The following is a 576,716-nucleotide window of genomic DNA, read 5'->3' as shown; positions in this document are numbered from 1 at the left end:
CACCAGGGAGGGTCAGACACCGTTAGTAGGCCCTAACCACCAATTTTTGAAAACACAGCACTTAATGAGAGCCAGAAGGATGAAGCTCAGCTTTATTCAGTTGAGAGCAAACACCAGGGAGGGGCAGACACCGTTAGTAGGCCCTAACCACCAATTTTTGAAAACACAGCACTTAATGAGAGCCAGAAGGATGAAGCTCAGCTTTATTCAGTTGAGGACAAACACCAGGGAGCAGCAAACATAGGTATTAGGCCCCATCCAGCAATTTAAAAAAAAAAAAAAAAAAGCTTAATCAGAGCCAGAAGGTAGAAGCTCAGCTTTATTCAGTTGAGGACAACACCAGGCAGGGGCAGACACCGTTAGTAGGCCCTAACCACCAATTTTTAAAATAACAGCACTTAATGAGAGCCAGAAGGTTGAAGCTCAGCTTTATTCAGTTGAGGACAAACACCAGGGAGCAGCAAACAGAGGTATTAGGCCCCATCCAGCAATTAAAAAAAAAAAAAAAAAGCTTAATCAGAGCCAGAAGGTAGAAGCTCAGCTTTATTCAGTTGAGGACAACACCAGGGAGGGGCAGACACCGTTAGTAGGCCCTAACCACCAATTTTTGAAAACACAGCACTTAACGAGAGCCAGAAGGATGAAGCTCAGCTTTATTCAGTTGAGAGCAAACACCAGGGAGGGGCAGACACCGTTAGTAGGCCGGAACCAACAATCTTTTAAAAAACAGCACTTAATGAGAGCCAGAAGGTGGAAGCTCAGATTTATTCATTTGAGGACAACTTGAATTAGGGACTGCAGACAGACTTACCAGGCTGTCCCCTGTGTGGACCATGCATCCAATACATTAACCCATTGCGCCACAAAGGACACGTAACCTTCCGTGGCCATGCCTACAGGTCCATGTGTCTGTTGTCAGGTGTACCTTTGGACTCACAGATTGACAGAATGCAAGGACAATGTGGTCTTTAACATGCTGGTGGAGGGGTGGGATGGCTTTTCTCGCAAAAGAATTGTCAACTGGGTAGCTCATAGCGTGGTACAGCGTAGTCCATCATGGCTTTATTAATATTAAATAAAATAAAAAAAATAGGCTCTATGCACTGTGAAATAGGTTCCAGGGGTACACGGGCAGCAGTGGTCTGGTCAGTGGAGGCCTAGTGGAAGGAGGGACCGCAGACAGGCTTCGAAGGCCTAACATAATAAAATGGGCTGGCTGTAGGCACTTTATAATAGGCTCCAGGGGTACACGGGCAGCAGTGGTCTGGTCAGTGGAGGCCTAGTGGAAGGAGGGACCGCAGACAGGCTTCGAAGGCCTAACATAATAAAATGGGCAGGCTCTATGCACTGTAAAATAGGTTCCAGGGGTACACGGGCAGCAGTGGTCTGGTCAGTGGAGGCCTAGTGGAAGGAGGGACCGCAGACAGGCTTCGAAGGCCTAACATAATAAAATGGGCTGACTGTAGGCACTTTATAATTGGTTCCAGGGGTACACGGGCAGCAGTGGTCTGGTCAGTGGAGGCCTAGTGGAAGGAGGGACCGCAGACAGGCTTCGAAGGCCTAACATAATAAAATGGGCTGGCTGTAGGCACTTTATAATAGGTTCCAGGGGTACACGGGCAGCAGTGGTCTGGTCAGTGGAGGCCTAGTGGAAGGAGGGACCGCAGACAGGCTTCGAAGGCCTAACATAATAAAATGGGCAGGCTCTATGCACTGTAAAATAGGTTCCAGGGGTACACGGGCAGCAGTGGTCTGGTCAGTGGAGGCCTAGTGGAAGGAGGGACCGCAGACAGGCTTCGAAGGCCTAACATAATAAAATGGGCAGGCTCTATGCACTGTAAAATAGGTTCCAGGGGTACACGGGCAGCAGTGGTCTGGTCAGTGGAGGCCTAGTGGAAGGAGGGACCGCAGACAGGCTTCGAAGGCCTAACATAATAAAATGGGCTGGCTGTAGGCACTTTATAATTGGTTCCAGGGGTACACGGGCAGCAGTGGTCTGGTCAGTGGAGGCCTAGTGGAAGGAGGGACCGCAGACAGGCTTCGAAGGCCTAACATAATAAAATGGGCTGGCTGTAGGCACTTTATAATAGGTTCCAGGGGTACACGGGCAGCAGTGGTCTGGTCAGTGGAGGCCTAGTGGAAGGAGGGACCGCAGACAGGCTTCGAAGGCCTAACATAATAAAATGGGCAGGCTCTATGCACTGTAAAATAGGTTCCAGGGGTACACGGGCAGCAGTGGTCTGGTCAGTGGAGGCCTAGTGGAAGGAGGGACCGCAGACAGGCTTCGAAGGCCTAACATAATAAAATGGGCTGGCTGTAGGCACTTTATAATTGGTTCCAGGGGTACACGGGCAGCAGTGGTCTGGTCAGTGGAGGCCTAGTGGAAGGAGGGACCGCAGACAGGCTTCGAAGGCCTAGCATAATAAAATGGGCTGGCTGTAGGCACTTTATAATAGGTTCCAGGGGTACACGGACAGCAGTGGTCTGGTCAGTGGAGGCCTAGTGGAAGGAGGGACCGCAGACAGGCTTCGAAGGCCTCACATAATAAAATGGGCTGGCTGTAGGCACTTTATAATTGGTTCCAGGGGTACACGGGCAGCAGTGGTCTGGTCAGTGGAGGCCTAGTGGAAGGAGGGACCGCAGACAGGCTTCGAAGGCCTAACATAATAAAATGGGCAGGCTCTATGCACTGTAAAATAGGTTCCAGGGGTACACGGGCAGCAGTGGTCTGGTCAGTGGAGGCCTAGTGGAAGGAGGGACCGCAGACAGGCTTCGAAGGCCTAACATAATAAAATGGGCAGGCTCTATGCACTGTAAAATAGGTTCCATGGGTACACGGGCAGCAGTGGTCTGGTCAGTGGAGGCCTAGTGGAAGGAGGGACCGCAGACAGGCTTCGAAGGCCTAACATAATAAAATGGGCTGGCTGTAGGCACTTTATAATTGGTTCCAGGGGTACACGGGCAGCAGTGGTCTGGTCAGTGGAGGCCTAGTGGAAGGAGGGACCGCAGACAGGCTTCGAAGGCCTAACATAATAAAATGGGCAGGCTGTAGGCACTTTATAATTGGTTCCAGGGGTACACGGGCAGCAGTGGTCTGGTCAACGGAGGCCGATTGTAATGAGTGTCTGCCAGTTAGTAGTCCAAAACAACAAATAAATGTGAATGTCTCGCATTAAAACAAAACAAAAACACTAAAGGGTGCAATCATTAGGTTCAGGGGTGGGATCTTCTGCGTTGTTTCAGACCTACTAATTTAGCGCAAAGTATTTACTGTGGTAAATAGAGGACACTGCCCCTGACTATGTTAAGTACCATCATACATGTCAACACAATGGTATTGTCAGAGGCAGGTATGGAAGGATGTCAGCGCATAGACTAAACATTGGTGGAAGTGTGAGAGATAACTGTGGAAGTGGTAGAGCAATGTTTGACCTGGGGGTGGGTGAACTCTCTTGTGGCCGGCGGTACAGGCCCAGGGCCCCTCATGTTACAACAGTGTGTCTGACGTTGGGTGCGCACCACCACCGCCAGAGACACTTTATTGTACTATGAGGGACCCAGTAGCAATGCCGTCGACCAAAAGCGAGCACACCCACCTCTTCAGACAAACAGCAGTCTCACGGGTGCTTGCGCCAAGTCGCGACACCACGGCCCCGTGTGGGGAGTTTGGCCATTTAGGGAGGTGTAAACATGTCGTATGCTGGACAATCAGCTGCAGCAAATTAGACATTAGAAAAGTAATTCACAGTAGTCCACAGGCAAGAGCTTTTCATAGGAAAGCTAGGTGTCGGCCGGGCAAGGTGGGGCAAAAGATTTTGAAATCCAGTTGTGGTTCATTTTAATGAATGTTAGATCATCAACATTTTGGGTAGCCAGACGAGTCCTTTTTTTGGTTAATATTGAACCTGCAGCACTGAATACTCTTTCTGATAGGACACTAGCTGCCGGGCAAGCAAGCTCCTGCAATGCATATTCTGCCAATTCTGGCCAGGTGTCTAATTTTGATGCCCAGTAATCAAATGGGAATGACGGTTGAGGGAGAACATCGATAAGGGATGAAAAATAGTTAGTAACCATACTGGACAAATGTTGTCTCCTGTCACTTTCAATTGATGCAGCAGTACCTGTCCTGTCTGCGGTCATAGCAAAATCACTCCACAACCTGGTCAGAAAACCCCTCTGTCCAACGCCACTTCTGATGTGTGCACTCCTAACACTCCTAGTCTGCTGGCCCCTGGAGCTCGTGTGAGAATGATCACGTGCGCTGTGTGCTGGGAATGCCTGAAGCAAACGGACAACAAGAGTTGATTGTTTGGTTGCTAATATTAGTTCCAAGTTCTCATGTGGCATAATATTTTGCAATTTGCCTTTATAGCGTGGATCAAGGAGGCAGGCCAACCAGTAATCGTCATCGTTCATCATTTTCGTAATGCGTGTGTCCCTTTTTAGGATACGTAAGGCATAATCCGCCATGTGGGCCAAAGTTCCAGTTGTCAAATCTCCGGTTGTGATTGGTTGAGGGGCAGTTTCAGGCAAATCTACGTCCCTTGTGTCCCTCAAAAAACCAGAACCCGGCCTTGCCACGCAACCAATTTCCAGTGCCCCCGGGAAAGCTTCCTCATTAAAAATATACTCATCCCCATCATCCTCCTCGTCCTCCACCTCCTCTTCGCCCGCTACCTCGTCCTGTACACTGCCCTGACCAGACAATGGCTGACTGTCATCAAGGCTTTCCTCTTCCTCTGGTGCAGACGCCTGATCCTTTATGTGCGTCAAACTTTGCATCAGCAGACACATTAGGGGGATGCTCATGCTTATTATGGCGTTGTCTGCACTAACCAGCCGTGTGCATTCCTCAAAACACCGAAGGACTTGACACATGTCTTGTATCTTCGACCACTGCACACCAGACAACTCCATGTCTGCCATCCTACTGCCTGCCCGTGTATGTGTATCCTCCCACAAAAACATAACAGCCCGCCTCTGTTGGCACAGTCTCTGAAGCATGTGCAGTGTTGAGTTCCACCTTGTTGCAACGTCTATGATTAGGCGATGCTGGGGAAGGTTCAAAGACCGCTGATAGGTCTGCATATGGCTGGCGTGTACAGGCGAACGTCGGATATGTGAGCAAAGTCCACGCACTTTGAGGAGCAGGTCGGAGAACCCAGGATAAGTTTTCAATAAGCACTGCACCACCAGGTTTAAGGTGTGAGCCAGGCAAGGAATGTGTTTCAGTTGGGAAAGGGAGATGGCAGCCATGAAATTCCTTCCGTTATCACTCACTACCTTGCCTGCCTCAAGATCTACTGTGCCCAGCCACGACTGCGTTTCTTGTTGCAAGAACTCGGACAGAACTTCCGCGGTGTGTCTGTTGTCGCCCAAACACTTCATAGCCAATACAGCCTGCTGACGCTTGCCAGTAGCTGGCCCATAATGGGACCACTGGTGTGCAACAGTGTCATCTGCCGATGGAGTGGTTGGCCGACTGCGGTCTGTGGAAGAGCTGTCGCTTCTGCAGGAGGACAAGGAGGAGGAGGAGGGGGTGCGAACGCCTACAGCCAACTGTTTCCTAGACCGTGGGCTAGGCACAACTGTCCCAAAATTGATGTCCCCTGTGGACCCTGCATCCACCACATTCACCCAGTGTGCCGTGATGGACACATAACGTCCCTGGCCATGCCTACTGGTCCATGCATCTGTAGTCAGGTGCACCTTTGTACTCACAGATTGCCTGAGTGCATGGACGATGCACTGTTTAACATGCTGGTGCAGGGCTGGGATGGCTTTTCTGGAAAAAAAGTGTCGACTGGGAAGCTCGTATCGGGGTTCAGCGTACTCCATCAGGGCTTTGAAAGCTTCGCTTTCAACTAACCGGTAGGGCATCATCTCTAACGAGATTAGTCTAGCTATGTGGGCGTTAAATCCCTGTGTACGCGGATGCGAGGATAGGTACTTCCTTTTTCTAACCAGAGTCTCATGTAGGGTGAGCTGGACTGGAGAGCTGGAGATCGTGGAACTTTCGGGTGTGCCGGTGGACATGGCAGACTGAGAGACGGTTGGAGACGGTATTGTTTCCGCCGGTGCCCTAGATGCAATATTTCCTCCTACAAAACTGGTGATTCCCTGACCCTGACTGCTTTTGGCTGGCAAAGAAACCTGCACAGATACTGCCGGTGGTGTGGAAAATGGTGGCCTTACAGTGACGGAAGGGATGTTGCGTTGCTGACTAGCTTCATTGGCCGAGGGTGCTACAACCTTAAGGGACGTTTGGTAGTTAGTCCAGGCTTGAAAATGCATGGTGGTTAAGTGTCTATGCATGCAACTAGTATTGAGACTTTTCAGATTCTGACCTCTGCTTAAGCTAGTTGAACATTTTTGACAGATGACTTTGCGCTGATCAATTGGATGTTGTTTAAAAAAATGCCAGACCGCACTCTTCCTAGCATCAGATCCCTTTTCAGGGATTGCAGACTGAGCTTTAACCGGATGGCCACGCTGTCCTCCAACAGGTTTTGGCTTTGACACGCGTTTTGGCCCAGATACGGGACCGGCAGATGAAACCTGTTGCGATGTTGATGCCTGCTGCGGCCCCTCCTCCACCTCCGCTTCTGAACTACTGCCGCCTGCACCCTGTTCCCCCAATGGCTGCCAATCGGGGTCAACAACTGGGTCATCTATTACCTCCTCTTCGAGCTCGTGTGCAACTTCGTCTGTGTCACCGTGTCGGTCGGTGGTATAGCGTTCGTGGCGGGGCAACATAGTCTCATCAGGGTCTGATTGTGGATCAGTACCCTGAGAGGGCAATGTTGTGGTCTGAGTCAAAGGAGCAGCATAGTACTCTGGCTGTGGCTGTGCATCAGTGCACTCCATGTCAGAATCTACTTGTAATGGGCATGGCCTGTTAAGTGTTTCACTTTCTAAGCCAGGGACGGTATGTGTAAAGAGCTCCATCGAGTTACCCATTGTGTCGCCTGCTGCATCCTTCTCTCTTGTTGTTGTTTTTGCTGAAGAGGACAAGGAAGCGACTTGTCCCTGACCGTGAACATCCACAAGCAACGCGCTGTTTTTACATATACCAGTTTCAGAAGAGCTAGATGCTGAGTCTGCAAGGTAAGCCAAAACTTGCTGTTGCTGCTCCGGCTTTAAAAGCGGTTTTCCTACTCCCAGAAAAGAGAGCGTTCGAGGCCTTGTGTAGCCAGACGACGAACCTGTCTCCACAGCTCCAGACTTAGGTGTAATATTTTTATCCCCACGACCACCTGATGCTCCACTACCACTACCATCATTACCAGCTGACAATGAACGCCCACGGCCACGACCTCTTGCACCAGACTTCCTCATTGTTTTAAAAACTTAACCAAAGTAACTTTATTTGTTGCTGTCAAACAACTTACACGGTGAGCTATAACTTCAGTATGATTTCAATATCCCTTTACAGGTTGGTGAGACCACAAGGAAAATCAGGCCCAATGTTACACACTCTGTTTTCTGTGGCACCAAATCACAGAGATGCCACACACGCAGGACTGTCACTCAAGCACAAATGTCAATATTAATCTCCCACTGTTTTATTTTATTTATTTTTTTCAGGGAGACTTTAGAAACCAAATAAGATAAAATGATTTTTTCAGGGACAATTTAGAAACCAAATAATAATAAAAAAAAAAGGCTTTCTATGGCCCACTGAGTGAGAGATGGCACACACAGGAGTCAGGAGGCCAATATTTTTCTCCCAATGATTGATGTAGTGATTTTTTTTCAGGTAGATTTTAGAACCCAAATCAAGCAAAAAAATAAATAGGCTTTCTATGGCCCACAATTTGAGAGAGAGAGATGGCACACCCAAGAGTCAAGACTGGCACACAAGCAGAAAGGGCAATATTAATCTCCCACTGTTTTATTTTTTTTATTTTTTTTCAGGGAGACTTTAGAAACCAAATAAGATAAAATGATTTTTTCAGGGACAATTTAGAAACCAAATAATAAAAAAAAAGGCTTTCTATGGCCCACTGAGAGAGAGATGGCACACACAGGAGTCAGGAGTGGCACACAAGCCCTGAGGCCAATATTTTTCTCCCAATGATTGATGTAGTGATTTTTTTTCAGGTAGATTTTAGAACCCAAATCAAGCAAAAAAATAAATAGGCTTTCTATGGCCCACTGAGTGAGAGATGGCACACACAGGAGTCAGGAGTGGCACACAAGCCCTGAGGCCAATATTTTTCTCCCACTGATTAATGTAGTGATTTTTTTTCAGGTAGATTTTAGAACCCAAATCAAGCAAAAAAATAAATAGGCTTTCTATGGCCCACTGAGTGAGAGATGGCACACATAGGAGTCAGGAGTGGCACACAAGCCCTGAGGCCAATATTTTTCTCCCACTGATTGATGTAGTGATTTTTTTTCAGGTAGATGTTGGAACCCAAATCAAGCAAAAAAATAAATAGGCTTTCTATGGCCCACTGAGTGAGAGATGGCACACACAGGAGTCAGGAGTGGCACACAAGCCCTGAGGCCAATATTTTTCTCCCAATGATTGATGTAGTGATTTTTTTCAGGTAGATTTTAGAACCCAAATCAAGCAAAAAAATAAATAGGCTTTCTATGGCCCACTGAGTGAGAGATGGCACACACACGAGTCAGGAGTGGCACACAAGCCCTGAGGCCAATATTTTCTCCCAATGATTGATGTAGTGATTTTTTTTCAGGTAGATTTTAGAACCCAAATCAAGCAAAAAAATAAATAGGCTTTCTATGGCCCACAATTTGAGAGAGAGAGATGGCACACCCAGGAGTCAAGACTGGCACACAAGCAGAAAGGGCAATATTAATCTCCCACTGTTTTATTTATTTATTTTTTTCAGGGAGACTTTAGAAAACAAATAAGATAAAATGATTTTTTCAGGGACAATTTAGAAACCAAATAATAATAAAAAAAGGCTTTCTATGGCCCACTGAGTGAGAGATGGCACACACAGGAGTCAGGAGTGGCACACAAGCCCTGAGGCCAATATTTTTCTCCCAATGATTGATGTAGTGATTTTTTTTCAGGTAGATTTTAGAACCCAAATCAAGCAAAAAAATAAATAGGCTTTCTATGGCCCACTGAGTGAGAGATGGCACACACAGGAGTCAGGAGTGGCACACAAGCCCTGAGGCCAATATTTTTCTCCCAATGATTGATGTAGTGATTTTTTTTCAGGTAGATTTTAGAACCCAAATCAAGCAAAAAAATAAATAGGCTTTCTATGGCCCACTGAGTGAGAGATGGCACACACAGGGATGGCACTCTAGCAGAAATGCCAATCTTAATCTCCCACAAAAAAAAAAAAAAACAGGGACTGTCCTACAATTACTATCTCCCTGCAGTAACTTCAGCCAGGTTTGGCAGGCAGCAATAAGGAGTGGACTGATGCACAAATTAAATAAAAAGTGTGGACAAACAAAAAAGATAGCTGTGCAGAAAGGAAGGAACAAGAGGATTTGTGCTTTGAAAAAAGCAGTTGGTTTGCACAGTGGCGTACACACAGCAATGCAGCTATCAGGGAGCCTTCTAGGGCAGCCCAATGAGCTACAGCGCTGAGGAAAAAAAAAAATGTAGCTTCCACTGTCCCTGCACACCGAAGGTGGTGTTGGACAGTGGAAATCGCTACAGCACAAGCGGTTTGGTGGTTAGTGGACCCTGCCTAACGCTCTCCCTGCTTCTGACGAAGCGGCAGCAACCTCTCCCTAAGCTCAGAGCAGCAGCAGTGAGATGGCGGTCGGCGGGAACGCCCCTTTATAGCCCCTGTGACGCCGCAGATAGCAAACCAATCACTGCAATGCCCTTCTCTAAGATGGTGGGGACCAGGACCTATGTCATTACGCTGCCCACACTCTGCGTTCACCTTCATTGGCTGAGAAATGGCGCTTTTCGCGTCATTGAAACGCGACTTTGGCGCGAAAGTCGCGTACCGCATGGCCGACCACGCACAGGGGTCGGATCGGGTCTCATGAAACCCGACTTTGCCAAAAGTCGGCGACTTTTGAAAATGAACGACCCGTTTCGCTCAACCCTAGTAGCAACAGCAGTCACAGAAGACAACACAAAGATGGCACAAACTGCAATAACTTGAGATTAATACATGACACTAAAAACGACACCATCGCCTAGTCTGCCCAATCTGCGACTGGGGTTCAACAGTCATCGGAGATCCAAGTCTTGTTCATTTTGATGAAAGTTAGGCAGACTACACTTACAGGGGACAGATAAATACGCATATCAATCAGGACACCATCATCAGCATTGAAGGAACATTCTGAGAGAATGCTGGCTGACAGGCAAAACAAAACCTCCTAAGCATGACAGGGGGGCTCAGGCCACTCTTCCATTTTTTAAGACAAAAATGAAAAAATGTTCAATCTCCCCGGATTGCAATGATATTCAACTCCCGATACTCCTGTACCATCTTCTCCAGTCGTTCACAACGTGTCAGACTTGTATTGTTTTGCTGGAGCACGGGCTAGTCTAAAATGTGTTAAACAACTCGCAGAAATTGCTTATGCCACTTACACTGCTGCTGATGCAGCTAATGTGTGCCTCACTGTTGTCTTGGAGAAAACCACTCTTAAGATTGTCTACAAGTGTGTTTTGATACTCCATCATGAACGCATCCCTTTCCAGTGGGAAGCATCTGCCTAAATTTACTCTTGTACCATGGATCTAAAGTGGCAAGCCAGTAATCGGCATTATTTCTTAAAATGTTCAAAGAAACAGGTAGTGGCACCAAACAGCGTAGAAAAGTTTAATGGAAGGATAGACATAAAACCTTAGAGCTACAGTGGCTGATCAAACAGTGTTAGGTGCTCTGCATTGAAGATACAACATTTTAAAGTAGATGAAAGAACTTATGCAGCACTCACCAGTTAGAGCAATATAATAGTCCTTTAATTTCATACTGTGGGATTTGGTCATTAACATGACATACTGGTTGCAGAATTATGTGGGGAGAGACAGAGCGGACACTCCCTGCATACCGCTGTAACCTGCACGTCTTATTAATGTCCAGGTCCCACGTTATGGAATAAAATGACTATTATATTGCTCTAACTGGTAAGTGCCGCGTAAGTTCTTTCAAAGCACTATTTCTAACCCTGAAAATGTGGGCATCATGTTGGAGAAAGTGCAGAATGCGTTGATGTGTCGGGCGCTAACATAAGGTCCAAGTCCATGATGTGTTGGTGGCAGGGTAACACTCAAGGTTGCTTTCTCCATCCCCTCCAGCCAACCATGGACAACAGTGAGCGGCTCATTATCCTCTTCATCTCCTGACTATTGTGCATCCATCATCTCATCCTCCATTTGTTCCTTGGCTCCTTCATGTTCACTAACAATTTGCCTGATACCATGAGCTCCCCTTGATCACTGTAAGCCACCCTTCCATGGCATCCGCCTGTGCGATGACAGTCCAGAAATTTAACATATTGGTATCGCATCTGCATCCTACTCTGCTTTCACCTCTTCCTCTGAAACCATCATCTCCTCACACAGACTATTCAAAGTGTGCTCCAGCATGTAGATGACAGAAATAGTGATGATGACATTGTCAGCACTAACCATCTTAGTAGCCATTTCAAATCTGTGCAGAAGGGTGTAGAGGTCCTTCATCTGTGCCCACTCCGCAAGTGTGCTTTGCACCACGTCCGTACTTGTCACGGGGAGACTAGGTGGGCAAGAGCTAATAACCCGGGCCCCTGCAATTTCCGTAAGACTAGGGAAATCCTGACTGACCCTCTACCTAGAGTTTACACTGATGGTGTGCATGTCTAGGCCTCGACCTTCGCCCTGTCTCCTGTTTCAACCCTAGGCTGAAACCACTGCCCACCACCCAGTAAAAAGATCATACACCAATACCCACAGTTAGAACAGACAAGGATATCGGAAAATATACACCATGCCGCAGTCACTCAGGGATACACTATAAATGCGCAGGGCAAAATAAATACAAATATAGGAAGGAGTAAATAAGACAAAGGGAAATACACCACCAGCAACGATACTCCAACTTCTAGCTCACCACTCCAGACTGAGATAACAATGCACAAGACAGAAGCTATAATCGGCGACGCCCAATGTTCAGGAGAACTATTTAAAGGCAATGGGCATGGCCCAGCTTCCAATCCGAGCATCAGGTAAATTAACCCCGGACCAGCTAGATAAAATCTAGCCAACGCCAATGAGCACATAGTGGTCAAAAGCGGAATTACCGCTGTCTGTCGAACGACCTGGTCTGAACAGTGTCCGACATGACAGTACTGCATTGATGCAGGGTATGCAAAAGGACATACTGCACCAGGGTTCATCGCTGCTGCCACAGACTAATAAAATGGTTAACTGGTAGGCTGAAAAACCTTCGTAGTGATGCAAGTCAATGACCCGCGAGGTACGATAATCGTAACAGAGCACGCAGCAATCGTGCTTTCTGCAGCAGCGCATCCAGACCGGGATAGTCGCAGAGAAATTACTTTGCCATCAGGTTGATGACCTAAACCATGCAAGACATGTGTGTGAGGTTACCACAGCATAGGGCCGCCGCCAGGTTTGTGTCATTATTGCACATGGCCTTCCCTGTCTCCAGGTTTAGTGGAGACAGTTATTGCTCACTCACCCCAACTGTGGTGGGTAAACAACTATAGCTTCTGTGACCAGAGTCCTGTGTGAGAAGACTTGGAATGGTGATGGAGGAGGAAGAAGCAGCTGATGGTGTTGATGTGACAGCAGGTGGTTGGCGAGGCTTGCTATTCTGCATTTTAGCACAGTGAGATTCCAACACTAAGGCATGTTGATCGCACATGTGCCAGTTCATGCATTAGTTGACAAATTATTGCAATTTTTGCCTCCCTTTTTTTGCAAATTTGACAGAAAAAGTGTATTCGGTCATCCTTTGTGGTTTCAAAAAAGGTCCAAGCTAGGCAACCCTTGCCACTCCTTTGAACTGCACGCTCGTGATCGGTGCTGGCCACAGCCAGAGTTGGGACTGAGGATGCAGTGCTTGTCATGGTGGCATCTCTCCATATCTGTGTCGGAAGTCACAACGTAACCTCCTCATCTTCCTTCTCCTCCACCTCCTCTGCTGAGAAGCTCAGCTGCGTATCTCTGGGTTCACACTAAGTGAGATCTACAACCTCATTGTCATCATCTCTGTTCTCACACTGCTCACTCTGAGCGTCACCCTCTTCCTCTTCCTTCCCTGACACCTCAGTGCAGTCCACGTGCATTTCTGGTATCTGAGTCTTTGAATCAGATGTTTTCTTCCTTTGGATTCTGTAATTCTTCGGAGCAGACCTCTGATGCCTTTAGTATAGAATGCGTGAGCAGATCTGCAAAATGGCCCATCTGAGGTTCCCCACAATCAGTTGGTTGTTTTGAAATTTTTGATGCGGGGAGAAACAAGGGTGATTGGGGTGCCATTTCTGAGGAATCTATTGTGTGTGATGTTAAGGTGGAGGAAGAGGATGAGAGGCCACTTGATGCAGCGCTGGCCATCCACTCTAGAGCATGCTCTTTCTTAGCCTCATCTTCAAGGTGCACTGCTGTACGGCTGCCAAAGAAAGGGAGTCAAGTAGCCAGGCCAGTAACAGATGTTGTCAGTGGTCTTTGGATAGGATAAGATGGTGTTTATTCAGTTGAGCTTTCATAACCATTAATTAGAGATGGGCGGACACCTGGATGTGTGTGTCCAGTGGGTTCAGCTGAACAGTAACAAAAAGTTTGGCTTCGGATGCCAGAACATTACCCGGACCCGAACCCGAACCCAGACCCCATTCACTTGAATGGGGGTCCAAACATCCAGTGTTTGCCACACTGCCAAGTGCATGACAGTGAGGCAAACACCGCTTCTGATCAGAGGTGAAATCATCCCCACCTGTCAGAGAGCCGCAGTTCCCACGCTGTCAAATGATAGCGTAAGCGCTCAGCTTTGATAGGAGGTATAAAGTTTAGCTCTGTTCACTGGTGTCGCTGATGGAACTACAGCTCCCATCATCTGACGCCTGCTGCAGCTAATAACAGTGAGAGCAGAAGCAGCTGATGGATGTATTCATTAGCCGGCTCCTGTGCTGTAAATAAATAATAAAAAAACAGCATGGATTCCCACATATCTTTGATAACCAGCCAGGCAAAACTCACAGTTGAAGGCTGCAACCCTCAGCTATCAGATTCAGCAAGGCTGGTTATCAAGAATAGAAGGATCCCCACACTGTATTTTTTAATTATTTAAATAAATAATTTTAAAAAATGATGTGGGGTCCCCGTCATTTTTGACAACCAGCTTTGCTACAGCATTCAGCTGGGGGCTGGTATTCTTAGGCTGGTAAGGGGCCATGGATATTGCCCCCCAATCCTAAAAATAGCAGCACAAAGCAGCCCAGAAAAGGCACATCTATCAGAAGCACCAATTCTGGCACTTTGCCAGGCTCTTCCCACTTGCTCTGTAGCGGTGGCAAGTAGGGTTCATATTTGTGGGGTTTTATGTCACCTTTGAATGGTCCGGTGACATCAAGCCCATGGATTAGTAATGGTGATGCATCTATTAGACACGTGTAGTGAGCTGGCCGGCTGTGGCTGTTCTGTTATCATTGACATAGAATCTGTGACAGACACTGCCCCCATGTGGTCAGAAGTTATACCTATGCCGAATGTGATTACAGAGAAACAAACTGTATTGGCTAAACTCCCCTCTGTTGTGTCATGTGAACAGGAAGGGGAGGGAAAGAGAGAGCCCGGGAAACTTTTGGGTGCAGAGAGAAGTCTGTGTGTGCTGGCGTCCTCCTGTAGATGCGAAATAAAAGATTGCCTGGATGACCCCTCTCTCTTGGAAGCTGACATCCAGATTGTTCCAGCTCCCACACTGCGGAGTACTCAGCGGTGACATCTTCACAGATCCTGGAGCCCATGAACTGTAAGCGGGTCCTCTATTGAGAGGCCGAACATTCCACCACTACCTGCTGAACCCCAAGGACTACAGTCTGGACCGGAGAGACAAAGTTTTGTTTAATTCCTTTTTTTTCTCTTCGGCTGGAGCGTCTCCCTGCTGTGACCGACAGGCCTGCGACGTGGGAAGATAACCTCCTGGAGCAAAGGAACTGGTAACGTGTGGATAGGGACAGTGAGGGATAGTTTGTTATTACACGTTATTTCCGTGAATAAGCATACTTTGTACTGTCTATTATTGTGTTCTGCTGTGTTAAGAAAAATGTATAACAGTAAAGAAGATATGTTTGTTAAGATGGAATCTGAGTGTGGAGGTTTTGCTGGGCCAGATCATGGATATGCATGGGCGGCCTTGCCCTCGGTCACTTCACACTCATCCATTATTAATCCTAAAGTTATATGGTAAATAAAGACATAGCCAGAATAAAGTCCTGTATTAGAAATAAAGCAAAACACACTTTTTTATTTAAAAATAACAAACACTGTTATACTCACCTTACGCCTAATTCCTCCGAAGCCCTTGTTCTCCTGTAATGAAACTAAAATTAAAAAACAACAATATATCATACCTGTCTGTCGTTCTGTCTCATGTCGTAATTGATGTCTGGGGGATAAATAGTTTTCAACCTGGACAGTGCCAAGATGTGACCATCCAGGCTGAGAACCACTTGTGACTGAACTACAGCCTCAGTGACCAGTGGTGATGTCATCAAGGTTACCTCCGGTCACTGAGGCTGCATTCCCAGGCTGGCTGAACTGCCGTGACCTCGGTGAGATCCCCACTAGCACTGTGAGAGATTTTCTCATGGTTCTAGTGTTGTTTACAGTGCAGTCATGCACAGGACAGCATGACAAACACCTGGTGTTTGGGCAGCTGAACCCAAATAGTAACACAGACTTCCTGGTGAAGTCCATGTTCGGTGTCCATGCCCGAACAGTAGGTGTTCGATACGGACGCCAAACGTTACTGTTTGGGTTCGCCCATCTCTACCATTTAACACCTAACCCATGTACATGTCGAACACAAAGCCTATTCCCCCTTCGACAATGACCTCTCTTTTTTCCATTCATGTTGTAAGTGGCCTTCCCATCTTATACCCTGCTTTTTCACAACCTTAAGGTACCTTCACACGAAGCGACGCTGCAGCGATAGCGACAACGATGCCGATCGCTGCAGCGTCGCTGTTTGATCGCTGGAGAGCTGTCACACAGACAGCTCTCCAGCGACCAACGATGCCGAGGTCCCCAGGTAACCAGGGTAAACATCGGGTTGCTAAGCGCAGGGCCGCGCTTAGTAACCCGATGTTTACCCTGGTTACCAGCGTAAAAGTAAAAAAAAAAAAAACATTACATGCTCACCTGCGCATCCCCTGCCGTCTGCTTCCTGACACTGACTGAGCTCCGGCCCTAACAGCACAGCGGTGACGTCACCGCTGTGCTTTCACTTTCACTTTAGGGCCGGAGCTCAGTCAGTGTCAGGAAGTAGAGGCTGGGGGACGCGCAGGTGAGCATGTACTGTTTGTTCTTTTTTACTTTTACGCTGGTAACCAGGGTAAACATCGGGTTACTAAGCGCGGCCCTGCGCTTGGTAACCCGATGTTTACCCTGGTTACCAGTGTAAAATATCGCTGGTATCGTTGCTTTTGCTTTCAAACACAACGATACACGGCGATCGGACGACCAAATAAAGTTCTGGACTTTATTCAGCGACCAGCGACATCACAGCAGGCTCCTGATCGCTGCTGCGTGTCAAACGAAACGATATCGCTAGCCAGGACGCTGCAACGTCACGGATCGCTAGCGATATCGTTTCGTGTGAAGGTACCTTTAGGCCCACAGCTGTCAGTCACTAAATAAACAATCACTATTTATTTTCGTAGATAGTGTGCCTGAACAACACTGTTATACCTGATGATTTTTAAGTGGAAATCTGGCCTTCTGATTTGCCACTGAAACAGTTTTAGCAGAAATGATTTGGAGAAGCAAATTGGACCTCCAGGCTACACCCCAATATTAGGCCTAACAATTTTTAAGTAGAAATTTGGCCTTCTGAATTGCCACTGAAACACAGTTTTAGCACAAACAATTTGAAGTAGCTATTTGGTCCTCATAGTTGCACCCCAAAGTGGAAATCTGGCTTTCTGATTTGCCACTGAAACACAGTTTAAGCACAAACAATTGGAAGTAGCAAATAGGGCTTCTGGAGGCTGCCACACAGGTTTTGCATAATCTACTTCAATGCTGGTAGAAAGATTTCACACAGGACAGAATCCTGTCTATGTAATTGACAAGTTCACTTTCAGCACCAGCACTAGTGCAGAAACAACCTCTCTGCACTGTGAAACTGAAAAATGGCACCAGCAAAACAAGATGTTTTCTTTTTATATGGCCAGAGACATATGACTTCGGCAGCCAATCCAAGTAGACCTTGTGTCATGACGTTGTAGATGGTTTCTGCACCCTGATTGGCTGCCGGAATTAACACATATAAAGTTAAGAGAAAAAAAGCACCTGTAACCTCTCCACACGCTCTTCTAACCTCTCCATAACCCTTCCCTCTTCAAACACGTTCCCTCATCCCCCTCGCTCATCATGCAGCACCACCATCCTAGCAAAAGCAATAACAAAGGCATTAGTGGAAACACGATAATTTCCCGAACTGTGACCAATTTATGCAGATTTAGAGTAAAAATGTGTGTGAAAGCGAATATGAACCCGAATGTGCTATGTTCATTCCGAATTTGAGATTGGAGAATGTTTTCCAAACAATCATCTCTACTCCTGAGTACGTCAATATCCCACATGTGGTGGTAAACTACTGTTTGGGTGCACGGCAGGGCGTGGAAGGGAACCTGGACCATTTAACTTTTGGAATGCAAAATTGGTTGGAATTGATAGTGGTTGCCATGTCACATTTGGAGAGCCCCTGAGGTGCCTAAACAGTGGAAACCCCCAAAAAGAGACAATTTTGGAAATGAGACCCCCCTCAAGAAGTTTATCTAGATGTCTGGTGAGCACCTTGAGCCCTTAGGGGCCTCACAAAATGTTATAATGTTGACCTGTGAATATTAAAAAACACATTTTTCCCACAAAAATGCTATTTTAGACCCATTTTTTTATTTTCACATGGGTAGTAAAAAAAAACATGCACCCCAAAATTTGTTGTGCAATTTCTCCAGAGTATGCCGATACCCCATATGCAGTGGAAAACTACTGTCTGGAAGCATGACTAGGCTCGGAAGGGAAGGAGCACCATTTGACTTTTCTAGTGCAAAAATGGCTGGAATCAATTACGGACGGTAAGTCGCATTTGGAGAGCCCCTGAGGTATCAAAAAAGTGGAAACATCCCACAAGTGACCACATTTTGGAAACTAGACCCGTTGAGTCATCCATCTGTTGGTGTGATGACCATCTTGATACCACGGGTGCCTCATATAATTTTAAAATATCGGGATGTGAAAATTAGAAATGGGGAACCCGAACATTAAAGTTGGGGGTCCATACAAAAAACATACTGTTCGGGATCAGACCCTGAAAATGGTCTTCACCAGGAAGTCCATGTTACTGTTGAGGTTCGGTGCCAAGACCATTACCACTGGTCAGAGTGCTGTGGTTGCCACTCTGTCATATGACAGGATTAGCCTGCAGTTGTGCCTGGTGGTATAAGTTTGCCAATTACTTCTTATCACAGGCTTCGGCTGGTGGGACTACTACTCCCATCAACCTACGCTTGCTACCACTAATAACAGTCAGAGCAGGCATGGCAGATGAGAGTATTCATTAGCCGGTGCCGGCTCTATAAATAAATAAATAAAAAATTACATAGGTTCCCCCGTATTTCGACAACCAGACAGGAAAAACTGACAGCTGTGTGCTGCAACCCTCAGCTGTCAGCTTTATCATGGCTGGTTATCAACAATAGAGGTGTCCCCAGACTGTTAGTTTTTTAATTATTTACATCATTTTAAAAAACAGCGTGGGGTCCGCCCATTTTTGACATCCAGCCAAACTAAAGCAAATTGCTGTAAGCTGGTATTCTCAGGTTGCTAAAGAGCTATGGATCCCCCTCCATCATAAAAATAGCAGCCCGTAGCCACCCCAGGAAAGGCGCATCTATTAGATGCACCAATTCTGGTGCCTTGCCCGTCACTTCCCTACCCTGTAGTGGTGGCAAGTGGGGTTCATATTTCTGGGGTTTATGTCTCATTTCTATTGTCAAGTGACATCAAGCCCACGGCTTAGTACTTTATAGGTGTCTATAAAATACCTATCCAATACTAATCCTATAGTTGTATTGTAAAGAAACATGCAGCCACTATAAAGTCCTTTATTTGAAGTAAAAAAAACATAATTTTACTTTTTAATTTAAAAATACCTAACACAGATATACTCACCTAACGCCCATACCATTGAAGCCATTGTTTCCTGTAAAAAACAAAAAATAATAAACAATAATACTCACCTAATGCCCATTCCATTGAAGTCATTGTTTCCTGTAAAAAAAAAATAAAAATAAAAACAATCAGATCCTTCACCTGTCTGACGTTATGTCCCATACCTTAATGTATGTCTGTGATAAATAGTTTTCAACCTCAACGGTGGCAAGGTGCAACTGTCTAGGCTAAAATCCACTAGAGAATGAGCTGCTGTGAGCACAGCCTCAGTGACTATTGATGAAGTAATTGAGCTTACGGCAGGTCACTGAGTTTGCATTTCCAGCCAGGCCAATGAACTGCGGTGACCTCAGTGAGATTACCACTAGCATCGTTACAAAAAGTCTCAGCGCAGTGCAGCGCTGAGCTCAGTGAGTTCACCAAAGTTCACATGAGAATTCCTCACAAATTTCTTACCAAGAAGAGACCTGTCCACAGGCCCACCCCAAAGCACAAACAGTCTCTCTCTCTGTAACTATGATGAGGAGCATGTTAGTGCCTCGGGGCAGGCCCATGGGCAAGTCTCTTCATGGGTTCTCTGGCCTAAAGCAGCAAGATAAAGTTCTGCCTACAGTCCCACACTCCCACCCCAGACCTTGAGCATTCCATTAACTGAACGCTTGTAACACTGATTACACAAGAAGCACAAGATAGATGTCTTCAGCCCAGGTATCATTGCAATCAGTGTAACAGTGCCAACCTTTTAACAATTGTGTTTTCTATTCCATAAGGATATGATTTTCCTATTTCCTTACAAGAAAATGTACATACAATTGTACAATAGACACTGACTCATGAAAATATTTTTTTATTTTATTTCGTCACTTTAATACAATAGCTTTAATGATATTGAGGCATGATGCCAAATATTCATTTTGATGTATGGAGTTTTTCTGTATGTCTCTTGTCAAAACCCGTAAAAAGTTTCTGTGAAAATACTTTTTTAATGTAACCTGTCCCGCTAAGTCCAATGTGTATTCTAAGTAATTTTCTAAAGTAGTTCTGACATTGAAATGAAATTGACATGTAAAATGGAAAATGTGCTTGGGTAATATGTGAGCTTTATATTTTCTTTGTTGTAAATGTAGCAGCATGTTTTATTAACCACTCAAGTCTTTATTTTAAACTATCACATTCAATAAGAACAGCCACTTGTCAATAAAGAAGAAGAAAAACAGCTTTGGAATTGCTGGGTAAACTTGATGCCCGGGGAAACGTCAGCTCTCTGTAGAACATTAAAATGTCCATTAACTTAGTTTGTTTCTCCGTTCTCTCCACCTTAGCTTTACAGACAACTTCAATACATTTTGTATAGCAAGTAAAGCTTCATATTACACTGTGTGCACAAGTGAGTATTTTGATCATATCATCATTCTTATGCATATTTTCCAACTCTAAGCTATAATTAACCCCTTCCCGACCTCCACCGAACTATTACTGCGGAGGTCAGGTCCCCTGCTTTGATGTGGGCTCTGGCGGTGAGCCCGTATCAAAGTAGGGACCGGTCAGCTGGTTTGAACAGCTGACATGTGCCAGCAATAGTGGCGGGTGAAATCATGATTCACCCGCCGCTATTAACTAGTTAAATGCCCCTGTCAAATGCTGACAGCGGCATTTAACTGGCGCTTCCGGCCGTGCGGCCAGAGATGCGCGCATCGCATACCCCCGTCACATGATCGGGGGTCAGCGATGCGTCAGGATAGTAACTATAGAGGTCCTTGAGACCTCTATGATTACTGATGCCAGTCTGCTGTGAGCAAGCCTGCAATTCAGCTACATAGCAGCGATATGATGATCGCTGCTATGTAGCTGAGCCGATCCAGTTGTGCCAGCTTCTAACCTCCCATGGAGGCTATTGAAGCATGGCAAAAGTAAAAAAAAAGTTTTAAAAAATATGAAAAAATAAAAAAAATATAAAAGTTTAAATCACCCCACTTTCGCCCCATTGAAAATAAAACAATAAAAAAAATCAAACCTGCACATATTTGGTATCACTGCGTTCAGAATCACCCAATCTATCAATAAAAAAAGGATTAACCTGATCGCTAAACAGTGCAGTGAGAAAAAAATTTGAAACGTCAGAATTATGTTTTTTGGTCGACGCGACATTGCATTAATATGCAATAACAGGCGATCAAAAGAACGTATCTGCACCAAAATGGTATCATTAAAAATGTCAGCTTGGCACACAAAAAATAAGCCCTCACCTGACTCCAGATCACGAAAAATGGAGACGCTACGGGTAACGGAAAATTGCGCAATTTTTTTTTAACAAAGTTTGGAATTTTTTTTACCACTTAGATAAAACATAACCTAGACATGTTTAGTGTCTATGAACTCGAAATGACCTGGAGAATCATAATGGCAGGTCAGTTTTAGCATTTAGTGAACCTAGCAAAAAAGCCAAACAAAAAACAATTTTTTTGCAATTTCACCGCACTTGGAATTTTTTTTTTCCCGTTTTCTAGTATGCAACATGCTAAAACCAATGATGTTTTCCAAAAGTGCAACTTGTCCCATAAAAAACAAGCCCTCACATGGCCATATTGATGAAAAAATAAAAAAGCTATGGCTCTTGGAAGGAGGGGAGCGAAAAACGAGAATGCAAAAACAGAAAAGGGCAAGGTCTTGAAGGGGTTAATGTGAAAGCTTATTGGTTTGAAGAATGTAGGTGATGTATATTTGTGTATTGAGAGAGGATGTGGCTTAGAGATGTCAATACTCATTCATTACCAAAGTGTGCAGAATTATTAGGTAGCTGGTTTTCCTAAGGCAAAAAAGCCAAACGGTAGATTTAAATAACTATGAAAAATCGATTTTTTATAGTCTTACAGAATGATGTCGCACTCTTGAATGTACCAATATATTGGCGTATGATCACAGAACCATCAAATATTTTTCTGCAAATAGTCATCAGGGTGGCAAAAAATGTGTTGAGGCAGAAAAGATGCACATTAACTGCCAAAGAATTGAGCAGAATCAAAAGCGAAGCTACCAAGAATGCATTATCCTCCAAATCAGTCATATCCAAGAACTGCAACCTGCCTGGAGTGCCCAAGTTACGGATGTTCAGTGTTGTCAAAGATTTGACCGAGGTGCAAAAAGCTGAAACCCAACCACCACTGAACAAGAAACATAATTTGAAATGTTAAGACAGGACAAAGACATATCTAAAGACAGATTTTTCAAAGGTTTTTAGAATTAAAGAGATGAGAGTGACTATTGATGAACCAGATGGATGTGCCCTCAGCTAGATCAGTAATGGGAACAGAACACCTGCTTAACCCAAATGCCCACAAGGTGGAGGTGTAGTACTTCTATGGGCCAAGATCATTAAAGATGGCATAGTTGGACCTTTTTGTGTTGAAAATGGACTCAATCTCAACTCCTAAACCTACCTGCAATTTTTAGAAGACACTTTCTTTGACCAGCGGTACAGGAAAAAATTCTGCATCTTTCATGAAAACCATACATTTTATGTAGCACAATGCTCCATTGCATGTATCAAAGTCTCCACTGTTTAGCTAGCAAGTAAAGGACTTAAAGATGAAAGAAAAATGACATGGCTCCCTTCCTCACCTGACCTTATGAGCCTTTCTTAAATGGGAGATTTACGGTGAACGAAAACAGTATACCTCTGTAAACAGTATCTAATAGGCATTTATTGGTGCTACCCAAAAAGTGTTTCATCAAGAGGTAAAAAAAACTGTCAGACTCCATGAATGGAAGGTTTATGACTGTTATTAAAAAGAAGGGAGACTATATTGGTCTCTAATATATATATATTTTTTTTAAATGTCAGAAATGTATTTTTGTACCTTTTGAATTGCTTGGCTATTACTCTCATTTTAACAGATGAAAACAAACAATTGAGGACGGCGTCACACTAGCGAGTTTTACGGACATATGAGCGCAGAAAATACATCCGTAAAATAAGCATTACACATGGCCCAATGAATCTCTATGGGGCTGCTCCTTTCAGCCGTATATTACGCATCCGTAATATACGGTATTGTACGGCCGTAGAAAATCGCAGCATGCTGCGTTTGTCAGCATATTGCGCAAAAAATACGCCAATGCAAGTCTATGGGAGTGCGCAAAATACGGAATGCATATGGACCATGCATGTGACTTGCGAGAAATACGCTACACTCTGGCAGGTGCCAGGAAATGCGGTACGCGACTTTCGCGCCAAAGTCGCGTTTCAATGACGCTAAAAGTGCCATTTCTCAGCCAATGAAGGTGGACGCAGAGTGTGGGCAGCGTGATGACATAGATCTCAGTCCCCACCATCTTAGAGAAGGGCATTGCAGTGATTGGCTTGCTTTCTGCGGTGTCACAGGGGCTATAAAGGGGCGTTCCCGCCGACCGCCATCTTACTGCTGCTGATCTGAGCGTAGGGAGAGGTTGCTGCAGCTTCTTCGGAAGCAGGGATAGTGATAGGCAGGGTACATAAAGCCACAAACCGCTTGTGCTGTAGCGATTTCCACTGTCCAATACCACCTTTTGTTTGCAGGACAGTGGAAGCTACATTTTTTCTTCCTCAGAGCTGTAGCTCATTGGGCTGCCCTAGAAGGCTCCCTGATAGCTGCGTTGCTTTGTGTGTACGCCGCTGTGTAAACCAACTGCTTTTTTCAAAGCACAAATCCTGTTTTTCCTTCCTTTCTGCACCGCTATCTTGTGTGTTTGTAAACACTTTTGTGTGCAGCAGTCCTTTTTACAGCTGCCTGCCATACTTTTCTGAGATAACTGCAGGGAGATAAATATTGGCAAGTCTGCCTCCGTGCCATTGCTGTGTGTGGCATCTCTCTCTCATTGTGTGGCACCGAAAACACTGTGTAATACTTGGCCTTTTTTTTTTTTTTTCTAAATTCTCCCTTTTTAAAAAAAAAAATTAGTGGGAGATAAATATTGTCAAGTCTGCCTCCGTGCCATTGCTGTGTGTGGCATCTCTCTCTCATTGTGTGCCACTGAAAACACTGTGTAATAGTTGGCCATTTTTTTGGGGGGGGGTACATTCTCCCTTTTCAAAAAAAAAAAAATATTGGGAGATAAATATTGGCAAATCTGCCTCCGTGCCATTGCTGTGTGTGGCATCTCTCTCTCATTGTGTGCCACTGAAAACACTGTGTAATACTTGGCCATTTTTTTGGGGGGGGTACATTCTCCCTTTTCCAAAAAAAAAATTAGTGGGAGATAAATATTGTCAAGTCTGCCTCCGTGCCATTGCTGTGTGTGGCATCTCTCTCTCATTGTGTGGCACCGAAAACACTGTGTAATACTTGGCTTTTTTTTTTTTTTTTTCTAAATTCTCCCTTTTCCCAAAAAAAATTAGTGGGAGATAAATATTGTCAAGTCTGCCTCCGTGCCATTGCTGTGTGTGGCATCTCTCTCTCATTGTGTGCCACTGAAAACACTGTGTAATAGTTGGCCATTTTTTTTGGGGGGGGGGTACATTCTCCCTTTTCAAAAAAAAAAAAAATATTGGGAGATAAATATTGGCAAGTCTGCCTCCGTGCCATTGCTGTGTGTGGCATCTCTCTCTCATTGTGTGGCACCGAAAACACTGTGTAATACTTGGCCTTTTTTTTTTTTTTTTTCTAAATTCTCCCTTTTCCAAAAAAAAATTAGTGGGAGATAAATATTGTCAAGTCTGCCTCCGTGCCATTGCTGTGTGTGGCATCTCTCTCTCATTGTGTGCCACTGAAAACACTGTGTAATAGTTGGCCATTTTTTTGGGGGGGGGTACATTCTCCCTTTTCAAAAAAAAAAAAAATATTGGGAGATAAATATTGGCAAGTCTGCCTCCGTGCCATTGCTGTGTGTGGCATCTCTCTCTCATTGTGTGCCACTGAAAACACTGTGTAATACTTGGCCATTTTTTTGGGGGAGGTACATTCTCCCTTTTCCAAAAAAAAAATTAGTGGGAGATAAATATTGTCAAGTCTGCCTCCGTGCCATTGCTGTGTGTGGCATCTCTCTCTCATTGTGTGGCACCGAAAACACTGTGTAATACTTGGCCATTTTTTTGGGGGGGGTACATTCTCCCTTTTCAAAAAAAAAAAATTATTGGGAGATAAATATTGGCAAGTCTGCCTCCGTGCCATTGCTGTGTGTGGCATCTCTCTCTCATTGTGTGGCACCGAAAACACTGTGTAATACTTGGCCTTTTTTTTTTTTTTTTCTAAATTCTCCCTTTTCCAAAAAAAAATTAGTGGGAGATAAATATTGTCAAGTCTGCCTCCGTGCCATTGCTGTGTGTGGCATCTCTCTCTCATTGTGTGCCACTGAAAACACTGTGTAATAGTTGGCCATTTTTTGGGGGGGGGGGTACATTCTCCCTTTTCAAAAAAAAAAAAAATATTGGGAGATAAATATTGGCAAGTCTGCCTCCGTGCCATTGCTGTGTGTGGCATCTCTCTCTCATTGTGTGGCACCGAAAACACTGTGTAATACTTGGCCTTTTTTTTTTTTTTTCTAAATTCTCCCTTTTCCAAAAAAAAATTAGTGGGAGATAAATATTGTCAAGTCTGCCTCCGTTCCATTGCTGTGTGTGGCATCTCTCTCTCATTGTGTGCCACTGAAAACACTGTGTAATAGTTGGCCATTTTTTTTTGGGGGGGGGTACATTCTCCCTTTTCAAAAAAAAAAATATATTGGGAGATAAATATTGGCAAGTCTGCCTCCGTGCCATTGCTGTGTGTGGCATCTCTCTCTCATTGTGTGGCACCGAAAACACTGTGTAATACTTGGCCTTTTTTTTTTTTTTTTCTAAATTCTCCCTTTTCCAAAAAAAAAATTAGTGGGAGATAAATATTGTCAAGTCTGCCTCCGTGCCATTGCTGTGTGTGGCATCTCTCTCTCATTGTGTGGCACCGAAAACACTGTGTAATACTTGGCCATTTTTTTTGGGGGGGTACATTCTCCCTTTTCAAAAAAAAAAATTAGTGGGAGATAAATATTGGCAAGTCTGCCTCCGTGCCATTGCTGTGTGTGGCATCTCTCTCTCATTGTGTGGCACCGAAAACACTGTGTAATACTTGGCCTTTTTTTTTTTTTTTTCTAAATTCTCCCTTTTCCAAAAAAAAATTAGTGGGAGATAAATATTGTCAAGTCTGCCTCCGTGCCATTGCTGTGTGTGGCATCTCTCTCTCATTGTGTGCCACTGAAAACACTGTGTAATAGTTGGCCATTTTTTTGGGGGGGGGGTACATTCTCCCTTTTCAAAAAAAAAATAAAATATTGGGAGATAAATATTGTCAAGTCTGCCTCCGTGCCATTGCTGTGTGTGGCATCTCTCTCTCATTGTGTGGCACCGAAAACACTGTGTAATACTTGGCCTTTTTTTTTTTTTTTCTAAATTCTCCCTTTTCCCAAAAAAAAATTAGTGGGAGATAAATATTGTCAAGTCTGCCTCCGTGCCATTGCTGTGTGTGGCATCTCTCTCTCATTGTGTGCCACTGAAAACACTGTGTAATAGTTGGCCATTTTTTTGGGGGGGGTACATTCTCCCTTTTCAAAAAAAAAAAAAAATATTGGGAGATAAATATTGGCAAGTCTGCCTCCGTGCCATTGCTGTGTGTGGCATCTCTCTCTCATTGTGTGGCACCGAAAACACTGTGTAATACTTGGCCTTTTTTTTTTTTTTCTAAATTCTCCCTTTTCCAAAAAAAAATTAGTGGGAGATAAATATTGTCAAGTCTGCCTCCGTGCCATTGCTGTGTGTGGCATCTCTCTCTCATTGTGTGCCACTGAAAACACTGTGTAATAGTTGGCCATTTTTTTTTGGGGGGGGTACATTCTCCCTTTTAAAAAAAAAATATATATATTGGGAGATAAATATTGGCAAGTCTGCCTCCGTGCCATTGCTGTGTGTGGCATCTCTCTCTCATTGTGTGGCACCGAAAACACTGTGTAATACTTGGCCTTTTTTTTTTTTTTTTTCTAAATTCTCCCTTTTCCAAAAAAAAATTAGTGGGAGATAAATATTGTCAAGTCTGCCTACATGCCATTGCTGTGTGTGGCATCTCTCTCTCATTGTGTGCCACTGAAAACACTGTGTAATACTGGGCCTTTTTTTTTTTTTTTGTAGGGTAAATTCTCCCAGAAAAAAAAAAATAGTGGGAGATTAAGATTGGCATTTCTGGTTGAGTGCTGGGCCTGTGTGTGCCATCTGTCTCAAATTATTGGGCCACAGAAAACCTAGTGTGTAACATTGGGCCTGATTTTCCTTTCAGTGTCAGGCACCTATAAAGGTATATATAAATCCTACAGAAGTTTGAGTTCACCTTATAAGTTGTTTTACAGTAACAAATAGTGTTACTTTGGTTACGTTTTGCAAGCAATGAGGAAGTCTAGTGGAAGAGGTCGTGGCCGTGGGCGGTCATTGTCAGCTGGTAATGATGGTAGTGGTGGTGGAGCATCAGGTGGTCGTGGTAAAAGCAGTACAGCACCTAAGTCTCGAGTTGTTGAGCCAGGTTCGTTGTCTGGCTACACAAGGCCTCGAACGCTCTCTTTTCTGGGAGTAGGAAAACCACTTTTGAAGCCGGAGCAGCAGGAACAAGTATTGGCTTTCATTGCTGACTCTGCCTCTAGCTCTTTCGCCTCCTCCTCGGAAAGTGCCAAATGTCAGAGCAGTGCATCGTCAGTGGATGCTTCCGGTCAGGGCCAAGTCGCTTCCTTGTCTTCTTCACCCAGAACAAGAGAGAAGGATGCGTCAGGAGACACAACGGGTTACTCCATGGAGCTCTTTACACATACCGTTCCTGGGTTAGACAGTGAAACAGTTAACAGGCCATGCCCATTAGAAGTTGAATCGGACATGGAGTGCACAGATGCACAGCCACAGCCAGATTACTATGCTGTTCCTTTGACTCAGACCAGAACATTGCCCTCGCAGTGTACTGAGGCAGAATCAAACCCAGCGGAGACTATGGTGCCCCGTCACGGACGCTATACCACCGGCTTACACGGTGACACAGACGAAATCGCACACGACATAGAAGAGGAGGTCATAGATGACCCAGTTGTGGACCCCAATTGGCAGCCATTGGGGGAACAGGGTGCAGGCGGCAGTAGTTCTGAAGCGGAGGAGGAGGAGCCACAGCAGGCATCAACATCACAACAGGTTCCATCTACCGGGCCCGTATCTGGCCAAAAACGCGTGGCAAAACCAAAACCAGTTGGAGGACAGCGTGGCCATCCGGTTAAAGAAGCTCAGTCTGCAATGCCTGAAAAGGTATCCGATAGTAGAAAGAGTGCAGTCTGGCATTTTTTTAAACAACATCCAAATGATCAGCGCAAAGTCATCTGCCAAAAATGTTCAACAACCTTAAGCAGAGGTCAGAATCTTAAAAGTCTAAATACAAGTTGCATGCATAGACATTTATCCACCATGCATTTGCAAGCCTGGACTAACTACCAAATGTCCCTAACGGTTGCAGCACCCTCGGCCAATGAAGCTAGTCAGCAACGCTACATCCCTTCCCTCCCTGTAAGCCGACCTTTTCCCACACCACCTGCAGTATCTGTGCAGCTTTCGTCGCCAGGCCAAAGCAGTCAGGGAATCACCAGGTTAGTAGTAGGAAACACTGCATGTAGAGCACCGGCAAGAATGCCATCTCCAACCCTCTCTCAGTCACCCATGTCCACCGGCACCACCGCTAGTTCCACGATCTCCAGCTCTCCAGTCCAGCTCACCCTACATGAGACTCTTGTTAGGAAAAGGAAGTACTCATCCTCGCATCCGCGTACACAGGGTTTGAACGCCCACATTGCTAGACTAATCTCATTAGAGATGATGCCCTTCCGGTTAGTTGAAAGCGAAGCTTTCAAAGCGCTGATGGACTACGCTGTACCACGCTACGAACTACCCAGTCGGCACTTCTTTTCTAGAAAAGCCATCCCAGCCCTCCAACAGCATGTTAAAGACCGCATTGTCCATGCACTCAGGCAGTCTGTGACTACAAAGGTGCACCTGACAACAGATGCCTGGACCAGTAGGCATGGCCAGGTACGTTACGTGTCCATCACGGTACACTGGGTGAATGTGGTGGATGCAGAGTCCACAGGGAACAGCAATATTGGGACAGTTTTGCCTAGTCCACGGTCAAGGAAAGAGTTGGCTGTAGGCGTTTGCCCCCCTCCTCCTCTTCCTCCTCCTCATGCAGAAGCGAGAGCTCGTCCACACACCGCAGTCGCACATCCACTCCATCCGCAGCTGCCACTGTTGCACACCAGGTGTGCCATTATGGGACAGCTAGTGGCAAGCGTCAGCAGGCTGTATTGGCAATGAAGTGTTTGGGCGACAGCAGACACACCGCGGAAGTTCTGTCCGAGTTCTTGCAGAATGAAACTCAGTCATGGCTGGGCACTGTACATCTTGAGGCAGGCAAGGTTGTGAGTGATAACGGAAGGAATTTCATGGCTGCCATAGCCCTTTCCCAACTGAAACACATTCCTTGCCTGGCTCACACCTTAAACCTGGTGGTGCAGTGCTTCCTGAAAAGTTACCCGGGGTTACCCGACCTGTTCCTCAAAGTGCGCAGACTTTGCTCGCATATCCGCCATTCGCCCGTACACTCTAGCCGTCTGCAGAACTATCAGCGGTCTTTGAACATTCCCCAGCATCGCCTAATCATCGACATTTCAACAAGGTGGAACTCCACACTGCACATGCTTCAGAGACTGTGCGAACAGAGGCGTCCTGTTATGTTTTTGTGGAAGGATACACATACACGGGCAGGCAGTTGGATGGCAGACATGGAGTTGTCAGGTGTGCAGTGGTCGAAGCTACAAGACCTGTGTCAAGTCCTTCAGTGTTTTGAGGAATGCACACGGCTGGTTAGTGCAGACAACGCCATAATAAGCATGAGCATCCCCCTAATGCGTCTGCTGATGCAAAGTTTGACGCACATAAAGGAGCAGGCGTCTGCAGCCGAGGAAGAGGAAAGCCTTGATGACAGTCAGCCATTGTCTGGTCAGGGCCGTGTAGAGGACGCGGTAGCGGGCGAAGAGGAGGAGGAGGACGAGGAGGATGATGGGGATGAGTACTTTTTTAATGAGGAAGCTTCTCCTGGGCCAACAGAAATTAGTGGCGTTGCAAGGCCGGGTTCTGTTTTTTTAAGGGAGACAAGTGACGTAGATTTGCCTGTAACTGCCCCTCAAACCAGCACAACCGCAGATTTGCCAACAGGAACTTTGGCCCACATGGCGGATTATGCCTTACGTATCCTCAAAAAGGACCCACGCATTACTAAAATGATGAGCGATGACGATTACTTGTTGGCCTGCATCCTTGACCCTCGCTATAAAGGCAAATTGCAAAATATTATGCCACATGAGAACCTCGAACAAATCTTAGCAACCAAACAAGCTACTCTTGTAGACCGTTTGATTCAGGCATTCCCAGCACACAGCGCTGGTGATGGTTCTCACACAAGCTGCAGGGGGCTACATGGCAGAGGTGTTAGAGGTGCACAGATCAGAAGTGGCGTTGGACAGAGGGGTTTTCTGACCAGGTTGTGGAGTGATTTCACAATGACCGCAGACAGGACAGGTACTGCAGCATCTATTCAAAGTGACAGGAGACAACATTTGTCCAGTATGGTTACTAACTATTTTTCAGCCCTTATCGATGTTCTCCCTCAACCGTCATTCCCATTTGATTACTGGGCATCAAAATTAGACACCTGGCCTGAATTGGCAGAATATGCGTTGCAGGAGCTTGCTTGCCCAGCAGCTAGTGTGCTATCAGAAAGAGTATTCAGTGCTGCTGGTTCAATATTAACCGAAAAAAGGACTCGTCTGGCTACCCAAAATGTGGATGATCTCACCTTCATTAAAATGAACCACTCCTGGATTTCGAATGATTTTGCCCCACCTTTCCCGGCTGACACCTAGCTTTCCTATAAAAAGGTGTTGCTTGTGGACTGGTCTTACTGAGTGTTCAAATCTCTTAATTTGCAGCAGCTGTATGACCAGCATACGACATGTTTACACATCCCCCAATGGGAAAACTCCCCCCACGGGGCCGTTGTCTCACTCTCGACACTTGGCGCAAGCACCCGTTAGTTACAGTGCTGTTTGTCAGAAGAGGTGGGTGTGCTCGCTTTTGGTCGACGGCACTGCCACTGGGTCCCTCATAGTACAATGTAGTGTCTTTGGCGGTGGTGGTGCGCACCCAACGTCAGACACACCGTTGTAACATGAGGGGCCCTGGGGCGGTACCGCCGGCCACAAGAGAGTCCCCCCCCCAGCTCAAACTGTGCTCTACCACGTGCAAAATTATCTCGCACAGCTCCAACAATGTTTAGTCTATGCGCTGACATCATTCAATGCCTGGCACTGACAAACAATAACAATTTCTTGACATCTATGATGCTAGTTAAAGTAGTCTGTGTCAGTGTCCTATATTTACACCAGTACATACTAATTTACTGCCAAATTACTGTGTCATAAACTCTGCAGATGAGCCCACCCCTGTACCTAAGCATGCCACCCTTTTTTTATTTATAGTTGTTTTGCGAGACATTAACATCTATTTATTTTTTGGGAGTACTAACTGTGTCACACACTTCTTGCAATACTCCTCCACTGACCAGTAACCACAATGCTGCCTGGAGTGCCTGCCTGTGTATCCATGTAACCGATTTCAAACTGCCATGACTGCCTACTGTTTGTTATTTTAGGCCTTTGTGAGCCTGTCTGCGGCCCCTACTTGCAATACTCCTCCACTGACCACAATGCTGCCTGCCTGTGTATCCATGTAACCGATTTCAAACTGCCATGACTGCCTACTGTTTGTTATTTTAGGCCTTTGTGAGCCTGTCTGCGGCCCCTACTTGCAATACTCCTCCACTGACCACAATGCTGCCTGCCTGTGTATCCATGTAACCGATTTCAAACTGCCATGACTGCCTACTGTTTGTTATCTTAGGCCTTTGTGAGCCTGTCTGCGGCCCCTACTTGCAATACTCCTCCACTGACCACAATGCTGCCTGCCTGTGTATCCATGTAACCAATTTCAAACTGCCATGACTGCCTACTGTTTGTTATTTTAGGCCTTTGTGAGCCTGTCTGCGGCCCCTACTTGCAATACTCCTCCACTGACCACAATGCTGCCTGCCTGTGTATCCATGTAACCGATTTCAAACTGCCATGACTGCCTACTGTTTGTTATTTTAGGCCTTTGTGAGCCTGTCTGCGGCCCCTACTTGCAATACTCCTCCACTGACCACAATGCTGCCTGCCTGTGTATCCATGTAACCGATTTCAAACTGCCATGACTGCCTACTGTTTGTTATCTTAGGCCTTTGTGAGCCTGTCTGCGGCCCCTACTTGCAATACTCCTCCACTGACCGCAATGCTGCCTGGAGTGCCTGCCTGTGTATCCATGTAACCGATTTCAAACTGCCATGACTGCCTACTGTTTGTTATTTTAGGCCTTTGTGAGCCTGTCTGCGGCCCCTACTTGCAATACTCCTCCACTGACCACAATGCTGCCTGCCTGTGTATCCATGTAACCGATTTCAAACTGCCATGACTGCCTACTGTTTGTTATCTTAGGCCTTTGTGAGCCTATCTGCGACCCCTACTTGCAATACTCCTCCACTGACCACAATGCTGCCTGGAGTGCCTGCCTGTGTATCCATGTAACCGATTTCAAACTGCCATGACTGCCTACTGTTTGTTATTTTAGGCCTTTGTGAGCCTGTCTGCGGCCCCTACTTGCAATACTCCTCCACTGACCACACCAATGCTGCCCGTGTACCCCTGGAACCTATTTAAAAGTTCATAGAGCTTAGTTATATATTTTATTTACTATTAATAAGGCCATTATGGACTACGCTGTACCACGCTACAAGCTAACCAGTCGACACTTCTTTTGCGAGAAAAGCCATCCCAACCCTCCACCAGCATGTAAAAGACCGCATTGTCCATGCACTCTGGCAATCTGTGAGTACAAAGGTGCACCTGACAACAGACGCATGGACCTGTAGGCATGGCCACGGAAGATTACGTGTCCATTACGGTGCAATGGGTTAATGTGTTGGATGCATGGTCCACAGGGGACAGCCTACTAAGTCTGTCTGCAGTCCCTAATTCAAATTGTCCTCCACTGTCTAAATCGGAGCTTCCACCTTCTGGCTTTCGGCCTATAGTATCAGAAATTAAACTGCATTTGGCCTTCAACTTTGGTTACGGCCTACAAACGGTGTCTGCCCCTGCCTGGTGTTTTTCCTCAACTGAATAAAGCTGAGCTTCAACCTTCTGGCTCTCATTAAGTGCTGTTATTTTAAAAATTGGTGGTTAGGGCCTACTAACGGTGTCTACCCCACCGTGGTGTTTGCCCTCAACTGAATAAAGCTGAGCTTCATCCTTCTGGCTCTCATTAAGTGCTGTGTTTTCAAAAATTGGTGGTTAGGGCCTACTAATGGTGTCTGCCCCTCCCTGGTGTTTTTCCTCAACTGAATAAAGCTGAGCTTCAACCTTCTGGCTTTCGGCCTATAGTATTAGATATTAAACTGCATTTGGCCTTCAACTTTTGGTTACGGCCTACTAACGGTGTCTGCCCCTGCCTGGTGTTTGTCCTCAACTGAATAAAGCTGAGCTTCAACCTTCTAGCTCTCATTAAGTGCTGTTATTTTAAAAATTGGTGGTTAGGGCCTACTAACGGTGTCTGCCTCTCCCTGGTGTTTTTCCTCAACTGAATAAAGCTGAGCTTCAACCTTCTGGCTTTCGGCCTATAGTATCAGATATTAAACTGCATTTGGCCTTCAACTTTGGTTACGGCCTACTAACGGTGTCTGCCCCTGCCTGGTTTTTTTCCTCAACTGAATAAAGCTGAGCTTCAACCTTCTGGCTCTCATTAAGTGCTGTGTTTTCAAAAATTGGTGGTTAGGGCCTACTAACGGTGTCTGCCCCTCCCTGGTGTTTTTCCTCAACTGAATAAAGCTGAGCTTCAACCTTCTGGCTTTTGGCCTATAGTATCAGATATTAAACTGCATTTGGCCTTCAACTTTGGTTACGGCCTACTAACGGTGTCTGCCCCTGCCTGGTGTTTTTCCTCAATTGAATAAAGCTGAGCTTCAACCTTCTGGCTCTCATTAAGTGCTGTTATTTTAAAAATTGGTGGTTAGGGCCTACTAACGGTGTCTGCCCCTCCCTGGTGTTTGCCCTCAACTGAATAAAGCTGAGCTTCATCCTTCTGGCTCTCATTAAGTGCTGTGTTTTCAAAAATTGGTGGTTAGGGCCTACTAACGGTGTATGCCCCTCCCTGGTGTTTTTCCTCAACTGAATAAAGCTGAGCTTCAACCTTCTGGCTTTCGGCCTATAGTATCAGATATTAAACTGCATTTGGCCTTCAACTTTGGTTACGGCCTACTAACGGTGTCTGCCCCTGCCTGGTGTTTGTCCTCAACTGAATAAAGCTGAGCTTCATCCTTCTGGCTCTCATTAAGTGCTGTGTTTTCAAAAATTAGTGGTTAGGGCCTAATAACGGTGTCTGCCCCACCCTGGTGTTTGCCCTCAACTGAATAAAGCTGAGCTTCAGTCTTAGGCTTTTGGCCTAAAGTATCAGATATTAAACTGCATTTGGCCTATTAGTGTGTTTTGGCCCTTAAAACAGTGTCTGCTGCTCCTGGGTTTGCTACTCCACTGAACAAAGCAATGCCGCCTGTTTAGTCCTGTTACCAATTTTGAACTGCATTTAGCCTACTTTATTCTTTGGCCCTATATCTGTTTCCTCCTCATCCTGCCCATTGCCCAGCCACTGCTAGATGAGTCTGCTGGTACATTGACCTAGACCACTACATTCCCCTTGCACTCTACACAGCCAGAATCTGACCCTGCTGAAAGTAAGGTTCCCCTTCCCGCATGTTATACCACCTTACACAGGGACAAAGAGGAAGGTGCAGATGAAAGTGCAGGTTCCTTCATCAGGTGGGGGGGGCATACTCGTTGGCGATGTCACTGGCACAGGGCCCCTCAGAGTACGCAAAAGTGTCGCTGCTGGTGGGAGGCGCCCCCGCCGTGCAAACACACCGCTGTACTTTGAGGGGCCCTGTGCCAGTGCCAATGCGAACAAGTGTGCCCCCCTGCTTGCTCAGGATCACAGCACTTGCAACGTTGAAATACTTTCCTCTCCCTGCTCCACCGCCGTGACGTAGTCCACGATTCCTGGGCCCACTAAAACCTTGAACCAGCCCTACCCCCCACAAATTTGCCAAATGACCCCCAAGTTCCATTGAACAACTATTATTATAAAGTTAATTAAGATTGACAAGCTTCAGAAACAAGAATGGATGTTTTTGGCATTAAAATGGGCACTGTAGGTATTTTCCTGGCCTCCACTCAGTGCCGACTATGCTTCCCCATTGACTTGCATTGGGTTTCGTGTTTCGGTCGATCCCCGACTTTTAGCGATAATCGGCCGACTGCACTCGACTCGACTCTGGACAAAGTCGGGTTTCACAAAACCCGACACGATCTTAAAAAAATGAAAGTCGCTCAACCCTAATGTCAACAGGTGCATGCTCAACAGGGATTTGAAGCACCCCCTCCATGTCTGCCTACACCTCAACCCCTACCCACACCAAACCCACCATGGCAACCTCAGTACCATATGGCAGACTATCAGCAACCTTCCCAATATGGCCACTTGTCCAGACCCAGTGCTGGAGGCAGGTCCCAACCTGGGTTTGCACGACATGGCCATATTGGGATTGGATATGATTCCAGGCCATATTTTCAACAACCTGAGGGATTTGGAAAGATTCCTTATGGCCATTACACAACTGGCCCACATGAGTCAAGGCCGAATTTTCCTCTGGCCAACACATCATCCTCACAGGGTGAAGGTCAATTGGTCCAACAAAGGCCACCTGACCAGGACCCAGAGCTACCCCCATCTCCACCACCTACTTACCGAAATCTTTGAATTTTTTGTGTTGTTTTTGTGTTTGGTGAACAAAACCATGTGTTCTTTATGTTAGTGCTGTCATAGCACTTTGTTATGATGTTCAAGTTATCACAAAAAAATAAGCCAACTTGAATTGGCTGGAAAAAACAATAAAAGGTTGGCAAAAAAAATTTGAGTTCAATACAAAAGGCTTTTGCGATAATTAAAAAATATCATTTAAAGCCTATTTAGGTTTGTGGTCCAATCATTCTTACATCACACACATGCTATGTTCAAAACCATATGTGAATTAAGTAAATAAAACACACAGAGTTTAGATTCAAATTGTTTTTTGGTTTGGGAAACTTAGAATATATTTTCAAAGTAAAATATCCATACATGCACAACTGCATAATGCAGATGAGGAGATACAAAATAATTTGTGAATACATCCCTAACTTTAAGATCAGAAAGGGGACGGGTCGGAGGAGGGCCATGTGGTGTAGGCCTAATCACATTGCTCAACAGGTGTACACCAATATCAGCTGTTGAACAATCATGTATGCGGGTAAAATTGTGCAAAATAACTAACTAAATAACTAAAGCAATTGTTACCATCCACCTCTCGTGTCTCCCGTTTTCCTCATAGTTTGTAAGCTTGCGAGCAGGGCCCTCATTCCTCCTGGTATCTATTTTGAACTGTGATTTCTGTTATGCTGTAATGTCTGTTGTCTGTACAAGTCCCCCCTATAACTTGTTAAGCGCTGCGGAATATGTTGGCGCTATATAAATAAAATTATTATTATTATTATTATTATTAAAATAACACAGGCTTTTATGACTTCATTGACTGTAGCCTCACTGAGCTGAATGGCAGACTGGAGAACATGCCATTTTGCAACCAGAATCCCAAAGGCGCACTCCACCAGTCTCCGCGCCCTGGAAAGCCGCCAATTAATCACCCTCCGCCGGTGGTCCAGGTTGCGCCAGGGATAAGGCCTCATGACGTGCCTCGTCAGTTGGAACGCCTCATCTCCAACAAGAACAAAAGGCACTGCTTCCGCATTGGAGCCTGGGAATTGTTGTGGTGGTGGGAGGTCTAACTGGTTGTCACATAGCCGCCATCCCATAATGGACGAATTGAAGACCCTAGAGTCTCCAGTTCGCCCATAGGCCCCAATGTCTACAATTATAAACCTGTAGTTACTGTCAACTACAGCTAACAGAACTACAGAGAAAAACTGCTTATAATTGTAGAATTGGGAGCCAGAGTTCGGCGGCTTACGCACCCTGTTATGTTTCCCATCCACAGCTCCAATGCAGTTAGGGAAGTCACAAGTGTGCTGGAAGCCACTGGCTATTTTGAGCCAATCCTCCTGTTTTGGCTCAGGCATAACAAGTTCCTGAAGTTTAGCCCATATTTGACTACGGGTTGACAGCACAATGCCCGAAATTGTTGACTGCCCAATTAGAAACTCCAGGTGTAGTCCCACATTCGACAAGCCAGTGGACAGGAAGCTGAAAGTGAAAAAATAATAATATTAGGTATGTAACAAGAGTTAAAAAACCATGAAAAAGCAGAAGTAGATATGATTTTTTTAAAAACATGACTAACACTGTAAAATTGAACATTTACATAGGGTACTTTACTATAACATTAAACACTGTTTGGTTGATCTGCTTGTGCCCTAATGTACACATATACTTTCAAAAACCTGCTAGAACACAACACATAAAAAAATATCATCAACATACAGTATGTGAGAATGTTGAATACATACCTTAAGGTAAGGAGAAGACGCTCCTCTGCGGATATGGCTTTGCGCATCCTTGTGTCCTGATAGGTGATACCTGGACGTAAGATCTCCAACAAGAGAACTTGTCAGGATGTGACCTCAAAGCTGTATAGAGCCTCTCAAAATGTCCTTTATTGAGGCAATGGGTCTATAGAGGATGCACCCACAATCTTTGTCTCCTCCTTCGCGGATCTACAATCACAGGATATGGCTGGCCAAAGCGACGCGACAACACCCAGTGAAACAACACCCGCCGAGTTGTGCTTAAAGACAGATGGTCAGACATGTTTTGAAGGTAATACCAACACACTCAAAAGAAGCACACCAACTAAATGGCCAGATGGGAGAGTGCCACCTGTTGTAGAGGGCTTAAATAGGGTTGGTGATGATGATTTAAATTATTTGCAGGCCAGAAAACCGTTAAATGTCCATTTTGTGCTGTTGCGTGAAAAATACGTATTACGGATCTCATACGGATCGCACACACAACACTACATGCGCAAAATACGCGACTACACCTTGGCAATGGATTACCTACGGAACACTATTTCTGGGACTTTTCTGCGTATTACGCCCGTATTACGGCCGCAAAAAACGGACCATATTGTCTTACGCCTAGTGTGACATCGGCCTGAGTTTGGATAATTTAAGTTTTTCATTTATTTGCATGATAATTCTGCACACTAATAGCTGCCAAATAATTATGCACATGTAGATATTTTCCTAAGAAAGACAATGTCGCTTTACTTTCTTAAATATTCAGGTTTACTAACCTTTTGGATTGACCGACAGCACTGTAGTTTAGTTGCTCAATAATAAAGTTAATAAGACAGCAGCAGGGAAGACCCTACCCCCGCTGCTAGAGAGTGGGCTCCTGAATGCTGAGGCTGCTGATAATTCAGAAGCTGCGGGGGGGGGGATCAACAGGTCAGTCTCCCCCCTCTAAAGGTACCGTTACACTAAACGATTTACCAACGATCACGACCAGCGATACGACCTGGCCGTGATCGTTGGTAAGTCGTTGTGTGGTCACTGGAGAGCTGTCACACAGACAGCTCTCCAGCGACCAACGATGCCGAAGTCCCCGGGTAACCAGGGTAAACATCGGGTTACTAAGTGCAGGGCCACGCTTAGTAACCCGATGTTTACCCTGGTTACCATTGTAAATGTAAAAAAAAAAAACACTACATACTTACATTCCGGTGTCTGTCACGTCCCTCGCCGTCTGCTTCCCGCACTGACTGTGTCAGTGCCGGCCGTAAAGCACAGCACAGCGGTGATGTCACCGCTGTGCTCTGCTTTTACTTTACGGCCGGCGCTCACAGTCAGGGCGGGAAGCTGACGGCGAGAGACGTGACAGACACCGGAATGTAAATATGTACTGTTTTATTTTTTACATTTACGATGGTAACCAGGGTAAACATCGGGTTATTAAGAGAGGCCCTGCACTTAGTAACCCGATGTTTACCCTGGTTACAAGTGAACACATCGCTGGATCGGTGTCACACACGCCGATCCAGCGATGACAGCGGGTCATCCAACGACAAAATAAGGTGCTGGCCTTCTAGCTCTGACCAACGATATCACAGCGGGATCCAGATCGCTGCTGCGTGTCAAACACAATGATATCGCTATCCAGGACGCTGCAACATCACGGATCGTTGTCGTTCTCATTGGAAAGTTGTTCAGTGTGAAGGTACCTTAAGACTACAGACACAGGCTCTGCAAAGATGACAGGAAGAGACATTCCCTGCATTAAGCCTCAGGTTCCTCAGCCTCATTTCCCTCTCTCTTCCAATGAGTCATCTACTTCTCCCTTATCTCCACATACCACTGAGTTCATCCCAAGGGCTGTCTCTCCTATATCCCCTGAAAGGGAAGATTTCCCTGAAATTCTGTGCCCATCCCCCACAGATGCCTCTGAGGGAAGTTTGCAGGCAGACATCACAGAGACTGATTAAATCTGGGAAGATCTTAAGGTACCATCACACTCAGCGACGCTGCAGCGATATAGACAACGAGCCAATCGCTGCAGCATCGCTGTTTAGGTCGCTGTAGAGACGTCAAACACAGCAGCTCCAGAACGATGCAGGAGTGATCCTGTGACATATCGGTGACTCACTTATCGTTCCCACAGGTCGTTAGCTCCATGTAAAACATTGCTGGCATCATTGCTTTTGCTGTCAAACACGACGATACACGCCGAACTGACGACCAAATAAAGTTCTGGACTTCTAGCTCCGACCAGCGATATCACAGCGGGATCCAGATCGCTGCTGCGTGTCAAACACAACGAGATCGCTAACCAGGATGCTGCAAAGTCACAGATCATTGTCGTTCTCGTTGTAAAGTTGCTGAGTGTGAAGGTACCTTTAGAGCGCGCATATATGCTATCCCCACCAGGCAGGATATGGAGAACTATGTTTCTCAACTGGAATCATCATACAGAACTGAAGCTGCCTCTATTAGAGAGGACATACAACAACTAACAGAGAAGGTGTCTATCACAGATATTAACACAGCTAATAAGCTGATATGGAACAAAAGCTGATCTCTCAAGAAAAAGTTATTCCTTCTCATTCATACCAATTAGAATACTTGACGGATCTTGTGGACGATATTGAAAACAGAGAACGGCGTAACAATATCAGGGTTAGGGGGCTCCCTGAAACACTGTCTCAGAAAGATCTGGATGAGACTCTAAGATATCTTTTTAACTCCATTCTGGGTGCCCAACCGGACTCTGAATTAGAACTAGATAAAGCACATAGGTCTCTGGGTCCCAGGTCCACTGATAAAATCAAACCTCGTGATGTAATATGTCAGGTTCACAAATATAAACAGAAGGAAAGCATTCTGTTCAAAGCCCGAAACAAGGACCCTATCCTATACAATGATTATTTGATCTAGCTTTTGCAAGACTAGTTGAGGCACATGCTTCAAAAAAGAAGAGCCCAGAGACCACTTCTAGTGGTCTTGAGACAGCGAAACATTACATATTCATGGGGATTGCCGTTCCGTCTTCGGATCCATCTGGATGGACTCACTCATGTTCCTCAAGGCCCTGGTGACCTATCAGCTTTCATTGCAGATCTGAAGATCCCATCCATCTCCATCACATCATGGGACTGGCCTGGACGCCCTGGGGGCCCTAACCTGGAATATAATCCTCAGCCGCAGAGAGTCCCAAGATGTGATCCTGGAAGGGTCTTCAGGATTGAAATCGACAGTAAACATGTTTTTCTCCCTCTTGCACCACTGGACAGAACTTTTCCTCCACACTCTGCTCTCTTTTGAGATATAAGTTGGTAAAGTTTGGTTCCCTTTTTTAGAAATATTGTCCAATTTGACCCTTGAAGGATCTATTGCTTGTTTTTTAATCTGAATTAATGCTGGTAACAAGTTAATGTTGTTAACACAATTATATTTGGTAGGGTTTGTTTTCTTTTGTCATCTTCAGTGTTACGCTACACAGGTGGGATTTGATGTTTGGCCAGGGGGAGGTGTCCTCTGTAGAAAGTCTGCCCTCATACAGCGCAACTACACTCTGCTGAGCAGGTGTGGAATAAATCTTTCCCCTCACTTATTTTCTGACTTGCATTTTAGTTATTTTTTCTCCTATATTTCACCTAATCCCTTCTTTCCTCCCCTTCTAACACGCCTCTGTTTTCCATTCCCTTTCTCCCAACCATGGCATCAATTAAAATAAGTTCGTTTAACATAAGAGGCTTTAATATTCTACAGAAGCAATCTCAAGTTCTATATTCCATGAATAAACAGACAGTACAAATCCTTATGTTGCAGGAAATTCACTTTAAAACAGGACATGTCCTTAACTTAAAAGACAGATAATTTCATCATTGGTTTCACAGCACTAACCTAGAGTCAAGATCTAGAGGGGTCTCTATAGCAGTTCATAAATCCCTAGCTTTTACTCTTCTCAATTCTATCATTGATGACCAGGGCAATATTCATTAAGCTAAAGATAGCAGACTTGGTGTGTACCCAGACTCGGTGTGTACAATAGCTAATCGGCACCTCCTGAATAGGGATCAGATTACTTGTCGTAATTTTTTAACATCTCTCTGATTTTACAGAAGGTATCTTAAGTGCTGGCGGAGACTTCAACTTTACCTTAAACCCTCACTGGACTCCTCATCTTGGATGGGTTCTGTTCTTGTGAGACAGTTACATTCACTAAAATGGATTCTCCATGCCCTCTGTCTGACAGATGTCTGGTATGTTTTAAATCCACAGGGTAAAGACTACATATATTTTTCCCATGCACACAATACATATTGCTGCATAGACTTATTTTAATTGAGTCACCAGGCTCTCGCGTGGCAACCGGCCACTATAATAGGAGATATTTTGTGGTCAGATCATGCCCCAATCTATCTTTCTTTAACCCTCTTATCTCTGCCCCAATGCTTGTGGACTTGGAGACTAAGTGACAACCTTCTCAAGGATAGCGTTTGCACTGCAGAGCTGTCTGAAGCTATAGACTCCTTTCTTCAGGTATATACCTGAGATCACACCCCCATCCAGTTACAGTGGGAGACTCTAAAATGTGTAGTGAGAGGCATTTTAATCAGGCATGGCTCCAGACTTAAAAATGAGAAATATTTTGAGGTAGATAATCTCTTAAAGCAGATTTATTCACTGCAGACCCCACAAAAACAAACACTTTCATGTCCTATTCTAGGGGAATTATCCACTAAAATAACCTTTCTCGAACTGTTGATCAGAAATATCATAGACAAAGAGAAAATTTTAAATGCTACATGTATAAGACATCTGATAAATGTGGCCGCCCTTTAGCAAGACTCCTTCACCCCCGACTGGCAGCTGCATACTGTATGTACCGTGCATTATGAGACGCGATGGTAAAGATTCTAAGAATCCTAAGGAGATTTTGGATACATTTAGGTTATATTATGAGAAGTTATACAATATTAAAGGGCAACTTGCAGACCTTTACCCATTGGATCTGTCTGAGTGAATCCGGAAATATATCAGAGAAACAGCTTTACCTACCCTGGACCATCATATCTCGATTGCACTAGAGGAAAATATCTCAGAAATTGAAGTTAATACAGTAATTAAATCCACCCCTCAGTTAAATGTCCTGGACCAAATGGATTTACCCCGGCAATTTCAAATTCTTTAGAGACCAACTAGCTGCGGTTATGGCAAAAACTTTCAATTCCCTAGATGAAGGTACATGCATGCCCCCCCAATCACTAGAGGCGCATATAAGTGTGATCCCCAAACCTGGGAAAGATACCTCTGTTATTGCCAACTATAAACCTATATCACTAATAAATGTGGACATCAAAATACTACCGAAGATATTGGCAGATAGGTTAGCCCCTTTTCTACCAGCAAAAATAAACACAGACCAGGTGGGATTTGTGCAGGGTCTAGAGGCAAGGGACAATGCCATTAAGACTTATTTTCTCTAAGGCTAAATCTAAATCTTTACCCCTACATCTCTTGTCAGTTGATGCAGAAAAGGCCTATGATACGGGCCACTGGAGGTTTATGAAAGATACACTGTGTCAGTTGGACATTGGTCCTCGTCATCTGCAAAAGATCCTTTCTTTTTATAAAGGCCCTACTGCACGGAATATTATTTTCTCCCTTTGCGATTCAAAATGGAACCAGACAGGGGAGCCCCCTGTCCCCTCTGCTCTATATATTAGTGATGGAACATCTTGCTATTGCAATTAGGAACAGTCCTAACATACATGGGATAAATATAGGCTCAGCAAATTAAAAAACAGCATTATATGCAGATGCTGTCCTTTAGTACATATCACAGCCCCAAATCCCTTTAGCCTCTGTAATGAAGGAGTTTGATAGATTTAGTTTCCTGAGCAACTTTATAGTGAATTATTCAAAGCAGCTTAGTAACTTAGCAACATCAAACTTTCCTTTCAAACGGTGTGCAGATGCCATAAAATATTTGGGAGTCCTCATTCCTTCTGACCCATCCAAACTTTTCTCTCTTATCTTAACTATCAAAAACCTTTAGACCGATCCCTTAAGGATTTTGGATCATATAGCAAACTGAGATTATCATGGTTCGGAAGGATGAATGCTATTAAAATTTATATGCTACTTCAATTTCTATATATTTTTCAGACCACACCTGTATCTCCTCCCTGCAGTTTTTTGATAAGCTTCGTTCTGCTATGATAAGATATGTGTGGGGGAGATCTAGGCCTAGAATTAGTATGCAAACTTTAACATGCCCTAAAGCATTGGGAGGCGCAGGGCTTCCTAACTTAAAAACATACTTCCAAGCTTCTACCATAGCTCGGGTTATAGATTGCCATTTTTCCCCTGGTAAGAAGAAATGGGTTAAGATTGAGCAGGAAGGAGGGGAGATACCTTTAAAGCATTTGCCATGGATTCCATGGACAGAGGCTTCCGGGCTGGGTTGCTTAAATAATTTAACAGTAAAGGCACTCAAAATAAGTCACACTTTCTGTAAGTGAACATTTCCCTCTGGAAATATCAGTCCTCTTACATTACCTTTTTCTACTCCGTCATTTTGCCCAGGTTATTTGAGAGAGAATTTTCTCGGCTGGAGGGCCATGGAGGACCCCCGTATACATCATGTTCTTATTGATCGTAAGTTGCCCGCATTCAATTCTCTGCAGGCTCAGTAAACATCCAAAGCCTTTTCTTGGTTTGAATGCTTATGTCACTTCACACTTTCCCCTTTTGAAAAATTATTTTTGCAGGAATCTCCGCCTAAGCATGTGATTTCAATTATATACAACTACCTAATCAGAGAGGGATGCAGGGGTAAAAATGGGCTATCAGTTGGCATGTGAATGGGAACTTGAGGAATCTATATCTCAGAAAAATAGAAAATCTGTAGCACTGACTTTGGTAGATTTGCAAAGTGAAAATATTTTATTATTTAATGTACAACAGAACCCAATGTTTCTGCCCAATCGTGGCCTATATCAAGGTTATCTAAACAGAAAATAAAAATAATAATAATCAGATACCATGAAAGGCAGGAAAAAAATCTGGTGACACAAAATAAGAATCAAAATGTCCTGTACAATAAAATGTGCTACAGAAGGGATTCCTTATTGTCCAGTGAATCCAGGGACTGAAAATTAAACATAAATAGTATATAAGTATATATCGCCTATGGGAAAATATGACATATAAAGATCATCACTCAGTATTAATCACAATGTAATAGGCTGAAGCCACAAGCTTATTGTCAGGACTCTCGCTTCTGCTCATGTGATCCGCCTTCCCTGTCTTTATAACACTGGTTCACATCCCACTCCTGGCTTGCGTATTCTGAAAGTATGCCTGGCTTGTGCTGCAAGAGACTTTCCTCTTCAGATACTCCGTCTCCGTCTCCTCAGCAAACCTTCCCAGCTCTCAGTGGTGTTTTTGCTGCAAGCTGTTTTGCCTGTATTACTACTAGTGTTGAGCATTCCGATGCTGCAAGTATCGGGTATCGGCCGATACTTGCTGTATCGGAATTCCGATACCGGGATTCCGATACTCTTGTGGTATCGGGTATCGGGTATCGCAACAACATTAATGTTAAAATGTGTAAAAGAGAGAATTAAAATAAAAAATATCGCTATACTCACCTCTCCGACGCAGCCGGGACTTCAGCGAGGGAACCGGCAGCGTTGTTTGTTTAAAATTCGCGCTATTACTTGGTTACGTGAATTCCCGGCTTGTGATTGGTCAGGTCGGCCACGTTGCCGGGACGCGGACCAATCACAGCAAGCCGTGACGAAATTACGTCACGGCTTGCTGTGATTGGTCCGCGTCCCGGCAATATGGCCGCCCTGACCAATCACAAGCCGTGACGTCACGGGAGGCTGGACACGCGCCCATTTTAAAATGAGCGCGTCCAGCCTCCCGGCTTGTGATTGGTTGACCGCGGCGCAACCAATCACAAGCCGTGACGTCACGGGAGGCTGGACACACGCCCATTTTAAAATGAGCGCGTCCAGCCTCCCGGCTTGTGGTTGGTTGACCGCGGCGCAACCAATCACAAGCCGTGACGTCACGGGAGGCTGGACACGCGCCCATTTTAAAATGAGCGCGTCCAGCCTCCCGGCTTGTGATTGGTTGACCGCGGCGCAACCAATCACAAGCCGTGACGTCACGGGAGGCTGGACACGCGCCCATTTTAAAATGAGCGCGTCCAGCCTCCCGGCTTGTGATTGGTTGACCGCGGCGCAACCAATCACAAGCCGTGACGTCACGGGAGGCTGGACACGCGCCCATTTTAAAATGAGCGCGTGTCCAGCCTCCCGTGACGTCACGGCTTGTGATTGGTCAGGGCGGCCATATTGCCGGGACGCGGACCAATCACAGCAAGCCGTGACGTAATTTCGTCACGGCTTGCTGTGATTGGTCCGCGTCCCGGCAACATGGCCGACCTGACCAATCACAAGCCGGGAATTCACGTAACCAAGTAATAGCGCGAATTTTAAACAAACAACGCTGCCGGTTCCCTCGCTGAGGTCCCGGCTGCGTCGGACAGGTGAGTATAGCGATATTTTTTATTTTAATTCTTTCTTTTACACATTTATATGGTTCCCAGGGCCTGAAGGAGAGTTTCCTCTCCTTCAGACCCTGGGAACCATCAGGAATACCGTCCGATACCTGAGTCCCATTGACTTGTATTGGTATCGGGTATCGGTATCGGATTGGATCCGATACTTTGCCGGTATCGGCCGATACTTTCCGATACGGATACTTTCAAGTATCGGACAGTATCGCTCAACACTAATTACTACGCATTCTTCTCCCGCCTGCTAGGACACATAAGCTCTGCCTGCTGCAGCTAATCTAGTTTGGCATCCATCGCCAGTTTATTTGACTGTTTCTGGACTCGAATCTCTGCTCTGCTTCTGGACTCTATCCTAGTGACTGCGTACCCTGGTATGAACTGTGTCTTATAGTCTGCTTTACCCCAGAGTGTGCTATACCAATAAGACTTTGCCCGCAGCAGAGCTGCAAATTAACTACTCCTTAGAAGGGCCTTGTTTGCCATCAACTTGAACTGTTGTGCACATCCTGCACCCAATTTTGTGCTTGTAAACACTGCCTCTGCCTGCAGCAGAGTTGCAAAGCATCTTCTCCTGATATCACCTTATTTGCTGTGTTTTGGAACTTGCTCACGCCTTGCACATGTGTTTATTTGAATAATACAGACTTTACACTTTACTTTGGTTCTCCTGCCTTACTTGTCTCAAGCCAAGAGATTTCTGAGTGTACCACTAAAATTGTTACACTCATAAACAAAGTCCCAAACACTCAGATGTCATGAAAATTATGTGAAAGGACTCAAAACAAAATAGAGGTAACTTGAGGTAAAAGGATATGTGAAAGGGGTGACAGGTTAGAAAATCATACCTGTAAAGTTCATAAGGGTAACAATGCAATCTGGGTGAATAAAAAGACCACCATTAGAAAGACATAAAGAAGTGAAATAGATAATGGAAGTAAAACACTTGGTAAATACCTAAATACCTTATAAATAGAGGAAATGTGAACCACGGGAAAGCCTCTGTGGAGGTGGCTGGGATGACTGGTGTGTAATAAGCCAAAATCCGCAGTTTAAATAAAGGGGAATCACAGGGTAATGGCAAGAAGCTGTGTGCTACCCACTGTGGTTGCGCATAGTTGGAGGCACGCATGCTCATGGAAAAAAACAGTATGTGAAGGGAAAGGGTGGAAGAGACTAAAGATCCAAATCGCGCATGCTCGGGTGTCCTAGGTCGACGCAAAAGCACAGGTGTAAGACAGCGCTGAGGATGGAGATGTGGGCGCATGAGTCAAATACTAACATAGAACAACAGAGTCCATGGAGGCACACATTGCACGTGCATAGAAAAGTGCAAGTGCGCTTTGAAAAAAAGTTAAGTAAAAAAATACATATATCTTAGTTCTGTGTACACATAGCAATTGCTAACAAATTCTGAAAGAAGTAGAGATGCTATTTTTATGTTTTAAACAGCATGAGACCTTTCCTTGCACTAAAGTAGCACAATAAAAATTATTATTGAGTAGTGTCATGTATTTGTGGCTAGTTTGTAATTTATTTTCTATATACAGTGCCCTGCGAAATTATTCTGCCCCCTGGAACTTTTCAACCTTTTCCCACATATCATGCTTCAAGCAAAGATACCAGATGTAAATTTTGGGTGAAGAATCAACAACAAGTGGAACACAATTGTGAAGTTGTATGAAATGTATTGGTTATTTTAAATTTTTGTGGAAATTCAATAACTGAAAAGTGGGGTGTGCCATATTATTCGGCCCCTTTACTTTCAGTGCAGCAAACTCAGTCCAGAAGTTCATTGTGGATCTCTGAATTATTCAATGTTGTCCTAAATGCCTAATGATGATAAATATAATCCACCTGTGTGTAATCAAGTCTCCGTAAAAATGCACCTTCTCTTCACTAAGACCAGGAAAAGTTGAACATATATGGTTAAAGCATTCTCCACTGTGATTGAGAGCTTTGACAAACTGCTTCATCAATCCAAGTTTTATGTGTAAAGGTACCGTCACACTAAACGATATCGCTAGCGATCCGTGACGTTGCAGCGTCCTCGCTAGCGATATCGTTTAGTTTGACACGCAGCAGCGATCAGGATCCTGCTGTGATGTCGCTGGTCGCTGAATAAAGTCCAGAACTTTATTTGGTCGTCCGATCGCCGTGTATCGTTGTGTTTGACACCAAAAGCAACGATACCAGCGATGTTTTACACTGGTAACCAGGGTAAACATCGGGTTACTAAGCGCAGGGCCGCGCTTAGTAACCCGATGTTTACCCTGGTTACCAGCGTAAAAGTAAAAAAACCAAACAGTACATACTCACCTGCGCGTCCCCCAGCGTCTGCTTCCTGCTCTGACTGAGATCCGGCCCTAAAGTGAAAGTGAAAGCACAGCGGTGACGTCACCGCTGTGCTGTTAGGGCCGGAGCTCAGTCAGTGTCAGGAAGCAGATGCTGGGGGACGCGCAGGTGAGCATGTACTGTTTGTTTTTTTTACTTTTACGCTGGTAACCAGGGTAAACATCGGGTTACTAAGCGCGGCCCTGCGCTTAGCAACCCGATGTTTACCCTGGTTACCCGGGGACCTCGGCATCGTTGGTCGCTGGAGAGCGGTCTGTGTGACAGCTCTCCAGCGATCAAACAGCGACGCTGCAGCAATCGGCATCGTTGTCGCTATCGCTGCAGCGTCGCTTAATGTGACGGTACCTTAAGGGAGGAAAGACAATGATCTTCCTATCCACTAGAGGATCATGGATGACATTCTTATCACCAGATGCCAAATTCTGTCGCTGAGGCCATTCAGTTTTCACCCAATGCTCTGCTGTAGCTCTACTGTCCAGTAGCACAGAAAACAAGGGTGTTATCATAACAAATGGGAATTATGCATGTTCAAAGAAAACAAAGATATTCTCACATTTATTGGAAGACTAAATGAAAACTAAATTTACCTTAGTGAACCGTATAAACCGGCACTTTTCATACACTACTTATATTTATCATGGAATTCTTGAAAATGGGCTATATACCTGTAGCGCAAAAACGTGATGTGATAGAGAAATTATAAGATCAGATTTGAATTCAGCACCCTCAAATTAGTCTAAAACTGTTCTTAAAGCCCATGCCAGAATTTTGTTTTTTTGGAGACCAGTGTTATCTCACAGTCTACTGTAAACAGATTGCACCATTCTGTCATCGCAAGTACCGTATATACTCGAGTATAAGCCAACCCGAGTATAAGCCGACCCTCCTAATTTTGCCACAAAAAACTGGGAAAACTTATTGACTCGAGTATAAGCCTAGGGGGGAAAATACAGCAGCTACCGGTGAATTTCAAAAATAAAAATAGATGCTCCATACCGTTCATTATTGCCCCAAAGGAGGTTCCATATAAAGCTGTGCCATATATAATGCTCCATACCGTTGATTATTGCCCCATAGATGCTCCATATATAGCTGTGCCATATACAATGCTCTGCACCATTCATTATGGCCCCATAGATGCTCCTTATAAAGCTGTGCCATTGCTCTGCACCATTCATTATGGCCCCATAGATGCCCCATATACAATGCTCTGCACCGTTTATTATGGCCCCATAGATGCTCCATATAAAGCAGTGCCATATATGCTCTGCACTGTTCATTATTGCCCCATAGATGCTCCTTATAAAGCAGTGCCATATATGCTCTGCACCGTTCATTATGGCCCCATAGATGCTCCTTATAAAGCAGTGCCATATATGCTCTGCACTGTTCATTATGGCCCCATAGATGCTCATTATAAAGCAGTGCCCTATATGCTCTGCACTGTTCATTATTGCCCCATAGATGCTCCTTATTAAGCTGTGCCTTATATGCTCTGCACTGTTCATTATTGCCCCATAGATGTGCCATATAAATCTGTGCCATGTATAGTGCTCTGCACCGTTGCCCCATAGATGTGCCATATAAATCTGTGCCATATATAGTGCTCTGCACCATTGCCCCATAGATGTGCCATATAAATCTGTGCCATATATAATGCCCTGCACCGTTGCCTCATAGATACTCCACATAAATCTGTGCCATTGCTGCTGCTGCAATAAAAAAAAACAACACATACTCACCTCTCTTGCTTGCAGCTCCTCAGCGTCCCGTCCCGGCGTCTCTCTGCACTGACTGATCAGGCAGAGGGCGGCGCGCACACTATATGCGTCATCGCGCCCTCTGGCCTGAACAGTCAGAGCCAGAGGACGGGAAGACAGAGCGGCGCCCGGCGTGTGGAACGAGGACAGGTGAATATAAAATACTCACCCAGTCCCGGAGATCCTGGAGCTCCCCCTGCCTGTCACACTGTCTTCGGTGCCGCAGCTCTTCCTCTGTCAGCGGTCACCGGCACCGCTGATTAGAGAAATGAATAGGCGGCTCCGCCCCTATGGGAGTGGAGTCCATAATCATTTCTCTAATGAGCGGTCCCACGTGACCGCTGAACAGGGGAAGAGCTGTGGCACCCGGGGACAGTGTGACGGGCAGGGGGAGCGCCAGGATCACCGGGACTAGGTGAGTATGCCTCAGCGCCCTCTCCCCCTCACCTGCCGACCCCACTGCCGACCGTGACTCGAGTATAAGCCGAAAGGGGCACTTTCAGCCCAAAAATTTGGGCTGAAGATCTCGGCTTATACTCGAGTATATACGGTAAGTCCATGAAAACAACTGAAATGTATTGCACGGGGGTGAACTCAAATATCAACCGCCTAGGTGTATGGTCTGTGCCTTATAATATTATAAGCAATTCATGCAGGGTCCGGGACTTGTTGACATGCAATATATTCTTGAGGAAGCAATACTGTGCCTGGCTGTCCTATCAAGTTTGGATGGTACTTTTAGGCATAACATTAGGTCCAGATCATAGAAAATAGGGAATTTGGGATCTATTCCTCCAATGATCACTCTCTCCCATCATGTTATTTAGTATCAATAAATGATACTCCTGAATGAAGAAACTATATTACATAGTTAGATGTTTTAGCTGAATAGCTTCTCCAATAAAATAATTAACCAATATTAATGTAAATAAGGTTCTCTTTAACCCAAAATCCTTAAAGTAATTCCTTCTCAAGATAACTGTGTAATATCGCCATCTCTTAAAGATGTTTTTGACAGTATTGAGCAGGATCCATTTGTGTTATCAGCTACTGATTATTTGCTTTATATTGAATACAGGGATAATAATTAGGGAAACCATGCCAGAGAATTTTATGTTGCCAGTTTTGGAAAGAGTTCTAATCCTGCATATGGTTCTATTAGGGAACTTAACCTGATGCAAAAAGAAAAATCATATCAAGAATTTGTATTTGCAAAGTTAAAACAGTTTTTACCTTGAAGCCCATCCCTGTTCAGCGGCCCAATTTTGTGCAAGATCCTGCTGGAAGAAGTAACCCTACTACATACCTTACAAAACTTGTTTTTGCAAAATGTGAAACAACCTTTGACCTAAATAAAATTGTGAGTCACAAAAACACACACAATTTTTCAAATATCAATTACTGCTCTTCATGCTCATGTAAACGCAGGGAGAAAATTCTTCCCAAGGATATTTCACTCCACATACAGATCCCCAAAACATTCATTCTATAAGAAATTATCAAGAAACAGCAACACACTGAAAAATTGGGTAACAGAAAACATTTTGAATTTGTGCTCAGGCTTGCTTAGGGGTCCAATCCTACTTAGGGTCCTAATGTGGGAATTCACCCCAGATAATGCTCCTAAAAATTAGTTTCTCTTTAAATCATGGAGAACAATTTTGCTTTGAAAAAAATGTTTTTGAACACATTATTCCCTGGGGCAAAATTCTGCACACGGTTTTACCATGGGATTTCACCCCAGTCACTGCCCCCAGAAATTATTTTCACTTTAAGTCAAGAGGAAGCTTAATTCCTAATATTTGAGTTATGGAAGCTGACGACTTTTGTTTTGAAAAAATGCCTTTTGTGCCAAGTCCTATTATGCGCCATTCCATTTAGTGCTCTATAAATAGAGAAGAAGAAGGTAGAAAATAGCAGCCATTGAGCAGCATTACTTTTTGTTTTAACAAAGGGGGAGTATTGTAGGTCAGTAAGAAGTAGAGGATGATGATGCTTCTGCTGCTGTTGCTTCCCTCAACTACTGTATGTCCAACTGGAGGAATTAATACCCAGTCAGAAAAAACTCTTTATTACCAAAACTGTGAATGATAGCATTATTCACAATGGAAGCAATGGCTTATTTTTTTAAGGTGTTAGAAAAACACACTTTTTGGACCAATTACATTCCTAGTATATTGTATAATCATGACTACTACACCAAAAAAAGTGCAAAATTCACGTTTATTGATTCATTTTAAAATCGTGTAAATGTTCACCACGTTCAGCAACTCTTATGATAAACCTACGCATTTCAGCTTTTGCCAGCCTTACTCATGGTTTTTAATAGTAATAACAAATTCAGATCACATTTGCCCTCATTTACATCTGGAAAGAGTATTAGTTGGAGGGAGCTGGGAGCATTGTGGAATACATGTCACATTATTCATTTTAGTCACAGCAGGATGATGTAGCCTCTGACAACAACATCAATGATACACAGTGCAGGCAGCATGCGGCTAACAGATGCACTAGAGTGAAATCTGCTTGTTCTCTGGTCAGTGCTGGAGCAGTTGATGTCAAAGGTGCTGTTAGTAGAGAAGGCTCAGAGGCTCAGAGTGGTGAAGAACCATAAGTGCAAGTATCTACAGTGTGGGAATTCTTCTGCTCATTGCCACCAGATGATTGTTTAGCATTATGCAGGCTCTGCAAGAGGAAAATAAGCTGTTATTAAGAGGAAAATAAGCTGTTGATGGCTTGGCTCATTAAGTGTAAGAGCCATAGCTCTCCATCAGAACATGATGATCTTCCTGTTTGCCTATAGTATAGAAACACGACAGACAAAAATATTTTCTCCATAACCTAATAGTAGAAACTTCCTTGTATTAACAAACACTTTCATATTAAATTCATTCTAATAACCACTCTGCCACGGTTGTGTATCACAATATGCCTGTCTGAAGTGAGGAAGAATGGGCTTCAAACTGTCCCTCTAGCTGGGATCCTACCTATCCTTGTTCCAGGGGTACTGTTGAAGGTAGAGAGGCCTGGGGCTCCGACCTTACTATGCTCCTGAATGCACACTGAACTATTCCCTCCCCACCCTGGTATGTATGGGTACTTAATGAAATGGATAGCACAAACCAGAAAGACAGGGGAATGAAAGAAAATTGAAAACACTCAAAAACACTCATGAAACAATAAATTGGAAAAAAGAGAACAATAAAGGCAACCAACCAAATGTGAGGGGATAAGGAAATACACACACAACAAAAACCAGGCAGATAAATCCTAGAGTAAACCCCCAACTAGCTGCCACAAATAGGGACTATTCCTTCACCACCAAACTGGGTAGCTGTAAGCTATCAACCAACAGCAGGGAACAGAGGAAGTAGTGAGGTTTAAATAGAAGGCCCTGCAGAGTGATAGTATAGGCCAAAGCAAAAGGAAAACACATAATGTAATAAAGAAATGGATGAAGGACCAAGGGTAATCAGCACCCAGATAGTTACAGGATCTCCAGTGGCTCAGTGGATAGAGATGCCCGCAGACAACTACAAGACTGCTGGAATGAATCCTGATGCATGACAATGTGCTTCAATATGAGCTGGTCAGCGTCTCAGCTCCTCTGTTCAGTCCATTGTAGCGCGTGAATGCGCATGGGCAGCCAGCATCAAAGATCTAACTGCAGCATGAAAGCTTGGATAAGCCAGAAGCGCAGTCTGGATACGTTATTCGCAGGGAGTTTAATAAATTTAACGTGAAGGTGTTCATTATTACAAGGAATGTTCTACTATAAAGTTATGGCGAAAATATTTTTTGTGCCTAGTTTTTATGCTATGGGCTGTAAGCAGTTAAGATAATTAAATGCAATATGGCTAAAGGTGTGAGGTTTGCACTATATTAAACCAGCATTTTTTTACTTATGCTTCATGTTTGTCTGTCAGTCATGCAATACCCTCAAGTAGTACAGGATTGGTGTCATCATCACCACTATCGTCTTCTACCACTACTGTGTCTTGTGCTCCTAGTAGCTTCCCCTCCTTCTCTGTTGCATTGGCAAATATCCATCCCTGATCTTGTGCTGAGGAACTGGTGTACGCGCCCAGTTATCTGTATGTGTACCAACTAAACTCTCTCTTGGCCAAGTTGCTGTAGGTTGTGGATCTCATAGGAAGATATTTCTCACATTTAAGAGAACATAGACTGCTTTTGTGACTCATCTTTGAGCTTCAAAATACACTTCACAGAAGAAATGTTGAGCAGTAAATATGGGCTCGGACAATATATGAGTATCCTGTCTCAACCAGTGTGTATTTTGAGCAACTACAATGCAGCATCAAAACCAGAACTGATGGAGAAACTTCACAACTGTGAATAATGTCTGTTTCTCTGGCAGGGGGTGATTAATTTTCTTCTCAACAAATGTTACCCCATTCTCAACAGACATAGGGCACATTGTTTATTCCACACTATTAATTTTCTTCTCTTACACCTCATCCAGATCCTTCTCAACAAACATGACCCCATTCTCAACAGACATTGGCCACATTGTTTATCCCACACACTGACCTCATACATTTTGTTCATACAAGGTGAAACTCTGCCAAGCGGTTTACAACTTGAAAACATGGGGGACAAAAGCCGTTAAGTGGAAACGTTGCTAATATGCTGACTACCAGTTGACAGCAGCTGGGAATTGTCATGGTTGATAATACCTGGAACATTCTTGCATCCTTACAATCTGGCAAACTAACTCATGCTCCCTGCATGACAGACATTCTGCTTGAAGAATTTCGTCTTTATGGCCTGGAAAGTGTCCAATCAGTTCAACCATTCATAGATGGCTAACATACTCCCTTGGCTCTGTCTAAACAGAACTGTCTTCTAGAATGCTGACTGACATCACAACCCAATAGAATTTGATGCTGCATATGTTTGAGCATTTATACGAGCAGTGTAAAGTGGTGACAGATATTATGCCGCCCCCAAATTGGGGCGTGGATTACTTTGATATTTGACATTTCCAGCTGATGAGGGACATATGTCACCTACTGAAGCCCTTTGAAGAGTTGAAAAAAATGTGTGCATAGGGACAACTATGGAATCAATTATCTTCCTCATAATATTTATCCTGGATAAAACACTTAAAGAATGCAAAAAGAGCTGGAGGAAGTAGAACAACTTTTACATGTTCATTACTGCCCTCTGTGTGTTGCGGTCCCTCAAAGTCCATGTTACATGCTGAAGCATGTGGAGGAGGAGAAAGAGGAGGATCAGTAGGTGGATGTGGAGTGGGGCATTGATTTAACACTAGCAGAGGATGAGGCTGACAATCAGAGTAAAAATGGGCGCTGTTAATACTATCTCTGGAAACCAACCATTGAAACAGGATGAGGAAAATAAATCCTTGGGGCCCTTGGTCATGCTGACAAGCATGGCAACCAGAATGTTCTAATGCTTGTGGGATGACTGGCATACCATCAAGGTAAGAGGTGACTATTGGATAACCATGCTTTTAAAAACTTGATATAAAAGCAAGATTTTTTCTAGTTTCTAAAAGGGAATCCAAACTGGCTTATTAACAAGACAAGCTATGCTGCCTGCATTGTAAAGCTTTCACTGAGCAGACAACTGCTGCAAGATAGACCCGCAAACCATATGCTCTGCCACTTCTACCGGCATTAGGGCAACAACAAGTAGCTAAGGCAGCAGTTACACCTACATTATATTTGATGTGACAGAGCTGATGTTTTATCTGCAAATGAATTAAATGACGTACTTCAGAAAACAGATGCATCAGCAGCCAGGTCTACTTATGGCTACTTTATGTCCTTTGTTAGGCAGATACCCTGTGCATCAATCTCATGGACTTCTGAGTCTGTAAATTGGACCAGTGGCTAAAACTGGAGGATATTCAAGATGCTGGTTTTGTCACATTCAAGTAAACAAGGTATCCACCTCAAGAATTGAAATTATTACATTGCTCAAGATATTTAATGCATTAGTGCAATTTTATTTATGGCTGATGTCAATTATTACATTGGCTATACAAGATATACTCTATGCCTTCCTTATAAATAGTTCTCCTGCAGTGATTGCCAATGGCCTATGCTCAGGAGGGCATTTCCTCCTTTCCCATTATGTCTTCTATACTGTATCACTGCCATCTACTGTTCATAATCAGCTTCAGCAACTGACTAGTCACCCCAGTCCCACATCTCTGGCAGCCTACTGACCAGTACTGTATTGCTGCTGCTGCTGGAGCTGCTATTGCTATCCCTACACTGCCAGATGCATCGATATGTGCCTGGCCTGTCATATTTCTATAACTTGTGACTTCTGATAGTTCCACTGCTGCATCTCACCCACAAACATCCCCTGTACTTGTTCAATGTGTTGTATAGCTATATTTTACTGCTGCAGGGGAAAGAGAGAAATTAAAACTTATGAAATGCTCATAAAACTTTGAGAAAATCAAAATTTGCATCACTCTCAAAAAAACCCTTTAGCTTCCACTGTCAGTAGTTGTGAGATAGAGGGGAATCCCACTCCCCCAACAAGATTGTTGGCTGGCAACAGTTGTCAGTAGAAATTGGAGATCATATAATCATCTCTGGGTCTGTCTGGTATGGTGGTCTATTATCTTAAACAGGATTGAACAGGTATCCTGTCATTGCAAAATTGACCAGTTTAATGGATTATATTTAGTGATGAGCGAATATACTCGTTAGCTGAGATTTCTCACGCACGATCGGGTGTCCTTCGAGTATTTTTTAGTGCTCAGAGATTTAGTATTCATCACCGCAGCTGAATGATTTACATCTGTTAGCCAGCATAAGTACATGTGGGGGTTGCCTGGTTGCTAGGGAATCCCCACATGTAATCAAGCTGGCTAAGAGATGTAATCATTCAGGTGAGGTGAGGAAAACTAAATTTCTGAGCACTGAAAAATACATGGAGGTCACCCAAGCATGCTCAGGAAATCTCGAGTAACGAGTATATTCGCTCATCACTAGGGTTGAGCGAAACGGATCGGACAAATTCAAAAATCGCCGACTTTCGGCAAAGTCGGGTTTCATGAAACACGACCCAATCCTAGTGTGGGATCGGCCATGAGGTCGCCGATCTGCGCGCAAAAGTCGCGTTTCATATGATGCTTTCAGCACCATTTTTCAGCCAATGAAGGAGGACGCAGAGCGTGGGCAGCGGGATGACATAGGTCTTGGTCCCCACCATCTTAGAGAAGGGCATGACAGTGATTGGTTTGCTTTCTGCGGCGTCACAGGGGCTATAAAGGGGCGTGCACGCTGACCGCCATCTTACTTCTGCCGATCTCAGCATAGGGAGAGGTTGCTGCAGCTTCGTCAGAAGAAGGGATATAGTTAGGGAGGGAAGATTAACCCCCAAACTGCTTGTGCTGTAGCGATTTCCACTGTCCAACACCACTTTTTTTTGCAGGGACAGTGGAGGCTATATTTTTGTGCATCAGCTCTTTAGCTTATTAGGCTGCCTTATAAGGCTCCCTTAAAGCTGCATTGCTGTTTGCACGCTGCTGTGCAAACCAACTGCTTTTTTAAAAGCAAAAATCCTGTTGCTCCTTTCTGCACAGTTATCTTGTTTATTTGTCCACACTTTTGTGTGCAGCAGTCCTTTTTATTGCTGCCATACTTGTCCTGAGATCATTGTAGGGAGATTGAAATTGTACTACAGTCCTTGTATTTTTTCATATATCTTCCAGCCACTTTCTGCCACTTACATTGTGTTGTTTTATACACTGGGCCTGAGTTTTGGTTCAGTCTCCCCCCCAAAAAAAAGTGAGATTCAAATTCTCACAAAGTGGATATACTTCAGTCCTGTTAGTTTGTTGTATATCAGCCAGCCACTTTCTGCCACGTACATTGTGTTGTTTTATGCACAGGGCCTGAGTTTTGGTTCAGTCTCCCAAAAAAAGGGAGATTTAAATTCTCAACAAGTTTATATACACCTTCTACCTTGTTTTACAGTACCATATGACGGTTGTTATTTTGGTTAGATTTTCCAAAAAATGAAGAAGTCTGGTGGAAGAGCCCGAGGGCGGTGGTTGCAAGCTGGTACTGATGGTGATGGTGGAGGTGGGCCCACTCTTGGGCAACGGCAGTGGCACAGGGTCCCTTATAGTACAATGAAGTGTCCCTGATGGTGGTGGTGCACAACCAACATCAGACACACTGTCGTAATATGAGGGGCCCTTTGCCAGTACCGCTGCCCACGAGAGAGTGTTCCCCCAGCTCGAACAGAGCTCTACCACTTGTAATACTTACCTCTCCCTGCTCCACCACTGTGTAGTCTGTGCTGTTAAATCCTTCAATGGCACTGCCAATACAAATTTGTTGAAATTATAGATGATAGTTAAAGTATAGTGGCCCTGGCCTCCATTTAGACCAGTTAATACTTTGCGCCTATTACCACTGTCTGCTACTCAGCAGAGGAGCCCACCCCTGTACCTAGCTATGCCACCTGTTTAGTTATGAACAATTTTTTGGCAGACATTTAGCCCACTTTATTATTTGGGCCTGCTAACTGTGTCTGCCACTCATTACAGTTTTCCTCCACTGATCAAAGCAATGCCGCCTGTTTAGTCCTGTTACCACATTTGAACTGCATTTAGCCCACTTTATTATTTGGGCCTACTAACTGTGTCTGCCACTCTATACAGTTTTCCTCCACTGAACAAAGCAATGCTGCCTGTTTAGTCCTGTTACCACATTTGAACTGCATTTAGCCTACTTTATTATTTGGGCCTACTAACTGTGTCTGCCACTCATTACAGTTTCCCTCCACTGAACAAAGCAATGCCGCCTGTTTAGTCCTGTTACCACATTTGAACTGCATTTAGCCTACTTTATTATTTGGGCCTACTTACTGTGTCTGCCACTCATTACAGTTTTCCTCCACTGATCAAAGCAATGCCGCCTGTTTAGTCCTGTTACCACATTTGAACTGCATTTAGCCCACTTTATTATTTGGGCCTACTAACTGTGTCTGCCACTCTATACAGTTTTCCTCCACTGAACAAAGCAATGCTGCCTGTTTAGTCCTGTTACCACATTTGAACTGCATTTAGCCTACTTTATTATTTGGGCCTACTAACTGTGTCTGCCACTCATTACAGTTTCCCTCCACTGAACAAAGCAATGCCGCCTGTTTAGTCCTGTTACCAATTTTGAACTGCATTTAGCCTACTTTATTATTTGGGTCTATATCTGTGTTTCCTCCTCATCCTGCCCATTGCCCAGCCACTGCTACATGAGTCTGCTGGTACATTGACCCAGACCACTACTTTCCCCTTGCACTCTACACAGCCAGAATCTGACCATGCTGAAAGTCAGGTTCCCCTTCCCGCATACTATACCACCTTAAACGGGGACAAGGAGGAAGATGCAGATGAAAGTGCAGGTTCCTTCATCAGGTGGGGGGCATACTCGTTGGCGACGTCACTGGCACAGGGCCCTCATAGTACTCAAAAGTGTCTCTGCCAGTGTGAGGCGCCTCCCACTGTCAAACACACCGCTGTACTATGAGGGGCCCTGTGCCCCTGTGCCAGAGCCAATGAGTGGGCCCCCCCTGCTTGCTCAGGATCACAGCACTTGTAAAGTTGAAATACTTGCCTCTCCCTGCTCCACCGCCGTGACGTGTATTCCACATTTCCTGGGCCCACAAAAATCTTGAGCCAGCCCTACCCCCCCACCACTTTAGCCAAATGACCCCCAGTTTTCAATGCCTAACTATTATTATAAAGTAAATTAAGATTGACAAGCTTAAGTAATAAGAATTGATGTTTTTGGCATTAAAATAGGCACTGTAGGTGTTTTCCTGTCCTCCACTCACTGCCGACTTTGATTCCCCATTGACTTGCATTGGGTTTCGTGTTTCAGTCGGCCCCCGACTTTTCGCAATAATAGGCGACCCGACTCGATCCAAAAAAAGTAAAAGTCGCTCAACTCTACTCATCACTAATTATATTATTTAAGTATTGCTGGGAATTAGACCAGTGTTCAAACTACTGTTCCAGTCACACAGACAGACTGTTTTAAAAATATATATATTTTAAAATGTAAAAAACCCATAAAATAAAGTATGAAAAAATTTTACAGAAATACGTGTTAGGTGTCGAGTTCCCACCGCTGCACAGGGGAAATCTCAAACTATATCCTCTGCAGTCTCCTATTCTTTCTCAGCCATAGAGGATTCTGCTCAGTAGAGACATCCCAGCGTCTTGCTCAAGCTGATGCTGAGTGTCTGGTTACTGCTGCCATCCCATTTCCAGCTATTGCTACCAGCATTAGGTAGCGGAGAGCAGACGCTCCTGGGACTAATTCCTGCTTTTTGCCTACTGAGCATGCCTGTGGGACGACCTTTCATTGGAGGTTGGAGGTCACATGCCCAGGTCCTCAAGCGGCTCTGATTGTACCACTGCCAAGGTCCCGGAAGGCTGCGACTATAAAAGGTTTGCATGGCCTGTCAGCCATGCGCTAGTATAACCTGTAATCGTGGTGTGTGTGGAGGCGTGTATGTTCTGGTGAAAGCTCCTAAATGATCCCCTTCCCTAGCTTTCTTGTCTGAGTGTGGGTGATTGGAGCTGACATAGCACCAGTTAGTGCAATCCAGCACTGTGCACGAATTTACCAGTGTCAAATAGTGGCGTTCGCCAGTGCGACACCATGAGAAATTAGTGCACTTTCCTACCCTAGTTAGGGAGGTTAGTGGCATTCGCCAGTGCGACATTGCGTGCACTCAGTGTGGTAAATTTACTAGACTGTTCTCCAGGCATCGCAGTTGCAGCAGCGTGCGCTTAGGGGGTCTAGAATGAATCTTATCCCACATCCAAGGGGCTGAGTCCTTTGACCATACACTAGCGCTCTCTCAGCCAAGCTCTGTGAGTCCTAACAGGCTACGGCAATTACATTCCACAGTATTGCGGTTCTGTGAGGCAACAGAGTCTGCCTCTGTACACACCGGGTGACGTTAACCCACGTGTGTTCGTCTATTATACCGCTATATAGTGTCCGCCATTACCGGTCAGCAGGTAACATCTCTGCACGGTGGAACCAAGGCTGCACACGCACCTTATCACTACCTTTATATTATTTGGTGCATTCCGCCATCCCTAACAATACATTTTGCAATTAAAAATGCATCTGTTGTGTATAAGCAAAATTAAACCAAAAAAGTACACATATTTAGAATAGACACATCAGGAGTGACCTGAGCTATAAGATTGTCACATTGTTAAATTTGTGCTGTGAATACTGTAAAATTAAAAAAACGCAACAAAAACAATTTTTTTTATCATATCGCCAAACAAAAAGTGGGCTAAAGAACAATGGTATTATTGAAAATGTTATCTTGTGCCACAAAAAATATGTCCGCATTTTTTCAGCAGAAAATCTGGCCATGCAAATATTTTTTATTAATTAATTATTTTTAGTGTGCAAAAGTAGCAAAGCATAAAAAACTATGAATGTGCTATCTCTGTAATCATACTGACTTGAAAAATTAAATTGTCTCATTACTTTTAATGCACGTTCAAAGCTGTAAACAAATTGATAAAAACTATTCATGAAATGATGATTTGCTTTTCATTTGTTAATTTGATTGTCTTCTAAAAATTGGAATTGAAAGGAATCAAAAAATGTATGTAATGCTATGTCCTACAAAATAGAATGAATAAAACTTCAACTTATCCCCAAAAACATGCGCTCACATAGCTCTACCCAAACAGTAGTTTCTGACCGCATATGGGGTATTGCTGCATTTGGGAGAAATGACATATAATTTGTAGTCCAGTCTCTCCTATTACGCCTTGTGTAAAGAATTGCCTCTTTGGTGTGGTAGATCTTACATCTGTTAGATGTTTCCCAGATGTTTTTATATCTTTTTGCTTAATGCTTGCAGATGTTTATTGTGCCATCTGCAGGCAAATTGTGGCACTGCAGTAATTTAAAAGTATTCTTGTTTTATTTATTTTTTAATTAGCGAATATTTCAATACCAGCTTATAAATAATGAATGATAGGTAAATATCTATAGCTTAAAGTCAGGAAATTGTTAATTTCCATGCACTAAACATTGAATAAAGCATATGAAAACTAGGAGTAAATGAATTGTATTCATTGTTTTTATCATCGTAATAATATTTATTATTTCTATAGTGCCAACAAATTCTGAAGCACTTTACATTACAGAGGGGACTTGTGCAGATAACAAAGATATAACAGAGTAAACACATTATTCAACAGATAACAAGAAGAGTGAGGACCCTGTTCATGAGCTTACAGTCATCGTCATCATTCTGTAGTGGTTAGTCCCACACCGTTCGCTTCTGCATTGCAGGGTAAGTGGCGCAGATGATTTCACATGTACTAATATCTGCCATTAGTGTGATCAGATATCGCTCACATTTACCATTCTAGTAGATGGCAGGTATCAGTAGATGTGATGATACCTGCCACACTTACCTTGATGATAAAGTGTACAGAGCAGAACTAACGCTACGAACTCAATGACTGGGCGAAGCAATCACTAAACTTTAGCAAAGTGTAGAAGCAGGGTTAGCTCAGCAATGCAACTGTTTGCGCTGGGTTTTTCTCACTGGCTGTTCCTTCGTTAGCAGAGTTATTGTGACATTATGCAAGAACAGCAGTGAGGAAGCATTCTTATGCAAATCAGCTTTTCCAAACAGTTCAAGAATGAAAGACCTTGAATCATGTGAAAAAGTTGCCATTAATTAATACTGTAATTCCTTGGATCTATTTAGTCACAATCTCCGAATAGTTGAAGAACTCTGGAGAACATTTTCAAACATATATTTTACATTCCATGAATTATAAAGGTTGATTATTAAGACAAGAATATGTGGCAAGTGTCAGTACTGAACAGGGAGAAAAATAATCATTACTTTGTTCAGTAAGAATTCAAAAGACAGCATGAAATTCAACTTCATTGCACTGAGGTCTAATTTAAAGTGATTGTTATTTCTGGCATTCAGAGCCTGTGAATAGACCCTTAACCTTATGAAAAGAACTACACTACATAAACGCAAAGGCTGTTCATTGCTGAATAATGAAACTTACAAAATAAGAGCAATGAAAGTTTCCAAGGGATTGGCCATTAGCAGTTCCTAGACATATGCTTACAAGTATGGCTCCAGAACGTATTTTATAAGCTTCAGTAAGCAAAATCTTTATCACATGTGCTCTGTTTCTAGAACAGTTCATAATAAATTATTTTCAGTTCATTTTAAAGTGCTGTGGTAGTTCAACTCAGCGGTACAAGGAGGTAGAAAACAGGAACACTGTCTCTTTAAATCTTTAGTTGGTTTATTATATAGATGGCATAAACCTACATGAATGGAAAAGTAAACACAGCCCTTCAGGCAAAACAGGAAAACAAAAAAACAAACAAAATGCTGTAACACAATCCATACATTTGAGGGGAGCTGCCCGCTCTGGAGCAATACAGGTTCAGTCTTTCCTCCTCAGGACACAAACCACTGGAGATCCTCTCTCCAGACCTACTGAACCAAGACTGCCTCTGGAGTCCAGCTATTTAAGCCCCAGATTAGGTGTACAACCTCCCACCCACTATACAGTATGGCTGTCTACAAAAACCCAGCCCATTATGTAAATTAGTTGTTAACCTCTCACAGAACTTAGTGTGCTGGAGGAAAATCTCTGTGCTTCACATCATTGATGCTATTAAGCGCAGTAAAATATTTTTCCCCTCCAGAACTTTACCAGGGACTTTGTCACAGTACCCATTTCATGTTTATCTGCTGAATTCAGGACTGTTTGTGATTGTATTGATTACAGTGCTATAAAATTATGCATATTTCCCAAATCAAGAACTTTCCATATATAATATACATGTCCACAATCTATATTACCTAAAAATTCCCAATATACAGACTTCCATTTTGCAACAATATAAATTATGCACTTTAACATGCCATATTCACTCTTGTTTTCATAACTTTCGTGTAGTTTAAAAAATAATTGTAATGACAAAGTTAATGCTAGGGTATGCTTCATATCTGGTAGTAGAGGACACTGACATTAGAGAGCTAACGTAAGTTTTGGAACCTGACTTTATTTTTCTGTACATATGAAAACTAAAGAAAACACAAACGATAATGAATGCTATAATAATACATGTCTATAGCTCACAATACCAGCATCAATATTTTCACAGCATCTAAATAAATTATGAGAATTAGACTCATAATAATCTGAATATGCTGTTTTGGTTTAAAAAATCTAGGACACATCTTATTTTTATAGCCAATGAAAGAAAAAACATTTTGGAGAGCGTGAAACTTTGTGCTCTTAAGAAATTAACAGAAGATGGTTCCCTTGCTCTCAAACAACTCAGAAGAGTACATTTGTCTTAAAGGGGTATTCTGTAGAGATGAGAGAACCTTTCACGGTTCAGTTGGGCAATCGATTTGTCGAACATACCCGAACCCCATTGAATTCAATGGGAGGAAAAACCAAAAGCATAAACAACACCTTCAGCAAAGTGGGATCAATTGACTCATAGTAAAAATGGCTTAATTACGCAGTATATATGCATGGGAGAGGGCTTGGACCAGCATTTCTAACTGAAACACTGAACAGTAAAAGGTGTATTACAGGTATAGGCCTGGTGCTCAAAAAGGCCTGCCAAATTCAGGCAACACACATGAAGGAGACTCAACTTGGAGTTCAAACATTTCCAAAAATTAGGGGCAGAAAACTGGAAAAGTGGTATCACTTACCCACTGTAGAAAATTGATAATGGCACTTCAGCAGTCAGCTATGGGCCATGCATGAGGTGACGTATCAGGGTCTGGGCCAACATTTACAGCTTTGAAATTAAGTTTCAATTAAGACGAGGTGGGTGAGGGACCTGTGTTAGCCTGTTTTGCTGGGAGCCCTGATGCCTCATGCAACAGTTCAAACTGCTTTTTTGCTCAGCCAGACTCAGGTGGCACAAATATCAGTTGGATCGATAACAAATGTTTGAAAAATTTAAGGATAGAAACACAGGTAGTTGACTGATCTATTCAGCCACAGTAGAAATTTTATAATGACCCAGCAGCAATCAGCTATTGGCCATATAAGAGGTATCACGGTCTGGGACAGAATTTAGAGTTTTGAATTTAAGTTTCAACTAAGACAAAGTGGGTGAGGGACCGGTGTAAGACTGCTGTGCTGGGAGTGCTGATACCCCATGCAATAGAGCAAACTGCTTTTCTGCTTGGCCACACTCAGGTGGCACAAATATCAGCTTCGTAGACTAATATTGTTAGAAACATTTAAGGATAGTAACACAAGTAGTTGACTGAAAATAAGTGCAGGCCTTGTATGGGAGCCCAATTGCTACACACATGACGGAGACCCAACTTGGAGTCCAAACATTTAAAAATATTATTGCCTCAGACCCCTAAAGTGGCATCAATTTCCGCAGAGTAAAATTAGTACAATGGGGCTCTGACACCCCTTCCACTACAGGCAACCCACCAGGTAGAGGCCCAACTTGGAGTCTCCACAGTTAAAAAAAAATATTGTCACACAACACTAAAGTGGCATCAATTTCCCCAGAGCAGAAATAGTATAATGGGCCTCTGACAACCCTTCCACTACAGGCATCCCACCAGATGGAGACCCAACTTGGAGTCTCCACATTTACAAAAAATATTGTGACACACCACTCATTGCCAGAGAGAGTAAAATTAATCCCAAAATATTCTTTAACTACGTAAATAGTAAGAAACTAAAAAATGATAGTGTTGGCCCCCTTAAAAATAGTCTGGGTGAAATGGTGGACGAGGATGAGCAATATGCTAAATGCCTTTTTTTTCATCAGTATTTACACAAGAAAATTCCATGACAGACAATATGATCAGTGATAACAAAAATTCCCCATTAAATGTAACCTGCTTAACCCAGCAGGAAGTACGGCGGTGTCTAAAAATCACTAAAATTGACAAATCTCGGGGCCCGGATGGGATTTACCCCCGAGTACTGCAGGAATTAAGTACAGTCATTGATAGACCATTATGTTTAATCTTTAAAGACTCCATAATAACAGGGTCTGTACCACAGGACTGGCGTATAGCAAATGTGGTGCCAATATTCAAAAAGGGGACAAAAACTGAACTCGGAAATTATAGGCCAGTAAGCTTAACCTCTACTGTGGGTAAAATCCTGGAGGGCATTCTAAGGGATGCTATGCTGGAGTATCTGAAGAGGAATAACCTCATGACCCAGTATCAACATGGATTTACTAGAGACCGTTCCTGTCAGACTAATCTGATCAATTTCTATGAAGAGGTAAGTTCCGGACTGGACCAAGGGAACCCAGTGGACGTAGTGTATATGGACTTTTCAAAAGCTTTTGATGCAGTGCCACACAAAAGGTTGATACATAAAATGAGAATAATGGGGATAGGGGAAAATATGTGTAAGTGGGTTAAGAGCTGGCTCAGGGATAGGAAACAAAGGGTGGTTATTAAAGGCGCACACTCGGACTGGGTCATGGTTAGCAGTGGGGTACCACAGGGGTCAGTATTGGGCCTACTTCTTTTTAACATATTTATTAATGACCTTGTAGGGGGCATACAGAGTAGAATTTCAATATTTGCAGATGACACTAAACTCTGCAGGCTAATCAATACAGAGGAGGACAATTTTATATTACAGGATGATTTATGTAAACTAGAAGCTTGGGCTGATAAATGGCAAATGAGCTTTAATGGGGATAAATGTAAGGTCATTCATTTGAGTAGAAGTAATAAGATGTATAACTATGTGCTTATTGCTAAAACTCTGGGCAAAACCGTCAATGAAAAAGACCTGGGAGTATGGGTGGATGACAAACTCACATTTAGTGGCCAGTGTCAGGCAGCTGCTACAAAGGAAAATGAAATAATGGGATGCATTAAAAGAGGCATAGATGCTCATGAGGAGAACATAATTTTACCTCTATACAAGTCACTAGTTCGACCACACTTAGAATACTGTGTACAGTTCTGGTCTCCGGTGTATAAGAAAGACATAGCTGAATTAGAGCGGGTGCAGAGAAGAGCGACCAAGGTTATTAGAGAACTAGGGGGTCTGCAATATCAAGATAGATTATTACACTTGGGGCTATTTAGTTTGGAAAAAATGAAGGCTAAGGGGTGATCTTATTTTAATGTATAAATATATGAGGGGACAGTACAAAGACTTTTGTGATGATCTTTTTAATCATATACCTGAGACAGGGACAAGGAGGCATCCTCTACGTCTGGAGGAAAGAAGGTTTAAGCATAATAACAGACGCGGATTCTTTACTGTAAGAGCAGTGAGAGTATGGAACTCTCTGCTGTATGATGTTGTAATGAGAGATTTTACTTAAATTTAAGAAGGGACTGGATGCCATTCTTGAAAAGTATAATGTTACAGGTTATATATATTAGATGCCTTGATAGGGTGTTGATCCAGGGAACTAGTCTGATTACCGTATGTGGAGTCGGGAAGGAATTTTTTTCCCCAATGTGGAGCTTACTCTTTGTCACATGGGTTTTTTTTTTGCCTTCCTCTGGATCAACATGTTAGGGTATGTTAGGTTAGGCTATGGGTTGAGCTAGATGGACTTAAAGTCTTTCTTCAACCTTAATAACTATGTTACTATGTTACTATGTTACTAAAGTGGCATCAATTTCCCCAGAGTAGAAATAGTATAATCTGACACCCGTTCCACTACAGGCAATCCACCAAACAGAGACCCAACTTGGAGTCTCCACATTTCTAAAAAATTTTTGTAACATCACCAGTAGTAGCAACAGGAGGCACAAAAGCCACAACAAAGGTGTCACAGACTGCAATAACGTAAGATCAATGCATCACACTAAAAACTATACCATCGCCTAGTCTTCCCAGTCTGCAAATGAGGTGCAAATGTCATAGCAGATACATGAATTATTCATCTTGATGAAAGTTAGGCAGTCTACATTTTCAGGGGACAGCTGAGTGTGCTTGTCCATCAGAACACCATCAGCAGGGCTGAATACACGTTCTGAGAGAATGCTGGCTGTCAGGCATGACAACACCTCCAAAGCGAGACAGGTGATCTCAGGCCACTTTTCCATTTTTGAAGACCAAAATCCAAAAGAATTCAGCTTCCCAATGATTGCTTTGATATTGAGTTTGATATACTCCTGCACTGTCCTCTCCAGTTGTTCACAAAGTGTCAGGCATGTATCTGCTCTGCTGGTTGGCACTGCCAATACAAATTTGTTGAAATGATAGATGATAGTTTTAAATATACAGGGTCCCTGGCCTACATTTAGACCAGTTAATACTTTGCGCCCACTACCACTGTCTGCTACTCAGCTGAGGAGCCCACCCCTGTACCTAGCTATGCCACCTGTTTATTTATGAACAATTTTTTGGCAGACATTTAGCCCACTTTATTATTTGGGCCTACTAACTGTGTCTGCCGCTCATTACAGTTGTCCTCCACTGAACAAAGCAATGCCGCCTGTTTAGTCCTGTTACCAATTTTTAACTGCATTTAGCCTACTTTATTATTTGCCTACTAACTGTGTCTGCTGGTCATTACAGTTGTCCTCTACTGAACAAAGCAATGCCACCTGTTTAGTCCTGTTACCACATTTGAACTGCATTTAGCCCACTTTATTATTTGGGCCTACTAACTGTGTCTGCCGCTCATTACAGTTGTCCTCCACTGAACAAAGCAATGCCGCCTGTTTAGTCCTGTTACCAATTTTTAACTGCATTTAGCCTACTTTATTCTTTGGGACTATATCTGTGTTTTCTCCTCATCCTGCCCATTGCCCAGCCACTGCTAGATAAGTCTGCTGGTACATTGACCCAGACCACTACATTCCCCTTGCACTCTACACAGCCAGAATCTGACCTTGCTGAAAGTCAGGTCCCCCTTCCCGCATACTATACCACCTTACACGGGGACAAAGAGGAAGGTGCAGATGAAAGTGCAGGTTCCTTCATCAGGTGGGGGGGCATACCCATTGGCGACGTCACTGGCACAGGGCCCCTCATAGTATGCAAAAGTGTCTCTGCCAGTGGGAGGTGCCACCCGCCATCAAACACACCGCCGTGCTATGAGGGGCCCTGTGCCAGTGACATCGCCAACGAGTATGCCCCCCCACCTGATGAAGGAACCTGCGCTTTCATCTGCAACTTCCTATGAATGAGTGGGGCCCCCTGCTTACTCAGGATCACAGCACTTGCAAAGTTGAAATACTTACCTCTCCCTGCTCCACCGCCGTGACATATTCCGCGTTTCCTGGGCCCACAAAAATCTTCAGCCAGCCCTACCCCCCCACAATTTTAGCCAAATGACCCCCAGTTTTCAATGCCTTACTATTATTATAAAGTAATTTAAGATTGACAAGCTTAAGTAATAAGAATTGATGTTTTTGGCATTAAAATAGGCACTGTAGGTATTTTCCTGTCCTCCACTCACTGCCGACTTTGATTCCGCATTGACTTGCATTGGGTTTCGTGTTTCAGTCGGCCCCCGACTTTTCGCAATAATCGGCCGATTTCACCTGACCTGACTTTTGACAAAGTCGGGTTTCGCGAAACCCGACTCGATCCGAAAAAAGTAAAAGTCGCTCAACTCTACCTTGAACACCATCCTAATTCCCCTTGCTCGACAGCCTCGCTTTTTCCCAGTCATGTTGTTCAGTTAGTGTAGTAAAAGCACAGTATTAGTAACAAATAATTAGATTTTAAACTCTCCAAACAGCTAAATTTCAGCAGCAGTACATTACAAGGTGAAATGTGGTGTGCTGAATCACAGAAGAAAGAATTGTTTGAGTGTGGATGAGGCCTGTATGACAAAGAAGATATGCTATAAACAATCGGAAAGTGAGGTGTCCCTACTCTATGACATTCATAACAGGAGAAATTTTTGGAGGCCTGTGGATTAGTCTTCTATAACAGACTAAATCAAGCCTGGGCAAACTGCGGCCCACAGGTCACATCCAGCCCTGTGACTGCTTCTATCCGGCCTTATCATACTCGCAGCCAGAGGGCCGGGTTGGGACTGATCTATGATTCTGATATTTCTCAGAATTGTCATTACTTTTGTATCATCGCACCCATCTTCTCATTGGTGGATGTGGGGCTGCTGAGCTCCTTGTTTGCAATGAAGCACCCCCACCTACCTGTCAGCTCCTGCACCATATCTGATGTGGTTTTATGCATGTGGAACAGAGGTGGGTGAACTCTTCTTTTTCCAATGCTCCCAATGTATTTATTGCTTGATCAACTGCTACTACAAATTACGATACACGTTATTGCAACAAGTATTGTCAGGCTATATTCACAAAAAAAATTGGATCCCATATGAATTATCCATACAGCATCTGATTTTTATGAATACACTTCCATTACTAAACAGAACACTGCATTGTAAATTTTATTTACTTCTGATGTATAAAAATGGATGCTATATGGATGACAAAACAGATGGAAAGTCGTCTATTTTTCTAGATGAAAATCATGTTTTTTTATATGCTCATGTAACATTAACCTGATAATCAACTGCTTTTTATAAAATGATAACATTAATATTATGCAGACTTAAAGGGGTGGGCTATTAAATGCAATAATCCAATCACTTTTCCAATATACTTCAGTTAAAAATGTTCTACCTTTCCCTCCCTACTCTAACTTCCTGTCTGCTTGTTTTTTTTTTTTTTACTTCCAATGACATTTTGTTTGAGAATCTCAGTTTATTTTGGGACACTCAAACAGGACATCATCAGGGGGCTGAGACTACGATTACTGCCAACAGATGCTTTCCCCATCTTGAAAAGCTTAATCAGTGACATCTGTTTCAGAGACTGGACTAGTCCATGCTCGCCATGTTGCCTCGTTATAATTTGCAGTGACAGTGCACTCTCTTGCAGGCTCATCACTTCTCTTTAGAGCCAACATAGGAGCCATGTCACTGTGAATTCTAAGGAATATTGCACATAGACTTCATACTGAGTATGCATCAGAATTTACAATGAACACATTATCAGGTGAGCTGGACTAGTGCAGCCCCTGAAACAGACATAATTGATGTTGTTTTATCGCAGAGGGCTCAGAGGTTTTGGCAGTTACTGCAGCCCTGTTGATGATTGATTTTAGTTTCCCAGCATGCACTGGTGAATCTCAAACAAAATGTCATTGGAAATGAAAAAAATACAAAACAGAGAGGAAATCAGAATGGAGATGATATGTTAGGGCATTTTTTTAAGTATATTAGAAAAGGAGATTAGATTATTACACTAAATAGATGCACGTTTAGTATGAAATTCACGTTTGGTTTCATAACACCCCTTTATGTTCAGACGATTAGTTCGGCCCTCCACAGCAGTGCCAGTTTCTAATATGGCCCCTAGGAAAAATTAATTGCCCACCCCTGGACTAGATGGTACCAACAAACTGAAAGTCAGATGTCCCCTACTGTATGATGTTAGTAGCAGAAGAATTTTTGGGGAGACCTGTGGATCAGGCATCTATAACACACTAGATTCTACAAACAATTTGAAAGTGAGATGTCCCATACTGTATGGCGTTAGTAACAGAATAATTTTTTTTTAGTATTAACCCCTCTGTGACCTTTGACGTACTATCCCGTCGAGGTGACCTGGGCCTATCTGACCCTTGACGGGATAGTACGTCATAGCCGATCGGCCGCGCTCACGGGGGGAGCGCGGCCGATCGCGGCCGGGTGTCAGCTGCATATCGCAGCTGACATCCGGCACTATGTGCCAGGAGCGGTCACGGACCGCCCCCGGCACATTAACCCCCGGCACACCGCGATCAAACATGATCGCGATGTGCCGGCGATGCAGGGAAGCATCGCGCAGGGAGAGGGCTCCCTGCGGGCTTCCCTGAGCCCCCCGCAGCAACGCGATGTGATCGCGTTGCTGCGAGGGTCTTACCTCCCTCCCTGCCTGCTCCAGACCCGGATCCAAGATGGCCGCGGATCCGGGTCCTGCAGGGAGGGAGGTGGCTTCACAGAAGCCTGCTCAGAGCAGGCACTGTGAAGCAGCCTGCACTTCAATCAGATCGGTGATCTGTCAGAGTGCTATGCACACTGTCAGATCACCGATCTGTATTGTCCCCCCCTGGGGCAAAGTAAAAAAGTAAAAAAAAAAATTTCCAAATGTGTAAAAAAAAAAAAAAAAAAATATTCCAAAATAATGAAAAAAAAAAAAAATATTATTCCCATAAATACATTTCTTTACCTAAATATAAAAAAAACAAAACAATAAAAGTACACATATTTAGTATCGCCGCGTCCGTAACGACCCGACCTATAAAACTGGCCCACTCGTTAACCCCTTCAGTAAACACCGTAAGAAAAAAAAAAAAAAACGAGGCAAAAAACAACGCTTTATTATCATACCGCCGAACAAAAAGTGGAATAACACGCGATCAAAAAGACAGATATAAATAACCATGGTACCGCTGAAAGCGTCATCTTGTCCCGCAAATAACGAGCCACCATACAGCATCATCAGCAGAAAAATAAAAAAGTTATAGTCCTGAGAATAAAGCGATGCAAAAATAATTATTTTTTCCATAAAATAGTTTTTATCGTATAAAAGCGCCAAAACATAAAAAAAATAATATAAATGAGATATCGCTGTAATCGTACTGACCCGAAGAATAAAACTGCTTTATCAATTTTACCAAACGCGGAACGGTATAAACGCCTCCCCCAAAAGAAATTCATGAATAGCTGGTTTTTGGTCATTCTGCCTCACAAAAATCGGAATAAAAAGCGATCAAAAAATGTGACGTGCCCAAAAATGTTACCAATAAAAACGTCAACTCGTCCCGCAAAAAACAAGACCTCACATGACTCTGTGGACCAAAATATGGAAAATTTATAGCTCTCAAAATGTGGTAACGCAAAAAATATTTTTTGCAATAAAAAGCGTCTTTCAGTGTGTGACGGCTGCCAATCATAAAAATCCGCTAAAAAACCCGCTATAAAAGTAAATCAAACCCCCCTTCATCACCCCCTTAGTTAGGGAAAAATAAAAAAAATGTATTTATTTCCATTTTCCCATTAGGGCTAGGGTTAGGGCTAGGGTTAGCGCTAGGGTTGGGGCTAGGGTTAAGGCTACAGTTAGGGTTGGGGCTAAAGTTAGGGTTAGGGTTGGGGCTAAAGTTACGGTTAGGGTTTAGATTACATTTACGGTTGGGAATAGGGTTGGGATTAGGGTTAGGGGTGTGTCAGGGTTAGAGGTGTGGTTAGGGTTACTGTTGGGATTAGGGTTAGGGGTGTGTTTGGATTAGGGTTTCAGTTATAATTGGGGGGTTTCCACTGTTTCGGCACATCAGGGGCTCTCCAAACGCGACATGGCGTCCGATCTCAATTCCAGCCAATTCTGCGTTGAAAAAGTAAAACAGTGCTCCTTCCCTTCCGAGCTCTCCCGTGTGCCCAAACAGGGGTTTACCCCAACATATGGGGTATCAGCGTACTCAGGACAAATAGAACAACAACCTTTGGGGTCCAATTTCTCCTGTTACCCCTAGGAAAATACAAAACTGGGGGCTAAAAAATAATTTTTGTGGGAAAAAAAAGGATTTTTTATTTTCACGGCTCTGCGTTATAAACTGTAGTGAAACACTTGGGGGTTCAAAGTTCTTACAACACATCTAGATAAGTTCCTTGGGGGGTCTAGTTTCCAAAATGGGGTCACTTGTGCGGGGCTTCTACTGTTTAGGTACATTAGGGGCTCTGCAAACGCAATGTGACGCCTGCAGACCATTCCATCTAAGTCTGCATTCCAAATGGCGCTCCTTCCCTTCCGAGCCCTCCCATGCATCCAAACGGTGGTTCCCCCCACATATGGGGTATCAGCGCACTCAGGACAAATTGGACAACAACTTTTAGGGTCCAATTTCTCCTGTTACCCTCGGGAAAATACAAAACTGGGGGCTGAAAAATAATTTTTGTGGGAAAAAATTTTTGTTTTATTTTTACGGCTCTGCATTATAAACTTCTGTGAAGCCCTTGGTGGGTCAAAGCGCTCACCACACATCTAGATAAGTTCCTTAGGGGGTCTACTTTCCAACATGGTGTCACTTGTGGGGGGTTTCTACTGTTTAGGTACATTAGGGGCTCTGCAAACGCAATGTGACGCCTGCAGACCATTCCATCTAAGTCTGCATTCCAAATGGCGCTCCTTCACTTCCGAGCCCTTCCATGCGTCCAAACGGTGGTTTCCCCCCACATATGGGGTATCAGCGCACTCAGGACAAATTGGACAACAACTTTTGGGGTCCAATTTCTCCTGTTACCCTCGGGAAAATACAAAACTGGGGGCTGAAAAATAATTTTTGTGGGAAAAAATTTTTGTTTTATTTTTACGGCTCTGCATTATAAACTTCTGTGAAGCCCTTGGTGGGTCAAAGCGCTCATCACACATCTAGATAAGTTCCTTAGGGGGTCTACTTTCCAACATGGTGTCACTTGTGGGGGGTTTCTACTGTTTAGGTACATTAGGGGCTCTGCAAACGCAATGTGACGCCTGCAGACCATTCCATCTAAGTCTGCATTCCAAATGGCGCTCCTTCCTTTCCGAGCCCTCCCATGCGCCCAAACAGTGGTTCTCCCCACATATGGTATATCATCGCATTCAGGACAACTTGGACAACAGATTTTGGGGTCCAGTTTCTCCTGCTACCCTCGGGAAAATACAAAACTGGGGGCTAAAAAAATAATTTTTGTGGGAAAAAATTTTTGTTTTATTTTTACGGCTCTGCATTATTAACTTCTGTGAAGCCCTTGGTGGGTCAAAGCGCTCAAAACACATCTAGATAAGTTCCTTAGGGGGTCTACTTTCCAAAATAGTGTCACTTGTGGGGGGTTTCAATGTTTAGGCACATCAGTGGCTCTCCAAACGCAACATGGCGTCCCATCTCAATTCCTGTCAATTTTGCATTGAAAAGTCAAACGGTGCTACTTCCCTTCCGAGCTCTCCCATGCGCCCAAACAGTGGTTTATCGCCACATATGGGGTATCAGCGTACTCAGGACAAATTGTGCAACAAATGTTGGGGTCCAATTTCTTCTCTTACCCTTGGGAAAATAAAAAATTGGGGGCGAAAAATAATTTTTGTGAAAAAATATGATTTTTTATTTTTACGGTTCTGCATTATAAACTTCTGTGAAGTACTTGGTGGGTCAAAGTGCTCACCACACCTCTAGATAAGTTCCTTAGGGGGTCTACTTTCCAAAATGGTGTCACTTGTGGGGGGTTTCAATGTTTAGGCACATCAGGGGCTCCCCAAACGCAACATGGCGTCCCATCTCAATTCCTGTCAATTTTGCATTGAAAAGTCAAACGGTGCTACTTCCCTTCCGAGCTCTCCCATGCGCCCAAACAGTGGTTTATCGCCACATATGGGGTATCAGCGTACTCAGGACAAATTGTACAACAACTTTTGGGGTCCAATTTCTTCTCTTACCCTTGGGAAAATAAAAAATTGGGGGCGAAAAATAATTTTTGTGAAAAATATGATTTTTTATTTTTACGGTTCTGCATTATAAACTTCTGTGAAGTACTTGGTGGGTCAAAGTGCTCACCACACCTCTAGATAAGTTCCTTATGGGGTCTACTTTCCAAAATGGTATCACTTGTGGGGGGTTTCAATGTTTAGGCACATCAGGGGCTCCCCAAACGCAACATGGCGTCCCATCTCAATTCCAGTCAATTTTGCATTGAAAAGTCAAATGGCGCTCCTTCGCTTCCGAGCTCTGTCATGCGCCCAAACAGTGGTTTACCCCCACATATGGGGTATCGGCGTACTCAGGACAAATTGTACAACAAATTTTGGGGTCCATTTTCTCCTGTTACCCTTGGTAAAATAAAACAAATTGGAGCTGAAGTAAATTTTTTGTGAAAAAAAGTTAAATGTTCATTTTTATTTAAACATTCCAAAAATTCCTGTGAAGCACCAGAAGGGTTAATAAACTTCTTGAATATGGTTTTGAGCACCTTGAGGGGTGCAGTTTTTAGAATGGTGTCACACATGGGTATTTTCTATCATATAGACCCCTCAAAATGACTTCAAATGAGATGTGGTCCCTAAAAAAAAATGGTGTTGTAAAAATGAGAAATTGCTGGTCAACTTTTAACCCTTATAACTCCCTAACAAAAAAAAATGTTGGTTCCAAAATTGTGCTGATGTAAAGTAGGCATGTGGGAAATGTTACTTATTAAGTATTTTGCATGACATATCTCTGTGATTTAAGGGCATAAAAATTCAAAGTTGGAAAATTGCAAAATTTTCAAAATTTTCGCCAAATTTCCATTTTTTCTGCAAATAAACGCAGGTAATATCAAAGAAATTTTACCACTATCATGAAGTACAATATGTCACGAGAAAACAATGTCAGAATCGCCAAGATCCGTTGAAGCGTTCCAGAGTTATAACCTCATAAAGGGACAGTGGTCAGAATTGTAAAAATTGGCCCGGTCATTAACGTGCAAACCACCCTTGGGGGTGAAGGGGTTAATGATGCTTGTATAAACGAGAAGATATGTTCCAAAACAATTTTAAATTTGGATTTAGCCTGCATGTTTGTAAAACCCCCAAAATGTTGTTTTTTACTATGTGCAACAGCTGTGCCCACACAATAATTTAACCGCAACAAAATTACAATGTGGGATATGGGAGCCTGTATCACATTTTGCAACAGAATAATTATAATTATTTTTTAATGTGCGTTAGGTCTGCAAACAGTTTCATATCTCCACCACAAAATGACAACGTGGAATACAATGAGCTGTATCACATTTACCAACAGAAAAAAATATTTTTTTTTAATGTAAAAAAAAAAGTGAGATCTAAGAGCTAGCCTTCTATAAATGTAGACATAGCTTGGGGATACATTCATGCAGGGGTGCATTCGTGCACTATCATTCATGTAGTTTTTTTTCAAAGTATTTTTTTTTTCTAAGTATGTGGCAGTTATAACATGGCAGTTAGACAGGGCAGGAGACAGGTAAGACAATCTAAAACAATTCCCTATTCACTTGAAACAGAACAAATACACACCATATGTATCTGTATAATCTATATCCTGGCTACTGCATTCACTCACCACCCTTGCATAAACTCTTTAAACTCCATCCATATCGGCCCCTCTGTCCTCTCCTCTCCTATGTATAGCACTCATACTCTGTTCACATTGCTTAACAGCGCAGATCCATTCAGTCCCACCATCCAACACAAGAGACGCTCTCACAAATCACTTAACCATCTGCTCACTCTTTCTATCCTCCTTCTCCTAGTCCCTGGAGACATCTCTCCAAACCCGGGCCCCCCATGTTATAGCCAGTCAAATCTCCCAACTGCTACACCCAGAAACCCCTCTAACCTTATTAATATTCCATGCATGCCTTCTGTCTCTTTCAATTGTGCTCTTTGGAATTCTCGCTCTGTGTGTAATAAACTCTCCTTCATTCATGACTTCTTCCTTTCCAATTCTCTTAATCTCCTGGCTCTTACTGAAACCTGGATCCAGCAGTCAGACACCACCGCTGCTGCTGCTCTCTCATATGCTGGACTACACTTTTCTCATACCCCAAGATCAGACAACAGAGCAGGTGGAGGCGTTGGTCTGCTCCTTTCATCCAAATGTACCTTCCAAGTTATCCCCCAAGTACCCTCACTTGTATTCCCATCCTTTGAAGTCCATGCTGTCAGACTCTACGTCCCCTTCTCCATGCGAGTGGCGGTGGTGTATTGTCCTCCTGGCCCCTCTCATCAGTTCCTGGATCATTTTGCCACCTGGCTTCCACACTTTCTCTCCTGTGACACCCCCACCCTTATCATGGGTGATTTCAGCATTCCCATTGCTTCTCCCCTCTCCCCATCTGCTTCTCACCTTTTATCTCTAACCTCCTCTTTCGGCCTCTCGCAGCATACTAACTCTCCAATGCATGAAGATGGAAACTCCCTTTACTTGGTCTTCTCCCGACTTTGCTCAGTGGATGATTTCACAAACTCCCCTCTCCCTCTCTCTGACCACAACCTTCTTTCATTCTCTATCAAGAACTGCCATCCCGCTCAGGTCACCCCCACTTTCCACACTTATAGAAACATACAGGCCATTAACACCCAGAAACTTATGATGAACTTGCAGTCCTCATTGGCCCCAATCTCCTCCATCTCATGTCCTGATTCTGCTCTGAAGCATTACAATGAAACCCTGCAAGGTGCCCTGGATGAAGTTGCTCCTCCTATACATAGAGCAACTCGACACAGACGGCGACAACCGTGGCACACGTTGCAAACACGTTTCCTGCAGCGGTGCTCCAGGTGCGCCGAACGTCTGTGGAGAAAATCTAATCTACCTGAAGATTTCATCCATTATAAGTTCATGCTAAAAACATACAACTCTGCCCTTCACCTCTCCAAACAAACCTATTTCAACACCCTCATCACCTTACTGTCCAATAACCCTAAACGTCTCTTCGACACTTTCCAGTCCCTACTCAACCCAAGAGAGCAGGCCCCAACCACAGATCTCCGCGCTGACGATCTGGCCAATCACTTCAAAGAAAAAATTGACCACATTCGACAGGAAATCATCTCCCAATCTCTTCATACCAGGCACTGTCCTCCCTCCCCCACTGTATCTAGTTCACTCTCTGACTTTGAACCAGTTACAGAAGAAGAAGTAAGCAGGCTCCTTGCATCTTCTCGTCTGACCACTTGCACCAGTGACCCCATTCCGTCACATCTCATCCAGTCCCTTTCCCCGGCTGTCACCTCTCACATAACAGAAATATTCAACCTTTCCCTCACTTCCGGTATTTTTCCCTCCTCATTTAAGCATGCCATCATACATCCATTACTTAAAAAACCCTCCCTTGACCAAAACTGTGCCGCTTATTATAGACCTGTCTCTAATCTTCCCTTCATCTCTAAACTCCTGGAAAGACTGGTCCACTCCCGTCTTACCCGCTATCTCTCAGATAACTCTCTTCTCGACCCTCTTCAATCTGGCTTCCGCTCTTTACACTCTACTGAAACTGCCCTCACTAAAGTCTCTAATGACCTACTAACAGCTAAATCTAATGGTCACTACTCCATGCTAATTCTCTTGGATCTTTCCGCAGCATTCGACACTGTGGATCATCAGCTCCTCCTCACTATGCTCCGCTCCATCGGCATCAAGGACACCGTTCTCTCTTGGTTCTCCTCCTATCTCTCTGACCGATCCTTCACTGTATGTTTTGCTGGTTCCTCCTCCTCTCACCTTCCCCTTTCTGTTGGGGTTCCTCAAGGATCAGTCCTAGGCCCCCTCCTCTTCTCTTTGTATACTGCCCCTATTGGACAAACAATCAGTAGATTTGGTTTCCAGTACCATCTCTATGCTGACGACACCCAATTATACACCTCTTTTCCTGCTTTCACTCCGACCTTCTTAGAAAACACCAGTGATTGTCTTACCGCTGTCTCTAACATCATGTCCTCCCTCTATCTGAAACTGAACCTGTCAAAAACTGAACTCCCCATGTTCTCTCCCTCTACTAACCTACCTTTGCCTGACATTGCCATCTCCGTGTGCGGTTCCACCATCACTCCCAAGCAACATGCCCGCTGCCTTGGGGTCATCCTTGATTCCGAGCTTTCATTCACCCCCCACATCCGATCACTGGCTCGCTCTTCTTATCTGCATCTCTCAAATATGTTTCCAGAATTTGCCCTTTTCTTACTTTCGACTCTGCAAAAACTCTTACTGTCTCACTTATTCATTCTCGTCTGGACTATTGTAACTCTCTACTAATCGGCCTCCCTCTTACCAAACTCTCCCCGCTCCAATCTGTCCTGAATGCTGCTGCCAGGATCATATTCCTCACCAACCGTTACACCAATGCCTCTACCTTGTGCCAGTCATTACACTGGCTACCTATCCACTCCAGAATCCAGTACAAAACTACTACCCTCATACACAAAGCACTCCATGGCTCAGCACCACCCTACATCTCCTCTCTGGTCTCAGTCTACCATCCTACCCGTGTCCTCCGCTCCGCTAATGACCTCAGGTTAGCATCCTCAATAATCAGAACCTCCCATTCCCGTCTCCAAGACTTTACACGTGCTGCGCCGATTCTTTGGAATGCACTACCTAGGTTAATATGATTAATCCCCAATCCCCACAGTTTTAAGCGCGCCCTAAAAACTCATTTGTTCAGATCGGCCTACCGCCTCAACGCATTAACCTAACTATCCCTGTGTGGCCTAATAAAAAAAAACAAAACAAAAAAAACATAATCAGGTTCCTCGCATCATGTTCTCATACACTTTAGGCAGTCAATAGCACTCTGTGTCTGTACTGCTACATACTTAGGCAGTTAACTGGTTCATGCAGCTTTACATGAACACCCGAGCCTTACACTATGGCTGGTCCAAATAACTAAAGCAATTGTTACCATCCACCTGTCGTGTCTCCCCTTTTCCTCATAGTTTGTAAGCTTGCAAGCAGGGCCCTCATTCCTCCTGGTATCTGTTTTGAACTGTGATTTCCGTTATGCTGTAATGTCTATTGTCTGTACAAGTCCCCTCTATAATTTGTAAAGCGCTGCGGAATATGTTGGCGCTATATAAATAAAATTATTATTATTATTAATGTACATGAGTTATGCCCACTATGGAATTTCACCACCACTAAATAACAAAGTGAGATACAGCTCTGGCAAAAATTTAGAGACCACTGCAAAATGTTCAGTTTGTCTGATTTTTCTGAGTAAAATGTAATTTTTTCTTTTAGTCCATAACTTCTGACAACATGTCTCAGAATTTATAAGCAATAAATTTTGTAGTTTTTTTCTGAAAAGGAGAAATGGTCAAAATAAAAAAACCCCAGTTCTTTCAGGCCTTAAATAGTGCAAAGAAAACAAATTCATAATCATTTAGAAACAACAATACTAATGTTTTAACTCAGGAAGAGTTCAAAAATCAATATTTTGTGGAATAACCATGATTTTTAATCACAGCTTTCATGTGTCTTGGCATGCTTTCCACCAGTCTTTCACACTGCTTCTGGCACAAAATTTTAAGCAGTTCTTTGTTTAATGGCTTGTGACTATCCATCATCCACTTGATTACATTCCAGAGGTTTTCAATGGGATTCAGGTCTGGAGATTGGGCTGCCCATGACAGGGTTTTGATGTGGTGGTCTCTTAATTTTTGCCAGAGCTGTATGACATTGTGAATCAAACCATAAGCAGATTTGGTTTTCAGTACCATTTCTTTGCTGATGATACCCAATTATACACTTCTTCTGACATCACCCCCAAATTACTAAAAATGCTAGTGCTTGTTCTCCAATGCCGCTAACATCATCTATCTAAAATTGAATAGTTGAAGAACTAAACTCCTTTGTTTCCACAACACACTAACCAAATTAAATCTGAAATTGCCATCTCCGTGTGTAGTTCTACCATAACTATCAAGCAGAGAGACCATTGATTTGGGGTTATAATTGACTCATATCCTTCCTTCGCTTCCTATTTCTAATCACTTGTTCAATCATCTCACCTGCACATTAAAACCATCTCTAGAATTCAACCTTTGACTCTTACTTTTCCTTTGATTTAGCCTTGTCTGGACCTCTGCAACTCTCTACTAATCGGTATCCCTCTTACTAAAATCTCCTCTCTCCAATCTATCATTAATGCAGTGGTTAGGATCATACTTCTGTCCAACCACTACATTATTGCCATCTCCATGTGCAAGTCTTTTCTTTGGTTGCCCAACCATTTTAGAATCCAATGTAAGCTTACCACTCTTACACACAAATCTCTCCACAGTTCTACATCACCCTATATCTCCTTTTTCATCTCTATCTACCACCCTACCCAATCTCTCTGTTCCACTAATGATCAAAAACTAACATCCTCTATAATCTGTACCTCCCATTCTCATCTCCAGAACTTCTCTCAAGCTGCATAAGTTTTTTGTAATGCACTATATCAGACAATCAGGTTAATTCCCAATATCAACTGTTTCAATCATGCTCTAAAAACAAATTTCTTTAAGGCCCCGTCTCACTAAGCGATTTACCAACGATCACGACCAGCGATACGACCTGGCCGTGATCGTTGGTAAGTCGCTGTGTGGTCGCTGGGGAGCTGTCACACAGACCGCTCTCTCCAGCGACCAACGATCAGGGGAACGACTTCGGCATCGTTGAAACTGTCTTCAACGATGCCGAAGTCCCCCTGCAGCACCCGGGTAACCAGGGTAAACATCGGGTTACTAAGCGCAGGGCCGCGCTTAGTAACCCGATGTTTACCCTGGTTACCAAAAAAACAAACAGTACATACTCGCCTTTCGGTGTCCAGGTCCCTTGCCGTCTGCTTCCTGCTCTGACTGAGATCCGGCCGTACAGTGAGAGCAGAGCGCAGCGGTGACGTCACCGCTGTGCTCTCACTTCTCACTGTACGGCCGGCAGTCAGTGAGAGCAGGAAGCAGACGGCAAGGGACCTGGACACCGAAAGGCGAGTATGTATTGTTTTTTTTTTTTTACATTTACGCTGGTAACCAGGGTAAACATCGGGTTACTAAGCGCGGCCCTGCGCTTAGTAACCCGATGTTTACCCTGGTTACCAGTGAAGACATCGCTGGATCGGTGTCACACACACCGATTCAGCGATGTCAGCGGGGCCTCAACGACCAAAAAAAGGTCCAGGCCATTCCGACACGACCAGCGATCTCACAGCAGGGGCCTGATCGCTGGTACGTGTCACACATAGCGAGATCGCTATGGAGGTCGCTGTTGCGTCACAAAACTTGTGACTCAGCAGCGATCTCGCTAGCGATCTCGCTATGTGAGACGGGGCCTTTAGACTAGCCTATCACCTCACCTCACTAATCTAACTAATTAACCCCTGTTCTCCTTTCCATGCACTTAATAACTTTTGTATATGTACTTGTACAGATACTTTTTGGTGACTGGTTCATGCCCCTATTTATTACTGGACCCTGCATAACTAGCACTTTATTTTTACAATTTGTGTTACCCCACTTTCTCATAGATTGTAAGCTTGCGAGCTTGGTTCTCACTCCTCTTGGTATGTTTTGTGCAACTCTGTAGGGCTAGGTTCACATTGTGTTAGTGGGTGATCGCTAACGGACAGCGTTGCACGGCGAAAATGTCGCAATTAATGCCATGCAACAGGTCCGTTAGCGCACCCATTGACAGCAATGTTGTTTCAGCCTGAAGCTCATCGCTAGCGCGCTAAACGGATTGCCCTAATGCAATGTGAACCTAGCCTAATGCGTTATCTTGTTAGTAAGAGTACCCTCTGAATTGTAAAGTACTGCGGAACATATTGAAGCTGTAGAAATAAAAATTATGTTACTTTTATGTGTTGTCACTAACATTTTCAAAATAAATATTTTGTTTTTTCAAATGAAATGGAAATATGTCTATATAAATTTCAATTTAATATGATACGTTATTATTCAATGTATTATGTTCTGTTGTGAATAAAAGATTTTCAAATCATTATTCTTGTTTTCTTTACATCTAACACAGCGTCAACCTTTTTGGAACTGGAGTACATATGTTTTTGGAACTTGTAAGAAAATAAAAAAATCCTGCATGCAAATGTTATTTAAAGTTCTGTTTCTTGAGCAAAACATTTTAATATAGAATAAAAGGACATACAATGTAACCTTTTTTTTAAATGGCTGCAGATTAATGTAAATAAATTTTGAAATGCAGAAGAAATCACACAAGGTACATAATTCAGCACTTATCATTTCAATAATCTAGAGGATATTCTGAATGGCTCAGATGGTAATGTTATGAGACAGAAAATATTTCCTTCATTGAGATACTGCCAATTCGTCATGCACACTTGTATGTAAAAAAAATGCATGAATAAAATATAGAGTAAATGTAGATAATCAAGAGTAAATTGAATAGAAGGCTTGGGGACTCTAGCATTACAAGATAAAGTCTGTCTCTCTTTGATCTATAAGAGATGAGTCGTAAAGGCAGCTTCTGTTCCTCTGCTTGGGAACTAAGAATTATTTTTTACTGCATTATGCATTAGATCATTTCGAAAAGAAGTACAAGCCTGGAGCATGTGGTTCAAGTAGCTACAAGCGTAAAAAACATAATCAAGAATAGCAACTCAAATATATTCGGTAGGCCTATACATATATAAACTTGTGATATTTGCTTCATTATAGGAAAGGACACTCGTAGTTTTCTTTTCCTTTTTTTGATTTGTTTTCTCCCAGCTATTTTTCTTCCTGGTTACTTGTGCATTTTGTATTTCAGTGAAGCACAGCTCAGCAGGTTTCTACAAATGTGATGACTAATTTACAGTCCAAAGCTGCCATAAAGTGTTTTGATAAAAACTCTTATCAGTGTCTTTTCCAGAGCTTCTGAACCCGAGGGCAACATCTGCCCAGATCTAACAATCTCAACAATTATAGCCCTTAACCATTTGATGTGAAGTAAATATAAAGTAGTGTCCATGCAAGGACAAGATATCACGATAAGCTATCACAGATAAGGCAACCTGGAAATGTCCTGATTGTAAATCAACATTTCTTTGCTTCTAGTCTACTAGTAATATTTGCATGGCTGTGCCCCAGTAAAGACTAATTTACTGCCAATACAACTGCTGCTAGGAAAAAGGCTTGCTGCCCAACAATGACTCATTTTCCACCGTACTTTGTTGGAGACTTATGGTTAATAAAACTATCACCTGAATCAGCTTAACAATGATTATTGTAAATTGTTTTAGCAGTCAACTTCAATGAACACAATCAATTAAACTGCATTTTAAAAAGCTTACTTTGTCAATATTGCCATCACAATACCTAATTTTAAACTGAATTAAAACATCTGAAATTGAGGGCTAGAAAAACTGCCCACAGTTTTAGAATTTGCAAGGGAATACTTTGAAGGAAAAAGGTAATTAATAAACCATATTCCTCTATAGAATAAGACAGGGAACATTTCTCCTGGAACTCGTCACCTAAAGTCTGACTGTGACAGAGCTTACTTTTTTATAGCTCAGAGTTGAGTATTACAATTTGAGCTAAATTTATTACTATTATTAATATTATTAATGATCACTAGGGTACCAACTATGTAGCTAGCATCCTTTCAAAGAAATCAATGTTTTTTGTCTGCCGAGGAACGGTCTTAGGGCTCATATGTGAGAAATCAAAAGGTCCGATTTCCGGACCGAAAACACGTACAGGTCCTATGCGAGTGCCATGCGAGTGTCATGTGAGTACAATGCGATTTTCACAACTAGCATCCGCTTTACATCCGAGTGTATTGCATTGCATTTAACATGAGCTCTTACATGCAGCAGTTTGCTTAATGTTAAATATTCTCTTATGTTAAAATCACATTGTAATACACAACTCATCATTTTAAAACCAAATATTCATATATATATATATATATATATATATATATATATATATATATATATATATATATATATATATATATATATATATATATATATATATATACACACATGTCTTTATATTGCATAGGGAGATACATAGAAGAATAGCCACTAATTTATTTGTTAGCTTCAGTGAAATCACTGCAAGAGCCGACAGGATAGGAGACATGGTTTACATACAGTAAACATATGCAGAGTAGCTTGATATATAGATGTCAGTGACCAATACAATTAGTATAGTGTGTGCAAATTATGGGACTTGTATGTTTTTAATAAAATAATCTTTTCTGGGACAAAAGTGTCATGGGCTCCTGCGCAATTTTCAGCATCAGAGAAGGAAAGCCAGCGACTGGGGACTGATGTTTATAGCTTAGAAGGGGTTAATACCAGTGGATCTTCCCAGACTATGAATATCAGCCTGCAGCTGTATATTTAGCATTTACTGGCTATTAAAATAGGGGGGCCCCACGTCATTTTTTTTGTGGCCCCCCTATAATTAATAACCAGAAAAAGCTATGCAGACAGCTGCAGGCTGATATTCATAGCTTAGGAAGGGACCATGATTATTGCCCCCTGGCTAAAAGCACTAGCTCACAGCCACCCAAGAAATGGCATATCTCTAAGATGTGCCAATTTTGGCATTTAGCCTCTCTCTTCCCAATGCCCTGTAGCAGTGGCATATGGGTGATATGGTAATAGTTATGGCGTTGATGTCACCTTCGCATTGTAAGGTAGCATCAAATGTGGCTTAGTAATGGAGAGGTGTCAATAAGACACTTATCCATTACTAATCCAATAGTTGGTAAAGGATTAAATAAAGACACAGCCAGAATAAAGCCTTTTAATGAAATAAAACACTAAACTCAGTTTGCCATCTTTATTATTCTGCTAATCCATGCAATGCCCTCGATCTCCTGTAATAAATAAAAAATAATAAACCAACACTATACAATACCTGTCCAGATTTCAGTCCCATGTCATAATCCATATCTAGGGGATATACAGTTTACAACCGGGAACAGTGCTAATGCGACCGCCCCGGCTGTAAACTACTGGGGAATGAATGAGAAGCTGCAGCGGCAGCATCAGTGACTAACGCTGATGTCACTGATGCTGCGCTGCCTCACAGCTTGACCAGTGGTGAACTCTTGAGCGTGGGAAAATGAACTGGCATTTTCCATGCTCCAGACGTCATCCCAGTTCTGCACAGCTGCGAGTTGCAGCTTCAGTGATTAGTGGTGCCATCACTAATGCTGCGCTGCCTCACAGCCTGAACTGGGATGACCTCCGGAGCATGGGAAAATGTCAGTTCATTTTCCTACTCTCAAGAGTTCACCACGGGTCAAGCTGTGAGCCAGCACTAGTCATTGATGCTGCCGCCAGCAGCTTCTCATTAATTCCCCAGTAGTTTACAGCCAGGTTGGTTGCATTAGCACCGCTCCCGGTTGTAAACTGTATGTCCCCTAAATATGGATTAAGTCGTGGGATTGAACTTTGGACAGGTATGGCATATTGTTTGTTTGTTATTTTTTCTTTATTACAGGAGATCAAGGGCTTCGCATGAATTAGCAGTAACAATAAAATGGTCAAACTGTGTTTAGTGTTTTATTTCATTAAAATACTTTTTCTGGCTATGTCTTTATTTAACCTTTAACCAACTATTGGATTAGTAATGGCTAGGTGTCTTATTGAAACCCCTCCATTACTAAGTCGGGCTTGATATCACCTTACAAAGGTGACATTAACCCACAAACTATTACCCCACTTGCCACCACTACAGGGCAAGTGGGAAGAGTGAGGTTAAGTTCCGGAATTGGCACATGTTACAGATGAGCCTTTTCTAGGGTGGCTGAGTGCTGATGTTTTTAGCTGGGGGGAAATATACATGGTCCCTTCCAAGGCTATTAATATCAGCCCACAGCTGTCTGCATAGCCTTTGCTGGTTATTAATTATAGAGGGACCCCATGTAATTTTTTTGGGGGTCCCCTATTTTAATAGTCAGTAAAGGCTAAGTATACAGCTGTGAGCTGATATTAGTAGCCTGGGAAACTCCATGGGAATTACCCCTTCCCAGGCTATAAACATCTGCCCCAGTCGCTGACTTTCCCTCTGCTGGCTTTGAAAATTGCGTAGGAGCCCACGCCATTTTTTCAAAAAAAAATTGTTTATTAATTAAATACTTGTCCAGTAATTTGCACACACACTGTATTAATTGTATTTGTCCCTGACATCTATGTCTACCTATTCGATATGTATTTACTGTATGTAATCTATCTCTTCTATCCTGCAATGATTTTACAGAAGCCGGCAACTGAATTACCGGCTATTCTTCTATCTATATCTCTATCTATGTAATATGAATACATATATATATGTGTGTGTGTGTCATTGACATGTATATATATGTATTCTATGTGTATATATCTATTCTATCTATTCTATTATAACCTGTCAGTGTGATTTTCACAACACAACAAATGGACAACACTCGCAAATCTCATCCGAGATATGAAGCAAATCGCAGAATGCTGTGATTTTTTTCTCAGTCCGATTTCATGTGAGAAAAAAATCGCAGATGAGACGTCACCCATTGAATAAAATTGGTCCGAGTGCAATCCGATTTTTTATCAGATTGCACTCTTCTGTTTTTCTCAAAAGTGAGTATGAGCTCTTAGCTGCATGATCAAGTGTGGCTCTATTCAATTTAATGCAACATGCTACAATTCTCTGGTAGTTATTCAAATGGAGACCTCATAAAATAAACATATTGGACCTGATTCATCAAAGCTTTGAACCCAGAATTCTGGTGTTGCAAAATTTAGGTGCAACTCAGAGATGCACCTGAATTTTGCTGTTTTCATGCTAATTTCTCCAAGCTCTGACAAAATGGGCAGAAATGGGGAAGAAGAGGGGAGTAGCAGGGAAGAAATTCCACAGCTTGTCTAATTCATGGCAAGCTGTGGTGTTCCCTACTCCAGAAATCTCACTCCAGTAACTGACTGGAATGAGATTTCTGGTGTAGCACAAGAAGGCACATTCCACTCATCAGACACTCCTGATTCATAAAGAGGTATAAACCTATACATGAATCAAGACTGTCTGATTCCAGCACTCTACCTCATCAAGACAGGTGTTGTATAAATTTATTAGGGATTAAATTGCTTTTTCTTAGGGAAGGTGCAGACGAGCATATTTGCTATCTTTGTGTGATATGACAAAACATTGGATGACACTTGTACCAATATTAGTCGGAATGTACTTGCATGACATCTGAGTGCAGTGCAATATCCATGCACTCTCAGAATGGAGAATATGGAGACATCTGTTTTCTATCTTCTCCTCAACCAAGGTTATCAACCAAAAGTTATCAATTACTTGATCAAGAATGAGGGAGAGGGAGAGTCAGCTCTCTGGCTAGGTGATTAGAGGATACAGCTGATGGTCTCCAAAGGAATAATCTGGGATCCATCTTGGATGCAGTGCAAGAAAAAGAAAATTCCAGAAAGGCAGTGGTAGGAAAGGTAAAAAAAAAAAATCACGATTTACTAGAAATTGTTACAAAAGAACAAATGGCAAAAAAAATCCACACAACCAAACGCATTTCAGCTTAGGAAGCCTTACTCATGGTTACTATGAATAAGGCTTTCTAAGCTGAAATGCGTTGATTGAATGGTTGTGTGCTGTTGGATTTTTTTTGCCATTTACTCTTTTGTAACAATTGTGGATTTTATTGGCTGTAGCCCAGTGTACAAAGTATTCTATGTATGGCTGCACCAGTGACTTCTAAAGAGTAAAAACAATGTTCTTGTCATAAGCATCTATGAGGCATTAAAGATTTTATTGCATTCTGAAATTTGCATTTATTTGCAGTACAAGATTTTATTTGCCTTTGTAGTAGGTGCCTGGCATCGGTCAATAAATTTGAGTTTGCAGTCAATACATAGACCCAAATCATTCTCAGTGACAGTTTTACTAAGTGTTTTATAATTTAGTACATAATTAGTCATTTTACTTCCTCTGCCCAAGTTCATAACCTTACATTTATCTGCATTAAATTTAAATTGCAATTTTTCAGCCCAACATCCAGCGCGGCATAAATCCTCTTTGTTGATTACATTGCAGAGTTTAGTATAATCTGCAAATAGTGAAATTTTACTCTGTATGCCCTCTACAAAGTCATTAATTAATATGTTAAACAGAAGAGGGCCCATTACTGACACTGTAGTACTCCACTTTTAACTGTGACTCCAAAATATACACTTCCAATTGACTTTTGAAGTGTAGATTTTGATGGAACAGCAGAAAACATCCAAAGCGAACCCATTTTTTTAAAATTAGACCACTTAGCAAATAGGCACGCAGTGGATTTTGCAGAGTGAAAATGGCAATTGTTCTATTTTAGTGCACATTACATAATGTGCACCTTGTGTTTCTGGAGACGCAGACCATAGTAAATTTTAAGAAGGCTGAACCTGTTGTAGCAATGCTTTATATATGAACACTAACTGCAAGTTTGGCATAGTGTAAGGCTCAGAAAGAGGAAGTCAACCATACTTATGTGCATCCCTATCAGCTGAAAAGTGGCCAGAAGGAGTCCAAAGCTACTCTGCCTGGCTATTTATACTAAATTTTGGCAATGAGAGTTTCATCTGGATCATGCTTTTCCAGTCAAAGGTGCCCAGTATAAAAAGAATAAAAGATAACCTAGCCTTATTCTGATTTTTGTGAAGCAGAATTAACAAATAAACACCAGTTCAGCAATAATTTTTGTTCTCTTGCTTACATCACTCAAGTGCAGTATAACTGATGAAACAACTATAATTTTTGAGTTCACACGATTACAGTGTTGCTAGATTTTTATAGCTTTTTTATCTTCCTTCTTTTGTACACTAAAAACATTTAAAAATAGTTTCTACACATGTTTTGAGAGCTGTAACTTTTTTCTTTTTAAAGTATATATTTTATGAAATATTATTTTTTATTACTTTCTATTCCATTTTTTTACAGTATGATGAAATAGAAACATTTTTGGTGTGTTGTTAATTTATATATTTTTATTATGTTCTCTGTATGGGTTAAATATTGCAACTTTTTTTTTTATTTAGCCCCATTACATGGTTTAAACATTTTTAAATTTTCTTATTTGATGTGCCATATACACTCGAGTATAAGCCAACCCGAGTATAAGCCGAGACACCTAATTTTGCCACAAAAAACTGGGAAAACTTAATGATTCGAGTAAAAGCCTAGGGAAGGAAATGGAGCAGCTATTGGTAAATTTAAAGTAAAAATAGATACCAATAAAAGTAAAATTAATTGAGACATCAGTAGGTTGTGTTTTTGAATATCCATATTGAATCAGGAGCAGGAGCCCCATATAATGTTCCATACAGTTCATGATGGGCCCCATAAGATGCCCCATATAAAATACGCCCCATATAATGCTCCACAAAGTTTATGATGGGCCCCATAAGATGCTCCATATTAAAATATGCTCCATATAATGCTGCACAAAGGTTAATAATGGCCCCATAAGATGCTCCATAGAAACATTTGACCCATATAATGCGGCGTAAAGGTTGATTATGGCCCCATAAGATGCTCCATAGAAACATTAGCCCCATACAATGCTGCATAAAGGTTGATTATGGCCCTATAAGATGTTCCATAGAGTAATATTTGTCACGGGGAGACTAGGTGAGCGAGAGCTAATAACCCGGGCCCCTGCAATTTCCCTCAGACTAGGGAAATCCTGACTGACCCTCTACCTGGAGATTATACTGATGGTGTGCATGTCCAGGCCTCGACCCTCGCCCTGTCTCCTGTTTCAACCCTAGGCTGAAACCAACCGCCCACCACCCAGTGAAGAGGTAATACACCAATACCCACAGTAAGCACAGACAAGGATAAAGTAAAATATACACTACGCTGCAGTCACTCAGGAATACACTATAAATGTGCAGGGCAAAATAAATACAAATATAGGAAGGAGTAAATAAGACTAAGGAAAATACACCACCAGCAACGAATCTCCAACAACCAGCTCTCCACTCCGGACCGAGATAACAACGCACAAGACAGAAGCTATAATCGGCGATGCCCAATGATCAGGAGAACTATTTAAAGGCAATGGGCATGGCCCAGCTTCCAATCCGAGGATCAGGTAAATTAACCCCGGAACAGCTAGATAAAATCCAGCCGACGCCAATGAGCAAATAGTGGTCAAAAGCGGAATTACCGCTGTCTGTCGAACGACCTGGTCTGAACAGCGTCCGACATGACAATATTCCCCATATGCTGTTGGTGCGATTAAAAAAAGGCATTCTCACCTCTCATCGCTCAGACCCCCGGCACTTGCGATATTCACCTGTCCCCGTTCCATCGCCGGGCGCCGCTCTGTCTTCTGGCTCTCTGCAGTGACTGTTCAGGCAGAGGGCGCACACTAAATACATCATCGCGCCATCTGACCTGAACGTCACAGCCAGAGAACGCTTAAGACGCACCCTATGATGATCTCACCATTTTTCTGATGGGATTAAAGAGAGAATTCCTTCCTCTGTTAACCATCTAGATGCTGCTGTTACTATCAACAGTGGCATTTATACAGCAAAGAGATGTGTTCCTGATGCCATGACATCGCCACAGCCAAAACACAATTTCTTATTTTACAAATATAAATGCATTTGGGGTAAACTTTTCTTAAAATTAAAAGCCCTTTATCATATACCTTTTTCCATTTGTTTTGCTTTCCAAGACCATAAGGTATCACTAAAACAACATTTTAACTGCCTTAAACTGTCATACATTCTTTATACATTTGTCTTAATTCAAAAATACAATAACAATGTAATAAATTGCACAATATATTAAAAAAAATTAACTTTGCAAAACTACTTTTGTTTTCTGAAATTTATCTTGGTAATTGTATTTTGAAACATTCTCAGTTCATATTCCACTAAACAATATTTACTTTATTTCAACTTTTCTCCCGAAGAGAAGCACGAGTGGATGACATATGTACTTGGAACCAGTGAGCCAGAACCATAAGCAAGCCATAAATTTAATTCTATGACATTGCCAAATCATTGATAATCATGGTGATGATTGATGTCTTGTCATATCCTAAACACGATGTATATCACAAGGCGTTGGTCTTGCTATTTCTAAGAAACTGTTAACTTTGTTTTTTCAGTATTACGGTATGATGCTCAAGGAAGGGTTGAGTTTATTTCCATGGGCCAAGGTAATGGGGCAGTTGAAGTGCTCTATTATATAAAGAATAAACAACTAGGGTGCCGAATAATTACTAATGATTATACAAACATAGCTGAGACATGAACCTACACCCTTGCTAAACAGAATCACTCAGAAATAGCTGTTCTACAACCACAGAGTGTGAATTGTAGGGAGTCATGCTGGCAACTATTACTAGTTTGTAAAAGTTTATTTTCCAATGTAGTTAAGGTTGAGTCACTCTTCATTTCCATTAAGTGCCAACAGTTTTTCACTATTTCAAAGGCAATAAATGTCCATTTTTCCCACTTTTTACATAACTAAATTTTTGACTGTTTTTTATATACAAGCACATGCTCACATATTTTAAATTGTTACAATGTATTTTAATAATAACTATCATCAAACTAAACAAATTAATTGATTCTGGTGTGTGCTACAAAGTAAAAAGTGTTATACACTATGGTATATGCTAAACACAAATGTAGAGATAAATTCTGCCAAAAATATTTAGTTTTTTTACATTTTAACACACATAGTTACGCAGTCATGTAGGTTGAAAAAATACCCAGGTCCATCAAGTTCAACCATTCGCCTCCGGTTAAACATTCTCTATGACTAGATTATTTCATTATGACATTTGTTGTGCAAAAAGCATCCAGCTCTTTTTGAAATTTTGTTATGTTATTGTCAATTACTACATGTTGCAGTAGGGCATTCCACAGACTGACTGATCTAACTGTAAATAACCCTTTTCTATTTAGCTGCTAAAATCGCCTTTACTCTTTATGTAATGAATGTCCCTTGGTCCTTTGTAAGGTCTTTGGAAGGAATAGGTCAAACTGTATGCCAGTTCTTTGTATTGACCGCCCATGTGTTTATACATATAAATGGGATCACTTCTGGGGTGTCTTTTTTTAAGCTAAAAAATCTCAACCTGTCATCATAGGAGAGGTCTTCCATCCCATGCAATAATCTACTTGCCCACTGTTAAACTGATAGTCCAAAATGGAATCTCATATTCTAGATGTGGCCTTTACTAGTGATTTATAGTGGGGCAATAATTAGTGATGAGTTTACGTGCTTGGATTAATAATAATAATCTTTATTTTTATATAGCGCTAACATATTCCGCAGCGCTTTTCAGTTTTGCACACATTATCATCGCTGTCCCCAATGGGGCTCACAATCTAAATTCCCTATCAGTATGTCTTTGGAATGTGGGAGGAAACTGGAGAACCCGGAGGAAACCCACGCAAACACATGGAGAACATACCAACTCCTTGCAGATGTTGTCCAAGGTGGGATTAGAACCCAGGACTACCAGCGATGCAAGGCTGCACTGCTACCCACTGACCCACCGTGCTGCCCTTGGATTAGGTGTCTTCCGAGCATGCTCGTGTGCTAACCGAGCGTGCTCGAAAAAATTATTGGGGTCCTGCGGCTGCATGACTCGTGACTATTAGACAGCCTCAACAGATGCAGGAATTGCCTGTTTGTTATGTATATATATATATATAAATATATATATATATATATATATATATATATATATATATATATATATACCCAAAAAATGGAAGCAGCACACCATACCAGAATCAATTCACGTGCAAGGATTGAAGAAGGTCCATTTATGGTGTGCTGCTTCCATTTTTTGTGGATATTTATTTACTGTGGTTGGTACATGCCCAGGAAGCTTTTGCACCCTATGATTATTTTTGTGCTGCTTTTTCACTTTCTTTTTTTCTGTATATATATATATATATATATATATATATATATATATATATATATATATATACTGACTGTATGTATACTAAATGGTGCCAAAAAGACCGCAATACAAAGATTTTTTTTTTTTAAATAAAGTCTTCATTAACAAATAATAATAAAAAATATATTGGAAAAAACATCTGGACCAAAATAATAAGGCACAAGTCACAACATTGGATATACAGGTAGATATAGTAACATTGCTTCCATAAGCATTTTGCACAAACTGTACATAGATAATATTAACCAGTAACAGCTTAAATAAATGTGCATTTTGCACCAGCTAGAGAACATAGGGTAAGTAAGGTGCAAGTGCAATATTGCAAATAGCACATAAGTAATATTAGCCAGTAACAGCTTAAATCAATGTGTATTTAGCACAATAGGTAACTAGTACCAGCTAGAGAACATAAGATAAATAAGGTGCAAGTGCAATGGAGGCAGCTTAGAGTGAACAAAGTATAACTAGATGGGTATTTCCTGAAGGAACTACAGATAGTGCTTTGGAATGGTGCCCGGGCTGCCCCTGCAAGACTTTCACGCTTGGGTGCCCCTCAGGCGGTCCGATTTGGTGGGTTGGGTCAATCTGGGTCTGATTTTGTGGGCGGGGTAAATCTAGGTCCGATTCGGTGGGCGGGGTCACTTTTGGTCCGATTCTGTGGGCGCGGCCACTCTGGGTCCGATTCGGTGGGCGGAGCCACTCTGGGTCCGATTTGGTGGGCGGGGCACCTTAGGGACCAATTTGGTGGGTGGGGTCACTCGGTCCGATTTGGTGGGCTGGGCACCTCAGGGTCTGATTTGGTGGGCTGGGCACCTCAGGGTCCGATTTGGTGGGTGGGGTCACTCTGGGTCCGATTTGGTGGGCGGGGTCACTCTGGGCCCGATTTGGTGGAAGGGGTCACTCTGGGTCCGATTTGGTGGAAGGGGTCACTCTGGGTCTGATTTGGTGGAAGGGGTCACTCTGGGTCCGATTTGGTGGGCGGAGCTACTCTGGGTCCGATTTGGTGGGCGGGGTCACTCTGGGTCTGATTTAGGGGGCGGGGTCACTCTGGGTCCGATTTGGTGGGCCGGGACCCTCGGGGTCCGATTTGGTGGACCGGGCCTCTCGGGTTCCGAATTGGTGAGCGGGGTAATCTACTATCTAATTATCTAAGGGCACTTCCGTCTTTCTGTCTCACAACACCGCTACGTCATCATCTCGTGAGACCGCAATGCACTCTTGGGACCGGAGCGCGCAACAAGCATCGGGTACCGGCCACTCCAGGTGCAACAAGCATCGTGTACCGGCCGCTCTAGGAGGTGCAACAACCATCAGATACCGGCCGCTCCAGGAGGTGAGTATGTAACTTTTTTATTTTAATTCTTTTTTTTTTTAACAGGGATATGCAGTATACTATGTGACTGGACAATATACTACGTGACTGGGCAGTATAACTACGTGGCTCTGCGCTGTATACTGCGTGGCTCTGTGCTGTATACTGCGTGGCTCTGCGCTGTATACTACGCGGCTCTGCGCTGTATACTACGCGGCTCTGCGCTGTATACTGCGTGGCTCTGCGCTGTGTACTGCGCGGCTCTGCGCTGTGTACTGCACGGCTCTGCGCTGTGTACTGCGTGGCTCTGCACTGTGTACTGCGCGTTCTGCGCTGTATACTGCGCGGCTCTGCGCTGTATACTGCGCAGCTCTGCGCAGCTCTGCGCTTTGTACTGCGCGGCTCTGCGCTATATACTGCGTGACTCTTCGCTGTATACTACGCGGCTCTGCGCTGTGTACTGCGCGGCTCTGCGCTGTGTACTGCGCGTGTCCGTGCTGTGTACTGCGCGTGTCTGCGCTGTATACTGCGGGGCTCTGCACTGTATACTGCGGGGCTCTGCGCTGTATACTACGCGGCTCAGCGCTGTATACTGCGCGGCTCTGCGCTGCATACTGCGTGGCTCTACGCTGCGTACTGCGCGGCTCTGCGCTGTATACTGGGTGGCTCTGCGCTGTGTACTGCGCGGCTCTGTGCTGTGTACTGTGCGGCTCTGCACTGTGTACTGCGCGGCTCTGCGCTGTGTACTGCGCGGCTCTGCGCTGTGTACTGCGCGGCTCTGCGCTTTATACTGTGCGGCTCTGCGCTCTGTACTGCGCGGCTCTGCGCTGTGTACTGCGCAGCTCTGCGCTGTATACTGCGCGGCTCTGCGCTGTGTACTGCGCGGCTCTGCGCTGTGTACTGCGCGGCTCTGCGCTGTGTACTGCTCGGCTCTGCGCTGTGTGCTGCGCGGCTCTGCGCTGTGTACTGCGCGGCTCTGCGCTGTGTACTGCGCGGCTCTGCGCTGTGTACTGCGCGGCTCTGCGCTGTGTACTGCACGGCTCTGCGCGGTATACTGCGCGGCTCTGCGCTTTATACTGTGCGGCTCTGCGCTCTGTACTGCACGGCTCTGCGCTGTCTACTGCGCGGCTCTGCGCTGTGTACTGCTCGGCTCTGCGCTGTGTACTGCGCGGCTCTCCGCTTTATACTGCGCGGCTCTGCGCTTTATACTGCGCGGCTTTGCGCTGTGTACTGCATGGCTCTGCGCTGTGTACTGCGCGGCTCTGCGCTGTGTACTGCACGGCTCTGCGCTGTGTACTTCACGGCTCTGCGCTTTATACTGCGCGGCTCTGCGCTGTGTACTGCACGGCTCTGCGCTGTGTACTGCGCGGCTCTGCGCTGTGTACTGCACGGCTCTGCGCTTTATACTGCGCGGCTCTGCGCTGTGTACTGCACGGCTCTGCGCTGTGTACTGCGCGGCTCTGCGCTGTGTACTGCGCGGCTCTGCGCTTTATACTGCGCGGCTCTGCGCTTTATACTGCGCGGCTCTGCGCTGTGTACTGCGCGGCTCTGCGCTGTGTACTGCACGGCTCTGCGCTTTATACTGCGCGGCTCTGCGCTGTGTACTGCACGGCTCTGCGCTGTGTACTGCGCGGCTCTGCGCTGTGTACTGCACGGCTCTGCGCTTTAAACTGCGCGGCTCTGCGCTGTGTACTGCACGGCTCTGCGCTGTGTACTGCGCGGCTCTGCGCTGTGTACTGCGCGGCTCTGCGCTTTATACTGCGCGGCTCTGCGCTGTGTACTGCGCGGCTCTGCGCTGTGTACTGCGCGGCTCTGCGCTGTGTACTGCGCGGCTCTGCGCTTTATACTGCGCGGCTCTGCGCTGTGTACTGCGCGGCTCTGCGCTGTGTACTGCACGGCTCTGCACTGTATACTGCGTGGCTGTGCAATATACTACGTGGACATGCATATTCTAGAATACCCGATGAGTTAGAATCGGGCCACAGTCTAATAATCATAAGACTACGGATAGTGTTTTGTAATTGTGCTGTACTGTCACTTTAAGAGCTGATATTATCTGACAAAACTTGTGACCTGGTGAGCTGATGTAGATTTCATAGGCGTTGGCATAGTAACTGTGTCTGACTGCGCATATCAATGAGCTAATCAGCCAGGTGGCAGTTATTTTTAGAAATTGCCTCAGAAACCAGCCCATTATAAACGTATAGGAAAATTTCTCCATTGAAACGCATTGAAAGACTTTTTTCAAACACAAATTGCGCAAAAACTACAAATCCGATCGACACGAAAAATACTTAGCACACCTCTCAGGAACGCTGGCTTCGAAATGACACCTCACTGGAGTCTGTGAGTTTAGCGGTTCGGGCCGCATTACGTGCGGACTGAATAATAAGAATAAGAAGAAGTTTACCACGGTGGAATAACAGTATAGTGCTTTGTTCCAAAGCACTATAATTACTCAGGCTGAGAGACTGTCCCACGGCCTCTACTCGCGTTTCAGCGCTTGCCTTCTTCTATACACCTCAAAAACTGTTCAATATATGCTAATATATGTAGACATGGATATATATATATATATATATATATATATATATATATATATATATATACACATTTATACACATATATATTCATATACGTATATATTTTAAAATATATATATTTATGTATAATATTTGTAGCTAATGGAGGTATCGTCCACTCTTTAGAACGTGAGAGACACAGACAGTCTTCAGAGTCCAAATCTCGGGTTCTTCCCAATTATTATTGGTAACATATAATTATTAAAGGCTACAAACATACAAGTGGTAAAATCCAAAACAAAGGTTAAACAAAGTCCTGCCCGTCTGACATCTTACAGTACTAAACCGCATAACTTCCCTGTCTTGCACACTAAATAACAGAAACCTGTAGATGTAGTTTGCATGCAGTTTTGTTAACAACCAACCTGCTATGTCCAGTGAAGTAAACCTTTATATAAACTTATTATTATTATTATTATTTCTACTACTATTATTATTAGCAATATAACATACATTTACAGCAGCCCTCATTTAGAATGTTTCCATGCTATCATAGTTATTACTGCTTACAGAATGCAATCATCTTTCATACTTCCTTTTCTGAAACAGCAATTATTGGTTGCCACTCGCCAATTATTAGGCTGGTGTAATGGAATACCAGACCAATATGACTCACTGTGTCACATCTGGCGTGGAGCTGCATGATGAAGGAAACTCAGTAAGGGGCAAACTTTCACAATGACAGAGAACCCAGTAAAAATTATAGTAACACTGTTTTAAATGTGACATATCAATAAGAGCACAGCAAAGAAAATTCCTAGACAATGTAATATTTGCCTTGGACAATTTCCTGGGCAATGTAGCTGGAATGTCACCCATAATTAATTATAGGCTTGGCTGTCATTTGTGAAAGAAATGCCTGACTGCATAAAATGTTTTTGATTGTCATAACAGTTCATAGTTGCCTAGCCTGATCATAACTGACTGTGTACCTTGGCAAGCATTTTAAAGACTTGTTGCAGCGGCATTTCAAATGGCTCACCTATATTTTGGGTGAACTACTTTCCAGTTAATGACTGAGACCATATTTTCTACAGCTCCTGTTTTGTACAATATTTCATTGCTATAGTAAAAAAAGGGTAAATTATGGAGCTTGTTTATGAATTCAGACAGGTCAAATGAAATTCCTAATAGAACAGAAGGGAGCACTGCTGGATTTTGAGCCAATTTTAGTTCTTGAAACCAAAAGGTTTTGATTTTGATATATGATTTATAGAAACCAATTATGAATTCAATTGCTGGCCAATAGTAAAATTATCAGGAAAATATATTTGGGGAGTTTTTAATATTTTTCAAGAAAAATATACCATATATCTTTCATCTCTTTTTCCTTCAAACCAAAGCTATAAAAAATCTCAGACGTGCACATGCCCATACCTATAAATAAGTAGATGATTCTATATTAATGCTATTAAATTCAATAATTATAGAGCTTACGCTAATTAAAAAAAAAGTTTTCTGCATTTTGAATAGGGTTTAAACATTTACAACTTTCATTGTAGATGAGATACACAGGTGAACAGGAAATGAGCAAAGGGAAAGTAGAAGCTATGACAGCTAATTAGACCAAAGTAGCCCAAATATTTAAGAGTAGGTAAATCCTGTATTCTCCTATGAAGGCAAGTATGGAATGGAAGTAGGTAGGCAAAATGAAAGAAATTGAAAATGAGCACCATAAAGTAATGATGTGAGGCTTAAATTAATAATTATAGAGTCTGAAATCTTTGTAATACAGTTTGGTCAAAGTATTATGAAGATAGAAAAACATGAGGAAAATAAATTGTACATTTTTGTTGCCTGTATTTCAGTTTATGCTTAGTGACTTTTTCTATACAAACCTCCTATTATACTATAAATAGCTATATGTAGCTGCTAAAAATTCTAATTATTATTACAGAAGGAATGAAAGCTAATTATTACCAGTATCATTTCCATATGTGAATTTAGATCTGATCCAACAATTTTATAATTATTAACACGTTTTTAACACTGCGACAGTGGGAATAATGTTTCCTCTACAAAAATGTTCAAAAAGTCAAAAATGTTGTGAAGATTTGGAGCTGTGGGTTGTAATAACAAGTTAACGATGCAACGATTTGTTCTTCCTTATGTCCATGGTCTTGCAACTCTGAGTAGATTTCCAAAATGCATTGCCTCCATTCCATAAGATCACAAACTGGGGCCGAACGTTCCACTTTCCCATTCCAGATGATACTCACCATCTCCCAACTTTTGGTTGGCCCACAGCTTTTGTATCTCCCGCAATTATAGTCCCACAGCTTTTGTATCTCCTGCAATTATAGTCTGTAGTCACAGTCCAAGCTCCTACAGGTGACACATACTACTACCATAGCACATGTATGAAGCTCTAGCCAACAGTAACAGTCCTTATGTACTTCCACAAATCCAGATGACAGATAACACAAACATAGCACATGTATCAAGCCCCAGCTATCAACCGATCTCCAAACTCCAGCAAAAGATCCTCACCCCTCAATGTCACCACACCAACTCCCTCACTAAACATGTGGTTTACTGTTATCCCTGTCCTGGGATCAGCAAGTGGGAAACTTGACAATGGAAACCAAAGTGCTTTAGAATGTTACATAGTTTTTCATTATACAATGATTCAATTTTCATTTCAAAATACTGGACCAACATACCAAAGTGATGTCACAGCATCATAAAGCAAGTGTAATGAATACATTTCCAATTAAAGTAGAAAATAAGGAAACAGGTTAGCTTGGGTTTTATCAGAAGCTCCAGGTGTGTTTTTGTACAGAAATATACAGTTTCTCAATGTACTTCTGCACATAAAACATTTATCACTTTGTACAAGATTCATTTACACTTTAGAAGGCTTCACATGTGTGATGTTTTTCACCAGCTTTTGTTGTTTCTATTTGTTCTCTGGGCTGTCAATTCCACTTTAGTAAACACCTTCGTTATATAGATCAATAAATGTGCCCATTCTTTTCGTTTTTAGCAAATTTTGTTGCCCTCTAAACTAATAAAACTGTATGAATATTTAACAGTAGAAGTAAGAAAAGTATACTGAAAAATGCAAAGCATTCTGTACAAACTATGGGAAGCATTTGAGCCTTCTGTATGAGCTTTTATCTCAGTTATCACTTCCTTTTTTAGGATATGAATACTTATGCCAGCAAAATTCCCCAGTTCAGTAGTTCAGTGCAGTTGGAGATAGCTTTATTTGTACTCTGTGATATATATCAAAACTCATCCTAAATTCGGAAGTTAACAAACGCTGAATATGTGGGTGTCAACACGCATAACTGTCTATGTTTATTCAGCTGCATAGGTTTGCAGAAGGGAATTGTTGTTGTTGGACATGTGGAATGGTTGAAGTAAACTGTGTTTACCTTATTTGAAAAGCTTGAAATGGAAAAGAAGATAATATTTATTTTCTTTGAATACTTCGGCTTCAGCTATTCAATATTTCCACAGTAAAAAATATACATGGTTAGGCCTCATTCACATGACCAGTTTTCTCATATGGGACGATGCTGAAGTTATCTGAGTTGTACTCGTGAGATAGAATGTAAACATATTTCTCGATGTATCAGTAGACTTAACGTGATAGACATTTTCTCTACACATTATGCTATTTGTATATATGTTATACCAAATTGAAGTGAATAAAATATATTAACTTGAGACAAGGTTGGCTATTAATGGGTAGAATGTACAAGTTAACAGTCAATGTATCTCCAAAACAGAAGGACTTTTTGGGGTGTTCCCAGTATGCAGTGGATTAAGATCTACCAAAAAATGTCTAATGAAGGTCAATCTATGAACCAGCAAAGGGTCATGAATACCCAAGGTGCATTGATAGATATGAAGTGCAAAGAATTGACTATCTTGTCTGATTCTGGAGTAAAGCTAAGGCAGATCAAATTGGTAAAAAAATTAGAAGGTTTTACCGATAATTACATTTATCACATGTTCAGGATAAGAGATGAATATAAGACTAATCACTGGGAAACCAATTGATTCTGAAAAAGGAAAAATCGTTGTGTAAATGAAGAATCTGTGTGCATAATTGACCTCTACTCTTTTCACTCAATTTGGACTAAAGGAGATAGTCATTTTGTCAATCTCAAAGAAATGAATGGGGTAGCTGGTCGAGCATGCTCGCTTCATATCCATTAGCGCTAATTGCGGAAGTATGTTTTAAGCATTCACTTCTTCAATAAAATATTTTCTTTCATTGTTTCTGATCTTTTTCTGAACTATCACTTCCCCTAAACCTTAGGGTACCGTCACACAGTGGCACTTTGGTCGCTACGACGGTACGATCCGTGACGTTCCAGCGATATCCATACGATATCGCTGTGTCTGACATGCAGCAGTGATCAGGGACCCTGCTGAGAATCGTACGTCGTAGCAGATCGTTTGGAACTTTCTTTCGTCGCTGGATCTCCCGCTGTCATCGCTGGATCGTTGTGTGTGACAGCGATCCAGCGATGCGTTCGCTTGTAACCAGGGTAAACATCGGGTTACTAAGCGCAGGGGCGCGCTTAGTAACCCGATGTTTACCCTGGTTACCAGCGTAAAAGTAAAAAAAAACAAACAGTACATACTTACATTCCGGTGTCTGTCCCCCGGCGTTCTGCTTCTCTGCACTGTGAGCGCCGGCCGGCCGGAAAGCGAGCACAGCGGTGATGTCACCGCTGTGCTTTCCGGCTGGCACAGACACAGTGGAGAGAAGCAGAATGCCGGGGGACAGACACCGGAATGTGAGTATGTACGTTTTTTTTTTTTTTACTTTTACGCTGGTAACCACGGTAAACATCGGGTTACTAAGCGCAGCCCTGCGCTTAGTAACCCGATGTCTACCCTGGTTACCCAGGGCCTTCGGCATCGTTGGTCGCTGGAGAGCTGACTGTGTGACAGCTCCCCAGCGACCACACAACCACTTACCAACGATCACGGCCAGGTCGTATCGCTGGTCCTGATCGTTGGTAAATCGTTATGTGAGACGGTACCCTTAGAGTAGATCCCCAAGTTGATTTTTTTTCAGTTGTTTTTTTTTTTGCAGGTATCTTCTACATGCAATCATGTAGCTGTGGGTGCAGAAATGCTAATGCTATCAGAAAAAAACAGAGTCCTCAGAGACAGAACAGATGGTTTGTTCCTGTCTGTGCCTTCTCAATCACTTTATACACATTGGTAAACACGAGCTGTATATAGTAATAGGCAGATGAAAATAAAAATATTTAAATATTGAAATCCCCCAAAAGGTCTTTTATTACCTTATATGAGAATATTGTGTAAAAAATGAAAACATTAAACTAAAAAATAAAATAAATATAACTGGTAAAATTTTTTTTATAGATAAATAGAAATGCCACTGTCAATTTAAATCTCTGTTAGAACTCACAATGCTGTGTCCTATATATAAAAATATGTTTTACAGAATGTGGAATAGATATTTAAATGTAATTTAGTAGTTCTTTATGGGAATGAGAAAATAGACATACACTCACCGGCCACTTTATTAGGTTCACCATGCTAGTAACGGGTTGGACCCCCTTTTGCCTTCAGAACTGCCTCAATTCTTCGTGGCATAGATTCAACAAGGTGCTGGAAGCATTCCTCAGAGATTTTGGTCCATATTGACATGATGGCATCACACAGTTGCGGCAGATTTGTCGGCTGCACATCCCAAAGATGCTCCATACAAGGCAGGATGGATCCATGCTTTCATGTTGTTTACACCAAATTCTGACCCTACCATCCGAATGTCGCAGCAGAAATCGAGACTCATCAGACCAAGCAACGTTTTTCCAATCTTCTACTGTCCAATTTCGATGAGCTTGTACAAATTGTAGCCTCAGTTTCCTGTTCTTAGCTGAAAGGAGTGGTACCCGGTGTGGTCTTCTGCTGCTGTAGCCCTTCTGCCTCAAAGTTCGACGCACTGTGCGTTCAGAGATGCTCTTAGGCCTACCTTGGTTGTAACGGGTGGCGATTTGAGTCACTGTTGCCTTTCTATCAGCTCGAACCAGTCTGCCCATTCTCCTCTGACCTCTGGCATCAACAAGGCATTTCCGCCCACAGAACTGCCGCTCACTGGATTTTTTTTCTTTTTCGGACCATTCTCTGTAAACCCTAGAGATGGTTGTGCGTGAAAATCCCAGTAGATCAGCAGTTTCTGAAATACTCAGACCAGCCCTTCTGGCACCAACAACCATGCCACGTTCAAAGGCACTCAAATCACCTTTCTTCCCCATACTGATGCTCGGTTTGAACTGCAGGAGATTGTCTTGACCATGTCTACATGCCTAAATGCACTGAGTTGCCGCCATGTGATTGGCTGATTAGAAATTAAGTGTTAACAAGAAGTTGGACAGGTGTACCTAATAAAGTGGCCGGTGAGTGTATATTTCTTATATTTCTCAGAGAATGTGACAGTGACAAAAAAATCAAGCCCAAGAGAAATAGAGGGCACCGCCAAATAAGAGGAATCCACCTGTAGCATATCATAAGAAACCATGAACAAAAAGAGAAAGGAAATGGACTAATCTCCTGCTACGGACAGGTGACATCACTGCTAGGCATGTCCCCATTCACCTCGCTACTGCACGGCAGCACTTCCTGAGGGAGATTACCGCCACTTCCTGTGTGTACAAGCTCGGGGAGATTACTCAGCAACAGAAGGATGCTCCCCATCACTGCTCACAAGACCCAAGCTCTGCACCTTCATTGTGACCACCAGGCAGTCAGCATCTCCAGGCACTCCAGAGTAAGTGCTACATTACCTATATGCTAGTAAAGCGTGCAGCTGTCTTTCACTCCACTGCAGCAGTTCCTCACTTATGCACTTTGAGGTTTTATATTAGTAGTGCAGCAGCCTTTTTTGGTTTGACACAGAGAAGTTTTTTAAAGGGCGGGATTGCACACAGAGCCTGCCATAGAGGGAGATCCAGAGGAGGTCATAGGATGATGTAGTCTTCCATCGGAGGTCAGATCTGATGTCGGCATGGAGGAGGATCTAGAGGAAGACCTAAAGGAGGCCACAGGAAGCTGTATTCTGGCTGCTTGTAGAAACGTTTTACCCTCATTTGGAGAGGTGATAGAGATAAGGCTTGAGGCATAGTTCACTTTGAGTGTCAATTCCTGTGTCCAAGTGTAGGGGATCCCGGACCATCTGAGTCCACACGTGATGTGGGAAAAAGCTTTCCTTTTCTGCAGAGTCTCTTTTTATAGATCTTTAAAGAAAACCAGGTGACTATATGGTGAAGCAAGAAATTCTGATTCCTTTGATATGTTGAGGAGTGCATTTCTTATCCAATTAGGATAGAAGGTGACAATTACATCCCTCGATACCTCCTTGGAAAGAGATGACGGTCTGCGTATTCCGAACAGTCTGTTTATTAAGAATTTTTCGCTTACGTTGGGAAACAAGTGGGATACCATTGATGTAATATAATTTTTGAACTGGAAAGTTTGAACTGATTCTGGGATTCCTCTGATTTTAACATTGTTCTGTTTTTTATAGTTTTCGTAATCAGCCAAATTAGTTTTGAGGGTAGAAATATCCTTTTGAATCCTATCCAGTGATTCTAGGGGTAGGGAATAGCTTTGGGAGACTTTTACTCCGTATTTTGAATAAGGGTTTTTTGATTCAGGAGCATAGCTTGGACCCATAGGGGATTCTGAGTTAGTTAAATCAGCGTCATTAGTCACGGACAGTAGCGAGTCTTTAAAAAGTTTTTTTATAAAAGTTTCAGATGCCATAGGGTTATTTTGTTTGTTATGGTCATGTAGTAAGTCTCTGTCCCTATCCCCATTAGTTTCATTTTTCAAAAGGTTTACTGATATTAGGAAGGTTTTTAGCACGTCAATCATGAAACGCTCTGTTGGCTGATTGTCCGATGCAGGGATCTCTTCAATAAGTAGTAAACTAGGAGAGGATCCACCTATATCCGAGTTTTCAACCTGTGAATGGTTCTCACATGAAATGTCACTAACTGATGAGCGTATAGATGAAATATAGACAGATAGGTCAGTTTTAGTATAGCTCCGTGCAATTATATTTTCAGAAAATTCTTCTGATCCCGTATCATTTAGACTATCAATGAATCTATGAGGGCTGACTGAGTGATTAGACTGGATACACTTGTCGCCTCCATCCCCCCATGACTGAAAAGAGGACTCATATCTCTTGAAGCTGGTGTCAACAAGTCCGCAGATATAGTTGCATAGCTCATGGGATACTGTTGACTCTCCCTTATGTTTTGGGAGATCCTCAGAAAATTGAGCTCTGATTGTTAAATCCTGGTTATCTGTATTGGGGCCTCAGGGAGGGTATATGGCAGCAGTATGGGTTATAGGATGAAGCCCTTCTTCCCCAGCTCTCTCCCCTGATATGGGCTGCATATTATGTGGTGCGTGGGGAGTCTGGGGCTGAGAAGGACTGTTTACCATCAATTTCTTTATATGTTTAGCCTTTGCCGGTATGGGTATCCTGTTCCGATCACCACAGCCTCTCCAGCGTGCAGGAGCATCCCCATCCCCCTGCAGAATATCATGTCCAGCTGCCGCCACCAGTGTTCCCTTCCCCCTGCAATCTCCTGCCTCCGGGTATGTTCCACAGCCGGCTCCCGCAGTCTGTCCAGCGCGAGGCTCCCCAGGCCGGTCCTGCTGCAGGAGCGCGTTACCTGACTCCGACACTGCTGTATCCTGTGGCCGTGACTCCACAGCCGCCCGCAGCCTCGGCACATACTCTGGAGCGTTGTGCCTCAGCCACGACAGTGAAGGGGCCTGTTGCTTCCGGGTCTGCTCCCGACGTGCTGAGTTGCCGCTTCTATCCGGCCTTTGTCCTTGGTGCTGTGGGTCTGTTCTGAAGCTGCGGCAGGAGTGTGCACCCTGCTGATCAGGGTCTCTTGCTGCAGCGGTGTTCCCTGCAGCTTTGGCTTGTATTGGGCAAGGGGAGGGCCAGGCTTTGTAGCTGCAGATCTGGTCTGAGTCTTTCTGTGCGCTCTTAGGCCACTGTTCCTCCTTGCCTCTCTCCGGTTCCATATAGGGTCATTCTTTGTGGGATCTGGTCCCTTCCTAGCATAGTTGGTTCCTGGCATGTTATAAATGCTCCAACAGTCCAAAAATCCACTTTTTGTAAGCTTTTATAAGCTTTTTTCAGGGGATATTATGGGAGCTCCTAAGAAGCAGGACTTCTCCCTTCCCCAGGCAAACCACACCCTCCAGACAAAATATCTCTTAAGTGATTAAATAGCCAAGAATATAAAAGGAAAAAACGCCAGCATATAGTATTGCTTGAAAAGCAATTGATGGTCAATATCCAACCATTAACGTACCATGCACTAAAGAATATAACCCAAAAAGTGGTGAGGCAACTCTATGTTGTACAGTCCCTCAGGAAATGAAAAACAAGAGATAATCCCCCAAAAAGAGAAGTGTATATCTCTGGCGAAAAAATAAGCACCTTATAAAGAAACAATGGAAAAAATAAAGATAAGGGCTGAAAGAATTGTCCAGCGCGTTCAGTATGCTTTTAGTGTCTATGAAAACGTTGCATTATGCAGGCGCACCTCCTCTCTAATCACCAGACACGCTTCTGGTAAACCACGCAGCTGTTCTAACTTATGTATTTATTCGGGTGTATAAATATACACCGTTACTTGGTAGCCGGACTAAAGGCCCCTGAGGAAGTCAACTTTACTGGCGACACACATCGGACACTTCTTTCAGCCCTTATCCTATGATCATCATATCTATTGGACCATGCTCTTGTATACCCCTGGTGAGACATCCACCTTTGCTGTACCATGATCTAAATCTTAGGATCTTTGAAAGCCTGCTTGTATTGCACTATTAGGTTTGTACATTAAGCTTGATACATTAGTTCTTATGCACTGGATTATATTGTTTTGCACATCTTTTATAACTCTAGTTATTTTTTCCATTGTTGCATTATAAGCCTAATATTTGTGCATGAGTGCTTATTTTTGGCACCAGATATATGCACTTCTTTGGGGGGATTATTCCCTGTTTTTCATTTCCTTAGGGGCTGTACAGCACATAGGTGCCTCACCACTTTCGGGGTTGTACATATTTTTAAGTGCATGGTACGTTATTGGTTGGATATTGGCCATCAATTGCTCTTTAACCCTTTGGTGACAGAACCAATTTTGACCTTAATGACCAAGCAAACTTTTACAATTTTGACCACTGTCACTTTATGAGGTTATAGCTCTAGAACGCTTTGACGGATACCATTGATTCTGAGAATATTTTTTGTGAATTCATATTGAACTTCATGGTAGTGGTAAAATTTATTCAATATGACTTGCGTTTATTTATGAAAAAAATAAAATTTTGAAAAAATGTTGAAAATTTAGTAATTTTAAAACTTTTAATTTTGTGCCCTTAAATTAGAGAGCTGTGTCACACAATAGTTAATAAATAACATGTCCCATATGTCAACTTTACATCAGCACAATTTTGGAAACATAGTTTTTTTGTTGGAAAGTGATAAGGGTTAAAAGTTGTCCAGCGATTTCATGTTTTTTCAACAAAATTTACAAAACCATTTTTTTAGGGACCATCTCATATTTGAAGTGAGTTTGAGGGTCATTATGACATAAAATACCTAGAAGTGACACCATTCTAAAAACTGCACCACTCAAGGTGCTCAAAACCCATTTAAGAAGTTTATTAATCCTTCAGGAGCTTCACGAGAACTAAAGCAATGTGGAAGGAAAAAAATGAAGATTTTGCTTTTTTCACAAAAAAATTATTTTAGACCCAAACTTTTTCACTTTAACAAGGGTAATGTGAGAAAATGGACCACAGAATTTGTTGTGCAATTACTCCAGAGTACACAGATACCTCATATGTGGGGGAAAGCCACTGTTTGTTCACATGGCAGGGCTCAGAAGGGAGGAAGCAATGTTTGATTTTTTGAACGCAAAATTTGCTGGAGTCGATGGCAGGTGCCGTCATGTTTGGCGACCCCCTGATGTACATAAACAGTGGCAACCCCCCAATTCTAACTCCAACCCTAACATAGCCCAACTCCTATCCCTAATCCCAACTCTAACCACAACCATAACCATAGCCAGAACCCTAACCCCAACCCCACCCTAACCCCAACACCCCAACCGTAACCCCAACACAACCATAACTCCAACACAACCATAACCACAAAACAAGCTCTAACCCCAACCCTAAGCCTAGCCCCAACCCTAACTGCAAAGAATGAAAAAAAACAATTTTTTATTTTATTACTTTTACCTAACTGAGGGGGTGACAAAGGTGAGTTTGATTTACTATTTTTTTATTTTGATCACTGTGATAGGGTCTATCACAGTGATCAAAATTAACTAACAGGAAAAATCTCCTATTGTTGCCGGGTACCGGCCGGCAGATCTCGCATGCACCCACCATTTTCTTCCAGGAAGAAGATGCCGAGGGCAGGAGGACAGAGCCGAAGGCCCATTTCTCTCTCCTCTGGTATGCTAGATCATATCAGAGGAGAAATTAATGGGAAATTTGACTTTTTTGTGATCGCCATTATTCAGTGAATAACAGCGATCACAAGACTGGGGATGGTAGAAACCAGCCTGAATCATGTTCTCCTGGGTCTCAGCTGCCCCTGGCTATACCTTTATTTCTCAGTGCCGTTATAAAGTGGCACTAAAGAATAAGTCCCCTTAACTGCCGCCGTTAAAAGGCGTATCGGCGGTCCTTAAGGGGTTAAGTAAATGCTATATGCTGGAGATTTTTCCTGTGATATTCTTGGCTATTTACTAACCTAAGAAATATTTAGTCTATGCATTTGTGCAGTATGTAGTGCAAATTTATAAATCCCAATGACACTTTAGAAATTTGTGCATAGTTAAACTTAGAGGACTAATCTCCTACAGGTGTGTTGACCAATATATATCTATAAGTTTTGTATTTAGACTTCAATATCATAATATTAAACTGCACTTTGTGTCCTTTGGCTGAGGGCTGTAGCTCTATTGTGAGCTTTAGTTTTCATTGTTTCTCATTTTGACTTTTTAAACATTTTTTATGTTTTTTTCTGGATTTTTGTAGTATCAATATATTGTTGTAATTTTAGGTGATCGATGTGTATATATTTCTTTTCTTTTCTATTTTTGTTCATACAATTTCTTGAATATCCAAATGAGAAAAGATGCAACAGCGACAGTATTAGTCCATGAGCCAAGAACCAAATTTGACGATATCGGTACCAAGCGGAGTGACTAATTCTCTTTGGTATTTTTAGGTAGATGCATGTCTGTAGTTTATTTTTTGATATGATAGCCCTTACATATACGTAGCTTATTAACCCCTTCAGCCCTAGGCCTATTTGTACCCAAGTGCCTAAGCCAATCTGACCTGTGCCACTTCATGGGCTAATAACTTTGGAACGCTTTCACCTATCCAAGCCATTCTGAGATTGTTTTCTCGTGACATATTGTACTTCACGTCAGTGCTAAATGGGAGTCAATATATTTTACCTTTCTATATAAAAAAATGCTAAATATTCGGAAATTTTGGAAAAATCGGCAATTTTTTAACTTTGAAATTCTCTGCTTTTTACAAAAATACTGATACCCCCCATAATAGTTATTAATTTACACTCCCCACATGTTTACTTCATATTGGCATCATTTTGAAAATGAAACCTTATTGTTTTACGACGTAATAGGGCTTATAGTTTTATGCGCAATTTTTCACATTTACAGCAAAACCCACTTTTCAAAGGACCAAGTCACTTCTGAAGTCACTTTAAGGGGCTTACATAACAGAAACCACCCATAAATTACCCCATTTTGCAAACTACACCCCTCAAGCTGTTCAAAACTCATTTTTAAAAACTGTTAACCCTTTAGGTGTTCCACAGGAATTTTAGCATGAGCCAAGAACCAAATATGACGATATCGGTACCACCCGGAGTGACTAGATGTAGTATTTGTAACAAAATTTAATCCAAGTTATGTAAATACACACTGAACATGTCATGTGCATATATATATATATATATATATATATATATATATATATATATATATATATATATATATATATATATGTTACTCCATAATATCTTCAACATCGGACTCTGAATCTGACTGTTGTTCTACTGGCTCGTCTTCAGTACCCTTGTTCTGGCATGTCTGTAATCTGCACATGTCTGTGCACTTCAGGCCATTGCTGAGGCAAGTACACTGAGGAAGTTCACATGACCGCACACACTTGCAGGACAGTAGCTGTATAATAGCTTCTGGTGCTGGTGCCCCTTGCATCCACTTGACAACAAGCTTTCCGTCGTTATCTATCATCCAACCGCAGTCTGTTGGGTTTGCAACCCATGGCTGGCTCTGCAGACTTCTCCTCCAGATCGCAGCCTGGTAGTTTGCACGCAGTGCATGCATGAAAAGGCAGTCCTGGCAAGGAGGGAGTTGACTTGACTCTACCACTCCACGTCTGGCACAGAACAGCTGATAACGGAGCCTGTTTACCTCAGTTGTTTGGGTAATTGGCAGGTACATGTGGCAGGTGATTTCCTGTAACTTCTCAAAAAGTTCGGTAGACACTTCCCATGAACGACCAACTTCCTGAAAGGCATCCTGGTATGTCTTGTTCATCTTCAACTGCTTGAGTGTCGTCATCTTCCCACGGCCAGCGAATGCACTGACGGTGTCACAGCCTGTAAATGCATGCATACCAATCAATGAATCACATACGCTGCCTCCCAATGTTCGGCTCAGAGTGGTGATATCCAGGAATCTTGTCCGGTTCTGTGTACCGCATTTCTGGAACAGGTGGGATGGGATTTTGTGGCACATGCCCAGACACAGGACCATGACATCAGTATCCTCCGAAGTGATGATGACCGACTTGTAACCAGATTCTGCTGCATGAAGAGCATGGAGAAGGAGGCGTGTGTCTGCTTCTTCTTGATTTGACTTAAGGTCAGCAGCCTCTTCCCACTGTTCTTTGGTGATCTTAAAGCAGAGCTGCTCACATGTGACATACAGCTCCTTCTCCTCAAGCTTCTCCCTGTGGTGTTTCGCCTTCCATTCTTCTACCAGAAACTTTATGAGACTTGCCTTGTTGGAGGAACTACTTAGAAGCTTTTTCCACTGCTGGATGTTGTGCCCATGTTGAATGTTCTTGAAATGGATCCCTGTGCCTTCATATCTGTTGACTCTTTCTGTATCTTTGATGGATGTCTCCTTGTAGACGTCAAAGACAATATCAATGCGCTTGCTCTTAGCACCCTCATGGATAGCGCGACTCATTGCTGTGCCTGCTAGCTGGCCAAATGTTGCATTGTTTCCCTTCAGTTTCTGAACCAGGCTCATCCCATCAATGATGGTTGCAGAGGGCTCGGGGATCACTTCTGCAGGACGAGCATTCCTCTCCAACTCCCTTGCGAGGGCAGCCTTGTTGGTCTTGCGGATAGACCCATCACCATTGGCAAGTGCCCATGGCAATGGACCCAGGGGATGAGTCAAGACATCACTCATTTGTAGCTTTCTGTTCTCAGCTACAAGTATCATCTGGCCAAATAGGTTTCTGTCAGCCTTCAAAATTACCTCCTTGCCAAGACCTTGTCTGCGTGTCTTCATTTGGATGTTAGAGAACGTTTTAAGTTTGTTCTTCGTCATCTTGTCATGAAACAATGTAGTTGGCTTATCGGTACCCAAACGCTCATCCTTGAATGTTTGATATGCATCCTCTCCTATACTGTATGCCCCTTGAAGGTCTTTGGCTACATCTGGTGGTGCTACAGTCGCTGTTGACAAACTGATAAGTTCACCATTATGCTCTTTGTTGAAGGGGTTCACCCAACCTGTCTCCAGCAGTTGAACGAAAGATTGGACATCGGCTTCATCTCTTCTAATCCTAGACACCTGTAGGTCTGAATGGCTGAAGTCAGTATATTGTTGGCCTACCAGGGCCCTCAGCTGCCTCAAGTACATACTGCGGTACTCTGATGTCAGGTAGAACCTGGAAACAGCTCCAACTTTGAGGCTGAAGCCTTTTGTGCCCCCTGGTGTCTGGGTGTCTTTGTTGATTGTCTCTTCAATGGTCTGGTCCACAGGAATTCGTCCAAAAGGATTCTTGCTACCGATCTGGACCGAAAAGCCACCTTGCATGAAGTATTCATGGACCTCTGGGTGTTCTATGGGCAGCCGAGACATTGTGGCATAGTAATAGGTTAGGTATCGGGCATAGTTGACCTTGTCATAGGCAAAACACCATGGTATCATCTGTCGGATTGCTCCTAGGTGAAGCATCCAGTTGCCTTCTCTTGAAGCTCGAACCAGGGCCAGCATGGTCTCGACCATGTATGTGTCAGTGTGTACGTGTATGTGTCAGTGTGTGTGCGTGTGTTGGGGCACCTCAGGGTGTCTTCAAATGTGACATAGCCCCCTAGATTTCTTCCAGTAAAATTTGCACTCCAAAAGTCATTTGGCGCTCCTTCCCTTCCGAGGCCTGCCGTTCCCCAATACTGCAGTGTACGACAACATATCGGGTGTTGTTGTGTTCGGGAGAGATTGGTGAACAAATAGTGGGGTGCATTTTTTGCTGGTACACCTCTTAAAAATAAAAAAATGAGCCTAAAATGACACCTTCATGTAAAAAATGCACTTTTTCCATTTTCTCAACCAAGTGTTTCCAACTACTGTGAAACACTGGTTGGGTCAAAGTGGTCACTATACCCCCTAAAAGATTCCTTGGGGGTGTAGTTTCCAAAATAGGGTCACTTTTTGGTGTTTCCACTGTGGGGGTACCTCAGGCAGCCTTCAAATGTGACATGGCCCCCTAGATTTCTTCCAGTGAATCCGCCACCCAAAAACCACATAGCGCTCCTTCCGTGTTGAGCTGTGCTGTGTGCCCATACTTTAGTTTACGAGTACATGTGGGGTGTTTCTATAAACTGCAGAATTAGGGTAACCAAGTTTGGGTTTGCCGTTAACCCTTGCTAGGTTGCAGGTAAAATTGGATTACAATGTAATATCTGGAAAAAAAATGAAATTTTGAAATTTCGCCTTCATTCTGCTAAAATTCCTGTGGAACACCTAAAGGGTTAACAGTTTTTAAAAATGAGTTTTGAACAGCTTGAGGGGTGTAGTTTGCAAAATGGGGTAATTTATGGGTGGTTTCTGTTATGTAAGCCCCTTAAAGTGACTTCAGAAGTGACTTGGTCCTTTGAAAAGTGGGTTTTGCTGTAAATGTGAAAAATTGCGCATAAAACTATAAGCCCTATTACGTCGTAAAACAATAAGGTTTCATTTTCAAAATGATGCCAATATGAAGTAAACATGTGGGGAGTGTAAATTAATAACTATTATGGGGGGTATCAGTATTTTTGTAAAAAGCAGAGAATTTCAAAGTTAAAAAATTGCCGATTTTTCCAAAATTTCAGAATATTTAGCATTTTTTTATATAGAAAGGTAAAATATATTGACTCCCATTTAGCACTGACGTGAAGTACAATATGTCACGAGAAAACAATCTCAGAATGGCTTGGATAGGTGAAAGCGTTCCAAAGTTATTAGCCCATGAAGTGGCACAGGTCAGATTGGCTTAGGCACTTGGGTACAAATAGGCCTAGGGCTGAAGGGGTTAATAAGCTACGTATATGTAAGGGCTATCATATCAAAAAATAAACTACAGACATGCATCTACCTAAAAATACCAAAGAAAATTAGTCACTCCGGGTGGTACCGATATCTGGCCCGGCTCATGGACTATATTTAAACTGCTTGTATGAAGATACCCAAAAATGTGCCTAATCAGGAACAATGGTAAATGGTCCAGTCTCAAACTGGTTAAAATAAGTATCCTGAGCTCATCAAATCTAAGAAGTCTATTTATTACTGTATGTTACTTGTATTGTGAACACTGACATCCTCTTTAATTCTTTTCTGATGAATTTGTGCTTGAGACTGCGTTATTTCATAGCCTGTCTATGGACTCATTTTATTTTTACCAACCTCTTTTTCTGAGCTCTCTAGAACTGAACATGGTGTTCTGGCAATGATCTCACTAGAGCGCTATATAGCGGGATCTCTCCTGGATACACATTTAGTTATACAGCCAAGCATCCCACTTGTTTTTCCTGCTGCCAGGTTAATCTTTAGTCTTATTTTGAAGCTGTCAGAAATCAGAACTCTTAAATCCTTCTCTTCTTCTATATTATTAATATTTTATTACAAAGTTTAAGGCAAGAGATATTTTATGCCCATAGGTAATTCAATCTCGTTCTGCATGTGAGCATAGTTTTAGTTTTGAATATAGATCATTAAAATAGAAAACTATTTTTTTATCATGTAAAGAAATGAAAGATCTTGAGTAGGAAAGTATCATAATCTTGAATGAAGTAGTGCAATGCAGTGCATTACTGAGGGAATTCTTAATATCCATTTATGACCTAATAAATCCAGGTAAAATCCTGGATCATCACACAGTGCATCAATAAAACAGTATAAATTGAAACCTGGTCACCAGCAGTGCTGCACAATATTAGAGATGTCAGGGAAATATAGTGTTGTCCATGCAAACACTTCATGGGTACTTATGATCTGTCATAACTCATAACCTGTAAAGTATTGATCCCCTGTCTGATAAAAATAGCAATCATTTACAGTCGAAAATAATGTACTCGTATTTAATAGTATTCTCCTAGAACTTTTAAAGAAACGGGTAATGGGTCAACAGAGAAAGAAAAATAAGAACAATGCAACAGATAATTATAAGATGTAAGCTTGCGAGCAGGGCCCTCATTCCTCTTGGTATCTGTTTTGATCTTTGTGTTTATTGTTATGCTGTAATGTCTATTGTCTGTACAGGTCCCCTCTATAATGTAAAGTGCTGCGGAATACGTTTGGAACTATAGAAATAAAATTATTATTATTAAATTATTATTATTATTTATAATAAATATTAGTAACTACAGATAAGTGGATCTTGTGAAAATTGAAATTGCTGTCTTTGTTGAATTCTCCGCAAAAATATGATTTGCGGTGAATAAATTTGTTCAAGTCTCAAAAATGGAAAGCGTATAATTGCTCCAAAAATATACTTGTGAGAGAGGGTAAAAAGGGAGAGAGAGAGAACCTCACTGACCAAAATAGCTTATACTTTACAGACCAGAGAGAGGACTCCACTGACCATAAAGCTATACTTTACAGATGACAGAGGGAACCCCCCAACCATTAAAGCTTTCAAACTAAGGAAGAGAAAAAGATAGAGAGAACTCCCAACTATAAAAGCTTTTACACTAAAGAAGAGATAAAAAGAGAATTCCCTGCAGACTATAAGAGCTTACACTCTACAGTATAGAAAGACTTACCAAGTAACTCTGGAGATGGAAAACGAATGCGCCTTATAAACTGAGCTCCACTGGCAACTGATGATCTGTGATGGCCCAGATACTGACAAACATTGTACAAGGTGTAAGATGCAGGGTATTATGGGGAACACAACGTGGTCAAGCAAAAAGACATTAGCCTACTCTATGATACTTCAGTGGTGTGGGAAATGATGCAGGGTATATTATTCCGCTTTAGACAAATCTAATCTAAAAGAGTTCAAATTTGCATGAAACCATGAATTACAGATAATTCAGCTCTAACTCAATTTGACAAGGTTCAATCCACTCATCTCTATCTATAATGTATGCTGTTACAAGAAGTTTTGTAGTGTTTTGCATATAGATTTAATTCACTCTAAGTGTAATATGTATTAAAAAGATGAATTTTATTAAGTGGAATTTCCACTTTTAGAAAAGTGCTCCATAAACTTTTGTTGATATCAAAGAAAGAAAAAAACTTGTACCCTCCTAGCTGCAATCAGTGTTTGGCCGCAGTGCTGATGCTTGTAATAGTCAGAGTCACCACTGCAGCCATAACATGGAGAAGCTGTGGAGAGCCAGTGCTTTACCTGAGGGTGAGTGGTAATAACTAGTGTTGAGCGATACCGTCCGATACTTGAAAGTATCGGTATCGGAAAGTATCGGCCGATACCGGCAAAATATCGGATCCAATCCGATACCGATACCCGATACCAATACAAGTCAATGGGACTCATGTATCGGACGGTATTCCTGATGGTTCCCAGGGTCTGAAGGAGAGGAAACTCTCCTTCAGGCCCTGGGAACCATATAAATGTGTAAAAGAAAGAATTAAAATAAAAAATATCGCTATACTCACCTCTCCGACGCAGCCGGGACTTCAGCGAGGGAACCGGCAGCGTTGTTTGTTTAAAATTCGCGCTATTACTTGGTTACGTGAATTCCCGGCTTGTGATTGGTCAGGTCGGCCATGTTGCCGGGACGCGGACCAATCACAGCAAGCCGTGACGAAATTACGTCACGGCTTGCTGTGATTGGTCCGCGTCCCGGCAATATGGCCGCCCTGACCAATCACAAGCCGTGACGTCACGGGAGGCTGGACACGCGCTCATTTTAAAATGGGCGCGTGTCCAGCCTCCCGTGACGTCACGGCTTGTGATTGGTTGCGCCGCGGTCAACCAATCACAAGCCGGGAGGCTGGATGCGCTCATTTTAAAATGGGCGCGTGTCCAGCCTCCCGTGACGTCACGGCTTGTGATTGGTTGCGCCGCGGTCAACCAATCACAAGCCGGGAGGCTGGACGCGCTCATTTTAAAATGGGCGCGTGTCCAGCCTCCCGTGACGTCACGGCTTGTGATTGGTTGCGCCGCGGTCAACCAATCACAAGCCGGGAGGCTGGACGCGCTCATTTTAAAATGGGCGCGTGTCCAGCCTCCCGTGACGTCACGGCTTGTGATTGGTCAGGGCGGCCATATTGCCGGGACGCGGACCAATCACAGCAAGCCGTGACGTAATTTCGTCACGGCTTGCTGTGATTGGTCCGCGTCCCGGCAACGTGGCCGACCTGACCAATCACAAGCCGGGAATTCACGTAACCAAGTAATAGCGCGAATTTTAAACAAACAACGCTGCCGGTTCCCTCGCTGAAGTCCCGGCTGCGTCGGACAGGTGAGTATAGCGATATTTTTTATTTTAATTCTCTCTTTTACACATTTTAACATTAATGTTGTTGCGATACCCGATACCCGATACCACAAGAGTATCGGAATCCCGGTATCGGAATTCCGATACAGCAAGTATCGGCCGATACCCGATACTTGCAGCATCGGAATGCTCAACACTAGTAATAACTGGTTTTGTTATTTTACGTATCAGCAAAAATTTGAGCACGCTTTTCCAAAAGTGAAAATGCCTTTGAAACTTTGTACTCTATGATCAATCAGATGTAGTGCATTGAAAGCAATACAAAGTTCCCCATGCAGAGTAAGTAAGAAAAAAAAATCCAGCTCCGGAGTAAAAGTCATCAATTTTATTTCCACATATTTAAAATTCGGAAAAAGCTGCTTGCAAGTTACTGCACAACTAGTTCCCCATACCAATTGTTATTCCTCTATACAATGTAAAATTGGTTCAGCTCTTAATCCCTTCGATTTTCCGCTTTTGCATTTTTGCTTTTTGCTCCCCTTCTTCCCAAAGCCATAACTTTTTTTTTATTTTTCCAGCAATATGGCCATGTGAGGACTTGTAATTTTGAAAGGCTCTAATGATTTTACCTTATAGTATACTGGAAAATGTGGAAAAAAAATCAGTTGCAATGAAATTGCAAAAAAAGTGCATTTCCACAATTGATTTTTGTTTTTCTTTTTACCATGGTCATTAAAGGTTAAATGACCTGCCATTATGCTTTGTTGGGTCAGTTCAAGTCTGTTGATGCTAAACATGTATAGGTTGTTTTTTATATAAGTGGGGAAAACAAATCCAAAGTTTATAAGAAATAAAAAAATGTGCTATTTTGCAAGACCCTTATTATCTCTTTTTTTTAGGATTTTGGCTAATTAAAGACTTATTTCTTGCACAACAAGCTAATGTTTTTACTGATACTATTTTGGGGTACATATGATGTTTTGATCGCCTGTAATTGCATTTTATTGTAATGTTGCAGCGAACGAAAAAATATAATTCTCACTTTTTGATTTTTTTCTCATTATGCTGTTTACCTATTGGAGTCATTGTTTTTATATTTTTATACATTGGATATTTCTTAATGCAGCAATGCCAAATATTTTTAATGGGGCAAAAGTGGGAATGATTTAAACATATATATATTTTTAAAAAAATCTACTTTTGCTTGCTTCAATAGTCCCCTTAGGAGACTTGAACATGTGAAGTTCATAGGAGATCTGCAATGACAAACACGGGAGTCTTCTGTAGACCCTTGACTGTCAAGCCAACTAATTGTGCCCCACGATCATGTGACAAGAGCAGGGCTTGTAACATTCATCCAGTTTATGCTAGTTAAGCAGCACTTATGTTAACAGCCGCAGGTGGATCGCCATTCCACTTGTGGCTGTTAGGAGCACATGATAGCAGATCAAATCAGCGGTTATGTTCCAGAAAAGATGCAAGCTCCGCGCCGGAGCCCTTATCAAATGGAGGGACATGACTTATGATGTATATACATCATAGGTCAGGAAGGAGTTAATACACAGTTTAAAAAATTGATCTTGATTCGCCAAGAATTTCATTCTAGTCTTGATGAGTTGGCATGTTGGAGCCAGAGGCTCCTAGTTCATTAAAAGGCATAGGCTTCGTAATGACTCAGGCATATCTGCCATGTGCCATGTACCTCTACACTAATCTTACACCATTTTGAGACTGGAGTAAGATTTGTAGCATAAGATATGCCACAGCTCATATTGAATTAGACATACTGAGATATCCTTCACCAGCTCTGCCCATTTTAAGGAAAGACTTTGTGACTTTTCATAGCAATTTGCACTGGCATAATGGCCTTGATGTATCGGGGCCTAAGACTTCAACTTAATATGTACAAAAAATGGTACATTATTAATTCAGAAGCTAGAGCAGCAGTCGAGTGGTCACGTTTATTTCAATGATCCAAAAGGGGATGTTCTCCAGCACCAAAGGAAAGTAGATAAAACGTTTTATTTGTGTTCTATAATTTTACTGTAGCTAGTGCAACCATGTTAGCAAATACCATGGGTAGTGAGTGACACAGTGGCAGGGCTGGAGAATGTCTGTGTCCAAAAGACCAAGAAAGTCCTGAAAGTAAACAACACCTTTAAGTTTTCCCTTCTTAGTTTTTATTTATGTGTGAAGAAGAGGAAGCATGACTGATAGACAAGAGGCTTATTGCATTTTTTGTTCAGGAAGTGAATATGAATAGTTTATGTGTATGCCAGGAGCTGGGCTGTATTCTTTGGTAGCAGCAACCATAGTTAGACCTCATTCAGATGTTAATGATTTGCACATCATTTTTTAACATCATTGTTTATCACTGATCAGTTCCAATGACATAATTAAATAAATCACAAAGCTTCTCTTATTCATTGCAATCTTAAACATAGACAGTACATGGGCTGCACACCAGGGGCGTAGCTACAATTGGTGTAGGTCTTGCAATCGACCCTCGGCACTGGAGCCTATATGAAAAGACCAATTCTATTAAAGCCTTCCAATAATTGTTGACCCCATTGGAGATTTGGCATTGGGGAACATGTGCTTCAAGTTACTGCTCTGCTGTACACTGGTAGCATCCGTGTGCTGCCTGTGATTTTTACAGATTTAAAAGCTGTTCTGCAGAAACAGGCAGCAACCCTACACATTGACTATAACTGTGTAGTGCAGCTCTGTTGTATGGTAATCATAGAATCATAGAGTTAAGGTACCGTCACACTAAACGATATCGCTAGCGATCCGTGACATTGCAGCGTCCAGGATAGCGATATCGTTGTGTTTGACACGCAGCAGCGATCAGGATCCTGCTGTGATATCGCTGGTCATTGATTAAAGTTCAGAACTTTATTTGGTCGTCAGATCGCCGTGTATCGTTGTGTTTGACAGCAAAAGCAACGATACCAGCGATGTTTTACAATGGTAACCAGGGTAAATATCGGGTTACTAAGTGCAGGGCCGCGCTTAGTAACCCGATGTTTACCCTGGTTACCAGTGTAAAATGCAAAAAAACAAACAGTACATAGTCACCTTCGCGTCCCCCGCCGTCCGCTTCCTGCACTGACTGAGCGCTGGCCGTAAAGTGAAAGCACAGCACAGCGGTGACGTCACCGCTCTGCTGTTAGGGCCGGCACTCAGTCAGTGCAGGAAGCGGACGCTGGGGGACGCGAAGGTGAGTATGTACTGTTTGGTTTTTTACATTTTACACTGGTAACCAGGGTAAACATCGGGTTACTAAGCGCGGCCCTGCGCTTAGCAACCCGATGTTTACCCTGGTTACCCAGGGACCTCGGCATCGTTGGTTGCTGGAGAGCGGTCTGTGTGACCGCTCTCCAGTGACCAAACAGCAACGCTGCAGCGATCGGCATCGTTGTCTGTATCGCTGCAGCGTCGCTTAGTGTGACGGTACCTTTAGAGTTGGAAGGGACTGCCAGGGTCATCATGTCCAATCCCCTGCTCAATGCAGGATTCACTAAACCATCTCAGACAGATGTGTGTTCAGCCTCTGTTTGAAGACATTCATTGAAGGAGAATTCGCCACATCTCATGACAGGGACAGGGACCCAATTTACGAAGGACACCTTGACATGGCAATTGGGCTCACAAATATTGGCCAATCTATGCGCGAAGTATATGGCGACTGTTCACACTATTGTAGATTTGCTGGTCCTTTTTCTCTATTGAATCATAGCCTTTTGGACATGGGCAGTCCCACTTCCATTTGCCACAGGTAATTTTAAGCAGATTAGCTGGTCCTTTCCTGCCTCACAAATTGTAGGCTTTTTTGCCCAGGAGAGGTGACATATCAGGACAGGGGCCCAATTTACAAAGGACGTCTTGACATGGCAATTGGGCTCACATATATTGACCAATCTATGGCCGAAGTACCTTCCTTTTTTAATAGCGATTTTTGCAGATAAATATTTCATGTGTACATCATATAGCGCTTTTTCCCATTTTTTCCTATGGCAGCAATGCAGTTTCAATGTTCTAGAGTAATCTTTCCTTGTATATTATGGTGCAACCTTACTATTGGTTATCAAGACCAAAGTCAGCGCAGCCGTCTACCAGGAAATTTTAGAGCACTTCATGCTTCCCTCTGCTGACAAACTATTTGGAGATTAAAATTTAATTCTCCAACAGGACTTGGCACCTGTCCACACTGCCAAAAGTACCAATACCTGGTTTATAAACAACAGTATCACTGTGCTTGATTGGCCAGCAAACACTTCTAATCTTAACTCCATAGAGAATCTATGGAGTATTGTCAAGAGGAAGATGAGAGACACCAGACCCAACAATGCAATGAGCTGAAGGCTGATATCAAAGCAACCTGAGCTTTCATAACACCTCAGCAGTAGGGTTGAGCGACCTTTACTTTTATAAGATCGGGTCAGGTTTCACGAAACCCGACTTTTTCAAAAGTCGGGTCGAGTGAAATCGGCCGATCCTATAAAAAAGTCGGGGTCGGACGAAACTCGAAACCCAATGCAGTGCATTGGGTTTCCAATGGTTCCCAGGGTCTGAAGGAGCGGAAACTCTCCTTCAGGCCCTGGGATCCATATTTAAGTGTAAAATAAAGAATTAAAATAAAAAATATCGCTATACTTACCCTCTGACGGGTCCTGGTACTAACCGGGAACCTTCCTTCCTTAGAATCAGCCTTCCAGGACCTTGCGGTGACGTCGCGGTGACGTCGCGGCTTGTGATTGGTCGCGCGGCCGCCCAAGTGACCGCTGCGCGACCAATCACAAGCCGCGACATCACCGTGATGTCACCGAAGGTCCTGGAAGGGCTGATTCTTAGGAAGGAAGGCTGCCAGAAAGAAGCAGGGCGTGTCCGAGGGTGAGTATATACCTAATAGGAATATACTCACCCTCGGCTTCGTTCCGGCAGCCTTCCTTCCTAAGAATCAGCCCTTCCAGGACCTATGGTGACGTCACGGTGACGTCGCGGCTTGTGATTGGTCGCGCAGCGGTCACATGGGCGGCCGCGCGACCAATCACAAGCCGCGACATCACCGCAAGGTACTGGAAGGCTGATTCTAAGGAAGGAAGGTTCCCGGTTAGTACCAGGGCCCGTCAGAGGGTAAGTATGGCGATATTTTTTATTTTAATTCTTTATTTTACACTTAAATCTGAATTCCGATACCAATTCCCAATATCTTAAACATATCGGGAATCGGTATCGGAATTCCGATTCCAGATTCAGAAGATCGCCGACTTCATGGCCGACCCCACACAGGGGTCGGGTCGGGTTTCATGAAACCCGACTTTGCCAAAAGTCGGCGCCTTCTGAAAATTGCCGACCCGTTTCGCTCAACCCTACTCAGCAGTGCCAAAGGCTGATCGCCTCCATGCCACGCCGCATTGATGCAGTAAATGATGCAAAAGAAGCCTCGACTGAGTATTGAATGCTTTACTGAACATACATTTCAGTAGGCCAACATTTTAGATTTTAAAATCATTTTCCAAGCTGGACTTATAAAGTATTCTAATTTACTGAGATAATAATGTTTGGGTTTTCATTGGCCGTAAGCCATAATCTTCAACATTAACAGAAATAAACACTAGAAATAGATCACTGTGTGTGTAATAACTCTAATATATGAGTTTCACTTTTTTTGTGAAGAACTGAAATAAATTAACTTTTTGATGATATTCTAATTAAGTGAGGAGCACTTGTATATATATGTATGGTGTATGTGTATGTATGGTATATGTGTGTATGTATGTATGTATGGCATATGTGTGTATCTGTGTGTATGTACAGTTTGTGTATTTATATGCCTGTGTATGTATATGTGATGTATGTATGATATACTGTATGCGTATGCATGTGTGTATGGTATATATGTGTATGTACGGTATATGTGAGTATATGTACAGTTGTGGCCAAAAGTATTGACACCCCTCCAATTCTGTCAGATAATACTCAGTTTCTTCATGAAAATGATTGCAAACACAAATTCTTTGGTATTATTACCTTCATTTAATTTGTCTTAAATGAAAAAACACAAAAGAGAATGAAGCAAAAACCAAAACATTGTTCATTTCACACAAAACTCCAAAAGTGGGCCAGACAAAAGTATTGGCACCCTCAGCCTAATACTTGGTTGCACAACCTTTAGCCAAAATAACTGGGACCAACCGCTTCCGGCAACCATCAATGAGTTTCTTAAAATGCTCTGCTGGAATTTTAGACCATTCTTCTTTGGCAAACTGCTCCAGGTCCCTGATATTTGAAGGGTGCCTCCTCCAAACTGCCATTTTTAGATCTCTCCACAGGTGTTCTATGGGATTCAGGTCTGGACTCATTGCTGGCCACCTTAGAAGTCTCCAGTGCTTTCTTTCAAACCATTTTCTAGTGCTTTTTGAAGTGTGTTTTGGGTCATTGTCCTGCTGGAAGACCCATGACCTCTGAGGGAGACCCAGCTTTCTCACACTGGGCCCTACATTATGCTGCAAAATTTGTTGGTAGTCTTCAGACTTCATAATGCCATGCACACGGTCAAGCAGTCCAGTGTCAGAGGCAGCAAAGCAACCCCAAAACATCAGGGAACCTCTGCCATGTTTGACTGTAGGGACCGTGTTCTTTTCTTTGAATGCCTCTTTTTTTCTCCTGTAAACTCTATGTTGATGCCTTTGCTCAAAAAGCTCTACTTTTGTCTCATCTGACCAGAGAACATTCTTCCAAAACGTTTTAGGCTTTTTCAGGTAAATTTTGGCAAACTCCAGCCTAGCTTTTTTAATGTCTCAGGGTAAGAAGTGGGGTCTTCCTGGGTCTCCTACCACACAGTCCCTTTTCATTCAGACACCGACGGATAGTATGGGTTGACACTGTTGTACCCTCGGACTGCAGGGTAGCTTGAACTTGTTTGGATGTTAGTTGAGGTTCTTCATCCAACATCTGCACAATCTTGCGTTGAAATCTCTTGTCAATTTTTCTTTTCCGTCCACATCTAGGGAGGTTAGCCACAGTGCCATGAGCTTTAAACTTCTTGATGACACTGCGCACGGTAGACACAGGAACATTCAGGTCTTTGGAGATGGACTTGTAGCCTTGAGATTGCTCATGCTTCCTCACAATTTGGTTTCTCAAGTCCTCAGACAGTTCTTTGGTCTTCTTTCTTTTCTCCATGCTCAATGTGGTACACACAAGGACACAGGACAGAGGTTGAGTCAACTTTAATCCATGTCAACTGGCTGCAAGTGTGATTAAGTTATTGCCAACACCTGTTAGGTGCCACAGGTAAGTTACAGGTGCTGTTAATTACACAAATTAGAGAAGCATCACATGATTTTTCGAACAGTGCCAATACTTTTGTCCACCCCCTTTTTTATGTTTGGTGTGGAATTATATCCAATTTGGCTTTAGTACAATTCTTGTTGTGTTTTTGTCATTTAAGACAAATTAAATGAAGATAATAATAATAATAATAATTTTTATTTATATAGCGCCAACATATTCCGCAGCGCTTTACAACTTAAGGTACCGTCACATTAAGCGACGCTGCAGCGATATTGACAACGATGCCGATCGCTGCAGCGTCGCTGTGTGGTCGCTGGAAAGCTGTCACACAGACAGCTCTCCAGCGACCAACGATGCCGAAGTCCCCGGGTAACCAGGGTAAACATCGGGTTACTAAGCGCAGGGCCGCGCTTAGTAACCCGATGTTTACCCTGGTTACCAGTGTAAATGTAAAAAAAACAAACACTACATACTTATATTGCCGTGTCTGTCGCGTCCCTCGCCTTCAGCTTCCCTGCACTGTGTAAGCGCCGGCCCTAAAGCACAGCGGTTATGTCACCGCTGTGCTTTGATTTACGGCCGGCACTGACACATTCAGTGCAGGAAGCTCTGAGCAGCAGCGCGGACGCCGGGGGACGTGACAGACATCAGAAGGTGAGTATGTAGTGTTTTTTTTTTACTTTTACAATGGTAACCAGGGAAAATATCGGGTTACTAAGCGTGGCCCTGCGCTTAGTAACCCGATATTTACCCTGGTTACCATTGTAAAACATTGCTGGCATCGTTGCTTTTGCTGTCAAACATGACGATACACGCCGATCTGACGACCAAATAAAGTTCTGGACTTTCAGCAATGACCAGCGATATCACAGCGGGATCCAGATCGCTGCTGTGTGTCAAACACAACGAGATCGCTAACCAGGACGCTGCAATGTCACGGATCGTCGTCGTTCTCGTTGCAAAGTCGCTTAGTGTGAAGGTACCTTAATAGAGGGGACTTGTACAGACAATAGACATAACAGCATAACAGAAATCACAGTTCAAAACAGATACCAGGAGGAATGAGGGCCCTGCTCGCAAGCTTACAAACTATGAGGAAAAGGGGAGACACGAGAGGTGGATGGTAACAATTGCTTTAGTTATTTGGACCAGCCATAGTGTAAGGCTCGGGTGTTCATGTAAAGCTGCATGAACCAGTTAACTGCCTGAGTATGTAGCAGTACAGATACAGAGTGCTATTAACTGCATAAAGTGTATGAGAACATGATGCGAGGAACCTGATTATGTTTTTTTTTTTTTTTTTTTAATAGGCCACACAGGGATAGTTAGGTTAATGCATTGAGGCGGTAGGCCAGTCTGAACAAATGAGTTTTTAGGGCACGCTTAAAACTGTGGGGATTGGGGATTAATCGTATTAACCTAGGTAGTGCATTCCAAAGAATCGGCGCAGCAAGTGTAAAGTCTTGGAGATGGGAGTGGGAGGTTCTGATTATTGGGGATGCTAACCTGAGGTCATTAGCAGAGCGGAGGGCACGGGTAGGGTGGTAGACTGTGACCAGAGAGGAGATGTAGGGTGGTGCTGAGCCATGGAGTGCTTTGTGGATGAGGGTAGTAGTTTTGTACTGGATTCTGGAGTGGATGGGTAGCCAGTGTAATGACTGGCACAAGGTAGAGGCATCGGTGTAACGGTTGGTGAGGAATATGATCCTGGCAGCAGCATTCAGGACAGATTGGAGCAGGGAGTGTTTGGTAAGAGGGAGGCCAATTAGTAGAGAGTTACAATAGTCCAGACGAGAATGAATAAGTGAGACAGTAAGAGATTTTGCAGAGTCGAACGTAAGAAAAGGGCGAATTCTATAAATGTTTTTGAGATGCAGATAAGAAGAGCGAGCCAGTGATCGGATGTGGGGGGTGAATGAAAGCTCGGAATCAAGTATGACCCCAAGGCAGCGGGCATGTTGCTTTGGAGTATTGGTGGAACCGCACACGGAGATGGCAATGTCAGGCAAAGGTAGGTTAGTAGAGGGAGAGAACACGGGGAGTTCAGTTTTTGACAGGTTCAGTTTCAGATAGAGGGAGGACATGATGTTAGAGACAGCTGTAAAACAATCACTGGTGATTTCTAAAAAGGTCGGCGTGATAACAGGAGAAGAGGTGTATAATTGGGTGTCGTCAGCATAGAGATGGTACTGGAAACCAAATCTACTGATTGTTTGTCCAATAGGGGCAGTATACAAAGAGAAGAGGAGGGGGCCTAGGACTGATCCTTGAGGGACCCCGACAGTAAGGGGAAGGTGAGAGGAGGAGGAACCAGCAAAACATACAGTAAAGGATCGGTCAGAGAGATAGGAGGAGAACCAAGAGAGAACGGTGTCCTTGTGGCCGATGGAGCGGAGCATAGTGAGGAGGAGCTGATGATCCACAGTGTCGAATGCTGTGGAGAGATCCAAGAGAATTAGCATGGAGTAGTGACCATTAGATTTAGCTGTTAGTAGGTCATTAGAGACTTTAGTAAGGGCAGTTTCAGTAGAGTGTAAAGAGCGGAAGCCAGATTGAAGAGGGTCAAGAAGAGAGTTATCTGAGAGATAGTGGGTAAGACGGGAATGGACCAGGTACTCGAGGAGTTTAGAGATGAAGGGAAGATTAGAGACAGGTCTATAATTAGCTGCACAATTTGGTCGAGGGAGGGTTTTTTAAGTAATGGATGTATGATGGCATGCTTAAATGAGGAGGGAAAAATACCGGAAGAGAGGGAAAGATTGAATATTTTTGTTAGGTGAGAGGTGACAGCTGGGGAAAGGGACTGGAGGAGATGTGACGGAATGGGGTCACTGGTGCAAGTGGTCGGATGAGAAAATGCAAGAAGCCTGCTTACTTCTTCTTCTGTAACTGGTTCAAAGTCAGAGAGTGAACTAGATGCAGTTGGGGAGGGAGGACAGTGCATGGTATGAAGAGATTGGGAGATGATTTCCTGTCGAATGTGGTCAATGCAAAAAAACAAACAGTACATAGTCACCTTCGCGTCCCCCGCCGTCCGCTTCCTGCACTGACTGAGCGCTGGCCGTAAAGTGAAAGCACAGCACAGCGGTGACGTCACCGCTCTGCTGTTAGGGCCGGCACTCAGTCAGTGCAGGAAGCGGACGCTGGGGGACGCGAAGGTGAGTATGTACTGTTTGGTTTTTTACATTTTACACTGGTAACCAGGGTAAACATCGGGTTACTAAGCGCGGCCCTGCGCTTAGCAACCCGATGTTTACCCTGGTTACCCAGGGACCTCGGCATCGTTGGTTGCTGGAGAGCGGTCTGTGTGACCGCTCTCCAGTGACCAAACAGCAACGCTGCAGCGATCGGCATCGTTGTCTGTATCGCTGCAGCGTCGCTTAGTGTGACGGTACCTTTAGAGTTGGAAGGGACTGCCAGGGTCATCATGTCCAACCCCCTGCTCAATGCAGGATTCACTAAACCATCTCAGACAGATGTGTGTTCAGCCTCTGTTTGAAGACATTCATTGAAGGAGAATTCGCCACATCTCATGACAGGGACAGGGACCCAATTTACGAAGGACACCTTGACATGGCAATTGGGCTCACAAATATTGGCCAATCTATGCGCGAAGTATATGGCGACTGTTCACACTATTGTAGATTTGCTGGTCCTTTTTCTCTATTGAATCATAGCCTTTTGGACATGGGCAGTCCCACTTCCATTTGCCACAGGTAATTTTAAGCAGATTAGCTGGTCCTTTCCTGCCTCACAAATTGTAGGCTTTTTTGCCCAGGAGAGGTGACATATCAGGACAGGGGCCCAATTTACAAAGGACGTCTTGACATGGCAATTGGGCTCACATATATTGACCAATCTATGGCCGAAGTACCTTCCTTTTTTAATAGCGATTTTTGCAGATAAATATTTCATGTGTACATCATATAGCGCTTTTTCCCATTTTTTCCTATGGCAGCAATGCAGTTTCAATGTTCTAGAGTAATCTTTCCTTGTATATTATGGTGCAACCTTACTATTGGTTATCAAGACCAAAGTCAGCGCAGCCGTCTACCAGGAAATTTTAGAGCACTTCATGCTTCCCTCTGCTGACAAACTATTTGGAGATTAAAATTTAATTCTCCAACAGGACTTGGCACCTGTCCACACTGCCAAAAGTACCAATACCTGGTTTATAAACAACAGTATCACTGTGCTTGATTGGCCAGCAAACACTTCTAATCTTAACTCCATAGAGAATCTATGGAGTATTGTCAAGAGGAAGATGAGAGACACCAGACCCAACAATGCAATGAGCTGAAGGCTGATATCAAAGCAACCTGAGCTTTCATAACACCTCAGCAGTAGGGTTGAGCGACCTTTACTTTTATAAGATCGGGTCAGGTTTCACGAAACCCGACTTTTTCAAAAGTCGGGTCGAGTGAAATCGGCCGATCCTATAAAAAAGTCGGGGTCGGACGAAACTCGAAACCCAATGCAGTGCATTGGGTTTCCAATGGTTCCCAGGGTCTGAAGGAGCGGAAACTCTCCTTCAGGCCCTGGGATCCATATTTAAGTGTAAAATAAAGAATTAAAATAAAAAATATCGCTATACTTACCCTCTGACGGGTCCTGGTACTAACCGGGAACCTTCCTTCCTTAGAATCAGCCTTCCAGGACCTTGCGGTGACGTCGCGGTGACGTCGCGGCTTGTGATTGGTCGCGCGGCCGCCCAAGTGACCGCTGCGCGACCAATCACAAGCCGCGACATCACCGTGATGTCACCGAAGGTCCTGGAAGGGCTGATTCTTAGGAAGGAAGGCTGCCAGAAAGAAGCAGGGCGTGTCCGAGGGTGAGTATATACCTAATAGGAATATACTCACCCTCGGCTTCGTTCCGGCAGCCTTCCTTCCTAAGAATCAGCCCTTCCAGGACCTATGGTGACGTCACGGTGACGTCGCGGCTTGTGATTGGTCGCGCAGCGGTCACATGGGCGGCCGCGCGACCAATCACAAGCCGCGACGTCACCGCAAGGTACTGGAAGGCTGATTCTAAGGAAGGAAGGTTCCCGGTTAGTACCAGGGCCCGTCAGAGGGTAAGTATGGCGATATTTTTTATTTTAATTCTTTATTTTACACTTAAATCTGAATTCCGATACCAATTCCCAATATCTTAAACATATCGGGAATCGGTATCGGAATTCCGATTCCAGATTCAGAAGATCGCCGACTTCATGGCCGACCCCACACAGGGGTCGGGTCGGGTTTCATGAAACCCGACTTTGCCAAAAGTCGGCGCCTTCTGAAAATTGCCGACCCGTTTCGCTCAACCCTACTCAGCAGTGCCAAAGGCTGATCGCCTCCATGCCACGCCGCATTGATGCAGTAAATGATGCAAAAGAAGCCTCGACTGAGTATTGAATGCTTTACTGAACATACATTTCAGTAGGCCAACATTTTAGATTTTAAAATCATTTTCCAAGCTGGACTTATAAAGTATTCTAATTTACTGAGATAATAATGTTTGGGTTTTCATTGGCCGTAAGCCATAATCTTCAACATTAACAGAAATAAACACTAGAAATAGATCACTGTGTGTGTAATAACTCTAATATATGAGTTTCACTTTTTTTGTGAAGAACTGAAATAAATTAACTTTTTGATGATATTCTAATTAAGTGAGGAGCACTTGTATATATATGTATGGTGTATGTGTATGTATGGTATATGTGTGTATGTATGTATGTATGGCATATGTGTGTATCTGTGTGTATGTACAGTTTGTGTATTTATATGCCTGTGTATGTATATGTGATGTATGTATGATATACTGTATGCGTATGCATGTGTGTATGGTATATATGTGTATGTACGGTATATGTGAGTATATGTACAGTTGTGGCCAAAAGTATTGACACCCCTCCAATTCTGTCAGATAATACTCAGTTTCTTCATGAAAATGATTGCAAACACAAATTCTTTGGTATTATTACCTTCATTTAATTTGTCTTAAATGAAAAAACACAAAAGAGAATGAAGCAAAAACCAAAACATTGTTCATTTCACACAAAACTCCAAAAGTGGGCCAGACAAAAGTATTGGCACCCTCAGCCTAATACTTGGTTGCACAACCTTTAGCCAAAATAACTGGGACCAACCGCTTCCGGCAACCATCAATGAGTTTCTTAAAATGCTCTGCTGGAATTTTAGACCATTCTTCTTTGGCAAACTGCTCCAGGTCCCTGATATTTGAAGGGTGCCTCCTCCAAACTGCCATTTTTAGATCTCTCCACAGGTGTTCTATGGGATTCAGGTCTGGACTCATTGCTGGCCACCTTAGAAGTCTCCAGTGCTTTCTTTCAAACCATTTTCTAGTGCTTTTTGAAGTGTGTTTTGGGTCATTGTCCTGCTGGAAGACCCATGACCTCTGAGGGAGACCCAGCTTTCTCACACTGGGCCCTACATTATGCTGCAAAATTTGTTGGTAGTCTTCAGACTTCATAATGCCATGCACACGGTCAAGCAGTCCAGTGTCAGAGGCAGCAAAGCAACCCCAAAACATCAGGGAACCTCTGCCATGTTTGACTGTAGGGACCGTGTTCTTTTCTTTGAATGCCTCTTTTTTTCTCCTGTAAACTCTATGTTGATGCCTTTGCTCAAAAAGCTCTACTTTTGTCTCATCTGACCAGAGAACATTCTTCCAAAACGTTTTAGGCTTTTTCAGGTAAATTTTGGCAAACTCCAGCCTAGCTTTTTTAATGTCTCAGGGTAAGAAGTGGGGTCTTCCTGGGTCTCCTACCACACAGTCCCTTTTCATTCAGACACCGACGGATAGTATGGGTTGACACTGTTGTACCCTCGGACTGCAGGGTAGCTTGAACTTGTTTGGATGTTAGTTGAGGTTCTTCATCCAACATCTGCACAATCTTGCGTTGAAATCTCTTGTCAATTTTTCTTTTCCGTCCACATCTAGGGAGGTTAGCCACAGTGCCATGAGCTTTAAACTTCTTGATGACACTGCGCACGGTAGACACAGGAACATTCAGGTCTTTGGAGATGGACTTGTAGCCTTGAGATTGCTCATGCTTCCTCACAATTTGGTTTCTCAAGTCCTCAGACAGTTCTTTGGTCTTCTTTCTTTTCTCCATGCTCAATGTGGTACACACAAGGACACAGGACAGAGGTTGAGTCAACTTTAATCCATGTCAACTGGCTGCAAGTGTGATTAAGTTATTGCCAACACCTGTTAGGTGCCACAGGTAAGTTACAGGTGCTGTTAATTACACAAATTAGAGAAGCATCACATGATTTTTCGAACAGTGCCAATACTTTTGTCCACCCCCTTTTTTATGTTTGGTGTGGAATTATATCCAATTTGGCTTTAGTACAATTCTTGTTGTGTTTTTGTCATTTAAGACAAATTAAATGAAGATAATAATAATAATAATAATTTTTATTTATATAGCGCCAACATATTCCGCAGCGCTTTACAACTTAAGGTACCGTCACATTAAGCGACGCTGCAGCGATATTGACAACGATGCCGATCGCTGCAGCGTCGCTGTGTGGTCGCTGGAAAGCTGTCACACAGACAGCTCTCCAGCGACCAACGATGCCGAAGTCCCCGGGTAACCAGGGTAAACATCGGGTTACTAAGCGCAGGGCCGCGCTTAGTAACCCGATGTTTACCCTGGTTACCAGTGTAAATGTAAAAAAAACAAACACTACATACTTATATTGCCGTGTCTGTCGCGTCCCTCGCCTTCAGCTTCCCTGCACTGTGTAAGCGCCGGCCCTAAAGCACAGCGGTTATGTCACCGCTGTGCTTTGATTTACGGCCGGCACTGACACATTCAGTGCAGGAAGCTCTGAGCAGCAGCGCGGACGCCGGGGGACGTGACAGACATCAGAAGGTGAGTATGTAGTGTTTTTTTTTTACTTTTACAATGGTAACCAGGGAAAATATCGGGTTACTAAGCGTGGCCCTGCGCTTAGTAACCCGATATTTACCCTGGTTACCATTGTAAAACATTGCTGGCATCGTTGCTTTTGCTGTCAAACATGACGATACACGCCGATCTGACGACCAAATAAAGTTCTGGACTTTCAGCAATGACCAGCGATATCACAGCGGGATCCAGATCGCTGCTGTGTGTCAAACACAACGAGATCGCTAACCAGGACGCTGCAATGTCACGGATCGTCGTCGTTCTCGTTGCAAAGTCGCTTAGTGTGAAGGTACCTTAATAGAGGGGACTTGTACAGACAATAGACATAACAGCATAACAGAAATCACAGTTCAAAACAGATACCAGGAGGAATGAGGGCCCTGCTCGCAAGCTTACAAACTATGAGGAAAAGGGGAGACACGAGAGGTGGATGGTAACAATTGCTTTAGTTATTTGGACCAGCCATAGTGTAAGGCTCGGGTGTTCATGTAAAGCTGCATGAACCAGTTAACTGCCTGAGTATGTAGCAGTACAGATACAGAGTGCTATTAACTGCATAAAGTGTATGAGAACATGATGCGAGGAACCTGATTATGTTTTTTTTTTTTTTTTTTAATAGGCCACACAGGGATAGTTAGGTTAATGCATTGAGGCGGTAGGCCAGTCTGAACAAATGAGTTTTTAGGGCACGCTTAAAACTGTGGGGATTGGGGATTAATCGTATTAACCTAGGTAGTGCATTCCAAAGAATCGGCGCAGCAAGTGTAAAGTCTTGGAGATGGGAGTGGGAGGTTCTGATTATTGGGGATGCTAACCTGAGGTCATTAGCAGAGCGGAGGGCACGGGTAGGGTGGTAGACTGAGACCAGAGAGGAGATGTAGGGTGGTGCTGAGCCATGGAGTGCTTTGTGGATGAGGGTAGTAGTTTTGTACTGGATTCTGGAGTGGATGGGTAGCCAGTGTAATGACTGGCACAAGGTAGAGGCATCGGTGTAACGGTTGGTGAGGAATATGATCCTGGCAGCAGCATTCAGGACAGATTGGAGCAGGGAGTGTTTGGTAAGAGGGAGGCCAATTAGTAGAGAGTTACAATAGTCCAGACGAGAATGAATAAGTGAGACAGTAAGAGATTTTGCAGAGTCGAACGTAAGAAAAGGGCGAATTCTATAAATGTTTTTGAGATGCAGATAAGAAGAGCGAGCCAGTGATCGGATGTGGGGGGTGAATGAAAGCTCGGAATCAAGTATGACCCCAAGGCAGCGGGCATGTTGCTTTGGAGTATTGGTGGAACCGCACACGGAGATGGCAATGTCAGGCAAAGGTAGGTTAGTAGAGGGAGAGAACACGGGGAGTTCAGTTTTTGACAGGTTCAGTTTCAGATAGAGGGAGGACATGATGTTAGAGACAGCTGTAAAACAATCACTGGTGATTTCTAAAAAGGTCGGCGTGATAACAGGAGAAGAGGTGTATAATTGGGTGTCGTCAGCATAGAGATGGTACTGGAAACCAAATCTACTGATTGTTTGTCCAATAGGGGCAGTATACAAAGAGAAGAGGAGGGGGCCTAGGACTGATCCTTGAGGGACCCCGACAGTAAGGGGAAGGTGAGAGGAGGAGGAACCAGCAAAACATACAGTAAAGGATCGGTCAGAGAGATAGGAGGAGAACCAAGAGAGAACGGTGTCCTTGTGGCCGATGGAGCGGAGCATAGTGAGGAGGAGCTGATGATCCACAGTGTCGAATGCTGTGGAGAGATCCAAGAGAATTAGCATGGAGTAGTGACCATTAGATTTAGCTGTTAGTAGGTCATTAGAGACTTTAGTAAGGGCAGTTTCAGTAGAGTGTAAAGAGCGGAAGCCAGATTGAAGAGGGTCAAGAAGAGAGTTATCTGAGAGATAGTGGGTAAGACGGGAATGGACCAGGTACTCGAGGAGTTTAGAGATGAAGGGAAGATTAGAGACAGGTCTATAATTAGCTGCACAATTTGGTCGAGGGAGGGTTTTTTAAGTAATGGATGTATGATGGCATGCTTAAATGAGGAGGGAAAAATACCGGAAGAGAGGGAAAGATTGAATATTTTTGTTAGGTGAGAGGTGACAGCTGGGGAAAGGGACTGGAGGAGATGTGACGGAATGGGGTCACTGGTGCAAGTGGTCGGATGAGAAAATGCAAGAAGCCTGCTTACTTCTTCTTCTGTAACTGGTTCAAAGTCAGAGAGTGAACTAGATGCAGTTGGGGAGGGAGGACAGTGCATGGTATGAAGAGATTGGGAGATGATTTCCTGTCGAATGTGGTCAATTTTTTCTTTGAAGTAATTGGCCAGATCGTCAGCGCGGAGATCCGTGGTTGGGGCCTGCTCTCTTGGGTTGAGTAGGGACTGGAAAGTGTCAAAGAGACGTTTAGGGTTATTTGACAGTGAGGTGATGAGGGTGTTGAAATAGGTTTGTTTGGAGAGGTGAAGGGCAGAGTTGTATGTTTTTAGCATGAACTTATATTGGAGGAAATGTTTGCATAGATTAGATTTTCTCCACAGACGTTCGGCGCACCTGGAGCACCGCTGCATGAAATGTGTTTGCAGCGTGTGCAACGGTTGTCGCCATCTGTGCCGAGTTGTTCTATGTATAGGAGGTGCAGCTTCATCCAGGGCACTTTGCAGGGTTTCATTGTAATGCTTCAGAGCAGAATCAGGACATGAGATGGAGGAGATTGGGGCCAATGAGAACTGCAAGTTCTTCATATGTTTCTGGGTGTTAATGGCCTGTATGTTTCTATAAGTGTGGAAAGTGGGGGTGACCTGAGCGGGATGGTAGTTCTTAATAGAGAATGAAAGAAGGTTGTGGTCAGAGAGCGGGAGACGGGAGTTTGTGAAATCATCCACTGAGCAAAGCCGGGAGAAGACCAAGTCAAGGGAGTTTCCATCTTCATGCGTTGGAGAGTTAGTATGCTGTGAGAGGCCGAAAGAGGTTAGAGATACAAGGTGAGAAGCAGATGGGGAGAGGGGAGAAGCAATGGGGATGTTGAAATCACCCATGATAAGGGTGGGGGTGTCACAGGAGAGAAAGTGTGGAAGCCAGGTGGCAAAGTGATCCAGGAACTGATGAGAGGGGCCGGGAGGACGATACACCACCACCACTCACATGGAGAAGGGGACATAAGTCTGACAGCATGGACCTCAAAGGAAGGGAATACAAGTGAGGGTACTTGGGGGATAACTTGGAAGTTACATTTGGGTGAAAGAAGCAGACCAACACCTCCACCTGCTCTGTTGTCTGATCTTGGGGTATGAGAAAAGTGTAGTCCACCATATGAAAGAACAGCAGCAGCGGTGGTGTCTGACTGCAGGATCCAGGTTTCAGTAAGAGCCAGGAGATTAAAAGAATTAGAAAGGAAGAAGTCATGAATGAAGGAGAGTTTATTACACACAGAGCGAGAATTCCAAAGGGCACAATGGAAAGAGACAGAAGGCATGCATGGAATATTAATAAGGTTAGAGGGGTTTCTGGGTGTAGCAATTGGGAGGTTTGACTGGCTATAACATGGGGGGCCGGGGTTGGGAGAGATGTCTCCAGCGACTAGGAGAAGGAGAATAGAAAGAGTGAGCAGATGGTTAAGTGATTTGTGAGAGCGTCTCTTATGTTGGATGGTGGGACTGAATGGATCTGCGCTGTTAAGCAATGTGAACAGAGCATGAGTGCTATACATAGGAGAGGCAAAGACAGAGGGGCCGATATGGATGGAGTGTAGAGAGTTAATGTAAGGGCGGTGAATGTGAGTGAATGCAGCAGCCAGGGTATAGATTATACAAATACATATGGTGAGTATTTGTTCTGTTCCAAATGAATAGTGAATAGATTTAGATTGTCTTACCTGTCTCCTGCCCTGTCTAACTGCCATGTTATAACTGCCGAATACTTAGAAAAAAGTACTTTGAATAAATGTACAAGAATAATAGTGCACGAATAGTGCATCCCCAAGCTATGTCTACATTTATAGAAGGCTAGCTCTTAGATCTCACTTTTTTTTTTCCCCTCTCGTTACAAATCAATCTAACTCAGTTGAGACAGCAGGACACAATAAATGTAGTGATCAGATTAACAAATGTCCAGGTCTACATGGATCATAAACCCCTTTGAAACAGTTATGTGATCTCTCTGCATAAGGACAAGCAGAAGTGAGTTAAATATCTATAAGCACAAACAATTGCATAATAATATGAATAACATATATAGATATATGCAGGATTCAATGCCAAAGATAGAATGACTCAGATACCATTCAGGCTGCTTGCTGTCAGGGCATGGAGCAATAGACATGCAGGATATTTCAGTTCAGAGAATAATACCAAATAATTTGTGTTTGCAATTGCAGCGCCCCAGAGTTCTGGTCGTTGCAGTACTGATGCTCCGCCGCTAAGGGGGGCTATGGTACGTCTGATGGCACTGAAGGAGTTCATCTGACCAGGTATCACAGACACCAATACACTTCACAGTCTGGCCTCCAGGGGGAGCTAAGGGTGCTATGTATTAGGCCACTCCTCACAATCTGGTAAAACTGGGGGTTAGATAGGAAGTTAGACAGAAGCTGACTGGGTTGGAACCAGGCAACATCCTGTGGCAGAGGGTGTTGCAGGGGAAGATTCAGGGGGGTCCCTGTCAGGGGTGGGATCCTGACAGAGGCCTAGCAAACAGAAAGAACATTATGGGACCGCTCCTGCACTTTATTGTGGCGGTACCCCTAGAAAGGACAAGAAGCGAGGTTTATTGTGCTGAGTGAGAAACGAGATCAACGCAACAAGGAGAAACACCAGTAGGAGTCGTGCTGTAAGACGAGGCAACATCCTACTGAGGCGCGTAGACGGTGGCCAGAAATGCCAAGGAAGTATTGAGCTCCAGGCCTTACTTCAAACCTATGGCAGGACAGTCAGTTCTAGGCGGGCTGTCTCACCCAAAATCACCTAAGCAGACACAGGGGGCAACATTTGGAGAGGGGCGACTCTAGGGTCCCGGAAGACCTCCGAGCCTACCCGTCATACGGGTGCGTCCTAGCCATATCATCTGGGGGACGAAGAAGAACATCATAATCGAGTTGTGAGGGAACTTCAGAAACAGACACAACAGTTGTGAGGACTATCCCGTAAGCACAGCAGGGAAGGACTACAACACACAAGCGCTAGAAGGTAGGCACAGATTTCCACCTGCAAAGGGAACTCTGTAGGTGCCATCGGACTGGCCGGACTCAGGTAGCCCGGTTAACCGTATTCCGGACTGAGGATCCTGAAGCCTTCAGTAAAGAGGTAAAGAGACTGCAACCTGGTGTCCTCGTTATTCACCGCGACCTACACCACACCACAACATCATCACATTCCCAACTTTTACTGGACGCCCCTCAGCAGGGTCACGGACCGGGCCTAGCCACCGTGACAACCCCAGAACTGAGACACAGAGGCCCGGTACCGGGTGCCCCTCGGCCATGCGGCAGTGGGGGCTGTTGTGAAATTGGATTTTGGGCTCCCCCGGTGGCCACTGGTGGAATTGAACTTGTGTGCATCATCCCCTCTGTTCACCTGTTCCCATCAGGATGTGGGAGTCGCTATTTAACCTTGCTCCTCTGTCACTTCCATGCCGGTCAACATTGTAATCAGAAGCCTTTCTGTGCATGTTCCTGCTACCAGACAACTTCCAGCTAAGTCGGACTTTTGTCCTTGTTTGTTTTTTGCATTTTGTTCCAGTTCACAGCTGCAGTTTCGTTTCTGTGTCTGGAAAGCTCTTGTGATCTGAAATTGCCACTCTGATGTTATGAGTTAATACTAGAGTCTTAAAGTAATTTCAGGATGGTGTATTGATAGGGTTTTCAGCTGACCATGAAAGTACCCTTTCTGTCTTCCTGCTATCTAGTAAGCGGACCTCGATTTTGCTAAACCTATTTTCATACTACGTTTGTCATTTTCATCTTAAATCACCGCCAATATATGTGGGGGCCTCTGTCTGCCTTTCGGGGAAATTTCTCTAGAGGTGAGCCAGGACTATATTTTCCTCTGCCAGGATTAGTTAGTCCTCCGGCCGGCGCTGGGCGTCTAGGGATAAAACGCAGGCTACGCTACCCGGCTACTGTTAGTTGTGCGGCAGGTTTAGTTCATGGTCAGTTTAAGTTTCCATCCTTCCAAGAGCTAGTTCCTATGTATGCTGGGCTATGTTCTCTTGCCATTGAGAACCATAACAGTGGGCGCTCCACAATCATTTTCAGGAAGAAACTGAGTATTAGCTGACAGAATTGCAGGTTGCAGGGGTGTCAATACTTTTGGCCACAACTGTATGTGTATGAATGCATGGTGTATGGGTGTGTTTATATGGTATATGGGTGTATCTGTGTATGTATGGTATATGTGTATGTTTATGTTAATGTATGTACGGTATATGTGTATGTATATGTGTATGTACGGTATATGTGCATGTATATGTGTATGTATGTACGTGTGTACGTATGTATGTACACTATATGAGTGTGTATGTATGTATGAGCATGCCGGGAAGGATTTCTGATACTTTTCCATTCGGGGAAAAATTCTCTCTGTCTGAATTGTATTCCTAAAAATCCAGGCACCACCTGCTTTGACAAATCCGTCAAAAAAAGGATCCAGTGCATCAGTTTTTTACAATCAGCACAGGATCCGTCTTTTCAACACTTTGACGGATTGTGACTGATTGTAAAAAAATGGAAGTGTAAAAGAGGCCTAAGACTCCATATACAGCCAGTCTCCCATTTCTCCAAAGCAAACTTTCTTTGCTAATAGAATGTTTGATTTACTAACATATTATCATTTTTATGTATTAGATGTATTCATCAATGCTTTTTTTCACTTTTGGGCTACGTTCCCACTATGAGCTTTTCATACGTTTTTGATGTTGCAGAATTTCGGCACCATTTTTGCACCTATTATTTAAATTAGGTTACTAGAGTTTTTTTCATTGCATTTTTGTGTGCGTTTTTTACATGCACTTTTATTGCGCTGACTTTTTGTGTCTCTTTTTGGAATGTCATGCTATACATAAAGCTGCTTTGTTTTGTTACTTTATGGTATTTGGCTTTGACAAAACTTTATTGATAAACTTAGATGCAGACGACATGAGTTTTTGATGCTTTTCCGCATGTGCGTTTTTTACCAGTGGATTTTCTACATCTAATGCCAGTCTATGAGGAAAATGCACACAGAAAGCTCAGGGTACCCACAAGAGAAATTGATATGTTGTGGATTTCAAATACGCACAGCAGGTCAGTTTCCATTGCAGAAAATAAAGGCACAGCGGGCATGAGATTTCTTTACATCCCATCCACTTTGCTGGAACTGTAAGATGTGGCAAAAATACGCAGATTCAAAAACTAACTAAAAGCTTATCGTGGGCACAGAGCGTTGATCGATTGGGACTGAGGTTTGGTCAGACTTTCCATGATGCCTTATATTGCCTATAAGATAGCAGATCTTTAAAGTAATTAAAGCAAAGCGGTTCACCTAGTTTCAAAAACAAGTTTACCCACTATGTTGGCACTAATCAAATATGTGGACACACCCAAACTTGAAAAGAATGTAAAGGTAATGAATGCTCTAAAACATATTGCTTTCTATGCAAAAGTGTACAGTAGTTTTATTGTAGACACTGTTAAATGGAAGTGTTTTTATGCCCCCATCAGTTGTACGGACTATCTTATGGCTAGCTTTGCAGAATTATTATCAATACTGAGGGACAATTTAGTTATTTTGAATAACTTGGTTGAGATTTTTTTCTCCATATTTTATTTGTTCAGTCCGTGAAATCTTATCAGTTGAATTGTCAGCAACATTTACTGAATACATTATTGTTGAAATAGGACACTAGTGGGCCATGGAAAGTCTCCTGTGTGCGTGCATCAAATTATGAATAATTCATGAAACAACAAACAAATACAGTTTTAAAAGCATTTTCCCTGACCTTCAAAATAATATAACAAAAATATAAAAACTACTATTTTTAGTAGTACCTAAAAGTGGCATTAGTATAATTATGATTTTACTGTTATGTATTGATTTTTATATCTCCTTTTTATCTATCTATCTATCTATCTATCTATCTATCTATCTATCTATCTATCTATCTATCTATCTTCATCTGTCTATCTATCTAAAAAGTAAAAAAGAAGAGCAGCACAAACATATGCTATTTGGTTGCAAGGCACCCCCATGTATTTACCAAACCTTCAGTATATGTCCAGAGATTGGAGGCAGCACACCATTCAAGTGAAAAAAAGATTATATTTAACGGCCCAAAATGGTGATGTTTCCGTTGTGAGTGAGAACCTTTCTCAAGCAATACAATGGTGTATACACCTGACATTTAAACCGTGCACATGATTAGCAGCATTTATCTACAATCATGTAAAAAGGACCATAGCTTAATTATAAAAATGACATACATGGAGTGAATGAACAGTCTCGCAGCACTGTAATCAAATAAAGTGCAGTGCTTTGTGCTAAATACAAACAGTACATCAAGTTCACTGTACAACAGTTAATAAGCAATAATACATCAGCTGTTTCTCACTAATTAGTTCATGACTCACCTCATTTTGTTTACACACTAGTGTGCCGATATCGTCGCCCTGCAATCCGTACTGCGCATTTCAGAATTTAAAAAGTGTAATAACCCTTCAGGTACTTCACATGAATTAATGGAATGTGAAAGGAAAAAATGAACATTTAACTTTTTTCTCACTAAAATGTAACTTTAGACTCATTTTTTTTTCTATTTTCAGGGAAATGTTGACCTGATGCAGTCAGTTCTGGATGTAGTGGGGTCTGCTCCTTCCTGATCTCAAAAGTAGGGTTGAGCAACCTTTATTTTTTTAGGGTCGAGTCGGGTTTCGCGAAACCCAACTGCCTTAAAAGTCGAGTCGAGTGAAATCGGCCGACCACCGTGAAAAGTCGGGGATCGGCCGAAACACGAAACCCAATGAAGAAATTGTGGGGTTTTTTTTTGGGGGGGGGGTTTCTCCCTCCCTCCCTCCCTCCCTCTCTCCCTCCCTCCCTCCCTCTCTCTCTCTCTCTCTCCCGAACGGGAAGACTGGTTTTACACTTTCCAAATCGCTGCAACATACAAGCGAAAAAAATGGCGATTAGTTGTGCACGCCCCCTGACACCTATGTCATCACTCTGCTGCTCCTTCATTGGCTGCAATAATGGCGCTAAACATGTCATACGAAACGCGACTTTGGCGCCAAGTTCGCGTACCGCATGGCCGACCCCACACAGGGATCGGGTCGGGTTTCATGAGACGCCGACTTTGCCAAAAGTCGGCGACTTATGAAAATGACCGATCCGTTTCGCTCAACCCTACTCCAAAGATTAAGGCCTTGATCACTACCTCCTGGAACTGAAGGTACAACGTATGAGTCTGGCCTGCACATCGTGACAGCAGGAAAGCGTTGAGCATTGCCATCTGAACGATGTGCATGGCCAGCTTCTTGTACCACACCTCGGCCTTTCTGAAAGCACTGTACGGCTGGAGGAGTTGATCAGAGATATCAATGTCCCCCATGTTTTTGTCGTGCTCCAGTACACAGTCCGGCAGTCCGGTTTGCTGACTGGTGCAGAAGTACCTCGTACAGTGCTGAGGGCGCTGACATCACCATGTAAGGTGGTCAAGAAAAATACATCCTTCTTGTCCTTGTACTTGACCACCAGCAGGTGGTCGCTACATTGGGCTCTGCTGTCACCTCTTCTAAGCATCTGCCCAAGTAGCGTTTTAGGGAGACCACTCTGATTTTTGCGGACAGTACTGCAGGCTGCGGTAAAACGAGCAGAGAGGGATTTGAAGAGTGTGATGCTGGTATAGAAGTTATCCACATAGAGGTGATAACCTTTATCCAGCAGTGGGTGCACCAAATCCCACACAATTTCCCCACTCACTCCCTGGACAGGGAGGCATTCCGGGGGTTCAATCCAGGTGGCCTTCCCTTCATTAACTCTAAACCTGTTGGTGTACCCTGAGGTACTCCCCCACAGCTTATATAGTTTAATTCTGTACCTAGCCCTCTTACTGGGCAGGTACTGATGGAATTTAAGCCTCCTCTTGAAATGAATTAAAGGGAACCTGTCACCTCCAGGGCATTTTTAAGTAAAATAGCCACCTTCTGCAGCACTAAGGCTGCGTTCTGCGAAGGTGGCGTAATAACGCTGAAATATTCAGTTTTACAAATTGTGCGCCATACCTGTAATGAGTCCGGGGGGTACGTTTTTTCCCCCACACTCAATCGCCTCCTTGCTGTCAATCATCCCCTCAGTGTAACGGGCGCCACCTCCTCTGTTTGTATTCACTTCACTGGCGCCTGCGCTGTGCTCTAATTTTTCGGGCATGCACCGTTCGTGCTGCCCTGGAACTCACATCAGCTGATCCACACACCAGCATTCAGCTTGTTATCACTCTGACACAGCAGTGCAGATGAGTTCTATAATGCTGGAGGAAAGATGTGGAGGGAGATGGGGACAGCTGCAAAGACTAACTGCACATGTGCCAAATTCCCAGCCCCGCAGTGTGATATGATTTATTCACACTGCGGGGCTGGGAACCTAGCACATGCGCAGTTAGTCTCTGCGGCTGTCCCCATCTCCCTCCACCTTTTTCCTCCTGTCATTGCCAGGCAACAGCCTAGGATCGGTGGTCTTACAGCTACGATCCTAGGCAGGGCACAACCAGGTCACATGGCGGCTGTGCCCTGTGATTGGAGCTATCAATGTAATCATTGATTGTGCCAATCAGTGGGTCCAGGCCATGCCTTGCATTGCCAGGCACCAGCCTAGGATCGATGCTCTCACAGCTACGATCCTAGGCAGGGCACAGCCAGGTCACACCGCGGCTGTGCCTGTTATTGGAGCTATCGATGTAATCATCGATCGTGCCAATCAGTGGGTCCAGACCATGCCTGGCATTGCCAGGCACCAGCACAGGATCAGTGCTTTCACAGCTCCGATCCTAGGCAGGTCGCAGGCAAGGCACAGCACTATAACCCGGCGGATGTGCCCTGTGATTGGTGCGATCAAGATCAATGTAATCGTTGATTGCGCCAATCAGAGTGGGTTCAGAGATGCCTGGTGTTGCCAGGTACCAGTCTAGGATCGGTTGTCTTGGAGCACAGTTTGTAAACTACGGCATCAGTGTTTCAGGAAATCTGATTGCCTAAATCACTAAATCACTGAGAAATGCTGTGATTGGCTGTTCAGAATTGAACAGCTAATCACAGCAATTGTGATTCTGGGAGATCAGTGACACTCCCAGGATGACGACACCATCTACCCAGAAGTAAGATGGCACCAGAATTTTAATGTGATTACCACAACTTCCATTGCAGTGTTGCATTAAAAAATGATGTGATATTCCGTCCATGGTCAAATAGGCCCAGGTCACATGGACTGAATATTATGTCTGATGTCAGAAAGGGGTTAAATGCCCATGAAAACAAGGAAAAATTGTCTATAGGAAGATGCCAGATTATATGTGTATTCAGAAACCAAAATATTTGACATCATTTTAGGAAATGATCTGAAGCTTCTGTAGTCATTACAAACAACTACATTGTGGTAAATAGCTGAAGGTATCAGTCTTGCCTGACTCGTTTCTCAAGCTAGTACACATACTTTAGTTATTGATTACCAGGTATATAGTCAACCATTGCAAACTAATTAAGTTGTTCTATAAAATGATCCTAGTTCCCATCTGCCCAAAGCTAAAATGACAATTACAAAGTCCCAGCCTCCTGACAATGTATAAAATGGAACCTTTATAAGAAAACCACACTATGAGGCTAATTCATTCAGACTGGAGCAGCGCAATACCAGTTTTAATGAACAGGTCACTGGAGTATGATCCACCTAATTCATTAGGAGGTACACACCACTTAATGAATTTGTTGCATCTTTTAACTGGTGCCCATTGCCGGAAATAAACACAAGTCAGGAATTGGAGTAATTTATGTGACTAAAGAAATTTAACTTTCATGAATTTGAGTGGCAGGCACTGCCATGCCCCATGGCATCCCTGTTACACCCTTATTTTTGTTGGTGGCTGGGATTGAGAATGCCATAATTATCAGTAATTTTGTGCATCTTCCAAGTTGCAAAAATATATTGTGCCTAATGAAGATGTTTACATCAGAATTCTGGCATAAGTACTATAATGCCTACACTGCTTGACTGTTGAGGTCGCTATAAAACAATGTAAGTAGTACGCAGGGGGTTTAAAAAGAGAAGGGTTAAGGTTATGGAAACATAATTTTTCAAGTAATTATTTTGACCTGTGGCCACAGTTTGCAGATTTCCTGAAATTCACCTGAGCCTTTCTAATTTTCTATGAGCAATAAGCTGAAATTTGAAAGCAGAAAGAGTAAACATATCCAATGTGCAATTTATACAGGGGACTAAATAGGTAAAGGGGCTACTGTCTATTAGATTAACATGTTTTGTTTATATCTGGATTAAGTTATATCTCCGATGGAAAGTTGCAGCTTGTTTTACAGCATAGGCACACATTAGGCATAGGCAAAAGTGGTCTAATCTTTTGAAATTTGAATTTACCGGATTCGCTGAAATTTTCTGAAAATTTATTTGCAGCAAATACACCAAAAATCTCAATACTGAAAATCCTCCAAGTGCCCTGAGATTAGGTGCATGACACTGAGAGGTCTCCTAAGGCTGCATTGAACCCTTTTTGAGCTTTTCTTGCAAACACTGCCTTATTAACCCCATTTAAACCTTGGACATACTCAGTACATCATGAGCGACTGGTACTTACTGACCTAGGACGTACTGAGTATGTCCAGGAAATTTTGCCCTCACAGATCACCGCCGGGTGTCAGCTGATTCAGACAGTGGACACCCAGAACTCATTACCAGGAGCAGTGCCTGCAGCACTCTCAGGAATTTATTACCCTAAATGCTGCAATCACTGCAATTTCAGCATTTAGCGAGCAGGCAAAAGGAAAAAGGCCCCTCAGTCCTTGGATCGGTGCCCGCTGCGACTTCATCAGAGTAACCTGATCATTGCCATGGTGGCCAGATGTCGTTCGGATCACCAGGCTATGGCACGCCCCTCAGACCATGCGCAGAGCACGGTATCAGGGGCTTGTGTCAGTGTAGCACTGACAGATATAATTTATTGCAATGCTTTAGCATTTAGTATAACAGGCTGCTAACAGCAAAAGTCCCATAGTGGGACAAAGTAATAAATGTTGTAAAAAAAATGGTAAAAATATATATATATAAAAAAAAGAAAATAACTAAAAAAAATATATTGTACGAATTATTTTTTTGTTACAAAAAATTACATGTTTGTCAAGAAAAGTACACGTTTGGTATTGCTGCGTCCAAGGCGACCCGCCCCATAAAGCTGTTCCACTTCAGTGAACACCATAAAAAAAATAAAAACAGGAAAACACCATGCTTTTTCATCATATCACCCAACAAAAAGTGGAATAAAATGAAATCAAAAAGACGAATGTAAATAAAAATGGTATCTCTGAAAACGTCATCTTGTCCCGCAAGAAACAAGCTGCCATACTGATCCATCAGTGGAAAAATAAAAAGTTATAGCTCTCAGAATACAGAGAGATCCAAAAATAATTATTTTTTTTTATAAGATAGATTTTACTGTGTAAAAGTGCCAAAACATAAAAAAACTATATAAATGTGGTATTGCTATAATCATACTGACCCGAAAAATTAAGTTGTCTTATTAATTTTACTACATGTGGAATGGCATGAAAAAAATGCATAAAAGAATTCCTGAATTGATGGTTTTTGTTAATTTTGTATCACAAAAATCAGAATAGAAAATGATCAAAAAATGTTATATGACCGAAAACGATACCAATAAAAACATCAACTCCAACCTGATTCTATAGAATAGGACTTTTTTTAACACTAAACTGTATCAGCATGCACAGGAGACAAACCTAGTATGACAAATCAGCATCAAAAAGCACGAAAAAGTTTCCAAAATGCAGCAAAGAAAAACTAAGGAAAACATGCTTTTTTCTGCAGCTTTTTTTCTGCCAAGAGATCAGGTTTTGCTGCAGAAAAAAACACTGAAAAAATGCCTAGTATGAACTTACCCTTAGTGTGTGACAAGTTCCAAACAAAAAAAACAATGTAAATCTGGTATCGCAGTAATCGCACCAACCTGAAGAATAAAGTAATCTAATCACTTATATTGCACTAGATGGTGGCCAGATTCTAATGCATCGGGTATTCTAGAATATGCATGTCCACGTAGTATATTGCACAGCCACGTATTATATTGCCCAGTCACGTTGTATATTGCCCAGCCACGTAGTATATTGCCCAGCCATGTACTATATTGCCCAGCCACATAGTATATTGCCCAGCCACGTATTATATTGCCCAGCCACGTATTATATTGCCCAGCCATGTAGTATATTGCCCAGCCATGTACTATATTGTCCAGCCACGTAGTATATTGCCCAGCCACGTAGTATATTGCCCAGCCACATAGTATATTGCCCAGCCACATATTATATTGCCCAGCCACGTAGTATATTGCCCAGCCATGTACTATATTGTCCAGCCACGTAGTATATTGCCCAGCCACGTAGTATATTTCCCAGCCACGTAGTATATTGCCCAGTCACCTAGTATATTGCCCAGCCACGTAGTATATTGTACAGCCACGTACTATATTGCCCAGCCACGTAGTATATTGCCCAGCCGCGTAGTATATTACCCAGTCAAGTAGTATATTGCCCAGTCACGTAGTATTTTTCCCAGCCACGTAGTATATTGCCCAGTCACGTAGTATATTGCCCAGCCCCGTAATATATTGCCCAGCCACGTAGTATATTGCCTAGCCACGTAGTACATTTCCCAGCCACATAGTATATTGCTTAGGTCACGTAGTATATTGCCCAGCCACGTAGTATATTGCTCAGTCACGTAGTATATTGCCCAGCCATGTAGTATATTGCCCAGCCATGTACTATATTGCCCAGCCATGTAGCATATTGCCCAGCCACATAGTATATTGCCCAGCCACATAGTATATCGCACAGCCCACGTAGTATATTGCCCAGCAACGTAGTATAATGCCCAGCTACGTAGTATATTGCCCAGTCACATACTATATTGCCCAGCCACATAGTATATTACCCAGCGATGTAGTATATTGCCCAGCCACATAGTACATTGCCCAGCCATGTAGTATATTGCCCAGCCACATAGTGTATTGCCCAGTCACGTAGTATATTGGCCAGCCACATAGTGTATTGCCCAGTCACGTAGTATATTGCTCAGTCACGTAGTATATTGCCCAGCCATGTAGTATATTGCCCAGCCATGTACTATATTGCCCAGCCATGTAGCATATTGCCCAGCCACATAGTATATTGCCCAGCCACATAGTATATCGCACAGCCCACGTAGTATATTGCCCAGCAACGTAGTATAATGCCCAGCTACGTAGTATATTGCCCAGTCACATACTATATTGCCCAGCCACATAGTATATTACCCAGCGATGTAGTATATTGCCCAGCCACATAGTACATTGCCCAGCCATGTAGTATATTGCCCAGCCACATAGTGTATTGCCCAGTCACGTAGTATATTGGCCAGCCACATAGTGTATTGCCCAGTCACGTAGTATATTACCCAGCCACATAGTATATTTCACAGCAACGTAGTATACAACACAGAGCCACGTAGTATACAGACTTAAAATAATATATAAACATAAACTCACCTTACGAAGGTCCTTTGAAGTCCTCGCCCTGTGAGCGGTGCACACGGCAGCTGCAGGACCCAGGGTTGGTATGAGCGCAGGACCTGTGATGACGTCGCGGTCACATGACTGTGACGTCATGGCAGGTCCTTCTCGCAGGACCTGTGATGACGTCACGGTCACATGACCATGACGTCATGGCAGGTCCTTCTCGCATACCATCCTTGCCACCGGAACCTGCCGCTTGCATGGAATGGTCACCGGAGCGTCGCGAGGAGCAGGAAAGGTGGTGGAAGGTGAGTATATAATGATTTTTTATTATTATTTTTATTATTATTATTATTTTTGACATTAGATCTTTTTACTATTGACGCTGCATAGGCAGCATCAATAGTAAAAACTTGGTCACACAGGGTTAATAGCGGTGGTAATGGAGTGAGTTACCCGTGGCATAACATGGTCCGTTACCGCTGGCATTAACCCTGTGTGAGTGTTGACTGCGGGGAGTATGGAGCGCGTGCCGGGCACTGACTACAGGGGAGTAGGGAGGGACTAATCCGACTGTGGCCGTCGCTGAATAGTCACGGTAGCCATGACAGGCAGCTGGCGAGACCAATCAGTGACTTGGATTCCAAGACAGACAGAGGCCGCGACCAATGAATATCCATGACAGACAGAAAGACAGAAGGACAGAAAGACGGAAGTGACCCTTAGACAATTATATAGTAGATGAGGAACGGCATAAAAATGAATAAGGCCAATTCTGCCCCTGCGTTGATTTTTTTTCATTCTGCCCCCCAAAGATTGCAGTAAAGCTCAACTCACATTTATATTGATCTCTTCGCTGAGCCCTTACACTGGGTTTCTGTGTAATTCTTTGAAATATGTGATTCAGATGGAACCTCCGCAGGAAGATTCTATATGGAGGCACTGTGGAAACCATCTGTGCTATGATCCAGTGGTGTCCATCTTTTTAGGTGTACAGTACAGTAGGTGTACAGTACAGACCAAAAGTTTGGACACACTTCATTTAAAATTTTTTCTGTATTTTCATGACTATGAAAATTGTACATTCAAACTGAAGGTATCAAAACTATGAATTAACACATGTGGAATTATATACTTAACAAAAAAGTGTGAAAAAACTGAAATTACGTCTTATATTCTAGGTTCTTCAAAGTAGCCACCTTTTGCTTTGATGACTGCTTTGCACACTCTTGTCATTCTCTTGATGAACTTCAAGAAGTAGTCACCGAGAATGGTTTTCACTTCACAGGTGTGCCCTGTCAGGTTTAATAAGTGGGATTTATTGCCTTAGAAATGGTGTTGGGACCATAAATTGTGTTGTGCAGAAGTCTGGTGGATACACAGCAGATAGTTTAATGAATAGACTGCTAGAATTTGTATTATGGCAAGAAAAAAGCAGCTAAGTAAAGAAAAACAAGTGGCCATCATTACTTTAAGAAATGAAGGTCAGTCAGTCCGAAAAATTGTGAAAACTTTGAAAGTGTCCCCAAGTGCAGTGGCAAAAACCATCAAGCGCTACAAAGAAACTGGCTTACATGAGGACTGCCCCAGGAAAGGAAGACCAAGAGTCACCTCTGCTTCTGAGGATAAGTTTATCTGAGTCACCAACCTCAGAACTCACAGGTTAACAGCAGCTCAGATTAGAGAACAGGTCAGTGCCACACAGAGTTCTAGCAGCAGACACATCTCTACAACAACTGTTAAGAGGAGACTTTGTGCAGCAGGTCTTCATGGTAAAATAGCTGCTAGGAAACCACTGCTAAGGACAGTCAACAAGCACAAGAGACTTGTTTGGGCTAAAGAACACAAGGAATGGACATTAGATGAGTGGAAATCTGTGTTTTGGTCTGATGAGTCCAAATTTGAGATCTTTGGTTCCAACCACTGTGTCTTTGTGCGACGCAGAAAAGGTGAACGGATGGACTCTACATGCCTGGTTCCCACCGTGAAGCATGGAGGAGGTGTGATGGTGTGGGGGTGCTTTGCTGGTGACACTGTTGGGGATTTATTCAAAATTGAAGGCATACTGAACCAGCATGGCTACCACATCATCATGCAGTGGCATGCTATTCCATCCGGTTTGCATTTAGTTGGACCCTCATTTATTTTTCAACAGGACAATGACCCCAAACACACCTCCAGGCTGTTTAAGGGCTATTTAACTAAGAGTGAGAGAGTGATGGGGTGCTGCGCCAGATGACCTGGCCTCCACAGTCACCAGACCTGAACCCAATCGAGAAATTTTGGGGTGAGCTGGACCGCAGAGTGAAGGCAAAAGGGCCAACAAGTGCTAAGCATCTCTGGAAACTCCTTCAAGATTGTTGGAAGACCATTCCCAGTGACTACCTCTTGAAGCTCATCAAGAGAATGCCAAAAGTGTGCAAAGCAGTCATCAAAGCAAAACGTGGCTACTTTGAAGAACCTAGAATAAAAGACATAATGTCAGTTGTTTCACACTTTTTTGTTAAGTATATAATTCTACATGTGTTAATTCATAGTTTTGATGCCTTCAGTGTGAATGTACAATTTTCATAGTCATGAAAATACAGAAAAACCTTTAAATGAGAAGATGTGTCCAAACTTTTGGTCTGTACTGTATATAAAAGCACCACAGTGTATTTCTGAGAACAGAACCACGCTAAACAGAGGTCAGACGGAGTCCAAAGTAACTCTGCTTCCTCTTTAGGCCGGGGTCAAAGTACAGAGTAATACGGATGAGTTGTCACTGACACTCGGCCGAGACTCGTCTCACTCGCACCCATATAAGCCTATGGGTGCGAGTGAGACAGCGGACATCACTCAGATATCATCCGAGTGATGTGCGTTATACGCTGACCCCCGGCAATGGAGGAGATGGATAAAATAATTTCTCCGCCTCCTCTGCAGCTGTGCTCCGATTCGCTTTGTGCGAGAGGCTCGGAGCACAGACGCATGACACTCGGCTCCCACTCGCAGCAAAGCAGGAGCCGAGGGTCATTAGCATTGGATGCAATTTGCTAGTGGGACCCCGGCCTAATAGCGAGTGGCTCCCTCAGGCATTTCATCTGAATCATGCCACTTGGTGATTTAGATGGAAACCCCAAAGTAAATACACAGAATGCTCAGCGTAGAGTGCCGGATAAATGTAATCCCAAACGTTATGTAAAATGTTCCCAATAACAGCTTTTATTCAATCCACAAAAATAGCTAGTCCCCAATGTGGTCTGTCATCTGTAGTGTTGAGCATTCCGATGCTGCAAGTATCGGGTATCGGCCGATACTTGCTGTATCGGAATTCCGATACCGGGATTCCGATACTCTTGTGGTATCGGGTATCGGGTATCGCAACAACATTAATGTTAAAATGTGTAAAAGAGAGAATTAAAATAAAAAATATCGCTATACTCACCTCTCCGACGCAGCCGGGACTTCAGCGAGGGAACCGGCAGCGTTGTTTGTTTAAAATTCGCGCTATTACTTGGTTACGTGAATTCCCGGCTTGTGATTGGTCAGGTCGGCCACGTTGCCGGGACGCGGACCAATCACAGCAAGCCGTGACGAAATTACGTCACGGCTTGCTGTGATTGGTCCGCGTCCCGGCAATATGGCCGCCCTGACCAATCACAAGCCGTGACGTCACGGGAGGCTGGACACGCGCCCATTTTAAAATGAGCGCGTCCAGCCTCCCGGCTTGTGATTGGTTGACCGCGGCGCAACCAATCACAAGCCGTGACGTCACGGGAGGCTGGACACGCGCCCATTTTAAAATGAGCGCGTCCAGCCTCCCGGCTTGTGATTGGTTGACCGCGGCGCAACCAATCACAAGCCGTGACGTCACGGGAGGCTGGACACGCGCCCATTTTAAAATGAGCGCGTCCAGCCTCCCGGCTTGTGATTGGTTGACCGCGGCGCAACCAATCACAAGCCGTGACGTCACGGGAGGCTGGACACGCGCCCATTTTAAAATGAGCGCGTCCAGCCTCCCGGCTTGTGATTGGTTGCGCCGCGGTCAACCAATCACAAGCAGTGACGTCACGGGAGGCTGGACACGCGCCCATTTTAAAATGAGCGCGTCCAGCCTCCCGGCTTGTGATTGGTTGACCGCGGCGCAACCAATCACAAGCCGTGACGTCACGGGAGGCTGGACACGCGCCCATTTTAAAATGAGCGCGTGTCCAGCCTCCCGTGACGTCACGGCTTGTGATTGGTCAGGGCGGCCATATTGCCGGGACGCGGACCAATCACAGCAAGCCGTGACGTAATTTCGTCACGGCTTGCTGTGATTGGTCCGCGTCCCGGCAACATGGCCGACCTGACCAATCACAAGCCGGGAATTCACGTAACCAAGTAATAGCGCGAATTTTAAACAAACAACGCTGCCGGTTCCCTCGCTGAAGTCCCGGCTGCGTCGGACAGGTGAGTATAGCGATATTTTTTATTTTAATTCTTTCTTTTACACATTTATATGGTTCCCAGGGCCTGAAGGAGAGTTTCCTCTCCTTCAGACCCTGGGAACCATCAGGAATACCGTCCGATACATGAGTCCCATTGACTTGTATTGGTATCGGGTATCGGTATCGGATTGGATCCGATATTTTGCCGGTATCGGCCGATACTTTCCGATACCGATACTTTCAAGTATCGGACGGTATCGCTCAACACTAGTCATCTGTCAATGAAAATATAGGGGGCTTTCACGTTACAAGTAGCACAAAGGCTTTGGAAAATAGTTATGGCTCCTTGCACTCCCAAAAAAATCCAGCAAATTCTGAGCTCCAAAATCCATATGCGCCCCTCCTTTCTGAGCCCCACAGTGTGCTTAAACCACATTTAGTGTCCACATGTTTGTCATTTCTGTAGTGATGACAGCCCACCTAATTTACAGGTGCAAGTCTCCAGAAGCATGAGCTGGGCACCATAACGTACTGATCACTACAGTGTTCTGAAATTTACTCAGTAACAGCCACTGCTGCTTGTTTCTGGAAAACACCTATGAAGTCAAAGTTGTCACTAAACCTGTAGCTAAATTCCCAAATGCATGTAATTTCCAAACTGGGGTCACTTGATGGGGAATTCTTCTAGCACTTAGGGGCTCTGTATATGAAGTCAGCAAACTGTTCTAGGAAAATCATGCTCCGTCCCTTCCAATTTTCGCTGTATGACTAAGCAGTACTGTATAGCCACATATGGGGTATTTCTACATTCAGCTGGAATTGTGGGACAAATTTTGGTGCCATTTTTACCTATCTCCTTGTGGTGATGTAAAATCTGGGGCTAAAAAAAATTTTGTGCTATAAATGTAATTATTTTTTTCTTCGCAGCCCTATGGTATAATATTCTGTGACACATCCATGGTGTCAATATGATCACTGTACCTCTAAATTCATTCATCAAGAGGTTTGTTTTGTAAAATGTGGTTACTTATGAGGAATTCTGCTGTTCTGACAACTCAGTAGGTCATGGCACCCACAAACCATAACAGTAAAATCTGCACCATAATATGGCGCTTCTTCCCTTCTGAGCTTTGCACTGTGCCTTAAAATTTCCCATTTACATGTAGGCTAGTGATAGACAAAGGTGAAATTTTTACAACAAACTAAGGTCCATTTTTTTCCTATTAGCCATTAGAGAAATTAAAACTTAGGGCTAAAACAACATTTTAGCAGTAAAAATGTAATTATCCTTACTTCACCAGCTAATAGTATAAAAATCTGTGAGGCACAGGTTGTGTCAATTTGATCAATACACTCCTAGATGAATTAATTGGGGAGTGTAGTTTGCAAAATGAGTTTACATATGGGAAGTTTATTCTGTTCTGGCACCTCGGGTGCTCTGCCAATGTGACATGACACCCTCAAACCATTCCAGCTAAATCTTCCCTTCTTATCTTTGCACCATGTCTCAAAAGTCATTTTAGACCACATATGGAGTATAGCTGTACTCAAGAGAAATTGCACAACAAATTTTGGGGTCTATTTTCTCCTGCTCTGATTAAATCAACACTTTGGCAGGAATTTTTTTTTTTCATTGTCACAGAGTAATGTAAAATTATGTGAAGCACCTAGAGGTTCAAGGTGGTCACCGTATGCCTATATAAATTCCTTGCTGAGTCTAGTTTCCAAAATGGGGTCACTTGTGCGGGTTTTAAACTGTTTAAGAACATTAGGGGTTCTCTAAACACGACATGACTCCTGCTCACAATTCCATCAAAGTCCGTGTTCCAAAACATCACTCCTTGCTTTCTGAGCTGTGTCGTGTGTCTATACAGTAGTTTACCCGCACATATGGGGTAACAGAATACTCAAGAGAAATTGCAAAGCAAATTTTATGATGCAATTTCTCTTGTTGCCCTTATGAAAATTTCAAATTTGGGGATAAAACACATTTTTGTGGGAAAAAATTCATTTTTTTATTTTCATGGCTCAATCTGGGGGTTCACGGTGCTCACCACACATCTAGATAAGTTACCTGAGGGGTATAGTTTCCAAAATGGTTTCACTTGAGGAACATTTCAGCACATCAGGAGCTCTACTAAAAGCGATATGGCGTCCGCTAATTATTCCAGCAAATTTTGCATTCAGAAAGTCAAATGGAGCTTCTTCCCTTCTGAGCCCTGCCATGCACCAAAACAGTGGTTTTCCCCCGTACATGGGGTATCAACATGCTCATGTGAAAAAAAAGTTACATTTTCATTTTTTCCTTCAACATTCATGTGAAGCACCTGAAGTGTTAATAAACTTCTTGAATGTGGACCGCGACGTCACAAAGGTCCTTTGCGGCACGTAATGCATCCTTGGGAACGGAAGCCACCGCATGCATCGCGGAGAGCCGGGGGAGAACTCTGGGAGCCGTCGGAAGGTAAGTATATCCATATTTTTTATTTTTATTCTTTTTTTTACACGAATATGGATCCCAGGGCCTGAAGGAGAGTCTCCTTTCCTCCAGACCCTGGGAACCATCCAGGACTGCTCCCTGCACCATATGCGGCAACTTCAAAGCTCCGTACATGGCTTATAAGATGACCCCCGACTTTTGAGAAGATTTTAAGGGGTTAAAAAGTCGACTTATATGCTGGAAAATATGGTAAGTACTGTTACTGTAGTATACAGTATAACAGATCAATTACTTCACAATCAAAAAGCTATGCAGGTGCACCTCCATATGTCACTTGAATCATTGATCACAGATGGGCTGTCACTCGCATTTTCAGTCTGCTTAAAAACTACTAGTACAGTAGTACAATACATAGGCCTTTCCTGTGCCTATGTAGAATGAGCTGGTCAATTTTACCTTTTATCCTTATGTGAGGGTCGACCAGGGCCGTAGTTGTGGATGAGGTAGACGGCTCCAATGTGCCTGGTCTCCCATTACATGCATTTCATGATTCTAAGGCCATGTGCACACGTTCAGTATTTTTCGCATTTTTTTTGTGTTTTATCGCTATAAAAACGTGATAAAAACGTGAAAAAAACGCTAACATATGCCTCCTGTTATTTACAGTGTATTCCGCATTTTTTGTGCAAATGTTGCATTTTTTTCCGCGAAAAAATCACATCACGGAAAAAAAAGCAACATGTTCATTAAATTTGCGGAATTGCGGGGATTCCTCACACTTAGGAGTGCATTGATCTGCTTACTTCCTGCACGGGGCTGTGCACACCATGCGGGAAGTAAGCAGATTATATGCGGTTGGTACCCAGGGTGGAGGAGAGGAGACTCTCCTCCACGGACTGGGCACCATATAATTGGTCAAAAAAAAAGAATTAAAATAAAAAATAGTCATATACTCACCTTCGATGGCCTCCGGAGTGTTCCCGCCTCTCACCGCTGCATGCTGCCACTTCGGTTCCTAAAGATGGTGTGGTTCAGGACCTGCGATGACGTCGCTGTCTTGTGATTGGTCGCGAGACCGGTCATGTGACCGCTCACGTGACCGCGACGTCATCGAAGGTCCTGAACCACACCATCTATAGGAACGGACACCGCTGAGGAGATCGGCTGTCTGCAGAGGGTGAGTATAACCATTTTTTTATTTTTTTTATTATTTTTAAACATTCTATCTTTTTCTATAGATGCTGCATAAGCAGCATCTATAGTAAAAGGTTGGTCACACCAACCTGTTAGTCAGTTTTCCAAGCGATGCTACAGATCGCTTGAAAAACTTTAGCATTCTGCAAGCTAATTACGCATGCAAAATGCTAAAGAAAGCGAAAAAAAAGGGAAAAAAACGCAAAAAAAAAAATGTGGATTTCTTGCAGAAAATTTCCGGTTTTCTTCAGGAAATTTCTGCAAGAAATCCTGAGGTGTGCACATACCCTTAGGCCATGTGCACACGTTGCGGATTTCTTGCAGAAATTTCCTGAAGAAAACCGGAAATTTTCTGCAAGAAATCCGCATTTTTTTTTTGCGGTTTTTTTCCGGGTTTTTTTGCGTTTTTTTAGCATTCTGCAAGCGTAATTAGCTTGCAGAATGCTAAAGTTTTCCAAGCGATCTGTAGCATCGCTTGGAAAACTGACTGACAAGTTGGTCACACTTGTCAAACATACTGTTTGACAAGTGTGACCATCTTTTTACTATAGATGCAGCTTATGCAGCATCTATAGTAAAAGATAGAATGTTTAAAAATAATAAAAAAAATAAAAAAATGCTTATACTCACCCAGACATCTCATCAGCGGCGTCCGTTCGTCTTCCTATAGCTGGTCTGTGCGCACAGGGCCTTCCGTGACGTCACGGTCACGTGAGCGGTCACATGACCGCTCACGACCAATCACAGGACAGTGACGTCATCGGCAAGGTCCTTCGCCGCACATCAGCTACAGGAACCGAACGGCAGCGTGCAGCGGTGAGGCGGAAACACTGCGCGGGACATCGAGGGTGAGTATAGGACTATTTTTTATTTTATTTCTTATTTTTTGACCACTTATATGGTGCCCAGTGCGTGGAGGAGAGTCTCCTCTCCTCCACCCTGGGTACCAACCGCACATAATCTGCTTACTTCCCGCATAGTGTGCACAGCCCCGTGCGGGAAGTAAGCAGATCAATGGACTCCTAGGTGTGCGGAATCCCTGCAATTCCGCATTTTTAATGAACATGTTGCTTTTTTTTCCGCTATGCGATTTTTTCGCGGAAAAAATCGCAACATTTGCACAAAAAATGCGGAATACACTGTAAATAATAGGAGGCATATGTTAGCGTTTTTTTCGCGTTTTTATCACGTTTTTATAGCGAAAAAACGCGAAAAAAACGCTAAAAATCCTGAACGTGTGCACATGGCCTTAGTCAGCATACCTGTTGCTCCATTCCTCTAGATACTTGTTCAAACACACAGAGAGACACAGTCTAGCTCAAACTTTAAACGCATATCTTTACTATTATCTGTTCTCAGTCTGTTCACATCAACTACAGCATACACTTTGGGTTCCATACAGTTTATCTCCTTCACTTTCCCTGTGCTCTCTCTGTCATCCTTCAGCATGTACCTGAGTCGACCCATACGGCATCACAGCGTCGTCTCTGTCTATCTTCACCACATTCAGATACTCCCCTGTCCGCTTCGCTCCAGACAAAAGGGCATCTGTCCATGCAGCAAGCTGTCACATGATGAGTGACCTGTGTTGCTCTACTGCTGTTAACTGTCTTGCTATCATCTGCACTGTTATAATCTGCAGTGCTGCAACCTGTGCTGCTATCTGTGGCCCTTTGGCCCTGAATGGCTGGGCTCCTGTCTTAAAACATTATGGGGCTGACTGCCATGTCAGGGCTCTCTCTGGCCCAACTGACAAAAATGCCAGATGCTCCTCGGCTTTACCACAGCTAGCCCCTCCAACATTAACTATTTACACTCTGAGCATCACTATATCCCCATCTAGTGAGCAAAACAGGGTACTATGCTTTCCCTATGATAAACAATGAACATCTTCTTCTACAAAACAGCAGTAATAAATAAGTACCTTACGACACATACCCAAAAGCAGTAGTCAAAGGTAAAGCATAACATTATAAATTATACCATATTGTACCAGGGCGGTCAAGAAAATTGCAAGGACATAATGCACCCCTTTACACTTACACCATAAAATCATAAGATGGCACTGCTTTTCTGCCCCTAATCTTTTATACTGGCTTTGATATTCCACCTTGATCAGATGTGCTAGACCAAGTGATATGATAGCTGTGGGGCATTATGAGGAAGCTCACATAAACATTCCTGAAGTCAGTAGTCTGTTTTCCCACCTTTCAGTATTGTGTAAAATTGTGCTGGACCATTTTTTTTTACCCGATCCATTCAAATCAAATTATAAACTGCTTGAATTTGTGGAGACCTACAAATTTCTAGAAATTTGACACAAAATCTATTACCTGTGAATTGATTCAATCTCTGCTCATAGACTCGCATTGTTAAAAAACAAATATGCATTGTACGGTATAAATTTATATTTAGTGACACATTGCATACTACTAGTCTGTAATGCCTTTAGGCTGAGCTCTAGTGTAATATCTCTTGTAGGGTACCTTAGAAGTCCAAGGTTAACAAGGCTCAAGAGTGGTGAATCTGGGGCATCTAAACTCACTAAGTGTGGGAAACCCACTGAGTTATAGGGTACTTCTCTTTCACACTTATTTTGACTATAGACCCTTAATCTGTGCTTTCTGGCAAGGACAGAGGAATTTTTAAATCCCAGCTGGGAGTCCAGTCAGTTTTATACTGAGAACACTCAACAACATTTATTTAATTTTTTTTTTTCACTGTGTTTCTTGTTTTTTTTGCCCCGATATCCTGCATCAAAGACCTCAAAGGATGCAGTTCCCTTATGTATTCCCTCCTAAATGATAAAATGGGGAGAGTCTGGCCATCCTTTGGGAGAGGTGTCAGTCTACATTGGTTTCTGGTTTCCCTTGGGTGGCAGCCTGAATGGATTCTCAGAGACCGATTTGGACTTTCCCTGATCTTCGGCAAAGGGGAGCCATTTGTCCGAGTCTCTCACTGTGGCCTTCTGGCTTTGAGGGATAGGGGATGGTTCATTGGGGACTGCCTTCTTTCGGAGTGGGCAGAGATAGACCACATCTTTGTGCATTATTTTTTATGTGGCACTGTCACATTTTTTAAAGCACCTGGGCAAAGAAAGCACGATCTTGGACTTCCAATTAAAAAAGAAGTCTAGAATGCCTTCCTAAAAAGTGAAAATATCAAAGGAACACTGTTCTGACATAAAACATGAAATATCTTAAAGAATATAAACACAACACTAAATCATGAATGTTTACATATTTAAACATAGAAAGTAAAGTATTAGCATATAATAAAGGGTTTGCTCCTTTTCTTTTTATTAAAATTCAGATTGGTAGACGTACCTCAACTCCAGAATCAGCTATTGTTAGTGCTGTGTTAGCAATTGTGGGGCTGAATATCACAGCTCTGTCAACTGTACAGTAGCCACTGCCAGGAACTACAGATCGGCTAATATTCAAAAGCACACAGCAGACGATGAGATGCAAATTAAAATATTATATATTTTTCTACTGTCTGGAAATTATCCACTTCAGTACAGCATTAAGATTTAGCCATTCTTTGCATGTCAAAGTCTCTTGCAAATGGACATTATATTTAAAATTGCAGGCAGTTATGCTTTCAAAGTCACTTGAAGCATATTAGCTGAAATGAGCATTTTGTACAAGAAAGCAGCAATTATAATGTATTATAGAATGTCCTGCTAAATGTGATTGACCTATTGAAATTATAAATGTTGCTTAAAGTGGACCATCTCTCAATAATGTCTAGACTTTAAAAAAAGAAAGTAAGGATGCTTTATGAGTTTTTCTAACTAGATGGAAAATGATAATTTAGTTTATTGTCCCAGTCCTAAAGATATCCATATACAGATTTACTGGCAGAGGAACAAAACAGAATCATTTTACTAAAAGTTCATATTCTCCATATTTGTGCAGTATGAATAATTATTTGTAATTTGTTCTGCGCAAATTCAAAAATATGGTGACCATAAAAGGCCAGGCAAATGGATAAAAAAGTAATAATAATAATACTCCTCTAACTGTTCATGTTACGTCATCCTCGAAGCCCTCCAGTTATTTGTTCCTTCTCTTTTACCCTTCCCCTTTCATACTCATCCTCTTCGGCCTCTTTACTTTAGGCCATAACTCCTGACATGACTAGGTCTCTGATGTCATTGCGCGACATGCTGTTGCGGCACACAAAGTAATATCACAACGTCATGCCTGAGTGACAATATGGCGCTAAGTGAAGGATGGCGTGAAGCACATCAAGAGAATGCATGGATCAGACAAGGAAAAAAGAAGAAACACGGAGCACCGAATAGTGTACTGAATAGAGGGCGGTGAATTGAGTTTTATTTTTTACATACTTCATTTATTTTGCTATTGGGAGATTCCAGGACATAGATAGAAGCATTCAAATGGCATTGCATAACTTTTATGTGAATCACATCAATCAATCAAATGCCCAGAAGGCGACAAGTGACTCACACGTCTGCAAGCAAATCACATCCAAATTTACTACAGGCATAATGCAAGATAGCATTACAACAGGTTTTTATGACAAATGTCAGCAGCTACTACGCCTAGTGTATAAGTTGAAAATATCAGAAATCTTTAAATATTTTTTGATATTTGATACCATTAGCAAATGTTTTAAATTGTAGAAAAATGGAAACATTCATACTTTACATTATTTGAATTGTTGAAAAAAAAAATACTTTCATGACACATTCCCATTAAAACAAAACAGCAGCAGTGTTCATCTTCTCATTAATGTAATGGTTTAGTAACATGGTTTATAGATTAAGAAAACCTTAAATGGGTTGTCCAGGATAAAATGAAAACAGGTGCTTTCTTCCAAAAACAACCAGAATGACACCAACAGGTGAATTAAGTGAATGGTACTTAGCTGCAATTACGTATACAACTTAAACAGGAGTAACCTTGTATTTTGAAGAAACCAGCTATTAATTTTTTAACTAATAGTGATAGATGCAGCTGGCAGAGAAAAAAATTACTTAGGCAACTGTACATCAATTAGAGCATCCAAAGTAAAGGGTTTTTTTGCATGACAAGGAGGTAACTATATTTGGTACAGGGGTTGCAATCCCACCCAGGCTCTGAAGCCTATGGGGCCCCATAGCTCACTTTGGCCCAAATGAGAAGTTTAGTTATAATAAAGACCTGTTTGGAGTCCTGTGAGAGATTTTGTACTGGGACACACAAGTTTCAAGTTACACAATTGTGGCCTCCATATGTATAAGATGAAAAATATGTGAACCCTCTGATTTTGGAAGGGCGGTAGACCTTTAGATGTGTATGCAGTATTTTGACTCCATATTTACAGATGATGTTGGGGGAAAGAAAGATCTAACTGTTGAAATTTCATTGGATGATCTTTTTTCTTTCCTTGTTGAAAACACATGAATACTAGGCCAAGCGCTCATATCTTTGGGAGAGTCAAGAGCAATAGTGGTCTGCCAGGTGAAGATTGGACCAACAGATATCGCCTACCTTTTACCAGCTTCACTGGGCTTGTCCTACAATTAAAACTAATCACCTCTCTACCACCAGCCAATAGATATCTAAAGTTTCTGGAAACATTTACACTCAAATGACTGCCTAGATAATCAGGCCATCCACTTTACTTCTGCATCTTCCATTGTCATGTTTTCCGGGAACATGTCAGGACATTTAAACTCAAGGACCACAAGCTGCATGAAACAAAGATGGGTTTCCTCATTACAAACAGCTACATCTTACTCTGAAATGCTGTAGGGTTTCAGAGAAAACATACAAGTTCTTAAAGAAACGACTTGACATGCTACCCCACTCCCACAGCTGGGGCTACTGTAGAGTGGTGCTCACCTACTTTGTACAAGAACAGTTTCACTAGCCAAAAATCATGAAGTGCCATGATGTGCTATTTAAACAGAATACGTAATTAAAAAACAATATGGGAATGAGAACAAATCTCAAGAGGACAGTTCCCCAACTTCTTCCTCCCCAGGCTGATGGACAAGTCTCCCCGATTTATGTATAAATTTTTGGCTGGAGCTGAGGCCCTTTTTTTTACTAGAACTGTATTATCATATGCCTCTTCTTTAAAAGTTAATGGAGTCTGAAGCTTATGTGCAGCTTAATGCATTAGAAATTTGAAAAATAGTTTCACAACTTCTGAAATCATTATAACCCCTGTGATACATACTTTGAATGGCTATGCCCAGATCTCTTAAATGTGCTTTGAATATATTGTTATATGACAAGACTAGTAAATAAACATCTTCATAAAACAGACTTGTTATAAAATACTTGATCCTTGTTTTATTAACTTTAGCTCAAGCTGGGTTACAGAGTTGTTCTAGCATCGATAAACATTTGTCTCAGACACAGGAGATACACGGAGCTTTGTCATCTTTGTGAATGATAAACTCACCTTTGTTCTTTAATGCTGCAGTCAAATAAATCCTTCTGAAAACAGAGGCTTATTCCTTTTGTCTCTGGTGGGTAAATATTAACAGTTAGGGTATGTGCACACGTTGCGGATTTCTTGCAGAAATTTCCTGAAGAAAACCGGAAATTTTCTGCAAGAAATCCGCATTTTTTTTTTTGCGTTTTTTTTCAGTTTTTTTCGCGTTTTTGTAGCATTCTGCAAGCGTAATTAGCTTGCAGAATGCTAAAGTTTTCCAAGCGATCTGTAGCATCGCTTGGAAAACTTACTGACAGGTTGGTCACACTTGTCAAACATACTGTTTGACAAGTGTGACCAACTTTTTACTATAGATGCAGCTTATGCAGCATCTATAGTAAAAGATAGAATGTTTAAAAATAATAAAAAAAATAAAAAAATGCTTATCTCATCAGCGGCGCCCGTTCGTCTTCCTATAGCTGGTCTGTGCGCAGAGGACCTTCCGTGACGTCACGGTCACGTGAGCGGTCACATGACCGCTCACGACCAATCACAGGACAGTGACATCATCGGCAAGGTCCTCCACCGCACATCAGCTACAGGAACCGAACGGCAGCGTGCAGTGGAGGCGGGAACACTGCGCGGGACATCGAGGGTGAGTATATGACTATTTTTTATTTTAATTCTTTTTTTTTTACCAATTATATGGTGCCCAGTCCGTGGAGGAGAGTCTCCTCTCCTCCACACTGGGTACCAACCGCACATTATCTGCTTACTTCCCGCATGGTGTGCACAGCCCCGTGCGGGAAGTAAGCAGATCAATGGACCCCTAGGTGTGCGGAATCCCCTGCAATTCCGCATTTTAATGAACATGTTGCTTTTTTTTCCGCGATGCGATTTTTTCGCGGAAAAAAAGGCTACATTTGCACAAAAAATGCGGAATACAGTGAAAATAATGGGAGGCATATGTAAGCGTTTTTTTCGCGTTTTTATCACGTTTTTATAGCGAAAAAACGCGAAAAAAACGCGAAAAATCCTGAACGTGTGCACATGGCCTTATACTTAAACAGTTTATTTGATGATTATTATTATTATTATTATATTAAGTAATAATTGCTGAAGTTTGCCTCATTAGAAATTAAAAAATACTCAGAGCCTCCATTGAAAATTCACATTTTTGTTAGTATTTATTGATTGCTAATTATTGCCCATTTGTTGAACCACTTTTATTAATCCTCTGGTAGTCTTGTGGTGCAGAAATACATAATATGACTTGAAACTAATTACGGTAGCCTCCACGAATGACGAGCATTGCTGAATTTAAGTAACCCAACTCAAAGACCATAGTTTTTTATTTAAAATCAAGATATCATAATTGAAAATTATTTGGCAAATAGATAATTCAATAACTATATAACAATTGCTATGTTTTTAACCTCAAAATAAAAGTATACTCAATAGAGATTTCATGGACACCGGATGGTAGCCTGTTGAAATTGAATTCCCACCTGCTGGAATTCTGGGTGCCTCTCATGATTTGTAGCCCCAGCATAATGTTTTCGTTGTGGTGTGATACACACATGATATTGCTAATAGGTTACAAATCAGAAGAGGTGATGTAGAGATAAGCAGCTCTGACAAAATGTGCAGCGCCCCAGAGTCCTGGTCGTTGCAGTACTGTAGCTCCGCCACTAAGGGGGGCTATGGTAAGATGACTGGGTTGGAACCAGGCAACACCTTGTGGCAGAGGGTGTTGTAGGGGAAGATTCGGAGGGGTCCCTGTCAGGGGTGGGATCCTGACAGAGGCCTAGCAACCAGAGAGAACGTTACGGGACCGCGCCTGCATGATATAGCGGCGGTACCCCAAGAAAGGACAAGAAGCGAGATTTATTGTGCTGAGTGAGAAACGAGATCAACGCAACTAGGAGAATACCAGTAGGAGTCGTGCTGTAAGATCGAGGCAACATCCTATTGAGGCGCATAACCGGTGGCCGGAACGCCGAGGAAGTATAGAGCTCCAAGCCAAACTTCAAACCTACGGCAGGACAGTCAGTCACAGGCGGGCTGTCTCACACAGACCCAGGAAGACACAGGGGGGTAACAACAGGAGAGGGGTGACGATAGAGCCCAGGAAGAACCTCCGAGCCTCCCCGTCATACGGGTGCGTCCTAACCGTAAGATCAGGGGGACATAGAAGAACATCAGAATCGAGTTGTGAGGGAACACGAGAAACAGACACAACAGTTGTGGGGTACTATCCCGTAAGCACAGCAGGGAAGGACCACAACACACAAGCGCTAGCAGGTAGGCACAGATTTCCACCTGCGAAGGGAACTCTGGAGGTGCCATCGGACCGGCCAGACTTGCGCAGCCCTGTTAACCGTATTCCAGACTGAGGACCCAGAAGCCTTCAGTAAAGAGGTAAAGAGACTGCAACCTGGTGTCCTCGTTATTTACTGCGACCGGCACTACACCGCACCATAACGTTATCATCCCATACCACCACCTTTCATTGTGCGCCCCTCAGCAGGGTCACAGACCGGGCCTAGCCACCGTGACAACCCCAGAGCAGAGACTCAGAGGCCCGGTACCGGGTACCCCTCGGCCCTGCGGCAGTGGGGCGCTACAAACTTGGCATCACGAACAGGATCTACTTAAGCCTGAGAAATCGGGTCATGTGTGCCTTGGAACTGTGATTTATTATACTTGGGCTGTGACTTATTGCAAAGACTGTGTATCGCCAATTGCCGCCAAAAGGTTCCCGCCAAAACTCGCCGCCATTGCAGCACCACAGGGAGCACAGAGGAAGAAGGAGGGCGTGCCATGGGAGGAGACTACCAAAGCGGCGCCAGAAGTAGCGACCGCCCCCTCCGACTTCTGCTGCGAGATGACGACTTGCCGAGCAGCAGAGGAGAACCACCCCCTGATTTGCAACGGCGGGAACGAGGCGAAGAAGGAGCTCGACCTTGGAGAAATGGTGGAGCCAGGTGCATGCGTTGCCGTCGAATGCCGGACAGCGATGATGAACAGCAAGTGCCCAAGCAGCGGCGAAGCGATCCCGGCTTGCCCTCACCCATCAGAAGCGGACTCGCGTCCACCGCCGGTGAAGGATCTGAACTCCCTGGAGCCACCGACGGAGGAGCTGAGCCTACCTATCCCGACCACGGAGCCATGGAGGGCGGAACCACATCAAGAGACCACCTCGGAGGAACCGCAGTCCGGGCTGCGGCCGATTCCAGCGTCCTTGTTAGTGGGACGGATCGACATCGGTGGAACCACATCAGGCGCAGGTATTGAAGACGCCCATGCTCCCCTGACCGATCCTGCTCCCCTGACAGATCCCGCTCCCGCGACCGCGCCTCACGCCAACAATAACTGTTTCCTCTCGGCGGGGTTGGCGGTGCTCACCCCCGACATGATGGGGAAGCTGGTGCCCCCGCTACCAACCAAAATGGGAGAACCCGTAGACGTGGGCCCAGACGGTGTGATCCTCCGGTGGGACACCCCCTGGATCGAGCCGGATGGAGCTCGGAGGGATGGCCTCACCCTTGCTGTGCTCACTTGGGAACAATATAGACAATGCCTGATCCTACATTGGAAAAACCGAAAAGAGACTGGGCAGACTGATCCGCTAACAGTATGATGCCCAAAGCCTGCATACGGCAGGAAAGACGTGGTAAAGCGGGGTACTGTGCTGGCCTTTCACCCAAAGCGGGGCTGGGGCTCTATACAGGAACCGGGGCTACCGACTGACGTCTTCGTTACTAGTTACAACGTGAAAACTCCCTGCTGCAACAGATATGGTGACCTATTGCAAAGGGGGGATCAGGTGACCTACACCCGCCACCGGAGTGCACAAGGATGGTGCGCTCGGAACGTCCAACGATGCGGGCCTGAGGAAGTGTCACCTGTTGCCCCGATCATGACCGGACCGGACTTGACAGATCTTGTTAATATCGCCACTGTACGCCTTGTTGCGGCTACTGAGCTTGCAGCCAGGGTTAGCCTTCGAGTCCAGACACCGGGTGATCTGACTGCACCCGAGAGACCAACCATTGACACTGACACTACATCAGTCGCAGACCAGGGGCCGACACCTGAACCGTCCAGAGGTGCCCACTATCGGCTGATGTCTTGCAACTCACTATGAAGCTCCAAATGCTCTAATCTGCTGAACACTTTGCCAATGTAAATAGTTCATTGTTTTCTTCCTGTTTGCTGCTAAAACCCGTCCAGGGTTAACTCTAAAAAGGGATCCCTTTGTTGACCCGGGATCCCTATTGCCTTTTTGTTTGTTTTCTACTTGTTGCCTCAGTTATCAAGAGACTGCCGAATCATGGACGGTGAATGATTCAAAAACTGATGTTCTAAATAGTTTGCACCTTCTTAAAGGTGCTCTCTACTGGTTTTATGACAGAAAGGACTCTTTGCGAAGACACTGGTCGCAGAACCAGCACTGGAGTCCTTGATGCGTACGGACTTGCAGCTTGAGAAGTTGCACTACCTCACAGAGACTTGGTCCCCTCTTAAAGGGGATGTTCATCAAAAGCATGTCTATTGTCTGTATAAGTCCCCTCTATAAGTTGTAAAGCGCTGCGGAATATGTTGGCGCTATATAAATAAAATTATTATTATTATTATTATAAGCACTTAAAGAATGATGATGTTTTGAAAGAAAGTACTGATAATGTTGACATGTGAAAGTTATATATAGCTAACTGGTTGATTGTAAGGAATGTTTAATGATGTTGATAGAAGAATGAGGACAGACAGTGAACCCGTACGGGGTTAGTTAGTGAGTCCTCCTAGGAGCCGCACAGAGATGGCTCAGTGATCTCGAACTGAAAGAAAAATGATATGTTCTATACTGTGCATAGTAGTGGAAAGACAGTAGGCCCGGGCAGAAAGGGGCGGTCCTGTAACAGAAAGGAGAGGCAGTAGGTCTGGAGCAGTTAGGACTGGCGGTCCTGCCGATGTAAAGAAGGAGAATGTATAAGAGTTGATTAGCCTTATAATGTGATTATAAGAAGGTCTTTAGTGGATTTAGCGAGTACGTCCTTAAAGGCAAAGTTAAATTATTGTTCACAAATTTTGCACTTAGTAGAATACCCGGTTGGGTAAAAGAAGTTATTTATAGTATATTATTTAAAGTATTTAACCATGGTTGTAACGTTCAAGTGTCCTCACCTCCCATAAAGGGAAGCTCTGTTAAACAGTTTACTTGTACTTGCATTTTCAAAATTGTATGTCTTTTTGCTGACATGTATTGTTGTTTTCTTCCCAGTCCAGGAGTACTGGATTTAACCGGGGGGGAGTGCAGCGCCCCAGAGTCCTGGTCATTGCAGTACTGTAGCTCCGCCACTAAGGGGGGCTATGGTACGTCTGATGGCACTGAAGGAGTTCATCTGACCAGGTATCACAGACACCAATACATTTCACAGTCTGGCCTCCAGGGGGAGCTAAGGGTTCTATTTATTAGGCCACTCCTCACAATCTGGTAAAACTGGGGGTTAGGCAGGAAGTTAGAACAGAAAGCTGACTGGGTTGGAACCAGGCAACACCTTGTGGCAGAGGGTGTTGTAGGGGAAGATTCGGAGGGGTCCCTGTCAGGGGTGGGATCCTGACAGAGGCCTAGCAACCAGAGAGAACGTTACGGGACCGCGCCTGCACGATATAGCGGCGGTACCCCAAGAAAGGACAAGAAGCGAGATTTATTGTGCTGAGTGAGAAACGAGATCAATGCAACTAGGAGAATACCAGTAGGAGTCGTGCTGTAAGATCGAGGCAACATCCTATTGAGGCGCATAACCGTTGGCCGGAACGCCGAGGAAGTATAGAGCTCCAAACCAAACTTCAAACCTACGGCAGGACAGTCAGTCACAGGCGGGCTGTCTCACACAGACCCAGGAAGACACAGGGGGGTAACAACAGGAGAGGGGTGATGATAGAGCCCAGGAAGAACCTCCGAGCCTCCCCGTCATACGGGTGTGTCCTAACCATAAGATCAGGGGGACGTAGAAGAACATCAGAATCGAGTTGTGAGGGAACACGAGAAACAGACACAACAGTTGTGGGGTACTATCCCGTAAGCACAGCAGGGAAGGACCACAACACACAAGCGCTAGCAGGTAGGCACAGATTTCCACCTGCGAAGGGAACTCTGGAGGTGCCATCGGACCGGCCGGACTTGCGCAGCCCTGTTAACCGTATTCCGGACTGAGGACCCAGAAGCCTTCAGTAAAGAGGTAAAGAGACTGCAACCTGGTGTCCTCGTTATTTACTGCGACCGGCACTACACCGCACCATAACGTTATCATCCCATACCACCACCTTTCATTGTGCGCCCCTCAGCAGGGTCACGGACCGGGCCTAGCCACCGTGACAACCCCAGAGCAGAGACTCAGAGGCCCGGTACCGGGTACCCCTCGGCCCTGCGGCAGTGGGGCGCTACAAACGTATCTTACCTCAAAATTGTATTTGTAGCCAATTTGTTCTCAGTGAAATAAGAAATAAGAAAGAGTTCTTTACAAATAAAGCACTAAGACTGAAATGCCCAACTACAAGATGCAGTAATGGCAGACACTATGACAGCTTTTAAAAAGGGCTGCATGATTTCCTCAGTATACATAACATTTGGGGTTATAGATATTTAGTGACAAAATGTATAATTAGTGGAATAAGGTTTATCTTCTTTTCAACCTATGTAGCTATATACAGTATGTATGTAATTGGATGTTGAAATCTTATGATGAGCACATACAGGGACGTCCATGCATAGTGTTTGTATCTTAAGGTCACAACGCAAATCATGATGTCACAACATTGCAACAGTACAACCTTGCATAGCATGAAGGGGTTCAGGGTTTCATTGCATAATGCTGGCAAGAAGAGGCACCAAGGATCATATGGCCAGATAACAAGCAGTGGATATAACGTAGACGTGAGGGGCATATTATTTTTTTGGTTTCCAATCTTTTGTATATGGTATTGCTCTGGAGCCCCGCCCCTCACCATCTCCACCGCTCTCCGCTCCTTGCACCTCCGCACTCCGGGATCCATCTGTCGTGCCTGCTCTCATCCATGTGAGCGGCGATCAGCACTCTACGCCAACATGGCCGCCACTGCTAGGATTGTTGGCGGGAGGAGTGAGGGGAGACAGTGGCTGCAAAGAGGAGTGAGGGGAGCAATGGAGAGGAGCGGGAGGAGAGAGGTGAGACGGGGAGCAATGGAGAGGAGTGAGGGGAGTGATGGAGAGGAGCGAGAGGAGCGAGGGGAGATGGGGAGCGAGGGAAAGGAGCAAGGGGATACGGGGAGCGAGGGACAGAAGAGAAGGGAGACGGGGAACGACGCAGAGGAGCGAGGGGAGAGGGGGAAGCGACAGACAGAGGAGAGGGGAGACGGGGAGTGATGGAAAGACTGGTGCCACCAGCAGGTGCAATAATGTAATCAGAAAAAAAACAGAAGTATTCAGCTCACCCATGAAAGTCCAAAAGCTGTGTTTATAGCATCCGAGCAGGGAAAAGACATCTCCGCTGTGACGTGGATGAAGCAAAATGCTATTTTAAAGTATGGAATAAAGATTTAATATTTTTATATTTACGTCCTGGAGCTGGAAATCTTGCTTTGTTTGTTGCAATAATGAAATACCCATCACTTGGGTATTCGAATATGGCGGTCGGCGTACTTCCAATGCGGCGCGGTGGATTGTGGGATTCTAGGACGTCCAGTCGGAAGTGGATGACAGACAATTTAAGGTAATTATGTAAATAGATGATAAAAATGTTAACTACATCTGTTGCTAGTACTATGTGGTGACTATTTTTTCTGTTGCGCTATTTTTGTGAGATGATGTGATTTATAGTCCTGGGGCTTTGCCTGGCAGCATGAGTGCTGTGGTGACCTGCTGGCCCTGCCTCACATGGTTGTAGTCATCATGCAGCACTACATCTTATAGAGAAGTTGACCTATTAAGATGTTTGCTGTTACGTGGCAGTTGGCTTATACATTCTCATCAAAATGTTAGCTAAGAAACTCATATTCAGTTTTGAAAATATTTCTTAGCCACTGTTGACCAATATTTATAAGTATGGTCCATATAATTTTTGTACAGTTAGGGACAGTTTTCTGGCAACAGTTCTCCTTTATAACTCTAGACCATGGATCCTGCTTTTGATAGCATTTTTCCAATACTCTAATGCTGTAAAATGCTTCCTGTTTCCTGGAGTTCTCCACCTCTCAGAAACAAAGGTTATTGTGCTATGCCACACAGCATTTGCACAACATCTCTGCAGCAAAATCTGTATGCGTTACATATGGATTTTGTTGAAGATATTCAAGCTGCTTTTTAACCGATATGTACTGTGCACCCTTCACACAGTTTCTGAGCTTCTGCTGTGAGAATAGTTTTAAGACTTTTTTATATGGAGCTTCAAGAAGATCTGACTTGGCATTTGATTAATGCTAGAGATGAGCAGATCTAACTGTGGAGGACAAAGTTCTAGTAGAATTCCATGAAATTTGGGGTTTCACATGAATTTTGAGATTATATTTTTTGCTAAAAAAGAAAAAATCTTGCCCAACACCATTCCCCACACTGCTGAAACATCATAGAGTGGGCTAATGTAATTTTGCCTTGCTGCACATGACTCCCCATAATGGCCTGCAACTATAATATCTTATGGATTATCATACCTTTTACATTGGTGGTGAATACCTGGACCATCACAGATCAGCAGTTCTAAGTGGAGCACAATTTCTACTGCAAAGTCGATTTCCATGACCAGCATAAATAGGCTTCTCTTTTCTGCAGTGCACAAACTCTTACGGTAAGTGCAGTCCTTCGTCACTTTTTTTTCTTCCTAGGTGTGCAAGCTCTTATGCCTCTCTTATGGTCAGCTCTCATGATCTGCTCTCTTTCACCTTTAAAGTGCAAGCTCCTATGGTCAGTGGAGTTCTCTCTCCTCTACCCATCATGTATTTTCCGAGTAATTAAAATCTTACAAGTAATGAGATGCATTCACACAAATCAAATTTTCAGGGTAAATTTGGTGGAGTCCTCAAATTCTAATTTCAAAAGATTCTCTCATCTCTAGTTATTGCAATGACTGCAAATGATTTTTCAATGGATGATTCTGCAATGTTGAATGCAGGTTAATTTAGAGGGGTAATTTCAGAATTTTCATTATTAACTTGAGGGATAGTGGTTTAAATTAATATTATAGGTTTAAAAAGATATTACTTTCGATCTATTATTAATCATTATAGTATGATTGAAAGTATTCAGATTACGTGGAATATGGGCAATCATAGTCTGTAAACAGATTACTGGTATATCCTTTTGGACCCAAAAGTAGCATATCCATGGGCGGTTTTACAGCAAAATTCCTCATCAAATCCTCATGCCCAAAATTCAGGGTGGATATGAGAAAATTGATACAGATGATTCCAGTCTATTGGCCAGGTAAGTAGGCCTGCTTACTGAATGAAAAGTTCACAAAACTTTTACCTTCCGGGATACCAAAAAGCAGCTTTTGATTAGTTCTTGCTGGTGCAACATCATCATTGTGACATGACACAGATGACTTTTTGTGAATTAGATGATACCAGACGGTAAGAGATTTGCAAGCCTTCTATCCAGCGACCATGGACGTATCGATCCAGCCATCTCTACTTATGGGCAAATCTTCTAGATGACTGTAGTATTGACACAATTAAGTGGGACAGAACTTAGATCAAAATTTGATGTCTACAACATATCTAATACATTTGTCCTAAACAGTTGACTGAGGAATTGATTTAAAGCTTAACATTGAATACAATATACTGGAGCCACTTCTGCTACAGTATAAATATATTGTCTTATTAAATTCTAAGCCTCTGTATAAAACCAGTGTCAATGCAGGTATAAACTTGTAAAATATTCTACTTTCCTTGTGACTCACTGACTTTGTTAGAAATTGTGGTGGTATTTAAAGGATCAACTTTTCATTAAATTGCTGCATTATCCTGTATCAGCTATCGACATTTCATGTGTTTTTTAAAAAAAGCCTCTGTAGCATTCAGAAATGTATTCAACACAATACTTTTGTTTGCTCTGCTTTCTAGGATCAATATGATGAGCTGCCTGCCACCAAGCCTCGCAATACACTTCACAGCACTTTCAGTAGAGTCAAGATTCCTGGGAGCAGCTGAATAATTCCTCACATCAGGAGTCATTCAGGAACATAAAAGACGCCATACACATGTGATCAGCCCTAAAATGATCCCTTTCTATTGTCAGTTCACCTTGTGTGCTCTCAGGAAACAATACAGATACACTGGTGGAAATAAAATAAAAAAATCCCACATAACTGAATAGAATAATGCTTAACAATGAGACTACTAAAAAGCCTGTAATGTTGGCTGATGTATAATACCGCGATCATCAGTAATCTACATTATACAGGCTGATCACCTCATTCTGAACACATGGAATGTAACTTGTAAAAATACCAGCAACCCAATCATAAAATCAAGACACCCCATTATAGCAGTAAAAAGGGTTAAATCCTCCTGTGTATTGACTATAGTTATTGGTAAAAGCTTGTGATAATGAATATTTGTCAAATTCTGAAAGGAAACATGAATTGACATTAATATAATGAACATCCACTGGTATACGGATGGGCCATTTAAGTGAAATATTAAATCATTTATTACTTGTCATTGCTATTCCTGTCCCTCTAGGTGCTGTTAATTACTTTGATATTAATCCCTGTCTCTGTTTGGCAATTATAACACATTGACAAAATCTTCAGGTCAAAATTTTCAATTTATGCTCACGGAGCGCAGTCATATCTCAGCACTGGCGCTTTGAGCCTTCCCCTTTATTAAAACAACTTTCATTTAACTGCACATTTCACTTACTTATTCTGATTAAACAATTCAGCGTGGTGATGGGAACTGGATTTCATTCATGTTTCTGTTCTGCCAATTTAATGCTTTCAGTTACATTGCTTTTTTAAATATACTGTGGGAATCTTAAGCCATAGGAAACCTATAGAAGCCCTGAAGTTTTATTGCTTCTGCGCAGGAGGAAAGCAGCCCAAATTTTGTACATTCAATATATTATTTTTGCTGTGTAAGCTGCTGGTGGAGGTTTACATATAAGAATAAATAGCAATGTGTCTTAAGAGGTTTTCCCTAGATCCCGAAAAAATTGTGCCAGGGGGAAATTAGATAAAATAATAATAGATTTATTTATTATGCTTTGCTTATATAGTGCTATCTAATTCCAGAGTGCATTACATACACATTATTATCACTGTCCCCAATGGGGCTCACAATCTAAATTCCTTTTCATTATATCTTTGGAGTGTGGGAGGAAACCCACACAAACAAGGGGAGAACATACAAACTACTTGCAGGTGTTGTTCTTGGTTGGATTTGAACCTTGCGACCCCAGTGCTGCAAGGTTGCAGTGCTAACCACTGAGCTAGATGAAGGGTTAATTGTTACTGCTTATGATGCACCACAAACACGTGACCATAAAACCCAATTACTGGTCTCAGCACAGTTATACAGACATTGCCTTGATAACACTTTAAGGCCACGTTAACACATTTAGTATTTGGTCTGTATTTTACATCAGTATTTGTAAGCCAAAACCAGGAGTGGGTGATAAATACAGAAGTGGTGAAATGTTTCTATTATACGTTTCCTCTAAGGCTGCGGTCAGACCTAACGTATAAAAATACGGTCTGTTTTTTACAGGCCTAATACGCAGAAATGTTCCCTGAACAGTGATCCATATGTCATCCATTGGCAAGGTGTGGCTGCGTATTTTGTGCATGTAATCCTCCGTATGTCATCCGTATTGCATCCGTATAGTGTTTTTTTTCTCGCAACCTTCCAAAATGGACATTTAATGGTTTTGAGGCTTGAAATTAACTTAAATGTTCATCAGCAACCATATTTATTGCCTCTACAACAGGTGGCACCCTCCAATCTGGCCATTTTGCTGCTGTGCTTGTGTTGGTGTATTGGTGGTTTGTTGGCAACATGTCAGACCTACTCCATTTCACCCCATCTGAGCGTGTCTTGTACAACTAGGTTTTGTCACGCCGCTTTGGCCAGCCATGCCCAGTGATAGTGGATCCGAGGAGGAGGAGATGAATGTGGGTCCATCTGCTTTTGAGGTAACGCCTCACTAAAGGCCATTTCCACGGTCTCTATGCATCTCTGCTGACACATCTGACAATTTTTTGCAGTATTGCCACATGAGCCTTGCCACCTTTTATATTTTGCTGGAGAAAGTGTGCCCTGGGATAACCTTTCAGGACACCAGGATGCGTAAATGTATATCTGCAGAGGAGCATCTTCTCCTTACGTTACGGTATGTATTCCTCCTCCTCACATACTCTATAATGATGATGTGTCTCTAATAAATGTTTTATTTAGTTATGCTTACCAGGTGATGTTAATTTATTATTAATATATCTAAAATCTCTACTAATTAGTACTAAGAATATGTTATTAATGTTAAATTCACATAGTCAGTGTAAATTTTTTGAGGTATTGCTAGCCTGGCTTGTTAGTTTAACACAGTACTTGTGGTTTATATGAATGTTATAAATCATTCAAACATTTAAAAAAATTTTTTTTTGTGCTTTCAGCTTCCTGACAACTGGACTTTCGTTTGCAGCACTCCATCATGAATTTTTGATTGGGAGGTCTACAATCTCAGGCATAGTCCGGTATACCTGTTCTGTAATCTGGTCCAGAATTCATCAAGTAGTCATGCTTGTGCCCAAGAAGGAAGACTGGTTGCAGAATGCCTGTGGATTTGAGGAGCAATGTCAATTTCCAAATTGTATTGGAGCCCTTGATGGAAAACACATCTGTGTGGGTAAACCGCCGAACTCAGGGTCCCAATTCTATAATTATAAACAATATGTTTCAGTACTGTTGTTGGCTCTGGTTCAAAGTCACTACAGGTTTATAATTGTAGACATTGGGCACTATGGGAGAACTGGAGACTCTAGAGTCTTCAATTCTTCCATTATGGGTCGGCAGCTGTGCAATAACCAGTTGTACCTACCACCACCACGTCAGCTTCCAGGCTCCAATCAAGAATCTGTGCCATATGTCCTTGTTGCAGATGAGGCCTTTCAGTTAACCAGGCATGTAATGAGGCCATATCCCCGTCGAAACCTGGACCACCGGCGTAGGATCTTTAACTTGCGTCTATCACGCGCACGGCGACTGGTGGAGTGCGCCTTTGGCATTCTTTGTGCCAAATGGCGGGTCCTCCAGTCAGCCATTCAGCTGAGTGAAGCCAACATAAATGAGGTCATCAAAGCATGTGTGGTCCTACATAACTTCACCCGACTTCATGAATGCTCATCATCTGATGGTGCTGAAGGCGTGTTGGGCAATGTGGGTAGGCCTAGACCACATGTCATCCCTCCACGTCGTCCACTTTCAGGACTGAAAGTACGTGATATTTTCACTAATTATTTAGTGGCACCTCAGGGTGCTACTCCCTGCCAAGAGCATGCTATATCTATGTTATAAGTTTAAATTTTGTGTGTATTTAAAAATATTTTTTTCATTTAATTTGATGTGTGTGTTCATTTGATCTATGTAATAGTTGTTTTTGTTTTTCATTTTGTATCTTGTAATAATTATTGTTATAAGAGACAAAAAAATGGCTTTTTAACCCCTTCACCCCAAGGGTGGTTTGCACGTTATGGACCGGGCCAATTTTTACAATTCTGACCACTGTCTCTTTATGAGGTTATAACTCTGGAACGCTTCAACGGATCCCAGTGATTCTGACAATGTTTTCTCGTGACATATTGTACTTCATGGCAGTGGTAAAATTTCTTTGAAATTACCTGCGTTTATTTGTGAAAAAAACGGAAATTTGGCGAAAATTTTGAAAATTTTGCAATTTTCCAAATTTAAATTTTTATGCAATTAAATCACAGTGATATGTCACACAAAATACTTAATAAGTAACATTTCCCACATGTATACTTTACATCAGCACAATTTTTGAACCAAAATTTTTTTTTGTTAGGGAGTTATAAGGGTTAAAATTTGACCAGCAATTTCTCATTTTCACAACACCATTTTTTTTTAGGGACCACATCTCATTTGAAGTCATTTTGAGGGGTCTATATGATAGAAAATACCCAAGTGTGACACCATTCTAAAAACTGCACCCCTCAAGGTGCTCAAAACCACATTCAAAAAGTTTATTAACCCTTAAGGTGTTTCACAGGAATTTTTGGAATGTTTAAATAAAAATGAGCATTTAACTTTTTTTTCACACAAAATTAACTTCAGCTCCAATTTGTTTTATTTTACCAAGGGTAACAGGAGAAAATGGACCCCAAACGATGTTGTGCAATTTGTCCTGAGTACGCCGATACCCCATATGTGGGGGTAAACAACTGTTTGACAGAGCTCGGAAGCGAAGGAGCGCCATTTGACTTTTCAATGCAAAAATTTACTGGAATTGAGATGGGACGCCATGTTGCGTTTGGACAGCTGTTATGATCCTGGTGGTAGGATCTCAAACTGACCTGACAAATATACCCTGAGTATATAGGACAAGTTCTGGGGATGTGGAAGCTATACTGACCGCAATCCTGATCCTATCCAAACACACTAAAGGCAGCTGTGGAACGTTACCTGAAAACCTAGACGTCTCGTCACAGCCTGAGAAACTGACTGCCCCTAGAGAGAAAGCAAGACCTCACTTGCCTCAGAGAAATATCCCCAAAGTTTTAGATAGCCCCCCACAAATAATAACGGTGAGTGAAGGAGAAAACACAAACGTAGAGATGAAACAGATTTAGCAAATGAGGCCCGCTAATACTAGATAGGCAGAAAATAGATAGGTGTCTGTGCGGTCAGTACAAAAACTATCAAAAGTAAACCACGCAGAGAATACAAGAACCCCCACACCGACTCACGATGTGAGGGGCGCACTCTGCACCCCAGAACTGACCAGCAAGCAAAAAATCACATAAAAGCAAGCTGGGCTGAACTCATTATATAATGAGAAACGTTTTCAAGGAAATAATGAGAAACTGAACAAGCAAACTTAGCTTCTCATAGCAGGAGACTGGTCACAAGGAATATTCAGGAGAGCACGGGATCAGGACTGAATACACCGACACCAGGCAACATCTAAAGGTCCAGGTGAATTAAATAGGCCCAGCCTAGCAGGAGATGAAACAGCTGAGCCCAGCCAAGACCAGCCATATCGCTAAAGGCCACCAGAGGGAGCCCAAGAACAAACTCACACAGTACCACTCATGACCACAGGAGGGAGCCCGAAAACGGAATTCACAACAGTACCCCCCCTTGAGGAGGGGTCACCGAACCCTCAACAGAGCTCCCAGGCTGATCAGGACGAGCCAAATGAAAGGCACGAACCAAATCGGCCGAATGGACATCGGAGGCGACAACCCAGGAATTATCCTCCTGACCATAACCCTTCCATTTCACCAAATACTGAAGCCTCCGTCTCGAAATACGAGAATCCAAGATCTTCTCCACCACATATTCCAACTCCCCCTCGACCAAGACCGGAGCAGGAGGATCAACAGAAGGGACCACAGGCACCACATATCTCCGCAACAATGACCTATGGAACACATTATGAATGGCAAACGATGTTGGGAGGTCCAAACGAAAAGACACAGGGTTGAGTATTTCCAAAATCTTATAAGGACCGATGAAACGAGGCTTGAACTTAGAGGAAACCTTCATCGGGACATAACGAGAAGACAACCATACCAAATCCCCCACACGAAGTCGGGGACCCACACAGCGACGGCGGTTAGCAAAGCGCTGAGCCTTCTCTTGGGACAAAGTCAAATTGTCCACCACATGGTTCCAAATCTGCTGCAACCTATCCACCACAGAATCCACCCCAGGACAGTCAGAAGACTCAACCTGACCCGAGCAGAAACGAGGATGAAAACCAGAATTGCAAAAGAAAGGTGAAACCAAAGTAGCAGAACTAGCCCGATTATTGCCAATGGCAAAAAGGTCACCCAATCATCCTGGTCAGCAGAAACAAAACATCTCAAATAAGTTTCCAAGGTCTGATTAGTTCGTTCAGTTTGACCATTCGTCTGAGGATGGAAGGCTGACGAAAAAGACAATTCAATGCCCATCTTAGCACAAAAGGATCGCCAAAATCTGGACACAAACTGGGATCCTCTGTCGGCCACAATGTTCTCCGGAATACCATGTAAACGAACCACATTCTGAAAAAACAATGGCACCAAATCGGAGGAGGAAGGCAACTTAGGCAAGGGTACCAAATGGACCATTTTGGAAAAACGATCACAAACCACCCAGATGACAGACATCTTCTGAGAGACAGGAAGATCCGAAATAAAATCCATGGAAATATGCGTCCAAGGCCTCTTCGGGACAGGCAAAGGCAAAAGCAATCCACTGGCACAAGAACACGAAGGCTTGGCCCGAGCACAAATCACACAGGACTGCACAAAGGAACGCACATCCCGCGACAAGGAAGGCCACCAAAAGGATCTCGCCACCAAATCCCTGGTACCAAAAATCCCAGGATGACCCGCCAACACCGAAGAATGAACCTCGGAAATAACTCTACTGGTCCATCTGTCTGGGACAAACAGTCTCTCCAGTGGACAACGGTCAGGTCTATTGGCCTGAAACTCCTGCAACACCCGTCGCAGATCAGAAGAGATAGCAGACAAAATCACCCCCTCTTTGAGAACACCAGTCGGTTCAGAAACTTCCGGGGAGTCAGGTACAAAACTCCTAGAAAGGGCATCAGCCTTCACGTTTTTCGAACCCGGAAGATATGAAACCACGAAATTGAAACGAGAGAAAAACAGCGACCATCGAGCCTGTCTCAGATTCAACCGTTTGGCAGACTCGAGATAAGTCAAATTCTTGTGATCCGTCAAGACCACCAAACGATGCTTGGCTCCCTCAAGCCAATGTCGCCACTCCTCAAATGCCCACTTCATTGCCAACAACTCTCGATTACCAACATCATAATTCCACTCGGCAGGCGAAAACTTTCTTGAAAAGAAAGCACATGGTCTAATCACAGAGCCATCAGAGCTTCTCTGCGACAAAACAGCCCCTGCTCCAATCTCTGAAGCATCAACCTCGACCTGAAAGGGAAGAGAGACATCGGGCTGGCACAAGACAGGAGCCGAAGAAAACTGACGTTTCAACTCCTGAAAGGCCTCCACGGCCGAAGGAGACCAATTCGTCACATCAGAACCCTTCTTGGTCAAATCCGTCAAAGGCTTCACCACACTAGAAAAATTAGTGATGAAGCAACGGTAAAAATTAGCAAAACCCAAGAACTTCTGAAGACTCTTCACAGATGTAGGTTGAGTCCAGTCATGAATAGCCTGAACCTTGACTGGATCCATCTCGATAGTAGAAGGAGAAAAAATAAAGCCCCAAAAGGAAACCTTCTGGACTCCGAAGAGACATTTAGAGCCCTTCACAAACAAGGCATTGGCACGCAGGACCTGAAATACCATCCTGACCTGCTTCACCTGAGACTCCCAATCATCAGAAAAAAAACAAAATATCATCCAGGTACACAATCATAAATCTATCCAGGTACTCTCGGAAGATATCGTGCATGAAGGACTGAAACACAGAGGGGGCATTAGAAAGCCCAAAAGGCATCACCAAGTACTCAAAATGGCCTTCGGGCGTATTAAATGCTGTTTTCCATTCATCGCCCTGCTTTATGCGCACAAGATTATACGCTCCACGAAGATCTATCTTGGTGAACCAACTGGCCCCCCTAATCCGGGCAAACAGATCGGACAACAGTGGCAAGGGATACTGAAATTTGACCGTGATGTTATTTAGAAGGCGATAATCTATACAGGGTCTCAGAGAACCATTCTTCTTGGCCACAAAAAAGAACCCCGCACCCAAAGGGGACGAGGACGGGTGAATATGTCCCTTCTCCAAGGACTCCTTTATATAACTCCACATAGCGGTATGTTCTGGTACAGACAAATTAAAAAGTCGTCCCTTAGGGAACTTACTACCAGGAATCAGATTTATGGCACAATCACAATCCCTATGAGGAGGTAGGGCACTGGATTTGGGCTCATCAAATACATCCTGGTAGTCCAACAAAAATTCAGGGACTTCAGAAGGAGTAGAAGAAGCAATTGACACCAAAGGAGCATCGCCATGAATCCCCTGGCACCCCCAACTTGACACAGACATTGCTTTCCAATCCAGGACTGGATTATGAGCCTGCAGCCATGGCAGACCCAACACGACAACATCATGCAAATTATGTAGCACCAGAAAGCGAATTACCTCCTGATGTACAGGAGCCATGCACATGGTCAATTGAGTCCAGTACTGAGGTTTATTCTTGGCCAATGGTGTAGCATCAATTCCCTTTAGCGGAATAGGGAATTGTAAAGGCTCCAAGATAAAACCACAGCGCCTGGCAAATGACAAATCCATCAAATTCAGGGCAGCACCTGAATCCACAAAAGCCATAACTGGGTAGGATGACAGAGAGCAAATCAAACTAACAGACAAAATGAATTTAGGTTGTACAGTACCAATGGTGACAAACTTGGCAACCCTTTCTGAAAATCGCCGCCAGGGCGCACTCATTCCACTGAGTGAGCACTGACCACTTCCTAAACTTCTGACAATAAACCTCTGCTTCATCTCGACCCTGAGAGAGAGCCAGCAAAACCTTCTCTGCTTGGTCTACCAGATTTGGTTCCTCATAAAGCACTCCAAGCGCCAGAAAAAACGCATCAACATTTAGCAGTGCCGGATCTCCTGGCGCCAAAGAGAATGCCCAATCTTGAGGGTCACCCCGCAACAAAGAAATAACAATTTTGACTTGCTGAACAGAGTCGCCAGATGAGCAAGGTCTCAGAGAAAGAAATAACTTACAATTATTCTTAAAGTTCAAAAACCTAGATCTATCTCCGGAAAACAGCTCAGGAATAGGTATTTTAGGCTCTGACATAGGACTGCGGACTACATAATCCTGAATGCCCTGTACCCTTGCAGTGAGATGATCCACACTAGAAGGCAGACTCTGAATGTCCATATTAGTAGCTGCATACAGAACCACCCAGAGATTAAGGGGAGGAGAGAGGCAAAACACAGTGCAGAGGAAAAAAAAAATGACCTTAAGATTTCTCTTCTCCCTCTTTAGCTGCATTAACACTTTCGGGCCTGCTGTACTGTTATGATCCTGGTGGTAGGATCTCAAACTGACCTGACAAATATACCCTGAGTATATAGGACAAGTTCTGGGGATGTGGAAGCTATACTGACCGCAATCCTGATCCTATCCAAACACACTAAAGGCAGCTGTGGAACGTTACCTGAAAACCTAGACGTCTCGTCACAGCCTGAGAAACTGACTGCCCCTAGAGAGAAGGCAAGACCTCACTTGCCTCAGAGAAATATCCCCAAAGTTTTAGATAGCCCCCCACAAATAAAAAACGGTGAGTCAAGGGGAAAACACAAACATAGAGATGAAACAGATTTAGCAAATGAGGCCCGCTAATACTAGATAGGCAGAAAATAGATAGGTGTCTGTGCGGTCAGTACAAAAACTATCAAAAGTAAACCATGCAGAGAATACAAGAACCCCCACACCGACTCACGATGTGAGGGGCGCACTCTGCACCCCAGAACTGACCAGCAAGCAAAAAATCACATAAAAGCAAGCTGGGCTGAACTCATTATATAATGAGAAACGTTTTCACGTTTTCAAGGAAATAATGAGAAACTGAACAAGCAAACTTAGCTTCTCATAGCAGGAGACTGGTCACAAGGAATATTCAGGAGAGCACGGGATCAGGACTGAATACTCCGACAGCAGGCGACATCTAAAGGTCCAGGTGAATTAAATAGGCCCAGCCTAGCAGGAGATGAAACAGCTGAGCCCAGCCAAGACCAGCCATATCGCTAAAGGCCACCAGAGGGAGCCCAAGAACAAACTCACACAGTACCACTCATGACCACAGGAGGGAGCCCGAGAACGGAATTCACAACAGAGAGCCCCTGATATGCCTAAACATTGAAATCCCCCACAAGTGACACCATTTTGGAAAGTAGACCCCCTAAGGAGCTTATCTAGAGGTGTGGTGAGCACTTTGACTCACCAAGTGCTTCACAGAAGTTTATAATGCAGAGCTGTAAAAATAAAACAAACATTTTTTTCCCACAAAAATTATTTTTTAGCCCCCAGTTTTGTATTTTCCCGAGGGTAACAGGAGAAATTGGACCCCAAAAGTTGTTGTCCAATTTGTCTTGAGTACGCTGATACCCTATATGTGGAGGGGAACCACCGTTTGGGCGCATGGGAGGGCTCGGAAGGGAAGGAGCGCCATTTTGAATGCAGACTTAGATGGAATGGTCTGCAGGCATCACATTGCGTTTGCAGAGCCCTAATGTACCTAAACAGTAAAAAAAAACGACAAGTGACACCATTTTGGAAAGTAGACCCCCTAAGCAACTCATCTAGATGTGTTGTGAGAGTTTTGAACCCTCAAGTGTTTCACTACAGTTTATAACGCATAGCCGTGAAAATAAAAAATAAAAAAATTTCCCCCCAAAATTATTTTTTAGCCCCCAGTTTTGTATTTTTCCAAGGGTAACAGGAGAAATTGGACCCCAAAAGTTGTTGCCCAATTTGTCTTGAGTACGCTGATACCCCATATGTGGAGGGGAACCACCGTTTGGGCGCATGGGAGGGCTCGGAAGGGAAGGAGCGCCATTTTGAATGCAGACTTAGATGGAATGGTCTGCAGGCATCACATTGCATTTGCAGAGCCCTAATGTACCTAAACAGTAAAAAAAAACACATTTGACACCATTTTGGAAAGTAGACCCCCTAAGCAACTCATCTAGATGTGTTGTGAGAGTTTTGAACCCTCAAGTGTTTCACTACAGTTTATAACGCATAGCCGTGAAAATAATAAAAAAAAAATTTCCCCCCAAAATTATTTTTAGCCCCCAGTTTTGTATTTTCCCAAGGGTAACAGGAGAAATTGGACCCCAAAAGTTGTTGTCCAATTTGTCTTGAGTACGCTGATACCCCATATGTGGAGGGGAACCACCATTTGGGCGCATGGGAGGGCTCGGAAGGGAAGGAGCGCCATTTTGAATGCAGACTTAGATGGAATGGTCTGCAGGTGTCACATTGCGTTTGCAGAGGCCCTAATGTACCTAAACAGTAGAAACCCCCCACAAGTGACACCATTTTGGAAAGTAGACCCGCAAAGGAACTCATCTAGATGTGTTGTGAGAGCTTTGAACCCCCAATTGTTTCACTACAGTTTATAACGCAGAGCCATGCAAATAAAAAATATTTTTTTTTACACAAAAATTATTTTTTAGCCACCAGTTTTGTATTTTCCCAAGGGTAACAGGAGAAATTGGACCCCAAACGTTGTTCTCCAATGTGTTCCGAGTACGCTGATACCCCATATGTTGGGGTAAACCCCTGTTTGGGCACACGGGAGAGCTCGGAAGGGAAGGAGCACTGTTTTACTTTTTCAACGCAGAATTGGCTGAAATTGAGATCGGACGCCATGTCGCGTTTGGAGAGCCCCTGATGTGCCTAAACAGTGGAAACCCCCAATTATAACTGAAACCCTAATCCAAACACACCCCTAACCCTAATCCCAACGGTAACCCTAACCACACCTCTAACCCAGACACACCCCTAACCCTAATCCCAACCCTATTACCAACCGTAGATTTAATCCAAACCCTAACCCTAACTTTAGCCCCAACCCTAACCCTAACTTTAGCCCCAACCCTAACTGTAGCCGTAACCCTAACCCTAACCCTAGCCCCAACCCTAACCCTAGCCCCAACCTAACCCTAGCCCCAACCCTAGCCCCAACCCTATCCCTAGCCCCAATCCTAGCCCTAACCCTAGCCCTAACCCTAGCCCCAACCCTAACCCTAACCCTAACCCTAACCCTAGCCCTAACCCTAGCCCTAACCCTAGCTCTAGCCCTAACCCTAGCCCTAACCCTAATGGTAAAATGGAAATAAATACATTTTTTAATTTTTTTTATTTTTTCCTAACTAAGGGGGTGATGAAGGGGGGTTTGATTTACTATTATAGCGGGTTTTTAGCGGATTTTTATGATTGGCAGCTGTCACACACTGAAAGAAGCTTTTTATTGCAAAAAATATTTTTTGCGTTACTACATTTTGAGAGCTATAATTTTTCCATATTTGAGTCCACAGAGTCATGTGAGGTCTTGTTTTTTGCGGAACGAGTTGACGTTTTTATTGGTAACATGCTCGGGCGCGGGAGATTTTTTTATCGCTTTTTATTCCGATTTTTGTGAGGCAGAATGACCAAAAACCAGCTATTGATGAATTTCTTTTGGGGGAGGCGTTTATACCATTCCGCGATTGGTAAAATTGATAAAGCAGTTTTATTCTTCGGGTCAGTACGATTACAGCGATACCTCATTTCAATCATTTTTTTATGTTTTGGTGCTTTTATACGATAAAAACTATTTTATAGAAAAAATAATTAATTTGGCATCGCTTTATTCTGAGGACTATAACTTTTTTATTTTTTTGCTGATGATGCTTTATCGTGGCTCGTTTTTTGCGAGACAAGATGGCGTTTGCAGCGGTACCATGGTTGTTCATATCTGTCTTTTTGATCGCGTGTTATTCTACTTTTTGTTTGGCGGTATGAGAATAAAGCGTTGTTTTTAGCCTCGTTTTTTTTTTTTTTTTTTTTTACGGTGTTCACTGAAGGGGTTAACTAGTGATATAGTTTTATAGGTGGGGTAGTTACGGATGCGGCAATACTAAATATGTGTACTTTTATTGTTTGATTTTTTTAATTTAGATAAAGGAATGTATTTATGAGAATAATATTTTTTTTTTCTTTATTTAGGAATTTTTTAATCTTTTTTTTTTACACATGTGGGAATTTTTTTTTTAACTTTTTTACTTTGTCCCAGGGGGGGACATTACAGATCGGTGATCTGACAGTGTGCACAGCACTCTGTCAGATCACCGATCTCACTTACAGCCGTGCAGGCTTACAAGCACCTGCACGGCACCCGGAAGTAATCCCTGCAGGACCCGGATGCAGCCCCGCGGCCATTTTGGATCCGGGGCCTGCAGGTATAGGAGGTAGGAGACCCTCGCAGCAACGCGATCACATCGCGCTGCTCCGGGGGTCTCAGGGAAGCCCGCAGGGAGCCCCCTCTCTGTGCGATGCTTCCCTGTACCGCCGGCACACCGCGATCATGTTTGATCGCGGTGTGCCGGGGGTTAATATGCCGGGGGTGGTCTGTGACCACTCCTGGCACACAGTGCCGGATGTCAGCTGCGATAGGCAACTGACACCCGGCCGCGATCAGCCGCGCTCCCCCCGTGAGCGCGGCCGATCGTGCTGGACGTACTATTCCGTCCTTGGGAATTAGGGCCCACCCCACATGGACAGAATAGTACGTCCAATGGCAGAAAGGGGTTAAAAAATTATGTATAGCCAAAACTGAATATTTTTAACTCCAAACCATATTTTACTGATATGGCTTTTGTGGCCATAGAAATTTTGCCATACCCATTTTTTACATGTGCTGAAACATAACAAGCAAAAAAACATCTTATTTTGCAACAGCAAAATAAAAAAAAAATAGAGATGTTGGTAACTTGGTGGAGGTGATGGCGGGAGTCCAGCCTCTCTTTCTTGATGGCTTGGTTGGCCAAATTGTCCTTCACCCTGTGTGGGTACATAATCTTGGCCATGCTGTATGCTGTGGCCAGGGTCCGATTGCTGAGTAGCAAAGTGACCATATTGATATTGGAGATGAGACTCCTGGGGATTGTGGAACCCACGAGACTCATACCTCCCAATATGGCCATGTCGTCCAAACCCAGGTTGGGTCCAGTCTCCAACACTGGGTCTGTACAAGTGGCCATATTGGGCAGATGGGTTATAGGCTGCCATTTGGGCCTGTTGTGGCCATGGTTGGTTTTGGGGGAATGGGTTGAGGTGTAAGCACCCTTGGAGGAGGTGCATCAGATCCCTGTTGACCATGCACTTGTGGATTTGGTTGAAGTCTCATCAGGTTACAGGATGACAACTGCCACCTCTAAAAGAATTCAAAGACCTCATATGGGGTATTGGGGGTGTGCATGCATCAATAAGGATCTGAATGCACCCTCTCACACATACCTGTTGTGAATTCTGCTCTTGGGCTCCCTCCGGTGGTTATAAGTGGTAGTGCTGCTGTCTCTGGATCGCAGCATTCATCAGGTGTGTCAAGTTTTTGCAATCCTGACTGGGCTATTTAGCCTTGCTTGACCCTTTAGTCAGTGCCAGTTGTCCATTGTTCCTGGAGGATTCACATCCTTGCCTGCTCTCTCCTGCTTTGCTGTTCCTTTCAACAAAGAAGTTCTGGCCTTGATTTTTGCTGTCCACATGCTGTGGCCTTATTGTTCAGTTCTTTTCCATGTTTTTTGTCTTGTCCAGCTTGGTCTGAATAAGGATTTGTTTAGCCAAGCTGGTATCTCTGGAGATGCAGATATACCCTCCATATCTTTAGTTAGCTGTGGAGATTTTTGTATTTTCTGTGGTGGATATTTTCTAGTGTTCTAATACTGACCGCATAGTACTCTGTCCTATCCTTTCTATTTAGCTAGAAGTGGCCTCCTTTGCTAAATTCTGATTTCAGTCTGTGTATGTTTTTTCCCTCTCCTCTCACAGTCAATATTTGTGGGGGGCTGGCTATCCTTTGGGAATTGTCTCTGAGGCAAGATAGTTTTCCCTTTTCTATCTCTAGGGGTAATTAGTCCTCCGGCTGTGTCGAGATGTCTAGGGAGTGATAGGTACATTCCACGGCTACTTCTAGTTGCGGTGTTAAGTTCAGGGTCTGTGGTCAGTACAGGTACCACCTTCTCCAGAGTACGTCTCATGCTGCTCTTAGGCCACCAGATCATAACAGTACAACTGGCCAACAATGAGTTAACCGCATCTCAGAAGAGGGAAGGAAAGTGCTGAGCCATTTTTTTTTCTGTAGTCTGTTGTGTTTTTTTTTTTTTTCTTCCCTCTTTCCTCTGGGTGGCTCAGGAGTTCGGCGCTGGTATGGATGTTCAGGGATTGGCTTCTCGTGTGGATCAACTTGCTGCTAGAGTACAGGGTATTTCCGATTATGTCGTTCAAACTCCGGTTTTAGAGCCTAGAATTCCAACTCCTGATTTGTTTCTTGGGGACAGGTCCAAATTTTTGAGCTTTAAAAATAACTGTAAACTTTTTTTTGCTCTGAAACCCCGTTCCTCTGGTGATCCCATCCAGCAGGTTAAAATTGTTATATCTCTGCTGCGTGGTGACCCCCAGGATTGGGCATTTGCCCTGGAACCTGGGAATCCGGCATTGCTTAATGTAGACACCTTTTTTCAGGCGCTTGGGTTATTGTATGATGAACCTAATTCAGTGGATCATGCTGAGTAGACCTTGTTGGCCCTGTGTCAGGGTCAAGAAGCGGCAGAATCATATTGCCAGAAATTTAGAAAATGGTCTGTACTGACTAAATGGAATGAGGATGCCTTGGCGGAAATTTTCAGAAAGGGTATTTCTGAATCCGTTAAAGATGTTATGGTGGGGTTCCCCACGCCTGCTGGTCTGAGTAATTCTATGTCTCTGGCCATTCAGATTGATCGGCGCTTGCGCGAGCGCAGAGTTGTGCACACTATGGCATTGTCTTCCGAGCGGAGTCCTGAGCCTATGCAGTGTGATAGGATTGTGTCTAGAGCTGAACGACAAGGATTCAGACGTCAGAATAGGTTGTGTTTTTACTGCGGCGATTCTGCTCATGTTATTTCTGATTGCCCTAAGCGTACCAAGAGAATCGCTAGTTCTGTTACCATCAGTACTGTACAACCTAAATTTCTGTTATCTGTGACCCTGATCTGCTCATTATCGTCATTTTCTGTCATGGCATTTGTGGATTCAGGCGCTGCTCTAAACTTAATGGACTTAGAATTTGCCAGACGTTGTGGTTTCCCCTTGCAGCCTTTGCAGAGTCCTATTCCTTTGAGGGGCACTGATGCTACACCGTTGGCTAAAAATAAACCTCAGTTTTGGACACAGCTGACCATGTGCATGGCGCCAGCCCATCAGGAAGATTGTCGTTTTCTGGTGTTGCATAATTTGCATGATGCTATTGTGCTGGGTTTCCCATGGTTACAGGTGCATAATCCGGTGTTAGATTGGAAATCTATGTCTGTGACTAGTTGGGGTTGTCAGGGGGTTCATGGTGACGTTCCTTTGATGTCAATTGCCTCCTCCCCCTCTTCTGAAATTCCTGAGTTTTTGTCAGATTTCCAGGATGTATTCAATGAGCCCAAGTCCAGTTCCCTTCCACCGCATAGGGACTGTGATTGTGCTATTGACTTGATTCCAGGCTGTAAGTTCCCTAAGGGCCGACTTTTCAACCTGTCTGTGCCAGAACATACCGCCATGCGGAGCTATGTTAAGGAGTCCTTGGAGAAGGGGCATATTCGGCCATCTTCTTCACCATTGGGAGCAGGTTTTTTTTTTTTTTGCCAAAAAAGATGGCTCCTTGAGACCCTGTATTGATTATCGCCTCTTGAATAAGATCACGGTCAAATTCCAATACCCTTTGCCTTTGCTTTCTGATCTGTTTGCTAGGATTAAGGGGGCTAGTTGGTTTACTAAGATTGACCTTCGAGGGGCATATAATCTTGTTCGTATTAAGCAGGGTGACGAATGGAACACTGCGTTTAATACGCCCGAAGGTCATTTTGAATACCTTGTGATGCCATTCGGACTCTCTAATGCTCCATCTGTGTTTCAGTCCTTCATGCATGATATATTTCGGAATTATCTTGATAAATTCATGATTGTATATTTGGATGATATTTTGATTTTTTCAGATGATTGGGAGTCTCATGTGAAACAAGTCAGGATGGTATTTCAGATCCTTCGTGATAATGCCTTGTTTGTGAAGGGGTCTAAGTGCCTCTTTGGAGTACAGAAGATTTCTTTTTTGGGCTTAATTTTTTCTCCCTCATCTATAGAAATGGATCCGGTTAAGGTTCAGGCCATTCATGATTGGATCCAGCCCACATCCGTTAAGAGCCTTCAGAAATTTTTGGGCTTTGCTAATTTTTATCGCCGTTTCATTGCCAACTTCTCCAGTGTGGTTAAACTCATACTCACACATACCTGTTGTGAATTCTGCTCTTGGGCTCCCTCCGGTGGTTATAAGTGGTAGTGCTGCTGTCTCTGGATCGCAGCATTCATCAGGTGTGTCAAGTTTTTGCAATCCTGACTGGGCTATTTAGCCTTGCTTGACCCTTTAGTCAGTGCCAGTTGTCCATTGTTCCTGGAGGATTCAAATCCTTGCCTGCTCTATCCTGCTTTGCTGTTCCTTTCAACAAAGATAAGTTCTGGCCTTGATTTTTGCTGTCCACATGCTGTGGCCTTATTGTTCAGTTCTTTTCCATGTTTTTTGTCTTGTCCAGCTTGGTCTGAATAAGGATTTGTTTAGCCAAGCTGGTATCTCTGGAGATACAGTATACCCTCCATATCTTTAGTTAGCTGTGGAGATTTTTGAATTTTCTGTGGTGGATATTTTCTAGTGTTTTAATACTGACCGCATAGTACTCTGTCCTATCCTTTCTATTTAGCTAGAAGTGGCCTCCTTTGCTAAATTCTGATTTCAGTCTGTGTATGTTTTTTCCCTCTCCTCTCACAGTCAATATTTGTGGGGGGCTGGCTATCCTTTGGGAATTTTCTCTGAGGCAAGATAGTTTTCCCTTTTCTATCTCTAGGGGTAATTAGTCCTCCGGCTGTGTCGAGATGTCTAGAGAGTGATAGGTACATTCCACGGCTACTTCTAGTTGCGGTGTTAAGTTCAGGGTCTGCGGTCAGTACAGGTACCACCTTCTCCAGAGTACGTCTCATGCTGCTCTTAGGCCACCAGATCATAACACATAGCCTCATCTCACGGGGTAGGGGACGAAGGTACCTGGTCACACTGTGGGGGTATGCCTCCTCAACCTCATCCTGGGCAGACCTGACCAGGTCATTCAGAACCCCCATGTCAACATACCTCCTGGTATCTGAGGCAGGGTTCTCTTGCCTTTGTTGCCCACGGTGGGATATGACAGCAGGCTGTGGGGAGGACTCCAGAGGAACAGTAGGGCTGATGCTGTTGCCTGGATCTTCCAGGCTGACGGGTGCTGGTACAGCTGCTGGTGCTGGTGCAGGTGGAGCTACTGGTGCTGGTGCTGGAGGAGCTTGTGGGATGCAGCTGGTAGGCTGAGAACATGGGCCAGCCAACTCTTCACCTTCCCCGACCAGATCGATAATGGCCTCAGAATCCAACCCTGTCTCCCTCTCAGTGAGGTTGGACTGAGTTCTCTTAGGAATTTTTTTAAGAAAAAAAAAGTATAAGACATATGACCATAAAATACATATGTGTAATGTGGTGTGAGGTATGAACTTGTCTGAGATCCTTACTGGGATCCAGAAATGCCAGGTGATCATAATAAATATATTTCCGCTTTGTTGGTGCGGAATCACCACTCCTGGCCCGAGGCTGACGTTCCCACCTATATTGATCACGGATGCTGCGCCCTCGTCTCATAACATCTTCCACTGCAATGACAGACAATAAAATAATGTATAAGGACATTGCGCACAGTGGATCAACAAGTTTATTGAGATTTTACATAGTCATGTGGCATAGTAAGTTGTATTTTTTAAACATAATCTTAATTAATAATAATAGGCTAAAAAAACCACATACTAGGATTTAAGGGGATAGTGTGAAAACGTGTTATTTAGTGTAGTTAATAATATTATTTTCAAAATATGAGTGAACTTATTTGTTGCTGTCTCTCACAAGGACGGTCTGCAAAATCAGAAAAAAGTAGCCCACATATCTTCCTCCATGCTGCCTCTTTTCTGGCCCGGTTTGTGTAGTGTGCATCCCTTTGGTCCCATAGCTCTGGCCTTTCTTGGACCAGAACAAGAAGCATCTCGACATTGATAAATGTGGACATGCTGCAGGACTCTGTGGAGGCGGTCTTCCAGCATGTCTGGAGCATTTTTTGAGCTAATTAGCATGTCTAAGCTTCCTGATAATGGCTTGGCCCATTTCCTGTCACCTGGAAAAGTGTTGCGTATTTCTCGCAAATCACACGCATGGTCCGTGGGTAATCCGTATTTTTCTCACCCCATAGGCCTTCATTGGTGTAATTTTGTAGGAATACGCTGACAATCGAAGCATGCTGCGATTTTCTCAGCCCGTAAAATACGGCCGAGAAATATACGGCTCTTGGAAACTCCCCCATAGAGAAACATTGGTCCGTGTGCAATGCATTGTTTTTGTGCCTCTCCCTCGTCTGTATTTCTCTCTAGTGTGACCCCGGCCTAACTCTTCCCATCCTGATTTTGGCTTACAAATACTGATGTAAAAAAAATACTGAACTTCTGAATGTGGCCTTACCCCTACAAAACAGCCGAAAGCCCACCGTCCAGGTACCGCTACCTATTTGCTATCTAAGTGGTTAGAATTTTTTTTTATCACTCTAGTAAAGCACTTGTGAGATTTATGGCTACTTCTTAGGCCGGCGTCACACTGGCGAGTTTTACGGACGTATGAGCGCAGAAAATACACCCGTAAAAATATGCATAACACATGGCCCAATGATTCTCTATGGCCCAGCTCCTATCAGCCGTATTTTACGGATCCGTATTATATGGTCTTCTACGGCCATACAAAATTGCAGCATGGTGCGTTTGTCACCGTATTGCGCAAAAAAATCGCCAATGAAAGTCTATGGGGCGAGAAAAATATGGATTACATACGGACCAACAGTGTGACTTGTGAGAAATACGCCAGACATCTCCAGACATTGCCAGGTGCAAGGAATTGTGCCAAACACTCAATCAGGAAGCTCAGACACGCTAATTAGCTGAAAACGCCCCACATACATCCCGGAAGTCTGGCGCTCGCCTCCACAGAGTTGCAAGCAGCATGTCCACCATCATAAACGTCGATATGCTCCTCATCCTGGTCCAAGAAAGGCCAGAAATCTGGGACCAGCAGGATGCAAACTATTCCAACCAGGCCAGGAAAGAGGCAGCATGGAGGGCGATATGTGGGATATTATTCCCTGATTATGCCCAAGGCCACATGCGGAGCAGACACAACTTTGTAAGTACAGTAATGTATTGCCATTATGTATCCTTAAAAAATGCTTATCCGACCTTTTTTTTATTTATTTTTGAATTTTTAACTTGTTATTATGATATTATGCCAACTTTTTTGACCAAAGCAAAGATGATTAACATGATATAGTGTTAACGGACATAGCTAATATTGATGTTGCCTTGTGTCCTATTTTTGTAAGCACAAAACTCGTACAGAGGGTTGTGGACCATGTCCTTTTAATCTGTCAAAATTGATGTCTTACTTTCTGATAATAATTTAAGAAGGCTTTTAAGTATCGTCTTTAAAATATCACCAAATGTAACTCCGCAAGGACAGGGCACTCTCCCCTCAGTACCAGTCTGTCACTGTAAATTTGTTTACTGTAAAGGATATCTGGAACCCTGTATGTAACCCCTTTCTCATGTACAGCACCATGGAATTAATGGTGCTATATAAAGAACTAATAATAAGATTATTTATCTATCAATGACAACTGTTTTAAGCAATGTGCAGAATGAGGGAGTGGTATTAACAACATTTTGGACCATGTAATTGCAGTGGATGATGTTATGAGAAGATGGCGCAGCATCAGGGACCAGTACTGGCGGGAATGTCAGATGCGTGCAAGAAGTGGGTCAGCAGCACCACCAAAAAAACGATAATATATATATTATGACCGTCTTTCGTTTTTGGATGGCAGTATGGATTTAAGGCAGTAAGTGATAACCACACAACACATTTTTTTTGTAAAATATTAGTATTTTTCTTTTATTTATATGGTTATTCCATGGCACTTTCGATGTAAGGAGTGGTAAACCTATGAAAAAACAAATGTCTAACAAATTAATCAAAAAATGTTCCAGGATGAGAGAGGACCCTGCCCGCAAAGCCTCACAAGCTACAACAAGGGATGGGTGACAATACAGTAGGCGAGGGTCCAGCTGTTTATTCATTGTTTTGTTCGATCTGTGGTTACTGCAGGTTATGTGATTGTTGGAAGAGGTGCGTCTTCACTCTCTTTGTGTAGATTTTCAATGGTAGGCGACAGTATGATGTGTTGTGGTAGTCGTTTCCTCAGTTTGGGTGATTCACGGGATAAATCTTGGATCCTATTGTGGGAATAGGAGATAAGATGGGATTTTTAGAAGGAGATCTATTGAGGTTCGGATGTTTTCTGTACATATTTTTCATGAGATGAGGTCACAGATGTGTTAGAAAATAATGTAAACAAATTAATCACCTATTTACTGTTTTTTTTTGTCTTTATTGTTTAATGACAGAACACAGTCCCACCTCACAGAGAGGGAGACCGGGTCGGATTCTGAAGCAGTAAAAGGTCCGGTTGATGTGGAAGAAGAGGTGGCAGGCCTATCTTCTTCATCTTGTCCCTCCATCATTCCGAGACTAACTGCAACAGCATCACAAGACACAGCACCAAGTGTCGAAGATCCAGCATCACCACCCTCAGCAGAACATGAACCTGGAAGCCAGGAGGAGCAAGCCCAGAGCAGCAGTTCTACTGGCCCACCGGTGTCCTCCCCACAGGCAGCTGTGCCTTTACCCAGAGGGCGCCGAAGGAGAGAGGTGCAAGCCACAAGGAGGGATGTGGACGCTGAGGTCCTCAATTATTTGGCCAGGGCAGTTACGGATGATGGAGACGAGGCCTTTGCTCACAGCCTTGCCCATTACCTTCGCCCCCTTCCCCGTGAGGTAAGGCTACGTGTGAGAGGGTGCATGCAAATCCTGATTGATTTAAGCACCCCTCCAAATAACCCCTATGAGGTATTTGAATTTATTGAGAGAAGGCAGCCTTCCCAAACAAACCTCTTGCGCCTTCAATTTCCTCAACAGGTGCAGGATCAATCAGGATTTGCAGCACCTACTCCACGTATGCCTCCACCTCAGCCCATCCCACCCCAAAATCTGCAAAGGCCAGCACTGAAGAAAATGGCAGCATACAACCCCCATTCCCAATATGGCCACTTTTCAAGACCCAGTGATGTAGGCTGGTCCCAACCTGGGTTTGGACAACATGGCAATTTTGGGATGGGGTATGAATACACCCAATATCTGCGTCAGCAGGAGTTGCAGAGAGAATTTATTTATGGGCAACAACCAACTACCCAATATGGACAAGGGCCGCAACCAACAGCATCCTCACAGGATCAAGGACAATTGGCCCAACAAAGGCCCCCTGAACAGGACCCAGAGCTGCCGCCATCTCCCCTGCCTACTTACAGGGATCTGTAATGTTTTGTGTTTTTTTTTGTGAGGTCCATATATGTTTATCCAAAGCATGGATGTTGTTGGTTTGTAGTGTATGGATTGTTTATTTTGTTTGTTGGTTAACCCAAAACAAAAAACCCCCACTAATATGGTGGCAAGTTTCCAGAAAAAGGCTTTTTACTTTTTAAAACAAAACATTTCAAAATCCAATTGATGTTTGTGGACTAATCATTTCAACAACATACACATATGGTCTGTTCATAATCATCTGGTAATTAAGGATATTCAACACACACGTTCCCGTTTAAATGGCATAATAATTTGTATTTTTCATATATATTGCAAAAAAAATTACATCACAACTGAGACACAGCATAATCTTGCCAGGGAGAGGCACCATGAGGAGAGACAAAATAATTGGTGAAAACATCCCTAACTTTTATGCCAGAAAGGGGACGGCGTGTAGGAGGGCCATGTGGTGTAGGCCTAATCACATTGCTCAACATGTGTTCACCAATATCATCGGAGGAGCAATCATGTATGTGGGTATAATTGTGCAAAATTACACACGCTTTGATCACTTCATTCACAGAAGTTTCACTGAGCTGAATGGCAGACTGGAGAACATGCCATTTGGCAACAAGAATACCAAAGGCGCACTCCACCAGTCTCCGCGCCCTAGAAAGCCGTAAATTAAATATTTTCCGCCGGTGGTCGAGGTTGCGGCATGGATAAGGCTTCATGACATGTCTGGTCAGTTGGAACGCCTCATCTCCAACAAAAACAAAAGGCACTGCTTCCGCACTGGAGCCTGGGAGTTGTGGCGGTGGGAGATCTAACTGGTTGTCACATAGCCGCCGACCCATAATGGAGGAAATGAAGACCCTAGAATCTCCAGTTCGCCCATAGGCCCCAATGTCTACAATTATAAACCTGTAGTTACTGTCAACTACAGCTAACAGAACTACAGAGAAAAACTGCTTATAATTATAGAATTGGGAGCCAGAGTTCGGCAGCTTACGTACCCTGATATGTTTCCCATCCACGGCTCCAATGCAGTTAGGGAAGTCACAATTTTGCTGGTACCCACGGGATATTTTTAGCCAATCAGCCTGCTTTGGCTCAGGCATAACAAGGTACTTCAGATTCTCCCATATTTGGCGACAGGTGAACCGCACAATGCCAGAAATTGTTGAGCGACCAATCAAAAACTCCAGGTGAAGTCCCACATATGACAATCCAGTTGTCAGGAAGCTGAAAAGTCAACAAAAATATATTAGCTAGGTTAAAACAGTTCACACAAAACATGAATAGGCACAATTTTTGTTTGGTTCCTGTAAAACAGGATAATGGCTTCAAAATCAAATATTTACTTAGGCTACTTCACTAGTAAATTTTACAAACTATGATATATATGCTTGTGACCTAATGTACACATATACCTGAAAATAACTGGTAAAAAACAACTGTTAAAAAAACCCAAAAACATACAGTAAGTGAGGATGGTGAATACATACTGTAAGGTTAGGAGAAGACGCTCCTCTGCGGATATGGCTTTGCGCAGCCTTGTGTCCTGATAGGTTATACCGGGACGTAAAATCTCCAACAATCTATCAAATGTTGTGATGGTAATGTGACAGTATAGATAGAATTTGTCTGGATGTGCCCACAGAGCTGTATAGAGCCTCTTGAAATGGCCTTCAGTGAAGCGTTTAGTGAGAAGAGGATGCACCCACATTCTTGTTCTCCTCCTTCGCGGATCAGCAATAACTGGATATGGATGGCCAAAGCAACGCGACAAGAGCCAGTTATACAAAACCCGCTGCATTGGGGTGAAGTGAAGGAGGTCAGACATGGTGCAAACGTTTACACAACACACCAACAAATGCACAATCACCAAATGGCCATATGGGAGGGTGGCACCTGTTGTCGAGGCCTTAATTAGGGTTGCTGATGGTGATTTCAATCAATTGCAGCCTCAAAAACCGTTAAATGTCCATTTTGGCATGTTGCTTGAAAAATACGCATTACGGTTGTCATACGGATTACATACGCAACATTACATGCGCAAAATACGCTGAAACACCCTGCCTACGGATGACATACGGATCACTATTTTTTGGACTTTTCTGCGTATTACGGCCGTAAAAAACGGACCGTATTGTCTTACACCTAGTGTGACGCCGGCCTTAGGGCTCAATCACTGGAGCGTGTAACTCAGAGGGCAATCTGATAGGAAAAGGGGCTAGCACTTGGACCAATGTTATTCAATTAAACAGAGCAGATCTGCATTTTTGTTTTTTTTCTCAGCTGTATTCGGTGGGAGAAAAAATTGCAGAATACTGTGATTTGCCTCTGAAAAAAAAATCGGAGTCCAAACTGTCCATGAACATGGCATTAGATTTTTATGGATAGATCTCGCTCACACAAGTGTATAACACTGTTGAGTGTTATGTGATGTTTTATCACATAGCATATGAACCAATGGTATACTATGGGGCAGTGCAGATCAGTGATTATTTTCTCATGTCGATTTGGCATGAGAAAACAATTGTAACATACTATGATTGCATCCCAGTATCAAATCGCTCTTACCCATACAAGTCTATGGGTGCGTGTGAAACATCAAACTGCACTCGGATGTCATTTGAGTGCAGTCTTCTGATTACTCTAGATGCTACTGGATCTTTCTGTCTCTAACCATTATCCATTGGGAGACAGTCAGGTTGTCATCAAACATATTTCACTGTCAGCTGAATTTGGTAAATCTGACTCTAGGCTGATGTGTACGGGGGCCTCCACTATTAGATAATTCTGATAAATTTTTAATTTGTAATGTTTTTTTCTTCAGTATTCATGTAAAATTATTGTCAATTGATACAATTTGGGTACATTTTGTCTATTGTTTGGTATTTTATTTAATTCTTTTTGGTCAGGTATTTATAGGTTATAATAAATTTACCCCACTGGACCTCATTTATGAAAGTTGTTTTAATGAAAAATTTTCTTTGTTGCCTATAAGAACCAAAATGCTTTAACCCCTTCAGATGGATTTACTTCGTGGGACGTGACAGATCATCTGAAGGTATGTATATTGTTGGTTTATTATTTTTCAGAGCGAGGGTCTTTAGGTGGATTGAGAGAGCAATAAAATATTAAAACAACCTGTGTGTTTATTTCATTAAAATACTTTTTAATAATGTGTGTGTGTGTTTTTTTAACCCTTTCATACAATTGGATTAATAATGGATAGGTGTCATACTTGATGCCTCTCCATTATTAATCTGGCTTAATGTCACCTTACAATAGCAAGGTGACATTAACCCTTCATTACCCCATATCCCACCGCTACACGGGAGTGGGAAGAGAGTGGCCAAGTGCCAGAATAGGCACATCTTACAGATGTGCCTTTTCTGGGGTGGCTGGGGGCAGATGTTTGTAGCCAGGGGGGGGCCAATAACCATGGACCCTCTCTAGGCTATTAATATCTGCCCTCAGTCACTGACTTTACCACTCTGGCGGAGAAAATTGCGCGGGAGCCCACGCCAATTTTTTCCGCCATTTAACCCTTTATTGTAGCAGCTACAGCGGCCACATTTTGCACATACACACTACTAACATTAATAGTGTGGAATATGCAAAAAAAAGGGATATGAGATGGTTTTCTGTATGTAAACCATGTCGCATATCATGTCGGGTTTGTGAAGGAGAAATGAAAAGCCGGCAATTGAAATACCGGCTTTTCACTAACACCGCTGCGTATTTCTCGCAAGTGACACTGCTGGTCCGTGTGGAATCCGTATTTTTCTCGCCCCCATAGACTTTCATTGGCGATTTTTTGGCGCAATACGGAGACAAACGCAGCATGCTGCGATTTTCTACGGCCGTACAAGACCGTATAATACGGATCAGTAATATACGGCAGATAGGAGCTGGGCCATAGAGAATCATGCCGTGTGTAATGCGTATTTTATGGACGTAGTTTATGCGCTCACACGTCCGTAAAACTCGCTAGTGTGAGGCCAGCCTTAGAGGAAAAGTATTATAGAAACATATGCACCACTTCTGCATTTATCACCCACTCCTGGTTTTGGCTTACAGATACGGAGGTAAAATACCGACCAAATACTGATAGTGTGACGGCAGCCTAACAAAGAAAATTCTTCTACTAGACAGTTATTATAAATATGCTCCTATTACTATAACTATGTTATGATGTCACATTGGTTCCGACCCGTGAATGTAAACTTTGCGTATTGCAATTAATATCTGATGATCTTTATAAATGGTATGAGATTGTTTTTAAGGGAAGTTTTAAGTGATATTGTAATAGTATATTAGTGTAAATGAAAATGCTAATAAATTGTAGATGATGTACTGATAGGAAATCATATCTGGAAATGGAAAACACACAAAAAGAAATCTTGGATGTTTTTGAATAGAAGCGTTAGAGAATAAATTATGAGACACGGCATGACCTGTGCAGCAGTACACCAACTAAACTGGAAAAGGTTTGTTTTCACAGCTTTGCTCCCGACAGTAGTGTTTTGGGCTGAAGTCCCCTGCAGTGCCTGAGAGCATGTGGCAAGCCTAGATACCATCATCTCAATTCACTGCTACTCGTTGATACTTTGGGGAAAAAAAAGTTTGTAAAAACATAAATTAATGCTGCAGATCCTTTTTTCATCAGGCTCCCCATGGGATCACCAGCAATGGCCTTTGGTCTGTTAATGAGGCTTTCTTTTCAACTCAGGGTGGGGTTATTGTGTTGTGACAGATAAAAAGAACATAAAAGAGTTCAAGAGAAATGTTTCCTCACAGGTGCCTTTTCCAAGTCATATAAAAACTATCTTCCCCAGCACCATGTGAGTCAGCAGACATGTTACCCAATCCTCCCCAAACAGCAGTAACGTCACTAGGTGAAACTGTTGTTAGAGAGCCAAGCAAAATCTGCAAAGTGCATGTGTGATCTAAAGATCTTACTTCAAAGTAATTTAAGCAGAGTTGATCCCACATTTGTCTACTGTCAAATTTTTTCATGTTTTGTCACACACTTTATCACCAGCATGAATAAACATATCACAAAGTAACACCCACAGCGTGCAACCTCCATAAACTCTAATAATAGCAATAACAGGAATTCCATACTTCTGAAAGGTAATGACTCAGGTGTAATCATATCTCCTTGTTCCCGGATCAAAAAAGCAATATATAGTATAAGTTTCTATGATACTCATTTCCTTTATAATTGTTTATTTCAAACCCTCTCTATGTAGCTAACAATCAAATGGTATGAACAAAGAAGTAAGTGCTAATAATCTTAACCCCTTAATGACAGCCAATACGTCTTTTAACTGACCTGAGATGTAAGAGAATAGCCTCCCCATACAGGTGATAATCCAGCAGCTGTCAGCTGTACACTATAGCTGACAACTTGCTGCATCAGCCACAATCAGTGTTTGCACCATCCAAATCTGTTTAACCCCTTAGATGCTGCTGTCAATAGTGATTACATCATTATAAATGGTTAACAGAGTGTGAGGGCTCTCTCTTTATCCAAATTGGTGCCCTCAGATCATGATTTTGTGGTCCTGATGTTTGCCATGGCAATTCATGACCAAATAGTGGCCTTACAGTCTGACGGCTGTTGTAATCTGTTCAGAAGTTAGAGGCATTTACGTGGTAAAAATACACATTTTCATTTCTGTCATGCCACTTCGCATCAATTCCTGTAAAGCACCTGAAGGGTTAACAAACTAACTTACAGCAGTTTTCAATATGTCAGGGGGGGTGCTGTTTTTAAAATGGTATCACGTTTGGGGGTTTTCCAGTATATAGGACCCCTAAAGTCACTTCAAACATGGATAAGTCCTAAAAAAAAAGAAATTTTGTAAATTTCCTTGAAAATATGAAAAATTGCTGCTACATTTTTAAACCTCATAAAATGCTAACAAAATAAAATAACATTTTACAAATGGTGCTGATGTAAAGCCGACATGTGGGAAATGTTATTTATTAATGGTTTGCTGTGGTATGACCATCCGGATTAAAGAGATAATCATTCAAATTTAGAAAAGTGCACATTTTTTAACATTTTTCTAAAAGTTTTGATACTTTTTATAAATTAACACAAAACATATTGACCTAAATTTACCATTATCATAAAGTATAATGTGTCATAAAAAAACAATCTCAAAATCACTGGGATTTGTTGAAGCGTTGCAGAGTTATTACCACATAAAGTGACACTGGTCAGATTTTAAAAAATTGGCTCCGTCACTAAGGGGTTAAATAAGCTTCCAACGATTAATCCTAGATTCATGTTTTATAAGATATGCTAATAAAGGTCTTTAAAATTTTAAATAAATGTGGTCTCTATTGGCTGGTCTGATTTTGACAAAAATCTAATTTCTATGTGGATATCATTTGTGCAGGACTAGAAAAACTTGGTCACCGTGTTCCAAAGTGTTACACCTGTCTAACAGTACAGACATTTCTTGTACATACTTAGCTGCCTTTTTTTGTTTTCTAGGCTACGTTTCGAAAATGCATACAGATTTTTTTACAGACATATTGGAATATGATAATGAATCATTAAAGCACCACTTTAGCACCTTTTTTATTACTATGCTGGAGTGGTGATTTCAATTTAATTCTCCATGCCACCTTCATTCTTTTACAGCTTTGCTCCTGTTGGTCTCCAGTGAACAATTGTACAGTGTACAAATCCCCTCTATAATTTGTAAAGCGCTGTGGAATATGTTGGCGCTATATAAATAAAATTATTATTATTTATTATTAAAGTGACCTACCGGCGTCTCCAGTGAAAAGTGACCTACCGGCAGCTCCAGTATTTCGTGGAGTGCTCCAGAGGTTACTGTTCACTATATCTTTATGAGAGCCTCGTTCTGGCTCTCATAAAGTTGCATTAAGCTCTTGTGATGTAACTTCTTACTTCTGGCCAATCAGAGGTTACGGGCACAAGATGGCGCCGTGGGACCGAAGAAGCATTGGTAAAAGGTGAAGCAACTAAAAGGTGAGTGTAAGATGTTGGTAGGTGGTTTACATTTAAAGCACCACCCAAGAGCTGGAAAAAACCTTGAGTGGTGCTTTAAGAATCAGTGACATGCATTAGAATCTTAAAAATACAACAATTAACACAAGGGCATGCTTTAAAATAGGTTAAAAAAAAATCACCTGAAAGAAACATCATTAAATAAATTTTCATGTATTGGCCAAAACATTTTAAATGTCAAAAATTTATTTCGGGACATTGACAATGTTATTATAGAATTTCATCCAGAAACTTTCTAGTCTAATGTGTATGAGAACCTTTATTGTCTTATGGTTCATTTATAAGTGAAAACCTGGGACATTACATGACCAAAGATCTGCTGCTTATTTGCTGATTGGTGGTCAATTAACTGCCTACAGTGTTGAAAAATGTATTTAGTCAGCCACCAATTGTTCAAGTTCTCCCACTTAAAAAGATGAAAGAGGCCTGTAATTGACATCACAGGTAGACCACAACTATGAGAGTCAAAATGAGAAAACAAATCCGGAAAATCACCTTGTCTGATTTGGCAAGATTTACTTTGCAAATTATGGTGGAAAATAATTATTTTTCTCCTAAAAACATGCAAGATTTCTGGCTCTCACAGACCTGTAACTTCTTCTTTAAGAGGCTCCTCTGTCCTCCACTCATTACCTGTAGTAATGGCACCTGTTTGAACTTGTTAACAGTATAAAAGACACCTGTCCACAACATCAAACAGTCACACTTCAAACTCCACTATGGTGAAGACCAAGGAGCTGTCCACGGACACCAGAAACAAAATTGTAGCCCTGCACCAGGCTGGGAAGACTGAATCTGCAATAGGCAAATAGCTTGGTGTGATGAAATCAACTGTGGGAGCAATAATAGGAAAAGGGAAGACATACAAGACCACTGTTAATCTCGCCCAATCTGGGGCTCCACACAAGATCTCACCCCATGGGGTCAAAATAATCACAAGAATGGTGAGCACCGTAACAAAGGCTACCATCAGTAATACACTACACCACCAGGGACTCAGATCCTGCAGTGCCAGACATCTCCCCCTGCTTAAGGTAGGTTTATGTCTAGGCCCATTTGAAGTTTGCTAGAGAGCATTTGGATTAGCCAGAAGAGTATTGGGAGAATATCATATGGTCTGATGAAACCAAAGTAGACCGGTTTGTTATAATCAAAACTCATCATGTTTGGAAGAGACAGAATGCTGAGTTGCATCCAAAGAACACCATACCTACTGTGATGCATGTGGGTGGCAACAACATGCTTTGGGGCTGTTTCTCTGCAAAGGAATCAGGACAACTGATCCGTGTACATGAAAGAATGAATGAGGCCATGTATCTTGAGATTTTAAGTGCAAACCTCCTTCCATCAGCAAGGGCATTGAAGATTAAACGTGGATGGGTCTTTCAGCATGATAATGATCCCAAGCACACCGCCAGGGCAACAAAGGAGTGGCTTCGTAAGAAGCATATGAAGGTCCTGGAGTGGCCTAGCCAGTCTTCAGATCTCAACCCCATAGAAAACCTTTGAAGGGCATTGAAAGTCCACATTGCCCAGCAACAGGCCCAAAACATCGCTGCCCTAGAGGTGATCTGCATGAAGGAATGGGCCAACATACCACCAGCAGTGCGTGCCAACCTTGTGAAAACTTTACAGGAAACATTTGACATTTGTCATTAGCAACAAAGAATATATAACAAAATATTGAGATGAACTTTTGTTAATGACCACTTACTTATTTACTTACTTATTTTCCACCATCATTTGCAAAATAAATTTTGCCAAATGAGACAAGGTGATTTTCTGGATTTGTTTTCTCATTTTGACTCTCATAGTTGTGGTCTACCTATGATGTAAATTACAGGCCTCTCTCATCTTTTTAAGTGGGAGAACTTGCACAATTGGTGGCTGACTAAATACTTTTTTTCCCTACTGTATTTATAGAGATCCACTCAGCTTCAGATTGTCACTGAACAATCTGTACAAGATTGTTCAGTGCACATGGGCTGTATCTAGAGATGAGTGAATCCGAACTTATGTGTCCAAACTTATGTGTTCGTTAGTGTCCAGTGTTAAACGTGAAACACAGACTTCTTTTGGGAGTCCTTTGCAATGTTTGGAGCTCCGTTACAGTGAGAGACAAAGAGAGAGAAATTTCCAGATCAAAAGCTTGGATCTTCATTGTTTTCCATGTGGTTTGGGTTCTTGTTCAAGTTCGAGTAAAGTTCTAGTGCCAGAACTGAACTTTGGAATAAAGTTTGGGTAGAGTACCTGAACCCGAACGTCCATCCATAGCTGTAACTGATTGGGTAGTATGAATCACATTTGCACAGGAAAAGATGCTAAGAACACTGATCTTTTGTGCAGCATTTCACCCAATGATTTTACTTGTTCGTCAGTCTACTAGCTGCCTGTTTAGACTGCAAGATTATTATGAAAGGAGCATTGCTCGAAGCTCGTACTCAATAATCTTGCAGCATAACTGGACCTCAAGACTGCTCAAGGGGTTTCCAGTGGAGTAAGTGACAATTTTTTAACTATATAGTTAAATATAACTAGTTACCAAGGTACATTAAGTTCAACCTTTCTCCAATTAAATAGTTTATTATAGTTAGAATTCATTTGTATTGGTCTCGTTCATAAAAAAACAACTTTCTAAAGAATCTTGAAGGCATAAGTGCTTGTCCTCCTGTTTGTTGGACATATTTAGCTTTGAAATTCTGCACCAACTATCCAGTGTCAATCAACATCCCATGTCAGAATAGGTGCAATATAAATCATGTTGCTTTGTTTGTCATCCATACATCATCGCAGCCAATTTACGGAATGAAAGACAAACAGCTGGAAACTTGTTTGTCCCTGTGAGTTCCCCTCACTTCATTGTTGTTTTGTATAAAATAACTAATTAGCTGACACATGCAGTTGGAAAGAATGGTACTTAGTGGTGTCTTGCAAGAAATACATATATTTTCATTGTCACCATTTGTGTTGTGATTTCTGTTTCCCTACTTTTGCTATTAGGTTGATGAATGAAGCTTTCAAAACATATTCTCTCAGCATAATTACCATTTGTTTCAAACAAAAAATAACTTACAAATGGGTGTTTGTTTGTTTGCTAGGGTTTGGCATATGAAAAGAAGACTTCTCTGGTTCATATGTCTCATTTTATACTAATAATTCTTGTTAGCACAATTAGATACACATGTGGTCAAAATTGTTGGCACCCCTCGTTTAATGACAGTAAAACCCACAATGGTCACAGAAATAACTTAAATCTGACTAAAATAATAATAAATAAAAGATCTATGAAAATGAACAAATGAGAGTCAGACAATGCTTTTCAACCATGCTTCCACAGAATTTTTTAAAAATAAAAATCATGAAATAGGCCTGGACAGAAATGATGGTACCCTTAACTTAATATTTTGCTGCACAACATTTTGAGGCAATCACTGCAATCAAACGATTCCTGTAACTGTCAATGAGACTTCTGCACCTCTGGACAGGTATTTTGGCCCACTCCTCAAGAGCAAACTGCTCCAGTTGTCTTGTGCTTGAAGGTTGCCTTTTCCAGATGGCATGTTTCAGCTCTTTCCAAAGATGCTCAAAAGAATTTAGTTTAGGTCAGGACTCATAGAAGGCCACTTCAGAATAGTCCAATGTTTTCCTCTTAGCCATTCTTGGGTGTTTTTAGCTGTGTGTTTTGGGTCATTATCCTGTTGTAAGACCCATGACCTGCGACTGAGACCAAGCTTTCTGTCACTGAGCAGCACATTTGTTTCTCGAATCCCTTGATAGTCTTGAGATTTCGTTGCACCTTGCACAGATTCTAGACACCCTGTGCCAGAGGCAGCAAAGCAGCCCCAGAATGTAACAGAGTTTCCTCTATGTTTCACAGTAGGTACAGTGTTCTTTTCTTGATATGCTTCATTTTTCTGTCTGTGAACATTTAGCTGATGGGCCTTGCCAAAAAGTTCCATTTTTGTCTCATCTGTCCATAGGACATTCTCACAGAAGCTTTGTGGCTTGTCAACATGTAGTTTGGCAAATTCCAGTCTGGCTTTTTTATGATTTTTTTTCAACAATGGTGTCCTCCTTGGTCGTCTCCCATGAAGTCCACTTTAGCTCATATAATGACGGATGGTGCGATCTGACACTGATGTCCTTGAGTTGGAAGTTCACCTTTAATCTATTTAGAAGTTTTTCTGGGCTCTTTTGTTACTATTCATATTATCCATATCTTTGATTTGTCATCAATTTTCCTCTTGCGGCCACGTCCAGAGAGGTTGGCTACAGTCTGATGCCTCTTAAATTTCTGAATAATATGTGCAACTCTAGTCACAGGAACAACAAGCTGCTTGGAGATGGTCTTACAACTTTTACCTCTAACATGTTTGTCTATAATTTTCTTGATTGATTTAACATGTTCCTTTTGTCACTTTATTTTTCGGGGTACCATCATTTCTGTCCAGGCCTATTTCATGAGTTTTATTTTTTTTTAATTCTGTGGAAGCATGGTTGAAAAGCAATGTCTGACTTTCATTTGTTCATTTTCAAAGATCTTTTATTTATTATTACTTTTGTCAGATTCAAGTTAATTCTGTGACCATTGTGGGTTTTTCTGTCATGAAACAAGGGATACCAATAATTTTGATCAAGTATGTATGTCCTTTCTGGGGATCTATGTTAAGACATATGTTTCAAATTTTGTGAAACATGACCAATTATTTAACTATGGGTAATATCTGGCTTATTTTCGCATTTAACAGAATTGTCTCACAATGTTCTAAAAGGGTATATAGCATCATCTTGGGTCTTGGGGCTACCTTGATAAAAAGCTGCAAAGTTAGACAAAATGTATTCATGTTGTTCATGCACTACATCATTGGGATATCTATTTTGGGATTATTATATAGGGCCCCATACACTTTAGACTAAAGTTGGCCAAACTTCCCAATATCAGAGGGATCGGCCTACATTATAATGTACATGGGGCATTTAAAATGTGCTCTGAAAGATGATGTTGTGGTGAAGAATGGATCTGGCCAGTGAATCTTATGGCCAATACTTTTGTCTTACTTTGAGAAAACCCACCGCTAGAGAAGTCTGACAGCAGCTCTTTCATAGAGAACCTGCAAACTCTCAGCTCAGCTTTCATGTGTATGAGGGACTAAGAGAAATAGCTATCAAATGTTTATGGGATCCTTAAATTGATTGTCCCAAATACAAAAGCAAGTTTAATTAATAGATCTTGGAATAAAAATAAGTTCCACAATTTGATGTGCTAGAAAATGTTCCTGTGCTGAGATAATCTTATAAATGTGCCCCTGCTATGTACTGTAAAATGGCTGTGAAGAAACATGGTCTGAACTTACTACAGCTCCTGGCCAGAGATGGACACAAAGGAGTATACAGACAGGACAGCAGGAGATTGCAGCAGATTCTTTCTGTGAGGTAAAACATTCTCATTTCTGCAAATTTATGTATTAAAACAATTTTTTTAAGGACACATTTAGAGACTAATCAATCCAGAAGTTATACTTACCTATATAGATTCCTGTGTGATTCAGGACTAATAATACAGTAATTATACATACATTTTCAGAAATGAGAATCTCACTATAATTATTAAAAGTTTTGGCACTAATCCTATTCTGCACGCTACTTGACCCCTTAAAAGAGTACTTACATACTCACAATTTTGGATAGACTTGTATCAAATATACTCAGGAACATTATTTCCTCGATCTTGACACTATTTTGCGTGTTGACCCTAGACTCTTATTACCCGAATCCATTATCATTAAAGGGAACCTGTCACCCCCAAAATCTGTCACCCCCCGCTGTGGTCCAGTCCGATGGGCGTCGCGGTCCGGTTGGACCTCCCATCTTCTTACGATGACGTCCTCTTCTTGTCTTCATGCTGCAGCTCCGGCGCAGGCGTACTTTGCCCTGTTGAGGGCAGAGCAAAGTACTGCAGTGCGCAGGCGCTGGGAAAGGTCAGAGAGGCCCAGCACCTGCGCACTGCAGTACTTTGCTCTGCCCTCAACAGGCCAGACAAAGTACGCCTGCGCCGGAGCTGCAGCATGAAGACAAGAAGAGGACGCCCATCAGATCTGACCACCCCCCAGGTGAGTATAATCTAACCTCTTTTTCTCATCTTTCAGGATACATCGGGGGCTTATCTACAGCATTACAGAATGCTATAGATAAGCCCCTGATGCCGGTGGGCTTAGCTCACCTTCGATTTTGGGGGTGACAGGTTACCTTTAATCTATTTTGTCTTTGTACTGATATCTATTATTGCCTATGTCTAAAGAATATGTTGTATGATGAAATTATAAATTCTTCTTCTTTTTACTGATAGACTATTTGACTCTATGTTTCTCAGTATTTAATGTTTAAAAATAAGCATCAAATCAGCTGTGATCCATGCTGTCTGTATACCCTCTTTTATGTCCACCCTTGGCCAGGGGATGTCATATCATCAGACTATGTCCTTGAATGGTCAGAAACAGCCATTGCACAGTACAAAGCGGGGCACATTTATAAGATTGTCTCAGAACATTAACATTTTTTTTAACACATCCAATTGTGGAACCTATTTGTATTCCAAGATCTATTGATTAAATGTACATTGTTTGTTGGACAATGCTTTTAAGGATGATTTTAGATTCCCCAGTGATAGCAGGTTATTACTATCGATTCAATATATCGAACCCAAGTCTTCATTAGTTACCTGCCAGGCTCATTTCATTTAAAAAGGAATTTTGTTCTCTAGATAACTCCTTATGTAAATTGTTGGACTAGCTGTTGTGTGATCTAATGTTAGGTCAACCGATATATTGCGCATACAGAGAATGCTAATTTACATGAAATCATGGTATATGTATAAGCTGGGCCATACTTGTTAAACATGTGCTCATACAGTATATGTTTTCGCATACACTAGTGCAGCTCACTAACTTTTGACTTCAGGCAGGTATATTCTTGAGCTATAGGACAGGTGCCATGTATTATTCACCAGCTTACTACAATTGGAAAATAAATAGAAGCTGAACATTTAATGAAAGAATTATGAAATGACAAAGTTTGGGAAAACAGCTTCTATCTTTTTAAACTGCTTTCAGGATGATTATATTCCATTGAGAAGGAGAACTTAGAATACACACAATTGCTGGAATATATAAATGCTAAATGTTATATTTGAATTTTTGTGTTTTTTCCTTCATGTATGTACAACTTGCTGAAAATGTATAACTTACTATAGCAATATTATGTATTTAAGTAGCATTAACTGGTGGAAAAGAGCTTACTAAAGGCTCACTTTGTGTTAGGGAGAATAGGTGGGCTAACATGGGCTACATCGAGGGCAATGTTTTTGTGTAAAATAGTCATACTTATTTTTTTAATAGGATTTGTATCTTCTCATTTGAATAGCATTGTGAAATACACATTTAATAGACTTTGTGATGTTTTTTCTGAAAGTTCTTCACTATGAACAACCTGTAATAGATTGTCAAGTGTGCAAAGGCTGCCATTGTTCTCAGCAAGGAAGGACCTACAGTATTTACGCAGGATGATGTGCTTCTGAGAATCAATGATCTTTTGGGCTAACCAAAAGACCATTTCACCCAACAAACGATCATTTGACTTGTTTGTTGGGTGATCGGCCGCCTGTTTAGACTGCACAAATAAAATTACGTGAACGGTTATAAGATCATGATAATTGTGCAGTGAATATGCACTCAAGGTCCTATAGCCAACAGAGTGGTGCAGTGATCTGTGTAAGATTCATTGCTTTCCATTGAACTTCTATAGAGGCATATAACAAAATAGCTCGTCATCATGCACATACTATTAGGGCTGGCGGAATGCACCAAATAATATACAGGAAGATATAAGGTACGTTCTCAGCTCAGAGTCCACTGTGCAGAGATGACACCTGCTGATCGGTAATGGCTGACATTATATGGTGGTATAATGTGAACACACACAGGTTAGATTTACCCGGTATGTAAGGAGGCAAACCCTGTTGCATCACAGGGCTGCAATACCGCAAAGTGAACGCTAGTGTTTGGTCACTGGAATCTACCCCAAGGACACAGGGTTAGAGTCCCTCTAGACCCACTAGCGCTCGGCACCGCAACCGCGGTGCCAGGAGAAAAATAAATGCTAATAGATTTAGCGCCGCTATGGTGGATGCCACTAACCACCCTAACTAAGGACCGGAAAGTGCACTGTTTGCACATGGTGCTGCACTGGCGACCGCTGCTGAAATGACGCAGTATTTTCTGCTCTTGTGCTGGATTGCACTATCTGGCGCTAGTCAGCTCCAAACACCCAACCACATACAAAAACACTAGTGAAGGGGTTCAATTAGGAGCTTTCATCAGATTGAATACACACATCTACACATACGCTATTTTAGGTTTATACTAGCGCATGGCCGCTCGGCCATGCGGACCTTTTAGGCCATGTGCACACGTTCAGTATTTTTCGTGTTTTTTTCGCGTTTTTTTGCTATAAAAACGTGATAAAAATGCGAAAAAAATGCTTACATATGCCTCCCATTATTTTAAGTGTATTCCGCATTTCTTGTGCAAATGTTGCATTTTTTTCCGCAAAAAAATCGCATCGCGGAAAAAAAGCAACATGTTCATTAAATATGCGGAATTGCGGGGATTCCGCACACCTAGGAGTGCATTGATCTGCTTACTTCCCCCACGGGGCTCTGCACACCATGCGGGAAGTAAGCGGATCATGTGCGGTTGGTACCCAGGGTGGAGGAGAGGAGACTCTCCTCCACGGACTGGGCACCATATCATTGGTCAAAAAAAAAGAATTAGAATAAAAAATAGTCATATACTCACCTTCGATGGCCCCCGGAGTGTTCCCGCCTCTCTGCGCTGCATGCTGCCGCTTCCGTTCCTATAGATGGTGTGGTGAAGGACCTGCGATGACATCGCTGTCTTGTGATTGGTCGCGTGACCGCTCATGTGACCGCTCACGTGACCGCGACGTCATCGAAGGTCCTGCACACACCATCTATAGGAACGGACGCTGCTGAGGAGATCGGCTGTCTGCAGAGGGTGAGTATAACCATTTTTGTATTTTTTAATTATTTTTAACATGATATCTTTTTACTATTGATGCTGCATAAGCAGCATCTATAGTAAAAAGTTGGTCACACTTGTCAAACAGTATGTTTGACAAGTGTGACCAACCTGTCAGTCAGTTTTCTGTAGCATCGCTTGGAAAACTTTAGCATTCTGCAAGCTAATTACGCTTGCAAAATGCTTAAAAAATGCGAAAAAAACGGGAAAAAAACGCAAAAAAAAAATGCGGATTTCTTGCAGAAAATGTCCAGTTTTCCTCAGGAAATTTCTGCAAGAAATCCTGACGTGTGCACATACCCTTATAGCTATGTCCTTCCGGGACCTTCCTGATGGTCTAATCAGGGCCGCTTCAAGAACTGAACATGTGACCCCTGACCTCCAATGAGAGGTCATCCAACGGGCATGCTCAGTTGACAGAAAGCAGGACTTATTCCCTGGAACGTGTACTCACCTCTGATAATTGCTGGTCACAATAGCTGAACCTGGGAAGGCAGCAATAACCAGAAGCTCAGCATCAGCTTGAGCAAGATGCTGCGAGTGACATCTCTGCTGAGCAGGCTTCTCTGCAGCTGGGGAAGAATGGGAGACCGCAGAGGACATGGTTTGTGATTACCCCTGTGCAGTGGCGGGAATCTAACACATACCTAAATTAGATAGTGTTATAAAAAGCTCAACTTATTTATCAACTCTGTGTGCTGACACTTAACTGTACTTATCTTTTCCTGCTTCTATTGCATTCACAATCCACTAATTGATTAGCAGTTGGCTCTCTTTAGGGTACTGTCACACAGTCACACTTTGATCGCTACGACCGTACGATCCGTGACGTTCCAGCGATATCCATACGATATCGCTGTGTCTGACACGCAGCAGCGATCAGGGATCCTGCTGAGAATCGTACGTCGTAGCAGATCATATGGAACTTTCTTTCGTCGCTGGATCTCCCGCTGACATCGCTGGATCGTTGTGTGTGACAGCGATCCAGCGATGTGTTCACTTGTAACCAGGGTAAACATCGGGTAACTAAGCGCAGGGCCGCGCTTAGTAACCCGATGTTTACCCTGGTTACCAGCGTAAAAGTAAAAAAAAACAAACAGTACATACTCACATTCCGGTGTCTGTCCTCCGGCGTCTCAGCTTCTCTGCACTGTGAGCGCCTGCCGGCCGGAAAGCGAGCACAGCGGTGACGTCTGACGTCACCGCTCTGCTTTCCGGCTCTGCTGCTTACACAGTGGAGAGAAGCAGAACGCCGGGGGACAGACACCGGAATGTAAGTATGTACTGTTTGTTTTTTTTACTTTTACGCTGGTAACCAGGGTAAACATCGGGTTACTAAGCGCGGCCCTGCGCTTAGTAACCCGATGTTTACCCTGGTTACCCGGGGACTTCGGCATCGCTCCAGCGCCGTGATTGCAACGTGTGACCGCAGTCTACGACGCTGGAGCGATAATCATACGACGCTGCGACGTCACGGATCGTGCCGTCGTAGCGTCCAAAGTGTGACTGTGTGACAGTACCCTTAGTCTGAAGTGGAGTCATCAGTAGAACTGAATAATCTCTGACTTTGAAGCAGACAAAGTTTTATCAGTGTTCCTGTGTTTTTCTCAGGGTATGTGCACACGTCCGGATTTCTTGCAGAAATCTCCTGAAGAAAACCGGAAATTTTCTGCAAGAAATCCGCATTTTTTTTTTTGCGTTTTTTTTCCGTTTTTTTCGCGTTTTTTTTAGCATTCTGCAAGCGTAATTAGCTTGCAGAATGCTAAAGTTTTCCAAGCGATCTGTAGCATTGCTTGGAAAACTGACTGACAAGTTGGTCACACTTGTCAAACATACTGTTCGACAAGTGTGACCAACTTTTTACTATAGATGCTGCTTATGCAGCATCTATAGTAAAAGATAGAATGTTTAAAAATAATAAAAAAAATAAAAAAATGGTTATACTCACCTGCAGACAGCCGATGTCCTCAGCGGCGTCCGTTCCTATAGCTGGTGTGTGTGCGCAGGACCTTCCATGATGTCGCGGTCACGTGAGCGGACACATGACCGGTCTCGCGACCAATCACAGGACCGCGACGTCATCGCAGGTCCTTCACCGCACACCAGCTATAGGAACCGAAGTGGCAGCATGCACCTGAGAGGCGGGAAGACATCGAAGGTGAGTATATCACTATTTTTTATTTTAATTCTTTTTTTTTGACCAATTATATGGTGCCCAGTCCGTGGAGGAGAGTCTCCTCTCCTCCACCCTGGGTACCAACCGCACATAATCTGCTTACTTCCCGCATGGTGTGCACAGCCCCGTGCGGAAAGTATACAGATCAATGCAGTCCTAGGTGTGCGGAATCCCCGCAATTCTGCATTTTTAATGAACATGTTGCTTTTTTTTCCGCGATGCGATTTTTTCGCGGAAAAAAATGCAACATTTGCACAAGAAATGCGGAATACACTGTAAATAATAGGAGGCATATGTTAGCGTTTTTTTCGCGAAAAATACTGAACGTGTGCACATGGCCTCAGTGTGTATAAGTCATGAGAGTGTCAACATTTTTATTTCCATACATTCTTTAGAGAAGCCTAATACAGACTTCACAGTAAGTTTCAGAACATTACATTTCCATTTTAGTGCAAACAAATATAAATAGCACATCAATTTGTATCTTAATTATAGGGTGGAGAAGACAGGTTGAGCCTCACCTTGGTTCATCTGTTAACACATTGACTGGTTTTACACATAGTAATGTTGAAACTAGGACACAATCACAAAGTGGTGTTTAAATTTTTATGCTGATCTTTGAATTTTGCTTAATATATGATTTTATTAATTCACAAATTTGCTAGAAAAAGGAATGTAAATTAATACGTTACAGTATATGGAGAAGATCTATCCATGAAGTGTCAATTTTGATAAAAAATTCCTGAAATTCACAGGTCTCTGTAAATATGAAAAATTTGAAAATTTGCAATTCGATACTTGAGGATCACAAAAAAACACCATTTCGCACACAGATGAAGAGTCATAGGGCCAGGGCCGGCCCGAACGTATAGGCGAAGTAGGCGGCTGCCTAGGGCGCCGAACCTAAGGGGGCGCCAGAGAAAACATAGAAAAAATTATGAAAAATCTTTTCAAAAGGCAAAAGGTGTATGGAGCGGAGCTGAATGTGTATGAGGTGTATGGAGCGGAGCCGTGTGTGTATGAGGTGTACGGAGCGGAGCCATGTGTATGAGGTGTACAGAGCGGAGTCATGTGTATGAGGTGTATGGAGCAGAGCTAAATGTGTACGAGGTGTAAGGAGCGGAGCCGCATGTGTACGAGGTGTATGGAGCAGAGCGCGTGTGTACGGAGCGCAGCTGCGTGTGTAGGAGTAGCTATGTGTGGCCATTATACGGTACGAAGTATCATGTGCAGACAATATACAGTATGGAGCATCATGTGTGGTCATTATAGAGTATGGAGCATCATGTGTGGCCATTATACAGTATGGAGCATCATGTGTGGCCATTATACAGTATGGAGCATCATGTGTGGCCATTATACAGTATGGAGCACAGTGTGGCCATATTTTTTTGTTTATAATTATTCTTTATGAAACAGTGTGATCAGCAGTGCTAAATGGGTGTGGTTGGGACGTAGATATGGGTGTGGCTAGTTATGAATGGGTGTGGTCAGAAGCGTGGCCTAAAATTTGCCGCGGCGCGCTTTGCGCGTCGCAAACTTTGTCCCTCTTTCCCATCTTCAAAAGTTGGGAGGTATGTTAAAAGTAGTAGGGGCACAACAAAATAGTTTTGCCTAGGGCGCCGTTATCTCTCGGGCCGGCCCTGCATAGGGAGGACTAATAACATCAGTCTTAGCCAGGTGCACTTCCAAATAATGCAATGCATGGTCTAATATAGACAATAAATGGAGTTAGCACTGGTACTATAAGAGCTGAAAATCCACCCAGTGCCATTTTAGACTGCGACACTGTAGGGATAGAGGTGCAAATATCATTCCACAGAGGGACAGTAGACAGCCTTACCTAACTATTGTGTACTGTTGCAATGGTGAATCTTATTGAAAATATGTGTGTACCCTCAGTCTATGAATAATAATTCAAAGATTCAAGAGATATATAGCCAATTGCTGTCCTTGCATAGTAATAAACTATATTTGTGATAAAAGGGTTGTCTACTACTAGGACAACCCCTTCATGATCTAAATGTTTTCCTTGACAAAATCAAAAAGCCTATACTCACCTCCCATGCCTGCGCTGGTCCAACAGTGTTGGCACTCACAGTCCCAGGGCTCTCGTGTGGTTGTTGTGAGATGTGATTGTGGCTTGCAATCAACGCAGGTGTCGCTGTCCCCACCTTTGAACAAATTGAACATTTAGAGGAAGTCAGAGAGCAGCCCCAGCCCTCACTTACTCTAGATGTTCAATTTGAATGATGGCGGAGACAGTGATACCAGAGCTGATTGGGGGCCAGGCTCATATGTCATAATAACTGCACGAGTGCACAGGGACTGCGAGTGCCGACACAGCTGGGACAGCAATGACACATGAGGTGAGCATAGGCTTTTTTTATTTTAGCAAAGCCAAACATTAAGATCAAGAAAGGTTTGTCCTACTTGTGGACAACCCTTTCAAAGTTCTCAAAAGGGTTCAGTATAGTCTTAGGAGACCTCAGGATGCTATACACATTTTTTCCCAGCAATGATAGGATTTTCAGCACTGTAATTTGCATTTTATGGAGGAAAACTTAGCAAAGCAGGCAAATTTGAATTTAAAATGATACACCCAACTCTATCAATAAGTGTACATGTGTATTTCAGTGAGGGAAGGGAAAATCCCAAAACTACCATGGAAAAATAGACTTGGCCATGATGAAATATAGTATGTCAGATCTCCCTCCCATGAAACCATGAAACCTGCCTGTAGTAGAATAGTTATATATATATATATATATATATATATATATATATATATATATATTTTATATATATATATATGTATATATATATATATATATATATATATATATATATATATATATATATATATATATATATATTCTGACAGGGTCACTGGTGCCTTACATGACAGGAGATTTCTTTCCTGTGTGATGTGAAAGCCATAAGTGTTTCATCCAGCAAGATATGTGCTGAGAGCATGGTTTTTATGGTGGGTAGGTCAGAGATGGGCGGGACACCTTCCCACCATATCTCCACATCCAAGGTGTGGCTTGAGGGAGTTAAATGTTCAGCTAGCTTTTTTTTCCTCTGTCTGTGTGTGGGGGAAGTAAGCCTCAGAGGGCTAGCTCCTGGGAAAGCTGCTACAGTATATGTGTTGTCCTAGAGACACTGGACAGGACTGTGTATGAACTTTTTACTTTCTTTTGAGCCAGAAAGGCTGTTTTTTTCTGCTACCAGTTTGGGGTTTTGGTTTATGAAGTAATAAACCACCCAGAGACTTTAACCAAACGCGGTCCTGTGTCTACCTCGGGAACAGTTAAGTGAGCCGATCTTCCACTATATATATATATATATATATATATATATATATATATATATATATATATATATATATATATACACTCACCGGCCACTTTATTAGGTACACCTGTCCAACTTCTTGTTAACACTTAATTTCTAATCAGCCAATCACATGGCGGCAACTCAGTGCATTTAGGCATGTAGACATGGTCAAGACAATCTCCTGCAGTTCACACCGAGCATCAGTATGGGGAAGAAAGGTGATTTGAGTGCCTTTGAACGTGGCATGGTTGTTGGTGCCAGAAGGGCTGGTCTGAGTATTTCAGAAACTGCTGATCTACTGGGATTTTCACGCACAACCATCTCTAGGGTTTACAGAGAATGGTCCGAAAAAGAAAAAAAATCCAGTGAGCGGCAGTTCTGTGGGCGGAAATGCCTTGTTGATGCCAGAGGTCAGAGGAGAATGGGCAGACTGGTTCGAGCTGATAGAAAGGCAACAGTGACTCAAATCGCCACCCGTTACAACCAAGGTAGGCCTAAGAGCATCTCTGAACGCACAGTGCGTCGAACTTTGAGGCAGATGGGCTACAGCAGCAGAAGACAACACCGGGTACCACTCCTTTCAGCTAAGAACAGGAAACTGAGGCTACAATTTGTACAAGCTCATCGAAATTGGACAGTAGAAGATTGGAAAAACGTTGCTTGGTCTGATGAGTCTCGATTTCTGCTGCGACATTCGGATGGTAGGGTCAGAATTTGGCATAAACAACATGAAAGCATGGATCCATCCTGCCTTGTATGGAGCATCTTTGGGATGTGCAGCCGACAAATCTGCGGCAACTGTGTGATGCCATCATGTCAATATGGACCAAAATCTCTGAGGAATGCTTCCAGCACCTTGTTGAATCTATGCCATGAAGAATTGAGGCAGTTCTGAAGGCAAAAGGGGGTCCAACCCGTTACTAGCATGGTGTACCTAATAAAGTGGCCGGTGAGTGTATATATATATATATATATATATACTAGACTGTGGCCCGATTCTAACGCATTGGGTATTCTAGAATATGCATGTCCCCGTAGTATATGGACAATGATGATTCCAGAATTCGTGGCAGACTGTGCCCATCGCTGATTGGTCGAGGCAACCTTTATGACATCATCGTCGCCATGGCAACCATTATGACATCTACGTCGATACTGTGCCCGTCGCTGATTGGTCGAGGTGAATTCGCGGCAGACTGTGCCCGTCGCTGATTGGTCGAGGCAACCTTTATGACATCATCGTCGCCATGGCAACCATTATGACATCTACGTCGATACTGTGCCTGTCGCTGATTGGTCGAGGTGAATTCGCGGCAGACTGTGCCCGTCGCTGATTGGTCGAGGCAACTTTTATGACATCATCGTCGCCATGCTGTGCCCGTCGCTGGGATTTCCAGGACAGACAGACAGACAGACAGAAAAACCCTTAGACAATTATATATATAGATATATATATATTGTGACAGAGTCACTAGCACAGTATGTGAAGGAAGATAAGTGTCACTGCACATACTGCGGTCAACGATGTAAAACCAGAGTGTTTTTGCCTCCAGCAAGCAAAGTGCTGAGAGGGTTGATAGGAACATATGTTATGGGCTGGTTATAGTAGACCTTCATAGAGCGGGTGGGTGGAGGTCCACCATATCTCCACATGCAGAGTTCAGACAGGACCTGTATGAGGTGCTTTCGCCCCCTGCATTCGACAGAAACTGCGCTCATCAAAGTGACCAAATAAGCTTCTGACAGCAAAATGTAATGGTGACCACTCTCTGATCATTCTTCTTGACCTTTCTGCAGCTTTCGACACTGCTGACCACTGTCTCCTACTCTCTCGGCTCCAGTCAATAGGCATTAAGGACACTGCTCTTTCCTGGTTCTCATCCTACCTTTCTGATAGCTCCTTCAGTGTTTTGTTTGCTGGCACTACTTCATCTTCTCTTGCTCTCGCTGTCGGGGTACCTCAGGGCTCAGTCCTTGGCCCCTTTCTCTTCTTTCTCTACTCGGCCCCACATTGGACAGACCATCAGCAGATTTGGCTTTCAGTACTATATTTACGCTGATGACACACAACTATACAAGTCATCCCCTGATCTTACCCCTGCTATACTACAGAATGCAAGTGACTGTCTGTCCCCAGACTCCAACAAAATGTCTGCTCTCTATCTGAAACTCAACCTCTCCAAAACTGAACTTCTTCTGCTCCAGACATCTACCAACCCCCCTAATTCTGACATTTTCCTCTCCATGGGTGGCACTATAATAACACCACGGCAGCAGGGATGCTGTCTGGGTGTTATGATTGACTCCGATCTCTCCTTCACATCCCATATACAATCTCTTCCCCGCTCTTGCCGCTTACACCTAAAGAACATCTCTAGAATCTGCCCTTTTTTCACCATGGCAGCAACAAAAAACGCCACTGTTGCCCTGATCCACTCCCACCTGGACTACTGCAATGCTCTATTAATTGGCCTCCCCCTCACTCGACTTTCCCCTCTCCAGTATATCCTTAATGCAGCAGCCAGGGTTGTCCACCTAGCTAACGGTACTCATACGTGTCCGCTCTTCGCCAGTTGTTACACTGGCTGCCCATTCATTATAGAATCCAATTCAAAGTACTTGTTCTCACCCACAAAGCTCTCCACAGTGCGGCACCCCCTTACATCTCCTCCCTCATTTCTCTCTATTGGCCTAACCGACCACTGTGGTCTGGAAACGACTTTCGACTAACCTCTGCACTAATCCGTACCTCCCACCATCCACAATTTGCATAGTTTTAGGCGCTCCCTCAAAACACATTTGTTCAGAGTGGCCTATCACATCCCCTAATCAAAGTCATTTAAGGTTTGTGTGTGGGTGTGTAGCCCATTCACTACTTCCATCTATCCCCCATCCCCTGTAGATGGCTGGACCATACATATTATTATTACATGATTGTAAATTCACACCTGTAGTTTGTATCTCCCCCACCTCATTGTAGATTGTAAGCTCTCACGAGCAGGGTCATCTTATTTTGCTTTAATTATTGTATTGTTAACATTGTTACTTATGACTGTTGTGTTTGAAACTGTTAAACTGTAAAGTGCCGCGGAATATGTTGGCGCTATATAAATAAAAATTATTACTGTTATTATTATTATTATGTGACCGACTCAAATGCCTGGCCATGAGAGTCAGTGTGTGTTGTGTTTTGGGAGAACATGGAACTCACATATAGCTCCTGGAGGCGCTAAGGACTGTGCGGGGTAACTGCAGGAGAACCTTGCAGGGAATGGACTTATAAGGACTGTGTTTTTATTTTCTTTACCGTTATACCAGCAGGGCTCTGTTTATTTTGCTGAAGCCTGGCAAGGTTTATGTCATCCCCAATAAACCAGCAGGTGATTTCTCTACCAGAACGGTTCCTGTGTCTACCTGAGGAAGCAGCTAAGTGTGTCAACCACTTACAATATACACATGTGGTCAAAATTATTGGTACCCCTCGTTTAATGACAGAAAAACCCAAAATGGTCACAGAAATAACTTGAATCTGACAATAGTAATAATAAATAAAAAATATATGAAAATGAACAAATGAAAGTCAGACATTGCTTTTCAACCATGCTTCCACAGAATTTTTAAATTATATATATATATATATATATATATATATATATATATATATACACTCACCGGCCACCTTATTAGGTACACCATGCTAGTAACGGGTTGGACCCCCTTTTGCCTTCAGAACTGCCTCAATTCTTCATGGCATAGATTCAACAAGGTGCTGGAAGCATTCCTCAGAGATTTTGGTCCATATTGACATGATGGCATCACACAGTTGCCGCAGATTTGTCGGCTGCACATCCCAAAGATGCTCCATACAAGGCAGGATGGATCCATGCTTTCATGTTGTTTACGCCAAATTCTGACCCTACCATCCGAATGTTGCAGCAGAAATCGAGACTCATCAGACCAAGCAACGTTTTTCCAATCTTCTACTGTCCAATTTCGATGAGCTTGTACAAATTGTAGCCTCAGTTTCCTGTTCTTAGCTGAAAGGAGTGGTACCCGGTGTGGTCTTCTGCTGCTGTAGCCCATCTGCCTCAAAGTTCGACGCACTGTGCGTTCAGAGATGCTCTTAGGCCTACCTTGGTTGTAACGGGTGGCGATTTGAGTCACTGTTGCCTTTCTATCAGCTCGAACCAGTCTGCCCATTCTCCTCTGACCTCTGGCATCAACAAGGCATTTCCGCCCACAGAACTGCCGCTCACTGGATTTTTTTTCTTTTTCGGACCATTCTCTGTAAACCCTAGAGATGGTTGTGCGTGAAAATCCCAGTAGATCAGCAGTTTCTGAAATACTAAGACCAGCCCTTCTGGCACCAACAACCATGCTACGTTCAAAGGCACTCAAATCACCTTTCTTCCCCATACTGATGCTCGGTTTGAACTGCAGGAGATTGTCTTGACCATGTCTACATGCCTAAATGCACTGAGTTGCCGCCATGTGATTGGCTGATTAGAAATTAAGTGTTAACAAGAAGTTGGACAGGTGTACCTAATAAAGTGGCCGGTGAGTGTATATACACATACACACATATATATGTATATATATATGTACATTACTTGGTACTTTGTAGGCAAAGTGCTGCAAAGCAATACGTTTTACATAAGCATAGTTTATTTGTATCAATTAGAAAAATACAAAATGGTTGAACAAAAGCAAAGTTTTCTCTATGTAGCGAGCACCGGCCCTGATAGTGTTCTTCAGAGTCTCAGCTACACCTGGTTCCTGAAACCCCAGAGAATTTCCGCTATACACTTATTTCTGATCGCTGTTTTAAAACAGTAATGAGGGAATAAGGCCCCTTATTGGCCGCCATTTTAATACGTATCGGCGGTCGGTAAGGCATTAAGCCTGAGTGGTTGTATTCACAAGAGAGAGTACGTTTGCTCTCTGTATGATTTCCTATCTGATAACATTCACTTGCACTTAAAAAATAGTCAGCTAATTATGTGCCAATTGTTTGTTAATATCTCCGCAATGGAGAGGCTTAATAAAAAATATTTTTATAAAAGTAATTGTTTTATTCAATTTTCCAGCCACTATAACATAGTGTGCCAATTCAATGTGAAAAATTTGATGAAACTTCCTCTGTGAATAGGTAAGATCTCTTACTTTTCCAGTGAAGGGGGCTGTTGAGCATTGTGCGATTCCGCTCTGCATGCCCAGATCTCCTAAACCCTAAGTTCAGCCCAAACTTCGGCTAAAAAGTTGCATCTTTTAAAAGGGCATTATGAGTACTTCTGAGCTTTGTTTCTGATTATTGTTAATTACTGTATATACTTGAGTATAAGCTGACCAGAGTATAAGCCGAGACCCCTAATTTTGCCACAAAAAACTGGGAAAACATATTGACTGAGTATAAGCCTAGGGTGGGAAATGCAGCAACTACTGGTAAATTTAAAAACTAAAAATGGATACCAATAAAAGTAAAATTGATTGAGACATCAGTAGGTCAAGTGTTTTTGAATATCCATATTTAATCAGGAGCCCCATATAATGCTCCATACAGTTCATGATGGGCCCCATAAGATGCTCCATACAAAATATGCCCCATATAATGCTCCATAAAGTTTATGATGGGCCCCATAAGATGCTCCATATTAAAATATGCCCCATATAATGCTGCATAAAGGTTAATAATGGCCCCATAGGATGCTCCATAGAAAATGTGCCCAATATAAAGCTGCATAAAGGTTGAGTATTGCCCCTTAAGATGCTCCATAGAGACATTTGCCCCATACAATGCTGCACAAATGTTGATTATGGCCCCATAAGATGCTCCATTGAGACATATGCCCCATACAATGCTGCATTACAGTTAATAAGGGCCCCATGAGATGCTCCATACAGACATTTGCCCCATACAATGCTGCACAAATGCTGATTATGGCTTCATAAGATGCTCCATAGAAACATTTGCCCCATTTGCTGTTGTTGTGATTTAAAAAAAAACAAAACATGACATACTCACCTCTCGCTGCTCAGGCCCCCATCACTTTCAATATTCACCTGTCCCCATTCTGCCACTCTGTCTTCCACGTCCTCTGCTGTGACTGTTCAGGCAGAGGGCACGTACTATACACGTCATCACGCCCTCCGACCTGAACAGTTACTGCAGAGGACGCGGAAGACGGAGCAGCAGCCGGTGGTGGAACGGGGACAGGTGAATATTGCGCAGTGCTCCCAGCACGGTCCCTGCTTCTTTCTTACAGATGTCTCTGGGCGCTGATAGCTTCTTCCTATGTTCAGCGGTCGCATGGTACCGCTCATTACAGTAATGAATATGCAGCTCCACCCCTATGGGAGTGGAGTCACGTCCATATTCATTACTGTAATGAGCCGTACCATGTGACTGCTCAACACAGGAAGAAGCTGTCAGTGCCTGGAGACCATAAGATGCAGGGACCTCCCCGGGAGCAGGTGAGTATGTGACAGCCACCGCTCCCCCTCCCCCGCCGTCAATGACTCGAGTATAAGCCGAGAGGGGCATTTTCAGCCTAAAAAAATGGGCTGAAAATCTCGGCTTATACGTGAGTATATGCGGTAATAAAATCACCTCTCTGTGGCTGCCAAAAGTTTCTTCCAAATGTTGTTAAAAAGCCTTTTGGAAAACAAGTTATGTTGATTGTACAAGGAAAATAAGGAATATAAAGAAAAAATGACAGTATATTTTCCACACTTCAGTTTTCTGTGATTAATTATTCTTTAGATGTAAATTGTATGCATAGTTTTATTTCTTACTGTGTCTGGTACATTTTGTTGTTTTCATCACCCGGCAGCAAAGCGAACGTCACAAAAGTCTCCATGTCAAGTTTTATGTACTTGTAAAAATATACAGTTCTGAAGGTCTGTTTCTTCCATTTGTCTTCCTCCAGGACGAAAATATAATTAAAAATATAAACATCTGTCAGTCTTCCTTGAGCAGCTTTCCTTTCAAAAGGCACATTACAGTGTAAAAGTACTAATAAAATTGAAATGGCTTCTACTTAAAGATGTACCATATTTGCATTTTCACAGCTTAAGGGGGCAGAAGAGCAGCCATTATGAAGAAATAAGTTAACATGGTAAACTTGCTAGATCTATTGAATGTATAAAATTTTATTGGCTAAGTATACTACACAGCATAATGTTGTACTTTTTCCCAAATCAACTATAAAAAGTATTCAGAACTCATAAGTACAGTCAATTTTATGTGAATCGTTAACTTAATATGCTACACAGGAGATGTGCACTGTTAAAGGGAACTGAAATTGCTTATGGGGATTAATGTATTTACATATGCTGTGCAGACCTAATTCATAAAGCATACTTAAAACATGACACTTTTAAGAGAAGAAATTTAAGAAATTTGCTTTGTTTATGAGAAGAAAATAGATCCTGCAATATTTTTTTAAGTGTTTTTTGGAAAAGGTTAAAATGCTTATTGAGAAATTTGTTTGTCTTCACTGCAGTAATATGATTCATGCAAGATCATGATAATTTTTGGAAACTATGACAGGTAATAATAATATAAAAAAACGCATTGCACGTAGGTTTTTGAATGCAAATTAGATATTCACAGCCTCTATTACAACGGTGAAAAGAATACGGTAAACGGAACATTGCATAGGTTAATATTTGTCCATACGATTGTCTATACAAATTGTCATTCTCAAATGTTGTCAAATGGTAAACATTAGAAATGAGTGGATAGGCAAAATTCTAATTCACCCGTTTGTGTGGATTTTCCAAAGAACTTCAGTAGGAATTTTTTTTCCGCAAATTTAACATGTACAGCACAAGTAAGTAAAGGGTGTAATGTGTATGAGGGGACTAACAAGTAAGTGAAAAATAAAAAAAGGTTTTAAAAAATGTAAAAAAAAAAATGAAAGTTTAAATCACTTTCATTTTCCATGATTAAAAATAAAGATAATAAAAAATACACATATGTGGTATCGCATTCAGAAAAGTCCAATCTATAAAAATATAAAATTAACTAACCCAATCAGTAAACAACATAAGTAGAAAAAACTTAAAGAATAACAAAATTAATGCTTTTTTTGGTCGATGCAATAGCATAAAAAATGAAATGACAAGTGATCAAAATGTCACATCTACACCAAAATGGTATAGATAAAAATGTTTTCTTGCTCCACAAAAATTAGGCCCTTGAACAGCTCCATCAAACAAAAAATGAAAATGTTAAATGTTTTCTGAAATGGTGACATAACCCCAAATTTTGTTTTACAAACTTCTGCTTTTTGTTCACTATTAAAATAATAAAAGTAACTGGACGTGTTTGGTATCGCCGTAGTCATACTTTTGAGTGGAATCTTATTGATGAGGTTATTTTTACCACAGAATGTGTGCAATAAAAAGAATTCTCTGCAGTTGGAATTTTTACCGTTTTCCAGCACAGTATAGGGTAAAATAAATGGTGTCATTCAAAAGTACAACTCGTCCTGCAAAAATCAAGCCTATATAGTCTAAATTCTATACTGACAGAAAATACAAATGTTATAGCTCTGGGAAGAAGGGGAAGAAATAACAAAAAAGCAAAAATGGAAATCGGTTGCATTGGGAAGAGGTTAATGTCCCTTATCATGTTTTCCATATTCCAGTGTATAATAAATGTAATATGTAAATAGAAAAAAATATAAAAATCTTATATTCAACTTACTGATCATCTCTCCGGCCTCTCCGCACCCCACTGTCAATCATGTCAATCTTCACATCTTCTGTTTGCCTCTGCAAGCGCTCAAATCCCCTGGCCTCTCACGGTAAGCTGGGACTTCTGGCTGTAATAAGGCCAGTGACAGTTCTGTGCATGAGTGAACAAGATCACAGATCACATTGTGCCACCATGACATTGTGAAAGCGATAAGTTGAATGAAAAGGATTTTTTAATTTTTTTTAACCTTTTGCTGCCCCATTTCATTTTAGAAAAAATGTCAGGCATCAAAAGACATTTTGCTGAAACCATACAAAAGTAAATTACTAAAGTAAACACATTTTGACGAATGCAGAGTTTTTTGTAAAATGTGAGTAGAAATCAATCTCATGCAAATATACTCTCTCTTATTGAATATATTTTCTTTATTTTATAAAATTTTTTATACAGGATGTGTCATAAACACAATGGACGAGATTCATCAAGGTGCTTACATCAGAAATCTAGTGTATACACATTAATAAGTAGCAATATTTTTGTGCACTTTGACAATTGTGCAAAAATAATGTGACTTTTAGCATCTTCTCGCCAGTCCCAGCCAGCTATGCTAATATGGGCAGTAAAGTGGGACAACTTACAAGACAAATGTTGCCCCAGGCATTTCTAGCAGTGAGGCACGCTGGATACCGAAAGAACTAAATTTTTTAAGTGATGAACGGCGCTGTATAATGAATCAGGTAAGTGTACTCCAGTGAGTGCTTCATTAAGACTGGCTGGCGCTATGCCAGTCTTAGTGAATCCATCCTATTAACGTTTTAAGTAGACGGCAACATGAAAATCTGTTGATCATCATGGGTCAAGCTTTTTGTATCCCATAGCAGTGATCAGACATTTGTAATATGACATTACATTGCATTTTGTAATCGAATCGCTAATCATGTAATACCTGGCTTATGTAGGATACTCAGATAAAACTCTTTATAAGCGACTCACTGTTCTGCCTCATAGGAGAAAATCCAAAAATGAGGGCAATCCCGCTATAAAATTCATATGACCTGGAAAAGAGTTAACTGAATGAGACATCCCCTAGTAGATAAGCTTATACTCTCTTTTTCAAATCAATTTGAAGTTTATTGTAAAGCCGGGCAATGGCATTAGATGTCCACCAAACTAACAATCCCACCGCCAACTCAATTTCCCCATCAAAATATCTGTTCAACTTGACAAAATAGACTTATTATTTCAATATAGGGGAAGTTAAATGGCTGCCAGATTCCTTTAGCACTGATTATGTCTGGGAGAAAGATAAGATTATACAGGTAACATCTATTGGATCTGATCCTTGTTGTCTGTGACAGCACAAAACAGAGAATGGCATTTTTTGCTTATAACTTTTTCTGTTTTACAAAAGTGACAAAAGTAAATGTCACCTATGTTTGCTAGGCTTATAAATTGCTATTATCTTCCTAGCAATGTAGTGATATAGTGGCAAGCAAATTGCAATGTGTTCTAAGTGTTTGGGAAAAAAAGCAACTAATTGTCACTGAAATGCATGCCATTTTCTGTTAAAGTAGAATATTTTGACAAAAGAAAAAGCTAACTCAGAAATGAATGAACAGAATTATAGAGAATCTAGCTCCTCTCCTGACATTTCTATTTTAAACAATATTTTAAATACTTTAATTTTCTATTCAATATAATACTGGGGCATATTTTCTTAGAACCTTATATTAGACATAATGGTGGCTCAGTGGTTAGCACTGTAGCCTTGCACAGCTGAGGTTCTTGGTTCAAATCCCACCAAGGACAACATCTGCAAAAAGTTTGTATGTTTGTGCTGGTTTTCTTCTAGTTCTCTGGGTTAGGCTGCTTTCACACATGAGTTTTTTGCCGTCAGGCTCAATCCGGTGAATTTTGAAAAAATGAACCCGGCGAATGATGCCGCTGGATCCGTTTTTTTCCCATAGGCTTATATTAGCTACGGATTGCGCTGGATGGCCACACGTTTCATCCATCGTTTGCCAGATCGACCAATCAGTTTGGCTGCATTTGGCTGGATCTGAGCACACAATATGTCTCTGAGTACCTCAGAATTCATTCAGCTGCTTCTGTCCTGTGTCACATCATCAATAAACACTAGTGACCCAGTGCCACTGGCAGCCATGCATGCCCAAAACCATCACACTGCCTCTGCCGTGCTTTACAGATGATGTGGTATGCTTTGGATCATGAGCTGTACCACACCTTCACCATACTTTTCTCTTTCCATCATTCTGGTAGAGGTTGATCTTGGTTTTAATTTCTCTGTCCTCCGATGTGATCGCACATCGGAGGACAGAGAAATAGGGTCCCCGATGGCCCCCAATAGCCCCCCGATACTTACCTACCTCCCCCGGTGCTCCTCGTGGGTCCCCATGGGCGCCGCCATCTTTTTTCCGGGAAAAAATGGCGGGCGCACGCGCAGTACGCCCGCCGCCCGGCACCCGGAAGATCTTTGGGGTCTCGGCTGCCGGGGGTAGCCGAGACCCCAAAGAACATGATCGGGGTCGGTTTGCACCGACCCCTGTTTTGCGATCGCCGGTAAAGTTTACAGTTTACCGGCGACCGCAAAAAAAAAAAAAAAAAAAAAGCGATCTGTATTTCTCTGTCCTCTGATGTGATCACATATCAGAGGACAGAGAAATAGGGGGATTCGGGGACCCTAGCATACTCACCCGGTGTCCCTGGGTCCTCTTCTGTCTTCTCCTGACAGCCGGCTTTTTCCTTATGGCGGGCGCATGCGCAGTGCGCCCGCCATCTGCTGCCATCTGCCGGCCGGCAGGAGAAGACGAGTTGGGGCTAAAATTAGGGTTAGGGTTAGGGTTAGGGTTAGAGTTAGGGTTAGGGTTAGGGTTAGAGTTAGGGTTAGAGTTAGGGTTAGAGTTAGGGTTAGGGTTAGAGTTAGGGTTAGGGTTAGGGTTAGGGTTAGAGTTAGGGTTAGGGTTAGGGCTAAGGTTAGGGCTAGAGTTAGGGTTAGGGCTAGGGTTGGGGCTAAATTTAGGGTTAGGGCTAGGGTTAGGGTTAGGCTACTTTCACACTAGCGCTTTTGGCTTCCGTCGCAATGCGTCGGAGAAAAAACGCATCCTGCAAAAGTGCTTGCAGGATGCGTTTTTTCTCCATTGGCTTGCATTAGCGACGCATTGCGACGGATTGCCACATGTCGCATCCGTCGTGCGACGGATGCGTCGTGCTTTGGCGGACCGTCGGCACAAAAAAAGCTACATGTAACTTTTTTGTGCGACGTGTCCGCCATTTCCGACCGCGCATGCGCGGCCGGAACTCCGCCCCCGTCTCCCCTCACAATGGGGCAGCGGATGCGTTGAAAAAACAGCATCCGCTGCACCCGTTGTGCGGCGCTTACAACGCTAGCGTCGGTACGTGGCCCGGCACACTGCGATGGGCCGAGTACAACGCTAGTGTGAAAGTAACCTTAGGCTTCTATCACACTTGCGTCGGTACGGGGCGGTCGCAATGCGTCGGCCCGACGTACCGACGCACGTTGTGAAAATTGTGCACAACGTGGGCAGCGGATGCAGTTTTTCAACGCATCCGCTGCCCAGTCTATGTCCTGGGGAGGAGGGGGCAGAGTTACGGCCACGCATGCACGGAAATGGCGGACGCGACGTACAAAAAAAAGGTTACATTGAACTTTTTTTGTGATGACGGGGCTAAAGTTATGGTTAGGGTTGGGGCTAAAGTTAGGGTTAGGGTTGGGGCTAAAGTTAGGGTTAGAGTTGGGATTAGGGTTTGGATTAGGGTTGGGATTAGGGTTACGTTTGGGATTAGGGTTAGGGGTGTGTTGGATTTAGGGTTTTGATTAGGGTTATGGTTAGGGTTGAGATTAGGGCTGTTTTGGGGTTAGGGTTGTGATTATCGTTAGGGTTGTGATTAGGATTATGGATCGGGTTAAGATTAGGGTTAGGGGTGTGTTGGAGTTAGGGTTGGAGTTATAATTTGGGGGTTTCCACTGTTTAGGTACATCAGGGGGGTCTCCAAACACGACAGCCAATTTTGCGCTAAAAAAGTAAAATGGTGCTCCCTCCCTTCTGAGCTCTGCCGTGCGCCCAAACAGTGGTTTACCCCCACATATGGGGCATCAGCGTACTCGGGATAAATTGGACAACAACTTTTGGGGTCCAATTTCTCCTGTTACCCTTGTGAAAATAAAAACTTGGGGGCTAAAAATCTTTTTTGTGGGAAAAAAAATATTTTTTTATTTTCACTACTCTGCATTATAAACTTCTGTGAAGCACTTGAGCATTCAAAGTTCTCACCACATATCTAGATAAGTTCCTTAGGGGGTCTAGTTTCCAAAATTTGGTCACTTGTGGGGGGTTTCTACTGTTTAGGTACATCAGGGGCTCTGCAAACGCAACATAACACCCACAGACAATTCTATCAAAGTCTGAATTCCAAAATGGCGCTCCTTCTCTTCCGAGCTCTGCCGTGCGCCCAAACAGTGGTTTACCCCCACATATTGGGTACCAGCATACTCAGGACAAATTGGACAACAACTTTTGGGGTCCAATTTCTCTTGTTACCCTTGTGAAAATAAAAATTTGGGGGCTAAAAAAATCTTTTTTGTGGGAAAAAAAAATATTTTTTATTTTCACTACTATGCATTATAAACTTCTGTGAAGCACTTGGGCATTCAAAGTTCTCACCACATATCTAGATAAGTTCCTTGGGGGGTCTATTTTCCAAAATGGGGTCACTTGTTGGGAGTTTCTACTGTTTAGGTACATTAGGGGTCTGCAAACGCAACATAACGCCCGCAGACAATTCTATCAAAGTCTGCATTCCAAAATGGCGCTCCTTCCCTTCCGAGCTCTGCCGTGCGCCCAAGCAGTGGTTTACCCCCACATATGGGGTACCAGCATACTCAGGACAAATTGGACAACAACTTTTGGGGTCCAATTTCTCTTGTTACCCTTGTGAAAATAAAAACTTGGGGGCTAAAAAATCTTTATTGTTAAAAAAAAAATATTTTTTATTTTCACGACTCTGCATTATAAACTTCTGTGATGCACTTGGGCATTCAAAGTTCTCACTACACATCTAGATAAGTTCCATGGGGGGTCTAGTTTCCAAAATGGGGTCACTTTTGGGGGGTTTCTACTGTTTAGGCACATCAGGGGCTCTCCAAACGCGACATGGCGTCCGATCTCAATTCCAGTCAATTTTGCATTGAAAAGTCAAATGGCGCTCCTTTGCTTCCGAGCTCAGCCATGCGCCCAAACAGTGGTTTACCCCCACATATGGGGTGTCGGCGTACTCAAGACAAATTGTCCAAAAACTTCTGGTGTCCATTTTCTCCTGTTACCCTTGGTAAAATAAAAATTTGGAGGCAAAAAGATCATTTTTGTAGAAAAAATGTGATTTTTTTTATTTTCACGGCTCTACGTTATAAACTTCTGTGAAGCACCTGGGGGTTTAAAGTGCTCACCACACATCTAGATAAGTTCCTTAAGGGGTCTAGTTTCCAAAATGGTGTCATTTGTGGGGGGTCTCCACTGTTTAGGCACATCAGCGGCTCTCCAAACGTGACATGGCGTCCGATCTCAATTCCAGCCAATTCTACATTGAAAAAGTAAAACGACACTCCTTCTCTTCCAAGCTCTGCGGTGCGCCCAAACAGTGGTTTACCCCCACATATGGGGTATTGACCTACTCAGGAGAAATTGCACAACAACTTTTTTTGTCTAATTTCTCCTGTTACCCTTGTGAAAATAAAAATTTGGGGGCAAAAAGATCATTTTTGTAGAAAAAATGCGATTTTTTATTTTCACGGCTTTACGTTATAAACTTCTGTGAAGCACTTGGGGGTTCAAAGTGCTCACCGAATATCTAGATAAGTTCCTTAAGGGGTCTAGTTTCCAAAATGGTATCACTTGTGGGGGGTTTCCACTGTTTAGGCACATCAGGGGCTCTCCAAACGCGACATGGCATCCGATCTCAATTCCAGCCAATTCTGCATTGAAAAAGTCAAACGGTGCTCCTTCACTTCCAAGCTCTGCGGTGCGCCCAAACAGTGGTTTACCCCCACATATGGGGTATTGACGTACTCAGGAGAAATTGCACAACAACTTTTGTGGTCTAATTTCTCCTGTTACCCTTGTGAAAATAAGAATTTGTGGGTGAAAAAATCATTTTTGTGAAAACAAATGCGATTTTTTATTTTCACGGCTCTACGTTATAAACTTCTGTGAAGCACTTGGGGGTTCAAAGTGCTCACCGAATATCTAGATAAGTTCCTTAAGGGGTCTAGTTTCCAAAATGGTATCACTTGTGGGGGGTTTCCACTGTTTAGGCACATTAGGGGATCCCGAAACGCGACATGGCGTCTGATCTCAATTCCAGCCAATTCTGCATTGAAACAGTCAAACGGTGCTCCTTCACTTCCAAGCTCTGCGGTGCGCCCAAACAGTGGTTTACCTCCACATATGGGGTATCGGCGTACTCAGGAAAAATTGCACAACAAAATTTGTGGTTAAATTTCTGTTTTTACACTTGTGAAAATTTTAAAAAATGGTTCTGAAGTAAAATGTTTGCAAAAAAAAGTTAAATGTTCATTTTTTTCTTCCACATTGTTTCAGTTCCTGTGAAGTACATAAAGGGTTAATAAACTTCTTGAATGTGGTTTTGAGCAGCTTGAGGGGTGCAGTTTTTAGAATGGTGTCACACTTGGTTATTTTCTATCATATAGACCCCTCAAAATGACTTCAAATGAGATGTGGTCCCTAAAAAAAAATGGTGTTGAAAAAATGAGAAATTGCTGGTCAACTTTTAACCCTTATAACTCCCTAACAAAAAAAAAATTGTTTCCAAAATTGTGCTAATGTAAAGTAGACATGTGGGAAATGTTATTTATTAACTATTTTTTGTGACATATCTCTCTTATTTAAGGGCATAAAAATACAAAGTTTGAAAATTGCAAAATTTTAAATTTTTTTGCCATATTTCCATTTTTTTCATAAATAATCGCAAGTAATATCGAAGAAATGTTACCACTAACTTGAAGTACAATATGTCACGAAAAAACAATCCCAGAATCAGTGGGATCCGATAAAGCGTTCCAGAGTTATAACCTCTTAAAGTGACACTGGTCAGAATTGTAAAAATTGGCTCGGTCATTAAGTACCAAATTGGCTCTGTCACTAAGGGGTTAAGGATGGCTTGTTTCACCTGCATGGAGAGCTCTTTTGACCGCATGTTTACTTCACAGCAAAACATTCCAAATGCAAGCACCACACCTCAAATCAACTCCAGGCCTTTTATCTGCTTAATTGAAAATGACATAATGAAGGGATTGCCCACACCTGTCCATGAAATAGCCTTGGAGTCAATTGTCCAATTACTTTTGGTCCCTTAAAAAACAGGGTGGCACATGTTAAGGAGCTGAAACTCCTAAACTCTTCATCCAATTTTAATGTTGATACCAGCAAATGAAAGCTGAAAGTCTGAACTTCAACTGCATCTGAATTGTTTTGTTTAAAATTCATTGTGGTAATGTCTATAACCAAACTTAGAAAAAAATGTTGTCCAAATATATATGGACTTAACTGTATTTTGGATCCAATTAGCTGGATCAGCTAGTTGGATCCATAAAAAAATGGATCTGCATTTCACAATCTGCGACAAATCCGTTTTTTTCAACATTCGACGGATTGTGCCTGACAAAAAAAACTGATGTGTGAAAGCAGCCTTACTTCCACACTCCAAAGACATATTGATTGGGAGTCTCATTACAGAAGGAGTAATAGAGGAAAAGCGCAAAACAGAGAGCTAAAAAAGTGCCCATTTTTTTAATCATATAGGTGTTATTAAAACTGACATGTCAGGAGAGGTTACGCACCATCTGTAAGAAAAAAATTAGATAAGAGAAAAACTCAAAGGGATTACATATAGGCCCACTTCACAAGACCATATTTTCAATCCAAGTCCTGTTCATCATAAAAGCAGAAAACACATTCAGCACTCAGACCAATGATGTTCAATGAGCAATTTTTTTCATTGACCAAATCTTTATTTATATTAAAAAAAAATTGCAGCATGTGTCAGGTACAACTCACCCATTTAAATCTTTGTGTGGACAAAAGAAATTGGATTCTATACCGAGCCATTGTACAGCATCCATTTTTACTGGTACATTGCAATTCTTTAACATAACAACTGGGCTTATAAATTATTAATAATTCCTGCTGTAAAAAAAAATGGATTGCATATGGATGTTGAGTGAGAAAGAAAAATCATCTAAGTTTTCTGAGCATGACTAGAACGATTTTTTATATGTTCATGAATTTTCAGATTCTAACTGGAATGTTCTCTAAAAGATGTTCTTCATCTTAGCCATTTATGCAGTAGGAAATATAATAATTGCTTGGTCAGCGCAAGCGTCACCTCCAAGGCCCCCATCTGACGAAAAACAAGAGAACCTCAGTTCACTCATTCACAAAATTTTTACAATGTTACGGAAGCAGCTGAGCTCTTTTTGAAAATCCAATCACTCTAATCGCTGTTGTTTAACCAGTTGAATACCACAGTAAATCAACGTAAGTATTGCATAGTGCATACATAGAACAATTGAGATCAAGTCCCATAGAGGGATGAACAAAATAAGTGTAAATTATTTTTTTTTAAAAAAGGGAAGGGTTTTACGATATTTAAAAAAATAAGCTTGATTCAAGCCCGTTTCTAATCCAAAAATAGACAAACAAATAAGCTTATTTGGGATCACTGCACATCTCTCTCTCTGTCTTTAAAAATGCAATAAAAAAGTCATATCTGCGCCAAAATGGTACAGTTATATTGTTAAGCAAAAAAACAAGTCCTTGCACAAAGGAAAAATAACAGTTTCAGGTCTCTGAATGATTTTAACCCCTTCACCCCCAAGGGTGGTTTGCACGTTAATGACCGGGCCAATTTTTACAATTCTGACCACTGTCCCTTTATGAGATTATAACTCTGGAACGCTTCAACGGATCTTGGCGATTCTGACACTGTTTTCTCGAGACATATTGTACTTCATGATAGTGGTAAAATTTCTTTGATATTACCTGCGTTTATTTGCAAAAAAAATGGAAATTTGGCAAAAATGTTGAAAATTTTGCAATTTTCCAACTTTGAATTTTTATGCCCTTAAATCACAGAGATATGTCACACAAAATACTTAATAAGTAACATTTCCCACATGTCTACTTTACATCAGCACAATTTTGGAACCAAAATTTTTTTTTGTTAGGGAGTTATAAGGGTTAAAAGTTGACCAGCAATTTCTCATTTTTACAACACCATTTTTTTTTAGGGACCACATCTCATTTGAAGTCATTTTGAGGGGTCTATATGATAGAAAATACCCAAGTGTGACGCCATTCTAAAAACTGCACCCCTCAAGGTGCTCAAAACCATATTCAAGAAGTTTATTAACCCTTCTGGTGCTTCACAGGAATTTTTGGAATGTTTAAATAAAAATGAACATTTAACTTTTTTTCACAAAAAATTTACTTCAGCTCCAATTTGTTTTATTTTACCAAGGGTAACAGGAGAAAATGGACCCCAGAAGTTGTTGTACAATTTGTCCTGAGTACGCCGATACCCCATATGTGGGGGTAAACCACTGTTTGGGCGCATGACAGAGCTCGGAAGCGAAGGAGCGCCATTTGACTTTTCAATGCAAAATTGACTGGAATTGAGATGGGACGCCATGTTGCGTTTGGGGAGCCCCTGATGTGCCTAAACATTGAAACCCCCCACAAGTGACACCATTTTGGAAAGTAGACCCCCTAAGGAACTTATCTAGAGGTGTGCTGAGCACTTTGACCCACCAAGTGCTTCACAGAAGTTTATAATGCAGAACCGTAAAAATAAAAAATCATATTTTTTCACAAAAATTATCTTTTCACCCCCAATTTTATATTTTCCCAAGGGTAAGAGAAGAAATTGGACCCCAAAAGTTGTTGTACAATTTGTCCTGAGTACGCTGATACCCTATATGTGGGGGTAAACCACTGTTTGGGCGCATGGGAGAGCTCGGAAGGGAAGTAGCACCGTTTGACTTTTCAATGCAAAATTGACAGGAATTGAGATGGGACGCCATGTTGCGTTTGGAGAGCCACTGATGTGCCTAAGCATTGAAACCCCCCACAAGTGACACCATTTTGGAAAGTAGACCCCCTAAGGAACTTATCTAGATGTGTTTTGAGCACTTTGACCCACCAAGGGCTTCACAGAAGTTAATAATGCAGAGCCGTAAAAATAAAACAAAAATTTTTTCCCACAAAAATTTTTTTTTTAGCCCCCAGTTTTGTATTTTCTCGAGGGTAGCAGGAGAAATTGGACCCCAAAATTTGTTGTCCAATTTGTCCTGAGTGCGCTGATACCCCATATGTGGGGGGGAACCACCGTTTGGACGCATGGAAGGGCTCGGAAGTGAAGGAGCGCCATTTGGAATGCAGACTTAGATGGAATGGTCTGCAGGCGTCACATTGCGTTTGCAGAGCCCCTAATGTACCTAAACAGTAGAAACCCCCCACAAGTGACACCATGTTGGAAAGTAGACCCCCTAAGGAACTTATCTAGATGTGTGGTGAGTGCTTTGACCCACCAAGGGCTTCACAGAAGTTTATAATGCAGAGCCGTAAAAATAAAACAAAATTTTTTTCCCTCAAAAATTATTTTTCAGCCCCCAGTTTTGTATTTTCCCGAGGGTAGCAGGAGAAATTGGACCCCAAAAGTTGTTGTCCAATTTGTCCTGAGTGCGCTGATACCCCATATGTGGGGGGAACCACCGTTTGGACGCATGGAAGGGCTCAGAAGTGAAGGAGCGCCATTTGGAATGCAGACTTAGATGGAATGGTCTGCAGGCGTCACATTGCGTTTGCAGAGCCCCTAATGTACCTAAACAGTAGAAACCCCACACAAGTGACACCATGTTGGAAAATAGACCCCCTAAGGAACTTATCTAGATGTGTGGTGAGTGCTTTGACCCACCAAGGGTTTCACAGAAGTTTATAATGCAGAGCCGTAAAAATAAAACAAACATTTTTTCCCACAAAAATTATTTTTCAGCCCCCAGTTTTGTATTTTCCCAAGGGTAACAGGAGAAATTGGACCCCAAAAGTTGTTGTCCAATTTGTCCTTAGTGCGCTGATACCCCATATGTGGGGGGAACCACCGTTTGGATGCATGGGAGGGCTCGGAAGGGAAGGAGCGCCATTTGGAATGCAGACTTAGATGGAATGGTCTGCAGGCGTCACATTGCGTTTGCAGAGCCCCTAATGTACCTAAACAGTAGAAGCCCCGCACAAGTGACCCCATTTTGAAAACTAGACCCCCCAAGGAACTTATCTAGATGTGTTGTAAGAACTTTGAACCCCCAAGTGTTTCACTACAGTTTATAACGCAGAGCCGTGAAAATAAAAATCTTTTTTTTCCCACAAAAATTATTTTTTAGCCCCCAGTTTTGTATTTTCCCAGGGGTAACAGGAGAAATTGGACCCCAAAGGTTGTTGTCCTATTTGTCCTGAGTACGCTGATACCCCATATGTTGGGGTAAACCCCTGTTTGGGCACACGGGAGAGCTCGGAAGGGAAGGAGCACTGTTTTACTTTTTCAACGCAGAATTGGCTGGAATTGAGATCGGACGCCATGTCGCGTTTGGAGAGCCCCTGATGTGCCGAAACAGTGGAAACCCCCCAATTATAACTGAAACCCTAATCCAAACACACCCCTAACCCTAATCCCGACAGTAACCCTAACCACACCTCTAACCCTGACACACCCCTAACCCTAATCCCAACCCTATTCCCAACCGTAAATGTAATCTAAACCCTAACCGTAACCTTAGCCCCAACCCTAACCCTAACTTTAGCCCCAACCCTAACTGTAGCCTTAACCCTAGCCCCAACCCTAGCCCTAACCCTAACCCTAATGGGAAAATGGAAATAAATACATTTTTTTTATTTTTCCCTAACTAAGGGGGTGATGAAGGGGGGTTTGATTCACTTTTATAGAGAGTTTTTTAGCTGATTTTTATGATTTGCAGCCGTCACACACTGAAAGACGCTTTTTATTGCAAAAAATATTTTTTGCGTTACCACATTTTGAGAGCTATAAATTTTCCATATTTTGGTCCACAGAGTCATGTGAGGTCTTGTTTTTTGCGGGACGAGTTGACGTTTTTATTGGTAACTTTTTGGGCACGTCACATTTTTTGATCGCTTTTTATTCCGATTTTTGTGAGGCAGAATGACCAAAAACCAGCTATTCATGAATTTCTTTTGGGAGAGGCGTTTATACTGTTCCCCGTTTGGTAAAATTGATAAAGCAGTTTTATTCTTCGGGTCAGTACGATTACAGCGATACCTCATTTATATTATTTTTTTATGTTTTGGCACTTTTATACGATAAAAACTATTTTATGGAAAAAATAATTATTTTTGCATCGCTTTATTCTCAGGACTATAACTTTTTTATTTTTTTGCTGATCATGCAGTATGCCAGCTCGTTATTTGCGGGACAAGATGACGCTTTCTGCAGTACCATGGTTATTTATATCTGTCTTTTTGATCGTGTGTTATTCCACTTTTTGTTCGGCGGTATGATAATAAAGCGTTGTTTTTTGCCTCGTTTTTTTTTTTTTTTCTTACGGTGTTTACTGAAGGGGTTAACTAGTGGGCCAGTTTTATAGGTCGGGTCGTTACGGACACGGCGATACTAAATATGTGTACTTTTATTGTTTGTTTGTTTTTTATTTAGATAAAGAAATGTATTTATGGGAATAATATTTTTTTTTTTTTCATTATTTTGGAATATTTTTTTTTATTTTTTTTTACACATTTGGAAATTTTTTTTTTTACTTTTTTACTTTGCCCCAGGGGGGGACAATACAGATCGGTGATCTGCCAGTTTGCATAGCACTCTGACAGATCACCGATCTGAGAGAAGTGCAGGCTGCTTCACAGTGCCTGCTCTGAGCAGGCTTCTGTGAAGCCACCTCCCTCCCTGCAGGACCCGGATCCGCGGCCATCTTGGATCCGGGTCTGGAGCAGGCAGGGAGGGAGGTAAGACCCTCGCAGCAACGCGATCACATCGCGTTGCTGCGGGGGGCTCAGGGAAGCCCGCAGGGAGCCCCCTCCCTGCGCGATGCTTCCCTGCACCGCCGGCACATCGCGATCATATTTGATCGCGGTGTGCCGGGGGTTAATGTGCCGGGAGCGGTCTGTGACTGCTCCTGGCACATAGTGCTGGATGTCAGCTGCGATAGGCAGCTGACACCCGGCCGCGATCGGCCGCGCTCCCCCCGTGAGCGTCGCCGATCGCGCTGGACGTACTATCCCGTCGGTGGTCATACGGGCCCACCCCACCTCGACGGGATAGTACGTCCGATGTCAGAAAGGGGTTAACCACTAAATTATAAAAAAACATTATAAATGTCAATTTTTATTGCACAATGAACAGTATAAAAATGAAACCTAAAAAAATAAAGCAAAATTAATAATAATAATAATAATAATAATAATAATAATAATAATAATCTTTATTTATATAGCGCCAACATATTCCACAGCACTTTACAGCTTAACAGTTTCAAACACAACAGTCATAAGTAATAACGTTAGCAAAACAATAATTAAAGCAAAATAAGATGACCCTGCTCATGAGAGCTTACAATCTACATTGAGGTGGAGGAGATACAAAGTACAGGTGTGTATTTACAATGATGTATTTACAATGATGGTCCAACCATCTTCAGGGGGTGGGGGATAGATGGGGATAATGAATGGGCTACACACACACACAAACATAAAATGACTTTGAGTAGGGAACGTGATAGGCCGCTCTGAACAAATGTGTTTTGAGTAGTGTTGAGCGATACCTTCCGATATTCAAAAGTATCGGTATCGGATTGGATCGGCCAATATCCAAAAAATATCAGATATCTCCGACACCGATACCCGATACCAATACAAGTGAATAGGACACAAATATCGGAACGTAAATCAGCCCTTTCTGTCCTTCTATGTGCTATTCTGGAGGGGGGGAAGAGTGTGGGCGGTGCGTGGGCGGACACTGTGAGTGTCTGTGTGTGCGGGCGGGGTCTGTGCGGGCCTGCCAGGGATCTAATTCTATGTGGCGCTGTATCCGGGTTGCCCAGGCTCTATGCGGTGTGCCGGGGCTCGATGTGGCGTGGGGGGTCTCTGCGGTGTGGGGGGTCTGTCTCTGCAGTGTGGGGGGGTCTCTGCGGCGTGGGGGGGTTTCTGCGGCGTGAGGGGGTCTCTGCGGTGTGGGGGGGTGTCTCTGCGGCGTGCGGGGGTCTCAGTGCGGGCATTGTCCGATGGGACTACAAGTCCCATCGGGATATGCCTGCTACACTGACAGTGATTGACACATTAGCCAATGATGGGACAGTAGTAGTCCCATCATCCGGCTAATGTGTTGAATGAAAAAAAAAATACTCCATACATGCTACATACATACATACATGCTACATACATACATTCTACATACGTACATACATGCTACATACATACATGCATGCTACATACATGCTACATACATGCATGCCACATACATGCTACATACATACATTCTACATACTGTAGCATAGCGCCTACTTCGTGTCTTGGGGGACACTCGCTTGGCATAGGAATAACGCACTCGGGCACGGTTTCCTATCAAAACACAGTCTTTTAGGTTTATTTCTCACAACATAAACCACATCCACAGGAACTTGGTAACAGTTTGAACACCGTCTGCATATATTCAGCTTTACCACAGTTCGTCTCTGACCCCGGTCAGCATCATACACGGTTTTCAGACCATTACCCATTGGCAAACTTCACGGGTTCCTGGACACCTCTTGGCCTCAGAGGTGCCCCACACACAATGTCTCTCTCTCTGACCCCGGTCAGTATCACACGGTTCCTTCCCGTTACCTGTTGGTGCCGCACAGGTTTCTCGGATACCTCTCCTCCACAGAGGTATCCTTCAGACGTTTCTCACTGACCCCGGTCAGTATCATACACGGATCTCCATCCGTTCCACACACCGGCATGTACTAGGTCCAGAGCTTTGCCATGTGCTCTTCAGGAATCCTACTCTCTAGGACTTCCAACACAGGATTCCAGGACCTTCCGGCATAGACCATACAGGTCCAGACTCCAAGACCATGTGACCATCCCTTAGTCACATTATATAGTACTCACCACCCCTAGATGGGAGTGTGTGTGGTTAGCCAGTCCCGCCCAGCTCACCAGCAAACCCTATAAGCCCACCCTTATAAGTAAACATAACAAACTCTTGTGGAACTATAATTCCCAGCATAACCATATCATTTTGGGCTTACAGCGCAGAGCACCTCTGCGACACATACCGGCCATTTACAACACTGCCGGACTTTGTTTTGTCACAATTATGCCTCCAAGTGCATCTTGCAGCGCACACACAGCACCCCCTAGCTGCCACAGGGGTCCCTACACCACAATACATACATATATGCTACATACATACAAGCCACATACTACATACATGCTACATACATACATTCTACATACATACATACATGCTACATACTACATACATACATTCTACATACATACATTCTACATACATACATACATGCTATATACTACATACATACATGCTACATACATACATGCTACATACATACATGCTACATACTTCATACATGCTACATACATACTACATACATCGGGTGATGTCACTGCTCTATAGGACCCTCAGTGACAGACTGACAGGAGACAATGGCTCCTGCAGTGCATCACCGAGGTTACTATAGTTCAAAGTGTCACTTTATGGCAATTGCTCCATTGGAAAATTTGTCAGCCAGCAATGCCATAAAGTGAGATTAGGGACTTTTTTTTACAGCGGCGGAAGAATACTGTGGCGGAAGGATACCTTCCTCCCGTCATTGTGTTCCTGGGGCCCCTGGAGAGCGGTTGCAACAGCTGTTGCTGTTGCTCTCCACGGGAGATCGTCGTGGGACACTCGTGGATTTCTGCGGACAGGGAGTATTTTGGTTGTTTGTTTTTTTCACATTTTTTACAGATGACACTGGCTTTGGGGATCAAAATGACAAGTAATGGTGAGTATGTAATCTATGTTTAATGTACTGTATGTCTATATGTATGTATTGTATGTATGTATGTATGTATGCAGTATGTATGCATGTAGTATGTATGTAGCATGCATGTACAATGTATGTAGTATGTAGCATATATGTAGCATGTAGTATGTATGTAATATGTATGCATGTAGCATGTATGTAGTATGTATGTATGTAGCATGTATGTATGTAGTATGTATGTGGTATGTATGTGGTATGTATGTATGTGGTATGTAGCATGTATGTATGTAGCATGTATGTAGCATATATAGTATGTATGTAGCACGTATGTAGTATGTATGTAGCATGTATGTAACATGTATGTATGTATAAAGAATGTATGTATGTAGCATGTATGTATGTAGCATGTATGTATGTAGTATGTAGCATGTATGTAGCATGTATGTATGTAGCATGTATGTAGCATGTATGTAGCATGTATGTAGCATGTTTGTATGTAACTTGTTTGTATGTAGCATGTACACTCACTGGCCACTTTATTAGGTACACCATGCTAGTAACGGGTTGGACCCCTTTTGCCTTCAGAACTGCCTCAATTCTTCGTGGCATAGATTCAACAAGGTGCTGGAAGCATTCCTCAGAGATTTTGGTCCATATTGACATGATGGCATCACACAGTTGCCGCAGATTTGTCGGCTGCACATCCCTGATGCGAATCTCCCGTTCCACCACATCCCAAAGATTTCATGTTGTTTATGCCAAATTCTGACCCTACCATCCGAATGTCGCAGCAGAAATCGAGACTCATCAGACCAAGCAACGTTTTTCCAATCTTCTACTGTCCAATTTCGATGAGCTTGTGCAAATTGTAGCCTCAGTTTCCTGTTCTTAGCTGAAAGGAGTGGTACCCGGTGTGGTCTTCTGCTGCTGTAGCCCATCTGCCTCAAAGTTCGACGCACTGTGCGTTCAGAGATGCTCTTAGGCCTACCTTGGTTGTAACGGGTGGCGATTTGAGTCACTGTTGCCTTTCTATCAGCTCGAACCAGTCTGCCCATTCTCCTCTGACCTCTGGCATCAACAAGGCATTTCCGCCCACAGAACTGCCGCTCACTGGATTTTTTTTCTTTTTCGGACCATTCTCTGTAAACCCTAGAGATGGTTGTGCGTGAAAATCCCAGTAGATCAGCAGTTTCTGAAATACTCAGACCAGCCCTTCTGGCACCAACAACCATGCCACGTTCAAAGGCACTCAAATCACCTTTCTTCCCCATACTGATGCTCGGTTTGAACTGCAGGAGATTGTCTTGACCATGTCTACATGCCTAAATGCACTGAGTTGCCGCCATGTGATTGGCTGATTAGAAATTAAGTGTTAACAAGAAGTTGGACAGGTGTACCTAATAAAGTGGCCAGTGAGTGTATGTAGCATGTATGTATATATGTAGCATGTATGGAGTATTTTTTTTTTTACATTCTACACATTAGCCGGATGATGGGACTACTACTGTCCCATCATTGGCTAATGTGTCAATCACTGTCAGTGTAGCAGGCATCGTCCGATGGGACTTGTAGTCCCATCGGATGATGCCTGCACAGACACAAAGACCCCCGGCAGTCCGCACAGACCCCCCCGGCAGGCCGTACAGACCCCGGAGAGGCCGCAGAGACCCCCCGGCAGGCCGTACAGACCCAGGAGAGGCTGCACAGACCCCCCGGCAGGCCGTACAGACCCCGGAGAGGCCACACAGACCCCCCGGCAGGCCGCACAGACCCCCCAACAGGGCGTACAGACCCCGGAGAGGCCACACAGACCCCCCAGCAGGCCGTACAGACCCTGGAGAGGCCGCAGAGACCCCCCGGCAGGCACGCACACTCGCACAGACCCCGCCCCACAGAGACACACAGTCTCCGCCCACGCACTGCCCACACTCCATTATAGTGATTTTTGCACTGTGGGGACTTCCGATTCCGATTTCCGATATCGCAGAAATATCGGAACTCGGTATCAGAATTCCGATACAGTGAATATCGGCCGATACCCGATATTTGCAGTATCGGAATGCTCAACACTAGTTTTGAGGGAGCGCCTAAAACTATGTAAATTGTGGAAGGTCCTAATATCTTGGGGTAGAGCATTCCAGAGGATTGGCGCTGCGCGGGAGAAGTCTTGGAGTCGGGAGTGGGAGGTACGGATTAGTGCAGAGGTTAGTCGAAAGTCAATTGCAGAGCGCAGAGGTCAGTTAGGCCTATAGACCAAAATGAGGGAGGAGATGTAAGGGGGTGCCGCACTGTGAAGAGCTTTGTGGGTGAGAACACGTACTTTGAATTGTATCCTGTAATGAATGGGCAGCCAGTGTAATGACTGGCAAAGAGCGGACGCGTCTGAGTAACGATTAGCTAGATGGACAACCCTGGCTGCTGCATTAAGGATAGACTGGAGAGGGGAAAGTCGAGTAAGGGGGAGGCCAATTAGTAGAGCATTGCAGTAGTCCAGACGGGAGTGGATCATGGCGACAGTGAGGGTTTTTGTTGTTTCCATGGTGAGAAAAGGACGGATTCTAGAGATGTTCTTTAGGTATGAGCGGCACAAGCGGGCAAGAGATTGTATATGGGATGTGAAGGAGAGATTGGAGTCAAACATAATACCCAGATAGCGCGCCTGCTGCCGGGGTGTTATTATGGTGCCACCTATGGAGAGTGAAATGTCAGATTTAGGGAGGTTAGTAGATGGCGGTAGCAGAAGAAGTTCAGTTTTGGAGAGGTTGAGTTTCAGATAGAGAGCAGACATGATGTTGGAGACTGGGGACAGACAGTCACTTGCGTTCTGTAGTATAGCAGGGGTAAGGTCAGGGGATGACGTGTATAGTTGTGTGTCATCAGCATAAAGATGGTACTGAAAGCCAAATCTGCTGATGGTCTGTCCAATTGGGGCCATGTAGAGTGAGAAGAGAAGGGGGCCAAGGACTGAGCCCTGAGGTACCCCGACAGTGAGAGGAAGAGGAGATGAAGTGGAGCCAGAGAACAGAACACTGAAGGAGTGGTCAGAAAGATAGGAGGAGAACCAGGAAACAGCAGTGTCCTTAATGACTAGTGACTGGAGCCTAAAGAGTAGGAGAGGGTGGTCAACAGTGTCAAAAGCTGCAGAAAGGTTGAGAAGAAAGAGCAGAGAGTGGCCACTGTTACATTTTGCTGTCAGAAGGTCATTGGTCACCTTGATGGAGGAATGAGTGGAGAGGTAATGGGTAAGTCGGGTGTAGATCAGGTGCTCCAAGAGTTTAGAGATTAAGGGGAGATTGGAGACTGGTCTGTAGTTGTTTGTGCAGGATGGGTAGAGGGAGGGCTTCTTTAGTAATGGAGTAGTGATAGAGTGTTTGAAGGAGGAGGGGAAAATGCCAGAGGAGATGGTGAGATTAAAGATTGTAGTTAGGTGAGTTGTGACGACTGGAGAGAGAGACTGGAGGAGATATGAGGGAATGGGGTTGGTAGTGCATGCTGTCGGACGAGAAGAAGAGAGAAGCCTGGAGACTTCTTCTGTGATGGGATGGAATGTGGAGAGTGAGCCAGGGGAAATGCAGGGAGGGATGGGAGTTGCTGCGCTTGGTGTCTGGGAGCAGATTTCCTGACTGATGTTACCTATTTTCTCTATAAAGTGGGAGTCCAGGTCATCAGCACAAATGTTTGTGATAGGGGCTTGTGCTTTTGGCCTGAGGAGGGAGTGAAAGGTGTCAAAAAGTTTCTTGGGGTTGTTGGATGGTGAGATCAGAGTGGTGAAGTAGGACTGTTTGGCGAGATGAAGGGCAGAGTTATTGGTTTTTAACATAAATTTGAAGTGTATGAAGTCTTCTGGTGCGCAAGTTTTCCTCCATAAGCGTTCAGCAGTCCTAGAGCATCGCTGGAGAAATCGGGTTTGCGATGTGAGCCAGGGCTGTTTTACTCTGTTCTGAGGGTGAGGGGCACTACTTGGTCCAGGGTGCTTCTAAGAGTGTCATTGCACTGATGTACAGCCAGATCAGGACAGGAAAAAGAGGAGATTGGGGACAATGATGAGTGTAGGGAGTCTGAAAGTGTGTGAGGGTTGATAGCATGTAGATTTCTGAATGTGTGGTAGGTAGGAGGGTGCTTGGGTAGGCGAGGAATTGTGAGTGTGAAGGAGAGAATATTGTATTCAGAGAGGGGAAGCGGTGAGTTATCTAGGTAGGAGATTGAACAGAGGCGGACGAAGACCAGGTCAAGGGTGTTACCATCTTTGTGTGTTTCAGAGGTTGAGAGCTGTGAGAGGCCTAGGGAAGTGGTTAGTGATAGAAGCTGGGATGCAGATGTAGAAGTGGGGCTGTTGTGGGGGATTTTGAAGTCTCCCAGGATAAGGGTTGGGAGTTCTGAGGACATAAAGTGCAGCAGCAAGGCAGAGAAATGATCCAGGAAGTGAGTGGGTGAGCATGGCGGCCGGTATATGACTGGGATGACCTGGAAAGTGCATTGTGGGGACAAGAGTATGCCGACTCACCACCATGTCTGTTAGTGGGTCTCGGGGAATGTGAGAATTGTAAGCCACCATTGAAAATGGCAGCAGGAGAGATAGTGTCGGAATCCTGAATCCAGGTTTCCGTGAGGGCCAACAGATTAAGAGAGTTTTTCAGAAAGTAATTGTGTACGAAGGAAGCTGTTACATACAGACCGTGGATTTCAAAGGGCACAATTAAAAGAAGGAGATGAAGGAGTGCAAATAATATTAGTAAGATTATTAAGGTTTCGATGTGAGGTAGGGTAGAGGTTGAGTTTGGGGGATGGTGGACCAGGGTTGGGGGAGATGTCCCCTGAAATCAGTAGGAGTAGGAAAATAAAGAGCAAGTAGTTTTTGGAATTGTATGAAGTTTTTTTGTGCAGTGTGTTTGGGCAAGATGGGCTGAGGTTTTTCAGGAAGGTGAGAATCGCATGGGAGCTGTACATGGGAGAGGGAAGGAGTGAGAAGCTGATGTATGTGAGTCTTCATGGAGGGGGTATTGGGCAGTTAATGTGGATTGCAAGGGAACACAGGAGGATGGGAATAAAGCACATGGAAAGAAGGGAGAGCAGAGTGTGGGTGTCATGCTCGCGCCCAGACTGGTTGGCGCGGGCGTGCGGAGGTGTGTGGCCCCACTGTGCCACAGACCAAACCTCCCTGGAAGGGGCGTAACTAAGTAGCTTCCTAGGTGTTCGCTGGAGCCTCTGATGGTGAGGTCAGACTTGTGCAATAGGAAGCTACCAGGTACCACTCCAGGGTGGAGTCTGGTTGTGGCTGCTGATCCCACCGGGGAACGGAACATAGACAAGCAAGCGGGCACGGCTGGGAGATAGGCAGGCAGACGGGTACAACAGGAACACTGTCAGGCAGGCGGGCACGGCTGGCTCTCTGGTAGGCAGGCGGGCACGGCTGGCTCTCTGGAAAGGCAGGCGGGCACGGCTGGCTCACTGGCAGGACTGGTGGACAAGACTGGTACACTGGAAGAACCGGTAGGGACCGGTCTGCAGGCAGGTATATAGAACGGGTAAGAACCTGTTCAGACACGAGGACCTAGGAATAAGTAGATAAAGACCGCAAGAGCGGATGCAGAGCGAAAGCACAGGAGCTAGAGCCAAGAACAGAAATGCAGGAGGCGGAGCCAAGTGCGAAACCGCAGGAGGCGGAGCCAAGAGCTGGAGGCGGAGCCAAGTGCAAACAGGCAGGAGGCGGAGCCAAGAGCTGGAGGCGGAGCCAAGTGCAGACAGGCAGGAGGCGGAGCCAAGAGCTGGCGGCGGAGCCAAGTGCAGGAGAAGTAGAACCGCAAGGAGCGGAGCCAGGTAGAACCGCAAGGAGCGGAGCCAGGTAGAACCGCAAGGAGCGGAGCCAGGTAGAACCGCAAGGAGCGGAGCCAGGTAGAACCGCAAGGAGCGGAGAGGAGCTGCGGGAGGGGTCTCTGCAGCAAAGCTGAGCAGAGCCACAAGGAAAGTGGAGAGAAGCTGCAGCAAGGGATAACTGCAACAGCAGAAGATAAGCTGAGTAGAAAGGAGCAGAAACGCAGAAGGGAGGAGCAGAGGTAAAGTCACAAAGGTTCAGAGCAGGCAGAGCTGCAAGAGTGCGGAGTGTAAGCAGACTGAGAATACAAGGAAAGACAACAGGGAAGGAAGCCAAAGACTAGGAGACCGAGGTAAGACTAAGTACAGACAAGGCAATGGAACAAGACACACGGACAAAGACACTGGGACCAGGATATACTGCCTCCTGGTGGGCGGACAACAAGACCAAGGAAATAACACAGAGAATCCTCCAGAGAGGGAGTAACTCAGAGCAAGGCCAGGCAAACTCAGAAGCAAGACACTAACTAAGCTAACACATTGCACAGGCCCAGAACACTGGGTGAAGCTGCACTATATACTGGAGGCCTCTTGGTAATTGGTCAGGAACAGATTGGACAGATGCACCTGATTGCTATAAGAACCAGAGAGTTCAGGCGCCGCCCCTCTATACACAGAACCATGAAGCATGCAGAGAGCAGAGACACAGAACATGGAGCTGGCAAGAAACAGAAACCACATCATGACCTGGAGCAGTGGGTAAGATAGTGTGAGAGATGCGAGGCCATGACGTGATGCCAGCAGAGTTGTTACAGTGGGTTACCTGTCTCCTGCCCTGACTAACTGCCATGGAATAACTGCTGTATGACGACACTTATTTTCATGACGCTTTGCTTCGGGATGCTTGCGTGCACCCCCACATGCGTGCACCCCTAAGGATGTTTCTAAATTTATAGTCCAGAATGCTGGGTCAGAAGAGATGGATTGTGGGCACTGGTTGGGGATAATTTGGCAGCTGGGGCCAGCACACCAGGGGGTGATTAAATGATCAAACACATTGTGGCTGGCAACAACTATATGCTATAACACCTTCAACAATTAAAACTAAATTAATTTCTTCCCAATTTTTTAATACATTATGTGATAAAGTAAATGGTGTCATTCTAAAATATAATTTGTCTTGTAAAAAAATTAGCCCTGATATGGCTTCTGTATATAGAAAAAAAATATAAAAATATGGTATGCAAAAATTGACAGTTTAGAACAGTAAAAGTCTAAATGTAGCAATTGGATTACACAACATCTTGTTTCATTCAATACTGGTGAGTAAGATGTGCTAAAATATCATTCAGAAGTTTTGCTTCATTCATCTGCTTACAGAAGGGTGATGACATATACCCTTTACCATTGCTGTGATGCATTGTAGTGTTTTACTACTCATGTATCTCTTGCTACATGTTTAGAGATATCATCCTTTGTTTCAAATTTATCTTGTACATTTGTAAGATAAGCTTTTTTTATCATTTTCTAGTCATGTTAATGGATAAGACACTGATGTAAACATTAGATTGTATTATCTGTCTGTGTGAACTACTTCAGGGACTTCTGCCTTAGGGACTTTAGATATACTGCTAAGATACACATTAAGGTTCAAAAGTGCACCTAGCTGCCCACAGATCAGGTATATAGAGAAACATAGCTTATGCACAGCATACACAGACAATTCCTTTTTTGGCATAATTTAGTTTTTCTAAATCAGATAAATATTTATTGAATTTTTTAACATGCAACAAAAGACAACAATCAACTAAACCCCCTTACCCCCATTTCTGTTTCGGACCACATAGCAATTAGCAAGTATCTTATAGTAATCAACATATTTAAGCTGAATACAGCAATCTGTACACTCATGTGCAAATAAACATTATGCAAAATAAATCTCAAGTTTCCAAGGTCTTTAGTTTTCACCTGAAACAGGAAGGACATTATGGAAACATAATTTATATGAATCACTCCAAGGACCTTAATCGGACATATCTCAACACAAGTAATAATATTACCCAGCACCCCCAAGTAAGGACATAATATCCATGCCTTGGTGAATTTTCCAGTCCTCCCATATTTTACAGAATTTATGCAGGGCTCTCCTCTTTTGATATACTCCTTCTTCCAGACATAGCAGTAGATTCATTTTATCCATACATTTCCCAAAAGTTGTTGTGCAATTTGTCCTGAGTACGCTGATACCCCAAATGTGGGGGGTAACCACCGTTTGGGCGCATGGCAGAGCTCGTAAGGGAAGGAGTGCCATTTGGAATTCAGACTTAGGTGGATTGGTCTGCAGGTGTCACGCTGCATTTACAGAGCCCCTGATGTACCTAAACAGTAGAACCCCCACAAGTGACCCTATATTGGAACCTAGACCCCCAAGGAACTTATCGAGATGTGTTGTGAGAACTTTTAACCAACAAGTATTTCACTACAGTTTATAACGCAGAGCCGTGAAAATAAAAAATCATTTTTTTCCTACAAAAATGGTTTTTTAGTCCCCAAATTTTTTTTCCCAAGGGTAACAAGAGAAACTGGACCCCAAAAGTTGTTGTCCAGTTTGTCCTGAGTATGCTGCTACCCCATATGTGGGGGGAACCACTGTTTGGCTCCGAAGGGAAGGAGCACCATTTGGAATGCAGACTTAGATGGAATGGTCTGTAGGCATCACATTGCGTTTGCAGAGCCCCTAATGTACCTAAACAGTAGAAACCCACCACAAGTGACCCAATATTGGAACCTAGACCCCCCCAAGGAACTTATCTAAATATGTTGTGAGAACTTTGAACCCCCAAGTGTTTCACTACAGTAAATAACGCAGAGCTGTGAAATAAAAAATCATTTTTTCTCCACAAAAATTAACTTTAACACCCAGTCTTGTATTTTCCCAAGAGTAACAGGAGAAATTGGTCCCCAAAAGTTGTTGTCCAATTTTTCCTGAGTACGTTGATACCCCATATGTTGGGGTAAACCCCTGTTTGGGCGCACGGGAGAGCTTGGAAGGGAAGGAGCACTGTTTTACTTTTTCAATGCAGAATTGGCTGGAAATGTAATCGGATGCCATGTCGCGTTTGGAGAGACCCTGAGGTGCCTAAACAATGGAAACCCCAATTCTAACTGAAACCCTAACCCAAACACACCCCTAATCTCAACCACACCCCCAACCCTAACCACACCCCTAACTCCAACACACCCCTAACCCTAATCCCAACCAAAACCCTAACAACACCCCAAACACTGACACACCCCTAACCCTAATCCCAACCGTAACTGTAATCCAAACCCTAACCCTAGCCCCAACCCTAACCCTAACCCTAACCCTAACTCTAACCCTAGCCTTAACCCTAGCCCTAACCCTAACCCTAACCCTAGCCCAAACCCTAACCCTAACCCTAGCCCTAACCCTAGCCAAAACCTTAACCCTAACCCTAGCCCTAACCCTAACCTTAGCCCTAACCCTAATGGGAAAATGGAAATAAATACATTTTTTTATTTTTTTTATTTTTTCCTAACTAAAGGGGTAATGAAGGGGGGTTTGATTAACTTTTATAGTGGGTTTTTAGCGGATTTTTATGATTGGCAGCTGTCACACACTAAAAGACTGTTTTTATTGCAAAAACATTTTTTGCGTTACCACATTTTGAGAGCTATAAGTTTTTCCAAATTTTGGTCCACAGAGTCATGTGAGGTCTTGTTTTTTGCGGGACGAGTTGACGTTTTTATTGGTAACATTTTTAGGCATGTGACATTTTTTGATCGCTTTTTATTCCGATTTTTGTGAGGCAGAATGACCAAAAAACAGCTATTCATGAATTTCTTTTGGGTGGGGCGTTTATACCTTTCCGCGTTTGGTAAAATGGATAAAGCAGTTTTATTCTTCGTGTCAGTATGATTACAGCGATACCTCATTTAGATTTTTTTTATGTTTTGGGCTTTTATACATTAAAAACTATTTTATAGAAAAAAGAATTATTTTTGCATCGCTTTATTCTGAGAACTATAAGTTTTTTGTTTTTTCACTGATGATGCTTTATGGCAGCTCGTTTTTTGTGGGACAAGATGATGTTTTCAGCGGTACTATGGTTATTTATATCTGTCTTTTTGATCGTGTGCTATTCCACTTTTTGTTCGGCGGTATGATAATAAAGGGTTGTTTTTTGCCTCGTTTTTTTTTTCTTTTTACGGTGTTCACTGAAGGGGTTAACTAGTGGGACAGTTTTATAGTTCAGGTTGTTATGGAAGCAGCAATACTAAATATGTGTACTTTTATTGTTTTTTTATTTAGATAAAGGAATCTATTTATTGGAACAATATATATATATTTTTTAATTTATTTAGGGTTTTTTTTTACACATGTAAATGGTTTTTTTTGTACTTTTTTACTTTGCCCTGGGGGGGGCATCACATTATATTGACAGATCGCTGATCTGACTCTTTGCTGTGCACTGTGTCAGATCGGCGATCACACAGGGACAACAGGGAGGCTTCCCTGTGCCTGCTCTGAGCAGGCGCTGGTAAGCCACCTCTCTGCAGTACCCGGATGCAGCCCCGTGGTCATTTTGGATCCAGGCCTGCAGGGAGGAGGAGGTAAGAGACCCTCGGAGCAAACCGCTCACATCGCGTTGCTGCGAGGGTCTGAGGGAAGCATGCAGGGAGCCCCCTCCCTGCGCAATTCTTCCCTATACCGCCGGAACACTGCAATCATGTTTGATTGCGGTGTGCTGGGTGTTAATGTGCCAGGGTTGGTCCATGACCACTCCTGGCACATAGTGCCGGATGTCAGCTGCGAGAGTCAGCTGACTCCCAGCCGCGATCGGCCGCGCTCCCCCCCGTGAGCATGGCTGATCGCACTGGACGTACTATCCCGTCACTGGTAATTAAGTCCCAGGTCACCTTGGTGGGATAGTACATCCAATGGGATTAAGGGGTTAAGGTTGAAGGAAGACTTTAAGTCCATCTAGTTCAACCCATGCCCTAACCTAACATGCCCTAACATGTTGATCCAGAGGAAGGCAAAAAAAAACCCATGTGGCAAAGAGTAAGCTCCACATTGGGGAAAAAAATTCCTTCCCGACTCCACATACAGCAATCAGACTAGTTCCCTGGATTAACGCCCTATCAAGGAATCTAGTATATATAACCTGTATTGTTATACTTTTCAAGAAAGGCATCCAGTCCCCTCTTAAATTTAAGTAATAAATCACTCATTGCAACATCATACAGCAGAGAGTTCCATAGTCTCACTGCTCTTACAGTAAATAATCTGCATCTGTTATTATGCTTAAACCTTCTTTCCTCCAGACGTAGAGGATGCCCCCTTGTCCCTGTCTTAGGTCTATGATTAAAAAGATCATCAGAAAGGTCTTTGTACTGTCCCCTCATATATTTATACATTAAAATAAGATCACCCCTTAGCCTTCATTTTTCCAAACTAAATAGCCCCAAGTGTAATAATCTATCTGGGTATTGCAGACCCCCCAGTCCTCTAATAACTTAGTCGGTCTTCTCTGCCCCCGCTCTAGTTCAGCTATGTCTTTCTTATACACCGGAGACCAGAACTGTACACAGTATTCTAAGTGTGGTCGAACTAGTGACTTGTTGTTGTGAATTTACCTTTTGGCTCCCTCTAGTGGCTACTAGTGATTTGACTCTGGGTATGTCATTCATCCCTTGTATTCTCACCTGGGTCGTTAGGTCAGGGGTGTTGCTATATAAGCTCCCTGGACCTTCAGTTCAATGCCTGGCAACGTTGATATCAGAGCTAATCTGTAGTGCTCTTGTCTACTGATCCTGGTTCCTGCTTGATTAAGCTAAGTCTGCTTTCTTGCTTTTTGCTATTTGTTTTGGTTTACATTTTTGTCCAGCTTGTATATTATCTGTTTCCTGACCTTGCTGGAAGCTCTAGGGTGGCTGGTGTTCTCCCCCCGGGCCGTTAGACGGTTCGGGGGTTCTTGAATCTCCAGCGTGGATTTTGATAGGGTTTTTGTTGACCATATAAGTTATCTTACTACATTCTGCTATTAGTAAGTGGGCCTCTCTTTGCTAAAATCTAGTTCATCTCTGTGTTTGTCATTTCCTCTTACCTCACCGTTATTATTTGTGGGGGGCTACTATCCTACTTTTGGGGTCTATTCTCTGGAGGCAAGAGAGGTCTTTGTTTTCCTCTTCTAGGGGTAGTTAGTCCTCCGGCTGGCGCGAGACATCTAGCGACCAACTTAGGCATGTTCCCCGGCTACTGCTAGTGTTGGCGTTAGGAGTAGATATATGGTCAACCCAGTTACCACTGCCCTATGAGCTGGATTTTTGTACGTCGCAGACTTACTTGTTTCTCTGAGACCTTCGCCATTGGGGTCATAACAGTTTGCCAGGCCAGTATTAAATGTTAAATGCATTGCAGAAGCGGGATTATAAGAAAGAAAGTTCTGAGTTTTTTTTCTCTCTCTCATTTTTTTTTTCTTTTCCCCTTTACCTCTGAGTGGCTTGTGTTTGCTGCAGACATGAATGTCCAGACCTTGATTACAAGTGTGGACCAGCTTGCTGCTCGTGTGCAGGGCATACAAGATTATGTTATCAGAAGTCCTATGTCAGAACCTAAGATACCGATTCCTGAACCGTTTTCCGGAGACCGATTTAAATTTAGAAATTTCAGGAATAATTGTAAATTGTTTTTGTCCCTGAAACCTTGTTCATCTGGAGACTCCGCTCAGCAAGTAAAAATTGTTATTTCATTTTTACGGGGCGACCCTCAGGATTGGGCCTTCTCGCTGGCGCCAGGAGATCCGGCATTGGCTGACATTGATGCGTTTTTTCTGGCGCTCGGTTTGCTTTATGAGGAACCCAATCTTGAGATTCAGGCAGAAAAGGCCTTGCTGGCTATGTCTCAGGGCCAGGACGAGGCTGAAGTGTATTGCCAAAAATTTCGGAAATGGTCCGTGCTGACCCAGTGGAACGAGTGTGCATTGGCTGCTAATTTTAGAAATGGCCTTTCTGAAGCCATTAAGAATGTGATGGTGGGTTTTCCCATTCCCACAGGTCTGAATGATTCTATGGCCCTGGCTATTCAAATCGACTGGCGGTTGCGGGAGCGCAAAACCGCTAATTCCCTCATGGTGTTGTCTGAACAGACACCTGATTTAATGCAATGTGATAGAATCCTGACTAGAAATGAGTGGAAAATTCATAGACGCCAGAATGGCTTGTGTTATTACTGTGGTGATTCTACACATGTTATCTCAGCATGCTCTAAACGTCTTACTAAGGTTGTTAGTCCGGTCGCCATTGGTAATTTGCAACCTAAATTTATTCTATCTGTAACTTTGATTTGCTCACTGTCATCGTATCCTGTCATGGCGTTTGTGGACTCGGGTGCTGCCCTGAGCCTTATGGATCTGTCATTTGCCAAGCGCTGCGGATTTGTTCTTGAGCCATTGGAAAATCCTATCCCTCTTAGGGGTATTGATTCTACGCCATTGGCAAAAAATAAACCGCAGTTTTGGACACAGGTTACCATGTGCATGACTCCCGAACATCGGGAGGTAATACGTTTTCTTGTTCTGCATAAAATGCATGATTTGGTTGTTTTGGGTTTGCCATGGTTACAGACCCATAATCCAGTCTTGGACTGGAAGGCTATGTCAGTGTCAAGTTGTGGCTGCCATGGAATTCATGGAGATTCCCTGCCCTTGTCTATTGCTTCTTCTACGCCTTCGGAAGTTCCGGCGTATTTGTCTGATTATCAGGATGTCTTCAGCGAGTCTAAGTCCAGTGCACTGCCTCCTCATAGGGAATGTGACTGTGCAATAGATTTGATTCCTGGCAGTAAGTTTCCTAAGGGGAGACTGTTTAATCTGTCGGTACCTGAACATACCGCGATGCGTTCATATATCAAGGAGTCTCTTGAGAAGGGGCATATCCGTCCTTCTTCTTCCCCTCTTGGTGCGGGATTCTTTTTTGTGGCCAAAAAGGACGGATCTTTGAGGCCTTGTATTGACTATCGGCTTTTAAATAAGATCACTGTCAAATTTCAGTATCCTTTGCCGCTGTTGTCAGATTTGTTTGCCCGGATTAAAGGTGCCAAGTGGTTCACCAAGATAGACCTTCGTGGTGCGTACAACCTTGTGCGCATTAGGCAGGGCGATGAATGGAAAACCGCATTCAATATGCCCGAAGGTCATTTTGAGTACTTGGTGATGCCATTCGGTCTCTCTAATGCACCTTCAGTTTTTCAGTCCTTCATGCATGACATTTTCCGGAAGTATCTGGATAAATTTTTGATTGTTTATCTGGATGATATTCTGGTTTTTTCTGATGATTGGGACTCGCATGTGGAGCAGGTCAGGATGGTTTTTGAGATTCTGCGTGAAAATTCTTTGTTTGTAAAAGGCTCAAAGTGTCTCTTTGGTGTACAGAAGGTTCCCTTTTTGGGGTTCATTTTTTCCCCTTCTGCTGTGGAGATGGATCCAGTCAAGGTCCGAGCTATTCATGATTGGACTCAACCCTCGTCAGTTAAGAGTCTTCAGAAGTTCTTGGGTTTTGCTAACTTCTACCGTCGTTTTATCGCAAATTTCTCTAGCGTTGTTAAACCGCTGACGGATATGACCAAGAAAGGCTCTGATGTAGCTAACTGGGCTCCTGCTGCCGTGGAGGCTTTCCAGGAGTTAAAACGCCGGTTTACTTCGGCGCCTGTTTTGTGCCAGCCTGACATCTCACTTCCTTTTCAGGTTGAGGTGGATGCTTCGGAGATTGGGGCAGGGGCCGTTTTGTCGCAGAGAGGCCCTGGTTGCTCTACTATGAGACCTTGTGCCTTTTTCTCTAGGAAGTTTTCGCCGGCAGAGCGAAATTATGATGTGGGCAATCGGGAGTTGTTGGCCATGAAGTGGGCATTTGAGGAGTGGCGTCATTGGCTCGAGGGTGCTAAGCATCGTGTGGTGGTCTTGACTGATCACAAAAATCTCATGTATCTCGAGTCTGCTAAATGCCTGAATCCTAGACAGGCCCGCTGGTCATTGTTTTTCTCCCGTTTTGACTTTGTGGTCTCGTATTTACCAGGTTCTAAGAATGTGAAGGCCGATGCTCTGTCTAGGAGCTTTGTGCCTGATGCTCCTGCAGTCGCTGAACCTGTGGGTATTCTTAAGGAAGGAGTTATCGTGTCTGCTATTTCTCCAGATCTGCGACGTGTGTTGCAGAGATTTCAGGCTGGTAGGCCTGACTCTTGTCCACCTGACAGATTGTTTGTGCCTGCTAGATGGACCAGCAGAGTCATTTCCGAGGTTCATTCCTCGGTGTTGGCAGGGCACCCGGGAATTTTTGGCACCAGAGATCTGGTGGCCAGGTCCTTTTGGTGGCTTTTCTTGTCAAGGGATGTGCGGTCATTTGTACAGTCCTGTGGTACTTGTGCTCGAGCTAAGCCTTGCTGCTCTCGTGCCAGCGGGTTGCTCTTGCCCTTGCCTGTTCCGAAGAGACCTTGGACACACATCTCTATGGATTTCATTTCTGATCTTCCGGTGTCTCAGGGCATGTCTGTCATCTGGGTGATATGTGACCGTTTCTCCAAGATGGTCCATTTGGTTCCTTTGCCTAAGCTGCCCTCCTCTTCTGATCTGGTTCCTGTGTTCTTCCAGAACGTGGTTCGTTTGCACGGCATTCCTGAGAATATTGTGTCGGACAGAGGATCCCAGTTTGTTTCCAGGTTCTGGCGATCCTTTTGTGGCAGGATGGGCATTGAGTTGTCGTTTTCATCCGCTTTCCATCCCCAGACTAACGGACAAACGGAGCGAACTAATCAGACTCTGGAGGCTTATTTGAGGTGTTTTGTCTCTTCTGATCAGGATGATTGGGTGACCTTCTTGCCGTTGGCTGAATTTGCCCTTAATAATCGGGCTAGTTCCGCCACCTTGGTTTCGCCATTTTTCTGCAACTCTGGTTTCCATCCTCGTTTTTCCTCGGGACATGTGGAGCCTTCTGACTGTCCTGGGGTGGATTCCGTGGTGGATAGGTTGCAGCGGATCTGGGGGCATGTGGTGGACAACTTGAAGTTGTCACAGGAGAAGGCTCAGCGTTTTGCCAACCGCCGCCGCGGTGTGGGTCCTCGACTTCGCGTTGGGGATTTGGTATGGCTGTCTTCTCGATTTGTTCCTATGAAGGTCTCCTCTCCCAAATTTAAGCCTCGCTTCATTGGTCCTTACAAGATATTGGAAATCATTAATCCTGTATCCTTTCGCCTGGATCTTCCGGTGTCGTTTGCCATCCACAACGTATTTCATAGGTCCTTGTTGCGGCGGTACGTTGTGCCTGTGGTTCCTTCTGCTGAGCCTCCTGCTCCGGTGTTGGTTGAGGGCGAGTTGGAGTACGTGGTGGAGAAGATCTTAGATTCTCATCTCTCCAGGCGGAGGCTTCAGTACCTGGTCAAGTGGAAGGGCTATGGTCAGGAGGATAATTCCTGGGTGGTCGCCTCTGATGTGCATGCGGCCGATTTAGTCCGTGCCTTTCACGCCGCTCATCCTGATCGCCGTGGTGGTCTTGGTGAGGGTTCGGTGACCCCTCACTAAGGGGGGGGTACTGTTGTGAATTTACCTTTTGGCTCCCTCTAGTGGCTACTAGTGATTTGACTCTGGGTATGTCATTCATCCCTTGTATTCTCACCTGGGTCGTTAGGTCAGGGGTGTTGCTATATAAGCTCCCTGGACCTTCAGTTCAATGCCTGGCAACGTTGATATCAGAGCTAATCTGTAGTGCTCTTGTCTACTGATCCTGGTTCCTGCTTGATTAAGCTAAGTCTGCTTTCTTGCTTTTTGCTATTTGTTTTGGTTTACATTTTTGTCCAGCTTGTATATTATCTGTTTCCTGACCTTGCTGGAAGCTCTAGGGTGGCTGGTGTTCTCCCCCCGGGCCGTTAGACGGTTCGGGGGTTCTTGAATCTCCAGCGTGGATTTTGATAGGGTTTTTGTTGACCATATAAGTTATCTTACTACATTCTGCTATTAGTAAGTGGGCCTCTCTTTGCTAAAATCTAGTTCATCTCTGTGTTTGTCATTTCCTCTTACCTCACCGTTATTATTTGTGGGGGGCTACTATCCTACTTTTGGGGTCTATTCTCTGGAGGCAAGAGAGGTCTTTGTTTTCCTCTTCTAGGGGTAGTTAGTCCTCCGGCTGGCGCGAGACATCTAGCGACCAACTTAGGCATGTTCCCCGGCTACTGCTAGTGTTGGCGTTAGGAGTAGATATATGGTCAACCCAGTTACCACTGCCCTATGAGCTGGATTTTTGTACGTCGCAGACTTACTTGTTTCTCTGAGACCCTCGCCATTGGGGTCATAACACTTGTATAGAGGTAAAACTATGTTCTCCTCATGAGCATCTATGCCTCTTTTAATGCATCCCATTATTTTATTTGCCTTTGTAGCAGCTGCCTGACACTGGCCACTAAATGTGAGTTTGTCATCCACCCATACTCCCAGGTCTTTTTCTTTGACGTTTTGCCCAGAGTTTTAGAATTAAGCACATAGTTATACATCTTATTACTTCTGCCCAAGTGCTCCCTGTCCAACCAGTGTGCTGCTATAATTTTCTTGGCTTGATATAACGTTCTTTTAAGTGCCAAACTTATATTTGCATCTTCAGCAACCCCGTTTACAAAATCCAAGACACAAACCAGAGGATGCATAGGAATCACAATGCTAAACAATGTGCTTATGTGGTCTATGACTTGGGTCCAGAAATTCCAGATGGAGCCACATGACCAAAACATATGTAGCAAATCAGCAGGGCCTGAACTGCATCTTGCACACAAGTCATCCACTCTTACCCCAATTTTATGCAGGAATTTGGGAGTCCTGTATACCTGATGCCGCAGAAACACATGTGACAGCCTTTATGTCTCACTAGTCGACAGCTGAAGAATCGAGGATAATCTGTCATCCCACTGCTCATTGTCAATTACCCCAACATCCTGCCCCCATTTCTCTTTAAGCTTCAATGGATGCTTATCTATAACCTGGGCAACGAGTAGTTGATAAAAATTAAAAGAAATTGAACCAGTGACACAATCCTGGTTCCCAACCATAGAAAACAATAAATGATTATGGGTTCTAAGTGGAGTAAGGAACTCCTGTTTATGCCATGCGTGTCTCAATTGAAGGTATCGAAAAAGTACTTATGTGGTAGCTGGAATTGTGGGGCCTACTACTGATAATGGTAATTTACACCAGGTGTTGATTTTTGCCTGGAATTTCATGTATAGTGGATCCAAATTCAGAGGTATAAATGATCTAACATTTATTGAAACTTGAATGCCCAAATATTTAAACTTCTTCCCCACTTTAAGTCTCATTTGACTCACTTTGGATGCATGAGAAAGTTCACCCCATAGAATTAACATAGATTTCTCCCAATTAATACAAAGCCCCGAAAAATCTCCAAACTGGTTAATCATACTGTAGATATAGCGTTTAACAAATAATCCTCTGTATCCCCAAGAAATACTAAAAGGTCATCTGCATACAATGCTACCCTTTCTTCCACAGACCGATTCACAAAGCCCTTTATCTCCCCACTAGTTCAGAGTTTAATAGCCAGGGGCTCTATTGCCAATGCAAAACAACAGAGGGAACAGCCCTGCCTAGTTCCCAAACACAGCTCAAAAACCTCTGACATACAAACATTTAATTTAATTTTGGCACATGGATTGAAGTATAAAAGCTTGACCCAGGACAGGAATACAGGACCCAAACCCATGCACCTCATGACAGACCGCAAATACTCCCACTCAATGCTATCAAAAGCTTTTGCCACGTCCAGCGAGAGTACTGCCGGCCTCCTGCATTCTGCAACTGTGCCTGTAGATTAATGAAGAGTCATCACAAATTTATGGCAGTAGATTTGGCAGTCATGACGTCAGTCTGGTCACCATAAACTAAGTGCGTAATGACCTTTATGAGTCTCATGAAAACACTTTGGACAAAATCTTGACAGCAACCTGCAACAGGGAACTGGTCTATAGGAATCCGTATGAGTTGAATCTTTCTCCTGCTTAGGCAGCAAGACTGTCACTTCAGACATAGATTTAGGAAGACCACCCACACTTAAGGTACCGTTACACTAAACGACTTACCAACGATCACGACCAGCGATACGACCTGGCCGTGATCGTTGGTAAGTCGTTGTGTGGTCGCTTGGGAGCTGTCACACAGACAGCTCTCTCCAGCGACCAACGATAAGGGGAACAACTTCGGCATCGTTGAAACTGTCTTCAACAATGCCGAAGTCCCCCTGCAGCACCTGCGTAACCAGGGTAAACATCGGGTTACTAAGTGCAGGGCCACTGTGCTCTTCTTTACGGCCGGCACTGACAGTCAGTGCGGGAAGCTGAAGGCAGGGGATGTGACAGACATCAGAATGTGAGTATGTAGTGTTTTTTTTTTAACTTTTGCAATGGTAACCAGGGTAAGTATTGGGTTACTAAGCGTGGCCCTGCACTTAGTAACCCGATATTTACCCTGGTTACAAGTGAACACATCATGACAGCTGGTGATCAGCGACCAAAAAAAGGTTCTGATCATTCCCTATGACCAACAATCTCCCAGCAGGGGCCTGATTGTTGGTCGCTGTCACACATAACGAGATCGTTAGCGGGATCGTTGCTACGTCACAAAAAAGCGTGACGTTGCAACGATATCGTTATGTGTGAAGGTACCTTAAGGGTTTCCCAGAAGATATCTAGCAAGTTAGGTAACAACACTTAATCCACCTCTTTATACAATTCAGCTGGCAGCCTGTCTGTCCCCAGAGTCTTATTAGCTTGAAATGAGGTTCATGATTTAGTTTTTAAAGTACCACCCTTGCATTTTTTATTTGTAGTTATTTTCTAAGTTCCCTGCCCTTAGTAATATACTTACCAGCCGCCATCTTCAGCTGTTCCTGGTGCTTTCCCGCTCCTGTGCTGACATCTTGTGGCTGGAACTTCTGACTGACAGGAATTTATAGGAAACGGTCACAAGTAGTGATGGGTAGACCCGTGGATGTTCGGGTCTGTCAAGTTTTCCTGAACTTTTTTAAAACAGTTTGGTTCAGGTACCACCACCGTACCCGAACTAGAACCCGAAAACTAACCCCATTGAAATGAATGGGAGGCCCAAACATCCTACATTTCCCAGCATTTCATCTGTATAACAGCTCGAGAAACATTGGATCTGTGCTTCCAACACTGTAACATAGGTGATAGCATGTGAGCCAGCAGCTGTGACCAGCGGAGTAAAGGTTACTGCCAGTCACAGGCATTGACTGAAGGCAGTACTCCTCTCATTATCGTGCACCTGGTCTCACTGATAGCAGCGAGAACAGGCAACGCTGATGAGCGTATTCACCAGCCAGCTCTTGTCCATTTACCTAATAAATAAATAAAAGAAAAAACATGGCATGTGGGCCCCTCTTTTTTTGATAGTAAGCACAAGTAAAACTGACATCTGTTTTACCTGTGCCGTCAGCTTTAGCTTGGCTGATTATAAAAAAGGGGTCCCTGCAACCTTTTTTAAAATTATTTAAATAAATAATTTAGAAAATGGCATGGGATCCCCCTTGTTTTTAATAAACAGCCAAGCTAAAGCAGACAGCTGGGGCCTGATATTCTCAGACTGGGGAGGGGCCATAGATAATGGCTCTCCCCAGCCTAAAAATAGCAGCCTGCAGCTGCCTCAGAAAAGGTTAATTCCATTAGATGCACCAATTCAAGCTATTCCCACTTGTTTTTTTGTGGTGACAAGTGGAATAATAGTTTTGGGGTTGATGTCAGCTGTTATATGCCCGCTGACACCAAGCCTAGTGTTTAGTTATGGAGAGGCAACTGCAAGACACCCCAATTACTAACCCCGTTTTCAAATTTAATGAAGACACACACGGAGAAAAGTCTTTTAATTGAAATAAACACACAGAGAAAAGTTCTTTAATTGAAATAAACACTCCCTGACCCTTTTTTACCCATTTATTAATGTAAAAATAAAAAATCTCAGTATTCCTCACCAATCTGCCGATAATCAATATGTCCCATGAGGAGCTCCAGCTCAGCTACATCTGGATTCATTGCTGAGCGGTAGTGTTGAGCATTCCGATACCGCAAGTATCGGGTATCGGCTGATATTTGCGGTATAGGAATTCCGATACCGAGTTCCGATATTTTTGTGATATTGGAAATCGGAATCGGAAGTTCCCAGTGTATGGTTCCCAGGGTCTGGATGAGAGGAAACTCTCCTTCAGGCCCTGGGATCCATATTCATGTGTAAAATAAAGAATAAAAATAAAAAATAGGGATATACTCACCCTCTGACGCGCACTGGTTGTAACCGCTGCAACCGGCAGCCTCCGTTCCTAAGAATGAGCGAGTGAAGGACCTGCGATGATGTCGCGGCTTGTGATTGGTCACGTGAGCGGTCACATGAGCGGTCACGTGACCAATCACAAGCCGCGACGTCATCGAAGGTCCTTAACTCGGCATTCTTAGGAACGGAGGCACCGCTAAGAGCAGGGGCCGCCGGAGGGGTGAGTGTATCAATATTTTTTATTTTTATTCTTTATTTTATACATGAATATGGATCCCAGGGCCAGAAGGAGAGTTTCCTTTCCTTCAGACACTGGGAACCATTCCGATATTTTGTGTCCCATAGATTGGTATCGGGTATCGGTATCGGCGAGATCCGATATTTTGCCGGTATCGGCCGATCCAATCTGATACCGATACCTTGGCATATCGGAAGGTATCGCTCAACACTACTGATGACACACAGTGCTACCACTCTTTACCAGATATCACCTCCCTACTAACCAAAATCCCACAATATCTGTCCGCTACTTTATTCTTCTTCTCCGCTAGATTTCAAAAACTTAACTTGGACAAAACAGAATTTATCATCTTTCCCCCATCTCACTCGACTCCCCCAACAGACCTATCCATTAAAGTAAATGGCTGATCACGCTCCCCAGTCCCACAAGCTCGCTGCCTTGGGGTAATTCTTGACTCTGATCTCTCCATCAAACAACATATCCAAGCCTTTTCCACTTCCTGCTGACTTCAACTCAAAAATATTTCCCTGATCCATACATTCCTCAACCTAGAATCTGCAAAAACTGTAGTGCATGCTCTCATTATCTCCCGCCTTGACTACTGCAACCTCCTGCTCTGTAGCCTCCCCTCTAACCTAACATTCTCGCACCCCTCCAATCTATCCTAAACTCTGCTGCCCAACTAATACACCTGTCCTCCTGCTATTCCCTGGCCTCTCCTCTCTGTCAATCCCTTCACTGTTTCCCCATTACCTAGAGACTCAGTTCAAAACTCTAACCATGGAAAACAAAGCCATCCACAACCTGTCTCCTCCATACGTCTGTGGCCTAGTCTCCCAGTACTTACCTGCATGCAACCTCTGATCCTCACAAGATATCTTTCTCTAGTCCCTTCTAATCTCCTCCTCCAACAATCAGATACAAGATTTCTCCCGCGCATCCCCCCTACTCTGGAACTCTCTACCCCAACATATCAGACTCTCGCCTACCGTGAAAACCTTCAAAAGGAACCTGAAGACCTACGTATTCTGAAAAGCCTACAATGTGTAGTAAGCACCGATCCATCAAACCGCTGCATGACCAGCTCTGCCCTCTCCTATTGTGTCCTCACCCATCCCTTGTAGATTGTGAGCCCTTGCGGGCAGGGTCCTCTCTCCTCCTGTACCAGTCATGACATTTATTGCTTAAGATTATTGTACTTGTTTTTTATTAAGTATACCCCTCCATACATGTAAAGCACCATGAAATAAATGGCGCTATAATAATAAATAATAAAAATAATAAGGGTATAAGGCAGGCTGGACAGAGTTCAGTAAAGTGATCTGTTATAGTGCTTTCAGTTTTGAGAATTAATATGGATAGGCAGAAATGTGTTAACAATATGGACAATTTTTGCTACATTTGTGGCAAATACTACTTATGATCAGTGCAAGAATCTGACAAAGCGAGTGTCTCTTGCTTACAAGTATTAATTTGACTGTCAAATTGGAGATGAAGAGAAAAGCTGACCCACCTGTTTGCTGCATGTTGTGTTACTCTGTGCTAGCACAGTGGTTGAGGTGTAAAATGAAAGGAATGGTTTTGCAGTGCCAATGGTTTGGTGTGAGCAGAAAAATCACCATTCAAACTTATTATTGTATAATTAAATGCAGGATATTGAAAAATAGGTTTCCAATTGTGTATCCTGACTGTGAGTCTGCTCTTAAATGATGTAGAGAATCTGGATCTTGCAGCTTGGGATGCATTTGTGCTAGTAGTGCAGTAACTCTTTTGGGAATAGATGAGCTGAAAACTATGCTGAAATAGCAGACAACATATGACCAACTTGGCTGCCGATTGCCGAATGTAATTGAAAATGCATTTCTTACATTCCCATCTTGACATTTTTCCACCCAATTTGTAACACGTAAGTGACAAACATGGAGAGGGGTTACAAAAAATATTTCTACAATGGAGAACAGATATCAATGCCTCTGGAATCACAACATGATGGGAGACTACTGCTGATTTTTGCAATGGGCACATATGAACGCGCACAAGCTCAAAAGCAGATGCATGAAGCAATTTTAACAGAAGTGGGCCTAACTCAAGTATCACTTTTAAACTGGAATATGAGATTTTTTGAATAACATTTCCTGATGTTTCAACAATTCTGACTTCGAATTTGGAATATGCACAATCAATTTAGCATAGGACACATGGTTTTTGCCTATTATCAGATGGATTTTTTTTGTGCTGTATTATCATTATTTAGATATTTTGCAGCAAACAAATGGAGAGAAAAATAATTACCTTTCAAACAAATGCCCAAGACTCAAATGTATCAATCAGAAAAATCAATATTATTAATTTACACATAAAAAACCCCCACAAGACAAACTACAAAACAAATACACACACAAAGCACCCATCACTGAACTAAGGAAGAAAAGACATCCCATAGTCATGAAACACAAATAGTATATGGAAAGTTGATGATAGAATAATACAGGATATCATAAAGCTAAGTAATAACAACACAGTGGTATATAATGTCATATGCTTACCATCAAGTTTACTATCTCCCTACACTACAAACATAATAAACAACATATTTTTGTGTCAATGTCCCCTAGCTATAGACATTAGAATACAAATAATAGACAGTTATAGGGTCAAACTGATAAAGCTATCATTTCAGCCAGTTTATCATGCTTTTGCTCAATATTTCAGGGTGTATAGATAGTAATCAATGAAAATAGAAATGTCACAAATAGTGTTGAGCAATACCATCCAATATTCGGAAATATCGGTATCGGATTGGATCGGCCGATATCCAAAAAATATTGGATATCGCCGATACCGATACCCGATACCAATGCAAGTCAATGGGACCAAAATATCGGAATTAAAATAAACCCTTTCTTTCCTTGTAGGTTCATTCTACATGAAGGAAAACAAATAAGAATAATGTAGGATGTATTGGGGGAGGTGGAGGAGACATTAAAGGCATAGAGGTTTAGCCCAATCAAATGGAATAGCAGGAATTAATTTTTTTTTAAGACGTTCGGAGTTACAAAGATATTGACTATGTTAAGATTTTTTATATTTTGTCAGATATTTATGTTTCACTAGTTCCACGCTCTTCATCTTCTTTTTTACTTCTCCCACACTTTCTTCTTCATCATCCTCAGCAGCAGCACCTTTTTCATCAACTTCTTCACCTTATTCATCATCTTCTTCTTCACCTTCTTCCTATTATTTTTTTTTTTACATTCTTCATATTCTTTTTATTCAACTATTATTCTTCTTCATATTCTATTTCTTCGTCTTCTTCATATTCTTCTTTATCATATTCTTATTTGTGACAGGCATTCCTGTAGTTGTTATCTATAAAAGTTTGAAGATTACACCTTCCGTTCTGCCTGTCACAAAAGATTTACAACAGGAATTGTCCGCGTTCAGTTTAGCCTGCACTCATATGGTGAAAGTTATTTGCTCCAAGTGTAAAAGTTTATTCAGACAATAGTAGTGATGAAGCGATAGGCAAATTCAAACATTTCGGCCAACCCGTGGCCTTGATCACAATATCGCTGTAACACCTAAACAATAATGCCCTCTCGGCCAGCTAAGGGAATACCTCTAGGCCAAAACATATAAACCTAAAAAGATCGCACTAGACAATCGAATGGGCCCTAGATCCAAAGGATCATGTCAAAGAGGGTAAAGGACCAGAGGTCTGTGCATAAAAGATAGAGGTACAAAAAAAGTATATGCAAATATAGGTTTATTAAAGTATCAAATATACAAAAAATACTATAGAATAGACTGATACATAGACAAAAAGGTGGTAGAGAGGAGCAGCTAAAAGGTAGCATGTAAGAGATGGCGAACAACAATCCTAAGGATACCATGAATGAGATTAGAGCACCCTACTCTGGCTGCAGACCATGAATGCTAGATAGTATACTGGGGTAATACTCCTAAGTGTGCACAGGATATCAAATGGGTAAACCCCTGTAATAATCCCCTAAATGTGATAAGTGACAGGGGATGTAAGTGACGGTAAAGGCAACATGATTACAATTACAAAGAAATAAGCTAAACAAAAGCTGAAAGTAGTATGCCATTACCTTGAGACATGATTGTGGTAGGAGACAGGGTACTGCAGGCAGGGAAGTTTCACCTGAGTGGCTTCGTCAGGAGGCGTGGCTGTTAAAAGGAAGGGCTGGGGTATATGTAGTGGATTGAAAGGAATGAAGGTCCAAACGGCGCACAGCCCAGAATGATGAAGTTACCCGCAGACAGCCGGGTAAGCCGCGCGTCACGAGACATGGGCGGGAGGACAATCGTCATCTCCACCCATCCCCATGGGCAACGCGGCCAACCCACAATGCCATCCAGGGAACCACAGCGCATGTCTGAGGTGTGCACAGACCGGTAGCGGCTGGGAGGTAGGCGAGGATGCCGAATAAGTGCACGGTAAGAGGGGATCAAAGAACAGTGATGGTCTAATCTGCTATTGGGTCTATATAATGTGATCCCGCACGGCGGACAAAGTTGGCCACATGTGATGCTACAAGGACGGGGACGAGTCGGGAAACCCGCCCACCTATAGGATGGCATGACCAATGAGCGGCAGCACTACAGAAAGATTAATTAACCCGTGCATGGAGCATCTTAATAGGGAAAACAAAGACAAAAACAAAATATCTAGCACCTAGAGGCAAGGGTGAACTGCATCTGAGGATCTGTGAATTAACAAAGTAGTGATAGATGGTAAAACTCATAACACAGAAATATGTCCATATTCAGAGTCACAGTAAAGTCTTAGTATATGCAGAATCACACACTCCAGCTGTGGCAAGAATTAAATGGATAAAATAACAATAACTATGTCGGTCAGACTACTACTGCATATAGATAGACCCTGCAGCGATCTACCTACAAATGGAAGTCAACGAAGCATAAAATAATAAACTTCATATATTACAAAAGTGACAGACATATACGCGTATTGTTGCTAGAAGTTACTTTCGTTGTGAAGTCATCTATGATCAACTGCTACAGGATCCAAATTATTACAGTAGAAGTAAATATAGATGCTCTTTCAGCAGTCTCTGTTTGTTGGTCCCCATGGGTAAGGACAGAACAAAGGTCCAAAGAAGGAATAAACGTAAAGACATCCTCCATAGATTCCTCCCAATTATGAGTGGAATGAAAAGAATTAAAGATGATATCTAAACCGAAATAGCAAGACAGGTTAATATTGATATAGAGCATAAACATACAATACAATAGGTAAGAAAATAACACAAAACCAAAAAGGATAAATCAATAAATAAAAATAAATATAAAAATAACCCCAGACCTACAACAAGATTAAAAGAAAGCTCAAATCTACAGAAAAGGCTTGAAGCTGATGGCCTCGTTGAGGCCAAGTGGTGAGAGTGTATTTAACGTAACCATCCAACGTGTCTCTCTTTGGATGAGTCTCTGTTTAGTGTTACCACCCCTAATCCCTGTATAGACATGATCATTCCTGCGAAAACTAAGGCCTTTTGGACTACTATTGTGGACCTCACGGAAGTGTCTGGGGATGGTTTTTAACAGGGCAGGTTCAAGACACTTTACCGAATTGTTAATGTGTCTGATGTGCTCCTGAACATGGACTTTAAAAGATCTTGTGGTCATACCAATGTAAATCCGGTTACAGGGACATTGAGCATAGTAAACGATGGCCTCCGTGTTACAGGTAATGTGATGTACTATCCTGTAACTTTTGTCCCCAACAGAGTTTGAAAATTCTTTTGTCCTGCAGATATATCTGCAGGCTGAACAATTCCCGCAGGGAAAGCAGCCCCAAGGAGGACCCCTCAGGCGAGTGCCGAAGGGGTTACTTTTTGGGGGTACGTAGTGACTATTGCACAACATATCTCCCAGTGTGCGAGATCTACGCCAGGTAATGAGTGGGTAGGGGGTTATCTGACTAGACAGGTCCCTGTCCGCAAGCAAGATTGGCCAATGTCTTCTAAAGATATCATTAATCGCTGACCAGTTTGAATTGAATTTTGTAATGAACCGTGGTGCTGAGTCGGTATTATTAGAAGATTTCTTGGGCCGACCTGCCAGTAGAGAGGGTGTTGTGAAATTGGATTCTGGGCTCCCCCGGTGGCCACTGGTGGAATTGAACTTGTGTGCATCATCCCCTCTGTTCACCTGCTCCCATCAGGATGTGGGAGTCGCTATATAACCTTGCTCCTCTGTCAGTTTCATGCCGGTCACCAATGTAATCAGAAGCCTTTCTGTGCATGTTCCTGCTACCAGACAACTCTCAGCTAAGTTGGACTTTTGTCCTTGTTTGTTTTTGCTTTTTGTTCCAGTTCACAGCTGCTGTTTCGTTACTGTGTCTGGAAAGCTTTTGTGATCGGAAATTGCCACTCTGGTGTTATGAGTTAATGCTAGAGTCTTAAAGTAATTTCTGGATGGCGTTTTGATAGGGTTTTCAGCTGACCATGAAAGTGCCCTTTCTGTCTTTCTGCTATCTAGTAAGCGGACCTCGATTTTGCTAAACCTATTTTCATACTACGTTTGTCATTTCGTCTTAAATCACCGCCAATATATGTGGGGGCCTCTGTCTGCCTTTTGGGGAAATTTCTCTAGAGGTGAGCCAGGACTGTATTTTCCTCTGCCAGGATTAGTTAGTTCTCCGGCTGGCGCTGGGCATCTAGGGATAAAAAAGACGTAGGCATGCTACCCGGCTACTTCTAGTTGTGCGGCAGGTTTTAGTTCATGGTCAGTATAGTTTCCATCTTCCAAGAGCTAGTTCTCATATATGCTGGGCTATGTTCTCTCGCCATTGAGAATCATGACAGTTTGACCGGACCAAAAAGGGTTAAATTACTGCTGAGAAAGGAGAGAAAAAAGAAGTCTGCTACAATTTTTTATTTTTTTTTTTCCCTCTAGTTCTGAGTGTGCTCATAATTGAATCACTTGCTAGTCTGCCTATACTGCAGCCTTCCTCTCTTTCTCTCCTTCTAATCCTTGAATGGCTCTGTGTTCACCTGTTTGAAATGGATCTTCAGAGTGTAGCTACAGGTTTGAATAATCTTGCCACGAAAGTACAAAATTTGCAAGATTTTGTTGTTTATGCACCTATGTCTGAGCCTAGAATTCCTTTGCCCGAATTCTTCTCAGGGAATAGATCTCACTTTCAAAATTTTAAAAATAATTGCAAATTGTTTTTGTCCCTGAGGTCTCGCTCTGCCGGAGACCCTGCACAGCAGGTCAGGATTGTAATTTCCTTGCTCCGGGGCGACCCTCAAGACTGGGCTTTTGCATTGGCACCAGGGGATCCTGCGTTGCTCAATGTGGATGCGTTTTTTCTGGCCTTGGGGTTGCTTTATGAGGAACCTCATTTAGAGCTCCAGGCGGAAAAGGCCTTGATGTCCCTATCTCAGGGGCAAGATGAAGCTGAAATATACTGCCAAAAATTCCGCAAATGGTCTGTGCTTACTCAGTGGAATGAGTGCGCCCTGGCGGCGATTTTCAGAGAAGGTCTCTCTGATGCCATTAAGGATGTTATGGTGGGGTTCCCTGTGCCTGCGGGTCTGAATGAGTCCATGACGATGGCTATTCAGATCGATAGGCGTCTGCGGGAGCGCAAACCTGTGCACCATTTGGCGGTGTCTACTGAGAAAACGCCAGAAAATATGCAATGTGATAGAATTCTGTCCAGAAGCGAGCGGCAGAATTTTAGACGAAAAAATGGGTTGTGCTTCTATTGTGGTGATTCAACTCATGTTATATCAGCATGCTCTAAGCGTACTAAGAAGCCTGACAAGTCTGTTTCAATTAGCACTTTACAGTCTAAGTTTATTCTATCTGTGACCCTGATTTGTTCTTTATCATCTATTACCGCGGACGCCTATGTCGACTCTGGCGCCGCTTTGAGTCTTATGGATTGGTCCTTTGCCAAACGCTGTGGGTATGATTTGGAGCCATTGGAGGCTCCGATACCTCTGAAAGGGATTGACTCCACCCCATTGGCTAGTAATAAACCACAATACTGGACACAAGTGACTATGCGTGTTAATCCGGATCACCAGGAGATTATTCGCTTTCTGGTGCTGTATAATCTACATGATGTTTTGGTGCTAGGATTGCCATGGCTGCAATCTCATAACCCAGTCCTCGACTGGAAAGCTATGTCTGTGTTAAGCTGGGGATGTAAAGGGACTCATGGGGACGTACCTTTGGTTTCCATTTCATCATCTATTCCCTCTGAGATTCCTGAATTCTTGTCTGACTTTCGTGACGTTTTTGAAGAACCCAAGCTTGGTTCACTACCTCCGCACCGGGAGTGCGATTGTGCCATAGACTTGATTCCGGGTAGTAAATACCCTAAGGGTCGTTTATTTAATCTGTCTGTGCCTGAACACGCTGCTATGCGAGAATATATAAAGGAGTCCTTGGAAAAGGGACATATTCGTCCTTCGTCATCTCCCTTAGGAGCCGGTTTTTTCTTTGTGTCTAAGAAAGACGGCTCTTTGAGGCCGTGTATTGATTATCGACTTTTGAATAAAATCACGGTTAAATATCAATATCCGTTACCACTGCTTACTGATTTGTTTGCTCGTATAAAGGGGGCCAAGTGGTTCTCTAAGAATCCATGACTATGGCTATTCAGATTGATCGGCGTTTGCGGGAGCGCAAACCTGTGCACCATTTGGCGGTGTCTTCTGAGCAGGCACCAGAGATTATGCAATGTGATGGAATTCTGTCCAGAAGTGAACGGCAGAATTATAGGCGTAAAAATGGGTTGTGCTTCTACTGTGGTGATTCTGCTCATGTTATATCAGCATGCTATAAACGCACAAAAAAGGTTGATAAGTCTTTTGCAATTTGCACCTTACAGTCTAAGTTTATTTTGTCTGTAACTTTGATCTGTTCATTATCAACTATTTCTGAGGATGCCTATGTGGATTCTGGCGCTTCCTTGAGTCTTATGGATTGGTCCTTTGCCAGACGTTGTGGGTTTAGCCTAGAGCCTTTGGAAGTTCCTATCCCTCTGAAGGGTATCGACTCCACACCTTTGGCTAGGAATAAACCACAATTCTGGACACAAGTGACTATGTGTATGACTCCTGACCATCGGGAGGTGATTCGCTTCCTTGTGTTGCATAACTTGCATGATGTCTTAGTGCTTGGATTGCCATGGTTGCAAACTCATAATCCAGTCCTTGACTGGAAAACAATGTCTGTGTTAAGTTGGGGATGTCAGGGGGCTCATGGGGAAGTACCTTTGGTTTCCATTGCTTCATCTACTCCCTCTGAAATTCCAGCATTTTTGTCTGATTATTGTGATGTTTTTGAGGAGCCTAAACTTAGTTCTCTCCCCCCTCACCGGGATTGCGATTGTGCTATAGACTTGATTCCGGGCAGCAAGTTTCTCAAGGGTCGTTTGTTCAATCTGTCTGTGCCTGAGCATGCTGCTATGTGAGAGTATATTAAGGAGTCCTTGGAAAAGGGACATATCCGTCCATCCTCATCCCCTTTAGGAGCAGGTTTTTTTTTCGTGGGTAAAAAAGATGGCTCCCTGAGGCCCTGTATTGATTATCGCCTGTTGAATACGATTACAGTCAAATACCAGTATCCTTTGCCACTATTGACTGATTTATTTGCTCGTATTAAAGGGGCAAAATGGTTCTCTAAGGTTGATCTCCGTGGGGCGTATAATTTGGTGCGAATCAAGCAAGGGGATGAGTGGAAAACCACATTTAATACGCCCGAGGGCCATTTTGAGTATTTGGTGATGCCTTTTGGTCTTTCAAAATGCCCCTTCAGTCTTCCAGTCCTTTATGCATGACATTTTCCGCGATTATTTGGATAAATTTATGATTGTGTATCTGGATGATATTCTGATTTTTTCGGAGGACTGGGACTCTCATGTCCAGCAGGTCAGGAGGGTTTTTCAGGTTTTGCGGTCTAATTCCTTGTGTGTGAAGGGTTCTAAATGCGTTTTTGGGGTTCAAAAGATTTCCTTCTTGGAATACATTTTTTCCCCCTCTTCCATCGAGATGGATCCTGTCAAGGTTCAGGCTATTTGTGATTGGACGCAACCCTCTTCTCTTAAGAGTCTGCAGAAATTTTTGGGCTTTGCTAACTTTTATCGCCGATTTATTGCTGGTTTTTCTGATGTTGTTAAACCATTGACTGATTTGACTAAGAAGGGTGCTGATGTTGCTGATTGGTCCCCTGATGCTGTGGAGGCCTTTCGGGAGCTTAAGCGCCGCTTTTCTTCCGCCCCAGTGTTACGTCAGCCTGATGTTGCTCTTCCTTTTCAGGTTGAGGTCGACGCTTCTGAAATCGGAGCTGGGGCGGTGTTGTCGCAGAGAAGTTCTGACTGCTCCGTGATGAGACCTTGTGCTTTTTTTTCCCGTAAATTTTCGCCCGCCGAGCGGAATTATGATATTGGGAATCGGGAGCTTTTGGCCATGAAGTGGGCTTTTGAGGAGTGGCGTCACTGGCTTGAGGGGGCCAGACATCAGGTGGTGGTATTGACTGACCACAAAAATTTAATTTACCTTGAGTCTGCCAGGCGCCTGAATCCTAGACAGGCGCGCTGGTCGTTGTTTTTCTCTCGGTTTAATTTTGTGGTGTCATACCTACCGGGTTCTAAGAATGTTAAGGCGGATGCCCTTTCTAGGAGTTTTGAGCCTGACTCCCCTGGTAATTCTGAGCCCACAGGTATCCTTAAGGATGGAGTGATATTGTCTGCCGTTTCTCCAGACCTGCGGCGGGCCTTGCAGGAGTTTCAGGCGGATAGACCTGATCGTTGCCCACCTGGTAGACTGTTTGTTCCTGATGATTGGACCAGTAGAGTCATCTCTGAGGTTCATTCTTCTGCGTTGGCAGGTCATCCTGGAATTTTTGGTACCAGGGATTTGGTGGCAAGGTCCTTCTGGTGGCCTTCCCTGTCACGAGATGTGCGAGGCTTTGTGCAGTCTTGTGACGTTTGTGCTCGGGCCAAGCCTTGTTGTTCTCGGGCTAGTGGATTGTTGTTACCCTTGCCTATCCCGAAGAGACCTTGGACGCACATCTCGATGGATTTTATTTCGGATCTGCCTGTTTCTCAGAAGATGTCTGTCATCTGGGTGGTGTGTGACCGTTTCTCTAAGATGGTCCATCTGGTTCCCTTGCCTAAGTTGCCTTCTTCTTCCGAGTTGGTTCCTCTGTTTTTTCAAAATGTTGTTCGTTTGCATGGTATTCCGGACAATATCGTTTCTGACAGAGGGACCCAATTCGTGTCTAGATTTTGGCGGGCATTCTGTGCTAGGATGGGCATAGATTTGTCTTTTTCATCTGCTTTCCATCCTCAGACTAATGGCCAGACCGAGCGGACTAATCAGACCTTGGAGACATATTTGAGGTGTTTTGTGTCTGCGGATCAGGATGATTGGGTTGCTTTTTTGCCTTTGGCGGAGTTCGCCCTCAATAATCGGGCCAGCTCTGCCACCTTGGTGTCCCCGTTTTTCTGTAATTCGGGTTTTCATCCTCGATTTTCCTCCGGTCAAGCGGAATCTTCGGATTGTCCTGGAGTGGATGCTGTGGTGGAGAGGTTGCATCAGATTTGGGGGCAGGTGGTGGACAATTTGAAGTTGTCCCAGGAGAAGACTCAGCTTTTTGCCAACCGCCGTCGTCGTGTTGGTCCTCGGCTCTGTGTTGGGGACTTGGTGTGGTTGTCTTCTCGTTTTGTCCCTATGAGGGTCTCTTCTCCTAAGTTTAAGCCTCGGTTCATCGGCCCGTACAAGATATTGGAGATTCTTAACCCTGTGTCCTTCCGTTTGGACCTCCCTGCATCCTTTTCTATTCATAATGTTTTTCATCGGTCATTATTGCGCAGGTATGAGGTACCGGTTGTGCCTTCCGTTGAGCCTCCTGCTCCGGTGTTGGTTGAGGGTGAGTTGGAGTACGTTGTGGAAAAGATCTTAGACTCTCGTGTTTCCAGACGGAAACTCCAGTATCTGGTCAAATGGAAGGGATACGGTCAGGAGGATAATTCTTGGGTCACTGCCTCTGATGTTCATGCCTCCGATCTTGTCCGTGCCTTTCATAGGGCTCATTCTGATCGCCCTGGTGGTTCTGGTGAGGGTTCGGTGCCCCCTCCTTGAGGGGGGGGTACTGTTGTGAAATTGGATTCTGGGCTCCCCCGGTGGCCACTGGTGGAATTGAACTTGTGTGCATCATCCCCTCTGTTCACCTGCTCCCATCAGGATGTGGGAGTCGCTATATAACCTTGCTCCTCTGTCAGTTTCATGCCGGTCACCAATGTAATCAGAAGCCTTTCTGTGCATGTTCCTGCTACCAGACAACTCTCAGCTAAGTTGGACTTTTGTCCTTGTTTGTTTTTGCTTTTTGTTCCAGTTCACAGCTGCTGTTTCGTTACTGTGTCTGGAAAGCTTTTGTGATCGGAAATTGCCACTCTGGTGTTATGAGTTAATGCTAGAGTCTTAAAGTAATTTCTGGATGGTGTTTTGATAGGGTTTTCAGCTGACCATGAAAGTGCCCTTTCTGTCTTTCTGCTATCTAGTAAGCGGACCTCGATTTTGCTAAACCTATTTTCATACTACGTTTGTCATTTCGTCTTAAATCACCGCCAATATATGTGGGGGCCTCTGTCTGCCTTTTGGGGAAATTTCTCTAGAGGTGAGCCAGGACTGTATTTTCCTCTGCCAGGATTAGTTAGTTCTCCGGCTGGCGCTGGGCATCTAGGGATAAAAAAGACGTAGGCATGCTACCCGGCTACTTCTAGTTGTGCGGCAGGTTTTAGTTCATGGTCAGTATAGTTTCCATCTTCCAAGAGCTAGTTCTCATATATGCTGGGCTATGTTCTCTCGCCATTGAGAATCATGACAAGAGGGCCTATTAGAGTGTAAAGCGTGAGAATAGCCCCTGTTAATATCTACGTGTTTGTAACCTCTATTCTTAAAGCGTCGCGTTAGATCCGCCTCCTGTTTGTGAAACTCGCCATCATCGGAACAGATGCGACGCATCCATAAAAATTGCCCCACCGGTATGGAGCTTTTCAATTTAGGTGGGTGTGACAAAGAGAAGTGGAGGAGCGCGTTAGTAGACGTGCTCTTACAGAAGACATCGGTGATGATAGACCCATCAGTGGTTTTTAAGATGGTCAAGTCCAGGAAATTAACCGAATTTTGGCTATGTGTCCAAGTAAGTTTGATGTTAAAGGGGTTAGAGTTCAGGTGGTTTAAGAATGTGTCCAGCTGCGACATGGAGCCCTGCCAGATGAAGAAAATATCGTCGATATAGCGCAGCCATGAGATGACGGAGCTGTGACCAGGTGTGTCAAGGACTGTATCCCTCTCCCACAGCCCCAGGAACAGGTTAGCATATGAGGGCGCACAAGACGCCCCCATTGCCATGCCCTGGAGCTGTAGGAAGGGGCGGTCCTTGAACACAAAGAAGTTATGAGTTAGTATAAATTGTAGTAGCTCTAGAATAAAATTAATGAGCTCTGGTCCTAAGTTAGTCATATCCAAGAAAAACTTGGCAGCCCGCATCCCGTGGCTGTGGCCAATCGACGTATACGGGGACTCCACGTCGCAGGTGACGAGCCACATGTCCTCCTTGAGCACGAGACCGTCAATCCTTCTCAGGACATCTGTTGTGTCCTGTACGAAAGATGGAAGGGTCTCCACGCACTTCTGTAAATAAAAGTCGATGAATTGGCACGAAGGTTCACAAAGACCCCCCCATGCCTGAGACTATGGCTCTACCTGGAGGGCATGCGGGGTCCTTGTGAACCTTAGGCAGCAGGTAAAATGTGGGGATGATCGGAAAGTCAGGAAAGAGGGCCTCTCTCATTTTGTGAGTAATTGCTGAGTATTCCACCCCTTCATCCAGGAGACTCTTAAGTTTCTGCTGGAATATAGACAGCGGGATGGAATCAAGTTTCTTATAATGTTCGGGTTTCTGAAGCTGTCGGAAGGCCTCAGCCTCATAGAGTGACACCGGCCAAATAACCACATTGCCCTCCTTGTCGGCCCATTTGATAACTACATCCTTCATAGCTCCAAGTTCTAGCTGTTCTTAGAGAGGGAGTGAAGTTATCATGGTCAATGGTTGGGTTCAGATTGTTCAACTCCCCCCGAACCAATTTGACAAAAATCTCCACTGGAGGGCAGGCCGACAAGGGGGGAAAAAATTGCGAACGCCGATGTAAAAAGGTGGGTACTGAGGAGGAATCATTCTGAACGTTCTCAGTCTCCAGACCTTCCAGGTCGGACAAAACCTGTAGGTCGGTGGGAGACAAAGAAGGGTTACGTTTGGGAGCAAAATACTTTTTCAAGACTAATTTTCTAGCAAACAGTTCTAAGTCTTTAATCAAGGTGAAATTATCAGAGCCCTCTGTGGGCGAAAAAGAGAGGCCCAAAGAGAGTACCTCTAATTGAGGTTTAGATAAGGTATGTTGTGATAAATTTATTACCTTTAAAATCTCTTGGCTTTCTTGTCTCTCATGTTGTATTGATGTTTTTTCTTTTTGGCCGCCGGTGTGAGGGAAAATCGCGGATGAGAGCCGGGGCCCGGTCCGCCGTCTATGAGAGTAGAACCCCTGTCTAAGAAATGATCTCCACATGTTCCCTCTGAGGCTGTAGACAGGCTAGAAATAGATTGGGATCTAGATTGTTTTTTAGGTGGTTTTTGACGCCACCGATAAACTCGATTGAGTTGGTAATCCTCTAGGTCTCGTAAATATTTTTTAGTCTTATTATTTTGAATCTCCAATTCCCACTTAGAGAGTTCCTCCTCCAGAGATAACTCAAATTTTTTACACTCGTCACCAGAGATATTATTTTGAATCTGCTCTCGTGTAATCTCGATCTCCTTTTCGAGACACTCAATGGATCTTTTGTCAACTCCCACCAATAGCTCCAGCCGAGTCCTTGAGCACTTGGTGAGAGTTTCCTCCCACTTGGACGTGAAGGAAGAATCCTCCACGTCCAGTGTAGGAAATAATTGGACACGCAGTCCCCTGGGGATAATGTCTTTTTGTAAATAATTTTCTAGAGCTGCCTTATTCCATCAGATCTTTGTCCTCTTTTTAAGAAGATCCCTGATTTTCAGCTTCAAGTCTTTAAGGTCATGAGAATCTTTGTCGTTCAACTGCTTCTCACCAAACACCGTCCCAAGTTGTGTCACCCAGGTTTTGTCCCATTTCTTAAAATCCATGTAGAGAGGAGCAGCTAAAAGATAGCATGTAAGAGATGGCGAACAACAATGCTAAAGATACCATGAATGAGATTAGAGCACCCTACTCTGGCTGCAGACCATGAATGCTAGATAGTATACTGGGGTAATACTCCTAAGTGTGCACAGGATATCAAATGGGTAAACCCCTGTAATAATCCCCTAAATGTGATAAGTGACAGGGGATGTAAGTGAAGGTAAAGGCAACATGATTACAATTACAAAGAAATAAGCTAAACCAAGGCTGAAAGTAGTATGCCATTACCTTGAGACATGATTGTGGTAGGAGACAGGGTACTGCAGGCAGGGAGGGGAGCCTCGACGCGCGTTTCACCTGAGTGGCTTCGTCAGGAGGCGTGGCCGTTAAAAGGAAGGGCTGGGGTATATGTAGTGGATAGTTTGAAGATTACACCTTCAGTTCTGCCTGTCTCAAAAGATTTACAACAGGATTTGTCCGCGTTCAGTTTAGCCTGCACTCGTATGGTGAAAGTTATTTGCTCCAAGTGTAAAAGTTTATTCAGACAATAGTAGTGATGAAGCGATAGGCAAATTCAAACATTTCGGCCAACCCGTGGCCTTGATCACAATATCGCTGTAACAGATAGAAAAAATAATCAAATGACTACAAATATACAATGCAATATATACAATATATACAATCGCCGAAGCATATATACAGACAGAATACATGTCAAGGATAATCGCCAAGATAAATAGTGGTCCAATATTAAGGTACGTGTTACATCTAGTATATGGTAATTACATAGTGCCTGGACATGATTTTTAGAGAAGGATGGTTTCCAGAGACAGAACATATAATCCCCAGAACAGTAAGACAAATAAATATACCCTAATAAGAAGTTTCACTAGAGTAGGTATACTGTGTGGCCATGGTGATTTGGTTATGGACACAGTTGTATGAATTTGTCAGGTATGATACAGAATAATACATAGTAAGAGATATGCATATACTGTATATATGAATGAATCGCATGTCAAAACCGCACCCACTGATGGGACAAACTTTTGCCTATCGCTTTATCACTACTATTGTCTGAATAAACTGTTACACTTGGAGCAAATAACTTTCACCATACGAGTGCAGTGATTATTCTACTTTATGGTTTATGGGACCTCAGGCCCCGTTCACTGGCACCGTGAATCACAGAAGTCGAGTGCTAGCTTTCTATGCTTCCTACAGTTTGGCCTGCAGCAGCAGATTTTTTCCAGGGGCACCACGAGGAGGAACGGACTCACCCCCATACACTGCTTAGTCTTCTTCTGCTTATAATTTAGATAATATCTTTTGCTCTGATTTTTAGTCTTATGCTTAATGTTCTTCTGCTTTTTGTTCTGCAGCTTCTTGTTCTTCTGCTTCTTGGTTTTCGGGGTCGTCGTCTCCAGGGTCGTCGTCTCCAGGGTCATCGTCTCCAGGGTCGCTGTCTCCGGGGTTGTCATCTTCTTCGGGGTGGTCTTCAAGGTTGTCGTCTCCATGGTCGTCATCTCAGGGGTCATCATCTCCGGGGTCGTCGTCTTCTTCGGGGTGGTCTTCAGGGTCATCTTCTTTAGGGTCTTGAACTTGGAAATGTAGCAGAAGGTACAAGAAGGCTGAGGAACTGCCGAGAACCAGCTGACGGTACTGGAACCCGGATGGGTAGCCGAAGGTACAAGAGCCAATGGAACTACCAAGGACCAGCTGACGGTACTGGAAACCAGTTACTAAGCAGGAGGTACCCGTGCCAGAAAGCACTAGCAAGGACCACCAGACGTTGGTGGAACTTGGATACCCAGAAGGAGGCACCTAAGCCAAAGGCTCTGCCTGGAACCAGCTGAAAGTACTGGAACCAGGGAGACCTATTCAAGATTGTCTTCCAAAGAACCTGCTAATGGTGCTGGAACTCAGATAGGCAGCAGAAGGTCCACATGAAAAAAAAATTGCTAGGCTACGAGCCGGCTGGAGTTACTGAAAACCCACAGTCCTGCAGGGGGAGCTTGTCCTATTGGCACTACGAAACCAGCCTTGATTGCCAGTTCCCGCAGCCCACATAGGAAGCACCTAAACTGCAGGCACCATAGCATAGAGTTGGCTAACCCGACCGCAACCCGACAGGACAACGTATTGGAGGCAAAGTGACCTTGACACTACCTGGAAACAGCTGGCGTGCTGAAACCAGGCTGGGCAGGAGGGAGTACCCGTGCCAAAGACACTGCCGGGAAACAGCTGGCGGTGCTGGAACCTGGATGGGTAGCCGAAGGTACAAGAGCAAAAGACATTGCCGAGAACCAGTTGACGGTACTGGAACCCGGATGGGTAGCAGAAGGTACAAGAGCCAATGGAACTACCGAGGACCAGCTGACGGTACTGGAACCCGGTTACTAAGCAGGAGGTACCCGTGCCAGAAAGCACTACCAAGGACCACCAGACATTGGTGGAACTCAGATACCCAGAAGGAGGAACCTAAGCCAAAGGCTCTGCCTGGAACCAGCTGATGGTACTGGAACCAGGATGGGGAGCAGAAGGTACAAGAGCAAAATACATTGCCGAGAACCAGTTGACAGTACTGGAACCCGGATGGGTAGCAGAAGGTACAAGAGCCAATGGAACTACCGAGGACCAGCTGACGGTACTGGAACCCGGTTACTAAGCAGGAGGTACCCGTGCCAGAAAGCACTACCATGGACCACCAGACGTTGGTGGAACTCGGATACCGAAAAGAAGGCACCTAAGCCAAAGGCTCTGCCTGGAACCAGCTGACAGTACTAGAACCAGGGGGACCTATTCAAGATTGTCTTCCAAAGAACCAGCTAATGGTGATGGAACTCAGATAGGCAGCAGAATTGTCCACATGAAAAAAACATTGCTAGGCCGCGAGCCGGCCGGAGTTACCGAAAACCCACAGTCCTATAGGGGGAGCTTGTCCTATTGGCACTACGCAACCAGCCTTGATTGCCAGTTCCCGCAGACCACATAGGAAGCATCTAAGCTGCAGGCACCATAGAGTTGGCTAACCTGACTGCAACCCGACAGGACAACGTATTGAAGGGAAAGTGATCAAAACACTACCCGGAAACAGCTGGCGTGCAGGAACCAGGCTGGGCAGGAGGGAGTACCTGTGCCAAAGACACTTCTGAGCAGCAACTGGCGGTGTTAGAGCCCAGGGATTACATGAGAAACAGAGTGTAGGCTGAGGCATAATTGAAGCAAGTTTAAAATCTGTAGTGTGAGCGTGGACGGAGCAGGACAAATTGCCGGATACACAGCTGGGGATCAGCTGACGTTACTGAACCCCAAAACACTGGAGCATGTGTTGACTGTGCAGATGGCACTTCTGAGCAGCAACTGGCGGTGTTGGAGCCCAGGGATTTCAGTTCAGGTGGTAGAAACATGAACACAACAGGAGACCTGGATACTGTTGCCAACCAATTATTTAATCTGGAAGAGGAGTGGCAAATTCCTGCGAGATCCAGGCCTTGTTCGTTTTCAGAAAAGTAAGTCGGTCAATGTTGGAGGATAGTCACATGCGACGGTCTGTTAGTACACCACCTGCGGCACTAATGACGCGTTCCGATAATACACTAGCAGCAGGGCAAGCCAGCACCTCTGATGCATACTGGCTAAGCTCTGGCCATGTATTCAGCTTAGAGACCCAAAACTTGAAGGGGAAAGAGCCGTCTGGGAGTACACTGAGAGGGCAAGACATGTAGTCTGTCACCATCTGACGGAAACGTTGCCTCCTGCTGACTGGAGCCGTCTGTGATGTGTAGACATTTGTTGCAGGCAAACAAAACTTTGCCACAGTTGGGCCATACTGGTCTTGCCTTATGCTGAGGCACAGCTTCTGCTCCCTCTTTGTGCAGAGCTTCCTTCACTGCCTCGACACACTAAGCTGCTTTGTAAAGCACTAGCAGCACTGCTCTCGTTTGGACTGGAGAAGATGATGGAATGCACCAGTGTGTATTGGTACTCCCGCATTTTACGCTCCCGGTTCAACGGTATTATGAGGCTTTGTACGTTGTCCCAGTAGCGAGGATCTAGGAGGGTGTACACCCAATAATCAGCCATGTTGAGAATGTGGGCGATCGTTTCTCAGGCACTGCAGCATGAAATCAACCATGTGCTGCAGACTGCCAACTGGCCAAGAAACGCTGTCCCCTGCTTGAGGTGTGATCTCTGCCTGCTCTACATCACCCCACCCTCGCTCTACATACTGACTACTGGAGCATTGTGCAACTCACTCCTCTGGACAGATGTCTTCCTCCTCCATTGAATCCTCCTCATCCTCCTCACAAAGTGTCCCCTGCCTAGGCCTTTGTGAGGAACCACATAGTGCAGACTGTCCAGAAGCAGATGGCATGTGTGACTCCTCATCCTCCACCTCTTCCACAACCTCATCCCTCAGCACTTGCAGTGTTTTTTCAAGCAGGCAGATAAGGGGGACAGTCATGCTGACTAGCGCATCATCTGCACTCGCCATCTGCATGGAATCATCGAAGGCATGCAAAATCTGGCAGATGTCCTTCATAGTGGCCCACTCAGTGGTTGTGAAGTCTGAACGGTGCGCAGTGCGACTTTTTGCGCCTGATGCAGCTGGTACTTCATTACTGCTGGCTGCTACTCACACAACCGCTCCAATATATGTAAGGTTGAATTCCACCTGGTGGGTAGGTCACATATGATGCAATGTTCCAGAAGGCGGAATCGACGCTGCAGAGCTGCAATGTGCGATCTTGCCATGCTGGAACGCCGCAAGTGAGCACACTCTAGGCGGACCTTGTGCAGCAGTGCATCAAGATCCGGACAGTCCCTCAAAAAACTCTGCACGACCAAGTTGAGCACATGTGCCAGACATGGGATGTGAGTGAGGTTGCCTAGGCCCAGAGCTGCCACCAGATTTCGGCCATTGTCACACACTACCATGCCTGGCTGGAGATTCGCTGGCACAAACCACACGTCGTTCTCCTGCTTGATGGCATTCCAGAGTTCCTGCGCTGTGTGGCTTCGATTACCCAAAGAAATTAATTTCAATATGGCCTGTTGACTTTTGGCCACAGCTGTGCTCATATCGGTCATAACAGGTAAGCGTTCACGGGTCCATGTGGAGGAGGACTGTGACTGCTCCTGCAGCGATGATTCAGAAGAACTGGAGTATTAGGAGGAGTCAACGTGTACAAACTGGATTCCTGCAATCCTTGGAGTTGGCAGAACACGAACAGCGCCACTCTCAAGATTTGTACCCGGCTCCACAACATTCACCCAATGGGCAGTGAGGGAAAGGTATCGTCCCTGTCCATGGTGACTGGTCCACACATTGGTGGTGAGGTGGACCTTGCTACTGATGGCGTTTAGTAGCGCATGTTTCATGTTTCCCTCCACATGCTTTTGCAGGGCAGGGATGGCTTGCCTGCTGAAATCAAAGCGGCTGGGCACGTTGTATTTTGGGACTGCAAATGCCATCAAGTTACCGAAGGTGTCAGTCTCCACCAGCCTGAATGACAGCATTTCAAGGGACAGTAGTTTTGCAATGCCATCATTTAGAGCCTGTGCTCGGGGGTGGTTTGCCGAGAATGGCCGCCTTTTCTCCCATGCCTGTGCTACCGATGGATGTAGACTGGGCTGGGAGTGTGAGGATGACAGGGAACGTGGTGCTGTGGGTGGAATTACACTGGGTCTCTGTACAACAGTGCCAGAGGTTCTTCCATGGCGATTCTGTGAGGAAGCCGAACCAGCTGTGTGTGAGCTGGAGGAAGAGGCTACAACACGAGGTGAAGAGGTGGTAGGTGCCACTGTAGGTTGGCCTAGGTCTTCAGTGTGTTTTTGTAACTCCACCACATGCTTGGTCCTTACATGTTTACACATATTTGTGGTATTGAGATTGCTGACACTTTTCCCTCTTTTGACTTTCTGATTACACAGCTTGCATTTGACAAAGCAAATGTCATCTGCAACTGTGTCAAGAAAGGACCAGGCACTGCAAGTCTTGGGAGCGCCTGTTTTGGCTTTTGGAAGAGGCATGCTCCTAATGGGTGCTGAAGTGGAGGCTACAGGCAACGCAGTCTTCCCCCTCCCTCTCCCTCCTCTTTTGGCCATTCGGGGAATCTCTTCCTCAGAGCTGCTCCCACCACCTTCCTGTACCTCAGGCCATGATGGGTCAAGAACCTCATCATCTACACTACCCTCTTCCAACAACTGCTTCTCCTGGGTAGTCTCGGCAGCACACTACGCACCAGAAAGTGGCACCTGAGTCTCATCATCAGATGCGTACTGAGGTGTGCTGACCATAGGCACTGGCCCGCCTCTTCAGATTGAGAGAGACAAAGCAGTTGTGCATCACTGCATACTGCCTCTTCTTCAGTTTCTAGAATGCTGCTTGGCTGGCCCCCTCTTTCCAAGCAAAGAGATTCAGAGAACAGAAATAGAAGATGGCTCCTGTCCTGGGCTCTCTGACTGACTGGGCAATTGGGCAGGTGGTGAAGAGACAGATGGGTGCTCTTCAGTGCTCTGTGCCTCAGAGGATGTGGCACTAATTGAAGTTGATGCGTTAGCTGCCATCCATTAGACAACGGCTTCAATTTGTTCGTCCCGCAGCAGTGGGGTACGACGAGCTCCTACAAAGCTGCACATGAAGGACTGTTCCCTGCTAAAACTGGGGGATGATGAGTCACTGGTGCCCGCAGCAGGCACAGAATCCCCATGTCCTCTCCCTGCTCCACCTCCACGCCCATGTGCTTTACTCCCTGCCTTCTTCATCTTGGTAGACTGATAAAGATAGGCAGAAAAGTACTAAGGGCTTAGTGTGCTTATTCCTGAACAGCTGCTAACAGGTATAAGAATCACTAATTTTATCAAGTGTGGACTAGACTTTAATATGAGCTAATGTGGCCTACACAACTGTAAAGTGGAGTGTTTGGTGAACTTTATTAACTTTTGTTTTTTTCGCAGAACAGACTACAGAGTGAGCTGCACACACACAGAGACCTTGCATACAGCCATGAACGGCGCTGCAAGGCCTAATGAAGCTCCTCTAGGTACTCCTATATAGTGTTTTTCCACAATCTAGCAGGATACGGATGGAAACCCACTAATAGGATAAATCAGGACAAAATGTGCAACAGGCAGCATTAATTCAAAAAAGGATAAAGGAACAGTATGAGGCAGTGACACACACTGAGCTGTATACAACCGGCTGTGGCTGCTGAACAGACTACAGGGTGAGCTGCACTCACACACACAGAGACCTTTCAGACAGCCGTGAACAGCGCTGCAAGGCAAAAACAAGGTTCTCACACAGCGGTTGCTAAATTAGCCTGGGTAAAGCATAATGAAGCAAATCACTATCTCAAACTGGCCCTCAGTAAGAACACAGCGTCCTGTCCCTAACTGAATTCACAGCAGAGTGAACCCAAAATGGCGGCGGCGACTTGTATAGTGCATCATGACATCATTTCAGCAGCCAATCACAGCCATGCCAGTAGATACATGACTAACATGCATAACAGGATGTGTCCACACTTCTTAGGAATCCTCATTGGCTGAATTAAATGAAACTGGCTCATAGCATTATGGGATTTTCTGATTCTGGTATCCGATATTGAGAAAGTATCGGAACTCGGAATCGGAATTCCGATACCGCGAATATCGGCCGATACCCAATATTTGCAGTATCTTAATGCTCAACACTAGTCACAAATGTTTACTGTTCCCAGGAAGTAATGGAGTATAGTCCCATGCAACAACAGGTAAGAAGTAGTGTTGAGCATTCCGATACCGCAAGTATCGGGTATCGGCCGATACTTGCGGTATCGGAATTCCGATACCGAGATCCAATACTTACCGCATATCGGATACCGGATGTCATGATTCCCAATGGCAGGGACATGGGCAAAAACGGACTAGCTCTAGGAAGATGGTAACTCAGGTAACCGCGATGCTGAACCTAACACGCAAATAGAAGTAGCCAGGGGGTGTGCCTACGTTGATCTCTAGACACCTCGCGCCAGCCGGAGAGCTAACTACCCCTAGAAGAGGAATACACAGACCTGGCTTGCCTCCAGGGAAACCCCAAAAGTTATAGTAGCCCCCCACATGTAATAACGGTTAGGTAAGTGGAAAACACAAACGCAGTATGAATATAGCTTCAGCAAAGTGAGGCCCTCTGACTAGATAGATGAAAATACAAAAGAGGACTTCGCGGTTACCTCAAAACCCTAAGCAGCCATCCTGAAACTACCTTAACTCCGTTATCAACTCATGACACCGGAGTAGTAATTTCAGATCACTAGAGCTTCCAGCAGCACAAGAAATATAAATGCATGCTGGACAAAACAAACACAAAAAGCCAAAGATTTCAACTTAGCTGAATTGCAGACTTGGAGCAGGTAGCAAGCAACAGAGATGCTCTGGTAACATTGATTGCCGGCACTAGAGTGACTGAGAAGCCAGACTAAATAGGAAACTCCCAATTTCCTGATAAAAACAGGTGCACTGGAAACACAAGACCAAAGTCAACCAGTACCACCAGTAGCCACCAGAGGGAGCCCAAAAACAGAATTCACAACAGTACCCCCCCCTTAAGGAGGGGGCACCGAACCCTCATGAGAACCACCAGGGCGATCTGGATGCGCCCTATGAAAGGCGCGAACCAAATCAGAGGCATGAACATCAGAGGCAGTCACCCAAGAATTATCCTCCTGACCGTATCCCTTCCATTTCACCAGATATTGAAGTCTCCGTCTGGAAATACGAGAGTCCAAAATCTTCTCCACAACATACTCCAATTCACCCTCCACCAGCACAGGAGCAGGAGGCTCAACAGAAGGAACAACCGGTACCTCGTACCTCCGCAACAACGACCTATGGAAGACATTATGAATGGTGAAAGATGCTGGAAGGTCCAAACGAAAAGATACAGGATTAAGAATCTCCAAAATCTTATAAGGACCTATGAACCGAGGTTTGAACTTAGGAGAAGAGACCTTCATAGGGACAAAGCGAGAAGACAACCACACCAAGTCTCCAACACGGAGATGATGACCCACACGACGATGACGATTAGCAAACTGCTGAGTCTTCTCCTGAGACAACTTCAAATTGTCCACCACATGACTCCAAATCCGGTGCAGTCTATCCACCACAGAATCCACTCCAGGACAATCCGAAGACTCCACCTGACCAGACGAAAAACGAGGGTGAAACCCTGAATTGCAAAAGAAAGGAGAAACCAGAGTAGCAGAACTGGCCCGATTATTGAGGGCAAACTCTGCCAACGGCAAAAAGGCGACCCAATTATCCTGATCAGCAGACACAAAACACCTCAAATACGTCTCCAAGGTCTGATTAGTTCGCTCTGTCTGGCCATTAGTCTGAGGATGGAACGCAGATGAAAAAGACAAATCAATACCCATCCTGGCACAGAACGCTCGCCAGAACCTAGACACAAATTGAGATCCTCTGTCAGACACGATGTTTTCCGGGATACCATGCAAGCGAACCACATTCTGAAAAAATAAAGGAACCAACTCCGATGAAGAAGGCAATTTGGGCAAGGGTACCAAATGAACCATCTTAGAAAAACGGTCACACACCACCCAAATGACAGACATTTTCTGAGAAACCTGGAGATCCGAGATAAAGTCCATAGAGATGTGCGTCCACGGCCTCTTCGGAATAGGCAAGGACAACAACAATCCACTAGCCCGAGAACAGCAAGGCTTGGCCCGAGCACAAACATCACAAGACTGTACAAAGGTACGCACATCCCGAGACAGGGAAGGCCACCAGAAGGACCTGGCCACCAAATCTCTGGTACCAAAAATTCCAGGGTGGCCTGCCAACACAGAAGAATGAACCTCTGAGATGACTCTACTGGTCCACTCATCTGGAACAAACAATCTCCCAGACGGACAACGATCAGGCTTATCAGTCTGAAACTCCTGCAAAGCACGTCGCAAGTCTGGGGAGACAGCAGACAAAATCACTCCATCCTTAAGGATACCCGTAGGCTCAGAATCACCAGAGGAGTCAGGCTCAAAACTCCTAGAAAGAGCATCTGCCTTCACATTTTTCGAGCCCGGCAAGTATGAAACCACAAAATTAAACCGAGAGAAAAACAATGACCAGCGCGCCTGTCTAGGATTCAGACGCCTGGCGGACTCAAGGTAAATCAGATTCTTGTGATCAGTCAAGACCACCACCTGATGTCTAGCACCCTCAAGCCAATGACGCCACTCCTCAAATGCCCACTTCATAGCCAAGAGCTCCCGATTGCCGACATCATAATTTCGCTCGGCGGGCGAAAACTTTCGGGAGAAGAATGCACATGGTCTCATCACTGAGCAATCGGGACTTTTCTGCGACAAAACCGCCCCCGCTCCAATCTCGGAAGCATCAACCTCCACCTGAAAAGGGAGCGAAACATCAGGCTGGCGCAACACAGGGGCAGAGGAAAAGCGGCGCTTAAGCTCCCAAAAGGCCTCCACAGCCGCAGAGGACCAATTGGCAACATCAGCACCCTTCTTAGTCAAATCAGTCAGAGGTTTAGCAACACTTGAAAACCCAGTTATAAATCGACGATAGAAATTAGCAAAGCCCAAGAACTTCTGAAGACTCTTCAGGGAAGTAGGCTGCGTCCAATCACAAATAGCCCGAACCTTGACAGGATCCATCTCAACAGAAGAAGGGGAAAAAATATACCCCAAAAAGGAAATCTTCTGAACCCCAAAGATACACTTTGAGCCCGTTACAAACAGAGAATTGGACCGCAAAACCTGAAAAACCTTCCTAACCTGTTGAACATGCGACTCCCAGTCATCCGAAAAAATCAAAATATCATCCAAATACACAATCATAAATTTATCCAGGTATTTACGGAAAATATCGTGCATAAAGGACTGAAAGACTGAAGGAGCATTAGAAAGACCAAAAGGCATTATCAAATACTCAAAATGGCCCTCGGGCGTATTAAATGCAGTTTTCCACTCATCTCCCTGCTTAATCCGCACCAAATTATACGCACCCCGAAGATCAACCTTAGAGAACCATTTTGCCCCTTTAATACGAGCAAATAAATCAGTCAATAGTGGCAAAGGATACTGGTATTTGACTGTAATCGTATTCAACAGGCGATAATCAATACAGGGCCTCAGGGAGCCATCTTTTTTACCCACGAAAAAAAAACCTGCTCCTAAAGGGGATGAGGATGGACGGATATGTCCCTTTTCCAAGGACTCCTTAATATACTCTCGCATAGCAGCATGCTCAGGCACAGACAGATTGAACAAACGACCCTTGAGAAACTTGCTGCCCGGAATCAAGTCTATAGCACAATCGCAATCCCGGTGAGGGGGGAGAGAACTAAGTTTAGGCTCCTCAAAAACATCACAATAATCAGACAAAAATGCTGGAATTTCAGAGGGAGTAGATGAAGCAATGGAAACCAAAGGTACTTCCCCATGAGCCCCCTGACATCCCCAACTTAACACAGACATTGTTTTCCAGTCAAGGACTGGATTATGAGTTTGCAACCATGGCAATCCAAGCACTAAGACATCATGCAAGTTATGCAACACAAGGAAGCGAATCACCTCCCGATGGTCAGGAGTCATACACATAGTCACTTGTGTCCAGAATTGTGGTTTATTCCTAGCCAAAGGTGTGGAGTCGATACCCTTCAGAGGGATAGGAACTTCCAAAGGCTCTAGGCTAAACCCACAACGTCTGGCAAAGGACCAATCCATAAGACTCAAGGAAGCGCCAGAATCCACATAGGCATCCTCAGAAATAGTTGATAATGAACAGATCAAAGTTACAGACAAAATAAACTTAGACTGTAAGGTGCAAATTGCAAAAGACTTATCAACCTTTTTTGTGCGTTTATAGCATGCTGATATAACATGAGCAGAATCACCACAGTAGAAGCACAACCCATTTTTACGCCTATAATTCTGCCGTTCACTTCTGGACAGAATTCCATCACATTGCATAATCTCTGGTGCCTGCTCAGAAGACACCGCCAAATGGTGCACAGGTTTGCGCTCCCGCAAACGCCGATCAATCTGAATAGCCATAGTCATGGATTCATTCAGACCTGTGGGCGTAGGAAACCCCACCATGACATCTTTAACGGCGTCAGAGAGACCTTCTCTGAAATTCGCCGCCAGGGCGCACTCATTCCACTGAGTAAGCACAGACCATTTTCAAAATATTTGACAATATATTTCAGCTTCATCATGCCCTTGAGAGAGGGCTATCAAGGCCTTTTCAGCCTGAATCTCCAAATTAGGTTCCTCATAGAGCAACCCCAGTGCCAGAAAAAACGCATCCACATTAAGCAGCGCAGGATCCCCTGGTGCCAATGCAAATGCCCAATTCTGGGGGTCACCCCGCAACAAGGAAATAACAATCTTAACCTGCTGAGCGGGGTCTCCAGCGGAGCGAGATCTCAGAGAAAGATACAATTTACAATTGTGCTTAAAATTCAAAAAGCGAGATCTATCTCCAGAAAAGAACACAGGTATAGGGATCTTGGGTTCAGACATAGGAGCATGTATAACATAGTCTTGGATATTTTGAACCTTAAAGGCAAGAGTATTAAGATTTGAAGCTAAACCCTGGATATCCATTTCTCAACAGCAGAGGTCTGAGCCATTCAGGGGTTAAGAGGAGAGGAAAAAAAAACAAAAAACAGCAGATTGCAATTATGGCTAGACAGAACCTCTGAGTAAAAAAAAAAAAAAAAAAAAGTGTCAGAAACTTCTTTTTTTTTCTTCTCCTTCTTTAGCCAATACCTTTAATATATTATGGCCGGCAATACTGTCATGATTCCCAATGGCAGGGACATGGGCAAAAACGGACTAGCTCTAGGAAGATGGTAACTCAGGTAACCGCGATGCTGAACCTAACACGCAAATAGAAGTAGCCAGGGGGTGTGCCTACGTTGATCTCTAGACACCTCGCGCCAGCCGGAGAGCTAACTACCCCTAGAAGAGGAATACACAGACCTGGCTTGCCTCCAGGGAAACCCCAAAAGTTATAGTAGCCCCCCACATGTAATAACAGTTAGGTAAGAGGAAAACACAAACGCAGTATGAATATAGCTTCAGCAAAGTGAGGCCCTCTGACTAGATAGATGAAAATACAAAAGAGGACTTCGCGGTTACCTCAAAACCCTAAGCAGCCATCCTGAAACTACCTTAACTCCGTTATCAACTCATGACACCGGAGTAGTAATTTCAGATCACTAGAGCTTCCAGCAGCACAAGAAATATAAATGCATGCTGGACAAAACAAACACAAAAAGCCAAAGATTTCAACTTAGCTGAATTGCAGACTTGGAGCAGGTAGCAAGCAACAGAGATGCTCTGGTAACATTGATTGCCGGCACTAGAGTGACTGAGAAGCCAGACTAAATAGGAAACTCCCAATTTCCTGATGAAAACAGGTGCACTGGAAACACAAGACCAAAGTCAACCAGTACCACCAGTAGCCACCAGAGGGAGCCCAAAAACAGAATTCACAACAACCGGAATCGGAAGTTCCCAGAATTCAAACAGCACGAATTCAGTCAATGAGGAATGATTACAAGTGTGGGCACATCCTGTTCAGCATGGTGGGCATGTAACTACTGGCAAGGCTGTGATTGGCTGCTGAAATGATGTCATGATGCACTATAAAAAACGCTGCCGCCCTTTCTGGCTCACTCTGCTGTGAATTCAGTTAGGCATAGGACGCTGTGTTCTGACTGAGGGCCAGTTGAGATAGCGATTTGCTTCTTTGTGCTTTTCCCAGGCTAATTTAGCAACCGCTGTGTGTTCACCTTGCTTTTGCCTTGCAGCGCTGTTTTCACAGCGATCTGCAAGGTCTCTGTGTGTGTGTGGCTGCTGCACATTTTTTCCAAAAATTCCTATTAGTGGCTTTCCACCCATATCCAGCTAAATTGTGGAAAAACACTACATAGGATAACGTAGAGGAGGTTTTTTGGGCCTTGCAGCGCCGTTTACGGCTGTCTGCACGGTCTCCGTGTGAGTGCAGCTTGCCCTGTAGTCTGTGTGCAGCCACAGCCGGTTGTATCCAGCTCAGGGTGCGTCACTGCCTCATACCGTAAAATACATTGTCCTTTTTTGCAAATAGTGCAGCCCGCTGCACATTTTATCAAATACTTCCTATTAGTGGCTTTCCACCCGTATCCAGCTAAATTGTGGAAAAACACTACATAGGATAATGTAGAGGAGGTTTCTTGGGCCTTGCAGCGCCGTTTACGGCTGTCTGCACGGTCTCCGTGTGAGTGCAGCTCGCCCTGTAGTCAGTTCAGCCCCCAAAAAATAAATAAAAAATAAAGTTCACCAAACACACCACTTTACAGTTGTGTAGGCCACATTAGGTCATATTAAAGTATAGTCCACACTTTAGAAAATGAGTGTTTCTTATACCTGTTAGGAGCTGTTCAGGAATAAGCACACTAAGCCGTTAGTACTTTTCTGATTATCTTTATCAGTCAACCAAGATGAAGAAGGCAGGGAGTAAGGCATGTGGGCGTGGGCACGGAGCAGGGAGAGGATGTGGGGATTCTGTGCCTGCTGCGGGCACCGGTGACTCATCACCCATTTTAAGCAGGGAACAGTCCTTCATGCACAGCTTTGTCGGAGAGCACCGTACACCGCTGCTGCGTGAAGACCAAATTGAAGCCGTTGTCGGATGGATGGCAGCTAATACATCGACTTCAATTAGTGCCACATCCTCTCAGGCACAGGGCACTGGAGAGAACCCATCTGTCTCTTCACCACCTGCCAAATTGCCCAGGCAGTCAGAGAGCCCAGGACAGGAGCCGTCTCTACTTCTGTACTCTGAATCTCTTGGTTTGGAAACAGGGGCCCAGCCAAGCAGCATTGGAGAAATGGAAGAAGAGGCAGTGTGCAGTGATGCCCAACAGCTTTTTCTCTCTGAGTCTGAAGAGGCGGGTGGGCCAGTGCCTCCGGTCACCACACCGCAGTACGCATCCGCTGATGACACTCAGGTGCCACTTTCTGGTGCGTGCTGTGCTGCTGAGACTACCCAGGAGGAGCAGTTGGTGGCAGAGGGTAGTGTAGATGATGAGGTCCTTGACCCATCATGGCGTGAGGGACAAGAAGGTGGTGGGAGCATCTCTGATGAAGAGATTCCCCGAACGGGCCAAAGAAGGAGAGGGAGGGGGAAGACTGCAGAGCCTGTAGCCTCCACTTCGGCACCCGTTAGGAGCATGCCTCATCCAACAGTCAAAAAGGGTGCTCCCAAGACTTGCAGTGCCTGGGCCTTTTTTGGCACAGTTGCAGATGACATTTGCTTTGTCAAATGCAAGGTGTGTCATCAGAAAATCAAAAGAGGGAGAAATGTCAGCAGCCTCAATACCTCAAATATGTGGAAATATGTGCAGACCAGGCATGCGGCGGAGTTACAAAAACACACTGAAGAGCTAAGCCAACCAACAGCGGCAGCTACCACCTCTTCAGCTCGTGTTGCTTCTTCCTCCAGCTCACACACAGCTGGTTCGGCTTCCTCCCAGGATCGCCATCGAAGAACCTCTGGCACTGTTGTCCAGAGACCCACTGTAATTCCACCCACAGCACCACGTTCCCAGTCATCCTCACACTCCCAGCCCAGTCTACAGCCATCGGTAGTACAGGCATGGGAGAAAAGGCGGCCATTCTCATCAAACCACCCATGAGCACAGGATCTGAATGCAGGCATTGCAAAACTTCTGTCACTGGAAATGCTGTCATTCAGGCTGTTGGAGACTGACAGCTTCCGTGATTGATGGCATTGGCAGACCCACAGTACAATGTGCCCAGCCGCTTTTATTTCAGCAGGCAAGCCGTCCCTGCCCTGCACAAGCATGTGGAGGGACAAATAAAGCACGCGCTACTGAACGCCGTCAGTAGCAAGGTCCACCTCACCACCGATGTGTGGACCAGTCACCATGGACAGGGGCGATACCTTTCCCTCACTGCCCATTGGGTTAATGTTGTTGAGCCGGGTACAGATTGTGCGAGTGGCGCAGGACGTGTCCTGCCCACTCCAAGGATTGCAGGAATCCAGTCTGTATGCATTGACTCCTCCTCATACACAAGTTCCTCAGAAACATCGCTGCAGGAGCCGTCACAGTCCACCTCCACATGGACCCGTGAACGTTTACCTGTTATGACCGACATGAGCACAGCCATGGCCAAACGTCAACAGGCCGTCTTGAAATTAATTTCTTTGGGGAATCGAAGCCACACAGTGCAGGAGCTCTGGAATGCCATCAAGCAGGAGAGCAATGTGTGGTTTGTGCCAGCGAATCTCCAGCCAGGCATGGTAGTGTGTGACAATGGCCGAAATCTGGTGGCAGCTCTGGGCCTCGGCAACCTCACTCACATCCCATGTCTGGCACATGTGCTCAACTTGGTCGTGCAGAGTTTTTTGAGGGACTATCCGGATGTTGATGCACTGCTGCACAAGGTCCGCCTAGAGTGTGCTCACTTGCGGCGTTCCAGCACGACAAGATCGCGCATTGCAGCTCTGCAGTGCCGATTCCGCCTTCCGGAACATCGCATCATATGTGACCTACCTACCAGGTGGAATTCCATGTTACATATGTTGGAGCGGTTGTGTGAGCAGCAGCAAGCAGTAATGGAGTACCAGCTGCATCCGGTGCAAAGAAGTCGCACTCCGCGCCATTCAGACTTCACAACCACAGAGTGGGCCACTATGAAGGATGTCTGCCAGGTTTTGCGTCCCTTCGATTATTCCACGCGGATGGCGAGTGCAGATGATGCACTAGTCAGCATGACTGTCCCCCTTATCTGCCTGCTTCAACAAACACTGCGAGTGCTAAGGGATGATGTTGTGGAAGAGGTGGAGGATGAGGACTCACCATTTTCATCAGCTTCTGGACAGTCAGCGCCACGTGGTTCCTCACAAACGCATAGGCAGGGGACAATTTGTGAGGAGGATGAGGAGGAGTCAATGGAAGAGGAAGACATCCGTCCAGAGGAGGGAGTTACACAATTGTCCAGTAGTCAGTGTGTACAGCGAGGGTGGGGTGATGAAGAGCGGGAAGAGCTCACGCCTCAAGCAGGGGACAGCGTTTGTTGGCCAGTTGGCAGTCTGCAGCACATGGTTGATTACATGCTGCAGTGCCTGAGAAATGACCGGTGCATCACCCACATTCTCAACATGGCTGATTATTGGGTGTACACCCTCCTCGATCCTTGCTACCGGGACAATGTACAAAGCCTCATCACACCGTTGAACCGGGATCGTAAAATGCGGCAGTACCAAGACACACTGGTCAATTCCATCATCTTTTCCAGTCCAACTGAGAGAAGTGCTGCTAGTGCTTTACAAAGCAGCTCAGTGTGTCCAGGCAGTGGAGGAGGCTCTGCACAAAGAGGGAGCAGAAGCAGTGCCTCTGCCCAAGGCAAGACCAGTATGGCCCAACTGTGGCACAGTTTTGTTTGCCCGCCACAAATGTCTACACCATCACAGGTGGCTCCAGTCAGCAGGAGGCAACGGTTCCGTCAGATGGTGACAGACTACATGTCTTGCCCTCTTACTGTACTCCCATACGGCTCTTCCCCTTTCAAGTTTTGGGTCTCTAAGCTGGATACATGGCCAGACCTAAGCCAGTATGCATTGGAGGTGCTGGCTTGCCCTGCGGCTAGTGTATTATCGGAACGCATCTTTAGTGCTGCGGGTGGTGTACTAACAGACCGTCGCATGCGACTATCCTCCGATAACATTGACCGGCTTACTTTCCTGAAAATGAACCAGGCCTGGATCTCGCAGGAATTTGCCACTCTTCTTCCTGATTAAATAATTGGGTGACTGTCTACAGTATCCAGGTCTCCTGTTGTGTTCATCTTTCTACCACCTGAACTGTAATTCCTGGGCTCCAACACCGCCAGTTGAGGCTCAGAAGTGCCGTCTGCACAGTCAAAACAAACGACCCAGTGTTATTGGGTGTCAGTAACGTCAGCTGACCCCAGCTGTGTAGCTGGCAATGTGTCCTGCGACCGCCACGCTGACACAACAACTGAAATTTCAGGGAACCTGTCCCCCCCAGGCATTTGTTACTGAAAGAGCCACCTTCTGCAGCAGTAATGCTGCACAAGGAAAAGGTAGCTTTTTTTGTTTAGCTCCTTGCACACGCAGAACTTAACACTTATAAAATGTGTCCACTGATACCGTAACACCGTCCCGGAGGTGGGACTTTCCTTCGTAATGTGACGCAGCACAGCCGTCATTCCTACCCCCTTGGTGCCGTGCGCCTCCTCCTCAGCATTGTTTGATTCTGTCCCGGATCCTGCACTGTTATGTTATCCCTTGGCCAGGCACACTTAGCGCTGCCCATCTTCTGACATCATTTGGTGTCAGGCTGACTGCGCCTGTGCGGCCGCGCTAGCCGAGATCCCGCCTCGCAGTGTCTTCTGACTTAATCACACTGCGGGCCTGGGATCCATGAGCATGCGCAGTGCATATATTCACCTCAGGCTGTCACTCATCTCCCTCCGCCTTCTTCAGACTGTGCACCGTCAGCTGATCCCTAATAGCATGCCACAGCCATGATGCCGCACAGTCTGAAGAAGCCGGAGGGAGGGGAGTGAGAGGCGAGGATATGCACTGCGCATGCCCATGGATCCCAGGCCCGCAGTGGGATTACATTAGAAGACACTGCGAGGCGAGATCTCGGGCAGCGCTGCCGCACAGGCGCAGCCAGCCTGACACCAAATGATGTCAGAAGACGGGCAGCGCTAAGTGTGCCTGGCCAAGGGATAACATAACAGCGCAGGCTCCGGGACAGAATCAAACAATGCTGAGGAGGAGGCGCACGGCGCCAAGGGGGTAGGAATGACGGCTGTGCTGCGTCACATTACGAAGGAAAGTCCCACCTCCGGGACGGTCTCACGGTATCAGGGGACACATTTTATAAGTGTTTAGTTCTGTGTTTGCAAGGAGCATAATGAAAAGAGCCACCTTTTCCTTTTGCATCCTTTGTGCTGCAAAAGCTGTCTCTGTCAGCTACAAACGCCTTGGTGGGGTTAAAGGTTCCCTTTTGACTTGCTACAATCAGGCTTTGGCCTACACGGTGTTCCTCTGCTCCTCCTGCTGTCCCTGGGCTCCAACACTGCCAGTTGGTGCCTGGAAGTGCTGTCCGCACAGTCAACAGTCGCTCCTCTGTTATTGGGGTTCAGTAACATCAGCTGTTCCCCAGCTGTGTGTGCGGCAATACCTCCAATCTGCTCCTCCTGCTGTTCCTGGGCTCTAACACTGCTAGTTGGTGCCTGGAAGTGCTGGCTGCACAGTTAATACTTGCTGCCGTGTTATTGGGTTTCAGTTACGTCAGCTGATTCCCAGCTGTGTATCTGGCAAAACAAATCTGCTCCTCCTGCTGTCCCTGGGCTCCAACACCACCAGTTGGTGCCTGGAAGTGCTGTCTGGACAGTCAACAGTCGCTCCTCTGTTATTGGGGTTCAGTAACGTCAGCTGTTCCCCAGCTGTGTGTGCGGCAATACCTCCCATCTGCTCCTCCTGCTGTCCCTTGGCTCTAACACTGCTAGTTGGTGCCTGGAAGTGCTGGCTGCACAGTTAACACTTGCTGCCGTGTTATTGGGTTTCAGTAACGTCAGCTGATTCCCAGCTGTTTATCTGGCAAAACAAATCTGCTCCTCCTGCTGTCCCTGGGCTCCAACACCGCCAGTTGGTGCCTGGAAGTGCTGTCCGCACAGTCAACAGTCGCTCCTCTGTTATTGGGGTTCAGTAACGTCAGCTGTTCCCCAGCTGTGTGTGCGGCAATACATCCAATCTTCTCCTGCTGTCCCTGGGCTCTAACACCGCTAGTTGGTGCCTGGAAGTGCTGTCCGCACAGTCAACAGTCGCTCCTCTGTTATTGGGGTTCAGTAACGTCAGCTGTTCCCCAGCTGTGTGTGTGGCAATACCTCCAATCTGCTCCTCCTGCTGTCCCTGGGCTCTAACACCGCTAGTTGGTGCCTGGAAGTGCTGGCTGCACAGTTAACACTTGCTGCCGTGTTATTGGGTTTCAGTAACGTCAGCTGATTCCCAGCTGTTTATCTGGCAAAACAAATCTGCTCCTCCTGCTGTCCCTGGGCTCCAACACCGCCAGTTGGTGCCTGGAAGTGCTGTCCGCACAGTCAACAGTCGCTCCTCTGTTATTGGGGTTCAGTAACGTCAGCTGTTCCCCAGCTGTGTGTGCGGCAATACATCCAATCTTCTCCTCCTGCTGTCCCTGGGCTCTAACACCGCAAGTTGGTGCCTGGAAGTGCTGTCCGCACAGTCAACAGTTGCTCCTCTGTTATTGGGGTTCAGTAACGTCAGCTGTTCCCCAGCTGTGTGTGTGGCAATACCTCCAATCTGCTCCTCCTGCTGTCCCTGGGCTCAAACACCGCTAGTTGGTGCCTGGAAGTGCTGGCTGCACAGTTAAAACTTGCTGCCGTGTTATTGGGGTTCAGTAACGTCAGCTGCTCCCCTGCTGTGTATCCGGCAACGTGTCATGCGACCGCCACGCTGGCACACTAACCGACATTTACATACCTCCAGTGCAGGCTTCGGCCTACCCTTTGCTCCTCCTGCTGTCCCTGGGCTCCAACACTGCTGGTTGCTGCCCAGAAGTGCTGTTTGCACAGAGCCAAGCACATCGCCAATGTGTTAGTGGGGTTCAGTAACGCCAGCTGCTCCCCTGCTGTGTATCCAGCAACGTGTCATGCGACCGCCACACTGGCACAACTGAAATTTAAGGGAACCTTCCCCCCAGGCGTTTGTTACCGAAAGAGCCACCTTGTGCAACAGTAATGCTGCACAAGGAAAAGGTGCCTATTTTCTTTGTGCTCCTTGCACATGCTGAACCTAACACTTATGAAATGTGTCTCCTCACACCGTTTAACTGTCCCGGAGGTGGGACTTTCCTTTATAATGTGATGCAGCACAGCCGTCATTCCTACCCCCTTGGCGCCGTGCGCCGCCTCCTCAGCGTTGTTTGATTCTGTCCCGGAGCCTGCGCTGTTATGTTATCCCTTGGCCAGGCACACTTAGCGCTGCCCATCTTCTGACATCATTTGGTGTCAGGCTGGCTGCACCTGTGCGGCCGCGCTGGCCGAGATCCCGCCTCGCAGTGTCTTCTGATTTAACCCCTTAGTGACGGAGCCAAATTTTTGAAATCTGACCAGTGTCACTTTATGTGGTAATAACTCTGCAACGCTTCAACAAATCCCAGTGATTTTGAGACTGTTTTTTCGTGACACATTATACTTTATGATAATGGTAAATCTAGGTCAATATGTTTTGTGTTTATTTATAAAAAGTATCAAAAATTTTAGTAAAATGTTAAAAAATTTGCACTTTTCTAAATTTGAATGATTATCTCTTTAATCCAGATGGTCACACCACAGCGAACCATTAATAAATAACATTTCCCACGTGTTGGCTTTATATCAGCACCATTTGTAAAATGTTATTTTGTTTTGTTAGTATTTTATGAGGTTTAAAAATGTAGCATCAATTTTTCATATTTTCAAGGAAATTTACACAATTTCTTTTTTTAAGGACTTATCCATGTTTGAAGTGACTTTAGGGGTCCTATATATTAGAAAAACCCCAAAAGTGATACCATTTTAAAAACAGCACCCCTGACATATTGAAAACTGCAGTCAGTTAGTTTGTTAACCATTCAGGTGCTTTACAGGAATTAATGCAGAGTGGCATGACAGAAATGAAAATGTCTATTTTTACCACCTAAATGCCGCTAACTTCTGAACAGATTACTACAGCAGTCAGACTGTAAGGCCGCTATTTGGTCATGAATTGCCATGGCAAACATCAGGACCACAAAATCATGATCTGAGGGCACCAATTTGGATAAAGAGGAAGCCTCCACACTCTGTTAACCATTTATAATGATGTAGTCACTACTGACAGCAGCATCTAAGGGGTTAAACAGATTTGGATGGTGCAAACACTGATCATGGCTGATACAGCAAGTTCTCAGCTATAGTGTACAGCCGACAGCTGCTGGATTGTCACCTGTATGGGGAGGCTAGTCTCTTATATCTCAGGTCAGTTAAAAGATGTATTGGCGGTCATTAAGGGGTTAATCACACTGCGGGCCTGGGATCCATGAGCATGCGCAGTGTATATCTTCACCTCCGCCTCTCACTCATCTCCCTCCAACTTCTTCAGACTGTGCGCCGTCAGCTGATCCCTAATAGCATGCCACGGCCATGACGCCGCACAGTCTGAAGAAGCTGGAGGGAGGGGAGTGAGAGGTGAGGATATGCACTGCGCACAGCCACGGATCCCAAACCCGCAGTGGGATTACATTAGATGACACTGCGAGGCGGGATCCCGGCCAGCGCAGCCGCACAGGCGCAGCCAGCCTGATACCAAATGATGTCAGAAGACGGGCAGCGCTATGTGCGCCTGGAAAAGGGATAACATAACAGCGCAGGCTCCGGGACAGAATCAAACAACGCTGAGGAGGCGGCGCACGGTGCCAAGGGGGTAGGAATGATGGCTGTGCTGCGTCACATTACAAAGGAAAGTCCCACCTCCGGGACAGTTTAACGGTGTGAGGGGACACATTTCATAAGTGTCTAGTTCAGCCTTTGAAAGGAGTATAATTAAAAGAGCCACCTTTTCCTTTTGCAGCATTAGTGCTGTACAAGATGGCTCTTTCAGCAACAAAAGCCTAGGGTGGGGGTTAAAGGTTCTCTTTCAACTAGCTCCAGTGCAGGCTTCGGCCTACACTCTGCTCCTCCTGCAGACCCTGGGCTCTAACACCGCCAGTTGGTGCCCGGAAGTGCTGGCTGCACAGAGAAAAAGACCTGCCAATGTGTCAGTGGGGTTCAGCAACGCCACCTGTTCCCCTGGTGTGTAGCCGGCAACGTGTCCTGCAAACGCCACGCAGACACAACAGACCTAAAACTGCCTCCAGTGCAGGCTTCGGCCTACACTGTGCTCCTCTGCTCCTCCTGCTGACCCTGGGCTCTAACACCACCAGTTGGTGCCTGGAAGTGCTAGCTACACAGAGAAAAACACCCGTCAATGTGTCAGTGGGGTTCAGTAACACCAGCTGTGCCCCTTCTGTGTAGCCGGCAACGTGTCCTGCAAATGCCACGCAGACACAAAGCTGCCGCCAGTGCAGGCTTCGGCCTACACTCTGCTACTCTGCTCCTCCTGCTGACCCTGGGCTCTAACACCACCAGTTGGTGCCCGGAAGTGCTGGCTGCACAGAGAAAAACACCAGCCAATGTGTCAGTGGGGTTCAGTAACGCCAGCTGTTCCCCTGCTGTGTAGCCGGCATCATGTCCTGCAAACGCCACGCAGACACAACAACTGAAATTGAAGGGAACCTGTCCCCCCCAGGCATTTGAATGTATAACAGTCACATTGTACAGCAGTAATGCTGAATTTGTACAAGGTGGCTCATCTCATTCAGTTATTGTATTTGCACACGTCGAACTCAACACGTATAAAATGTGTCCCCTGAGACCATTAAACCGTCCCTGAGGTGTGACTTTCCTTTGTAATGACACGCATCAACCCCCTTGGTAGCGCTGCCCGTCTTCTGACATCATTGGTTGGCTGGCTGCGCCTCTGTGGCCGCCCTGCCTGACACAACGCCCCTCGGTGTCTTATTTATTTTGACTGCGAGGGTGTGATTGATGGGCATGAGCAGTGCATATGTTCGCCTGTCACTCATCTCCTTCCGCCTTCTTCAGACTGTGCGTCTTCATGGCCGTGGCATGCGATAAGGGATCAGCTGATGCCGCACAGTCTGAAGCAGGTGTAAGGACACGAGTGAGAGGCGAACATATTGACTGCGCAAGGCCATGAATCCCAGCCCCACAGTGTGAATTAATGAAAAGACACTGTGCGGCTGGGATTCATGGGCATCGCGAACCGCACCGGCCGACATGAAATGATGTCAGAAGATGGGCAGCGCTAACAGCGCATGGCCAAGGAACAACACAACAGCACAGACTCCGGTACAGCAAATAACGATGCTCAGGAGGCTGCGCCTAGCACCAAGGTGGGATTTTTGACAGCCGTGCTGCGTCTCATTAAGAAGGGTACTCATTCCTCCAAGACAGTTTTGACTGTATGAGGGGCTAAGTTTTATCCGTGTTTCATTCAGCGTGTGCAAGGAACAAAATTAAAAGAGCAACCTTTGACTTGTGCAGCATTACTGCTGCACAATGTGGCTCTTCTAGTTTGCAACACCTGAGGGGGGTTAAAGGTTACCTTTAAAATTGGTTCAATTAGGCTTCGGCCTACACTCTGCTCCTCCTGCAGACCCTGGGCTCTAACACCACCAGTTGGTGCCCGAAAGTGCTGGCTGCACAGAGAAAAACACCCATCAATGTGTCAGTGGGGTTCAGCAACACCAGCTGTTCCCCTGCTGTGTAGCCGCAACGTGTCCTGCAAATGCCACGCAGACACAAAGCTGCCGCCAGTGCAGGCTTCGGCCTACACTCTGCTCCTCTGCTCCTCCTGCTGACCCTGGGCTCTAACACCGCCAGTTGGTGTCCGGAAGTGCTGGCTGCACAGAGAAAAACACCCGCCAATGTGTCAGTGGGGTTCAGCAACGCCAGCTGTTCCCCCGCTGTGTAGCCGGCAACGTGTCCTGCAAACGCCACGCAGACACAACAGACCTAACACTGCCTCCAGTGCAGGCTTCGGCCTACACTCTGCTCCCTCTTCTCCTGCTGTCCCTGGGCTCTAACACCGCCAGTTGGTGCCCGGAAGTGCTGGCTGCACAGAGAAAAACACCAGCCAATGTGTCAGTGGGGTTTAGTAACGCCAGCTGTTCCCCTGCTGTGTAGCCGGCATCATGTCCTGCAAACGCCACGCAGACACAACAACTGAAATTGAAGGAAACCTGTCCCCCCCCCAGGCGTTTGTATGTATAACAGCCACCTTGTATAGCAGTAATGCTGCATTTGTACAAAGTGGCTCATTCAGTTATTGTCCTTGCACACATCGAACTCAACACGTATAAAATGTGTCCCCTGAGACCATTAAACCGTCCCTGAGGTGTGACTTTCCTTTGTAATGACACGCAGCAACCCCCTTGGTAGCGCTGCCCGTCTTCTGACATCATTGGTTGGCTGGCTGCGCCTCTGCGGCTGCCCTGGCCGACACAACACCCCGCGGTGTCTTATTTATTTTGACTGCGAGGGTGTGATTGATGGGCATGAGCAGTGCATATGTTCGCCTGTCACTCATCTCCTTCCGCCTTCTACAGACTGTGCGTCTTCATGGCCGTGGCATGCGATAAGGGATCAGCTGACGCCGCACAGTCTGAAGCAGGTGTAAGGACACGAGTGAGAGGCGAACATATTTACTGCGCAAGGCCATGAATCCCAGCCCCGCAGTGTGAATTACTGAAAAGACACTGCGCTGGGATTCATGGGCATCGCGAACCACAGCGGCCGACATGAAATGATGTCAGAAGACGGGCAGCGCTAACAGCGTAGGGCCAAGCGATAACACAACAACGCAGACTCCTGTACAGCAAATTGCGACGCTCAGGAGGCCGCACCAAGCACCAAGGTGGTTTTTTTGACAGCTGTGCTGCGTCTCATTAAGAAGGGAACTCACGCCTCCAAGACAGTTTTGACTGTATAAGGGGCTAAATTTTATACGTGTTTCATTCAGCGTGTGCAAGGAACAAAATTAAAAGAGCAAGCTTTGACTTGTGCAGCATTACTGCTGCACAAGGTGGCTCTTCTTGTTTGTAACACCTGAGGGGGGTTAAAGGTTATCTTTAAAATTGGTTCAATTAGGCTTCGGCCTACACTCTGCTCCTCCTGCAGACCCTGGGCTCTAACACTGCCAGTTGGTGCCCGGAAGTGCTAGCTGCACAGAGAAAAACACCCGCCAATGTGTCAGAGGGGTTCAGCAACGCCAGCTGTTCCCCTGCTGTGTAGCAAGCATCATGTCCTGCAAACGCCACACAGACACAAAGCTGCCTCCAGTGCAGGCTTCGGCCTACACTCTGCTCCCCCTGCTGACCATTTGCTCCAACACCGCTAGTTGGGGCTCTAGGAAGACTATCTTGAATAGGTCCCCATCCTGGTTCCAGTACCGTCAGCTGGTCCTCGGTAGTTCCATTGGCTCTTGGACCTTCGGCTACCCATCCGGGTTCCAGTGCCATCAGCTGGTTCTCGGCAGTGTCTTTTGCTCTTGTACCTTCTGCTCCCCATCCTGGTTCCAGTACCGTCAGCTGGTTCCGGGCAGAGCCTTTGGCTTAGGTGCCTCCTTCTGGGTATCTGAGTTCCACCAATGTCAGGTGGTCCTTGGTAGAGCTTTCTGGCACGGGTACCTCCTGCTTAGTAACCGGGTTTCAGTAACATCAGCTGGTCCTCAGTAGTTCCATTGGCTCTTGGACCTTCAGCTACCCATCCGGGCTCCAGTACCGTCAGCTGGTTCTCGGCAGTGTCTTTTGCTCTTGTACCTTCTGCTCCCCATCCTGGTTCCAGTACCATCAGCTGGTTCCGGGCAGAGCCTTTGGCTTATGTGCCTCCTTCTGGGTATCCGAGTTCCACCAATGTCAGGAGGTCCTTGGTAGTGCTTTCTGGCCCGGGTACCTCCTGCTTAGTTACCAGGTTCCAGTAACGTCAGCTGGTCCTCGGTAGTTCCATTGGCTCTTGGACCTTCGGGTAGCCATCCGAGTTCCAGTTCCATCAGCTGGTTCTCGGCATTTTCTCAGCCTTCTTGTACCTTCTGCTACATTTCCAAGTTCAAGACCCAAAAGACGACGACCTGGAAGACCACCCCTAAGATGACGACGACACCAGAGACGACAACCACTGAGATGACGACGACCCTGGAGACGATGACCCTGAAGACCACCCCGATGACGATGATGACGACCCCAGAGTTGACGACCCTGGAGACGATGACATGGAAGAACGAGAAGCAGAAGAACAAGAGGCTGCAGAACAAAGAGCAGATGAACATTAAGCATAACACTAAATATCAGAGCAAAAGATATTATCTAAATTATAAGCAGAAGAGGACTAAGCAGTGTATGGGGGTGAGTCCAATCCTCCTCGTGGTGCCCCTGGATAAAGCCTGATGCTGCAGGCCAAACTGAACGCGGACAAATGTAACTCTTTTGTGACAGGCAGAACGGAAGGTGTAATCTTCAAACTTTTATAGATAACAACTACAGGAATGCCTGTCACAAATAAGAATATGATGAAGAAGTAGAATATGAAGAAGAATAATAGTTGAATAAAAAGAATATGAAGAATGTAACAAAAAAAAATTATAGGTAGAAAATGAAGAAGAAGATGTATAAGGTGAAGAAGAACTTGATGTCAAAGATGCTGATGATGATGAAGAAGAAAGTGTGGGAGAAGTAAAAAAGTGGGTGAAGGGCGTGGAAGTAGTGAAACATCAATATCTGACAAAATAAAAAAATCTTAACATAGTCAATATCTTTGTAACTCTGAACGTCTTAAAAAAAAAAAAATTCCTGCTATTCTATTTGATTGGGCTAATCCTCTATGCCTTTAATGTCTCCGCCACCTCCCCCAATACATCCTACATTATTCTTAGTTGTTTTCCTTCATGTAGAATGAACCTACAAGGAAAGAAAGGGTTTATTTTAATTCCGATATTTTCCTCCCATTGACTTACATTGGTATCGGGTATCGGTATCGGTGAGATCCGATATTTTGCCGGTCTCGGCCGATACTTTCCGATACCGATACTTTCCGATATCGGAAGGTATCGCTCAACACTAGTAAGAAGACCACATTTTCATACAAATAGGGCTAAATTTATTACGACAAGCTTTGCACATGCCAGTCTTAATTAAAAGGAGTATGATGTGCCTAAATCATTATGAGGCCCATGCCGCATCATTAATTATGCACATCTCTTGGTATGCATTTATGCTAAAAATGTGCTCCAGTCAGGGAATGTAGCACACTACTAACAAAATTTAAACCACTAAAGTTGCATAAATTGAACTGAATTAGATGGGCGGGCTTATCCTCACCCCACCCTGACCATGCTTCACTCGTTTTGACAAAGCTGCCCATGACTAGTGTGAAATGTACAAGTTGCGCAAAAATTTTAGAGACAAATGAAGGTGTTTTATTCTACAAAAAACAACATAAATGCCTTAATGATGGCGTAGTGTGCTGGGATGCTTTCCTGTTTTAGCTAGACTTTCGGCCATAATGATGAAGCTGACATTAAATTCGCAATCCTCTGTGATGCTGTCCAAGTTTTCAAAGGCTGCAAAGAGATGGAAAAAACAACAAAATTGATAACCAGAAGTGTAGCCATATTAGTTGTAAGGATTCCGAATAGAACCCGAGAGTGGACCCTCTGGGTCATGGCTCTAGAGCCCCCGAGGATGAGCGGACCAGATGGAACCACCCCTATACAGGGAGCGTTAGGAGCAGGCCCAAGGGGGGGATGGAGACACAACTGCTGTAGCCAAAGGGGTGACCAAGTCAGAGAGAAGGAGACTAAAGGCAGAACGGAAAAGACTAGAACTAGGTAGGGTTGAGCAACTTTTCCTTTTTTGAGGTCGAGTCGGGTTTCATGAAACCCGACTTTCTCAAAAGTCGAGTCGAGTGAAATCGGCCAATCTTCTTAAAAAGTCAGGGTTGGGGATCGGCCGAAAAACGAAACCCAATGCAAGTTAATGGAAAATCTATATATTTTTATATTTACTTCAGCGCGATATATGTGAAAAGCCAGTAATTCAATTGCCGGCTTTTCATTTCTCCTGCCTAAACCCGACATGATATGAGACATGCTTTACATACAGTAAACCATGTCATATCCCCCTTTTTTTTGCATATTCCACACTACTAATGTTAGAAGTTTATATGTGCAAAATTTCGGCGCTGTAGCTATTAAATTTAAGGGTTAAATCGCGGAAAAAATTGGCGTGGGCTCCCGCGCAATTTTCTCCACCAGAGTGGTAAAGCCAGTGACTGAGGGCAGATATTAATAGCCTAGAGAGGGTCCATGGTTATTGGCTTTCCAAGGCTCATGAACTGGAGCCTTGGAAAAGTTCCCACGCTGGAGTTCATATGAGGACATCCAGCAGAGGGCGCATCACCGCGAATGAAGGTAAATACAGGTCATTGACCTACATTACCTTCATTCCTGGGGTTTTACAGGCACGAGCACAGCTGCATTATAGCAGAGCTCCTGCCTGTAAAATATTTTAACCCTTTCAGATGGATTTACATCATGGGACGTTACAGATCTACAGAAGGTATGTATATTGTTGGTTTATTATTTTTCCTTTGTTACAGAACAATGGTCTTCAGGTGGATTACCAGTATAATAAAATATTACAACAACCTGTGTCTTTATTTCATTAAAATACTTTGCAATATTGTGTGTGTGTTTTTTTAACCATTTCATACAATTGGATTAATAATGGATAGGTGTCATAATTGACACCTCTCCATTATTAATCTGGCTTAATGTCACCTTACAATAGCAAGGTGACATTAACCCTTCATTACCCCATATCCCACCGCTACACAGGAGTGGGAAGAGAGAGGCTAAGTGCCAGAATAGGCGCATCTTACAGATTTGCCTTTTCTGGGGTGGCTGGGGGGCAGATGTTTTTAGCCAGGGGGGGCCAATAACCATGGACCCTCTCCTTGCTATTAATATCTGCCCTCAGTCACTGGCTTTACCACTCTGGCGGAGAAAATTGCACGGGAGCCCACGCCAATTTTTTCCGCGATTTAACCCTTAAATTTAATAGCTACAGCGCCGAAATTTTGCACATACACACTACTAACATTAGTAGTGTGGAATATGCAAAAAAAAGGGGAATATGACATGATTTACTGTATGTAAAGCATGTCTCATATCATGTCGGGTTTAGGCAGGAGAAATGAAAAGCCGGCAATTGAATTACTGGCTTTTCACATATATCGCGCTGAAGTAAATATAAATATATATATGTGTCTCAATGACATATATATATAAAAAACGAAACCCGACTTTGGAGCGAAGATTGCCGACGGCCGACCCAATCCCACAATGAGATCGGGTCGGGTTTCACGAAACCCGACTTTCCCAAAAGTCGGCGACTTTTGAAATTGGCCGATCTGTTTCGCTCAACCCTAGAACTAGGAAAGCTGGGTATATGATGGAACTTCAGAAGCTGGACAAGGACAGAAATTATGCTGCAAAAAAGAGACAAAAAGAATTAAAGCCAAGAAGACCAGACTAAATGCAGGACAAGAATATGTAATGGCAAAGGGCAAGAAAGACAGAGACTCAGGGACAGATCTGGCGGAGACACGGAGCAGGTATGATTGAGACACAGGACTGGAAAGGTGGAGACATGGGGCATTGGCACAGGGCAGGTATGACAGAGATACAGAGCAGGTATGGCAGAGACACAGGACCGGTACGGCGGAAACACGAGCACAGGCACTGGGAAGGTATGGCGGAGACACAGGACCAATATGGCGCAGACACGGAGCACAGGCACAGGGCAGGTAAGGCAGAGACAGAGGGCAAAGACACAGTGCTGGTGTAGTGGAGACACGGAGGAGCCTGAAAGAGACACAGGAACACTGACAACAAGGAACAGCGAATAACCTCAGAAGTTCAGGCGTCTTACCTTGGAAGACGCCAGGAAGAAATACCCGATGGGCGCCCTCATATTGGGGTGGAGCCATCGGGTCACGACCTCCCAGGGAACCCTGCGGCGCAGGAGGCGCGACTGCGCATGCGCGAAGAAAGGATGCGCCGGGAACCAGAAAAGACAGGGAGTCGGGAGCGTGCCGAGGGATGGGAGAAGGCAGGTAAGTATGCGCGGTCGTGACAGTACCCCCTCTTACTCCCCTCTTTTTAGTGCTAGAGAGAAACCTCTTCATGATAAGATGAGCATTAATGTTTTCTCAGGGCTCCCACGATCTCTCCTCAGGACCAAATCCCTCCCAATCAATCAAAAAATACGTTTTCCCCCTAACGATCTTTTTGGCAAGGATATGTTTAACATTAAAGACATCATCAGAAGTGCAAGGTTGAGGAGAGTGAGAGGGAGAAGAATGAAAATGATTAAACACTGCTGGTTTGAGAAGAGACACATGAAAGGCATTGGGAATTCGTAATGAAGCAGGTAGTCTCAATTTGTAGGATACGTCATTGATGCGACTTAAGATCGGAAAAGGACCAATGTAACAGGGACCTAGTTTGTGAGAAGGAATTTTTAGTTTAATATAACGTGAAGAGAGCCAAACCTTATCGCCGTGAATATATGGGGGAGCGTCCAGACGTTTCTTATCGGCATACCTCTTCATTCTGCAACTAGCTCTTTCAAGAGCCTCTTTGGTCTCCCTCCAGACTTTATAGAACTCCAAGGACAAGAAATCTGCTGCCGGTACACCCGAGCTGAGAGAAACAGGAAGAGGAACACCAGGATGTTGACCAAAGACTACAAAGACAGAAGACTTAGAAGAAGATTTACTGGGAAGATTGTTATAAGCAAACTCAGCCCAAGGGAGAAGAGAAACCCAATCATCCTGGGGAGCATTGGAGAAATGCCGAAGGTAGGTAGTTAGAACTTGATTAACTCACTCCACTTGACCGTTGGATTGTGGATGGTAGGCGGAAGAGAAATCCAAGTTGATCTTCATTAAACCGCAAAGAGCTCTCCAAAAACGAGAGGTAAATAGGACCCCTCGGTCAGAGACAATATGCTGTGGAAAGCCATGAAGACGGAAGACTTGAAGTAAAAAGATCTCTACCAACTCAGGAGCGGAAGGCAGACCTGGCAAAGCAACAAAGTGGGCCATCTTGGAAAAACGATCTACGATTACCAAGATGACAGTATAATTCGAGGAACGAGGCAAATCAGTAACAAAATCTATAGCAATATGGCTCGAAGGGACAGAAGGCACTGGCAGAGGATGCAAGAGTTCGGATGGAAGTTGTCTGGGAACCTTGTTTCTGGCACAGGAAGGACAAGAAGCAATGAACTCCGAGACGTCTTTGCGAAGGGACGGCCACCAATAGTGGCGAAAGATAAGAGTGAGCATCTTCTTGACTCCAATATGTCCTGCAAACTTGGAGGAATGTCCCCAACTCAAAACTCTCTCCTTGTCATCGTCCAACACCAACATCTTGCCAGCTGGTGGAGAGACCACACTCAGAGGGGCTAAAGTGATGATTCTCGCAGGATCGATGATATGTGCTGGGCATTCCTCTACGTCCATTGGCTGAAAGGATCTAGAAAGAGCATCCACCTTGATGTTCTTATTACCGGATCAGAAATGAAGTTCAAAATCAAACCGTCCAAAGAATAAGGACCACCTAGCTTGCCGTGGATTGAGCCTCTGGGCAGACTGTACATAGGCTAAATTTTTGTGGTCTGTTTATATGATGAAAGGATGCACAGCCCTTTCAAGAAGATAATGCTACTCCTCTAAGGCTTTCTTAATAGCTAGTAGTTCCTTATCTCCTATGGATTAGATCCGTTCAGGGGAAGAGAAGGCTTTGGAGAAGAAGTCACAAGTAACTAAGTGGTCAGAGGAGGATCTTTGCAAGAGGACTGCACCAGTTCCGATGGAAGACGCGTCGACCTCGATGATAAATGGCCTATTCGCATCAGGGCGATGAAGCACAGGAGCTGCAGTGAACTTTTGTTTCAGAGACTGGAACTCATCTTCAGCTTCAGAGGTCCAAAAAATTGGAGTTGACTCCTTTGCGGACAAGAGCAGAAATGGGCTTGACAATCGAAGAGAAATGAGGAATGAACTGTCTATAGTAATTGGCAAAGCCAAGAAAATGTGGGATTGCTTTTATTCCAAGAGGACGAGGCCAGTTAAGAACGGCAGATACCTTCTCGGGATCCATCTCCAGACCGGACTTCGAAACAATGTAACCAAGAAAGGGCAGAGAGGACTGCTCGAAGACGCACTTCTCAATCTTCGCAAAAAGATGATTCTCCCTTAGTCATTGCAAAACCTGACAAACATCTCGTCTATGGGTGGAAAGATTTGGAGAAAAGATGAGAATGTCGTCAAGATATAAGACGACACTGGAGTAGAGGAGATCCCGGAATACGTCATTTACAAACTCTTGGAATACCGCTGGAGCATTGCAGAGGCCAAATGGCATAACTAGGTATTCATAGTGACCGTCGCAAGTGTTGAATGCGGTCTTCCACTCTTCCCCAGCACGAATTCGAACCAGATTGTTTGCTCCACGCAAATCAAGTTTGGTAAAAATCTGCGCTCCCCTCAGACGATCGAAGAGTTCAGGAATAAGTGGCAACCGGTATTTGTTATTCACCATAATGTTGTTTAGACCTCTATAATCAATACAAGGATGAAAAGAGCCATCCTTCTTCTTCACAAAGAAGAAGCCTGCTCCGGCAGGAAAAGAGGACTTCCGAATTAAACCTTTAGCAAGATTCTCTTGAATATATTCTGACATGGCTTGTGTCTCTATAGGCGAGAGGGGATAGATCCTACCTCTAGGAGGGGCAGCACCAGGAACAAGATCAATGGGACAATCGTAGAGTCGGTGCGGAGGAAGACTGTCAGCCTCCCTTTTGTCGAAAACATCTGAGAAAGAACTGTAGACAAAAGGCAAAGTGGAGGGGGAAGAAGAAGAAACACAAACCGGATGCACCAGCAGCAGACAATGTTCCCGGCAGGACTCTCCCCAGCACAAAACATTACCATTATGCCAATCTAAAAAGGGCTTGTGATTCCACAACCAAGGAAGGCCAAGAAGTATAGGATGAAAAAGACAGGCTAAAACATAAAGTGCAATTTTCTCCCTACTTGAAGCTCAACCTCATGTGTAACTTGCTTAATGGTCTCCCGTAAAGGTTTACCATCAACGGAAGCAAGGATCAGAGGGTTCTCCAAGGTCCTGACAGGGAAAGAATATTTAATGACCTCCTCCAGCCTTATAAAATTCCCTGCAGCACCTGAATCCACATAAGCGTCTAAAGAGAAATCCTTACCATAAATGTGCAATATAACAGATAAAGTGAGGGGTAGAGAGGTATCACATACACCTAGGGAGGCCTCTCTTACCTGACCAAGGCAGAGAAGTTTTCCAGACATTTAGGACAAGTCTGCAACAGATGAGAGGCACTGCCGCAATAGAAGCATAGCCCTTGAGTACGTCTCTCCTTACGTCGCTGTTCAGACATCTTGAGACGATCGACTTGCATCGGTTCAGGAGTGGACTCCATGGAAGATGTTCCAGGTCGAGGACTGAATGGTCTACGAGTAGCAGTAGATGGCCGAAGAAGTCTCCTCTCCCGGGCTTGCTCATGGAAACGAAGATTAATACTGGTAGCCAAGGAAATTAAATCCTCCAAGACCGTTGGAGTATCCCGACTGGCAAGCTCATCCTTTATACGCCCGGAGAGGCCCCGCCAGAAGGCTCCCACCAAAGCCTCATTATTCCAGCCTAAGTCGAAAGATAGGGTGCGAAACTGGATGGCGTACAGGCCTACAGTTAGGGAGCCTTGATGGAGATTAAAGAGAGCCTCGAAAACACGATGAAAAGACTCCAAGAATACAGACAACTGGGAGACTATGGGATCGTCTCGCTCCCAGAGGGGATTAACCCATGCCAAGGCATCACCCTCCAAATGGGAAATCAAAAAGTCTACTTTTGCCCGATCAGTAGGGTATTGCTGGGGCAAAAGTTCAAAATGGAGGTGACATTGATTTAAAAAACCTCGACACAATTTGGGATCACAATTGTACCGTGGAGGTTTTGCCAAGCGGGGAGGAGGGTGGGGAGCAGAGACAGAGGCAGAAGTGGAAGCGGCCGATTGTAAAGAAAGCAACCGGTCGTCTACTGACGCCATATAGCTAAGAATATGAGCCTGGGTGTCTCGCTGCTGAGCCAACTCCTGCTGTTGACCAGCTTACTGAGAAACATTCCCAGGATCTGAAGACTGAAGCGAGGAAAGACGGGTATCCATAGTCTTCATGAAGGCCATAATACGGGTCTGATTCTCCCATAAAAAGACCAGCTCTTTTTGTGCAGCAGAAGCTCCAGTGGGGGGTCCATGGCCTGAACTTACTGTAAGGATTCCGAATAGAACCCGAGAGTGGACCCTCTGGGTTGTGGCTCTAGAGCCCCCAAGGATGAGATGACCAGATGGAACCACCCCTATTGTTGTGAATTAGACTTTTTGGCTCCCTCTTGTGGTTACTAGTGATATTACTCTGGGAGTTTCTTCCCTCAGTTTGCACCCACCTGGGCCGTTAGTCCAGGGGTGTTGCTATATAAACTTCCTGGATCTTTAGTCCAGTGCCTGGCATCGTTGTAATCAGATCCTTTCTGTTTGCTCCTATCTGCTGGTCCTGGTTCGTGCTAAATTAAGCTAAGTCCTGCTTCTTTGTTTTTTGGGTTATTTGCTTGCTCTCATTTTTGTCCAGCTTGTACTAAATGTGATTCCTGACCTTGCTGGAAGCTCTAGGGGGCTGGTGTTCTCCCCCCGGGCCGTTAGACGGTTCGGGGGTTCTTGAATTTCCAGCGTGGATATTTCTGATAGGGTTTTTGCTGACCATATAAGTTATCTTACTATATTCTGCTATTAGCTAGTGGGCCTCTCTTTGCTAAATACCTAGCTCATTCTTACGTTTGTCTTTTCCTCTTACCTCACCGTTATTATTTGTTGGGGGCTTGTATCCAACTTTTGGGGTCTTTTCTCTGGAGGCAAGAAAGGTCTTTCTTTTCCCTTCTAGGGTTAGTTAGTTCTCCGGCTGGCGCGAGACGTCTAGAATCAACGTAGGCACGTTCCCCGGCTGCTGATATTTGTGGTGCTAGGATTAGATACATGGTCAGCCCAGTTACCACTGCCCTATGAGCTGGTTTTTGTGTTTGCAGACTTAGTAAATATTTCTGAGACCCTCTGCCATTGGGGTCATAACAGTATGCCAGGCCAACATTGAATGTTTATGCATTGCAGAAGTGGGATAATAAGAAAGGAAATTCTGAGGTTTTTTTTTTTTCCTCTCTTTCTCCCCTTTACCTTTGAGTGGCTTGTGCTTGCTGCAGACATGAATGTCCAGACCTTGATTACAAGTGTAGACCAGATTGCTGCTCGTGTGCAGGGCATACAAGATTTTGTTACCAGTAGTCCTATGTCTGAACCTAAAATACCTATTCCTGAACTGTTTTCTGGAGACCGATTTAGGTTTAGGAATTTCAAGAATAATTGTAAATTGTTTCTTTCTCTGAGACCCCGTTCATCTGGAGATTCAGCTCAGCAAGTTAAAATTGTTATTTCTTTTTTACGGGGCAACCCTCAGGATTGGGCTTTCTCGCTAGCGCCAGGAGATCCGGCATTGGCAAATATTGATGCATTTTTTCTGGCACTCGGATTGCTTTACGAGGAACCCAATCTTGAAGTTCAGGCAGAAAAAGCCTTGCTGGCTTTTTCTCAGGGCCAGGATGAAGCTGAAGTGTATTGCCAAAAATTTCGGAAATGGTCCGTGCTTACTCAGTGGAATGAGTGTGCTCTGGCCACAAATTTCAGAAATGGCCTTTCTGAAGCCATTAAGAATGTGATGGTGGGTTTCCCCATTCCTACAAGTCTGAATGATTCCATGGCGCTTGCTATTCAAATTGACCGGCGTTTGCGGGAGCGCAAAACCGCTAATCCTCTGGTGGTGTTGTCTGAACAAACACCTGATTTAATGCAATGTGATAGAATTCAGACTAGAAATGAGCGGAAAAATCATAGACGTCAGAATGGGTTGTGTTTTTACTGTGGTGATTCTACACGTTATATCAGCATGCTCTAAACGCCTAACAAGGGTTGTTAGTCCTGTCGCCATTGGTAATTTGCAACCTAAATTTATTTTGTCTGTGACTTTAATTTGCTCATTGTCTTCTTACCCTGTTATGTCGTTTGTGGATTCAGGTGCTGCCCTGAGTCTTATGGATCTGTCATTTGCCAAGCGCTGTGGTTTTGTTCTTGAACCGTTGGTAAATCCTATTCCTCTTAGAGGTATTGATGCTACGCCATTGGCTGAAAATAAACCGCAGTTTTGGACGCAGGTAACCATGTGCATGACTCCTGAACATCGGGAGGTGATTCGTTTTCTTGTTCTGCATAAAATGCATGATTTGGTCGTTTTGGGGCTGCCATGGTTACAGACCCACAATCCAGTCTTGGATTGGAAGGCAATGTCTGTGTCAAGTTGGGGCTGTCAGGGAATTCATGCTGATTCCCCGCCGGTGTCTATTGCTTCCTCTACTCCTTCGGAAGTTCCTGAGTATTTGTCTGATTATCAGGATGTGTTCAGCGAGTCCAGATCCGGTGCTCTGCCTCCTCATAGGGACTGTGACTGCGCCATAGATTTGATTCCAAGTAGTAAATTTCCTAAGGGAAGATTATTTAATCTGTCTGTACCTGAGCATGCCGCAATGCGTTCGTATATCAAGGAGTCTCTGGAGAAGGGGCATATCCATCCATCCTCTTCCCCTCTTGGTGCGGGATTCTTTTTTGTGGCCAAGAAGGACGGATCTTTGAGACCTTGTATTGACTATCGGCTTCTGAATAAAATCACTGTTAAATTTCAGTATCCTTTGCCTCTGTTGTCGGACTTGTTTGCCCGGATTAAAGGTGCCAAGTGGTTCACCAAGATAGATCTTCGTGGTGTGTACAACCTTGTGCGCATTAAGCAAGGAGATGAATGGAAGACTGCATTTAATACGCCCGAAGGTCATTTTGAGTACTTGGTGATGCCTTTTGGGCTCTCTAATGCTCCCTCAGTGTTTCAGTCCTTTATGCATGATATTTTCCGGAAGTATCTGGATAAATTTATGATTGTTTATCTGGATGATATTCTGGTTTTCTCTGAAGATTGGGACTCACATGTGGAGCAGGTCAGGATGGTGTTTCAGGTTTTGAGTGAGAATGCTTTGTTTGTTAAGGGCTCAAAGTGTCTCTTTGGAGTACAGAAGGTTCCCTTTTTGGGGTTTATTTTTTCCCCTTCTGCTGTGGAGATGGACCCAGTCAAGGTCCGAGCTATTCATGAGTGGACTCAACCCACGTCAGTTAAGAGTCTTCAGAAGTTCTTGGGTTTTGCTAACTTCTACCGTCGTTTTATCGCTAATTTTTCTAGCGTTGTTAAACCTTTGACGGATATGACCAAGAAAGGTTCTGATGTTGCTAACTGGGCTCCTGCAGCTGTGGAGGCGTTCCAGGAGTTGAAACGCCGGTTTACTTCGGCGCCTGTTTTGTGCCAGCCTGATGTCTCACTTCCCTTTCAGGTCGAAGTGGATGCTTCTGAGATTGGGGCAGGGGCCGTTTTGTCACAGAGAGGCCCTGGTTGCTCGGTAATGAGACCATGTGCTTTCTTCTCTAGGAAGTTTTCGCCTGCTGAGCGGAATTATGATGTTGGCAATCGGGAGTTGCTGGCCATGAAGTGGGCATTTGAGGAGTGGCATCATTGGCTCGAGGGTGCTAAGCATCGTGTGGTGGTCTTGACTGATCACAAAAATTTGATGTATCTCGAGTCTGCTAAACGCCTGAATCCTAGACAGGCCCGCTGGTCATTGTTTTTCTCCCGTTTTGACTTTGTGGTCTCGTATTTACCAGGTTCAAAGAATGTGAAGGCTGATGCTCTTTCAAGGAGCTTTGTGCCTGACTCTCCTGGAGTCGCAGAACCAGTTGGTATTCTTAAAGAGGGAGTTATTTTGTCAGCCATTTCTCCTGATTTGCGACGCATGTTGCAGAGATTTCAGGCTGGTAGACCTGACTCTTGTCCACCTGACAGACTGTTTGTTCCTGATAAGTGAACCAGCAGAGTCATTTCCGAGGTTCATTCCTCGGTGTTGGCAGGTCATCCGGGAATTTTTGGCACCAGAGATCTGGTGGCTAGGTCCTTTTGGTGGCCTTCCTTGTCACGGGATGTGCGGTCATTTGTGCAGTCCTGTGGGACTTGTGCTCGAGCTAAGCCTTGCTGTTCTCGTGCCAGCGGGTTGCTCTTGCCCTTGCCTGTCCCGAAGAGGCCTTGGACACACATTTCCATGGATTTCATTTCTGATCTCCCAGTGTCTCAGGGTATGTCTGTCATCTGGGTGGTATGTGATCGCTTTTCGAAAATGGTCCATTTGGTGCCTTTGCCTAAGCTGCCTTCCTCTTCCGATCTGGTTCCTGTGTTCTTTCAGAATGTGGTTCGCTTACACGGCATTCCTGAGAATATTGTGTCTGACAGAGGATCCCAGTTTGTTTCCAGGTTCTGGCGATCCTTTTGTGCTAGGATGGGCATTGATTTGTCGTTCTCGTCTGCCTTTCATCCTCAGACTAATGGACAAACGGAGCGAACTAATCAGACTCTGGAGGCTTATTTGAGGTGTTTTGTTTCGGCAGATCAGGATGATTGGGTGACCTTCTTGCCGTTGGCTGAGTTTGCCCTTAATAATCGGGCTAGTTCCGCTACTTTGGTTTCGCCATTTTTCTGCAACTCTGGTTTCCATCCTCGTTTTTCCTCGGGACACGTGGAGCCTTCTGACTGTCCTGGGGTAGATTCTGTGGTGGATAGGTTGCAGCAGATCTGGAATCATGTGATGGACAACTTAAAATTGTCACAGGAGAAGGCTCAGCATTTTGCCAACCGCCGCCGCGGTGTGGGTCCCCGACTTCGTGTTGGGGATTTGGTGTGGCTGTCTTCTCGATTTGTTCCTATGAAGGTCTCCTCTCCTAAATTTAAGCCTCGCTTTATCGGTCCTTACAAGATATTGGAAATCCAGTGTCCTTTCGCTTGGATCTTCCGGTGTCGTTTGCCATTCACAACGTGTTCCATAGGTCCTTGTTGCGACGCTACATTGTGCCTGTGGTTCCTTCTGCTGAGCCTCCTGCTCCGGTGTTGGTTGAGGGCGAGTTGGAGTACGTGGTGGAGAAGATCTTGGATTCTCGTCTCTCCAGACGGAGACTTCAGTATCTGGTCAAGTGGAAGGGCTATGGTCAGGAGGATAATTCCTGGGTGGTTGCCTCTGACGTGCATGCGGCCGATTTAGTTCGTGCCTTTCACGCTGCTCATCCTGATTGCCCTGGTGGTCTTGGTGAGGGTTCGGTGACCCCTCCTTAAGGGGGGGGGTACTGTTGTGAATTAGACTTTTTGGCTCCCTCTTGTGGTTACTAGTGATATTACTCTGGGAGTTTCTTCCCTCAGTTTGCACCCACCTGGGCCGTTAGTCCAGGGGTGTTGCTATATAAACTTCCTGGATCCTTAGTCCAGTGCCTGGCATTGTTGTAATCAGATCCTTTCTGTTTGCTCCTATCTGCTGGTCCCGGTTCGTGCTAAATTAAGCTAAGTCCTGCTTCTTTGTTTTTTGGGTTATTTGCTTGCTCTCATTTTTGTCCAGCTTGTACTAAATGTGATTCCTGACCTTGCTGGAAGCTCTAGGGGGCTGGTGTTCTCCCCCCGGGCCGTTAGACGGTTCGGGGGTTCTTGAATTTCCAGCGTGGATATTTCTGATAGGGTTTTTGCTGACCATATAAGTTATCTTACTATATTCTGCTATTAGCTAGTGGGCCTCTCTTTGCTAAATACCTAGCTCATTCTTACGTTTGTCTTTTCCTCTTACCTCACCGTTATTATTTGTTGGGGGCTGGTATCCAACTTTTGGGGTCTTTTCTCTGGAGGCAAGAAAGGTCTTTCTTTTCCCTTCTAGGGTTAGTTAGTTCTCCGGCTGGCGCGAGACGTCTAGAATCAACGTAGGCACGTTCCCCGGCTGCTGTTATTTGTGGTGCTAGGATTAGATACATGGTCAGCCCAGTTACCACTGCCCTATGAGCTGGTTTTTGTGTTTGCAGACTTAGTAAATATTTCTGAGACCCTCTGCCATTGGGATCATAACACCCTATACAGGGAGCATTAGGAGCAGGCCCAAGTGGGATGGAGACACACCTGCTAGAGCCAAAGGGACGACCAAGTCAGAGAGAAGGAGACTAAAGGCAGAACGGAAAAGACTAGAACTAGGAAAGCTGGGTATGTGATGGAACTTCAGGAGCCGGACAAGGACAGAAATGATGCTGCAAAAAAGGAGACAAAAAGTAATAAAGCCAAGAAAACAAGACTAAATGCACGACAAGTATATGTAATGACAAAGGGCAAGAAAGACAGAGACTCAGGGACAGATCTGGTGGAGACACGGAGCAGGTATGATTGAGACACAGGACTGGAAAGGCGGAGACATGGGGCACTGGCACAGGGCAGGTATGATGGAGATACAGAGCAGGTATGGCAGAGACACAGGACCAGTATGGCGGAAACACGGGCACAGGCACAGGGCAGGTATGGTGGAGACACAGGACCAATATGGTGGAGACAGGGGTAAACGCGCAGGGCTGGTATGGTGGAGACATGGAGCACAGGCACAGGGCAGGTAAGGCGGAGACACAGGGCAAAGACACAGGACAGGTATGACGGATACATGGAGCACAGGCACAGGACAGGTTAAGCGGAGACAGAGGGCAAAGACACAGGGCTGGTATAGTGGAGACACGGAGGAGCCTGAAAGAGACACAGGAACGTTGACAACAAGGAACAGTGAATAACCTCAGAAGTTCAGGTGTCTTACCTGGGAAGACGCCGGGAAGAAATACCCAATGGGCGCCGCCATATTGGGGTGGAGCCATCGCGTTGTGACCTCCCAGGGAGCCCTGTGGTACAGGAGGTGTGACTGCGCATGTGCGAAGAAAGGATGCGCCGGGAGCCAGAAAAGACAGCGGAGGAGTGGCGAGGGACAGAGTCAGGAGCGCGCAGAGGGATGGGAGAAGGCAGGTAAGTATGCACGGTCGTGACATTAGTTATCTCTTTTAAAATAGCTTCTCTTAATGTGACAGAAATAGGTCCTAAAGGCATCTATTCATCAAAGTGATTGTGCTACAAAAACCTTTGAAAAGTCACACAAAGCAACACCAATTTTACAATTGTTGCCATTTTTCTGCCCCTTTTGGCCAAATCTGCCAACATGGGCAGGGCCTTGGCGAAAGAGGATAGGACAAGGCGTGATGATCCGTGACATGCCTTATGTTACAAATCTTATTCCTGTCCTTGACAGTCAGAACTGGTGAAAGATTTGTGGTGAAGCTCACAGACGCGCACACAACATGTAATATACTCCTGCTTCATTCAGAGGCAAATATCTCACTCCAACCCACCACTTCATAAAGATCAATGTGATCAACGCTGGTCTTGATCTTGTTCTTGACATTGATCTTGGTCTTTGCTTTTATTACAACAGGCTGAGAATATAACAGCTAAGTGTCAATTCCTGGGAAGCTAATTTAAAACTGACAAAGGTACTTTTTGTCACTAGATGTAAATTGTGGTTGCTTAAATGGAAATATAGCTACAACAACAGCTCCTTTATCCAAAGGTTTAGAAGACCAGAAAATACTTTTTAAATAGTCCTAAAGTCTACTTGACTCCAGATCAGCTTATTTGAGTAATTAATGAAATCTAATTCCAGTCCTTTCGTAAGTTCTCTAAGTAGAAGGATTATTTCACCCTTACTGTTTATTGAGTTTCTCCTTTAAAATATTAATGCACTTCACATTCATTTTTTATATCCAAGTGAGTTTATACCATGTCTCTCTACTTTGTAATGATATTACAATGTCATACTGATTTTGCTAACTATGTGTGCATTATATATGTAAGGAAAAATAAATCCAAGATAGTCAAGTTAGCTAGGTATGGATTTTTATTCCATATTGAGAACAGCTCTCCATAGCTAAACACTTAATTGGGTTTTCTTTGAATCTTGCTGAACATTGATCTCAGTCCAATTAGATGTTGATCAGAATTGATGCTCACATTAGGCTCATGCACAGAGAAATTTGTGCTCACCTTCTTTTAAATTGTCAAATAAGTGAATGTGTAGGTAATATACTCATTTAGACAATTGATTACATCAACTTCAATAAGTGTCATACAGTGAAGAATCACCATGCGGACAGAAGTATTGGAACAAGTCTTTGCTATTAAGTTCAAGTTTTTCATTCAGTACCTTTGTTGCAGAGGTATAAAATTCATCATCTAGTCATGCAGTCTGACTTTTCTAACATTTTTTGAAAAAAATACTGTAGGTTGTTCTAAAGAGCTTATTGAATTCCAGTGTGGTACTGTAACAGGACACCACAGTTGAAGCAAGTCAGTATGTGTAATTTCTTCCCTCCTAAATATTCCATAACCAAATCTGAGGGGTGTTATTGAAAAGTAGAAGATCTTGGGAACCACAGAAACTCAGTTATATAGTGGCAGATCAAGTCAAGTTATCAAGCATTAAAGCACCTAGTGGATAGCAGTCACCAGTGCTCTACTAACAATAGCTGCACAGTTCCAAACCTCCTCTTGCTTTAGCATCAGCAGGTAACTGTGGAGCTTTATGGGATGAATTTCCATGGCTGGCAGCATTATTCAAGTCTGTTGCAAAGTCTGTACATGGATTAAAGACAGATTAAAGATATTCACTTCGCAACCTGGGTGAGTGCCGCATTTTTCTACTTTCTTGTGCAAAGTTTTACTGTGCTGTTATGGCTATTGATGCTGAGCACCACGCTCCAGTACTGCATGGATACCGCATGCTGTGGGTCTAAAGAGGTGTATTTGATTCAGCGCTCCCAATACTGCATTGTTGAGTCTTGGTGCCGTTCATCTCTTTGAACTGTTCAAGTTCCAAACCTCCTCTTGCTTTAGCATCAGCAGGGAACTGTGGAGCTTTATGGGATGAATTTCCATGGCTGGCAGCATTATTCAAGTCTCACATCACTAAGAACACTGCCAAAAGCTTGGTGGAGGAGAGTAAAAGACCTCACCATTTGACTCAGCAGTAGTGTTGAGCGATACCGTCCGATACTTGAAAGTATCGGTATCGGAAAGTATTGGCCGATACCGGCAAAGTATCGGATCTAATCCGATACCGATACCCAATACCCATACAAGTCAAAGGGACACCAAGTATCGGACGTATCCTGTATGTTTCCCAGGGTCTGAAGGAGAGGAAACTCTCCTTCAGGCCCTGGGATCCATATCAATGTGTAAAAGAAAGAATTAAAATAAAAAATAGGGATATACTCACCCTTTCGACGCAGCCTGGACTTTACCGCCGTAACCGGGAGCCGTTGTACCTAAGAATGCGCGCTTGAAGGGCCTTAGATGAGGTCACTGCGCTCTGATTGGTCCGTAGCGGTCGCGTGACCGCTACGCGACCAATCACAAAGCAGTGACGTCACCTAAGGTCTTTCAAGCGCTTGAAATACCTTAGAAGACGTCCGCTGCTTCTGATTGGTCGCGTAGCGGTCACGCGACCACTACGGACCAATCAGAGCACAGTGACCTCATCTAAGGCCCTTCAAGCGCGCATTCTTAGGTACAACGGCTCCCGGTTACGGCGGTAAAGTCCAGGAGCCGCCGGAGAGGTGAGTATATCCCTATTTTTTATTTTAATTCTTTATTTTACACATTGATATTAATCCCGATACCGATTCCCGATACCACAAAAGTATCAGATACTTGCGGTATCGGAATGCTCAACACTACTCAGCAGTCAAAATGTGTTCTATAGGGTGATGAATCATGCTTTGCAATCTGGAAGCTTTATGGGTAAGCCAGGGTTTAGGGAATGTCAGGAGAATAAGGAATGGATCAAGCCCTATAGTTCCAGCAAATGGAAATCTTAAAGGGGATCTATCACCAGAATTGTGCTGCCTCTTCTTAGAGCAGCATGATGTAGAGACAGACACTCTCATCCCAGTGACGTGTCACTTGTTGCAGTTTTTTTTTAAATCACTGTGTTATTTGCTGCAGACCTAACAGATCTTTTAGTGCTGAGCTAGGGGTGTGCGCGTCTTTAGGACCTGGTGGCGCCTTAAGGTACAGATCTCCATTACTAATTTTGGCACTATGCACAATGCACTTTGAATACTACACGGAGGTTTAGTTGCTTATTTTGTGACACTGATGCACTTTTGGCTTTTGCTGAGAATTTTTCCTTCTCCTTCTTTTTTAATACTAAAGAGTGAGATTCAACATATGAATTATTGTTTTGTATTAAGTTTTTATTTAGTTTTTTTCACCTTAATTGTGGAGATCTCTAATATCTAATATCCTTACTAGGAGGCCATTCATTTTCATCTTATAGGTCCACCATTCATTGCATTTGTTTTTAATATTTTTTATATGTCTGTATAAAATGCTGTGATACGTGCACACGATTCATTTTAAGTACATCTGTTGCTATTAAATAAAGATATATATCTTGTACTATATTATCTTGTCCGGCTCTTCCACCCAAACCACCGATTGACTGTTTTCTGTGTACACTGTGCATAGGCAAAAGGCTGTCATTCAGTGGCAGTGTTATACAGAGCTTATAAATATGAAGGACTACTTGACAACAGTTTTATTAGTCCTCTCGTGATAATCTCCTGCTTATAGAACAGTGTGTTTATCGAAATGACAGGAAGTAGCTCAGTAAATAGCACATTGCTAGACTTAGGGTCTCTTTACATTTTTCTGCTCTCATATTAGTTGTCATAAAAACAGGAGGCAGATTCCTTATATCACTTCACACACCAATACATTATGGACAAGTGTACCTTCCAACTTTGTGGGAACAGTATGGGGAAGACTCTTTTCTGTTCCAGCATCACTATGCCTAGTTCACAAAGCAAAGTACATAAAGCATCGTTGGTTAGCTTGACTTGTAAAAAATTTGACCGATACACCTTAGTTTTAACTATAACCTTGTCCATATAGTATATAGTGTGCATATATATATATATATATATATATATATATACACACATACAGGGTTGCAGGGTTGGCCATTTATATGGATAAGCCTAAATAAGATGGGAATGGTTGGTGACATCAACTTCCTGTTTGTGGCACATTAGTATATGGGAGGGGAAAACTTTTTAAGATGGGTGGTGACCATGGTGGCCATTTTGAAGTCGGCCATTTTGGATCCAACTTTATTTTTTTCAATGGGAAGAGCGTCATGTGGCACATCAAACCTATTGAGAATTTCACAAGAAAAACAATGCTGTGCTTGGTTTTAACGTAACTTTATTCATTCATGAGATATTTACAAGTTTATGACCACTTATAAATTGTGTTCAAAGTGCTGCCCATTGTGTTGGATTGTGCCACAAACAGGAAGTTGATATCACCAACCATTCCTATTTTATTTAGGTGTATCCGTATACATGGCCCACCCTGTATATATAACTGTATGTATAGACTGTATACCTGCAGGGATTGTGTTGTTTGCCCATGGGGAAAGCAATATAATACCTTCAACTGTACTGTCTTCATTTGTACTGTCATTTGAAAGATGATGTGCTAAATAGGTAATATACTAAAGCTATTTTAAAGATTATGCTGTCTTATCCCTTGAAATCTCTCTAAAGTGCCACTCGTTGTCCCTTCAGTTTGAGTTTCTGTCCACTGACTGTGGTTAAGTCTAACTCATCTCTAATACACAAGAGTGTACAGGAGAGGTGGGCTTTCAGCTCAGGACAGGCATAACTTTTGACATTGAAAAGCGTAATGCATGTTGAGAAGTAAGAGTAACAAAAATTGAAGCACCTATAATCCTGGCAAAATGGTAATTAAAAAGAATTGCCTCCTGAAAAAGAGTAAATTGTAGGATACAAAGCATGGAAGTCAAAAATCACACTGATATGTGAATCAAAAGCAGTTTTAACTTATCGTGGGTGATAAGGGCAGCAAAAGCATGCTTTTCTATGTTTTCTATGAAAGGACGGGTAATGCTTTAAGATAAATAGTAATAATAACACCTATATGCTACAATTATAATTTAATACATAAAAACTTTTACCTGATATGGAATAGTATTAAGAAAATACAGAAGCAACAGGTTTGAATCACATGGAAATCTCTATCCAGTTCAGTCTCCTGCTGTCGTTATTTGACCCTTATGATGGCAAAACAAAAGTTCTTGGGTGATAAGCCTCAATGTTGCTTCATGAGTAGAATCATTTCTGCCCCTAAAATGGTAGTTAGATAAGTTCCACAGATCACACATAGTTCCATAGGCCCCATAATTCATTACAATATTGAGATTTAAAAAAAATTAGTCTTAAGGTAAGTGTCTCAATGAAATTATTAACAAGTCCTGAAGTAGGATACTACGCATTTCCTTGTCTGGACTATGATTATATCAAATAACTAATTATACAAAATGTGCTCAGACATATTAGAATTCCATAATAACCTATTAGTTTAAGATTTAAAGCCAAGAAGGGGTCAATGGGAATTTCTTCCCTGGTATAGCTTAATCTGAAAATGAGGAAAGTCTCATTTTCATTTCCTTTCTTTAACATTAAGCCATGTGTCCTTTCCATGTGGTCATTTCTCATCACTGATGAAACATGAGGGATAGAAATATGGAAGAAAAACAGTGGAGGAAATAGGGATCAGTTTAAAATCCCTACATTCTTCGCCGTCTATTGATAAAACCATAGTGAATAGGGAATAGTTAGATGAGAACATTTCATGAGAGGAAACTCAAGATATCTCACAATTTAGCTTTAATTGTTTCAAATTTGAAAAAAATAATTCTTTCAATTGTATATTATGTATTATTTTTATCTCTTTATTAGCATTAACTTCATTTTACCATGATACATTGGTCTTGAATGCATACATTATTAGTTTTTTCAATCCTTAGCTTAGCTTGTCAAAATTAATTTTATAACCTCAGGATTATGAGTAAGGCACAAAACTGTGCGAGTGTCCTTAAAGCACGCTGAGTTATATGCCTGGGTTCAAATACAACAAATACAATATCTGCATGATGTTTGCATGTTTCACCTGCATTTGCATGGGTATCCTCTCAGTACAACAATTTTCATCCCACACTACAAAGACACATTAATAAGGATGGAACTCTACATATTATTTTAGCTTTATGAAATTCCCAGAAATAACTCTAAAGCAGAAAATTTTATAAATTAGTTTAATGTTAGTTTTTACCTATTTGTAAAGAAACACATATCTCTTTTAGTGAATTAATCTATGTGTAGAATGTGTATCATAGGGCTGAAGGCAACAGTTCACCACTGGACCTATGCTGAGATGAAAGTTATGATGCAATATCTTTTATTATGTCTTTGATGACCATGTTTGGAATTCTACTTGTAACATTCATGAAGAGTTTATGTTTGTCATTAAATTTAGAATTTATATTTTGGTCTTTTTTTTCTTCCTCTTATGATCAAGTCTATGCTCTAACTAGTTAGGATGAAATTAAATATTATTAATTATGCTTTAATTTTGAGTCTAAATCATGATATATCTTCATGGGCTTTTAGCTGTCACTAGGTCAGGTACCTTCTATTGAAAAAATGTAAAGGAAAGGAAGGATTCTGTTTTTAATAACTGAAAATATGCAAAGATGCTTCACATTTGGATATTTTTGTGTATTTGATCTGTTTTAAAAGTTAGCTAATATGCCAAAATATCACTTAACCCCTTTCTGCCAGCTAACGGAATAGTATGTCAGCTGGCAGTATCCCCGGCTTTGAGGTGGGCTCCGGCGGTGAGCCCACCTCAAAGCTGCAACATGTCAGCTGTTTTCAACAGGTGACATGTGCCCACAATAAGAGCAAGTGGAATCGCGATCCGCTGGCTCCCATTAACTAGTTAATTGCTGCTGTCAACCTCTGTCAGTGGCATTTAACAAGCGCTGCCAGATGCGATACCGGAAGTACTTGCACCGCTGACCCTGTCATGTGATCGGGGGTCATCGGTGCATTGCCATCACAACCAGAGGTCTCCTCGAGACCTCTATGGTTGTTGATGGCAGATTGCTATGAGTGCCACCCTGTGGTCAGCGCTCATAGCAAGCCTGTAATTCTGCTGCATAGAGGTGATCTATGCATCACTTCTATGTATCGAGTAATGGATGCTTCTAGCCTCCCATGAAGGCTATTGAAGCATGCCAAAATTTTAAAAAAAGTGTTGAAAAATCTAAAAAAAATTAAAAAAATATAAAAAGTTCAAATCACCCTCCTTTTGCCCTAATCAAAATAATAAAAAAAAATCAAACACAAAAGTGGTATAATTAAAAACGACATCTCAGCATGCAAAAAATAAGCCCTCACCCGACCCCAGATCACAAAAAATGGAGACACTACCAATATAGGAAAATTGCGCAATTTTTTTTTTAAGCGAACTTTGTTTTTTTTCTTTTAACACTTAGATAAAAGAGAATCTAGATATGCTTGGTGTCTATGAACTCGTGATGACCTGGAGAATCATAATGGCAGGTAAGTTTTAGCATTTAGTGAACCTAGCAAAAAAAGCCAAACAAAATACATGTGTGGGATTGCACTTTTTTTGCAATTTCATCGCACTTGGAATTTATTTTCCCATTTTCTGTTACACGACATGGAAAAACCAATGGTATCGTTCAAAAGTACAACTCGTTAGACATAAAATAAGCCCTCACATGGCCATATTGACGGAAAAATAAAAAAGTTATGGCTCTGTAAAAAGGGGAGCAAAAAACGAAAATGAAAAAGCGAAAAAAGCTCCGGGGTTAAGGGGTTAAAGGGTTTTTACCAAGAAAATAAAGTCATCCCCTTTATAGGAATAATAGGAATGTAGAAATTAATGCTTCATCACTGGGAGTCTGACTGTTAGGGTTGGCGGATTGCGCTAAATAAAATAAATAATAAAGCGCAATCGCAACCCGGGGTCCACCATGCAGAGATTAAAAACTGCTGCTAGAGTACAATGATGGAACACACAGCAAACGATTACTTGAACACACAGAAATGAAAGAGCTGCTCTACAACAAAGCTGTGTCACTTGCACGCAGAAACGAAAGACCTGCTTTGCAACTGATCTGTGTCACTCACACACAGAAATGAAAGAGATGTCTTGCAATAAAGCTGTGTCACTCGCACACAGAAATGAAAAAGATGCTCTGCAACAAAGCTGTGTCACTCGCACACAGAAACGAAAGAGCTGCTCTGCAACTGAGTTGTGTCACTCATAAACAGAAATGAAAGAGATGCTCTGCAACAAAGCTGTGTCACTTGCACACAGAAACAAAAGAGATGCTCTGCAACTGAGCTGTGTCACTTGCACACAGAAATGGAACAGATGCTCTGAGCTTAATACCCTGACTAGGGTTGTGGTTGCTCTGGAACTCTACTGTGCTAACCACACACATGTAGGACACAGATGTTAAGCCAAGCGGCTAATTACCCCCACTGATGCTAGCTGTCTGCTTAAGTGTACAGTTCAAAAGCTAGACAGACATACAACACTTGCAGGCAGAGTGGTAGAGTCTTCTGTCACATAGCCGAACATAAACAATACTAACACCCCAACGGGTGTCACTGGGAGCCTTTTATACCCAAGGCTCCACCCCAAACGCTCAAGCTGAAATTGCCCATGGGCCTGTCCAGAGCTGCTACATCACCACAGCAGGCGATGTTCGAGCACCAATGAGAAGGCGTCACATTATGGACATGCTCAGTAAAGTGATTTCTGGACTTAGACTCTAGCATGCAATGTGGCACGTGCAATACACTGGTTATCATAGACCTGACTGGAGAGCCAGCAGTAACCAAACATGTGGCACGAGCCTGAGCAAGACGCTGGGACCGATGTCCATGCTGAGCAGCAGTCCCAGCAGCTGGGACCGAATGGGAGAACATAGCACCTGACATGGCCCGGTTTCCATCCCACGCAGTGGGAAAATCTTGAAGCCTAAAGGTACCTTCACACGAAGCGACGTTGCAGCGATAGCGACAACGATGCTGATCGCTGCAGCGTCGCTGTTTGATCGCTGGGGAGCTGTCACACAGACCGCTCTCCAGCGACCAACGATGCCGAGGTCCCCGGGTAACCAGGGTAAACATCGGGTTGCTAAGCGCAGGGCCGTGCTTAGTAACCCGATGTTTACCCTGGTTACCAGCGTGAAAGTAAAAAAACCAAACAGTACATACTCACCTGCGCGTCCCCCAGCGTCTGCTTCCTGACACTGACTGAGCTCCGGCCCTAACAGCACAGCGGTGACGTCACCGCTGTGCTTTCACTTTTACTTTAGGGCCGGCGCTCAGTAAGTGTCAGGAAGCAGACGCTGGGGGACGCGCAGGTGAGTATGTACTGTTTTTTTTTTTTACTTTTACGCTGGTAACCAGGGTAAACATCGGGTTACTAAGCGTGGCCCTGCACTTGGTAACCCGATGTTTACCCTGGTTACCAGTGTAAAACATCGCTGGTATCGTTGCTTTTGCTTTCAAACACAATGATACACGGCGATCGGATGACCAAATAAAGTTCTGGACTTTATTCAGCGACCAGCGACATCACAGCAGGATCCTGATCGCTGCTGCGTGTCAAACGAAACGATATCGCTAGCGAGGACGCTGCAACGTCACGGATCGCTAGCGATATCGTTACAAAGTCGTTTCGTGTGAAGGTACCTTAACACTGACCACTGGTATCCCCATGGATCTCAAGTATGGGGATATAGAACTCTGAAAAGAGGACCCTACAGTCTCACCATGAATGGAGTAGAGACATGCATGTGCAGACTCCACTCCATTCATAATCATTGAGACTGACAGAAATAGTGGGGCATTGTATTCAAAAATCCCAAAGAATATAAATAGCGTGGAGTTCATTCATGCACAGATCCACTCCAATTGAGGCAGGGCTGTAGAGCCCTGTTCTCAGGTTTCCAGAATCCCATTCTCAGGATCATTGGTAGTCTCAGTAGGCATTCCCCAAGCAATTAGCAATTATTCCTTGTCTAATGGATAGTTAGTAACTTCATTTTTAGGGACTTACTCTTCAAATATATAGTGGTTGAAATGACACAAATGTCTGATGTCTCATGCTGCGTCATTGAGACCTTGTACAACTGGAGAAGTTTTAAATATAACTAGATGGGTATTTCCTGAAGGAACTACAGATAGTGCTTTGGAGTGGTGCCCAGGCTGCTTAAGAGTTTTACACTTGGATGCCCCTCATGACCGATTTGGTGGGCAGGGCACCTCAGGTGCCGATTTGGTGGGCGGGAAACCTCAGGTGCCAATTTGGTGGGTGGGGAACCTCAGGTGCCACTTTAGTGGGTGGGGAACCTCAGGTGCGAATTTAGTGGGTGGGTCACTCGGGGTCTGATTTGGGGGGCGGGGCCCCTGTGGGTCCGATTTGGTGGGCGAGGCCTCTGGGGGTCCGATTTGGTGGGCGGGGCCCCTCGGGGTCCGATTTGGTGGGTGGGGCCCCTCGGGGTCCAATTTGGTGGGCGGGGCCCCTGGGGGTCCGATTTGGTGGGCGGGGCCCCTCGGGGTCCGATTTGGTGGGCGGGGCCCCTCGGGGTCCGATTTGGTGGGCGGGGCCCCTGGGGGTCCGATTTGGTGGACGGGGCCTTTCGGGGTCCAATTTGGTGGGCGGGGCCCCTCGGGGTCCGAATTGGTGGGCAGGGCCACTCGGGGTCCGATTTGGTGGGCGGGGCCCCTCAGAGTCCGATTTGGTGGGCGGGGCCCCTGGGGGTCCAATTTGGTGGGCGGGGCCCCTGGGGGTCCGATTTGGTGGGCTGGGCACCTCGGGGTCCAATTTGGTGGGCGGGGCCACTCGGGGTCCGATTTGGTGGGTGGGGCCACTCGGGGTCCGAATTGGTGGGCAGGGCCACTCGGGGTCCGATTTGGTGGGCGGGGCCACTCAAGGGTCGATTTGGTGGGCGGGGCCACTAAAGGGCCGATTTGGTGGGTGGGGCCACTCGGGGTCTGATTTGGTGGGCGGGGCCACTCAGGGTCCGATTTGGTGGGCGGGGCAACTCGGGGTCCAATTTGGTGGACGGGGCAATAATAATAATAAGACTACAGATAGTGCTTTGGAATTGTGCTGAGCTGTTACTTTCACTTTAAGAGCTGATATTATCTGGCAAATCTGTGTCCTGGTGGGGTCATGTAGAGTTCGTAGGCGTTGGCATAGTGACTGGGTCTGACTGCGCATATCAATGAGCTAATCAGCCCAGGTGGCAGTTACATTTCAAATTGCCTCAGAAATCAGGCCAATATAACCTTATGGGAAAATTTCCCTATTGAAATACATTGAGATGAGGGGAAAAAAATTTCAAATGCAAATTGCGCCAAAACTACAAATCCGATCGACATGAAAAATACTTAGCACATCTCTTGTGGACGCTGGCTTCGAAATGACGCCTCACTGGAGTCTGTGAGTGCAGCGGTTCGGGCCGCATTAATTGCGGACTGAATAATAATAAGAAGAAGAAGTTAACCACGTTCGGATTACAATATAGTGCTTTGTTCCAAAGCACTATAATTATTAGGCTGCCATCACACTAGCAGTATTTGGTCAGTATTTTACATCAGTATTTGTAAGCCAAAACCAGGAGTGGGAGATAAATACAGAAGTGGTGACGTGTTTCTATTATACTTTTCCTCTAATTGTTCCACTCCTGGTTTCGGCTTACAAATACTGATGTAAAATACTGACCAAATACTGCTAGTGTGACGGCAGCCTTAGACATTGGTATTCGATTCGGGCTGATTTGATCAATTCGGTAGGCCGATTTGTAAAAAGAAGAGGATTAAAAATTAAAAAAATTGTACACTTACCTGTTCTTATGTTGTCTCTACCACTATAGCTCCCAGAATTTCTGGAGCTCAGATCAATGTAAGTCCTATGTTTGGTCTCATGAGGTCATGTGGGGGATGATGCATTTTATGACATGAATTGCACCAATGTAACCACATGATGACAGTCACAATTTTGTCAGAATGGAATGATGGAAGCACAGAAGACAAGGGCTTTCTGCTGTGGTAAAGGCGGTGGAGCTACTATCTCATGTACACAACAATAATTTACCTTACACATGGGCTAGACATCTTCATTTACACTCGTAATTACATAAATTTTATTTATCAAATGTTTTTCACCTTATGTAACTATTTGAATTGGTGTTATTAGCCACAGTTTACATGCTAAAGGATAAGTTGCATCTAAAGACATACCTGGATAACATTTTGTAAAGAATTTAACTATGGAAAGGCTTAAACATTGTAATATTTCTACCACTTTTATCACATAGTGATATGTGTTTATAATGACAAAACCAGATTCAACTTTGTGTGTCCCTATTGTCCTGCCAGTTACACTGCAGGCATATTAAACTTTTGTTAATATGATGCAGGCAAAAAAAATACTATTTAAAGGCGTTGGATGAAATAATAAGCCAAAAACCTGGAGTGCATTATTTCTGTTTCCGATATTCAGAAGGCTCTGGACAAAAACTCTTTGTTTAGAAGACAAACTGGGAAGCATGTAAAGAATAAAAACTCTACGTGTGAGTTGTTTCAAATGTACTGGAGTCTGTGTAAAAATTTGCAAAAATGTAGGATGCAGGCCATTAGTGATGAGCGAGTGTACTCGTTGCTCGGGTTTTCGCCAGCACGCTAGGGTGGTCTCCGAGTATTTATGACTGCTCGGAGATTAAGTTTTCATCGCCTCAGCTGAATGATTTACAGCTATTAGCCAGCTTGATTACATGTGGGGATTACCTAGCTACCAGGCAACCCCCACATGTACTCAGCCTGGCTAATAGCTGTAAATCATTCAGCTGCTGTGATAAAAACTAAATCTCCGAACACTAACAAATACTCGGAGGTCACCCGAGCAACGAGTACACTCGCTTATCCCTACAGGCCATCAGAAATATAATTGTTCAAGCCTCTTGATGACAAAGTAGGTTTTATATTTGGATAATTGTAAAACATAAACTTCCTAATCAGAAAATGCTGGTATGCGAGCCTTTGCATCTTCTCTAGTAGTAATGGGTATCTTGGTGATAGTTATTTATCATAACACCATAAAATCACTTCTAGAAGCTCACATTTATTTGGCAAAAGCAAAGTTTGGGTAACCCCCATCTCACAATAGAAGTGTGCAATCAGTCATTAAAAAGAGAAAGAGAAGTGGGGGTAAGAATATTGTGCCTATCAATACCTTTCACTCATCATCACTTCTTAGTTAGGTTGCTGAAAATCTGTTACATTTTTCATACACATGACAGTGTGGTGTCAAGAGGATGTACTAAGGCACAAAAAGTCTCCTTGGCTTTGTACTATGAAGCCGTAAGAGTCATTTTATGTGAATAATAATTACATACTATGGCATCGAGGGGAGTATGCTTCTATATAAAAGCATTCAATAGTAATCAATGCTGTATTCCAGTTCCCTACAGATTTTTGATAGAATCATAATATTTTTTGTGCATAAAGCCTAAGGGACATATTTGCCCTGGGACAGTTCTAAAGTCCATTGGATTAACATGAAAATCCTTTTAGAATTTCTTATAAACATAGTTAACAAATTCCTTCTGCTGGTGACTTATGTGTGTGGTCACCTACCAAGCTACTAAGCACTAATATAATTCTCTCTTTCGAACCATTTATTATTACACAAAAATTTTGTTACATAGTCTTAATCATTTTATCTTTTTTTCAGCTGTAAACACTAAAATGAGTATTATAAGAAATACTTAAATCATTGTGGAAGTCAACTTTTTCTATGAAAATATCTAGCCTTTCACTTTGTTTTTAATGTTCTCCATCTTTACATCCTTATAATCTTGTACTCTGACCTTAAAAACAAACTGTACTATGGAGATTATTTTAGCTAACAAGTATTTCCTGTGAAAATAAGAATTCCTGCTGACACCACTTCCTGTTCACCTTGTGTCTTAATTCTCAATTTACAATTCTCCAAGCAGACATTCATAAAGAGGATTTAGGAGCTCTAGACCGAAGGGAGAAAAAGACGCAATCCAGGTGCTTGTGTTTTGAGTGGCTAAATCATTACATCTTGCAATAAAAGTGATTTTCATTTCATATCTACGGTAATATTGAACTATTGTCTGAAAGACATAGTTAGAAAACATTCAATAATTAAATGAAGCTTTCTTTAAAGATCAAAGTAAGAAATGTGGATTAAAGCACTAAAGTCTGGCAAAGGCAATTGGATAAAACAGAAAAAGTCAATCTAAATGACAAAAGTATCCTAAAAGCACTGGTAGCATACTCCTAAGTATACTGTATGCATGTGTACTATATAGGAAATCATAAAGTTTAAATCAATATAATGCAAATTAGTAATGTCCTTAAATTATTTACTTAAGCTTTGCTTCCATTAATTACACATGCAGTCATGGCCAAAAGTATTCACACCCCTGCAATTCTGTCAGATAATACTCAGTTTCTTCCTGAAAATGATTGCAAACACAAATTCTTTGGTATTATTATCTTCATTTAATTTGTCTTAAATGAAAAACCACAAAAGAGAATGAAGCAAAAAGCAAAACATTGATCGTTTCACACAAAACTCCAAAAATGGGCCAGACAAAAGTATTGGCACCCTCAGCCTAACTTGGTTGCACAACCTTTAGCCAAAATAACTGCGACCAACCGCTTCCGGTAACCATCAATGAGTTTCCTACAATGCTCTGCTGGAATTTTAGACCATTCTTCTTTGGCAAACTGCTCCAGGTCCCTGATATTTGAAGGGTGCCTTCTCCAAACTGCCATTTTTAGATCTCTCCACAGGTGTTCTATGGGATTCAGGTCTGGACTCATTGCTGGTCACCTTAGAAGTCTCCAGTGCTTTCTCTCAAACCATTTTCTAGTGCTTTTTGAAGTGTGTTTTGGGTCATTGTCCTGCTGGAAGACCCATGACCTCTGAGGGAGACCCAGCTTTCTCACACTGGGCCCTACATTATGCTGCAAAATTTGATGCTAGTCTTCAGACTTCATAATGCCATGCACACGGTCAAGCAGTTCAGTGCCAGAGGCAGCAAAGCAACCCTAAAACATGAGGGAACCTCCGCCATGTTTGACTGTAGGGACCGTGTTCTTTTCTTTGAATGCCTCTTTTTTTCTCCTGTAAACTCTGTTGATGCCTTTGCCCAAAAAGCTCTACTTTTGTCTCATCTGACCAGAGAACATTCTTCCAAAATGTTTTAGGCTTTTTCAGGTAAGTTTTGGCAAACTCCAGCCTGGCTTTTTTATGTCTCGGGGTAAGAAGTGGGGTCTTCCTGGGTCTCCTACCATACAGTCCCTTTTCATTCAGACGCCGACGGATAGTACGGGTTGACACTGTTGTACCCTCGGACTGCAGGGCAGCTTGAACTTGTTTGGATGTTAGTCGAGGTTCTTTATCCAACATCTGCACAATCTTGCATTGAATCTCTTGTCAATTTTTATTTCCTGTCCACATCTAGGGAGGTTAGCCACAGTGCCATGGGCTTTAAACTTCTTGATGACACTGTGCATGGTAGACACAAGAACATTCAGGTCTTTGGAGATGGACTTGTAGCCTTGAGATTGCTCATGCTTCCTCACAATTTGGTTTCTTAAGTCCTCAGACAGTTCTTTGGTCTTCTTTCTTTTCTCCATGCTCAATGTGGTACACACAAGGACACAGGACAGAGGTTGAGTCAACTTTAATCCATGTTAACTGGCTGCAATTGTGATTTAGTTATTGCCAACACCTGTTAGGTGCCACAGGTAAGTTACAGGTGCTGTTAATTACACAAATTAGAGAAGCATCACATGATTTTTCGAACAGTGCCAATACTTTTGTCCACCCCCTTTTTTATGTTTGGTGTGGAATTATATCCAATTTGGCTTTAGAACAATTCTTTTTGTGTTTTTTTCAGTTAAGACAAATTAAATGAAGATAATAATACCAAAGAATTTGTGTTTGCAATCATTTTCAGGAAGAAACTGAGTATTATCTGACAGAATTGCAGGGGTGTGAATACTTTTGGCCATGACTGTATAGCACAAATTTCCAAGTGCAGATGTTTTACTTTTGCTGCAACTTTGTGCTGTGAATGGCAGATTCTTAAATAAGCTCTACAGTAGGAACCTCAATATGAGGAAATTTAAGGTAGACATTAAAGATGAGCACATTTATTAGAGTAAAAATTAATTCAACTTGAATTTGATAAAAAAATAGGCATTCTGGAGAATACAGCATTATGTGGCCGCAATCTGCCTGAAAAAAGCATGCTCACCTCACCACTCACCTTTTCACTTCCCACTGCTCCCTGTCCTCATTCCGGTCCCTTGAGCCACCATTTTGCCACATCTCTAACTCAGTGTTGACTCTAGACTGTGGGTTCCCACTGCAAGCAGGTGTTCTTTCTAGGCCAGGAATTCCAGTCATGAGAAGGCTCTGTAGCATCTTCAGTGAACTGCAGGGACTTCTCGTGGCTGGAAATCCCAGCCTTGATGAAAAGCAGGCCAGAGACACAGCACAACGGATGCATGGAGGACCATACAGCGCTCGGGAAGCAACGAGGGTAGCTGGAAAGGTGAATGCAGAGGTGACAGTTATTTATTTATTTTGTAATATTTTGCCAGTCACTCATTTTTCTGGCCACCCCTGCTGCTCTATGCCCACTGTCCAGTTTTCTGCCACATTGCATCTTCCAGCCAACAACAAGATTTGCAGTTCACTGTTTGCGAGCAGCAAACTCAAAGGTCTGCTTGCATCTGGAAATCCTGCCCTTGAGTGCATACAAGGCAGGATATAAGAGTGCATACCGGAATGGTGAGCAGTGAGGTGAGTTTAATTTTTTTTTAATTTTATTTTGCTCCATGGCCTGGTGTGACCCTAAAACTTAATAGGGGTCATTCAATTTGCAGAGAATAACTTTGCTGCAAATCAAATTCCCCAGTAAGATCCATGCGATTTGTCGAATTTTAATTTTGCCAGATCTGCTTATCTCTAGTGGACATAAATATTAGACATTACTTGGTAGATGTTTTAAAAACAAATGAATGATCGATTATATGGTAAATGATCATTATGCAATGCTGTCACACACATAGTAATCCTATTTGATCATTGCAATCTTTCAAAATGATCATACATGTTCAATCACAATGGGTGCAGGATGAACAGTCTAGTGAAGCTCCTTGTTTTTTGTGGAACATTTGTGAAACCATTCTTTTACAGAAAAATCAGTGTTAAACTATTGCCTATTGGACAAAAATATTAAACACAACCAACTTCTTTCCAGGTGATGTCTATGTGTTATTGGTAAGCTAAAACAATAGGCTGCTGTTAAATTCTCCCCGGCAAACAGTGTTGAGAAAATTATAGACTTCTTTGATCCAATGGAAGCAGTACTTTCTTTATTGGATAAAGATGTATTTGGTTGACTGGTATTTATTGGGTTAAGTAGGCCATAATATCATGAGAAAGCGTGGCATAAATTTCACAAAATCATAATGTTTCAGCCTTTACAATGGAAGAGATGCAGAAGATGCTGAACGGTGGAAGACGCTAAAGATGTGGAGAGATGGAAGACACTGAAGATCTCCCAGTGCACTAGTCCAAAGAAAATGACAAGACCAAAGTGGGGCAACACAGCAGGTCAATCGACAGATTGATGAATATATATTTTTTCTGCTGCATTTCAGCAAATGGAGTTGGAGATTTGGTGAGGATTAATGGTGTACTCAATACTGAGAAATCCAGGCAAATACTTATCCATCTTGCAGTAACATCAGGTGCTTGACTACAAGTTAATTCTTGAGCAGAACAATGACCCCAAATATATAGCTATATTAAGCATAAAGAAGAACAAGGAAGGGATGATATGGGATCTACAGAGTGCTGATCTCAATATCATCTTAGATTATAAATATACAAAATGAGAAAGAGAAAGAAGCAGCAAATGTTTATAGACTGACACAAATTTTGGTTTTCACAATATTCCCAGCTTCAAGTGTTTTTCTATGGTTTTTGAAGTACAATTATAAGCATTTCACAAGGATTAAACTTTTATTTACAAATATATTGTGTTTATTCAAAGACTCAATATTTGCTGTGTTCACTCTTATTTTTAAAGACTTCTGAAATTCTCCCTGGCATCCTAGATATCAAGCTACAGTCCAAATTCTGACTGGTGGCTACCCATTCTTACCTAATCGTCCACTCTTTTTCTTAAATTTGTCTGAAATTTGTTAATGACATTGAGATATGAGGAATTTACTGGCCATGGACCCACAATTTCAATGATTTGTTCACCAAACCACTTAGTTATCACTTTTGCCTAATTTTTCCATAGGACTAAAGAACATTGACTGAATCATGTGAAATAAATTGCAGAATGCATGATTTTTCTCTCATTCAAGTCTATTAGGTGAAGAAAACGTTGGATGCCATACAGATCAACAGTATAGTATCCTATTTTTACGGATACATTGCAATTGTATGTAACACTGGACCACAGACCAGGGAGAACCTGGTGGGACATAACCAAGTGACCACCTGGTACTTCACTAGAGCCCCTGGTGGTTTGGTTAGCCATTGGCTGGGAACACATCAGGTGCTTGCATGCTGTCTCTTTAAGAGACAGGGAGCATGCGTGCACAAGCCCTAAGTGTACTGCCAGGAGACCTGAGCGGCATGCTCAGGCCTTGGGACCCAGGAGGCATAGAGAGACCCAGAACAGAGGATATGGCTGGGCAGCCACTGCAGTGAATTTGTCTGCTTCCCTGCCGGGGAAGGGGGAACTCAGCATTACATTTTGTAACAGCAATCTTTTGTAACATAGCAATCTGTGAATGGTCTGGAAAATAACCATGCTGAGTAAGAAAAGCAGATTGCACATGGAAAATACACAGATGACAAGTGAGAAAAATATTGTCCCATTTTTCTAGATGAAAATCAGACCACATTTTTTATACTGTCATGTGACCCTATCCTTAGATACAAAATTAGAATATCATCAAACAGTTAATTTATTTCAGTTCTTCAATGCAAAAAGTGAAACTTATATATTATAGCCCTAGTCTTGATACAACTGTGTGTGGTGGCTCTTGAAGCAATGACTCCAGCAGCAGTCCACTCCTTGTGCATCTTCCACAAATTTTTGAATGGCCTTTTCTTAACAATCCTTTCAAGGCTGTGGTTAACCCAGTTGCTTGTACACTAGTGATGAGCGAGTATTCTGCTAGACAGCTTGAATACATGTGAGGATTCCCTAGCAACCAGGCAACTCCCACTTGTACTCAGACTGGCTAGCAGCCGTAAATCATGCAGCTGTGTCGACAAAAACTTAATCTCCAAGCACTCACAAATACTCGGAGAACACCAGAGCGTGCTTGGGAAAACCCGGGCAACGAGTATACTCGCTCATCACTAGTGTACAAGCAACGGGGTAAACCACAGCCTTGAAATGATTGTTAAGAAAAGGCCATTCAAAAATTTGGGGAAGATTCACAAGGAGTGGACTGCTGCTGGAGTCATTGCTTCAAGAGCCACCACACACAGACGTATCAGGACATACAAGTGTCAAATTCCTTGTGTCAAGCCATTCATGGCCAATAGACAATGCCAGAAGCGTCTTAACTAGGCCAAGGAGAAAAAGAACAGGACTGTTGCTCAGTGGTCCAAGGTATTGTTTCCAGATGAAAGTACATTTTGTTATTCATTTGGAAATCAAGGTCTCAGAGTCTGGAGGAAGGGTGGAGATGCACATAATAAAGGCTGTTTGAGGTCTAGTGTGAAGGTTCCACAATCAGTGATGGTTTGGGAAGCCATGTCATCTGCTGTTACAGGTTCACTGTGTTTTATCAAGACCAAAGACAGCGCTGCCGACTACGAAGAAATTTTAGAGAACTTCATGCTTTCCTATGCTGACAAGCTTTTCTAAGATGGAAGTTTCATTCTCCAGCAGGACTTGCCACTGTCCACACTGCCGAAAATACCAATACCTGGTTTAAAAAAAACAGTATCATTGTGCTTGATTGGAGAATCCATGGTGTATTGTGAAGAGGAAGATGACACTCCAGACCAAAAAATGCAGACGAGCTGAAGGCTGCAATCAAACCAACCTAGGCTTCCATAGCACCTCAGTAGTGCCACAGTTTGATCGCATTTCATATTTTAAAATCATTTTTCACGCTGGTTTTATAAAGTATTCTAACTCTGTATATATATATATATATATATATATATATATATATATATACATATACATTATTATTATTTATTATTATAGCACCATTTATTCCATGGCGCTTTACATGTGAGGAGGGGTATACATAATAAAAACAGGTACAATAATCTTGAACAATACAAGTCACAACTGGTACAGAAGGAGAGTGGACCCTGCCCGCAAGGGCTCACAATCTACAAGGGATGGGTGAGGATACAGTAGGTAAGGATAGAGCTGGTCGTGCAGTGGTTTGGTTGATCGGTGATTACTGCAGGTTGTAGGCTTGCCGGAAGAGGTAGGTCTTCAGATTCTTTTTGAAGGTTTCGATGGTAGGTGAAAGTCTGATATGTTGTGGTAGAGAGTTCCATAATAGGGGTGATGCGCGAGAGAAATCTTGTATGCGATTATGGGAAGAGGAGATAAGAGGGGAGTAGAGAAGGAGATCTTGTGAGGATCGGAGGTTGCGTGCAGGAAAGTACCGGGAGACGAAGTCTCAGATGTATGGAGGAGACAGGTTGTGGATGGCTTTGTATGTCATGGTTAGGCTTTTGTACTGGAGTCTCTGGGTAATGGGGAGCCAGTGAAGTGATTGACAGAGGGGAGAGGCCGGGGAATAGTGGGGGGACAGATGGATTAGTCGGGCAGCTGAGTTTAGAATAGATTGGAGGGGTGCAAGAGTGTTAGAGAGGAGGCCACAGAGCAGGAGGTTACAGTAGTCGAGGCAGGAGATGATGAGGGCATGGACTAGGGTTTTTGCAGATTTTTGGTTTTGGAATGTACGTATCCATGAAATATTTTTGCGTTGAAGGCGGCAGGAAGTGGAAAGGGCTTGGATATGCGGTTTGAAGGAGAGATCAGTGTCAAGGATTACCCCGAGACAGCGAGCTTGTGGGACTGGGGAGAGTGGGCAGCCATTTACTGTAATGGATAGGTTCGTTGGGGGGTCGCGTGAGATGGGGATTGACAATAAATTATGTTCTGTCCATGTTAAGTATTAGAAATCTAGTGGAGAAGAAGAATGAAATAGTGGATAGACATTGAGAGATTCTGGTAAGTAGGGTGGTGATATCTGGTCCAGAGATGTAGATCTGTGTGTCATCAGTATAGGGATGATACTGAAAACCGTGAGATTCTATGAGCTGTCCCAGGCCAAAAGTGTAAATGGAGAAGAGCAGGAGCCCTAGAACTGAACCTTGCGGGACTCCAACAGATAGGGGGCGAGGTGAGGAGGTGGTGTGTGAATGGGAGATGCTGAATGTTCCATCAGTTAGGTATGACGAGATCCAGGATAGGACCAAGTCTGTGATACCAAGGGATGAGAGGGTCTGTAGTAATAGGGAATGGTCCACTGTGTCAAAGGCAGAGGACAGGTCCAGCAGGAGGATGATAGAGTAGTGTTGCTTGCTCTTGGCAGTTAATAGGTCATTGGTGACCTTAGTTAGGGTAGTTTCAGGGGAGTGGTATGACCGGAAGCCTGATTGTAAGCAGTCAAAAAGGGAGCAGGAAGATAGATGGGAGGACAGTTCAAGATGGGGGTGTTGTTCCAGTAGTTTTGAGGCATAGGGGAGAAGTGAAATAGGGCGATAGCTAGATACAGAGGAAGGGTCAAGAGAAGACTTTTTGAGGATAGGTGTGATGGAGGCATGTTTAAAGCTTGAGAGGAAAACACCAGTTGTTAGTGATAGGTTGAAGAGATGGGTTAGAGTTGGGATGAAGACTGTGGCGAGGTTTGGGATGAAGTGGGAAGGGATCGGGTCAAGTGCACAGGTGGTGAGATGCGATCTTGAGAGTAGAGTGGAGAGTCGATCTTCTGTAATAGTGGAGAAGTTGGTTTTAGTAGTGGAGGGCTGGGTAGTTGGGAGAAAGGGCTCTGGGGGTTGTCGACTAAAACTGTCTCTGATGTTCTCAATCTTCTGCTTGAAAAATGGGGCAAAGTCTTCAGCTGAGATGAGTGGGGAGGAAGGAGGTGCTGGGGGATGGAGGAGAGACTTGAAGGTGTTGAATAACTGTTTAGGGTTGTGAGACAGGGAGGATATGAGAGATGAGAAGTAGGTTTGCTTAGCTGTGGCGAGTGTGGTCTTGAAAGTAGTGAGGGACTGTTTGAATGCCATAAAGTGCTCATTGGAGTGGGATCTTTTCCATCTCCGCTCTGCAGCCCTGGAAGCTCGCCTCAGTTCTTTGGTCAGGCTGGTGTGCCAGGGCTGTCTGTTGATTTTGCGAGCTTTGATATGTGTGAGAGGGGCAAGAGATTCCAAAGCTGCAGCTATTGTGGTGTTATATAGAGCGGCAGCGTCATCCGCATTGTGTAGGGAACTTATGTCTGTGAGAGGGAGGAGGGATTCAGAGAGTGAATGTAGATCAAGGTGTTTAAGATTTCTGCGAGGGTGTGCAAGTTTGTGGGGTGGGGATTGTAGACAAGGAGTAGAGAGGGAAGAGAATGTGAGTAGATTGTGGTCAGAAAGAGGAAGAGGTGAGTTAGAGAGGTTAAATAGAGAGCAGAGGCGGGTGAAGATGAGTTCCAATGTGTGACCATCTTTGTGAGTGGCTGCAGAAGACCATTGAGTGAGGCCAAAGGAGAAAGTGAGAGATAGAAGTTTAATGGCAGCTGAGAGGGAAGTGTCAATGGGGATGTTGAAATCGCCCATGATGATAGTGGGGATGTCCGCACAAAGGAAATTAAGTAGCCAGGTGGTGAAGTGGTCAAAGAAGGTGGTGGCTGGCCCTGGGGGGTGGTAAATGACAGCCAGTTGGAGGTTGGTGGGGGCATAGATGCGTACAGAGTGCACCTCAAATGAAGGGAGGGTAACAGAGGGTGGCAGTGGGATTGGGGTGAAGGAGCAGTTATCTGACAGGAGAAAACCAACTCCTCCACCATGCTTGCTGTTGGGGGCGGGGTGTGTGAGAAAGGTGGAAGCCACCATACAAAAGTGCAGCAGGAGAGGCTGTGTCAGAATGGGTGAGCCAGGTTTCGGTGATGGCGAGGAAGGAAAGTTTGGTAGTAACAAAAAGATTGTGGATGTAAGAAAGCTTGTTGCAGACAGAGCAAGCGTTCCACAGAGCTCCTGTTAGTGAGACTGGGGAAGTGGGGGCTGGGTGAATGGGTATAAGGTTAGAGAGGTTACGGAAATTTGTGATAGAGCGTGGATGGGAGGTAGAACTGACTGTGAGGATGTGGTGAGGAGGACCAGGATTTGGAAAAATATCACCAGCAGTGAGAAGAAGCAGAGAAAGTGTTAGCAGGTGGGAGCAGGAGAGGGCATGAGGCGGCGGTCTGTGCTTGGAGACAGAGGATTGTATGTTAAGGAACAGTTCTGAGGAGGAGGTGAGATGGATGGGGAGGATTGAAGAGGAAATAAACAGTTCTTTACTAGGAGTAAGGATTAGGGGAGTTTGCAGAAAGTGAAGAATTATAGGGGTGAAAGTGAAAACAAACAGAAACATTGTTTACAGTGACTGTGTCCAGTTACCTTCAGTTCCCTTCTGGTTCAATTCTGGTTTTAATTCTAAATTAATCTTCACACTTCTAGGACACACTTATAGGAATCACACTGCAGACTGAAGTCATTGCAGACTTGTACTATGCAATATATGTACAACTAAGTGCATTCAGGTGTGTAGCAGAGAGGAGTGGTCTTTGCTCATCTTGGTCAGAGAATTAATGGTGGACCAGATGCATACAATCAAGCCAGAGTAAACAAGGTCATAAATAACACAGGGTAAGCTGGGGTTAGCTGAAAGGCATACCATGAGAATGCTAGGAACAGAGGACAGTCTGTGTAGAAAGTTGGGTGATGTACTATGTGCACTTCATAGGCGGACAAGGCAGGAGAGCAGGCTGGAGAGCTGGGTGCATGAACATACCATGAGAATGCTAGGAGCAGAGGAAAGTCTGTGTGGAAAGTTCGGTGATGTACTATGTGCACTTCATAGGCAGACAATGCAGGAGAGGAGGCTGGAGAGCTGGGTGCATGAACATACCATGAGAATGCTAGGAGCAGAGGAAAGTCTGTGTGGAAAGTTGGGTGATTAATATTTATATATATATATATTTTTTTTTTCTTAATATGTTTAATGCTAAAAGCAGATTTAAAAAGCATATCCTCCTTGTGGAGTGTATCACCACGTACTACAGGTAGATACATAGGTAATAAGTGACAATTTTACAGATTCACGGTAAGGAGATCAGAAAGTGAAAAGAGGAAATCAGAGACAATGGCCATAGATGTACTCAAGTCAATGGCAATAAAAGCAGCAAACTAAGTAAGTTTTGCAAATTCACAGTAAAAAGGTAAGAAATTGAAATAACAAAAATTACATCTAAGAAACAGTCATAAATGTACTCATGTCACTAGAAGCTGAAAATAAATAGTATAATATGCAACTTATCCATGGTGTATGGAGATGGAACACCCCACACTGTACGGGCACGTGTTTCGCTTTTGCTTTCTCAAGGGGAGGTGCTAGTAGGTATGAACTAATGTTTGGATGCTTGAATTTGTCAGGTTCGAGTGAACTTTAGTCCAAAGTTTGGTTCAGGTACCAGAACTCTAACCAAACTTGAACCCAAACCTTATAAAAGTCAATGGGGACCTGAAATCACTCTCTGTATCCAAACTCCGAACATTAAAACAGACTTCCAGGAGGAGTCTGTCTTTTGGAGTTCAGCACCAGACACTCAGTTTGGGTTCGCTCATCTCTAACTGCTTGCTATTGCTGCAACTTAATTTGGGTGTGTGTACCTAAATAAAAGCATAGTTTTAAAGGGTTACAATTTTGTTTTCAGGAGTAAACATTTTTACAAAAATTCTATGAGGAAAAAACAAAAAGGGTTGCATTTATGCATACAGTAACTGTTTTACTAATAATTTAACCATCATACGCATCACAACAATACTTCTGCATGTGGCTGAAAGTTCCTTTCCATGTGCATACTTAATAATCAGAGTAACATTCTTGGCTGCATTTTTTTGTTGAAAATCCTGTACCGGTGCTGTCTTTGTGCCCAAGTGCACCTGGTGTGTGGCATACATGTTGCACCAATGTGTTGTCCGTGTGCCGCATCAGCATAACACGTACCGCTGCCTGGGATAAGTAGAACAGTTAGCTCTGTTCTCAGGAGCCAGGTGCTGAATGCAGATCTCACATTGTCACCTGGCCTTCTTGCGATCAGGGTGACCAGGTGACACTGATGGGAGTTGGAGTAAGCACCCCCTGTGTGTGTATATTGTGTATTAAATAAATATATAGAACTAAAAAACAGCATGGGGTCCTTCTTCACTTTCCTAACCAGCTGAGGAAAATCCAACAGCTGGGGCTGATGTTAATATTCTGAGAATGGGCCAATAGCCATAAAAGTTCACAGGGTATTAATAACAGCTCACAGCTGTTTGCTTAGCCTTTACTAGTTATTATTAGCCCACAGCAGTCAGTTTAGCCTTTGCTGATTAGTAAATATAGGGAAGATCCGACATCATTTTTCTTGGGGGGGTTTCCCTATAATAACCAGTAAAGGCTTATAAAAGAGCTGTGAGCTGTTATTAATATGCTCTGAACGTTTATAGCTATTGGCTCTTCCCAGAAAATTATCATCAAACCCCAGCTATTGGCTTTCCCTCAGCTGGTTAGGAGAATGAAGGGAGACCCCATGCCATTAACTTTTTTAAATTATTTATTTAATGCACAATATACACACACAGCGGGTGCTGACTCCAATTCCCGTTGCCTGGTCCTGCTGATCACAGGGAGACCAGGCGACAATGATAAGTTTAATTCAGCATCTGACTCCTGGGAACAGCGATAGCTGTACTGCTTTTTCCAGGCACCGGTACGTGTCACACAGATGACACACGAATTTCATGTGTGCAGCATGCATTTCATCCATGGTGCATGAAAAAAAGAACATGTCTGCATGTTTTTCATAGGGACACATGGTCCATGTGAAAAAACTGACATGGGTTCACCACCATTGAATACAATGAGTGAGCGTGTGTCCATATTTGCTGCCCTTAAAAACCGGACAGGACATTTTTATGCTGTATTCCTACCTCATCGCATTTGTTGTTACATCATCCTGTTTGGGCAGGGGGAATTAGCATGCTTTGTGCAAAAATCTGCAAACAAGTTTGTGGAGAAACGGGTTCAGTGGGTGCTCTCGTCCGCTGGCCCAGCTGTCTTTAGCAAGACTGCATGGACCACGGCTCATACCACTGAACGCCTGCTCTATCTCCCCATGGGCAATACACTACACAGACAACACAGGGTTAAGGTAAAACAGTGTGGCAATACTTTGTTGAAACACAACACACAATAGCAAACAGAACAATCCCACCATGGCTGGAATTGTTTGGTTACATATGCGCATATAAAAGGTCATTGCGTCTCCACGTATTTCCAGTATGACATGATGCCAGAGCTCCCAGGGTCGCTACTCCATCTGTGGATGAACGCACAGAAAAGAGGTAATGACAAGCATAGGGAGATGACCAAGAACTGTCCATAGAGTCCATACAAGGTCCAAAGCCAGTTGCCACGATGTCAGAGCTCCCAGGGTCACATGGGCGCATATAAAAGATCACTGCGTCTACACGTATTTCCAGTATGACATGATGTCAGAGCTCCCAGGGTCGCTACTTCATCTGTGGATGAACGCACAGAGAAGAGGTAATGACAAGCATAGGGAGATGACCAAGAACTGTCCATAGTGTCCATACAAGGTCCAAAACCAGTTGATACGAGAGCCACCACCTGGCTTATCTGGCCATCTCCATGGAACCAGGCGACCAGCAGGTCCCAAACCTGGCTTTCTCCAAACATATCCATGGTTCAGAGATGGTCACTGGATCAGATATGTGTCCTTCCAATCGGAGCCGAAAACCCCTAGGTTGTTTCCTATAGAATTATAGATCAGTGTCCCTCATGATGGTGCCATGATGAATTGGCTGCAGTCCTTTCTCTTGTCTGTTGGGTGGTTTGCAGAATGTCTGGCTGGTAGCTCTGTATTACTTCAGACTCCCAGGATGTGATATCTGAGTCTTTTTATACCCAAGGCATGTAAGATATTTTTAGAATTAAGGTACCTTCACACTGAACGATATCGCTAGCGATCCGTGACGTTGCAGTGTCCTGGCTAGCGATATCGTTGAGTTTGACAGGCAGCAGCGATCAGGATCCTGCTGTGCCATCGTTGGTCGGAGCAGAAAGGCCAGAACTTTATTTCGTCGCTGGATCTCCCGTAGACATCGCTGGATCTGTGTGTGTGTCGCCGATTCAGCGATGTCTTTACTGGTAACCAGGGTAAACATTGGGTTACTAAGCGCAGGGCCGTGCTTAGTAACCCGATGTTTACCCTGGTTATCAGCGTAAACGTAAAAAAACCAAACACTACATACTTACATTCCGGTGTCTGTCCCCCGGCGCTGTGCTTCTCTGCACTGTGTAAGTGCCGGCCGGCCGGAAAGCAGAGCACAGCGGTGACGTCACCGCTGTGCTCTCCGGCTGGCGCTTACACAGTGCAGGGAAGCACAGCGCCGGGGGACAAACACCAGAATGTAAGTATGTAGTGTTTGTTTTTTTCACGTTTACGCTGGTAACCAGGGTAAACATCGGGTTACTAAGCGCGGCCCTGCGCTTAGTAACCCGATGTTTACCCTGGTTACCAGGGGAATTCGCATAGTTGGTTGCTGGAGAGCTGTCTGTGTGACAGCTCTCCAGGGACCACACAGCGACGCTGCAGCGATCGGGATCGTTGTCTAGATCGCTGCAGCGTCGCTAAATGTGACGGTACCTTTACCCAGGGTCTTTCAGTCCAACATCAAGATAAGGTAAACAATGGTGATGGGATTAAGTAGCACTATTAGCATATAAGCACACATCAATAAACAAAGCTTAACAAACTCAATGTATAGTCACTATTACAGACTTAAGCTACCGTCACATTAAGCGACGCTGCAGCGATATAGACAATGATGCCGATCGCTGCAGCGTCGCTGTTTCATCGTTGTGTGGTCGCTGGAGAGCTGTCACACAGACAGCTCTCCAGCGACCAATGATGCCGAAGTTCCCGGGTAACCAGGGTAAACACCGGGTTACTAAGCGCAGGGCCGCGCTTAGTAACCCAATGTTTACCCTGATTACCAGTGTAAATGCAAAAAAAAACAAACAGTACATACTTACATTTCGGTGCCTGTCGCGTCCCCCGGCGTCCGCTTTCCTGCACTGTGTAAGCGCCGGCCCTAAAGCACAGCGGTGACGTCACCGCTGTGCTTTGCTTTATGGCCGGCACTGACACATTCAGTGCATGAAGCTCTGAGCAGCAGTGCGGATGCCGGGGGACGTGACAGACATCAGAAGGTGAGTATGTAGTGTTTTTTTTTTTACTTTTACAATGGTAACCAGGGTAAATATCGGGTTACTAAGCACGGCCCTGCACTTAGTAACCCGATATTTACCCTGGTTACCATTGTAAAACATTGCTGGCATCGTTGCTTTTGCTGTCAAACACAACGATACACGCCGATCTGACGACCAAATAAAGTTCTGGACTTTAAGCTCCGACCAACGATATCACAGCAGGATCCAGATCGCTGCTGCATGTCAAACACAACGATATCGCTATCCAGGACGCTGCAACGTCACGGATCGCTATCGTTATCGTTGGAAAGTTGGTCAGTGTGAAGGTACCTTTACACAGTATGTTAGATAGTATATCAGTTAGCAAGTCTGTCTTCTTGACCCACCAGACATAAACACTTAAATTCACAAGCCAATATACAGATAAAAAGCCAGTTTTTTTTGGTTTGCAAAAACATGGTTGTCTGGGAAATTAAGATACAATCTGGTTTCTTCACAAAGTTATTAAATTAAGTTTAGATATTTAGCCGTGCAAATCTGTTTTGGAACATAGAATCATAGAAGTATACAATGTTAGAGTTGGAAGAGACATGCAGGTTCATCGTGTCCAAACCCCTCTCAATGCAGGATTCACTAAACATCTCAGACAGATGTCCATCCTCTCTTTGAAGACTTCCATTGAAGGAGAACTCACCACCAATTTTTACCCTCACTGTCAATTTTTTTTTCCAATATCTAATCTGCATCCCTTTCAGTTTTATTCCTTGCTTCCCATGTCTCCATGTGCAAATGAGAATAAGGATGATCCCTCTACACTGTGACATCCCTTCAGATATTTGTAGATAGCTATTAAGTCTCTTCCTAGCCTTCTTATTTGCAAGCTAAACATTCCCAGATCATTTAACCATTCCTCGTAGGACATAGTTTGCAGTCAGCTCACCATCCTGATATCTAACTAGAGACACATACAGGCTAAACTGAAACTAGTGGTTGCATTAGTCTTTTTGGCCGTCTTGTACACTCTAGCTAGTATTTTTAGTTGCTTCCATATTTTATCAGGGTTAGATAAGTGTGATAAAAAATTTTTTGTAAGTGATGTCAACATTATTCTTGTATCCAAAACGTATGTTTAACGAAAGAGTGAGACTGGCAACATACATAGTACTGTTGTGAAATTGGATTCTGGGCTCCCCCGGTGGCCACTTGTGGAATTGTACTTGTGTGCATCATCCCCTCTGTTCACCTGCTCCTATCAGGATGTGGGAGTCGCTATATAACCTTGCTCCTCTGTCAGTTTCATGCCGGTCAACAATGTAATCAGAAGCCTTTCTGTGCATGTTCCTGCTACTAGACAACTCCCAGCTAAGTTGGACTTTTGTCCTTGTGTGTTTTTGCATTTTGTTCCTGTTCACAGCTGCTGTTTCGTTACTGTGTCTGGAAAGCTCTTGTGAGCGGAAATTGCCACTCTGGTGTTATGAGTTAATGCTAGAGTCTTAAAGTAATTTCTGGATGGTGTTTTGATAGAGTTTTCTGCTGACCATGAAAGTGCCCTTTCTGTCTTCTTTCTATCTAGTAAGCGGACCTCGATTTTTGCTAAACCTATTTTCATACTACGTTTGTCATTTCATCTAAAATCACCGCCAATATATGTGGGGGCCTCTGTCTGCCTTTTGGGAAAATTTCTCTAGAGGTGAGCCAGGACTGTCTTTTCCTCTGCTAGGATTAGGTAGTTCTCCGGCTGGCGCTGGGCATCTAGGGATAAAAAAACGTAGGCATGCTACCCGGCCACTTCTAGTTGTGCGGCAGGTTTAGTTCATGGTCAGTATAGTTTCCATCTTCCAAGAGCTAGTTCTCATATATGCTGGGCTATGTTCTCTCGCCATTGAGAATCATGACAGTTTGACCGGCCCAAAAAAAAGGGTTAAATTACTGGCTGAGAAAGGAGAGAAAAAAGAAGTCTGCTACAATTTTTTATTTTTTTTTTTTTTTTCCTCTAGTTCTGAGTGTGCTCTTAATTGAATCACTTGCTAGTCTGCCTATACTGCAGCCTTCCTCTCTTTCTCTCCTTCTTATCCTTGAATGGCTCTGTGTTCACCTGTTTCAAATGGATCTTCAGAGTGTAGCTACAGGTTTGAATAATCTCGCCACAAAGGTACAAAATTTGCAAGATTTTGTTGTTCATGCACCTATGTCTGAGCCTAGAATTCCTTTGCCTGAATTCTTCTCGGGGAATAGATCTCACTTTCAAAATTTTAAAAATAATTGCAAATTGTTTTTGTCCCTGAAGTCTCGCTCTGCCGGAGACCCTGCACAGCAGGTCAGGATTGTAATTTCCTTGCTCCGGGGCGACCCTCAAGACTGGGCTTTTGCATTGGCACCAGGGGATCCTGCGTTGCTCAATGTGGATGCGTTTTTTCTGGCCTTGGGGTTGCTTTATGAGGAACCTCATTTAGAGCTTCAGGCGGAAAAGGCCTTGATGTCCTTGTCTCAGGGGCAAGATGAAGCTGAAATATACTGCCAAAAATTCCGCAAATGGTCTGTGCTTACTCAGTGGAATGAGTGCGCCCTGGCGGCGATTTTCAGAGAAGGTCTCTCGGATGCCATTAAGGATGTTATGGTGGGGTTCCCTGTGCCTGCGAGTCTGAATGAGTCCATGACGATGGCTATTCAGATCGATAGGCGTCTGCGGGAGCGCAAACCTGTGCACCATTTGGCGGTGTCTACTGAGAAAACGCCAGAAAATATGCAATGTGATAGAATTCTGTCCAGAAGCGAGCGGCAGAATTTTAGACGAAAAAATGGGTTGTGCTTCTATTGTGGTGATTCAACTCATGTTATATCAGCATGCTTTAAGCGTACTAAGAAGCCTGACAAGTCTGTTTCAATTAGCACTTTACAGTCTAAGTTTATTCTATCTGTGACCCTGATTTGTTCTTTGTCATCTATTACCGCGGACGCCTATGTCGACTCTGGCGCTGCTTTGAGTCTTATGGATTGGTCCTTTGCCAAACGCTGTGGGTATGATTTGGAGCCATTGGAGGCTCCGATACCTCTGAAAGGGATTGACTCCACCCCATTGGCTAGTAATAAACCACAATACTGGACACAAGTGACTATGCGTGTTAATCCGGATCACCAGGAGGTTATTCGCTTTCTGGTGCTGTATAATCTACATGATGTTTTGGTGCTGGGATTGCCATGGCTGCAATCTCATAACCCAGTCCTCGACTGGAGAGCTATGTCTGTGTTAAGCTGGGGATGTAAAGGAACTCATGGGGACGTACCTTTGGTTTCCATTTCATCATCTATTCCCTCTGAGATTCCTGAATTCTTGTCTGATTTTCGTGACGTTTTTGAAGAACCCAAGGTTGGTTCACTACCTCCGCACCGGGAGTGCGATTGTGCCATAGACTTGATCCCGGGTAGTAAATACCCTAAGGGTCGTTTATTTAATCTGTCTGTGCCTGAACACGCGGCTATGCGAGAATATATAAAGGAGTCCTTGGAAAAGGGACATATTCGTCCTTCGTCATCTCCCTTAGGAGCCGGTTTTTTCTTTGTGTCTAAGAAAGACGGCTCTTTGAGGCCGTGTATTGATTATCGACTTTTGAATAAAATCACGGTTAAATATCAATATCCGTTACCACTGCTTACTGATTTGTTTGCTCGTATAAAGGGGGCCAAGTGGTTCTCTAAGATTGATCTCCGTGGGGCGTATAATTTGGTGCGAATCAAGCAGGGGGATGAGTGGAAAACCGCATTTAATACGCCCGAGGGCCATTTTGAGTATTTGGTGATGCCTTTTGGTCTTTCAAATGCCCCTTCAGTCTTCCAGTCCTTTATGCATGACATTTTCCGCGATTATTTGGACAAATTTATGATTGTGTATCTGGATGATATTCTGATTTTTTCGGATGACTGGGACTCTCATGTCCAGCAGGTCAGGAGGGTTTTTCAGGTTTTGCGGTCTAATTCCTTGTGTGTGAAGGGTTCTAAGTGTGTTTTTGGGGTTCAAAAGATTTCCTTCTTGGGATACATTTTTTCCCCCTCTTCCATCGAGATGGATCCTGTCAAGGTTCAGGCTATTGGTGATTGGACGCAACCCTCTTCTCTTAAGAGTCTTCAGAAATTTTTGGGCTTTGCTAACTTTTATCGTCGATTTATTGCTGGTTTTTCTGATGTTGTAAAACCATTGACTGATTTGACTAAGAAGGGTGCTGATGTTGCTGATTGGTCCCCTGATGCTGTGGAGGCCTTTCGGGAGCTCAAGCGCCGCTTTTCTTCCGCCCCAGTGTTGCGTCAGCCTGATGTTGCTCTTCCTTTTCAGGTTGAGGTCGACGCTTCTGAAATCGGAGCTGGGGCGGTGTTGTCGCAGAGAAGTTCCGACTGCTCCGTGATGAGACCTTGTGCTTTTTTTTCCCGTAAATTTTCGCCCGCCGAGCGGAATTATGATATTGGGAATCGGGAGCTTTTGGCCATGAAGTGGGCTTTTGAGGAGTGGCGTCACTGGCTTGAGGGGGCCAGACATCAGGTGGTGGTATTGACTGACCACAAAAATTTAATTTACCTTGAGTCTGCCAGGCGCCTGAATCCTAGACAGGCGCGCTGGTCGTTGTTTTTCTCTCGGTTTAATTTTGTGGTGTCTTACCTACCGGGTTCTAAGAATGTTAAGGCGGATGCCCTTTCTAGGAGTTTTGAGCCTGACTCCCCTGGTAATTCTGAGCCCACAGGTATCCTTAAAGATGGAGTGATATTGTCTGCCGTTTCTCCAGACCTGCGGCGGGCCTTGCAGGAGTTTCAGGCGGATAGACCTGATCGTTGCCCACCTGGTAGACTGTTTGTTCCTGATGATTGGACCAGTAGAGTCATCTCTGAGGTTCATTCTTCTGCGTTGGCAGGTCATCCTGGAATCTTTGGTACCAGGGATTTGGTGGCAAGGTCCTTCTGGTGGCCTTCCCTGTCACGAGATGTGCGAGGCTTTGTGCAGTCTTGTGACGTTTGTGCTCGGGCCAAGCCTTGTTGTTCTCGGGCTAGTGGATTGTTGTTACCCTTGCCTATCCCGAAGAGGCCTTGGACGCACATCTCGATGGATTTTATTTCGGATCTGCCTGTTTCTCATAAGATGTCTGTCATCTGGGTGGTGTGTGACCGTTTCTCTAAGATGGTCCATCTGGTTCCCTTGCCTAAGTTGCCTTCTTCTTCCGAGTTGGTTCCTCTGTTTTTTCAAAATGTTGTTCGTTTGCATGGTATTCTGGAGAATATCGTTTCTGACAGAGGGACCCAATTCGTGTCTAGATTTTGGCGGGCATTCTGTGCTAGGATGGGCATAGATTTGTCTTTTTCGTCTGCTTTCCATCCTCAGACTAATGGCCAGACCGAGCGGACTAATCAGACCTTGGAGACATATTTGAGGTGTTTTGTGTCTGCGGATCAGGATGATTGGGTTGCTTTTTTGCCTTTGGCGGAGTTCGCCCTCAATAATCGGGCCAGCTCTGCCACCTTGGTGTCCCCGTTTTTCTGTAATTCGGGGTTTCATCCTCGATTTTCCTCCGGTCAAGTGGAATCTTCGGATTGTCCTGGAGTGGATGCTGTGGTGGAGAGGTTGCATCAGATTTGGGGGCAGGTGGTGGACAATTTGAAGTTGTCCCAGGAGAAGACTCAGCTTTTTGCCAACCGCCGTCGTCGTGTTGGTCCTCGGCTTTGTGTTGGGGACTTGGTGTGGTTGTCTTCTCGTTTTGTCCCTATGAGGGTTTCTTCTCCTAAGTTTAAGCCTCGGTTCATCGGCCCGTACAAGATATTGGAGATTCTTAACCCTGTGTCCTTCCGTTTGGACCTCCCTGCATCCTTTTCGATTCATAATGTTTTTCATCGGTCATTGTTGCGCAGGTATGAGGTACCGGCTGTGCCTTCCGTTGAGCCTCCTGCTTCGGTGTTGGTTGAGGGTGAGTTGGAGTACGTTGTGGAAAAGATCTTGGACTCTCGTGTTTCCAGATGGAAACTCCAGTATCTGGTCAAATGGAAGGGATACGGTCAGGAGGATAATTCTTGGGTCACTGCCTCTGATGTTCATGCCTCCGATCTTGTCCGTGCCTTTCATAGGGCTCATCCTGATCGCCCTGGTGGTTCTGGTGAGGGTTCGGTGCCCCCTCCTTGAGGGGGGGGTACTGTTGTGAAATTGGATTCTGGGCTCCCCCGGTGGCCACTTGTGGAATTGTACTTGTGTGCATCATCCCCTCTGTTCACCTGCTCCTATCAGGATGTGGGAGTCGCTATATAACCTTGCTCCTCTGTCAGTTTCATGCCGGTCAACAATGTAATCAGAAGCCTTTCTGTGCATGTTCCTGCTACTAGACAACTCCCAGCTAAGTTGGACTTTTGTCCTTGTGTGTTTTTGCATTTTGTTCCTGTTCACAGCTGCTGTTTCGTTACTGTGTCTGGAAAGCTCTTGTGAGCGGAAATTGCCACTCTGGTGTTATGAGTTAATGCTAGAGTCTTAAAGTAATTTCTGGATGGTGTTTTGATAGAGTTTTCTGCTGACCATGAAAGTGCCCTTTCTGTCTTCTTTCTATCTAGTAAGCGGACCTCGATTTTTGCTAAACCTATTTTCATACTACGTTTGTCATTTCATCTAAAATCACCGCCAATATATGTGGGGGCCTCTGTCTGCCTTTTGGGAAAATTTCTCTAGAGGTGAGCCAGGACTGTCTTTTCCTCTGCTAGGATTAGGTAGTTCTCCGGCTGGCGCTGGGCATCTAGGGATAAAAAAACGTAGGCATGCTACCCGGCCACTTCTAGTTGTGCGGCAGGTTTAGTTCATGGTCAGTATAGTTTCCATCTTCCAAGAGCTAGTTCTCATATATGCTGGGCTATGTTCTCTCGCCATTGAGAATCATGACATAGTACCTAAAGAGAAAAAATCCTGCCAGTAGCAGCAGCATTACCAGCACTGCTGACATCAGCTGTCTGGGTAGTATAATTACAAAATGTAGATCACACTTGTCCTCCTTTACCTCTTGCAAACAAATTGATGAGGAGGAAGTAGAGGGTGTTATGAAATATATGTCACATCATATATATCAAATATCAAAAAAATGACTGGCACTTCCAAACAGAAAAAGACAAGTGTGACCAGGTGCAAGCTGAGAGAGACACTCTATATAACTAACAAATTAATGGTGCACTCTGAAACGCTATAGTATGTAAACATTGAAAATGTATCTTTTGAACAGCATTACTGATGTAGAAAACATGTTAAAAATGAAGGTACTTAGTTCATAAATTGGCCAATTCATATGAGCCCAACAGCCAGCGAGAAGGCATACCCCTTTGTTAGGAGCCTAAACCTAACAAGATGCCTCTCACAGGCTAAAAGCGTACAATTGTATGCTATGTACCTTCATTTTTTAACATTTTCTATAGCAGTAATGCGGATCCAATTTCAAATACTCAATATTTACATATTATAGCATTTCAAAGTACAGCATTAATTTGTTACATCACTCCTCTCAGTCACAGCAGGATGATCTGGCCTCAAACAGTGACTCCCTCTACTTGAATCAGTGTTATGATTAGTCGACCTCTTCTGCTGCTATTACACTGAATATTGTTTATAGTGAAATTTGTATTCCCTAAACAACACCTGTTTCTGTTCTATCTTAGTCCCCAACCCAAAACACCATGAGTGGCAAGGGAGATACTTCATCAGAACAATTCCTGGTTGAGTTTATTGAAATAGATGAATAGTCAATCTTTGTTCTCTGATGACATGGGGCCAGAAGAGATGGTATATATGAATTTTATGCCAAGCTTTGCTGCTGATCTTTCAGCTATAGTGGTAAATGCACTGTCAGCAATATAAGCACTCTAACCTAGGGAAAATCTCAAGTTGAAAATAAAGTGGATGGCCATGAGCTAAGATCATTTTCCATATCAGATCATGCTGTTGCTAATTAAGAACCAATGGGGGTGCCAAGGTGGTGATGCGAACAGTTTAGAATAATGAACTGGCCACTAACTAGCAGAGCCAATATTCAGCCAAAACATGCTCTGAGGAAAGATTTGCCCAGGAGCAGGTGATATCATGACTGATATTGGTACAAGAGGCTTAACATCACCTGAAACCTCTGTTGCTGGCCTTGGTCTTAGCAATTCTTATACACAGGCATCTTGAGTGTAGGAATATTTTTTCACGTCTGTGGAGGACCAACTGATTGCAGTGTTCAGGCTGTGCTTTTGGAAAATGAGCCAACTACATTCTACATGGCTTCATGTCACATTCATGTTGAATGAGAACTAAGTCACTCCATAAGCAGGTGACATTAACTCACCTACTTGGGCAGAAAAACAATCAAACCAGTAAAACAAGCAAAGCTCAAGCTGTCCTTCTATGACTGTCTTTCTGGTAGCTAGTCTGCATTCAAAAGCAATTATCCTTTTGTGTGACCAAACTCCCTGAACTCCCACAAGTTTATGCTCACTGCAATCAATTCCAAATCACCTGGATTGTACTGATATTTTCAATAGAATCGAGTGTGCTCTACCTCAAAGATACCTAATTTTTGGTGCCTACATCTGGGTTGACTTTTTCTGGTAGAACACTGTGCAGAATTTGGCCATTGCACAGACACTCGATGTCCATGCTGCATGCAGTGGAATGTGGAGAATGAAGAAAAGCTGCAACAATTTTAACGTGGAAGGGGTTATTGAATTGGCACAGGCATGGGACAAGGCTGTCAGAGTGAAGATGACATGACGACAATGATTATGTTAGCCATTACAACCAACCATCACATCGCTGTGCACAAAGTGAACCAGTGGTCCCCTTAGGTATGCTGTTTAATGTATCAAGCAATGTGCTGCATATTTCTTGTACCTAAGCATTCGCATGTATGCAAGGAGTTATGGAATTGAAGGAATTTTAAGGAACGAATAAAGAAACATTGTTTTATGGAGCCGGAACGCTTTTCTTTTGTTGCTGCAATGTGCTGCACTGCTTGTGGGATGACATGAGTATTACTACCACCAAGATAATGGATGTCTATTGGATAGCCATTCTTTAGACCCTTACTGTTAAAGCAAAATAGGGAATATTTCACAGCATCTGAAAGGAATCCAAATTATTACATAACCAGGTTAAGCTGTGGGAATATATGTTACCCGCATGCCTGATCAGGAGGTCCATGTAGAGTTAACATTCAACTGTTTGTGTTAGCATTGTAGTTCTAACAAATGACCAATGCAGCAGTATTAATTATATTTACAATATATAAGACATGAAGGAGCAGATGTTTTATCAGCCACGGCACTACCCTGATGCACAACAGCAAACAGAGTCTCATAGCTTCAACAGCCATGTTCTGTCATATCTGCACAGTGTCGTTTCAGCAGCAGATGGCCTGAATACAATGTCATGGACTGCTCGCCCAGCAGCCCAGACCAGTGGTATTGCCCACTATACCATACGCATACTGTTATGTCCAGCCTCCAGTGTGTTGTCAAAGAAGTTAATAAGAACAGCCGAATGCTTTGTCATACCCAAGTGGACCAATTTATCCTTCACAAGGGTGGAAAATTACATTTATCAAAATGAATCAGGCAAGTATTGGTGCAAACTTTAATTTGCCTATGGTTGATGCAGATGATAACGTTTTCAATTTCATCCACTTGCCTGCGTATCAGTTGTCTGTCTTCTACACAGCTAAGCTCAACTGGGTGTCTACTCACTATACATCATGTCTTATATTCAGTAGCACTATTTTCCGAAAATTTATAAAAACTTGATTTAAATAATATGTATTGGAAACATTTACTTTAATTGTTCTGGTTTAAGGCAATACAGAATTTGCTGAAATTAAAAATAAAATTGTACTTATAACCATACTGATATGTGGCAACCGAAAAGTTATTCTTGCACATATAATAAAGGGAGCCTATTTGTAGGAAAGAGTACTTTTCAGTAGGGCACTTTACAGAAGTTATATTGAGTGTTGTAGTTCAGCTTTGCTAGTACATGGTGCTGCAGTACTGTTATTTTATTGGACACTGTCCCAACAAATTTGTTGTTACATCTAGCTTTTAAATAGCAACGCCAGTCTCACAAATCCTAAATTCACAAGCCAACTGTGAACCAGATTGTTTGGATGGACTGCCAGTCCCCTGAACTGAGCTTAACAGCCTCAAAGGCAAATATGTGGCCAGAAACCTGCAACTGGTTTGGACATTATAGTGAAAGTCAGCTATGTAAAATTGGCATAAATCTATACCTGACAATCAGTCCTCATTAGATATAACCTCTGTACAACTGCTTGCAAGGTTAGTAGAATGTGAACATTTTTTTTTACAGATTTTTTTAAACATTGAATAGCTTTTAGAATTATTATTCTTGTTTTTTTCATTAACAAAATGCTTTATAGCTCATTGGATTCAATGAGAAACAAATACCAACTAAACATGTTCATATTATCCATAAATATTCACGTTTAATGGATACTGCCTGTGTGATATAAATTGTAAAAAAAAAAAAACTTTGGCCCTGATTAATGAAGACAGGTGATCTTCACGTTGGTCTTAGTGAGGGTGCAGAGTGGTGTGTGAGGATCCTGATTCATTAAGATATACATGTTCAACAAGCGGCATATGCCTCTGTGTGCTCCTTGCCACAAATAATACTCCAGTCCCTGTGAGCGGCGGTCCCACCCAACGTTGCCCGCTTTGTTGGAGATTGGTGAAAATGGCATGAGAATACCAAAATTTTAGTGTAGGCTTGTGTCAACATTTTGAGACTTTGCAAAGCTTTTTACTCCAAAATTTTGTCGCAAAAGCTTTGGACCTAACATAAATGGAGAATGCAGATGTTAAGAACTATATGATTGCACCCAGATTATAAATAAAGTAAAAGCTCAAGGAATTTGGTGAAATAATCAGTTTGTGTAACCAGCAGAACAGGTTAGAGAAGAATGTGAACGGTATTGTGTGGTATCTTTCCTTCTGTGTTATGACAGGTGTAATTCTCTACCTGTGACGACAGCAGGAAAGTATGAGCAACAAAGGCAAATAGGTAGTCCATTTTCATACAGGTCATTCAGGAAACAAACTCACATGCTGTATAAACAGCTGATCTGAGTTAACTGACTGATAAAGATATGTCATGAGTATCATGGGTGTATTACCTAGGGCGTGTGCCTCTAATTTCAGTAGTCTGAATTCCACTATGTGTCCTACGCTTTCTCACACCTCACCCACTTGTCCTGTTCTGCCCTCTGTTTCAGACAGGATTGTAAAACATTACAGCAGGGCTCAGCATTGTAGTTTCCGTTCAGAGCATATTATTCTACGTAGTTTCAATCATCGCAGTCTTACTCACTGTTATTTGTATTGCTGATATTCAGTAGAATAAAATATCTTGTCTGCTTTGCGGGCAGCCAAGAATTTAATTTCTGACATAATTTGGTCAAAGAGGATTATATTTAATAGCTAAAAATAACAAATAATCTTTACTAAAACTACCCGATAAATGAGAACCACATAAATGTCTGCTTTAGGTTACGTTTCATGTAGCACTTAAGCATCATGATGCAGCATGTCAGCCGGTCAGGACCTTCTAAATGACAGTGATCAGACGCACACTCTCACTGGTATTCACATTAGCAATCATAAGGCTACCTGAGACATTAATCTTCAATGAGTCTTTTACCTTTGAGCAGCTAAACATATGTCTGCTGCACTAACCTGCTTCAATAAAAAATCATTCTCCACTGAAACCTTATCCAATTGTCTTAAAAATACAATCACGAGACGATTCAGAATTGATGCTTTTATAATTATAGGAGTTCTAGCTACTTCACCAATAACATTTATGTCTCGCATTAATAAGAGAGAACTAGATGTGGCCTTTTGCTGTCGTCATGTTTTATAGTTGCTCTGTTTTAATAAACATATGCATTTATGACTGAAAAAAAAATTATGACGAGATTCAGTTCACCCAGTCCATAGTGGATCGGAACTGGGAGAGGGAGATTAGAACTAGGAGGGGAATAAAGTTTGGTTACTCCCCAGTATTATCAAGAGATCAGTTGTATTAGTAAAAGATAATGTCTAGATGTAATATGAAATAGTACAAGCATAGCAGAAAACAACATTGTGCCTTCAGTGAAAATTAAGGGTTTAGGGGATGTTTGGTTTAGAGAACTAACACATGATGTTTTGTAGTATTCTGAATTAACCCCTTAAAGACCAGGGGTATTTCCATGTTTGCGTTTCTGTTTCTTTGCTCCCTTTTAGCTAGCATTTAACTAGTTAACAACAGTGGGTGGATGGCAATTCCACCCCTGGCTGTTAGGGGCACGTTACAGCTGATGTGCCAGAAAAGGTGCAGGCTCAGCGCCGGATCCCGCACCAAAGAGGGGAAGGTGTCCTATGATGATATGCATGTCATAGGTTGTAAAGGGGTTAATAAAAAAAGGTGTCCCATTTAGAAGCATATTTATTTAGCCACTGAGCAGCTTATGCAGAGCATTGCCTTTAATAGTCTTTATCATGTCTTTGTATAACATAGACAGACCATTTAATTAATAAAAAAAATTGTACTTCATTGTGCCTGTGAAAGTGCTGCAGGGAATTTGAGCACACAGAAATAAAAATAGGATAATGCCATTTCTTCATAAGTTAACAGATTATTTTTATTCGTTTTTTCCTAAAGCTAACCAACCAAATATGTTTTTAATACATGTTTTGTGTCAGATAGCCAATATTCAGACTTCTAAATTTTTATTAAAAATTTGTAATAAAGCACCAATTTTTTCACTAATCAACATGTATGGCTGCAAGAGGGAGAACCCATTTATAAATGTTCTCCAGTATCTAAAAATTGATGACCTATCTGCATGATTGGTCATCATTATGAGATCAGTGGGGGTCTGACACTTATCCTGCCCACCAATCAGCTGAACAATAGAACTATGCAATGTAAAGGCAGAAAACTTTAACCTCATGTATTGCTTATTGGACAGATGATTACTGCTCTTAATCTTCCATTGCAAAATGTAGCATGACATTCACAATGTCTTCCATCCAAAATTTTGTTTTAAAAGTCAAAAAGCACTCTTTGCCTTCAGAACTCAGCTGTGTGCACAAATAGTAGTTTCTGACCCAATATTAGGTATCAACATATTCAGAAAGAATAACTTTACAAACTATATGGTCAATTTTGCTCTGCTACCCTTGTCATAAGGAAACATTTTAATATACATTTTAAAAGAAAAAAAATAATTTTTCATTTTCACATCTCAATATTATAAGCTTTTGAGAAGCACCTGTGGGTACAAAATGTTCACTCCAGTAAATAAACTTTAAGCGGGATACTTTCCAAAATGAGGTCACCTGGGGGTTTCTACTGTTTTTCACCTTGGTAGCAATGCAAATACAGCACAACATCCACAATTTAGTTCAGCCAAATCATTCTCAAAAAGTCAGAGTCAAATAGCACTCCTTCCCTTTTGTGCCACACCTTATACCCAAACAGTCGATTACAATCTCAAATGTGGTAACGCTGCTTTTAGTAGAAATGTCTAACACATTTTTGGATGCATTTTATCTAATTACAGCTTATGAAAATAGAAAATTTGAGGCTAACATTTTATCTGAAAAAAATTAAATTTTTCACTTTTCAGTCCACTTTACATTGATTCTTTTTAAGCACCTGAAGTATTAACAAACTTCCCAAGGGTGGACACAGACAGAAGTGGGCCCTTGTGTAAGAACAGTATGTGAGCCCTTTGCAGTTCAATAGTTCATCATATTGCATCGCTTTATTTGGTGGTTTGGAAGTGGAAGTGGGCCCCCTTAACGCTTGGACCCCTGTGCGGCTGCACAGGTTGCCCCAATGGTATGTCTGCTCCCGAAACTGTCTGAATGCAGTTTGAATACTTCAAGGGGTGCAGTATTTATAATGGTATCACTCTTGGCAATTTTCTGACAGAGGCCACTCAAAGTCACATCAAAGTTGAATAGGTTTTGAAAAAAAAAATAGATTGTGTATGTTTTGTTGAAAAAAAATTGCAATAAAACATCTATAATCAATATTAACATCTTTGCAAAATAAAAGGCCATTTCAAAAGTGATACTGTTATAAACTAGACACATGGAATTGTTATTTATTATCCATTTTGTTTGTTAAAACTATTTGTTATATGGACACAAAAATAAAAAAATTGAAAATTGCTATTTTTTTAGATTTTTTTTGCCAAATTGATATTTTCATAAATAAACGCAAATCTTATCAAACTAAATATACTTTGAAATACAATGTGTCCCTAGTTGAAATTTCTGCATTTACTATTACTGTTGATTTAATAAATCTAACTGTACTAAATACCCTGGTGTGCAGTGGATATGAGGTTAGCAAACATCTGTCTGAACATGTTTATTCTGAACACATTTTCCTTGCAGCTTTTCCTTTTTAAACATAAAATTATATAGGATTTTCAGCTGTGTTATTTCATCCTCACCTGCGTGTCATGGTAGCTAAAAGTAAACCGAATAATCAAACATTAGGATCCAAAATTATTTTTTTAGCTTGCATGCATTTTGGAATTTTTTTACATATGGCCTTCTAGTTGTGTCTTGGACCTCCTTCACATGTCCATTTTTTAAGGACAGCAAATACGGACTTAAACACACCCATTGTATTCAATAGTGCTGCGCGCATGTCAAGTCATACATGTCATACAGACTGTGAGTCAGTGTGAAAAACCTGCAGACATTTCAGTTTTTTTGCATAGCACGGACAAAATCTGTGCCGCACACGTGCACACTGATAACACACGGATGACATCTGTTTGTCAGCAGCGTGACACGTACCGGAGCTTGGGAACAAGAAATTGGAAAGCCCACATTCCTACTGTGAAAAAGGAAAGTAGCAACCAAATTCCCATTGACATCCATAGGGGCTTTCTGCATGTTTTGCTTGCTTTCAAAGAATAAAATTTTCTTCATGAACTAATAAACTAATGTTTTGTCTAAGATCTGGTATATAATTGATTATTTGTAGAAGATCACCAGCCAGATAAATATTACCCAACCTTTAATGACTTGTTAGGAATTGCTATAATCAAAGATTCAGTGATGTGGAGTAAAGCCATCAGAGAAATAATACGTTACCACATGAAATTCCAACCTGCTATCAGTTTGTGGCTACACCCATCATTAATTAAGGCCTGTGTCTTTATAATCCAAAATTATTATTTAGCTGTCATAAGCCTGAATGATCGGATCACAAATGAAGCATTACTGCCAGCCACTCACAAATACATAAAACTTAAGAAAGCTGATTGTGCAGGCAAACACCCAATTCATGCTCATAAATAAAGAAAGCCACAAATCTATTATTGTGAATTATATGTCAATATATTACATATTATATCTGAAATCTGTCAAATAGTACCATAGGTTAAAAAAAAAAGAAAGGACAAGCTATAGATGTGTTTCTCTCTCCAGCTTTCTGTGAGCATACTGTTTTAACATTGGATTTTGCCATTAAATATATATGAATATATGTGATTTTATAATTGAAAAGAATGGGAAATATTTTCTGAAGCATATCAAGCATATTCTCAGGGCTGCAGTTAGCACCATGACCTCTTTTAGGCCAGAGTCACACTACCATAAAATACAGACGAGTGCTATGCTAGAAGATATCGCATAGCACTCGGACCAGTGTTAATATATGGGGCAGCTCACATCACCGTTTACTTTCTTGGGTGTATAGAGAGTGCGTGTGAAATCGCAGCATGCTGCGATTGTCACCGAGACTCGACCAATACAAGCCTATGGATGCGAGAAAAAATCAGCACAGCACTAGGAACATGCGAGTGCTATCCGATTTTTACGCACCGGAGTCCTTTGAAAAGCCAGCAATTAGTTTGCCGAGTACAATAAAATCACAATAACAAGTTAGAATAGAATACATATGTACACATAGAATACATAGATATATAGATGTCAGTGACATATATATATATATATATATATATATATACAGTATATATATATATATATATATATATATATATATATATATATACATATATATATATAATGGAAGAAAAAGGGAAACAGCACAACGGACTTCCAAAAAAGTGATGTTTAATGCCCAAACGGCGTGGCAATGTTTCGGATACAATCCTTTCTTCCATCATCTTAAGAAGCCTTCTGTGATTGCTGGCTGGGGATGCGTGCACATTGTAAAGGTATTTTGTCTAAGTGCTGTTCCAAAAACTTTTTTCACTATATATATATATATATATATATATATATATATATATATATATATATATATATATTTTTTTTTTTTTTTATTTTTTTTTACATAGATAGATAAATGAAAAGCCAGCAATTCATCTGCCGTACACTGTAAAATCACTGCAGGAGCCAACAGGATAAAAGAAACGGATTACATACAGTAAATACATATAGAATAGATAGATGTGTAGATAACAGTGACAAATACAATTAGTGAAGTATTTGTGCAAATTACTGTACATGTATTTAATTAATAAAAGATTATTTTTTGGGAAAAAATGGCGTGGGCTCCCTCACAATTTTTGTTTGGCTATTAAAATGGGGGACCCTAAGAAAAAATGATGTAGGGTCCCTCTATAATTAATAATCAGCAAAGGCTATGCAGACAGTGGCAGGCTGATATTAATAGCCTAGGAAGGGGCCATGGATACTGCCCCCCAGGCTAAAAACATCAGCTCTGAGCCACTCCAGAAAAGGTGCAATTCTAAGAGGTGCCAATTCTGGCACTTAGCCTTGCTCTTCCCACTTGCCCTGTAGCGGTGGCAAGTGGGGTGGTAGTTGGGGAGATTGATGTCACTTTTACATTGTCAAGTGACATCAGGCCGTGAGGTTAGTAATGGAGAGGTGTCAATAATACGTCCTTTAATTGAAAGAATGACAGAGACTCCTTTAATAATCTTAATTAAACCATACATATGACCTAGCCCATTCCTCTGATGATTTCATAATTTGCATAAGAGTTTAAAAAAAACAACAATATTCCACACCTTTCTGCAGAGATGCGGCTAATCCATTTGTCTCACGACGGGTCTAGCTCTGCTCGCGGTGCCGTCAGACAGGTCATACGAGTTCACGGCCAATGAACTCACTTCACCTTTCTGATGTCAGCATCAGTGCCATGGGAAATCAGTGATGGTTAGGGGAGCCATGTCATCTGCTAGTGTAGGTCCTCTGTGTTTTATCAAGACCAAAGTCAGTGCAGCCGTCTACCAGGAAATTTTAGAGCACTTCATCATAGGCCTTGTTGACATCTCCCCAAATGTAACGTTTATGGTTGTGGCCAAAAAGTTCGCTTTTTGTGTCATCACTCTAAATTACTTTGTTTCAGAAGTTTTGAGGCTTGTCTCTTTGCTGTTTTGCATATTGTAAGCAAGATGCTTTGTGGCAGTTTCGCAGTAATGGCTTTCTTCTGGTGACTCGACCATGCAGCCTATTTTTCAAAAAGTGCCTCCTTATTGTACATCATGAAACAGCCTGACCACAAGTTTTCAGCGAGTCCAGTATTTCAGCTGATGTTATTTGTGGCTTTTTCTTTGCATCCCAAACAATTTTCCTGGCAGTTGTGGATAACATTTTTGTTGGTCTACTTGGTTTTATTTTTACAGAGGCCCTGATTTTACAATTGTTAATCAGAGTTTGAAAAAAAAGAGGATGAGGATGTTATCTTTAGTAGCCATTCAAACCCATTTGTGTCAACTTCTGTGCATGTTATCATGCCAAAATCACTAGGGTATGTAATCTTTTAATCGGGGTCATTTGGATGTTTTGGGATGTCATTATGATTTAAAAAGAGAAAACACAGTAGTTTGACAATAAATGGCTTCACCCAACCACTAACCATGAGTGGAGAAAAAGTTTTGGTGTTATCATTCCTATTCTCTGAAAAAAGGCCAAGAAAGCAAAAATTCTGCCTGTGTATGTAAACTTTTGAGCACAACTGTAGATACACAAATTACAGGTCACTGCATTCAATGACATCACTAGTAACGCAGTCTTATAAATTCCGTTTCCAATATTTTACTGCAGTTGATTGAGGAAATACTGTACTTGAGTGAGAATATTTACATATTTTACTTTGTAGTAGATATGAGTGAGTCTTTTGAATTCAAATTCACTGACTTGGACAAATTTTCCTCTAAAATTCCATACATGGGGAATAAAGTTGTACAGATTTCAATACTGAAAATTGCTCGTAAAATACATGTAAGGAGAGGAGAGAGTGAGAACCTTGCTAACCATGAGGGCTTGCAATTTACAGATGAGAGAGAGAGAGAAACCTGTTAACCATGAGAGCTTACAGTCTGCAGAAGAGAGAGGACCCCGATGACCATAAGAGCTTACACTCTACTGAAGAGAAGACCTCACTGTCCATAAGAACTTACACTCTGTTGAAGGGAGAAAGAAAGTGTGAGAAGAACCCCACTCGTCATAAAAGCTTAGACTCTACGTGAATGAGATGACCTTGCAGACCATAAAATCTTACACATTAAGGAATAGACTCTGGAGATGTAAAAAGACTCTGCCATACAAACTGTGCTCTGCCATGAACCGATTTTATCAGATGGCCCAGGTACTGACCATCACTGTAAAATACATGATAATCCGGGAAGATGCCATAACTGCAGGACATTATGGGGAGATCCATGTGGCAATGTGAAGTGAAGTTTGCCTACTCTCTGATGCTTCAGCAGTGTGGGAAATTGAGCCAGCCAATTTTGTTTTTTTGTGAACGGAGAATCAAATCTCGAAACATCTGTATTTGTGTGAAACCACGAATTTCAGGAAATTTTACTCAAACTCAGTCCTCTGAAAATTGATCCACTCATCTCTATTTTGCACATGTAAAAGTTTTGCAATGTGTTTATTTGTTTGTGTATTTTCTCATATTTGAAATCTCATTACTACATATTTCTTTTTGTACTGTATAGAAGAGCAGAAAAATCACCCTGAAAAGGTCACTATGTTATTAACTCTGGTCCATTAACTTTGTAAAATAATGCACAAGTTAGCACAATGTAATCATTTTCATTCTATAAAGGAAGCATATGACATATAACAGTAATCGAAACAGACTATTCACAGGTGGAGATAGTCTTATAATTCATAATGAAAAACATTAGACGGGAAAAAAGTGGGTAATGGCTCCTCACTCCAGTATTGAATGTAAATTTCATTTGCTTTGCAAGCATCACACCCACCACGGGGTGTACAATATTCGCTCTGTCACTTAGAGCTGTCATAATATAATGAAATGAGAGTGGAAATTGAAACACAGATGTTCTTTGTCCATGTTCCTCTTATTTTCCCTGATTGTTTTTTGTGTCATGGGTTTCAAAATTCTAGATATGTTTAATGCAATTCTAAATTAGATTTGACTACCTTGTAAATTGATAAGGCTGTAATGTGCAAGAATGTTGTGAAATTATATATTTACACTCCTCAGGTAATACATAAAACTGTGTATTCTTTTACTCAGTGTTGTAGTATTTTCAAAGCGTAATAAGTCTTGGAGATATCAAATCAATAAATTCCATTTGTCTCAGTTCTACAGCATTTCACATCTCATTTCCGAGAACTATAATGACTTATGTTCAACCATTCACACTCAGGCCACGAGTTGTCACCTTCATCTCTTTCACTGAATAAAAATGCTGCGCGGTATACACAATTTCAAGTGAATCTTGAACTCCTCATGTTGTAAGATAATTCGAAACAGACTTTATACTCTGCAGTAAGTAATCCTACTGAATTAGCTAGAAACTAGTAGCATATGTGGATGGAGACAAGCAGTCGGAAGATTACCATTAAGAAACTATATTCCTTTGTGGCATGAATTCTAGAACTAGGTTCTTTTAAGAGAATATTAGCTTAGATATTTCCTGTGCTTGTTTAGTTTTCTGACTATAGCAATACCTTGTAAGATATACATAGTCCCCAGATAGTTCTGGGTTTTAGAGTCATGTGGTTTAAAGCCAAAAGAGTTAGAAAAAAACTACTATTATCTATTTCAGACAGTTGTTTTGCAGATTAAATGCATAGTTTCACCATGTTTCTAAGCTGATTGTTGGCAAGCTTTGCCACTTGTAATGTAATTTTTAATGCATAACCTAATGATTCCCTAGGCACTCAAGAATACATAAATATTTCTGTCAGCATGTTAAGGAATGATCAAAGTTTTGGTGCTTAAAATGTAAATTTTCTTACAAAAATAAATAGTACTTAATTGGGAAAACTCATTCTTCTCTCACATCTAACCCTTTGCCCTCTCCAGGCTCACATTCACAAATACCAGAATATCATCATCATCATCAACTTTTATAGAACTTAACTCTCTGTAATTAAGAGTTGAGCCCAAAGCTTGCATTGAATATTCCTTACCATCTTTAGATTCCATTTTAGTTAGAATATTGAACCTATATGAGCTTTTTATGTTTCAGTGTTCAAACCTAGAAAATCAAGTATTTAGAAAAGAAAGCCAAGCATGAATACATTTGGGTGCAAAAAAAAGTGTGTGTGTACGTATTGATAAAATTAAAGATAAGCAGATAAATTAGAAGTCGAATTTACCCATTTCACTGAATTTTCCTGCAAAGTTGTTTTGCAGCTAATCTGTCACAAAACGCAACACTGCAAAGCCTCTTATTGCCAGACTTGTGTAACACTTGGAGGTCTCCAAGGACTGTATTAAACCCCTTATGAGTTCATTAACCCCTTCATGACATTTGACATAAGTTTACATCATGGTCAGAAAGGGGTTCCATCAAAATGATGCAAATTTACGTCATGGCAATCATGCAAGCACAGGAACAGTGCCCTCCTGATCGCCGCCAGATGCTTGGCTTAATTGAACTCCGAGCTTCTTCTGTCACCACCAGGAGTAGTGCCTACAGTGCCATGGGTAATTTAACTGCCTAAATACCATGATTGATAGTGATCACAGGCATTAAAAGGCAGGGAAAGGGGGCTCCCTCTACCTTCAGATTGGCACTCCCTGCAACATCGATGACAGGACACAATTGTTGAAATGCCAATCCAAAATCATCATAACGCCTCTGGGTCAGCCAGCTGCTGCAAATCTGTTAGACCATGCTCAGAGTATAGTCTAAGAAGCTTCTATCAATGCATCACTGAAAGGTATAATGTACTGCAAGTCAATACATTATACCAGCTATCAGACTAATAAAATTAATGCCCCACAGAGGGAGTATGTAAAAAAGAAACAAAATGCAAAAAAACCCATAAAATAAATTAACAAAAAAATAAAAAACATATTAAACCAATAAATAGGTATATTTCTGTAAAAGAAATACACACATATTTGGCATTGCTGCATCCAGAAAACCCCATCCTATGAAACTGTTATACCAGTTATCTCCGTAAAAAAAAAATGGCAAAAAAAAATGCTGTTTCATCATACTGCAAAAAAAGTGGACTAAATTGTGATCAAAAAGTGAAATGTAGATAAAAATGGTATGCTGAAAATGTCATCTTGAACTGCAAAAAACAAGCTGTGTTACAGCTTCCTCAGCAGAGAAATAAAAAAGTTATAGCTCTCAGAATATCATGATGCAAAAACAATTCTTTTTTCTATAAATTTGTTTTTATTGTGTAAAAGACGCAAAACAAAAAAAAATATATAAGTGTGATTTGATCTGACCCGAAGAATAAAGCTGCCTTATCAATTTTACCACAAATGGAACACATAATAAAGAATTCAAAAACAATTTGTGAATTGCTGATTTTTGTTCATTCTGCATCTCAAAAATCTGAATAGAAAGTGATCAACAAATGGTATGCTCCCAAAAATGGGACCAATAAAGATGGCAAATTTTCCCACAAAAACAATCTCTCACATGACTCTGTCAGAAGGGCTATATAAAAATTATAGCTCTAAAAATATGGTGATGCAAAAACTTTATTTAAAAAAGCATCTTTTTACTGTTTCATAGCAGCCCAACACAAAAAAATATGAATTTGGTATCGCTGTAATAGCACCATCTGAAAGAATAAAGTTGTCTAATCAGTTTTACCACATGAGAAACAGCATACAAAAAATAAAAAAACAATTATTTACCTGCTGATGATTTGTTCATTATGTCTCCCAAAGATTGCAGTAAGGCTCAGTTCACATTTATCCTGCACTCTATGCTGAGCACTTATACCAGGTTTTCCACGTATATTTCTGAAATAGATGATTGAGATAGAACTCCTGACAGAAGATTCCCTAGAATAAGGCAGATTGAGACACTGTCCATCTTTTTAGGTGTGTATAAACATGTGGTCCACTACAGTTTTGTGCACTTTCTGAAAAGGACAGTGTTGAACAGAGGCCAGATGTACACAGTAAGTCTGCTGCCTCATTATAGTGAATGGATTCCTCCATTGCTGTTTAGATAAAAACTCCGATGTACTGTATGTGCTCAGTGTAGATTTTAGGATAAATGTGATCCAAATTGTTATGTAAAATGTTTCCAACAAAACTTCAACTCAATCCACAAAAAAATCAAGTCCCCGCTCAGGTCCATCATCTGTAAATGGAAATATTGGGTGATTTCATGGTACTGGCAACACAAAGGCTCTGGAAAAGTAATCCAGCTAGTTATATGCTCTCAAATTCAAATGCCCCTTTCCCTTCTGAGCCCCACAGTGTGCTAAAAACCACATTTAGCATCCATATGTTTTGCATTTCTATAACGATGAGAGACGTTTACAGCTCTCCAGAAGCACAAGCTGAGTACAATGTATGGTCACTACAATGTACTGAGCATTACACTGGCAGATTTGCAATTTTCACTTGACAACATCCACTGCTGCATTTTTTCTGGAAGCACAGAGATTCGACATAGTCACTACACATGTAGATACATTCCTAGAGGGGTGTAATCTCAAAAATAGGACCATTAGAGAGGGGATTCTGCTATTCTGGCACTCAAGGGCTCTGTATATGGCATCTGTAACCTATTCTATGATAATTTGTTCTCTAAGAGTCAAATAACACTCTTTCTCTCCTGAGTCTCGTCATGTGACTGAGCAGTACTGTACAGACACATATGGGCATTTCCACTTTCAGTAGAAATTGTATGACAAATTTTGGTATGATTTTTACCCATTTCCCCATGTGAAAATTTAAAATTTGGGGCTAAAACAATTTTTTGTAATAAAAATGTAATTTTTTCTTCATTACCCAATGGTATAACATTTTGTGTCGTATCCGTGGTGTCAATATGTTCACTGTACCCTTAGATCAATTAATTGAGACATGTAGTTTGGAAAATGGGGTCCTTTATGCAGGGGTTCTGCTTTTCTGACGCCTCAGGAGCTCTTCCAGTGGGTCATGACACCCGCAAACCATAATAACAAAATCTGCACTATAGTATGTCACGCCTTCCCTTCTGAGTTTTCTACTGTGCCTTGAAAGTTTTTCTTCAATTCATGCACAGTACATTGACGCACTCAAGAGAAATTTTGCAACAAATTAAAAATTTGGGGCTAAACCAACATTTTAGATGTAAAAATCATCCCGTTTGAAAAATGAAAACTTGTGGCCAACATTTTAGTGGAAAAAATTTTAATTTTCCATTTACTCAGCCTAATGTTATGCAATTCTGTGAATTGTCTGAAGCTTAAAAATGCTCACTAAGCCCCTAGATGATTTCCTCAATAGGAGTTGTTTCCAAAATGAGATGACATAGGGGGATTTATCCTGGTTTGGACTGTCTGAGGCTCATGAAATGTGACATGGCGTCCGCAATCTATTCCAGTCAAAATGCAGTTCCAAAATTCAGATGGCACTTCACTTCTGAGCCCTGACGTGCTCCCAAATAGTAGGTTTTCAATACATATGGGGTATCAGTGCACTCAGGAGAAATTGCACAACAAATTGTAATGTCTATTTTTTCTGCTACCCTTGCAAAAATGAAAAAGTTGGGACAAAAGCAAAATTTTTGCCGAAAACATTTATTTTTTCTTTTTCACAGCTCAACGTTGTAAAGTTCTGTGAAGCACCTGTAGGTTTCAGGTGTTCATCATGCCTCTAAATATGTTCCTTTAGGAGTATAGTTTTCAAAATGGGGTTTATCCATGGTTTAGAGACGTCAGGGACTCTGCTGATATGACATGGAGTCCGCTATCAATTCCAGTCAATTTTGCATTCTAAACAGGGCCGGTTTTAGACAAAGTGGGGCCCTAGGCAAAAGTTTAAAGTGGTGCCCCAAATGCTAACAGTGTAAAATCACACAGACATTTAGGTTACATTACATGAGCAGGATGCGGATACAGTTGGTGGAGGGGCCTGGAACCAGTGCTTGCACTGTGGCCCCCATATTTAGGGGCCTTATATTGGTCAATGGGTCTGCAACTATTAGCTGTATGCAGGGGCATTGCTAGGGTCAGAAAAGATTGGGGGCCCAAGCTCCAAGACAAAGAGTTGCCTCCCAAGCCCCTCTTAATTTTTTTTTTAACACTGCAGATAACACAGTGATAACTCTCCGAGGACAGATAATGTAGTAGATGTCACCTGCAGTCCTATGTAACACCAGAGATAGCAGTGATAACTCTCTGAGTACAGATAATATAGTAGATGTCACCTGCAGTCCTATGTAACACCTGAGATAGCAGTGATAACTCTCTGAGTAATGATAATGTAGTAGATGTCACCTGCAGTCCTATGTAACACCAGAGATAGCAGTGATAACTCTCTGAGTACTGATAATGCAGCAGATGTCACCTGCAGTCCTATGTAACACCACAGATAGCCGTGACGTTTCAGAGTAATACTATGTTCACATGCAGCATTTTTTTCAGTAGCCAAAACCTTTTCTTTTGGCAGTAAAAATGTTGCATCCAAAACACCTGTTTTTCAGCTTGTTTTGTAGTGTTCTTCACACTTTTTTCAGCTTTTTTTTTGGAGTTAGGATGTTTGCTTTGTCTAAAGTATGTTTAAGGCCACGTTCACACGTTGAGTATTTGGTCAGTATTTCACATCAGTATTTCTAAGCCAAAACCATGAGTGGGTGCAAAATACAGAAGTGGTGACGTGTTTCTCATTGTTCAACTGCTGTTTCTGCATTACAAATACTGACCAAATACTGAACATGTGAACGTAATTCTGGCGTTTCAAATTTTTTTCTCACTAGGCTGTTTAGCGATCAGGTTAATCCTTTTTTTATTGATATATCGGGCGATTCTGAACGCGGCAATACCAAACATTTGTAGGTCTGATTTTTTTTGTTTTATTTTGAATGGGGCGAAAGAGGGGTGATTTAAACTTTTATATTTTTTCCATATTTTTTAAAACTTTTTTTCACTTTTGCCATGCTTCAATAGCCTCCATGGGAGGCTAGAAGCTGGCACAACTCGATCGGGTCTGCTACATAGCAGCGATCATCAGATCGCTCCTATGTAGCTGAATTGCAGGCTTTCTATGAGCGCCGACCACAGGGTGGCGCTCACAGCAATTCAGCATCAGCAACCATAGAGGTCTGAAGGCGACCTCTGGTTGCTATGCGGACGCATCGCTGACCCCTGATCATGTGACGGGGGTCGGCGATGCGCCCATTTCCGGCCGCGAGGCTGGAAGAGCCGGTTAAATGCCGCGGTCAGCATTTTACAGGGGCAATTAACTAGTTAATAGCGGCGGGTGAATCGCGATTTCACCCGCCGCTATTGCGGACACATGTCAGCTGTTCAAAACAGCTGACATGTCCCGGCTTTGAAGTGGGCTCAGTGCCGGAGCCCACATTCAAGCAGGGTATCCGACCTCTGCAGTAATAGTACGGTGGAGGTCGTGAAGGGGTTAAATAAAGCTGCAAATGTCACAACGTTGTTTTTCACTGTGTTTTTGGTGAATAAAACAAACTTTATTAAACATGTACTGTAGACAAAATGCAAACTGTAAAAAAAAACAAACAGCAAAAGCTCTAAGGGTATGTGCCCACAATCAGTAAACTCTGGACGCTGCATACTTGTGCAGCGTCCAACCCCCAGCGGCCAGATGTTACAGTATAGTGGATGGGATTTCAAGAAATTCCATCTTTGCTATGTGTCCACAGACAACCGCACCTCACCCTCAGAGACGGACATGTGGCGCGTCTCTCCAGACCCCAGCATGTCAATTTATCTTGCATAGATGCGAGTCTCCGCAAGAAAAATCTCACCCGTGCAATGTATTGGACACGGTTATTCCACACGGTTCAATGAAAACATGTGTTCAATGCACATGTCCACTGCATCCAAAGCGCTGCCGTTTCTGGATCGTCTGCACATACCCTAAAAAATGGGTGTTGTGTAAGCAGTGTATTTACTGCCAAGAGAGCAGGCTTTGGCTGCAAAAAAAGCACCAAAAACGCTGATTCATATGCACACCTGTACTGTATATGTGTACGGTTTACCATTATTATTTAACGTGGGAATTCATTTGTTTCTATATCATAAATACCCTAATTCATCAGACAATATTCCTGACTTGTGTCATCCAGACAGTAGTAACAGACAGGAGTTCGCCCTATCAGATTACAAGCAGTGATTTAGTGACTGTGGTCAGAGCCCATGCTGATCCCTGCTGTATGTGACTGTGAAACCTGATCCTACAGCAGCAATCAGCAGCACTGAGCTGCAGGAACACAGTCAGGGGGTTGCGAGAGATGATCCGGGACTACAGAGCAATATTATTCACTGCTATACACCCTTTGGGCACTTCATAAAGGGGCTGCAGACGCAGGGGGCCCCCTTTGTAGATGGGGGACCCAGGCGTCTGCCTGGTCTGCCTGCCCCAAACGCCGACCCTGGTTCTAAAAGTCCTGCCATGCCCCCACACAGCAGTTTTCCACTGCATATCGGATGTCATCATACTCAAGAGAAGTTGCACAACAAATTAAATTGTCCATTTTTTTGTTACCCTTGTGAAAATGCAAAATTTGATTAACAAAATCAATATTTCTGTGGGAAAAATTTAAATTTTCATTCTTTTCTTCCACATTGCTTTAATTCTTGTGAAAAACCTGAAGAGTTAATAAACATTTGGAATATAGTTTTGAGCACTTTTAGTGGTGCAGTTTTGAAAATTGTGTCTTTTTGGGGTATATTCTCTCATATAGGCCCCTCAAAGTCACTTCAAATGTGATGTGGTCCCTACAAAAATTGATTTTGAATTTTTTTTTAGAAAATTGCTGATCAACCTTTAACCATTCTAACTTCCTAACAAGAAAAATGTTTTGTTTTGTTTTGTTTTTTTGTTTTTTTTTAAATGATACAGATGTAAATTAGACATGTGGTAAATATTATTTAACTATTTTGTCTGATATAACTATCTGGTTTAAAGGCATATCAATTGAAATTTAGAAAATTGCTAAATTTTAAAAATTTTCACCAAAATTTCACAAACACAAAAAATATTAATCTAAATTGACAACTAACATGAAGTACAATATATCAAGAAAAAAATGATCTCAGAATCACTGGGATATATTGAAGCATTTTAAAGTTATTATAAAGTTTATTCTTTTTTTAATATCCACCATGCAGTTCCTCAAATATGGTCCATTTTAATTGCAGCTAATTTGTATGATCTATACTGTTGGAGTGTAATGATGGGTGAACCCCTGGATGATCGAGTCCGGCGGTTTCGGATGAACTGTTAAAAAAAATTTGGTTCAGGTACCAGAACATCTTGTGTTTGTCATGTTGTCACATGCATGACAGAGCTGCAAACACTGTTTTTGAACGGCAGTAAAATCATTATTGTCGGTCAGAGTGCTGCAACTCCCGCACTATCATGACACATGACAGCTTGAGCCCCTTCATTTGTGACTACAGGAAAAAGTTTACCTATGGTCACAAGCATTGGTTGATGGGACTACTACTTCCATCAGCCTATGCCTGCTGTAACTGATAACAGCGAGAGCAGACAGCAGCTGATGGGAGGATTCATCATCCATCACCTTTGCTATAAATAAATAAAACATTTTTTTAAAAAATGGTGTAGGTTCCCGTGTTTTTGATAACTATCCAGGCAAAACTGACAGCGGCGAGCTTCAACCCTCAGCTGCCAGCAATAGCAAGGCTGATTATCAAGAATAGAGGGGTCCCCACAATGTTTTTTTAAATTATTTAAATAAATAATAAAAACGGCATGGGATCTACCCTATTTTTGACAACCAGTCAAGCTAAAGAAGACAGTTGAGGGCTGGTATTCTCAGCCTAGTAAGGTTACACGGATATTGCCCCCACCTAAAAAAAGCAGCCCGCAGCCTCCACAGAAAATGCGCATCTATTAAATGCGCCAATTTTTGCACTTTGCCCGTCTCTTTCCACTTTTCCTGTGGTGGTGGCAAGTGCGGTTAATATTTTTGAAGTTGATGTCACCTTTGTTTTGTCTGATGCCTCTCCATTACTAATTCTATAGTTATATTGTAAATAAACACACAGTCAGTATAAAGTCCTTTATTGGAAATAAAAACACCGTTTTACTTTTTTATTTTAAAATAACAAACACAGTTATACTCATCTATCGCCCATTACATTGTAGCCATTGTCTCCTGTAAAACCCCCCCAGAAAATAATAAACAACAATACGCACCTAGAGTACATTCCATATATCTTACTACTAATCAGAGCCGCTGGTGTTTCTCGCACTGTCATGCAGATGACTACACGAGAAACACCCTGTGTTCATGGTGCTTAACACAAACAGTAACATGGAATTCCTAGTATGGACCCGAACATTACTATTCGCTCATTTCTATTGGAGTGTTTGTCACATTGTTTTCTGGTGGGGTATCTCTTGCCTGTCCAACATTATTATCTTTTGAGCAATGCCTTCTTGCAAAAGACCATAAAAGTGAGCACTAAACAAAAAGAGCCATAGCTTTGTAACCATATGGCAGGTTAAAAAAGTGGAATAATCAAGGAAATAGTGGAAATAAAATAAGAGCAATAAATTGAACTGGTGACAGGTTTTATTTAAAACTAGCTGTTTCCAGCCAGCTAACGCTCAGCACGCTCAGGAGCCTCGTGTGGTAATGTACGGGGACGTAGCATCGCGTAGTAATGTGTGGGGACGGAGCTTCGTGTGGTAATGTGGGGGGATGGAGTATTGTGTGGTAATGTGTGTGGATGGAGCCTCGTGTGGTAATGTGTGGGGACTGAGCCTCGTGTGGTAATGTGTGGGGACTGAGCCTCGTGTGGTAATGTGGGGGGAAGGAGCCTCATGTGGGGGGGCGGGATTATGTGCTGTAATGTGATGGGGGCAGGATTACATGTGGTAATGTGGTGGGGGGCGGGATTATCTGTGGTAATGTGGAGGGCGGGATTATGTGTGGTGATGTGGTGGGGGGCGGGATTATGTGTGGTAATGGGGTGGGGGGGCAGGATTATGTGTGGTGATGTGGTGGAGGGGTGGGATTATGTGTGGTGATGTGGTGGGGGCAGGATTATGTGTGGTGATGTGGTGGGGGGTGGGATTATGTGTGGTGATGTGGTGGGGGCAGGATTATGTGTGGTAATGGGGTGAGGGGGTGGTATTATCTGTGGTAATGTGGTGGGGGCAGAATTATGTGTGGTGGGGGGCGGGATTATGTGTGGTGATGTGGTGGGGGGCAGGATTATGTGTCGTAATGTGGTGGGGGGCAGGATTATGTGTGGTGATGTGGTGGGGGCTGGATTATGTGTGGTGATGTGGCTGGGGGTGGGATTATGTGTGGTGATGTGGTGGGGGCAGGATTATGTGTGGTGATGTGGTGGGGGGTGGGATTATGTGTGGTGATGTGGTGGGGGGGCAGGATTATGTGTGTTAATGGGGTGAGGGGGCAAGATTATGTGTGGTGATGTGTTGGGGGCGGGATTATGTGTGGTGATGTGTTGGGGGTGGGATTATGTGTGGTGATGTGGTGGGGGGCGGGATTATGTGTGGTGATGTGGTGGGGGGCAGGTTTATGTGTGGTAATGGGGTGAGGGGGCAAGATTATGTGTGGTGATGTGTTGGGGGCGGGATTATGTGTGGTGATGTGTTGGGGCGGGATTATGTGTGGTGATGTGGTGGGGGGCAGGATAATGCGTGGTGATGTGGTGGGGGGTGGGATTATGTGTGGTGGGGGCAGGATTATGTGTGGTGATGTGGTGGGGGGGCGGGATTATGTGTGGTAATGTGGTGGGGGGGCGGGATTATGTGTGGTAATGTGGTGGGGGGCGGGATTATGTGTAGTAGTGATGTGGTGGGGGGCGGGATTATGTGTAGTGATGTGGAGGGGGCGGTATTATGTGTGGTAATGGGGTTGGGGGGTGGGATTATGTGTGGTGATGTGTTGGGGGGGTGGGATTGTGTGGTGATGTGGTGAGGGCAGGATTATGTGTGGGTATGTGGTGGGAGGGCGGAATTATGTGTGATAATGTGGAGGGGTGGGATTATGTGTTGTGATTTGGTGGGTGGGCAGAATTATGTGTGGTAATGTGGTGGGGGGCGGGATTATCTGGGGTAATGTGGCGGGGGGCAGGATTATGTGTGGTAATGTGGTGGGGGGCCGGGATTATGTGTGGTAATGTGGTGGGGGGCCAGGATTATGTGTAGTGATGTGGTGGGGGGCGGGTTTATGTGTGGTGATGTGGTAGGGGGCGGGATTACGTGTGGTAATGGGGTTGGGGGGTGGGATTATGTGTGGTGATATGGTGGGGGGTGGGATTATGTGTGGTGATGTGGTGGGGGTGCATAATTATGTGTGGTAATGTGGTGGGGGGTGGGATTATGTGTGGTGTTGTGTTGAGGGGGCGGGATTATGTGTGGTAATGTGGTGGGGCGAGATTATGTGTGGTAATGTGGTGGGGGGTGGGATTAAGTGTGGTAATGTGGTGGGGGCGGGATTATCTGTGGTAATGTGGTGGGGGTGGGATTATGTGTGGTGGGGGGCGGGATTATGTGTGGTGATGTGGTGGGGGGCTGGATTATGTGTGGTGATGTGGTGGGGGGCAGGATTATGTGTGGTGATGTGGTGGGGGGCAGGACTATGTGTGGTAATGGGGTGAGGGGGCAAGATTATGTGTGGTGATGTGTTGGGGGCGGGATTATGTGTGGTGATGTGGTGGGGGCGGGATTATGTGTGGTGATGTGGTGGGGGCGGGATTGTGTGTGGTAATGTGGTGGGGGGGCGGGATTTTATGTAGTAATGTGATGGGGCGGGATTGTGTGGTAATGGGGTGGGGGGCAGGATTATGTGTGGTGATGTGTTGGGGGGCGGGATTATGTGTAGTGATGTGATGAGGGGGCGGGATTGTGTATGGTGATGTAGTGGGGGATGGGATTGTGTGTGGTAATGTGGTGGGGGCGGGATTGTGTGTGGTAATGTGGTGAGGGGTGGGATTATGTGTGGTAATGAGGTGGGGGCGGGATTATGTGTGGTGATGTGTTGGGGGCGGGATTATCTGCGGTAATGTGGTGGGGGCGGGATTATGTGTGGTGATGTGTTGGGGGGGCAGGATTATGTGTGGTGATGTGGTGGGGGGGTGGAATTATGTGTGATGATGTGTTGGGGGGCGAGAGTATGTGTGGTGATGTGGTGGGGGCGGGATTATGTGTGGTGATGTGGTGGGGGGCGGGATTATGCATGGTGATGTGGTGGGGCGGGATTGTGTGTGGTAATGTTTTGGGGGCGGGATTGTGTATGGTAATATGGTGGGGGCGGGATTGTGTATGGTAATGTGGTGGGGGCGGGATTGTGTGTGGTAATGTGATGGGGCGGAATTGTGTGGTTATGGGGTGGGGGCGGGATTATGTGTGGTGATGTGTTGGGGGGCGGGATTATGTGTGATGATGTGGTGAGGGGGCAGGATTGTGTGTGGTAATGTGTTGGGGGCGGGATTGTGTGTGGTAATGTGGTGGGGGGCGGGATTGTGCATGGTAATATGGTGGGGGGCGGAGCTACTGTGCAGGGGGTGGGATTAGCGAGTAATCACGATGCCTCTTATAGATGTAGATATTTAGGCTGTGTGTCAATGATCAGGAGTAAAAAAAAAAAAAAAAAGAAAACACCTATATGTATCCTATACAAACACCATGAAGGGAATGAATAGCTATGCAACACCAAAAAGTCATCCTTCACACAATATCAAGTAAAAACCATAAATACTTTATTAACAATACATATAAAAACAGTGATGAATAAAATCCACAATACAGGAACAAGAAGGTGGGCTATCCAGGAGAACCACTCTCAAATATAGTAAAAACTAAATGCTAATACATAACATATGTGCCAAGTGACCATATACATATATGCAAAGAGAGATCTAAGTAGAAAATTATAAGGTAAATACAATATAAAGTAAATACAAAGTGTATATAGTGTTACCTATAGAGCGCTCCTGGAGACCCACCACACCCGACGCGCGTTTCGCAGTGAAATGCTTCGTCCAATGATTTATGGTTTTTACTTGATATTGTGTGAAGGATGACTTTTTGGTGTTGCAATGATCAGGAGTAGCAGCATTTTGGATGCAGCACATTTGTCCAAAAAACTGGGTTCTACATTAGAAGTACAGTGGATGGTATTTAAAGAAACTCCATGCCCACTGTACTTCTATTTATCACTGCAAATACTGACCCGTGGTTTGGGTTTAGCCGCAGAATGTTAATTTATTCAGGGAAGATGCTAGTGTCCGCAGTGTAGTTTCACCCATAGCCATTCATTAGATAGGTTAAATCCACGTAATTGGATTTAACTGTATGATTAGAACGCAGCTGCTTCCAAAACATTGCTATTCCTGATCGTGGGCACAAAGCCTTATACATGTTAAATTAAAGTTGGATGAACCTTCCAATATTGGGGCATTGGTTGACTGACTAATTTGTATTGGGGCCTGCAGACTCTGTGGTGGTAGATGATGTGAGAAGAATCAGCTCTTTAGATTTACAATTACCGAGCCTTTTGTTCTCCGTGAAGATAAGTTGCTGCCAAATAAGTCTGGCAGAGGCTCTATCACAGAGAACATAAGAGCATTTAGACAAGATGAGTTGCATCTGCGTACAGGGATGGACTAGGACTGAAATTCAGCCTTGGTGTTTGAGAGCAAATAGACACACTTAGTGTTTGGCGAATGTGAAATGTCTATACGTGCCTATACGGGGAAGATTGTGGCATGAAATCAGTGTAATATACTGTAATGTGCTGGTTAGGTGTGCAAATAAAAGGGATGCAAGCAATCTATTATATTGCTCCCATAGCTTTCATTTCCATACTAAATTTACTGACAACTAGAGAAGGCAAATGAAAGATATTCTAAAGGGGAAAGATGTTGTAAGGAAGTAAACAAAGCAAAATAAAAAGGGAAGTCATTGTTTATAGGGTGATGAACAGGAAGTTCTTATATTGAATGGGGAAGGTGGTCTGCACAGTTCTGGGGGGCTAAAGTGGGCAGCTGCTCCCAGAGCCTTGTACACTTGGTGTACTGTTCAGTGGTTGGTGGTCAGATGTTCTGCCTTCAGGTAGCCAGGTCGTGACAAAGTATTTATTTTAAATATTTATCGAGTTTATCCAAAGGGACATGACTGGCCACTGATGTTTACTGACAGTTGGAGATCAAAAGGACATTCTTTTGACCTCTATTGACTGATACACCCATATGTACAGTGTTCTTTGGGAGGTTTTCAAGTGTACATGCTAAGCTTGGGACAAAAATGCTATATGGATACAGCCTATTACCATCATTATCAGTAAGGATTGCAAACTATGTGCTGCCACGGTTATCAGATATCTGACTTCAACAATTATATTGGACAGGATATAGATGCATAAAAGGGCTTTCTACCCCAGAGCAATCTTTTGGCAGCTTACTGAATAACTAATAGTGTAGTAACCAAACCAGGGAACATATTAAACACAAAAGGGGAAAAATCAAAACACTAAATAGTGTATGAGAGCCCCAAACCAAAAGAACCAACTCCATGCAAGAGCATTAGAACAAGGAGTACAACAGGAGTCTGTAGGTATTATAAAAAGTAATATTTTATTATATGATGATTAAAAGTTAGTAAAGTGCATACAGTATACAAAAAATGAAATAAATACAAAAGTGCATAAGGACGGAAACTGTGGGAATTGTTGTGAATTCCGTTCTTGAACTCCCTCCTGTGGTCATGAATGATACTTCGGCGAGTTCTGTCCATGGACTCCCTCTGGTGGCTGTGAGTGGAACTGCTGGTTCTGAGGTTGCTTCCTCAGCTGCCCTCGTTTGCGGCTGGGTTGGCTTCTCTATTTAACTCCACTCAGATCGTTACTCCATGCCAGCTGTCAATGTATTAGCACTGGTTCAGATCTCTCTCTCGGATCTTTCTGATGACCTATCTACTCCAGCAGAAGCTAAGTCCCTGCTAGTTCATTTGTTGTTCATTGTGTACTGAATATATTTCTTAGTACTTGCTAAGTTCTAGTCCAGCTTGCTAACATGATATTGCCTTGCTAGCTGGAAGCTCTGGGTTGCAGAGTGGCACCTCCGCACCGTGAGTCGGTGCGGGGGTCTTTTTGCACACTCTGCGTGGCTTTTTGTAGTTTTTTGTGCTGACCGCATAGATCCCTTTCCTATCCTCAGTCTATCTAATAAGTCTGGCCTCCTTTGCTGAAACCTGTTTCATCCCTGTGTTTGTGACTTTCCTCTTAACTCACATTTAATATATGCGGGGGGATGCCTTTACCTTTGGGGAATTTTCTCTGAGGCAAGGTAAGGCTTATTTTCCTATCTTTAGGGGTAGTTAGCTCTTAGGCTGTGAAGAGGCGTCTAGGGAGAGTTAGGTACGCTCCACAGCTATTTCTAGTGTGTGTGTTATAGGATTAGGATTTGCGGTCAGCAGAGTTCCCACTTCCCAGAGCTCGTCCTGTCTTCTAGTTTAACCATCAGGTCATTCCAGGTGCACCTAACCACCAGGTCCATAACAGTACAGCTGGCCACAAAGTGTTAATGCATCTCAATAGAGGGATAAGAGAAGTTCTGAGACCATTTTTTTTCTCTGCAGTGTGTTTTGTCTTTCTTTTCCCCTTAACCTCTGGGTGGTTCAGGACTCAGGTGTAGATATGGACATTCAAGGTCTGTCCTCTTGTGTTGATCACCTCACTGCGAGGGTACAAAGCATTGAAGATTATGTAGTTCAGAATCCTATGTTAGAGCCTAGAATTCCAATTCCTGATTTGTTTTTTGGAGATAGATCTACATTTCTGAATTTCAAAAATAATTGTAAACTGTTTCTTGCTTTGAAACCCCGCTCCTCTGGTGACCCCATTCAGCAAGTAAAAATCATTATTTCTTTGTTACGTGGCAACCCACAAGACTGGGCATTCTCCCTTGCGCCAGGAGATCCTGCATTGCTTGATGTAGATGCGTTTTTTCTGGCGCTTGGATTGCTTTATGACGAACCTAACTCTGTGGATCAGGCAGAGAAAATCTTGCTGGCTTTGTGTCAAGGTCAGGATGAAGCGGAGGTATATTGCCAGAAGTTTAGAAAGTGGTCTGTGCTTACTCAATGGAATGAGTGTGCCCTTGCAGCAATTTTCAGAAAAGGTCTTTCTGAAGCCCTTAAGGATGTTATGGTGGGGTTTCCCACGCCTGCTGGTCTGAATGAATCAATGTCCTTGGCCATTCAGATCGATCGGCGCTTGTGTGAACGCAAGGTTGTGTGTCATGATCTCTGCAGGCAGAGATCATAGCAAGCCTATAGAGGGACAAGCTCTCGGAAGATGGAACTATACTGACCATGAACTAAGCCTGCCGCGCAACTAGAAATAGCCAGGTAGCATTTCCTATTAATCGCTAGATGCCCAGCTCTGGCCTAAGACCTAAATAGCTAGCAGAGGGAAATATAAGACCTGGCTCACCTCTAGAGAAATATTCCAAAGAAGACAGTAGCCCCCCACATATAATGACGGTGAGTTCAGATGAAACAACAAACGCAGCAGGAAAATAGTCTTAGCAAATTTGAGGTACGCTTACTAGATAGCAGAAGACAGATAGTATACTTTCATGGTCAGCAGAAAAATACTAACAAAACACCATCCAGAGATTACCTTAAACTCTGGCATTAACTCATAACGCCAGAGTAGCAATCCCTGATCGACGAGAGCTTTCCAGACACAGTAACAAAACTTCAGCTGCGAACTGGAACAAATAGGCAAAACAAAACATGGACAAAAGTCCAACTTATCAGTAGTTGTCTAGAAGCAGGAACAAGCACTGAGAGGCATCAGATAACATTGTTGACCGGCAAGAAACCACCAGAGAAATGAGCTTAAATAGCGACACCCACTACTGATGGAATCAGGTGAAACAGGAAAGAGGATGACAAGTCCAATTCCACAAGCGGCCACCGGGGGAGCCCAGAATCCAAATTCACAACAGTACCCCCCCCTCAAGGAGGGGGCACCGAACCCTCACCAGATCCACCAGGGCGACCAGGATGAGCCCTATGGAAGGCACGAACAAGATCAGAAGCATGAACATCAGATGCATTGACCCAAGAATTATCCTCCTGGCCGTAACCCTTCCAGTTGACCAGATACTGGAGTTTCCGTCTGGAAACACGAGAGTCCAAAATTTTCTCCACAACGTACTCCAACTCACCCTCAACCAACACCGGAGCAGGAGGCTCAACAGAAGGTACAACAGGTACCTCATACCTGCGCAATAACGACCGATGAAAAACGTTATGAATGGAAAAGGACGCAGGGAGGTCCAAACGGAAAGAAACAGGATTAAGAATCTCCAATATTCTATAAGGGCCGATGAACCGAGGTTTAAACTTAGGAGAAGAGACCCTCATAGGGACAAAACGAGAAGACAGCCACACTAAATCTCCAACACAAAGCCGAGAACCAACACGACGATGACGGTTGGCAAAACGCTGAGTCTTCTCCTGTGACAACTTCAAATTGTCCATAACCTGCCCCCAGATGTGATGCAATCTCTCCACCACCGCATCCACTCCAGGACAATCCGAGGATTCCACCTGACCGGAGGAAAATCGAGGGTGAAACCCCGAATTACAGAAAAACGGGGACACCAAGGTGGAAGAACTGGCCCGATTATTGAGGGCGAACTCTGCCAATGGCAAAAAAGCAACCCAATCATCCTGGTCAGCAGAGACAAAACACCTCAGATATGTCTCAAGGGTCTGATTAGTCCGCTCGGTCTGGCCATTAGTCTGAGGGTGAAAAGCAGATGAAAAAGACAAATCTATGCCCATCCTAGCACAGAATGCCCGCCAAAATCTAGACACAAATTGGGTACCTCTGTCAGAAACAATATTCTCAGGAATACCGTGCAATCGGACAACATTCTGAAAAAACAGAGGAACCAACTCAGAAGAAGAAGGCAACTTGGGCAGAGGAACCAAATGGACCATTTTAGAGAAACGGTCACAGACCACCCAGATGACAGACATCTTCTGGGAAACAGGCAGATCTGAAATAAAATCCATCGAGATGTGTGTCCAAGGCCTCTTAGGAATAGGCAAGGGCAACAGCAGTCCGCTAGCCCGAGAACTACAAGACTTGGCCCGAGCACAAACGTCACATGACTGCACAAAGACTCGCACATCTCGTGACAGAGAAGGCCATCAGAAGGATCTTGCCACCAAATCCCTGGTACCAAAAATTCCGGGATGACCTGCCAATGCAGAAGAATGTACCTCAGAGATGACTCTGCTGGTCCAATCATCCGGAACAAACAGTCTATCAGGCGGACAACGATCCGGTCTATCCGCCTGAAACTCTTGCAAGGACCGCCGCAGATCAGGAGAAACGGCCGACAAAATTACTCCCTCCCTAAGGATACCTGTGGGTTCAGAATTACCAGGAGAGTCCGGGTCAAAACTCCTAGAAAGGGCATCTGCCTTAACATTCTTAGAACCCGGTAGGTATGACACCACAAAATTAAAGCGAGAAAAAAATAAAGACCAGCGCGCCTGTCTAGGATTCAGGCATCTGGCAGTCTCAAGATAAATCAAATTTTTGTGGTCAGTCAATACCACCACCTGATGCCTAGCCCCCTCGAGCCAATGGCGCCACTCCTCAAACGCCCACTTCATGGCCAAAAGCTCCCGATTCCCAACATCATAATTCCGCTCTGCGGGCGAAAATTTGCGAGAAAAGAAGGCACAAGGCCTAATGACGGAGCAGTCGGAACCTTTCTGCGACAACACTGCCCCAGCTCCGATCTCCGAAGCGTCAACCTCAACCTGAAAAGGCAGATTCACATCAGGCTGACGCAACACAGGGGCAGAGGCAAAACGGCGCTTAAGCTCCTGAAAGGCCTCTACAGCATGAGGGGACCAATTAGCAACATCAGCGCCTTGTCTGGTCAAATCAGTCAGTGGTTTAACGACATCCGAAAAACCAGCAATAAATCGGCGGTAAAAGTTGGCAAAGCCCAAAAATCTCTGAAGACCCTTAAGAGAGGAGGGCTGAGTCCAGTCACAAATAGCTTGCACCTTGACGGGATCCATCTCAATGGAAGAGGGAGAAAAAATATACCCCAAAAAGGAAATTTTCTGGACCCCAAAAACGCACTTAGACCCCTTCACACATAAAGAATTAGACCGCAGAACCTGAAAAACTCTCCTGACCTGCTGGACATGAGAGTCCCAGTCATCAGAAAAAATCAGAATATCATCCAGATATATTATCATAAATCTATCCAGAAAATCGCGGAAAATATCATGCATAAAAGACTGGAAAACTGAAGGGGCATTAGAAAGACCAAAAGGCATGACCAAATACTCAAAGTGGCCCTCGGGCGTATTAAATGCGGTCTTCCACTCATCCCCCTGCCTGATCCGCACCAAATTATACGCCCCACGAAGATCAATTTTAGAGAACCACTTAGCACCCTCTATACGAGCAAACAAATCAGTAAGCAATGGCAATGGGTATTGATACTTAACAGTGATCTTATTCAGAAGCCGATAATCAATACATGGTCTCAAAGAGCCGTCTTTTTTTGAGACAAAGAAAAACCCAGCTCCCAAGGGAGAAGAAGATGGACGAATATGTCCCTTTTCCAAAGACTCCTTTATATATTCCCGCATAGCAGCATGTTCCGGCACAGACAAATTAAACAAACGACCCTTTGGATATTTACAACCCGGTATCAAATCTATGGCACAATCGCACTCACGGTGCGGAGGTAACGACCCAAGCTTGGGTTCGTCAAAGACGTCTTGATAATCAGAGAGGAACTCAGGGACTTCAGAGGGAATGGATGACGAAATAGAAACCAAAGGTACGTCCCCATGAATACCCTTACATCCCCAGCTCAACACAGACATAGCTCTCCAGTCCAAGACTGGGTTGTGAGACTGCAACCATGGCAATCCCAGTACCAAATCGTCATGTAAATTATACAGCACCAGGAAACGAATAATCTCCTGGTGATCCGGATTGATATGCATGGTTACTTGTGTCCAGTATTGTGGTTTATTATTAGCCAATGGGGTGGAGTCAATCCCCTTCAGAGGAATAAGAGTCTCCAAAGGCTCTAAATCAAAACCACAACGATTGGCAAAGGACCAATCCATAAGACTCAGAGCGGCGCCAGAGTCAACATAGGCGTCCGTGGCAATGGATGACAAAGAGCAAATCAGGGTTACAGACAAAATAAACTTAGACTGAATGGTGCCAATGGAAACAGACTTATCAAGCTTCTTTGTACGCCTAGAGCATGCCGATATAACATGAGTAGAATCCCCACAATAGAAACACAATCCATTCTTCCGTCTAAAATTCTGTCGCTCGCTCCTGGACAGAATTCTATCACACTGCATACTTTCTGGCGTCTTTTCCATAGACACCGCCAGATGGTGCATCGGTTTGCGCTCCCGCAGACGCCTATCAATCTGAATAGCCATTGTCATGGACTCATTCAGACCTGCAGGCAAAGGGAACCCCACCATAACATCCTTAACGGCATCAGAGAGACCTTCTCTGAAAGTTGCCGCCAAGGCGCACTCATTCCACTGAGTAAGCACAGACCATTTACGGAATTTTTGGCAGAAAACTTCAGCTTCGTCTTGCCCCTGAGATAGTGCCATCAAAGTTTTTTCTGCCTGAAGTTCCAAATGAGGTTCCTCATAAAGCAAGCCCAAGGCCAGAAAAAACGCATCCACATCGCGTAACGCAGGATCCCCTGCTGGCAATGAGAAGGCCCAATCTTGAGGGTCACCCCTGAGCAAGGAAATCACAATCCTAACCTGCTGAGCAGGGTCTCCAGCTGAACGAGACTTCAGGGACAAATAAAGCTTACAATTATTTCGGAAATTCTGGAAGCTAGCTCTATTCCCTGTGAAGAACTCCGGCAAAGGAATTCTCGGCTCAGATACCGGAGCATGTACTACAAAATCTTGTAAATTTTGTACTTTCGTGATGAGATTATTCAAACCCGCAGTTACACTCTGGAGATCCATTATTGTCAGGTGCACACAGAGCATACAGAGATTAGGAGGAGAGAGAGAAAAAAGACTGCAGCAAGGCAGACTGGAGGAAAAAAAAAAAAAAAATTCCAGCAGACTTCTTATAACTCTCCTTTCTCAACCTGGGTCTTTAACACTTTATTGGCCGGTCAAACTGTCATGATCTCTGCAGGCAGAGATCATAGCAAGCCTATAGAGGGACAAGCTCTCGGAAGATGGAACTATACTGACCATGAACTAAGCCTGCCGCGCAACTAGAAATAGCCAGGTAGCATTTCCTATTAATCGCTAGATGCCCAGCTCTGGCCTAAGACCTAAATAGCTAGCAGAGGGAAATATAAGACCTGGCTCACCTCTAGAGAAATATTCCAAAGAAGACAGTAGCCCCCCACATATAATGACGGTGAGTTCAGATGAAACAACAAACGCAGCAGGAAAATAGTCTTAGCAAATTTGAGGTACGCTTACTAGATAGCAGAAGACAGATAGTATACTTTCATGGTCAGCAGAAAAATACTAACAAAACACCATCCAGAGATTACCTTAAACTCTGGCATTAACTCATAACGCCAGAGTAGCAATCCCTGATCGACGAGAGCTTTCCAGACACAGTAACAAAACTTCAGCTGCGAACTGGAACAAATAGGCAAAACAAAACATGGACAAAAGTCCAACTTATCAGTAGTTGTCTAGAAGCAGGAACAAGCACTGAGAGGCATCAGATAACATTGTTGACCGGCAAGAAACCACCAGAGAAATGAGCTTAAATAGCGACACCCACTACTGATGGAATCAGGTGAAACAGGAAAGAGGATGACAAGTCCAATTCCACAAGCGGCCACCGGGGGAGCCCAGAATCCAAATTCACAACAGTTGTGCGCCATTTGGCGGTGTCCTCTGAGCAGAGGTCTGAGCGTATGCAATGTGATAGGGCTTTGACCAGAGCTGAACGGCAAGAACACAGACGTCAGAATGGGCTGTGTTTTTACTGTGGTGACCCCACTCATGCTATCTCTGATTGTCCTAAGCGCACTAAGCGGTTCGCTAGGTCCGTCACCATTGGTACTGTACAGCCTAAATTTCTTTTGTCCGTTACTCTGATTTGCTCTTTGTCGTCCTACTCTGTTATGGCATTTGTGGACTCAGGCGCTGCCCTGAATTTGATGGACTTAGAGTTTGCCAGGCGCTGTGGTTTTTTCTTGGAGCCCTTGCAGTATCCTATTCCATTAAGGGGAATTGATGCTACGCCTTTGGCCAAGAATAAGCCTCAGTACTGGACTCAGTTGACCATGTGCATGGCTCCTGCACATCAGGAAGATGTTCGCTTTTTGGTGTTGCATAATTTGCATGATGTGGTCGTGTTGGGTTTGCCATGGCTACAGGTCCATAATCCAGTATTGGATTGGAAATCAATGTCTGTGTCCAGTTGGGGTTGTCAAGGGGTACATGGTGACGTTCCGTTGTTGTCAATTTCTCCTTCTACTCCTTCTGAAGTCCCTGAGTTTTTGTCGGATTACCGAGATGTATTCGATGAGCCTAAATCCAGTGCCCTACCTCCTCATAGGGATTGTGATTGTGCTATTAATTTGATTCCTGGTAGTAAATTTCCTAAGGGACGACTTTTCAATGTATCTGTGCCGGAACACGCCGCTATGCGGAGTTATATAAAGGAGTCCTTGGAGAAAGGGCATATTCGCCCGTCGTCGTCACCGTTGGGAGCAGGGTTCTTTTTTGTGGCCAAGAAGGATTGTTCTCTGAGACCTTGTATAGATTACCGCCTTCTCAATAAAATCACAGTCAAATTTCAGTACCCTTTGCCTCTACTGTCTGATTTGTTTGCTCGGATTAAGGGGGCTAGTTGGTTCACCAAGATAGATCTTCGAGGGGCGTATAATCTGGTGCGTATTAAACAGGGTGATGAATGGAAGACAGCATTTAATACGCCCGAGCGCCATTTTGAGTACCTGGTGATGCCATTCGGGCTTTCTAATGCTCCATCTGTGTTTCAGTCCCTTATGCATGACATCTTCCGAAAGTATTTGGATAGATTCATTATTGTATATTTGGATGACATTTTGGTCTTTTCGGATGATTGGGAGTCTCATGTGAAGCAGGTCAGAATGGAGTTCCAGGTTCTTCGTACTAATTTTTTGTTTGTGAAGGGGTCTAAATGTCTCTTCGGAGTTCAGAAGGTTTCCTTTTTGGGTTTCATTTTTTCCCCTTCTACTATCGAGATGGATCCTGTTAAAGTTCAGGCCATTTATGATTGGACTCAGCCTACATCTGTGAAGAGCCTTCAGAAATTCTTGGGTTTTGCAAATTTTTACTGTCGCTTCATCGCTAATTTTTCTAGTGTTGTTAAACCGTTGACTGATTTGAACAAGAAAGGTGCTGATGTGGTGAATTGGTCCTCTGCGGCCGTTGAGGCTTTTCGGGAGTTGAAACGCCGTTTCTCTTCGGCCCCCATGTTGTGTCAGCCAGATGTTTCGCTCCCTTTTCAGGTCGAGGTTGATGCTTCTGAGATTGGAGCAGGGGCTGTTTTGTCTCAAAGATCTTCTGATGGCTCTGTGATGAAGCCTTGTGCTTTATTTTCTAGAAAGTTTTTGCCTGCTGAGCGTAATTATGATGTTGGCAATCGGGAGTTGTTGGCTATGAAGTGGGCGTTCGAGGAGTGGCGACATTGGCTTGAGGGAGCCAAGCATCGCGTAGTGGTCTTAACGGATCACAAAAATCTGACTTATCTCGAGTCTGCTAAGCGGTTGAATCCTAGACAGGCTCGATGGTCGCTGTTTTTCTCCCGTTTCAATTTTGTGGTTTCATACCTTCCGGGTTCTAAGAATGTGAAGGCCGATGCCCTTTCAAGGAGTTTTGTGCCTGATTCCCCGGGAGTTCCTGAGCCGGCTGGTATTCTCCAAGAGGGGGTAATTCTGTCTGCCATCTCACCTGATTTGCGGCGGGTGCTGCAGGAGTTTCAGGCTGATAGACCTGACCGTTGTCCAGCGGAAAAACTGTTTGTCCCTGATAGATGGACTAGTAGAGTTATCTCTGAGGTTCATTGTTCGGTGTGGGCTGGTCATCCTGGGATTTTTGGTACCAGAGATTTGGTGGCTAGGTCCTTTTGGTGGCCTTCCTTGTCACGGGATGTGCGTTCTTTTGTGCAGTCTTGTGGGACTTGTGCTCGGGCCAAGCCCTGCTGTTCTCGTGCCAGTGGGTTACTTTTGCCCTTGCCAGTCCCGAAAAGGCCTTGGACGCATGTTTCCATGGATTTTATTTCAGATCTCCCTGTCTCTCAAAGGATGTCGGTCATCTGGGTGGTTTGTGATCGCTTCTCTAAGATGGTCCATTTGGTACCCTTGCCTAAATTACCTTCCTCCTCTGATTTGGTTCCACTATTTTTCCAGCATTTGGTTCGTTTGCATGGCATTCCGGAGAACATCGTGTCGGACAGAGGTTCCCAGTTTGTTTCAAGGTTTTGGCGGTCCTTTTGTGCTAAGATGGGCATTGATTTGTCTTTCTCTTCGGCTTTCCATCCTCAGACAAATGGCCAAACCGAACGAACTAATCAGACTTTGGAGACCTATCTGAGATGCTTTGTTTCTGCTGATCAGGATGATTGGGTGACCTTCTTGCCAATGGCTGAGTTCGACCTTAATAATCGGGCCAGTTCGGCTACCTTGGTTTCGCCTTTTTTTTGTAACTCTGGTTTTCATCCTCGTTTTTCTTTAGGGCAGGTTGAGCCTTCAGACTGTCCTGGTGTGGATTCTGTGGTGGACAGGTTGCAGCAAATTTGGACTCATGTAGTGGACAATTTGACATTGTCCCAGGAGAAGGCTCAACGTTTCGCCAACTGCCGTCGCTGTGTTGGTCCCCGACTTCGTGTTGGGGATTTGGTTTGGTTGTCGTCTCGTCATGTCCCTATGAAGGTTTCTTCTCCTAAGTTTAAGCCTCGTTTCATTGGTCCTTATAAGATTTCTGAAATTCTCAATCCTGTGTCGTTTCGTTTGGCCCTTCCAGCTTCTTTTGCCATCCATAATGTGTTCCATAGGTTGTTGTTGCGGAGATATGTGGCGCCTATGGTTCCCTCCATTGACCCTCCTGCTCCGGTGTTGGTCGAGGGGGAGTTGGAGTATGTGGTGGAGAAGATTTTGGATTCTCGTATTTCGAGACGGAAACTTCAGTACCTGGTCAAATGGAAGGGCTATGGTCAGGAGGATAATTCCTGGGTTTTTGCCTCCGATTTCCATGCGGCCGAGTTGGTTCGTGCCTTTCATTTGGCTCATCCTGATCGGCCTGGGGGCTCTGGTGAGGGTTCGGTGACCCCTCCTCAAGGGGGGGTACTGTTGTGAATTCCGTTCTTGAACTCCCTCCTGTGGTCATGAATGATACTTCGGTGAGTTCTGTCCATGGACTCCCTCTGGTGGCTGTGAGTGGAACTGCTGGTTCTGAGGTTGCTTCCTCAGCTGCCCTCGTTTGTGGCTGGGTTGGCTTCTCTATTTAACTCCACTCAGATCGTTACTCCATGCCAGCTGTCAATGTATTAGCACTGGTTCAGATCTCTCTCTCGGATCTTTCTGATGACCTGTCTACTCCAGCAGAAGCTAAGTCCCTGCTAGTTCATTTGTTGTTCATTGTGTACTGAATATGTTTCTTAGTACTTGCTAAGTTCTAGTCCAGCTTGCTAACATGATATTGCCTTGCTAGCTGGAAGCTCTGGGTTGCAGAGTGGCACCTCCGCACCGTGAGTCAGTGCGGGGGTCTTTTTGCACACTCTGCGTGGCTTTTTGTAGTTTTTTGTGCTGACCGCATAGATCCCTTTCCTATCCTCAGTCTATCTAGTAAGTCTGGCCTCCTTTGCTGAAACCTGTTTCATCCCTGTGTTTGTGACTTTCCTCTTAACTCACAGTTAATATATGTGGGGGGCTGCCTTTACCTTTGGGGAATTTTCTCTGAGGCAAGGTAAGGCTTATTTTCCTATCTTTAGGGGTAGTTAGCTCTTAGGCTGTGAAGAGGCGTCTAGGGAGAGTTAGGTACGCTCCACAGCTATTTCTAGTGTGTGTGTTATAGGATTAGGATTTGCAGTCAGCAGAGTTCCCACTTCCCAGAGCTCGTCCTGTCTTCTAGTTTAACCATCAGGTCATTCCAGGTGCACCTAACCACCAGGTCCATAACAGGGAATCCACCGGTGCGAGCTGCCCATGTGAGGTATATGCCTTAATAGAGTACAGAGCTTCCAGAGAGTCAAATAATAATTAAGCTTATGGGTAAAGCATGTCCCACAGCATTAGGTAGACAGAGGATAGCAGCGCTTACCAAAATAGGACGGCAGGTACCGGATGGGATCCAATGTATAAAACCCCCGATGTGCGTTTTGCCTGTTCCGGTGGTCTTGCTTTCTCAAGGGGAAGTGCTCATTTGGTGTGACAGGGACCTTGAAATAGGATTGGCTGGTGTGCACGTGACTAGTCACATGTCTACACCCAGCCAATGTCAGCGGTACTGGTGGTGCTTGAGCGTGTTGATCGCCGAGCGCCGCATCAGAGAGGGCGTCATGCCGCGTCACGAGCGCCCGAGGAAAACAAGTCCTCCAGGCGCACGTGCAGGGCAGTGTAGACGCCGTTCGGGTGGGGAGCAAGGCGAGCACACACGGCGCATGCGCGTGACCGCAACAAAGGTAAATAGACTAACACACTTGAATGGAGAATCCACATTGGGCACAATAACTAAATATGCATATAATATCCCGGCCAAAAAAAGGGGGAGGTGGCATAGTTCCAAGATGACAGATGTATGGGGGAGCCACAACAAATTATAATACATTGTATATAGACAAAATCACAGTGTGCTCCAAACAGTGTTGAACCAGTAGACACGTCATCATCAGCCGGGTATATTGCATAGTCCATTCCAGGTGTAACTAGGTACCACGAGTCACAACAACTTGAAAAAAGATGTGATTAGAACTGAAGCAATATATAAAAAGAATAAATTAAAAAAAAGAAGAATATATAAAAATAAAACAAAAGATCGATATAGGACATCCAGAAGGGAGCAAAATTAGGATGGGACTGGAGGACAGGAAAACACACAGGACAACCTCCATAAAAGACAAACCCCATAAACCTAAAGGGTAAAACAGGATTACACAGCATATTGATGGAAAACCACAGCTGGCAAGGGGGTATCACAGGAATGAGGAGAAGCTCAAGGACTCATTTAGCCCTTTGGGTGTCATTGTGTCTAAACGCACAATCCAACCTGCTTCCCGTTGTGCTAGAATTTTTTTATAGTTGCCACCCCTCACCCCCAAATGTATACTCTCGATACCTCTAACCCAATAAGTCCCCACGTCACAATCATGATGTTGTTTAAAGTGGCGGGGGATTGTCTTTAGGTCAGAGGTATCTGTCACTGCCTTGGTGGCACGGATGTCCCTCATGTGCTCGCAAACACGTACCCTCAGTTCTCTGGTTGTTAGTCCAACGTAAATCAGGGAGAATCCACATGTGGCATAATAAATACCATTTGAAGTGCCACACGTGAAATGCTGTCTGATGTTAAACTCCCTAGATCCATCGGATGACCTGAAGACTGAGGTTCGCATAATATTGGCACAAGCCAGGCAGTCACCACACTGGAATGACCCCAACACAGGACCTCAAGTACTGAAAGGATTCGTTATTGGTGGAACATAATGGCTACGAACCAACAGATTACCCAAATTTGGGGATCTTCTTGCTGTCAGTGATGGGAAGTCAACCTAAACCGGGGCTAAGGAGGGCTCTGTCTTCAGCACCGGCCAGTGCCTGGCCAAGATCTCTCTCATATTGGACCACTCATGATTGTATGACTGTTGCCGCGAGCCTCAAAACGCGACCCAAGGTCGGTGCATTGTGAATGGAATTTCTCATCAGTAGAGCAAATCCGCCTCATACTTAGGAACTGTCCGACCGGGATAGCCCTAGTGGTGGTAGGATTATGTGCAGAATCAGCATGTAATAAGGCGTTCACTGCCGTTGACCTCCTGAAGACGTCAGTCTGGACACGACGAGTGTCATCGATCTCCAGCTTGACGTCCAGGAAGTCAATACATTTAGAGTCTGATTGGTATGTTAACTTAATGTTAAAAGGATTCTCATTAAGCTGACTCATGAATTCATCAAGCTGCTGCGCCATCCCTCCCCACAAGAAGAGGACGTCATCTATTTATCTCATCCAGCAGAGCACATGGTCCAAGGCCTGCGCGCCCTCGCCGCCAAAAATGAATCTCTCCCATGATCCTAGGAAGAGATTGGCGTACGAGGGTGCACAGGTCACACCCATGGCTGTGCCACGCCTCTGTAGGTAATACGTGTCTTTAAGACAAAGAAATTGTGGGTCAGGACAAAATGCAGCAGCTCAAGTATAAGCTCGCACAAAGGGCCGCCCAGGTCGGAGGCCCCCAAGAAGAGGCGGACACCAGCCAGACCATGTTCATGGTCAATGCAAGTGTAGAGCGTTTGGACATCAGCAGTGACAAGAAGAACACCCGGATCCACAAGGACGCCGTCAACCCGCATAAGGACGTCCGTTGTGTCCTTAACGTTTGATGGTAGAGTTTCCACCAATTGTTTCAAGTAGAAGTCTATAAACTTACAAATGGGGTCACAAAGTCCATCTATACCGGACACGATCGGATGGCCCGTGGGGTTAACGGCATCCTTGTGGACCTTAGGCAAGAGATAGAAGGTTGGTGTCCTAGGAGACCTAACTGACAGTCCCTCCAAGACCTTCTTACTGATGATCCCTTCATCCAAGGCCCTACCAAGGATGACCTGTAACTGAGATGAGAAGGAGGACATTGGATTATAAGATAATTTCCCGTATGTGGTGGCATCCCTCAACTGCCGGAATGCCTCCTTTTCATACTTGTCACATGGCCAGATCATGATGTCCCCCCCCCTTGTCTGCTGGTTTGAATATAACATCTTTCAGAGACTGTAACTCCCTAATGGCCTGTCTTTGCCTTTGGGTAAGATTATCATATTTACGTCTTGAGGAGAGTTGCTTCAAATCCTCCGCAACTAACCTCGTAAATATTTCAATTGCTGGACAAAGAGACAAGGGGGGAACCTCGATGATCTGGGCATGATAGCAGGTGGAAACCTACAGTTGTGGCCAAAATTATTGACACCCCTGCAATTCTGTCAGATAATACTCAGTTTCTTCCTGAAAATGATTGCAAACACACATACTTTGGTATTATTATCTTCATTTAATTTGTCTTAAATGAAAAAACACAAAAAGAATTGTCCTAAAGCCAAATTGTATATACTTCCACACCAAACATAAAAAGGGGTGGACAAAAGTATTGGCACCCTCAGCCTAATACTTGGTTGCACAACCTTTAGCCAAAATAACTGCGACCAACCGCTTCCGGTAACCATCAATGAGTTTCCTACAATGCTCTGCTGGAATTGTAGACCATTCTTCTTTGGCAAACTGCTCCAGGTCCCTGATATTTGAAGGGTGCCTTCTCCAAACTGCCATTTTTAGATCTCTCCACAGGTGTTCTATGGGATTTAGGTCTAGACTCATTGCTGGCCACCTTAGGAGTCTCCAGTGCTTTCTCTCAAACCATTTTCTAGTGCTTTTTGAAGTGTGTTTTGGGTCATTGTCCTGCTGGAAGACCCATGACCTCTGAGGGAGACCCAGCTTTCTCACACTGGGCCCTACATTATGCTGCAAAAATTGTTGGTAGTGTTCAGACTTCATAATACCATGCACATGGTCAAGCAGTCCAGTGCCAGAGGCAGCAAAGCAACCCCAAAACATCAGGGACCCTCCTCCATGTTTGACTGTAGGGACCGTGTTCTTTTCTTTGAATGTCTCTTTTTTTCTCCTGTAAACTCTATGTTGATGCCTTTGCCCAAAAAGTTCTACTTTTGTCTCATCTGACCAGAGAACATTCTCCCAAAATGTTTTAGGCTTTTTCAGGTAAGTTTTGGCAAACTCCAGCCTGGCTTTTTTATGTCTTGGGGTAAGAAGTGGGGTCTTCCTGGGTCTCCTACCATACAGTCCCTTTTCATTCAGATGCCGACGGATAGTACTGGTTGACACTGTTGTACCCTCAGACTGCAGGGCAGCTTGAACTTGTTTGGATGTTAGTCGAGGTTCTTTATCCAACATCCGCACAATCTTGCGTTGAAATCTCTTGTCAATTTTTCTTTTCCGTCCACATCTAGGGAGGTTAGCCACAGTGCCATGGGCTTTAAACTTCTTGATGACACTGCGCACGGTAGACACAGGAACATTCAGGTCTTTGGAGATAGACTTGTAGCCTTGATATTGCTCATGCTTCCTCACAATTTGGTTTCTCAAGTCCTCAGACCGTTCTTTTGTCTTCTTTCTTTTCTCCATGCTCAATGTGGTACACACAAGTAGTAAAACATGAAGGAAAAAAGACTAGACCAAAAAATGGTATGCACACCCAGAGAATACAACCATTAGAAAAATATAAATTTTAATTACACCTCAAAAAACAATAACACGGAATAAAATCATTTAAAACAGGCCTAAATATAGGACCATTGGCCCGCACCCCTGTACAAGTTGTGTATGATGTAACATTAGCGAGGCATAGTAATGTGAACATCCAATGATATAAATAATATGACAAGCTATAATGGTACCAATATATGATGTCCCGTATACATAAATTTAATACAGCAAAAAACCTGACCAATAAATAGCAAAATAATCAATCAAATTTGACAGATGGAATAATTAGAAGCAAAATAATGGTACACAGTACATTGTGAACATGGTCAAAATTAGATCCAATGAGTTGCAATAATATACATGTATATATAGTACCAAAGATGATGCTAACCATAAGGCACCCATCATGATAAATGCATAGAAAAACTATGAGCATGCCCCCTAATCTAGGCAGAACAATAGAACACCCCCAGATTGAATTAATGACTAGAAGTGAAGCATGCTACCAATGTAGATATCAGGCGATGAACCCATGGAGTCAGTCTAAATGGGATAAATGATGCCAGAGAATAGAGAGGCAGCACCGGTGCTAAAGAGTCAGGTCAGTTTGAAAAGGTCAAAGCAAAATATGGGACCAAGTAGGGGGTGAGGCGAGAGCCCCACGCGTATCGCTGCGCCTGCAGCTTTGTCAAGGGAAGTGCGGTCTTGGGTCATTTCAGAGGTATATATACACATTTAGGTAATCATAGAATAGATACGAACCGGTGTGGAGAGACAGGTTGGCGCGCCAGTCGCAACCGCCGCATGGAACGCTTCCGGAAGTGGCTATAGCCGGAAGTGTATGTCGTTGTCATAGTGCCCATGCACATGCGCAACGACTACACTAGGGGGAGCAAAGCGCGCGTGTGCCGATGGAAGCACAAAGTGTGAGAGCGAGACAAAGCAATAGGTATGTGCCGCACACAAGGGGAAGTGGAAGGCACCCATGGTGCGGCACGTATGTAAGCCAAAACGAGGCAAGTTTAAAGGCATTTCAACAAGCGGTATAATAACCACAAAAGGAGTATAGTCCTTCAATAGATATTTTCTTAAAGTTACATAAATAGCATACAAATCATGAAAAATAAAAAGACGCTACTGGATACCGCAATATACAGGGAGCACTGCGACCAGCATAACAAGTGCCTAAGTAAATATTACTGCTCAATACCCCTAAACTAGTTAATGTGGAAACATAGACAAAAAATGTCAATATAAATAGCTAGTATAGCATTTCTGATCTAGTTGAAAGTGCAAAGTGCGTACTGTCCAAAGAGGACTATCTTTGGAGAAATATAAGCATAATAAGAATGAGAGGTGAGCGATACTTACAAATTGTTAGATAGGCATAATGCTGGTAGCAGGTGATCCCCGCCGCCAGGGGCAATGCCAGAACCGGCTCCTCTTACAACAACAGGAGCACTCATCTTCCTGCCAGTACTGAACCCTCGCTTAGAGGGGCAAGTTCTAGCGATTTTTTATCCTCCACGGGGAGCGAGCTCGACCGCGGACCAGACGTGGCAGAAGAAAGAAGACTTCCTGCAAAAAAACGGTTCATACAACATCGGGGGAGGACATCACCGTACCGGCACAAGTACCCCACTCGACGCAAGTAGATGGCCCAGAGACCCAGGACACTTCAATGCCGGAATTAGAGGTATCACATAACACCTTACAGGTTATTAATTTATCTGATTACTAGGGTTGAGCGACTTTTATTTTTATAGGATCGGGTCGGGTTTCACGAAACCCGACTTTCTCAAAAGTCGGGTCGAGTGAAATCGGCCGATCCTATAAAAAAGTCGGGGTCGGGGTCGGCCGAAACACGAAACCCAATGCAGTGCAATGGGATACTATGGTTCCCAGGGTCTGAAGGAGAGGAAACTCTCCTTCAGGCCCTGGGATCCATATTAATATGTAAAATAAAGAATCAAAATAAAAAATATTGATATACTCACCCTCGGACGTGCCCTGGTACTAACCGGCAGCCTTCCTACCTAAGAATGAGCGCGTGAATGACCTGCAGTGACGTCGTGGCTTGTGATTGGTCGCGAGCGGTCACATGGACAAGCCACAACGTCATCTAAGGTCCTTCACGTGCTCATTCTTAGGAAGGAAGGCTGCCGGAAAGAAGCAGGGCGCGTCCGAGGGTGAGTATATTCCTATTAGGTATATACTCACCCTCGGTCGCGCCCTGCTTCTTTCCGGCAGCCTTCCTTCCTAAGAATGAGCGCGTGAAGGACCTTAGATGACATCGCGGCTTGTCCATGTGACCGCTCGCGACCAATCACAAGCCGCGACGTCACCGCAGGTCATTCACGCGCTCATTCTTAGGTAGGAAGGCTGCCGGTTAGTACCAGGGCACGTCCGAGGGTGAGTATATCAATATCTTTTATTTTGATTCTTTATTTAACGCTTAAATATGGATTCCGATACCGATTCCCTATATCGCAAACATATCGGAACTCGGTATCGGAATTCCGATACCAGATTCAGAAGATCGCTGACCTCATGGCCGACCCCACACAGGGGTCGGGTCGGGATTCATGAAACCCGACTTTGCCAAAAGTCGGCGACTTCTGAAAATGGCCGACCCGTTTCGCTCAACCCTACTGATTACCCTTTGTCTCAAGTGGAATTGACGGTTCTTCGCAGGGGTTTAACGTTTGTCCCCACACATAGGGTAGACAAATTTACCCTGGTCAAAGATTTGCATCTTTTTTGCAGGAACATTACCTTCCAAGTTATGTACAAGAGGCCTAACATTTTGCAAAATATTCCCCAGGACGAACGTCAGGTTTTTCAAGATCTAGTAGACCTGTTGGAAGAATAACAACCAGTGGTCCATAACAGCAGATTTCCCTACAGAAACAAATCATCTAGGGCGCCTTCCTTCTCCTTGGTGCCGGCTGTCAAAATCTTTTATGAGCTAGTTAAGCGTGACATCATGGCTATGTCTCCCCAGGTGAGCACACCCCCTAACCTTTCTCTTGCAGAAAATCGCGCCATCTCTGCCTTGAGAAATAATGGGGCCTTTATAATCAAGGAAGCGGACAAGGGGGGCAATGTCGTCCTGTGGCCCACCCACATGTATCTGGAAGAGGCTAGTAGGCAATTGAATAATAGACAATTTTATAATAAATTACCATCGGACCCAACACAGGTATTCTTGTCTAAATTTCAAACCCTCCTCTGCAGGGCCAATCAGTTGGACATCATCACTTCCAATGAGAAACAGTACATGTGGGTGGAGGATCCTACCATCGCTACATTTTATATGTTACCTAAAATCCACAAGGACGACAGACAGCCCCCCGGCCGTCCTATAGTCTCAAACATTGGTAGCTTATGCGAGAAAGCATGTAATTACATTGATTTTTTTCTACAGCCCATTGCGACATCATTGCCCTCATACGTTAGGGATTCTGCTCACTTTATTGAAGTGATCAGAGATATTAGCTTACCTGCTGAGTTTTATTTGGTTAAATGTGGAATCACTGTATTCCAACATTAGCCATACAGATGGCATCAATGCGCTTTCCTTTTTTCTGACTAAGATGGAACAGGGGGATACCAGACACCACGTGTTCCTACTTGAACTTTTGAAATTTGTCTTACACCATAATTTCTTCCTTTTTGATAGGACTTTTTACCTCTAGGTGTCTGGTGTGGCCATGGGGGCTAAGTGTGTGCCAGCTTATGCAAACATCTTCTTAGGCTGGTGGGAGGAGATGTGGTATACCCTTCTGCAACATTTCAAACAAAGGTGCGCCACTGGCATCGATACATTGATGATGTATTCTTTCTGTGGCTTGGCACCGAGGTTGAGTGTATACAGTTTTTGCAGGATTTAAATACTAACATCTACAATATCCTCCTTACACATTTCATGTCTACAGTGTCTGTTACATACTTGGACCTGAAGATTTCTGTAGAGGGCCATCGTTTGGTTACGGATTTATTCTGTAAATCTACGGCTACTAACTCATTGCTTGAATTTAACAGCTTTCATCCTTTTCACACGAAGGTGGGTGTTCCTATCAGCCAATTTTTGCGGGTGAGATGAAACTATACTCATGACACTGATTTTATAGCACAGGCCCGGGACCTCACAAGCCGTTTCAAGCAAAGGGGATACCCCAAGCGAGTGATATCATCTGCCTTCCAGAGGGCACGACGGGAGGACCAGACATCGCTATTGACTTCCAGACCACGAAATCCTGACCACACCACCAGATTCATCACGGATTATAATAATAGTTGGCATCAGGTAAAGACTATCATTACTAGACATTGGTCCATTCTCAGGACTGATGCCCAGACGGCGGAGGTCACTAGTGAAAAACCACTCCTTGTGACAAGACGGGCCCAAAATTTGTGGGACCTCCTTACGTCAAGCCATTTCTCTAGACCCACAGTCAGGCTTAATAGGGGGGTTAGGCTCAAAGGGTTATTTCCCTGCGGTGGGTGCAATGTATGTCCTTTTATGGCACCTACTAAGAATACCTTTTTTAATCCGGTAGATTCATCCATTCACCCCCTCAAACATTACATCAACTGCAAGACAAGGGACGTCATTTATGTCATCATCTGCCCGTGCGGCAAACCGTATGTGGGACAAACCTCTCAGGAACTGAGAAAGAGAATGCAGAAACATATGTCAACCATTCATCTGGTGGCCAAGGACCAACGTAAGGGTAAGCCCCTCACCCCGGTAGCTGCGCATTTTTTGGCAGCCCATGGGTGTTCAACCTCTAATATTAGCATTGTGGGCTTACAGAAGGTCCCATATGGTGGGAGGGGTGGCAATCCACACAAGCGACTCCTCCAGATTGAATCTAGGTGGATTTTCAACCTTAGGTCAATGGCGCCACAGGGCCTCAATGAAGAGCTCCTGTTTAAGGGGTTCCTAGGCTGAATTCTGGCTTCCACATTTTTGTTCACTTTTACGTTGACTAATATATGCTGTCATCCTGGAAACTAATTCTAATCTTCATGTCCTGGTCTCTCTCTTTTTTAAGGGTCATTTTCTATCCGTTGTGTGCTCAGGTGCCACTTATTCTTCATCGTCGAACTTCATTACCTTGGTGCTTCCATCGGTTTTCGTCAAAATATCCAGGTTTATCCAAGTTCTACAACAATTTCCCTGGATTCTGGCGGGATATGGACCTCGTCGATGATGGACTGCCGACATAATTCCCCTTTAGGCTGTAGGATTTGCTATGGTCTTTATTTCTCCATGGGGACTCTCCATTTCTTGTATGTTTAGTGTTGTGGATTCTGTTTGTGGGCTCCCTCTGGTGGTTACTACTGGTACTGGGTGACTTTGGTGGGTTGCGGCCTTTGGTTTCCACCTGTCCATCAGTGGCTGGGTGTTTCCTATTTTACCTGGCCTTTCTGTCATTTCCCTTGCCGGCTATCAATGTATTCAGATGTGCTCTGTTTGGTTCCTGCCTACCTGCTCCCAGATCTTTCAGGATAAGCTAAGTGCTGATTTTCAGTTGTTTGGTTTTTTGTCCAGCTTGCTTATTATGTCTCTATGCTAGCTGGTAGCTCTAGTGGACTGAGGTTCTCCCCATGTGCCATGAGTTGGCACATGGGTTCTTGTAATCTCAGGATGGTTTTTTGATTAGGGTTTTTTGCTGACCGCTCAGTCCCCTTTTGTATCGTTCTGCTTTCTAGTTTACAGCGGGCCTCAATTTGCTAAAACTATATATATCATCTCTATGTGTGTGCCTTCCTCTCATTTCACCGTCAATACATGTGGGGGGCAACTATATCTTTTGGGGTTCATTCCGCTGGAGGCAAGTGAGGTCTTTATTTTCTCTGCAGTGCTAGTTAGCTCTTAGGCTGGTGCGTGGCGTCTAGAACCAACGTAGGCACGCTCCCTGGCTATCTCTAGTTGCGTTTGTCAGGCGTAGGGCAGCGGTCAGCCCAGGTTCCATCACCCTAGAGCTTGTCCGTAATATATTTGTACTTTGCTTGTCCTGTGCTATCCCTAGCCATTGGGATTCATGACAGTATAGCCGGCCCACAAAGTGTTAATTGTTTGGGCTGAAGCAGGAGAAAGAGAAGTGTTTAAGGGAAATTTTTTTTTTTTTTTTTCCCTTCAGAGTTTTGCTGCCTAGTCCTTAATTGCTGTCTAGCTGCTTCTTACCTCCTCTTAACCCTTGAATGGCTCTGATCTTAGCTGTTTAACATGGATGTCCAGAGTTTGGCTTCCAGCCTGAGTAATCTCGCGGCAAAAGTTCAAAACATACAGGATTTTGTTGTTCACACTCCCATGTCTGAACCTAGAATTCCTATTCCAGAGTTCTTTTCTGGAGATAGATCTACCTTCCTGAATTTCAGGAACAATTGTAAATTGTTTCTTTCTTTAAAATCTCGCTCCTCTGGAGACCCTGCTCAACAGGTCAAGATTGTAATATCTTTCCTGCGGGGCGACCCTCAGAATTGGGCATTTGCATTGGCACCAGGGAATCCTGCATTGCTCAGTGTGGATGCGTTTTTTCTGGCATTGGGATTGCTCTATGAGGAACCTAACCTGGAGATTCAGGCTGAAAAGGCTTTATTAGCCCTCTCTCAGGGGCATGATGAAGCGGAGATATATTGTCAGAAGTTTCAGAAATGGTCGGTGCTTACTCAGTGGAATGAGTGTGCCCTGGCTGCAAACTTCAGAAATGGTCTTTCTGAGGCCATTAAGGATATTATGGTGGGGTTCCCTACGCCTACAGGTCTGAATGAGTCTATGGCTATGGCCATTCAGATTGATCGGCGTTTACGGGAGCGCAAACCCGTGCACCAGTTGGCGGTGTCTTCTGAACAGGCACCTGAGACTATGCAATGTGATAGAATTCAGTCCAGAAGTGAACGGCAAAATTATAGGCGGAAAAATGGATTGTGTTTCTATTGTGGTGATTCAGCTCATGTTATATCAGCATGCTCTAAACGCACAAAAGGGTTGATAAATCTTTTGCCATTGGTACTCTGCAGCCTAAGTTCATTTTGTCTGTGACTCTGATTTTTTCACTGTCTTCCATTTCCGTCGATGCCTATGTGCATTCGGGCGCTGCCCTGAGTCTTATGGATTGGTCATTTGCTAAACGCTGCGGTTTTAGTCTGGAACCTCTGGAAGTTCCTATTCCTCTGAAGGGAATTGACTCTACACCATTGGCTATGAATAAACCGCAGTATTGGACACAAGTGACCATGCGCATGACTCCCGTTCATCAGGAGGTGATTCGCTTCCTTGTACTGTATAATTTACATGATGTACTAGTGCTTGGTCTGCCATGGTTACAAACTCATAATCCTGTCCTGGACTGGAAAACAATGTCTGTGTTAAGCTGGGGATGTCAGGGGGTTCATGATGATGCACCTCCTATTTCAATCGCTTCATCTACTCCTTCTGAGATCCCTGCGTTTTTGTCTGACTATAGGGATGTTTTTGAGGAGCCTAAGCTCAATTCGCTCCCTCCGCATAGAGATTGTGACTGTGCTATAGAATTGATTCCTGGCAGTAAGTTCCCTAAGGGTCGTTTATTTAATCTGTCACTGCCAGAGCATACTGCTATGCGGAATTATATTAAGGAGTCCTTGGAAAAGGGACATATTCGTCCATCTTCGTCCCCTCTGGGAGCAGGTTTTTTTTTTGTGGCAAAAAAAGATGGTTCCCTGAGGCCTTGTATAGATTATCGCCTTCTGAATAAGATTACAGTCAAGTATCAGTATCCATTGCAATTATTGACTGATTTGTTTGCTCGCATTAAGGGGGCTAGGTGGTTCACTAAGATAGATCTTCGCGGTGCGTATAATCTGGTGCGGATAAAACAGGGTGATGAGTGGAAAACCGCATTTAATACGCCTGAGGGCCATTTTGAGTATTTGGTAATGCCTTTTGGACTCTCCAATGCTCCGTCAGTCTTTCAGTCCTTTATGCACAATATTTTCCGTGAATATCTGGATAAGTTTATGATTGTGTATTTGGATGATATTTTGGTGTTTTCTGATGACTGGGAGTCTCATGTTCTACAGGTCAGGAAGGTGTTTCAGGTTCTGCGGGCCAATTCTCTGTTTGTGAAGGGCTCAAAGTGTCTCTTTGGAGTCCAGAAGATTTCTTTTTTGGGGTACATTTTTTCTCCTTCTACTATTGAGATGGATCCCGTCAAGGTTCAGGCGATTTGTGACTGGACACAACCTACATCTGTTAAGAGCCTTCAGAAGTTCCTGGGGTTTGCTAATTTTTATCGTCGGTTCATTGCTAATTTTTCCAGTATTGTTAAACCTTTGACTGATTTGACTAAAAAGGGTGCTGATGTTGCTGATTGGTCTCCTGCGGCCGTGGAGGCCTTTCAGGAACTTAAGTGCCGGTTTTCTTCTGCTCCTGTGTTGTGTCAACCAGATGTTTCACTTCCTTTTCAGGTTGAGGTTGATGCTTCCGAGATTGGAGCAGGGGCGGTTTTGTCACAGAGAAGTTCTAATGGCTCGGTGATGAAGCCATGTGCATTCTTCTCTAGAAAATTCTCGCCCGCCGAGCGCAATTATGATGTGGGTAATCGGGAGCTTTTGGCCATGAAGTGGGCATTTGAGGAGTGGCGTCATTGGCTTGAGGGTGCTAAACATCGTGTGGTGGTCTTGACTGATCACAAGAATCTCATTTACCTTGAGTCTGCCAGGCGTTTGAATCCTAGACAGGCTCGTTGGTCGTTGTTTTTTTCTCGTTTCAATTTTGTGGTTTCATACCTGCCAGGTTCAAAGAATGTGAAGGCAGATGCTCTTTCCAGGAGTTTTGTGCCTGACTCTCCTGGAGACTCTGGGCCTACTGGTATCCTTAGGGATGGTGTAATATTGTCCGCCGTATCCCCAGACTTGCGACGTGCATTGCAGGAGTTTCAGGTGGATAAACCGGATCGTTGTCCACCAGAAAGACTGTTTGTTCCGGATGATTGGACCAGTAGAGTCATCTCCGAGGTCCATTCTTCTGTGTTGGCTGGTCATCCTGGAATATTTGGTACTAGAGACTTGGTGGCCAGGTCTTTTTGGTGGCCTTCCTTGTCTAGGGATGTGCGTACCTTTGTGCAGTCTTGTGAAGTGTGTACTCGAGCTAAGCCTTGCTGTTCTCGGGCCAGTGGGTTGTTGTTATCCTTGCCCATCCCGAAGAGGCCTTGGACGCACATTTCCATGGATTTTATTTCTGATCTCCCGGTTTCACAGAAAATGTCCGTTATCTGGGTTGTGTGTGACCGCTTTTCTAAGATGGTTCATTTGGTGCCCTTGCCTAAGTTGCCTTCCTCCTCTGAGTTGGTCCCTTTATTTTTTCAGAACGTGGTTCGTTTGCATGGGATTCCGGAGAATATAGTTTCTGACAGGGGATCCCAGTTTGTGTCTAGATTTTGGCGGACGTTTTGTGCCAAGATGGGCATTGATTTGTCTTTCTCGTCTGCATTCCATCCTCAGACGAATGGCCTGACGGAGCGAACTAATCAGACCTTGGAAACTTATTTGAGGTGTTTTGTTTCTGCTGATCAAGATGACTGGGTTGCTTTTTTGCCACTGGCCGAATTTGCTCTTAATAATCGGGCTAGTTCGGCCACGTTGGTCTCTCCTTTTTTTTGTAATTCGGGGTTTCATCCTCGTTTTTCCTCTGGTCAGGTGGAGCCTTCGGATTGTCCTGGAGTGGATGTGGTGGTGGACAGGCTACATCAGATTTGGAATCAGGTGGTGGACAATTTGAAGTTATCTCAGGAGAAGACTCAGCAGTTTGCTAATCGCCGTCGCCGCGTGGGTCCCCGACTTCTTGTTGGGGATTTGGTGTGGTTGTCTTCTCGTTTTGTCCCTATGAAGGTCTCTTCTCCTAAGTTCAAGCCTCGGTTCATCGGTCCTTATAGGATCTCGGAGATTCTTAACCCTGTATCTTTTAGTTTGGATCTCCCAGCATCGTTTGCTATTCATAATGTGTTCCATCGGTCGTTGTTGCGGAGGTATGAGGTGCCCGTTGTTCCTTCGGTTGAGCCTCCTGCTCCGGTGCTGGTGGAGGGAGAATTGGAGTATGTTGTTGAGAAGATCTTGGATTCTCGTGTTTCCAGACGCAAACTCCAGTATTTGGTTAAGTGGAAGGGTTATGGTCAGGAGGATAATTCCTGGGTGGTCGCCTCCGATGTTCATGCGACTGATTTGGTCCGCCCCTTCCATAGAGCTCACCCTGATCGCCCTGGGGGTTCTCGTGAGGGTTCGGTGACCCCTCCTCAAGGGGGGGGTACTGTTGTGGATTCTGTTTGTGGGCTCCCTCTGGTGGTTACTACTGGTACTGGGTGACTTTGGTGGGTTGCGGCCTTTGGTTTCCACCTGTCCATCAGTGGCTGGGTGTTTCCTATTTTACCTGGCCTTTCTGTCATTTCCCTTGCCGGCTATCAATGTATTCAGATGTGCTCTGTTTGGTTCCTGCCTACCTGCTCCCAGATCTTTCAGGATAAGCTAAGTGCTGATTTTCAGTTGTTTGGTTTTTTGTCCAGCTTGCTTATTATGTCTCTATGCTAGCTGGTAGCTCTAGTGGACTGAGGTTCTCCCCATGTGCCATGAGTTGGCACATGGGTTCTTGTAATCTCAGGATGGTTTTTTGATTAGGGTTTTTTGCTGACCGCTCAGTCCCCTTTTGTATCGTTCTGCTTTCTAGTTTACAGCGGGCCTCAATTTGCTAAAACTATATATATCATCTCTATGTGTGTGCCTTCCTCTCATTTTACCGTCAATACATGTGGGGGGCAACTATATCTTTTGGGGTTCATTCTGCTGGAGGCAAGTGAGGTCTTTATTTTCTCTGCAGTGCTAGTTAGCTCTTAGGCTGGTGCGTGGCATCTAGAACCAACGTAGGCACGCTCCCTGGCTATCCCTAGTTGCGTTTGTCAGGCGTAGGGCAGCGGTCAGCCCAGGTTCCATCACCCTAGAGCTCGTCCGTAATATATTTGTACTTTGCTTGTCCTGTGCTATCCCTAGCCATTGGGATTCATGACAGTTTAGGGGCCATTATGATCTGTGCCTGATATCATTAGTTCAGTGCTCGCACTGGCTAGGTAATGGTGCCGCTAGGCTTTTGTCCAGCTGGACCGGAGCCATTTGGATATTGTATCTTCTTGTCCACAGCTATGTTACTTTACTGCTATGGCCCTTGTTTTGGACACACTTGGTTATTGTTACTAACCAACACTGACCAAGATCCTTAGGCTTCTATCATTTGATACTTTTTGCTGCCTGGGTTGGTACATAGAAATATATACTGTATATATTTCTTGCTTTTCCATTTTAGTGACTGCCCTGTTGGCTGTTTATTACTGTCATGCCTTTAAACTTGCCTCGTTTTGGCTTACATACGTGCCGCACCATGGGTGCCTTCCACTTCCCCTTGTGTGCGGCACATACCTATTGCTTGGTCTCGCTCTCACACTTTGTGCTTCCATCGGCGCACGTGCACTTTGCTCCCCCTAGTGTAGTCATTGCGCATGTGCATGGGCACTATGACAACGACATACACTTCCGGCTATAGCCACTTCCGGAAGCGTTCCATGCGGCGGCTGCGACTGGCGCGCCAACTCGTCTCTCCACACCGGTTCGTATCTATTCTATGATTACCTAAATGTGTATATATACCTCTGAAATGACCCAAGACCGCACTTCCCCTGACGAAGCTGCAGGCACAGCGATACGCGTGGGGCTCTCGCCTCACCCCCTACTTGGTCCCATATTTTGCTTTGACCTTTTCAAACTGACCTGACTCTTTAGCACCGGTGCTGCCTCTCTATTCTCTGGCATCATTTGTCCCATTTAGACTGACTCCATGGGTTCATCGCCTGATATCTACATTGGTAGTATGCTTCACTTCTAGTCATTAATTCAATCTGGGGGTGTTCTATTGTTCTGCCTAGATTAGGGGGCATGCTCATAGTTTTTCTATGCATTTATCATGATGGGTGCCTTATGGTTAGCATCATCTTTGGTACTATATATACATGTATATTATTGCAACTCATTGGATCTAATTTTGACCATGATCACAATGTACTGTGTACCATTATTTTGCTTCTAATTATTCCATCTGTCAAATTTGATTGATTTTTTTGCTATTTATTGGTCAGGTTTTTTGCTGTATTAAATTTATGTATACGGGACATCATATATTGGTACCATTATAGCTTGGCATATTATTTATATCATTGGATGTTCACATTACTATGCCTCGCTAATGTTACATCATACACAACTTGTATAGGGGTGCGGGCCAATGGTCCTATATTTAGGCCGGTTTTAAATGGTTTTATTCTGTGTTGTTGTTTTTTGAGGTGTAATTAAAATTTATATTTTTCTAATGGTTGTATTCTCTGGGTGTGCATACCATTTTTTGGTCTAGTCTTTTTTCCTTCATGTTTTACTACTTGTGTGTACCACATTGAGCATGGAGAAAAGAAAGAAGACAAAAGAACTGTCTGAGGATTTGAGAAACCAAATTGTGAGGAAGCATGAGCAATATCAAGGCTACAAGTCTATCTCCAAAGACCTGAATGTTCCTATGTCTACCGTGCGCAGTGTCATCAAGAAGTTTAAAGCCCATGGCACTGTGGCTAACCTCCCTAGATGTGGACGGAAAAGAAAAATTGACAAGAGATTTCAACGCAAGATTGTGCGGATGTTGGATAAAGAACCTCGACTAACATCCAAACAAGTTCAAGCTGCCCTGCAGTCTGAGGGTACAACAGTGTCAACCAGTACTATCCGTCGGCATCTGAATGAAAAGGGACTGTATGGTAGGAGACCCAGGAAGACCCCACTTCTCACCCCAAGACATAAAAAAGCCAGGCTGGAGTTTGCCAAATCTTACCTGAAAAAGCCTAAAATGTTTTGGAAGAATGTTCTCTGGTCAGATGAGACAAAAGTAGAACTTTTTGGGCAAAGGCATCAACATAGAGTTTACAGGAGAAAAAAGAGACACTCAAAGAAAAGAACACGGTCCCTACAGTCAAACATGGAGGAGGGTCCCTGATGTTTTGGGGTTGCTTTGCTGCCTCTGGCACTGGACTGCTTGACCATGTGCATGGTATTATGAAGTCTGAACACTACCAACAATTTTTGCAGCATATTTATATTTTTCTAATGGTTGTATTCTCTGGGTGTGCATACCATTTTTTGGTCTAGTCTATTTTCCTTCATGTTTTACTCCTATTAACTTACAGACCAGGTTTTGCACCCTATGCTATCATAGGTACAGGGGTGCACCCCTTACATATATATTTATGTGGTACACACAAGGACACAGGACAGAGGTTGAGTCAACTTTAATCCATGTCAACTGGCTGCAAGTGTGATTTAGTTATTGCCAACACCTGTTAGGTGCCACAGGTAAGTTACAGATGCTGTTAATTACAAAAATTAGAGAAGCATCACATGATCTTTCGAAAAGTGCCAATACTTTTGTCCACCCCCTTTTTTATGTTTGGTGTGGAATTATATCCAATTTGGCTTTAGGACAATTCTTTTTGTGTTTTTTTATTTAAGACAAATTAAATGAAGACAATAATACCAAAGAATTTGTGTTTGCAATCATTTTCAGGAAGAAACTGAGTATTATCTGACAGAATTCCAGGGGTGTCAATACTTTTGGCCACAGCTGTACCTTGGGGACTTATGGTTTGTTCGTCCAAGAGATCCTCCAAGGCCTGTAAAGCCTCCCTCTCTATCTCAGTCAGAGGCTCCTGGGAAGAATAATTCTTGTGGTGTAACTTTTTCAAAATTAATTTCCGGGAAATTAGATGGAGGTCTTTCATTGCTAGAAAAAAATCGAAAGAATTAGTTGGGGAGAATGTTAAACCCCGACCTAGAACATCAATCTGAGCTTCTGTGAAGGACCGATCTGATAGATTCAGTACCTGTAGTCCACTATTATTATCTGTGCCCAGCTGTCTTCCCGTTGCACCCTTAGTCTTGGATGTCAGTCTCGTGACAATCTTTTTAGTGGATGGTTTCAATCCAGGCTGTTCCCCCACCGTTTCAGTACGTGCAGCATTATTGTCATCAGAAGGGGCATTGGATTTAGCGGATCTGGATCTTGATCTCGAGCTGGAGAAATTTCTAAATCGGGGGCGTGACCGATCCCCCGCACTGCGCCACCTATATACACTGGAAGTCTGTTTATCATGAGTTTCCCGCTTGAACTTCCTGGCTTTAGTGCCTTGTATCTCGTTCACCCATTTTTGAAGTTCAACATCTATATCATCATTCAGTTTTTTTAGGGCCTCTGTTGACATATCTTTTTTAAGGGATGTTTGGACCACTTCAATTTCTGCCTCAATTACCCCCAGTGTATGTAGATCAAGACCCTTCAACAGTGTCATAAATCCCTGGGAGCAGGTATTAGACAGCTCCTCCCACTTGTTTTTAAATTCATCATCCAATATAGGAAAGGCGGGGAAGACCTGAATTCTCAATCCACGGGGGATAAGTCCCCCCTCCAAATATTTTTCCAAAAAGGCGTGGTTCCACCATAACCTTGTCCTTTTTTTTAGAAGATCTTTAAAACGTGCAATAGTTTCCTGTAAGTCCCCACCTAGCCCATCCGAGCCCCCATAAAAACCGTCCTTAAATGTGTCATTAATTTGGGCACACCATGTAGAGTCATGGGCCCTGAAATCCATAGTGGACCTGAAAATAACAGTGGTAAACACAGAGATTATAATAGTAACAAAACCAGGGAACATATTAAACACAAAAGGGGAAAAATCAAAACACTAAATAGTGTATGAGAGCCCCAAACCAAAAGAACCAACTCCATACAAGAGGTGCATCAGGCGGGGCTTTGATAGAGCAAGAAGGACACCCCGAAGAGATGTCCTCTATCCAGCTGGAAACAGGGGACAGACAAAGGTACAGGGAGAGAGAGAGCTAGGTTTATCACCACATACAATCATGAGTGGTCCAATATGAGAGAGATCTTGGCCAGGCACTGGCCGGTGCTGAAGACAGAGCCCTCCTTAGCCCCGGTTTTGGGTGACTTCCCATCACTGACAGCAAGAAGATCCCCAAATGTGGGTAATCTGTTGGTTCGTAGCCATTATGTTCCACCAATAACGAATCCTTTCAGTACTTGAGGTCCTGTGTTGCGGTCATTCCAGTGTGGTCACTGCCTGGCTTGTGCCAATATTTTGCGAACCTCAGTCTTCAGGTCATCCGATGGATCTAGGGAGTTTAACATCAGACAGCATATCACGTGTGACACTTCAAATGTCATTTATTATGCCACATGTGGATGCTCCCTGATTTACATTGGACTAACAACCAGAGAACTGAGGGTATGTGTTCGCGAGCACGTGAGGGACATCCGTGCCGCCAAGGCAGTGACCGATACCTCTGACCTAAAGACAATCCCCCGCCACTTTAAACAACATCATGACTGTGACGTGGGGACTTTTCGGGTTAGAGGTATCAAGAATATACATTTGGGGGTGAGGGGTGGCAACTATAAAAAAATTCTAGCACAATGGGAAGCAGGTTGGATTGTGCGTTTAGACACAATGACACCCAAAGGGCTAAATGAGTCCTTGAGCTTCTCCTCATTCCTGTGATACCCCCTTGCCAGCTGTGGTTTTCCATCAATATGCTCAGGGCCGGCGTCAGCACCCAGCGCACCTGGGCAAGTGCCGGGGCCCTGGGGAGACGGGGGGGCCCACTCACGCTGTCTGGGATACAGCGCACACACACTGGTGTAAGGGACCCAGGAGCTGGAGGGGCCCGTGGTCAGAATTTTTACAAACCAGAGCGGTGTGTGTGCGGAGGAAGCAGGAGTCAGCATTGTGACAGATAGCTGGGAGAGGCAGCCAGTGCTGAGCAACAGGAGGGCGGGACTTTCCAGCATCCAATCCCGGCTGAGCGCGGGTACAGTGCAGTTCCAGTGTGCTGTGGTGTGCTCCCGTCCCATCACACAGTACAGTCAGGAGTGAGTTACGGAGCAGCCCCCCTCCCCCGGTGAGTGTTGTCTGAGCCTGTGTTGTTTAAGTTTATGGATGGTGTCCTGACAGGCTCTAGTCGGGTCCCTGCAGCCGACCATCCTCAGTGAGTTGGCTACTGTGCTCATTGACAGCGTCAATCAGCACAGCAGCTGCCACAGTATGTCCTGAGTCTGACCCGTCTGTATCATGAAAATAGCAGAGCTGAGTGCACCTTCACCTCCTGCAGAGAAGCATAACCTGCCCCCTGACAGGACACAGCAGCCCCCTCTCAAGATTCCCTGCATTTACTTCTCCAAACTTCAGTCTTCAGAATGGAGCTGTGGTGTCCTGTCAGGGGGCAGATGTGAGGCACAGAAGCCTTATCCTTCTCTGTTCTCTGGAGGGGGCTTATCAGGATTTATAGCCACTGAACAGGCTCCTCTTCTAGAGATGTTATGTAACATGACCACACACTGTGTATATATATATATATATATATATATATATATATATATATATATGTATATACATACACATACAAACACAGTATATGGTAAAAGTATGCCACAAATTCCACAGTATTATAGAAAAGTAATTGAGGCCAGACTCCAGCATGAGAAGCTAATGAGAGAAGATCTGTGGGGGAATAAAGGGTCTTAGGGTATGTGCACACGTCCGGATTTCTTGCAGAAATTTCCTGAAGAAAACCGGAAATTTTCTGCAAGAAATCCACATTTTTTTTTTTGCGTTTTTTTCCCGTTTTTTTCCCGTTTTTTTAGCATTTTGCAAGCATAATTAGCTTGCAGAATGCTAAAGTTTTCCAAGCAATCTGTAGCATCGCTTGGAAAACTGAATAACAGGTTGGTCACACTTGTCAAACATACTGTTTGACAAGTGTGACCAACTTTTTACTATAGATGCTGCTTATGCAGCATCTATAGTAAAAGATAGAATGTTTAAAAATAATAAAAAAAATTAAAAAAATGGTTGTACTCACCCTCTGCAGCCTCCGTTCCTATAGATGCCGGTGTGGTTCAGGGCCTTCGGTGATGTCACGGCTTGTGATTGGTCGCGAGCGGTCACATGAGCGGTCACGCGACCAATCACAAGACAGTGATGTCACCGCAGGTCCTGAACCACACCATCTATAGGAACAGAAGCGGCAGCATGCAGCGGTGATATGCGGTAACACTCCGGGGACATCGAAGGTGAGTATATGACTATTTTTTATTTTAATTCTTATTTTTTGACCACTTATATGGTGCCCAGTCCGTGGAGGAGAGTCTCCTCTCCTCCACCCTGGGTACCAACCGCACATAATCTGCTTATTTCCCGCATGGTGTGCACAGCCCCGTGCGGGAAGTAAGCAGATCAATGCACTCCTAGGTGTGCGGAATCCCCGCAATTCCGCATTTTTAATGAACATGTTGCTTTTTTTTCCACGATGCGATTTTTTCACGGAAAAAAATCGCAACATTTGCACAAAAAATGCGGAATACACTGTAAATAATAGGAGGCATAGGTTAGCGTTTTTTTCGCGTTTTTATCACGTTTTTATAGCGAAAAAACGCGAAAAAAAACGCAAAAAATCCTGAACGTGTGCACATGGCCTGAGTCCTCGCTCACACGACTATAACACGTCTGAGTGCTATGTGATGTTTATCGGATAACACTCGGCATAATGTTATACTATAGGGCAGAGCAGATCTACGATTTTTTTCTGCAGACCAAATTCATCTGTGGAAAAATCTGCAGCACGCTTCGAGTGGCTCTGGAATTCGGATTATACGGACCCATTGAAATCTATGGATGCGTGTGAAACTTCAGGCTGCACTCAGCTGTCATCTGAGTGCAGTCTGACATCCACGGCCTCAGACAGTAGAGAAGATGTAGAAATTAAGTGTCCTTGTCTTCTCAATATGCTCCTATTATCTCATGCAAGAGAATCAGATGACACTCGGATGAGAGTTTGATCCGAGTGTCAGTGGCATAATTGAGCCGATTCTCTCACATGAGAGAATCATCACTCGTGGGACCCCGGTCTTACACTTTTTTCAGCTGGACAATTATTTTATATATTTTAATTATTCCTAATATTCCCGAAAACTTTATAATATAAGTATCCTTCTTCCCAAACCCACTGACCTAAGCAGGGCTGCCATCAGGGCATTACTGCCCTTACTGGATGGGGCCCGATGAGCAGATGGGCCCCCTCTCCTCTGCTCAGCGGGCCCCAGCTAAAGGCTTCTGCCACCTCAGCAACTGATCGGGTGTCCTCAGACGCACACACAGGCAGTTAAAATTTGTTCCTGTGTGGGAGATTGCTACAGCACAGCTACAGTTAACATCCGCCAGCCAATCACAGGCCAGCAGCTGACATCAGGGGGCCCTTAGCCGGCATATGACATCACTGTCATGCGCCGGAGCGAAGGTCCGGGCCTCAGATGCATCGAATGGAGGATACTGTTGGATTTTTTTTGTAAAGCCGCGGTATGGGGCATATTATACACTATGGGGGTGCATTATACCGCTATGGGGCTGAATTATACTACTATATATAGTAGTGTATATACTTGCGAGAACCTCCCATCACTTCACCCTGCACAGCCGCCCGTTCTTTGGACAGGAGTGTGCAGCTGCATAGAAAAATGGACGATTTGGGTGAGGCAATGCAAGGCTCGCGCATCGCTCTCGCATAATTGGCATATAAGGGGATGACTTATATAAAGCCCCTCTGCTGTATGGTATTGTAGAATTTACAATAGCTATCACTCATGTAAGAAGTGAAATCTGGCATTGTACTATACCTATATTTCGCTGCTGTATCTGTGCATCATGAATCGTGGCATGTGTTAAAAGGGGGAGGGGGGCCCACTGAGACTCTTTCGCCCGGGGCCCTCAAATACCTGGAGCCGGCCCTGAATATGCTGTGTAATCCTCTTTTACCCTTTAGGTTTATGGGGTTTGTCTATTATGGAGGTTGTTGTTGTGAATTTTCCTTTTGGCTCCCTCTAGTGGCTACTAGTGTTTTTACTCTGGGTATGTCTATCATCCCTTGTATGCTCACCTGGGTCGTTAGGTCAGGGGTGTTGCTATATTAGCTCCCTGGACCTTCAGTTCAGTGCCTGGCAACGTTGAAATCAGAGCTAATCTGTTTTGCTCTTGTCTACTGATCCTGGTTCCTGCTAGATTAAGCTAAGTCTGCTTTCTTGCTTTTTGCTATTTGTTTTTGTTTGCATTTTTGTCCAGCTTGTACATAATCTGTATCCTAACCTTGCTGGAAGCTCTAGGGAGGCTGGAGTTCTCCCCCCGGGCCGTTAGACGGTTCGGGGGTTCTTGAATTTCCAGTGTGGAATTTTGATAGGGTTTTCGTTGACCATATAAGTTATCTTACTACATTCTGCTATTAGTAAGTGGGCCTCTTTGCTAAACCTAGTTCATCTCTGTGTTTGTCATTTCCTCTTACCTCACCGTTATTATTTGTGGGGGGCTTGTATCCAACTTTTGGGGTCTATTATCTGGAGGCAAGAGAGGTCTTTGTTTTCCTCTTCTAGGGGTAGTTAGTCCTCCGGCTGGCGCGAGACATCTAGCGACCAACGTAGGCATGTTCCCCGGCTACTTCTAGTGTTGGCGTTAGGAGTAGATATATGGTCAACCCAGTTACCACTGCCCTATGAGCTGGATTTTTGTACTTCGCAGACTTACTTGTTCCTCTGAGACCCTCACCATTGGGGTCATAACAGTTTGCCAGGCCAGTATTAAATGTTAAATGCATTGCAGAAGCGGGATTATAAGAAAGAAAGTTCTGAGTTTTTTTTTTCTCTCTCTCATTTTTTTTTCTTTTCCCCTTTACCTCTGAGTGGTTTGTGATTGCTGCAGACATGAATGTCCAGACCTTGATTACAAGTGTGGACCAGCTTGCTGCTCGTGTGCAGGGCATACAAGATTATGTTACCAGAAATCCTATGTCAGAACCTAAGATACCGATTCCTGAACTGTTTTCCGGAGACCGATTTAAGTTTAGAAATTTCAGGAATAATTGTAAATTGTTTTTGTCCCTGAGACCCTGTTCCTCTGGAGACTCCGCTCAGCAAGTGAAAATTGTTATTTCTTTTTTACGGGGCGACCCTCAGGATTGGGCTTTCTCGCTGGCGCCAGGAGATCCGGCATTGGCTGATATTGATGCGTTTTTTCTGGCGCTCGGTTTGCTTTATGAGGAACCCAATCTTGAGATTCAGGCAGAAAAAGCCTTGCTGGTTATGTCTCAGGGCCAGGACGAGGCTGAAGTGTATTGCCAAAAATTTCGGAAATGGTCCGTGCTGACCCAGTGGAACGAGTGTGCATTGGCTGCAAATTTTAGAAATGGTCTTTCTGAAGCCATTAAGAATGTGATGGTGGGTTTTCCCATTCCCACAGGTCTGAATGATTCTATGGCCCTGGCTATTCAAATCGACCGGCGGTTGCGGGAGCGCAAAACCGCAAATTCCCTCATGGTGTTGTCTGAACAGGCACCTGAATTAATGCAATGTGATAGAATCCTGACTAGAAATGAGCGGAAAATTCATAGACGCCAGAATGGCTTGTGTTACTACTGTGGTGATTCTACACATGTTATCTCAGCATGCTCTAAAAGTCTTACTAAGGTTGTTAGTCCGGTCGTCATTGGTAATTTGCAACCTAAATTTATTCTATCTGTAACTTTGATTTGCTCACTGTCATCGTATCCTGTCATGGCGTTTGTGGACTCAGGTGCGGCCCTGAGCCTTATGGATCTGTCATTTGCCAAGCGCTGCGGATTTGTTCTTGAGCCATTGGAAAATCCTATCCCTCTTAGGGGTATTGATTCTACGCCATTGGCAAAAAATAAACCGCAGTTTTGGACACAGGTTACCATGTGCATGACTCCCGAACATCGGGAGGTAATACGTTTTCTTGTTCTGCATAAAATGCATGATTTGGTTGTTTTGGGTTTGCCATGGTTACAGACCCATAATCCAGTCTTGGACTGGAGGGCTATGTCAGTGTCAAGTTGGGGCTGCCATGGAATTCATGGAGATTCCCTGCCCTTGTCTATTGCTTCTTCTACGCCTTCGGAAGTTCCGGCGTATTTGTCTGATTATCAGGATGTCTTCAGCGAGTCTAAGTCCAGTGCACTGCCTCCTCATAGGGAATGTGACTGTGCAATAGATTTGATCCCTGGCAGTAAGTTTCCTAAGGGGAGACTGTTTAATCTGTCGGTACCTGAACATACCGCGATGCGATCATATATCAAGGAGTCTCTTGAGAAGGGGCATATCCGTCCTTCTTCTTCCCCTCTTGGTGCGGGATTCTTTTTTGTGGCCAAAAAGGACGGATCTTTGAGGCCTTGTATTGACTATCGGCTTTTAAATAAGATCACTGTCAAATTTCAGTATCCTTTGCCGTTGTTGTCAGATTTGTTTGCCCGGATTAAAGGTGCCAAGTGGTTCACCAAGATAGACCTTCGTGGTGCGTACAACCTTGTGCGCATTAGGCAGGGCGATGAATGGAAAACCGCATTCAATACGCCCGAAGGTCATTTTGAGTACTTGGTGATGCCATTTGGGCTCTCTAATGCAACTTCAGTTTTTCAGTCCTTCATGCATGACATTTTCCGGAAGTATCTGGATAAATTTTTGATTGTTTATCTGGATGATATTCTGGTTTTTTCTGATGATTGGGACTCGCATGTGGAGCAGGTCAGGATGGTTTTTGAGATTTTGCGTGAAAATTCTTTGTTTGTAAAAGGCTCAAAGTGTCTCTTTGGTGTACAGAAGGTTCCCTTTTTGGGGTTCATTTTTTCCCCTTCTGCTGTGGAGATGGATCCAGTCAAGGTCCGAGCTATTCATGATTGGACTCAACCCTCGTCAGTTAAGAGTCTTCAGAAGTTCTTGGGTTTTGCTAACTTCTACCGTCGTTTTATCGCAAATTTCTCTAGCGTTGTTAAACCGCTGACGGATATGACCAAGAAAGGCTCTGATGTAGCTAACTGGGCTCCTGCTGCCGTGGAGGCTTTCCAGGAGTTGAAACGCCGGTTTACTTCGGCGCCTGTTTTGTGCCAGCCTGACGTCTCACTTCCCTTTCAGGTTGAGGTGGATGCTTCGGAGATTGGGGCAGGGGCCGTATTGTCGCAGAGAGGCCCTGGTTGCTCTACTATGAGACCTTGTGCCTTTTTCTCTAGGAAGTTTTCGCCGGCAGAGCGAAATTATGATGTGGGCAATCGGGAGTTATTGGCCATGAAGTGGGCATTTGAGGAGTGGCGTCATTGGCTCGAGGGTGCTAAGCATCGGGTGGTGGTCTTGACTGATCACAAAAATTTGATGTATCTCGAGTCTGCTAAACGCCTGAATCCTAGACAGGCCCGCTGGTCATTGTTTTTCTCCCGTTTTGACTTTGTGGTCTCGTATTTACCAGGTTCTAAGAATGTGAAGGCCGATGCTCTGTCTAGGAGCTTTGTGCCTGATGCTCCTGGAGTCGCTGAACCTGAGGGTATTCTTAAGGAAGGAGTTATCTTGTCAGCGATTTCTCCAGATCTGCGACGTGTGTTGCAGAGATTTCAGGCTGGTAGGCCTGACTCTTGTCCACCTGACAGATTGTTTGTGCCTGCTAAATGGACCAGCAGAGTCATTTCCGAGGTTCATTCCTCAGTGTTGGCAGGGCACCCGGGAATTTTTGGCACCAGAGATCTGGTGGCCAGGTCCTTTTGGTGGCCTTCCTTGTCAAGGGATGTGTGGTCATTTGTGCAGTCCTGCGGTACTTGTGCTCGAGCTAAGCCTTGCTGTTCTCGTGCCAGCGGGTTGCTCTTGCCCTTGCCTGTCCCGAAGAGACCTTGGACACACATCTCTATGGATTTCATTTCGGATCTTCCGGTGTCTAAAGGCATGTCTGTCATCTGGGTGATATGTGATCGTTTCTCCAAGATGGTCCATCTGGTTCCTTTGCCTAAGCTGCCTTCCTCTGCTGATCTGGTTCCTGTGTTCTTCCAGAACGTGGTTCGTTTGCACGGCATTCCTGAGAATATTGTGTCGGACAGAGGATCCCAGTTTGTTTCCAGGTTCTGGCGATCCTTTTGTGGTAGGATGGGCATTGATTTGTCGTTTTCGTCCGCTTTTCATCCACAGACTAACGGACAAACGGAACGAACTAATCAGACTCTGGAGGCGTATTTGAGGTGTTTTGTCTCTTCTGATCAGGATGATTGGGTGACCTTCTTGCCGTTGGCTGAATTTGCCCTTAATAATCGGGCTAGTTCTGCCACCTTGGTTTCGCCATTTTTCTGCAACTCCGGTTTCCATCCTCGTTTTTCCTCGGGACATGTGGAGCCTTCTGACTGTCCTGGAGTGGATTCTGTGGTGGATAGGTTGCAGCGGATCTGGAATCATGTGGTGGACAACTTGAAGTTGTCACAGGAGAAGGCTCAGCGTTTTGCCAATCGCCGCCGCGGTGTGGGTCCCCGACTTCGTGTTGGGGATTTGGTATGGCTGTCTTCTCGATTTGTTCCTATGAAGGTCTCCTCTCCCAAATTTAAGCCTCGATTCATTGGTCCTTACAAGATATTGGAGATCCTTAATCCTGTATCCTTTCGCCTGGATCTTCCGGTGTCGTTTGCCATTCACAACGTATTTCATAGGTCCTTGTTGCGACGGTACGTTGTGCCTGTGGTTCCTTCTGCTGAGCCTCCTGCTCCGGTGTTGGTTGAGGGCGAGTTGGAGTACGTGGTGGAGAAGATCTTAGATTCTCGTCTCTCCAGGCGGAGGCTTCAGTACCTGGTCAAGTGGAAGGGCTATGGTCAGGAGGATAATTCCTGGGTGGTCGCCTCTGATGTGCATGCGGCCGATTTAGTTCGCGCCTTTCACGCCGCTCATCCTGATCGCCCTGGTGGTCTTGGTGAGGGTTCGGTGACCCCTCACTAAGGGGGGGGGTACTGTTGTGAATTTTCCTTTTGGCTCCCTCTAGTGGCTACTAGTGTTTTTACTCTGGGTATGTCTATCATCCCTTGTATGCTCACCTGGGTCGTTAGGTCAGGGGTGTTGCTATATTAGCTCCCTGGACCTTCAGTTCAGTGCCTGGCAACGTTGAAATCAGAGCTAATCTGTTGTGCTCTTGTCTACTGATCCTGGTTCCTGCTAGATTAAGCTAAGTCTGCTTTCTTGCTTTTTGCTATTTGTTTTTGTTTGCATTTTTGTCCAGCTTGTACATAATCTGTATCCTAACCTTGCTGGAAGCTCTAGGGAGGCTGGAGTTCTCCCCCCGGGCCGTTAGACGGTTTGGGGGTTCTTGAATTTCCAGTGTGGAATTTTGATAGGGTTTTCGTTGACCATATAAGTTATCTTACTACATTCTGCTATTAGTAAGTGGGCCTCTCTTTGCTAAACCTAGTTCATCTCTGTGTTTGTCATTTCCTCTTACCTCACCGTTATTATTTGTGGGGGGCTTGTATCCAACTTTTGGGGTCTATTATCTGGAGGCAAGAGAGGTCTTTGTTTTCCTCTTCTAGGGGTAGTTAGTCCTCCGGCTGGCGCGAGACATCTAGCGACCAACGTAGGCATGTTCCCCGGCTACTTCTAGTGTTGGCGTTAGGAGTAGATATATGGTCAACCCAGTTACCACTGCCCTATGAGCTGGATTTTTGTACTTCGCAGACTTACTTGTTCCTCTGAGACCCTCGCCATTGGGGTCATAACAGGTTGTCCTGTGTGTTTTCCTGTCCTCTAGTCCCATCCTAATTTTTCTCCCTTGTGGATGTCCTATATGGATCTTTTGTTTTATTTTTATATATTTTTCTTTTTTTTAAATTTATTATTTTTATATATTGTTTCAGTTCTAATCACATCTGTTTTCAAGTTGTTGTGACTTGTGGTATCTAGTTACACCTGGAATGGACTATGCAATATACCCGGCTGATGATGATGTGTCTACTGGTTCAACACTGTTTGGAGCACACTGTGATTTTGATTTTGATCTATCAGATCGGTCCTTCACAGAAGCTCAGATTGATGCTCTAGGTCGGGGTTTAACATTCTCCCCAACTAATTCTTTCGATTTTTTTCTAGCAATGAAAGACCTCCATCTATTTTCCTGGAAATTAATTTTGAAAAAGTTACACCACAAGAATTATTCTTCCCAGGAGCCTCTGACTGAGATAGAGAGGGAGGCTTTACAGGCCTTGGAGGATCTCTTGGACGAACAAACCATAAGTCCCCAAGGTAGGTTTCCACCTGCTATCATGCCCAGATCATCGAGGTTCCCCCCCTTGTCTCTTTGTCCAGCAATTGAAATATTTACGAGGTTAGTTGCGGAGGATTTGAAGCAACTCTCCTCAAGATGTAAATATGATAATCTTACCCACAGGCAAAGACAGGCCATTAGGGAGTTACAGTCTCTGAAAGATGTTATATTCAAACCAGCAGACAAGGGGGGGGACATCGTGATCTGGCCATGTGACAATTATGAAAAGGAGGCATTCTGGCAGTTGAGGGATGCCACCACATATGGGAAATTATCTTATAATCCAATGTCCTCCTTCTCATCTCAGTTACAGGTCATCCTTGGTAGGGCCTTGGATGAAGGGATCATCAATAAGAAGGTCTTGGAGGGACTGTCAGTTAGGTCTCCTAGGACACCAACCTTCTATCTCTTGCCTAAGGTCCACAAGGACGCCGTTAACCCCCCAGGCCATCTGATCGTGTCCGGTATAGATGGACTTTGTGACCCCATTTGTAAGTTTATAGACTTCTACTTGAAACAATTGGTGGAAACTCTACCATCATACGTTAAGGACACGACGGACGTCCTTACGCTGGTTGTCGGCGTCCTTGTGGATCCGGGTGTCCTTCTTGTCACCGCTGATGTCCAAACGCTCTACACTTGCATTGACGACGAACATGGTCTGGCTGGTGTCCGTCTCTTCTTGGGGGCCTCCGACCTGGGCGGCCCTTTGTGCGAGCTAATTCTTGAGCTGCTGCGTTTTGTCCTGACCCACAATTTCTTTGTCTTTAAAGACACGTATTACCTACAGAGGCGTGGCACAGCTATGGGCGCGGCCTGTGCACCCTCGTACGCCAATCTCTTCCTAGGACCATGGGAGAGATTCATATTTGGCGGTGAGGGCGCGTGGGCCGTGGACCATGTGCTGTGCTGGATGAGATACAAAGATGACGTCCTCTTCTTGTGGGGAGGGACGGCGCAGCAGCTCGATGAATTCATGAGTCAGCTTAATGTGAATCCTTTTAACATTAAGTTAACGTACCAATCAGACTCTAAATGTATTGACTTCCTGGACGTCCAACTGGAGATCGATGACACTCGTCGTGTCCAGACTGACGTCTTCAGGAAGTCAACGGCAGTGAAGGCCTTATTACATGCTGACTCTGCACATAATCCTACCACCATTAGGGCCGTCCCGGTCGGACAGTTCCTAAGGATGAGGCGGATATGCTCTACTGATGAGTAATTCCATTCTCAATGCACCGACCTTGGGTCGCGTTTTGAGGCTCGCAGCTACAGCTACAGGTGCATCAGGCGGGGCTTTGATAGAGCAAGAAGGACACCCTGAAGGGATCTCCTCTATCCAGCTGGAAATAAGGGACAGACAAAGGTATAGGGAGAGAGAGTTAGGTTTATCACCACATACAATCATGAGTGGTCCAATATGAGAGAGATCTTGGCCAGGCACTGGCCGGTGCTGAAGACAAAGCCCTCCTTAGCCCCGATTTTGGGTGACTTCCCATCAATGACAGCAAGAAGATCCCCAAATTTGGGTAATCTGTTGGTTCATAGCCATTATGTTCCACCAATAACGAATCCTTTCAGTACTCGAGGTCCTGTGTTGGGGTCATTCCAGTGTGGTCACTGCCTGGCTTGTGCCAATATTTTGCGAACCTCAGTCTTCAGTTCATCCGATGGATGAGTTTAACATCAGACAGCATATCACGTGTGGCACTTCAAACGTTATTTATTATGCCACATGTGGATGCTCCCTGATTTACATCGGACTAACGTCCAGAGAACTGAGGGTACATGTTCGCGAGCACGTGAGGGACATCCGTGCCGCCAAGGCAGTGACCGATACCTCTGACCTAAAGACAATCCCCCGCCACTTTAAACAACATCAAGACTGTGATGTGGGGACTTTTCAGGTTAGAGGTATCAAGAGTATACATTTGGGGGTGAGGGGTGGCAACTATAAAAAAATTCTAGCACAACGGGAAGCAGGTTGGATTGTGCGTTTAGACACAATGACACCCAAAGGGCTAAATGAGACCTTGAGCTTCTCCTCATTCCTGTGATACCCCCTTGCCAACTGTGGTTTCCCATCAATATGCTGTGTAATCCTGTTTTACCCTTTAGGTTTATGGGGTTTGTCTATTATGGAGGTTGTCCTGTGTGTTTTCCTGTCCTCTAGTCCCATCCTAATTTTGCTCCCTTGTGGATGTCCTATATGGATCTTTTGTTTTATTTTTATATATTTTTCTTTTTTTTTAATTTATTCTTTTTATATAGTTTCAGTTCTAAGCACATCTGTTTTCAAGTTGTTGCGACTTGTGGTACCTAGTTACACCTGGAATGGACTATGCAATATACCCGGCTGATGATGACGTGTCTACTGATTCAACACTGTTTGGAGTTTTGACTATATACGATGTATTATAATTTGTTGTGGCTCCCCCATACATCTGTCATCTTGGAACTATGCCACCTCCCCCTTTTTTTGGCCGGGATAATATATGCATATTTAGTTATTGTGCCCAATGTGGATTCTCCATTCAGGTGTGTTAGTCTACTTACCTTTGTTGCGGTCGCACGCATGCGCCGTGTGTGCTCGCCTTGCTCCCCACCCAAACGGCGTCTACACTGCCCCGTGCGTGCGCCCGGAGGACTTGTTTTCCTTGGGCGCTTGTGACGCGGCATGACGCCCTCTCTGATGCGGCGCTCGGCGATCAACATGTGCATGCGCCACCAGTACCGCTGACATTGGCTGGGTATAGACATGTGACTAGTCACGTGCACACCAGCCAATCCTATTTCAAGCTCCCTGTCACACTAAATGAGCACTTCCCCTTGAGAAAGCAAGACCACCGGAAGAGGCGAAACGCGCGTTGGGGGTTTTAATCATTGGATCCGATCCGGTGCTTGCCGTCCTATTTTGGTAAGCGCTGCTCTCCTCTGTCTACCTAATGCTGTGGGACATGCTTTACCCACGAGCTTAATAATTATTTGACTCTCTGGCAGCTCTGTACTCTATTAAGGTACAGTGCCTACAAGTAGTATTCAACCCCCTGCAGATTTAACAGGTTTACACATTTGGAATTAACTTGGCATTGTGACATTTGGACTGTAGATCAGCCTGGAAGTGTGAAATGCACTGCAGCAAAAAAGAATGCTATTTCTTTGTTTATTTTTTTTTAAAATTGTGAAAAGTCTTTTTAGAGGGTCATTTATTATTCAACCCCTCAACCCACCAGAATTCTGTTTGGTTCCCCTAAAGTATTAAGAAGTAGTTCAGGCACAAAGAACAATGAGCTTCACATGTTTGGATTAATTATCTCTTTTTCCAGCCTTTTCTGACTATTTAAGACCCTCCCCAAACTTGTGAACAGCACTCATACATGGTCAAAATGGGAAAGACAAAGGAGCATTCCAAGGCCATCAGAGACAAGATCGTGGAGGGTCACAAGGCTGCCAAGGGGTACAAAACCCTTTCCAAGGAGTTGGGCCTACCTGTCTCCACTGTTGGGAGCATCATCCGGAAGTGGAAGGCTTATGGAACTACTGTTAGCCTTCCATGGCCTGGACAGCCTTTGAAAGTTTCCTCCGGTGCCGAGGCCAGGCTTGTCCGAAGAGTCAAGGCTAACCCAAGGACAACAAGGAAGGAGCTCCGGGAAGATCTCATGGCAGTGGGGACATTGGTTTCAGTCAATACCATAATGTTGTGAAATTGGATTTTGGGCTCCCCCGGTGGCCACTGGTGGAATTGAACTTGTGTGCATCATCCCCTCTGTTCACCTGTTCCCATCAGGATGTGGGAGTCGCTATTTAACCTTGCTCCTCTGTCACTTCCATGCCGGTCAACATTGTAATCAGAAGCCTTTCTGTGCATGTTCCTGCTACCAGACAACTTCCAGCTAAGTCGGACTTTTGTCCTTGTTTGTTTTTTGCATTTTGTTCCAGTTCACAGCTGCAGTTTCGTTTCTGTGTCTGGAAAGCTCTTGTGATCTGAAATTGCCACTCTGATGTTATGAGTTAATACTAGAGTCATAAAGTAATTTCAGGATGGTGTATTGATAGGGTTTTCAGCTGACCATGAAAGTACCCTTTCTGTCTTCCTGCTATCTAGTAAGCGGACCTCGATTTTGCTAAACCTATTTTCATACTACGTTTGTCATTTTCATCTTAAATCACCGCCAATATATGTGGGGGCCTCTGTCTGCCTTTCGGGGAAATTTCTCTAGAGGTGAGCCAGGACTATATTTTCCTCTGCCAGGATTAGTTAGTCCTCCGGCCGGCGCTGGGCGTCTAGGGATAAAACGCAGGCTACGCTACCCGGCTACTGTTAGTTGTGCGGCAGGTTTAGTTCATGGTCAGTTTAAGTTTCCATCCTTCCAAGAGCTAGTTCCTATGTATGCTGGGCTATGTTCTCTTGCCATTGAGAACCATAACAGTTTGACCGGCCAGCAAAGGGTTAAATTAATTGGCAGAGAAAGGAGAGAAAAAAGAAGTCTGCTGAAAAATTTTTATTTTTTTTTCCCTTCAGTTCTGAGTGTGCTTTCAATTGAATCACTTGCAAGTCTGCCTATATTGCAGCCTTCCTCTCTCTCTCTCCTTCTAATCCTGGAATGGCTCTGTGTTCACCTGTTTAAAATGGATATTCAGAGTTTAGCTGCAGGTTTGAATAATCTCACCACGAAAGTTCAAAATTTACAAGATTTTGTTGTTCATGTTCCTATATCTGAACCTAGAATTCCTTTGCCTGAATTTTTCTCGGGGAATAGATCTTGCTTTCAAAATTTCAAAAATAATTGCAAGTTGTTTTTGTCCCTGAAATCTCGCTCTGCTGGAGATCCTGCTCAGCAGGTCAGGATTGTGATTTCCTTGCTCCGGGGCGACCCTCAAGATTGGGCTTTTGCATTGGCTCCAGGGGATCCTGCGTTGCTCAATGTGGATGCGTTTTTTCTGGCCTTGGGGTTGCTTTATGAGGAACCTCATTTAGAGCTTCAGGCGGAAAAAGCCTTGATGTCCCTATCTCAGGGGCAAGATGAAGTTGAAATATACTGCCAAAAATTCCGTAAATGGTCTGTGCTTACTCAGTGGAATGAGTGCGCCCTGGCGGCGAATTTCAGAGAGGGTCTCTCTGATGCCGTTAAGGATGTTATGGTGGGGTTCCCTGTGCCTGCGGGTCTGAATGAGTCCATGACAATGGCTATCCAGATCGATAGACGTCTGCGGGAGCGCAAACCTGTGCACCATTTGGCGGTGTCTACTGAGAAGACGCCAGAGAATATGCAATGTGATAGAATTCTGTCCAGAAGCGAACGGCAGAATTTTAGACGAAAAAATGGGTTGTGCTTTTATTGTGGTGATTCAACTCATGTTATATCAGCATGCTCTAAGCGTACTAAGAAGCTTGATAAGTCAGTTTCAATTGGCACTTTTCAGTCTAAGTTTATTCTATCTGTGACCCTGATTTGTTCTTTATCATCTATTACCGCGGATGCCTATGTCGACTCTGGCGCCGCTTTGAGTCTTATGGATTGGTCCTTTGCCAAACGCTGTGGGTATGATTTAGAGCCTCTTGAAACTCCTATACCTCTGAAGGGGATTGACTCCACCCCATTGGCTAGTAATAAACCACAATACTGGACACAAGTAACTATGCGAATTAATCCGGATCATCAGGAGATTATTCGCTTTCTTGTGCTGTATAATCTACATGATGTGTTGGTGCTTGGATTGCCATGGCTGCAATCTCATAACCCAGTCCTCGACTGGAACGCTATGTCTGTGTTAAGCTGGGGATGTAAGGGGATGCATGGGGACGTACCTTTGGTTTCCATTTCGTCATCTATTCCCTCTGAGATTCCTGAATTCTTGTCTGACTATCGTGACGTTTTTGAAGAACCTAAGCTTGGTTCATTACCTCCGCACCGGGAGTGCGATTGTGCCATAGATTTGATTCCGGGTAGTAAATACCCTAAGGGTCGTTTATTTAATCTGTCTGTGCCTGAACATGCTGCTATGCGAGAATATATAAAGGAGTCCTTGGAAAAGGGACATATTCGTCCTTCGTCATCTCCCTTAGGAGCCGGTTTTTTCTTTGTGTCTAAGAAAGATGGCTCTTTGAGGCCGTGTATTGATTATCGGCTTTTGAATAAAATCACGGTTAAATATCAATATCCGTTGCCACTACTGACTGATTTGTTTGCTCGCATAAAGGGGGCCAAGTGGTTCTCTAAGATAGATCTCCGTGGGGCGTATAATTTGGTGCGAATTAAGCAGGGGGATGAGTGGAAAACCGCATTTAATACGCCCGAGGGCCACTTTGAGTATTTGGTGATGCCTTTTGGCCTTTCAAATGCCCCTTCAGTCTTTCAGTCCTTTATGCATGACATTTTCCGTGATTATTTGGATAAATTTATGATCGTGTATCTGGATGATATTCTGATTTTTTCGGATGACTGGGACTCTCATGTCCAGCAGGTCAGGAGGGTTTTTCAGGTTTTGCGGTCTAATTCCTTGTGTGTGAAGGGTTCTAAGTGCGTTTTTGGGGTTCAAAAGATTTCCTTCTTGGGATACATTTTTTCCCCCTCTTCCATCGAGATGGATCCTGTCAAGGTTCGGGCTATTTGTGATTGGACGCAACCCTCTTCTCTTAAGAGTCTTCAGAAATTTTTGGGCTTTGCTAACTTTTATCGTCGATTTATTGCTGGTTTTTCTGATGTTGTTAAACCATTGACTGATTTGACTAAGAAGGGTGCTGATGTTGCTGATTGGTCCCCTGCTGCTGTGGAGGCCTTTCGGGAGCTTAAGCGCCGCTTTTCTTCCGCCCCTGTGTTGCGTCAGCCTGATGTTGCTCTTCCTTTTCAGGTTGAGGTCGACGCTTCTGAAATCGGAGCTGGGGCGGTTTTGTCGCAAAGAAGTTCCGACTGCTCCGTGATGAAACCTTGTGCTTTTTTTTCTCGTAAATTTTCGCCCGCCGAGCGGAATTATGATATTGGGAATCGGGAGCTTTTGGCCATGAAGTGGGCTTTTGAGGAGTGGCGTCATTGGCTTGAGGGGGCTAGACATCAGGTGGTGGTATTGACCGACCACAAAAATTTAATTTATCTTGAGTCCGCCAGACGCCTGAATCCTAGACAGGCGCGCTGGTCGTTGTTTTTCTCTCGGTTTAATTTTGTGGTGTCATACCTACCGGGTTCTAAGAATGTTAAGGCGGATGCCCTTTCTAGGAGTTTTGAGCCTGACTCCCCTGGTAATTCTGAACCTACAGGTATCCTTAAGGATGGAGTGATATTGTCTGCCGTTTCTCCAGACCTGCGGCGGGCCTTGCAGGATTTTCAGGCGGATAGACCTGATCGTTGCCCACCTGGTAGACTGTTTGTTCCTGATGATTGGACCAGTAAAGTCATTTCTGAGGTTCATTCTTCTGCGTTGGCAGGTCATCCTGGAATCTTTGGTACCAGGGATTTGGTGGCAAGGTCCTTCTGGTGGCCTTCCCTGTCACGAGATGTACGAGGCTTTGTGCAGTCTTGTGACGTTTGTGCTCGGGCCAAGCCTTGTTGTTCTCGGGCTAGTGGATTGTTGTTGCCCTTGCCTATCCCGAAGAGGCCTTGGACGCACATCTCGATGGATTTTATTTCGGATCTTCCTGATTCTCAGAAGATGTCTGTCATCTGGGTGGTGTGTGACCGTTTCTCTAAGATGGTCCATTTGGTTCCCCTGCCTAAGTTGCCTTCTTCTTCCGAGTTGGTTCCTCTGTTTTTTCAAAATGTGGTTCGTTTGCATGGTATTCCGGAGAATATCGTTTCTGACAGAGGAACCCAATTCGTGTCTAGATTTTGGCGGGCATTCTGTGCTAGGATGGGCATAGATTTGTCTTTCTCGTCTGCTTTCCATCCTCAGACTAATGGCCAGACCGAGCGGACGAATCAGACTTTGGAGACATATTTGAGGTGTTTTGTGTCTGCAGATCAGGATGATTGGGTTGCTTTTTTGCCTTTAGCGGAGTTTGCCCTCAATAATCGGGCCAGCTCTGCCACCTTGGTGTCTCCTTTTTTCTGTAATTCGGGGTTTCATCCTCGATTTTCCTCCGGTCAGGTGGAATCTTCGGATTGTCCTGGAGTGGATGCTGTGGTGGAGAGGTTGCATCAGATTTGGGGGCAGGTGGTGGACAATTTGAAGTTGTCCCAGGAGAAGACTCAGCTTTTTGCCAACCGCCGGCGTCGGGTTGGTCCTCGGCTTTGTGTTGGGGACTTGGTGTGGTTGTCTTCTCGTTTTGTCCCTATGAGGGTTTCTTCTCCTAAGTTTAAGCCTCGGTTCATCGGCCCGTACAAGATATTGGAGATTCTTAACCCTGTGTCCTTCCGTTTGGACCTCCCTGCATCTTTTTCTATTCATAATGTTTTTCATCGGTCATTGTTGCGCAGGTATGAGGTACCGGTTGTGCCTTCCGTTGAGCCTCCTGCTCCGGTGTTGGTTGAGGGCGAGTTGGAGTACGTTGTGGAAAAAATCTTGGACTCCCGTGTTTCCAGACGGAAACTCCAGTATCTGGTCAAATGGAAGGGATACGGTCAGGAGGATAATTCTTGGGTGACTGCCTCTGATGTTCATGCCTCCGATCTGGTCCGTGCCTTTCATAGGGCTCATCCTGATCGCCCTGGTGGTTCTGGTGAGGGTTCGGTGCCCCCTCCTTGAGGGGGGGGTACTGTTGTGAAATTGGATTTTGGGCTCCCCCGGTGGCCACTGGTGGAATTGAACTTGTGTGCATCATCCCCTCTGTTCACCTGTTCCCATCAGGATGTGGGAGTCGCTATTTAACCTTGCTCCTCTGTCACTTCCATGCCGGTCAACATTGTAATCAGAAGCCTTTCTGTGCATGTTCCTGCTACCAGACAACTTCCAGCTAAGTCGGACTTTTGTCCTTGTTTGTTTTTTGCATTTTGTTCCAGTTCACAGCTGCAGTTTCGTTTCTGTGTCTGGAAAGCTCTTGTGATCTGAAATTGCCACTCTGATGTTATGAGTTAATACTAGAGTCTTAAAGTAATTTCAGGATGGTGTATTGATAGGGTTTTCAGCTGACCATGAAAGTACCCTTTCTGTCTTCCTGCTATCTAGTAAGCGGACCTCGATTTTGCTAAACCTATTTTCATACTACGTTTGTCATTTTCATCTTAAATCACCGCCAATATATGTGGGGGCCTCTGTCTGCCTTTCGGGGAAATTTCTCTAGAGGTGAGCCAGGACTATATTTTCCTCTGCCAGGATTAGTTAGTCCTCCGGCCGGCGCTGGGCGTCTAGGGATAAAACGCAGGCTACGCTACCCGGCTACTGTTAGTTGTGCGGCAGGTTTAGTTCATGGTCAGTTTAAGTTTCCATCCTTCCAAGAGCTAGTTCCTATGTATGCTGGGCTATGTTCTCTTGCCATTGAGAACCATAACACCATAAGTAACGTACTCCACCGCAATGGTCTCCGTTCCAGACGAGCCCTTAAGGTACCTTTACTTTCAAAGCGTCATGTCAAGGCTCATCTACATAGTAAATATAGAAAAACTGACTGAACAGCCATCTAGTCTGAACTGGTGCATAACCAAAAAGTCTTACATAGCAAATAGATAATGGCTGCACTCAAGTTTACTGTGCTAAAGCAAGGAAATGTGCAATATATGAAATGTGAACAGCATAATGGCTTGTGAAATTTATGAAAAAACACATGAGATTTTTAGCACAAAATTTGGCCAAATGTTGTGAGCCCATTCACCAAACGTCAAGGTAATCTCAGATCGAATGGGTAACTAACCTGTCTGCCTAGTGTGAACACTTACCTATGGCTAATAAAATGGTAAAGCCTGTATTTATAGAGGAGGTTAGAACCAACTGTGTTTAGATGTAATTAAAACCACAGCATGGTGAAGGGCGGGGCGTTCAATCAGAAAAAGCAATACATAGTAAATATAGAAAAACTGACTGAACAGCCATCTAGTCTGAACTGGTGCATAACCAAAAAGTCTTACATAGCAAATAGATAATGGCTGCACTCAAATTTATTGTGCTAAAGCAAGGAAATGTGCAATATATGAAATGTGTACAGCATAATGGCTTGTGAAATTTATGAAAAAACACATGAGATTTTTAGCACAAAATTTGGCCAAATGTTGTGAGCCCATTCACCAAACATCAAGGTAATCTCAGATCGAATGGGTAACTAACCTGTCTGCCTAGTGTGAACACTTACCTATGGCTAATAAAATGGTAAAGCCTGTATTTATAGAGGAGGTTAGAACCAACTGTGTTTGGATGTAATTAAAATCACAGCATGGTGAAGGGCGGGGCGTTCAAGTCAGAAAAAGCAATACATAGTAAATATAGAAAAACTGACTGAACAGCCATCTAGTCTGAACTGGTGCATAACCAAAAAGTCTTACATAGCAAATAGATAATGGCTGCACTCAAGTTTATTGTGCTAAAGCAAGGAAATGTGCAATATATGAAATGTGAACAGCATAATGGCTTGTGAAATTTATGAAAAAACACATGAGATTTTTAGCACAAAATTTGGCCAAATGTTGTGAGCCCATTCACCAAACGTCAAGGTAATCTCAGATCGAATGGGTAACTAACCTGTCTGCCTAGTGTGAACACTTACCTATGGCTAATAAAATGGTAAAGCCTGTATTTATAGAGGAGGTTAGAACCAACTGTGTTTGGATGTAATTAAAATCACAGCATGGTGAAGGGCGGGGCGTTCAAGTCAAAAAAAGCAATACATAGTAAATATAGAAAAACTGACTGAACAGCCATCTAGTCTGAACTGGTGCATAACCAAAAAGTCTTACATAGCAAATAGATAATGGCTGCACTCAAGTTTATTGTGCTAAAGCAAGGAAATGTGCAATATATGAAATGTGAACAGCATAATGGCTTGTGAAATTTATGAAAAAACACATGAGATTTTTAGCACAAAATTTGGCCAAATGTTGTGAGCCTATTCACCAAACGTCAAGGTAATCTCAGATCGAATGGGTAACTAACCTGTCTGCCAAGGCTCATCTACGGTTTGCTCATGATCACTTGGAGGACTGAGACTGACTGGTTCAAGGTTCTCTGGTCTGATGAGACCAAGATTGAGATCTTTGGTGCCAACCACACACGTGACGTTTGGAGACTGGATGGCACTGCATACGACCCCAAGAATACCATCCCTACAGTCAAGCATGGTGGTGGCAGCATCATGCTGTGGGGCTGTTTCTCAGCCAAGGGGCCTGGCCATCTGGTCCGCATCCATGGGAAGATGGATAGCACGGCCTACCTGGAGATTTTGGCCAAGAACCTCCGCTCCTCCATCAAGGATCTTAAGATGGGTCGTCATTTCATCTTCCAACAAGACAACGACCCAAAGCACACAGCCAAGAAAACCAAGGCCTGGTTCAAGAGGCAAAAAATCAAGGTGTTGCAGTGGCCTAGTCAGTCTCCTGACCTTAACCCAATTGAAAACTTGTGGAAGGAGCTCAAGATTAAAGTCCACATGAGACACCCAAAGAACCTAGATAACTTGGAGAAGATCTGCATGGAGGAGTGGGCCAAGATAACTCCAGAGACCTGTGCCGGCCTGATCAGGTCTTATAAAAGACGATTATTAGCTGTAATTGCAAACAAAGGTTATTCCACAAAATATTAAACCTAGGGGTTGAATAATAATTGACCCACACTTTTATGTTTAAAATTTATAAAAATTTAACTGAGCAACAAAACTTTTTGGTTTGTAAGATTTATTCATCTGTTAATAAATCCTGCTCTTGTTTGAAGTTTGAAGGCTCTAACTTATTTGCATCTTATTAAACCTGCTAAATCTGCAGGGGGTTGAATACTACTTGTAGGCATTGTATATACCTCACATGGGCAGCTCGCACCGGTGGATTCCCACAGTTTCCGTCCTTATGCACTTTTGTATTTATTTCATTTTTTGTATACTGTATGCACTTTACTAACTTTTAATCATCATATAATAAAATATTACTTTTTATAGTACCTACAGACTCCGGTTGTACTCCTTGTTCTAATAATTAATAGTGTGTAGTATATATAATGTTAGGTCTTGGCTGAGCTAGCCAGTTTGAGCAGTTGCCACATACTGCAAGTGTCATGGTTCTCAATGGCGAGAGAACATAGCCCAGCATATATGAGAACTAGCTCTTGGAAGATGGAAACTATACTGACCATGAACTAAACCTGCCGCACAACTAGAAGTGGCCGGGTAGCATGCCTACGTTTTTTTATCCCTAGATGCCCAGCGCCAGCCGGAGAACTACCTAATCCTAGCAGAGGAAAAGACAGTCCTGGCTCACCTCTAGAGAAATTTTCCCAAAAGGCAGACAGAGGCCCCCACATATATTGGCGGTGATTTTAGATGAAATGACAAACGTAGTATGAAAATAGGTTTAGCAAAAATCGAGGTCCGCTTACTAGATAGCAAGAAGACAGAAAGGGCACTTTCATGGTCAGCAGAAAACCCTATCAAAACACCATCCAGAAATTACTTTAAGACTCTAGCATTAACTCATAACACCAGAGTGGCAATTTCCGCTCACAAGAGCTTTCCAGACACAGTAACGAAACAGCAGCTGTGAACAGGAACAAAATGCAAAAACACACAAGGACAAAAGTCCAACTTAGCTGGGAGTTGTCTAGTAGCAGGAACATGCACAGAAAGGCTTCTGATTACATTGTTGACCGGCATGAAACTGACAGAGGAGCAAGGTTATATAGCGACTCCCACATCCTGATAGGAGCAGGTGAACAGAGGGGATGATGCACACAAGTACAATTCCACAAGTGGCCACCGGGGGAGCCCAGAATCCAATTTCACAACAGTACCCCCCCCTCAAGGAGGGGGCACCGAACCCTCACCAGAACCACCAGGGCGATCAGGATGAGCCCTATGAAAGGCACGGACAAGATCGGAGGCATGAACATCAGAGGCAGTGACCCAAGAATTATCCTCCTGACCGTATCCCTTCCATTTGACCAGATACTGGAGTTTCCGTCTGGAAACACGAGAGTCCAAGATCTTTTCCACAACGTACTCCAACTCACCCTCAACCAACACCGGAGCAGGAGGCTCAACGGAAGGCACAGCCGGTACCTCATACCTGCGCAACAATGACCGATGAAAAACATTATGAATCGAAAAGGATGCAGGGAGGTCCAAACGGAAGGACACAGGGTTAAGAATCTCCAATATCTTGTACGGGCCGATGAACCGAGGCTTAAACTTAGGAGAAGAAACCCTCATAGGGACAAAACGAGAAGACAACCACACCAAGTCCCCAACACCAAGCCGAGGACCAACACGACGACGGCGGTTGGCAAAAAGCTGAGTCTTCTCCTGGGACAACTTCAAATTGTCCACCACCTGCCCCCAAATCTGATGCAACCTCTCCACCACAGCATCCACTCCAGGACAATCCGAAGATTCCACTTGACCGGAGGAAAATCGAGGATGAAACCCCGAATTACAGAAAAACGGGGACACCAAGGTGGCAGAGCTGGCCCGATTATTGAGGGCGAACTCCGACAAAGGCAAAAAAGCAACCCAATCATCCTGATCCGCAGACACAAAACACCTCAAATATGTCTCCAAGGTCTGATTAGTCCGCTCGGTCTGGCCATTAGTCTGAGGATGGAAAGCAGACGAAAAAGACAAATCTATGCCCATCCTAGCACAGAATGCCCGCCAAAATCTAGACACGAATTGGGTCCCTCTGTCAGAAACGATATTCTCCGGAATACCATGCAAACGAACAACATTTTGAAAAAACAGAGGAACCAACTCGGAAGAAGAAGGCAACTTAGGCAAGGGAACCAGATGGACCATCTTAGAGAAACGGTCACACACCACCCAGATGACAGACATCTTATGAGAAACAGGCAGATCCGAAATAAAATCCATCGAGATGTGCGTCCAAGGCCTCATCGGGATAGGCAAGGGTAACAACAATCCACTAGCCCGAGAACAACAAGGCTTGGCCCGAGCAACATCAGGCTGACGCAACACTGGGGCGGAAGAAAAGCGGCGCTTGAGCTCCCGAAAGGCCTCCACAGCATCAGGGGACCAATCAGCAACATCAGCACCCTTCTTGGTCAAATCAGTCAATGGTTTTACAACATCAGAAAAACCAGCAATAAATCGACGATAAAAGTTAGCAAAGCCCAAAAATTTCTGAAGACTCTTAAGAGAAGAGGGTTGCGTCCAATCACCAATAGCCTGAACCTTGACAGGATCCATCTCGATGGAAGAGGGGGAAAAAATGTATCCCAAGAAGGAAATCTTTTGAACCCCAAAAACACACTTAGAACCCTTCACACACAAGGAATTAGACCGCAAAACCTGAAAAACCCTCCTGACCTGCTGGACATGAGAGTCCCAGTCATCCGAAAAAATCAGAATATCATCCAGATACACAATCATAAATTTGTCCAAATAATCGCGGAAAATGTCATGCATAAAGGACTGGAAGACTGAAGGGGCATTTGAAAGACCAAAAGGCATCACCAAATACTCAAAATGGCCCTCGGGCGTATTAAATGCGGTTTTCCACTCATCCCCCTGCTTGATTCGCACCAAATTATACGCCCCACGGAGATCAATCTTAGAGAACCACTTGGCCCCCTTTATACGAGCAAACAAATCAGTAAGCAGTGGTAACGGATATTGATATTTAACCGTGATTTTATTCAAAAGTCGATAATCAATACACGGCCTCAAAGAGCCGTCTTTCTTAGACACAAAGAAAAAACCGGCTCCTAAGGGAGATGACGAAGGACGAATATGTCCCTTTTCCAAGGACTCCTTTATATATTCTCGCATAGCCGCGTGTTCAGGCACAGACAGATTAAATAAACGACCCTTAGGGTATTTACTACCCGGGATCAAGTCTATGGCACAATCGCACTCCCGGTGCGGAGGTAGTGAACCAACCTTGGGTGTTGTGAATTTGGATTCTGGGCTCCCCCGGTGGCCGCTTGTGGAATTGGACTTGTCATCCTCTTTCCTGTTTCACCTGATTCCATCAGTAGTGGGTGTCGCTATTTAAGCTCATTTCTCTGGTGGTTTCTTGCCGGTCAACAATGTTATCTGATGCCTCTCAGTGCTTGTTCCTGCTTCTAGACAACTACTGATAAGTTGGACTTTTGTCCATGTTTTGTTTTGCCTATTTGTTCCAGTTCGCAGCTGAAGTTTTGTTACTGTGTCTGGAAAGCTCTCGTCGATCAGGGATTGCTACTCTGGCGTTATGAGTTAATGCCAGAGTTTAAGGTAATCTCTGGATGGTGTTTTGTTAGTATTTTTCTGCTGACCATGAAAGTATACTGTCTGTCTTCTGCTATCTAGTAAGCGGACCTCAAATTTGCTAAGACTATTTTCCTGCTGCGTTTGTTGTTTCATCTGAACTCACCGTCATTATATGTGGGGGGCTACTGTCTTCTTTGGAATATTTCTCTAGAGGTGAGCCAGGTCTTATATTTCCCTCTGCTAGCTATTTAGGTCTTAGGCCAGAGCTGGGCATCTAGCGATTAATAGGAAATGCTACCTGGCTATTTCTAGTTGCGCGGCAGGCTTAGTTCATGGTCAGTATAGTTCCATCTTCCGAGAGCTTGTCCCTCTATAGGCTTGCTATGATCTCTGCCTGCAGAGATCATGACAGTTTGACCGGCCAATAAAGTGTTAAAGACCCAGGTTGAGAAAGGAGAGTTATAAGAAGTCTGCTGGAATTTTTTTTTTTTTTTCCTCCAGTCTGCCTTGCTGCAGTCTTTTTTCTCTCTCTCCTCCTAATCTCTGTATGCTCTGTGTGCACCTGACAATAATGGATCTCCAGAGTGTAACTGCGGGTTTGAATAATCTCATCACGAAAGTACAAAATTTACAAGATTTTGTAGTACATGCTCCGGTATCTGAGCCGAGAATTCCTTTGCCGGAGTTCTTCACAGGGAATAGAGCTAGCTTCCAGAATTTCCGAAATAATTGTAAGCTTTATTTGTCCCTGAAGTCTCGTTCAGCTGGAGACCCTGCTCAGCAGGTTAGGATTGTGATTTCCTTGCTCAGGGGTGACCCTCAAGATTGGGCCTTCTCATTGCCAGCAGGGGATCCTGCGTTACGCGATGTGGATGCGTTTTTTCTGGCCTTGGGCTTGCTTTATGAGGAACCTCATTTGGAACTTCAGGCAGAAAAAACTTTGATGGCACTATCTCAGGGGCAAGACGAAGCTGAAGTTTTCTGCCAAAAATTCCGTAAATGGTCTGTGCTTACTCAGTGGAATGAGTGCGCCTTGGCGGCAACTTTCAGAGAAGGTCTCTCTGATGCCGTTAAGGATGTTATGGTGGGGTTCCCTTTGCCTGCAGGTCTGAATGAGTCCATGACAATGGCTATTCAGATTGATAGGCGTCTGCGGGAGCGCAAACCGATGCACCATCTGGCGGTGTCTATGGAAAAGACGCCAGAAAGTATGCAGTGTGATAGAATTCTGTCCAGGAGCGAGCGACAGAATTTTAGACGGAAGAATGGATTGTGTTTCTATTGTGGGGATTCTACTCATGTTATATCGGCATGCTCTAGGCGTACAAAGAAGCTTGATAAGTCTGTTTCCATTGGCACCATTCAGTCTAAGTTTATTTTGTCTGTAACCCTGATTTGCTCTTTGTCATCCATTGCCACGGACGCCTATGTTGACTCTGGCGCCGCTCTGAGTCTTATGGATTGGTCCTTTGCCAATCGTTGTGGTTTTGATTTAGAGCCTTTGGAGACTCTTATTCCTCTGAAGGGGATTGACTCCACCCCATTGGCTAATAATAAACCACAATACTGGACACAAGTAACCATGCGTATCAATCCGGATCACCAGGAGATTATTCGTTTCCTGGTGCTGTATAATTTACATGACGATTTGGTACTGGGATTGCCATGGTTGCAGTCTCACAACCCAGTCTTGGACTGGAGAGCTATGTCTGTGTTGAGCTGGGGATGTAAGGGTATTCATGGGGACGTACCTTTGGTTTCTATTTCGTCGTCCATTTCCTCTGAAGTCCCTGAGTTCCTCTCTGATTATCAAGACGTCTTTGACGAACCCAAGCTTGGGTCGTTACCTCCGCACCGTGAGTGCGATTGTGCCATAGATTTGATACCGGGTTGTAAATATCCAAAGGGTCGTTTGTTTAATTTGTCTGTGCCGGAACATGCTGCTATGCGGGAATATATAAAGGAGTCTTTGGAAAAGGGACATATTCGTCCATCTTCTTCTCCCTTGGGAGCTGGGTTTTTCTTTGTCTCAAAAAAAGACGGCTCTTTGAGACCATGTATTGATTATCGGCTTCTGAATAAGATCACTGTTAAGTATCAATACCCATTGCCATTGCTTACTGATTTGTTTGCTCGTATAGAGGGTGCTAAGTGGTTCTCTAAAATTGATCTTCGTGGGGCGTATAATTTGGTGCGGATCAGGCAGGGGGATGAGTGGAAGACCGCATTTAATACGCCCGAGGGCCACTTTGAGTATTTGGTCATGCCTTTTGGTCTTTCTAATGCCCCTTCAGTTTTCCAGTCTTTTATGCATGATATTTTCCGCGATTTTCTGGATAAATTTATGATAATATATCTGGATGATATTCTGATTTTTTCTGATGACTGGGACTCTCATGTCCAGCAGGTCAGGAGAGTTTTTCAGGTTCTGCGGTCTAATTCTTTATGTGTGAAGGGGTCTAAGTGCGTTTTTGGGGTCCAGAAAATTTCCTTTTTGGGGTATATTTTTTCTCCCTCTTCCATTGAGATGGATCCCGTCAAGGTGCAAGCTATTTGTGACTGGACTCAGCCCTCCTCTCTTAAGGGTCTTCAGAGATTTTTGGGCTTTGCCAACTTTTACCGCCGATTTATTGCTGGTTTTTCGGATGTCGTTAAACCACTGACTGATTTGACCAGACAAGGCGCTGATGTTGCTAATTGGTCCCCTCATGCTGTAGAGGCCTTTCAGGAGCTTAAGCGCCGTTTTGCCTCTGCCCCTGTGTTGCGTCAGCCTGATGTTAATCTGCCTTTTCAGGTTGAGGTTGACGCTTCGGAGATCGGAGCTGGGGCAGTGTTGTCGCAGAAAGGTTCCGACTGCTCCGTCATTAGGCCTTGTGCCTTCTTTTCTCGCAAATTTTCGCCCGCAGAGCGGAATTATGATGTTGGGAATCGGGAGCTTTTGGCCATGAAGTGGGCGTTTGAGGAGTGGCGCCATTGGCTCGAGGGGGCTAGGCATCAGGTGGTGGTATTGACTGACCACAAAAATTTGATTTATCTTGAGACTGCCAGACGCCTGAATCCTAGACAGGCGCGCTGGTCTTTATTTTTTTCTCGCTTTAATTTTGTGGTGTCATACCTACCGGGTTCTAAGAATGTTAAGGCAGATGCCCTTTCTAGGAGTTTTGACCCGGACTCTCCTGGTAATTCTGAACCCACAGGTATCCTTAGGGAGGGAGTAATTTTGTCGGCCGTTTCTCCTGATCTGCGGCGGTCCTTGCAAGAGTTTCAGGCGGATAGACCGGATCGTTGTCCGCCTGATAGACTGTTTGTTCCGGATGATTGGACCAGCAGAGTCATCTCTGAGGTACATTCTTCTGCATTGGCAGGTCATCCCGGAATTTTTGGTACCAGGGATTTGGTGGCAAGATCCTTCTGGTGGCCTTCTCTGTCACGAGATGTGCGAGTCTTTGTGCAGTCATGTGACGTTTGTGCTCGGGCCAAGTCTTGTAGTTCTCGGGCTAGCGGACTGCTGTTGCCCTTGCCTATTCCTAAGAGGCCTTGGACACACATCTCGATGGATTTTATTTCAGATCTGCCTGCTTCCCAGAAGATGTCTGTCATCTGGGTGGTCTGTGACCGTTTCTCTAAAATGGTCCATTTGGTTCCTCTGCCCAAGTTGCCTTCTTCTTCTGAGTTGGTTCCTCTGTTTTTTCAGAATGTTGTCCGATTGCACGGTATTCCTGAGAATATTGTTTCTGATAGAGGTACCCAATTTGTGTCTAGATTTTGGCGGGCATTCTGTGCTAGGATGGGCATAGATTTGTCTTTTTCATCTGCTTTTCACCCTCAGACTAATGGCCAGACCGAGCGGACTAATCAGACCCTTGAGACATATCTGAGGTGTTTTGTCTCTGCTGACCAGGATGATTGGGTTGCTTTTTTGCCATTGGCAGAGTTCGCTCTCAATAATCGGGCCAGTTCTTCCACCTTGGTGTCCCCGTTTTTCTGTAATTCGGGGTTTCACCCTCGATTTTCCTCCGGTCAGGTGGAATCCTCGGATTGTCCTGGAGTGGATGCGGTGGTGGAGAGATTGCATCACATCTGGGGGCAGGTTATGGACAATTTGAAGTTGTCACAGGAGAAGACTCAGCGTTTTGCCAACCGTCATCGTCGTGTTGGTTCTCGGCTTTGTGTTGGAGATTTAGTGTGGCTGTCTTCTCGTTTTGTCCCTATGAGGGTCTCTTCTCCTAAGTTTAAACCTCGGTTCATCGGCCCTTATAGAATATTGGAGATTCTTAATCCTGTTTCTTTCCGTTTGGACCTCCCTGCGTCCTTTTCCATTCATAACGTTTTTCATCGGTCGTTATTGCGCAGGTATGAGGTACCTGTTGTACCTTCTGTTGAGCCTCCTGCTCCGGTGTTGGTTGAGGGTGAGTTGGAGTACGTTGTGGAGAAAATTTTGGACTCTCGTGTTTCCAGACGGAAACTCCAGTATCTGGTCAACTGGAAGGGTTACGGCCAGGAGGATAATTCTTGGGTCAATGCATCTGATGTTCATGCTTCTGATCTTGTTCGTGCCTTCCATAGGGCTCATCCTGGTCGCCCTGGTGGATCTGGTGAGGGTTCGGTGCCCCCTCCTTGAGGGGGGGGTACTGTTGTGAATTTGGATTCTGGGCTCCCCCGGTGGCCGCTTGTGGAATTGGACTTGTCATCCTCTTTCCTGTTTCACCTGATTCCATCAGTAGTGGGTGTCGCTATTTAAGCTCATTTCTCTGGTGGTTTCTTGCCGGTCAACAATGTTATCTGATGCCTCTCAGTGCTTGTTCCTGCTTCTAGACAACTACTGATAAGTTGGACTTTTGTCCATGTTTTGTTTTGCCTATTTGTTCCAGTTCGCAGCTGAAGTTTTGTTACTGTGTCTGGAAAGCTCTCGTCGATCAGGGATTGCTACTCTGGCGTTATGAGTTAATGCCAGAGTTTAAGGTAATCTCTGGATGGTGTTTTGTTAGTATTTTTCTGCTGACCATGAAAGTATACTGTCTGTCTTCTGCTATCTAGTAAGCGGACCTCAAATTTGCTAAGACTATTTTCCTGCTGCGTTTGTTGTTTCATCTGAACTCACCGTCATTATATGTGGGGGGCTACTGTCTTCTTTGGAATATTTCTCTAGAGGTGAGCCAGGTCTTATATTTCCCTCTGCTAGCTATTTAGGTCTTAGGCCAGAGCTGGGCATCTAGCGATTAATAGGAAATGCTACCTGGCTATTTCTAGTTGCGCGGCAGGCTTAGTTCATGGTCAGTATAGTTCCATCTTCCGAGAGCTTGTCCCTCTATAGGCTTGCTATGATCTCTGCCTGCAGAGATCATGACACTTGGGTTCTTCAAAAACGTCACGAAAGTCAGACAAGAATTCAGGAATCTCAGAGGGAATAGATGATGAAATGGAAACCAAAGGTACGTCCCCATGAGTTCCTTTACATCCCCAGCTTAACACAGACATAGCTCTCCAGTCGAGGACTGGGTTATGAGATTGCAGCCATGGCAATCCCAGCACCAAAACATCATGTAGATTATACAGCACCAGAAAGCGAATAACCTCCTGGTGATCCGGATTAACACGCATAGTCACTTGTGTCCAGTATTGTGGTTTATTACTAGCCAATGGGGTGGAGTCAATCCCTTTCAGAGGTATCGGAGCCTCCAATGGCTCCAAATCATACCCACAGCGTTTGGCAAAGGACCAATCCATAAGACTCAAAGCAGCGCCAGAGTCGACATAGGCGTCCGCGGTAATAGATGACAAAGAACAAATCAGGGTCACAGATAGAATAAACTTAGACTGTAAAGTGCTAATTGAAACAGACTTGTCAGGCTTCTTAGTACGCTTAAAGCATGCTGATATAACATGAGTTGAATCACCACAATAGAAGCACAACCCATTTTTTCGTCTAAAATTCTGCCGCTCGCTTCTGGACAGAATTCTATCACATTGCATATTTTCTGGCGTTTTCTCAGTAGACACCGCCAAATGGTGCACAGGTTTGCGCTCCCGCAGACGCCTATCGATCTGAATAGCCATCGTCATGGACTCATTCAGACTCGCAGGCACAGGGAACCCCACCATAACATCCTTAATGGCACCAGAGAGACCTTCTCTGAAAATCGCCGCCAGGGCGCACTCATTCCACTGAGTAAGCACAGACCATTTGCGGAATTTTTGGCAGTATATTTCAGCTTCATCTTGCCCCTGAGACAAGGACATCAAGGCCTTTTCCGCCTGAAGCTCTAAATGAGGTTCCTCATAAAGCAACCCCAAGGCCAGAAAAAACGCATCCACATTGAGCAACGCAGGATCCCCTGGTGCCAATGCAAAAGCCCAGTCTTGAGGGTCGCCCCGGAGCAAGGAAATTACAATCCTGACCTGCTGTGCAGGGTCTCCGGCAGAGCGAGACTTCAGGGACAAAAACAATTTGCAATTATTTTTAAAATTTTGAAAGTGAGATCTATTCCCCGAGAAGAATTCAGGCAAAGGAATTCTAGGCTCAGACATAGGTGCATGAACAACAAAATCTTGCAAATTTTGTACCTTTGTGGCGAGATTATTCAAACCTGTAGCTACACTCTGAAGATCCATTTGAAACAGGTGAACACAGAGCCATTCAAGGATAAGAAGGAGAGAAAGAGAGGAAGGCTGCAGTATAGGCAGACTAGCAAGTGATTCAATTAAGAGCACACTCAGAACTAGAGGGAAAAAAAAAAAAAATTGTAGCAGACTTCTTTTTTCTCTCCTTTCTCAGCCAGTAATTTAACCCTTTTTTTTGGGCCGGTCAAACTGTCATGGTTCTCAATGGCGAGAGAACATAGCCCAGCATATATGAGAACTAGCTCTTGGAAGATGGAAACTATACTGACCATGAACTAAACCTGCCGCACAACTAGAAGTGGCCGGGTAGCATGCCTACGTTTTTTTATCCCTAGATGCCCAGCGCCAGCCGGAGAACTACCTAATCCTAGCAGAGGAAAAGACAGTCCTGGCTCACCTCTAGAGAAATTTTCCCAAAAGGCAGACAGAGGCCCCCACATATATTGGCGGTGATTTTAGATGAAATGACAAACGTAGTATGAAAATAGGTTTAGCAAAAATCGAGGTCCGCTTACTAGATAGCAAGAAGACAGAAAGGGCACTTTCTGTTATGACCCCAATGGCGAGGGTCTCAGAGGTACGTGGAAGTCTGCAGAATACAAAAATCCAGCTCATAGGGCAGTGGTAACTGGTTTGACCATATATCTACTCCTAACGCCAACACTAGAAGTAGCCGGGGATCATTCCTACGTTGATTCTAGATGACACGCTCCAGCCGGAGAATCTAGCTACCCCTAGTAGAGGAAAACAAAAGACCTTTCTTGCCTCCAGAGAAGGGGACCCCAAAGCTGGATAGAAGCCCCCCACAAATAATAACGGTGAGGTAAGAGGAAATGACAAACACAGAAATGAACCAGGTTTAGCACAGAGAGGCCCGCTTACTGATAGCAGAATAAAGAAAGGTAACTTATATGGTCAACAAAAACCCTATCAAAATCCACACTGGAAATTCAAGAACCCCCGAACCGTCTAACGGTCCGGGGGGAGAACACCAGCCCCCTAGAGCTTCCAGCAAAGGTCAGGATACAGATTTGGAACAAGCTGGACAAAAATACAAAACCAAAACAAATAGCAAAAAGCAAAAGGCAGACTTAGCTGATATAACTGGAACCAGGATCAGTAGACAAGAGCACAGCAGACTAGCTCTGATAACTACGTTGCCAGGCATTGAACTGAAGGTCCAGGGAGCTTATATAGCAACACCCCTAACTAACGACCCAGGTGCGGATAAAAGGAATGACAGAAAAAACCAGAGTCAAAAAACTAGTAACCACTAGAGGGAGCAAAAAGCAAATTCACAACAGTACCCCCCCCTTAGTGAGGGGTCACCGAACCCTCACCACGACCACCACGGCGATCAGGATGAGCGGCATGAAAGGCACGAACTAAATCGGCCACATGAACATCAGAGGCGACCACCCAGGAATTATCCTCCTGACCATAGCCCTTCCACTTGACCAGGTACTGAAGCCTCCGCCTGGAGAGGCGAGAATCCAAGATCTTCTCCACCACGTACTCCAACTCGCCCTCAACCAACACCGGAGCAGGAGGCTCAGCAGAAGGAACTACAGGCACAATGTACCGCCGCAACAAGGACCTATGAAATACATTGTGAATAGCAAACGACACAGGAAGATCCAGACGAAAAGATACAGGATTAAGGATTTCCAATATCCTGTAAGGCCCAATAAAACGAGGTTTAAATTTGGGAGAGGAGACCTTCATAGGAACAAAGCGGGAAGAAAGCCATACCAAATCCCCAACGCGTAGTCGGGGACCCACACCGCGGCGGCGGTTGGCAAAGCGCTGAGCCCTCTCCTGTGACAACTTCAAGTTGTCCACCACATGATTCCAGATCCGCTGCAACCTATCCACCACAGAATCCACCCCAGGACAGTCAGAAGGCTCCACATGACCCGAAGAAAAGCGAGGATGGAAACCAGAGTTGCAGAAAAAAGGCGAAACCAAGGTGGCGGAACTAGCCCGATTATTAAGGGCAAACTCAGCCAACGGCAAGAATGTCACCCAATCGTCCTGATCAGCAGAGACAAAACACCTCAAATAAGCCTCCAAAGTCTGATTGGTTCGCTCCGTCTGTCCATTAGTCTGAGGATGGAAAGCAGACGAAAACGACAAATCAATGCCCATCCTACTACAAAAGGATCGCCAGAACCTGGAAACGAACTGGGATCCTCTGTCTGACACAATATTCTCAGGGATGCCGTGCAAACGAACCACGTTCTGGAAAAACACAGGAACCAGATCGGAAGAGGAAGGCAGCTTAGGCAAAGGAACCAAATGGACCATCTTTGAGAAGCGATCACATATCACCCAGATAACGGACATGCCCTGAGATAGCGGAAGATCAGAAATGAAATCCATGGAGATATGTGTCCAAGGTCTCTTCGGGACAGGCAAGGGCAAGAGCAAACCGCTGGCACGAGAACAGCAAGGCTTAGCTCGAGCACAAGTCCCACAGGACTGCACAAATGACCGCACATCCCTTGACAAGGAAGGCCACCAAAAGGACCTGGCCACCAGATCTCTGGTGCCAAAAATTCCCGGGTGACCTGCCAACACCGAGGAATGAACCTCGGAAATGACTCTGCTGGTCCACTTATCCGGGACAAACAGTCTGTCAGGTGGACAAGACTCAGGCCTATCAGCCTGAAATCTCTGCAACACACGTCGCAGATCCGGAGAAATAGCTGACAAGATAACTCCATCTTTAAGAATACCAACAGGATCAGCGACTCCAGGAGCATCAGGCACAAAGCTCCTAGAAAGAGCATCGGCCTTCACATTCTTTGAACCTGGTAAATACGAGACAACAAAATCAAAGCGGGAGAAAAACAATGACCAGCGGGCCTGTCTCGGATTAAGGCGTTTAGCAGACTCGAGATACATCAGATTTTTGTGATCAGTCAAGACCACCACACGATGCTTAGCACCCTCGAGCCAATGACGCCTCTCCTCAAATGCCCATTTCATGGCCAACAACTCCCGATTGCCCACATCATAATTTCGCTCGGCAGGCGAAAACTTCCTAGAGAAAAAGGCACAAGGTTTCATAACAGAGCAACCAGGGCCTCTCTGCGACAAAACGGCCCCTGCTCCAATCTCTGAAGCATCCACCTCAACCTGAAAGGGAAGTGAGACATCGGGCTGGCACAAAACAGGCGCCGAAGTAAACCGGCGTTTCAACTCCTGGAAAGCCTCCACGGCAGCAGGAGCCCAGTTAGCTACATCGGAGCCCTTCTTGGTCATATCCGTCAAAGGTTTCACAATGCTAGAAAAATTAGCGATAAAACGACGGTAGAAGTTAGCGAAACCCAAGAACTTCTGAAGACTCTTAACTGACGAGGGCTGAGTCCAATCAAGAATAGCTCGGACCTTGACTGGGTCCATCTCCACAGCAGAAGGGGAAAAAATGAACCCCAAAAAGGGAACCTTCTGTACACCAAAGAGACACTTTGAGCCCTTGACAAACAAAGAATTTTCACGCAAAATTTTAAAGACCAACCTGACCTGCTCCACATGCGAATCCCAATTATCAGAAAAAACCAAAATATCATCCAGATAAACAATTAAAAATTTATCCAGATACTTCCGGAAAATGTCATGCATAAAGGACTGAAAAACTGAAGGCGCATTGGAGAGCCCAAAAGGCATCACCAAGTACTCAAAATGACCTTCGGGCGTATTGAATGCGGTTTTCCATTCATCACCTTGCTTAATGCGCACAAGGTTGTACGCACCACGAAGGTCTATCTTGGTGAACCACTTGGCACCTTTAATCCGGGCAAACAAATGAGACAACAGCGGTAAAGGATACTGAAATTTGACAGTGATCTTATTTAAAAGCCGATAATCAATACAAGGTCTCAAAGATCCGTCCTTTTTTGCCACAAAAAAGAATCCCGCACCAAGAGGGGAAGAAGACGGACGAATATGTCCTTTCTCCAGAGACTCCTTGATATATGAACGCATAGCGGTATGTTCAGGTACCGACAGATTAAACAGTCTTCCCTTAGGAAATTTACTGCCTGGGATCAAATCTATAGCACAGTCACAGTCCCTATGAGGAGGCAGTGCACTGGACTCAGACTCACTGAAGACATCCTGATAATCAGACAAATACTCCGGAACTTCCGAAGGCGTAGAAGAAGCAATAGACACAGGCAGGGAATCCCCATGAATACCCCGACAGCCCCAACTTGAGACTGACATAGCCTTCCAGTCCAGGACTGGATTATGGGTCTGTAACCATGGCAGCCCTTAAACAACCAAATCATGCATTTTATGTAAAACCAGGAAACGTATCACCTCGCGGTGTTCAGGAGTCATGCACATGGTAACCTGTGTCCAATACTGCGGTTTATTTGCTGCCAATGGCGTAGCATCAATACCCCTAAGAGGAATAGGATTTTCTAATGGTTCAAGAGTAAAACCACAGTGCTTAGCAAATGACAGATCCATAAGACTCAGGGCAGCACCTGAATCTACAAACGCCATGACAGGATAAGACGACAGTGAGCAAATCAAAGTTACAGACAGAATAAATTTAGGTTGCAAATTACCAACGGTGACAGGACTAACAACCTTAGCTTTACGTTTAGAGCATGCTGAGATAACATGTGTAGAATCACCACAGTAGTAGCACAAGCCATTCCGGCGTCTATGAATTTTCCGCTCATTTCTAGTCAGGATTCTATCACATTGCATTAAATCAGGTGTCTGTTCAGACAACACCATGAGGGAATTTGCGGTTTTTCTATCACATTGCACCGAATTAGGTGTCTGTTCAGACAACACCATGAGGGAATTTGCGGTTTTGCGCTCCCGCAACCGCCGGTCAATTTGAATAGCCAGTGCCATAGTATCATTCAGACCTGTGGGAATGGGAAAACCCACCATAACATTCTTAATGGCTTCAGAAAGGCCATTTCTAAAATTAGCGGCCAGTGCACACTCGTTCCAATGTGTCAGCACGGACCATTTCCGAAATTTTTGGCAATACACTTCAGCCTCGTCCTGCCCCTGAGACATAGCCAGCAAGGCCTTTTCTGCCTGAATCTCAAGATTGGGTTCCTCATAAAGTAAACCGAGCGCCAGAAAAAACGCATCAATATCAGCCAATGCCGGATCTCCTGGCGCCAGCGAAAAAGCCCAATCCTGAGGGTCGCCCCGTAAGAACGAAATAACAATTTTGACTTGCTGAGCAGAGTCTCCAGATGAACAGGGTCTCAGGGACAAAAACAATTTACAATTATTCATGAAATTCCTAAACTTAAACCTGTCTCCGGAAAACAGTTCAGGAATCGGTATTTTAGGTTCTGACCTAGGATTTCTGATAACATAGTCTTGTATGCCCTGCACACGAGTAGCCAGCTGGTCCACACTTGTAATCAAGGTCTGGACATTCATGTCTGCAGCAAGCATAGCCACTCTGAGGTAAAGGGGAAGAAGAAAAAAAAAAAAAAAAAAAAAAAAACTCAGAATCTTCTTTCTTATAATCCCTCTTCTGCAATGCATTAAACATTTAATACTGGCCTGGCAAACTGTTATGACCCCAATGGCGAGGGTCTCAGAGGTACGTGGAAGTCTGCAGAATACAAAAATCCAGCTCATAGGGCAGTGGTAACTGGTTTGACCATATATCTACTCCTAACGCCAACACTAGAAGTAGCCGGGGATCATTCCTACGTTGATTCTAGATGACACGCTCCAGCCGGAGAATCTAGCTACCCCTAGTAGAGGAAAACAAAAGACCTTTCTTGCCTCCAGAGAAGGGGACCCCAAAGCTGGATAGAAGCCCCCCACAAATAATAACGGTGAGGTAAGAGGAAATGACAAACACAGAAATGAACCAGGTTTAGCACAGAGAGGCCCGCTTACTGATAGCAGAATAAAGAAAGGTAACTTATATGGTCAACAAAAACCCTATCAAAATCCACACTGGAAATTCAAGAACCCCCGAACCGTCTAACGGTCCGGGGGGAGAACACCAGCCCCCTAGAGCTTCCAGCAAAGGTCAGGATACAGATTTGGAACAAGCTGGACAAAAATACAAAACCAAAACAAATAGCAAAAAGCAAAAGGCAGACTTAGCTGATATAACTGGAACCAGGATCAGTAGACAAGAGCACAGCAGACTAGCTCTGATAACTACGTTGCCAGGCATTGAACTGAAGGTCCAGGGAGCTTATATAGCAACACCCCTAACTAACGACCCAGGTGCGGATAAAAGGAATGACAGAAAAAACCAGAGTCAAAAAACTAGTAACCACTAGAGGGAGCAAAAAGCAAATTCACAACAACTTTCATGGTCAGCAGAAAACCCTATCAAAACACCATCCAGAAATTACTTTAAGACTCTAGCATTAACTCATAACACCAGAGTGGCAATTTCCGCTCACAAGAGCTTTCCAGACACAGTAACGAAACAGCAGCTGTGAACAGGAACAAAATGCAAAAACACACAAGGACAAAAGTCCAACTTAGCTGGGAGTTGTCTAGTAGCAGGAACATGCACAGAAAGGCTTCTGATTACATTGTTGACCGGCATGAAACTGACAGAGGAGCAAGGTTATATAGCGACTCCCACATCCTGATAGGAGCAGGTGAACAGAGGGGATGATGCACACAAGTACAATTCCACAAGTGGCCACCGGGGGAGCCCAGAATCCAATTTCACAACATGCAAGTGTGTGATTTTCATAGTTGCAATTACCTGCCTAAGAGATTCTCATTTAGATGTCAAGGGTGTGTCAGAGGCTGCAGACAGTCGCACTGCATCTAGCTCCTGAAGGTCTCAGCAGTTGGCTTTGCAGACCCCTTCCTAGTCCTTATGACTTTAGGACTCAGTGGCAACCTTCCCCATCTCTAGTTCACACCTGGACCAGGGTGTTTATTTCCATGTTGAGGCTTGGAGGTATAGCAGTTGCTTATCTTCCTCTTTGGTGTTTGGAGGACATCTGTGTTTCTCTCTGAGTCTACTCAAGCTAAGTGTTCCCCTTGTTTGTCTATTCCAGCTGCCTTTAGTCTTAGTGGGAATTGACTAGTGCACATCCTGTCCTTCCCTATTCAGGAATATGCTCGGCGATAGGTGCGGAACATATGTAGGTATGCTTAGGGCAGACAGGGTGATGTTAGATCTGCCTAGGGGTCTCCACTCCACCCTTTCCTAGTGTTGGGTTCTCTTCCCCTTTCCCCTTCATGTTGCATATTTAAGGGAAAAAAACTGACACATTATTTTTTGCGTGTTTTTTTAGGTGTGTTGTTTTCTTTTTCTCCCTTTGGTATGGATGCGGTTGCAGAACTAACAGAGCAGCTGCGCTGTCTGTCTCTAGAGGTTAATGACCTCCGCTATGAGGTTCAGCAATGGCAGCAATTATCATCATCAGGAATATACTGGCAGGTCAACGTTTTTTGGTGTATTCGGTTACCATCCTCAATTTGATACTTTTAGCAGGGGTGGACTTCGGGAGTTCCAGAAGTGGAATGGTTTGCTTCCTTGCTCTTCTCAGTGTGGCGGGGGGTTCTGAGTAATTTGATTATAGGAGACGGGTACAAATGCATGGCTGACAGAAAACACTTGCCAGGTCCGGACCTGAATGTGAATGATTTTGTGTGGTTGTCCACTAGCAACATCAAGTTGAAGGTTACTTCCTGGAAGCTGGGACCTAGATTCATTGGTCCCTATAAAATAACCGCAGTCATTAGTCCAGCAGCATTTTGTCTTGAGCTACCTCAGGTTCTTAAAATCCATAATGTCTTCCACAGGTCTTTGCTCAAGAAATATGTGGAACATCTTGAGCCCTCACCCCTACCACCGCCCCCAATAATGGTTGATGGAAACCTGGAGTTTTAGATTTCGAGGATTGTAGATTCTTGCCTCCAATGTCGTTCCCTACAATACTTGGAGGGTTATGGCCCAGAGAAAAGGATGTGGATCTAGGCATCAGAGTTGAATGCCTCCAGGCTGGTTTGTTCATTTCCCACCTCTTGTCCTAAAAAGCTTGGTCTTCAGTGTTCAGAGGCCACTCGTAGAAGGGAGGGTACTGTCACTGGTGTGTCAGAGGCTTCAGTCACACTGCATCTAGCTGCAGAAGGTCTCAGCGGCTGGCTTTGCAGACTCCTTCCTAGTCCTTCTGACTTTAGGACCCAATGGTAATCTCTCCTGGCTCTAGTGGACACACTTGGACAAGGGTGTTTATAACTCCCAGCTTCCTGCTGGGAGTTGCCAGTGATATTTCCATTTCCATTTCCCTGTTGAGGCTTGATGCTATAGCAGCCGACTGTCTTCCTCTTTGGTTTTTGGAGGACATTTGTGTTTCTCTATAAGTCTACCCTTTCTAAGTGTTCCCTTTGTTTGTGTATCCCAACTGTCTTTAGTGGTAGTGGGGATCAATTATTGCTATCCTGTACTTCCCTATGCAGGGCTTATTGACAGGGTCAGGCAGGGTTTAGGTATCCTGCTCAGCGATAGGTGCGGAACCTGTATAGGGATGCTTAGGGCAGGCAGGGTGATGTTAGACCTGCTTAGGGGACTCCACTCACCCCTTCCCTAGTTCCATTCACCTTATCCCTTCATGTTGCACTTAGTCTTTCCTACACAGGGAGTAAGATCAGGTTTCTCAAAGTTATACTGTGAGAAGTAGATGAGAATCTAGTCAGAAAGTAACCATAATTTATTGTAAACCACATACATCTAGTCGTGTGACAACCTCTTGAACAGAGTAGCAGAGCCGAATTCTAACATTAAATATATGACACACTTAGTTATGCAGTAAATTGCACTGCTTATGGAAAGTCTGCTCTGGAGTGAAAAACCCCTTTAAACGCCAGTTTGCTCATTTAAATGCACCTTAAAGGGGTTAACTGGATTTATCACGAAAGTCTGCTATCACTCTACATGACTGTAGACCTGTAAATCCTCAAAATCATCACTCACTGTGGGGATCCTACAATGACAGCTTCAAGACTGAGCTGTCATGTGAACCCAAGTATGCAATATGCCAACTTCTTGCCACTTTTCAACTAGACAGATGCTGCCTCACTCAATACAAGTAAATTGAGCGTCTAATCTGCATGTGACAGGGAGTATGCAAATGACATATTTGCGGTCACATTACAGCTCGATCTTTCAACCAGCACCAGAGGATCCTCACATTGAGTATTGCACGTGATTGAGGATTCACAAGTTTGCCGTTACATAGAGTAACGGATAACTTTTGTGATAAGTGATCACTGGCACATGACATATTCCTTCCAAGAACCATACTGAGAATTAGGGGGCACTCAGTCATTACAGGTGGAAGACAGATGACTGCATGCAGCGGAGAATAATGCTGACTGGCTGTGTTAGTTTCTCTACCTCTCTCCTCCTCCATGGGCCTTGCTTGATTAGGAAGAAAATAAGGCCATAGGGGAGGGAAGGTGAGAAGTGTATCCCTGCACAACGCAAGGACCTAAATGTTCTACCACAGGAGACACCTGCAGAATGACTGAGTCGTCCACTGGTAAAATTGCCAGATGGCCAGTCCGGCCCTGCCTGTGTATTTGGGAGTTGGGTGAGATAGATGTCAGTAGATAAATAATGTGTATGGGAGCCTTTAGAGTTCTCAACAGATTAGTTAAGGGATTAGCATGGCATTACATATCACTCTTTGCACATCTCAGAACTAAATTAATTGAATGCCTATCTATGAATACCCTTCTTATTTTGCAATTTTTAGAACTCTAGCAAATTTCAATTAGCAAGCTTCTAAAAAGTAATGTTTTACCCCATAAGTAGAGCAAGAGTTCCCTGAATGTTGCTTTGCAGTTCAATTCTGTTTTTGGCTATTGCTACATAAGGAAGGAAAATGATATACAGTAAAAAGGCATATATAGCTTATTAGAAATCAAGTGGTATCATGTGGATCCCATGAATGTATTATCAGTCACCCAGGTGTGCTTTGCTATAATCGTTATTGTATTTATCATACACATCATAGTGTGTTTAGGGTGTAACCGCATACACAATGTACGTCATTCCCCTGTCACTAGCTGCATACCGAATCAAAAAATAAAAATTATCTTTTTTTTTAATTTTTAAAATAGTTATGTCACTTTAGCTTGCTGGCAAATAAAGATTGTCTTGAATTCGATATTTTATTGGCTGTAAACAAATACTGAGGACTAGATAGGGGTATAGAGTGGCATTATACACCGTGTATTGCCCATATGGCCCCTGTGGTGGGGGCGAGGATACCCGGAGGTGTGTCTTTCCCCCCCCCCATTGGGACCATTGGTCCTCGGAAGTAACTCCTGATAGGGGTCTGTCAGTGGTACCAAGGTAATGGTGTTTTACCCACTACCCCATAATCGCAACACTCAGTTATAATGAACTAAAGTAATAATCTGGCACTAATATATGATATGAAGAGAATTTTTTTTAAAGTATATACTGTTTTTTGTGCCATTATAGTATTAACAGATGTTAATGTAACAGAGTCCTAGCTGTGTATAGCACAGCCATTGGGAGCTACGCATGCGCAGTATTGCTAATGAAATATGCCACACTAAGCATGGCGCTGACAAGCGTCCGACTCTTTGTTGTGCGCATGCGCGGGAAATATCCTGCGAAATCGACTTTCTGATTGGCTATGCAGCTAGTAACGGGAGTGACGCACATTGTGTATGCGGTTACACCCTAAACACGCTGACTATGACATGTATGATAAATACAATAGCGATTATAGCAATGCACACCTGGGTGAGTGATAATACATTCATGTGACGCACATGATACCACTTGATTCATAATAAGTTATATATGCCTTTTTACTGTATGTCTAATTGTCACTGAGCACTTTAAAGCTAATGCACTATTTTTAATTGTATAGATAACACGGATTGTATGAAATGAAAAGGATTTCTTATGTATACCAAGATATTGTTTGACTAAAATGTTAATTGCACTTTATTGATATGTACCTCTATACATATGCTTGTATGCACTTGTAGTCCACTGCTGGAGAAAGGCTTTTGGAAGCCGAAACGTTGCACCACGCCATGTGGGCCCAATAAAGTCCACTTATATTTTTGCTAAAACCTGGAGTGCTGCCTTTCATTTTTTTGGTCCCTAGATACTATAGATAGATAGATAGATAGATAGATAGATAGATAGATACCTGTAGATTCATATATACATAGATAGATTCATACATAGATAGTTAGAGTTGATATAGAAAGGCAGACAGTGCTTCATCTCTTATCGTATTAGTATTACCTCATAAAAAGGGGCTGTGGAATTTCCCTTATGTTTGGTACTGAATAGTTTCCTTCATCACTCACTTTTTGTAATGCTGGATTGTTACAACATGTATTTTTGGTAATTCATCTGGTAAAGATAAAAGCTTTTTTTTTTTTTTTGTTCTGAACTTTGCACCCAACACTTTATTTGCACTTGTCTTAAATATGTGACACTGACTCATGTCCTAATTATACTACCTATCCATTCTTCCAGCATTTAACAGCCTGTGTTTATTTAAACATTCCCTCCTATTCCTTTATCATATGACATCAAGAGCTCCAAATGTGAAGACATGGTATGAAGACAGGGAACGCTGACATCTAACTCAACTTTGCTTGGCACAAGCTGCTCTGCACGAATCTTGTTCACATCTGCATCTTATCAACCACCTTGTGGCTGTCTGGACATGTTTTACAAAAAATTACATAGTCAACATGAATATGTGTTTAAATGTTAGCCTTCAGTTCAGTATTTGATGATACAAATATTCACTTCATTTCTTTTGTCACATTATTAATATTATATTTATAATATCATATTTTATGAAGATACTGAAAGGATGAACGCGGTATAGTGAGGAGCACTAGGATGGTAAAGATAAGATCCAGGAAGGATTAAAGGTGCAAACCTTTATTGAACCATAAGTCCACTGAATAATAAGTCTACAACACATTTCAATGGCGTTCTGCCGCCTTCATCAGGTGACAAGATGCTGGCAGAAATGCGTTGTGGACTTATTATTCAGTGGACTTATGATTCAATAAAAGTTTGCAGCTTTAATCTTTCCTGGCTCTTATCATTACCAGCCTAGCGCTCCTCACTAGACCGCGTCCATCCTTTCATTATTGTCACTTTCCCTCTTCGAGGGCATGCAACAGGAACAGCTCGCAAAGGCACCTCATTGTTGCTTGAGGACCTTCCATCACGTGACCACTAGGACCTGTGGTCACATAACTCCCAGCGTGCACTGCAGTCTTCCTGAACACTGCAAGGAGTTTTCATCCACCAGCAGGGAATCACCCAAGACCTGCCTGACCACAGTGGATCACAGCACCATCTGGAGCTGTCAGCCTTTTTCCTCCCATAGTTGCATCCATTTGCATCACGAACACACCGAGGTTATGCATTGGTGCATAACCTCTCAAGGTTAGTGGCTCTGCAGCTCCACTTATCCTCCTTAACCCCACTGGTCCTGCTCATGCGTGTCCCTGTTCTCTTTTTTATGGCATATTTTATGAAGAGGCATATTTACATTTTAGTTCCTTTTCCACTCTCACATTTCAGTAACCACCCAAACAGTTGAGCTATCAAAATTAAGGTGATTCTTCACAATTAAATATATGTATACTGTATTTTTTGGATTATAAGACGTAATTTCTTCAAGAAAGAGGTGTAGCTGGGTCACATGAGGCAAGGTCACTGCTTTAGGAGGCCAGTGGCGGCAGGAGTGGTGCGATGCTGTGGGCCCTGGCTCTTATAAGATGTCAGCGCCAGTGAGCAGATTCCCCTTTCCTGTAGATTTCCCTGCAGTGGGGTTTGGGAAAATGGCTGCCAGAGGTGGAGCATGTGCAGATTGAGATTGCGGAGACAAAATTTCAGGAGACAAGATATCGTCTCCTGATATCTCAATCTGTGCATGCGCTGCCTCGGGGCCAATTCTCTCAGAGCCCAATGCATGGAAATCTTCAGGAAAGTGGGCTCATCAGTGAAATTATGAAAGATAGTTTCATGTCACATGCCATACATCATGACAATATTGAGCACAGAAACAAGATACAAGATAGTTATAGTGCATCAGCAAGGTCTCTCCCAGGCAAAGATTTCAAGGCAGACTGAGCATTCAAGATTTTCTGTTCAAGCTCTTTTGAAGAACATGTTGCGTTCCCGTGCAGTCGGCGGGCACATCAAAAAGCTGCATGAGGACGCATCTGCATACAACGCATGTCCCTGCATAGCCAATGTTAAAGATAGGTACGCAGTATGCCACAGGACGCATACGGAAGTAGGCGGAGCTTAAGGGAGAAAGTACGCAGCCAAACGCAAGTGTGAACTTAGCCTAATGTTGTCCTTAATGCTGAGAACTAAACAGAGATACTTATCCATCATGCAATTTTATCAGTAAAGCGTCTTATTGACTCCAATTTTATTCCTCAACAGGATGACTCCAAACATACAACCAATGTTATTAAGAAATATCCTCCGTTTACAGAATAACAAAGAGTGTTGATAATATCCCCCTCCACCCCACATTCAGAGCTCTGATCTCAATCAACATCATCGAGTCTGTCTGGAACTACATGAAGAGACAGAATGGTTTGTGCAAGCCTACATCCACAGAAGATCTGTGGTTAGCTCTCCAAGATGTTTTGAACCCACTATATGCTGAGTTTCTTCAAAACCTGTGTGGAAGTGTATCTAGATTAAATGATGCACTTCTGAAGGCAAAGTGTGGTCACATCAAATATTGATTTCTCCTTTATTCATTCACTTTTTATTTTGTTAATTTATAAAGATAAACTATTAATACTTCTATTTCTTTAAAGGGAACCTGTCACCCCCCCCCCCCCCCAGGCGTTTGTACCTAAAAGAGCCACCTTGTGCCGCACTAATGCTGCATTCTGACAAGGTGGCTCTTTTAGTTCTTGTTCCTGCCACTGCTGAAAGAATCGTTTATCAAATTTGTCCCTCATACCTTGAAATTGACAGGGGGCGAGTCTTTCCCCCCTAACACAGACGCACCACAGCCATCACTCATGGCCTCTGCGTGCCTGGTGCCGCCTCCTCTTCCTTGTTTAGCATCCCCGGCGCCTGCACTGTAAGTTCAAAGGGCAGCGCAACTGCGATGTAAGTATATTTTATTGTTTTTACCTTCTTCCCAACACATATGTAGCTAGCAAAATAGTGGTCTTTTTATATGCTCAAATTGAATCCCTTCAATTGCATTTGCTAGAACTTGAAAATTTTGGTAAATACTAATCAAATAAAATTCATTTTGAATCAGTTTGCTCATCATCATTGTAAGTAAATTTGTAAATTCATTGATTTCTTTATTATTCTTTATTATTATTATGAATTATTTATTATTTCTTTTTTTAGATAACATTCTGAAAACTACAGTCTGTGTTAAGATTTAATACTACAATCATGAAGCACCAATATACTTTGTACAGATGAGCGGATAGTACCAGCTCTCTCTAGGCACCCCACAGGTGCCCCTCCAAGACTACTCCAAAATACTATAACCACAAAAATACGGAGAAAAAACGTCCACTTAAACATATTTAGATAAAAATTCAAAATGTTTATTAACCCCTTTCTGACATCGGACGTACTATCCCGTCGAGGTGGGGTGGGCCCCCATGACCACTGACGGGATAGTACGTCCAGCGCGATCGGCGGCGCTCACGGGGGGAGCGCGGCCGATCGCAGCCGGGTGTCAGCTGCCTATCGCAGCTGACATCCGGCACTATGTGCCAGGAGCGGTCACGGACCGCTCCCGGCACATTAACCCCCGGCACACCGCGATCAAACATGATCGCAATGTGCCGGCGGTGCAGGGAAGCATCGCGCAGGGAGGGGGCTCCCTGCGGGCTTCCCTGAGCCCCCCGCAGCAACGCGATGTGATCGCGTTGCTGCGAGGGTCTTACCTCCCTCCCTGCCTGCTCCAGACCTGGATCCAAGATGGCCGCGGCATCCGGGTCCTGCAGGGAAGGAGGTGGCTTCACAGAAGCCTGCTCAGAGCAGGCACTGTGAAGCAGCCTGCACTTCTCTCAGATCGGTGATCTGTCAGAGTGCTATGCAAACTGACAGATCACCGATCTCTATTGTCCCCCCCGGGGCAAAGTAAAAAAGTAAAAAAAAAAATTTCCAAATGTGTAAAAAAAAATAAAAAAAAATATTCCAAAATAATGAAAAAAATATATATATTATTCCCATAAATACATTTCTTTATCTAAATAATAAAAAAAAAACAATAAAAGTACACATATTTAGTATTGCCGCGTCCGTAACGACCTGACCTATAAAACTGGCCCACTAGTTAACCACTTCAGTAAACACCGTAAGAAAAAAAAAAAACGAGGCAAAAAACAACGCTTTATTATCATACTGCCGAACAAAAAGTGGAATAACACGCGATCAAAAAGACGTATATAAATAACCATGGTACCGCTGAAAGCGTCATCTTGTCCCGCAAATAACGAGCTGCGATACAGCATGATCAGCAAAAAAATAAAAAAGTTATAGTCCTGAGAATAAAGCGATGCTAAAATAATTATTTTTTCCATAAAATAGTTTTTATCGTATAAAAGCGCCAAAACATAAAAAAATAATATAAATGAGGTATCGCTGTAATCGTACTGACCCGAAGAATAAAACTGCTTTATCAATTTTACCAAACGCAGAACGGTATAAACGCCTCCCCCAAAAGAAATTCATGAATAGCTGGTTTTTGGTCATTCTGCCTCTCAAAAATCGGAATAAAAAGCGATCAAAAAATGTGATGTGCCCAAAAATGTTACCCATAAAAACGTCAACTCGTCCCGCAAAAACCAAGACCTCACATGACTCTGTGGACCAAAATATGGAAAATTTATAGCTCTCAAAATGTGGTAACGCAAAAAATATTTTTTGCAATAAAAAGCGTCTTTCAGTGTGTGATGGCTGCCAATCATAAAAATCCGCTAAAAAACTCGCTATAAAAGTAAATCAAACCCCCCTTCATCACCCCCTTAGTTAGCAAAAAATTAAAAAAAAGGATTTATTTCCATTTTCCCATTAGGGTTAGGGCTAGGGTTAGGGCTAGGGTTAGAGTTAGGGTTGGGGCTAGGGTTAAGGCTACAGTTAGGGTTGGGGCTAAAGTTAGGGTTGGGGCTAAAGTTACGGTTAGGGTTTAGATTACATTTACGGTTGGGAATAGGGTTGGGATTAGGGTTAGGGGTGTGTCAGGGTTAGAGGTGTGGTTAGGGTTACTGTTGGGATTAGGGTTAGGGGTGTGTTTGGATTAGGGTTTCATTTATAATTGGGGGTTTTCCACTGTTTCGGCACATCAGGGGATCTCCAAACGCGACAAGGCGTCCGATCTCAATTCCAGCCAATTCTGCGTTGAAAAAGTAAAACAGTGCTCCTTCCCTTCCGAGCTCTCCCGTGTGCCCAAACAGGGGTTTACCCCAACATATGGGGTATCAGCGTACTCAGGAAAATTGGACAACAACCTTTGGGGTCCAATTTCTCCTGTTACCCCTGGGAAAATACAAAACTGGGGGCTAAAAAATAATTTTTGTGGGAAAAAAAAAAGATTTTTTATTTTCACGGCTCTGCGTTATAAACTGTAGTGAAACACTTGGGGGTTCAAAGTTCTTACAACACATCTAGATAAGTTCCTTGGGGGGTCTAGTTTCCAAAATGGGGTCACTTGTGTGGGGCTTCTACTGTTTAGGTACATTAGGGGCTCTGCAAACGCAATGTGACGCCTGCAGACCATTCCATCTAAGTCTGCATTCCAAATGGCGCTCCTTCCCTTCCGAGCCCTTCCATGCGTCCAAACGGTGGTTCCCCCCCACATATGGGGTATCAGCGCACTCAGGACAAATTGGACAACAACTTTTGGGGTCCAATTTCTCCTGTTACCCTCGGGAAAATACAAAACTGGGGGCTAAAAAATAATTTTTGTGGGAAAAAATTTTTGTTTTATTTTTACGGCTCTGCATAATAAACTTCTGTGAAGCTCTTGGTGGGTCAAAGCGCTCACCACACATCTAGATAAGTTCCTTAGGGGGTCCACTTTCCAACATGGTGCCACTTGTGGGGGGTTTCTACTGTTTAGGTACATTAGGGGCTCTGCAAACGCAATGTGACGCCTGCAGACCATTCCATCTAAGTCTGCATTTCAAATGGCGCTCCTTCCCTTCCGAGCCCTTCCACGCGTCCAAACGGTGGTTCCCCCCCACATATGGGGTATCAGCGCACTCAGGACAAATTGGACAACAACTTTTGGGGTCCAATTTCTCCTGTTACCCTCGGGAAAATACAAAACTGGGGGCTAAAAAATAATTTTTGTGGGAAAAAATTTTGGTTTTATTTTTACGGCTCTGCATTATAAACTTCTGTGAAGCCCTTGGTGGGTCAAAGCGCTCACCACACATCTAGATAAGTTCCTTAGGGGGTCCACTTTCCAAAATGGTGTCACTTGTGGGGGGTTTCAATGTTTAGGCACATCAGTGGCTCTCCAAACGCAACATGGCGTCCCATCTCAATTCCTGTCAATTTTGCAATGAAAAGTCAAACGGCGCTCCTTCCCTTCCGAGGTCTCCCATGCGCCCAAACAGTGGTTTACCCCCACATATGGGGTATCAGCGTACTCAGGACAAATTGTACAACAACTTTTGCGGTCCAATTTCTTCTCTTACCCTTGGGAACATAAAAAATTGGGGGTGAAAACATAATTTTTGTGAAAAAATATGATTTTTTATTTTTACGGTTCTGCATTATAAACTTCTGTGAAGCACTTGGTGGGTCAAAGTGCTCACCACACCTCTAGATAAGTTCCTTAGGGGGTCTACTTTCCAAAATGGTGTCACTTGTGGGGGGTTTCAATGTTTAGGCACATCAGGGGCTCCCCAAACGCAACATGGCGTCCCATCTCAATTCCAGGCAATTTTGCATTGAAAAGTCAAATGGCGCTCCTTCGCTTCCGAGCTCTGTCATGCGCCCAAACAGTGGTTTACCCCCACATATGGGGTATCAGCGTACTCAGGACAAATTGTACAACAACTTTTGGGGTCCATTTTCTCCTGTTACCCTTGGTAATATAAAACAAATTGGAGCTGAAGTAAATTTTTTGTGAAAAAAAGTTAAATGTTCATTTTTATTTAAACATTCCAAAAATTCCTGTGAAGCACCAGAAGGGTTAATAAACTTCTTGAATATGGTTTTGAGCACCTTGAGGGGTGCAGTTTTTAGAATGGTGTCACACTTGGGTAATTTCTATCATATAGACCCCTCAAAATGACTTCAAATGAGATGTGGTCCCTAAAAAAAAATGGTGTTGTAAAAATGAGAAATTGCTGGCCAACTTTTAACCCTTATAACTCCCTAACAAAAAAAAAATTTGGTTCCAAAATTGTGCTGATGTAAAGTAGACATGTGGGAAATGTTACTTATTAAGTATTTTGTGTGACATATTTTTGTGATTTAATTGCATAAAAATTCAAAGTTGGAAAATTGCGAAATTTTCAAAATTTTTGCCAAATTTCCATTTTTTTCACAAATAAACGCAGGTACTATCACAGAATTTTTACCACTATCATGAAGTACAATATGTCATGAGAAAACAATGTCAGAATCACTGGGGTCCGTTGAAGCGTTCCAGAGTTATAACCTCATAAAGGGACAGTGGTCAGAATTGTAAAAATTGGCCCGGTCATTAACGTGCAAACCACCCTTGGGGGTGAAGGGGTTAAATTATAACAATCACATACATGCATAAATGCATAAAATACAAAAATGGGTGTGTTGTCAACACAGCCATATAGCAGGAGACACAAAAAGGAGAAACGTGGCACTGACCAAGTTAGAGGGGGAATACTCAAATATACCCTTCAGGTAGCGGCATCAGTCCAAATCTAGAGTATAATATGTGACCATGTACAATCATTGTATCCAATACACATATTTCAAGATCACCCTGTATACACAGTCACATACTCGTGTATGTTTGCTGCTTACCCATTAGTAGTCAGGGCTGGTATCCCCTCCTCGCTTGGTCCCCCTGGACGCGTTTCGCGTGGCTTTTTCAACAGGGTGTATCCATAGCACGTCTCATTGTGCTTAAATATAGTTAAAACCTATACACGCCCCGCTGTGATGGCCCTACTGGATGATGTGCTCTGGACGCCGACACGCATACGCCGATTTCACCGGTGCCACTTCCGGTTTTAACTATATTTAAGCACAATGAGACGTGCTATGGATACACCCTGTTGAAAAAGCCACGCAAAACACGCGTCCAGGGGGACCAAGCGAGGAGGGGATACCAGCCCTGACTACTAATGGGTAAACAGCAAACATACACGAGTATGTGACTGTGTATACAGGGTGATCTTGAAATATGTGTATTGGATACAATGATTGTACATGGTCACATATTATACTCTAGATTTGGACTGATGCCGCTACCTGAAGGGTATATTTGAGTATTCCCCCTCTAACTTGGTCAGTGCCACGTTTCTCCTTTTTGTGTCTCCTGCTATATGGCTGTGTTGACAACACACCCATTTTTGTATTTTATGCATTTATGCATGTATGTGATTGTTATAATTTAATAAACATTTTGAATTTTTATCTAAATATGTTTAAGTGGACGTTTTTTCTCCGTATTTTTGTGGTTATAGTCTGTGTTAAGAGTACGGAGCTAATGTTTCAATGCTGCAAACATCAGAGCATACATTTCCCAGCAATCTGGCAGGTGCTGTCTTTACACCAGACACTGAACAGTAATCTTTGTATTCAAAATTAACTCTCCCACTGCATTATTAGGGTGAGCAAAGATATAAGAACAAAGTAACAAAGGCATGCATTACATAGAGGCAGCTTATGAAACCATTAAAGGGCCCATTTCTTGTGGTACATATGCACAGGTCTCCTCTTGTTTAAAAATACAGCAATATCAATCTATGAAAGAGACCATTTTGTACAGGCAAAGTGGAGTGTGGTTTTCAGAAACATCAGGGGGTAACGCACATTGATGTTTTTATATGTGTCTCTGACTCCCACTGATTAGTGATATATCTTTATATACTTTATATGTATTTATGAAAAAAGTACCGTATGTAAATGGAAACAATTCAGAGAATATATTAGGGAATCTTATAAATAGTTATGCTAGATGGCTACTGTGCCATTATTATGGTACATGGTCCGGCTTAAAGATCCAATAATATTTTAGGCATATTCTATTATAAAATGTTGTATACATTATTTATTTTTAAATGAAAAAAGAATAACCAAGGAATTTAAAGTAAAGGTAAAAAATGCCTTGCAGATTTAGTTTTTTTTTTTTTTTGCTTATCTTTGTTATGTTCCTTTAACATATATATCTAGCAATAGATATTTATTTTTATTAGTTGATTCACAGGTAAGCACTAGAAATGTGTTGTCAAAGAGAGCAAAAGTATTCCCCAAGTAAAGAACCTAGAAGGCGTCACTCGTCGCTCCATCTGCCAGCATGGACACTGGCATTTGTTGAACATGTGTCATGATGCCCTGTTGTTGCTTTTATCCCGCAGTGTCTCTGGTTATCAGATACCAGTGGACATCTTGATTGTGTCTCACCTGATAACCTGAATGAAATGTCCTGTCATCTCATGTCATGGTGATAATAGCCCTTCTGCAATGTTTATTTATTTATTCCTCTCTCCGGCTACCTCATGTGGAGTACGCAGAACAAAGCCATGAGCCATTGCAGCTTTAGCTTTCAGATAGATTAGACTTGCTTAAATTGTTACAGTCGGTTTAATTTTCGTAAATCAATAGCAAGAATGAAAATAATAAACTATATACAGATGTAGCCAAATATAACTATACAAATAAGGAGCCATCTTGATATATTTTCTCAGTTATCTCACTTAATGGGATTAAGACACAGTAAGGCCATGTGCACACGTTCAGGATTTTTTGCGGTTTTTTTGCGTTTTTTTTGCTATAAATTGCAGGGGATTCCGCACACCTAGGGGTCCATTGATCTGCTTACTTCCCGCATGGTGTGCACAGCCCCGTGCGGGAAGTAAGCAGATCAATGGACCCCTAGGTGTGCGGAATCCCCTGCAATTCCGCATTTTAATGAACATGTTGCTTTTTTTTCCGCGATGCGATTTTTTCGCGGAAAAAAAGGCTACATTTGCACAAAAAATGCGGAATACACTTAAAATAATGGGAGGCATATGTAAGCGTTTTTTTCGCGTTTTTATCACGTTTTTATAGCGAAAAAACGCGAAAAAAACGCGAAAAATACTTAACGTGTGCACATGGCCTCACATTGCCAAAACCATTGACTGATCTCAAGTTAGATGTCAGATTACACTTTCCTGAGCTGTGATATCCCAGTGCTGTGTTATCTGCGTTCTGTCAAACAAGGCAACATCTGAATATCTTACCAGAGAAATCTGCTTCATTCTCCATTTAGATGGATCATTTATTCTATATTTTCTCAATCACAGGCAAAATATGTATTCAGTTACTACAGGATTACCTCACCACATATCAGGTATCAGGATATAATCTACTAAGCAGCACGAGAGCAGTCAGTTCTACCATATTTAGTGTGTTGGAATTAGGAAAAATAGACACGAGTAAGTACCAGAGCGACAAGAGGCAAATTGTGGTGGCAAAACAACTGGGTCAGCACATATCCAAAATAGTAGGGTTGAGCGAAACAGATCGGCACTTTTCAAAAGTCGCCGACTTTTAGCAAAGTCGGGTTACGTGAAACCCGACCCAATCCCACTCTGGGATCGGGTCGGCGGTACACGATCTGTAATCCAAAGTCGAGTTTCGTTTTATATATATATATATATATATATATAAATATATATATATATATATATATATGTCATAGAGACACATATATATATATATATATATATATATATATATTTATATTTACTTCAGCGCGATAATGTTGAAAAGCTGGTAATTCAATTGCCGGCTTTTCATTTCTCCTGCCTAAACCCGACATGATATGAGACATGGTTTACATACAGTAAACCATGTCATATCCCCCTTTTATTTGCATATTCCACACTACTAATGTTAGTAGTGTGTATGTGCAAAATTTCAGCGCTGTAGCTATTAAATTTAAGGGTTAAATCGCTGAAAAAATTGGCGTGGGCTCCCGCGCAATTTTCTCCGCCAGAGTGGTAAAGCCAGTGACTGAGGGTAGATATTAATAGCCAGGAGAGGGTCCATGGTTATTGGCCCCCCCGTGGCTAAAAACATCTGCCCCCAGCCACCCCAGAAAAGGCACATCTGTAAGATGTGCCTATTCTGGCACTTGGCCACTCTCTTCCCACTCCCGTGTAGCGGTGGGATATGGGGTAATGAAGGGTTAATGCCACCTTGCCTATTGTAAGGTGACATTAAGCCAGATTAATAATGAATACAGATTAGTAATGTCAATTCTGACACCTATCCATTATTAATCCAATTGTATGAAAGTGGGTGGCTGGGGGCAGATGTTTGTAGCCAGGGGGGGCCAATAACCATGGACCCTCTCTAGGCTATTAATATCTGCCCTCAGTCACTGGCTTTACCACTCTGGTGGAGAAAATTGCGCGGGAGCCCACGCCAATATTTTTCGTGATTTAACCCTTAAATTTAATAGCTACAGCGCCGAAATTTTGCACATACACACTACTAACATTAGTAGTGTGGAATATGCAAAAAAAAGGGGGATATGACAAGGTTTACTGTATGTAAACCATGTCTCATATCATGTCGGGTTTAGGCAGGAGAAATGAAAAGCCGGCAATTGAATTACCGGCTTTTCAACATTATCGCGCTGAAGCAAATATTAAAAAAGTATGCTTCCCCATTGAACTGCATTGGGTTTCGTGTTTTGGCCGATCCCCGACCCCGACTTTTCAATAAGATCGGCCGATTTCACTAGACCTGACTTTTGAGAAAGTCGGGTTTCGTGAAACCTGACTCGATCTCAAAAAATGAAAAGTCGCTCAACCCTACAAAATAGTATATCTTGTTGGGTACGGTGGCATATCTATAGGGAGGTAGCCAGGGCATTTCCCCCCGATGCAGCCTGTGGGGGGGACACCATCAGGCAGCCTGATTCTGGGATATGAGGTGTCTCTCACGTGACTGCATTTTGCCCACCTCAGAGTGGGATTTGGCTCCCAGCTGGCTCAGAGAATGTTGGCTCCCAGCTTTCAATTGTACTTGCATCTTTCAGGCCTGGGAAAAATTGAAGCCCTGACTGCCAGCAATTAATGGTCAGGGTGACATCAGCAGCAAGATTAGGTCAGTGAAGTCCACTGATGAGGTCACTCTCTTGGGCAAAAGGTGGTGTAAGTTAAAAGGGCTTTCCCATGAACAAAAGTTCCTTTTAATCAGTAGATCTTGGAATAATAATAACTTCCACAATTGGATGTGTGTTTAGTGTGTGAGGGGACAGTGTAGTTTGACAAAGTGTTAAGGGTCAGTAATAGTGTGAGGAGACAGTATGAGGTGGAGTGTGAGGAGGCACAATGTAGAACCAGAGTAGTGTGAGAGACAGCATAGAGAGGGGCAACTGGGGGGACAGTGTGAGAGCACAGTATGGAGGGAACAGTATGCCTAGAAGAAGGATTGTGGCACTGCAGTATTAGGGGATCAGAGTATGAGGACAGTATGAAGTGGACACAAGTATGGAAAGGGGTGAGCATTGTGGAGAGTATGTACCATAAGGACAGTGTGGGGGACACATTATGTGCAGGGAGTACAGTGATGGGGAAATTATTTATTCAGGGACAGAGCGTAGGGTAGATTTTTTTTTTCAGGAGTAGTATAATGACAGTGTTATCATGTTGAGATGTGCTACTGGAGACCAGAGAAGAGATAAGTCTGCAAAGATGAGCTGTATATGTGAAAAGTTATCACAACACCTGGACAATATGTATTATATAGAGAATGATTCCATTCAGAGAAGATATCACTTATAAGATACCTGGATGTAAATGTTTATCTGTGATACTGACCGTGTCTTATCAGTACTATGTTTCCTTCATGGTCCACAGTCTGACAATAACTGGAAACAACTCCCAGCGACTCCTTACTATTGTTTAGGACATACTGGTAATTTTATGTATCAAAAAGCTTGGCACTCAATAATGCTTGCAGAAAATAAAGTCATTTATTTTACATCTGGACAAACAGATCAGCGGTAGCTCGTTTCTTGCTAAACGTTTTCAGTCTTTTGTGGACCTTCCTCAGAGCAAGTTTATCAGTAATGGAGACCATGACTGTGAGCAGAATAAGCCGCTAGGGCATGCAGTGTGCCAATACTGTTTGCGTTCTGTTGCCTGGAGCGCTGGTGGCGTGCTGAGACGCTGAGGGAGGCGCGCTGTCATTACTGATAAACTTTTAAATAAACTGATAAATATTCACGCACCTGGGGCCTTTTAGGCCTCTACTAGGTTTACATGTGATACTCAGTCTTTTTGTCTGTATTGTTGCTGGGGAAGAACTTTTATGACTCTGCTATTGCTGGGAAGAGTTATTTCAGAACCCATTTGGAGATCCACACTACAAAGCTACTATGTCCATCAATAGATTTGAGGGTATTCGGAGATGCCTTCGTTTTGATGAAAAGAGAACTCGCCCTGTGAGGTTGGCAACCGATAAATTAGCCCCTATTAGCTATATCTGGAATCTTTTTCTCAAGAACTGTACCAAGCTTTACCATTTCAGTGATAATGTGACAGTGGACGAGCAACTTCTTGCCTTTAGGGGACGTTGCAAATTCATTCAGTATATGCCCAGTAAGCCAGCTAAGTATGGCATAAAAATTTTCTGGATGTGCGATTCAGCAAGCTATTATGGGATGAAGGGTCTGATTTACTGTGGCAAAGAAGCTGATGCTCCAGTCCAGAAAGACCTATGTTCCGACATAGTAAAAACACTTGCTCTGCCAATTTTCAATTCAGGAAAAAATATTACAATGGATAATTACTTTACCAATTTTGAAATGGCCAACTTTTTGCTTCAAAAGCAACTTACACTTGTTGGTACTATGAGGCCAAACCGCCGCGAAATTCCTCCAATCATGAAGCACAATGCACAGCGAACAATCTACGAGAGTGTATTCGGTTTCTGCAATCAAGCAACAATGGTGTCTTATAAAGCCAAGAAAGAAAAATCTGTGATATTACTGAGTACAATGCATCATGATGGAAGTATTGACACCAATGACAGGAAAAAAAACCTGAAATCATACTGCATTATAATAAGACAAAAGCAGGTGTCAACAAGATGGACGAAATGATTGCAGAGTATTCGTGCAAAAGGCAGACTAAACGTTGGCCTGTTGCCCTTTTTTCCAATATCCTTGATGTGTCAGCCCTCAATAGCTACATTGTTTACTGTCAAACTAATCCAGAATTCCATGCCAACAGGAAAGACAAGAGACGTCTATTTTTGACAGAACTTTGTTATGAACTTTTGAAGCCTAATATGATGGAGAGAAGCAGCATGATATGCTTATCAAGGCAAATTACGGAGGCAATGATCCGATGTGGAATACGCTTTTTGGAACATCCAGAGCAAAGAGAAAAAAAAGAAAGCGCTGCTATATTTGTCCAGCAAAGAAGGAAAGAAAATCGGAGCGTTTCTGTTCTACTTGTGGACAAAATGTATGCAAGGAACATTCAGCCGAAAAAATAATATGCGAGAATTGTCGGGGGAATATGTAAAGTTACAAATAAATATTCCTGCACCAAGTTTGCTACAACCAAAAAATGTTTTCATAAAAAAATTGCATATAGAATGCCTATATTTGGCGTGCCCGTTTACTTACTTTTTTGTTGTTTTATGCACATAATTATGTTTTGAAATATACACATCTTAGGCTGTGTTCCCAGTAGCGCTGGGGTTCGCCAGAAGGGGATCCATAATGGATCTGACCTCCTGGTAACTCCAGCTAAGGCTGCTGGAATGGCGGGATTCCGCCAGCCTTAGCTGGGGTCACCAGGAGGTCAGATCCATTACGGATCCTGTTATGACCCCAATGGCAGAGGGTCTCAAAAGTACATACCAAGTCTGCAAACACAAAAAACCAGCTCATAGGGCAGTGGTAACTGGGCTGACCATATATCTAATCCTAGCACCACAAATAGCAGCAGCCGGGGAACGTGCCTACGTTGGTTCTAGACGTCTCGCGCCAGCCGGAGAACTAACTAACCCTAGAAGGGAAAGCTAGACCTTTCTTGCCTCCAGAGAAAAGACCCCAAAAGTTGGATACAAGCCCCCAACAAATAATAACGGTGAGGTAAGGAGAAAAGACAAACGTAAGAATGAACTAGATATTTAGCAAAGAGAGGCCCACTAACTAATAGCAGAATATAGTAAGATGACTTATATGGTCAGCAAAAACCCTATCAAAATTTCCACGCTGGATATTCAAGAACCCCCGAACCATCTAACGGCCCGGGGGGAGAACACCAGCCCCCTAGAGCTTCCAGCAAAATCAGGAATCACATTTAGTACAAGCTGGACAAAAAATAAGAGCAAAGCAAATAACCAAAAAACAAGGAAGCAGGACTTAGCTTAATTTTGCAAGATCCAAGACCAGCAGACAGGAGCAAACAGAAAGGAACTGATTACAACGATGCCAGGCACAGGACTGAGAAACCAGGAAGTTTATATAGCAACACCCCTGGACAAACGACCCAGGTGGGTGCCAAACTGAGGAAAGACAATCCCAGAGTCATATCACTAGTGACCACAAGAGGGAGCCAAAAAAGTCTAATTCACAACAGTACCCCCCCTTTAAGGAGGGGTCACCGAACCCTCACCAAGACCACCAGGGTGATCAGGATGAGCAGCGTGAAAGGCACGAACTAAATCGGCTGCATGCACATCAGAGGCAACCACCCAGGAATTATCCTCCTGACCATAGCCCTTCCACTTGACCAGATACTGAAGCCTCCGCCTGGAGAGACGAGAATCCAAGATCTTCTCCACCACATACTCCAACTCGCCCTCAACCAACACCGGAGCAGGAGGCTCAACAGAAGGAACCACAGGTACAACGTACCGCCGCAACAAAGACCTATGGAACACGTTGTGAATGGCAAACGACACCAGAAGATCCAAGCGAAAGGACACAGGATTAAGGATTTCCAATATCTTGTAAGGACCGATGAAGCGAGGCTTAAATTTTGGAGAGGAGACCTTCATAGGAACAAATCGAGAAGACAGCCATACCAAATCTCCAACACGAAGTCGGGGACCCACACCGCGGCGGCGGTTGGCAAAACGCTGAGCCTTCTCCTGTGACAACTTCAAGTTGTCCACCACATGATTCCAGATCCGCTGCAACCTATCCACCACGGAATCTACCCCAGGACAGTCAGAAGGCTCCACATGTCCCGAGGAAAAACGAGGATGGAAACCAGAGTTGCAAAAAAATGGCGAAACCAAAGTAGCGGAACTAGCCCGATTATTAAGGGCAAACTCAGCCAACGGCAAGAAGGTCACCCAATCATCCTGATCTGCAGAAACAAAACACCTCAAATAAGCCTCCAGAGTCTGATTAGTTCGCTCCGTTTGTCCATTAGTCTGAGGATGAAAGGCAGACGAAAACGACAAATCAATGCCCATCTTAGCACAAAAGGATCGCCAGAACCTGGAAACAAACTGGGATCCTCTGTCAGACACAATATTCTCAGGAATGCCGTGTAAACGAACCACATTCTGAAAGAACAAAGGAACCAGATCGGAAGAGGAAGGCAGCTTAGGAAAAGATACCAAATGGACCATCTTGGAAAAGCGATCACATACCACCCAGATGACAGACATGCCCTGAGACACCGGAAGATCTGAAATGAAATCCATGGAAATGTGTGTCCAAGGCCTCTTCGGGACAGGCAAAGGCAAGAGCAACCTGCTGGCACGAGAACAGCAAGGCTTAGCTCGAGCACAAGTCCCACAGGACTGCACAAATGACCGCACATCCCGTGACAAGAAAGGCCACCAAAAGGACCTAGCCACCAGATCTCTGGTGCCAAAAATTCCCGGATGCCCTGCCAACACCGAGGAATGAACCTTGGAAATGACTCTGCTGGTCCACTTATCAGGAACAAACAGTCTGTCAGGTGGACAAGAGTCAGGTCTACCAGCCTGAAATCTCTGCAACACACGTCGCAAATCCGGAGAAATGGCTGACAGGATAACTCCCTCTTTGAGAATACCAACAGGTTCTGCGACTCCAGGAGAGTCAGGCACAAAGCTCCTTGAAAGAGCATCAGCCTTCACATTCTTTGAACCTGGTAAATACGAGACCACAAAGTCAAAACGGGAGAAAAACAATGACCAGCGGGCCTGTCTAGGATTCAGGCGTTTAGCAGACTCGAGATACATCAGATTTTTGTGATCAGTCAAGACCACCACACGATGCTTAGCACCCTCGAGCCAATGACGCCACTCCTCAAATGCCCACTTCATGGCTAACAACTCCCAATTGCCAACATCATAATTCCGCTCAGCAGGCGAAAACTTCCTAGAGAAAAAAGCACATGGTCTCATTACAGAGCAACCAGGGCCTCTCTGCGACAAAACGGCCCCTGCCCCAATCTCAGAAGCATCCACTTCAACCTGAAAGGGAAGTGAGACATCAGGCTGGCACAAAACAGGCGCCGAAGTAAACCGGCGCTTCAACTCTTGAAAGGCTTCCACGGCTGCAGGAGCCCAGTTAGCAACATCAGAACCTTTCTTGGTCATATCCGTCAAAGGTTTAACAACGCTAGAAAAATTAGCGATAAAACGACGGTAGAAGTTAGCAAAACCCAAGAACTTCTGAAGACTCTTAACTGACGTGGGTTGAGTCCAATCATGAATAGCTCGGACCTTGACTGGGTCCATCTCCACCGCAGAAGGGGAAAAAATAAAACCCAAAAAGGGAACCTTCTGTACTCCAAAGAGACACTTTGAACCCTTAACAAACAAAGCATTCTCACGCAAAACCTGAAACACCATCCTGACCTGCTCTACATGCGAGTCCCAATCATCTGAAAAAACCAGAATATCATCCAGATAAACAATCATAAATTTATCCAGATACTTCCGGAAAATATCATGCATAAAGAACTGAAACACTGAAGGAGCATTAGAGAGCCCGAAAGGCATCACCAAGTACTCAAAATGACCTTCGGGCGTATTAAATGCAGTTTTCCATTCATCTCCTTGCTTAATGCGCACAAGGTTGTACGCACCACGAAGATCTATCTTGGTGAACCACTTGGCACCTTTAATCCGGGCAAACAAGTCCGACAACAGAGGCAAAGGATACTGAAATTTAACAGTGATTTTATTCAGAAGCCGATAGTCAATACAAGGTCTCAAAGATCCGTCCTTCTTGGCCACAAAAAAGAATCCCGCACCAAGAGGGGAAGAGGATGGACGGATATGCCCCTTCTCCAGAGATTCCTTGATATACGAACGCATTGCGGTATGCTCAGGTACAGACAGATTAAATAATCTTCCCTTAGGAAATTTACTACCTGGAATCAAATCTATAGCACAGTCACAGTCCCTATGAGGAGGAAGAGCACTGGACCTGGACTCGCTGAATACATCCTGGTAATCAGACAAATACTCAGGAACTTCCGAAGGAGTAGAGGAAGCAATAGACACCGGCGGGGAATCACCATGAATTCCCTGACAGCCCCAACTTGACACAGACATTGCCTTCCAATCCAAGACTGGATTATGGGTCTGTAACCATGGCAGACCCAAAACGACCAAATCATGCATTTTATGCAGAACAAGAAAACGAATCACCTCCCGATGTTCAGGAGTCATGCACATGGTTACCTGTGTCCAAAACTGCGGTTTATTTTCCGCCAATGGCGTAGCATCAATACCTCTAAGAGGGATAGGATTTACCAACGGCTCAAGAACAAAACCACAGCGCTTGGCAAACGACAGATCCATAAGACTCAGGGCAGCACCTGAATCCACAAACGCCATAACAGGGTAGGAGGACAATGAGCAAATTAAAGTCACAGACAAAATAAATTTAGGTTGCAAATTACCAATGGCGACAGGACTAACAACCCTAGTTAGGCGTTTAGAGCATGCTGATATAACATGTGTAGAATCACCACAGTAAAAACACAACCCATTCTGACGTCTATGATTTTTCCGTTCATTTCTAGTCTGAATTCTACCACATTGCATTAAATCAGGTGTTTGTTCAGACAACACCACCAGAGGATTCGCGGCTTTGTGCTCCCGCAAACGCCGGTCAATTTGAATAGCCAGCGCCATGGAATCATTCAGACCTGTAGGAATGGAGAAACCCACCATCACATTCTTAATGGCTTCAGAAAGGCCATTTCTGAAATTTGCAGCCAGAGCACACTCATTCCACTGAGTAAGCACGGACCATTTCCGAAATTTTTGGCAATACACTTCAGCTTCATCCTGGCCCTGAGAAATAGCCAGCAAGGCTTTTTCTGCCTGAATTTCAAGATTGGGTTCCTCGTAAAGCAATCCGAGCGCCAGAAAAAACGCATCAATATTTGCCAATGCCGGATCTCCTGGCGCTAGCGAGAAGGCCCAATCCTGAGGGTCGCCCCGTAAGAAAGAGATAACAATTTTTACTTGCTGAGCTGAGTCTCCAGATGAACGGGGTCTCAGAGATAGAAACAATTTACAATTATTCCTGAAATTCCTAAACTTAAATCGGTCTCCAAAGAACAGTTCAGGAATAGGTATTTTAGGTTCAGACATTGGACTACTGGTAACAAAATCTTGTATGCCCTGCACACGAGCAGCAAGCTGATCCACACTTGTAATCAAAGTCTGGACATTCATGTCTGCAGCAAGCACAAGCCACTCAGAGGTAAAGGGGAGGAAAAAAGAGAGGAAAAAAAAAAACTCAGACTTTCCTTTCTTGTAATCCCACTTCTGCAATGCATTAAACATTCAACCTTGGCCTGGCATACTGTTATGACCCCAATGGCAGAGGGTCTCAAAAGTACATACCAAGTCTGCAAACACAAAAAAACAGCTCATAGGGCAGTGGTAACTGGGCTGACCATATATCTAATCCTAGCACCACAAATAGCAGCAGCCGGGGAACGTGCCTACGTTGGTTCTAGACGTCTCGCGCCAGCCGGAGAACTAACTAACCCTAGAAGGGAAAGCTAGACCTTTCTTGACTCCAGAGAAAAGACCCCAAAAGTTGGATACAAGTCCCCAACAAATAATAACGGTGAGGTAAGGAGAAAAGACAAACGTAAGAATGAACTAGATATTTAGCAAAGAGAGGCCCACTAACTAATAGCAGAATATAGTAAGATGACTTATATGGTCAGCAAAAACCCTATCAAAATTTCCACGCTGGATATTCAAGAACCCCCGAACCGTCTAACGGCCCGGGGGGAGAACACCAGCCCCCTAGAGCTTCCAGCAAAATCAGGAATCACATTTAGTACAAGCTGGACAAAAACTAAGAGCAAAGCAAATAACCAAAAAACAAGGAAGCAGGACTTAGCTTAATTTTGCAAGATCCAAGACCAGCAGACAGGAGCAAACAGAAAGGAACTGATTACAACGATGCCAGGCACAGGACTGAAAAACCAGGAAGTTTATATAGCAACACCCCTGGACAAACGACCCAGGTGGGTGCCAAACTGAGGAAAGACAATCCCAGAGTCATATCACTAGTGACCACAAGAGGGAGCCAAAAAAGTCTAATTCACAACAGGATCCCCTCCTAGCGGACCCCAGCACTAGTTGGAATGCATCCTTACCTTGCAATTGTAAAATAAATTTTGAAAAGAATTTTTATTTGAGTTATTCCATATTATTTGCACACAGGCCTAAAAGACCCCAGGTGCGTGAATATGGGGTAGTCCCAAAAAAAGGTTGTTATACCGAAATGCCTATAACATAAAAATATATGAACAACTGGAAATTACTAACAACTATATACCTGAGGAATACGTAGAGTTTCAGAATTCTAACTAAAGTAATTTTACAGAAAATAGAAAACAAGTAACCTGGCAGGCCTGCGAGGCCCCAGGTATGCGTCCGCCAGCCTTAGCTGGGGTCACCAGGAGGTCAGATCCATTACGGAATCCCATCCTGGCGGACCCCTGCGCTAGTGGGAATGCATCCTTACTTTGCAATAAACTTTGAAAAGTATTTTTATTTGAGTTATTCCATGAGAATTGTAAACAGGCCTAAAAGGCCCCAGGTGTGTGAATGTGTAGATTTCTATGGGTATGCGTTCTAGGGTTAAGGGGCTGGAAACCCTACTTGAGCACCTCTACTCCCAAATTTATAGAGTGCCGTGTAATTTGTTCTTGTTATACTGGGAAATTTAGGTTCATGCTATACATTTGTATATGGAGTTGACCTGACATGACAATTGATTGCAGTACTAAGACTAGATCAGATTGTACCCGTATGATACACTCGTGCGACTTTCGGCAGTGACAATCAGACCAATTTTTAGACATTTAGTGTGACTCCAGCCTAACAGTGATTTTCTGGAGAAGTCCATGTTCGGGGTCCATACATGGACACTAGGTGTTCGGTACGGACTTCGAACTTTACTGTTCGGGTTCGCCCATCACTATCGAGAAGTTATTACTTACAGTAGCTAGATAAAAAGTATAACTGTTTTTAAGTCTAGAATATAAATAATGGAAACATAAATACTTAATATTTAATTTAGCCTCTCCAAACACTCTCACTTTTAACATAGTTATAGTTGGAATAGCAGCCAACATTGGAAAGTAAAAAATTAGTTCCTCCAAGACTATTTAAACATCTATGAGCTAGCCATATTCCTGTAATCTGGGGTCCAAGTAAAAATAAATTCATGGAAGCAACAAGGATGGAAAGTATTCATTATGAAATTTAAATGGTAACAATTTTTGCAGGTTTGTCTCTAAAAAAAAGAAAAATGTCTATGAAAGTAATAAAAGAGTTATTACTAAAATGAAGCACTGTGTTTGCATTCATGGCTGCTTATATGACAACTATACATAGACAGAGCCAGAGGAAGAATAAAATCAGGAAAGCTACAAAGAATTCCTCTTCTGGGCAGCAAAGGGATAAAAATTCAAGAAGCATGAATACAGTAAAGGAAAATTGAAACTGAACAATGTATTATATGATGTGTTAGCTATTGCCTGCGGAATTCCTTATATTGAGGCATGCCGGGCGCACTGTACCACATTAAATATTCCCCTTCATCTGTGGGAGCCTTGTCTGTTCTTATGAATACTACTGTCTCAGGCTGTCACACACTCATGAAAAGGCAAGGTCCATGTGTTTGATTGGATAGACAGATTGATTTATAGGTGGTTGCATGATGAGAGCAGACATTTTCTAAACAATAATGTTTCAGATTGTCAGAAATGTTCTGCAATTTGGATAATGTTCAGATTTGCTATTTAGGATTTACAAATAGCGACTGCTGCATCTTGGTCAGATTAAACAGTCACTTCTTGTAAAGCCAGTCTAAGCATATTAACAGCACAGACTAATCTTAAATGTTCTTTAATTATTTTCAGCACAGTTTTGTGAATTGTATGCTAAGAATCCATGTATGGTCATATGTAGTAGTAAATAAAAGAAAGAAAGAAAGAAAATATAAAAACATATAAAAAAGAAACATGCAAAAAGAAAATTTAAGGTGCATTTATTTACACTGAAAGATTATCGTGAATGAGCGTTCTTAGGAACGCTCGTTTTACAATAATCTTGCAGTGTAAACAGTTTGTAGGTCACTCAATGTATGAACAAAATGCTCATTCATCGGGTAAAATGATATCTATGCAGGCTTAAAAATCATCGTTAGCAGCATTGCATCACACTGATTAAACAGGACTCATGCTGTTGAGAACTGTGGCAGCCTATGCACACTAAACAATCTTTTATAGATCACTAATGTAGTCTGCCTGTGTGAACGAGCTTTTAAACGACCGGCAATCAGTAAATATTTACCGGTGATCGTTGGGTCAATCTTACAATGTCAATTAATGTGCCTTTAAAGTAATTGTAAATGTGAAATACAGAACTTCATTAATGAATCTATAGTGCCCTAATAACTAGTAGTTTGGAAGCCAGATATACGAACATAAACATCATCTGGAGAAATGGCATCCAGATCTATCATAGCAACAATTATTGTTTGCATTTTTGGTTATCTAAATCAGTATAGGGGTTAAAGTTTGTATGCCTGGTGGTCTAGAGAATTAAGGTGGTGAATGTCATGACTCCGTATCCCAAGATTAGACCTTCGAGATACCACATAATGCCTACACCCGACCACATTCACCCAAAGAAATGCTGCTTCCCCTCAATAAAGACATGACAATCATTTCTTTGGATAATTTGGCCACAGCGGCCATTTTATTAACAAAACAAAACATAAATAACCATTTATACATTTGTATATAAAAAACTTGAGGGGAGGGTTCTTGGAGCTAATAAATCTGGCACCCGATAGGCAAAAGCCCAAACCAACTTTTAAGCGAAAACCTTCTTTACCCTCAGCCGTAACCACCAGCTCGAGGGCACCATATAACCCGTTTACCGGGCAAACCAACCCCAAAGCTCCCGAGGTAAAATCCCCGTCCAGACCCAGTAAACCAAAGCCAGATCAGCCCCATAAAACACCAACTCCAAGAAACCCGCCCCCCGCCGACCAGCCACTGTGATGACAGTACGACTCGAACCCCTACGGAAAAGACTCATTTAAATCCCGAATCCCCTTACTACTCCCCCCCCCAAGCCCGACAAAAAATTCCCAAAAACAAGGGTGGGTGGGTGGGCTTCACACTTCGCTGCCTACAAGGTAATGGCCCCCTTTCCCGCACTTTTACCTACAAACCCGCCCTACTAATTACGGACCACCCCTTTTCCTCCCATCCCTTGAACCAATCCCCACTGTCCCTGCCTGATTTTAAACGATGCTCCCCAAGTTCCCTTGGCAACGCAGTCATGGGGAGCTTTCGTTTAACTGCGTTCCTACAGCCCCCCCGCTTGACTGCGTATCCCAAGATTGGATCTGCGAGATACCGCATAATGCCTACACCCGACCACATTCACCCAAAGAAATGCTTCTTCCCCTCAATAAAGACATGACAATTATTTATTTGGATAATTTGGCCACAGCGGCCATTTTATTAACAAAACAAAACAGAAATAACCATTTATACATTTGTATATAAAAAACTTAAGGGGAGGGTTCTTGGAGCTAATAAATCTGGCACCCAATAGGCAAAAGCCCAAACCAACTTTTAAGCGAAAACCTTCTTTACCCTCAGCCGTAACCACCAGCTCGAGGGCACCATATAACCCGTTTACCGGGCAAACCAACCCCAAAGCTCCCTGTTGTGGATTCTGTTTTTGGGATCCCTCTGGTGGTTACAACTGGTACTGGGTGACTTTGGTGGGTTGCGGTCTCTGGTTTCCACCTGTCCATCAGTGGCTGGGTGTTTCCTATTTAACCTGGCTTTCCTGTCATTCCCTTGCCGGCTATCAATTTATCAGTGTGTGTCTCTGTTACCTGCTCCTAGGCCTTCAAGACAAGCTAAGTCTGTATTTCCCTGTTTCATGATTGCTTTCATGTTTTTTAGTCCAGCTTGCAGATATGTAATTCTCTGCTGCTGGTTGCTCTAGTGGGCTGAAATTACCACTCATGTGCCATGAGTTGGCACATGAGTTTAAGTAATTTCAGGATGGTATTTTGAAGGGTTTTTCAGCTGACCGCGCAGTTCACCTTTTGTATCCTCTGCTATCTAGCTTAAGCGGGCCTCATTTTGCTGAATCTGTTTTCATAACTACGTTTGTGCCTTCCTCTCATTTCACCGTCATTATATGTGGGAGGCTGCTATCTCTGTGGGAAAATTTCTCTGGAGGCAAGTGAGGTCTGTTATTCTTCTGATAGGGGAAGCTAGATCTCCGGCTGGCGCGAGACGTCTAGGGGCCCCCCAGGAACGTTCCCCGGCTACTGTTAGTTGAGTGTTGAGGTTCAGGATCGCGGTCAGCTCAGGTTCCATCACCCTAGAGCTCGTCCTGTTTTTGCCCGTGTTATGTTGACAAATTCCCTGCCATTGGGAATCATGACAGTATAGCCGGCCCACAAAGTGTTAATTGTTTGGGCTGAAGCAGGAGAAAAAGAAGTATTGAAGGGAATTTTTTTTTTTTTTTTTCCCCTCAGAGTTTTGCTGCCTAGCCCTTAATTGCTGTCTAGCTGCTTCTTACCTCCTCTTAACCCTTGAATGTCTCTGACCTTAGCTGTTTATCATGGATGTCCAGAGTTTGGCTTCCAGCCTGAATAATCTTGCTGTAAAAGTTCAAAATATACAGGATTTTGTTGTTCACACTCCTATGTCTGAACCTAGAATTCCTATTCCAGAGTTTTTTTCTGGAGATAGATCTACCTTCCTGAATTTCAGGAACAATTGCAAATTGTTTCTTTCTTTGAAATCTCGCTCCTCTGGAGACCCTGCTCAGCAGGTCAAGATTGTAATATCTTTCCTGCGGGGCGACCCTCAGAATTGGGCATTTGCATTGGCACCAGGGGATCCTGCATTGCTCAGTGTGGATGCGTTTTTTCTGGCACTGGGATTGCTCTATGAGGAACCTAACCTGGAGATTCAGGCTGAAAAGGCTTTATTGGTCCTCTCTCAGGGGCATGATGAAGCGGAAGTATATTGTCAAAAATTTCGGAAATGGTCGGTGATTACTCAGTGGAATGAGTGCGCCCTGGCTGCAAATTTCAGAGATGGTCTTTCTGAGGCCATTAAGAATATTATGGTGGGGTTCCCTGCGCCTACAGGCCTGAATGAGTCTATGACTATGGCCATTCAGATTGATCGGCGTTTACGGGAGCGCAAACCTGTGCACCAGTTGGCGGTGTCTTCTGAACAGGCACCTGAGACTATGCAATGTGATAGAATTCAGTCCAGAAGGGAACGGCAAAATTATAGGCGGAAAAATGGATTGTGTTTTTATTGTGGTGATTCAGCTCATGTTATATCAGCATGCTCTAAACGCACAAAAAAGGTTGATAAATCTTTTGCCATTAGTACTCTGCAGTCTAAGTTCATTTTGTCTGTAACTCTGATTTGTTCACTGTCATCCATTTCCGTCGATGCCTATGTGGATTCGGGCGCTGCCCTGAGTCTTATGGATTGGTCTTTTGCCAAATGCTGCGGTTTTAGTCTGGAGCCTCTGGAAGTTCCTATTCCTTTGAAGGGAATTGACTCTACACCATTGGCTATGAATAAACCGCAGTACTGGACACAAGTGACCATGCGCATGACTCCCGTTCATCAGGAGGTGATTCGCTTCCTTGTACTGTATAATTTACATGATGTACTAGTGCTTGGTCTGCCATGGTTACAAACTCATAATCCAGTCCTGGATTGGAAAACAATGTCTGTGTTAAGCTGGGGATGTCAGGGGGTTCATGATGATGCACCTCTGATTTCAATTGCTTCATCTACTCCTTCTGAGGTCCCTGCGTTTTTGTCTGACTATCGGGATGTTTTTGAGGAGCCTAAGCTCAATTCGCTCCCTCCTCATAGGGATTGTGACTGTGCTATAGAATTAATTCCTGGCAGTAAGTACCCTAAGGGTCGTTTATTTAATCTGTCAGTGCCAGAGCATACTGCTATGCGGAATTATATTAAGGAGTCCTTGGAAAAGGGACATATTCGTCCATCTTCGTCCCCTCTGGGAGCAGGTTTTTTTTTCGTGGCTAAAAAAGATGGTTCCCTGAGGCCTTGTATAGATTATCACCTTCTGAATAAGATTACAGTCAAATATCAGTATCCATTGCCATTATTGACTGATTTGTTTGCTCGCATTAAGGGGGCTAGGTGGTTCACTAAGATAGATCTTCGCGGTGCGTATAATCTTGTGCGGATAAAGCAGGGTGATGAGTGGAAAACCGCATTTAATACGCCTGAGGGCCATTTTGAGTATTTGGTAATGCCTTTTGGACTTTCTAATGCTCCTTCAGTCTTTCAGTCCTTTATGCACAATATTTTCCGTGAATATCTGGATAAGTTTATGATTGTGTATTTGGATGATATTTTGGTGTTTTCTGATGACTGGGAGTCTCATGTTCTACAGGTCAGGAAGGTGTTTCAAGTTCTGCGGGCCAATTCTCTGTTTGTGAAGGGCTCAAAATGTCTCTTCGGAGTCCAGAAGATTTCTTTTTTGGGGTACATTTTTTCTCCTTCTACTATTGAGATGGATCCCGTCAAGGTTCAGGCGATTTGTGACTAGACACAACCTACATCTGTTAAGAGTCTTCAGAAGTTCTTGGGTTTTGCTAATTTTTATCGTCGGTTCATTTCTAATTTTTCCAGTGTTGTTAAACCTTTGACTGATTTGACTAAAAAGGGTGCTGATGTTGCTAATTGGTCTCCTGCGGCTGTGGAGGCCTTTCAGGAACTTAAGCGCCGGTTTTCTTCTGCTCCTGTGTTATGTCAACCAGATGTTTCACTTCCTTTTCAGGTTGAGGTTGATGCTTCCGAGATTGGAGCGGGGGCGGTTTTGTCACAGAGAAGTTCCGATGGCTCGGTGATGAAGCCATGTGCGTTCTTTTCTTGAAAATTCTCGCCCGCCGAGCGCAATTATGATGTGGGTAATCGGGAGCTTTTGGCCATGAAGTGGGCATTTGAGGAGTGGCGTCATTGGCTTGAGGGTGCTAGACATCGTGTGGTGGTCTTGACTGATCACAAAAATCTGATTTACCTTGAGTCTGCCAGGCGTTTGAATCCTAGACAGGCTCGTTGGTCGTTGTTTTTTTCTCGTTTCAATTTTGTGGTTTCATACTTGCCAGGTTCAAAGAATGTGAAGGCAGATGCTCTTTCCAGGAGTTTTGTGCCTGACTCTCCTGGAGACTCTGGGCCTACTGGCATCCTTAGGGATGGGGTAATATTGTCCGCCGTCTCCCCAGACTTGCGATGTGCATTACAGGAGTTTCAGGCGGATAAACCTGATCGGTGTCCACCAGAAAGACTGTTTGTTCCGGATGATTGGACCAGTAGAGTCATCTCCGAGGTCCATTCTTCTGTGTTGGCTGGTCATCCTGGAATATTTGGTACTAGAGACTTGGTGGCCAGGTCTTTTTGGTGGCCTTCCTTGTCAAGGGATGTGTGCACCTTTGTGCAGTCTTGTGAAGTGTGTGCTCGGGCTAAGCCTTGCTGTTCTCGGGCCAGTGGGTTGTTGTTATCCTTGCCTATTCCGAAGAGGCCTTGGACGCACATTTCCATGGATTTTATTTCAGATCTCCCTGTCTCACAGAAAATGTCCGTTATCTGGGTTGTGTGTGACCACTTTTCTAAGATGGTTCATTTGGTACCCTTGCCTAAGTTGCCTTCCTCCTCTGAGTTGGTCCCTTTGTTTTTTCAGAACGTGGTTCGTTTGCATGGGATTCCGGAGAATATCGTTTCGGACAGGGGATCCCAGTTTGTGTCTAGATTTTGGCGGACGTTTTGTGCTAAGATGGGCATTAATTTGTCTTTCTCGTCTGCATTCCATCCTCAGACGAATGGCCAGATGGAGCGAACTAATCAGACCTTGGAAACTTATTTAAGGTGTTTTGTTTCTGCTGATCAAGATGACTGGGTTGCCTTTTTGCCACTGGCCGAATTTGCCCTTAATAATCGGGCTAGTTCTGCTACTTTGGTTTCTCCTTTCTTTTGTAATTCGGGGTTTTATCCTCGTTTTTCCTCTGGTCAGGTGGAGCCTTCGGATTGTCCTGGAGTGGACGCGGTGGTGGATAGGCTACATCAGATTTGGAATCAGGTGGTGGACAATTTGAAGTTGTCTCAGGAGAAGGCTCAGCAGTTTGCTAATCGTCGTCGCCGCGTTGGTCCCCGACTTCGTGTTGGGGACTTGGTGTGGTTGTCTTCTCGTTTTGTCCCTATGAAGGTCTCTTCTCCCAAGTTTAAGCCTCGGTTCATCGGTCCTTATAAGATCTTGGAGATTCTTAACCCTGTATCTTTTCGTTTGGATCTCCCAGCATCGTTTGCTATTCATAATGTGTTCCATCGGTCGTTATTGCGGAGGTATGAGGTGCCCGTTGTTCCTTCGGTTGAGCCTCCTGCTCCGGTGCTGGTGGAGGGAGAATTGGAGTATGTTGTTGAGAAGATCTTGGATTCTCGTGTTTCCAGACGTAAACTCCAGTATTTGGTTAAGTGGAAGGGTTATGGTCAGGAGGATAATTCCTGGGTGGTCGCCTCTGATGTTCATGCGACTGATTTGGTCCGCGCCTTCCATAGAGCTCATCCTGATCGCCCTGGGGGTTCTCGTGAGGGTTCTCACGAGGGGGGGGTACTGTTGTGGATTCTGTTTTGGGGCTCCCTCTGGTGGTTACAACTGGTACTGGGTGACTTTGGTGGGTTGCGGTCTCTGGTTTCCACCTGTCCATCAGTGGCTGGGTGTTTCCTATTTAACCTGGCTTTCCTGTCATTCCCTTGCCGGCTATCAATGTATCAGTGTGTGTCTCTGTTACCTGCTCCTAGGCCTTCAAGACAAGCTAAGTCTGTATTTCCCTGTTTCATGATTGCTTTCATGTTTTTTAGTCCAGCTTGCAGATATGTAATTCTCTGCTGCTGGTTGCTCTAGTGGGCTGAAATTACCACTCATGTGCCATGAGTTGGCACATGAGTTTAAGTAATTTCAGGATGGTATTTTGAAGGGTTTTTCAGCTGACCGCGCAGTTCACCTTTTGTATCCTCTGCTATCTAGCTTAAGCGGGCCTCATTTTGCTGAATCTGTTTTCATAACTACGTTTGTGCCTTCCTCTCATTTCACCGTCATTATATGTGGGAGGCTGCTATCTCTGTGGGAAAATTTCTCTGGAGGCAAGTGAGGTCTGTTATTCTTCTGATAGGGGAAGCTAGATCTCCGGCTGGCGCGAGACGTCTAGGGGCCCCCCAGGAACGTTCCCCGGCTACTGTTAGTTGAGTGTTGAGGTTCAGGATCACGGTCAGCTCAGGTTCCATCACCCTAGAGCTCGTCCTGTTTTTGCCCGTGTTATGTTGACAAATTCCCTGCCATTGGGAATCATGACAGCTCCCGAGGTAAAATCCCCGTCCAGAGCCAGTAAACCAAAGCCAGATCAGCCCCATAAAACACCAACTCCAAGAACCCCGCCCCCCGCCAACCACGAGCAGCACTGAACACCTCAGGCTCACGAGTGCCCCACCACCGCCATGGCTCTCTCAACCCCTTCCTGAATGGCCAACATCCACAAATCCAAACCAATATCGTTCAAATGAACGCCATCATTCCTCCAAAAATTTCCCACACCAGCCTCCAGCTCAAAATGCCGAACTGCCACACCCCCATTACGGGAAACAAAGCTCGCCACCGCCCTGTTTAGCTTCACCCGGGCCCTATTGATCCCCTTAAGGGAACGTACCACCCTCCACGTTTTTCTAGGCACGATGTCAGACCAAACCGTCACCATCCCTGGAAAGGATACCCACAATCTCAAAAAATCATAACGGATATCCCGAATTAACTCTCTCACCGGCTTAGACCCCAAATCATTCCCACCCAAATGCACCACAACAATGTCCGGGGAACGATCCAAATTGGCAGCGTGGGCAAACTCGGATAGTATCCTGCACCACAACATACCCCGAAAACCCAACCATCGGACCACCACCACATCTCTCTTAAAACCCAGTTGCCTACCATCTTGCCGAGCATCAGCACGAATTGCACCCCAATGCACAAAAGAGTGTCCGAATATCCAAGCCAGCAGTGGGGTCCGACCTGCTAAATACAACAACCATTAATACCCACCAAACAAGTAACCGACGTCAATGACGAACATAAGACAAATACCGATTAGACGACCACCTGCCAATACGCCGAATAACCTCGGGCCCCAAACCCAAACCAGCAGCCTCAGATGCCGCCCCAATCCGAAAAGAGTGTGTCCCAAAGGAAAAAGGGTCAAGGCCCAACAATGTCAGCCCCTTTTTCAATACTGCCGTGAACTGAAACCGCAACAAAAACTCACCTTGTCGGTGCCGTAAAAGTGGACCAGACTTGTCCGGCCACAAACCCCAATAAGCCTCCAAACACCGATGGGGGCACATCAAACTCCCAACCACCTTCCCTAACACCACACGTCTTCCTTTCCCCAACTGATCGGTCTTTGACCGTCAAATCCAAAAGGAAATTCCACCAGCCCAAAACTCCATATCCTCCGCCAACAAACCCCCTGCTTTAAACCTATTAGGGGACACCAACTCACCGAGTCTCAACGCCCCGAAAAAAGCCAATGAAAATGCCAACTGAAACAAAACAGCCTCAAAGTGAGAACTACAAACTTCCCCCAACGCCTCACCCAAACGCTCCAACGTCCCAAAAGATATGGGCCTACGCGCATCGCAAGTTGACGAACCCTTCCGAAAACCTTTCAACGCCTGCCGAATCAAGAAATCCTTAGTAACATCTATGGAACCCTGAAGCTTAAAACCAAAAGCCAAACCGGCTATAAATTTGTTCAGCTTTGACACCGACCAACCCCATTCCTCTGCCAACCCAATCAACAGCAAAATCGCCATCACTCTATCACCATCCGATTCAACTGAACCCAACTGCTCCAACCACCCTTCCCACATATGCCATGATGATTCGTAACCTGACCACGTCCTTCCCGACACCGAGGCCTGTATCAACCGACCTCCTCATCCGCAACAATCCGCCACAAATGAGAAGGGCATGTCGTTCCTGTATCCTCCGCTTCTGGAGCCAACTCCCGGAAACATTCCCACTGCGAACGAGACAAAGCATCCGCTATAGAGTTTTGAACACCAGGAACATGAACAGCCGAAATCCATGTATTCAACTCTAAACACCGCAAGACTAACTCCCGGACCAGTCTGATTACCGGGGGAGAGGAAGAAGAAAGACTATTAATCACCGACACCACACTCAAATTATCACAATGGAAACGTACCCGCCTATCCTTAAAAGTACTACCCCAAATAAACACCGAAACCACAATTGGAAACAGCTCAAGCAACGCCAAATTTTTAGTTAAACCAGCTTCACATCACCAATCAGGCCATCCTCCAACACTCCATTTCCCTGCACAATAGGCCCCATATCCAACACTGCCTGCTGCGTCCGTGAAAATTTCGCAATCAAAATCATTCAAATCCTCCCGTTGAATCAAAGCCCTGCCGTTATAATTATCCAAAAAATGCCACCAAATAACTAAATTCTCCCTATGCTCTTTGTTCAAACGTACAAAATGATGTGCCGACTGCACTCCAGCAGTTGCCCTAGACAATCTCCTGCAAAATATTCTGCCCATAGGCTTGATACGGCATGCAAAATTCAAACGCCCCAACAGCAACTGCAACTCTTTTAACTTAACCTTGCGCAACTTTTCACATCTCAGCACCTCCTGCCGTAAAGCCAACAACTTCTCCTCAGGCAACCTGCCCTCCATCCTCTCCGAGTCTATAAGAATACCCAAAAAACTGAAAACCGTGCAAGGTCCCACTGTTTTTTCCTGCGCTAAAGGCACACCAAACTGTCCCACCACCCATTCCATGGTAGCCAACAAATTGTCACACAACAGAGAATCCGGCGGGCCGACAAACAAAAAATCATCCAAGTAGTGGATGACAGACGGAACTTGGGAAACATCCCTAACAACCCACTCAAGAAAAGTACTAAAAGCCTCGAACAACGAGCAGGAAATTGAACAACCCATAGGCAAACACCTATCCAAGTAAAACCCCCCGTTCCAAAAACATCCTAACAGCGGGAAACTATAGGGGGGGAACTGGAAGCAATTGGAAAGCCGCTTCAACATCTGTCTTAGCCATTAACGCACCTGCACCATACCTACGCACCCATTGTACCGCAGCATCAAAAGAAGTATATACCACAGAACAAAGCTCTTCAGCGATGCCATCATTAACCGACTGGCCCTTTGGATATGACAGATGTTGAATCAGGCGGAACTTATTAGGTTCTTTCTTAGGGACAACCCCCAGAGGCGAAACAACCACGCCCTCCACGGGTAAAGCGCTAAACGGCCCCGCCATACGCCCCAACTCAACCTCCTTCGCCAATTTAGCCGAAACTACATCCGCCTGTAAATTAGCCGACCTCAAATTCTTTTTTGAAAATGGGATAGTATGAGCTGGATGAGGAAACCGAAAACGCTCTGAAAAACCTTCCCACAGTAGCCTCGCCTTTTCCCGATCCGGATACCTACTTAGATAAGGGGCCATCCTTTGAACCTTCACTGGTGTCACCCCCTTGACCACCTCCCACTGCTGATTTACCCCTTGCCTTTTTAAAACATTTGGCCAATCCATGCGAGGCCCCGCCGCAGTGAGAACAGACATGGTTGAACTTGCATGTACTGCCGTATTTGCATTGGCCGTCATTAAACTGCCAACACGTCCCTGTTCTGTCCTTAGCCCCCTGTGACCCCTGTCCCCCAGATCCCTGTCCCGACTGCTGACCACTACTCCCTCCCCCCCATGAAAGGACTGCCCAAACCGCATTGGAGCCATAACTTTCAACCACAACCCTATGTCTTTCTGCTCCCATTTTATCTCAGGCCTAACCGACTTCCTTTGCCGAAACTGCTCATCATACCGTAGCCATGCCTGGCCCCCGTACGCCTTGAATGCCTCCCCTATAGCATCCTGGTAACAAAACAGTCCCGAACAATTCTCCGGAAACTTTTCCCCGATAACTAGTGTTGAGCATTCCGATACCGCAAGTATCGGGTATCGGCCGATACTTGCGGGTATCGGAATTCCGATACCGAGATCCGATACTTTTGTGGTATCGGGAATCGGTATCGGGATTAATATCAATGTGTAAAATAAAGAATTAAAATTAAAAATAGGGATATACTCACCTCTCCGGCGGCTCCTGGACTTTACCGCCGTAACCGGGAGCCGTTGTACCTAAGAATGCGCGCTTTAAGGGCCTTAGATGAGGTCACTGTGCTCTGATTGGTCCGTAGCGGTCGCGTGACTGCTACGCGACCAATCACAAAGCAGTGACATCACCTAAGGTCTTTCAAGTGCTTGAAATACCTTAGAAGACGTCACTGCTTTGTGATTGGTCGCGTAGCGGTCACGCGACCGCTACGCGACCAATCAGAAGCTGCGGACCGCTACGGACCAATCAGAGCACAGTGACCTCATCTAAGGCCCTTCAAGCACGCATTCTTAGGTACAACGGCTCCCGGTTACGGCGGTAAAGTCCAGGCTGCGTCGGAGGGTGAGTATATCCCTATTTTTTATTTTAATTCTTTTTACACATTGATATGGATCCCAGGGCCTGAAGGAGATTTTCCTCTCCTTCAGACCCTGGGAACCATACAGGATACCGTCCGATACTTGGTGTCCAATTGACTTGTATTGGTATCGGGTATCTGTATCGGATTAGATCCGATACTTTGCCGGTATCGGCCGATACTTTCCGATACCGATACTTTCAAGTATCGGACGGTATCGCTCAACACTACCGATAACACTTGCCAAAATTGAAAATGCCTGCTGCCAATTCACAAACGTCTGAGGTATTAATCACCATCGCCTCTTTTCTTCCTCCTCTTTTTTTACTATCCTCCTTCTTACCCTTGTGTAAATTAAACTTCTCCAAAGGCAGGAGGGAGAAAATCTCCACATATTCATCTTTCCAAATTTTTTCTTTTATTTCTTTCTTTATACGAGCCACCAACTGCCCCTCAAAGCACACATAAACCTCCCCCTTAGCTCTATCATCCAATTTAATCGTATCCCCTTTTTCCTTTTCTGTTTGAACCGACACCGATACTCCTACCGCCGACGCTTGCTCTACCACACTCGCCCTATCAGACCCCACTACCACTCCTGCACCCGGACCAGGCACCGGCAACCATGCTCCTACCGGAGACGACCATGCCCTATCAAGGCCCCCCCATCCAATCTCCTCAAAATCTGAGACATACCCACCAAAAGCTCCCTGACCCCCAGGACCCCCACAGTGCTAGTCCCTCCTCTCCCAGCCAAATCAACCCCCCCATACCAGCTATCCCCAGACCGAACTCCGCTATCCAATACCACAACAGAATCAGCCTCATACTCACGAAGCTGCGCAGGTGCTGTGTCCCCGCCAACCGTGCGATCACCAAATTCGTGTGGGTCACTCCCGGATCCGGAATCCTCCGCGCCGCTGTGTTGCTCCTGGCCCGTGCCCCTGGCCTCCTCGTCACCAGGGGGGACCAGACCAGAAGATAAGGACCTCTCCCTCAACCTCCTGGGCGACCTGGACCTGGCGGCTGCCAGCCCATCTCCAGGCCTGTCTTCTTGCTGGGCCCTGCTACAAGCCCCAGCCGCTGCCACGCTGCACCCCTTCCGAACCGGGCCAGGCCGAGGGGTTGAAATACGCCTGCCCGTCGCCCTGCCTCGGAGCACCGTTCCTGCCAGGCACCCGGGGTGGGTCAGACCCCGAGTTACCCACCGCTGAACCGCTGCCTCCATCGCTGCTGCTCCTCTGTGCTGCCGCTGCTCCCTGGGGTCTCCTCCTCTACGCTGTAGCCGGCGCCGGCACCGCAGCCACTGGAGCTGCTCGCCGGGTAATGCTCCTGCTCACCGCCGCCATGTTTGCCCCTTGAACCGGATCCACAGCAGGCACATCCGGTGCGGCCTGAGCATCACTGCTGGCCTGCACCTCCGCTGCTCCTGACTGCCGCCCAGCGCCAGCAGCGCCGGCCGGAGGATTCCTGCCGGAGGGCGGGATGGGGAGGATAGCTGACCCACGGCCCACGCCCTCCGCAGGGTCCCGAGAGGGGCTCCGTGGCCGGCGGCTGCCACGCGCTCTAAGCTCCGGGGACAAATGCTCCGGGGGACGGGTCCTCCTTGATCTGGTCCCCTGGACTCCAGGACTGCCTAGCAACGATGCCAGCTGGTCCTCCAGCCAGCCGCCACGCCTGGATCGCGCCATCTCCCGCAGCTGCTCCAGAATTGTTTCCACTGAGGACATCGTGCACGTCTTCACACTTCACTGCCTACAAGGTAATGGCCCCCTTTCCCGCACTTTTCCCTACAAACTCGCCCTACTAATTACGGACCACCCCTTTTCCTCCCATCCCTTGAACCAATCCCCACTGCCCCTGCCTGATTTTAAACGATGCTCCCCAAGTTCCCTTGGCAACGGAGTCATGGGGAGCTTTCGTTTAACTGCGTTCCTACAGCCCCCCCGCTGGATCCCTAGTAGTGTATGAGATAAAAGGTTCTAGGGCTGTGCAGGGGTTAATATCAGCATAGCTGCTTGTTTTAGGCAGTGAGAAGGTTTGCAGTATTCATTGTGTTTTAGACAAGTGAAATTCTTAACATGTGCCTGCTGGGTGGTTCATCGCTCCACACTCCCATCGACTTGCCCATGACGTGAACGCAAGGTGCCGATAGGTTACCATGATAGTCGAGGTCTTGCTGATGACCTCTGTGCCTATCATCACAACCCCCCTATCAAAGCTAGCCCGTGGATGGTGTTAATAGGAGAACATGATTTTCTTTATACATAGCAGTGATGATGCAGTCAATCACAGATTTAAGTCCTCTATGGGGACTATTTAAATACAGTAAAAAGTAAAAAAAAGCTTTTAAAAATATGAAAAAAATGAAAAAAATACAAAAGTTCAAATTACCCCCCTTTTGATCCATTAAAAATAAAATAATTACAAAAATAAAAAATACACATATTTGGTATCGCTGAGTTTGCAAAAGTCTGATCTATAAAAATATAAGATAAATTATTCTCATTAGTAAATAGCCTAATGTGAAAAAAAAGAAAATTCCAAAATAAAGTTTTTATCCGCTGTACAATTGATATAAAATTCAATAACAGGCGATCAATACATTGTATCTACCCCAAATGGAAGCACTAAAAACATCATCTCAGGGCACAAAAAATAACCTCCCACAGAGCCCCAAGTCGCAAAAAATGAAAATATTAGGGATCTCAGAAAATGGGTACAATGAGTTATCTGCGTACTCATACTGACCTGTAGAATCACATTGCCAGGTCAGTATTACCATATATTAGACATGGTAAATAAAGAGAAAAAAAAACTGTTGTGAAATTGCACTTTTTTTGCAATTAAAATGCACTTGGATTTTCTTTCCCATTTTCCAGTACGCTATGTGGTAGAAAGAATGATGTCACTCAAAAGTACAACTCAACCGGCAAAAAGTAAGCCTATATGATGATATATTACTGGAAAAATAAAAAGTTATGGCTCTTGGAAGAAGGGGAGGAAAAAATGAAAAAATTGAAAAACGCCATGTTATAAAAGGGTTAAAGGGGAGCTTATGTGTTTTTTCTCTATGGCATCTGACACCCTAAATATTTTATAATCAAACCTTTATGGCCAATGTTAATAACTGTGTAAGGGTATGGACAGACTGACCGCTTTTTCCGCTTGAAGAAACAAGTTTTATTGTTGTAACGCTATGAGATTTGATCCTAATTGTTTTTCTATTTGTCGTGTTATGTGAATTGTAATGTACAGAGTTTACAGAGTTATAGGAACGCTACACACTTCCGGTCTGAAATCATGTCCTGGCTGGAAGGAGCACTCGTTCTGAGACGAGCTCCTAGACATGGACATGCGCCGGCCCCAATTTCCCAAACATTCGGATTGGTCCATCTTTAGTTAAATATCCAGCCTCTACATCCGTTGCCTCGCTTCCCTCGTGAAAGACGCCATCGGAACGCCAGTCGGGAGTTACCATTTGGTTTGACGTATGCAATACCATAACATTATAAATCATGCTCTGTATGAATGTGATCGCACTTTTTCTGTTTCATGCTGCATACTGATACCTACCCATCGTCAAGATGTATAACATGATGGCATGGACTTTATATAGACCTTTGTTTATGTGACACGATGTATCTACCTTTACACTTTATACTGCTACTCACTTTGAGTTGGTATTCTATATTTCTGTGCATGCACTGGTGCACTTTATTGATACATCTCATTGTGACATTATATATATGACATATTGCATGTTTACATTTTATTCTCAATTTTAATCTATATTTTTGTTTTTGACTGTGTACGCACTAGTGCACTTTATTGGTATATATTTTTCTATGATGCCATGCATCAGATATATTACATATTCACATTTTACTATAGTTGTGGGTATGACATGTGCACTGTTGCATTTTATATATTAACTTATGCGCATGATATACATTATAAAAATTGTACCATGCACATATCTAGCTTTGCCAAAAATGTACACAAGGAAAAATTCTGTATATATAGATAGAGTTAGTGTTTAACTAGCTAATAATGGGAAGAGTTAGTGTTAGGGAAAGTGACTGGTTCCTGTTAGGAAGATAGGGGTTGGAGTGCAAAGTGAGCAGTACTGTAACTCTGAGTGAGAGGAGACTGAAAAAGAAAGGATAACATGATCCTAAGGAAAAGTGACAGTGACAGATGAGACAGAGTGGCCTTCCAGAGCCTGGTCCTAAAAGAGGACACCTAGCCATGAGACTATGAGCAAGCTTGTAACGCAGAAGGTAATGAACCTTAGACTTGAGATGGGGTCTAGCGAAGAGTCCCAAGCAGTAGATCCATGGCAGCAATAGTGGAAGAAATTGGACGGGGAACCACTTACAAGTAAAGGAGACTTGTGAATCAGGACTTTAGCATTAAAGCTGGGTTGTGGCGAAGTAGTGAGCAACAGTATGCCTTTAAAGCCCTGGAGTATAATGCAGAGCAAGGATACTTTGTAGAATAATGCTTCATACTGCAAAGAAAATGTCTGTAAGACTGTTTAGTCACTATCCCTTTAATATAATCTCTACCAAATTAATGTTGATTAGAGTTTATTTTGGAAAGGTGGTCTCCTACATTGAACTTTTAAACACATGGTCCTGGCCAGCTCACAACATTGGCTGCTTGCATCCTAAATTAACTGTTAGACCTGGTGAGGCTGGTGTAGAAAATTTAAACTTAATAAATGCACACCAAGGCTGAATTCCATATTGTTCCTCATCCCTGCTACTGCTGAAATTTCCCACTGCTAAGCTGTCAGACTGGTTGGTTAGACAAAGGCAGAATACACTTGGACTCTTTAACTCTTTTACTTGATTTTGATGCTCCGGCATTTTTTTTATTTCAGCTTTGGAGTGGTGCTATAAATCTAAGTTCCCTGAGCCTAGTATTATACTTACCAACAGCCATCTTCAACTGGCTTCAATTTTGTCATGCCATCTTGTGACTGCAACTTCTAGCTGACCTGAAATCAGTGATAACAGTGCTCCCAATGTAAGTCTGGAAGAACACCTTTCAGGCTCTCATAGACTTACACAGAATTATGACTTCAGGATTGCTCCAAAAAACACTGGAGCAATCCTGCAGGTCACAAACTGCTGGGGTCAGATGGTAGGAGATAAAAAATGAAAACTGTGGCTGATAACTATAGGTCTGGGGCAGAGAAAAAGCACCAGCCCCATCAGTTCCAAGAAATCTTTTTTATAATGAATGCAATTTATATTGTAAAATCTGGGTCATGCCCACTTTCATTTTCAACACAAAAATACAGGAACACCTTCATTGACATTTGCTGAGCACTTATATCCCGTATGTCCTCTACAAATTATTGAAATTTTAGAATTAGGATGACTAGTCTACTTTTTCCATCCATATAGATTACTTTTTAAAGCATAATAAATGGAACAGAAAGACAAATATACACCTAACCCATTATGTACCTTAGATGTGTAGTTTGCATATTACTGTGCTGTAAAACCTACGAAGAATAAATAAGACGTCTGCAGAATATGCTCAGTGACCTGGATAGAGAAAATATAAATGAGCAGTCAGTAACCTGAGGATTTTCCCTCTGGGGCCGGAAACTGAGATAATGATTTCAGTAAATATTATTTTTATCTTCATAGTAGGTCAATACAAGTAGAATTAATTGTTAACCTAACTACTGCAGAACATTTCGTACACAAGTAGAAGGGAGCAATACATGTTCTCTTTCCAACTGACATACCTAATTAAATAAAATCTACAACACGACAGTGCGGCGAAGATATTCATATCGGTCCCTGTCCCCAGAGAGTCCACAGGCTACCAAACATAATGCAGAGAGAAATAGACAAAACATTCACGCAAACTCCACTGTGGATCTGTTCATTTTATCTCCTTCTTTTTGATACCCCCTATTTATTTTCCCTGTCTCATACTAAGGGTAGGTTGCCAAGGGCATATTTTTGGTCCGAGTGCTCTACATGAAAAAACAGACAGTACAATGTTATTCAATGGCACAGTTGAAACGAACAATGTTTTTCACTGACTGAAAATGTGTGTGAAAAAAAAGCATGCACTAGTTTCTTCCATGTGTCGGACATCATAAAGAGCTACAGAATACCAACTGTCTTGGTTTTCCTTGAGCTTTTGTGTTTGAATGTTTCTGTCACTCTAGAAAGGCAGAAAATATATTGTATGTCCATCCTACTCTTATAGTCACAAACCTTTTCATTATGGTCTACAATCATAATAAGGCTCACTATATTCTTCAGCATATATATGTTTTACATCTAAGACTTCTATGTTTCTTAGGTAAGCCAGTAAAAATTTTCAGTGTGCTATCATATTCAAAAGAAAATATATACTTTGTAATACCTGGCCTTTTTCTTACCAAAAAATGTAAAAAAACAATGGTCTGATTGATCCCTGTTACGCACGTGTCTCGGATCCGTGCCTTGCCTTGCTTCACTCTCGCCAGTCTACTGGACTCTGCTGTGCCTGAGGTTTAGTGATGTCCATCTCCTGCCTGCAGTCTCCCGCTGTCTGCCTACCTGTCTGTGGTCTCCTGTCCAAGTCCCCTGTGCCCCTACTATCTTCTGCACTAACATCCATGGTCTGTGTGCCCTCCCAGATCTTGGGCTTGGAGGATCCACCTCACCTGAGCAATACCCTATACATTTTGCCACTAGTTTAATAAAACTTCAGCAAACACTGATATTAATCTACTTAAAGTGCTTTTTCTTGATTGAAAAAAATGTGGCTGCTTTCTAACATCACTACACTTACCCATGGTTTATTTCTTACATTGCAGCTAAGCTTAGTTGATTTGAATGTGGTAAAGATGCAAGACCTTATACAACCAGTAAACAGGTGTGAAGCTGTTTTTTTTTTTTTAAATGAGTCAACTCCTTTTTTACAATAAGTTTACCACCCGATCAACATGTCATATACATTATAGGCCAAATATGAGGGTATAGAGATGGCTTGGGAGCTGAGATCACCCTGTACCCTGCAGATAACTGAAAAAGAAAAATGGTTGCCAGGACAAAGAAAAAAGGACCAAATTATCAAAAAATGTAAAAACTGTATTCAGATATAAATATTAAAAAGCAAAAAATGCTCATCTCCACAGCCCCAGTGAAGAACACTGGTCTGAATGAGTTAACCAGCCATTAAGATGAAAAGCTGATAGTTATCTACACCACTTAGGCCTCTTTCACACTTCCGTTTTTACAATCTGCACAGGATCCGTCAAAATGTCGAAATGACGGATCCTGTGCAGATTGTAAAAAATGAGTGCACTGGGCCCTTTTCTCTGATGGACCCGTCGAGGCTATGTGCACCTGTTGTGTATGCGTCTTTGCAGCAGTTTTCCACTGTGAAAACGCATACACAACAAAACCCAGGTTAAAAATAATAAAAAAATTAAAAATTGCAGTATTCTCACCTTCCGGCGTCCCGCGCAGCATTACCTATACTCGCGATGCTCCTGGCAGCTAGCGTTCCAAGTAATGCCTTGCGTGCAATGACCTCTGATGACGTGCGGTCTCGCAAGATCGCGACATCATCGGGTCATTTTGCAATGCATCCATGGGACCGCTAGCTGCCAGGAGCATCGCGAGCTTCGGTAGCGCTGCTTGGGACGCCGGAAGGTGAGAATATTGCGATTTTTTTTTTTACATTATATCTTGTTACTATTGATGCTGCATAGGCAGCATCGATAGAACAAAGAGAGAGAGAGCAAGTGAGAGAGAATTTCCCTGGCTGGAAATTCTGCCACGCATGCTCAGTTTCAAAAGACGGAACCCGTCGCTGGATTCCTGCTTTTGACAGTCAGTGACGGATCCTGCGCCCATAGGCTTCCATTATAGCCAACGACGGGCAGCGCAGGATTCGTCACTGAGCGATTTTCCGACGTGCAGAGAAAACGTTACGCTGAACGTTTTCTCCGCCCGACAGAAAGCAATTTTCCGACGGATCCAGTGCACGACGGATGAAACGGATGGTCATCCGTCACAATTCATCGCTAATACAAGTCTATGGGAAAAAACAGGATCCAGCAGAAAAATTTGCTGGATCCTGTTTTCTCAAAAATCGACGGATTTCGATGGGAGCTAAAAGACGGAAGTATGAAAGAGGCCTTACATCTTCAGGCAAGGGTCTGACGCTTAGCTAATAGCAGCACTATTATCAATGAACATGCATGTCTGCCTTGTGGCTGTTGTGCAGTAGGCACTACCTGACAGTTCAGCAAGCAGATCTACAACTTATATATGCATCAAATAAAAAAATGAATAAAAATAAAACACGGAATACAAGCCCATGAGCGTAACGTGGCAGTAAGTTATAGTAAGCATTTTTATTAGGCAGCTATGATCTGCAAATGAGCCTTGAGGAAATCTGTTAGTTAGAATTATGTTAATATTCTTTGTTTGCATATCTGGTAGGGTTTGCTGCATATATTGGGAAAATTCCCAGTAAACATTTTCATATAGCAAATCACTGTGTATATTATAATTGACTGGTGTATATCACAGTCATATCAGCAGCCCAGCCGGATCAGCGAGCAGGTTAAATGCACTTGAATATGCAGAATGTGTATGTTCTCAGTGAGGATGGCAAGAGAAAACCACATTCCAGGAATGACAGCTCCATGGGTGACTGCGATCTGTTCCTGTACTCTGTTTTCATAGCCATAGGAGTTCCTATTTACCTTTTCGCAAGCTATCATCTTTACAACAGTACCCTATTATTTGTTTTTTGTTTTTTCTTTCTATTTTTTTTTTGCTTGTTCAAGCTAGTGAGTGGAGGAGGTCATGGAAACAACAAGTAATCCATGGGCATGCCATGTAATCTATGCATTTTGCCACCCCGGTCTTAATCTTAAATAGATTGCTTCTTCCTGATATTGTGCTGGAAAATGGCCCAGTGCAAACATATTTGTTTAAAACCCATTTGACAGAAAGAAAATAAAAATGAAATACATTTTAAGCTGCTATATATTCACTCACATTCAGAGTTGGAACAATGACCTTAATCTGCTTGATGAAAGACTTGTTACTAAAGTTTATACCCTGCACAGATGTTTCCCTTGTGATATCATAAGAAAAAGCCAAGTGCTGGGATTATGAACACTTGGAGCTTATTTTATCCTCTTACACATCTGTGGTGTCTTCATTTTACATTCAGTGGAATGATTTTCTACATATATATATATATATATATATATATATATATATATATATATATATTGTTTAACAGGTTGTACACTACTTTATCATTGATGACATCAAAGTCTGACTGGTGGGTGTCCGACACCCCCTCTGATCAGCTGTTCTCGGTGTTGGCAGCCGTGGGCCAGGAATACTCAATAGTGGAGCTGCTCCATCTTCCGATAGTGGCTGCGGTTGGGTACTGCACATCTTTTCAAGTCAGTAGAAGGTGGATGTGAAGAACCTAGACACGGCCACTATCAGAAGATGGAGCAGCTCCGCAATTGAGTATTTCCAGTCCGCGGTCGCCGACACCGAGAACAGCTGATCAGAGGTGGTGCTGAGTTTTGGATCCCGACCGATCAGACATTGATGACTTATCATAAGGATAGGTCATCAATGATAAAGTAGTGGAAACCTCTTTAATGTGTAGATTATATGCTCAAATAATAATATTAATTCAGATGACAAGTCTGTTGACTATTAAGTATTAATATATACTACACGTATTACTTACATAGTGAGATAACTATGTACTGTACATTAAATGCATACCTCCAGTTTGTAGGTATATGGGACAGCATTTTAGGAAACTGGATGACCTGCAATTCCCTAATTCACCATCGGTAGCAGTGTAACCATTGCAAACAGTTTTCTGCACTTTTCTTTGCAGTTTTTCAAAGCTACAATTATGTAACAGTCAGTAGATGCGATTCTTAGCAAACTATGACTTTTCACATACTGCAATTTCAAATTTAAGTACCTGTATGTGTCTAAACTCAAAACTTCAAAGACCACAATCAATTTAGTTACTTGCAACATGAAAACATGGAATTTTTGGAACTCCTTTATAGTAGGTGTATTTCCATTACTGTTTCATATTATGAAAGTAATTTGCATGTAGAGAATTTGCTATTATAGTGGTGCATGCACTGAAAACACAGAACACAGAAAATGGATTTATCCTGGAGTTTATCTACCTACGTATATATCCCTTACAGCTCTGCAGCCACAGACACTGCTCATTTTACAAGGGGTTTTATGAGCTTTATTGAATTCATACAGGACTTATAAATAAACTAGAGCACGCTGTGTGTGGAGAAATTACCAAGGACCCTCAAAAATGCAATAAAACAGTGGAAAAATGCAGAAAAAATGACAAAAGTTGGACTAAATACTATCACAAATGTAATTAATACCTTATAAAAATATCTCCAGTTCCAGTAGGTTGCAAAAACATTTATGTATCTTATGTATATAGAAGCACTTTAAGGTCTGAGTGATGTCAGCGTCAAGAGGGAGAGATGACTCATCAGAAGAGGTCAGAGATATCAATGGTAAGAAAATATTTGTATTATTAATCTCTTTACTAGCTATAACTAAAATATTTTTGTTAGCTCTTAAAAGTTTATTGCTCACTTTCTTTGTGCAGTAATTTATGTTTCTTTGTGTGATCTGTTCCTCCTTATGTACATAAACATGTGCACACCTGCAAGTACTGTGCCTAATGTTGCACTATAAATGTCCAATTTATCAATTCCCTTGTGTACTTTGGAGATCAGAGAATCTGTGAGAAACTGATATCACAGTGAGAAGCCCATAATTTCCAATGCATTTCACTGGAAGTTAAAAATGTTGTTCAGTCTAAGACCGGGGTCACACTTGCATGTGTCTCTCGCATCAATACCCGGCATTTTTGACTGAAGAATGAGATTATCCATAATCTCAGTTAGCTAAAGATCACAACACAGGTGGCCCAAATATTCATGTGGTCATAAATCAGCTAAGAGAAACTGATAAAAAGACCGCTTGTCAGAACCAGATTCTTGATTAACTTATCCTACAGCCTCTTAAACAAACAAAATATTAGATGAATCCTGATTTAAAATAATTTTAGGTCAAAGTACATCAACTTAAAGGGAACCTGTCACCCTAAAAATTGAGGGTGAGCTAAGCCCACCAGCGTCAGGGGCTTATCTACAGCATTCTGTAATGCTGTAGATAAGCCCCCGATGTAACCTGAAATATGAGAAAAAGAGGTTAGATTATACTCACCCAGGGGCGGTCCCGGTCTCGGTTCGGTCCGATGGGTGTCGCGGTCCGGTCTGGCGCCTCCCATCTTCATCAGATGATGTCCTCTTCTTGTCTTCACGCTGCGGCTCCAGCGCAGGCGTACTTTGTCTGCCCTGTTGAGGGCCTCTCCGACCTTTCCCAGCACCTGCGCACTGCAGTACTTTGCTCTGCCCTCAACAGGGCAGACAAAGTACGCTTGCGCCGGAGCCGCAGCATGAAGACCAGAAGAGGACGTCATCCTATGAAGATGGCAGGCCCGGTACCGGACGCCCATCGGATCGGACCACCCGCCCAGGTGAGTATAATCTAACCTATTTTTCTCATCTTTTAGGATACATCGGGGGCTTATCTACAGCATTATAGAATGCTGTAGATAAGCCCCTGATGCCGGTGGGCTTAGCTCACCCTCGATTTTGGGGTTGACAGGATCCCTTTAAGTAAAATAAAACAATTCACCTGAAGGTGTTCATATGCTCTAATTACTGCTTCAATTAGACAGGACTTTTCAGCTTTCTTAATGTATTGTTCATCACTTATTCCTCCTGCTAATATGTGAATGAATTAACAACTGGACATTACCGTTTTGTCCATAAAGTGTGTACCTACACAATATGGCACTGTCCAGTAAGTACTGACAATACCAAACTCAGTTGTCAATTTTCATATACAGTTTAGATAAAAGATGCCCCAGAATTATTTCATGTGGAATACAAGAACTTCCTACAACAGACATGTTATAAGCGCCAATCAATGGTCTTTAATGCAAACATTTTAGACTGCAGTATACAATTGCATATTTCTATGGCTAGAGGAGTGCAAAATCAAGTGTAAGAAGGCAACCTATTTGACCCTGACCTTTGATTATTATTACCTATAGATTATGGATGGAGTTTTATTCTGTATTTTCACTGACCTGCAGCTAATTTGCAATGTGTATTTCTAAAACACCAATAGATCTGGGCTACTAATCTGACCACATATCAAGGGACACATCATAACAATTGTGTTCGGTTTTCCAACCTTCTGGCTAGGTTAAATGAAACTGTAGGCATTTATTCCCTATTCTTTCTTAGCATTCATTTTAAAATTGCACAGCTTCTCAAATAACCACTCTGTTGCAAAGATTTATTGATCACAGAACTCTTTGAAGGACAAAAAGGAAACTTGCCCTTGCAATACAGTTAGCAGAGAGATTTTTTTTTTCCTATAGTCCATTGCATGTAGAACAGCGGATATCTATATGCATGTGTTACTAGAAAATAACAAGGTATATTAGAGAATATGATTAATATCATCATAATGAATCATTTCTTGTTAGCAATGATGTTCTGCAGAGCAGTCTCTAAAATTCTCTAAATGATCTCTAAATCTACCTATTTGAGAGCTTTATTCAGTTGGGAATTATTTATATGAAATGCCCACCTTAAGGCGAACCTGTCAGAAGGATTTCTCTAAGTAAACTACAGACATTGTCATGTTGCCGCTGTTATACTGATTAAGATGATACCTGGGGTGAAGAAATCCGTTTTGTAGTCCTCGCGTAATGAGTGTTTGAAGTTTTCCGCTAATGATATTCTCGTGCTCCGGGGCAGGACTTCCTACTCTAAGGGTACCGTCACACAGTGCCATTTTGATCGCTACGACGGTACGATTCGTGACGTTCTAGCGATATCGTTACGATATCGCAGTGTCTGACACGCAGCAGCGATCAGGGATCCTGCTGAGAATCGTACGTCGTAGCAGATCGTATGGAACTTTCTTTCGTCGCTTGATCACCCGCTGACATCGCTGGATCGTTGTGTGTGACACCGATCCAGCGATGTGTTCGCTTGTAACCAGGGTAAACATCGGGTAACTAAGTGCAGGGCCGCACTTAGTAACCCGATGTTTACCGTGGTTACCAGCGTAAACGTAAAAAAAACAAACAGTACATACTTACATTCCGGTGTGTGTCCTCCGGCGTCTCAGCTTCTCTGCACTGTGAGCGCCGGCCAGCCAGAAAGCGAGCACAGCGGTGACGTCTGACGTCACCGCTCTGCTTTCCGGCTATGGCGCTTACACAGTGGAGAGAAGCAGAACGCCGGAGGACACACACCGGAATGTGAGTATGTAGTGTTTGTTTTTTTTACGTTTACGCTGGTAACCAGGGTAAACATCGGGTTACTAAGCGCGGCCCTGCGCTTAGTAACCCGATGTTTACCCTGGTTACCCGGGGACTTCGGCATCGCTCCAGCGCCGTGATTGCAACGTGTGACCGCAGTCTACGACGCTGGAGCGATAATCATACGATCGCTGCGACGTCACGGATCGTGCCGTCGTAGCGATCAAAATGGCACTGTGTGACGGTACCCTTAGGTAGAAAAACCAAGGAAAGACCTGTTCATAGGCCGTCCCAAAGCACAAACATGTTCCTCATCATAAAGACAGACTGTTTGTGCTTTGGGGCCTGTGAGCAGGTCTTTCTTTGGTTTCTCTGGCTTTGAACAGGAAGATAAGACATTGGCTACAGTCCTGCCCCCGAAGCACAAGCATATAATTAACTGAAAACTTCTAACAATGATTATATACAAGAACCACAAGATGGATTTCTTCACCCAAGGTATCATTTTAATCATTATAACAGCAGCAACATGATAATGTTTATAGTTTATTTCTCTGGCTTCGAGCAGGAAGATAAGACTTTGGCTACAGTCCTGCCCCAAAAGCACAAGCATATAATTAACTGAAAAATTCTAAAACTGATTATATACAAGAACTACAAGACGGATTTCTTCACCCAAGGTATCATTTTAATCATTATAACAGCAGCAACATGATAATGTTTATAGTTTACTTAGCAAAATCCTGCTGACAGGTTCGATGTAAAAAAAATGATTTGAAACCCATGCATCATTCTATAACCTATTTCCTTTCCAATAAAAACCTATAGACATGGGATGATTAATTGAATCTGGTGATACCAACATACCTGACTGGGATCACACTGTCAGTGCCTGATACATGCTGCCCATGGATTAGGCAGCATGTATCAGCTGTCAGGCTCACTTTAAAGTTACTATTTTTTACTGTACAAAAAGTTAGTATGTTTTACACTACAATCCAAAATTGAACTTTGCATTTCTGATTCATTAAATGAGGGAATCATTCAAAGAATGCATCCTGGTGAGGTTGCCTAGCCATGTGAGGAAGAAAAATTGAAGCATATGGAATTTAACCCCTTCATGACCTTGGGATTTTTCGTTTTTCCGTGTTCGTTTTTCACTCCCCTCCTTCCCAGAGCCATAACTTTTTTACTTTTCCGTCAATTTGGCCATGTGAGGGCTTATTTTTTGCAGGACGAGTTGTACTTTTGAACGACATCATTGGTTTTAGCATGTCGTGTACTAAAAAATGGGAAAAAAATTCCAAGTGCAGTGAAATTGCAAAAAACGTGCAGTCCCACACTTGTTTTTTGTTTGGCTTTTTTACTAGATTCACTAAATGCTAAAACTGACCTGCCAATATGATTTTCTAGGTCATTACGAGTTCATAGACACCTAACATGATTAGGTTATTTTTTACCTAAGTGGTGAAAAAAAATTCCAAACTTTGCTAAAAAACAAAAAAAAATTGTGCCACTTTCCGATACTCGTAGCGTCTCCATTTTTCATGATTTGGGGTCGGCTGAGGGCTTATTTTTTGTGTGCTGAGATGGCGTTTTTAATTATAGAATTTTGGTGCAGATACGTTCTTTTGATCGCCCGTTATTGCATTTTAATGCAATGTCGCGGCGACCAAAAAAACGTAATTCTGGCGTTTCAATTTTTTTTCTCGCTACGCTGTTTAGCGATCAGATTAATGCTTTTTTTATTGATAGATCGGGCGATTCTGAACACGGTGATACCAAATATGTGTAGGTTTGATTTTTTTTATTGATTTATTTTGATTGGGGCGAAAGGGGGTGATTTAAACTTTTATATTTTTTTATTTTTTTCACATTTTGTTTTACTTTTTTTTTTACTTTTGCCATGCTTCAATAGCCTCAATGGGAGGCAAGAAGCAGGCACAGCATGATCGGTTCTGCTACATAGCAGCGATCTGCTGTTCGCTGCTATGTAGCAGAAAATCAGGTATGCTGTGAGCGCTGACCACAGGGTGGCGCTCACAGCTGCCGGGGATCTGTAACCATAGAGGTCTCAAGGACCTCTATGGTTACAATACTGAAGCATCGCCGACCTCCGATCATGTGACGGGGTCGGCGATGCCATCATTTCCGGCCGCCCGGCCGGATTCGGTAGTTAAATACCGCTGTTTGCGTTTGACAGCGGCATTTAACTAGATAATAGGCACGGGCAGATCGCGATTCTGCCCGCGCCTATTACGGGCACATGTCAGCTGTTCAAAACAGCTGACATGTCCCGGCTTTGATGCGGGCTCACCGCAGGAGCCCGCATCAAAGAGGGGCTTCTGACCTCGGACGTACTATCCCATCTGAGGTCAGAAAGTGGTTAAAGCAGCCCTGTCAAAACTATTCAGTTTTTGCTAATATTTTATTTCTGATGGTCCACTTTTTCCATTTTTAAGATTTCAAAATGGTCCTTTTTATTTAGTGCTAATTTTTATGATCTTTACCAAATGGGGTGGTTCACAGGATTTCCTGGGCCAAGTATTATGGCTGCTCTCAATAATTATTCTGTGAGCCACACCCCCTTTGTAATGGACGTAAAAATTAGCAATAACTAAAAAGCCATATGTCTCTTTAACTCTATGGCAGAATTTGAGAAGTTTGCAGCCGGAATTAAAGATGAGCAAAAATTGGCCACAGCTGCCTGATGACAGCTCCTCATTAAATAGTGGTGCCATAATATGTGGTGTTCTCATTGATTAGAATTGTTTGTAATATATAAAAATACAGTTTAATCAATGTAATCTATTATGCAGTTAACAAAATTGCTAAATATTATATGTAGACTACAGGGAATAATTTGCTCATCAAAGGGGTTTACAAGATGTGAAAAAAGATATGGCTGATTTCTTTGAAAAAACAGTTCAACACATGTCCACATCTGCGGCATAGCTGCAATATCAGGCACTACTCGTAGATAGATGTGGTATGATTTGTGGAAGAAAACAGCCATATTTTTCTAATCTTGGAAAACCCCTTAAGGCTACATTCCCATCAAGAGGTTTTGGTCAATTTTTGATGTTGCAGAATTTCTGAACCTATTGAGTAAATTAGGTTGCTTGTGTTTCTGTGTGTGTTTTCTTACATGCATTTTTATATCGTTTTTGATGCTGCAGGTTTTGTCTTTTGTTGGAATTTTATGTTTTAAATAAAGCTGCTTTGTTTTTGATACTTCCTGGTATTTGTGTTTGACAAAACTTTACTGATATAGCCATGTGAGGATTACATGTATTTTTGTTTGCCTTTCTCCTACAGAAATGCACTAAAGTCGCATGTGTGTTTTAAACATGTGGATTTTCTGCATACAGGGCGTGTATTTGTGGAAAATCTGCACATAAAACTCAATGTACTCGCAAAATAAATTATCATGTTGTGAATGTGAAACATGCCCGACTCGTCAGTTTATGCTGAATAAAAAAAAAGCATAGGGGGCATGAGATTAATGTAATTCCCATCCACATTGCTGGAACTGTAAGAAGCTGAGTTTTTGATGCAGCATCAAAGTCTCACCTAAACTTAGTGAAGTCGAAACGCGTCGACTGGGTCATGTCGGCCATGTAATTTTTTATTTTGTATGCACTATATTTTCTTTTGAAAAAGAAAAAGAAAAATCTAGTCCTGTTGAGCTGGACTCCATTTTTTCTATACATCCAACAGAGGCAGGCAAATATGAGGTAATAAAAGACAAAATATTAGATAAAATTCAACAAAGCCTGTGGCTAAAATGTTGCAATTTGTAATTAATTAATATTTTGTAGCTCCTGCTAACAGTTATACATAATCAACCCATTCAGTCTTTATGTCCTTACTACCATAATCCTGGTTTATTAGACTATGAGATCTGTTACATTTTTTATTCTGCATTGTATATTGCTGAATATTTGTGTGGCACCCCAGGAGTTCGGGTACCACAGTGGTGCTGCCTTCCTCTTGGGGAGGGTAGTACCATGCCTGGAGACAGGAGGGATCTCTTTGGCAGGTAATCTTACATGCAAAACTTTCTGACTCCAGGCCAGAAGGGGGAGCTCTAAACCCGGTTTAAGGGGAACTTCCCCAGATACATCCTGGTCTGGAGTAGGAGTCAGTTAGTCTGGTGCAGACAAGCAGACAGTTGACAGTTGGTAGCAGACAGTGAAGGAGCACAGAAGGACTTAGGAGTTAGAGGAGGGCTGCAACTGGGCCTCTCTAAGCTGAGTGCAGAAACCAGGCACTGGGACCCGAGGTTGTGAGGAACTACAGGTCCCACAGCAGAACCGGAGGGCAGGAAACTAAAAGGGACTTGCCCACATAATACCTGAGGTACAGCAGCACCTGAGGCCAGAGTCACCATGGACAGAGACCTGAAAGAAATGGCTCAAGTTGCCTACCATGCAGGTACTGTCCCTGGACAGTAAAGAAAGAGGACCTTGTTAGACAACTATAGGCAGCAAGGGACTACAGACCAGCGTATAGTGGAAGGCTCCCAAACTGACCTGTCAAGGGGGTTTCCACTTGTCTTCAGGCTGCCTGGACTCCATCTATACCTGTTGCAGTACCCTGGACTGAGGCTGCTTAACATCAGTAAACCAAGTAAAGACTGCAACCCTGTGTCCTCCATTTATTTGCCGGCATTTACCATCCCTGCCAATCACACTGGAAGCCCTGAGGACACTGCTTCACCTGTGGGAAGTGACACCATCTTTGCTGCAGCACCATCGCCCCCAGAGGACCCCTTTAATCAGCGTCAGTCATCTCTGAGAACTACAGGTGGCGTCACAAACTTTCATTATTTCCATAACCTCTTTAAAGACTGTCCCTTTTACTTGGGCGCCCAGGGCCACGGACTGGGTGGCTGCCACCATGACCACCCCTTTAATTGAGACTGGACCCGGTAACGAGTATCCCCAGGCCCTGGCAGGCAACAACTGCTTCAATGTTATCCTATACTGAATACACCAAAGTAATTTGCATTTATTTAGTACTGAGTTGATATATTATATCAACTGTATATGTGGTATGTAAGTGATCTGAAAAAAACTGCAGTTATCTTTTAATTACAGGCGAACGTTATTAGTATAGAAAATAATGCCATGTGCATGTCAAGCTATGTCCCGAAAGAAGCTCCATTAAATTGTCATGCATAATAATAAAAGAACAAGATAATATTTTTTTTGCTACACCTTCAGAGAAAAATGTGTTGAAATTGGCTGACATTCTAATTTCTGTAGCAATTACAGCAAAAAAAGAATGTAACTACAATGTGTGTCACATTTAGAGAGGAAGTCCAGTAACTGCATGTGTATTTTATGATAGCTGTACTTTTTAACCCCTGTATTTATAATAGTACAAAAAAAAGATAATATCCTGACTGTACTACTTTTTCCACTATGTTACATACTAACAAGCTAGCTGGCTTGGTAGAATCCTGTATTTGCATTTCCTATTTATTCATTTCAATTAGAGATAAAGGATTTTTTTTTTAAATTCGAATATGCCGGATTCTACAAATTCTTTTAAAGAAACCTAATTTCCAGCTAACAGCAATATTGCAAAGGCCATAATTACCTCAAACATAAAGTACCATATTTTTTGGATTATAAGACACTTTTTTTCCACAAATTTTGGGGGAAATCCGAATTGCAGCTGCAGTGGAGCTTACTGGCTGTGCTGGAATGGGGTGTCTAGGTTGCTGCTGCCGGAAGCTTCTAGTGGCAGTGGATGCATGAGTCAGGCGATGGCTGCAGGCCCCATGTTGGTTTGAAGAAGAGTTCAGCACTGCGGGGGCTCCGCCGACATTTTGTGACAGCCCAGAGTCCAGCGATCAATGCATGATGAGATGCGAGATCAATGCATGACGCTAAAAACAACACCATCGCCCAGTCTGCCCAGTCTGGGACTGGGGTGAAAAAGTCATTGGAGATTTGTTCTTTTTCATGAAAGTTAGGTGGTCTACACTTTCAGGGGACAGCCGGATGAGCTTATCCTTCAGGACACCACCAGCAGCAATGAAAACATGTCCTGAGAGAATGCTCACTGCTAGGCATGACAAAATCTCCAAGGCATGAAAGGCGAACTCAGACCACTCTTCAATTTTTGAAGACGAAAATGCAAAAGGGTCCAAATTCCCCCTGATGGCATTGATACTGAGATACAGATACTCCTGGATACACATGTATCCAATAATCCCATTCAAAATTTTTACCATAACCAGGTTCCTCGTATCATTTTCTCACACGCTTCATGCATTTAATAGCCCTCTGCGTCTGTACTGTTACATATTACAAAAATACCCGATTTCTTACATTATGGCATATTTCCTCATAGATTGTAAGCTTGCGAGCAGGGCCCTCATTCTTCTTGTATCTGTTGATTTATGTGATTATTGTTATGCTGTAATGTCTTTTGTCTGTACAATTCCCCTCTAAAATGTAAAGTGCTGCTGAATATATTGGCGCTGTAGAAATAAAATTATTATTATCATATTATTATTACTCCTGCACCATCCTCCCTAGTCATTCACAATATGTCAGACTTATACTCTGTTCTGCTGGTGCATTGTCTGGTCTAAAAAATGCGTGAAACGAATCATAGAAATTGCTTAAAGCGAACCTGTCACCAAGTTTCGCTGATACAAGATATGACCACCGCCTTTAAGGGACTTTCTACAGCATTCTATAATGCTAACCTAAAAGAAAAATAAGTTTTATTATACTGCCCCCTGGGGAACGGTCTGGTCCGATGGGTGTCGCAGGTCTGGGTGTGGCGCCTCCCACCTGCTTACGATCACTGCCCTCCTGCATGCTTTATGGCTCCCCAGCATCGTGCTTATGCGCAGGCATACTTATATGCCCTGTTGAGGGTAGAGGAAAGAACTGCATTGCACAGGCGCCGGGAAAGGTCAGAGAGACCTATATAGTGTAATGCACTCTCCAAAGGCCTCTATATACAGTATAATACACTCCTCATAGGCCACTTTATATAGTATAATGCACTCCCCATAGGTTTATATATAGTATAATACACTCAACATAGGTCTGTATATAGGGTGGGCAAAGTATATGGATACACCTAAATAAAATGGGAATGGTTGGTGATATCAACTTCCTGTTTGTGGCACAATAGTATATGAGAGGGCAGAAAACTTTTCAAGATGGGTGGTGACCATGGCGGCCATTTTGAAATCAGCCACTTTGGATCCAACTTTATTTTTTCCAATGGGAAGAGGGTCATGTGACACATCAAACTTATTGAGAATTTCACAAGGAAAACAATGGTGTGCTTGGCTTTAACATAATTTTATTCTTTCATGAGCTATTTACATGTTTCTCTTTGTTTACAGCCATTGAGATGTCACAGCGGAGAGGATAGAAATTGTGTTGATGTCTGGTTATCAGTCCACAGCATCAATGCATTCCTCATGCAGGAACTGCTGACATACTTCAGCCATATGAAACATAGCATTGTCATGCATCAGAAGAAACCCAGGGCCCACTGCAACTTCATATGGTCTCACAATGGGTCTGAGGATTTCATTACGGTACTTAATGGCAGTCAGGGTACCTCTGGCTAGCATAAGGAGGGCTGTGCAGCCCTCCAATGAAATGCCTCCCCACATCATTACTGAACCACTGCCAAACCGATCATGCTGGAGTGTGTTGCAGGCAGCAGAAAGATTTCCATGGCATCCGTGAAGAGCACAGGGCACTAATGTTCAATCTGCCAACCTTGGTGTTTTTTGGCAAATGACAATCACCCCTGCGTGGTGTTGGGCTGTTAGCAGAATGTGTGGATGTTCGGCCCTCATACCACCATCATGGAGTCTGTTTCTGACTATTTGAGCAGACACATGGATGTTAGTGGCCTGCTGGAGGTCATTTTGCAGGGCTCTGGCACTGATCCTCCTTGCCCAAAGGAGGAAGTAGCAGTCCTTATGCTGGTTTGTTGCTCTCCTAAGGCCCCCTCCACATCTTCTGGTGTACTGACCTGTCTCCTGGTATCTGCTCCATGTTCTGAACACTGTGCTGACAGACAAAGCTACCCTCCTTGCCACAGCTTGTTTTGATGTGTCATTCTGGATGATCTGCACTACCTGAGCAACTTCTGTGGGTTATGGACACCACCTCATGTTACTTTACAGTACCTCTGGGGGTTAGGGCAATGACAAAATGCAAAAGTGTCCAAAAAAGATGAGAACAGAGAAATGGTCTGTGTTCACCACCTGCAGAAGCAAATCTTTATAGAGTGTGTCTTGCTAATTGCCTATCACTTCTACCTGTTGTCTTTTACATTTGCACAACAGCAGGAGAAATTGATTGACAATCTGTGTTGCTTCATAACTGGACAGGTTGATTTCACTGAAGTGGGATTGATTTGGAGTTACATTGTGTTGTTTAAGTGTTCCCTTTATTCTTTTGAGCAGTGTAGTATAATGCACTTCCCATAGGCCTCTATATAGAATAATGCACTGCTCAAATGCCTATATATAGTATAAGTCACTCCCCATAGGCCTTTTATATAGTATAATGCACTCCCCATAAAAAATACAATTCTCAGTCTTCCTCGTTCCTTCACTGCTCCGATCCCCCACACGTCTCAGCACAGCGGGTGCCATGAAGTGACGTCATCGCGCCTGCTGTTAGTGTCTGCGTCAGTGACATCAGCTGCAGAGGGGAAATGATGAGAGAAGGAGCGTGACTCTCCTCGCATTATTGCTTTCAACTGATTCTGCATCCAACCAATACTATACAACTTATGGTGACTGGTGGGGGGCCTGGTGCTGGCACTGCGTCCAACTCACTCATGGGCCCTATAGCGTCCAGATGGCTGTGCAGGTAGATCGAGTCTCCCTGCTCTGCCACAGTGTTTAACTGTGTGGGTGTGCCGCAAACGCTGATACAGTAAACAGTAGCATAGCTCCGGGTGGGCCCCTCAGGGGGTGAAGTCAGGGTCCATTTCTTTTCCCCGGTAGTTACACTACTGCCAAGAATGCTGAATTGAAAAGTGGGTACATGTCCAGAAAACAAAATGTGGCAGTAACTCACAGTATTGTGACATCTACATTTGCCAAAATGGGCTAGTAAGACACGTATGACAAACAGGTGCATCTTTTTTTTTTTTTTAAACATCTCTCTCTCTCTCTTTTCCTTTCTCTCTCCATCTTTTCAAAAAATAAGCTGTAACCAAGAAATTATTGGTTAGTAGGTCCCCACACAGAATAGGATATATGAGGAATGTAGTATTGTTGTGGTATGTACAGATGTTAAATTGGTCTAGTAAAACAGATATGCAAATTTAAAAAAAACTTTCAAAAAAATCTCTCCATTGCCTTGATAAAAAGTCTATAACCCAAAAAAGCTTTGTTGCTAGTTGTGCACACACCAGGGAGCCAACATGCAGCAACAGTATGAAGTATTGATGCGCAGGGTACAGTTGCTAAATAGGTCTATTGAAACAGGTACCTGTATTCAAAAAGTAAAATATATACTTTTCCTTAAAAGATAATAAGAAATTATAGAACGGTACACTTCCCAAAATCCAGAAATTGCAGCAGGCAGCTGTACTCCTTTGGTGTGTTTGGGTGAAATATTGGTACACATTTGTATTTAGATATTTAGAATGTTAGGAATTTTATTTTGTCTTAAAAAAAAATTAGGAAAATGAATGCAAAAGTAATACAAAAACATGTTACTGATACTAATGTTTTGCAATCATCAAGACAGATAAAACCCTTTCTTAAATTATCCTTGGTTTTAGTATTTTTCTGCATTATGAAAAATAGCACTGAGTGTGAAGGGTCTTACACTGCTCTCTTGGTTTGTAGTACATCAAGAATGAAAAAGTGGTGTAATTAAATTCACAGGCAGCTAGAAAAAGTGCAGTAATGGAGTATATCACAGATCCCGTAATTTACAGTCATACAAACTGTGCAGGTTCTGCACCTCCCTCTCAATTGAATCTATGTATCGTGGCTGTGGTAGTCCCCCTGATTAGCGGAACTAGACCATGTGATGCAATAGCTGCATCATGTGAGTCAATCCTCTAGATGATGTAATCTGCAGCATTGTATAAAATGGCCCTGGGCATTTTGTTTAGCATCCAAGTAAGTCAAATCTCAAATTGTTCAAATATGGCAAGACTGCGAATTTCATGGAATCTTTTGTTGAATTCACTATAGATTAATTTAATCATTTCTAACTGCAATTAAGTTTAAAGTATTCCATCAATAATAACACAATTTTCAAATTAGGATATATACAAGGTTACTTTTTAGTAAATTTGCACCAATTACAAAACTATGTAAATGATTAGAATGACCTGTTATTATCTGTTCATTCAACAGTCAACATGCTGGCATTTTTATAATCAGTTTAGGAGAACAGGAGCGAACTGACCAGATCCCGCATTTGCAATAAATTTTGCATCACTCCCCCAAAATATAATTTTTGACAGCAAATAATTCTCATTTAACTATAATCTCTAGACATTTACTTTTCATTAGTATTCACACTAAGCTCTATATATTTTTGGACTTTTAGATCAATTATTTGCTCAACTAAACATTTTAGAAACTGCTGATAATGTCTCACTCCAGGTTTTTAAGTGCATTGATGGAGAAGTAGTGGATTATTATGATAATATCAACCTTTAATCGTCCTCTATGAAAGAAGAAAAGGCAAGTTATGGCTGGGAAATTTTGGCCTAGAAGAAGGTTGTAATCAGTCTCCCTGGGTGCAACAGTGGCGGATGAAGTAAATACTAAAACTCTACTTCTGTATACTATATTAAAATGATCTCAACAAATAACAGATCTGTAATAGCATTCAATGATACATTATGAATGATGACCACTAGTGATGAGCGAGCGTACTTGCCACTACTCGCTCGAGCATCAGTATGCTTATTACTCGGCGAGAATTTTATTAATGCTTGAGTGGGAGCTTGAGTCCACACCCCACATGTTTGGTGCATTTTAGACAGCCAGCGAACATGTGGGAATTGCCTGCCACTCACTGTAATGCCGTAGCCATTTTGATTGTGGCATTACTGTGATTGGCTTGCCACATAGCGTCATCAGATCTAAAAGACCCATGACACTATGCTTGTCACACTGTACCCCAGGAATAACCGGAGTAGTGAGAGGTGCTTGTAAGAGAGGAGCAGAATTGTAGTTGCGTATAAGCTAGGGATTCAACCACATTTATATTTCTTTCAAGCACAACAGTCCTTCTTAGGGCTATTTATAATACATAGTAATACTGCTGTTAGCAGCACTTAGGTAGAGATTGTGCTGAATGGATCGTGTAGGGCTTGATAAGGTGAACTGCTTTTCTTTTATGCTGCAGACTGCAATTCATACCAAAACACCTTCTCAGGGCTAATAATTTTCTTTTTGCTCTTAATCCTACAAATTGTTAAAATATACACAATTTTTACCGCAGCAGTTGTGCAGCAAAAGCATACACCTGTCATGATCTCAATGGCAAGAGAACATAGCATCAGCATATATAGGAACTAGCTCTTGGAAGATGGAAACTGAGCTGACCATGAACTAAACCTAACGCACAACTAGCAGTGGCCGGGTAGCATGCCTACGTTGATTCTAGATGCCCAGCACCAGCCGGAGGACTAAATAAAGCTAGCAGAGGAAAATATTAGTCCTAGCTCACCTCTAGAGAAATACCCCGAAAGGAGACAGAGGCCCCCCACATGTATTGGCGGTGAGTTAAGAGGAAATAACAAACGTAGTATGAAAATAGGTTTAGCAAATTTGAGGTCCACTTACTACATAGCAGAAGACAGAAAGGACACTTTCATGGTCAGCTGAAAACCCTATCAAAACACCATCCAGAAATTACTTTAAAACTCTGGCATTAACTCATAACACCAGAGTGGCAATTCCTGTTCACAAGAGCTTTCCAGACACAGTAACGAAACTACAGCTGTGAACTGGAACAAAAATGCAAAAACAAACATGGACAAGAGTCCAACTTATCTAGTAGTTGTCTAGGAGCAGGAACAAGCACAGAGAGGCTTCTGATAACATTGTTGACCGGCAAGCAACTAACAGAACAGCAAGGTTATATAGCGACTCCCACATCTTGATGGGAACAGGTGAACAGAGAAGATGAAGACACCAGTTCAATTCCACCAGTAGCCACCGGGGGAGCCCAGAATCCAAATTCACAACAGTACCCCCCCCTCAAGGAGGGGGCACCGAACCCTCAACAGAACCACCAGGGCGATCAGGATGGGCCCTATGAAAGGCACGAACCAGATCAGAGGCATGAACATCAGATGCATTAACCCAAGAATTATCCTCCTGGCCGTATCCCTTCCACTTGACCAGATACTGGAGTCTCCGTCTGGAAACACGAGAGTCTAAGATTTTCTCCACAATGTACTCCAACTCACCCTCAACCAACACCGGAGCAGGAGGCTCAACGGAAGGCACAACCGGTACCTCATACCTGCGCAATAATGACCGATGAAAAACGTTATGAATAGAAAAGGATGCAGGGAGGTCCAAACGGAAGGAAACAGGGTTAAGAATCTCCAATATCTTATACGGGCCGATAAACCGAGGCTTAAACTTAGGAGAAGAGACCCTCATAGGGACAAAACGAGAAGACAACCACACCAAATCCCCAACACAAAGCCGAGGACCAACACGACGGTGGCGGTTGGCAAAAAGCTGAGTCTTCTCCTGGGACAACCTCAAATTGTCCACCACCTGCCCCCAGATCTGATGCAATCTCTCCACCACAGCATCCACTCCAGGACAATCCGAAGATTCCACCTGACCAGAGGAAAATCGAGGATGAAACCCCGAATTACAGAAAAACGGGGACACCAAAGTGGCAGAGCTGGCCCGATTATTGAGAGCGAACTCCGCCAATGGCAAAAAAGCAACCCAATCATCCTGGTCAGCAGACACAAAACACCTCAGATATGTCTCCAGGGTCTGATTAATCCGCTCGGTCTGGCCATTCGTCTGAGGATGGAAAGCGGACGAAAAAGATAAATCTATGCCCATCCTAGCACAGAATGCCCGCCAAAATCTAGACACGAATTGGGTCCCTCTGTCAGAAACGATATTCTCAGGAATACCATGCAAACGAACAACATTTTGAAAAAACAGAGGAACCAACTCGGAAGAAGAAGGCAACTTGGGCAGAGGAACCAAATGGACCATCTTAGAAAAACGGTCACACACCACCCAGATGACAGACATCTTCTGAGAAACCGGCAGATCTGAAATAAAATCCATCGAGATGTGCGTCCAAGGCCTCTTAGGAATAGGCAAGGGCAACAATAATCCACTAGCCCGAGAACAACAAGGCTTGGCCCGAGCACAAACGTCACAAGACTGCACAAAGCCTCGCACATCTCGTGACAGGGAAGGCCACCAGAAGGACCTTGCCACCAAATCCCTGGTACCAAAAATGCCAGGATGACCTGCCAACGCAGAAGAATGAACCTCAGAGATGACTCTACTGGTCCAATCATCAGGAACAAACAGTTTATCAGGTGGGCAACGATCAGGTCTATCCGCCTGAAACTCCTGCAAGGCCCGCCGCAGGTCTGGAGAAACGGCTGACAATACCACTCCATCCTTAAGGATACCTGTGGGCTCAGAGTTACCAGGCGAGTCAGGCTCAAAACTCCTAGAAAGGGCATCCGCCTTAACATTCTTAGAACCCGGTAGGTATGACACCACAAAATTAAACCGAGAGAAAAATAATGACCAGCGCGCCTGTCTAGGATTCAGGCGCCTGGCGGTCTCAAGATAAATCAAATTTTTGTGGTCAGTCAATACCACCACCTGATGTCTGGCCCCCTCAAGCCAATGGCGCCACTCCTCAAAAGCCCACTTCATGGCCAAAAGCTCCCGATTCCCAACATCATAATTCCGCTCAGCGGGCGAAAATTTACGGGAAAAGAAGGCACAAGGCCTCATCACGGAGCAGTCAGAACTTTTCTGCGACAACACTGCCCCAGCTCCGATCTCAGAAGCGTCGACCTCAACCTGAAAAGGTAGAGCAACATCAGGCTGACGCAACACAGGGGCAGAGGAAAAACGGCGCTTAAGCTCCCGAAAGGCCTCCACAGCATCAGGGGACCAATCAGCAACATCAGCACCCTTCTTAGTCAAATCGGTCAATGGCTTAGCAATATCCGAAAAACCAGCAATAAATCGACGATAAAAGTTAGCAAAGCCCAAAAATTTCTGAAGACTCTTAAGAGAAGAGGGCTGCGTCCAATCACAAATGGCTTGAACCTTGACAGGATCCATTTCAATGGAAGAGGGGGAAAAAATATATCCCAAAAAGGAAATCCTCTGTACCCCAAAAACACACTTAGAACCCTTCACACACAAAGAATTAGACCGCAAAACCTGAAAAACCCTCCTGACTTGCTGGACATGAGAGTCCCAGTCATCCGAAAAAATCAGAATATCATCCAGATACACAATCATAAATTTATCCAAATAATCGCGAAAAATATCATGCATAAAGGACTGGAAAACTGACGGAGCATTTGAAAGACCAAAAGGCATCACTAAATACTCAAAGTGGCCCTCGGGCGTATTAAATGCGGTTTTCCACTCATCCCCCTGCCTGATTCGCACCAAATTATACGCCCCCCGAAGGTCAATCTTAGAGAACCACTTGGCCCCCTTTATGCGAGCAAACAAATCAGTCAGCAACGGCAATGGGTATTGATATTTAACAGTGATTTTATTCAAAAGCCGATAATCAATACATGGTCTCAAAGAGCCGTCTTTTTTTGACACAAAGAAAAAACCGGCTCCTAAGGGAGATGACGATGGACGAATATGTCCCTTTTCCAAGGACTCCTTTATATATTCTCGCATAGCAGCATGTTCAGGCACAGACAGATTAAATAAACGACCCTTTGGGTATTTACTACCCGGGATTAAATCTATGGCACAATCGCACTCTCGGTGCGGAGGTAACGAACCAAGCTTGGATTCTTCAAAGACGTCACGATAGTCAGACAGGAACTCAGGAATTTCAGAGGGAATAGATGATGAAATGGAAACCACAGGTACATCCCCATGAGCCCCCTTACATCCCCAGCTCAACACAGACATAGCTCTCCAGTCGAGGACTGGGTTGTGAGATTGCAGCCAAGGCAATCCTAACACCAAATCATCATGTAGATTATACAGCACCAGAAAGCGAATAATCTCCTGGTGATCCGGATTAATACGCATAGTTACTTGTGTCCAGTATTGTGGTTTATTATTAGCCAATGGGGTGGAGTCAATCCCCTTCAGAGGAATAGGAGTCTCCAAAGGCTCTAAATCATACCCACAGCGTTTGGCAAAGGACCAATCCATAAGACTCAAAGCGGCGCCAGAGTCGACATAGGCGTCCGTGGTAATAGATGACAAAGAGCAAATCAGGGTCACAGATAGAATAAACTTAGACGGTAAGGTGCAAATGGAAACAGATTTACCAAGCTTTTTAGTGCGCTTAGAGCATGCTGATATAACATGAGTAGAATCACCACAATAGAAACACAACCCATTTTTCCGTCTAAAATTCTGCCGCTCGCTTCGGGACAGAATTCTATCACACTGCATACTCTCTGGCGACCTCTCAGTGGAAACCGCCAGATGGTGCACTGGTTTGCGCTCCCGCAGACGCCTATCGATCTGAATAGCCATTGTCATGGACTCATTCAGACCCGCAGGCACAGGGAACCCCACCATAACATCCTTAATGGCATCAGAGAGACCCTCTCTGAAAGTCGCCGCCAGGGCGCACTCATTCCACTGAGTAAGCACAGACCATTTACGGAATCTTTGGCAGTAAATTTCCGCTTCATCTTGCCCCTGAGATAGGGACATCAAAGTTTTTTCTGCCTGAAGCTCCAAATGAGGTTCGTCATAAAGCAACCCCAAGGCCAGAAAAAACGCATCCACATTGAGCAACGCAGGATCCCCTGGTGTCAATGAAAAAGCCCAGTCTTGAGGGTCGCCCCGGAGCAAGGAAATCACAATCCTGACCTGCTGTGCAGGGTCTCCGGCAGAGCGAGATTTCAGGGACAAAAATAATTTGCAATTATTTCGAAAATTCTGAAACCCGGATCTATTCCCCGAGAAAAATTCCGGCAAAGGAATTCTCGGCTCAGATACAGGTGCATGACAAACAAAATCTTGCAATTTTTGTACCTTCGTGGCGAGATTATTCAAACCTGCAGTTACACTCTGAAGATCCATTACAAACAGGTGGACACAGAGCCATTCAAGGGTTAAGAGGAGGTAAGAAGCAGCTAGACAGCAATTAAGGGCTAGGCAGCAAAACTCTGAAGGGAAAAAAAAAAAAAAAAATTTCCCTTAAACACTTCTCTATCTCCTGCTTCAGCCCAAACAATTAACACTTTGTGGGCCGGTCAAACTGTCATGATCTCAATGGCAAGAGAACATAGCATCAGCATATATAGGAACTAGCTCTTGGAAGATGGAAACTGAGCTGACCATGAACTAAACCTAACGCACAACTAGCAGTGGCCGGGTAGCATGCCTACGTTGATTCTAGATGCCCAGCACCAGCCGGAGGACTAAATAAAGCTAGCAGAGGAAAATATTAGTCCTAGCTCACCTCTAGAGAAATACCCCGAAAGGAGACAGAGGCCCCCCACATGTATTGGCGGTGAGTTAAGAGGAAATAACAAACGTAGTATGAAAATAGGTTTAGCAAATTTGAGGTCCACTTACTACATAGCAGAAGACAGAAAGGACACTTTCATGGTCAGCTGAAAACCCTATCAAAACACCATCCAGAAATTACTTTAAAACTCTGGCATTAACTCATAACACCAGAGTGGCAATTCCTGTTCACAAGAGCTTTCCAGACACAGTAACGAAACTACAGCTGTGAACTGGAACAAAAATGCAAAAACAAACATGGACAAGAGTCCAACTTATCTAGTAGTTGTCTAGGAGCAGGAACAAGCACAGAGAGGCTTCTGATAACATTGTTGACCGGCAAGCAACTAACAGAACAGCAAGGTTATATAGCGACTCCCACATCTTGATGGGAACAGGTGAACAGAGAAGATGAAGACACCAGTTCAATTCCACCAGTAGCCACCGGGGGAGCCCAGAATCCAAATTCACAACATACACCCAGACTTGGTTGCATCTCAATAGCATTGCTATATTGATACTGCAACTTTATACGTCCATCTGAGTTGTGCAAATTTGCCTGGCATTGTAATACAGACTTTTTTTTGAGCAGTGACATTTTAGGCCACATTTATGTGCTACAGTTAAGACTGAACCCCCCTCCCCCCCCAAAAAAAAATGGCATTGCTATATTGATACTGCAATCTTATAAGTCCATCTGTAGTGGGCAAATTTTGCTGGAATTGTAATACTGCCTACAATGTTTTCTCAACAGGGATATATCATACGTAATTTAAAATGGTCAATGCATGTCGAAATTGACGTGATGCTGATGGTGAGCGCAGAAGCTGAGGCCATGGGCAAGGTGAAACTGTGCCTGCCACAGGAGCACATCAAACACACACATCATGTCGATCTAGCTTCCTGTCCCATTTTGTAGGGGGTGCAGAACACCACTCTTGGAGCCAGACCAGTGTGAAAAGATTGTTGAATGAATAGCAGATACTGCTTCCAGTCACTTTGCCAGCACCACACTCTCTACCACATGGTCCAGTCACAGTAGCCGTGATTCTGGGCCACATAATTTTCACCCTGATCCTCCTTCTTCCCACTATGCCAAGTGTGTGGAGACAAGTGATCCCAGACTTGGATACTCTAAAGAGCTGTTCACATTTCCATTCATAGACTCTGAAGATGCCTCCCACCCTGCACCTGTCACTGCACACTTGCAACCACGTCCACGTCTTTGTCCCAGCACAGCGTTCAGTTGTCCCTACCCCAGTTCTTGGAAGGCAAGCCTAAATATTCTGCCACTCACCCACAAGTTACAATACTAAATGGCCATATTTCCAGACTGCTTGCCATCGTTGGATATATCTGTTTAACACAGGAAATTACTAAAATATTGTCTGCACTATGAGGTTCTTCAGTTCCTGTTTATTTGTGAAGATGTATATTGATAGATGTTTTGGAATTTCCCTGGACTGTTTCCAAGCTATTTAATTTGATCAGTACCTGCTCTGACCGGTTTTTGTTTATCATGCTGCATTAACTTCATTAAACATGATTCTGCAAGCTATCACAGAGTCTTTATGGGTTACCCTGGGAACAAAACCTGGTGATTATCTGGACAAAGTCATTTTCCACCCTGAAATCTGTTTATGGTTACATTCACATTGAGGTGTAGTAAGTTGGGAAAATGTAATGCTGATTTGCAAGAGAATCCACAACAGTAATGCCTCCCATACACTTTAGATAGAAGAGAGATGAACAATGGTTCTGCTGATCCCTCATTTTGCATTTCCACCTGTGTCTCTTATACAATCCACTAAAGTACTTGTTCTGCCAAGCATTCCTGTGACTTTTAGGAGAGATCCACTACCTAAGAGTACGTTCCCACAATGAAGAAGTAGCAGTAGCTGTCTGGACCACATAATCTTCATAAAAGATCCATCTTTCTCCCACCATGCCGAGTCACAGAAGACCAGTAACCTATACTTGGACACTCCAAGGAGCTTTTTACTTTTCTATTGATGGCTTATTCTAGCTTGTCAACAGGCAAGTTTTAAGAAGGATAATAGGAAATTGTGTGCACTGATGCCCAAATGCTTGAGCAGCCACGGTTAGAAGAAGATAACAGTGGTGATGTCAGAGTGACCCCACAGCTGTAACTCTAAAAATCTTACTGCAGGTCACAGGCATCAGCTGGTGAGACTACTACTCCCATTAGGCTATGCCTGCTATCGCTGGTAACAGCATGAGCAGGCGATAGCTGATGGGAGTAGTCATCACCTGGCGCCTATGCTCAAAGTAAAGAAAAAAAGTTAAAATAAAGAAATATTGAAATAAAAGTAAAAACCTTAGTATATACTCTCCTTACACCTTATCCCCAATTCCCATGTCACCTGGAAAAGAGAAAAAATTAATAAACCACCATACTGTCCCACAATGATTTGGATCACTTGTAGAGCAGTTACATCAGCTGATGCGACTTCTCTACCCAACAGGAGAGTGTAATCTGTCCTGAAGTGTGTAGCACTGCGCTGCCATGAGAGTTCATCAGAATTTATCAGTTGATGAGCCCTGGGGACCTCCTTTATGGCACCACTGCATGAGAAAGTTCTCATGCAGCAGAGGTGGCTAACTGAGATCACATGGGGCTCATCAGCTGATGAACTCCAGTGAACTTTCTCACCACAGGTCAGCGCTACACACTGCAAGAGTGGTTACACACTACTGTCAGTGTGCCTCCAGCTGACAGATAGAATGGTCACATTAGTGACTGCCCTTAAAGTCATCAAATCATCGTGGGACATTATGGATTATCTCTTCACTTTGGACAGGTGTAGAATATGGTTGTTTGTTATTTTAATTCATTTGCAAGGGATATTGGCATCATTGGACTGGATGATGATGTAAGTATGGTTTAATTTAGAGTCAATACAGGAGTTTGTGTCATTATTTCAAATAAAGACTTTGTTCTGGGGGTGTTTTTTTTACAATATCACTATGGGGTTAGTAATGGGGGTATCTTATAGCTGACCCTCCTTTACTAACCTCTTGGCTAGTTGTAACTAGACAATACAAATCAACCACACAACTATTGCCTCACTTGTCTAATAAACGCGCCACTCTTGAGGCGGCTGTGGCCTGCTATTTTTAGGCTGGAGGGGACCCAATTTCCATGGCCCCTGACCAATCTGAGAATACCAGCCCCCAGCTGCCAGCCTTAGCTTGATTAGTTTTCAAAAATGTAGGGGGGATCCCATGCCATTTTAAAATTATTTATATTATTATATATTCTTGATAACCAGTCTGCAGCCCGCAGCTGAAAGTTTTGCCTAGCTGGTTATCAAAAATATAAGGAACACTCAATTTTTTTTATTTATTATTTATTTATTTATAGCACAATTGATGGGTCAATTGATGACACTTTCCTGGTGTATGCCCCTAACTTAGACTGTTTTGACAGCTTTTAGCCCCCCTGAAGGTGTGTCAATGCGATTTTGATTTGCCTCTCATTGAATTCAATGGTATTTGGTTATGTTCGGTGAACATTGGAAAGTTCGGGGACCACAGCCAAAACGAACCTTAAAAGATGCGTTCATCTCTAGTACATACCACAGGCCTTGGAACGCATATGGAAATACGCAGCCACCCACAATCCCAAACACTATGTAAAAGGGCACACTTTTAGACTGCTTTGCGCTGGGAATGTTGCCGTTTAGGTTTGTGGACACAGAGGCTTTGCGGCCGTCCCTCAATATTTGCTTTCCAGCCTACATTATTTTTCCTGGAAAGTCATCTCCGCATTACACCAGCATGTGTCGCATAACATAACACATGCCCTGACAAATGCAGTTACTGGGAGGGTCCACTTAACAGCTTACATGTAGAAAAGTGCTTGTGGCCAGGGATGCTACATCAGTTTGACAGCACACTGGGTGAACCTACTGGAGGCTGAGACTGGGTCAAACCCTGTTACCACACACGTGCTACCAACACCTAGAATTGCGAGCCCAAGTTCAGTCACAGTTTCCCGCTTCTCCTATGTCAGTTCATGCACCCTCTCTGCTTTTCATCCTCCATCTCAGAATTATTGTCTATATCAGTCACAAGTTGTAAGCACTGCAGCACTGTCATAGCGAAGTGGCAACAGGCTCTGCTTAAACTTATATGATTAGATGACAATTAGCACACAACAGCAGAATTGTTGAAAGGTGTAACAGACTAAATAGATCTGTGACTTTCGCCACTCAACCTACTACCAGGCATTGTCATGTGTGATTGGCAACCTTGCACATGTACCATGCCTGGCCCACGTCCACAAATTAATGGTTCAGCAATTTCAAAAAATCTACCCTGATTAGCCTGAGCTACTTGTCAAGGTACGCCTTGTGTGTACCCATTTCCAAAGTCAGCTACAGCTGCCGCAGGTCTGGCAGTGCTGCAGCAGCATTTGCAACTGCCACCTCACCGACTGGTTTGTGACCTGCCCATATGCTGGAACTCAACATTGCATAGGTTGGCAAGGCTTTGTGAGCAGCCGAGGGCAGTAGTTGAATACCAGCTCCAGTATGCCCATTGATATTGAACTTAGCCTCCCCACAAAACAACTGTCAAGTGGCCATGGATGTGTGACATCTGTGTGGTACTCCAAAACTCTGAAGAATAAACTTAGGTGGTGAGCGGCAATGATGACATAATTAGCATAACCATCCTGCTTCTGTGTCTACTCAAATGCTCACGGCTCAAAATAAAAGATGAAGATTTGCATACCAGGTGGTGATGAAGGAAGAAAGTAGATAGGATAGTACTGCCCAGCCCTGTCTCATCTCATCTTCTCAGTGCTGATTAGGTTATAAAGAAGAGGAGGAACAGGAGATGATTACCTGCCCCACAGAGGGTACTACCAACACCAGCTTCTCATCTATTCAGTGTGGATGGCCTGAAGAGAACAAGAGGGATGAGCTAGAGAGTCATCCTCCTGGTGGAGACAGTGAACTCTTGACTGTTGGGAGCCCAGCACATATCGCAGACTTTACTTCCCATAGCCTTTCACATGACCCTCGCGCTATACGCAATTTGGGCACCACTTATTACTGGTTGTGTACCCTTATCGACCCATGCTACAAGGAAAAATTTCCATCTCTCCTTCCTAAGACGGAGGGGGCTACTAAAAATGGTGCAATATCAGAAGGCCTTATTAGAAAAATTGGTCAAAAATTTCCTATCTGACAACGCTGGCAGCAGAGGTTAGAGTTCTTTGAACAACCAAGGAGTAAAGAGGAGGAAGACACACAACAGGTTGAACAGAGGCGGGGAAGTACTATTGAAGGTCTGAGATAGTTTAATTAGACACTATCAGCACTCAGGCCATGATCTGCAGTGTATGATAACAATGATGGTGAATGAAGATGGTGAAGGAATACCTAGCTGTCCTTACCAGTGTCCTCTATGCAGTACAACAGTTGGGTGTCCAAGCTGGACACATGGAATGAACTTTCCCTCTACGCCTTGGAGGTGTTGTCTTGCCCTGCTTCCAGCATTTTGTCAGAGCGGGTTTTTAGTAATAAAATAATAGGCGCATCCACCTGTCAACTGAAAATGCTGGCGGGCTGTCATCAAAATGAACAAGGCCTGGATTGACCAAGATTTTGCAACTCCACCAGATGAGGGCAGCGGAACATAAAGTCAAATAATATGTTTCTTTATTAATAGTGTATTACCATGTACCCTTCTCATCCAAACAAGGATATACTGTGCATTTCTTGTTTTGAAATTTTAGTGTCCTACTCCTCCTTTTCTTCCACCATATCTACAGAGTCATGATCCGACTCTTGCACTAATTGTTCAAGGGTGTGTATGATGCCCTACTATATAATTTTTAAAGGCATACCTGTGAAATCATCTTACATACACTACCGTTCAAAAGTTTAGGGTCACTTAGAAATGTCCTTATTTTTGAAAGAAAAGCAGTTTTTTCCAATGAAGCTAAGATTAAATGATTCAGAAATACACTCTATACATTGTTAATGCGGTAAATGACTATTCTAGCTGCAAACTTCTGGTTTGCAATGCAATATCTTCATAGGTGTATAGAGGCCCATTTCCAACAACCATCACTCCAGTGTTCTTATGGTACTTTGTGTTTGCTAACTGTGTAAGAAGGCTAATGGATGGCTAGAATACCCTTGAAAACCCTTGTACAAGTATGTTAGCACAGCTGAAAACAGTTTGGCTGATTAGAGAACTGTTGTGAATTTGGATTCTGGGCTCCCCCGGTGGCTACTGGTGGAATTGAACTGGTGTCTTCATCTTCTCTGTTCACCTGTTCCCATCATGATGTGGGAGTCGCTATATAACCTTGCTGCTTTGTTAGTTGCTTGCCGGTCAACAATGTTATCAGAAGCCTCTCTGTGCTTGTTCCTGCTCCTAGACAACTACTAGATAAGTTGGACTCTTGTCCATGTTTGTTTTTGCATTTTTGTTCCAGTTCACAGCTGTAGTTTCGTTACTGTGTCTGGAAAGCTCTTGTGAACAGGAATTGCCACTCTGGTGTTATGAGTTAATGCCAGAGTTTTAAAGTAATTTCTGGATGGTGTTTTGATAGGGTTTTCAGCTGACCATGAAAGTGTTCTTTCTGTCTTCTGCTATGTAGTAAGTGGACCTCAAATTTGCTAAACCTATTTTCATACTACGTTTTGTTATTTCATCTTAATTCACCGCCAATACATGTGGGGGGCCTCTGTCTCCTTTCGGGGTATTTCTCTAGAGGTGAGCTAGGACTAATATTTTCCTCTGCTAGCATTATTTAGTCCTCCGGCTGGTGCTGGGCATCTAGAATCAACGTAGGCATGCTACCCGGCCACTGCTAGTTGTGTGTTAGGTTTAGTTCATGGTCAGCTCAGTTCCCATCTTCCAAGAGCTAGTTCCTATATATGCTGATGCTATGTTCTCTTGCCATTGAGATCATGACAGTTTGACCGGCCCACAAAGTGTTAATTGTTTGGGCTGAAGCAGGAGATAGAGAAGTGTTTAAGGGAAATTTTTTTTATTTTTTTTTTTTCCCTTCAGAGTTTTGCTGCCTAGCCCTTAATTGCTGTCTAGCTGCTTCTTACCTCCTCTTAACCCTTGAATGGCTCTGTGTCCACCTGTTTGTAATGGATCTTCAGAGTGTAACTGCAGGTTTGAATAATCTCGCCACGAAGGTACAAAATTTGCAAGATTTTGTTTGTCATGCACCTGTATCTGAGCCGAGAATTCCTTTGCCGGAATTTTTCTCGGGGAATAGATCTGGGTTTCAGAATTTTCGAAATAATTGCAAATTATTTTTGTCCCTGAAATCTCGCTCTGCCGGAGACCCTGCACAGCAGGTCAGGATTGTGATTTCCTTGCTCCGGGGCGACCCTCAAGACTGGGCTTTTTCATTGACACCAGGGGATCCTGCGTTGCTCAATGTGGATGCGTTTTTTCTGGCCTTGGGGTTGCTTTATGACGAACCTCATTTAGAGCTTCAGGCAGAAAAAACTTTGATGTCCCTATCTCAGGGGCAAGATGAAGCGGAAATTTACTGCCAAAGATTCCGTAAATGGTCTGTGCTTACTCAGTGGAATGAGTGCGCCCTGGCGGCGACTTTCAGAGAGGGTCTCTCTGATGCCATTAAGGATGTTATGGTGGGTTTCCCTGTGCCTGCGGGTCTGAATGAGTCCATGACAATGGCTATTCAGATCGATAGGCGTTTGCGGGAGCGCAAACCAGTGCACCATCTGGCGGTGTCCACTGAGAAGTCGTCAGAGAGTATGCAGTGTGATAGAATTCTGTCCCGAAGCGAGCGGCAGAATTTTAGACGGAAAAATGGGTTGTGTTTCTATTGTGGTGATTCTACTCATGTTATATCAGCATGCTCTAAACGCACTAAAAAGCTTGGTAAATCTGTTTCCATTTGCACCTCACCGTCTAAGTTTATTCTATCTGTGACCCTGATTTGCTCTTTGTCATCTATTACCACGGACGCCTATGTCGACTCTGGCGCCGCTTTGAGTCTTATGGATTGGTCCTTTGCCAAACGCTGTGGGTATGATTTAGAGCCTTTGGAGACTCCTATTCCTCTGAAGGCGATTGACTCCACCCCATTGGCTAATAATAAACCACAATACTGGACACAAGTAACTATGCGTATTAATCCGGATCATCAGGAGATTATTCGCTTTCTGGTGCTGTATAATCTACATGATGATTTGGTGCTAGGATTGCCTTGGTTGCAATCTCACAACCCAGTCCTCGACTGGAGAGCTATGTCTGTGTTGAGCTGGGGATGTAAGGGGGCTCATGGGGATGTACCTGTGGTTTCCATTTCATCATCTATTCCCTCTGAAATTCCTGAGTTCCTGTCTGACTATTGTGACGTCTTTGAAGAATCCAAGCTTGGTTCGTTACCTCCGCACCGAGAGTGCGATTGTGCCATAGATTTAATCCCGGGTAGTAAATACCCAAAGGGTCGTTTATTTAATCTGTCTGTGCCTGAACATGCTGCTATGCGAGAATATATAAAGGAGTCCTTGGAAAAGGGACATATTCGTCCATCGTCATCTCCCTTAGGAGCCGGTTTTTTCTTTGTGTCAAAAAAAGACGGCTCTTTGAGACCATGTATTGATTATCGGCTTTTGAATAAAATCACTGTTAAATATCAATACCCATTGCCGTTGCTGACTGATTTGTTTGCTCGCATAAAGGGGGCCAAGTGGTTCTCTAAGATTGACCTTCGTGGGGCGTATAATTTGGTGCGAATCAGGCAGGGGGATGAGTGGAAAACCGCATTTAATACGCCCGAGGGCCACTTTGAGTATTTGGTGATGCCTTTTGGTCTTTCAAATGCTCCGTCAGTTTTCCAGTCCTTTATGCATGATATTTTTCGCGATTATTTGGATAAATTTATGATTGTGTATCTGGATGATATTCTGATTTTTTCGGATGACTGGGACTCTCATGTCCAGCAAGTCAGGAGGGTTTTTCAGGTTTTGCGGTCTAATTCTTTGTGTGTGAAGGGTTCTAAGTGTGTTTTTGGGGTACAGAGGATTTCCTTTTTGGGATATATTTTTTCCCCCTCTTCCATTGAAATGGATCCTGTCAAGGTTCAAGCTATTTGTGATTGGACGCAGCCCTCTTCTCTTAAGAGTCTTCAGAAATTTTTGGGCTTTGCTAACTTTTATCGTCGATTTATTGCTGGTTTTTCGGATATTGCTAAGCCATTGACCGATTTGACTAAGAAGGGTGCTGATGTTGCTGATTGGTCCCCTGATGCTGTGGAGGCCTTTCGGGAGCTTAAGCGCCGTTTTTCCTCTGCCCCTGTGTTGCGTCAGCCTGATGTTGCTCTACCTTTTCAGGTTGAGGTCGACGCTTCTGAGATCGGAGCTGGGGCAGTGTTGTCGCAGAAAAGTTCTGATTGCTCCGTGATGAGGCCTTGTGCCTTCTTTTCCCGTAAATTTTCGCCCGCTGAGCGGAATTATGATGTTGGGAATCGGGAGCTTTTGGCCATGAAGTGGGCTTTTGAGGAGTGGCGCCATTGGCTTGAGGGGGCCAGACATCAGGTGGTGGTATTGACGGACCACAAAAATTTGATTTATCTTGAGACCGCCAGGCGCCTGAATCCTAGACAGGCGCGCTGGTCATTATTTTTCTCTCGGTTTAATTTTGTGGTGTCATACCTACCGGGTTCTAAGAATGTTAAGGCGGATGCCCTTTCTAGGAGTTTTGAGCCTGACTCGCCTGGTAACTCTGAGCCCACAGGTATCCTTAAGGATGGAGTGGTATTGTCAGCCGTTTCTCCAGACCTGCGGCAGGCCTTGCAGGAGTTTCAGGCGGATAGACCTGATCGTTGCCCACCTGATAAACTGTTTGTTCCTGATGATTGGACCAGTAGAGTAATCTCTGAGGTTCATTCTTCTGCGTTGGCAGGTCATCCTGGCATTTTTGGTACCAGGGATTTGGTGGCAAGGTCCTTCTGGTGGCCTTCCCTGTCACGAGATGTGCGAGGCTTTGTGCAGTCTTGTGACGTTTGTGCTCGGGCCAAGCCTTGTTGTTCTCGGGCTAGTGGATTATTGTTGCCCTTGCCTATTCCTAAGAGGCCTTGGACGCACATCTCGATGGATTTTATTTCAGATCTGCCTGTTTCTCAGAAGATGTCTGTCATCTGGGTGGTGTGTGACCGTTTCTCTAAGATGGTCCATTTAGTTCCTCTGCCCAAGTTGCCTTCTTCTTCCGAGTTGGTTCCTCTGTTTTTTCAAAATGTTGTTCGTTTGCATGGTATTCCTGAGAATATCGTTTCTGACAGAGGGACTCAATTCGTGTCTAGATTTTGGCGGGCATTCTGTGCTAGGATGGGCATAGAATTATCTTTTTCGTCCGCTTCCCATCCTCAGACGAATGGCCAGACCGAGCGGATTAATCAGACCCTGGAGACATATCTGAGGTGTTTTGTGTCTGCTGACCAGGATGATTGGGTTGCTTTTTTGCCATTGGCGGAGTTCGCTCTCAATAATCGGGCCAGCTCTGCCACTTTGGTGTCCCCGTTTTTCTGTAATTCGGGGTTTCATCCTCGATTTTCCTCTGGTCAGGTGGAATCTTCGGATTGTCCTGGAGTGGATGCTGTGGTGGAGAGATTGCATCAGATCTGGGGGCAGGTGGTGGACAATTTGAGGTTGTCCCAGGAGAAGACTCAGCTTTTTGCCAACCGCCACCGTCGTGTTGGTCCTCGGCTTTGTGTTGGGGATTTGGTGTGGTTGTCTTCTCGTTTTGTCCCTATGAGGGTCTCTTCTCCTAAGTTTAAGCCTCGGTTCATCGGCCCGTATAAGATATTGGAGATTCTTAACCCTGTTTCCTTCCGTTTGGACCTCCCTGCATCCTTTTCTATTCATAACGTTTTTCATCGGTCATTATTGCGCAGGTATGAGGTACCGGTTGTGCCTTCCGTTGAGCCTCCTGCTCCGGTGTTGGTTGAGGGTGAGTTGGAGTACGTTGTGGAGAAAATCTTAGACTCTCGTGTTTCCAGACGGAGACTCCAGTATCTGGTCAAGTGGAAGGGATACGGCCAGGAGGATAATTCTTGGGTGAATGCATCTGATGTTCATGCCTCTGATCTGGTTCGTGCCTTTCATAGGGCCCATCCTGATCGCCCTGGTGGTTCTGGTGAGGGTTCGGTGCCCCCTCCTTGAGGGGGGGGTACTGTTGTGAATTTGGATTCTGGGCTCCCCCGGTGGCTACTGGTGGAATTGAACTGGTGTCTTCATCTTCTCTGTTCACCTGTTCCCATCATGATGTGGGAGTCGCTATATAACCTTGCTGCTTTGTTAGTTGCTTGCCGGTCAACAATGTTATCAGAAGCCTCTCTGTGCTTGTTCCTGCTCCTAGACAACTACTAGATAAGTTGGACTCTTGTCCATGTTTGTTTTTGCATTTTTGTTCCAGTTCACAGCTGTAGTTTCGTTACTGTGTCTGGAAAGCTCTTGTGAACAGGAATTGCCACTCTGGTGTTATGAGTTAATGCCAGAGTTTTAAAGTAATTTCTGGATGGTGTTTTGATAGGGTTTTCAGCTGACCATGAAAGTGTTCTTTCTGTCTTCTGCTATGTAGTAAGTGGACCTCAAATTTGCTAAACCTATTTTCATACTACGTTTTGTTATTTCATCTTAATTCACCGCCAATACATGTGGGGGGCCTCTGTCTCCTTTCGGGGTATTTCTCTAGAGGTGAGCTAGGACTAATATTTTCCTCTGCTAGCATTATTTAGTCCTCCGGCTGGTGCTGGGCATCTAGAATCAACGTAGGCATGCTACCCGGCCACTGCTAGTTGTGTGTTAGGTTTAGTTCATGGTCAGCTCAGTTCCCATCTTCCAAGAGCTAGTTCCTATATATGCTGATGCTATGTTCTCTTGCCATTGAGATCATGACAGAGAACCTATAAACCTGACCTTCCTTTGAGCTAGTTGAGAATCTGGAGCATTAAATTTGTTGGTTCCATGAAACTGGCCAGAAAAATGGCCAGAAAAAAAGAAATTTCATGTGAAACTCGACAGTCTATTCTTGCTCTTAGAAATGAAGGCTATTCCATATGAGAAACTGCCAAGAAACTGAAGATTTCCTACAACGGTGTGTACTACTCCCTTCAGAGGAAAGCACAAACAGGCTCTAAACAGAGTAGAAAGAGAAGTTGGAGGTCCCGCTGCACAACGGAGCAGCAAGACAAGTACATTAGAGTCTGTAGTTTGAGAAATCGACACCTCACAGGTCCTCAACTGGCAGCTTCATTAAATAGTACACGCAAAACGCCAGTGTCAACATCTACAGTGAAGAGGTGACTCAGGGATGCTGGCCTGCAGGGCAGAGTGGCAAAGAAAAAGCCACATCTGAGACTGGCTAATAGAAGGAAAAGATTGATATGGGCAAAAGAACACAGACATTGGACAGAGGACAATTGGAAAAAAGTGTTATGGACAGATGAATCCAAGTTTGAGGTGTTTGAATCACACAGAAGAACATTTGTGAAATGCAGAACAACTAAGAAGATGCTGGAAGAGAACCTGATGCCATTTGTCAAGCATGGTGGAGGTAATGTGATGGTCTGGGGTTGCTTTGGTGCTGGTAAAGTGTGAGATTGTGCAAGGTAAAAGGGATTTTGAATAAGGATGGAAGGCTATAACTCCATTTTGCAATGCCATGCCATACCCTGTGGACATCACCTTTATGTGGCAGAGTCGATCAGGCTATGGCAGCTTCTAGTCTCCTATGGAGACTATTGAAGCATGCCAAAAGTAATAAAAAAAGTTTTAAAAAATATAAAAAAATAAAAAAATATGAAGGTTCAAATCACCCCCCTTTCGCCCCATTCAAAATAAAACAATAAAAATAAAATCAAACATACACATATTTGGTATTTCTCAGTTCAGGATCGCCCGAATTAAAAAACGGATTAACCTGATCACTAAACGGCGTAGAGAGAAAAAAGTCAAAATGCCCAAATTAGGTTTTTTTGTTTGCCACGACATTGCATTGTGTCTATAAACTCATAATGACCTGTAGAATCATAATGGCAGGTCAGTTTCAGCATTTAGTGAACCTAGTAAAAAAGTGAAACAAAAAACAAATGTGGAATTGCACTTTTTTGCAATTTCACCTTTCTTTGAATTTGTTTTCTGCTTTCTAGTACACAGCATGGTAAAACCAATGGTGTCGTTCAAAAGTACAACTCGTCACACAAAAAACAAGCCCCCATATGGCCATATTAACAGAAAAATAAAAAAGTTATGGCTCTGGGGAAAAAGGGAGCAAAAAATGGAAACACAAAACCGAAAAAAGCTCCGGGGTGAAGGGGTTAAATATTCTCTAGGACTTGCACTAAATGCATATGCTTTAGCATTGTAGGAGTCCCACTGTTTTTAAAATTCTTAATTTTGGGAGTTCAAGCTTAACAAATGGATCACAGGTAGCTCCGCCATTCTGCTCTGACTACAGGGTGGGCCATTTATATGGATACAGCTGGGTGGGCAATTTAAAAAATTTGGATCCAAAATGGCCGACTTCAAAATGGCTGCCATAGTCACCACCCATCTTGAAAAGTTTTCCCCCTCCCATATATTAATGTGCAACAAACAGGAAGTTGATATCACCAACCATTTCCATTTTATTTAGTTGTATCCATATACATGGCCCACCCAGGTGTATCCATATAAATGGCCCACCCTGTACAATCAGGACAGAACACAGCTCGAGTGAGGGGCTGTATCAGGTTCTGTGAGTGTCAATGAAATGTTGCTTCTTTCCAAAGTTGTATTTTTGCAAGAATTTTAAAGAATCTGTTTCAAGGGCTTTTTGCAAGAATATTTAATTTTGGAGTCAGAAATCCTGAAGTGTTAGCATCACCATTACCTTTTGTAACAGATGCAAATTCTTTGCTTCTTTTTCCGTTTGGGTAGTTGTTCTTGTTAACTCTATGTGAATTTTTATTTGAAGCATTACATATAGATCTAGTAAAGAATGAGGTGAGTTTCCTGACTTGAGAAAGTATTATTTTACAGGCAAGTCCTACCACCTTCTTTATTTTTGGACTCTTTCACAATACATAGCATGAGGACTTATTTCCATGCGTTCAATAGCCGATTTTGTCTCTTTATGGTCATATGTAGACAGAAATTCACAAATGAATGCAATAGAATTCACCAAACATCTCATAAAATGTATTATTAGTTATATAGTTACATAGGTTGAAAAAAGACCTACAGGTGCATCTCACAAAATTAGAATATCATCAAAAAGTTAATTTATTTCAGTTCTTCAATACAAAAGGTAAAACTCATATATTATACAGAATCATTACAAGCTGAGTGATGTATTTCAAGTGTTTATTTCTGTTAATGTTGATAATTATGTCTTACAGCTAATGAAAACGCAAACGTCATTATCTCAGTAAATTAGAATACTTTATAACACCAGCTTGAAAAAATGATTTTAAAATCAGAAATGTTGGCCTACTGAAATATATATTCAGTAAATGCACTCAATATTTGGTTGGGGCTCCTTTTGCATCAATTACTGCATCAATGCGGTGTGGCATGGAGGCGATCAGCCTGTGGCACTTCTGAGGAGTTACGGAAGCCTAGTTGGGTCTGGTGTCTTTCATCTTCCTCTTGACAATACCCCATAAAGAGTATGCTGGCCAATCAAGTACAGTGATACTGCTCTTTTTAAACCTGGTATTGGTACTTTTGGCAGTGTGGACAGGTGCCAAGTCCTGCTAGAGAATTAAATTTCCATCTCCAAAAAACTTGTCAGCAAGACAGCAGCGCTGACTTTGGTCTTGATAAAACACAGTTGACCTACACAGCAGATGACATGGCTCCCCAAATCATCACTGATTGTGTAAATTTCACACTAGACCTCAAACAGCTTGGATTGTCTGTCTCTCCACTCTTCCTCCAGACTCTGGGACCTTGATTTCCAAGGTCTAAAAATTGAGTGAGTTCAGCATGATGACTCTGGATAAGGTGAATGAGTAGGACAAAAAACATGAACTGCAAACCATTTTTTAGGTGGGAAGGGGTGCATAGGAATAGGACTTTACATGGAAAAAAGAAACACTTAAACCTTGATGAGGGATATTAACAGTGTGATTGCTCTGAGGAACAGCTATCAGCCGTCCCCCTCTAACCACCCCACTACCTCTGATGGCTCTATAAAAATTATTACCCATGGGAAGCATGACACCACTGCTACAGAGTCGACCATCTGATAGCCTAGCTCATCTATCCATCGCTACTGAAGACCGTTTTAGCTTTTTGAGAGTTGGGTGGAGGACATCTTCTCTGAAAATAGGGTCCCATAGCTGCACCCCAACAGTTTGAGCAGAACTATTAGAAGAGTCTATACCATGAAACCACAGAGGGGTACATAGCCCCTCACTTTGTCACTGAGGATGACTTCAATCTCCAGGGATTACATCCAAGTGGTTCTTGTGGTAGTATGCAGGTCTAAACAGCTGTCGTCATCCTATTAGATAGATAAAAATTAATGTATTTGTGAGTATGCTTTATTAAAGATGGTGTTATGTGCACAAGTTAATCTACTTGGCAGTGACTCACACCGAACCAGCAAATGTGCAGTTACAGATGCACTTAGCGCAAGCCACCACTTCTAGACAAGTCCAAATGGTCAGGATATTCTCCACCTACTACCAATAAATAGTGGGGGGCTTTACAGAGCTTTTCACAGACTGATGTCACAGGATAGCTAGAGTCTGGTGACGTGGATGATGTTAGAGTTAGATGATGACAAACTGAGTCCTAACCTAGCAGCATTAAACCAAAATAAAAAACAAAAGGGAACCCAAGAATAAAAGCTAAGGAAAACAAACTGAAAAAGACTGCTAGCAACTGCTGAGAAGCAACCTGAACCTCATCAGGAAGAACTCACCCCACCACTACACTAGGTGACTTAATAAACAGCACTCTACTGGAAAGAGGACAGCTTTAAATAGTCATCCCAATACTAAAGATAAAAATTCAGGTGGTGCATTACTCCTAGTCATGTCCAGGGAGCCACTCCATGCTCACGTGAACCACAGGGTGCAAACTTTCTCACATTGGCTTACACCAGACAAGGTAGCATCCTGCATTGCTTGACAACCAGGAGACACAGAGTCCCATGTCTTTCAGCCTGCTAAACAAGTGGGAAGCATGGTGTCCCACGTTACAACATCACTCACTACTTCCACACACACAAGAAACCACCATGTATGCATAATTGCAACATCCAAGTGTGCGATAGCTCCTCCCCCAGCACGCACATACCGGCAGAGAAGTGTGGAAATCAGAGGAGGATGATTGCGTCCACGGCAAATATTCCTAAGAGATGGAGTGAATGCTTCGCCAAAGGAGTGGAGGAGGTTTTTTCCTCTTTTTTTATTTAGCCTTATATACATGTCTTCATAAAACAAAAAATGTTTCCCAACATTTTTTTACTGTAAAATCCATACTTGCTGCGGATTTGTCTGTTATATTGCCAGCGGTGTAACACTCTGACAACATTGTTCACAGAAGAAGCCTGGGAGTCAGATGTGTCCAGACATCTTCTCCATGCTGTTCCCATTCCATTTGAGCATTGTTTCCATCCATTTCAGCAGTATAAATGCCCCCACCGACCTCTTAGGAAGATCCACTGGAAGAAGGCTCGAGTTTGCCATTGACTTTCATTATACTTGTTACTCGAGACGAGCACTCGAGCATTATGGAAAGCTTGTTACAAGTAACGAGCACCCGAGCATTTAAGTGCTCGCTCTTCACTAGCAATAATGAGAAATGACACAGGGAAAAAGTATTGAACACGCTTAATTAAGTGTATTTAATACTTCGCACAAAAACCTTTTTGGCGATGACTCCTCCTGTATGGGAAACCTAGTTGCATGCATTGCTCAGGTATGATTTTGGTCAATTCTTCTACATAAACACTCTTTAAATCCTGAAGGCTATGTGGGCTCCTTCTACAACCCCTGGCAAAAATTATGGAATCACCGGCCTTGGAGGATGTTCATTCAGTTGTTTAGTTTTGTACAAAAAAAAGCAGATCACAGACATGGCACAAAACTTTTTCCCCTATGTTTGGTTATAAAAAGTAACCATTACTGACTACCACATTTTTTGTTCTTGATTTGTTTTTGTGTTTCTTAAAGCCAGAAAGTTGCCTTTTGAAATGACTTTAGTTTTGTGACATGTCTGTGATCTGATTTTTTTCTACAAAATTAAGCAACTGAATGAACATCCTCCAAGGCCTGTGATTCCATAATGTTTGCCAGGGGTTGTATATAAACTCTGAGCTTTAGTTCCTTCCATGAATTTTCTATTGGATTTAGGTCAGGTGATTGACTGGGCCATTCTAGCAGATATATTTTTTTTCTCTGGAACCAATTGAGACTTTCCTTGACTGTGTGTTTGGGATTATTGTCTGGCTGAAATTTCCACCTTTTTAAATCCTCATCATTCTGACATCTATGGCAGCAGATTTATGTCAAGAATGTCTCAGTATTTTTGTTCATTCATCCTTTCTTAAATCAGATGATATATGCCAGTGCCATATGATGAAAAACAGCCCCACATCGTGATGTTCCCGCATTTAAACAACACTGTTGGTATAGTGTTTTGGGGGTGATATCCTGTGCCTTTTGGCCTTCAAACAAGGTGTGTATTATGGCATCCAAAGAGTTAAATTTTTGTCTCAACTGACTATATTCTCCCAGTATTTCACAGGATTATCTTAATGTTGTTGAGCACACTTTAAATGTGAACATGCTTTTTGTTCAGCAATGGAGCCTTGTGTGGTGAGAGTGCATGGAGGTTGAGTGCATTACTTATAGTTGTCTTTTAAACAATTTTTATCTGCTGATTCCATGACTTTCTGTAGCTCTTTACAGGTGGTCCTTGGCTCTTGGATAACTCTTCCAATAATTATTTTACTCCACTGTCTGAAAACTTACTGTGATCACCTGGTCGTGGTTGGTTTATGGTGAAATAATTGTCTTTCCACTTCCGAAATATGGCCCCAACAGTGCTCACTGCCTGATACCTTCAGTGGTTTAGAATTTTTTTTGTAACTAATGCCATTAGTATGTTTGGCAACAATAAGGTTGAGAAGGTCTTGAAGCAGCTCACTGGATTCATCTATTATAAGATGTTTCTTGTGTGGCTGATATTATTTTTCACTAAGTGTTTTATAATTACTAATAGATTTCAACTGGTGTCACTACTTTCCATGGCTTTTTGAACCTCTTATTCTTCATGTGTTCAACACTTTTTCCGTGGACATATATGGTTTGATTTATTTGTCCTTGTGGATTGGATGGATTGTTACTGATTATCTGCTGAGAATTTCATGTCAATAGCACCTTTAAAAACATATTTACTTAGAAAATTGGTGACATGTTCAGTGGGTATTTCACGCACTGCATAAATAGACACACTGCAAACACCAGAATAGCAGTTTCTGTAGCTCTTGCCACAGAATTTAAATAAAATTTAATTGATTAAAAAATCATATTTATCCCATCAATGTTCCAGTAAAAACTACAACTGATTACACAAAAACAAGTTCTGATACATCACTCTTCAGAAAAATGTATGGCTCTCACAATTTGACAACAAAACAAATTATTTTCTTGGGTAAAAGTAGTAATACAAAATTATATATAAACTTTAGGTATGACTGTAATCAAAATGCAGAGTAAAGTTTAACCCCTTAACGACCGCCGATACGCCTTTTAACCGCGGCCGCTAAGGGTACTTAAACCACAGCGCCGTTAATTAACGGCGCTGTGGAAAAAGTGAATAGCGCCCCCCAGAGTCGGATTTTCTCTGGGGTCTCGGTTGCCGAGGGTAGCCGAGACCCCAGAGAACATGATTCGGGGGTTTTTTACCGACCCCCGAGTTGCGATCGCCTGTAATTAACCGTTTACCGGCGGTCGCAACAAAAAAAAACAAAACGCGATGTGCCGTTTAATTTCTCTGTCCTCCGATGTGATCGCACATCGGAGGACAGAGAAATAGGGTCCCCGATGGCCCCCAATAGCCCCCCGATACTTACCTACCTCCCCCGGTGCTCCTCGTGGGTCCCCATGGGCGCCGCCATCTTTTTTCTGGGAAAAAATGGCGGGCGCACGCGCAGTACGCCCGCCGCCCGGCACCCAGAAGGTCTTTGGGGTCTCGGCTGCCGGGGGTAGCCGAGACCCCAAAGAACATGATCCGGGTCGGTTTGCACCGACCCCTGTTTTGCGATCGCCGGTAATTAACAGTTTACCGGCGACCGCAAAAAAAAAAAAAAAAAGTGATCTGTATTTCTCTGTCCTCTGATGTGATCACTAGGGTTGAGCGAAACGGGTCGATCATTTTCAAAAGTCGCCGACTTTTGGCTAAGTCGGCGTCTCATGAAACCCGATCCGACCCCTGTGCTTGTCGGCCATGCGGTATGCGACTTTCGCGCCAAAGTCGCGTTTCAATGACGCGAAAAGCGCCATTTCTCAGCCAATGAAGGTGAACGCAGAGTGTGGGCAGCGTGATGACATAGATCCTGGTCCCCACCATCTTAGAGAAGGGCATTGCAGTGATTGGCTTGCTGTCTGCGGCGTCACAGGGGCTATAAAGGGGCGTTCCCGCCGACCGCCATCTTACTGCTGCTGATCTGAGCTTAGGGACAGGTTGCTGCCGCTTCGTCAGAAGCAGGGAGAGCGTTAGGCAGGGTCCACTAACCACCAAACCGCTTGTGCTGCAGCGATTTGCACTGTCCAACACCACCTTCGGTGTGCAGGGACTGTGGAAGCTATTTTTTTTTTTTTTTCCCCTCAGCGCTGTAGCTCATTGGGCTGCCCTAGAAGGCTCCGTGATAGCTGTATTGCTGTGTGTACGCCACTGTGCAAACCAACTGCTTTTTTCAAAGCACATATCCTCTTGTTCCTTCCTTTCTGCACAGCTATCTTTTTTGTTTGTCCACACTTTTTATTTAATTTGTGCATCAGTCCACTCCTATTGCTGCCTGCCATACCTGGCTTAGATTACTGCAGGGAGATAGTAATTGTAGGACAGTCCCTGTTTTTTTTTTGTTTTTTTTGTGGGAGATTAAGATTGGCATTTCTGCTACAGTGCCATCCCTGTGTGTGCCATCTCTCACTGAGTGGGCCATAGAAAGCCTATTTATTTTTTCCGTGATTTGTGTTCTAAATTCTACCTCAACACAAAAACACTACATCAATCAGTGGGAGAAAAATATTGGCCTCAGTCAGGGCTTGTGTGCCACTGCTGTGTGTGCTATCTCTCATTCAGTGGGCTATAGCAAGCCTATTTATTTTATTTTTTTTTTTAATATTATTTGGTTTCTAAAGTCTCCCTGAAAAAAAAAAAAAAACCTAAAAAAACAGTGGGAGAGTAATATTGCCCTTTCAGCTTGTGTGCCAGTCTTGACTCCTGGGTGTGCCACCTCTCTCTCTCATTCAGTGGGCCATAGAAAGGCTATTTTTTTTTTGGTTTTTTTAATATTATTTGGTTTCTAAAGTCTCCCTGAAAAAAAAAAAAAAACCATAAAAAAACAGTGGGAGAGTAATATTGCCCTTTCAGCTTGTGTGCCAGTCTTGACTCCTGGGTGTGCCACCTCTCTCCCTCTCATTCAGTGGGCCATAGAAAGCCTATTTATTTTTTTTTTAAAATATTATTGGGTTTCTAAAGTCTCCCTTAAAAAACAAAAAATACATAAAAAAACAGTGGGAGAGTAATATTGCCCTTTCAGCTTGTGTGCCAGTCTTGACTCCTGGGTGTGCCACCTCTCTCTCTCATTCAGTGGGCCATAGAAAGGCTATTTTTTTTTTTGGTTTTTTTAATATTATTTGGTTTCTAAAGTCTCCCTGAAAAAAAAAAAAAAAACATAAAAAAACAGTGGGAGAGTAATATTGCCCTTTCAGCTTGTGTGCCAGTCTTGACTCCTGGGTGTGCCACCTCTCTCCCTCTCATTCAGTGGGCCATAGAAAGCCTATTTATTTTTTTTTTTAAATATTATTGGGTTTCTAAAGTCTCCCTTAAAAAACAAAAAATACATAAAAAAACAGTGGGAGAGTAATATTGCCCTTTCAGCTTGTGTGCCAGTCTTGACTCCTGGGTGTGCCACCTCTCTCTCTCATTCAGTGGGCCATAGAAAGGCTATTTTTTTTTTTGGTTTTTTTAATATTATTTGGTTTCTAAAGTCTCCCTGAAAAAAAAAAAAAAACATAAAAAAACAGTGGGAGAGTAATATTGCCCTTTCAGCTTGTGTGCCAGTCTTGACTCCTGGGTGTGCCACCTCTCTCTCTCATTCAGTGGGCCATAGAAAGGCTATTTTTTTTGGGTTTTTTTAATATTATTTGGTTTCTAAAGTCTCCCTGAAAAAAAAAAAAAAAACATAAAAAAACAGTGGGAGAGTAATATTGCCCTTTCAGCTTGTGTGCCAGTCTTGACTCCTGGGTGTGCCACCTCTCTCCCTCTCATTCAGTGGGCCATAGAAAGCCTATTTTTTAATTTTTTTAAATATTATTGGGTTTCTAAAGTCTCCCTTAAAAAACAAAAAATACATAAAAAAACAGTGGGAGAGTAATATTGCCCTTTCAGCTTGTGTGCCAGTCTTGACTCCTGGGTGTGCCACCTCTCTCTCTCATTCAGTGGGCCATAGAAAGGCTATTTTTTTTTTTTGGTTTTTTTTAATATTATTTGGTTTCTAAAGTCTCCCTGAAAAAAAAAAAAAAAACATAAAAAAACAGTGGGAGAGTAATATTGCCCTTTCAGCTTGTGTGCCAGTCTTGACTCCTGGGTGTGCCACCTCTCTCCCTCTCATTCAGTGGGCCATAGAAAGCCTATTTATTTTTTTTTTTAAATATTATTGGGTTTCTAAAGTCTCCCTTAAAAAACAAAAAATACATAAAAAAACAGTGGGAGAGTAATATTGCCCTTTCAGCTTGTGTGCCAGTCTTGACTCCTGGGTGTGCCACCTCTCTCCCTCTCATTCAGTGGGCCATAGAAAGCCTATTTATTTTTTAAAAAAAATATTATTGGGTTTCTAAAGTCTCCCTTAAAAAACAAAAAATACATAAAAAAACAGTGGGAGAGTAATATTGCCCTTTCAGCTTGTGTGCCAGTCTTGACTCCTGGGTGTGCCACCTCTCTCCCTCTCATTCAGTGGGCCATAGAAAGCCTATTTATTTATTTTTTAAAATATTATTGGGTTTCTAAAGTCTCCCTTAAAAAAAAAAAAATACATAAAAAAACAGTGGGAGAGTAATATTGCCCTTTCAGCTTGTGTGCCAGTCTTGACTCCTGGGTGTGCCACCTCTCTCTCTCATTCAGTGGGCCATAGAAAGGCTATTTTTTTTTTTGGTTTTTTTAATATTATTTGGTTTCTAAAGTCTCCCTGAAAAAAAAAAAAAAAACATAAAAAAACAGTGGGAGAGTAATATTGCCCTTTCAGCTTGTGTGCCAGTCTTGACTCCTGGGTGTGCCACCTCTCTCTCTCATTCAGTGGGCCATAGAAAGGCTATTTTTTTTTTTTGTTTTTTTAATATTATTTGGTTTCTAAAGTCTCCCTGAAAAAAACAAAAAAAACATAAAAAAACAGTGGGAGAGTAATATTGCCCTTTCAGCTTGTGCGCCAGTCTTGACTCCTGGGTGTGCCACCTCTCTCTCTCTAATTGTGGGCCATAGAAAGCCTTTTTTTTTTTTTTTTTTTAATATTATTTGGTTTCTAAAGTCTCCCTGAGAAAAAAAAATAAATAAATTAGGTGGGAGATTAATATTGACATTAGTGCTTGAGTGACAGTCCTGCGTGTGTGTCATCTCTGTGATTTTGTGCCACAGAAAACAGAGTGTGTAACATTGTGCCTGATTTTCCTTGTGGTCTCACCAACCTGTTAAGGGATATTGAAATCATACTGAAGTTATAGCTCACCGTGTAAGTTGTTTGACAGCAACAAATAAAGTTACTTTGGTTAAGATTTTAAAACAATGAGGAAGTCTGGTGCAAGAGGTCGTCGTGGGCGTTCATTGTCAGCTGGTAATGATGGTAGTGGTAGTGGAGCATCAGGTGGTCGTGGGGATAAAAATATTCCACCTAAGTCTGGAGCTGTGGAGCCAGTTTCGTCGTCAGGCTACACAAGGCCTCGAATGCTCTCTTTTCTGGGAGTAGGAAAACCGCTTTTAAAGGCGGAGCAGCAACAGCAAGTTTTGGCTTACATTGCAGACTCAGCCTCTAGCTCTTTTGCCTCCTCTTCCGAAACTGGTAAATGTAAAAGCAGCGTGTCGCTTGTGGATGTTCACGGTCAGGGACAAGTCGCTTCCTTGTCCTCCTCAGCAAAAACTACAACAAGAGAGAAGGATGCAGCAGGCGACACAACGGGTCACTCCATGGAGCTCTTTACACATACCGTCCCTGGCTTAGAAAGTGAAACATTTAACAGGCCATGCCCATTACAAGTATATTCTGACATGGAGTGCACTGATGCACAGCCACAGCCAGAGTACTATGCTGCTCCTTTGACTCAGACCACCACATTGCCCTCTCAGGGTACAGATCCACAATCAGACCCTGATGAGACTATGTTGCCCCGCCACGAACGCTATACCACCGACCGACACAGTGACACAGACGAAGTTGCACACGAGCTCGAAGAGGAGGTAATAGATGACCCAGTTATTGACCCCGATTGGCAGCCATTGGGGGAACAGGGTGCAGGCGGCAGTAGTTCAGAAGCGGAGGTGGAGGAGGGGCCGCAGCAGGCATCAACATCGCAACAGGTTCCATCTGCCGGGCCCGTATCTGGCCCAAAACGCGTGTCAAAGCCAAAACCTGTTGGAGCACAGCGTTGCCATCCGGTTAAAGCTCAGTCTGCAATCCCTGAAAAGGGATCCGAGTCTAGGAAGAGTGCAGTCTGGCATTTTTTTAAACAACATCCAACAGATCAGCGCAAAGTCATTTGTCAAAAATGTTCAACTAGCTTAAGCAGAGGTCAGAATCTGAAAAGTCTAAATACTAGTTGCATGCATAGACACTTAACCACCATGCATTTTCAAGCCTGGACTAACTACCAAACGTCCCTCAAGGTTGTAGCACCCTCGGCCAATGAAGCTAGTCAGCAACGCAACATCCCTTCCGTCACTGTAAGGCCACCATTTTCTGCACCACCGGCAGTATCTGTGCAGGTTTCTTTGCCAGCCAAAAGCAGTCAGGGTCAGGGAACCACCAGTTTTGTAGGAGGAAATATTGCATCTAGGGCACCGGCGGAAACAATACCGTCTCCAACCGTCTCTCAGTCTGCCATGTACACCGGCACACCCGAAAGTTCCACGATCTCCAGCTCTCCAGTCCAGCTCACCCTACATGAGACTCTGGTTAGAAAAAGGAAGTACTTATCCTCGCATCCGCGTACACAGGGTTTTAACGCCCACATAGCTAGACTAATCTCGTTAGAGATGATGCCCTACCGGTTAGTTGAAAGCGAAGCTTTCAAAGCCCTGATGGAGTACGCTGAACCACGATACGAGCTACCCAGTCGACACTTTTTTCCAGAAAAGCCATCCCAGCCCTGCACCAGCATGTTAAACAGCGCATCGTCCATGCACTCAGGCAATCTGTGAGTACAAAGGTGCACCTGACTACAGATGCATGGACCAGTAGGCATGGCCAGGGACGTTATGTGTCCATCACGGCACACTGGGTGAATGTGGTGGATGCAGGGTCCACAGGCGACATCAATTTAGGGACAGTTGTGCCTAGCCCACGGTCTAGGAAACAGTTGGCTGTAGGCGTTCGCACCCCCTCCTCCTCCTCCTCCTCGTCCTCCTGCAGAAGCTACAGCTCTTCCACAGAACGCAGTCTGCCAACCACTCCATCGGCAGATGACACTGTTGCACACCAGTTGTCCCATTATGGGCCAGCTACTGCCAAGCGTCAGCAGGCTGTATTGGCTATGAAGTGCTTGGGCGACAACAGACACACCGCGGAAGTTCTGTCCGAGTTCTTGCAACAAGAAACGCATTCGTGGCTGGGCACAGTAGATCTTGAGGCAGGCAAAGTAGTGAGTGATAACGGAAGGAATTTCATGGCTGCCATCTCCCTTTCCCAACTGAAACACATTCCTTGCCTGGCTCACACCTTAAACCTGGTGGTGCAGTGCTTATTGAAAACTTATCCTGGGTTCTCCGACCTGCTCCTCAAAGTGCGTGCACTTTGCTCACATATCCGACGTTCGCCTGTACACGCCAGCCATATGCAGACCTATCAGCGGTCTTTGAACCTTCCCCAGCATCGCCTAATCATAGACGTTGCAACAAGGTGGAACTCAACACTGCACATGCTTCAGAGACTGTGCGAACAGAGGCGTGCTGTTATTTATTTGTGGGAGGATACACGGGCAGGCAGTAGGATGGCAGACATGGAGTTGTCAGGTGTGCAGTGGTCTAAGATACAAGACATGTATCAAGTCCTTCAGTGTTTTGAGGAATGCACACGGCTGGTTAGTGCAGACAACGCCGTAATAAGCATGAGCATCCCCCTAATGCGTCTGCTGATGCAAAGTTTGACGCACATAAAGGAGCAGGCGTCTGCACCAGAGGAAGAGGAAAGCCTTGATGACAGTCAGCCATTGTCTGGTCAGGGCAGTGTACAGGACGAGGTAGCGGGCGAAGAGGAGGTGGAGGACGAGGAGGATGATGGGGATGAGTATATTTTTAATGCCGAACCTTTCCCGGGGGCACAGGAAATTGGTTGCGTGTCACGGCCGGGTTCTGGTTTTTTGAGGGACACAAGTGACGTAGATTTGCCTGCAACTGCCCCTCAACCAATCACAACCGGAGATTTGACAACTGGAACTTTGGCCCACATGGCGGATTATGCCTTACGTATCCTAAAATAAGGGACACACGCATTACGAAAATGATGAACGATGACGATTACTGGTTGGCCTGCCTCCTTGATCCACGCTATAAAGGCAAATTGCAAAATATTATGCCACATGAGAACTTGGAACTAATATTAGCAACCAAACAATCAACTCTTGTTGACCGTTTGCTTCAGGCATTCCCAGCACACAGCGCACGTGATCGTTCTCACACGAGCTCCAGGGGGCAGCAGACTAGGAGTGTTAGGGGTGCACACATCAGAAGTGGCGTTGGACAGAGGGGTTTTCTGACCAGGTTGTGGAGTGATTTTGCTATGACCGCAGACAGGACAGGTACTGCTGCATCAATTGAAAGTGACAGGAGACAACATTTGTCCAGTATGGTTACTAACTATTTTTCATCCCTTATCGATGTTCTCCCTCAACCGTCATTCCCATTTGATTACTGGGCCTCCAAATTAGACACCTGGCCAGAATTGGCAGAATATGCATTGCAGGAGCTTGCTTGCCCGGCAGCAAGTGTCCTATCAGAAAGAGTATTCAGTGCTGCAGGTTCAATATTAACCGAAAAAAGGACTCGTCTGGCTACCCAAAATGTTGACGATCTAACATTCATTAAAATGAACCACAACTGGATTTCGAAATCTTTTGCCCCACCTTGCCCGGCCGACACCTAGCTTTCCTATGAAAGGCTCTTGCCTGTGAATTACTTTTCTAATGTCTAATTTGCTGCAGCTGATTGTACAGCATACGACATGTTTACACCTCCCTAAATGGCCAAACTCCCCACACGGGGCCGTGGTATCGCGACTTGGCGCAAGCACCCGTGAGACTGCTGTTTGTCTGAAGAGGTGGGTGTGCTCGCTTTTGGTTGACGGCATTGCTACTGGGTCCCTCATAGTACAATGTAGTGTCTCTGGCAGTGGTGGTGCGCACCCAACGTCAGACACACCGTTGTAACATGAGGGGCCCTGGGGCGGTCCCGCCGGCCTCTAGAGAGTTCCCCCCTACCCCAGCTCAAAATGTGCTCTACCACATGCAAAATTATGTCGCACAGCTCCACCAATCTTTAGTCTATTCGCTGACATCATTCAATGTCTGGCACTGACAATACACATTTGTAGACATCTATGATGCAACTTAAAGTAGTCTGTGTCTGTGTCCTATATTGGCACCATTAAATAGTTACTGCCAAATTACTATGTCAGAAACTCAGCAGATGAGCCCACCCCTGTACCTAAGTATGCCACCTTTTTTTTTGTTTTGGTTGTTTTGCGAGACATTAACATCTATTTATATTTTGGGAGTACTGGGACAGACACTCCTTACACTACTCCTCCACTCACCACCAAGCTGCCCGTGTATCCATGTAACCGCTGTAAAACTGCCATGAGCCTATTGTTTGTTATTTTAGGCCTTTGAAGCCTGTCTGCGGTCCCTCCTTCCACTAGTCCTCCACTGACCAGACCACTGCTGCCCGTGTACCCCTGGAACCAATTATAAAGTGCCTACAGCCAGCCCATTTTTTTTATGTTAGGCCTTTGAAGCCTGTCTGCGGTCCCTCCTTCCACTAGTCCTCCACTGACCAGACCACTGCTGCCCGTGTACCCCTGGAACCAATTATAAAGTGCCTACAGCCAGCCCATTTTTTTATGTTAGGCCTTTGAAGCCTGTCTGCGGTCCCTCCTTCCACTAGTCCTCCACTGACCAGACCACTGCTGCCCGTGTACCCCTGGAACCAATTATAAAGTGCCTACAGCCAGCCCATTTTTTTATGTTAGGCCTTTGAAGCCTGTCTGCGGTCCCTCCTTCCACTAGTCCTCCACTGACCAGACCACTGCTGCCCGTGTACCCCTGGAACCAATTATAAAGTGCCTACAGCCAGCCCATTTTTTTATGTTAGGCCTTTGAAGCCTGTCTGCGGTCCCTCCTTCCACTAGTCCTCCACTGACCAGACCACTGCTGCCCGTGTACCCCTGGAACCAATTATAAAGTGCCTACAGCCAGCCCATTTTCTTATGTTAGGCCTTTGAAGCCTGTCTGCGGTCCCTACTTTAAATACTCCTCCACTCACCACCAAGCTGCCTGCCCGTCTATCCATGTAACCGCTGTAAAACTGCAATGAGCCTATTGTTTGTTATTTTAGGCCTTTGATAGCCTGTCTGCGGCCCCTACTTGCAATACTCCTCCACTGACCACAATGCTGCCTGGAGTGCCTGCCTGTGTATCCATGTAACCGATGTAAAACTGCCATGACTGCCTACTGTTTGTTATTTTAGGCCTTTGATAGCCTGTCTGCGGCCCATACTTGCAATACTCCTCCACTGACCACAATGCTGCCTGGATTGCCTGCCTGTGTATCCATGTAACCGATGTAAAACTGCCATGACTGCCTACTGTTTGTTATTTTAGGCCTTTGATAGCCTGTCTGCGGCCCCTACTTGCAATACTCCTCCACTGACCACAATGCTGCCTGGAGTGCCTGCCTGTGTATCCATGTAACCGATGTAAAACTGCCATGAGTGCCTACTGTTTGGTATTTTAGGCCTTTGATAGCCTGTCTGCAGCCCCTACTTGCAATACTCCTCCACTGACCACACCAATGCTGCCCGTGTACCCCTGGAACCTATTTAAAAGTTCATAGAGCCTAGTTATATATTTTATTTACTATTAATAAGGCCATGATGGACTACGCTGTACCACGCTACAAGCTAACCAGTCGACACTTCTTTTGCGAGAAAAGCCATCCCAACCCTCCACCAGCATGTAGAAGACCGCATTGTCCATGCACTCTGGCAATCTGTGAGTACAAAGGTGCACCTGACAACAGACGCATGGACCTGTAGGCATGGCCACGGAAGATTACGTGTCCATTACGGCGCAATGGGTTAATGTGTTGGATGCATGGTCCACAGGTGACAGCCTACTAAGTCTGTCTGCAGTCCCTAATTCAAATTGTCCTCCACTGTCTAAATCGGAGCTTCCACCTTCTGGCTTTCGGCCTATAGTATCAGAAATTAAACTGCATTTGGCCTTCAACTTTGGTTAGGGCCTACTAACGGCTTCTGCCCCTCCCTGGTGTTGCCCTCAACTAAATAAAGCTGAGCTTCAACCTTCTGCTCCAAATTACCATTTTAAAAAATGCAATAGGCTTTTCCGGCCTACTAAAGGTGTCTGTCTGTGTGCCCCTGCCTGGTGTTGTCCTCAACTAAATAAAGCTGAGCTTCAACCTTCTGCTCCAAATTACCATTTTAAAAAATGCAATAGGCTTTTCCGGCCTACTAAAGGTGTCTGTCTGTGTGCCCCTGCCTGGTGTTGCCCTCAACTAAATAAAGCTGAGCTTCAACCTTCTGCTCCAAATTACCATTTTAAAAAATGCAACAGGCTTTTCCGGCCTACTAAAGGTGTCTGTCTGTGTGCCCCTGCCTGGTGTTGTCCTCAACTAAATAAAGCTGAGCTTCAACCTTCTGCTCCAAATTACCATTTTAAAAAATGCAATAGGCTTTTCCGGCCTACTAAAGGTGTCTGTCTGTGTGCCCCTGCCTGGTGTTGTCCTCAACTGAATAAAGCTGAGCTTCAACCTTCCGGCTCTCATTAAGTGGTTTTTAAAAAACAAAATGGTGGTTAGGGCCTACTAACGGCTTCTGCCCCTCCCTGGTGTTGCCCTCAACTAAATAAAGCTGAGCTTCAACCTTCTGCTCCAAATTACCATTTTAAAAAATGCAATAGGCTTTTCCGGCCTACTAAAGGTGTCTGTCTGTGTGCCCCTGCCTGGTGTTGTCCTCAACTGAATAAAGCTGAGCTTCAACCTTCCGGCTCTCATTAAGTGGTTTTTAAAAAACAAAATGGTGGTTAGGGCCTACTAACGGCTTCTGCCCCTCCCTGGTGTTGCCCTCAACTAAATAAAGCTGAGCTTCAACCTTCTGCTCCAAATTACCATTTTAAAAAATGCAATAGGCTTTTCCGGCCTACTAAAGGTGTCTGTCTGTGTGCCCCTGCCTGGTGTTGTCCTCAACTGAATAAAGCTGAGCTTCAACCTTCCGGCTCTCATTAAGTGGTTTTTAAAAAACAAAATGGTGGTTAGGGCCTACTAACGGCTTCTGCCCCTCCCTGGTGTTGCCCTCAACTAAATAAAGCTGAGCTTCAACCTTCTGCTCCAAATTACCATTTTAAAAAATGCAATAGGCTTTTCCGGCCTACTAAAGGTGTCTGTCTGTGTGCCCCTGCCTGGTGTTGTCCTCAACTGAATAAAGCTGAGCTTCAACCTTCCGGCTCTCATTAAGTGGTTTTTAAAAAACAAAATGGTGGTTAGGGCCTACTAACGGCTTCTGCCCCTCCCTGGTGTTGCCCTCAACTAAATAAAGCTGAGCTTCAACCTTCTGCTCCAAATTACCATTTTAAAAAATGCAATAGGCTTTTCCGGCCTACTAAAGGTGTCTGTCTGTGTGCCCCTGCCTGGTGTTGTCCTCAACTGAATAAAGCTGAGCTTCAACCTTCCGGCTCTCATTAAGTGGTTTTTAAAAAACAAAATGGTGGTTAGGGCCTACTAACGGCTTCTGCCCCTCCCTGGTGTTGCCCTCAACTAAATAAAGCTGAGCTTCAACCTTCTGCTCCAAATTACCATTTTAAAAAATGCAATAGGCTTTTCCGGCCTACTAAAGGTGTCTGTCTGTGTGCCCCTGCCTGGTGTTGTCCTCAACTAAATAAAGCTGAGCTTCAACCTTCCGGCTCTCATTAAGTGGTTTTTAAAAAACAAAATGGTGGTTAGGGCCTACTAACGGCTTCTGCCCCTCCCTGGTGTTGCCCTCAACTAAATAAAGCTGAGCTTCAACCTTCTGCTCCAAATTACCATTTTAAAAAATGCAATAGGCTTTTCCGGCCTACTAAAGGTGTCTGTCTGTGTGCCCCTGCCTGGTGTTGTCCTCAACTGAATAAAGCTGAGCTTCAACCTTCCGGCTCTCATTAAGTGGTTTTTAAAAAACAAAATGGTGGTTAGGGCCTACTAACGGCTTCTGCCCCTCCCTGGTGTTGCCCTCAACTAAATAAAGCTGAGCTGCAACCTTCTGCTCCAAATTACCATTTTAAAAAATGCAATAGGCTTTTCCGGCCTACTAAAGGTGTCTGTCTGTGTGCCCCTGCCTGGTGTTGTCCTCAACTAAATAAAGCTGAGCTTCAACCTTCTGCTCCAAATTACCATTTTAAAAAATGCAATAGGCTTTTCCGGCCTACTAAAGGTGTCTGTCTGTGTGCCCCTGCCTGGTGTTGTCCTCAACTAAATAAAGCTGAGCTTCAACCTTCTGCTCCAAATTACCATTTTAAAAAATGCAATAGGCTTTTCCGGCCTACTAAAGGTGTCTGCCCCTCCCTGGTGTTGTCCTCAACTGAACAAAGCTGAGCTTCCACATTCTGGCTTTCGCCCTATACTATCAGATATTAAACTGCATTTGGCCTACTAGTGTGGTTAGGCCCTTGAAACAGTGTCTGCTGCTCTTGGGTTTGCTACTCCACTGAACAAAGCAATGCCGCCTGTTTAGTCCTGTTACCAATTTTGAACTGCATTTAGCCTACTTTATTCTTTGGCCCTATATCTGTTTCCTCCTCATCCTGCCCATTGCCCAGCCACTGCTAAATGAGTCTGCTGGTACATTGACCTAGACCACTACATTCCCCTTGTACTCTACACAGCCAGAATCTGACCCTGCTGAAAGTAAGGTTCCCCTTCCCGCATGTTATACCACCTTACACAGGGACAAAGAGGAAGGTGCAGATGAAAGTGCAGGTTCCTTCATCAGGTGGGGGGGCATACTCGTTGGCGACGTCACTGGCACAGGGCCCCTCAGAGTACGCAAAAGTGTCGCTGCTGGTGGGAGGCGCCCCCGCCATGCAAACACACCGCCGTACTTTGAGGGGCCCTGTGCCAGTGCCAATGCGAACGAGTGGGCCCCCCCCTGCTTGCTCAGGATCACAGCACTTGCAACGTTTAAATACTTACCTTTCCCTGCAACACCGCCGTGACGTAGTCCGCATTTCCTGGGCCCACGAAAAACTTGAGCCAGCCCTACTCCCCCCACAACTTTCCCCCAATTCCCTATGCCCAACTATTATTATACAGTTAATTAAGATTGGCAAGCTTCAGAAACAAGAATGGATGTTTTTGGCATTAAAATGGGCACTGTAGGTGTTTTCCTGGCCTCCACTCACTGCCGACTATGCTTCCCCATTGACTTGCATTGGGTTTCGTGTTTCGGTCGATCCCCGACTTTTAGCGATAATCGGCCGACTGCACTCGACTCGACTCTGGACAAAATCGGGTTTCCCAAAACCCTACTCGATCTTAAAAAAATGAAAGTCGCTCAACCCTAGTGATCACACATCAGAGGACAGAGAAATAGGGGGATTCGGGGACCCTAACATACTCACCCGGTGTCCCTGGGTCCTCTTCTGTCTTCTCCTGCCAGCCGGCTTTTTCCTTATGGCGGGCGCATGCGCAGTGCGCCCGCCATCTGCTGCCATCTGCCGGCCGGCAGGAGAAGACGAGTTGGGGCTAAAATTAGGGTTAGGGTTAGGGTTAGGGTTAGAGTTAGGGTTAGGGTTAGGGTTAGGGTTAGGGTTAGGGCTAGGGTTAGGGCTAGAGTTAGGGTTAGGGCTAGGGTTAGGGTTGGGGCTAAATTTAGGGTCGTGCTTTGGCGGACCGTCGGCACAAAAAAAGCTACATGTAACTTTTTTGTGCGACGTGTCCGCCATTTCCGACCGCGCATGCGCGGCCGGAACTCCGCCCCCGCCTCCCCTCACAATGGGGCAGCGGATGCGTTGAAAAAACAGCATCCGCTGCACCCGTTGTGCGGCGCTTACAACGCTAGCGTCGGTACATCGGCCCGGCACATTGCGATGGGCCGAGTATGACGCTAGTTTGAAAGTAGCCTTAGGCTTCTATCACACTTGCGTCGGTACGGGGCGGTCGCAATGCGTCGGCCCGACGTACCGATGCACGTTGTGAAAATTGTGCACAACGTGGGCAGCGGATGCAGTTTTTCAACGCATCCGCTGCCCAGTCTATGTCCTGGGGAGGAGGGGGCAGAGTTACGGCCACGCATGCGCGGAAATGGCGGACGCGACGTACAAAAAAAAGGTTACATTGAACTTTTTTTGTGACGACGGGGCTAAAGTTATGGTTAGGGTTGGGGCTACAGTTAGGGTTAGGGTTGGGGCTAAAGTTAGGGTTAGAGTTGGGATTAGGGTTTGGATTAGGGTTGGGATTAGGGTTACGTTTGGGATTAGGGTTAGGGGTGTGTTGGATTTAGGGTTTTGATTAGGGTTATGGTTAGGGTTGAGATTAGGGCTGTTTTGGGGTTAGGGTTGTGATTATCTTTAGGGTTGTGATTAGGATTATGGATCGGGTTAAGATTAGGGTTAGGGGTGTGTTGGAGTTAGGGTTGGAGTTATAATTTGGGGGTTTCCACTGTTTAGGTACATCAGGGGGGTCTCCAAACACGACAGCCAATTTTGCGCTAAAAAAGTCAAATGGTGCTCCCTCCCTTCTGAGCTCTGCCGTGCGCCCAAACAGTGGTTTACCCCCACATATGGGGCATCAGCGTACTCGGGATGAATTGGACAACAACTTTTGGGGTCCAATTTCTCCTGTTACCCTTGTGAAAATAAAAACTTGGGGGCTAAAAATCTTTTTTGTGGGAAAAAAAAATATTTTTTTATTTTCACTACTATGCATTATAAACTTCTGTGAAGCACTTGAGCATTCAAAGTTCTCACCACATATCTAGATAAGTTCCTTAGGGGGTCTAGTTTCCAAAATTTGGTCACTTGTGGGGGGTTTCTACTGTTTAGGTACATCAGGGGCTCTGCAAACGCAACATAACACCCACAGACAATTCTATCAAAGTCTGAATTCCAAAATGGCGCTCCTTCTCTTCCGAGCTCTGCCGTGCGCCCAAACAGTAGTTTACCCCCACATATTGGGTACCAGCATACTCAGAACAAATTGGACAACAACTTTTGGGGTCCAATTTCTCTTGTTACCCTTGTGAAAATAAAAATTTGGGGGCTAAAAAATCTTTTTTGTGGGAAAAAAAAATATTTTTTATTTTCACTACTATGCATTATAAACTTCTGTGAAGCACTTGGGCATTCAAAGTTCTCACCACATATCTAGATAAGTTCCATAGGGGGTCTAGTTTCCAAAATTTGGTCACTTGTGGGGGGTTTCCACTGTTTAGGTACATCAGGGGCTCTGCAAACGCAACATAACACCCACAGACAATTCTATCAAAGTCTGAATTCCAAAATGGCGCTCCTTCTCTTCCGAGCTCTGCCGTGCACCCAAACAGTGGTTTACCCCCACATATTGGGTACCAGCATACTCAGAACAAATTGGACAACAACTTTTGGGGTCCAATTTCTCTTGTTACCCTTGTGAAAATAAAAATTTGGGGGCTAAAAAATCTTTTTTGTGGGAAAAAAAAATATTTTTTATTTTCACTACTATGCATTATAAACTTCTGTGAAGCACTTGGGCATTCAAAGTTCTCACCACATATCTAGATAAGTTCCTTGGGGGGTCTATTTTCCAAAATGGGGTCACTTGTTGGGAGTTTCTACTGTTTAGGTACATTAGGGGTCTGCAAACGCAACATAACGCCCGCAGACAATTCTATCAAAGTCTGCATTCCAAAATGGCGCTCCTTCCCTTCCGAGCTCTGCCGTGCGCCCAAGCAGTGGTTTACCCCCACATATGGGGTACCAGCATACTCAGGACAAATTGGACAACAACTTTTGGGGTCCAATTTCTCTTGTTACCCTTGTGAAAATAAAAACTTGGGGGCTAAAAAATCTTTATTGTTAAAAAAAAAATATTTTTTATTTTCCTGACTCTGCATTATAAACTTCTGTGATGCACTTGGGCATTCAAAGTTCTCACTACACATCTAGATAAGTTCCATAGGGGGTCTAGTTTCCAAAATGGGGTCACTTTTGGGGGGTTTCTATTGTTTAGGCACATCAGGGGCTCTCCAAACGCGACATGGCGTCCGATCTCAATTCCAGTCAATTTTGCATTGAAAAGTCAAATGGCGCTCCTTTGCTTCCGAGCTCAGCCATGCACCCAAACAGTGGTTTACCCCCACATACGGGGTGTCGGCGTACTCAAGACAAATTGTACAACAACTTCTGGTGTCCATTTTCTCCTGTTACCCTTGGTAAAATAAAAATTTGGAGGCAAAAAGATCATTTTTGTAGAAAAAATGCGATTTTTTTATTTTCACGGCTCTACGTTATAAACTTCTGTGAAGCACCTGGGGGTTTAAATTGCTCACCACACATCTAGATAAGTTCCTTAAGGGGTCTAGTTTCCAAAATGGTGTCATTTGCGGGGGGTCTCCACTGTTTAGGCACATCAGCGGCTCTCCAAACGTGACATGGCGTCCGATCTCAATTCCAGCCAATTCTACATTGAAAAAGTAAAACAACACTCCTTCTCTTCCAAGCTCTGCGGTGCGCCCAAACAGTGGTTTACCCCCACATATGGGGTATTGACGTACTCAGGAGAAATTGCACAACAACTTTTGTGGTCTAATTTCTCCTGTTACCCTTGTGAAAATAAAAATTTGGGGGCAAAAAGATCATTTTTGCAGAAAAAAATGTGATTTTTTATTTTCACGGCTTTACGTTATAAACTTCTGTGAAGCACTTGGGGGTTCAAAGTGCTCACTGAATATCTAGATAAGTTCCTTAAGGGGTCTAGTTTCCAAAATGGTATCACTTGTGGGGGGTTTCCACTGTTTAGGCACATCAGGGGCTCTCCAAACGCGACATGGCATCCAATCTCAATTCCAGCCAATTCTGCATTGAAAAAGTCAAACGGTGCTCCTTCACTTCCAAGCTCTGCGGTGCGCCCAAACAGTGGTTTACCCCCACATATGGGGTATTGACGTACTCAGGAGAAATTGCACAACAACTTTTGTGGTCTAATTTCTCCTGTTACCCTTGAGAAAATAAGAATTTGTGGGCGAAAAAATCATTTTTGTGAAAACAAATGCAATTTTTTATTTTCACGGCTCTACGTTATAAACTTCTGTGAAGCACTTGGGGGTTCAAAGTGCTCACCACACATCTAGATAAGTTACTTAAGGGGTCTAGTTTCCAAAATGGTATCACTTGTGGGGGGTTTCCACTGTTTAGGCACATTAGGGGCTCCCGAAACGCGACATGGCGTCTGATCTCAATTCCAGCCAATTCTGCATTGAAACAGTCAAACGGTGCTCCTTCACTTCCAAGCTCTGCGGTGCGCCCAAACAGTGGTTTACCTCCACATATGGGGTATCGGCGTACTCAGGAAAAATTGCACAACAAAATTTGTGGTTAAAGTTCTGTTTTTACACTTGTGAAAATTAAAAAAAAATGGTTCTGAAGTAAAATGTTTGCAAAAAAAAGTTAAATGTTCATTTTTTTCTTCCACATTGTTTCAGTTCCTGTGAAGTACGTAAAGGGTTAATAAACTTCTTGAATGTGGTTTTGAGCAGCTTGAGGGGTGCAGTTTTTAGAATGGTGTCACACTTGGTTATTTTCTATCATATAGACCCCTCAAAATGACTTCAAATGAGATGTGGTCCCTAAAAAAAAATGGTGTTGTAAAAATGAGAAATTGCTGGTCAACTTTTAACCCTTATAACTCCCTAACAAAAAAAAAATTGTTTCCAAAATTGTGCTAATGTAAAGTAGACATGTGGGAAATGTTATTTATTAACTATTTTTTGTGACATATCTCTCTGATTTAAGGGCATAAAAATACAAAGTTTGAAAATTGCAAAATTTTCGCCATATTTCCATTTTTTTCATAAATAATCGCAAGTAATATCGAAGAAATGTTACCACTAACTTGAAGTACAATATGTCATGAAAAAACAATCTCAGAATCAGTGGGATCCGATAAAGCGTTCCAGAGTTATAACCTCTTAAAGTGACACTGGTCAGAATTGTAAAAATTGGCTCGGTCATTAAGTACCAAATTGGCTCTGTCACTAAGGGGTTAATTTATCAATTATACTGCACGGTGAACTCCAATAAACAATAACATTAACCCCTTTACCCCCAAGGGTGGTTTGCACATTAATGACCGGGCCAATTTTTACAATTCTGACCACTGTCCCTTTATGAGGTTATAACTCTGGAACGCTTCAACGGATCCTGATGATTCATTCGTTACATATTGTACTTCATGACAGTGGTAAAATTTCTTTGATATTACCTGCATTTATTTGTGAAAAAAATGGAAATTTGGTGAAAATTGTGAAAATTTCGCAATTTTCCAACTTTAAATTTTTATGCCCTTAAATCACAGAGATATGTCACAAAAAATACTTAATTAGTAACATTTCCCACATGTCTACTTTACATCAGCACAATTTTGGAACCAACATTTTTTTTGTTAGGGAGTTATAAGGGTTAAATGTGGACCAGCATTTTTTTTAGGGACCACATCACATTTGAAGTCACTTTGAGGGGTCTATATGATAGAAAATACCCAAGTGTGACACCATTCTAAAAACTGCACATCTCAAGGTGCTCAAAACCATATTCAAGACGTTTATTAACCCTTCAGGTGTTTCACAGGAATTTTTGGAATGTTTAAAAAAAATGAACATTTAACCTTTTTTCACAAAAAATTTACTTCAGCTCCAATTTGTTTTGTTTTACCAAGGGTGACAGGAGAAATTGGACCCCAAAAGTTGTTGCACATTTTGTCCTGAGTACGCTGATACCCAAATGTGGGGGTGAACCACTGTTTGGGCACATGGCAGAGCTCAGAAGGGAAGGAGTGCCATTTGACTTTTCAATGCAAAATTGACTGGAATTGAGATGGGACGCCATGTCGTGTTTGGAGAGCCCCTGATGTGCCTAAACATTGAAACCCCCCACAAGTTACAACATTTTGGAAAGTAGACCCCCTAAGGTGCTTATCTAGATGCATGTTGAGCACTTTGACCCACCAAGTGCTTCACAGAAGTTTATAATGTAGAGCCGTAAAAATAAAAAAGTCATATTTTTTTACAAAAATGATTTTTCGCCCCCAATTTTATACTTTACGAAGGGTAACAGAAGAAACTGGACCCAAAAAGTTGTTGTGCAATTTGTCCTGAGTATGATGATACCCCATATGTGTGGGTAAACCACTGTTTGGGTGCATGGCAGAGCTCGGAAGGGATGGAGCGCCATTTGACTTTTAAATGCAAAATTGACTGGAATTGAGATGTGACGCCATGTCGTGTTTGGAGAGCCCCTGATGTGCCTAGACATTGAAACCCCCCATGAGTGACACCATATTTGAAACTAGACCCCCATGGAACTTATCTAGATGTGCTGTGAGAACATTGAACCTCCAAGTGTTTTACTACAGTTTAAAACGCAGAGCTGTGAAAATAAAAAAAACCTTTTTTTCCACAAAAATTATTTTTTAGCCTCCGGTTTTGTATTTTCCCAAGGGTAACAGGAGAAATTGGACCCCAAAAGTTGTTGTCCAATTTGTCCTGAGTATGCTGATACCCCATATGTTGGGGTAAACCCCTGTTTGGGCACACGGGAGAGCTCGGAAGGGAAGGAGCACTGTTTTACTTTTTCAATGCAGAATTGACTGGAATTGAGATCGGAAACAATGTCGCGTTTGGAGAGCCCCTTATGTGCCTAAACAGTGGAATCCCCCAATTCTTACTGAAACCCTAACCTAAACACACCCCTAATCCTAATCCCAACCATAACCCTAACCACACCCCTAACCCTAATCCCAACCCTAATCCCAACAGTAAATGTAATCCAAACCCTAAATTTAGCCCCAACCCTAACTTTAGCCCCAACCCTAACTTTAGCCCCAAACCTAACCCTAACTTTAGCCCCAACCCTAACCCTAACTTTAGCCCTAACCCTAACCTCAACCCTAACCCTAACCCCAACCCTAACCATAATTTTAGCCCCAACCATTACCCTAACCCTAATGGGAAAATGGAAGAAATACATTTTTTTAAATTTGATTATTTTTCCCTAACTGATTTACTTTAATAGCGGGTTTTTTAGTGGATTTTTATGATTGGCAGCTGTCACACACTAAAAGACGCATTTTATTTCAAAAAATATTTATTGCATCTCCACATTTTGAGAGCCATAAGTTTTCCATTTTTTGGTCCGCAGAGTCATGTGAGGTCTTGTTTTTTGCGGGACGAGTTGGCGTTTTTATAGGTACCATTTTCGGGCACATGACATTTTTTGATCGCTTTTTATTCCGATTTTTGTGAGGTAGAATGAACAAAAACCAGCTATTCATGGCATTCTTTTGGGGGGGCGCTTACACCATTCCACATTTGGTAAAATTTATAAAGCAGTTTTATTCTTTGAGTCAGAACGATTACAGCGATTCCTCATTTTTTTTTGAATGTTTTGGCGCTTTTATACTATAAAAACTATTTTATATAAAAAATAATTATTTTTGCATTGCATTATTCTGAGGACTATAACTTTTGTATTTTTTCGTTGATGACGCTATATGGTGGCTTGCTTTTTGCGGGACAAGATGATGTTTTCAGCGGTACCATGGTTATTTATATCCGTCTGTTTTATCGCGTGTTATTCCACTTTTTATTTGGTGGTATGATAATAAAGCGTTGTTTTTTGCCTTTTTTTTACGGTGTTCACTGAAGGGGTTAACTAGTGGGACAGTTTTATAGGTCGGGTCGTTACGGACGCAGCAATACTAAATATGTGTACTTTTATTTTTTTTATTATTTAGATAAAGAAATGTATTTATTGGAACAATATTTTTTTTTCTTTATTTAGGATTTTTTTTTTACACATGTAAATATTTTTTTTTTTACTTTTTTACATTGCCCCAGGGGGGACATCACATTATAGTGACAGATCGCTAATCTGACACTTTGCAGTACACTGTGTCAGATCAGCGATCACACAGGCACTGAAGGAGGCTTGCTGGCACCTGCTCTGAGCAGGTGCTTTCAAGCCACCTCCCTGCAGGACCCGCAGGGTTGCTCGGAGGGTCTCAGGGAAGCACGCAGGGAGCCCTGTTGTGAAATTGGATTTTGGGCTCCCCCGGTGGCCACTGGTGGAATTGAACTTGTGTGCATCATCCCCTCTGTTCACCTGTTCCCATCTGGATGTGGGAGTCGCTATTTAACCTTGCTCCTCTGTCACTTCCATGCCGGTCATCATTGTAATCAGAAGCCTTTCTGTGCATGTTCCTGCTTCTAGACAACTCCCAGCTAAGTAGACTTTTGTCCTTGTTTGTTTTTTGCATTTTGTTCCAGTTCACAGCTGCAGTTTCGTTTCTGTGTCTGGAAAGCTCTTGTGATCTGAAATTGCCACTCTGATGTTATGAGTTAATACTAGAGTCTTAAAGTAATTTCAGGATGTGTTTTGATAGGGTTTTCAGCTGACCATGAAAGTGCCCTTTCTGTCTTCCTGCTATCTAGTAAGCGGACCTCGATTTTGCTAAACCTATTTTCATACTACGTTTGTCATTTTCATCTAAAATCACCGCCAATATATGTGGGGGCCTCTGTCTGCCTTTCGGGGAAATTTCTCTAGAGGTGAGCCAGGACTGTATTTTCCTCTGCCAGGATTAGTTAGTCCTCCGGCCGGCGCTGGGCGTCTAGGGATAAAACGCAGGCTACGCTACCCGGCTACTGTTAGTTGTGCGGCAGGTTTAGTTCATGGTCAGTTTAGTTTCCATCCTTCCAAGAGCTAGTTCGTATGTTTGCTGGGCTATGTTCTCTTGCCATTGAGAACCAGAACAGTTTGACCGGCCCGCAAAGGGTTAAATTAATTGGCAGAGAAAGGAGAGAAAAAGGAAGTCTGCTGAAGATTTTTTTTTTTTTTTTTTTCCTTCAGTTCTGAGTGTGCTTCCAATTGAATCACTTGCAAGTCTGCCTATATTGCAGCCTTCCTCTCTCTCTCTCCTTCTAATCCTGGAATGGCTCTGTGTTCACCTGTTTAAAATGGATATTCAGAGTTTAGCTGCAGGTTTGAATAATCTCACCACAAAAGTTCAAAATTTACAAGACTGTGTTGTTCATGTTCCTATATCTGAACCTAGAATTCCTTTGCCTGAATTTTTCTCGGGGAATAGATCTTGCTTTCAAAATTTCAAAAATAATTGCAAGTTGTTTTTGTCCCTGAAATCTCGCTCTGCTGGAGATCCTGCTCAGCAGGTCAGGATTGTGATTTCTTTGCTCCGGGGCGACCCTCAAGATTGGGCTTTTGCATTGGCTCCAGGGGATCCTGCGTTGCTCAATGTGGATGCGTTTTTTCTGGCCTTGGGGTTGCTTTATGAGGAACCTCATTTAGAGCTTCAGGCGGAAAAAGCCTTGATGTCCCTATCTCAGGGGCAAGATGAAGTTGAAATATATTGCCAAAAATTCCGTAAATGGTCTGTGCTTACTCAGTGGAATGAGTGCGCCCTGGCGGCGAATTTCAGAGAGGGTCTCTCTGATGCCATTAAGGATGTTATGGTGGGGTTCCCTGTGCCTGCGGGTCTGAATGAGTCCATGACAATGGCTATCCAGATCGATAGACGTCTGCGGGAGCGCAAACCTGTGCACCAGTTGGCGGTGTCTACTGAGAAGACGCCAGAGAATATGCAATGTGATAGAATTCTGTCCAGAAGCGAACGGCAGAATTTTAGACGAAAAAATGGGTTGTGCTTTTATTGTGGTGATTCAACTCATGTTATATCAGCATGCTCTAAGCGTACTAAGAAGCTTGATAAGTCAGTTTCAATTGGCACTTTTCAGTCTAAGTTTATTCTATCTGTGACCCTGATTTGTTCTTTATCATCTATTACCGCGGACGCCTATGTCGACTCTGGCGCCGCTTTGAGTCTTATGGATTGGTCCTTTGCCAAACGCTGTGGGTATGATTTAGAGCCTCTTGAAACTCCTATACCTCTGAAGGGGATTGACTCCACCCCATTGGCTAGTAATAAACCACAATACTGGACACAAGTAACTATGCGGATTAATCCGGATCATCAGGAGATTATTCGCTTTCTTGTGCTGTATAATCTACATGATGTGTTGGTGCTTGGATTGCCATGGCTGCAATCTCATAACCCAGTCCTCGACTGGAAAGCTATGTCTGTGTTAAGCTGGGGATGTAAGGGGATGCATGGGGACGTACCTTTGGTTTCCATTTCATCATCTATTCCCTCTGAGATTCCTGAATTCTTGTCTGACTATCGTGATGTTTTTGAAGAACCTAAGCTTGGTTCATTACCTCCGCACCGGGAGTGCGATTGTGCCATAGATTTGATTCCGGGTAGTAAATACCCTAAGGGTCGTTTATTTAATCTGTCTGTGCCTGAACATGCTGCTATGCGAGAATATATAAAGGAGTCCTTGGAAAAGGGACATATTCGTCCTTCGTCATCTCCCTTAGGAGCCGGTTTTTTCTTTGTGTCTAAGAAAGACGGCTCTTTGAGGCCGTGTATTGATTATCGGCTTTTGAATAAAATCACGGTTAAATATCAATATCCGTTGCCACTGCTGACTGATTTGTTTGCTCGCATAAAGGGGGCCAAGTGGTTCTCTAAGATAGATCTCCGTGGGGCGTATAATTTGGTGCGAATTAAGCAGGGGGATGAGTGGAAAACCGCATTTAATACGCCCGAGGGCCACTTTGAGTATTTGGTGATGCCTTTTGGCCTTTCAAATGCCCCTTCAGTCTTTCAGTCCTTTATGCATGGCATTTTCCGTGATTATTTGGATAAATTTATGATTGTGTATCTGGATGATATTCTGATTTTTTCGGATGACTGGGACTCTCATGTCCAGCAGGTCAGGAGGGTTTTTCAGGTTTTGCGGTCTAATTCCTTGTGTGTGAAGGGTTCTAAGTGCGTTTTTGGGGTGCAAAAGATTTCCTTCTTGGGATACATTTTTTCCCCCTCTTCCATCGAGATGGATCCTGTCAAGGTTCAGGCTATTTGTGATTGGACGCAACCCTCTTCTCTTAAGAGTCTTCAGAAATTTTTGGGCTTTGCTAACTTTTATCGTCGATTTATTGCTGGTTTTTCTGATGTTGTTAAACCATTGACTGATTTGACTAAGAAGGGTGCTGATGTTGCTGATTGGTCCCCTGCTGCTGTGGAGGCCTTTCGGGAGCTTAAGCGCCGCTTTTCTTCCGCCCCTGTGTTGCGTCAGCCTGATGTTGCTCTTCCTTTTCAGGTTGAGGTCGACGCTTCTGAAATCGGAGCTGGGGCGGTTTTGTCGCAGAGAAGTTCCGACTGCTCCGTGATGAAACCTTGTGCTTTTTTTTCTCGTAAATTTTCGCCCGCCGAGCGGAATTATGATATTGGGAATCGGGAGCTTTTGGCCATGAAGTGGGCTTTTGAGGAGTGGCGTCATTGGCTTGAGGGGGCTAGACATCAGGTGGTGGTATTGACCGACCACAAAAATTTAATTTATCTTGAGTCCGCCAGACGCCTGAATCCTAGACAGGCGCGCTGGTCGTTGTTTTTCTCTCGGTTTAATTTTGTGGTGTCATACCTACCGGGTTCTAAGAATGTTAAGGCGGATGCCCTTTCTAGGAGTTTTGAGCCTGACTCCCCTGGTAATTCTGAACCTACAGGTATCCTTAAGGATGGAGTGATATTGTCTGCCGTTTCTCCAGACCTGCGGCGGGCCTTGCAGGAGTTTCAGGCGGATAGACCTGATCGTTGCCCACCTGGTAGACTGTTTGTTCCTGATGATTGGACCAGTAAAGTCATTTCTGAGGTTCATTCTTCTGCGTTGGCAGGTCATCCTGGAATCTTTGGTACCAGGGATTTGGTGGCAAGGTCCTTCTGGTGGCCTTCCCTGTCACGAGATGTACGAGGCTTTGTGCAGTCTTGTGACGTTTGTGCTCGGGCCAAGCCTTGTTGTTCTCGGGCTAGTGGATTGTTGTTGCCCTTGCCTATCCCGAAGAGGCCTTGGACGCACATCTCGATGGATTTTATTTCAGATCTTCCTGTTTCTCAGAAGATGTCTGTCATCTGGGTGGTGTGCGACCGTTTCTCTAAGATGGTCCATTTGGTTCCCCTGCCTAAGTTGCCCTCTTCTTCCGAGTTGGTTCCTCTGTTTTTTCAAAATGTGGTTCGTTTGCATGGTATTCCGGAGAATATCGTTTCTGACAGAGGAACCCAATTCGTGTCTAGATTTTGGCGGGCATTCTGTGCTAGGATGGGCATAGATTTGTCTTTCTCGTCTGCTTTCCATCCTCAGACTAATGGCCAGACCGAGCGGACGAATCAGACCTTGGAGACATATTTGAGGTGTTTTGTGTCTGCAGATCAGGATGATTGGGTTGCTTTTTTGCTTTTAGCGGAGTTTGCCCTCAATAATCGGGCCAGCTCTGCCACCTTGGTGTCTCCTTTTTTCTGTAATTCGGGGTTTCATCCTCGATTTTCCTCCGGTCAGGTGGAATCTTCGGATTGTCCTGGAGTGGATGCTGTGGTGGAGAGGTTGCATCAGATTTGGGGGCAGGTAGTGGACAATTCGAAGTTGTCCCAGGAGAAGACTCAGCTTTTTGCCAACCGCCGGCGTCGGGTTGGTCCTCGGCTTTGTGTCGGGGACTTGGTGTGGTTGTCTTCTCGTTTTGTCCCTATGAGGGTTTCTTCTCCTAAGTTTAAGCCTCGGTTCATCGGCCCGTACAAGATATTGGAGATTCTTAACCCTGTGTCCTTCCGTTTGGACCTCCCTGCATCTTTTTCTATTCATAATGTTTTTCATCGGTCATTATTGCGCAGGTATGAGGTACCGGTTGTGCCTTCCGTTGAGCCTCCTGCTCCGGTGTTGGTTGAGGGCGAGTTGGAGTACGTTGTGGAAAAAATCTTGGACTCCCGTATTTCCAGACGGAAACTCCAGTATCTGGTCAAATGGAAGGGATACGGTCAGGAGGATAATTCTTGGGTGACTGCCTCTGATGTTCATGCCTCCGATCTGGTCCGTGCCTTTCATAGGGCTCATCCTGATCGCCCTGGTGGTTCTGGTGAGGGTTCGGTGCCCCCTCCTTGAGGGGGGGGTACTGTTGTGAAATTGGATTTTGGGCTCCCCCGGTGGCCACTGGTGGAATTGAACTTGTGTGCATCATCCCCTCTGTTCACCTGTTCCCATCAGGATGTGGGAGTCGCTATTTAACCTTGCTCCTCTGTCACTTCCATGCCGGTCATCATTGTAATCAGAAGCCTTTCTGTGCATGTTCCTGCTTCTAGACAACTCCCAGCTAAGTGGACTTTTGTCCTTGTTTGTTTTTTGCATTTTGTTCCAGTTCACAGCTGCAGTTTCGTTTCTGTGTCTGGAAAGCTCTTGTGATCTGAAATTGCCACTCTGATGTTATGAGTTAATACTAGAGTCTTAAAGTAATTTCAGGATGTGTTTTGATAGGGTTTTCAGCTGACCATGAAAGTGCCCTTTCTGTCTTCCTGCTATCTAGTAAGTGGACCTCGATTTTGCTAAACCTATTTTCATACTACGTTTGTCATTTTCATCTAAAATCACCGCCAATATATGTGGGGGCCTCTGTCTGCCTTTCGGGGAAATTTCTCTAGAGGTGAGCCAGGACTGTATTTTCCTCTGCCAGGATTAGTTAGTCCTCCGGCCGGCGCTGGGCGTCTAGGGATAAAACGCAGGCTACGCTACCCGGCTACTGTTAGTTGTGCGGCAGGTTTAGTTCATGGTCAGTTTAGTTTCCATCCTTCCAAGAGCTAGTTCGTATGTTTGCTGGGCTATGTTCTCTTGCCATTGAGAACCATAACAGAGCCCCCTCCCTGCGCGATGCTTCCCTGTGCCGCCCTAACGCTGCAATCATCTTTGATCGCAGTGTGCCAGGGGTTAATGTGCCAGGAGCGATCCCTGACCACTCATAGCACATAGTGCCGGATGTCAGCTGCGATAGTCAGCTGACATGCAGTCCTGATCAGCCACGTTCCCCTTGTGAGCGCGGCTGATCGGTGATGATGTACTATCCTGTCGGTGGTCATGCGGGCCCATACCACCTAGACGGGATAGTACGTCAGATGTCAGAAAGGGGTTAAAGAAAAATTTCAGATGTAATGTTTTTGCCTCCTACAAAAAAAGGGAATCAAAAAGTGATCAAAACATTGCAGCATATGTACCAAGAAAAGTATAAGCAAACACTACAGCTTGCCCTACAAAAAACACTACAACTTGCCCTGCAAACAACAAGCCCTCACACAACTTAATCCACAGAAAACCAAAATAGTTATGAGTATCAGAATATTGGGACCAAAAAAAGTTGTATTTTTGATATTTTTTTGTACAAAAGTAGTAAAACATAAAAACCAATAGAAATTTGGTATTGTTGTTATCTTATCAACCCAATGAATAAAGATAACAAGTAAATAACACCAATCAGTGAATGGTATTTTCTTTTTTAAAGTCATACATTTCCATATATTCTATTATTAAAAACATAAATTTCTTGAAAGATTTATTAATAAAGAAGTAGACAAGAATCTCTTGTGGGATAGTTGTAAGTTTGACCATAGATGGTAGTGCATTCTTATGCCTTCAATCCACTTAAGGCCTCTTTCACATGTCAGTGTCTCTGGAACATGTGGTGACAGTTTTCACATGTACTGCAGCACACATGTCAGTGTGTTTCCATGGACCATGTGTCCTTAGGAAAACATGCTGACATGTTAAATTTTTAGTAGCAGCACGGGCCACAAACGTACACGTAAACAGTCTCATAAACTTACACACTAATGACAAACGGTGACATCCATGTGTCATCAGTGTGATACGTACTGGTGCCTGGGAATCAGCAGTACTGTTCACGCTGCTCACCGGCACTGGGTGCTGGAGATAGCTCACATCATTGTCCCCTGCTCGCTCTGAGATCTGGGTACAAGCCTTTGTCCAACAACTCCGAGAGCCTATACGGAAACAACAGACTAAAAGACCAGAATATTGGAGACTGGATTCAGGCATACTCTACATACTGGCAAAAGGGCTACAGATGAACCAGCCAGCCAGATCTCGCACCAACCTTCTAGTGGCACAGGATCTTTCATACAACATGAACACACAGAGTCCCAGGGTCACCTGCTACAACTGTAGCAACATAGAACACCTAAAAAGGAACTGTAGATCAGTTCCCCAGAAAAGGGAACCAGGATAGCAGTGGCAGCCACAGAGCTGATTATATTGGTAATCTCATGCATTAACAAAATGAAGGTGAAAACTATGGGAAACAAGGTGATGACTATGCATTCAGACTTCAAAGATCCTATCGATGAAAGATGCTGCTACGAGACCATGAGAAGACTGCCATAATCACTTTCCATGGAGTATGCCTGCCTGAGACATGCTGATGAGGGACTTGCACAAGTCCGTTAAGAGGACATCCATCTACTAGAGATGGGTCATCTTCTAAGCGGTGAAACAACCATCGATGCACTAGGACAAATTGAGAGGCTCGACAAGAATAGGGTTTGATTTTCAATATCACCACAGGGGGACTGTTAAGGATATAAAGAAATCACTGAAGAAATACAAAATGGACGCATATATGAATATGAATCAAGATGGTGATTATGTGCTAAGTCATACCTGTTATTGAACTAGAACACTTCTGTGGACTTTGACATGACATGATGTCCTTTTTGCTAATAAAGCATGAGTAATGCTTAGGTAAAAATAGAATCAAAAAAGGTAATGAATATTGATTGAGCATCTCCTAAGGGAGGAGAAATTACAGGTTTTAACATTGATCAATCTGACAAGTGATAATCTGTATAAGCAGGTGTTTTTCCGCAGTAAACCAGATTTCTGCTAGTGAATGTACTTGACAATCACGTAATTTTTCTCTGTGTACACGTAAATCTGTTTGATGTATAATTTGGCAGCAGACAATTAAGACGATCACACAACTTTTGTGTGACCCTAACAGAGATCCCTTTCAGCTCTAAAATTCTATAATTCTATAAATTCAGTCCAGCTGAAGTTTGCAAATGGGCAACCAAACGTGCAACCATGTGCAACATACTGTACGGACCACTCATACATTGGAAAGAAAGACTTTTCCCAAAATAGAAATGTAAATACTTCTCTGCCCAATGGTGACAAAAGTATTTTCAGAGTGATACCTTTATTGGCTAACTAGAAAATAATATGTTTGCAAGCTTTCAGAGCACAAAGGCTCCTTCAGACAAGATTACAAAACATCCCCAAAATAGAGAAAGTGTTTTTAATAAACATATTGTAAAGACATATTATTCTGCAACAATAAGTATTTTATATAAAAAGCTAACTCCTGGATAACCCCATTAAAGCCTGACTGCGGTAATGAGAACAGATTTCCATATCTTCCAAAAGAAGTTAAATTTCCATTTGCCTTAAAAACCAACTCCTCATTTGGCATTTTCTGGCAACAAACACCTGCATATATATATATATATATATATAAGTACAAAATATGTTCTGAAAGCGAATGCACATCCATTTCAGTAATCCTTGTTAGCATCGACACATCTTGGCCATAAATTATGCATTTCTTGCAAACCCAAAGAAATTGCACAGAGCCCCATACTGTGCTACAACAATATTAGTAAGTAAGTAGGGAAAATAAAAGTAAAATGTCTGCTTAAACCATGCTTGAATTTTAGTTCTTCTAAAGCACATTGAACTCACCTTACTAAAAGTAAAAACCGCAAAGACAAATGGTGACATATGTAGTAAAATATAATATTCACTTTAATACAAAACTTGAGTGGTTATTTATAATAAAGAAGGGTGATTTACAATCATATTTTCCAAACCAAAGTCACCTTTGTGCTTAATAGCGAATTGGCACCAAGTGTCTTGACTAGTGGTTATTAAATATGACTACTGTACTAGAGTTTGAGTTAGTACACCGTTTTCAAAGATCAGAAATATCTTTGAAGGGCTTATTGTGCACCTGAGCATGCAATTTTTAAATGCCTTGTTCTATTATATCAACCCTATTAAATTCATTCTTTCAGAAATTTCCGTGTAAAATTAGATTTGCACTTGCTTCCTCTTTGAATCAATGAAGCAGGAAACTTTGATAATCTCCACAGCCTTTCATGCCATATTTAACCTGAAAATACACATATTAAAAATGCATTATCATCTCTGAGATTCTTGTATTGAGTAAAATTTACAGTGCCAGAGTTTGTCAAAAAATCAATACACATTTCATGGTAAAAAAAATACTGAAGGGATATGTTCAATCAGTCTCCTTATGTGCTCTGCAAATCTTTACTGGAGAGTTTATCTCGTGCATTGACTTGACAAGCAATGTTATGTAATTTTCCTTTCAATGTAGACACAATACGGCACCTTTATGACATTGGTTCTTGGGTAACTATGGAAAGAGGACATTGGAATTTAATATTTTCATTCAAGTATTTACTCTTATTCATTTTTTATGTTTATATAATTTACACTGCAAATAGCTACCAATTGATGGCGAGGGGTTGCGGACTCCAGAGACCCCTGCCATGTGATCTACAGACCACTCTGAATTTCTCTGCTCTTCAATGCAATGCATTAACAGAGTGGTGTAGAAACACAATAAAAACTTCATGGTTCTATACGCCATACTGTGTGCGCTGGATAAAAGAGCAGCACACTTCAGAGTATTGTTTAGGGCAATGGGTCTCTGTATCAGGACCAGGTCTCTCAATAATCAGCAGTTTTTACAGCTTTTATTACGACCATATTTTCGATCCGCGTGTGATCATTTGATCACGTTCAGACCAATGTTATTCTATGGAGCCATGTACATGTCCAATTCTTTCCTCAGATAGTCTGTCCAAAGAAAAAAAACCACAGCTCACTCGATTTACATCTGATATTCGGATTGCACTTGACCAATCAGATGACATCTGAGTGCAGTCTGATTTTCATGGATTGACAAAATGGAGAAGTTGTAGAATTTTTTTTCTATCTTCTCCTCATCCTAGAAAATCAAATCACACTATGATCACACTCTGATCAAACTCTGATCAGACTGTGATTAGCATAATAGGCCAAATTATTTCTTATAAGAGAAAATACAGTGGTGTGACCCTGGCCTAATATATATAAATAGGTAAATAAAAAATATGGATTGTACGCTAAATGATTTCTAGAAGTAAAATTCAGGACAAGAAGGACAGATATGCTTCACAGTATCATATTTTATTATCCTGTTTATTATCCAGTCATTATAAAAACTAACTATACACTAGCTTTATACTATTTTCTGCTGACTGGCAGAAATTCAATCACCACACCGACACTTTTTATTTCACTTCCGGGTGGTATCACTAATGCATGTTCCCTACTTCTAGTAACATACTTACCAGATGACATCTTCTGCTCTTCCCAAAGCTGCTCTGGTCCCGTTCTGCCATCTTTGTGACCATAGCTCCCGACTGAAAGGGAGTCAGAATTAACAATCACAAGTTCTCAATGTAAGTCAATGATAGGCTCATTCTGGCTATTATAGATTTACATTGAGTTGTGACTTGTGTCTCACCCACCAAACACTGGAGAGGTACAACTTGTCACAACTAGCAGAAAAAGACTGGAGCGATGCTGGGAATGTAGGGAAAGTGCATTAGTGATATCACCCTGGAGATGAAATAAATGAAAACACCAGAGTGGTGCTTTAATATGTCAAACTTAGAGTAAGGCATACAGTATGTCTTGAAAAAAAAGTGTCCCTAGTATGAATAGAAGGATTACACATTGAAGACATATCCTACAAGTTGCTCCCCCAGTGTAGATCAGTCTTTCTCAGTCCACGGAAGCCTCACAGTCGAGGCCAAATTTTCTCTAATGACACAAGTAACAAAAGCTCACAATCCAGTCTTTTCACATTGCCAAATGTTACAGAGCGTATAAGTAAAGGCTTCTGGTCCTATCGCATTCTCAAGTCATGATATTTCCCAATTGGAGGTCACAACGTAGGCAGGCTGGCTCAGTATGCTAATGCAGGTTACTTTAGGGCATCATATACTATACTTATTTTACTCATATACGACCACTAATTTCTCAGCACTTTACAGTCATCTGTATATGTATATATGTACAGTGAGTACGGAAAGTATTCAGACGCCTTTAAATTTTTCACTCTTTGCTTCATTGCAGCCATTTGGTGAATTCAAAAACGTTCACAGAGGTTAAGTCACATTCTGTCCATTTCCTTGTGATCCTCCTCGAAATGGATCTACTCCTTCATTGGACTCCAGCTGTGTTAAATTAAACTGATAGGATTTTATTTGGAAAGGCACACACCTGTCTATATAAGAACTCACAGCTCACAGTGCATGTCAGATCAAATGAGAATCATGAGGTCAAAGGAACTGACCTAGGAGCTCAGAGACAGAATTGTGGCAAAGCACAGATCTGGCCAAGATTACAAAATAGTTTCTACAGTACTCAAGGTTCCTAAGAGCACAGTGGCCTCCATCATGCTTAAATGAAAGAAGTTTGGGACCACCAGAAGTCTTCCTAGACCTGTCCATCCAGCCAAACTGTGCAATTGTGGGAAAAGAGCCTTGGTGAGAGAGGTAAATAAGAACCACAATGTCACTGTGAGCTCCAGAGATGCAGTAGGGAGATGGGAGAAAGTTCCACAAAGTCAGCTATTACTGCAGTCCTCCACCAGTTGGGCCTTTATGGCAGAGTGGCCCGACAGAAGCCTCTCCTCAGTGCAAGACATATGAAAGCCTGCACAGAGTTTGCTAAAAAAACACATGAAGGACTCCCAGACTATGAGGAATAAGATTCTCTGGTCTGATCTGATGAGACAAAGATAGACACTTTAGGTGATAATTCTAAGCAGTATGTGTGGACAAAAACCAGGCACTGCTCATCACCTGCCCAATACAAACCCAACAGTGAAACATGGTGGTGGCAGCATCATGCTATGGGGATGTTTTTCAGCTGCAGGGACAGGATGACTGGTTGCCATTGAAGGAAACATGAATGTGGCCAAGTACAGACATATCTTGGATGAAAACCTCTTCCAGAGTGCTCTGGACCTCAGACTTGGATGAAGGTTCAGCTTCCAACAAGACAATGACCCTAAGCACACAGCTGAAATAACAAATGAGTGGCTTCAGAACAACTCTGTGACCATTCTTTACCGGCCCAGCCAGAGCCCTGACCTAAACCCAATTGAGCATCTCTGGAGAGACCTGAAAATGGCTGTCCACTCATGTTCACCATCCAACCTGACGGAACTGGAGAGGATCTGCAAGGAAGAATGGCAGAGGATCCCCAAATCCAGGTGTGAAAAACGTTTGCATCATTCCCAAGAAGACTCGTGGCTGTACTAGTTCAAAAGGGTGCTTCTACTCAGTACTGAGCAAAGGGTCTGAATACTTATGACCATGTGATATTTCAGTTTTCATCTTTTAATTAATATAGAGAGAATTCTATATTTCTGTTTTTTTCAGTCAAGATGGGGTGCAGAGTGTACATTAATGAGAAGAAAATGAACTTTTTTGAATTTACCAAATGGCTGCAATGAAACAAAGAGTGAAAAATTTAAATACTTTCCCCACTGTAAGCTATATGTGCTCATGGTCAACAATTTTAGTCAGAGTGCTTCTCTACTTTTGCAGTCATCTCTAAGGTAATCTTCAGGGAGAAGTCTAAACTTATTTGGGCCAATTCATCAAGATGGATGTTGTTGATGCTGGTCTTGATGAGGGAGCTTGCTGGAGTATGACTCTACTTAGTGTGCATTCCACCGCTTGTCAAGCATTAGACAGGTTGTGGCGTCATTACTCTGTCCTGCCCCGTCCCACACCAGTTCCGACTATTTCACCAGAACTGGGATAAACTGGAGTGACGATTCCAAAATCACAAAATTTAAGCGCAACTCTGAGTTTCGTCTAATTTTTGCAACTTTTCAAAGCTTTTACGCCAGATTTCTTGCCTGAAAGCTTTGATGAATTGTGCCCATTGTTTCTATAGTTCTCAACATTCACGTGTTTCACTCAGCAAGCTGACTTTGTCTATAGATGTATGTTACTTCAGGGCAGGAGAGGGCAATTAATTTTTCCAAGGGGCTACAAAGGGAGAGCATGAGTGTTGTGGAGGGCATTACCAGTGGGTTGAAATTAATTTGGTTCAATGTTATAATTAACATTATTATTTTATATTAATGTTAATTTTATTGCTTTATTATTGAGCAGATTAAAATCATTCCACTGATCATAAAGTTTATAAAAAGCAGTAAATCATACTGCTCCTGCTATTCAGCCCTTGTACTGTTATCAACAGCACCCCCAAAAACAGCAAGAATGTCCCACATCCCCACACAATATGCTGGACCTCACCACCCCCCATACACAGTATAATGGTCCCTGTAGTCCTGCACACAGTATGAGCCCCCTCCTTCCCCCAATCTCGGAAGCATCAACCTCCACCTGGAAGGGAAGTGAGACATCTGGCTGACATAAGACCGGAGCCGAAGAAAACCGGCGCTTCAG

Source organism: Ranitomeya variabilis, chromosome 3 (assembly GCF_051348905.1).
Source record: "Ranitomeya variabilis isolate aRanVar5 chromosome 3, aRanVar5.hap1, whole genome shotgun sequence".
Classification (NCBI taxonomy): Eukaryota; Metazoa; Chordata; class Amphibia; order Anura; family Dendrobatidae; genus Ranitomeya; species Ranitomeya variabilis.
This window is presented reverse-complemented; position numbering follows the sequence as displayed.